Source organism: Strix aluco, chromosome 1 (genome assembly GCF_031877795.1).
Source record: "Strix aluco isolate bStrAlu1 chromosome 1, bStrAlu1.hap1, whole genome shotgun sequence".
NCBI lineage: Eukaryota > Metazoa > Chordata > Aves > Strigiformes > Strigidae > Strix > Strix aluco.
The window spans coordinates 57,576,062-58,036,291 of NC_133931.1; the positions used below are offsets into that span (position 1 = coordinate 57,576,062).

At 39.5% G+C, this 460,230-nt stretch overlaps 7 protein-coding genes across 18 annotated transcripts; 4 read left to right on the top strand and 3 right to left on the bottom strand.

The window, feature by feature from the left end:
* Positions 1-119,727: 119,727 nt before the first annotated feature.
* Positions 119,728-311,863, top strand: GNAL (G protein subunit alpha L). Of its 2 annotated transcripts, none has more exons than XM_074822124.1 (12): positions 119,728-120,399; positions 191,149-191,221; positions 192,067-192,121; positions 192,315-192,434; positions 253,988-254,085; positions 298,626-298,680; positions 301,398-301,471; positions 302,394-302,452; positions 302,690-302,810; positions 304,075-304,205; positions 306,274-306,341; positions 311,613-311,863. In XM_074822124.1, the coding sequence occupies exons 1-12, from the start codon at positions 119,943-119,945 to the stop codon at positions 311,757-311,759; spliced, it is 1,458 nt and encodes a 485-aa protein (XP_074678225.1). In that variant the 5' UTR covers positions 119,728-119,942; the 3' UTR covers positions 311,760-311,863. The 2 variants fall into 2 exon arrangements, with proteins under 2 accessions (XP_074678225.1, XP_074678234.1); XM_074822133.1 differs by lacking the exon at positions 119,728-120,399 and adding an exon at positions 190,332-190,836.
* A 1,401-nt stretch (positions 311,864-313,264) lies between these two features.
* MPPE1 (metallophosphoesterase 1) lies at positions 313,265-347,816 on the bottom strand. 2 transcript variants are annotated; one of them, XM_074822151.1, is made up of 11 exons: positions 347,735-347,777; positions 338,684-338,813; positions 324,106-324,490; positions 323,143-323,251; positions 321,641-321,744; positions 320,980-321,060; positions 318,976-319,084; positions 318,000-318,071; positions 317,766-317,888; positions 316,807-316,947; positions 313,265-315,372 (listed from the first exon to the last, which is right to left on the bottom strand). In XM_074822151.1, the coding sequence occupies exons 3-11, from the start codon at positions 324,378-324,380 to the stop codon at positions 315,190-315,192; spliced, it is 1,197 nt and encodes a 398-aa protein (XP_074678252.1). In that variant the 5' UTR covers positions 324,381-324,490; positions 338,684-338,813; positions 347,735-347,777; the 3' UTR covers positions 313,265-315,189. The 2 variants fall into 2 exon arrangements, with proteins under 2 accessions (XP_074678252.1, XP_074678247.1); XM_074822146.1 differs by lacking the exon at positions 338,684-338,813 and having other exon boundaries at positions 347,735-347,816.
* LOC141922650 (uncharacterized) lies at positions 329,241-337,522 on the bottom strand. Of its 5 annotated transcripts, none has more exons than XM_074822199.1 (8): positions 337,398-337,522; positions 336,459-336,598; positions 335,792-335,872; positions 333,656-333,746; positions 332,547-332,733; positions 331,538-331,635; positions 329,947-330,016; positions 329,472-329,594 (listed from the first exon to the last, which is right to left on the bottom strand). In XM_074822199.1, exons 1-7 carry the CDS (start codon positions 337,428-337,430, stop codon positions 329,978-329,980), a joined length of 669 nt encoding a protein of 222 aa, XP_074678300.1. In that variant the 5' UTR covers positions 337,431-337,522; the 3' UTR covers positions 329,472-329,594; positions 329,947-329,977. The 5 variants fall into 5 exon arrangements, 4 of the variants coding, with proteins under 4 accessions (XP_074678281.1, XP_074678291.1, XP_074678314.1 ...); XR_012623044.1 differs by lacking the exon at positions 329,947-330,016 and adding an exon at positions 331,766-331,817 and having other exon boundaries at positions 329,574-329,594; XM_074822180.1 differs by lacking the exon at positions 329,947-330,016 and having other exon boundaries at positions 329,241-329,594.
* On the top strand, positions 347,799-370,628 carry IMPA2 (inositol monophosphatase 2). Its single transcript, XM_074822166.1, has 8 exons — positions 347,799-348,149; positions 355,407-355,540; positions 360,070-360,174; positions 361,511-361,556; positions 363,872-363,980; positions 367,509-367,617; positions 367,791-367,942; positions 368,664-370,628. Exons 1-8 carry the CDS (start codon positions 348,024-348,026, stop codon positions 368,777-368,779), a joined length of 897 nt encoding a protein of 298 aa, XP_074678267.1. The 5' UTR covers positions 347,799-348,023; the 3' UTR covers positions 368,780-370,628.
* A 21,886-nt stretch (positions 370,629-392,514) lies between these two features.
* Positions 392,515-408,510, top strand: CIDEA (cell death inducing DFFA like effector a). Of its 4 annotated transcripts, XR_012623045.1 has the most exons (6): positions 392,515-392,677; positions 396,679-396,835; positions 397,024-397,170; positions 399,384-399,565; positions 402,760-406,548; positions 408,038-408,510. XR_012623045.1 is itself a non-coding variant. In XM_074822227.1 (5 exons), exons 1-5 carry the CDS (start codon positions 392,640-392,642, stop codon positions 402,890-402,892), a joined length of 657 nt encoding a protein of 218 aa, XP_074678328.1. In that variant the 5' UTR covers positions 392,515-392,639; the 3' UTR covers positions 402,893-408,510. The 4 variants fall into 4 exon arrangements, 3 of the variants coding, with proteins under 3 accessions (XP_074678328.1, XP_074678343.1, XP_074678354.1); XM_074822227.1 differs by having other exon boundaries at positions 402,760-408,510; XM_074822242.1 differs by lacking the exon at positions 402,760-406,548.
* Positions 408,511-419,722: 11,212 nt separating this feature from the next.
* TUBB6 (tubulin beta 6 class V) lies at positions 419,723-428,040 on the top strand. The gene is made up of 4 exons (XM_074822266.1): positions 419,723-419,850; positions 420,485-420,593; positions 421,713-421,823; positions 426,288-428,040. Exons 1-4 carry the CDS (start codon positions 419,794-419,796, stop codon positions 427,349-427,351), a joined length of 1,341 nt encoding a protein of 446 aa, XP_074678367.1. The 5' UTR covers positions 419,723-419,793; the 3' UTR covers positions 427,352-428,040.
* A 4,337-nt stretch (positions 428,041-432,377) lies between these two features.
* AFG3L2 (AFG3 like matrix AAA peptidase subunit 2) lies at positions 432,378-459,601 on the bottom strand. 3 transcript variants are annotated; one of them, XM_074822417.1, is made up of 17 exons: positions 459,428-459,601; positions 454,132-454,231; positions 453,581-453,649; positions 452,060-452,175; positions 450,992-451,144; positions 448,740-448,814; positions 447,395-447,516; positions 444,618-444,891; positions 443,905-444,042; positions 440,419-440,572; positions 439,704-439,811; positions 439,423-439,548; positions 438,244-438,354; positions 437,533-437,648; positions 436,368-436,568; positions 434,510-434,704; positions 432,378-433,382 (listed from the first exon to the last, which is right to left on the bottom strand). In XM_074822417.1, the coding sequence occupies exons 1-17, from the start codon at positions 459,548-459,550 to the stop codon at positions 433,140-433,142; spliced, it is 2,424 nt and encodes an 807-aa protein (XP_074678518.1). In that variant the 5' UTR covers positions 459,551-459,601; the 3' UTR covers positions 432,378-433,139. The 3 variants fall into 3 exon arrangements, with proteins under 3 accessions (XP_074678518.1, XP_074678508.1, XP_074678526.1); XM_074822407.1 differs by having other exon boundaries at positions 447,395-447,519; XM_074822425.1 differs by lacking the exons at positions 453,581-453,649; positions 454,132-454,231; positions 459,428-459,601 and adding an exon at positions 452,814-452,859 and having other exon boundaries at positions 447,395-447,519.
* Positions 459,602-460,230: the final 629 nt, after the last annotated feature.

A 460,230-nucleotide genomic window follows, 5' to 3' on the forward strand; every position in this document is an offset into this window, starting at 1 on the left:
ATTTGATTATAAGTGGACCATTAGCAGAGCTTGGCCAGCCTGACCACTTGACAGAAATGTTTGTGAATATTTACTTATGTTCAAAGGGGATTCAAACACTTGAAACTACAGCTCCTTTAAAATAGATATTAGAGCAAGTTCAAAGGCTAATAACTAAAAGTCTGTGCGTAAGAGAAATCTCACCTACCGTAATTTAGTTTTCACAGTATCAACCATTTTTAAGATGTTCATATCATTGTTTGGACTCAGAAAATAACTTGATGCATTTTCTGAAGAGTCTCATGCTGGATGATACCAGAAGTTCTAAAAAAACCTCTGGATAAATACCCACAATAGGAAACTAATATATAATTGTTCTTCTTTAAAAATAAAACGAGAACAAAGGAATTTGGATTTCTAGACCTGACCTTGACATCCAAACAAACAAGTGGTCCAAATGATCTTGTCTAGTGGTTAGAAAACCCCATAAGTCTTTCTTCTTTCTGGACAGCTTGACAGTCAACAAATAACATGAACCAACTGGAGTTCCTCCCTCAGTAAAAACATTAATAGATTCTGTGCTGTGCATCTAGATAGCCACTTTCAATGAGATTTGTAAAAATGTAATTAAATTGAAACCCCTAAACCTCTGTCAGATTGGTTTGGCACTGATCTGGAGAGGGTTGGTTTTGAGAAGAACAGCAGGTAGAAGGATTTTTTTTTAGCTTGGTTGTTTATGGAAATTTAAAAAACAAAATCAAAACATAATTCTAAGGGATATGAGACAACTGAAATCAAGATATCCAAATGTTGTTTACATTCAATCCAAAACACAGAAGTACACCCCATAGCTGTCCTTCATACAAAATGATGAATAATATAAATATTTTGGCCAAAGTAAGTGGAAAGTGAGCAGCATGTTCAGATTTTAATGGTAGTTGAGAGACAGAGAAGCATAGGGTTTGAGGTTAGGAGATTTTATTGCTTGTTGAGGTTTACTTTAAATGTTGTGACATCCAACATAGATGCTTATTCCAAAGACACCAGGCACCTGCCAACAGGTGTACTATGTACAGCTTGTTTATGAGGACTACAGTGTAAAACCTCAAGATCCTGAAAATTTACAACTGTCAAACTAAGAGCAACATTATTAAAAATCATCAGAAAACAGAGCTATTACCTGCCTAATCTACCTGTCACTGCTTTTAAAACAATTCAGAATTCAATCCCTGCTGCAGTTTTAGAATCATAAAGTTTGATTCACATCAACACAGTAATATGCTTCTGGCTTCAGGACTTTCTCCCTATAGAAATCTGAATTAATGTCACTTATTTAATCTACCATGTAGAGGGTGTATGCATCAGTGTATCACTTTCTCATTGGCCATCTAGGCCAGTATCTCCCTCGAAAATCATTGCAGCATTTATGAGAGTAGAATTAAAAAACTGAGGTACCTAAGTAACTTTCTACCTGGCTCCTTCTGTCTACTGCTGATTATGCAGTCAAACAACCAATTTAAGTTTGTAGAAATTGTATTTAGCTTTCCAGTTCTTAAGGATCAAAGGTACCCATTCATGCAATTAATCATGATACCTCCTACAGCATGGACAGAACTTAAGAAAAAATATTGGGTTATGATCTTTAATACAGAAGAGGGGGAGAGTTATTGTCCATTTCTATTGGTTTTGTTACCTCACCATTAACATTGGCGGTGCTGTTAATATAGACATTAATTTCTTCTCAAGCCTTAAACACTTTCATTAAATTTTATTAAGTTTCATCAGTGATTTCAATCAGTTCTGACTGAACTAAAACTTCTATTCTGATGAAGTATCAAACTCTATACTGACTAACTAAACATGTATTTACACAGAATATATGCATTGTGGGTAAATCCTCCAGGATTTTTTTAAACTGTGCTCTTTCAGAAACAACTTGTTATCCTTGTTCACATCAGCCAGTCATGTAACCCAGTCTTAGAGAAATAAAATGCAATGTCATATGAATTTCTTCACACTTTTTATGAAAAAACAAATTAATTTTCAAACAGGATAATATTGTAGAGACTATTAAGGTAGAAAAAGACCAATTTTTTTCTTTCCAAAAAACAATCTCCTTTTCTGCTGCTTGATAATTAGACACTAGCTGTTTGCTTCACCTTTTAAACTGACCTTTCTGAAGGACTGCAAGATATTTCCTAATGATTTAAGCATTACTAGGCTAAACCCACATCTTAGAAACTGAGACACAATAGAATCACAGAATCACAGAATCATCTAGGTTGGCAAAGACCTTGAAGATCATCTAGTCCAACCATTAACCTAACAATAACAGTTCCCAACTACACCATATCTCTCAGCACTATGTCGACCCTACTCTTAAACACCTCCAGGGATGGGGACACCACCACCTCCCTGGGCAGCCCATTCCAACGCCTAACAACCCGTTCTGTAAAGAAATGCTTCCTAATATCCAGTCTAAACCTTCCCTGGTGCAACTTGAGGCCATTACCTCTTGTTCTATCGCTTGTTACTTGGTTAAAGAGACTCATCCCCAGCTCTCTGCAACCTCCTTTCAGGTAGCTGTAGAGGGTGATGAGGTCTCCCCTCAGCCCCCTCTTCTCCAGACTAAACAACCCCAGTTCCCTCAGCCACTCCTCGTACGACATGTGCTCCAGACCCTTCACCAGCTTCATTGCCCTTCTCTGGACACGCTCGAGTAATTCAATGTCCTTTTTGTAGTGAGGGGCCCAAAACTGAACACAGGAATCGAGGTGCGGCCTCACCAGTGCTGAGTACAGGGGTAAGATCACTTCCCTGTCCCTGCTGGCCACGCTATTTCTGATACAAGCCAGGATGCCATTGGCCTTCTTGGCCACCTGGGCACACTGCTGGCTCATGTTCAGCCGGCTGTCAATCAACACCCCCAGGTCCCTCTCTGACTGGCAGCTCTCCAGCCACTCCTCCCCAAGCCTGTATCGCTGCTGGGGGTTGTTGTGGCTGAAGTGCAGCACCTGGCATTTGGCCTTATTGAACTTCATACAGTTGGCCTTAGCCCATCGCTCCAGCCTGTCCAGATCTCTCTGCAGAGCCTCCCTACCCTCGAGCAGATCAACACTCCCACCCAATAAAGTTTAAACAAAAAGCTGCTGAAAGACCAATAATTGTAAATATTCCTTCTTGCTACCAAATCAGAGATCTTCAGGTCTAGTTTAAAGGCATCTTCATCATAAACAATGTTATCTGAAGTTGTTGATGCTTAACACTCCCAAAAGCAATTTATAAGTTTCTATTTAAGTATAATAGACTTAAAACCTTATATGAGAACTAAAAATAGAACTCTTGTGCATTCTTTTTTAATCACTTAACTGCCCAGGCAGGGGAAACAGGGTTGTTAAGGGAAAATAGCAGTCATTTAAAGTTATAATGTCTTGTTGAGGCTGGGCAGGAACTAAGTTTCTTAAATAGATTCCCATGATACAGTCTTGTTGAAAGAGCCAGGTATCAAAAATATCACAGATATCATGGATGGGCACTGAATTTTTATTTATGCATAAAAAGATCACAGCTGCTGAGCATTAATACCAAAGATGGGTATTTTCATGACATCACTGTTCTCACAAAGAAGGGTCAGGATGTTCAGTGTTTATGTAACTGCACAGAAAGAAACAGATGATTGGTTTTGCATGTTGCCAGAGAATCAAAAACATCTACAGTGAATAGTTATAATCACACAAAAAGCTGTCCCCTATATGATGTTCTCATTTGTGTAATGCCATTACAGACAATATTGACCAGCAGCAGCAAGAATCTGGTCTTAGAGGCAGAGTCAACTCTACCACTTCATGTTTTAACACAAGTGAATAATGTATCTTGAAAACTGCATACAAAAACTGTGTCCCTTTAAAATCTAAGTGATTATGTTTGAAATGGCTGACTTCAGTTCAAGGCAAGCAGGCAGATAGACAACACATAACAAGAGCAGATAGACTCGTTTTCATACTTCCCCCCTTGTCAAGGCCACTTTCAATTACCTTTGAAAGGTCATGGCAACTGTGGGAGGTTCCTGAGGACTGGCAGAGAGCAACCATCACTGCTATCTTCAAGAAAGGCAAGCAGCAGGATGTAAGGAGCTATAGGCTGGCGAGCCTCACCTCAGTGCCCAGAAAGGTGATGGAACAAGTAATCATGGAAACAATTCCAAAATATACTAAGAACAACAAGGCAATTGAGACTAGCCAGCATGAATTTATGAAAGCTAAATTGTGCTTGAGCAAACTGATAGTCTTCTATAACATGATAAGTAGTTTCATAGATGAGGGAAGAGCAGTGAATGTTTCTTATGTTGACTTTAGAAAGGTTTTTGTCACTGTCTACCATAACATTGACATAGTCAAACTGATAAAACACAGACTTGGTAAGTGGACAGTGACATGGACTGAAAACTGGCTGAACTGCTAGACTTACAGGGTTGTGATTGGCAACATGAAGTCCAGCAGGAGGCCAGTCACAAGTGGTGCACCCCACAGATCAGTACCGAGGCCAGTACTGTTTAACTTCTTCATTAATGTCTTAGAGGGACAGAGTGCATCCTCAGCAAATTTGCAGATGATACAAAAGTGAGAGGAGTGGCTGATACACTAGAAGGTTGTGCTGCCATTCAGAAGGTCCTTGACAGGCTGAACAAATAGACCAACAGCAATCTCACGAAGTTCAACAAAGGAAAGTACCAAGTCCTGAACCTTTGGAGATATAAGCCCATGTACCAGTACAAGCTGGGGACTGACTGGCTGGAGACTGGATTTGCAGAAAAAGACCTGTGGGTCCTGGTGGCCAACAAGTGTGCAAAGTGCCCTGTTGCAGCAAAGCCCAATGGCATCCTGGGCTGCAGTAGTAAGGGGATTGCCAGAAGGTGAAGGGAGGTGATCCTTCCCCTCTTGTGCTGGTTTTGGCTAGGATAGAGTTAATTTTCTTCATAGTAGCTAGTATGGGACTGTGTTTTGGATTTGTGCTGGAAACTGTGTGATAACACAGGGATGTTTTAGTTATTGCTGAGCAGTGTTTACACAGAGTCAAGGGCTTTTCTGTTCTTCACCCCATCCCACCAGCGAGTAGGCTGGGGGTGCACATGAAGTTGGGAGGGGACACAGCTGAGACAGGTGACCCCAACTGACCAAAGGGATATCCCACACTATACGACATCATGCTCAACATATAAACTTGCGGAAAATTTGGCTAGGGACTGCTGCTCAGGGAGTGGCTGGGCATTGGTCAGTTGGTGGTGAGTCATTGTTTTTCGTTTGCATCACTTGCCTTTCTTGGATTTTATTTTTTATTTCCCTTTTCATTACTATTATTACTACTAAACCATTCTTATCTCAGCCCAGAAGTTTTCTCACTCTCACCATCCCAGTTCTCTTCCCCCTCATCCTCCTGGGGAGGGAGTGAGCAAGTATCCGTGTGGTGCCTAGCTGCCAGCTGGCATTAAACCATGACACCTTTCCTTAGCCCTTGGTGAGACTGCATCTGGAGTGCTGCGTCCAGTTCTGGGCTCCCCAGTAAAAGTGAGAGATGGGCACACTGAAGTCAGTCCAGCAAAGGGTCATGAATACGGTTAAGGGACTTGGAGGATCTGACATACCTGAGACTGCTTAGCCTGGAGAGCAGAAAGCTCAGGGGGTATCTTATCAATGTGTATAAATATCTGATGGGAGAAAGTAAAGAAGACAGAGCCAGACTGTTCTCAGTGGGGCCCAGGGTCAGGACAAGAAGCAATAGGCACAAATTGAAATCCAGGAAATTACACTTAAACTTAACAGAACCTTTTTTACTGTAAGGGTGGTTGATGACTGGAACAGGTTACCTAGAGAGGTTGTGGAGTCTCCACCCTTGGAGATAAGCAAAACCCAACTGGAGAAGGCCCTGAGCAACCTACTCTAATTGGAGCAGGGGTGTTGGACAAGATGTGTTTCTTCCAACCCCAATAATTCTTCTTTACAGGAGAAAGTTGGAAGAAAAGGAATATTTTATTATCTCTAGGTACAGGTGCCTACTGTTTCTGGTCATAGTAGAGAAGCACTAAAATTGTGTGTGTATCTGTCAACTCTGTATCCTTTATGTATCTTACATGGTGAGGTCTAGTTTGGACATTTCTTTAGTAACAGAGAGCTGCATAGATCATTACTTGGCTCAGAAAGTTAAACTCATGAGTAGAAAACAGGAGAACTTATAGAAAAGGAAAAATACAAAGACCAATGACCAAATTCCTCTCCCAAATAGCATCAATGCATGGTGATGGTTCCCACTCAGCTCAGATAAAACGTCACCGAGGAAAAGATATCTTTAAATTTTACCAGAAAGGATAGGCCTCCACCAGAACACCTGATCCCTAAAAACAAGGATCCAACTGCGTCCCTTTTTCTGGAAAACAATCTATTCCAGGTCTGCAAAGGCACAAAAGTGAAGCTCCGGAGTAGTGCTTCATATCCTGGGGGTGTCTCTAACCATTTTATTCTTCTTCACATAGCAGCTGCTTTCCAGAAACCATTAAAACCTCACGTTATTTTATCTTCTCTCCAATACATACCACTCGAAGAAAACAAATTCCTCATTATTTCTCTCCCAACCTTACAGAAGCATGGAACAAAAATAAAACAGATTCCCACTACCTGTGTGCAATGGCAGTCTAGCTGTTTTCTTCATGAATTTCTCCATACCCCATCTGTGGCAGAAGACAGAAGGGGAACTACATCCCCCCTGCCCTCCCCCAGAAGACATGGCATAATGTAAAACAAATGGAATGAAATAAAAAGACAAAACAACCTTCACCCTCAATATTATTTGTGGCTGCTCCTGGTACCATTCACTGACTGCAGCCAAATGAGTTCACCATGCATCATGTGGTGCAGCTGCTTGAATCTAAGGAAAAGAATTTACTGCTAGGACAGTTTCTCTGAAAGTCTCTAACTCTTCTCAACTCCAGTCGTCACAGCCTGGATCTATTAACTTGCAAGATATTCTTTAAAACTGAGCTCTCTTCCTGATGCTTAAGAACGGGGAGGTTGTGTAGGTTAAGAGCAATAGGACTCTCATTTACATGATTTAATTAAACTCAGTGGATGCTCCTTATTAGAAGATGTGTGGGCAGTGTTTTTTCCCTATTTAAAATGTTATTAGAGAGACACCAGTAAAGTGCTTCATTATTGTTACGTGCAATCAGAGAAATTGTTTTGTACCAGTTAAATGCTGCTAAATACATAGTTAAAAGCAGTGGTGGCTATAATGCTTTGCAGCTGGTGGCTATCTCCTCAAAAGCTTTAGACGTGGGTGCCTGCCTGTCCACATACAAAACAATGGACATTTGAGGAAAACACCTTAAAAGCCGCAATGGTACAGGTCATTCATTATCGAGATAATACTAATGAGGCAAGAATACTAGCTATTTATGTAGTGGAAAACAGGAGAAATGGACATTACTTCTGCGCTGGGTTTATGTGGTGGGGTTTTTGGCAGCAGAGGAGGGGGCTACAGCAATGACCCACTGTGAGAAATTTCTCAAACCTCCCCCCGGCTCCAAGTCAGACCCACCTCTGGCCAAGGCCAAGACAATTAGCAATGGCAGCTGTGCCTTTGTAATAACATATTTAAGAAGGGGAACCTGGGAGGAGGGGTGGGAGTTGTGAGGAAGACACCCATGTGAATACTGAGGTCACTGGAAGAAAGGGGGGAGGTGAGCCGGAGCAGAGACCTCCCCTGCATCCTGCCCGTGGTGAGAGGGCAGGGCCACCCTCTCTGCTACCCATGGAGGTCCACAGTGGAGCAGATGCCAACCTGTGGAGAACCCCACACTGGAGCAGGAAGCTGTGTCCAAAGAAGGCTGGGACTATGTGGGAAGAAGCCCCGGCTGTTGTAGTTCAGCACTGGGAGGACTGGAACATGCAGGGGTAACCCATGCCAGAGCAGCACGGGAACAGCTGCAGCCCATGGGAAGGACTCACAATAGAGAACGTTTGTGGACACTGTCTCCTGTGAGAGGGGAAACATGCTGGAGCAAGGGAGAATGTGAGGAGTCCTCCTCCTGAGGAGGAAGGAGCAGTAGGACTGACTGTAACCCCCATTCCCTGCGCAGCTAGGGGAGGAGGTAGAGAGATCAGGAACAAAAACTGAGCCCGGAAAGAAGAGAGGGATGGTGGAAGGTGTTTTTAAGATGTGGTAATGCTTCTCACTGTCCCACTCTGTCAGTTAAGTGTTATTTTTGTTAATGTTTGAATTAATGATGTTCTTTTTCTTTCCCTAATAAGTCTGTCTTTTGCCTTAATGGGTGAGTCATCCCTCTCTGTCCTTATCTCGATTCCCAAGCCTTTTACTTTATTTTTCCCTTCCCATTCCTGAGGGGGGAGTGATGAGTGAACAGCTGTGTGGTGCTCAGTTGTCCTCTGGGTTCAAACCACGACAACCTCGCATCTTTCTCCTGTGTGTCCCCTTTCACACTTAGCTTGAGTTGCTGCATTATAGTTTGCATATAGCCCATGAAAGCCCCACTGAGGTCTTGTGTTGATATACAAATGCATCAAGACTCCGTAATGCAAGAACATCTTTGTTCAACATCATTTTAAAATAGAAGGCTGAAACACAGGACTATACAATAAATTATCACCACATGTCTCATGAAAAAATCTAGGACACCTGGGACTATGTAACCTTCTCCCATGTGTCCCTTCTCACACTTAGCATTGTGCAGCTCCACAGCTTTGGGAACAGATGGAAAAATACCGAATAAGGGCTACTGCACAGGTACAGCATACTGCCTTTTCCTGTGTGTCATGGTGTTGGGTTTTGTGTTGCACAAGAGAGAAATGAGTCTCAATAACATTTTATCAAGGCTTATAAATCCCTGGTGTGAATGGATCCCACTATTCCCAGGTCAAGGGCTGCCCCTAGTTACAAGGACCTTAACTGCAGAGGTGAACGCTTAGGATGACAAAAGCTAGAGTATCACCACATTTGCTGTAAAAAGGGAAAGTTAAAACTTCTATGTACACAGCAGAGGGAAGAAAGAGATCTTCTTAAAGTACCCAATAGCTAGTTAAATATTTGTGATGGGTTGTACATGCTGTAGTGAAACCAGCAGATTTAGGGCACTCCCATTCCTAATTAAGCATCAGTGTGCTGACACAGACATTTTAGAAAGAACTCAACTTGGAGTTGCATCTTGAGGCCCACAAAAAGCCTTTAAGACAGACAGCAGTCAGAGCACAAACAGGATGTGGACTTCTCTTGATACATGCCCATCCCATTCCACCAGCAGAACATCTGTGAGGCATTTCAGACATGAATGTTACATTGTTCTACACCTACAATGAGAGGTGAGGGAAACAAGAGAATAGACTCCCAGTTTCAGCTCTGCCTTTTTTCCCTTTCCAAAATCCCTTTTGTTTTATTACCCCTGCATGCTTTGCCTGGCAACTCCAAAGCACATTTGTTTCCCACTAATACTTGTGATTTTTTTTCTCCTTGTTTCCCTCACAGTTTGCTGTGGTTTCTTGCATAAGCACAGCATTCCAAGCACTGAGTTATATTTAACACTGCTCTCATTTCATTGTTTGTATGTTGAGTCTAACAATGCAAAACCACATTAAAGGCAGACGTATTTGTTATTTAAAGGTATTTTCAGTCAAGACTCACAAGATGGAGTCACATGACTGTCTTCTCAATAATATAAGAATGTGTAACACTCGCCAGGCAGAGTGATGCTTTGATAGTCCTCAACTTACCTGACTTACTGAAAATAAGTGATCTCACCTTATCCAAAATGCTATCAGATCCCCTTTTCTTCATCTGCAAATAAAGTGGGGCCCTTTATGCCACCCTGTGTTTTCATGAACTAAACTTAATTGTCTGGAAATGAGCAGTCTTAAAAATTACTCTCAGCTGATATAACCTTATGTTCCGCATTCACTTGCAAGTAAAGTTACTCCTCCATGGTTGCCCTTCCAGGTCACAGTGAGAGCTCCATTTGACCCATATTTCTCCCTGCTTCATTTCAGCAAACAAGTTAAGTGGTAACCATTTGGCAGAAGTGCCTCCACCAGAACTGAGGCATAGGGCAACAGGAGAGACAGATACAGCTGAGATGTCTGTGCACTATCTTTCAACCCATTACATACTCTTGGCAGGTACAGGCAATATCAGATTCCCAGTGTGACAAGCCTGTTGCCTTGATGTTCCAAGGAATGTATTTGGCCATGATTTTCATGGTCTGTTGAGAAAAGTCTTGATTACTTGAAACGTGGAGCAAGACATTGAAACAAAGAGCTTCCCCTGCAGTGGTTTTCTACAGAAATTTTAAGACTAAGATAAAGGTGAGAATCTGCTCAGAGCCTCCTGAAGAACCAGGAAAGGAAATACAGAGAAAACCAAAAGGGGAGCAACAGAGACAAATCTCCCTGTACAATTGTCAAAAGAAAGAAGTATGGGATACTCAGAAACTGTGGAGATGACATTGCAGCCCAGAGACAGGAAAGTCAGCGGAGGGTCTAGGCCTGTGGAAGACTGAGCATTCAGTGCTCTCACCTGCCAGTGTCAGCACACAAGCTGGCACTAATAATTTACTGATGTGGGAGCTGTCACAGAGAAGAGATGTGCTCAGTATTGAGCAGCTGAGCAATCAAAAAGCAGAATTCAAGATGTAACATCTCTTTCTTTGATTCTCACTCTAGGTCTTTGTATTGATCCTGACCGAGAAACTTGCACGTTTAGGAGTTAGCAATCTGCAGAACAGTTAACCTGAGTAGGTGTAGGCCTGTGCTGTGCTGCACATATAGCGTGGCTGTCGGAACTGTGCTGTGTTGCACAAATTCCTTGCTTGCAGGATAACTCACCGAGCTAATTGTAACAGAGGAACTGCAGGCAGCTCCCACTCAATGTCAGCAATTACACTACCTGGTGGCCTTGCCTTATCTGAAAGCAAGAGCACCCTTTAGGAATAGAGCTGTTTTCTTGTAAGGAAATTACATGATAGCTCAAAGGACCAAAAGGGAGAGGTTCTCCCCACAGACAGGGTTGGATCTGCTCTGTGCAGCACACCAGGGGAAAAATCCATCTGGAGTCCATGTGATGCTGCACAAATGCAGAGTGCCCAATATCTGAAAGGATGTAAGATTTACTTGCTATCCATACTCATTTTCATATTCTGTCTCATTAAAGCAGTTAAGACATTTGTTGTTGAGCCTTTCTTACTGAAATCCAGAAAGCAAGCTGCACTGTCTCCCTCCTTTCTCTCTCACCTCAACCCCTCCTAAACTCCCCGACCCCATGCAGAATGGACTTGGAGGCCATTAGACCCAACGAACATGTGAATACTGGAACTTCCAGCTACAAAGGGGTGATGTTCACGACCCTAAATACCTTTTCAGAAATGGAATATGCTCCTCAATCCCAGTTTGCAATTCCCACAAGACCTCCATACCAATTCCTGGTTTTTGACACAACAGCTAAGACTGGCAAAAAAATGGAGCCAGAATAAAGCACAATTGCATGGGGTTAGAGGAGAACCGATGTGAAGGCAGCACAAGGAAAATGGGTCATCAGAAGAGAGATGAGTGCATAGCCATCAAGAGTAGGTTGCATCACTTGAAGAGAAAAATCTGTTGTGGGAAGTGAGAAAGGTATTGCAGGAAAAACAGTGCCAATTATGCTGCAGTACTGAAGAATTCCTATCACTACACTGAACTTCCTTTCTGAACAGAGTTAATTTTCAGGAGCACAGAGAATGAATACATGCCAATAAAGTCAATCAATACAGTTTAAGACTCTGACTGAATTCCCTAATGTATGACAAGCTCTGTTCATAATGCTGTTGAGGCCCTGGGTATTTTTAGTTGGGCTTCATTTGAACAGTGGTACTAGAAAAATTACTGTTTTAAGTACAATGGATTATGTTATGAAGTTAGGAATAATCTAACAACTACAGTAGGGTAAATTGCTCACAGTGCATCAGCTTATTCTCAGTAGGACTACAGAACTGTTAAACTGGATCAGATCAATAGCCCACTCCAGTACTACCCTCCAGCCGATGACCAGTACCAGACATTTGAGAGGAAGGAATAATAAACTCAACAGGACACTATATTGGAAGACCATCCCCCAAAATAAGTTTCTTTCTAGTTCTAAACCATTATTTACAGCCTGGTTTATACTCTTGACCCATTACTATTGTTATATATACCACTAGTCTACATGCTACACAAAGCAGATCCGTAACAGCTGCCTCAGTGGTACAGTTCCTTGGGTTAAGAGCAGGATCAACAAGTGATGCTGCCAGCTTCAGCCCAGCTCTTCTGCAAGCCAGCACGCTGAGCACAACTCCTTTAACACTTCCCATTTTACAGAGAGAATTGTTCATCAGAGGCCAAACCACACAGTCTAAAACACTACCATGCTAAGCATTGTTTCTCAGTGTGACATCTGAACCTCTCTTCCAAGATATTTCTTCTTTCAGTGTCCCATGACCAAGGGTTTCTCCACAGGAGCCTTCTCCATGCAGACAGAAAATTATGAAAATTCAACTTGAATTTTTGTGGACATAACTTTCTCCTCCTTTCATATTTCTGTATTTTTCTTGTAACAGACTAAAAAGAAGTCCTGGCTTTAATCCTATAAAACCTAGGTTGCTGAGCTACACATGTTTTTTTTAGTCACACTTCTAGCTCAGCTGAGCTCTTCCAGCAGGTAGGTCTGTTGAATTAGTTGCCTTCCTCCAAATACAGAGCAACTATGTTGGCTAACTGAGTTCACCAGCTGTCACTAATCATTCCTTTTCTGGGGTGGATTTGCAGATTCCTGTTAAGCTGTTGCTCTCAACACAGTTTTGTAACAGCATTAGCCAATGTGTAACAGCTACCAGTTTCCAGTTATATGCACAAAATGTCTGCATATTGCAAATGTTAATAAATGGAACAGGTTTGATGGGATAGAAAAAGGGAGAGGAAATGGAATAGAAAATGACTGACTTTTTTAGTTTCATTATTTTAAACAGAAGCATAGCCAAGGCAGAGTAATTGTTGTCTGTTTATCTCACAATCTGTGTTACAAAAATGTGTGCATTGATAAAATATCATTTATTCTAATCCTATACAGAATCACACCACACTATGACCAATCAAGATTTGGATAAAACGTGATCCAAATAACCTACACCCAAAATACCAAATAGAACAGGAATAACATTGCAAAAGTAAATGACTCCGTTGTATGAACACAACCATTTACGTATTTTCAAGTGAAAGATTTACTGTGACTGGTGTAAGGACAGTATTCAGACTGGAAAGCAATGTAACTATTCTGTTTCTAGAACTGCTGCTGATTTCTAGCATGTCTTTGGGTAAGTCATTTAAAGAACAGAGCTTTTCAGCTGAAATAACAGCCCCTCTCCCCCTTCTTCCTATCCTGCCTCCCACTTATGTGGAGCTATGTTCATGTTTGGAGCACGCTGAATCTTCCACTGTCTGGCATCCCTAAAACTCGAGAGAGCTGAGAAACTGATAACCTGTTTTGATGAGAAAGTAAGAATCAGAATTACATCTCTTTCCTTAATACATATTTAAAACCAATGTCAAACTACTCACTTTCATGAAGTCATGACATGCCATTATGTGCCCAATTAGGCAGAATGAACAGTGAGAATAACAGGTTTTGGTAAGCAGTGTTGCAAGGAGAAATGCACACTAGTTAACACTGCAAACACAGTCTCAGGAAACGGTCTTTAAAAATAGTCTTTAGGTATTAAAATACTTTAAAGTTCTGGAGCTGTAAAGCATATGAAGCTTGGCTGTAATGCACACTGTCCAGTCTTATTTTCTTTGTATAAAAACACAAAGCTGCTTTATTTATACAGTCTTCCTCCAGCCAGTCCCTGTGAATGACCTGTGAATGATGGAAAGAGGGCAGAAAGAACCCTCACAACCTAGAATACATTTTACCAAGAGGTAACTTTCTGTATCTACAGGCACTTCACTGCCACTGCCATCAGCTTCCCTTCAGCTCTGCATGCAGTACAGTTTTGAGTCCCATGGGCAATTCTTGCGTCTTTAGGTCAGATATATATTCATTGGTTTGTGTCAAACTATCAAGGTGACAGTGAAAATTCCCTCTCCCATTTCACATACCATGTAAATGCATATACACAACATTAACCATAAGATAAAGTAACTTTCCATGCCTAACATACTCGTGGTTGAGTCTGTCAGGCTATTCTCTTGTTCACCTATTCTCCTATAGTTCATCAGAGTCTTCCAGTCATGTTAATTTCAGACGCTTGAAAAGCCATGAACAACATTGTGGTAGAAAGTTCATTTATTTTCCTCTAAGGCAGTCACACAAGGAAATCAGCCAGGTTTTGAGGCAAAACAATAGCATGTTTTGGATAAAAGAGGCCATACTGTTCCATCTTTTGGTAGAAGCTTTTTATACTATTTATTAATGATAAAGTACTAGATATTTTTAGAAAGCACAGCTCGTTGATAAAAGGAGTCTTTTGTATCCACCTATGGTATGAATTTAAAATTATACTTTGAGAGAATCAAGTTTGTGATATCACTGGGGTCAAAACAATGAAGTTTGAAGTATTTTTCTAATAGGACTTTTAGACAATTGCTATATATTCTAAAATTGTCAACACCCAGATCAGAAGATCTGCTTTCCTAGTACATGTATAGATACAAAATACACTTGTTTCTATTGCTTCAGATGAATGTTCTGATAAAATAGTTTGTAGGAGCAATGCAAAGCAAATGAGAAATTTTTTTTTAAACTCATATTTTCTTTATGCATCCAACAAATGCACTTGAGGAATATTGCTTATTCTGTAATAAAAACTGCTTTTAGTATTAAAAAGTAAAAATAATGAAAAAATTTACCATAGAGTAAGTAATTTGTTCAAATAAAAGCTAGATTATAAAGGCCTAACTAACCAGGACAATAATAATTTGCAATCTCTGCATTCTATTCAAAGTTGCAGTGCTTTGTATGACTGCTATATTTGAATACCTGTGGCTCGTGCTGTTTCAAGCAACTGATAACACAAAAATGCATTTACCGGGTCAATTTAATCATCAAAAAAATCTACTGTAACAAGTTATATTTTTCGTTACAAGCAAAAAGTCAAGGTATGTTATGAATTATTCACATCAAAACACTAGAAACTTCAGCTAACTCATCAAAGGAAATCTTACTATTTGCCCTGTTTGTCAAGGTAAGTTCAGTAACAGAAGCCATATTCAAATTTTTAAATTCCTATTTTTAAGACTTCTAGAGAACATGTTGTCATTAAATATTGTAAAGAACTAAGAAACTACTCAGAGTGCATGAGGACCAGCTGCTCGCTGTTTATATGTGAAGGTCATTGTCTTGACAGTCATAATATCTTCCCACCCAAAAACCACCTGTCAAAACAAATGAGAAAATTCAACAGGTGATTTTTTTCAATATCTTTTGTCTTTCATCATTTTTTATTACTAAATGTGAAGTGTCATCAAGTGCCAGAGTTAGCTTTATGATACTTGATAATCCTGTATGAAGCTACTTTTGGTATCTAGGAAATAACATATTGCTGGGTGGTGCTAGCTACAGACAAAGTTGAAATTCACCAGCACATCACTTAGTCTATTACAAAAAGAGGATCTAGTTAAAATGGTTTGATGGCTTTCAGGCACTCTAAAATCTGTGGTGTTCATTTGCCGTATAATGTTTTTAGATCTAAATTGCTGCATACAGCACATAAGAAGCAGCATAGAGTTATGCCATTGCAAAAAGAGTTTGAGGGGGGAGGTTTTGCACACTTGTGTCAAGCTGTCTGATGGACTGGGATGCTCTCCACCATCCCCTGAGAAGTTGCTAAGTGCTTGCTTCCGTACACCTATCCAACCTATACAGCCTTCATCCAGTGCCAATGCACTTTACAACCCCTGAGGACACACAGCATTATGCATTCCTGTTTCCTCAGGTGGAGGGACTGAAAAAGCACAGGAAAAAAGAGTGGTTAGACCTTTCAAACTTTCCAGCCTGCACAAGAACTGAGTACATAAGACCTCGTCTTGCTCTTAGAGAGCACTGTAACATAGAATGGCATCTCAACAATTAGACCAAATTTCTCTGTCCATCATGCTGAAACTCATTATCACCTTGAGGATCAGGAAGTGATAAATACACACAGGTTTTGTGTGTCCTGAAAATTCAACTAGAAAGGATAAAAGATGTCTTTATTTGGTGTGTCTTTACATCTAGCATTGGTCACACTCAAACAGCTGCGGTCAATGGCTCGATGTCCAGGTGGAGACCAGTGACAAGTGGTGTCCTTCAGGGGTCCATACTGGGACCAGTATTGTTTAACATCTTTGTCAGGGACATGGACAGTGGGATTGAGTGCAGCCTCAGCAAGTTTGCAGATGATACCAAGCTGTGTGGTGCAGTTGATACTCTAGAGGGAAGGGATGGCATCCAGAGGGACCTTGACAGGCTTGAGAGGTGGGCCTGTGCGAACCTCATGAGGTTCAATAAGGCCAAGTGCAAGGTCCTGTGCATGGGTCAGAGCAATCCCAAGCACAAATAGAGGCTGGGCAATGAGTGGATTGACAGTAGCCCTGCAGAGAAGGACTTGGGGGTATCGGTGGATGAAAAACTAACCATGAGCCAGCAATGTGTGCTTGCAGACCAGAAAGCCAACCGTATCCTGGGCTGCATCATCCTGCTGGCTGACCAGCAGGTCAAGGGAGGTGATTCTCAGCCTCTGCTCTGCTCTCGTGAGACCCCACCTGGAGTGCTGTGTCCAGCTCTGGGGCCCCTAGCATATAAAAGACATGGACCTGCTCGAGCAGGTCCAGAGGAGGCCACAAAGATGATCAAGGGGCTGGAGCACCTCCCCTATGAGATCAGGCTGAGAGAGTTGGGGTTGTTCACCCTGGAGAAGAGAAGGTTCCAGGGAGACCTTGTAGCGGCCATCCAGTACTTAAAGGGAGCCAGCAGGAAAGATGGGGAGGGACTCTTTATCAGGGACTGTAGTGATAGGATGAGGGGTAGCAGTTTTAAACTGAAAGAGGGTAGATTTAGATTAGATATAAGGAAGAAATTCTTTACTGTGAGGGTGGTGAGACACTGGAACAGGTTGCCCAGAGAAGCTGTGGCTGCCCCCTCCCTGGCAGTGTTCAAGGCCAGGTTGGACGGGGCTTTGAGCAACCTGGTCTAGTGGAAGGTGTTCCTGTGCATGGCAGGGGGGTTGGAACTAGATGATCTTTAAGGTCTCTTCCAACCCAAACCATTCTATGATTCTATAATAGCATACAAGCTACAAGACTGATCTTTCTACAACATTTCCTATATTTCCAGCTAAGAAACCTGCCCTAATGCTTCTAATAAGTTGGGTTTTTTTCTTTCCTATTACAGATATTCAGATATCTGTATAGATCATGTCCACTGAGCATGAAAAAAGCTGTAGCTAATCTGTTCTTTCCAGAGAAAGAACATGACAAAAGAAGCAAAAAAATATATTGTCTGTAAAGCCAGGAAATGCCAAGTGTTAATGGGAAGGACAGAGACTATTTGTTCATTTTGGTGAATGTATGAGGCAAAATGCTGCTCTAAACCGAAGTATTTTGGCTCAGTTGACATCATTTATAACTGGAACATAAATGTGACCAGTACAAAGACAGTTATTAGTTTTCTTCCTTGCTATTGAAACCGCCAGACTACATTTTGAGTATACAGCTGAAATTAACAGAAACAGGGCAGAATAAAGTAATCCAAGGTGGCAGCTTTCTTGCCAACTACCTGTTTGCCAGAACTTCCTGAGGCATCAAGCCCAAGAGAGATGCAAGTATACAAAAAAACCCAAACTTTGTTTCTAAATCAACATATATAGAACAATTTGTACTGCTATAGGTATCCCTGCTGCGGAAAGAGGAAAATAAACTTTAAAAAAAATAAAAAATAATGTGCTCTAATAATTAATTCCAGACCTAGTCAACAATGGTTTGTAGAGATTTTAGCATGACCATATTTTCACTTGTTTTATATTAGACATTCTGCTCAAAATCTATTCTTAGAGATCCTCAAATACCATGGTAATATGGCATCATAAGTACAGGAAAAATAGATTGGTAGATGTGATTTTAATTACTGAGTAGCTTCAGAACTCCACTAGCACAGACTATTGCTCACAGACAGCAGAACAACACAGGGACTTCTCAAGAAAGTCTCTACCTCAGCATGACAGCAATGAGTAAATTAATATTAGAAAGTTCTTTTGACTTTTTGCTCCAATCATTTATAAACTGGTCTGTGAGTGTTTGACCAGCCTAAAAAACTAGGGATCATCATCTCAGCAGCTTGCAAACCACTTCTCTAAAAGAGAAGTCTGAGAAGCTGAAGTGCTTTGCTCTGACAAGTACAACAAGGAAGCGTTCTTATTCCAGTCACATAAAGAAGTTTGGACTGAGGCTGGATAAGTCACAGACACTCCCTAACGGATGGAGGAATTTCCTTCTCCAAGGACTGCGGAATACCAGTTTAGTCATCCAGTAATTGCAATAAATATGGATTTGGAACATCTGACTTTTTTTTCTTCCAATTAGTCATGATCCACTAAACACGTTGCTCACTGATTCTGTATGCTCTGCTGCAGAATCTCCTCCCTATTAACTCAGACCTAACAGCACAAATGGCACCTGAGTGCTTCCAATAAGTCCCAGAGAGCTAATACCAGCTTTATGGGAGTACAGCCTGTCCAAGAGAAAACATTATGCTCTTTAGAGCCAAAATCTCCACCTTTCTTCTTTCTGTGAGTGGTCTTTCTCCTTACTTCAGAAGTCTCAGTTCTCTGGAGCATTTTATCTCCCCTCCTTTTTCTGTCACACAGATGTACACATATGTCCCATTTCTTTTCATGTGGGAAATGAACAGCTCCTGAGCAAAAGGGTCAAGCTACCAATCTCATATACATATTTTTTATTAAAATTAATGCAAACTTGATACCAAAATATTTTTCTCCGAGTTTTCTTCCTTCCCTCAGATTAAACAGGCTACCTCTGAGCAAACCACTTATGTCACTACCTAGAAACATGAGCTCTGGACTGGAGTTTTTCAGATCCTTGCAGTTCAGTTATATACAAATTCTGAATCCATATACCAAAGTATGTTTATCTGTCCACTGTGGACTAGTTACTGTAACTGTACTACTTGGGCCTTTCATCCACTAGGCCTGAGCAGAGTACCCCTGCCAGTGTTGGGCAGCATCTTGCATTTCCATTTTCCTGTAACATTTTCTCCAGAGCAGCCTTAAGATAAATTCCTTCTGCTAACATCACACCTACATCTGTAATTTTCTAGTGAAGCTAAAATCACATGAACGCGTGCAAGAATCCAGGTTATTGTCTGAACTCAATATGTGACTAACTCATCTCAGAGAGTGAATCAATCTAGGTATGGCTATACTTCACCACCTCATAACTACAATAAATATGTGGCATCACTAGTAGCTGTATCCTCTGACTACTTGGGCCTGTGAGAGCTGATCACCTGCAGACTTGCATAAAGTGCCAGTGCTAACAAGCCTCCTGGATCTGCAACGAGGTGTCTGTGGCTGCTTTGGATGGATGATACTAAAGGCAACTGGCATGTCTTTTGGGGAGCCCTTTTGAACAGTCTGAATGAAGCGAGTGTAACTTAAAAATGATGTGTGGAATAGCAGAGTCTTTGAGAAAGGTAGCTCTCCTCTCTTTCAGGAGAAAGGTTTGCTCTAGCGTTGCAAAGGCTGTGGAACAATATCGTAGGGGCTGCCTAGGGGCAAGTGAAACAAAGGAGGCTGGCACATACAATGTGCTTTCCCAGTGTTGTGAGAAAACAGCACCAGTGGAGTGGAAAGCTGGGAAATATTGCTGGCTTTTCTCAGAAAGATCAGTTATTTTCTGCCCTCTCATGGAAGGCAGGTCTACTTGGGCACAGACACCTTGCTTCAGTCACCTTCCTGCATATGGGCTGTTACACTGTAGATTAATTGTCCAAGAAAGGAAAGGAAGCGGTGTTAGGAAAAAAGTATACTTCCTTTATATCCACCACACAAGACACTGACTTTGTGTTCTAATGCACATGCGTCTGTTTTCAGGTAGGACACAGCACTGGGTTTTGTGTAGGAAGTGTTAATCTATTCAAAGGATGATGTTGATTTATTCGTCTTTCACTCTGAAACCACACTTAGGAAATGTCGTGATTCAAGCTGTTTGTGTCCTAGAAAATAAATGTGTAGATTGGGTTGTATGGTGTCTTTGCATTCCCTCTTCATGTGCCTTATTAAATGAAATGTTTTTGAAGAGTTTTAACAAGAACTACTTCTTCTTGTTAAGTAGTTCTTGACAGAACTACTGTCACCAGCTGCTTCCTCTGCAGTGACAGCAGACCCACATCTGCACTCTGTCCCTGTGGGGATACTCATCCTGTCTCCTTGTTTCTGTCTGGAAGGAAGGAGGGGCACTCGTCCTTTGCCTTCCTGGCTGACCTCAGAACAAAGAGCTGTGAGCTGAAGGAAGTGCAGATAAAACTCTTCCACACATCCAATACTCACTCTTAATGCAGAACTAATCCCGCCACTGCACCATTCTTTCAAAGTAACAGTAAACATATAAATGCTTATACTTGGAAATACAGTTGTAAGACAAGTAAGGGGGGCACAAAGGCAAGTGTAATATCTGCAACTCAGTTCTAACCATATCAGTGTAAAATTCCTACCACACTGAATTGACAACATTTTGTTTATTTAAACTTAGATCCCAAGTTGATCTTTACTATTACAATATTTTCCCTCATATATACAGGAGTTGCTAAACGTATGAATAAGGGCCATTATCCTCTGGGACCTTATAAAGACAGTGCTATTCACTGTAGCTTAGAACAGTTGTTTGGAGACGTATATAGCTAAATTACTGGGATTTTGACTGTTTAAATTCTGAACTTGAAATCAGAGGACAAATTTTGAAGTAATTCTCATGTAATTTAAAAAAAAGGCAGACAAATATAAAGTTCATGACAGTGATACACAGATAACTAAAACTTTATACTCTAGTATTTGAGTGTGCAATACAAGATTCATTGTTCTGTGTATATAAATCTGTTTCACACATTCAAATAAATGCAGCTGTGTTTATTCCAGAAAGCAGAGTTCCAAATGTATACATGCAGAACTCCAGATATACATACGAGCACCTTATTACATTACAATTTTCCATTACATTTTTCTAACACTTAGAATTTTATGCCCTCTGGAATATGCTCCAGTACATTCAGCACTTGCCCAAACAATATAATCTGAAATCCTAAGGGCCACCCAAGTTTGAAAGGCTATGATACCACCTCCATGTTTTGCCTGGAATGAGAGGAGGCTTTCAGACTGCAAGAATTTAAGCTACAGGTTCAACACTTCAGTAATACCATTCTTTCAGCAGTATGATATAACTGTGAAGTCTTAGACCTTACAATAACTTCAAACTATACTAAAAAATAGCAGCTCCAGAAGAAATTCATATTTTTGCAAACAGGCAATGTCTGCTTGCAGGCATAGTAATGAATGTGTGCAAAAAAACCTGCCAGTGATACATACAGAAAGGCACTGGACTGAAAATATCTGCTGATTTTTAAACCAAAAAAAGATTTAATTTCTTCTGTAAGTCCAGTCACAGTAGGATAGATTTCACAGCCCCCCAGCATTAAGTAGCAGCTCTTGCTAATAAAAATGCAAAAGACATTAAAAGCATAAAGCAATAAACTTGAAAACATAAAGCAAACCATTCACTTCATGGCCTGCTTTTCAGACACCATCAGCATTACTGTACTCTTTGAGACATGGGCTATAGCATTAATAGCCACAATACAAACTGCAAATACAAAACTGATTAATAAAATTGTAAAAAAAGGGGGGGGGGGGAAGCTGTTTTCTATAAAGTGCAAACAAGAACCCTACACAATTTACATTACTGTTCTAGAGATTATTTCACATATTTATTTGCTTAGCAGGTTATTTTCCCCATATGAAACATGCAAAGGCAAAATACTTAGTAATTAGTCTCATGGAGCACACCCTGAAAATCAAAGCCAAAAAAGGAGTGTAAAATGAGCAGAATACAGGGAAGATTTCCTATGCAAAAAAATGCAAAATAGATTATTTGTATCAGGAAAAGATTATTTTGTACCAAAGAGTAGAGAACTTCAGCAGAAAAAAATAGTGGAAATAATGTTACTCAAGACAAAAACTTAAGATCCATTTAGACCTTTGGTTTTTTAGTCTATCACCTTATTGTGAAGATGTCAACTAGAAAAATAGTAGAGATGTTTACTTTACTGAAACCATTGGTGAAACCTTTGTGCAAACCACCCCACACCCTGTAAATAAGCATTTTTCCAAGAATAAAAATATGTGTACTTTTTACAGTTCTTTTCTGATTCAGTTCATAATTTAGAAAGCCTGTTCTCTGTAAAGGGTCACATGCTGTATTGCAATTGATTTTTAAACTACATCAATTTGTCAAGTCAAAAGACACTTATCTTTATTGACAAGTAAGTCAGAGACAAGTTGGAAATCCTTAAAACATCATTGTTAAGTGATCTGATCACAAAAAGAAGGATTTTACTTTCTATAAAGTGTCTCCATAATATTTTAACACTTGCATAGTGCAGGCAATCTAGAAGAACAGTATCAAGAACCTTCCACGACATTTCACTTCTGGCCTCAGAACTTCTGTTTCAGGAATGTACACAACAGATACTTTTTAGGAGGTTACTGGCACCTGAAAGTGGCCCCTGCGGTACAGATGTAGCAATGCTACCATGAGAGCTTATAGTTAACAGTTTAAAAATGAGGTGTGGAGGGAGAGAGTCCAGCACTGAACCTTTTCCGGTGCATACACTGAGGCACTGTACTGCATATGTATCCAGCAGAACCCTCATTCGGCTTGTAAAGTCTGATCCCATACCAGGCATACTTCATGGAAACAGTTTAAAAATAAGTTTTCCTAGTGAATAGCAGGTGGGACTACCCTACAAAATCTTTTTTGGCTTGGGGCACAAACCTGCTGAAATACTTCACCCAAAAGAACGATAAAAGAAGTATTGCTTGAAACTTTGATCATAGTCTGGCTGGTGTCTGGGCAGAGCCTGATAACTCTTACGTTTTATGAAGGAATCTGCCTCACTGTGTGTGTTTACATTGCGTATGTGACGACCAGCTGACACAGCCATTTTCTATTCTAGGTGGTCTCACAAGTTCAAGTATTTTTTTTTTACAGAGACAGACTGAAGGGAATCCACTGTATACATTGAGTTGTAATGTGATTTGTGAGGACCTAATAAATGAAAATACCTTATGTTTGTTGCAACTGAAACTCTAGGTACTTAATTAGCAGATGACTGGATTGCTGGCAGAGTTCAAAGAGTCAGTGATAATGAAGTCAGGAATAAGCAACCTGCACACCCTGGTGGAGTCGCTAAAGGAAAGTGAGAGAGAATTTGACAATTAGATTGCTTTAGAAAGCACTGTAGCACAATGCAAACAAACAAAAAGATTACTAGCAGGTCAGCAATGAGGGTATTTGAAATAGTCTAGATTTACACTAACCAATTTAAGCCCATTTCTCCTGCACATCAACTCTAAATAATACTGACCTCATCATATTTACCCTGGAAGGACTCTTAGGTCTCCAACTAAGGTATACTCAAACCCTGATTTAGCATTTCTACAAAATGAATAAAAAGTAGATAAATGCTCAAATCAGAAATTCTGTTAGTTAAACATCCTCTATACTAGCACACAGAATAAGACAAGACAATTAGCAAGTATGATAAATACCAAAATACTTTTCCTAATGCCCATGTGCTACATGACACAATATTAGATTTTGGTCCAAAATCCAGGGTCTTTGTTGCCTGAGTGGGAAGAAAGTGGCAGTATTATTCTCTGCATTTAAATTAATCCTTCAGGAAAAAGTAAAATAAAATAATGACCTCTCCTACAGGAAATATCTTATAAACACTAAATGTAAAGTACCTTGGTGTCAGGTGCTACACTACAACTGACAATGTAATGGCACAGGGTGCTACTTTCTCTGGATTTCTCCTGTAATCCATCGGCAAAGAGAAGCTCTTCCAAAGGCTGACTAAAGCATCCAGATTGCGCTGCTTCTCTTAGCCAACCTCTGGATGTGACTTTAGAGTGGGGTCACTTTTGTGAGAATAGGAAACTCATGTGAATTTTCTCTGCTTCCGATTTATAAACCGCATTTCCTATTCCCCCTTGAATCTAGTTTTTGACCTGCCCACTACTCACTGGCTGCTTCATGAACTGTCTGATCTGTGCCCCAAAATCCATACTGAGTACATTTTAATGACTTATTCTGAGAGAACTGGTAATGACCATTTTCATGAATCTGACAATGAGTGTTAATCCTCCAACAATTATGGAGAAAGTTTGCTGCTTGCCATCCATACTGTCCCCTTCCACAAAGGATAACTGATCCTTTGAACACAGTCAGCTATCTGTGCACAAAGCAATTAGTGGAAGCACAGAAGCCAGATAACATCAAGGACTTTGCAATGATGAGTGCTAACTCTTGAAGTATTTTTAAATAACTAGCATATCTACAGTGTCCTGCCCAGTCCCTGCAATGTCTGTTTAAGTGTAAGCAAAAACCATGTCAGCAAAAAAGGCAAATTCAGACACAAAATATCCATGTCACCTAACTCAGCAGATCTTGTGCTTTCCAGTTCAGGGGAGAAGCCAAACGCTTCTTGACCCTGTGACACTCTCAAAAGTCATAACAACCCACAACAAGCACAAAAAAGTGGAGGGTTCTGTGGTGGAAGGTACTACCATGTTAGCAGTAAAGGTAAGTGTACATTACCATGGCAAAACTAATACAAGAGGGATCTTTAATTCCAGTGTTACAGCTAATTTACACAATAATGAACTGAGTATCTCAATGCCCTTCAGTGTTAAATTTTAGTCTCTCAAGCATTTCTTCTCTTGAACCATCATATAGTTACTGTCCACTAAAATATATGAAAAGCTGAAAAGGCTTCCAAACAGGAAAATGTCATCAGAAACCGATACATAAAACCAGTGTGGATATCTTCTCTAAAACATAAGTAAACTAACATTTGATCTATGTGATTAAATAATCCTTTATTGCTCAGAAAAGGTTATGCTTCACAATAAGGATGCATCAATGTACCTCACCAGGACTATACATACCATATACATACAGTCGTCTGTGCTGATGCCGTTAGCTATGTATTCCTTAGCATAGGACCACAGAATGGTTGAAGTTGGACGGGACCTCTGGAGGTCATCTTGTCCAACCCCTCTGCTCAAGCAGGGCCACCCTCGGCTGGTGGCCCAAGGTCATGTCCAAGATGGCATTTGAATATCTCCAGGGATGGAGACTCCACAACCTCCCCAGGCAACCTCTGCCAGCACTCAGTCACCCTCACAGTAAAAATGTGTTTCGTGATGTTCAGAGGGAACCTCCTGTGTGTCAGTGTGTGCCCATTGCCTCTGGTCCTGTCAAATGAATGTTTGCTATGTTTTGAATGCTTGCTTTTATTGCCAAAATTTAGCACTCGTTTTATCTATTTAATTTTATGACAAAAATAGATGTTCTAATATACTCATATGTACCATAAATCTTGGCAGCATCATCAGGCTATTATCATCACACCAAGCAAACTATCACTTCACCATAAGACATCTAAAATTTAGTTGAGTTGATCATCAAGGTTTTGTTTGGTCTACAAGCCTGTACAACCCTACATCACAATGGCATTTAATTACTATTAATTAATGAATTATACTTTTAAGGAAAATACCTTTAGTCAAGCACTTAGAAGGATCATGCCTCCTTCTCTAATTTTAAGGCAAAATGCTTTATAAGCTCATACCGTTATGTCTTCTTCCATACTTGCATATTTGCATACTTGCATACAAATTGGTATTTACTGTGAATTAGGTGAAGCAGTAGGCCCTTGCATTTATTTTTCTTTGTTGTTTTCAGCAAACCTTTATAGTATTTATGGCAGGCAGCACTTTTAAGTCAACTTTTTATTTGAAGTACAAGTTGGCTGGCATCCAGGCTGCAGGCTACCATGAAAAAGGCAGAGGAAAAAAAAAAAATGCAACCAGGAAAGGGCAAAGTCAGAGGGTTCTAGTCTCTTCTAGCTGAACTTACCCACTTCCATTAACCTCTGCAGGCACTTGGTGCCAACAGGACCGCACTGAAGGGAGACGAAGTCCCCTCAATTAGTTGGGGGGTTAGTTACATGCTGTTCGAGAAGGGAGGGGCCCGAGTGTTTAAGTGCCCTGGCACTGGAGTGCTGAGACAAACACTGCTGGTTTGCCAAGTGCTAAGTTTTTCCAGTTGCTAAACTGATTTAAACAAGTTTGGTTTGTGTTAATCCTTATTCACAATGCCTCATAAGGAGAACTTGGACTTTTATAATGTCATGCTTGGCTAGATGCATCCTCATAGCCTGATTGCCACTAACCTCAGCATTTCTACAGCACTTTAAGTCATGCAATCCCCACTGCAATTAATGGCAGATGGGTTAAGTCCCATACAAATGTGAGGAAAAAGAGAGGAAGACATACCTCTGTTTAAATGTTCAAGAACATGTACCTCAAGCAAGGGTGGGAGTAGAAGGAAAAAAAGCTTAGTGCTACAAAAAGATAAAAAATGAAGACCTGATGGTGAACAGCAAAGATAACTACATCATGAACTGTGCACAGTGACTTTGTTGGATGAACAGGTAAGGGTACAAAAAGAAAGAAGTAAATTACCTCCCTATTCATGACTTCTTTAAAAAAAGAAGCAATGTAATACCAAGGAAACAGAGTAGTGCAATTATTAAGACGACATAAAGGAACAATGAGAAGGTATGATTAAAAAGAAAAGTATGGCTGAACAGGGACAAAATAAATGAGGAGTCAGTCTCCTCTGTTTGGATAAGTAGATGAGATAAAACTCCAGCAAATGCACTGTAGGAGGCTTATGAGCTGATAGAAGAATTGACATGAAAATGTTAAGAATGTTCCCAGTAAATTGGCTTAATGATTAATTGGTAATTACATTCTTGAAAGTCTTACTTAAAAAACTCGAAATTAAAGAAACTTAAAGGTCTCAGGACTGAGTTTCTTTATAGCACTGTGAGTACAATCATATAGGAAGATGGGGGCTCACTACATACACAGAATCATTAAAACAATTAATGTCCTATCTATTCAGCAAATGAAAGAGAACAGTTCAGAGAACTTAAAAGTCCAGGCTTAAACTTTCAGTATACCTATCATTTCTTATATTATTTGCTTACTCTTGACATTTCCTAAAACTTGTGTAATGAAAACTCTCCCCTTAGTATGCATTCGGTTTTACGTTCTGGTTGTCTGGACTGCCCGGCAGAGCTCTCAGCACTACCATGCTTACTTAGCAAAACTCTTTATTGGAATTCTTATATCAAGGAATGTAAATATTTCTGTCAGTCTTATGATTGTACCATATGTTTTTTTGTTGGATTTTGTGGTTTATTTTAAAACAAAATTAAATTTAAACCCAGCTGGGAATAAAAAAAAAAAAAAATCTTTCAAATCTCTCTCTATCTCTGTGAAATGTACCTGTGCAGATGCACAAAATCAATTTTTTAAAATCAGATTCCTGTTCATTTTATGTTACAGTGCAATAAATATAATATATGGATAACTGAAAAACTTCTAAATTACACATTGGCATTGGAAAATAAGATAATGAAAGTGCTCGCAAAAATGAATGGAAGGTAAAACATGCATACATTAAAATGTCTAGTACTACAAACTAAATGTTAAAGACAACAATATCGAAATTAAGCAGTAACACTGACATGTATTTTTATATATCATAACCAAATATTCAGAACTACAGCTTGAAATCTCTTCAATAAAAAAGAGATTAAGTTTGAAGCACAAAAAGATTTTGCAGGGGTTTGGAGAGGTCCTTATTTAAGGGTTTTTTTGTGGAGTGAATTTTACTGACACTATTTAAGAAAGAAATATCATATATAAATGAATACTGGACTGTAAAGAATGGGAACCCATCACTCCAAAGCAGTCTTAGGATATAATTCAATATCCCTTTGGGGGATTTCCCTTACTATTTTGTAACAAGAGAAGTTGTATATTGAACTGTTTTTTGAACAAGAAGGGTGAACAAGGGTGGGGTATTTTGGAAATGAAGAATTACAGTTTCCAGCAAGATATGTTTTTCAGAATTCTCTTGTATCAGGTATAAAGAATTCATTTACACTGGGGCAATCAAGTAAAAGTCTCCTCTATTTTTATCAAAATTAAGAGAAAACACTGGGAAATTTGTAAAGAAAATTAACAGCTTTTTTTTCTTAAAATCCATCATCCACCTTCCCTGTGCACATAAACCACTAGTACATAGACATCCTGCCTTGATTAATGATATATTCACTATGGGAACCCATTATTAAACACTGGTTGCACACCACTGCCTGAGAGAGATCTCTTAACCCTTATCAACAATGCAAAGTATGTTATACATTAAAATATGGTGAATCTTTTTATTTCAGGAGCAGCAAACCACTTTCTGAACAAATATATCAGGAAATAAACAAGACATTTATAATCCTCATACAATTTTACCCAGGGACAGAAAAATGAAAATATCAGCCTTTAAAATCAGTAAAGGTTAGAAATGCTATTAAAAGGGCAGTGGCCTGAAATGGCCCCATACTCCATGTTTCCCAGGTAAATAACAAAGGAAACTTTTGTAGGTCTGATGATAGAGATGTGCAAAGCAACTGTCCTGGGTCTTGCTGGAATGGAGTTAATTTTCTTTGTAGTAGCTAATACAGTGCTGTGTTTTGAATTTGTGGTCAAAACAATGTTGATAACACACCAGTGTTTTCACTATTTCTGAACAGTGTCAAGGTCTTCTCTGTTTCTCACACTGCCCCACCAGCAAGTAGGCTGGGGGTGCCCAAGAAGCTGGGAGGGGACACAGCTGGGACAGTTGACCCCAACTGATGACATCATGTTCAGCAATAAAATGGCGAGGCGTGGGGTTTAGATAGGTTAGCCATCTTTAGTTCAGGAACTGGCTGGGTGTCCTGGGTTTGAGTGAGTGGCGGGGGCTTTCGTAGTGGGAGAGGGGGCTACAGCAGTGGCCCCCGGTGAGAATCTTCCCAAAGCTGCCCCAGCTCCAGGTCGGACCCACTTCTGCACCAAGGCCGAGCCAATTAGCAATGGTGGCTGCACCTCTGTGATAACGTATTTAAGAAGGGGAATCTGAGAGGAGGAGTGGGAGTTGTGAGAAGTTGTGAGGAGAACATCTGTGTGAACACCAAGGTCAGTGGAAGAAAGGAGGAGGAAGGAGGGGAGGTGCGCCAGAGCAGAGACTCCCATGGTGAGAGGGCAGGGCCGCACCCCCCCACCACCCATGGAGGTCCACAGTGGAGCACATGCTGTCCTGTGGCCTGTGGAGGACCCCACACCAGAGCAGGTGACTGCGCCCAAAGAAGGCCAGGACTTTGTGGGGAGAAGAAGCCCCCACTGTTGTAGTTTGGCACTGGGAGGACTGCAACACGCGGGAGGGACCCACGCCAAAGCAGCACGTGGGAGGGACTCACATTGGAGAAAGTTCATGGAGGACTGTCTCCTGTGAGAGGGACACCACGCTGGAGCAGGAGAAGAGTGTGAGGAGTCCTCCCCCTGAAGAGGAAGGGGCAGCAGAACTGACTGTAACCCCCATTCCCTGCCCCCTGCAATGCTGGGAGGAGGAGGTAGGAGATATCAGGAGCAAATCTGAGCCCAGGAAGAAGGGAGGGAAGGAGGAAGGTGTTTCCAAGATGTGATAATGCTTCTCACTGTCCTACTCTGCCTGTTAAGTGTTGTTGTTAGTGTCTGTATTAAATTTATGTTCATTTTTTCTTCCCCTAATGAGTCTTTTTGTCCATGACCATAATGGCTAAGTTATCCCTCCCTGTCCTTATCTCGATTCCTGAGCCTTTTGCTTATTTTTTCCCTTCCCAGTGCTGAGGGTGGAAAGGGGGGAGTGAGCAGCTGCATGGTGCTCAGTTGCCCTCTGAGCTGAAACCACCAAGCCTTTTGCTTTATTTTCTCCTTCTCAGTGCTGGGGGAGAAGTGGGGAGTGAGCGACTGTGTGGTGCTCAGTTACCCTCTGAGCTCAAACCATGACACTGGGCAACAGTCTACACATGGGAGTTGGTGGGTGATTGCCTTTGTATCGCTCATTTTGGTTTCTTTCTCTCTTCTTCCACTTTTCCTTTACTTATTAAAAAATTTTTATCTCAACTCATGAGTTTTCTTGCTTTTACTCTTCCTTTCCTCTTCCCTTATCCCACTGTGGAGGTGGGGGGAGTGAGAGAGTGGCTGTGTGGTGCTTAGCAGCCTATTGGAATTAACCCACAACAATGGTATAGTTTTGTAATGGAGAAGAGTCTTTTTAAAAAATCATTTTGTAACATGACTCAATCTGTTTAGCTGCCAGGTTGATTTTACATTTAAAAGAGTTTATACAAAAAGTGCCCATGTGCCATGTCTCAGATGACAAGACCTGGCTTACTGCCCATTCACATCTGTTCCCAATATGCACCCCTGCAAAGTAATGAAAATCCTATAACCACAGCCTCAATATTTATTTTTTTTTCACAGCAAACAAGAAGTTTTTTCATGAACTGAGCAATGACTTTAGATCAAATGTGAGGCCTGTGGAATGGGAACAAGGATAACAATTGACAGATGACCTCATATAAAGATTTGTAAACTTCAGTATAGTAGATGGAGGCAGAGGGAACAGATGAAAGGAAAACATAAACAAGTATTAAACAGTTTGCATTCTGGCTCTCACCTCTGGTTGGTTATTTAGTTTCAGAGGGACTAGAAAACATGACCAGAAGTGTCCAGACATAACAAGTTCTTAGTTATGAAAGAAGATTCAGGAAAAAATAGTGGAAAGTAATCATAACCATCCCCACTTCTAGGATACCAGACTTTCTTGTGAGGACAGGATGAAAAAACAAGGATGGAATTTGGACCCGAGTTAGACCTGTTCAGAATCTCTTTTTATTCTACACGCTGAGTATCTACGTCTTCCATTTATGTTCTTTCCAAAAGGCTGATTTTTGCAAGTGATAAGTATTTCCAACTTCAATTTAAACCTGTTACTTATTCATGCATTTAGATGCTTAATTTTAGACACGTGTGGTTAGGAAATATCAGCCTTGGGCCATATCATAAATAGCATCAGTATTTCTCAGTTCTGCTTTGTATATTCAATGGAAACACCAGAATGCTTTTCAGTTTTTAAGCCTCTGACTTTTAAAAAGCACTCCTTTCTGCCCTGAGGTATACTGAAGACAAGGGTGCTTGTCTGCAGTACATTCCTCATCCTCTCCATTTTTCCTCTCCCATTCATGACTCCATTTGGAGACACACTCTGCTCCCAGCTCCTACCCTGTTCTCTGGGAGAACTGAGATGTGATCATTCATGATCCTGCATTGCTATAGAGCAGCAATAGCTACTAGTATTTTAATTACAGAACTGAAGACCATCACAAACCTTTCATTCACATACAAGATATAAACATGTGCCTTCTCTAGCAAAGCAATACACACATGTTGGAACAAATAAAAGAGATGTTCTCACAAAACAAACAAGCCTAGAGACAAGAATGAGAGAAATAAGCACCTCAAGTGACAAGTGTGAGTCATCTCTCCTAAGTGCTGTGGGAACTTCTTGACCTCTTAGTTAATGAAAGTGGTAGAAGATCCTACAGTTTCTCAGCTTCATCTCTCTGTTAGGAAACTGGAGCTGTTGCTCTGAGATGTGGATGCTACAAGTTACCCAAAACTTTTGTTATACCCGACCTAGTTGATTAACAGTGGTACCACACAAAAAATTGGGCATGCAAAGATGCATAGCTTTATCAGAAGATCTAGAGACTTTCTACTGAGCAAAACCCAAAAAACTTTCACAGTCCTGAAGACAACATTGAAGGAATTAATTGGGTTTAAGATAAGATCTATCCTTAAGCAAAATTTCAGTGGTACAACCTTTTACTAGCACAGTGGAAAATTACACCTATTAAAAAAAAATGAAAAAGAACAGGAAAAAAAAAGGCAAAAAAAAGCAGCAACAAAGCACTACCTGATGTCTCAAGACCACCAAAACTGTGATAAAGTTCATCATTTGTTCTTTACAATCATAAAATTTTGTTGAGCCATTGATGTTCTTCATATTTTCATATAAGTATTTATACAGACATGGAGATACAAATACATAGATGACTTGTGATACTCAGTTATCAATAGTGTTTATTCTAACTTACTTTTTCTAAATCCAGGATTAAGCAACGTACTTCAGTGGTGTTCTGCTTTTTAACCTATAAAATAAACTATTCTTCTGAGAATTCTCTGTTCCAATGTTAATTTATGGATTTTTTTTTTATCAGGTTATTATTGGACAAGAGTCTCTAAGTCATCATGGTTTGGTCTATCAGTGGTCCAGCTCCCCAAAACAGCTAAGAAAATACTTGAATTTTCCATCATGTGTCTTTAATAAAAAGTGATTCATTTTGAAGAATCAGATATACTTGTCTTGGTACATCAAGTGTTTGCCTCTGACATAGACATATTTGCATTCTGAGTAATAATTTCCTTCTCTCTAGTTTTCAACTCTGGATTTTTCTATAATAATCAGTATCACACTTACTAAAGTACATATTTTGCTATTTGAGATTTCAGGAATATTTTGTAAGTAAAGCCCTATCTCTAAGTCCCAAGAGTTGCACACTGTAGAAAAAACAGGCAGAGCCATAAAACAAGGTGTGCATTGTGGATTGTACTGATGCATTACCGATGACCATGGCTCATCTGGCTGCTAGGTTAACAGGTCACTGGCATGGAGCCACCAACTTTCAGAGAACAGCCTCTCTCATGGTATTTTGATATTTCCCCTTCTGGATTTGTCCCAACAGGGAAGTGCTGGGGCATATGAAAACTGGGAGTTGAGTTGGGAAGCTAACCAAATTATTTCAAACCTCAAATGTTTAGGTTAGATGCTTATGTGGTCTTAACCAGCTCACCCATCCCTAAATATTACAGCATCAGGAATGATGATTTAAAATTACAGGAATGATACAACAGTGCCAGCCACTGTTGAGTGCATTCCACATTTCTTGCAATTGCTTCTGCACCAATGAGCACATTATGTGACTATTTTGGGCATAGTTATAGTAATAACATTTCACCTTTTCCTAGTTCTTTTTAAGCGTATCATTGTAGACTGCCTGGACATACTGTCCATTTGCTGTCCTTGTTCCTGAGCTGCTGGAGTAACTAGTTAAATAGGATCTGCTGAATAGTCAGATAATGATATTGGCAAAAAAACAGCTCTATGTTCCAGCAGAGAACATGGCACTATCCCATGTACCTGTATGGTTCAGGTCACACTCCAGACAAAAGTAAACTAATAGTTTTGTGCAAGATCCTGGTTTTGGATGTAGAAGATCCATCAGTATCAAAATACAATATTCATTCCTGTACGGGAAGATGAAATCTTGCAGTGTTTTAAAGGGCCTTTATCACCATAAAGCACATTTACTGTAGAGCTTTTACTGCTAAAACTACATACTTTAGTTTGAAGGGTTTTTTAATCATGAAGCTGAACAAAATTACAGTACAAAAAAAAAAAAAAAAAGGGTCTGTTACCTTAAATAGAGCAAACTTCTTTTTTCTTTCTCATTGAGGCTGATGAGACTGTTAGTTCATTAATATCGGTGGCACCCAACTGTCACCCCTGTCAGAGTGAACCTACTGCCAGTGAGACCACAGGGGTCAGTCCTTCGCGCCTGCTCAGGTTGTCAGGACAGCTCAGCAACACAATTCTTCTGTCATATTCCTTACAGGTCACAGTGATGGTATCTTCATTCACCAGTTTATTGTCCTTTTTTGTACTGGGCACAGGTGCCCAGGTGTTGGCAGCAGGGGCCTGCAGGGGCAGCCTCTGTGGGGCTGCCCCGTGCTGGTTCCAGCTGGTTCCAGCCAGCTCCAGCTGGTTCCAATGGACCCACTGCAGGACACACCCGAGCCACTCAGCCAAGATGGTGGCCTCTGGAAAACATATCTAAAAAGGGCAAAACACTACCTGGGAGCAATGAATAAGGGAAAAACGTGTGAGAAACAGCTCTATAGACACCAGGGGCAGAGGAGGAGGAGGGAGAGGAGGTGCTTCTGGTGCCTGAGCAGAGACTTCCCTGCAGCCAGGGAGGGACAGCCCAGAGCTCACCCCTTCATTTACTGCTCTCTCCCTACAGTACTTTGAAATGGTTAGTGGATATTTTACCCAGCACACCTTGTATGTGCACATCTAATTGAATAATTAGAAAATAAGAAAGCAGGAAAAGGCCTGAAAAAGCCTTGAGTGTTAGCTGTGAGTGAAAGCTGTGGGCTGGGGAGAGTGACCCCATGGAAGGACACCAGCTACAGAGCACAGGTACATGGCTGCCACTGCCAGTGTGCCCGCACAGCCTAGCTGTAAGCCCTGGGGACCAAAAGGGTTTAAAAATATAATTCCTTTCATTGTATTTTACCATGGACATTTAAAACTGCATTAAGAGGCATATACAAATATTTTGAATCATTACACTATCAGACTTTCGATTTGTCAGGCCACTGAGGGGAAACCTGAAAGCATTCAATAATGTCTCAATATTTAAGTGCATAATGGTAATGTAGAAGAAACAAATGTTTGTTTTTATCAATACAGTATAAAGTGTGACCATGAATCGTGCAAATCAAATCATAAATCACAAAGCTCAATCTAGTCTCATCAGCCCAGCAGCGTGCTATGTAAGATTCATTAATGTATTTGGTCTAATCTCCAGTACACTGCAAAAATAACGCAGAGTCCTTCACTGCTCAGTGTTGAAAAATCTGAAATGGGGAGTGATAACAAAGTGTGTTTTTTCACAGCAAGACTGCCAAATGCTACGGAAATTAACATCCTGCGCAAGCCTGCAGCTGTCTGGGGGGCTGCAACTCAGCACGCAATTTGGAGATGGGATTTAAACTTGTTTTACCTTCTTCAGTCTCCACAGCTCGAACATTTACTAGTCATATTAGTTATTGTACAGTTAGGCCTGTTTTTAGAGATGATAACTCTGAAGAAACATTTGAATGAAGGTAGAAGAAAATGTCTTAACTATGAATAATGAACACACACTACATTACAAGCTTCCAGCCTGGAAGCATGTATCATTTAATTTTTTAGCCAACATTGGGAAAAACAGAAAAAGAGACTGTACTCAGTTAAGATGACTCTTCCTGTCAGAGGCAGTGACAGATGTCAAATAAATGCTTAGTGGGAATGAGACTGACATCCACCAAATACACACATGGCTCCCATACAGTGGAAGGGCTACTGACTTGTAAATATTTAACAGTTGTTAAAAATCCTTCTCCCACAACCAGCTCTGTTTCCATTACAATTCAAGAACACGTTGACCAGACAGCCTCTCACAGCACTGCAGTTACTCCTGGAAGTTAAAGGACAGTTCCTGAAAGTTAAAGAACAACAGTGATTGCTATAAAGGAGGTGTAAAGGTAAATGAGGGGTGAAGGATTTTTGTCTCTTGATTCTTCATGTGCTTAAAAGTGTAAATTTGCTGGAGTGGCTTTGTTTACAAGTGTAGATTGAATGCAACAACTATTTAATGAAGAAAATTGAAGTGATGAAGTATTTGTAGAAAGATTTAAGTGCTTCCAAGTCCTTTTTTGAAACCTTTTTTTAAACTATTATATTTCTACTCTAGGAATTGCCAGAATGACTTTTGAAAATATTCAGCATTCCCAAGCAAAATTTTCATGTCAGGTGAAATCTTAAAACTGAAGAAAATATTTCATTATTTATTTATTTTATCCAAGAAGATTTGAAATAAAGTCTTATTCAGAGATCCAAACCATCAAGTATTAACAAAAATTAATTTCACATTGTAACCAAAAACTTTCCCCCACCCAGAATAAGCTTATCTGTACAGTTGTAGACACATGATTTAAGAACTCAAGATGAGTAATTAATGGGGACTAGAGAGGAGCAAAGGCATCTAACCTGCCAGCGACGGTGTAAAAGCGTTGTGGATTCAAGACAACAGTTTTGGCACAGCAATATGGGTGATTTGCCTTCGTGGAAGTTGTTGAGAGTATAGGAATATAAATGCTAGGTTGCAGTATTTAAACCTTAGTAAATAATGACAAAACCCTTCAGATATTTATTACATCTACTTGATCTGTGACCCACACAATCCTCCTGTTATTTTCTATTAATTTGATATCCTACTTCTTGTATACTACTTCTTGAGCCCTCTCCACAAAAATTAATGATACTAGAAATTTTAATGTCAGTAGGAATTCAGGTATCTTGGAAAGGAAACATTTAGACAGGATAAGCTATGAAATATACATTAAATAGTATCTATCTACAGTAGCTCTTATGACTCCAAATAATCCAATAATCTCTATTTATTTTAATGGAATTTGTTGTGCCTTCCACAATCAGGAGTGAGTAAACATGCTCCATTCTTCCTGCATTGTTTATTCTGCATTCATAAAACATGCTTTATCTGAAAGGGTACCCTGTTGTACAACATTAACTTCCTCATTGTAGAAAATTAGCTGTCTCTAGAATGGAATATATTTTGTGTTGTGCTTCCTTGAGCACATACAAAATTTCTTAATTACTGTTTTTACACACATCTGCTGCTTAATATACGTACAGGTGAAACGGAGGGACTGGTGAAGAATGAGAAGGTAATTCTAACTAACTCTGATTCTAAAAAAAATTTTGCTTACAGCAAATATCTATAATGCAACCATCCACTTTCACGTGTGTCATTTGATCCATCAGGAAATAATGTGTGAGTATAGAAAACAGAACTGTGTATCAGCAATACTACATAGTTTTTAGGTGGCAACCAAGAATAATGCCTACGCAGGGAGCTCAGTTAATCCCAGCTGAAATGTAGCAGGAACAACCATTATCATTGTTGTCCAAAACACTATTAGGTTTTAAGGAAATTTTTAAATGGATGAGGTTTGGTCTTATTCCAAAAGCAAAAGGGCTTTAAAAGCTGGAAACAAAGTACTTTAACAAAGATTACATGAAACTATTTGCATACGTACATCACTAAATTTTCCCGGCACAGGAATAAGCATAATCTTTTTTGTCCTGCTGAAATACCAGTCCATCACGGGAGAAACTCGGAAGGCAGAGAGCTGAGAAGAGGAAAATATTAAGCACTGAATATTTTATTAACAAAACCCTTTAAACTGTCCTAACACTTTTATGTGGATGTTGATGTATCTTTGCTATAGGGATTATACTTATTTTACTGTTTCATGTAAAACAGTGTTTTAGTACAGAATTTTTATGTATCTGAAGTCTCCTAATGGATTTAAGACTAAATAATTTAATAATTTAAGACTAAAATGTATTCATGATGGGTGTCATCTTTCTCTTAGGAAACAATGGCATGAAGGAGATGGCAGTAAACGTTACTGTGTTTCAGAGAGATGGCTCCTTCATAAAGCAGAAGTGTGAGCAGTAAAATAGAGTTAATTCTCTATATCTTTAAAAACTTGGCTAAGAAAATCCAAAAAACTTCACAGATGCCTGACTATGCCTCTGCTAAACCACAGGAACTTGCCAGTAGAAAGTATATGCCTGAGAAAAAAATATTTAAAGTTTTATGGAAGGTAAGCTACCGTGAGAGTTTCACAATTCTTTTGGGACTCTGCTTTGAAAACAGAAGTCATAATGTCAATACTGAAAAGCCCTATTGCTTTTAAAACTTATTTGAAAACACTATAAGTAAAAGAGTTCTTTGTTTTGTTTTCATACATAACAGTGGGATTTTTCAAGTATCTGTTTACAACTTTTACAGTCAACACCATCTGAGCATGGCTGAAAACAGAAGTAAACGCAATGTAATCAATGCACAATATTCTTTGCTTTATTCCCTTCTTTTATTTCTACCTTTCTATCTCTTTGGGAAAACTGGACATATTTCATATTCTAGAGGATAAGATAAATAGAGATTTGTCCTATATAGAAAGCTAAGCATCCTCGGAGAATACAATTTGTTCCTGTCTATCTCAGCAACATTTTTATACTTTCATATCATTAAAAAATCTATTTGCAATTTCTGATTTAATACTAGAAAAGCAAGAGCCACTTTAGAATATACAAAGTGAATTATTACAGCCATGTTCTCTTACCATGGCCATATTCTCAGTCACTAGTATTACATAAGAGTTGTAACAAACTGCAATTTTACTAGACATAGGATATTCTGTTTCAAAGATCCTGTCTACTATGGTCTTCTAGAAGTAAAGCTTACCATTGTTACAGCATTATTAACTGAAGTAAAAACTACCCTGGAAAACAGAACTAAGTTTTTGAATCGCACTTTGCAATTAGCATTTTGTGATGTTTGCATGTCAGACTACAGAATTTAAATATACTTTTAACATAACCCTGTTTGGTATGAAGTGCTGTAGGTGTTCTTTCCCATTTAATTTATGCAAGCAAAGCTCCATACTCTGAGTCTACCTAGCTGGACATCACAAATGGAGTATTATCATCTCATGGTTTCAGTTCCATCCCATATAGAGATTTTTACTTCAGGCTGCCATTTTTCCACAGTCCCAGTAGCCACCAAGTATTTTTCCGAACATGTTAAGAAGAGGGAGGTACATAACTGTAAGAAGTGTCTGTACCCTCACACAAATGAAAATGATGAGTGTGCTGTGAGAAGATTTTGATATAGTGATGATTTATCTTCCATAAGACTTTGCTTCCCTTTAGAAGATGAAGGATAAAACCCCTCTGCTTGCAGATGCTCATCTTTTGTGACATTTATTTATCAGAACATACAGTTTGCCTTCCCAGCAGCAGGAGAGGCAGTCCTTTTTCTGAAAAACTCTGCCAAAGGCTTAACATATGTTGAGTGTTGCCAGCTCTTGAGATCTCTTCTGGAATGTGATCCAAGTTTGGTTAGATCCGGAGCCAGCTTCGCAACAGCTCTTACAAAATCCACACCCCCCCCCCCCCCCCCCCCGCAACTGCCTGTCACGCTCACTCACATCTGAGATAGATAGACCAAAAAGACGGGGCCACCAGAAGAGGTCATCAGCGCTCCCCCACCTTCACATCTGAGCATCCTCATACTTCTTCAGTAAATGAGACACAGAAAGACATGAGCAGTTATGGGCAGATTCTCTCTCTCCTTTGCCTCTCCTTTTCTCTTAGTAATTAGATATGTCTTGAGTTCTTCCTTTAACATCCAGCCTGCCTCCAAAATCAGAGCTTCTGGACACGTTTATCCCAGCCTAGAATAAGAGGCAAGATCCCACAGGGCTGCTTCATTCCTCTAAAGCCTTGTAAAGCATATTCCAAAAATACAAGAAATTGGACTGAGGTGTGGTCTGAGAGCTCACATAATGGGTCAAGACTGAAAGGTTGACAGGGAAAATGTAAATTTAGGAGAACTACATATATTGAGGCAACTAGGAGACAATCCTAACACACACACAGGGCACAGTTTACCAGAGACATAAAAAAAAGAAATAACGAGGAGGGGGACATTCACTGCAAGACTCTCTCTTGTTATGCTCTAATACATGTTCTTGGCTTTATCAGCCAGAATGTGGTCCCCGCCTTCGAGAACTGAGTCCCTTCCAGCAGCCACCAATGCCCTGCAAGATGTCTGGCTGACAGAGGACACACCTGAAAAATGAGGCTTTTCATTTTCAGGATGTCAGAACAAATACAGCTCTGTGCTCAGACACATAATGTTTGAGAGACAGAAGTCACTGAAAAGACAACGGAGTACAGTATCATTTTTCTTTTAAAAAATTTGGGCCAACCTCAGAGCTTCTGGGATCTGATTTACAGTTTTGAGCCCTCAGACTGCTAAAGTATATACTGTTGAGTGATTCATTGTTGTACTATTCACTGCACGTCAAGGGAAGCTGTTGCACAAATGCTTGCAGGACAACTGAAGTCCCAAAACATCTATTGTAGGAGACAGATACACAACCATAAAATGTTCCCAAAAAGCTACAAAAGAAGTGTAAAGTTAGAACTCTACAAATATATATGGCTCTAAATAGATGAAATATTTGCAACTAAATAAGTAACTTTTACTTTTCAATTTAATTTTTTTTTCTATAAAGAAGTTCTTAGTTCTAGAGACTAAAGAAAATTCATTTTCTTCATAAGAGTATTTAACTTAATATGAAAATGTGAGACTTAACAAACACAATGATCAACTTAGAATCCTATTAGTAAATATCTTGCTTATTTGCAACGTACCTTGTTAATGACAAGAGACTTAAGTGGGACTAAATACGTGTGAAAATTAAATTAAGTTACCAAATGAACGTTGAAAGAGGCCTTAAACATTAAATACAGGAAGTATTTTTTTTTGTTTCTGCTTCTCATGTGAGAGGGAAGGAGTTGTTTTTATTCTGTACTCAACCTCCACAGACTTTTCTTTTGACACTGTGTCCTGGTACACCAGAGTAGGTACCCCAGTAAGGATGCTAAGTTATCTGTTTGAAATTGTGTTACATTCCACCTTGCCCTTTTCCTGTCACTTTTCTGTTGGTTACACAGAATGTTCCTACATAAATAGCTTATGGTGTTTTCTTGCTTTTGCTTTACATGAAGACAATCTGCAGTTTCTTTTGGACTGTAGAAGGGAGGCAAGCTAGCATACGCACCGGTGTCAACCCTAAAATAGTCTGAATGCAGATTTAAAACTGCCAGACTGACAGGAGACACAATAACGCTTTATTATTTCTCTGGTGGCAAAACTAGCTCAAGGTCTATGCAGTTTGCTGCACTTCCAGTTTTGCTGATTCAGGTGTCTGCAAAGTAGACTCTAACTAGATCAATGAGCCCAGTGAAAAGCAAGACTAGGAAAAGTCTGTACCTGTGTAGTTTAAAGTACGTCAAGTATTCAGCAAAAAACTTGAATGCAAAGTGAGGATCTCAGCTTGAAAATCCAGTTCTTAACACATTATATAATGATCTCTAGTCCTCAAATTCATTGATCAGTCAAGGACTATGTGTCAGGTATCTTGGATATGTCATTTCATAAAAGAAATTCAGGCAGACAGCAGAGAAAACAGAAACTTATTAAAGAAATATCCACATAGAATGAAATGGTACAAGATAGCCAAGGCCATCTGACAAACAAATAAACAAGATAAACAAATAAACAATATTTTACATTATTTGAATTAGGGTGAGCTACACTATTGGAAACAGAAAAGGTAGCTGTTTAATATTTGTAGAGGGGAAAACGATAGAAAAAGCATTCTGCTAGTGGAGAGGTAGAAGATGAGTGGAACAACCTAGCCAGGAGCTCTACATCTGCGAGCTTCACAATAAATTAACTAAATATTTCTTCATGACACTTTATAAAGTAACATTCTCATTTCACAGATTAATGACTAAATCACAGAGGAAACACATGACTGAGCCAACTACCAAACTCATTATCTCACAGTCCTTCCAAGCTAAATTAGAAAATGTTTTGAATGTGTTTCAAAAAGTAAGTAATAAGAAAGGGGGGGGAAAGGAGGAAAGAGATACAATGCAGGGTGTTACTGACCAGAGGTGTGATTTTCACTGACCTTCCATTATATAACTCATCAACATTTTGAATAGTAGCTACAGTATCCTTATCTGTTCTAGAGGGTTTAGTGCCTACCTACAGTAAGTATCTAGAAGTAGTCCCTTTTGTTGAGAAAGCAGTCTATGCAGATTGATTCATTTGTGTTAAAGTCGGACCTAACTTCTCTCTGTTCTCTTCATGACTTCTCCAAAATCCAAAAAGGGACTTGTACAACAGACCAGTTTCTTAACAGCTCCTTTAAACTTTTGAGCAGTAGGAGTATGTCTATATGAGCAAGTAGTGCAGCGTAACAGAAGCTGAGTACCCAACATCTACTCTATACATATTTCAGGGACTTTACATCAGACTAGCTCTAAGCAACGAAACAATTATTAATAGCTGGAATACATTATATTCACTCCTGAAGCATACCTTCTAGCTTAGCTTCATTCAAAAGCAGCCCAGCTGGTTGCTTTGAAATCACTCAGTCCAAAACATAATATAGTAAAGGGGTCAGTCTTGCTGTTTGCCTCAAAAGCACACTTATTCTACAAAAGCCCTAATGTAGACTGCCTTTCTGTCTCACAAAGTCATCACTGTGTCATACACAAAACCTTGAGTTCCTGATCTTCTTGTATAATTTGGTGACTGGCTGAACACAAGCATGCGGCTGAGAGTTGAGAACTTGGAAGTTCTGATCTCTGAGGTATCACTGATCCTCACCATCTGTGGGACAGATCAGATCAGGAAGACATGTTTACCTACAGCATACACAATTATGTAGATTGGCTGGAATACACCATCAGATTTGGGCTTGCTTGTCATGCAAATTATCCCTTAGGGAAGAAGAGACTTGCCTACAAAAGAAAAAAAAAAAAACCAAAACCAAAAACTCTTGCCTGGAATCAGGATGTTGTGTGAACAAAAAATCCTGATCTCAGAACAGACACCTCTGTGGCCTTCCTCAGCTACGATACGTATTCAGACTACTCCAGCCACAGCCACAAATCATTATTATCTGGGTGGAGGGGCTGCTGCAAAGACTGCTTTGGTCCACAGTTTGAAGGTAAAATCAGCTAAGCATTTATTAAAGCTTCCGGGAATGCAGTGAGTTACCTTAGCAATTTCCTTCTCACTGTGATGCAGACAATATCCCATGCAATGCTTCTTAAGGAGAAATCACAACTATCATTCCAAAGTTAACTATTAAATCTCTAATTTGGTTTATTATTTTAAAGGCTTACCTTCTAGTCATTTAGATGGGCCTTGTAGAGCACTGGGAGCCATTCCAAATTAGAAATGAAATTGGAATCTAAGTCTGTAAGAGAAATCTCAGTGCATTTCCCGACCAGCAGACATGCTCTGTTCCAGTTCTGCTCCCATAGTCCAAAAGATCCAGGAAGGGAAAGGATCTGAGTATACTCTGTGATACTTACTGTATCGTGTATTCCAAAAAAAGCTGACTTCCAATAAGTTGTAGATTCAACAATAAATGCTCTTGACCAAAAATAGTTCAGTGTTCAATTACCAAGCGCATTTTCCTATATTGAGGATTCAGTTTTGCTGAATGCCCTGAACAAGAAGATGAGTAGAGAAGTGACACAGTTTCCTGGTGATTGATACAAACTTATTCAGGATAGTCAAAAACTGACTGTGAGGAGTTGCAGAGGTTCTCATTGTACTGAGTGGCCGAGAGATAAAAAGGCAGGTGGAATTCAGTGTTGATAAGTGCAAAGTATCGCACATAGAAAAGTATTTCTAAATAGATAAAGATGATGGGTTCTAAATTAGTACTATGACTCAGGAATAGAAATTTTGGAGTAAACTGAAAACTGCATCTCCCTGCTCAGCAGTGGTCAAGAACATTTAAGAAACTGCGAGAAATGCTACTAAAATACCAAGTGTACCCACTTTTTGAATACCAGTCACAACTGCTCTAAGGAAGCACATGATGGATAGTAGAAATAGAGAGAAAGTTTGGTGAAGAATGATGTGAATAGAACACCTTTCATACAAAATGAGATGAGGACTCTTCAGCTTTGAGAAAAGATGACTGAGGATTATATGAAATATTTCTGTAAAATTTCTGCTGTCCCAGAAAATGCTTCCAGCTCCTGATAGGTGGACAATGCTGAACCCTTAAAATTCTTCAAAGCTCCTTAAGCATGACTGGATATCATGATTATGAGGTACAATTACTACAGGAAAACCATTTCACTAAACTGAGATTAAGAGATGTTCCAGCATAATATGAGCTGATATAAAATATGACAGGGCGAACAGACTTGCAAATTCTTCTCACAGTGCATATTTACACAAGCATATAAACTGCCTCAGTCAGATAAAAAGGTCCTTCCAAACTCTGAGTCCCGTAACTCAGTTGTCTTGGTTGGCATCTCCTGTTATGTGATTGGCTTCACAGAGAGCTAGTTTTTTCATTGTAACACCCACCGTTGTCCTTATCATTGCCACGTTCTTGAAATTCTACCTATTGCGGTTCCATATTTTAGCAAAGTAACGAGCACATTCTCAAAGGTGACTTTGGATTCAAATTTTAAATAATGGACAGTTTTAAAGGATGTTAAACAAAGTTCTTTCAAAGGACAAATTAACATTAAAATTGCTAAAAATGAGAGGACCAAAATCATAATGTTAAAATAAAATTAACAAATTTTTGTATTAGTTCAGGAGATATTTACATTATTGGTGTATATTTTATACATGCAGACATTCACTATAATTATCTTCACATATTACTTGCACTATTTTGACTATCATGACTTTTATTGCTTCCTAACAAAGAGTATTTATATATAAGTTTTCAAACTATTCAGAATTCAGAAACAGGCCTTTGTCACAAGGTGCAGAGTCACAGACATGAGAGGAAACTGAATGTTATTGAATGTTATCAGAGCAACACATCTTGTTTCTGGGGCTCTACATGAGTAGGAAAAATCAATGTTTCAGTCATGCTGCTGAAAGGACTGGGGCAACATGTTGAGCAACTCAGCTTTTCCCACAGACAGTAGCCATTTCAGAAGCAGACCTCATAAAGAATATGCTAATAAAATACTACTTTTTATTTTGTGTTAAATTGAATAACATTAAAATTGAAGACCAAACGCATAAGCTTCAGAGTTTATGGTGGAACATGAACTAGTTCGACTAGTTCTTGGCCAAATACTAATTGACCATTCCTAGATATAACACAGAAGAAGGCGAGGCATTTCGTTGTCTGGTAAACATTGGATGTAAATGGAAAAGAAAATCTCACTGAAGAACACTAAAAAGGGTAAGATTTGTGTCAGGACAGGAATGACAATTTGACATGGAAAGTGTGCAAAGAGAAAACATGACAGTGAAAGTTTTTTCTAGCCTGTTGCATCAGGAAGCCTTAGATGCGTTGATCAAGGCTAGCTGTGACAGCTCCTCGGGGAGGAGCAGGGCGAGATAGGAGGAGGCACAGCTGCATGTCAGCCACCAGTTTCTCAAAGGATGAGGTTCTGTCAGCCAGCATGTAGGTTTCTATCAAAAATAACACTGAAAATTGGAAAACTGGAATTTGAAGCTCGAACCCAAGTTCACCTCTGGTTTTGAGGTTGTAATTGTCTTACTGTTACATACCATATCAAGGGCTGAATGAAGAACTCGGACATCCTGGGCACTGTGATGGCATGCTGAATTATATTTGCACTTTGCAAATATGAAATAGTATTTATGTTCCCAGAATGCCTCAAACATTGGGCAACAAATTATTACTTTATGTTTATTATTATCATGTTTGGTTTTCTTCCATACAAAATCCATTCATTCAGTTCCATATCCAAGCAAGTCTTCCCAAGGATTATGTTGTCAATGCCAGAAACCAGGCTGTAACACAGTATCTGGAAAACTCTTGTATTGATAAAGTAATCTATAAAAAGCTTGTGACTAGAACTGAGTTAACAGATAAAGGATAAGTACTCTGATGACAGGCATGGAGCAGAATGTAAGTTAATGTGCTTTCCAGAATCGGGACCTGGTGGCAAAATGCAATTTAAATAAGGTTTTTGTTTGATTTTCTGATTTTAAGATAGAGCAGAAGTATTAAAGCTCACCATGACTGGGTCAAAATGTGGTAGTGAAAAGGTTATTAGAAAACTTATTATTTCTAGTATTCATAGGACATAGTAATTTAAACATAAAATACTTTGGTGCCTGTGTGTTTTTTTTAAAGAGCCAGATTATTACATATGGAACATGCAGGCACCATGTAATATTTCTGTTTCTTTATAACGTATAAACTGTTTGATGGCTTTTTCCATAAAAGCAGTTCACTGTTTTAATGACTCTGTTAAAATATTTTTTTTCAAAAAACAGTGGTATAATAAGGATTGCCTCTATAGTTTGCAATAGAACAGAATCAGAAGCCCAAAGTTCAGTGGTCCAAAAAATGACAGAACTGTGTGATGTTAAAGTCATAAAGAAATCAAATCTAATGCTGAGAATTCAACCATAAAATATTAACAAATTCAGGGTTAAGGTTGTTATGACAGGTCCAGTAACTCCACATTAAAAAAAAAAAAAAAAAAATTTAATTGGCTTTAGTTTGAAAGTAATCCAGCAGAACAGAATCTTAACAGGTTGCATATGATTTTTATAATTCGTATAACATTGTCTTCCCTGGTTTATTTGAGACAGGCTTTTCATACAGCTAATTGTCTTAGGCAGTTGGACAAGCTGAATAATATACTGAGTGTATGTGAAGCAAGTACAGAGCTGGGTATAGCCTATATCCTGAAGTATGCTGACATTTTACGTGTGGCAAAACAAAGCACTGTGCTGCACCCACTTCTGGCCTGTGGGAAAGTGAGACCACTAAAAACACATGACGGGCATGCAATAATCCACCCTGGGAATCTGTGCCGATATTCCAGTTACAAAGGTGTCTCCAGAGCCTGTGTAAATGGAATGTGCCTTGAATACAGTTGGATAAGTTTAAATTTGCAAGTGAGAGCTAGCAAGGCAGTAGGGAAACTATCTATTAAAGCTCATTTCTGAAAGGAAGACACACAGCCTATCCATACCTGGAAGGTCTTATTCAATTCAGCAACTGACAGTTCAGGATATATGATGCTCCTGATGAAATTCATCTTTTGCATAAAGACAAGAATGTTACAAGGGGTAATGTTGTCTCCTGGAAGGCTCCTTTTTACACACAGGACATTTAAGATCATAGAGGTCTCACAGCTGTTTTTAGGCAATAGTTCAGTCACCCAGCAGGCCAGGGGAGAGAATAGCAACAGCAAAAGCAAGGAAACTCATGGGACGACATAAAGACAGTTTAATAAGTGAAGGAAAGATAAAGGGGAAAAAAATGACGCAAAGGCAATCACTCGCCACCTCCCACAAGCAGACCAATGCTCAGCCAGTCTCAAAGCAATGGCTACCTCCCCCGAAGCCTCCTCCCCTGAGCTTTTATTGCCGAGCATGATGTTATATGGCATGGAATAGCCTTTCGGTCAGTTTGGGTCAGCTGCCCCAGCTGTGTCCCCTCCCAACTTCTTTCCCACCCCCAGACTACTCCCTAGAGGAGCGGAGTGGGAAAAGGAGAAAGCCTTGACACTGTGTAATGCTCAGCAATAGCCAAAACACTGGTTTGTTATCAACACTCTTTTGGTCACAAATCCAAAACACAGCAACATATGTGCTGCTATGAAGAAAATGAACTCCATCCCAGTCAGACCCAGAAGTACCTTTCTAGTTGTTAACCTCACCCACTTCAGGAAATCAATTCTCTTCTACCTGAGAAAGTTAACTATTGCTTTTATAGGTCAGTGCCTTGGTCCTACATTGCTTGCCACAAACGCTGGGATATATCACAAATATAGATACTTTGGGGTTTAATACTGATGAGAGCACTTACTCTCCACATTTTTTTCTGGCAAGTTTAAAGTAGAAATGTTTGGAGTTTTTTTATTATAAGAAAGTGGCAAATGTTTTCAAGTGCTTTATTTCGAAGCATACTTGCAGGTATAATGGGAAAATCACTAGTATCTCATTCTTCTCTTGTCCTGACCCTCTTCCCCAGTGGGCATAATGGGTTTTCAAAATGAAGATGTAATGTACTGTACATATCATTACAAGATCAGAATATATTAAAGCTGTGCCAGCAACATGCTATTGGAAGTTACTATTGCTCCTTCACAGCAGTGATTTATAAGCCAGCATTTCTGGGAAAAGTTCTCTGTGAATATTACTGAAATGCTTTTTGGAAAACTCTTGATTTGTTGCTGTTTTCTTAATTTGGATTGACTGTTTCCCTTTTGGGTTCATACACAACTTGTATAATCCTGTATTTATATAGTGCAAGAGCAATTGCGCCGCAGCTTGGCCGTTCCAATAAAGTTACCACACTTTTTTGCAATATGAATAGTGTAATATTTCATAGGGCTCATCTAAAAAGGGTATTGCTCAGGAATACCTGTTACTTTCAAAGTTCACAGTGTATCTGTCTCCAGCTTACCTTGCAATGATAAAATGAGCCCTTGGTTCTGATGCAAGGAGGTCTGCTCAATAATAATACTGCTGTTCTCCTGGAGGTGATTTTAAGCAGATCATACTTTGGTAGCCACTTACAGGTAAACTGTCAGTGTGAAAGTCTTACAGAGAGTTCTGACTGTAAATGTTATAATGTATAATCAATACTGTTTTCCTTTACTAAATGCCCAGATGGGGACTGAGTCTATCCCACAGGTAAAGGTCACTGCTCTAGGCAAATCTTCTTCCTTCTTCTCTGTCATGGTTTAACCACACATGGCACCACACAGCCACTTGCTCACTCCCCCACAGTGGGATGGGGGAGAGAATCAGAAGGGTAAAAGTGAGAAAATTCATGGGCTGAGATAAAGACAGTTTAATAGGTAAAGCAAAAGCCATGCACACAAGCAAAGCAAAACAAGGAATTCATTCACCGCTTCCCATCGGCAGGCAGGTGTTCAGCCATCTCCAGGAAAGCAGGGCTCCATCATGTGTAACAGTTACTTGGGAAGACAAATGCCATCACTCCAAACGTCCACTCCTTCCTTCTTCTTTCCCCAGCTTTATATGCTGAGCATGATGTCATATGGTGTGGGATAATCCTTCAGTCAGTTGGGGTCAGCTGTCCTGGCTGTGTCCCCTCCCAACTTCTTGTGTACCCCCAGCCTGCTCGCTGGTGGGGTGGGGTGAGGAGCAGAAAAGGCCTTGACTCTGTGTAAGGACTGCTCAGCAGTAACTAAAACATCCCTGTGTTATCCACACTATTTTCAGCACAAATCCAAAACACAGCCCCATACTAGCTACTATGAAGAAAATTGACTCTATCCCAGACAAAATCAGCACACTCTCAAAGAAGCAAAGTCAGTTTAGATTTAGTCCACCAAACCATTCTACAAAATCCAGGCCAAGAGATCCCAGTGGTGAAGGAGAAGATAGGTTTCCCCTGCAATCAATTGTGTTGTCTCACAAAATGTCCTTCATTTCATGACTGGCTTTCCCTCACTCATGTCTCTATTTTTTTTCTTCTATTCTCTATATGATCCTGCATATGTCTTATCAGCATGTCTGACATCTAACTTTAATTTTAGGATAGCTACCTCATCTTCAAATAAATGAGAGTACTAAGCAGGTTAAAAAACATGAGAATGATAATAATATGGAAATAATATCATGTAAGGTGTGAATTCAGAATTACACTGTCAACACTGTAAAAGTTAATGCTTCTACATAATGAATTACACGTGATTATACAGACAAACATGATCCAAAACACTTGAAAACAAATAACTTTTATGCCACAGAAACAGCATGAACAAGACTATTTAGTAAACCTGAATAATAACCCACCCACCCCCACAAAAAGTAGAGTTGATCTTTTTGATTCCAAATAACACAACATTTTGGAGGAATATGAAATGTTGCTAGAATTTAGCTTTAGAAAATTCAAGGTTTGGATAAAAAAAAGTCTAACAACATGAGCCAAATGGAATAATTTTCATTTTCTAATGGAACTTCAGTGATCAGATGTGTAATTTGAGCAAGATTAACAGTCTGTTCCGTATAGAAACCATTAAGGTCCTGATCTTGCAAAGATTTACACCCACAAATTCAAGTAGAGTTTTAACTGTACTTGACTCCCAGACCCCTTTTTCAGCTCTGTCTTTCCTGACCAAATAACAAAGAGCATGTGATGGCTATTCAGACAACAGCTGCAATGATCACTTTTTCATCTTTAACTATTTCAGCTCTCCCTTCTCTCCACTGACACACTGCTTTTCTGCTGCTTCGGCTGTCGGTGATTTGACCCTAGGTAGGTTTACAGGCTGTTCCTTCTTCATTTGTCATTCAGTACCAAAAGTAGATACCTGTCCACGAAGCTGATTTACAGAGATTTCACCTTCATATTAGGGGAACACCCTATAAATATTCACTAATTGCCTTTCAGCTCTCTCCCTAAAGATGTTCGTCCCAAAAGCTGTCTCTTCCCACAACGCTGTAAAGATTTTGTAAAGGGGCAGACAACATGTGTGTTGCTACCACTGCTGTTTGGAGCGATTACTAGTACCTCACGGCTGGCTTATTTTGTGCTCCCTCTTTCCACCTTTCCATTTCTCTAAACATCAGGTGATGCTTATCTTAGTCTAAGCTCATAAATGTTTCAGGTCAGGTTTCTATTTTTGTTCTATATTGCACAGCACATACATGAAGAACAGCTTCCTGCCCTATATGTGGCCTGGCCTCCTGGGTTCACTGATAGCGTGAGTAAGTCTAAGCTTGCCCGGTATTTTCTGAAGGTCTAGCACACTTGTGTGCTGATTTCCTTGTGTAACAAGGGTAGAAAGCACATAGGGATTTTGAGTGACAGGTGAAATCAGCATCAAAGGGAAGAAAGCTGGGAATGGAGCTGACTGAACAGCATGGATTTATGTTCCTTCTTGAGATGGGTGTCAAGAGAGAAATCAAGATGGTATTCATGACTGGATGGAGGGGATACTTGATACTCCTAGATTTCTTTCAGAAGATACCAAAACAAGAGATGAGAAACAAATTCCTGGGAAACAAAGGCAGATCCAAAGGGTGATATGCGCTGGCAGAATATGAGCACAAAAAGTTTTAAACATGCAAAGAAACTTGGTGCGTTAAAAAATATCCAGCAGTGTTTTATTCATTCAGAAATGAAGATCATGGTCTGCCTGAGCGAGCATTGGTTAAGTTATTAAGTGTGGAGAAACTGAGTCTAAATATCTGTAGAGCAACAGGTGATAACCCAATTTATCTTCAATCATAGGCCTATGAGCCTGACATTCCAGATGGTCAAACAGCTCATACTTCAGTAGGACACCTGATGCTTGTCCTAGCTTGAGGAAATATTATATGAACTTCCCTTTCTCAGGAGTACACTACACTACCATTCAGCTTCACGGGATGATTACACCAACTAACTGGATATACTGCCTGCAACTGTCTTATCAACAACACGCTGTTAAACCACAGCCAACTCAGCACAGAACTTTCTTCTGTGTTAACTTTGGAGTGTAAAGAAACTCATGGGATCACATGCCTTAGTAGTGCTTATCTATCACTGAAAGTTATTGGCATTTAAAGAAAGGCTTGAGACTAAAGTATGTTTATTCTGGTCAATGTTGTCAAGCCCTAAAAAGCTACAGGTGCAAAAATTTAGTCTATAGCATACAGAATAGAAGGAACAGAAAATAAGAAAGAACACCTAAGCCACCCTCACCTGTAAAACTGTTTCAGCTTTTTGCATATGCAGACATAACAATCACTGTTCAAGTCACAGCATTTAAACAAGGTAGAAGATATGCATCCGCTGGACCACAAAAACACCTAAAATGTTTTCCATTTCAGAGCAAACAAATGATGCTCAGGTATTGCTACATTTTTCCTGTATTACTGCAAATGTGAGAGAAAAATATTTTTTATAAGTTCAAGAAAACTGATTGAGTAAGGGCTATTCCTTTTGTAATACAAATCACATGTAGGATAACCAGCTATTCACATAGTGCCTATGACAGAAACCTCTTTCTGGAGAAAAGTGTGCCTTTTTAAAGTCTGCTGGCATTATAAGGCTTGCTCTGTGTGTTGCGTTGTTTTTCTTCTTGGTTTTGTTTTTTTAAAGACTTCTGGTAATTGCTTTAAAAGAACAAAGCTCTTTGTTTAAGGGTAGCTCAGGGAGATCATAATTGCTATAAGGTACAAGACTGTTTCCAAGTATTTCTGAATTGCTTCTCTTCTGCATTAAATATTTAATGTCCAATATTTGGCCAAACTGTAGAAATTCCCTCTGGAAGATGGGTGATGACTTCAGGAAGAGAATGAAGACCTGTCAATTCAATTATCAATATGACTCTCTTTAGAAAACCACAGCCATTAAAGAGTGGGGTTTTTTAAAGAAAAATAATAATAATAATTCCAGGAGTAAATGAACATGTTCTTCATGAAAAATATCAAGCAATTATTTCCATGCCTTTGAATATTAGATTCACAGACCATGAATCTAAGAAAGTGATAATCATGCTTTCCTCCATAAAGGTGTTGGGTTTTTTTAAAGGATTGTTGTTAGGGTAACCTGGTTGGTTATATCTTCCCCTCCCCCTCATGCACCCAGTTCCTCCTGGATTTTATCAGACAGACTTCTTACTCTTATCTTTAGCCAGAGCCAAGAGTGACGTTTTCTGGTGGTATCCGGCAGCAAGGCTGTAACCCAACAGCCCAGAAGGGAAGTGTGTCAAGGCTTCTATTGACTAGTAAATCCTGCTGCATCAGCTAAATAGCACCTGCCCCTTGTTCAGATACTCTCCCTCCAGATGTCCTGTTTTCACCTAAGAGATCAGTGTGTCCCAGGAGAGCTGACTACTACTTTTGCATTGTATTAAAACCTGACAGCACGCTGGGAATAAAACATTTCAAAGCCTAATGAAAACAAGCATGTGCTTCCTCCTGGCCAATGATACACTCTGATGTGGATGCAGCCGATCACAGAACATGTGCTAATCATTACAAAAGCATTGTACAAAGATGTACATTGTACAAAATACAGAAAACATTACACCATTTTGAAACTCTGAAAATTGCTACTATTTCTGGGGCTGTTCTGACTTCTGCTGCGACGTACAGACACCATTGTGCTACCCACCATGATGGTTAACTTGTCTTCACTGGCCAGCTAAATATATGAGGGACTGGTGACAGCATTCCAAGAGCTATCACACCACCTTATTGCAACTGCTCAGGAAAGCCTCAGGCAGGGCATATAACCCAGTATACTGAACTGACTTCTAAAAGGCTAGGAGAGAAAGAGATTAAAAGGAAAGTCAGCAGAAGAACAGAACTTATGCCAGTTACAATTGTATTAACATTTCAATATTTAATAGTAATATTAATTCAGATATGTTGCATGTTACCTGGCTTTAAATACATTTATAACATCATATGTATTACTATTTATAGCATTAAGTATATATGAAGAAATAGATGGGAAGTTTAGTACTGCTGTTTTAGTCTTACTCAGAAACATTTAACTGTTAAATATCTTGCCTTTTTGTGATCATTATTGTGTGTCCTCTAATAGTTGATTAAATTAGCCTTTCTTTTTAGTTTTACAGTGTCCCTTTTCCACATCACTTTTCCTAATAGAGCAGCTGCTCACAATAAAGAAGGTTGGTTGGTTGGTTGATGTACGAAGGTTCTGAACTACCTAAATGGTAGTTTTCCACCTTTCTCCCTCTTCTTTTGTATATTCAATCCAAGTTACCCAAGAGCAAGCTACATATTCAATGTGCTATTAAGGGAAATGACCACAGGTGAGGATTAGCACCCTCTGGAAATGCATTGCTTACTTCAGGGGAGAAAGTTTCTCCCTAGAGAGCCCACTCTCTGGGGCTGTCCCCAGATCCCAGGCTTGCATGGGCTCTGTGCAATCCAAGAAAAGAGCAAGATGGGGATATTAAATTAGAACCCAAGTTCAGTTCTCAAACTGAATTCTGGGGATCCAGTAAATTTTAGTCTTTCTGAAATTTTATTTCCTCACACTGAAGCATGCCACATACAACTGCCAAGCCACAGGCTAGACCCAAAACAAATATTTTAAAAATGGTGAATGAAATAAGTAGCTTCTAAATTTAGATTTTAAAGTCCCCAATGTTGGCACATTCCTTACTTCTACTGGCAATGAATTTTAAAAGCAAGTGACTGTTTCATAATCTAAGTAACAGTTAATAGTCGAGTGTCTACTGATCTCTAATAGATATGGATGCAGGTGTGAGTATGTGCACACTTGAAAGAAAAAGTAAAAGGATGAGGAACAAAGCAAGTGAGTCTTCTGTATTTGCTGAGATGATCTATTGACATATGAGCAAACCCTTGGGAGCTGCATAACCAGTCAAATATTATCATGATTTTGGAATCAGTGTCACACAGTCAGAAGCAGGATTTGGGGTAGGTTAGTGTTTGCAACACATTAAAGGAACCACTCTGACATCCAGAGTGATCTGACACACTTGCGTCTAACACACTTCCTTAATACTTGGTTTCAACAGCAGTTAAGGGTCCTAAATGTTTCTGAGAACAAAGTATCTCAGATAGGTCACCCAAAAATTGTGTCACATGAAACTATTGAACACTTCTGGAAACTTGGCCTGGCTGCTGGAAACGGCCGTTCTTAATAGTACGCAAGCTAAAATAAATACTGAGAAACTAAAATGTAAAATTATTATAAAACAAGCCCACCTAAAAGTTCAAGTACAAAGTAAAAACATCTTTAAACAACCTAATTAAAATATAGTAAAAACTATTTTTAAATAAAATCTTAAAATCAGAAGACTGAGCCAGCAACAGGGGGAAAGTAGAAGCCAAACCACAATCTTGCTAGAAGACACCCTAGTATATAATGCCACACACTTTTTCCATACTTGAACATAAGAAATTTGGACTGCACTTCTCCAATTTTGGTACCTAGGTACTGAACATGATTGTTTTACCACATTGCTTAAACTGTCTGCCAACAAGCCACATAGCATGAGAAAGGTTGAATGAAATTCAGAACAATTAGGTACAAAGCATATTATATATGACAGAAATGTCATGTTAACTTCTTAAAGCAAAAAAATAATCTTCATTATTTACATATGCCTTTCATTAGCTGCCAAGAAACTAACTCTGGAAGCTAAACCCAATTTCTTTATGTAGTGTTATCACCTACATAAAGGTTTTCCAGCAGGAATGGAACAATAGAATCCCTTTTGAACTGACACATTATAGAACTAGAAGATCGACATGAATAATTTTTTTTGTCTGACCTTTAATGGTGGAACACTTAGTTGTGCCTTTATAATCACAACACCAAGACTGACTGCTACAAATGAGGATTACTCATCTGTCTGAGCCAAATCTTACCCAGATAGGAGCCTGTCTTTGTTTCTAATAAAATAATAGAACCTGTTACTGACAAAAAGATGTACAATAACTTTGAAGTTCCTATTGGCATTTTTTTTTTAAGTATAAACAGAGATGATCACTGTTAGCACACAGGACATTATTGGAAAGAAAATCCTTTGTCCAATTTGCAAAGTGTTTTAACTGTGAACTGAAACTATTAATAAACTTATCCTTCCTGCTCTTTAGACTTCTACCACAACTGCTATTCAGATTTATTCATGACTTCCTTTTATTAGAGACATGCCAAATCTGCTATATTGTCCACCTGGAAAAATGCCCACTGTTCACAGCCACTAAAGTAGTAGTCAGATATTAATCTTAATTATTTGCATTGCAGCCATCCAAACTGTTTCCATTCTTATGAAAGTTTTAGAACAATGTATTATTATTTACAATTTATTTTAAAACACTTTCTTACAAAACTGATTTCTCAAACTTGAAGGTTTTGTCTCATTTGTACAAATGACTTATTTTCAAATCTCATTTTGCGTAAAAACTTGTGGTTCCAAAACTGTCTGGTGTTTCAGAACACAGAATTCCTTTTAGAGGAATCAGAGACACTTTTCCTAAGTAAACATTGTTTTTAATTAGATACTGCTGGATAGTGGCACACATAAAACAAAACATACAAAAACAACCAAGCAATGATATTTCACAGCATTAAAAATTAATTAGAAATATAAGTAAGTAGTATGCCCAGAAAAGATGCGTCAAATTATTTTCAATTTGGGTTCCAAATATTCATATGCAGACATCTAAACTAGTCTAATATAATATATAAGTAGGTCCTGCATTTATCTGCACAAAGTGTCCAAAGGGAGTGAAGACAAAAGAAGAAAACCCAAGCATCGCTACTGAAAATTAGACAAGCTTTGCTTAAATATGTTTAGTAGTATTGTCTTTCTTGTCAATGATGATCTTTTTTAGACTCCTAACCAAATGAATGTTCAGGGTAAAGCTTGCAGAGCTCGTGACAGAGACGGGATGAATTAGAACCAACCTCTTAGGAGTGGCAAAGACACACCCTCGAGGTTTATTAAAACCAGGGTTGACATAGCACTTAGGGATATGGTGTAGTTGGGAACTGTCAGTGCTAGGTTAACAGTTGGACTAGATGATCTTCAAGGTCCTTTCCAACCTAGATGATTCTGTGATTCTGTGAAAAGGAGAAAATGTCCCATACTTACAGTGCTTTGAATAGTACTATACACATACAACCACCATTGTGATTTCCCTTGTACAGACTTAATGTTCAGTCCCAAACCATAGGTAATAGTAACTAGCAAAATGAAGTTTACATGCAGCAATGCTCTATTGAGGGGTTAGAGCATTACAGAGCAGAATCTGTGGGGGAAAAATGCACATGCAGATGTACCATTACGCTGTTGTACGCAGTTCCAAATTATTAGCTGTCAGGTCAAAATGGTCCTTGGAGTCAGGGTTCCTGGGGTGGGCATGCAGACAGAAGGAGACCCAGGATCCTAGAAGCAAGCAGAGAGAGCAGGCAGCCCACCCCACCAAGCAGCTCTAGACAGTCTCAGCAGAATCACTTCCCCCATCTCCCACCCACACTTGATATCTTGTCCCTTCATTAGATGTTTGAGCTTCCAGGCACTTCCATCCCTTTATCTATGTGCTGCCTGATGCTTAAGGGTGTTGCTTTTCCAGGCTGCATCAGGTGTCTTGTCCTATTGCTCAGCTATGTTTCCTTGCTTCACTGCTGTTGCTTTTGTTATCTCCCTAGATCGTAAGGATATTCTTCAGTGTCCAGTGCTTGACTACCAGTGAGTTTCTTATACTCTTGAGACCATTTCCAACCTCAACTCATAGTTTCAAGACTTTTACTATTGTCCCATATTTAAACACCACATCATAATGAGAGACACTTAGTATCAAGCTCTGGCTCACAGAGCAAGTCCATATAAGTTGATGATTAATGCAATAGGCAGGATGGGGGCTTTGCACATTAGTATTAAGCTTGTAGTCTGTTACTAGCAGTGACAATAGTGTTTTTACTGGACAACTGGGCAACATGTGTAGTCTCTTGAAGACCAGATCAGTGTCACTCATGAGCTTTTTAGTTTTGGTTCAGGGTTCATGTTTGATCTGTGCTATGTTTTCCCTACCAGCAGTTTAGAGAAAATACTTCTAGACTCTTAACATCCTAGGAGATGCTTCATTTCTTTGCAGGCTTTTATATGGGGAAACTTCTAAAAACTTAGCTGATCTTTCCAGTTCCACACAATAAAGCATCATACCCATTTCCACTTCACTGTTGCTACTTGAAAGCTTCCACAGTGCTCAACATCTTGGCCTTATAGCCTTTAAATTAATGCTGACAACAGTCTCTTGGTGCGTAAACTGCAGGCTGCGTGGTTTCCAGGAACCCCACCAGTATGTTGCTGCTGCCCTGATTCTGCCTTCCTTCCCACCATTGCCCATCATCTATGTATCTTAGAAGAGTTTTCATTGCTCTGATAAGTCTTGGTTGCCTTTTTGGAAAAAACAAGGGTCCATAAAATTGAATATAAACTTTGTAATTAAAGGAAGACTTTTTTGTTCACCACACACATAGATCTTTTTATTTCAAAGTAACAAAGGAGAATCTTATAATTCATTATAGTTCACAAGCTTTAAGCAAACTTCAGTTTTGGAAGTTTTAATTTCAGGATGAGGAAGGACCTGCCCTGGAGGAGAAAAGTCTGGTTACTTCCTTCCACTTCAGCAAGAGGGATGGAAAAGTTCACAAAAGATCCATCCATGACAGCACTAGTTATATAATGAGTTTTTCCTCAGAAGCTTGAGTGTATTCCTGCAACTAAATCACAATACAGCAACTCCAATACATAAACATTAAGCAGGAATTTCACAACTGAATATAAATGTCCATTTTGAAATTCATTTTCATTGGAGATTTCTCCCACTCAGGATCTGATTCATGTATCATAGACCACTACATAAAAGGGTATACAATAGTTCAAGACTATGGGAAATGGTCTCTATGTACTGTTGTAGAAAGCAAATAGTTTGCTTTGAGTTCCAGGGTGATATATGTGGTGGGGGAGGAGGTATTAGATTATTGCTGGAATCATTTCTAGGTCATAGTGAAATAAAATGAGCTTCAGTAGCAGCCAGCAACAGTAACCAGGAATCTACAGTATGTTGTATGGGGATTTGCTTATATTTTGACATTTGTCCAGAATATAGAAATTCTCCTTGCCAGGTTCTCAAGCCTGGGCCAATAACCCCTTATACACTCACATAAAAAAACAGAAGCTTCTCCCTATGTGTAGCCAAAAGACTTTGGCACTTTGCTGCATCAGATTAGTTTTTTTGATAGCAGCACCAGGATACTTCACTCTGACAAGGTCATCTTTAAGTTCTCTCACCTGTAGAAGGGAATCAAGGGAGACTTTCAACAACTGTTTTGAAGATTATTAAATATTTTTCCAGATGGAAAGCTAGACAGAGACGGGAAAGCAATAAGACATCAAGCCACTTTTATGTCTATGTTGCATTACTATCAAAGGTTTGAACTAAGGAGCAGAGATTGATTTCTGCCTCTGAAAGAATAAGATATAGAAGAACATGTATATTGTTGTTTTACTTTTATATCCATTACTTTTAAACAGGTCCCAGCAAACTAAGGCTAATTCAAAAAGGGACTGGGAATTAGAAGCTATTCACCGAGTTGTCATTAAAAAAACCCACACTATATTCCCATTACCTCCACTGCCCCCCAAAAAGGCATAAAAGAGCAAGAAATAATTACAGTACAATATCAGCTCTTAGAACAAATGGATCATAAATGAAAAATTTTAGTTTGTGCTCTACTCCAGATAAAAATGTCACCCATATAGTCTGAACAAAAGTACTTCATACTTTGGGAGAGAAGAGATGAAGATTAGTATGTTGCTGATGCTGAGGTGTTACAGGGGACAGCATATTGACAGACAGCAGCTAACTGACTGAAGAAAATAACATTAAAGCCAGTTTGATTTCACCATCCCTCCACCAGCATATTCACACAAGTCAAATGTATGTTGACAGGACCAGAACTTTCACCTGCATCATCCTGTCACCACTGGCTACCCATTCATTATTGAATTACATCACAATTTGCAAAGTGTCCCAGACCAGACAACATATAGTCAAGAAAAGAAAAAAAAAAAAAAAGAAGAAGAAAAAAAAAAAAAAAAAAAGCAGCAGCAGTGTATTTCACCACAGAATATCATACAATACAACCATTGGTGGTGTTAGCGTCAGAACGGAGGCAAAAGAAGTTCTGACACATCACACATGGTCCTGGGTCCTCTATTCACATCTAGGAAGAAGATTTTGAAGCTCTGATTTGGACTGTCCTAATTCTAGATAGTGAAAATGAGGTAAGTGTTGCAGCAGTTTGGGATACCTCTTTCCTTGCATAAGCACACTGTAGAGCACTTTCTTTTCTGTTCCATAATACCACTTTGACTTCTTTCAATCCCTGTGTTTCACAAACATGGCCCCTAAGGGCCAATGAAAAAGTTCAAAGCGGGTCACAGACTGCTGTGGGGTGAGAACAGACTGTATTAATTGTCTGCAGTGGGGAAACTGAGTTGCTACCAGCAATTAAAGGAGGCTAATAGTTCTTTGGCTGATGTAAACACTTGTAGCCAGTAATTACAGCTATTGCATATTCCCCAGACCTGAAGAAATTGAACTGCTGCCATTTTGTCTGAGAAGTGGTAACTGACAGCTTAATTGACTTTTTTAGATGGAGAATGGGAATTCAAGCTGCATGCTAACAGTAAAGTTACTAATTGTAAATCAACATTTTTTTTAATTGGAGAGAAGTTTTAAAAAAGAAACATGTGCAGTGTGGATTTAAGTCCAGGGGTCTCATACTTGAGACTGGTAGCAAGACTCAAGGAAAAGAACTGCTTTTCAAACATTTGAGACACTGCTGCACCATATAACTGACCACACACACAAAAAAGGAGAATGACCAGGGCAGGGAAGAAGTGAGAAGGATAAAAATTTTGGAATATATCAAGCAGATGTAGGTGAGATACATTAAAGGAATGGAGGAAGAAGGAAAAAATTATTACCTTTCATTTCCATTCCCTTCCCTCCTCAATTCTCTTTGTTAGCCTAAATATTTGTGAATGTATCTAAAAACCCAGAAAAGCAATACCAAGTAATTATTTTGCCCTTTCCCATTACCTAGACAATTCAGTAATTCTTCTCTACACAAACACTTGTCAGTCCAGCTTCACAAGCAACTTTCCTCTGTGTGGCACTGGTTCCTGTTCTTGTGCCATGAGTTTTAGCTTATTCCTCTCTTTCTCTGCTCCTTCTTTCTTTGCTGTTGTTGGCTGAGCTGATGGGATGAGAGGAGGCATTAGCAAAGGAGAATGAGGATGCTGGGCACAGACAGCTCTGGGGGTTTCTCGAATCCCCAAGAAGATAAAGTAAGCTGAAAAATCAGGTGAGGAAGGTTGAGCTCTTTGAGCCCTTTAAGAGCTCTGCTCTGTGCTTGTGCAGAAGGAACATGTCAACACCACAAAGGGGATGCAGAAAGAAAACAGCTAAAGAGAACTTGACGGTGGACACAAGGAAGGTGGGAGACATTCCTAGTTTCTACTTAAACACGCCCATCTACGTGTTTCCCCTCCATAAAAGCCCAATAGCCAGCCCCACTCCCTCAGGCAGAAACCCTCAGTGCTGAGAAGGTGAAGGAAACAAGAAGTATAAGAGAAAACAGGATCTTGCATTGCCATTCACAGAAAAGGACATTCCTATCTTTGCCTCTCACCTGTTCTTGTGTTCATGCAGGTTTGTCCTCAAACCCATTCATTCTGATTATACAGAAAATTAGAGTGGGAGCTGATGGTTACCTGCCTTGATCATAGAATCACAGAATAGTTTGTGTTGGAAGGCACCTTTAAAGATCATATAGTCCAACCCCATTGCTGTGGGCAGGGACACCTTCCATTAGATCAGGATGCTCAGAGCCCCATCCAACCTGGCCTTGAACACTTCCAGAGATGGGGCATCCACAACTTCTCTGGGCAGCCTAGTCACCAATCTCATTGTAAAAAATTTCTTTCTTATGTCCAATCTAAATCGACCCTCTTTCTGTTTAAAACCATTACCCCTCATACTGTCACTACAGTCTCTGGTAAAGAGTCTTTCTCTGTCTTTCTTATAAACTCACTTTATATATTGAAAGGCCACAAAAGGTGTCCATGAAGCCTTCTCTTCTCTAGGCTGAACAACCCCAACTCTCTCAGCCTTTCTTCACAGGAGAGGTGTTCCAGACCTCTGACCATTTTTGTGGCCCTCCTCCAGACCTTCTTATGTTGGGGGCCCCAGAGCTGAATACAGTACTTGGGGTGGGGTCTCAAGAGAGCAGAGTAGAGGGGGAGAATCACCTTCCCTTGACCTGTTGGCCATGCTTCTTTTTATGCAGTCCAGGATGCAGCTGGCTTTCTGGGCTGCAAGTGCACATTGCTAGCTCATGTCGAGCTTTTCTTCTACCAGTATCCCCAAGTCCTTCTCTGCAGGGCTGCTCTCAATCCACTCATCGCCCAGCCTGTATTGATACTGCAGGTTGCCCTGACCTATGTGCAGGATCTTGCACTTGGCCTTGTTGAGCTTTATGAGGTTCACACAGCCCCACCTCTCAAGCCTGTCCAGGTCCCTCTGGATGCCATCCCTTCCCTCCAGCATGTCAGCTGCACCACTCAGCTTGGTGTTGTCTGTAAACTCACTGAGGGTGCACTCAATCCCACTGTCTATGTCATTAATGAAGATACTAAATAGTATTTGTCCCTGTAACAATGAAGGGATGAAGGGATCTTGCTTAAAGGGAAAGGACTCCAGCTCCTTCAGGACAATAAAATATGAAATTTTAACGAGCATGTCCCTTCTGTGACAAGCCTTTTCCTGCCATAGCCCAGGGACCCTGCAGCAGGATATTAAGGAACAGAAAATTCCACTTCAGGTGACCCCTAGAGGTTTTTTCAATAATACATATAACATCTAATAAAACTAGCAAGAAAAGATACCCTATATTAATTCCCACTTCAGTGAAAATATTTCTTTCTTTCCTATTCCTGCCTACAAAAGCCATGTAGTAGGGAATTTCTTGAAATAGTAGATCAGGTTTGGTCAGAGAGCACAGCACAGCACTAATACAGCCGCAATATTAGCCATGGAGCTATTTTTAGTACACAATTTCCTTCATTTTAGCTTTGAATATCATGCATGTGAAATCCAAAAATCATGTTCTACTGACTGTGCCCTTGGAACAGCTAAGCTCGTTTTGAGTCTTACATCTTGTCCAAAGACCTTGTCTCATAAGAGCTGTACTAATTAATACTGTTAATCACTATGAAGCCTTGAGTTCAGGTAGTATTAGGCATCTGATGAAGATGGAAGTTGAGAACTACATGTGCAGGTGTCGACTACATGAGTTAAGTTGCACAACAGGAACATAAAAGACAGATAAAAATGTGTTAAAGAGATATAGCTGGGTATTTTCCAATTCTTTAATACACAATATACAGTCAAGGTAGAAGTAGTGGTTCTGACATCCTGAAAGGTTACTAAATTGCCAGGCTATCTACTCCAGGAAGAAACCTGATTTTCAGTCATGATCTAACCAGAGGTCTTTGACTACCATGCGAAGTTTTCTTAGTCTGAGAAATATAGTTAGTTGGGAGACACAGCATAGCCAAAGTCTCACAGCTACCTTCCATATATCGTGCAGAAATCAGCAGCATGCTGGGAATGGAGGAATTCCCACAAGTTAAAAGCATAATCAGAAAAGTACCTTGATATTAACAGCTAATTAGGAAGCAAATTATTAGTGGATATGTGGGATTGGTAGCCATTCTTATGTTTTAAACTCTTCTTCCTCTGCTACATCTGAAGTTTACAAGATAAACTGTTGCTTGGTTTGTTTTGATAGCAATAAAGTGCCTTCCAAAATGCAAAATCATCTATAGACCATCTTTTCTGTACCTCTAATGATAAGACTATTTGTGAGCTAAAAATGCCAACATGATCTCATCAAGGTATGCAATATAACAGATCAGAGAAGGTGATAACAGTAACAAAATACTGAACATATTTCCCATCTTACTGAACACTGTAACAGTAGCTCCATCTTGCTCAGCATTATTAAACATCAAGTGCTCTGATCTACTCCATTTTGTTGTCACATGAAGGGAATATGGCTGGTGAACAAAGTGACTTTCAGGACAAGTTATTTATTATCACTAGCATTTATGTCCATTTAAACAAATTTTGGCATGATGAGTCTTCATTCCCTAATGGCACCTGTGCCTAATGGAACCACTGAGAAAGTAAATTTTATGGCTTCAAAATTAGACCATGTAATTCTGGGACTGTGCATTACTTCTTAGGTAATCTGATAATATACATAAAAATAACAAGAGAAAATTAAAAAGGTTAAAAATACAAGATGACTGAAAGTCCAAACTTAACTCTTGTACAAGAAACTGCAACTCACAGTGACTTCAGCAATGCAATACTCAGAACACTGCTGCAAAATTAGTTTCATGTAGCACCTGAAATCTAGGAGCCAAAAAATTGATTAAATATCAGTTGAAAGTTTCTTGTCATCAGCAAAGAGTAACCTCAAACAATGACATTTAAATTTTCCTTTAAATATTTATGAAGTTCCAGGGTGAGAACAGAACATTATCTGCAGAGCTTTTGTGAACAATGGTTGAAAAGGGACCTGATGCAAGAAACACAGTGGAGGCCCCTACCCAGGCAATTGTCAATGTTCATCAGTAGTCTCCTCAGCCCCGACAGGCCCTTTGCGAGGCTGTATCACCCAAGCACTCAGTGGCTCATGAAGTTTTGTACTCCATATATTCAAATCATATACTTGTTTCTGATGTATTGTACTACCATTTTTGAGTAATCAGTCTGAATTTCATGGGATGAAAGCCAATGAGAATCACCAGAAAATGGTGATATTTCTTGGAAAGTTATGCAAGATTGTTAAAATATCTCCATTAAAATTGTTTGCAAAAGGATGTTTTATTGCTGAAGACTTTTCCTTTGTACATACAAAAGAATAGAATATTTAGAAACACTCTTTCCTCTTCATTTCTAATATCAGTGTCTATTTTTTCCCATTAGTTACACTTGTTCTTCCTTTCCTTCTGCCAGCTTCAGTTTCTGGCAATAGAATGAAAATAAGTCTTGCTATGTAAAGGACTGTGAAGAAGTTCTGACCTATCTGTTTCCCAGTCTGGTTGTGATGCCATCCTGTAGCCTCTGGAATTTGCAGAGGATTTGGTAGAATTAGAAATTACCATTAAAACTGCAAAGTAGACCAGACAAATAGCTGAATTGCCCTATGTCAGCAAGGGCTCTCCTACCTATCTCTCCTATGAAATTTCAGTTTTCACCCATCCAGCTCTTTCTGCAGGTGAGAATTTAGTCACAATGGGTCAGATTTCCAAACGCATCTAGGTGCCTAAAAACTGCCTAAGCAGGATAGTACCAGGATCCATTGGAATGAAGCAGCTGAGCTGGAGCCTAGAGTTATGTATCAAAATCTGAATGTCCCAAATTCTGTTTCAAATGTCCATTACAACTTTTAAGGACACTTTAAAATGCTTTTTCACAGTTTATCCCTTGAAGGACATTGTACCACTTCTGAAAGCTACTGGCTGGGTAGCCAGTACCTACCATGCTGAAATGTGTCACCCACTGAAATACTCCGGTTCAAACCAGGTAGTTTTTGTTCCATTTAGTATCATTACACAGAAAAGATCACTCCCACTCTGACTTGAGAAGAATGTTTGTTAGCCCACCTGGTAGAATATTAAAGGCTCAATATTCTTAGAAGTAATGTGTAAGATTTCTCATTAGTTGGCATCGGAGAATCCTACATGAGCAAGAAGTCAGTGGAAAACCAAAAATAATAAATGTGTATAACATATAGAAACCAAGAACCAAGACAATGCAAAGAATGAAATACAGTTAAGGCTACTGCTGCAGCTAGAACTCTCTAGGTAAGTACCAGAGAAATGCAAAATATTCCAAAAAAAATCATCTGATTTATTTGCAGAGCAAGCAGAGGTCTTCTGAACAAAATGATGAACAAAAGTGGGGCTTTTTAATATTGCACTACTATATATGTTTACTAATGTACTGCTAAGTGAAAAAGAAAAGCAGGTTACATTAATGTACCAAAAAACTACCAGGAATATTGCACAGTTTGAAACAGTGAAACTTCTGAGCCTTGTCAATCTTATATGAGCATTCAGCAAGGAGATACTTTTGAGATGATTGTAACAAATCTGAGACTACTGAGTGTGACATGCAGTTTTGCAGGAACTATGGAATCTGTCATTCAAGACAAGATTGTAATGGAGATCAGAAAACCCTTGATGAAGAAATATCTGCTTTAAAAGATTATAATTCACATTTAAGAAACACGACTAAAACTTGCCAGACTTTAGAACATAACTAGATCAGTCTGAAGTATTTTGAGGCAAAATAAAACAATTTCTTATGCACCTAGGCCAAAAAAGCACAGATGTCCAGCAAAATGTGGGAGCAGTTAAAATTGAAAATTATATAGAGTATTTTGTAAACAAAATCTAGAAAGAACCAGCACTGAAGGATTTTACATTCATGAAAGTATAACCAGTGTCCTGACTTGGGACACAGCTATTATAGTTTAACAGTGCAAAATCTTTCTGCAAAAACCTGCAGAAAAGAACAGGTTGTACTTAAAAGGGGGAAAAAGGATACACACTCTATACAATGAAAATTACTATACAGCACTTTGCGCAGAGATGATCAAACACTAAGAAGATTTTATTATTCACAGTTATTACACAGTGACAGCTACATCCAGTGACTGAAATATTAGCTTGAACTAAAATAGCCCAGAAGCTGGTCACTTATGCACGATCTATGTGACACTTGAAGATACAATAGCAAGTCTGAAGAAATATTTAGTCGAACATAGCAAAGTAAAACTCAAAGCACATGTATTGTGTTTGCGTGGCAAGGTTTTGGTAGCAGGGGGCCTCCAGGGGTGGCTTCTGTGAGAAGCTGCTAGAAGCTTCCCCTGTGTCTGACAGAGCCAATGCCAGCTGGCTCCAAGATGGACCCACCGCTGGCCAAGGCCAAGACCATCAGCAACAGTGGTAGTGCCTCTGAGATAACATATTTAAGAAAGGAGAAAAAGAAAACTACGTAACTGCAGCTGAAGAGAGGAGTGAGAAAGTGTGAGAGGAACAACTCTGCAGACACCAAGGTCAGTGAAGAAGGAGGGGGAGGAGGTGCTCCAGGCGCTGGAGCAGAGATTCCCCTGCAGCCCCTGGTGCAGACCATGGTGGGACAGGCTGTGTCCCTGCAGCCCGTGGAGGTTAACAGTGGAGCAGAATCCACCTGCAGCCCATGGAGGACCCCATGCCAGAGCAGGTGGATGTGCCTGAAGGAGGCTGTGACCCGTGGGAAGCCCACACTAGAGCAGGCTCCTGGCAGGACCTGTGGACCCATGGAGAGAGGAGCCCACGCTGGAGCAGGTTTGCTGGCAGGACTTGTGACTCCATGGGGGACCCATGCTGGAGCAGTCTGTTCCTGAAGGACTGTACCCCATGGAAGGGACCCATGCTGGAGCAGTTCGTGAAGAGCTGCAGACCATGGGAAGTATTCACATTGGAGAAGTTCATGGAGGACTGTGTCCCATGGGAGGCACCTCACACTGGAGCAGGGGAAGAGTGTGAGGAGTCTTTCCCCTGAGGAGGAAGGAGCAGCAGAAACAACATGTGATGAACTGAACACAACCCCCATTCCCCATCCAGCTGCGCCACTGGCAGGGAAGAGGTAGAGAACTCAAGAGTAAAGTTAAGCCTTGGAAGAAGGGAGGGGTGGGGGAAGGTGGTTTTAAGATTTGGCTTTATTTCTCAACATCCTACTCTGATTGGATTCGTAATTAAATTAATTATTTTCCCTAAGTCAAGTCTGTTTTGCCCATGACAGTAATTGGTGAGTGATCTCTCCCTGTCCTTATCTCAACCCACAAGCCTTTTGTTATATTTTCTCTCCCCTGTCCAGCTTAGGAGCAGGAGTAGTAGAGCAGCTTTGGTGGGCACCTGGTGTCCAGCCAGAGTCAACCCACCACAGCATGTAGCAAAGAAATTTTTCCTCCTCACAAGTTGAATGCAAAGAAAAATAAAACCCCAAAAGTATGTAGTTGTTTCACAAAATATCTTTTCTGCTGTTGAAAACATCAGACATTGAGTGTAAGATTAGTCTACTCAAAAGCAGTATCTCAAAAGACAGATACTTCTAGTTGTCTTAAAGCAGATATTTTAAATGGTTACATGAGTCAAGGCAGTTTCTTCCATTTCATCTCAGAAATCTAAAGAACAGCTCAGAACTAGACATGTACAGTATAATGTTAGCAGAACTGAATCCCACCTTAAATGTCACTGAGTGTATTTTTTAGGACAGAAACCTAAACAGGTAGAACAAAGATCAGAGCAAGATATTGTACACACAAATATGCTCAAAAAAAAACCCAGAAAATGCCAAACAGAAGAATTTCTAATGTAATCTATTTACGTCAGATCTTTGGTCCAACCAAGTCCTAAATTCCACATCTATATGCTAGGAAAATTACAAACAGGTTCTGTATTATTATTCTCACTAAATAGCAACAGTTATTGAATAATACAATTGCTGAATATGCAACCTCAGGTTGGTGCTAAGCTTTTGAATGAACAGTTAAACAGCTAAGAAATCAAGTTCTTCATTTGTCACAGCACTACTTTTTCTGAAATGTTTAGTGTAAGTCTTAGAATGAGACTGATTATATGGTCACTGGTGATGAAAACAGGAGTATCAAAAATTTTCCCCAAATCCCTTTTTATAAAAAATTATTGAACAGAACATACATTGTAAGAAAAAATCACTTGGGCTGAAGTTTTTACATATAAACTACATCATTGCAGATTGGCACCAAGAAGTGATAACTTCTTACAAAGTTGTTCCTTGCTCCTTAAATTAAAGAAAGGCAGTATAGTACACAGAGTGGGAGGCACAACAACCTCTCCCACAAAAGAATAAAAAATACACCTGTCTTATTTCTTTGCCTAAAACATCAGAAAAAAGTAGGCCACAGATGAGCCAGTGGTCTAGATAGCTGCAGAGAAAAGACCAAGGGGAACAGTGTAGAAAGTAAACCCTGAAAGGATTTTGAGAACCAAGTGATAAAGGAGACTGACTGGGAAATATTCAATATCGCACTTAAAAAAAAAAAAAAAAAACCAAAAAAACAAAAAAAAAAACAAACAAACAAACAAAAAAAACCCCACAAACGTAAAGCAACAACAATTGGCCTTTTGAAAGTGGAAATCTTAGACCCACTGAACACAATCTCAGACTATCACATGCATTTAAGCATGGAGGCCTCTCCCCTCTTGTAGAAGCTCTTTTCTCTAATGCTTGCTCAGTATGTTAATACAATAAAGGTCTGTAATAGCTCTAAACTTAGATCTAGATTTTCACTAGTCACTACCTGAGAACACTGTTTATAGCAATGGCTCAGGAAAAAAATAAGCATCTCTCACAATTGTCTTTTGAATTTCCTTTGACAGCAGAACACAGTTCAATCAACAAATTTTCAACCTGCAACATCTCTTGAAACTCTCCAAAATTACATACATTTTTATAAAAAGCAAATTGAACAGATTTGCAGCAGATTCTGTTTTATGCCCCCAGGGAAGACTGTAGCAAAGGGCAAAGGTTAGTAACAAGCTAAAATGTTCCCTCCTATTAAGGCACCTAAGTTAAAACAGCACCCTGCATCTCCCCAGAACTGTAAGTTGGCCCAGACTGATAGCATGCCCAAGTTAATGTAAAGCTCAAGATCTGTCTAGGGCTACACCACCACAAATGATTAAGAGTGCTGCACAGTACCATAGCCAAGGCCTAAGGGGATGAAACTGTGACCATAACTGAGATAACAAGGGCCTTAGAAGTGCATTAGATATGTCTGAGAGCCCTGCTTTAGTCATGCTGATCTCAGACTGACAACCAAACTACCAATGGAAATGGTGGAGAAATACATCAAGATTGATGACGACAAGGCTGCAGCACAGAGATATGCCCAAAGGTTTTCCGCAGAGAGATGCTAGTTGAATTTGTGGTCACAGATGGGACTAGAGTTTGTGTTGGGAAGAGAACTAAGGATAGAAATTTGCACCATCCCCTGCAAAGCAAGTGAGGGGGATCCACAAAACCAGCATGGGAATCATTTTGTTCACACATATATTAGTACAAAACTGGAGATTGCTTCTCCTCTACTTGTTTTCATTTATCTTTGATTCACATCTTGCAATAGCGATTTTCTGTTCAGCAAGCAGACACTTTTCTAAGACATGCTGCTTTCTGACCCCACTCTATGTGCACTCTGTTTCCTTCCTCTTCATCTGCCTAAATTTACTCACTGAGAACAAAGACATCATTGTACTAGACCAGTGGTCCATCTGTTCTAGAAAGCTGTTTCCAGTTGTAGTTAGCACCAGATGTTTCCTAAGGAAGCATCCTCATGGTCAAAATATTGAATATCCTCAGTGAATGCTCAAATGTACTAAATGCAAGGAATACCACCAAGTATGTATAATGTAAGTCTTTTTTGCATGCTTTGTTACTATCCTTCCTTAAAGGTAGAACAATAGTATTTCACAGTGAATTGTGCCACATTCTCTCATACTGCACTTGTCTGTTACAATTTTGAAAGATTTCAGAAGATGGTGTCTTATTTCACTACTCTCAAAAAAACCTTACTATTTCTTGCTGCGTAAAGCACTGTAGTGATTTGTCTAATGCTGAGAACCTACAACAAATTGATGAGTGCTCTAAATTCTTATAATCTTCAATGAGGCTGGAGTCTTTTGAGAACAATCCCTGAATTAATAATCCAGAAGCTTTTCAGAACCCAAATTATTTGCCTTGCTCCTATGAAACTGACACTGCTTTCATCATCAGTTTTGTCATAACTAGACAGAGAAGAATTTACCTTTACTGGATCTTGCCATTTCATTGTGCAAAATTACATAAAATTGATAACCATTTAAATACTGGCTGAAGTCATGCTCATACAGATCAGACTGCAGGGTAAAGATTTTATATTTTTTTTATGCAGGAAATCAGAAAGTAAAACTTTTTCAAGATGCATTTCTTCATTTTCTATTTGCTCATTTCTGAATTCTATTTCCACTTGTTTAATCAGTCTGTTTCTGCCTTTTGAGACTCCCAAAAGCTTATTCCCTCAATCTTAACACATCTATGAACTGTCTCCTGAGCCATATCTCTGTGCCAAATAACTGTTGAAGAGCTAGTATAAAGTCCTTGTTTCATTCAAAGCAGGTTTTAAATTTTAGCAAATGTTCTGAATTACATGGAAAATGTCTCTGAGTTTATTTCCTTTTCCAAATTAATCATTTTTTTTGTATAAAGTATTTTTACTTCTCAGAAAGCCTGAGAAAGTACAAAGCTAGTAAAATGAAGTCCGAAAAAGCAGAGATAGAGCACATGTTAATTTTAAAACAGGAGGCAGGTCTTTCTTAATAATTTTGTCAAGCTGTCATCTCAGGGTGGCCACCTCTGAGGAGCTGTCAATTTCACCAATATAAATGAAGCTGGAATAAGGGAAAATTTCCAAACAAGGGCTACTCCAAGGACTATAAGCAACTGCAGCCACCACCAGTTCAAGGGGCAGTAGAATGAGCTTCTAGGAGTATTCTGGGTGTGCCCCAGTGCTCTTCAAAGCTCTGGGCCCCTGTAGAAAATTGTAGTACTGTTGAATATGTCTGTGGTATGCTGACTATAAAACACTGTCATGCACAAACAACCAAAGTGTGGGCCATTTCAAGTAGTTTTAACAATTCTATATGTACAAGATTTATTTCTAGTTTGAATTAGTCTACTTCCATCTTCCAGCTGTTGAATCTTGTTGCAGTTTGGCCTGCTAGACTGAAGATACCATTGTTAAATTGTTAATATGGAGAATAGTCTCCATATAGCTTTCAAAATCTTCTCCTTATATTCATCCTTTTTTTTTTTTCTTTCAGTAAGAAAGAACAACATGATAAGCAGACTCACCTTAAACTTGTTATTATAAAGTATGTTTTCCAATTCTGTAAAAATTCTTATGGTTTTCCTTAGTTACCGATGGCCTTCTTTGAACATGGATATCAAAACCAGAGATAGAATGCCAGTTATGCTAAGGCAGAAGCCAAATGTAAGCCATAAAGTTTCCTAATTGCTACATTATTCACCTGCCTATGTTTCTAAAGATTACATTAATCCTTTCTCGCTGCAGTGCTCTAGGAGCTGATTGCTCACCACAAGCCCCATTTTTTCAGTCCCACATTTACCACCGCTTCCATTTTCCTTCCATTTCTGTCTGTACATAAGACAGAAATCCTTGTTTCTAGATATCTGACTTCTCTAAATTCGGTGATCCAAATCACTTGGATCACTTTCTCTTCCACTCTCAGCCTTTCTGTTATTTTTTTCAAGTTCATCATTAAGAAAACATATGTGTGGTTGCCAGAGTATTTTCTCACAGTAGACAAATCCCCGTCAGGACGAGATGTCACAGAATTAAAAAAATAATTCACCAGGAATGTGTCAGTTCATGTGCATTTTGAAGTGTTAACAGAAAAGTAACTGATTTATAAACCTATTTATAATAGACCTTTCTTTTCACAAAAGTGATGGCTGCTTTTAAGTTTCCACTGTTTCAATGGCTTTTAAAAAGCACTACTGGAAATTGAGGCTATAGGAATCAAGAGTGGTAGAGCACTAACAAAAATAAGACAAAAGCATTGAGTCATCTGAAGGAAGGAAGCAAAAAAACAGGAAAATGTTAAAAAGAAGAACAGAAGCATACCTTAAAACAATTGGAGAAATTACTCCAAAGTAACAGACAAGCTGAGTTACAGGAGGAAGAGCGTGTTACAAGGAGGAAGAACACGTGTTAGGAAGTTACATTCTCAGATAAATGGAAATGAAGCATATAACTACCCAGCTGCATGAAGTTACCACATTTCTACAGATGTTAAAAAACCTAAATACAGATGAGCAGTTCGGTGCTAGTGTACACATATAGCCAGGATACAAAAAAGGATTGAATATTCATCCAACTACACGTTACATGTCTACACACAGGTTTGCTATGTGTCTGCATTTCCAAATGCATCCCAAAATAGCCTTATTCTTCTGTCGATAGTGTAATGACAAGATGAAGCAGTAAAATACATGCATGTTCAATACTATTGTGTGCATATACACAGCCACACACTCATCCAGGACTGGACTATATGAGAGGCCTGACTGACTTCAACTAAGTAAAACCTCTGTGGTGAATATAATTATTTCTTTATAGAATTCTGAATAAGCAGTCATTGTGTCATATAATCTTTTTGTCTTTTAATGGGCAAAAAAATTATGCCATATACCTAAAACATGTTTGGAAAAGGAACTGTATCATCATTGTCTTTATTTCCACACGGTGCATTTTTCGTGGTTATGTGTACAGTCTTACCCCACACTTCTTCAACGAGTAAATATTTTCCAGATGTCTAATATTATGAGTAATTTAATGGAAATCACATAGTGAGGTCTGCATTTGTCAATATGGAGAATCTCATCACTTTGCAAGCCCTGAGGGTATTCTAGAGTATCACAAAGGGTCTATTAATAAAATAAAGTCTTAATCAAAGTAAATCAAGCAAAGTATCATATCAAAAATTAACAGCTAGTGCTGGTAGATATGCACTAAAAGTGATGCAAATGAAATGTTTGGGACAAAAGATGCCTGAAATTTTTAAAACTATATTTACAGTTATTTATAAAACCTTTAAATTCTGGAAAACTGATTACTCATCCATTTACACACAGGCCTTGGCTTTAGGTGACAATTTGGTTTGTGGGATCTTCTTAGCCCAAAAAAAAAGAAAATTGATAATATGATGATCAGGATGGAATTTTGCCACAATATAGTTGTAATGTTTCTATTTTTGTGGCTAGTCATGTACCCTTGATCAAGTCACTAATGGATTCAATATTTGTTTAATGTAGAAACTTCAACACTGAAATTAACTGTTCAGTTTGTTCAAAAGGAAATACTACCAGTTTCTGAATCTGCATTATATAGTTTCTTCATTTTTCTGCAGCGATAAGGAAAATCCTTCCTTCCGTGTATTTACTGAGCAAACTAAGCAGCAGGATTTCTCATCAGATAAAATGTCACCTGCAGGTAGAAGAGCTGTAGCCATCTTCAGACACTTCCAAAGCTCTAGAAATTATTAACTTCTCTTTTTGTTTTCTTAAGAAACATTTTAATCACTCCAATATGACTAAACTCAGAGCACCCATTAAGTAATTGCACTTACTGTGGGCTTTAGATTCACAGACTAACAATATTTCATTAGAGCTACATTTCCTATTTACTGATTTATCAGTACTTCAGAGGACTTTCGTACCTGTTTTGGCTTTACTCTTCACTCATCATCATATTTTATGAGTTATACTTCAAAAGAAATTCTTATAGAAAATAATTTATATAATCAAATTTTACTATTGGATTATTAAATTCCAGACACTTTTACAAAAAATTGTCCTGGATCTTTAAGAATGGAGAGAAAAACCTTTTCCACAGACCAGATATGAAGCAACATCTCTGTGAAATCTGTATAAATGCATAAATAAATAGGATGTATTAAAAGCTGGGGAGGAATATTGGCTCTGCTTTTGGGAAGAAGAGGGTTTGAGAATGTGGCACATGAGAGTTATTGCCTAGTTTAGGTATTGTTTCCTAGCTCATGGCTTATCCCTTCCTATCTGTGAAGTTAATTTGAGTCTTCCAGTTTGATTTACTCTTGGCTTTATCAACCCTAAAACTAGCAGGAACAAACTTTGAAATTTACCTCATAAAAAAATAGAGCTGAAAGGTGGCATGCAAAGCGAAGTGCTTATAAAGTAGAAAGACTATCCCAAATTTAAAACAAACACACACAAAGCCAAAAGAAAATAAACAAACAAACAAGAACTTAAAAAAAGAGGAATGTAGAAAATATATTTCCGTGTTAGTTTCCCGTAACATCAGAAAAGTCAATCTGCCTGTACTGCAGTAGCCCCTGAAGAACAGCTGAAGAAGAGCACCCAGTACAGTATGTTTAAATAATACCTCTCTGCTTGGATGCCACTTCTAACTACTGCTTTGAAATAATCTAGAAACTAAGAAACAACTGAGGAATAACTGAGATAGTTTTGAACTACTAGGTAGGAAGTGTTTTTCCTATCAGAATGTTACCTTTGGCTGTTTAGCCCTAGAATAGCTCTCCTTTTCTACTGCAGGTCAAAATTTACTTCCTAGACATGTTTTCACACACCCACCAGGTACTTCCTCCAGTATGAGAAAGTCCTAAAAGGGTATTCAGTTCGAGCCAATTCTCCTGTTCCCAGTGACTCGCTAAGCTTCAGGGGCTTTCCCCACTGACTCCCTATAATGGACTGGGTTACAAAATCCAGAAATAGCCCTTCTCCCTTGAGGACCCATTCACCCATGCAGGAACAGCCCGCAGCTGGTGCTGACCGACCTCGCCTCATCAACAAGGGGAACAAGCTGAGGCTTTGACCGTCTAATTTGATTCATTTCCTTGGACCTCAGTCACTCTGCTCTCCTCGATATTACAGAAAAGTCTTTCTGTGGTAATGTCATTCACAAAAACAAATGCTCTTCGCGGTGGGGTGGCTGCGCAGGGCACTCGCACCCTCTTGTGGCGCTCAGCAGGGTCCCCGCAGGTGGCCTGTCCCCGGGCTGGTCATCCCACTGCTCCCCCAGGCATCTCGCTGCGCCCCCAGGCATCCCGCTGACTCAGACATCTTGCTGCCTGAGCCATCGCTCTCTCCCAGGCACCCCGCTGCCCCAGGCATCCCTCTCCCCCAGGCATCCCGCTGCCCCAGGCATCCCTCTCCCCCAGGCATCCCGCTGCCCCAGGCATCCCTCTCCCCCAGGCATCCCACTGCCCCAGGCACCCCGCTGCCCCAGGCATCCCTCTCCCCCAGGCATCCCACTGTCCCAGGCATCCCTCTCCCCCAGGCACCCCGCTGCCCGAGGCAGCGTCCTGCACAGCTCCTCAGCCAGACAAGTTTTTGGAGCCCAGCCCAGCTAGCAAGGGACTGGGAAAAGCAATGAAGGTGTGTGCTGATGAGCTCAAGCGACTTTGAAATAGCTACTGGTTAGGTCTGCTAAGAGACAAGGTGTTTCCATAAAATGGAGACACATCTTTTTGAAAGACTCAATCTTATCCTATAATCTTTCTCACTCCCTAAAGCTTCAGAGTGAAAAATACATTTTTGTAATCACACAGGCAAACATCGTTTCAGTGAAAAGCTCAATTGTTCTTAAATAGATTTATCTGATCCTCATCTTTATCTTTAACTGTCATACACTGACTGGCTAGACAGACAACAAATTTTAAGGAAATTGATCAATTAATGAAATTTAATATTCTAATACATCTCATTTTAAAACTACCTTTATGTAAAGTGTGCTTTTATTTTAAAGTCAAAAGGAAACAAAATATCAAACGTCTAATGTGAAAACAATAACATCTGATTCAAACATATGGAAAAATATTAGTTCATTAACAGTTTCTAACATTGTTATTTGTGTTTTAATAAATAACAATTTTTTAAAAATATTTCCATTAATCTATTTTACCATGAGGATTTTATGTTAATTTTATTACTTCCAGTTAACTTAGTATACTCTCAGCCATTTCAATTCATAGATGCAAATTAACTTATAATGAAATGATAAGTGGTACAATTATGTTGTATCAGTTAGGATTTATGTTTTATCAGTTAGGGTAGTTTTAATAATTCAGTTGTCATAACTAGAGGTTCAACTTTAATTAAAAAACCCCACAGAGAAAGTAGGAAAAAGCCACAGGGATACCGTCCCAGAAAATTCTCCCTACACCAGGGAGAACATTTCTGTTATGGATCATAATCTATAGCAGTAAAGGCCTACATAAAAAGATTCCCTCAAGAATTTCATGCACAATTTCTGGGACAAATCTTGGATCAGCTAAAAAACAAACAAAAAAAAAATGGTGGGGTCAAAAGCACCCGCCTCATGTTTTTAACAGAAACAGAATCCTTCTTGGGATATTAGTGCATTGCTGTAACCCAGAGACAAACTCAATAGAAGTAGAATCTTTCTGTAAATTGCAGCTCATATAGATTGCCAATCACTTTTAACTGGATTCATGAGTAAATATTTCACATCTAAGTACATCCCAAGTATACCACCATAAAAATCACTGTGTATGATTCAGAAGCAGCTTTCTTTTATTTTAGTATTTGAGTAAAGCTCAATTGCTTTTATATATACTCATTGCTATATATATACATATATACACACACCCATATACATATATATAGTGCATTTATATGTAAATAGAATGTAGTTTTGGAAATTTGAAGTAAGAGGAAAACAGAAAATGGAAAAAAGAACAAAAATGTTCTGGGCCCACAAATTTATTCTTTTAATTAAAGTTGTGTGAATAACTAATTTATTCAGTTAGATGGAAAAACTGAAAGGTCACTTCAGATTAACCTCAAAGTTTAGTGAAATGAAGACTCTTGTCCTCCAAGACTTGTTCCCATTTGGGTGGAAGAAATTAAGATCTCTTTCCTCGGTTTCCCTGCATCTGGGTTTAGAAAAAAGCTTGTTTAAATTTAATTTCAAAGTTCATTGTCCCAAAGCAAAGACAAAACCCCAAAAGCCAGTCAGAGTGCAATGTCACCTCATGGTTTGGGCTGGTAGGTTGCCTCCCAGGGCCCATTCTTCTTATTTAACATAGTTATCATAGTTATCATAGCCCTTGATTTGCACTAAGTCCGTGGGCAGGAGGCAATTCATCTGCCATCTATTTCCCAGATTGGATAGTGGGATGGTTGCAAAACATCAGTTTAGTCTCTTTCCTTAGGTTTGTACTGTGTGATCACTTCAGACAGAGAATCGCAGAGTTCCCCCAACACATAAAAAAGATTTCCAGTGTAGGGAATTCTCTGGTCAACAAACACAAGAATAAGAACATATTTCCCTCCACTGCAGAATGCACATTGATTCACGCTCGTGTGTCATCTCTTGTTACAATAACTGTATGCAGGTAAGAGTTTCATATTTTTACCAGCTGAAAAGTATTTATATTTCTTTTGACTGATTATACTACTAGTTGAACATTTCATGTGTAACTCTCCAAAGAGCCACAACCTTTCATATGTGACTATCATACCCCAAACTGATTTCTACATTCTCTGCAAGGGAACGACATCTAGAAGTACTCAATGTAAACATTCTGAACTGATTGCACTTGTGCTATGATAGTAAAAGACTCTGCACTAACATGAGTCTGTCATCCTGTCGTGGATGAAAGTATTGACACGGTAATGATTTAGTAAGAAATCTAGATTTATTAATAACTAACAGCAATTTATTATTATTACAAAATAATCCAGAAATGCTGAAAGAAAGGAAAGCGACTTATTCACAGATTCTAAAATGACAAGATTCACACTAACTTACTTAACGGTACCTTAATTTATACATATATACATGCGCATACACAAAACGTACAAACACACACACAGAGACAAAAGTATTTGGATCCAGTAGAATGAACACAAAACATACAAACACACACACAGAAACGAAAGTATCTGGATCCAGTAGAATGAAGTACGTACCCACACACCAATAAGCAGAGAAAGAACAGGTGAAAGAGAAGCTAGCTCAAAAGAAAATTTTCCTCTCGAGTTTAGAGTAAATATTCACAATGCCTTGGCATTCCTCAACGGGCGATAATTGAGACTCGAGCAGGTGGACTTCGCCCTGGCCTTCCGTCAGCTCTGGCAGCAGACGGCACCTTAAGGGTTTGGTACCTGAGAGGCATCCCAGCTCAGGGGAGATGCTGGTCACAGGCCCGCTGCGATCCAGGAGAGCTCAAAGGGTGTCCCTTGTGGTCGCCATTTATAGGGTCCAAGATAATTGACTTTTGTCAGATACCATCTGGTGCCTTCCAGCAGTTGCACAAGAACTTCATGAACGTGCAACTCTGTTACTGTTCCCATTTGACCACATCCCAGGTATAGCTGTGCCAGGCCCTTAGGAGATGATCGGCCATTTTAACCATTTCCAAGCAATCAGGAGGGGCAGGAGCCAGGCTCGTTAACGTTATCAGTCCTTATCTTCACAGATTGGTGTATAGCTAGGGGGATGTGGGTGGAATCACATGTAGCATCAAGCAGCCCAAAAGGAGGGGCGGGGAGGGGTAAGAATTGCACCACCACACGTCCTCTAATGGTCACAGACTAGAAAGAGATAAGAGGGTGGTAGTGGAATAATCTTTTCTGTCCCCTTAATTCATCTCAACCTTGTATTAGGGAACAAGATGTCACAAGAGGCAGTTGCACTGGTGGATAAATGTCACCATGGACTTTCCTGTGGGGCCACAGAGCCAGTTTAAAGCACAAAATTTCTAGGCAAACTTCCATAAGATGGCTGGTTCCACCAGAAGACTTGAAAAATTATGTCAAGGTCATGACATGTCCTTATATTTCCTCTAATGTGAACAGATGCCTCTTTCAGCTTGCCTTTGATGCCGAAAAGTCAGAAAAAGGGTTGGTTTTTTTGCAATATATTGCATTAGCACTGGTCCTGCCAACAAGATGTCAATAGCCCAGAGACTGCTACTGAACTAATAGAGTTATAAAGAGGTATTACTAATGCACCTCTCTCTGTGGCATCAAAGCATTTGTCTTTATGATCTAAATCTCTTAAATTGTTACAGCCGAATCAGAATATCTACTAAACTGTAAAACAAAAAAGTATTAATCTTTTGGGAAATTCTATATTCCACTACTCCAAATCTGGGAACCTGTTGTGTTTTTCAAGGTTCTGTAGAAAATTCAGGCCTTGCATTTTTACTTTCTACTCTACTTAGCAGTATTGCGAAGCTCAATGTGAAAAAAAAATGTTTATCCAATATTTGAATATTTTAATAAATAATAACCATCTCTACGGCTGCTTGAAAAAATATTTCTCAGTCCCAAGTTTCAAAAGTAAATCTATAATAATTAAAAAAATGAAACAGTCACTATATTGAAGTATTGAAATGTATTGAATCAAAAGTATTAAAGAGAATAACTATTAAATTATATTATGCCAGTAGGCAACTCTGCCAATACCCAAATTTTAATTTTTTCCAGCTAAGAATGCAAATATTTTTAAGTCCCCATCCATAGTCACCTGTGTTTTCTGATGGTGTGTTTTTATGATCTTTCCACACTATCATTTATGAATGAAAAATAAGCAAATAATGTCAAAAGCAGATAATAATGATTGTTTCATTTTTAATTGTAGACATTTGAGAAGTACTTGGTCATAGCTGATATCAAACTGCTTCAGGCATTAAAGAACAGACTCAGGGAACACATCTCTGTAACTTTGAAAATTATTCTCAAATTTTGTTGCAGTTATGGAGGTCAGCAATTTCCAAATTTCAGAGGGCAGGGGAACTACACTAACATTCATAATTTCTAGCACACCTTTTCTGTAGCCACGCTTAATTGACCATATTTTTAGCTGTAGTTCTCAACGTGATTCTCTGGGTCATAAAACTGTCCCAAAGCACTATCAATGCAAATCATCTCATATGCCCTTTAGTTCTGGTGGGTGCCTGTTTCCTCTGTGATCTCCCAACTCTCAGTTTGAGAACATGCAAGGCCCGCAGCACTGGCCATTGTACGAAACTATACTGCCTGTGAGAGTTCATATGGATAAGACTACAGAGTAAGGATGAGACTATCAAAGCCAGCCACTTCTCATTCTCCTGAGGCACTCAGGAAATACAAACAGAAGCTGCAAAATATCTGTAGTCAGAAATTAGTCTGGTTAATGCATTTCAGGGTGGCTGGATCAAGAGACAGCCGTTCTAAATAGACGTTTGGCCTAAGTTTGGTGTTGAACACAGAGAAATTAAATCCACCGCAAGAACAGAAGAAAAGGTTCAACCTGAACAAGAGCATCAACAGTATGGTAATATGCTTATCTGCTGCTAGATTGAGGTTATGAATATTTAAGTGATAATACAGAATGTCAATGGTAGTAGAAGACAGCAGGAAAATTTTCAGATATCTATGCTATTTAATATGCAGTGCAGGAAATTGCAGCTCTATTAATTTTTTTTATGGAAATGTGTACATTTCTGCAGCTCTCATTTTGTTTATTTTTTTGAATAAGATCATTTATCTGTAGTGTTGAGTAAATAGGAGCCCTATTACAAAACATAATGCTAGGTCAGCAGTTTCTTGGCTCTATCAAAGTAAAAGATAACTGACAATAAGGCATGATGGGGAAAGAAGTTTCCAAAAGAAAACAAACCATGTTACAGAGCCATCCTGTAGCACCCAAAATGGCTTCTTTTAGGCTAAAACTAAGCAGTAAGATGCATTCAGGAGCACAAAGAATGCACTCACACTGCTAAGTGAAGGGCAGACCACAGGACATAGTTTTAGTTTAGTTAAGCTGTATCTTTTCCATGCTTTGTTTGCCACCATAGACCCAGTCATCAGCTCTGAGCCAGAGGGTCAGCTGCATCACTAGAGACTTTTTCTGACCCTCAGTATTATCTCTCTTAAGCAGGGCACATCTCTGAGCTCAGAGACTTTCTATCTGTTTCAAAGCCCTTTGAACCTGGACATCTGAACACGTTCCTGGTTAAAATGCAGGGCTAAATCAGGGCTTTGACTTTTGATTATTGATGGGTAAGCAACAATCGCTAAGAACAAATACTCAGGGACACACAATGTTTACTGAAGTAATTGAGCATCTTCCTCATGCATTCAGAGTTCAAATAGTTGCTAGTAGTTGCAGCAAGACTGCAGATAAGAGGGTGGCCCTGAGAAAGGCAAAGTTGGGATGTAGTTTCTCAGAAAGAAGCCACGTGCTGGGTTTATTTGGCCATTTGCAGATAAATTGGGTTGTCATGTTGTTACCCCATTCAAATACAAGCATTATAGTGGATTTTAAATAACATAATGGCTTATTTGGACATAGAAGCATATGAAGTATGAAGTTGCTATTCTCGAAATTGCCCTTTACCCTCCCATCTCAATCCTGTGTATGAAACAGTAGTGGTCTGTTTCTAAGTTGGCTTCAAATCACTAGTGTGTTTCTCATTTATAAAATACTTTTTACAGCCTAATTGGGAGCAGTTTAATTCTCAGATTCTCAACTCCTTACTACACCAGTTAAGAGTCCAATTGACTTCAGAAAGAGGTTCTTTTGGAGTCTTTACAATATGTCATGTAAATTGGTGTTCAGGGACTTTAAAAAAAATGATTTATATTATATTTAACTAGAGTATTATTCACATGATAAGAGTCTCATGCACATTATGACATAATGAACTGTAGATGCTTAGAAGTGGTCATAGTTTATGGCCTCAGGGCCAATGAACCTTTTACCCTGGAAAATAGTCCATAGCCTAGTGCATAAGCCCAGTATCCTATCACCAGAGGAATTTAAGAGATCTGAGATGCTTATTACTTGTTCATCTAATTCTGTCCCCTGTGTATTTATCAGTGTTCATGAGTGTCCCACTTAATCTTGTTATGATTATCAAATCATACTTGTTCATTATTTCCCTTTGAAGACTGGACAAACTAACTGATTTCTATATAGGACATATCTTCATTTTAAAGCCCACTGTTAAAGCCAGGCAATCTGTTTTTCTATTATAGAGTCATAGAATGGTTTGGTACTAGATAAAAATAGTCAAAAATCGTGGAGCTTTTCCTATAAATGTAATTACTACACATTTTTCAGCTGTCACTCTCCAGTAACATAGCATGAGTTATAACTGGAAGAAAATTATAAAAGGGTTGGTTTGGGTTTTTTTAAACTATTTCTAAAACAATTCATTCATTATCCCCTGCACTTAAGCTCTTGGATGATTCTTATCTTGTGCTACGATAGAAGAACTTCTGCCGCATGGGTTAACTCCACATTAGGGAGAGGCAGAACTTGTTCTGCAGAAATAATCAATACAGATAGCCTTTCTCTTGAAGGGATTTTAGTACAGAAACAAAAATTATGCCTGCAGAGTTCAGGCATTTGAACTGAATTAATCAAGACGCCAAGAAGGATCAGTGGCAGGATTTGGTGGGGTTCTGCTGCTCCAGGGTGGCAGGACTAGACTTTTGGGTTCCATTTCCATCATTATTAATCAGCTGGAAGGTTACAGTGAAAAAACACCTTCATCCCTCACTCCTCTGCTTCTCCACACCTATCATCTATATTGTCTCATTAGATTTTTAGTTCTGTGAAGCAGGGACTGTTAATATGCATTCACAGCTCCAGATCTTCATAGATGCTTCCAGCAGAACTTATAATACAAATCATAAATAATAAAATCAGAACATTTTGCTGGGAAATTGTCTTGGCGTTGCTAGTCCTATAAACAAAAGCATTTTTTACCTAACACACCAAAATTGCATGCCTTGAGTAACTATCAGAAATACAAAGGGGAACTTACATATTTTCTGTTGTGAGAATTTCAACCCAATCCTCCTTCCTCCCCAACATATTGATAGCAAGTCAATCACCTACTAACTTCTCTGAGAGCAGATCTAGATGCTATATTTCTTTTATAGACAAAATGTAAATATCATGACATGCTGCATGTGATCATTACAGTCACATAAGGGATCCCTAGTTCCAAGGAGGGACAAGTCGCCTGGCAGAATTTTCATATAATTTATGATGGCAATTTTTCTTTTATCAGCTTAAAAAAAAATAGATAGTTTTAAAAAATATCTGAAATGCAAATAAATATAACTTTGTAGTCCTTAGCCATAGTTCAAACATTCAAGCATATAAATAAGCTTAGATTTCCTTTCTGTTTCAGCTGCAGGTAAAGTATGTTTACATGCTCTGAGGCACTCAGTGTGCAGTTTTCTAAAGAAAACAAGGGCATGAATGCGCAGAGGTATAGAGAAGCCAAGGAACTTTATGAACCATTCTGTGCCAGACTTTCTAGCCTGGCAGGTTCCCTTTATGGCAGGTCAATGACACAGCAAAACCTAAATCACCTGATGCATTCTTGGAAAATTTTGTTCATGTAGTGCTTTCTGATTCTGCTGTCCTATACCCCAAAATAAGAAAGGAGGAATCAAGCAGGTCATGTGATATTCACTTTGCATTTAGTGTAAGGAGTCTAGGAGACCCAGCATCAGTGCAGCAAGAACAGTCATTCTGGTTGTACTTGTAGTTCTTAGTATTGTAGTCACCTTCAGTAGTATTGTAGCCAGTCAGTCAAGGCACCTGAGGCTCTGGCAATGTCCCTGATCATCACCTACTGCACCTCAGCAACCTTCAGTTCAGTGCAGTCAGACCTAAATATATCTACATTCTTGTGTGGGTTGCATTATGTTAGAGATGTAGCAGCTGTGTTCATTTGCTGTTCTTACAGAAGGCACCATGCTAAACTTACTGCTAAATGTTAAAGACTAGAACCAGAGAGTTAATGTAAAGCACACCCTGATTTCCTTCTGCCTCAGCAGGTGCCATTGGTGGAGCATGCACAGGTATGCAGATTGATGCAATAACAAACTGATGAGTTGTACCAAAGAAGCACAGTCTGATTTCTGTAGGCCAATTTCAGAAAGCCCAAAGGGGCTACCATGTACAGCAGAGGAAACATTTGAGAAATAAAGAAACATTGTTTAATCAATTGTTACAGAATAGACAGCCTTGAAATGAGAGTAGCTTATTTTACAACAGAAAGGGCAGAAGTCAGAGTGTGGTAAAATGCTAAAACTAACCTCCTACTTCATGAAAGTTCTCACAAGTTTGTGACAACCTTCTATATGGACAATTACCTTAAAGTGTATCATATTGATCTGCAATACACTTTGCAAATGTCAATATATACCTAGTCTTGCTGCCTGCAGCACATGAGGAAGTGAAATGAAAATGAGTCTGGGCTTAAAGACATGTAACCATCTTGGATGAATAATGTATATATGGTCAATCCCCAATACTCAGGAGACCATCAGCCTAACTTTAATGTTTGAGATAAGCAACTGTATGTTTTAGATTTATCACTTGAGTCCTAATGCACTTGTCAAAGTACATTAATATTTAAATATCAAAAAATATACTATCAGCAGAAAAAATAGGCAGATTTACAGTTAGGGAGGTTCTCTTCAGTTCACCTTAACACATACCTGTTATTCTGGAGACTCTAGGAAAACTAGTCTTTTCACCTGATTCCATGGTACGGAAGATATTTAATTTCCTATCTTTAGCCAAAAAATATATGCTGAAGCCAGTTGTTAGGTAGCTGTGATACACTCAAGGGTCCTCTATAATCTCCCCACTGAAGTCTGGTATATGTATATAAGAATTGTTTTAGAAAAGACATGAACATGACTTCTTTTGAAGTCATCAGACCTCAAAACACAGGAAAAGGGAATAATCCAAATCAAGCAATAACTACATAGGAAGCTGTTATAACACATTTGTTATCAAATAAGCTATTAATAGATAAAAATAAATAGTAAAATTTTATTATTCTTCTTGAATCATCCTGGAAACAGTTAAGAATATAACATCGCTCCTACAGATTGGATTTATCTCAATCTTTTTCTTTATTTGCTGACTAGTTAATGTGGTACTAGCTGATATATTTGGGAAGTGAATTCCCATGTTATTGCTAGAACAGGTACAAATGAGCAACACTGCAGTATTTGTCTCCAGGTTGCCTGGCAGGAATTGATTCAGCTTTGTTTAGGAGACACTGACACTGTTGGTGAAAAGATTCAAATTGCAAACCTATTTGACATTCAGCCATACGTTAAGATTCTTGGTAGAGACATTGGTTTCTTCTGCTCTATGGCTCTCCGAAGACAGTAGAGAGATTGATTTCACATTTATAACATGAGGGCAAATAGCTATGAGGTATTTCTTTAGATTTGAACTGCATGGAAGAACAATGTGCTCCACTATGCCATAAAGTACAAAAAGATCTTTTTTATTTTGCTTTCCCAATGTGTTGAGTATAGTTAATAAATAATATACATTCTGATAGCTGACTGTTCCGTTCATTAGAAGCTTAATGTAAAGAAATACTGAGCAAGAACAAGCAATTTTGATCATCTTTGGCTGCTGGCTCTAACAAATCAAGGTCTCAGAAAGTTTATGGATGAATTCTATTCTCATGAGCTCAGTAAATAAACAAGTTTAACACTAAAAGATGACAAACTCACTTGCCCCACTGTTTTCCCAAAGGTGCTCTGAAAGGATACATGAGAAACAAACCTCACAGCAGATGTTGTTGTTTAATAGCAGCAAGGAGAGCATGACTTCAGGCAATTGGATAATCCCCCTTCAAATTTCTCAGAGTTCATTAAAAAATACATATACATAATATTTATGAATAATATATAGTTTTATGGAGCATGGCATAATTTTTTACAGTCTCCTTTGTGCAGAAGAGAAAGATCGAAGTCATCCATCAGAGTTCTTCCCAAAGCCCTGAACCAGGCCTGTAGCATAAAATGGAAGTATTGTATTGCTCCGTGGACATGAGTAGACTATTTCTGCATAGAACCTGGAACATTATGGCATTTGCATCCAGTTAGAAATCATTTGTGAACCATAGTTTACAAGAGAAAATTAAATTCCCTCTTTGAAGAAGCCCCATCAGTGATTGCTGCTGCTTTAGATGCAAGGTTCTACAGAAGAGTAAGCATGGGCCCAGGAAGCTGAGCAGTCTTCATACATAAAAATGGCATCTAATTTATATTTTAAAGCCTTGAATTTGTGTTCATCATTTGGAGGAAAAAAAAAAAAATTATTGTTCACATATATAGGTATTTTATATCAAATTACAGGAAAAACTAATCCTAACTGAAAAAAAACTACCAGGAAATCTCTGATTTAATAAGCCCAGTAAAGATCTTCATTATGGAAGAGGAGGTCATCTACTTAACAATAAAAACATTTTCACTACTTTAAAAAATTTTATTCGTATACTGTGATTAAACTTTAAAGTTGATTTTTTTAATTTCATTTTAGCATTCTACTCTGTTTTGCTTTGTATTGTGCCTTTAAGCAAGGTATACAGATATATGTAAAACATTGGTAACTATTCTTCATGCTTCACACAGAACATCTGATAAAAGCCTTTAGTCATAGACTGTTAAACTACTAAATGACTAATAAGGGATAAGCTAAACATATACGTGACCAAATCCATTCAGTCAAAAGATGAAAAAACAACAAATCATGTTGTCAAACAGGAAAGATACTTCAGTTTGCATGAGACAAAGATTTTTTTCACTAGGAAAAAATATAAAATAATTGGTTTATATTTTAGAAATGAATCAATTTATGCAAAATAATGCAAATATATTGTCTATTAATTAGACTATATATTGCAATGCAGTGATGTTAAGATGTTAGCATTCACTAAGACTCTAGGACATTCATCAAATCATAAGTGATCTCTTGTCACTTACATTTTGAAGGGAAATCTTTCATTTTATACCCTGTAATTTATTCTCAAGCCATCCTTTTTAAAAACTATCTTCTTTATAAAAACTCTAAATCAATTTTCTAAGATTTAACAAGAACATCTTCATTACTGAGCATTTCGTAAGAACTTTTATGCCACAAATTACTAAGATGACTGAAGCCTCCTTTCAAGATGTTGATATATTGAAGTGTGGTGCTATATACAATTATTCCATAATAATCTTGCACTGTAAGAATATTTAAATCAATCTAAAATTTATTGGGAGAACAGCTTATCCATGAATGTTTAACTTACACCACATCTTCTGGGAAGAGATTAATATCCACAGCAAGAAAGATGAGACAATAATTTATTTTATAGCCATTCAGGTTTAAAGACTTTTAAAGATACATTCTGAGATGAGACCAAAAGATTTAGCTATAGGAAAGGGGAATGTCGGGACTCATCTGGAAGCAAATTTTTGAATGAACTACAGAGGCATTTCATAAAGTAAGCTGAATAAAGGACAACTGAAAATCTGTATAAAATATTGTTCTACAAAAGCATAAAAGCATCCAGTTAGTAATAACATTTAAGAATCATAGAAAATTGAGCTTGAAAGGGAACATGGATTTTATCCAGTGAGTTCACAGAATCATACAATCATAGAATGGTTTGGGTTGGAAGGGACCTTAAAGATCACCTAGTTCCAACCCCACTGCCATGCACAGGAACACCTTCCACTAGACCAGGTTGCTCAAAGCCCCGTCCAACCTGGCCTTGAACACTGCCAGGGAGGGGGCAGCCACAGCTTCTCTGGGCAACCTGTTCCAGTGTCTCACCACCCTCACACTGAAAAATTTCTTCCTTATATCTAATCTAAATCTACCCTCTCCTCAGTTTAAAACCGTTACCCCTTGTCCTGTCACTGCACTCACTGACAAAGAGTCCCTCCCCATCTTTCCTGTAAACCCCTTTAAGTACTGGAAGACCACAGTCTTCTCTTCTCCAGGCTAAACAACCCAACTCTCTCAGACTTTCTTCACAGGAGAGGTGTTCCAGCCTTCTGATCATTTCTGTGGCCCTCCTTTGGAACCCATCTAACAGGTCCATGCCTTCCTTATGCTGGGCGCCCCAGAGCTGGGCACAGTACTCCAGGTGGGGTCTCATGAGAACAAAGTAGATGGGGAGAATGACCTCCCTTGATCTGCTGACTACACTTCTTTTGATGCCACCCAGGATGCAATTGGCTTTCTGGGCTATGAGCGCACATTGCCAGATCGTATTCAGTTTTTCATCCACAAATATCCCCAAGTCTTTCTCTAAAGGGCTGCTCTCTAACCACTTATCACCCAGCCTGTATCCATGTTTGGGATTTCCCCAACCTATGTGCAGGACCTTGCACTTGGCCTTGTTGAATTTCATGAGGTTTGCACAGGCCCACCTCTCAAGCCTGTCAAGATCCCTCTGGATGACATCCCTTCCCTCCAGCGTGTTGACCACACCACACAGCTTGGTGTTGTCTGTAAACTCACTGAGGATGCACTCAATCCCACTGTCCATGTCCCTGACAAAGATGTTAAATAATACTGTTCCCGGTACGGACCCTTGAGGGACACCACTTGTCACTGGTCTCCATCTGGACATTGAGCTGTTGATCACAACTCTTTGAGTGCAACCATCCAGCCAATTCCTTATCCACTGAGTGGTCCATCCATCAAATCCATGCCTCCATTTTAGATATAAGAATGTTGTGCAGAACAGTATCAAATGTTTGCAGAAGTACGGGTAGATGACATCAGTCACTCTTCCCTTATCCATTTGTCCTGTATCCAGTTGCTCTGCCCAAGATAAGATCATGCAACCACTAAAATTTATTCCAACACTCAACTGTCCATAAAAAATTTTTCTGTGGGTTTAATTTAAATTCTCCTTGAAGCAGTCTAAAACAATTATTTGTTGTCCACACAGATATAAACAACGATATCTTTCCACTTTACAGATACTTTTTATGTACTGGGAGACTTTTATTGCATCTTTTCTTGGTCTTTTCTAAACTATCCAAACCCAAAGCCTTTAAACTTTCCTCTTAGATTTAAGACTGTTTCAGGACTGTTGATCTTAAATAGGTTTTAGTAAATTAACAGAAATTTCAGATCTTTTAAGCCTTTCACTTCCAACCTTTTGTAAACTGTTCAGGTTATCTCCATAAAATAAAGATCCCTTACCCTGTATTCCTGTAGCCCTAATTCCTGTACCCCTAAGTTATGCAGAGATAGGGTCATCCAGCATTAACTTTTGGAAAAATATTTTTAATTAAATTGACCACACAGTTCTTGGGTTTATTTCATGTATAATTTCTACTTCAAGATCTCCACAGGGAGTTATATGAAAAAGTTGTTATTGATGCAGCCATTATTTAGAATCATAGAATCATTTGGGTCAAAAAAGACACTTCCAAAGATCATCAGATCCAACCACAAACCTAACACTGTCAAGTCCACCACTAAACCATGTCCCTAAGCACCACATCTACACATCTTTTAAATACCTTCAGAGATGGTGACTCAACCATGTTCCTGGGCAACCTGTTCCAATGCTTGACAACCCTTTCAGTGAAGAAATTTTTCCTAATATCCAATCTAAACCTCCCCTGGAGCAACTTGAGGCCATTTCCTCTTGTCCTATCACTTGTTACTTGGGAAAAGAGGCCAACAACCACCTCACTACAACCTCCTTTCAGGTAGTTGTAGAGAGCAATAAGATCTCCCCTCAGCCTCCTTTTTTCCAGGCTAAACAACCCCAGTTCCCTCAGCTGATCCTCATAATACTTGTGCTCTAGACCCTTCACCAGCTTCGTTGCTCTTCTTTGGACACGCTCCAGCACCTCAATGTCTTTCTTGTAGTGAGGGGCCCAAAACTGAACACAGTGTTCGAGATGCAGCCTCACCAGTGCCAAGTACAGGGGAACAATCACTTCCTAGTCTTGCTGGCCACGCTATTTCTGATACAAGCCATCTGATACAGCTCACATTCTATGTTTATCTTTCCTTTATTCTCACTTGTTATAAATAACAAAACAAACATTGTTAACCATTGTTATTTGGTTTGCTTATCTTCAGTGTAGAGCCCATGCCCATATACTAAGAACCTTATCTAGATAAAATAATAGGATTTACGCCCCTACATAGGCTTTAAGCCAAACATTTCAAGCATTTAGAAATTCTGGAGGTGAAATTGATCTCACCACTATAAAACACACCCTTTACTCCATGTAAATCTCACTAGTGCAAGAGATAATAACTTTCCTCATTGCTCAAAGCCTGGAAGAGGGAGGAAAGGGAATTAGCCATGTTTATTGATGACTAAGGAAAGAAGTTTTAAAGAAAGCTAACTTTTCACTCATACTTAATGTTATTTTTAGACTTGTAAGGATAAAATACTCTTTTCACACAGTCCAGATCTCAATACCATAGTTAAACAAACATAGTTATACAGGCACAGAACTTTTAAATAAGTTAGCTATGTTCCTAACTTGTGAAGTCTCCTGGGTGTTCTTTTTCAAGTCCTAGGAACATAATGGATATGTTAATGATGCTCTCATGTAGCTTGGCTGTATTTCCCTTTATTAAAGTTATATCATCCAATTGAGGCACAGTTCACTCTAAATCCCAAATCCAAAGCTCTACAATCAGTCAGTTAAAAACTATATTCAAAATGAATGGGATCCAAATTACATAGTTTCTCAAAGCCAATATGCATGTAAAATGAACCTTCTCATTGCTGCAGGGATAATTCAGGCTTAAAATGACATTATAAAGAAAATGCATTTTTGCCCTGTATGGATCAACTATTTTGTGAAATATTCCCTCTCTTCTGAAGAGGGAAAAAAACCTGCTGTTTCTGTGCAAAACATGAGTGATTTCACCCTAGGACATTACAAGACGGGGCCAATGAGGGAAAGACTATATGAACCTTCAAGTCCAGTACGGCATCATCTGAGTAGTTCCCAACTCACAAAAGAGCACACTGCAAAGGAAGGACCTGAAATGAGACACAATAATTTAAGGACTTAATCCTGTTCAAATTCAAATCAATGGAAAAACGCCTTAAATTTCCTTTTTGATTTCCTACTAGAAGTTATTTGTGCTACTTATGTCTTATGAAACCCTCCTTTGTGCTTAAGTTGGCCAGTAACCAGGCTTTCGTTTTGGTGACTCTCTGATTGGACACTGTCCCTATTTGAGATCCAGATCACCTCTGCCTCATTTTAAACAGAACCAGAGGTCTTTCTGTCTTCTCATGTGTGTTTTAAGTAGTTAACATTGACTTATAGTTAGAACTTTCTAGTCTTTGTTTCCTTAAAGTGCGTAAGAGATATGGGGTCTATATAAATTTTGCAGGGGTGGGGGTGGAAAAAGCAAAGAAAAATTTTGTTGTGGAAACAAGTATATATATATATATGTACGTAATGGTATTGGGGAAAAATAATCTTATCTGAAACAAAGGTATTCAATGAAAAAAAGAAAATTAAAAATATCTAGAAAACAATTGTAGAGCTTTTTAAAAAAACAAATCTTCTTAAAACAATTCTAGATCAAGAAAAAAAATTTAAAATTAGTAAATTAGACATGAATTTGTAATGAAATAAAGTAACAGAAAAATAGTTCAGTCTGGTATAGAGGCTTCTGGTGTTCTACACATTTATTCTTTGTCCCTCTCTCTTGCTCTCTCTCTCTCTGACTCTGGTAAATAATTTTCAGACTTAAATGGCTCTTAACTAGAAAACTAGAAAAACGCCAGAAATTTGGGCAGAATTAGAGAAATTTTGAAAAGGTGATGGAAAGACAGAGTCAGTTAACATGAAAACAAAACCAAAAAGAAAAATTCATGACTGAAAAAGAACAAGAAAATATAAAAAAGATGCGATTAGTTTACCTAACTGTAAATTACTAAGATGTAAAAAGAATAATGACTGTCTTTGAGGAGAATAATTTATTCTGTGAGGTATAAGTAAGAATAATTAGAAATCAGGATGGAGGAAAACTGGAGGTTGGGTCATGACAAGAAGCTGTCCAAAGGTGTGAAACAGCCTCCTAAAGGCAACACTAGCACCCTAATCCCTGAATTTCTAAATTTGTCCTGGACAAAGCAATTGAAATGAAGAGAACAACCTTGCTGTATCAGGGAAAAAGTAACTACTGAGGAGAGGGTTGAGACATTAACTTCTCATCCTTTCTCAGTAGTCCCAGCATAGGAAGACTGTCTGCAGGCTAGGAAAGCCATGTCCAGGGAAGCAGAAGGCGGCACACATGGAAGAGATCTTCAGGAGATAGATCTAACACCTTCCCGGCCTGCTACTCTATGACTGCAAGACTGAAGCACCGGTTAAAAGACCAAAGACTGTTGGGTAGACTGTCCCTTCCATTCTGGGCCATGCACATTGTTCCCATTGGTCTAGACAGAAATTTAAATTAGTATAAAACATCTTTTTCAGTGAGATTTTGAAAACACTGTGCTAAGGAGTGTATCAATGGTTAAGCAGTACCCTGCAGCTAACACTTTCAGCAGCATAACATCATTTGTTTAACTTATGGTTTAATTAGATTGGGGAAAAAAAGGGTTCTATATTTGTATTTTTATCAGGTACGTACTTATTGGAAGTTTCAAAGTAAACCCTTATGTCTATGGCTAATGGGCTTTTAAAGAACTTCCAATGCTAGCTTGAAGCCAAGTCTCCTTCCTAAGAAATAATATATTACTTTTGAAACCACTAACAGTGAATTGACTATTCAAATAACAATCTAATACTTAGTATGAAATAATATTAGTGAAAGCAGTGTTAGCTAAAATTCATCACAGGAGCTCAAGCAAGGCTCCAATGTTGACTACAGAACAAGTCAGTATACAATCAATTACATCCTGACTGGTAAGTCAAGTTACAGTGAACTTGTTTTATACATTAGTTTTCATAGTTAGTTGCCCTTCACTCAAAAAAAATATATATATATAAAATAGTGATCAGATCATAGGTGATACACTACTCCAGAGCAGAATGAATAAGTTACAGCACTACAAGCAAATTTCACCTAAATTACAAAAAATATCAAAGTTATTTAAGTAGAGCTACTTCATTCATCTGTTTGCATCTCCATATGCTCACAAGTTAATGGAGGAGTTACATGCACCGTATCATTTGGTTTAGTATACCTTCCAAATATCTTTCCTTGTGAAGGTGCCAGTCCTTGAAAGCAATTTGAAAATTTGTTCCATTCCAATCTACTTTATTCCATTATATTTTAAGTACATATGTGATTTTCATGAATGGTCTTACTGCATGGGTTAGGTTAATCAAAGACTACCACATTAATGATTAGGTCAAGCATTATTACTGGCAGGTATTTTTATCTTTTTCTAATTAGTTTTAATTGATGTATGACAAGTCTACTCAAAGAGCTTTTATATTTTATTGCTATGATTTTTATCCAACTCTGCTGTCTTTCCAAGTGTCATTGACTATTAACAATAGTCTCTACACAGAAAACTGTAAAGGGCAGCTAGTGATTCACTTTAAAATATTTTCTTTTCTTTTACCAAGAAGAGATGTAATCATCCAAATAATTGTATTTATATTGCCTTTAAATCTGCTATTTACGAAATGATTTTAAGCTAAGGGACTTTCATTGGGATTTCATCCATTTTAAAAGAATTAATTCATAGATCTGGCTTTAGTTGAGTAGTAAAAGAAGCCAAAAGAGTCCAGTTACAGAGTTCTCATCCAACTCACTGGAGAAAGTGACTGAAGGCGGAAAGTAAAAAGGCTAGCTCTTCCTGACATTTGATGCAATTTCATTTCTGAGAATTGGAAGCAAAAGCCACGCTACAGTGATACATATTTTTATACTGTATAAATATAATTGTTCTGCAGTAAAATTCTGTGGAGAACAATTTGGCTTGTTCGTAAATATGACACCATGTTGTAAAACTGCATTTAACAGTCTCACACCACTTTACATCACACCAGGTGCTTTCACCAATAGTAAAAAGGACATTTTTACATGTTAGATAATGGCACAGCCTCCAATATGGATGAAGAACAGCTTTAACTAGACAATAAATCCAAGCAATTATACCCATTTAAAAAAAAAAAAAAATCCCTCCATACATTCATGGTATGAACCTGTCCCAGAGAGCTTTCTGACAAATAATTGAAAGAAACTGGAATACAAACGCACTAACAAAAGAGTTTCATTTCATACAAATGGGCTTTTTAAGGAGCTGATTCATTGACTGCGTACAACAGGCAGCTTCACAAGTAATCTTTTGCTTCTCTCTCTTAATTTTCCATTTTTGCAGGTTAGCATAATCTTATGATAATGCTACAAGATATCATCCTCCTAGGAACCGTGAAGGTCTCAAGAAGGAATTAAAATATTCAAGTAAATGTCCTGCCTCTAATGAGAAAAAAAGGAAAGATGGTATCATTTCACCTGCAGGCCTGCTAGTGGGACATAATATATATGCAGAACAGAAATGCAATAAAAACACAGAAAAAAGGAAAATAGAGTGAAGCGTAACTGTAAAACTAGTGTGATAACCATACTTAATAAGGCAGAGAAAATTTGGTTCTACATGAGCAGCTAACAAACAATAGGAAAGGTAAGAGTTAATAGCACTTGGGATGCATTTGAAACTAATCAAAGGGAAAAGAGTAATAAACTGTTCTGAAAGCAAAAACTATTACAATGTGAGGACATTACAAATGTCCTTCTGGAGCTGGTTATTTCATATTTGCAGTAATCATTCTGGCCCACAAATATAAAATAGCTAGTTAAATTCAGTCATAAGAAAGTTAAAATTCAGTGCAAACATAGGGCAGGACTGTAAAATGATAGAAAAATACAAGTTTGAGAAATTAAGTTATAGAACAACAAAAAAATTTAGTAATTAATGACAACCATTTGTGTTATGCAATAAGATCTCATCATCTGGAAAAAACACAGTAAAGCAAGATCCACTGGATCCACTCAGCATCCAACCTCAGGATAGCTGTTTGGATACAGAAAGGCTCGTTAGGGAAATTAGGGATTGCAGTATACCAGAAGAACAACTACAAAAACAGTCTAGTTCGTTTAGTCCACAAAAAAGAAGCCTGACAGTAAACAGAAAGACAAAGGTGGTGGGAAGGATGAAAATATGAAGTGGAAGGGAGAAAATATTATGATAAAGAACAATTTTGTCCAAGAGAAAGTGGATCATAAACCATCCATAAAATATTTAAAATAAAGACTAGCAGGTTCTTTTCATCAAAATAATTATTCTTTTAGAAATCTTCTGGTAGAAGAAATGAGGAAAAGCGAAAAACAAATTTGTTACAGTCACCACCGAAACTTACGTCTAAATTGTGGCTTTTCAGTGCCTGTGCAGGTAATGTTTATATGTTTACTAGGAAAGGTCAGTGTTAGCACGTTAATTCCTATAATCTTATTGCAATTCCTAAAATGAGATGTCATTGCACCTAATTTTAAACCTCTGCAGTACAAACATTTCCTTCTCAGCTAGTTGTCTAGTTTCATCACCAGTGAAGAGAAATACAGAATTCTAGGACAAGATTTATCTAGTCAGTTTGAGTGTGTAAGACAATGTCCCCCTCAGAACTATTATTCCTTTCTGTTGTCTGCAAAGAGTCCAGGCAAGTAGATCAGATGTTGTCTAGAACATAGAAATGTATGTTTGATACACAGCCAGCACTGTAAGGATCTAAGGACTGAAATGGGAGGACTTGCTGCCTTTCTGTCTTTCTGTCCCACCATTCTCAAGACACCACACCAAAATTCAGGGAAGCTAAACAGAGACAAAAGAATTTCCCTGTACAGAGTCCATTTCTCTCTTTATTAGTGTATCTGCTTTTACAACTGGAAAAAAAGTACATATTATTGACATTTTACCCACTAAGATCATATTGAACTTGAAAGTACAATGTGCCACTTCTATGTCGGGGTGTAAGAGAAAGCTGTGAACAAGTGACTGAAGGCTGGTTTCCACAAATCCCCCAAATTGGTTTTTCTTGCTACATTTCCAGACATACTGTCTTTGTCACTAGAGCTAAGACTTTATCATGACTTTTACAGCAAACTTTATCACTAACTTTAAGGAAGCTTGAAACCAAACCTTTCCACACCAGAAACCGTTCAATTGATTTAATTTAACAGAATTCATGACAAACACAGCATAATATGTTCAACATGCAAGGCACTGTCAAGGAGTAGCACTTGTTCACTACTTAAATGAGAAAAATACTATTTTAAATGTACGCAGTCTCTTTAGCTTAAGAGTTCTTATTTCTTGGGACAGTTCTAGGGGCTAGAATCCCCATATGGAAAATTCATTTGACCCTAAAGATTTTCCTAGGAAACATGATCTCCCAAGTGTATGTGTGAAGATTCCAAAAGCACATTTGCAAATGTTAGCCTAAAAAGTCAAAGTAAAAGAAATTAAAGCAATGTGGTTAAAACTTCCTCTTCAACTAGTTTGAGACAACCTCAGTAGACTGAAAAAGATTCCATGGGCAGTGTTAAAGCAATCAAAGTTAAAGCAAACTCAGAAACTATTTAGTTTGACAATATTTCCTAACCAACTTAATGGTTTTGTGTCTAGTGGATATTGGCTTTTGACATGCAGGCAGAGCACTCACATTTGCTGAGCCAGTTTGTCATCCTCCTATATCATGCTGGCAAATTTCAATTGGCACTGCACACTTCAGCACTGCCAAGCCCCACTTCTCTGGTGGCAGCAATGGATTTAAGGATAATAAGCTCAAAAATGCTGGAAAGAAGACCAGTGACCATGATGCATTTGAAACTCTTTCAACACAGTGCTACAAAACACTATCCCACTGGGTATAGAGAGAGGAGAAGAAACGCTCACACAACAGAGCTGCATTAAGTTATGCATCAAGCATACATAACACACATGTATGCTCCAAGAATCCAACTAAGTCAATTTGCTATAATAAAGGGTTACCATGTTTCCTCAGGAACAACTTGAGATTATTTTAGTGCACATACATGCTTTTTGGGGGCACAACTCTTTCATTGCATCTTTATACTACACTAGAGAGCCTTGATCTGGTCTACGACCATTGGTGCAACTGCAATATAAATTCCAAATAAATCATCACAATCTGTACATTTTACATGTGACATATCAGTTAGTGGCAAAGAAAGAAGGATTCAAGTTCAAAATCTGCCTGTGGGACACCCTTTTGAGTCTCTGCATATTCACACATGCCTTAGTAGTAAACAAAGAGCCTCCTTTGGTACTTTTCAAATCATGAGTTAATTCAAAGCTTATTTCAAGACAGCTGCAGCTGAGGAAGGAAGTGCAGGAACAGATAAAGAGTGATGATGGAAGAAATACATCCTAAAATGGAATTTGAAGGAAAGGACCTTCCTTCTCTCAGCTGCTGGGAAGGAGCTTTTTTTAGAACTAAGTACATGCAAACTCTGATGGCTTTGCAGAGATTCAGAGCTCCCAAAAAGGCAAGCAACACTGAAGGCACATCAGAAACAAAAATAAGATCTTCTGCATATCCTCTCCTCCTGTTTCATATTACAATTTCCAAGGTTATTTTACATCCTCATTAATGCATACACACACATAAATCCAATGTTTCAAACATTTGCTAAGTAGACTTGTGTTCTATTCCATCTCACATCTTACACCTATGACAGCTATAGCAGAGCTCCTTCCAAAAACACAACACGTGTCAAGGAAGTTCATGTTCTTTTTCTTTTCTTATTCCAAAACAAATAACTAGTGTGGATTCCTTTTAATCAGTGTATGATATCTTAGGCTTTGATAATTGCAAAATACTTTGAGCATGAAACAGAAGGTACTAAGAGTTCCATTGTGATTTTCAGTGTAGTCTCTGCAGGGGATTTTCTTGGATTATTTTCTTGGATGGAACCTCATAAATTTTATCTAGGAGGTTCTTAATGTTTTCTGCATTTGTCAAGGACTTCCTGACATGTCATAGCCTAATCGGATCAGTAGGTAAGCCCGGTAACTCCTACCTGTTACTGTACATTCTGGGATGCCTGGGGTTATATTGCACAGATTCTGTAAACACAATTTGTTCAGGAAACCTCAGAGTTACAACATAACTGCACACCACGCAGTCTCTCAGAAGCACTAGACTTACTGTACTCACGCTGCATGAGCATGAACACTAAGTCTAACATGTCACTGGAGGATCAGATTTACTACACATCTGCAGGCCACCTGTGCTGTACATGTACTATGAGCTAAAAAGAAATAATATAAAGCTTATTTATTAGCCCTTTAACCCATAGTTGTGATACTGTTGCCCACAAAACCTTGCTTGACAAATATTTTCAACAGGCTGGGAAAGTGGGGAAAGCTTTGGGTGATAATACACCGTCTCCTGAGTATAGGAGTATAATGTATTGACAGAGGGTAAAAAAAAAAGAGACAAAACCAAAAAAATGGAGGGCCTTTGTTTTTCACAAAACCTCACAATCTCAGAGTGTGTTACACAGGTGAAGTTACAGAGTGAGAAAAACACAAGACTTAGAAGATTTTAAGACTAGTTCATAAGCATAGGATACCTATGCTTAGGAATTAAGTTGCAAACAGCAGTTACATCCCTAGCACCTATCCAGTTTCAAATGAAAGCAGAGACACCAGGTGTTACCCATCCTGTCCTGTGTGACTCCTGTCTGCAGCTCACAGGGACCGGTAAGCCTTGGGCTGCTTCTCAGAAATTGCAGTATGGAGATTAGCCTTCCTCCTTCATTTGTCAGGGAGGACTGCTGCCTCCAAAATTGGGGCTGCTGTGGTCCAAAACATGCCTTGGCTAACCCAATTGTAAACCAAATACACACTCATCCACCCAAATATGCCATCACACATACCTGCTAGTGTACTTTCCTCTCTGTTATAGCACCTATCAACTCTATCCCTATTTCTTTTGCCACAGCAAGACAGCTACCAGGAGTTATATGACTAGTGTTACGCACTGTACTGACCATCAGCTGAAGCCTCAAATCTGTTGCCATTGGTACGCTGGCACATAATAAAAGAACAGTCCCTGACAATTAGGCATAGCAGACCTGAATATTAATTTGAAATCTTCCCGCTAAAGGGAATCCCTGTATTTAAATATGCAAATCAGTGGGCTAAATTTCAAAAATATTTTTATTACTGTCCCATGTTTCTGGAAAATCATGCCAATTATTTAGACTTCACATTTAAACTAATTTCTTAAAATTTTTCATAATTGAATCTCTTTCTTCTTTTTATTCTTTGTTAAGCATTAAGGCCATGATGCAATTTTGTCACATGCATATTTTAAGCAAAAATAACAGTTTTTTTGAAGTAAAATTTCAGCTTTACTATTTTACTAATTACTTTCAGTTGAGGAAGCCAATGCTTTTAGAAGAGAGCATGCACAAATTGCCAAAATGTAGTTCAGGAGTTCATTAGTAGATATGTGCAGGTGTAGACCATACAATGGCTAAAATTACATTTTTAAAGGGCAACATAAAGTGATTTTTTATTAGACTTTCTGTGGCTCAACCAGCTTTGAAAAGTTCAAGTTTAAGGGACTGAGGAAGTGGTCTAGTCATTTTTTTGGGAAGATTACAAAAACAACTATGACTAAATTCCCAGAAGCTGTAATGTGTAAAAAGCTAGACTAGACAATGCCTTCTGAGCTCACTGTAACTGTTTATTTATTTGACAGTCAAACCACCACTGCATCAACAAACAAATGCTGCACATTTTTCAATATTTAAGAGAATGGCAAGTGGAAATAGAAAACAGGATTAAATACATTACTTCCCAAGAGGCTGCTATGGTGCAGTGAGAAAAATCTTCAAAGTGTGGGCAAAAATCCTAGTTCTTGTGAAAGCTGCATTGTAACTTCCCAGTCTACATCTATACTGTACTTGCTCTAGTAGCTGCCAGGAGGGACCTAAAAAGCAGCATTCCCCAAACCCTGCTTCCAAGTTCTTATTTGCCCTGTAGCAAGCCTGGTTCAATCCGCTCACAGGCTGTCTATTTTCCCTTCCTGAAGACAACACTATGGCCCTTCAAGAAACGGTGCTGGATCACTTGTCTACCTGACGTCAGTCTTCTAGTGCTGTCAGACACCAGCACAAAGCCACACAAGGAAACAGCTCACCAGGCATGGAAAGCCAGAGCCCATCCAGACTGCAAGTAATTTAGCCCAAGCAAAGTGCAGATGTGCTGGTGGTTTTTCCCCTAAGCAAACTAGCTAACAGATACCCCAACAGATAAGCAGTAGAGATAGTCTGCAGATTAGTTTGTTATAAGCCTTGTCCTCAGCCTTAAATACATTATCAAAAGAGACTGCAGTCTTAACCTTACTGTATTACACACATCTTTTTTAAACGTTATCTCCATTCAAAGAACATGTGGATGCAATTTGCAAATTGTTTTAAAACTAGAAAACCCTGAGAGGCTTATGGTGTAGGTGGTATTTTGTTTCCAGAAATTACTATAACTTATTTCAGGCATATCCTGAGACATAATAGTGATCATGTTAAAATAAAATTGTTTTAGCTCCAAAAGACAAAGATGTATTTTTCACATGAAAAATGCAAGATACTTTGACAATGCTGTTGAAAATAATAAAAAGAGGTTGAGTCCTAAAGCTTCTGCTCAAACAAAATTTCCACTGGGTTCCCTTATGTGTTGTGGTATAGTAATTTTATAACATATATATTGACCTAATCCCAGTTTTCTTGAATATTATCTATTTGAATACATTTTTAATATTAATTACATTTTTTAGTTTTGATTTTGACTGATTCCACATTGCCCATAAACTATTCTTTAGGAATTTCTGATATGGCACATATTAAGAGCATAAGGAAAACTAGAATAAAACACAATTTCATCAAAAGTATTTCAATAATGGTATAAAAGAGAGCTGAGACAGGTCATTTACCCATTATTGAAATGTGAATGGAACTGAGCTAGAACAGATTTTTTACAATCATTCTTTACAAGGCTGGTTTAGAAACCACAATTTAATAAAATAAAACAGAAAAATATTTTCCAATTTGAACTACATGGAACGTGCTCTGCAGAAGACAGACTATAATTATTCAAATACATATTTGGCCAGTTTACAGAGTTAACACCCAGTGCCATGAAAAGAGCCATGGAATTGTTCATCAGAAGTTGTGAGACCTTGTTTTTAATACATCTTCCAACGCAGAGCACCTCCCACAGCAGCATGCTGCTCAGTGCAGAGCTGTGACAGGCTCAAAGGGGAGAGAGCCCCTCCGCCACATGAATCACTCTCCCAGCACTTACAAATTGCTGAGATGGCAGCCCTGTCTTCAATGGAAAGGAGCAGGCAGCAACTTCAAGGACTGAAAAACAAAGGAGATTATTGTTTCCTAGGGAAGTGGACCACCATGCCTCATGGTGATTTGTCTTCATCTTGGTATATTCTGGGTTCTTTTTACAGTAATATCATAAAACAGAAGCTTCAAAACATACCAGGCTAATGCTCAGGTTTTCTGCTCACAGTAAACAACAAAAATCACAGACGGTTCATTCCCTGCCTTCATAATTTTATATCTCATGAAGATCTCAACAGGATACAGAACATCCAGATCCCACTGTCAACATTGCAGCTTAGCAATAAAAAAATTCAAATAAGCTAAGTTTTCCATTTCCCATGATTCTGCTTATTCCTTTCTTGCTTGCTTCCCTACCAGCCCTTCCTAATGCTGACCCCTCTGTGCTCCCTCTTCCTGGGCTTCCTTTCCTCTGCAGGTGAAGCGGCAACTTATTTTAACCTCTCTACACACCACCTTTGGATTCCTTATACTCATGCCCTGTCTCACTGAATTTTTGTATCATCTTCTCTTTCAAGAGAACCATTTTCTAGCAGGTTTTATGTGGGGCTAGTGCCAAGAGCTAGAGGAAGGCATGACTACTTCTCCCTCCTGTTCCTTTTCTTTGCTTTGTGTGACTCACTGGCATGGAGCTGGCAGCTGTAAAACTGGCTGAGGGACTACTGAGGTTTTCAAATCATTTAATTAATGAGACTTATTCAACCAATGAAACTTTAAGAAAAACAAAGAATTTGATTTTAAAAAAGTATTGAATGTTCCCAATGATACAACAATGACTATCCATCTCTCTCTGTTCTCAGAATATATATGAATATGTCAAATCAATCCAGAAATTATATAACTGGATATATCTTTTTCATTACATGTGGAGGATATCATACTTTTATCACAGAAAATAATTCCATTAACTACTCATCTACGGTAGTCATTATTTTCACAGCAGTGAATTTTTTACACATTATTCAGAATATTGTCAGACTAAAAATTCTGATAGCTGAAGTACAAGGCTATACTTCCATTTTTAAAATTATAATTACATCATAAAACTTACTTCTACTCACCAATAAAACTTTGTTTTAATGATGTGCACCTCTTCAGCATAGCATCCTTAGTTTAACACACATTAAGTAATAAGAAAAGGGAAAAATACTTTTGTCTATTAATCTCAGTAGGTTTTGGCTAATCCTGCCTCTATTTTGTAATATTTGTAGTGCAAAACAAGTACAACACTATTTTTTCTCTGCTATTTACTTTTATTCTTTATATTTATTTATTTACATATGATTACATTTTAACTTTTACATTTTTATTTTCTCAGCTGTTTTCTCTCAGCTTGGTAGCTTATGTTGATATGAGTCCATCCAATTCATGGAAACAACATGTTTCTTGAGAACTGGCATACCAGTTTTTGAATATAGTCAAATATAGGAGTTTTATGTTAAATGGTTGCAGTGAGTTGGTCCAGATGTCTGCTATACATGCATAACAGTGTGGGAAAAATTAAGATTCTTTTGCTTGTTTGTGTCTTAGCAGCAACACTAGCAATTCAGGGAGGAAAGGTTTATATAGCATCGAATCCTGGACTGAAACAGAAACTATAAATTATAACGTGTAAAAAGTGTGACCCAATAGATGCTATAGAGCTCAAAAATCTCTTCCTAGATCACTTCTTACTTCTAGTATGGTTGTGAAGTTTGTAACAGTTGTATAGAAAATAAGAACTTTCTCTGGGTTGGAATCAGGATCAAAAATTAATCATATACCATCTGATAGTCTCACAACTTTAGTTAGGTAAGTTGACGAAAAGTCCCCTGTCCTGTAAAGAAGCTCTGTGAAACAGCAATTCTTTGCTCTCTGTGAACTCAGTGTTGCTTCTAGCATTAGACATGTCATTTAGTCAGACAGGCAAGAGAAAAATTCTCTTTCTAAGGCAAACATTGCCCCCTTCTGCTACAAGAGGGCTAAGACATGTAACGTTCCAATTCAGAAGCCTCTGGGGTTTTTGGCTTATCAACATGGTAAGGTGAACAAACGCCTGTTCACCTTGCTGTGTTGTTAACAAATACATGGAGTAGTTATTTTTTAGTACTTGTTTTCCATTCTTTGAATTTCCCACTCAGAAATTTTAAAACTAAATTTCCCCCTCATAAACATTTATTCTCTTTCCAGATCTCGATCTTCTATTACACAGAAAATGGTTTTTCTCCCTATATTTTTCTATACATCTCTAAGGTCCACTAGCAAATGACCTATGTAAAGATATTGGAGAAACAACAATGGGAATCCATGAGGGTGTTATTTGAATGTGAAAAGAAAAATAGTCATGAAGCTTTTTGAGATTTCACGGTAGTAACAGAAAGGGATGGCTATTTTGGAAGTAATTTTTTAATATTGGATAATGATAGCCAAAGCTATGCTACCGTTTACAAGAGAAATCTTGGTTTCTTGTCTATTTTGGTGTACCCCATAAAAAAATAGCACTGGGCTCAAAGTTGCCAATATCAAGTGTTATTCCGCAAAAAAAAAAAAAAGTCAATAAATATTTTAAAATAATTTTTTAAATGTTGCTAGAGTCTGAATAATAATAGTAATAATTATGCTAATAATAGTAATAATAATAAAGAAGAAAGCTATTAAATGTCAATCCTGACCACTTTTTTTCCACTTTCTTCCTAGATGCCAGAAAACCTGTCCACAAACTTCCTAAGAATGGGACCCTATCTCTTAACACTGAGAATAAAAAAGAAAAAACCTAAGGTCCTAAGATTAGACTAGACTAACCTAGACTGCTGAGGCAAGTTACAAGAGAGAAAAATCAATGAACTAAAGAAAGTCATTGGCTTTCTTCTAAGAATAACTTGATGTCATCAACTGAATGTTGTTGGGTTATTTTTAATAAAACTTGATCATCCTACTTGTGTGGATTTTAATTTAGCTAGCAACAGTAGGTTTCTCCAGTTCTGATCGCAATTGTTTTAAACCTTCTATATCTCAGATAATTTCAATTGGTGCAGTTACTGATGTAAGTAACTTCATCTGTGTAAGTAGGAAAACTAGGATCAAAATGTTTTGCACCTAGAGTATCAGCCAAAACCCAGATACAGAATTAGATACCATTTTATATTCATAATACATGGGAGAAATCTGAATGCTTATAGCACCTCTAAAAACTGGGGCATTCTCACATGCATTCAAAATAGAATGTAAAGCTGACTTGTGGTCACTTTCATAATTAAAAAATCTAGTAACTTACCTAGAGTCCAATAGCAAATATTTTTCCTAAATCCACAAAGGGAAGGGGTTGAATGTGCTTTTACTGGTAATGTACTATCTTCTTTCCTTTTCCTTGTCTATATTTGGGGACCCTCACAGACATGTAACATTCACAGCATATTAATATCAACAATTTGGATGGATAAAATTGATCCAGCAAATAAGTACATGATGGCTTTTATTTGGGAGTACAGTTTAATCCTGTTGCCTGAGTCATACCACTAGGCACAATACATCTAAGTAATTACTTCTCCCCACTAGTTCTTTAATAATAAGAGCTCCCAGTCCACTCTTTCAATACTCCTCCTGCCTGGTTTCCCATTCTTTTGCTGCTTACATCCTCCATCACATTGTTGAAGTCTCTAAAGGCAGATGGTGGAACTAGAAGTTAAAGACTACTTATAAATCTCATTGGCATTACTGAGAAACTCCCACAGCCTTGTAACTAGCACATGCAGAAGACTGTCATCACAAAATTGATGTTGGATTTATGTGAGCACGAAATGAAACTCAAGCTAAACTGGCTAATCCATAACCAAAAAAAATCAGCTAATCACCAAATTTTAAAAGTGGATTATAAATTTTGCATGTCTATCTAGTAGATTCTGTAGTCAGCCAGGCTGAACATTTGTTTGCTGGGTCTCACTCACATAGCTTACTTCAGCATAATTGCTATTTTTTTAACATACCGTATCAGAGAGTGACAGAACAGCAATATACTGAAGATGAACATACACTACCTGAACACAGCGTAGAGCACTGAGTTAACAAAGCGCAAGGTTTTGTAAGCTCTGTTCTTAGACCTGGGCGTAGGTCAGAGTATCAGTTACATTACTTGCAAATAACCATACTGCTGAAGCTACAAAGCACCAAATAAAACACATCACTTTAAAACAGAAACAGATCAAAATGCTGCGCATGATATAATCAATGAGTTGTAAAGAATAAATGCAGGTGACAAATAGAAATTGATTCTTTCAGTCAATTAAGAAGCAACTGAGGCAATGACGTGCACACTTAACCCTGTTCTTTCATTGCATAACACTGTGATTATTAAGATAAGATGTTATATGGCATATTATGCTACAATACTGTTCCTAGGTTTTGAGCCCCAACAACACTAAGTGGTTCACCATATAACCTCAAGAGTTGAGGTGGACAGACCTGTACCAGTAAGTTGACAATTCAAAAAAGTTGAGATAATTGATGCTGCAAAGAAGATAAATGTCCTGAACAGTACATCACCTGCACGACTGCTGGAGCAGAGTACAGAGCCCAGGCCTAACAGCCAGCCATTTGGGGTGTCCAAACAGCACCTCCCAAAACAATTTTTTTTTTTTTCTCTGACACAAAACTCTCACTCTGGGTGGGATAGAAAGAGGAGGGAGCAAGACTAAAACAAGCCCCAGCAGAATTCCAGCAGCTCTTTTCTGAGTAGGATCACGCCCTCCACTTTGAAGCCCTGCTGCTACTGCAGGAAGAGTGCAGGGTGTCTGCCACGCCTTCAGTGCTCAGACAGGCAAAGCGCCAAAGTGTAACAGGGAGTCATTTTTTTGAATTTCCTCTCTAAAATAAAAATAAACACTTTTTCTGGTACCAGCTTTCAGCAACCTGTCAGCATGTACAAGGGTTGAAACCTGCAACTATCCTACTCTGCTCCTTTTTGCAGTGCATGTTAGCATGCTTTACCCTTGCTTATCTGTTTGAATCTGAGGAAATCAGATCCTGGATTAATGGTTGCTTCTTGCACACCATAACAACGAGAAATAAAATGTGGCATCAAGCTGGATTTTTTGATTTTTTATAATATTTAAACTGGTATTATTTCTGTTAATAAATATTAATATATTAAATTTCATCACTAATGATAGCCATAATTAATAATTGTATTACATCATATTGTATATTATCATGTATAATTATATGATTAATAAGTTTAATGAAATCAATATTAATATTAATTCTTGTTTGAAGTAATAGGGGGTTTATGTTTTAAGTTTTTAAGTTACATATTTCAAAATTGTTCATTCTTTAATGTCATTGTAAACGTTATAGTACTGTATCCTGACAATTTCTAAACAGCTGAGCTAAGCTTGCCACATACCACAAAAAAGGCAAAAGAGAGCACTATTCATGTTTTCATTTTGCTGTGTGCTAAACGTATGATGAGTAATTGACAGCTAGGCCCTAAATCTTCCTAGTGTCCATAGGTGCCATACACAGACATTTTTACCACAAACACACTGTATAGAGAATGATTTTGTTCTTAATAGGTTTTCTACTATTAGTTGAAATTGTCCCCAGAGGCCTTGCATAAATTACAAGCTATAATTATTTTCCCTGAAGCTGATCAAAGACAGCCCAAAGAACGTAGAGCATGTTTCCGGTGTCTTATTCAAGTATAGGAATGGCCAAAGGGAACCCCACTAGTGTTACAGCTCCACTGCAAAGCAGAGGTTTCTAATCACTCTAGCAGCAGTTGGCACCCCAAAGGCTGTTGCACGTGACCCTCACGCCTGTGTCACGGTTGGACAATGAATGTCCAGAGAAAAGGTTCAGTCCTGAGCAGTGATCAGAGGCCAGGAAGCCACCTTGCTGACACAGGAACAGGGAGACACATGTTATAGCATCCTGTGGCAGCCTTGTCTCCCACAACAAAAAAACTTAGCTTCAAGAAGAACAGAGGAAGAAACTGTCTTGTGTCCTCTACCTTGGTAGCTGTTGATGGTGGAGTTTCATTTGTCAGAGACTCACCATCCACAAAATTACATATCATGTCTAAGCAGATATGGATGGTGGGGTTTTATTAACAAGGTCCTCTCATAAGCTTTCTCTGTACTTGGTGTGTTCAGGTGTGCTCCCCATTCTGCTGCCTACCTGAGGTTCCCCCAGAAGTATCATGCAGTGTTCCTTTATGTCACCAATGACAACTGACCCACAGGGCTTAAGCAGAGACACGCCTTTCACCACAGAAGCCTTTGAATACAAAGTAAATGGCACAGTTCACAAGGGTTTACAAAAAGACATCTTGACAGAAATGACCAGTATCAACTGCACATCCACCTATCACTGTCGACTTTCTCTTCTTCTGCAAGTTCAGCTAATACCTGATGGTTCTGACTGGCCATTGAACCCTGCTTCTCGTGTACCTTCATCACTAGCTAGCTTTCATGAAAGGAAAGCCAACACCAAACACCCCTTCTCTGTTTTATAGACCAGATCAACCCATCATCAGCTATTCAGGTTCAGCTCCCTCCTTATTACTACATTTAACCCAACCCATGGATTCAGCTCCTACTTTGGAAATACTAAAGTTCACTTGGCTTTGTTTAAGAGTGACATTTATCAAACAGGCAGTTAATATTATTTTCGTGCTTGGCTAAACCCGGTACAAATCATTAAGTTCTCAAGTGGCATGGTGGTTTTAGTCATGACCTTGAGAAATATTCACACTTTGTTGTGAACTTCCTTCACAGACTATTTGCTGTATTTCATATAAACACGCATGAAAGGATACAGTACGACAGTGTTACTTTACACAGACATGAATAGGATTAACATATATCGGACTTCTGACAATAAGCAGTCACTTCAGGGTGACTGGATTCTGGATGAACTGACCTCTTCCCCCTTATTTTAGGGATATTGTGATCGATCCAAAGAAACTGGTTTGCCGTTACTCACATCACACTGGTGTTTCAGAAATACCCTGTGCAGAATCTCCTATTATTCCAAGAGTTACCTTGTAAATGCACTTGTCAAGAAGAGGTGCTTGCTGAGAAACTAAGCAACCCATTAATTCATCTAAATAGACTAAATTCTAACTAGCACAATTAAAAAGTGCAATATGTTTATGTGCATATCTTTATATGGTGTAGATGGGCATATGTGTTGGGTTTGTGTGTGTGTGGCAAGGATTTTTGGTGGCAGGGGAGGGGCTACAGTGGTAGCCCCCTGCAAGAAGCTTCTTGAACCTCTCCTGGCTCCAAGTCGGACCTGCCTCTGGGCAAGGCCGGGCCAACTAGTGACAGTGGCTGCACCTTTGTGATAACGTATTTAATAAGAGGAATCTGAGAGGAGGAGTGGGAGCTGTGAGGAGGAGTTGTGAGGGAGACACGTATGCAAACACTGAGGTCAGTGGAAGAAAGGAGGAGGGGGGTGGGGAGGTGTGCTGGAGCAGAGACTCCCCTGCAGCCCATGATGAGAGGGCAGGGCCACCCCTCCCTGCAGCCCATGGAGGTCCATGGTGGAGCAGATATCCACCTGCAGCCTGTGGAGGACCCCAAGCCGGAGCAGGTGGCTGAGCCCAGAGAAGGCCAGGACTCTGAGGGAAGAAGCCCCCACTGTTGTACTTTGGCACTGGGAGGACTACAACATGGGGGAGGGACCCACACTGGAGCAGTTCAGGAAGAGCTGCAGCCTGTGGGAAGGACTCATGTTGGAGAAAGTTTGTGGAGGACTGTCTCCTGTGAGAGGGAACCCTCACTGGAGGAGGGGGAGAGTGTGAGGAGTCCTCCCCCTGAGGAGGAAGGAGAGGTAGTAACAATGTGTGAGGGACTGACCACACCACTCCTTCCCTGCCCCCTGCGCTGCCAGGGTAGGGGGAGGAGGTAGAGAAATTGGGAGCAAAGCAGAGCCCAGGAAGAAGGGAGGGGTGAGGAGAAGGTGTTTTTAAGATGTGATTATACATCTCACTGTCCTACTCTGTTTTTTAAGTGTTGTTGTTAGTGTTTGAATTAAATTGATGTTCTTTTTCTTCCTCTAGGGAGTCTGCCTTTTGCCTGTGACCATAATGGGTGAGTCATCCCTCCCTATCCTTATCTCAATTTCTGAGCCTTTTGCTTTGTTTTTTCCTTCCCATTCCTGAGGGGGAAGGAGTGAGTGAGAGGCTGCGTGGTGCTCAGTTGCCCTCTGGGCTCAAACCATGACAGCGTATTTCTGGATAAAGCTATGTATTTATGTTGTGAAGCATGCTACGTAAGATATGCAATCAAAATGAGAGAAAAGTGTGAACATGAAGGGACATTCTGTAGATGTTTTTGGAAATATCTCACAGATGGCACTTTCACTCTGTAATGTAAATTTTTATGCATCAAAAGAAATAAGACAGAAAGACAAGGATAGCAAGGTAGTTTTGAAGAAAAGGGATTCATTGCCTCCGACAGAGCATAATTGCCAACTAAGAATAAGGTCTGTCTAGGGATTTCAAACAGGAACATAGCACCCTCCTAAAGAAATTACTTTCCTTGCCATTCACAGCCTCCACTCTTTGGCACTGCACTGGACTTAGCTGCTCTCTTCCTATAAGCATCACCAGATTCCCAAAATTATGGAGAAAGATGGCAAAAGACTCCTGACTCCCTCCTCTGGAGGTTATGACCAGATGGCAGGAAAGAGAGTGAATTAGAGCACTTTTCCCACATAAGCACTTCTAAAACTCTTGATGCCTGTAGTTTCCAGTTCCAAAAGAGACCGACATAGCTTTAATCAAAATTGTTGACTACAGGGATCAGAAAGTGCACAATATCTCCAGCTACAAAAAGAAATCTATTACAAATATGAGACCCTGTTCTGAGATCTCCTCTGGCCCCTTCATGGGGCACTGCAGGCACTATGAATAGTTATAAATTTGTGTGAACTTCAGAGCTCACCCTCATGCCCAAGCATAGCCATGAGGAAATGTTGAACAAGCCTGGCCAAAGCATGCTATTTATTCAAGCAGTTGGGCAGCTTCATAAAAAGTTCCTAAGGCAGCAGTGGTAGAAAAGCCCTAGGACCCACCTCTGCCTGCAGAATCCAGGCAGCAGTTGGTGGACGCTTTGCTCCCTAATTGTGTTTTTAACAACCTGATTTTACCTTGCTACCACTCTCTCTAAAGAAAAAAACAAAGTTAGTAGTAATCAAAACTATATTTTTTCAACCCATATTAATTAATAATAAAGAAAATGAGTCATACAGACAGAGGGAATACATTCCTCTTGAAGTGATATATGCAATTCCTTCACTAACATCATAGGAAGTTATTAAGCATTATCAGGGGAAACTAATCATAGCCTAATGAACCTCCCAGAGTTTCTAGCACCTTTTTGGTTTGGTTTTTTTTTTCCTTTCTGGCTATAGTGTTCACAACTAAAAATGTCTAAAGACACCTTCCAATGTTGGCTTTGCCACTCACCACTATTATTAAAGAAAAGGTCTGTGATAGCACAGTATGACTGCAAGAGCTACAATGCTAGAAATAAAACAGTGACTCCTGCCCATACAAAGCAAGTACCACCCTTTTCACCCACCTTTGCCTCGCTGTACACCCTGGTTTCAGGGTCTTGCTAGCCTGATGACCTGCATAATCCAGGACAAGGAAACAGCGCTGAAACCTATGCACTCTACATTAAGAACAAAACATGTACCTTTAAGAGAAGTATGACTGAATTCTACATTTGCATTTAAATAACATTAAAGTCTTCGTTAAGGCCATTTAGGCGTGAATAAAGGTGTATTTTTTGCAGTGTACTATTGTAAGACCCAACCTAACTAATGCCCAATTAAATGTCTCAAATTGGACCTGAAGTTGCTCATAACAGCCACTGGAGGGAAACTCATATACAGAAAGCAGAAGTGCATTGCTATACAGACAGGAAGCTCTGTTTGTCACTGCACTGCTTTTTAATACACCTTAAGTGAAATCAGATAGAAAACAGTGACACTGCCAGTTAAAGCAGAGTGAAACGGAGGTGTAAAAGCCATCTTTAAAGGTGGAAATATGTTTAATTATATATTGACGATATTTGTTACTGATTGGGATTTAAATTCTCTTCTGAAGCTGCTTATGTGTAATTGGCTTTTTTTGTAATTTTCTTTTCTAAACATAAAGTCCCTTTGTGTATTCTTAAGAATAATGTTCTGTGCATATTTTCACATCTTCACAGCATTTCTGCTACTAGCACATGAAAAATAAATATTATCTAATAGCTGCATAAGTTTGTGTTAATGAACTTTAGCCATAAGCAGGCATCTATTTAAGAGAAACTCTGGTATTCAGGGCCTCTACAGCACTTTTGTGTTGCAGAAGTGTTTAATAATAAGCATGAAAATTTAAAACAAATCTTTAATAATAAAACTATCAAACCATACCATATCTCCATTGTATCACCTGGGTAGAACCTCTTTAAAATAAGAACTTGAAAGACTACATTGCTGTAAAGCAGCTACTAACAACTGTCACTTACAGGGTTTCATTTGTGGGAGATCTGTAAGGCTGAAAACTTCTCCCTCATGAGAAATTGTAGAAATCTAACACTAATGTCACCCGAAACTAAGCAATGCAGGGGCATGTATGTTGTCCTGAGGAACAACCAGGCATGAGCAGAGGATTAACAAGACAAAATGACTAGTTACAGCCTATTTTTAGTAGTACTTTGACTTTAAACATATTTCTGTTCTTGAAAGCTGCCTGGTATTTCTATTCAAAGAAATGAATGAAGGCTGAAAAGGAGTGAAAAGCAGAAGATGAGGAAAGCAGATGATCCTTTCTGTTTACATTCTGCAAAGAGAGGAAAGCTTGTATTGGTCTAGATTTAGGGTTTGGCATACAGCTGCTTGAAGGGGACAGTTTCTCCCCAGCAATGAGAAATGCAGAAGAGGCCACGCTTCTTGAGGTATTCAGACTTCTCTGCTGTGCCAATACTGAGAAGTGTGGGAAGGCTGCTGAGAATTCAGGTTCCTAATTTATTTCCTTGATAATGAATCGAGAAATGAAAAAGAGTAAGACAAGGGAAAAAAGGAATGGGAAAGCTTCTTCCATGTTCATGCACAGGCCAATTAAATTAAATTAGTACTGGGAACCTAGAAAACACAGAACTAGGAAATTATTATAACAGTTATAAAAATTGCGCTGGGGTTTCCACCACTGAGTGGATTTCTCAGTAAAAAGAAATAATAAATATTTCTAGACATAAAAATCCATGAACATTTATCTCATCTTCTGTTATTTTTATCCTAAGACAAACATCATTTCAACATACTTTTATAAATGCTGCTCTTCATTTAATATTCCTTCCTGTTCTTTCTCCTTGATTTCTACAATAAGCATTGATTAATTATTTCCTATTTTCATTGGTTTCCCTAGTGTAAGCTATTTCAATCATGTTAAGTGGTTAGTCTTGGAAGGAATTGTCAATCCTGATTTAGCCTAATTTAATTTTTGGATTGAATATTCTGATTTAAAGAGTTCTGTCAGTTTTCACTGAAAAAAGAAATGCATTGCAGAAAAGAATTATTTTATGAACCAAATTTTCTGTTCTATTCCTGCTTATATTTTTGTCCCCTCTTTTTCTTACCCTCCAAAATGCATATTTGAACTATGATACCCAGAGTTCCCTTCCAAACAAGACTTTTCTATGATTCTATTATTCAATATATTGTTTAGGTTGATTCTCAGCTGAAATGGAAAGACTAATTTGTTTAGTATTACAATGAAAGCTAAGTTTGTATGATGATCTCCATTTATGCATCAGCTCATCTCAGTTTTCTGTTCTCTTGCTTTACTTTAGATTTTGCATTAAAGCACTAATCCAAAAATATCTTCTAAAAGAAAAGAATTTTTTTCCAATTATTCAGAAGGTTCCAGAAGTCCCTATAACTAGCTGAGACTCCTTTTACAGCTCTTCTGGCTGTTCACATCAAGAGCAGAGAGTGCCTAAAACAAACAGCTTAGTCTGGAGAAGTTGTTTGTGTTGAAGTTGAAGACTGCATCATGATGAATATTTATATGGGAATGAATTGAGGTTGCACAGATAAAGCACGCTTCCCTGACTTAAAAGAAATGTGGTACGCAATAGTTACATACATTATTCACACACAAAATAGGATCAGAGTCTTTTAATAGAAGTGTTCCTGAAGCCACATCCTTTCCCTCCACCTGGATCAGGTCTGTAACAAGTAGGACTGTTCTGTGTCGTAGAAGAAAGCTGTGATGGCTTTCTGCTCTGCGTTTCAGATTGTGCAAGTTACAGTCTATAAAGTGTTACAGTATGGTCAGATTTGATCAGATTTTCTCAGAGCAAAAAAACCATATTCACAACACAAGAAATATTACAAAACCCTGACTCAAACATGGCTCAACAGACTTTTTAAAGAAATCTCTACAAAGATACTTAAAAGAGATCACTGGGAGCCTCATAGTTTATTATTCAAATTCCTTTAGAGGTAGAAAAAACTAAAGGCTACAGAGAAATCAACAGTTATGCCTCTGACAATAGCCCATTATGTTGTCTGATAACACTGCCAAGCATACAAAAACTCCAATTTGCTTTGCTTTGCTTCTACCCTTCCCTGTTTCATACACTACCTCAAAAAATTACCTTATCCCACAATTTGCATTTTAAACCCCTTTCTAACTGTTTTCTTACTTCATTTGCTCAGAACCTAGTTTTCAAGCAAGCTGACCTACTTTTATCTTATTTTGGTACTTACAGTAAATTCCCTTAAGCTTGTCTACTCCAACATTGCATAAAATGTCTTCTATATACTGGTAATCACTCATCTTAAAGCAAAAAGATCTATCACGACTAATGCAAGAATGATAAACAATTAACCTTCTGAAAGTCAACAAGATGTTTTTACATTGCAACAGGTTTTTTCTCATTAAACTCTTTGTGCAAATGGCTGAGGTATTTTGGAATTTAAACAAAAACATTCAGGTCGAAACAGACTTCAACAGGGGAAATTTAGCGCATTTTGTACAGTTTTAAGCAAAGAAAATTAGTCTAATAATGGGACGTACAAGGCAACTTTAATACAGGTGGCACTGATGGCCCCACTTTTAATAAACCTAAATCCTTTATTCTTTTATCATCAGTAACAAACTAAAATTCTGCTTTAAGAGCTGTCAGTTTACAGTGTCTATATGAAAGAGGCTCTCCAAAAAGAAGTGGTAAATTGTTTTACTGCTATCATGCTCAGATATGACAAGCGCAAAAAAATACCATGGTGATGAGTGAGAGATTATTTGATAAAATTAGATTTGGATAACTGTTGCTCTACAACTATTACATTTGTAGCTGAATTCCCACTGTAAGACTTACTTTGGTCCCACTTTAAGAATCTTCAAGCAACCAGTAGAAGTAGCATATATAATTTGTGGTGAAGGTTGGAGTTGTTCTGTAAAAACAGAGGCAGCATATTTATTGTCTGTCTGTGTTATAGAAACTAGAAGGGCTCACTGCAGTCCAAAATAATTTGCCTATCTGATTTTTATTTACTGATCTATCAGTGAAACAAAACAGAAACTTTGAAGAATGAGCTTAAAATAATTTATGGGATTCATGTAGCTGAGATTTCCACAGGTCTAATGAACACTAGGTGACTGCATCAATTTAGCAGTTAAAATTGGCTCCCCAAATTACTAGCATTTAAAATAATAGTATCAAGGTAAATTGTGAAGCTAATTTTTTCTCCTGGAGATCATAGCTCTGAGATGATGTTGGGAAGGACAGACTATAGGATGAAGTAGTTCTAAATCTTGGGGTGTCCTGTAAAGAGCTTGGAGAGGAAAGGCAGCCAGTGCTTTCAGACACACAATACAAAAATTACCATATTCATACCTCTGCATAGCTTTTCAGGTCACAAGGAAGGAAACTATGCTGCAGGTTTAGGGTATCTCTCAAAGAGAAGACCAAGGGAAAAGTCTTCTCCCGGTCTTCTGTCTTTGCACTTCCTGAGATTTGCAGGTCAGGAGACTCATCTAATCTCCATACATTTCACACAGATAAGATTTGTTGGTGTAGCTGTGTTTACTGCTAAACTTTCTATCAGCAACGTAGATTCCAGCCTTTAGGGAGCAAAGCATATATGAAAGAACAGTATTTTCCTTTTCCCATATAACAGGAATGATACAGTAGGGCAGTACAGGCACACTATGTACACAGTTCAGCGCTTATTACAAACCTTAATAACAAAAATAATAGTATTCATCCCACAAGAAGCAAATAGGTTTTTGACAAGTGCATGTCAAAGAAGGTAAGAGATTGTTGTCATCTGATGGAAGCTGGGTACATCCTAGACCCTTTATCCATAACGAAAATTAACCTCAATGGGAGTTTTGCAAATATCTAGCATTTGCCACAGCACATGTTTCTCTGCTTTTTCTGCCTTTTTTTTTTTTCCTTTTTTTTGCTTCTACCTCATTAATAAACCCAAAAAACCTTGCAACATTTTTCACTAATCATCACTGAGGTCCTGAAAAATCTTGAGGAAAAAACATCAAAGTCATTTAGCAATAATATCCCAGTGCAGGCTCTGAATTTACAGTTTCTGAATTCATAGCACTATTCTGACCAGGATACAGTCAGAATATGGATAAACTCATCCACTGATACAGGCACTAATCAGAGCAACAAGAAGACGAACAAATGTCCAGTCCCAGGAAAGCTTCTCCTTGCCTTCGAGATTCTTGCCTTCTCAAACTTCTTACAGATCCATTTAACTGGGGTCTCTTTAATTCCCACACAGTTACATTTTCAAGGCAACCGCAGTTACTACATTTGTTTGAGTTTGTTTACAAGCACTCCTCTTTTGGTTAAACTTGGAACACAGTATAAATCTCAAAAAGCTACATAGTGTAGGAAAACATTGTCAAATAAAAATTATTATAAAACCAGAAAAAGAATACAAACTATTTTCATATGAGTGTTCAAGAAATGCATAAATTTCACTCCTTTTTAAGAAATTGTAAAGATGGTTCTTCATAGGAGTAATATTTATAAATTTACTTACTAGAATTGTATTACTCCTTGAAGTAAGTAGAGCCATCTTGTGGGCATACCTAGCTGCTGCATATGACTGGAAAACACCTCTATTTATTTCTTAGATGGAACTATACATTGAAAGTATATATATATATATGTATTTTTTCATTAACTGTCTGCACAATTCAAAAAAGACATGGACAGACTGGAGAGGGTCCAAAGGACTGTCACGAAGATGATCAAAGGGCTGGAGAACCGGCCCCATGAGGAGATTGAAGGAGTTAGGTCTCTTCTCCCTGGAGAAGGCTCAGGAGGGAGTTTCTTTTCTCCCTGGAGAAAAGAAGGCTCAAGAGGTACCTCATCACAGTATTCCTGTACTTAAAGGGCAGCTACAAATAGGATGGAGGAGAGCCACAAGATGCTACATGGAGAAGACAAGGGGCCACAAGTGCAAGTGGCACCAGGAGAGGTTTCATCTGGGTATAAGAAAGACGTTTTTTACATTGAGAGCAATCATTCACCAGAACAACCTCTAGAGTGGTTGTGGTAGAGTGCCCATCTCTGGAGGTTTTCAAGACGCAGTTGAACACGGTGATAGATAATCTCATCTAGGCTACCTTTCCCATGAAAGGTTGGACCAGGTGATGTTTCAAGGGATCCCTTTTGGGGTCCCTTCCCCATAGAACAGTCCTGGGATGTTCTAGGACTCTGTGATTCTAATTTCAGTTAAGATAATGAAAATCATAGGTAATTAGTACTACTGAAAAACAAAGCCAGTCATTAAGCTCTGATTTGGATGACTAACCTTAGAAAATGTTGAACGTTATTCCATGAAAGATTCTCCAAAGAGTATTCAGATCAGAAAACTGCATCATACTGACTTTCTCACTTTAAATTCTTGAAAATCCCAATCCACGATCATCTGGAAGTAGTGATGATCACTATTCCTCTGAGGAAAGAAAGAAGACAGTCTGTTTATTGTTCTTTATTAGAAGTCATAAGAAAAAAAGTAAGAATACTTCTCCCTCAAGACCAAATTTGCTCTTGTAGGTCACTGCAGGATCTTTCAGTGGACCAAAATACTCTGACATTTTATAAGGTAGAATATCTGTATCAGTGTTTGGCTGAGTGGCCTGTTTTTCAAGGATGCTACCTATCCATAGTTGTTATTACATTGGCTGCTATTTCAAAATTATTATAAAGCATGTCATTTTACAGTCCATATTATGCCAGGTCTCCTCTGTAACCCTGAATATATCACTCAGCTTCCCTGTTACTCACTGAGCATACACTGTTCATGCCCAGGAGAACTTTATTAGGAGAAATTTTACCTAATCTGAACTATTTTGGCCAGATTACGGCATGTCTTTTACTATTGGGAAAGCAGCTCATGATTCTGCAAATGCTGTTGTATGCACTGAGCTCAAAGAATCACCTTCACAAAACTAAGTATGCACATTGACATTTGGGCCCCAAATATTGCCTCCCTAACTTTCACCATTACTTTGATATTTTTTTCATGTTTTTGTTGTATTGTTGGACAAGTAGAAAATTCTCCTATGTGATCCAATTACACTGAGAAGCAGACAGCCATTAATCCCAGGATTCTGGCTATTCAGTCCAGATTGAACATTTAGATTCTACTTATCCAAACTCCTGCCCCATTTTCAGCTGAAAACTGAAATCTTCCACTAACAGCCTAAGACATGGTATATCCTTATGGTCCATAAAAACTTTCAGTCAAGACACAGCAGCACTGCAATAGTGGTGAAACATCCTCTGCTGTGATGGAACCGTTTATATGTTTTGCAAGAAGATTGCAACCAGGACATTACATAAGCATGTATTAAAACATACAACAGAAGCAACAGCTATTGGATGCTCTTCTTGGAGCTAAGGCATCTGTCCAAATAGTTGGTAAGCATTTTGAAGGGTATAAGAGAACAACGTCTACAGTGTGTTGGATCCTGCTAATATTTTCACTGGCAATATTTCCTTTGTGTGGTGCAATCACAGACAGTTGATGCTTTCAGTTAAAAGGCAGCTATTTATTTTATGCTAATGTAGGGTGTTGGGGTTTTTTTCCAGTGAATGTTAATGCACAACTTACTGCTTGGTAAATACATATTTTAGAGGACGTTTGCTAAATCATTTGACACGAATAGATCTGTCACGAAAACAATTCTGTTTCCCATACCCAAGGAATTAAAAACTGGCCAATTTGCTCTAATTTGTTCATTGTAAAGAAGTATAGGAATTGTACCTCCCTCCATTTCTTCATACAGTGGTATATAAATAGCTGCATCTATTAATACAATATTGGCCACTCGAAAAAATTAGGAGACAAAACCAATGACCTAATACAACAGGGTCATTACAGAATCCAGAGAGACACTGCATGAATAAAGAGGTTCATGAACGCTGTCAATGTTACTGAAGAGACTCTAAATTATGCTGAGGTATACGTCAATCATTAATAGTGAACATACGACCTTTAAGATTTAGAGACACAGTTTCATACAGTAGCCACGTGTTCCCGCAAAAAGACTTGGGATTTAATGAGATACTAGAGTAGAAAAACTGCTGAGATTATGAAGAATGTGGAGATGGATGAAGCAGAAGGAGAGCCCATTTGAGACCCATTTGGAGTAACCTGAATTTGTCCGTGACTTCTCGTCAGGAGGACTGCAAACTGCCTTTGAACTGGCTGACTTCAAGCACCAGCCTTCCCTCCACGGCCCACAGCATCACGCTGCTGGAGTACTACTACTGCCAACACCGACTGAGCGAGCGAGTGAACCCGCACACCGCTGATTATTTTCTCCTACCGTCGCACCCAAAGCCGTCCTCCCACGGCACCGTTAGTCAGCGTGTGGGCGAGAAGCCGCCTGTTGTGTACAGGGGCTGAAAACCGTGTTGTAGCTGTGAGGATGGATGGCAGGCTGGCGGGGGCTGCCTCGGCCTCACCGCGGGGCCGCTGTCACCCCTGAGGGGTGTCCCTCTCTGGGAGAGGCCTCGGCCTTGGTTTTTTCCCTGAGGATGCCGGGGGAGAGGTTGTCCGTCTGGGGCTCGGGCCTGGGCCGCCCCTGAGGGAGGCCCGGTGGCTCTTCCAGGAGGGAGGAAACAAGGCGGGCGGGTGGTGTAGGCAAGCGAGGGGGCGAGGGTTTCCCAGCCTGTGCACACAGGCTGGGAAACCCTCGCCCCCTCGGCGCGGGAAGGCGGCCATCAGGCGGGGTGGCGTGAGGGGACGGCGGAGCTGTTTGGGGACGCGGTGGAGAGTGGGGGGGGGGGGGCTGCGAACGTGTGTGCGCCTGTGTGGCGGCGCGGGCGGCGTGCCCCCGCCCTTCCCCCGCCGGCGCCCGGCGCTGCGCGGTGGGCTGGCGCTGGGGTATTTACGGTAAGGTGGACCCGGCGGTGGCGGCTCGGTGTCAGGTGATCGGCGCTGAGGAGCCGTTGCCACCGCCCGGGGAGGGGAAAATGCAAGATGGCCCAGCGGGGCCGTGAGGGGCTCCGCGGCGCCCCCTCCCCACCCGCCGCCGCCGCCCCGGCGCGTAGGGCCGGCGGGAAGCGCTGAGGCCAAACCCCGCCGCGCCAGAGCCCGTCCCCGGCGGGGGCACCGAGCCATGGGGCTCTGCTACAGCCTGCGCCCGCGGCTCTTCGGCGACGCCGGCGGTGGCGGCGGCTCCATCTCCAGCGCCGGCGCCGCCTCGGAGCCCGAAGCGCCGGCGGAGCCTCACGCCGCCCCGCAGCCGCAGCCCCTCGGCGCCCCGCTCCGGCCCGGCGGTAAGCCCGGCGGGGAGGCGGACGGGCCGCCGCTGCTGCTGCTGCAGAACGGCGGCGGTAACGGGGCGGCCCCCGAGCGGCCGCCGCTGCCCAAGGCCGGCGGCCCCGGCGGCGGGGGGAAGGCGGCGCGGCAGCAGGCGCTGCACCAGCCGCCGGCGCTGCAGAGACCCTGGGAGAAGCTGCGCCTGGAGGAGCGGGAGGCGGAGAAGGAGGCGAGGAAAGTCAGCAAGAGCATCGACCGGGCGCTCAAGGAGCAGAAGCGGGAGTACAGGCAGACGCACCGCCTGCTGCTGCTGGGTAAGTGTGTGTGCGGGGATCTGTGTGTGTGTGTGCGGGGCGTGTGCCGGGGCGGGCAGGTGCCCCGCGGGGCTCCCCGGTAGCGCCCCCTCCCCGGCTTCCCCCTTTTCCTTGGGCGCTCTCCATCCCTCCTTTGTCTCCCCGCTGCCCCCCCCCGGCCCTCTCCGTCCCCGGGCTCTCCCCCAGACAGGTTTACACCTTCTTTTCCCTTCCTCCTCCCCCTCTTCTCTCCTCCCCCCCCCCTTCAGGCCCTGGCAGTGGGTTTGCAATGGAGAACGCGGTCGGCGCTTGTCCTGCGAGGGCGAGCGACTCCACCCAGCCCGCCGGGCGGGAGCGGTCGGTGGGGGAGCAGCGGCGGCTGCCGGGGGAAGGGAGCCCTGTCCCGGGCGGGGGGGCTGCCTCGGCTAGAAGTTGTCTTAGCGCCCGGGCAACTCGGAAACATTAAAAAACCAAAAAACAAACCAAAAAAAAAAAAAATCGAAACACAGTAGCAAGGAGGAAAAATGGCCATGCATAAGATGTGTACAGCCTGTGGATGATGCTCCTCTACCGTGTGTAAGCAGGAATGGTTTGATGAGGAGCGGTAGGATGGGCTTGTGGCTCCTATATAAGAGGAATGCTGATGTGCAATAGGTTTCTTATTTAAAGAAAGAAACAGTGAGTGGTGTAAGGGGGCAATAAGCGGGCGTGGGTACGTGTATTCCTCACAGACATCGCCTCTACTACAAGATGTGTTCTTCAACTGTTGGCCCTCAGATTGTTTAGGGATAGCTTGTCAGCTTTTGTCCCCTCTTCTCTGAGGTGCTGTGTGCGGTTTGCTATTGCCACTGCTCTTTCTAAGCATTAGTTAATAGTCCTCTCCAGAGGATTTGTACCAGCTGATACATTTACAGTATGAAAACCACAGGGGTATCTAATACAAGCATCTCATTTCCTGCAGGAAACAGAACAGTCATACTGCAGGGCTTTTTTTTTTTTTTTTTTTTTATGGTCTGAGCAGAGGGCTTATTTGGCTTCTTAGCTGTGGTCATAAATCTCTGTTTTCTGTTAGTGTGGAAATACTGATTTGCTTTTGCATTAGCTTGCTTTGTGTGTTTTTGTAAAGTTGCATGGTACGGAGTTTTGGTGGTTATCTACGTGCATTCCAATTCTGGGTAGTCTTACATCTTTCTCTATAAAGCTGTGTTTCCATGTTATTGGATTCCTTCATTCCTGTTAGTGGGTGAGGGGAGGAGAAAATATGAAATACAGCAGGGCACAGAAGGTATAAGCAATGCTTGTCAGAACTGTAGTGCTCCAATTCTAAAAAACAAATCATGGGCTTTATTATTTCCCATAAAATACCGGCCTGTAGGATACCAGTACAGCCAGTGAAAGGAAAGAGGAAGAAGATGTAATTCCTGCTCCATGGAATTAATAATATTCTTTGTAAAATGTTTCTTCTGATAGTTGAACTGTTACAGTATTTAACTCTAAAATTCTAAATATTCCATTAAAAAGGCATATTTTTAAAAGGTTTTTCTTCCTGTAACCTCTGAAAGTGTGTTGTGACCAATATGGCTACAAGAAGGCAAAGATACTGGTTGGTGGCCTTCCTCTAGAGAGCAATGTAATTGCTTGAACAAAAGGATCCTAACAAATAGATACTGCATGTAGTCTATAACATGGGTGGTTGTCATAGTAAACCAGAGCAGTAAACACCTGTTCAGAAACAATGCAATTTGAAAAATAAACCATCTCTGACCCTTGGCACTCTGAAAGAAACTCAACACTCCTAAGATTGTGTTGAATTTTATATTAAATCTGTGTCATAATCAGAAAATAGTCTCTTGATCTCCATATCACAGGGAGGAAATGCTGGATTATTGTTTCAGCCCTGACAGATCAGGGCCTGACATAAATGTTTGATTTGGATGGAGGGAGAGCTGCAGGTGCTTCGTGTTGCTGTTTGCAAAGAAGTGGAAATGCTGCTCTAGATAAGAGGAAAATATTTAGAATGGGGAAGGGTTTATTTGTCAGGGAAGGAGTAAAGCAAAATTGCATTGTACAAGGTAATCGTTTTCAGTCTTGCTCAGAGGAAAAGACTTGGGATGTATACAAAGGTCTTCATTCTAAAAGAATATTAGCTTGATATTTTATAGTATTTCTGGTGGTAAATAACTCGATCTTCCCTAAAGTCTTCCTGGCAGAGTGAACCTAAAAAGCATACCTTTGCTAGAGAGAGGAGGAATGTTTTTGTAGATCAACATGGAGGAAATGCATAGCAGAAGGGAAATGGTGAATGCAGTGACAGCAGAGCACTGTCACAGAATAAACAAAGTTGAGCAACAGCCTTGGTGTGGGCTTTGTTTGTTTCTTTTTTAAATAAAAGTTTGTAAACAATAGCTTTGTTTTGGTTTATCCTTGTAGGTCTTGCACATGAACTGGGGCAAATTTACACAATATTATTGAAATTTTAGAGAAAAAGGCACTGTATGTTTTAAGGAGCTACTACTAGATATCAAAAGGGTATGCAAATAAATGCAGTAGTATAAGAACACTAATAATCTCTAGTTTCTAAATAAGTAGTATGTTGGAAGAGAAGCTTCTATAAATGTTTGAAAACAACCTTTCTCTAAAAGCACACCATTTTCATTTGATATGATAAAAGGAGAATTAATCAGCTTTGTCATGAGCTGTGCGTAGAAGTTACCACAATATTGTGAAGTCTCAAAGCCTTTTTTTAGTATATGTTGGTAAATAGCTCTCTAAGAACATGTTCTTGCCTGTCACGGCATCCCCCCAACTAATGTCTCGTGCTGCACATGATGTTTTGACACTCCCCTCTAACCTACATTTGGAAACACTTCATGTGTTTTGTCATAGCTAGTAATTGTGAAAAGGGGGTGTGCAGTTAAGTCCTTGAGATCAGCTCTCTGTGTGCGCCTCCCACATAAATAGGTGTATCTGTATCAGGTGGCTGTAACTGATGTGGGGGATTTACTGGTGCACTGGAATAACAGCAAACACAGTTTGGGTTTGTTTGTTTTTCTTCTGCAAGAAGATGAACCAACATAAAATGGAAACTTGCTTTCCACTGCAATTGGCTGTTTCTTGTTTAATGTCCACTTTAAAAAGAGGAGAAAGGGCTAGAAACCTTAAATGGATTATTGTGCACTATATTATTTGCGTTTTCTTTTTAAATTTCCTTTTATTTTTTATAAGTCAAAATGTTAATCTGTGCAGAATTCTTAGGATGCTTTTGCTAACCCTGAGATAAGGATTTTTTTAAGCATGCATATTTATTGCAGAGACTTACAGAGATGCTCAGAGTCTTGTAGCTTTGGTTTCTGTCTTGTTTTCTGTTTCATCTTTTTTTCCAAGAGAACTGCAAACACTCTCTTCTACAAGACTCTTTTAGCCGCTGATTTCCTAGAAACTGTACAAACATTACAAATCACTTTCTAGAAGCAATTTAAATTCTTATTTCCAGTCTCGTATTTTAAACTATTTCGGGAGTAAGTGGGGTGAGGGGGGATTGTCTTTAAACAAAGTGCTAACCGTTGTGGTATAATTAAGGCTCATGTAATGTTGAAGTAAGCCATAGATAGAAACAATTTTTTTCCTAAATAGCTCTTGTCTTCTAGTCTTCTCTGGCTCCTGTTTTTTTTCCATTTTGTCTGACTCTTGGTTGCTGTCTTAACTTTTGATGACTTTCTCAAGCAGAACTCATTTTTTGCACTTCCCTGCTAAACTGAAACTGAAAGTGCTGGGAGTAAAGCTTTTCTGTGCAACAGAAACTGAAAGTAATGATACAGGGATTGAGGGAGGGAAAATGGACATAGTCATTTTCTTCATTTAAAACATACCGTAGCTGCTTACGTAATATTTAAGTATTGACTTGATAGTGAAATTTAGACTTGTTTGCTGATGTTTATGTACAAAAGTGTATAAAACATACAAAGAAACATAGCTCCCCTGAATTCATGGAAATCAAACACAAAGATGCCTTGTCAAGCTTGGGGGTTCCTAAGCAGTAGATAGTTCCCTGAAAGCTTAGAGATATGTAACAAAAGTAATGCTTAACTATGGTTTTATTTTCATAACTACAGACCTATTGACTGTTGTCAGAATTAAACTGTGTTGCAAAAAATATTTATGCTCAGGCAATGGCTTTTAGACTAAAATTGGAGTCTGTTATTTATGTGTGCTGCATCAGTACTGAAGTTTATCATCCTAAACCCAATTTTAAGTATTAAAATTTAAATCTTATTTAAAAATAACTTTTATATAGTGCAACTCGTGCTTATTGATAAATACCTGAGTTTAGGTTAGCTTGATGTGCTGAGACTTTCCCTGTGCCTGCATAAGGCTGTGTGCTTGGGGTGTTTGTTAACCACCAGAGATGATGCTTTCACTGGTCTGTATCTGAGCTGGGCATCACTGCTTGTGTTCCAGGGTGTTGCACCCTCCTGTTGCATCCTGTATATGCCTATCTCATCTTTACAAAAAAACTTGTTGGTTTGTGCTGATAGATTTAGGATCCCTACAGCCAGGTAGTTCTAGTGTGTAGATAATGGATATATAATTGGTAGGAACAAGTATTTTCAGGACTTTGAGGTATATGGGCTGCAAATATTGACCAATGGAGTAAAGTAAATGAGTTTCGTAATCCCTAATCCTTTGCATCATTCGCATGTCATTCTGAATGGCCTTGTGGTTTTGCTGTAATTTATGCCATCATATTGAAGTGTATATGCATTCCTTGCAGATGAGAAAACCAGTAGGCGGAAGTCATCAGCACATGTTGGAATTAGTTCTTAACTTTGAGGTTTTTTACTGAAAGTGATCCCTGATTTACAACACTCAGTTTTTTCTTTATTCTGTAGATTACTAACCAATTGCATTTAGCCCATATTTAGCTGTTTTAACTGATTTCCGTTCTTTGATTCATTTTGCTTATTTCTTAATCACTTCATATTTAACAAAAAAATATGCTTTTTTTTTCTTCTATTCCATGTTATGTGTGGCAGTGCTGGGAGGCTCTAACTGTTGTGCAAGGATGGGTTCTGCACCTGTTGCTTAGGCAACATGAACTTTCAGTTATTAGGCAATTTTTGTATATCGATGTGTATTCCACAAATGCTTATTGTAACATAATTCTTAATTAAGCAGGCTCTGCTAATACCTTCTTTGTCATTTTGAGCTCTCATTACCACTGTAACTTCTCAACTGCAGAAATTTTAAAGAGTGTGTAAAACTTAAGGATTTGCACATTTGTTTTCCCTCTCCCTATGCCTTTTTCCCCCCAGTTTAGAAGAAATACAGTTTGAAACACAGTTTGAAACTTTGTTCCCATGTTCATCCATTTCCACTGCCCCACCCCGCACCCCATATTTCCTACCTTGCCAGTCCTTTGGCATTCCTTAACTGAATCTTACAAGATTTTTTCAATCTCCAAGATAACTGTATAAATATTAGTTATATTGTGGGATTATTTTTTGTTTTACATTTTAGCATCTTTGACACAGTGAAACTGTACAAATTTGGGGAAATATTTACTCTTTTTTTTTTTTTTTTTTTTCCCTAGAGTCGTGGCTTCCTTCAACTTACTTTTCAAGTCGGGTACCTTTTCAGTTTAGGAAGTTGAATTAATTTTTTTAAAATTCTTTCTTCTTTTTAATCCAACAGCCTGGCTGAGCTGTGGGGGAAACCTGGCTCTCCCTCTACTTGCCAAGTTTAATTTATTTGGTAGCCTGTTCTAGAAATGTTTTGCTTTTGCTGAATGATGTAGAAATGGTTCTTCTCCACAGACTTCTGAGTAATAGTAGAGAAGGAAAATGGTGCAAGTAAGATAACAGAGCTGTCGCTTACCCTCTGGTAAAAAGGGTAGAAACTTCTGGGTTACCATTTTGCATTGGGGAAGTCTTGACTATACCTTTCAGTGTTTTCTTAAATTGTGTGGTTTGGATCTTTTGTAATGTCCAGTAAGAGGCTCTTCTTAGAGTAGATGCTTGATGGCTTGAACAGATTAGTAAAATGAAGCATGGAGCAGATGTTCTTCAGCCTGTTGACTGGTGCCACAGTTCAAAAGAAATCTAAAGCTATCTTTCACTGAAGATGCAGATCTATTTTTAGAGTTGGAAAATGTATGTCAGTAGTTGTTAATGTTCTTAATAAAACCAGCCTTTTGTAGATAGTTAAAATCATCCAGTTATGGTTAAGATTTACAGCCTTGCGTGGTTCAACCCTGTGAGGTATTTGTTGTGCTGCAGTCATCAACACATCTTTTATTTTATGGGCAGAAGCCTTGTCTTACTGTGCCATTACTTACAACTGTTTTGGTTTTTGTTTTTTGTTTTTCTAATATTTTGGATGTTTTCTTTTGACTGATAATATCATAAATCAGTAAGGCTAGGTGGTTGGTTTGTTTGCTTTTTAAATACCCAAGAGTGCAGAGTCTGGAAGAAATGCAGCCTCGGGCCTGGCCTGTGCACATTGTATTTATGCCTTTTCCAAAGGTGGATGAGCATGAAGTATACTGACTAGTAGTATTTTATATTATCCCTGTAGGACTGTATGTGAAACTCTTGTCTCTTGTGATTTGTCTGCACATGAATATTGAATAAAAGTTTAAGGACTTAAAGCCTTGCTGGATAAGCTGTATGAAGAAGGAGGGATGTGCTGTTTGGGACTAGAATAGATTAAAAAAAAATTGAAGAAAATACTAATTTTTTCTTTTTCTGTGTTCACATGCAAAGGATCAAAAAAATCCGAGAAAAAAACCTGCCAATTAATGTCTGCAACATAAAGCATAACATCAATCACCTGTAGTGGAAGATCTTGACTGATAAAATTTCTCTGAAGTCAAACTTGAATTGCTTCCTCATAATGTGGTATCTTACATTTGTTTGCTTTTAAGCTTAAATTTGAAGAATTATAAAATCCACGTATATTTAAAGTAATGTTAGGTTTCAGGAACAATAAATTATTCTTTCCAAAATACCATTACTGTAGTAAGTCAAATCCAGGACATATTTTAAATTTTATATTGTTATCTTTATTTTAGCCAAGAATTTAAATGATGTGGGAACAACATGCATTCTGGAGTGTAAAAGTAGAAAGCTCCACCCCCCACCCCCCCGTAGTATTTAATATAAACAAAAAGAAGAGTTGAAAAGTCTTTTACTTTCTCTACGATAGGCAGTACAATTTTGACAGTTTAAGAAGACTTCATTTCTATAGAGAGCAAAAAGGAATCTCTTCTCAGCAATCAAATCAAGCAAATTGTCTAGTTGGTCTTCAGAAGTTGCAGAAACAGAGAACATTCCTTCTGTGATTTTGGGTTAGTGCATGCAATAGAGATTGCATGAGAGAGCAGGCTGGAAAATATCTGTAATGAAAACCTGACAATAAATTGAGTCCTCACTCTCTGGGTATCGTTTCCCCACTCCCTCTTTTTTAATTATTTGAAAATACGTACTTTTTGATACATGTAATATACTTTGTAGTTAATTTGTCATATGTGGATTAAAGTTGATAGTTTTATTTTTCCATCATGAAGAATGAAGACTGTGTTAAACTGCAAAAAGTGTGGATGATCATGGATCCTTATTCTTCTGTGCAAGCGTAATTTATATTAAGCAACTCAATCTTATATTGAAAACTGTCATGAATGTTGCTGGAGACATTATCAACTGTGTTATGCTACGATTCTCTTAATTGTGGAGAGTTAGCCATTCTGCATCTTGAAGCAAACGCAGAATGTGCTGCATGGTGTTAGGCAGTGCCTTATTAATAATTATCTTTATTTTCTTGAACACCTCAAATGTGGAGGACCAAGCTACAACAGAAGCAAGGTGCTTTTTTTCTTGAGTGAGAGCACTTATTCGTATTTCATGTGCTCGGATTCATTTAATGTTGATTGAAGAATAGTTTTTACTCCAGATGATACTTTTTCACATAGAAATACACACACATGTCTGTGTGTGCACACAGACAACCCCTGAAGTTCTTGTAAAACACGGTAGATTGCCATGAGGAGTCTAGGTGAGTTAAACCAGCCTTCAAGAGTACATGGTGGGATTATATCCTGGCATATCTCATAGGCCTGAAGCTTCATAAGAACAGGGCAAGTCTAATGGATTCTGTAACAAGATTGGGTTTTTTCATCCTTTGACTCACTGTACACTTGAATTACAAAATAGATTTATAGTGTTATCTTCTGTCTGTTCTGAGCTTGCTGTACTTGTCTAATTCACTCTCTAGGAGAGATATGAACAAGATATCAAGTGCTTCTAACATGCACCAGCCTTTGCAAAGACAAACTTCTTTTTTTATGTTCTTATACAAACTCTAAACCTAAGATGCAGAAGAATATAATAATTTGTATAAAGGACATATGCAGAAATAACCAGTTCATAATCTGCAAAGATATCATTAAAGAGGTTGGTTGGTTGGTTGGTTGTTTAAATTTAAAAAAGTATTTTTTCCTTTCTAAATGGCAAGATGCTGTGGAAGGTATTTATGTCTCATAATGTGTCTCTTTTCCCAAATCATTTAGTCGCCTAATATTAAAAACTGAACAAAGAAAAAAATCCTTGATGCGTACTAGGTAAGTTTTTCTGCTTCAGCTGTGCTTAAGAACCTTGTAGTATACTACTGTTATGTATGATGCCATGCAACCTAGTCAGGTATAAACAAGCAGGAAAACTGCATTAAGGATTGGCTATAACTTAATATGACTTTCAGATCCTTTTATTCATTGAGTCTACTTACTTGTGAGCATGGCTTAGTGCAGAACAGTAGCTGTTCAAATTGTTTTGCTTTTATCCCTTAAATATTTCCTTGAAGGAAAACAGATGGGAACTACAGGGCAATAATTCTGGTTCAGATTGAATAGTTGATCTTCCTTTGATTTAACATTTTGAAAGAAAAACAGAAATCTTAAATTCTTTATAGAGTATTTTCTCACACTTGGGAGCAGGGTGGGACAGAAGGCACAAAAACCAACCAACAAACCACCCTTCTTTCTTGTAAATTCTGGTGACTTTGGTTTGATTAATAGAACTAAACTTCAAGTATATGTTGATCTGGATTGTCCCTATAAATGAAACAGCACTAGAAGGGGAACTCAAGCTCTTGGGGACTTGGAGAAAGAGTGAGTAACGAACTGCACTTAAATAACTGCTATGCATTGTTCCTTTTAGTAAATACTTTTTTCTTCTTACTTTTAAGAATATTTTGAACAGCCTTGCACTTTCTGTGGTTCTTCAGTGCTCTAAAGCATTTAATGTCTCTTAATGGAAGACTTGATACAGAAGCAGTAGAGTGGCACTTGATTTAGTGCTTCCTGATGTCTTGCTTTCAGATCAGGAGCTGTAGCAATCCCTCTGATGTTTCCGTGAGTTTCCAGGTGCACCCAGGGTGTATAAGGCTGTTGTTTCAAATTCCATTGCTTGCTCCCTCAGGTGGTCTTAATCTACCTGATGTGACATCTGAATTCATGAGCTTGTTTGTTAAACAATTTGTTCAACAGTGTCTTTCCAATTTGATTATTATTGAAACAGTACAGTTAGTGTGTTGTTGGTTTTTGTTGTGGGTTTTTTTTAAATGGGGAAACTACAGTAATATTTAAGGAGGCAACATATTCACTCCTAGGGCCTTCTACCTCTTCCTTAACTACATATAGAGGTGAGGATGTTGACTTGGCAGGGAGGAAAAAAAGAACAAAAATGCCCACAGTGGTGTTCGGCTTGTCATATGCCTGAACTCTCTTCTGTCAGTGGATTCTGGCTGCAGGTGTATGTCAACTATGCCTTTGAACTACCAGAGGTGGAAGGAAAACTGTTTCATGGAAGAGCTGAAGAGGAAATAATGTTTCTTGATACTTGAAGTTGCTCATAATTTAATGTAGAAAGGATCACCTGAAGAGTAGTCCACTCCAAAGGCCATTTGGCCATAGTCCTTGTCTAGTTAAAAGGGATTTACAGATATGTGATCTATCTGCCGGAGACTGAATAATACTTTCTAACATGTCAGGAAAAGTTGAAGCAATGCAGTAAAAAGTCAAACAGGCTTTCAAATGACTGTGTTACAGAAGGGTCTGCGGGATGGGCAGGGGTGAGACAGGACTGTCTTTCATGCTGCTTCATGCTGTGCCCCATACCATTCCCAGTGCTCATGGTCCAGCAGCTGCAGCAAAAGGGAGCAGGGACTCTGATGCTCTGAACAAGAACGAGCAGATATTTCGCACTCGGTCTGCCTCCCTATACAATGCTTAAGAACAGGTATGTGTTAATATCTGGTTCTGCTCTTGGGGGAGACCACTCACCTTAATACCACAGTTTCTCGGGGGTTTTGTGCATTGCTTGTGTGAGCAATGGCACAGCCTGCCAAGGTTCTCCAGCACCTGGTATTCTAGTACATGTAGAATGGGTGCAGAGCAAAACAAATACATAACCTTCTTAAGCCTAAACAGCATGACATCAGTCCATCCTACTATGTTGATGGAACTACACTGAAATGTAGCCTTTTCTTAACAACAGTATTTCTCCAAGATAAAGATGGCTGAAAGAGTATGGGAGCAAAAGTTTTTTTGTTCTGTGTTTTTGGGGTTTTCTTCCTCCTTTGATTTCCTATCTAAAGTGAATCCAAAGCCTCCATGTAATACCTCACTTTGTGTTTCTTTACAGGTCAAATAAACTTACTTAAAAGTAAGAATTTCTGCTGTTGTTTTTGTTTTTTTTTTTTCTCCTATGTCTTCTGTATCCTGATACCCCTGGTAAGAGAGTAATTATAAGCTTACTTGAACTAGTTGTTTACATGATGTGCAAAGAAATCCTATGTCAGAAAAAACAATTTGAAGATACTGAGCACCAGATAAATAAATATACAGCATCTTTTGAGTTCAGTCCTTTATCCCCTTTATCCTTTATAATGTGAATATTACTAAGGTAATCTCCATATAAAGCATTCAGGCAGTGGTGGTGTTTGGGACCTTATTTCAGTTGTGAATAGGACACATACTCTGTCCCATCCACCAACTTCAGCTTCTACTTGGTTGGAATTCATACTACACTTGCTTTCTGCAGCTTTTTTGTAGTTGTAACTCATAGTTATTCCGTTCCTTGAAAGAAAACAAGCTGGAAGATATTCCTTAAAAGCTAATGGTGCTCCTCACCTAATGTTCTTGTCCACACTGTTTTTCCAACATCTCAGAAGTGGGCAATGCCCACTTCTAATGGTGCTTTTGTTTGTATTTATTTTCTGGAAGAAGCATCGTTTTTATTTTTTTACTTAGTAATTCTGAATTGGCTAATGAACTATATATTCAAGTCTTTCTGAAACTGGCCTATAAAAATCTTTGTACTCTGCTTCTGCTGCTTCTACAGATATGACCTTGCAGTGACTAATTGAAGAGTGTTATTTGACTGTACTATGCTTATCAGAGAGTTGCTTTTCTCCAACATTATTACTCATCCACACTTCAGTCATTTGATAAGCTAGCATTATTCACAGAGGTATCTTTAATCAGTGACTAAAACTTTACTGATATTGTGAGGACATTACTAGCAATACTGCAACTAGTTGATGATTCACAATTAGTTCTTGAAACCCATCTATTAACTGATTCCTGAGCCATTTAAAATGTGTTGTATTGATCATTTGCAGAATAACATCAGGCATACATGTGCTGCTTATTTATAATAGCAAATGTCTTGTATTGACATAAGCCTTTAACTTAATCAACTGTGTTTGTTATCAGTATCCCTCAAGTATTTATTTTTAATTAAGCAAATAAGTTATTACTGATTCATTGACCTTAGGTGATAGATACCAGTCTAGTGCTCGATGGAACATGATTTTTCTCAAACTGTGTGTAATCTAAATAACAGGATCTCATACCTGAAAAACTTTATTTTCTGAGACCCTGAGGTTATTCTGTAGAGCCATAGTAAATGTGATTGACATTCTTTATGCCCTTATCTGTGGTGATTTGCACAACATGCTCAGATCCTTCCTGTAAGGAATTCTGTAAATATTAAGAACTGTTTAGATCACCTTATGAAGAAAGAGGACAAGCATCTCTGTTTAAAGACTTCCTTGCGTTCACACCCACAGCATTTTTTTGCTGTTACTGTCTTAAGGTAAAAGACAATAACCTGACACTTCTGGGTGAATGTTTTCATTAAACAATGAGGCTGGTTATCCACATCTTGGTCTAGCATGGTCCAGAAGAGCATGGTGCTATTATGATTTCTAGCAAAAGAAATAATTTTATTAACTTGAGGAGATATTTTGGAAACAGCAGTGTTTTTCTTGGTCCATTTCATCTCTAGAGTATAGTCTGTTTTTCGGGTTTCAAACTGTCTGCTTCCCTCTCCTTTTCTTAAAAAACAGACAAGCTACTTATTTAGATTGATACTTTCAACAAGCTGAAAACGCTTTGTCAAGATGAAATATTAAGCCGATTGAATATTTACTGCTACTACAGACCAGAGCAGGAGAAAAAAAAAAAAATCTTGTGATGTTGGTTTTTGTTTCCTTCTTTTATTTGTTACTGGCTGTGGTCCAAAAGTGTCTTCTGTGCTGTGTTAGATCTTGCAGGCAGTTGCTTGGATCTTTTATGAACTCTGTCTTTCAAATCAGCTGACTCCTGTTACTTTTTGCCGTCTTTGTTTATGTCTGGGAAATTACTGATCATTCAGGATTTTAAATCATCTTTACCATAGAAGAGTCCAACTCAAAATGTAAAACTCTTAAATCCAAGCACTTAGTAAATTAAGTTTTATTTTAGGTCAGTTTTTTGGTGGCTTTTTTTTTGGTAGCAGTTAGGAAGGCTAGTTAATATCTCTTTCAAAAACTGCTTATTGTCAGAATTGTTATATATGTTACATGTTGGAAATCAACTTTTATTCTAGCCCTTTACTAACATAAAGGTTGAGTTCTTACATTCATAATCCTCTTCTTTATTAATAGGTATTTGAGTGAAGAACTAAGTCTCTGTGAACGCATTGGGGTATTCTCATTCTTTAACTTGGCCTAAATGCACACTAACAATTATCTCAATTTTTAAAATACTTGACTGAGTCCATCATCCTGTCATCACAGACAGTCTTTTTCTTCTTCTCAGGTATATATATTTTTTCAGAGCAGGGATGGCTTGAAAAGCTTTCTTGACCTCCATCCATGGTTGACAATGTGTTTAACATTCCAAAGGATAGCCCTTCCTCTGTGGGTGTTCTGATAAATGCTCTAGCTGGAGGCAGGTCTTCTGGCATTCTAATTAACTCTCCACACAGGAACCCTTCCTGTGGAGGAAAAATACATTTTCTTTAAAAAGACCTTCCAAAATAGATTGCGAGCATAAACTGTGGAGTAGGAAAAGTAACTTCAAGTATAGGAACAGTTATGTTACCGATTCTGCTGTAATATGTAAAGATCTGAAGTTGTAAGTCAGTGTAATGTGCAAGTATGTAAAACACATGCTTACATTGAAAGCTTTACTTACATGGTAAATCTTGCTGTGACTGCAAAAATCTCAGATGTGAACTTAACTCTGTGGTGTCATCAGTCTGGAATTTACTGCTCAAATTGGAAGAGGGAGCTGAGACCCAGAGTCTTGGCTGAAAATTATTTTCATGAATGTCATCTTTGAATGTCTTATTTTTCAGCATGAATATAGTCCATATCAAAAGTGCTTCAAAAGCACTGAGCAGTTTTGTCTTCCACCAGCTTCAACTGGAGTCAGATGGTCAGCATTGAGGAAGACTTACACATGGAAGTGTTGTGTTGCATACTCTGAATATATCAATTCCTCCAAGAAGAATATTCTTTATTTTTGCTTTAGTGTTATTTTTTTCACTTTGTACACAATGACAGAACCAGTTACATACTTAAGTGATGGTGATAATTTGTTTAGTATGTTTCCTGTTGTACAGATGGGAAAATCTAGGTAGAAGCGGAACATGCTCAAACTTATGTCATCTACATTTTAATTATTGGTTTAGATGTCTGGTGCCTGGTCTACTTCTAAAATTATTTTAGAGAGCTGGTACGAAAAGCTACTACCTTTGGTGTCTAAATTACTATGCTAATGTTTACTAGAATTTCTGAAAACAGCTTCTCAAATTAAATACTCTTGAGAGTAGGTAAATGTGACAATAATGCTGCAGCTGTACAGCTTCCTCTGATGGTCATGCATCCAAGATGTGAAAACTCAGCTGGGAAGAAACTGAGCCTTCTTGTACCATTTTTATGTCCCAATACCAGCTTAATGATCTGGGCCTCTCAGATGCTGGTCAGGTAAGTTTCCCGTCCTGACAGCATAAGAAAGTCTTCAAGTCTTAAAAGTATACTGTTCCTGGCTTTCCTGTCTGTGATCTATTCCTAGTCCAGTGAAGAATGATGATTTGTAGCAACTGTTGATGTCTTTTTGTCTCACTTCAGACAAGCATGAGATGCAATATAGTAGAGGGTGTTCTGGCAGCAGCGTGCCACGTCGGGCAAACCGCCCCATGTTGTAAAAGTTATCAGACTGCATTGCTACTGCAGATTTCGATTAACTGAAAAGTCTCCATCTGACCAGCTTTGGGAGCAAGAGGATAAGCAAAGAATAATGGACCAAGCACCAAGCAAAGGTCTCTGAGCCTAGACAGATGGACAGTTGTATTCCTGCAAGGGAATAATACTTTGTCCCTGCCCCTCACTGCTAATGCATGACAAAAGTGCCTGGAAAAAAATGAAGAAAGAGCTTGTTCTTGCAGTCAATAACCTGATTTACCCCAAGCTGAAGGAGGCTAGTAGTTAATGAATTGGATGTTACCACGATTTTCCTGCATGGTCAAGCCCCTTCATAATACTGCTTTGGCTTACCACCTCTGGTGATAAAACTGTTTATGTACTGGTACAATTTTTACTATAGAGCTTATGTATAATTATTAGGTCTGCCATTTTTTCTTAGAAAATGTGTATGACTATAAAAACTACACTTCATGAATATTTGTGAGCTGTATAAATTATTGATCATGTCATCAGTGGGCTTGATAAGTGGAGATTGGAAATCCTGCATTCCTTAATTGAAACAAACTGGGATCCAAATCCCATTCAAAACATGATGCAGTTTTATCTTATTATTTTACATCCTACATCTATTCTATTGCTCAGGTCTTGTCTTATATCTTTGGTACTATGCTTGAACTAATAAATCCTGTGGGATCTTAGATAAGCTGAGGTCCGTGTTAGATAAGCCATGTCAGTAATTCAGAAATAACTGAGTTGCAGAGCTGGTTTCTGACTGTTGTAACTTCTGGGTATTGCCGGTTGCTCTAAAAAGGCCAGAGGAATTAGAAGGAAGTTCAATAACTTGTCCACAAATATGGAATAAATTTAAGCAGAATTTGGATGACTATCTGAGGGGATGTGTAGTCAAGAGAAGCTGTGACTTGACTGCAGCTGGAGTGGATGACCTGAATCAGTATAACTAAGGTGCCAAATTACTTTTGTGGTAGCACTCATAGCTTTATCCTGTGTTCCAGTTATCTGCTAGTTCAGGTGTAAAGAACAGTGCCACTGGACATGAACGCACTGTGTGTGACCTGCTATGCAATCAAACATGCAGTGAAGCAAACCTCTTTGTGGCAAAGAAAGGCTACATTTCCTTAAAGAAACTCTGTAACAGCCTGTTTGCTATGCCAGATGTCTTTCTTTACACCAGTTTCAACTAGTTTCACCAGTTTACAGGTACCACTGCTATTTGCTGTATCACCTTGATTTGTGCTTTACTCACCATTTGCTTTGCAATGAATGAAGCAGGATTCTGTAGCTAAGCTGCCATGGCTTGTCCCCCAGCATAATTAAAACTGTTAATGCTATCTATGAAATTTTGTGAATTGGAAGAAAACTTGAAAAGAAAACTTACTTTTGGCGTTAATTTTATTTTAAAGGCAGCTTGGAATTTTTAATTATTTTTTTTTAATATGGGGAGGGCATGGTGGTTAATTTCAAGATCAGCTTTTGAAAGATCATCTTCTGGTGGAACTTCTGTACAAGACAGATGCTGGTTTGGCATTTTCATAATGGTAATCATTCTTTTTAGTTCCTGTTGAAGTAAATTCTTGAGCTTCCTGATGGTGCCTTAATAAAGAGTTGCAGTCTTCATGTGGCTTAGTGGATGTTCTTTATCAGTTTCCACATCTTGCCTGTGAATGAGGATATTCCAAAGTCAGCTTTTGTTTCTGGTTGTTTAATTTTCAGGCATATTTTCAGTCACCTTCTGCGAGATGTATGTGAAAATTCTTCTGCAAGACATTCTCCCCACTAATGGTAGGGAGTAGTTCCTCTTGGAAGGCCAAGTGGTCTTAAAGAGCACCCTGAAGGAGTGAGGTGTACTAGATTGGCATTAGTGCATCACACCATGTTACAGTAAATGCAGCAGATAGAACACTGTGGTTTTCCGTTAGAAAGATAGAGGCAATATTCATAGATCCTGGGACCTTACATTTGATGGTGTCTCACTCTGCAGTCTTCACACACTGGTTGTTAACTCCTTTAAATGTTTCTTGAGCTATTCTGTGATGACATATGAGGAAGATTGCTGTCTTGCATCAAGAATTCAAGTCACAGACTGTTGCCACCAAAACGGTGGTTGTGAAGACTGCTGTGAATAGTCTCAGTGGAGGTGTATTCTACAGCTACAGGTTGCATTCAGTCTTGCTAGTTTGCTAGTGATAACTGGCCAACTGTAGACATGGAAGCAGCAGTTCCGAAGATATTTGTCAAGTCTATTACAGCTTGTGATTTGCTTTTCTCCTATGCCCCACCCCTCCTTCTGCTTACACCATGTTTGGGATGAAATGCATACACTTCTGTATTGATTATGAAACTATATTAGATGCTTGGGTAGTAGAAAACAGGCATGCAATTCAATTAGTTCCTTTCTGTCTCACAGTTTCCCAACTTGTCCATTTTTTAGCAACCCCTCTTACAGAGAATCTACTTTGGTTAAAAATAGATACTGAAGTCATTGAGAGCTTTAGAACCAGTTCATCTACCCTTTGCATTTTCTACAACTGCTGGTCCTGATGCCATAAGGGAAGGAAGGAATATTGGTGTCTGTCCCTGGCTTAGTAAAACCTTTCCACCTTCTGCTGGAGATGGTTCAAATTCAAATGGTGGTAATATCCACAGTTATTCAGGTCTATAACTGCCTTAGCTGATTTTTTTGTAAAGCAGTAAGTCTGACCAACTTTGTCGTCTTAGGCAAGACTGGTGTTAATTCAGGGTGCGTCTGATTCCTCATTTGCGAGCTGTTCACCTTCCTCCCTTGAACCTTCCTCCAGTTTCTGGGTTGCTGTATGCATCAGACATATAGGTGAGACCACCTTTACTCATCTAGAAAATTAGTTGATTGAGCGCACAGACCTGTCTGCTGGCTAAAGCCTGAGCTTCCCTTCTGATATCTTGATCTGAACTTTATACCACCACAAACCATGGAATTCACTGAATGAATTATACATTCTTTACAGATGGAAAGATTTCCATCTGTTAAACTATTTTGCAATAAATCTCTTAGCCAGGATGTGGTAGATGTGATGCTAAAATCATATCTATCCTTTTCAACACACGTGACTTTGTATTCATGATGCTTTATGCCTGTCGCTGCCCTGGCAGAAAGGAAGGACAGTGGTTTCTGATGTGACTGGTATGTGCATTCAGTGGATTTTCTCCCATTAATTATTCATCAAGCTATGAAACAATCCTGTGAGTGTTCCACAGGTACCCTGCTTGTGGGCGTGGAGCTCACCTAAGCAGTTTTGTTACCCACAGAATCATCTAGGTTGGAAAGGACCTTGAAGATCATCTAGTCCAACCATTAACCTAGCACTGACAGTTCCCAACTACACCATATCCCTCAGCGCTATGTCGACCTTACTCTTAAACACCTCCAGGGATGGGGACTCAACCACCTCCCTGGGCAGCCCATTCCAACGCCTAACAACCCGTTCTGTAAAGAAATGCTTCCTAATATCCAGTCTAAACCTTCCCTGGTGCAACTTGAGGCCATTCCCTCTTGTCTTATCGCTCATTACTTGGTTAGAGGTTATAATCTTGGGAAGAACTGAAGCATCACACCAGCTTTCTTAGCCATTCGAAGGCCACACAAAACGTTGTGACCTACCATAGGAGCTCTGTACATCAATGTGACAATGGACATATCAACTATAATGTGTTGCAACAACAAGACAGCCGGCACAAACTCAAGTCTCCTTTGCCAGGAAGTGATTATCCTTTGTGATTGGTTTCCAGACAACTCAGCAGTTTGTTCTGCTCCAGAGCCTTGAATTTTTAGTGGAAGAACTGAGCAGAGCTTTGTGTCTCATCTTCTGATGGGCTGATCTTCTGTACCTTTTAAAAAGCTGTAGAATTGTTCATTTTACAATTATTTCCCCTGTCCAACTTCCTACCATACCTGAAATCTCTCCTACTACTTACAAGCAGAAAGAGTAGCTAATTAGCAGAATGACAAGTTACTATGTGTTACATATGTGTAGATCAGCTGGACATCTTCTGCCTCTAAATCCTCTTCTGTTCACCTTCCCTCTACTTGTGATCTCTCTTAGTTGTTATTTCTCCCTATTTTGCACATTTGTTTTGCAATGTTACTGGATTTACTCTTCTGTATATACCCATGTGCTGAACTTGAGGAAGGTTCAAATACAAGTGTTCCCATAGGCTCCTGCTCTTTGTTTTTGAGCAGTTGATGTGCAAATTTACAGTACTTGTGTACGTGTTAACTGCAGACATCAGTCATTTGAAACTCATTAGTAAAGAGTGAATAATAAACTCACAGGTCTTCAGTGAGATGGGGAAGTTCCTAACTTCATGAAATCTCCCAAAAGAGTTTTCTGTAAACATGATTTTAGCTTGTATTTTGAGACAGAACTACCTCAAACTAAACAAACAATGTCAAATTTTAAGAGAGAAAGTAAAACTGACAAACCTTTCCGTTTTCTGATGCAGAAGGGATAGCGTATTATACCTGATTCTTGTGTTAGGAAGGTTCAAATACAAATATTTAAGGGGATGTGATGTTTCCCTAAAGGTATTGGGAAAGGAGCAATCCACCTTGGTATTTTTATAACTGAATGAATATTGTCATTGCAAGTTTTTGGCTTTTCAGGGGATGATAAATCCTTGACTACTACAGATTTGTGTATATCAGCTTACCAACGCTATAAATAATGTTCTTACACAGGCTTAGTCTTCTACCAAAAACTGCTTAAAGCTATTCTTTTCTAGGGTAGGAAAAACTATAGCTGAATAATTCAAGAAAAGTTTGTCCATCCTGATAATCCATCAAATTACCAGCGCATTCTTCTTCTGATTTAAAAAAGTAAAATGTGATTGTCCTGTTACGTTTTGAGAAAACTAATTGACTGCTTGAGACTTTTTTGGTAAATTTGTAAATAGATTTGTTTATCAAAACCGCAAGCATGGCATTTTAATGGTATGATGTTAATGAAGTGGTGCTGCTGTCACTCACCAGCGATACCGAACTCTACCAAAATTTGCATCGTTGTGTGAGTTATGTGGACAACTAAGATGGTTAGAAGAAGGCCTTCTTTTTCAGTAAAATTGGATGCATAAATAGTGTGTAAATATGACAGGAGGAATGAGAGCTGTGTAGAATCTCAGCTGTAGACTCTCAATGTAGGAGAGTTTTCCTGCTTGACTTGTTGCTGACTTCTCCCTACTTTGACCCTTTCAAGGCTTTCAGAGCGGACTAGGAGCCATAGTCTTTAATGGGGTAACAAACCCAGAAGTGGGACTGACCAGAGAAAGGTTTGCAATTGAGTGTTATTCACCAGGGGTTCTTCTTGTTGAATGTATTCATTGCATTATATCTTTAATCCTCGTGGTGGCAGCAAATACTAAGAGAAAAGAAGCTAATCTAGGGCTGATGATCTGTATTTTAATTACAGTTAAAAAGAACATGGTCATACTTCCATTTTTAGCTTTTGTTCCCAGTGGGGCAGCTGGGAAACAGAAGATCAGCTTGAGCTGCAAAACTTCATCATCAGTGACTTCAGTTTTTATGAACCTGCTTAGAGCCATTTAGTTGGGAGAAGTATTTCCTCTTCTCCCCACTCACACACCAACAGGTAAAGGTAGCAATAGTGAAGATCCTCAACTGTTGAAAAAACTTACATGGCAAGGTTAGTTTCAGTTATTCAAAATGTTGTCCAGAAACTATTTTAATTGTTGAATTGTGGGGGCTTTTTCTTAACTGCAGCACAGGTACCAGGACTCTGTTGTTCTGGGCACTGCACTGCCATAGTCTTTCCTAAAGATAACAGTTTGCATACAAAGTCAGGGTCTGTCTGATGGATGCTGGTTGGAAGCAGAGAAATGGTATTAGCCTGAATGATTGATAGTGATATAACTTGTCAAGTTTATAGTGTTGGGCCTGGAATCCAGTGAAGCCTATCGACACAAGGCAAAGAAAGAAATACCAAATGTTAGTAATAAGGTACTGATAACCCAATAACTGAAAAGAGAAATCACTAATACATTAAAAAGTTGGCTGCAGATTTCATACTGTGCTAATTAAAGAAGGGAGATAGAACTACTTTTAAGTATCTGAAACAGCCTTTTCTGAAGAGCATCACTTGGCTTGATCATAGGCAGTAGAATTTCATACCTTAGTTTCATTTGTTCATATGTGAATGAACAGTTATTTCAGGGTGCTAGTGTAGGTTGGTAAACCAGCACAGGGATGGGCTCACTTCATGTCATCTCTCTGACGTCAGAATCACACATCAGTTTCTTGTGATCTTCTTCCCCTGCCCAAAGTTGTCAGTTTGTTCTGTCTTCTGTGTTTCATTGGCATACTGTGAAGATCTCATCAAATATCAAACTACTAAAACTGAAGCCAATGCTATTGAAGTTCATAAAATACCAGGAAGAAGAAAATAAGATTGGACCACTTGGTGGATAAGGAATGGACTCAAAGAGTTGCAGTCAACGGCTCAATGTCTGAGTGGAGAGCAGTGACAAGTGACATTCCTCGGGGGTCAGTATTGGGACCAGCACTGTTTAACATCTTTGTTGGTGACATGGACAGTGGGATTGAGTGCACCCTCAGCAAGTTTGCTGACAACACCAAGCTGTGTGGCGCAATCAACACACTGGAGGGAAGGGATGGCATCCAGAGGGACCTGGACAGGCTTGAGAGGTGGGCCCATGCAAACCTCATGAAGTTCAACAAGGCCAAGTGCAAGGTCCTGCACATGGGTTGGGGCAATGCCAAGCACAAATAGAGGCTGGGCTATGAGTGGATTGAGAGCAGCCCTGCAGAAGAAGACTTGAGGGTATTGGTGGATGGAAAATTAACTATGAGCCAGCAATGTGTGCTCACAGCCCAGAAAGCCAACTGTATCCCAGGCTGCATCAAGAGCAGTGTGGCCAGCAGGTCAAGAGAGGGGATTCTCACCCTCTGCTCCATTCTCATGAGACCCCACCTGGAGTGCTGTGTCCAGCTCTGGGGCCCCCAGCATACGAAGGACGTGGACCTGCTCGAGTAAGTCCAGAGATCGGGCCACAAAGATGATCAGGGGGCTGGAGCACCTCCCCTATCCTCATACAGGCTGAGAGAGTTGGGGTTGTTCAGCCGACAGAAGAGAAGGCTCTGGGGAGACCTTATAGCAGCCTTCCAGTACTTAAAGTGGGCCTACAGGAAAGATGGGGAGGGACTCTTTGTCGGGGAGTGTAGTGATAGGACAAGGGGTAATGGCTTTAAACTGCAAGAGGGTAGATTTAGGTTAGATGTAAGGAAGAAATTCTTTCCTGTGAGGGTGGTGAGGCACTGGAACAGGTTGCCCAGAGAAGCTGTGGGTGCCCCCTCCCTGGCAGTGTTCAAGGCCAGGTTGGACGGGGCTTTGAGCAACCTGGTCTAGTGGAAGGTGTCCCTGCTCATGGGGGGGGGGGGGTTGGAACTAGATGATCTTTAAGGTCCCTTCCCACCCAAACCATTCTGTGACTCTGTGAACATAGGAAAACAAACAGCAGTTCATATGGAAAACAGGTAAACATAGTCTCTGCATAGTTTTCACAGGACTGCTTCTAGAATCAGAGCTTAATTTGTTGGAAACTAGATCAGGTGTCCCTCACTCAGGTAAGGATGAAAATACAGTCTTTCTCTGCACTGTATTCCAGTTAGAAGACTGAAGAGGGGGGAAATGAGTAAGAAATATTTGTATGAGGCAATTTCCAGACCTCACAAGTGAGTTAAAAGGCCAATTTAATGGTTCTACCTTCCTGAGCTGCTTAGGATAGAATGCCTTTAAAAAGTAATAAAAATTGAAGGGCTAAACCATTGTGCTTCTAGACCTCTGTTCATGTGGCTTTGAGTCTTTATTTTAGTTGTTTGAAGTCTTTTTTCAAATAAATTTGAGAGCTCAAGATAGAAAACTGCAGAACTAGTTATAGGACCAGGATAAATTGTTACTGTATGAGTCAAGAGGAGGATTTTTCACTTCTTATTCTGTAAAGAGCATTAAAATGCTACTAGGAAAAAGAACTGTATGTTCTCCATATTCGTGTTGGTCTTACAAGGAACGTGCACCAAGCCCAACTCAACTAAAACAAGGAACATTCTTTCTAATGGAGATAACTTGTATAGGAGCTCAAGCCGATTCATTCCGAAGAGGACAGGCTGATGTGCACAGCTTTTCATTGCAGTCACAGAAGTTTAAGATCTAAACCAGCAATTCTCCAGAAAATCACTGTGTTAAATCTTAAAACTAGAGTGCTATTCAACAACTGGCAGATCTCCTTTCCTTTTTCATAATACTTATTTTGCCTTCGTCCAAGGAAATTTTGAAGCTCGATAAGCCTTGTTTTATGTTGTTAAATGTGGTAGATTTATGAACTTCCATTCCCCAAATCACTACTTGTATTGTAAGTGTTAATGATGGGATTGCCCTTTCATGTATATATAAATATAGTACAGTCTACTGACCTCCAGTGCTGAAAAAGCACTATTTGATGCGGTGTGGTTATGGAACAGAGTACCAAAAAAAGTCCTTTCCTTCTTGGTGACTGAGATGGATATTCTTTTCCTTTGTTCATTTTGTTAATTACACAGTGTAAAGCAAGCTTGTGGGAAGAGAATTTACATTAGACCAATCGGTATAGTTGGAAGTGGGCAAACTATTGTGTACATAAGGTTTTGTGTATTTTGTGGTCAGAGCATCACTTTCCTTCTACAACTCAATGTATTGCAAAAGCTGAACCACCTTTTAAAGAACGCAAGAGTGTGGCCGTTTTTTTTTTTCTGTATAGCCAGGAAAGGGGAAATTGTTTGATTAGTTGGGATTTTTTCTTTGTGCATGTTGTTTGTTTTGCTGAGAGTTTTGAAAAGGTAGGGTTGTCCTACCTGCAGGGCAACCTAAATTTGCATTCAGGAACATATCTGGTAATAGAAAATGCCCTGTCCAAGGATTGTCCGACGTGCAGTGTCCTGGACTGAAATTTCGGAGGAAAAATGGACAAGATATAGGAATTCAGAATAGTAATTAGTTCTTGAATTTTAGGAGAATTGACTTCTCTGCGAAGCACCTTGGAAGATACACTGTAACGTGTTACTTGTGAAGAAGAGGGTACTGCTTTGTGGTTTTGGGGGAGGGAGATGGCATACACTTTTGAGTATTTTGGATTCATTAAAACCAGGCCAGCACCCTACACATTTATCAAATAGTGGGGTTTTTTTAATGCATGATTGGTGTTGCATGCAAAATTGAAAGGTGCAGAAACTAAGATGTAATTGCTGCAGTCACTTTTAGGTACTTGTGTCTTTGAAAACTGGTTTCTGCACAGAATTGATGGGCCATAGCACTTTGTCTTTTATATAAAGTGACATACTTCTGTTGACTAACTTGTATCAAAATGTAACTTTATTGCCCTTTGATATTTTTATTTTAAAGCTGTGCAACATGTGTAACTGCTAATTGTTGGATGATACTAATTCACAGTATTTGTAACACGGATCATATAAGAAATAATTCCCAAGTTCAGTAGGTGTATGCTACACAAAGAGTAATTGCTTAAGAAACAGGCTGGTTGATTCATCTGTTACATATTTCGCATTTAAAACTTTGTGGTTTTCAAACCACAATGTTTCAGTGGTATTGGCAACATTCAAAGACTAATATTGCTTATGGGTGGAGTCAAAAAGATTTCTGTACAAAATGTTGGCAACCGAGACTGGCAAGATTTACTTTCCAGACTTAGTAAGCAAATCCATATTAATTGGCATATGATATTATGTCTTCCATCACTTGCAGAGTATGTTACCAAAGAGTTAAGGGCAAATCCAGTGATTCCCTGCTTTGTTACTATGCAGTAAAGCGAATATGGACACTTTTTACTTTATGGAGTCTAGCTTTGTCTAAAAATAAGTATTTGAACATGTTATCCTTTCCTATACCACGTTGCATGGGAAGGGAATCTGTTAAACTTCCTTCTGCTTTTCAGCTATTCAGTCTTGTGGAACAAAGATCTAAACTATATCCTCATGCAGTGTGTCCTTCACTAAGTAGAAAATGCTTATACATAGCCATTTGACAGCATTTCTAGTCTATGTAAAGATTTGTATCACTTAGACTATTCCTTTGGAGAGGATGAGTTTATGAGTAAGAAAACGAAGACCTTGGATCTATTTTGAAATCTTTTTATAAACACACTGTCTTTTGTGTCTTTAAGATTCTTTGAAACATAAGTCAGGACCTTAGTGCGAGAAATGAAAATATTTTTATTAGCTGGGAGTGGTTTTGATTCCAAATTAGAGTCTTTTTTTTTTGTCTATGATACTGATAAGTTCTATTGTATATGCATAAAAGATGTATGCATGTAAGTGTACTGGATATAGTAAATGAATTTCTGTTTTAAAATGTAACCAAATCCTTAAAAAGCTATCTATCTGCATCATTTATGAAGGACAAAAAAATAGAAAGTAATATTAAGAAATCTGTTTTAGGTTATCTGTGTCACAGTCACTGAGCTCATGTCCTTTCCCCTTCCTTTTTGTTAATCATTCCCTCATGGGCTCCAGTCATCCATTTGGTTCCAGGAGGAATCGGTCATTTCTCCCTGAGTCTAAATTCTGGATCTATAAACTGTGACTCTTTTAACATGTCTGTCTTGCATCCAGATTTTTGAGACTATTTGCCCTGTAGAAGAAAGAGGATTACTAACCCCTGACTGAAGAGTCTCTCTAAGGCACAGCATTGTCTGCTAAAAAGAAAAAAAAGTCTTGGAGAATGTCTTTTTAAAATGGTGAACCTACCTACAAGTCTGCTTGTCTCTTTTCTGGATTGGAGAGGTCACAACAGCTTCCCTTTACAGCCCTCTTCTTCCATGTTAGTCTGCTGGAGTTTTTTTTACAGTCAACATGCATCATCCTGTTTTATTTTTTATCTTATTTCAGTTTTCCTGCAGAAGAGCTTCTCAACTCGACTGTGCTTTCTAATTTGTTTTGGAACAGTGCCTTTTGCAAATCCACGTTGTGCTTTGCTGGAGGTAGAGCAAGGGTTTACCGAACTCTGCAGCTTCCTTGGCACTCCTTCACCTGTGTTTGAACATTTATATTTAGTAAGCCATTTTAGTGGTCTTGTGAACAGACTACAGCATTAGAGCGTTAAGAGGCTGTAAACTAGATCAGTAGAATCAGCTACACCAGGATGATTTCAGTAATCCATCTGAATTTACGGAAGCTTTACCTTTTAGGGGATTATATGCACTGTTCCTAAAAATGTTGGTTTGTTGTTTTTCAGTTACGACAATACTACAGCAGTCAGTCTGGTTGTATTTCTCATTAATGTTGAGTCATATATTTTAATAATAGCTGTTTGTTTAGAATTTCCTAGGATTTTGCACTTTCTAAAGAAAGCGTGAGGTAGGTGAATTAATTTTTAATTTGATTATGTGGCTGTAGACCTCAGATAAATTTGTTGAATAAACTGCTACGTGTTACGAGAGTGCTGTATTTTTATTATGTAATCATGAAGTTGCTATTAGTGCTTGTTATAAAAAGGTACTTTTAAAGACTTGATGTCTATAGAATGTACATTCAAATAAATACATGAAAAGTACTGGAGGTGGGGTTTGGCAAAATGTGAAACTTGATTGAAGAAGTGGTACCATTTTAATTTTCCTAGGTAATTTTTTCACAAAATGCCTCCCTTTTTTTCTTTTTTTGACACCTCCACTCTCTTCCCCTCTCCCCAATATTATAACACATGCATTTCAACTTTTTTTGGATCCTTATAATTTGTGAACACTTGCACAATTCACACTTCCCACACTTGTCAATCTTCAGTAAAAACGCCTTCATAAGGTAGATATTATACAATTTAAAACATAAAATCCCCTTTACAATTATTTGTTATAGCTGTCTTCAGCTTCATCGAGGTAGCAGCGGTGAAATATTTCCCACTTACTGATTTCTTGTCACAGGGCTGTAGCAGTAACAAAATCCATAAGACCAGATTTAACATAGATGCCTGGGACCTGGGGAGGTGGGGAAGAGGAATATGTCCAAGGAGCACCTGGGGTTTTAGGAGAAGGCAGTGTTTCTTTGGTTGGTTGATGGAGTGCTTCTTTTTTTGGTCTTGGAAGGACCCAGAATTTACAGTAAATAAAATTATGATAGAGGAGACGGTGAACTGAGAGTAACATAGGTAATATTAAAACCAGAAAAAGGCCAGTCTTCCCTTTTTCCCAGGATTTTGCTAAGTATGTGCTTTGTTCCTGTTTCTTCACGTAATGAGAAGGAGATGAGCCATATCCGAAAAAGTCTCTTCTGCCTAAAAATGATTTTTTAAAATATTCTGGTTGGCAACCCTTGAATTCACTATAGTTGATAGACAACATCTTCACTGGTGTTGGTAAAGTGAGCTCTTTTTCTGCTACAGCCTGGGCCTTGTCTTGTGCTCGCTAGAAATGTGACACTCATTCTAATGACGTGACTAAGTGAACTAATCTCTTTAATCAACTAGTTGGATGAAATCCTGCCTACTTCGGACCTTTGGGAGAATACTGTGTGCTGCAGCCTGTTTGTGAACATGCAAAAAGATGCCGTTTGTAATGCTTTCCTTCATTAAAACCCATGTCAGTGAATGCAGGTGATATTACCCAATTTCTTCCTGCTGTCATACGCAGCTGAGCAGGGTGTGTTTTTACCAGCACTGTGGGAATTCAGACTGTAGATCAGTTTTCCCATTCCAGACTTAATGACAGTTAAATGCACTTTCCTGAAATCTTAGTGGTGTTTTATCATAGCTGTAGGGTGTTGTGCTTTTTTTTTTGTGTGTACACCCCCTTCTTTTAAATATACTCCCATACCATCTTACCTCCCTTTGTCCACTAATACAACCTACCTCAGGTATATAAAAAGGGATTTCCAGAAGCAGGTTTCATTTGTATCTCTAGGATCTTCTGGCATTCACTGCTGCAAGAGAACTGGTGTGATGATTCTTAGTGAGCCTAAAGGCAGACTTGCAGCTGAAGGAGAAGTAGGTCTATTATAAGAATAGCTTAAATATTGCAAGAAGGCCCTGAATTCATTTTATGTTCTGGAGCACCCAGCACCAGTGATGCAAAACTGAAGGCTTAAGGATTGCAACAGCCTTGGTGGGAATAGAATGTATGGGTAGGTATTAAGAGGATTTATAAAAGGTCATGGGAGACCTGAGGCAGCCCATCAAACAGCAGTGAATGAGGACTGCTGAGAACCCCCCTGTGAAACTAGTGCCTGAAACAACTTGCTTAACTGCTCTACCTTCTATCCCAGGTTCCCTGAGAGAGTTTAAGATGGGCTGTTAGCATCAAAGTTATTCCCATGCTTTGGTAATTAATAACTCTTGACTGTATGTAAGTGCCTAAGAAAGGCACTGGCTGGAGACCATCTGTTGCCTGTGCTAAGCCATGTATGAGCTAGAAAACTAGCTTATGTTGTGCTACACGACATATACCATGGTTCGGGAATACTGGTCTGTAATTAAGCTTTAATGTTTTACTGAAACAAAGACTTTCTGGCCACTCGAGAATATTTCAGTTCTGCCACAAATTAGTATTGTAACTTTTAATGAATGGCTGTGCATTTGCAGAACATGTGAAATTGAGTGGTATCCTTCCATGAATTACTTGAGAAATATATTATTGGCACTGTTGCGGAATTCAAGTTTTGAAAATAAGTCTGGGAGCCATGTCCAGCTAGCAGCATGATGGTAAATTTTCTGTTCATGAAGGACACTTCTCGCATACTAATCTCATACCGTACTTTGAAAAAGTGGCTGAAAATCTCTCTTGGAAATAGAATGAAAATTGGTATTATGAAAGCAAGGTTTTGCTTCTTCGGGAAGTATTGTGTGTTTGCAGGGCCCTGTGTAAATATGCAATATGTCAAGTGCTGTGTTCTTGTCAGATTTTAAATCTATGGTACTAGTCATGTCTAGTATGCCCTTTCAATAGAAAAAAAAATTATCTTTGGTATACATTTCTACTGTGACAGGTCCATCTTCTTAGTCTTACAGTGTGTCACTTAAAAAAGCAATAATCTATATAAAGCATGAATAATTTCAAACTTTATGGTCATATTTTGCAAGGGAGAAGTTGCTAATAGTCCTCCAAGTTAATAGCTGGGGTTAATGTGTACTTTTTAATGGGACAGATTTATTTTCATCAGAGCCAAAGTTCTTTCTTGCTTAGACTGTGAATTCCATAAGGGAGTAGTAAGGAGTTAAGAAGGAAACATGATGAAATGTTCGTCTTTACATTCAAAAGAGGATTTAAGTCATGAACTCCTGAACTTGTGATCCTCAATTACTTACCCTGGGTGCGGGAAATCTGTTCTACTTTAATGTTTTTATTAATGTGACTTGGAATGAACTCAAGCATTCTTTTCTCTTAAAACGTGTTTAAAGAAAATAACTCCAGATTAAAAAATACTAGATCTTTTAATTTTTAATCTGCTTTTTTTATATAGTCAGTTTCTAACAAAAAAAAGTTCTTAGGGAGGTTTGGTTGTTGTTTTACAGGGTATGATGAACCTTGACAGCGGTACACTGAGAGCTGATGGCCAAATATATTAGAATGTTACTTAATGCATTTAAACCGCCTGTTGGATCTTGCTTCTCCTTAGAGCACCTTGAAGGCAGAGTGCAAGGGTTAGCCAGTGGTTGCATTAACTCATCTTCTACAGTTGCAGCAAACCATCCAAGCACACCACCAATTTGTAACAGATCTCCTACAAAAAGTAGTTTTTTCCATTATTTCTAATGTATCTTCTCTTTTACCAAAAAACATCGAAAAATCAGGTTCACGTTTTATGTTCCTAGATATCTTCCTGCTATCCATTTTTGAACACCAAGGTGATTTTCATATACTGTGCCATGTTTGCCTTTATTATTTGAAACGCAGGAAACTTCTGTGAAGTGAAGAGGTCAAGTGTAGGAAAAGCAGGGGAGATATGTTCATGCAGCTGCAAACTAGTCCCCACTTTAGAGAACTCATTTTTAGGTCTCAGGGTTCTGTGCTTCTTTAGTAAAATGTGAACTCACAGGAGGATGGAAGGTGGCAAATGGAAATGAGTGCTAGAGCAAAATACTTCAGTATCGTTGAAAGTTAACTCCTGACCTAGCAAAGTACCCATTTTTAAAATCTTGTTTTTCAAATGGTAAATCAAGCTGTTGTAAAAGCCAAATGTATTTTTGGTGTGCTGTAGCTTGAGGTCTGCTTTAAGTTAAGGTTACTTAACTTGTCATTCTGAATGCTTGTGTAATGTTTCATTAAATGTTTTAGAATTCACGAAGCATCACATGCACTTGCTTTACAGAGCAGTGGAAATCTCTGTAGGAAAATAAGTAAAGAGAGAAGGGGAAATGAAATTGTCAGATCCTGGGATCTGACCTGATGTGACCGACTGGTAGTCCCACACTATCACTTACGTTGCAGTTAGGGTTTGCAAGGCAGACTGTTGAATTTATTCTGTGGACTGGGAAGCTCACACTTTTGTGTCTAGGATATCAAAGAACTCTTGGGTTTGGATTCTTTGTTTCGTAATATTAATGCAGTAGATTTGCATGTATTTTAGCAAATATCACTGGTCTGAAAGCTTTTTTTTGTCAAATGTTGGAAATGTGTTTTAACAATTCCCAAAGATTGCTTTAGAAGAAGTTTATATAGGCTGTCATAACTCACATGTCAGTTAACAACTTAACATCCTTGAAGTCTTTCTTTAATCATTTTTGCTTGAAGAACGTAACTTTCATGAACAGAAATTAGTAAAATTGTTCTCATCTGAAAAATCAAATGAACACAAGCATGCAAAACATCTCCCTGAGAGGCAGCACATCTCTACCAGAAGAATGCCAGGATGTTGCTGTGAATACTCAGGGCAGTGATAAGCTCTTCCTAATTTTCACATTCATAAATTGAAGTTAATGACACTTTCTCAGTTTTTCTAAAGCAGAAGCAAAGTGTTAGGTCATTCATAACTGTTAATGTTGTGACCACAGAACGAGTGCTCACTTAAAATACATTAAAACTGTTCTTTACATTTTCCTGGTTGATCTCTGTAAGGTTATCTGTTTTATTTATTGGGATAAGCAGTCTGTGGCCTGTAGGCCTGCTGGTGAATCCACTTTTGGCTGCCCTTTGAATAGGAAGCTGCTTACAAGTTCTAGATTGCTCCAGTTCTGGCAGCCTGTAGGGGATCATTGGCGTGAGCCAGGGCTAAGTTAGGATGAGCCTTTCTTGACTTTACATACCACTGTTGACACAGATTTCACAGGTGAACATAGGCGGTGGTGAACACAGTGACGAAAGGTGTTACATGAGCTTCCTGACTGGAAGGCTGGGATACCATGCTACAGACCATTTAAACAATGCTTTGAAGGCTGTATTTTAGTTCAGGGGCTTCTTAGAGCACTCACTACCACAATGTTTGTGGATTTCACAAGTACCAATAAACTGATGTGCATAACACCTAATTGAGAGGAGATTTTAGTAGCATAGGCACCTGAGTCTATTCTCTAATTACCAACTGTTTGTTGTTTATCTGGGGTCTGGGGTATTTTTTGGGAGGGGTGGTGTATTCATCTTGTTTAGGGCACTGAAGACTTGTTTTCATGCTTTCTGGTAAGCACTTTGAATTTTATGCTAGACTTTATGTAATAGAGTACATGATACCTGTATATTAATGGTGTGGGTGCCAAGTTCCAGCATCTTGAAAACAAAAAAAAATGGTGAGGTGAATGCTTGATTTAAACTAATTGCCTAAATTCACAGTGAAGTCCTGTGAAATGAGAAGAGAGAATGTTTTTTTATGTTATTTTTTTAAGAAATCTTCAATTGCTTTAACAACTTTTGCGGTTCATGAACTCATTCACTACAGCTTTGCAAGAGAGGAGTCAAGAGTCCTAGAAACAAGTGTCCCTTACAGTATAACACTTGTTCTTTCCAAAGGAAGTCAGTTTTGTGCTAAACATGAGAAAGGAATCGTGCTGGGAAAGACGGTGCGTTGTCATTTAATTGGAGGTTGCATCATAAAACAGATTCATGAGGGATGATGGTATGGAGGGAATTGAAGTCACACAGGTATCCTTAGTTTAGAAGAGTGCTTAGCTTCTGCATCTTACTAGTTCTTGTGTGTGGCTTGCTGGATGTTTTCTTGTTGATGGTGTTCCTGTGTTTGTTTTTAAAATAAGCTTATGAGACATGCTAAATTATCTTACATCAGCTTGACGTGAGTCATCAGAAAGGTTCTGGATCTAATGTGCAACCTATGCACACTTGAACATCTAAATTGATGTTAGAGGTGGCATGTTGTCTGCACCCCCAAGTGCTAATGTACAGGGCGGATGAGATACTTTCCATTAGCTGTAGAGGAATGCCAAGTTGCAGCAATCTGGGCATCTGCTAAGGTAGATGACAATGAGCATAGGCACTTCCATGGGATTCCCTCACTGTCCCATCTTCCTCTGCTCCTTTCCCAATCTGACCGTGTTCCAGTCTTATTTCTCTCTCATACTGCTCTCAAGTGCAGTCATGTCAGTGTGACCAAGATGCATTCTATTTTCACTCTTCTAACCTTCTCCACCATTACAGTATCTGTGGATGCCACAAATTAATTCATTCTCAGAGGACCTCTCAGGTCATGTTCAATGCTTATCAAGATACTCCTCAGTCTCAGGTCCATAGTTTATCAGATTCATTTCCACTCACTTTTTCCTTAGTCTCAGTCTCCTTCGAGAAATAGTTTGTCTTTTTCTTTGACCACATTCTCAGGTGGCAGACATCATGCTTAGCCAATCTCTCCTCCACAGTTACCAGTTCTAGGTTCCCTCTACTCTCTTCAGCTAGTCTGAAAGCCCGATAAACAGACCATGCTCCTGTTCTGCATTTTGACGATGCCACTTCTAGCTCCATGGTGCTTGAACCTTGCACAGGAGACACAGGGAGCGTATCATAGAATCACAGAATATCAGGTTGGAAGGTACCTCAAGGATCATCTGGTCCAACCTTTCTTGGCAAAATATATCTGTTCTAGACTTTTCTGGTCCCAAATCAAGGGCAACTGCAATATTGGAAATAAAGAATTTCTTGTGGGTCAAAGCATTCCAGCTAGGGAAAGCAAGCATGTATCAAGCAGGTGCAACATTATTCTCCTCCTTGACTCTACTTCAAAAAGAAAAGGCCTGGAAAATTGACTAATTGTGGCAGATTTTCACCTGGATAGCATATGGGTCCCATTATCTTGAAGTTTACATTGCCCTGCAGACTTCTAAATCTTGACTCAAAGCATATGGATGCTCAGACTTGTTACATGATGTTTGTGAGCTTTTTGTTTGTTTTTAAGAAGATGTCATCAGAAGTATTAAACCAGGCAAAATAATATATTTTCCTCTTTATTCACAGAAATGACCCGTTTTGGCTAAATTTTCCAAAAAGTTCAATCTGACATGACTCCCAGCACGGAATTTCTGCACAGCAGCTAACATTTAGCGAAATCACAAGCAGCTGAAAGCAGGGTCTTATAATGGAAGTTGTCAGACAGTCTTACTAATAGGCAAGCTTGGAAGCACTGTTGTTGATCCATGTAGAGACCTGTTCTTTGTGGTGCCCAGTTGTTTTCTTTTTTGCCCCAAAGACTGGGTTTTACTCTAAACCACATGACTCCACAACACAAAGGTATTCTGTATAAAAACTGTCACAATACAGCTACTTCAACTTTGACTCTAAATGTGAGACTAATGCCCATCTGTCCCTCAGAATTCAAGGCTGCAAATAATCCAAGTTTGCACTATTAACAGGTTGAAAAAAAGGAGTTTGGATTTACTGTAAATTCAGTGTCAATTAATGCACCAGTAGAGAAAGCGGCTGTGTAAGGAAGGAATATTCCCGCACTCCTTTGAAGTGTACACTGCCATCTTACAGTTGACTATAAAAGGAATAGTCTTGTGGAAATGTTGCCAGCCACTTTCTTGTTGTGGAAATCTTTGGTTTTGTAAACATACACTTCCTCCTATGAACTAACATTTTTGTAGTCAATTAAAAGATAATTATTTAAACCACTGTTTACTGTCTTCTTTGATTTTGGGCAAGTATACCTCTTCTTTAGTTTATCACACTGGTATACCTTGTTTTTAAGAGTCATGAGATGTACATAGTGTTGATTTATTTGTTTATTTTTAATGAAGGCACAAGTACAATTTTTTAAGTTTTTTTAATCGTACATAAACTTGAATGGAACAATAAATACTTTTCTGTAAAACTTAGGTAGCTAGTCATTGATGATAATCACTGAATTACACAGTTATGTTGCTTACGTGGCAATATGGGATGTTTAGTGCATTTGTCCATTTTATTAATAAAGCCTCAGCATTGGTGGTGTTGATAGACTAAAGACTGTAAAAAAAAAAAAAAAAGCTACTTTTAAATGTCTACTGTTAGGCAGTCCTGAAATTTTCAAATTGTTTTTGTAGTTTGGTGATGGATGTGTTTCATGCAGTACTGTTAGGAAGTCTGGATTAAAAAGTAGAGACTCTATTTGGGTTGACATGTCAGCTATAACTTCTTAATGATGCTGACAGCCTGCATGTCCTCCTTTGTCTAGGAACCGCAGTCTGAGCTGTTTTAAGCAAGGGATGTCAATGGATAACCAAGTACACAACTTCCTGTCAGCAGGGAAATTTGATCTTGGAATATTTCAGGTGTTTGTCATTATTTAAAATAATTTATCATAATAATAAACTTGAACCTGAGCTTACACCCATCAGAGCAAAAGAAGGATCAAGCTTGTTGTTGGAGCAATACAGATTAGGTTTATGAGGATGAGCTCCCTTGATTAACTAACTTGATTAGTTCCATTTTGTTGACATATTGCATATACTATTAAGAAATGCAGAGTATGCTGTGCCATGGTTGGAGTTAGGGTAAAATAAGGTGTACCTTAAAATGATAAAAATACGGGTTTAGAGAAGACCTTTCAGATCAGTGTTTCCCTGATAACGTGGTATATTTAAGCTCTACCTGACACACATGTATTCAACTTGTTCCTGAAAATTCTCCTGTGTTAAAAGATTTTGTGATTTCCTGAATTAACCTGTTGCCGTGCTTATTTGATTCTTGTAATTAAGCCTTTTCCTGGTATCAAGCTGAACTCTCTTTTGCTACAAATTAAGCTTAATATTTCCTGTTCTCTCTGACTGAACTGATCAGTATCTTCTTCACAATAGTCTCCTGCATCTTAAAAGGCATCTCATATTTCTTTCAGGTTAATCTCTTCTACATTAAACACAATTCTTTCAGTCTTTCTTCACAGGTAAGGTTTTTTATATGTCCTATGGTTTTCGGACACTGTACTCCAGTATTGATTTGAGAAAATCCCATCAGTTCTTGTTAGTAATTCCTGTAAAGTGTATTAAAGGAATCTGGCCTCTACCTAATACTTCAATTTTCTCCTTTTTCTTGAAAATCTATATTCAACAATCAGGATTAAAACATTGTAGTAACAAGTGGGGTGCCCAGTGAATAACACAACCACTTCAGTATTACCTAGATCATCCAAATGGTATATAAACAGTGGTTTGACCTCTTGACATTGTGGCTCTTAATTTTTGACGTAGATGTTAGAGAAATTGTAACTGGGCTGGTCACAAGTAAATGTAGGATAGAAATTGAAAGCTTTTTATCCACCTGAACAGTGTTGATTGGAATGGCCTTCTAGTTCGCAGTGAGCTTGAATTACATTATCAAGCTTGCACAAAACACTTTATGATGGATTAGGAAATTTCTAGGAGAAAAAACCCCATATCTGTGATATGGATGCTTATCTGTGTTGACATATCCAGTGAGTTTTGAAAGGCGGCAAGACTGTTCACTTGTTTACTTTATATTGTTTATATTTACCTGATATTAATTCAATCTCAGTGTTCCTGACTGTGGAGGGGATCACAGGGAGCTTCTCCTTCCTTTTTTTAATTACACTTAGTGCATAATTGGAGTTCAGGCATGTAATTTTATCTTTAAGGAAGTATTCATGATTATGCAGAAAATTTGGTTAGAGACAAAATATGATGTCTAATATGCTGCTGTTTGTGGTTTATTGCCTTAACTCTAGGTACCCAGCTGGTGTGTGCTGCTTGCAAGTTCATTAACACATTTCCTGCCGTTGCAGGAACCTCAACCACTGGCGATGCCCTTGACCTTGCCGTTCTTCCTGGAACAATTGAGAGTTATGACTTTTGCTCTTTTCTAACATGCTCACATAGACATCAGCGTGTCATGTTTATGGCCCGTGGAGCAAAGCAAGCACTACTAGTGTACTCTGGACTCTACTGAACTTGTTGCCTATTGAATGATTGTCTGTGATTGCATGAGCTAGTAACTTTGTTCATGTCTTGCAGTCCTCTGCTCCTTGAGACAGTGTCAGATTCTGTCTAACCTTCCATCTTGAATTTTCCCTGCAGGTGGTTTTGTCTGGATTTTTGTTTTCTTTTGGGGCTGTGCCTTTTTTTTTTTTTTTCCCCTAGGGGACACTTCTTTCTTCACCTACTATGTGTTCATGTCTTGAAAATTTAGTTATTCAGAACATTCTTGATATATCACTAGTTCATGCCAGCACAGGGAAAAAACAAAACCAAAACCCAAAAACCAAAAACTACCTAATAAGAATCTGAAACTTCCAATTGTTTTAATGTTCTAACTGAAATGGAAATAGTCCACAACATTTAAGCACAAGCTAGATACAGGTTTTGTTTAACTCAGCAGTGACTTCCTTTATGGATGGACTTGTTTCACAAAACAACACTCAGGAGCCTATCTCTAGCTGCTGCTTGAAACTTCTTAGTAACTCAGGATTGTTCCCTTTTTTATATTCCTTGAAAATGTTTTTCTCTCCAACTGTTGATGCAGAACTGTCATTCAGAGGGCTGAAGTCCAGAGTCTGCTTTAGATACTAACTGACCATAAAAACGTAGTATGGTCCTTCTATAGTAGGGCCAAATCTTGAGACTCTGCGTATCAGAAATGGTCAGGTATATATCTTGTAGCTTTAAGCGTTTTATACAGAAGACTATGCATACTTGTGTTCTGACCTTTTGCTTTCAGCCACGTATTAATAGACTTTATTTACATAGCACACTTTTAGAAAGCACAAATTCTAAATTACTGTGAAAGGTCTTACTGAATTACCAAAAGAAACAGAAGTCATTAAACCTGTAGGTCCACCTATATGTAGTGCTCTAATCTTACACACTGTGAAACAATAAATGAGTGTTCTTACTGCAAATGGATCAGTGCTGCCCTTGCATAACACTAATACATTGACCAGAAGTATAACCTTATTTAAATTTTTGCATTTTTTCTCTTTCCTGCAATGTCACGCACTTTCAAAATGAACACTCGGAAATTAAAAAAATAACATTAATATTTGGATTCTTGAATGTAATATGAACTGTACTTTCTAGTAAGATGCAATGTATGAATTTATACAAGATACTGTAGCACTCCAGTTTTAGACTGAAATCAATTAAAAAGTAAAGTCTAATCCAGAATAGGCTGTTCTTAGTTAGACCTTTGAAATTTATTTACGTTCAGACTGTGTTTACAGTGCCAGTGTCTGTCTTGAAGGGGCTAGCAGACTTTGAAAGGCTTCTGTCCTTGCTTGCTGTAATTAATTTGGAAGATCATGTGGCTTTAGGAGAGATTTTTTTTTGTTTTCTTTTAATTTTGGAAAAAAACGCTAAACATGTTTTTGTCTATTTTTAAAAGAAGCTATAATTATGTCAAAAATACCACAATGAGAAAATACTGAGTATGTATAATAGGTTTTTAATGTATTCAGCATATGGTAAAAAGGGAGCCTGAAAAGATTTATACAAGGACGTACTAAATTAGTACAGAAACATGCTAAACTCCTTAAAATGGATAACACTAAAAGTCCTTTCTAGTTATTTTTCCAAACCACAATGAATAACTTGGTGAAAAATATATTTTGCTTGAACCAAACTCTGAAGTGAAGTAAGTATGCCAGAACTCTAGAGAATGAGTTCCTCGGCAAGCCTAGTAAGTACAGACTTCTTATTCATCACGTAACTTACCTGTTCTTACAACCCTTTAAAATTAAAATCCATAGAGTTAAAGAAGTCAGAAGTATCAAGGCATGTATGGCAAAATGCTCAACTATAATGTTTGGATTATTAGAAAACAGCTGTTTGTCAGCTTTTCTGTCCAAAAAAGTTACTTTTCTATGGAATAAAATAGAATATTCTAAGAGGGAATTAAAATTGGGAGTCAGTCTTAAGTATTTCACGGTTTTCATTTTTAAATATATGATTATCATCATACCAAATATTTAAAATCTAAGAAATTACTAATCAAAACCAGGAATTAAAAAAAGCAAACTCTGAAAGAGTAAGAAATCTCAGTTCTAAGATACTTTGCATTTGCGAGGTTAAATGAGTTTAAACTCTTTTGAGATGCATTATTAAGAGGCAAGTCAGTTTCCATAACTATTTTGCTACAGCATCGTAATCTAACAGACTTGAGAAGTTCTTTTAGTATCCCAAACAGACTTAATCTTCAAAATGTACTCATGTCTAGTTGTGCAGGTATTTGATATTACAAAAATTATAGTAAACTGTCTAGAAAAGGAAGAACTTGAATATGAAATACAGTGAAATTTCTACTGAAGACCACCTGTGGCGTATGCTGAACCAGTACTTCAGCAAGACAAGAAAAAGAAATTAGTAAAACTACTGCAAATATATTAAATAAACAGAACTAGTTTTACATAATTAGCAATAAAATAATAAATTAAAGGTATTCACAATGCCCAATCTTAGGCTTTTTAAATATTATGTAACTATCTCCACCATAAAATAACAGCTTCTAGGAAGCAGCCGAAGTAGATGCCTCAAAGCAGTAACTGTTTCGTCAATGTAAGTTTAATTTTCCTGTGTCCCTCTGTCCCCCTCTGCGTTGCCCCAGGAGAAATTTCACTCTTTCCTGCCAAGAGAAGGAACATGGGGAGAATCACCACATGCACTGGGTGTCATAACAGTCCTGCCAGCTGTCCTGAAGTTAGGACCTTCCTATAGTCAGGACCTATATGTGTATGTAATTTAATTTCCTGTTACTGTCATCAGTAGATGTGTGGTCATTTTTCTTATAGTGTGTTCCCTAACCTGCTTTAAGCAGTGTGCTGTGTTACAACACAAGCAAAATCACCCTCAATACTGTTGGCTCCAAAAGGAAAGTGCTCTTAAAGAAATTCTGCCTTCAGTTATGCCCTTGCATGAAACATTTGGAAGTTGGGTTTTTTTCTCATCTGTGTTTTCCCATCATAGATCTTTCAAACAGATGGCTTCAGTTTTATGAAATGTACAGCAGGACCTTCCATTAAATTCTGTGAACTGATAATTGTGTGTTTATATTTTGTAAAGTGCTTACTGTGCTACTTTTACCTGTATGAGGCATCATGTTTCCTTTTCTGAGGAAGTTTTGCTTGCATCTGAGTCTTAAGATGACTTTTTGCATTACTATCATTGCATGCACATTTTTTTTCTAGATTTCACTTGGTGTGTCTTTATGAATCTCAGTTGTTTGCATTAGTGCCTAGAAATTTCAAGTAAGGATTGGAACTGTGTCATAACTTGCATTATAGAAGTGTGCATAAGAAAAAAATGATGACTGTACCCAGTTTTATACTTCATCTCAAACAAACATGAAACCGTATCACAAAGCATGTGGCTGCTGTAGCAGAATCCTTTAATGTTTCCGCTGCTTCCCCTTTTTTTTTGGTGTGTGGTGGGAGACGTTGTTTATTCATTTTAGGGAGAGGGTTGAAATCTGTATAGGCTGGCCTGCAAAAAAGCAGTGCTTAGGATTTTAAGCTTAAACTGTACCTTTATGTTTTTTAAACTTATTTTATTAAAAACATTTTGGTATAGTGTGGAATGGATTTGCATCTCTTCCTTAGAGGTCTACTAAATATGGCTTACAATAATGCACTTTATGTAACTCTCCTCTAAAATAAAAATTATGTTTATGAACGACAAAAGTATCCCGTCTTCATACATGCTGTAACTTTTTCAAATAGCTAAGAATAGATTTTGGCAGCTGCTGATCCTCTGAGGGGATCTAAATCACTTCAGGGATAATGTGAAGCCCTGTTCACTGTAGCAGACGTTTCATCTGTCCTCTGTGTGTGTTCTGGGGCTGGATGGTCAGGCAGCAATTGCTTTCTCTGCGATTGAAGGCTTGGCTGCGTAATTATGTTAGCATGCCTGGTATTGTCGTCTTTCTCTAACTCTTCCCCATGTAGAAATTTAGCCTTTGGGCTAAAGGATGGATGAGGAATTTCCAGACCGAGTTTGCCTTGCTGCTGCTGTCAGCAGCAACAGTTACGCATTCATGTCTGACTTTGACAACGTTTTCAGGCGTAAAGCAGGCTCTAAGTTTCCCTTAAGGATTTCCAAGCTTTTTTGTTCAAACTATTGTACAGTACCTCTAATCAGGCTGCCATAAACTGAAAAATCCCAGGCATTTCTGTGCATGGATGTAAATCAGCTGTCAGTACAGCTGCGGCAAGACCAGCAGAGGAGAAAAGACCACGTGCATTTATTTCTGTCCAGGAAATCCCAGACAAAGATGGTAGCCCAGCATACTCATGCAGCTTCCCTCTTCCAAAGTAGAAACCGTTTCTCCTCAGGATCCTGTTCATCTCCCTGATCCAGGGTGCCATTTCAGTGTCCTAAGCCCCATGCTTTCCTGCCTCTGACTTCTCCAGATTTGAATCCCAGCCCGTGCTCTGTCACACATGCCGATCTAACCTTGTGCTCTCTCCCTTCCAACTGCAGGTCCTGCTCTTTCCAAAGCAAAACACAATCCTGCGCTCCTCTTTCCTTTTCCTGATCCCATGTAATGCACACCTGCCCAGCACATACCTGCTCTGTTCTCCTTCTGCACTGCTCCTACCTACTGATGTGCAAACAAGGTCCCCAGTGCAATTCCCGTACTCACCTGTGGCGCAGCCCCACACCCTATAGCACTTGACGTGGCTCCATGCCCTATAGCACTGCCTATACCCCATGGTGGCTTCCTCCTGACCACCAAGTCAGAAATGCAGATGCCAGGCGGGCTGGTTTGGCCTGGCCAGGGGGCTGCGGGCACCCGCAGATGTCGGGCAGCTTCTCAGAGCAGGAAGTTTTGGTTGGCCAAATAATGATCCTTATCTTGTTGCTCCCGTAAAGGCCGAGCCCAGGAGGCGTAGCATCGGCTCAGTGCCTGTACTGCTGACATGGGACAAGTAGTGCAGCGCGGGGCACCTCCAAAGAGCCCTCTTGGGCACCGGGTTGATGGGATGTTAAAATCGCATTGTGGTAAATTTGAGTATTCGGCACTAGATGAAAAAGGACTACATTAAACTAATGTTATTTCACCTGCTAAATTGTTTAAATTGTGGAGAACTGTATTTATTTCTCTTTCTCTTTGTAGAAAGTGGGGAAAGAACAGTACATTTGCTGTATGCGCTACATTACCTTTTTTTATTCTTGCAGTTTTTGTTTCCCTGTCTTTTACAAATAATATTTGGCAAATATGTATCACAAGACATCGCTGTGTCACCATGTCTTGCTCACTGTGGAGTTCAGCATGAACTGATCCTTGTACCTTCAAGGAAACAGACTTTTTTAGAAAAAAACCTTGAAAATGGACATTTGAAATATACCATGAAAGCAGGTGCTAGGCATTTACCTGGAATTAGATTAATTTTGGCAAGTGGGGAAAACCTCAGCAAGCTGGTTGGTTGAGGCCTGGGTTCAAAGATTGCCTCGTCTGCTCTAACTGTGACAAGAAAGAAACTTTCTCTCTTCAGCTTTAAAGAAGGCCAAAAACATAAGAGCTCTCAAATGCTTTCTGCCAGTAGAATAAAATTAAGCAAACAGTAGAATAATATTTTTACATGGTAAAATTGTTCTTGGTGCACTCTGCAGTCTGTCACTTTCTCTGAGGAGTGGTGAGTAGTGTTTTTTGCCTTTCCTTCCACCACTGCCCAATATTTTCTTTCCCCATCCCTTAAATAACATTCATGCCTCTTTAAATTTTCCAGTTCATTAGCTTCAAATGAAGACAGTGAATGAATTTTCTGAAGATAATTTTAGGATGGAGAAACACATCTTGATTGAAATATTTCAAAAAATACTCTGTCCTCAGAGTGAAAATCCATGAGAAAATTTTGTGTGAAGTCTGTAATATCAGAGACATTTTTAATATCATTTCTTAAATGAGAAATACATTTTTTCACTAAAGAAAATTATTCTCAAAAGTGTTCTAAAGCTCCAAGGGCCTTGGATCAAGTATTCACTCATTCAAGTCTGAAAACACCCCTAAAATAGATTTCAAACTCCATATTTAAATATAAAAATGCTAAATTGAGTAACTTCTTTTTATAGAAGATACGAACCTCCACACTACCTACAGCTTAAGTTAAACCTTGCCCTTTTTATTGCAGTGAGAGCTGCCCTTACCTAACCGTGGTCTAACCATGTTAATATATTAAGCCAAATCTAAAAATATTGAAAAGAGAAAGTAGTTTGGCATGCCTTATGCTTTACGTGACTTGTTGTATTTATTAACTATATATATAGTTTCTAAATTTGTAGAAAAATGTGGAAAGCAAAGCTTAAGCAGACCTAAATTCCTTGGACATGGGATTCCAAGGAGAAAAAGATGCTCTTCAAATCTCTGTCCATAAAAATAAATATTCATTAAACATGCAGAAGGGAGACATAGTTTACCCATATGTCTACTCTCTCGAGTTTCACGAGACTCTTTGAGCCTGGATTTTCCACATTGGCACATAAGCTAGCAAAACTGATGTTCTTGTATGTTTAGGCTTGATTTCTCCTTGCCTGGGAAGTGGAGGAGTTATTATTAGCTATTACTACTAAAATGAAATGTGATTTCAGGCTATATCAGATGTATGACTGTCTTCCTGCTGCATTGCATAAGGGACCAAAACATAGGCAGGACTCAGAACCTGCAGTTGCGGAGATTGCCAGATGTTTGTCGTTTGCCAAATTTTAAACAATTACAAAATTTCTACCATATCTTCAGAGCACAGCTTCCTTCCCTGCCCCCTCGGCCAGCTTTCCCTCCCTCCCTCCTCCCCTTCCCTTGGCTTTGCTTGTAGCTGTGAGCGCTCGCTGTTCCTGCAGATCAGGCACTGGTTTCTGCTGACTACGTACATTTATTTATGTTAAGGCATTTTACAATATTAGGTCTCAAATGGAAGCCAGTGGAGGGTGTTTTTTTAAAGAATTTAGCTAAAGCTTCTGAGAGAGAAAGAGGGAGAAATAATTTGGGCCTTGAACATAAGTGAAATGGATGTGTAACAATTTAATACAAAGTTCACAGCTCTTGATAATGAGTTCACATACAACATTTCAAATCCTGGTAATTTAAGTGTTTTTTTGAGACATAAGTCAAGTTCAGCTGTGCTTTTTTCAGAAGTTTGTAAAACCATTTCAGATCACTGTGGTTCTGGTGATATACAGTGCAAAAGAAGTGGAGATCAAAAGAAATAAGTCACACTGTGTGTAAGGTGCATAACCTTACTTGAGGTTTTATGTGCAATTACATTTTTTCATGAATGAAATGTTTTAGGGTTTAATTAGAGCTAATATCAAGGGAAGAGGTTTCTAGCATGTAGTGTTACAGACCCAGGAGGTGGTTGTGCAGGACAAGAATTAATGATTGCTAGTTCTATTAGAAAGTTTACAGTATTTTAGTAGTAGAGCAAATGTTTAGATGCTATTTCTAAATTCAAAAACAACCAAACAGGTGTTCAACCAGCTTCTTTCTATCTGTCACTGTTTCTCAAATCAGACATCCATCAAATGGCACACTTACAATGGGATCTAGAGGTGAGGATAGACTCCAGTTCTCCAAAACAATGTTCAAATATTTGAAATTAGAGAAGCTGTTTTGTCTATCCACTGGTCTACTTGTTTGCTCATATTATTTGACCAGGAACTTGCTTTGTAGCCTTTTCCTTGCTGCTGTCCTTGTATTGTATGGATGCACTTTCACACAGCTTCTGTGAAGATGAAGCAGAACTCAGAGAAAACAGTCTTTAACTTTGCCCTGAATCATGCTGAAAGCAGCTGGCTTGCTCACTGAAAGGAGCTAGATGACCTACGGAAAAGTTGATACACCAGTCTTCAATTGCAGTCTTAGATCTTCCTGTCTACACAAAGGACCAAAATAAGATTGTTCTGGCATCTTTTTTGTTTTTATAATTCATATTCGTTACTGCTTTGTTTAGCAGAGTTATTATGTGAGTATAGTTCTTGTAATTTAATAATCGTCTATGATGACCAAAGACTGTTTTGTCTTGGGACAACAAATTAAACATTTCCTGAGAAAAATGGAAGAGTATGCACAAATTGCAAGTTACTGTACTGTATCAAACTTTCTAGGTGAGTAGTTGTTTATCAGTTGTTCTGATTTTGTCAGCCATGAGTTGTAGAGACTTTCAGGAGCTTAGCTTTTTTTAAGACCTGAAGGCACCTTGTGGGAAGTACTGTTATCCCATTCCGCTTTGTATTGGCTGGTTTTAGACTGTTTTCTTCCTATTCTAGCTCCTTTGACTGTTAAATAAATTGGATGATTTCAGTACATTGCTATCCTATTAAACCTTTGTATTTCTCTAAAGGTATTACATACTCTCAACTAAGATTTTTTTTTTTGATTTAGAGGTTATGCATCTTCTTTGTAAGATGCTTCTATGTCTTCTAGCATCTATTTTGAGACAAGCTTTGAAACACGTATGAGGAATACCCTAGTGAGTTTTAGCTATATGGTTTCATAATAGAGATCTCCCAAAAGTTAGCTTTGAAACAAAAATAGACATTATCAACACTATCTGAAAAATAACTACCTGGCAACTTGCACTGTTACCAGAATCCTGAGATTTCAATGTAGGAAATCCTTTGGCTTCTAAGAGTTAGTCTTGCTTGCAGCTGATACTGTGTCAGTGTCTTATCTGTGACCAAGTATTGTACCTCGAGATCTCCTGAGAAACTTTCCTAGATCCTGACTCTTCTTGACTATGTGCTTGGGCAACAGAAAATTCTCATCTCAAACGCTGATGAAATGTTCTTGATTTACTGAGATGGCAGTGGAAGCTAACACTTGGTATGGCAAATCTTCTTTGATCTTCTTAACGACTATTCTGTGACAACTATCAGTTGCTATGCAGTTGATCTTTTACTTCAAGAACATCAGTGTATTCACTGAGAGCAGTGCTTCCTCAGGCAGAGAAACTAAAAATAAACAAAAAGAAAAACTATTTTCAGTTTTGCTCTCAAATGTTGACTTTTGGCAGTTATGATACAAAAGCAGAAAACTGGAACAGGTAAAGGCAAGGTGTTTGGGGATCTTAAATAGGTATATTTTTCTGAAGCTATATTAAAAAGTTCTACTAATTACGTTATTTGGGGTTTTTATGAGTGTTTATATGTTTTGCCTTTCTCTTTGAAGCTAACCAAAGAGCTCTAGGATTTATAAAAAGTCCTTTCCAATTAACTTGTAATAATTATGTTTGCTAGAGTGTAACTATTTTTTTAAAAATGAAAATGTGCACCTTATTAAAATAATCAACTGTGATCACTTGAATAAACATTCAAAGAAATGTTAGACTGAATAAATTAGTAATATTTTAAGTATTATTCTATTTCTATTAAGTGAGGATTTTTCATACTTCTAGTGTTGTGAAATTAGTAAGTATGTAGTTCCTCAGTGACTACCTAAACAGTACTTCTTTGTGTATCGCTTTTAATGTAAATTTTTCATTCTTTAACATAAGTAATGCACATTTGGAGCCTTGCCACTGCAGGTTCAGGCTTTTGTGTTAGATTCCTTCACCTTTTAAGTGAGTCTACACTAGCCACAGCACAGATGCCCATGGGACTCGGTTTTAGTGCACAGATCACTGAGTTATTTGGTGATTGTGGCTTTAGAAGTGCAGTACTACATGTATGTGGCAGAGTACCAATAGCTGTGCACAAATGAGAAATTCTTAATTCAACAGTTCCTCTAATTTTGGTGTATATAAAGGTTAAAGTAACATGCACATTAGGATTATTATTAATCCAGAGACTGTAAAATGTGGTCTCTTAGTAACCTGCCAGTAGTAGGGAAGAAGCTCGTAGTGGAGCCACTTCAAAAATAGGCTGGTTGCCCGAGTTGAACTCCTGTTGACATTTAAATAGGGTGTCATGTTCCACAACAGATGAGAAACAATGCTTGGCAAGAAGTCCATTTCAAGAAGTGTACAGGAAAATGGGTCTACTTTCTCTTTTCCCAGTGGTGGAAGAGCTATTTTGGTTCTGGAAACTGTTCCTGTGTGAAGCGTATGGGAAAGAAATAACAAAAGTACACTGAACCTGGAGAAGGAAAAAATTTATTTCACGAAGGGTAGTGCAGAACAACCTTAGGACTATACTTTTACCTGGGGAAGCTACAACCTGACCGTATGGCAAGAAGCAGCTTTGGAGAAGACTAGTAGCTAGAATCTTTAAAAGACTGGACTTTAGGAAAGAACTCACTTGAAGAAAGTAGGAACATTAAAAGTACTAGTTGGACTAGCTGTTGCTTCTGCAGGAGTGCTGGTGGTATTCCATGGCTGAGTCATTGGCAATAGTAGAAATAGCAGGGGTTAATCATTAACTGGTTTGCCATTTGCCTGATTTTAACACACTGCTGCCAGAGCAATGAAGTATATTATGAATAATATAACAAAGCAAATATTTGTAATATCTTTACTGTTAGCCCAGATATATATATATAGCTATTCTATTACCTGCATGTGGGACATAACACTTTAAAACTATGTAATTAGCCTATCACTTTAAGTAATAGCTTGAGATGCAAGCTGCTTCTTTGCTTAGATTACCTTCGATACTCAATCAAGAGATTGATAATTTAAAAATTTTCAGAACATACTATTTTCTCCTTGGTTTCTAAATAGATGAGTAGTAATAGTAAAATCTTGGCCATGTTGCAGACAGTAGAAATTTTTCTTTAGCTTGAGGTATAGATTATATTTATCTAAGCATAAGTTAAATCTAAGGGAGCTAAGGGAAAGATTGACTGGAGAGTCCATTTTCTAACTCGGCAGGAATACTTACTGTACTTGCTCTTCCAGACTCTTCCTGCGATGTAAGAGAGCAGGATCGTTAGAGTCATAAAAAGCTTCCTGAGAGTTATGACAGAGTAAGAATTCAGTCTTCAATGATTTAATAATTTTTTTCACGAGTAAAAAATATTATGTAGTAGCTCATTCCTTTATGTTTTAAACTTTTTGCAACTTCATGCCAAGGAGGGCAGGAAACTGATGTTCAGATGATTAGTCCATACTGTAGGATATCTGTTCTAACAAAAACTGTGTGTACTGGGAAAGGCAAATTTCTTTCAGGAGGAATCAGTTTGAACTTGTCACAGAAATAGGGGTATTCTAGCTGCCTGAGTTCTGCTTAATAATCATATTGGGCTCTTTTAATAACACTTAATAAACTTTGCCAGGAGCAGGTAGAGAATAAATCAGTGAGGCGTTCAAGAGCAGGGCTGTAGGTAAGGCACTGCATGCACTATCAAAGTTGCCAGGTTGTGAGAACATGCCTTCTAGCTGGCCTGTGGTAAGAGGAAACTGTTTCATGCTGATGCTTTTAAAAGCTGCCTGATTTGAGGTTATTTTCATTATCAATAAGTATTTTTTTTTTATTAACTGTAGCTTTGGGACATGTTTTCTGCACATCCTTTGTACATACTGAATGTTACATAAAGTGTTGATGAGCATATTGATTTAATTTTCAATTTTTATCCTTCATTTTATTAAGCAGTTTCTAACCTCTAAAGAAAAGCTCCTTTTGAAAATGTATTTTTCATATTTTCTCAGCTGTGAATAAGGGCTAATGTTAGGATAGAAAGGGGGAGATTATGCAAAACAAGTTCAGCAACTTGAAATCCCCGTGTTGTGAGGGTTTTCTTGGTTTGTTTTGAAAGCCAATCCAATCAAATTAAAAGCAGACAAAACTAAATTTGGTTCAAAGTTGGCTCACCTCAGATTTCAGCAGGAGCTGTGAAAGCCAAGTTTAAATTGGGACAGGAAGGGAGGGAATGTGGTCAATAGCCTTAAAGTTGAGCATTTTAAATAGGAAATCTGTTTATGCCTCCAATAGCACTTGCTGTTCTGATTTGTTTAGAAAAGCTAAAACAATTCAGAACAGTGGAGTTGCTTGAGGCTTTTCTGGCCTGGATTGAGCTAAACTTTGTCAGAAATTTAAGCTCATCTCCAAGCTTTGATTCATCCAGTTAAGTGGTGTAAGTGATTCCAATCTTGACTTAAGGCACCATCTTGCCATTACTTTCTTCACATTTTCCTTGTTTTTCAATATTGAGCAAAGCATTAATATTTCCTAGTCTGAAGAATACAGTGTATAACTTACTCCATATGCTTTTCTAAGAGAAGCTCTGATTTTATCGTTAAATATTAAAATACTGTTTCAAGGCAATATTAATGAGTACAATATCAGATCACAAAATGTAAGAGTCAGGAGAGATTTTTTCAAGGGAAATATTTTGATATTGCTTACTGCTGAAACAGGGCAGGGTTAGTTTGGCTTGGTTTTGATAGAAATAGAAGTATAAGGGCTCACTCAGATTAAAACTAAGGAGAATATAGTTGCTAGATGAAGATTTTTGTCTGGGATGAACACTCTCTCTCTCCCAAAATCTGCATGGAATTCTGTATAGGCAGGGTCTTTGCATTATTTATTATATTTCTTTTCATTCTTTGGCTTAACCTGCTTCTCCTTCTCTCATTCCTGTTTCTCTTCTCCCCCTGCCCCCACTCCAAAATGCCAAGGTTTTCAAGAGGGCAGTTCTCACAGCAGTCTGCTGAAGCATTGAATCACTACTGACTTAAAGCATCATCTTTGCTGATTCACTAATGCTCCTAGCTGGATTGTTCAATGATTTATATAATACATTGTATTTATATATGTACAATTTATATAATTTGTGCAATACATTATATTTATGTAATTCATGCAAATAGTGGGGACAGGAATTCTATTCAAATTACTGCATTAGAAATTCAGGGGCTGCTGATGTGGAAGAAAATAACCACATCCTTTTCTCAAATAGAAAAATTCTAAATCTGCAACAAACAAATTTGGCAGAAAGAATACATGCATATGGAATTGGAATTGATACAGTCCTTCATTTGGTTCATACCAAGTTGCCGTTCATACATTTACTACATGTGATGCTTGCAATCCAAATCAGATCTTCCATCTTTGGGGTCAGTTTGCAAATTACTGGTTAGAATGTTTTAGACACCTTTAACATAATTGTAGGCAAATGTCAAGGCTCAGCACCTCTTCCAAATCGGGCAGCTGTAATGAGATGTGCTACGTGTTAGGAGGCATAGCCCAGAATTTGCAGTCCAGATGGGGCACGTTTGGAGGATTTGTGACGATAGTTCATGGTCTTCCAGAGTGGTGAGTTTTATAAAATTCAGTGAAAAACATGGGAGACACATACACATGCCATCTTTGCTCCGTCCCAAATAAGTGCTAGCAGCAGTCTGAACATCTTTGTGGGAATAATGCAACTGCCCTCCAGCTCTTCTTAATGGTGTGGGGAACAACTGGAGTAAGTTAGCAGGTCTGGAATTGTAATGTGATGCAGAAGATCATGCATATGTTATGAAAAAGATGTGATTTCATAAATCTCCATCAGCAGGGAAGGGGAGGTGATTATGGTTTGTAGGCTTAATGAGATGTTAGTGAAAAGCGTATTGTTAGTGGTGTAAGAGTGAAGAAACTGTGAAATTTGGCAGGTATTTCATTCTGTAGGGAAGAAAACATTATGTGTTTGACAGCATTGAGATTTGTAGTCCCTGAGTACCAGGACTCTAGCTCCAGGATTTGCTTTTGGTATGACCTAGATCATGAAACACACGTTGATCAGGGAAGAGGTTAAAATTACATAAAGAGTCAAGGCTTTTCTAAAGAATAGCCAAATCCCTTATACTCCCCCTCCCCACCACAGCCACCAGCCCTGCTCCCTTTCCTGGTTTTGCCAGTAAACGAAGAGTATGACACTCACATTTGGGGAGCAGGGAGACTGTCTTAAAGAAATTTAAAAGGAAACTTAAAGGAAAGGGTTACTCCAATCCTGCATTCAGGGGAAGGGAATGTGGAGCTGACAAGCATTCCTCCCACTAATTTCCCTCTTCTGTCAAATGCCTGTATTATTTTCTTTGTCACCTGGATTCTCTGCATGTGGATCAGGATCTTCTCTCTTCTCCTTTCTTCCTTCCACCTGCGCTAAATTTTACTGCTGCTGAGCATCACCCTTTTATTCCTGTGATTTTTCACTACAGCTTCAATCCCTTTTTCTTATTAGCTCTTTTCGTCATTCTTTAATTTTCTCAGCCCTGCAAACATGCGTTCATGTATGCAGTTTGTTTTCAAAAGTAGTTTGATTCTTCAGAATTTTGTTATACTCTTCTAATATTTCTTCAAAAAAGAAAAAAAAAGTCTGCAAATGTTAATTGTAGCATTTTTCTTACCTTTTTTTCAAATTTCTGCCAGTCATGTTATGCAAACTGATACTGATTGAGCACAGTTCAAATTCAGTGCTTAGCCTGTCTCTTCTGTCCGCTCTGCTCAAGCAAAGACTGATAAGCTAGAAATTCATTTGGTTATATAGTTTTTGCAGATGCACCGTCTCATGATATAAAGCCTGTGCCTGGGCTAACATTTGGACTCTTAAGTCTTGTTTTCTTTTCGCTTTTTTGACTACAGTGAGTGCCATACTCTAATTACGGGGGAAAGTGTTGAGACAGAGAACATCCTTGCAGTCTAAGCCGTGGTTTGTTCTGTCAACTTCATATTGCAGGAAAAGAATAGCAACATTTAGACGAGTTAAATTTGGGAGGGTAAAGAAAAGTTAGCTGTATCTCAGAATTGCATATGCATTTAATTACAGATGCTCAAGTTAGGAACATTAATGTTACTAGCTTCCTCTCCCTCCCCCCCCCCCCCACCCCAGTCCCCAATAAATGTGCCAAACTTTGGGGCAATCCAAAAAAGCCCATATATTTTGTTTTGTTTTCAGATCTGTTGAAAAAATACCCTTTTACGTAGAAGGGCATGATCGTTTTACACATCACAGTAGAAATTTGACTTTGTGGAGATACCGAGGAGGCAGTTTTTCATTTTGGGGCATTGGCAGCTGCTGTGTTAAAACATTCTTAGTTCTAACCAGGAACAATCTTCGAAGTTTCTCTTTGTGTAAGAGTTAGTGATTATTTTGTTCTTTCTGGTCAAGCAATCCACCTATAAAACTTATAGTTCATAAAAATCCATCATAAACACAGACCCCAGAATAGCTTGCTTGGGTGAGCTTGTCTGCTCCTCTGGAAGAAGTAAGGACTGATCTTGGCAGCACAGTTTCTGCAAAGGGAAAGAGCGTCTCATCTTCTAGAACTATTTGCATGTGTTTGGAGAGTAGTGGAGCAAAGACAAACAGCAGGCAATTTCTTCTCATTTAAAAGGCCTTTTGCAAGTTTTATCGGGGAGTCAACTAAAGAACTGAAACAGTCACAGGGAGAGTGACAAAGTATTCTCATGATATTAATGTTTTGTCTATTTCTCTGTTTTAACAATGGATTTATGAGAAAGTTTTGTGTCTTTATATATCTGTCAGTAGGCAAAGGAGATAATTTGGCTACTCAAATCAAGAAAAGACTGGGGAACTTGGAAACGGATCAAGCTAGGGGAATGAGCTGGAAGATTTCTGTGTTTATGTCGTCAGAGAGCCTATAATTTTGGCACAGTTACAGAAAACGGGGATTTCTTTTTTGCTTTTGAGACATGTAGTGGTATACTTGCTTTTTTTTTTTTTTTTAAAGTACCAATTATTTTTAATTTCCAAAAGCCATTCAAATACTTGTGATCACATTTTAATCTCTATTCACAAGAACTCCATTTGTTTTTTACAGCTGTTTTGTAAGTTTGCTTTGGGCAAATCTCAGACTTGTCTATGCTGATCTTCATTTGAACAATTTTAACTTTGATATGTGTGGCGAATAGCATTTCAGCTACTCTTGCAATAGCCTTCACGCTGCTGCTTGTTCCTGTTCAACATCTCACTTGTGACACTTCTTCCCTGATTAATGCAGTTCTGAGGTCAGGCCAGGTGTGTATTCCTTCAGTCACTGTTTTTCTTGATGTGTTGCATTAAGCCTCGCTCCATCTCACTTTATCTTTGTTACCTACTTCTCTTATGTACCAAAGCTTTTTTGGAATTCAAATTTTTCTTTAAATGCTTAAATAGGTTTATTAACAGTTGCCTGTGCTCTTGAGTAACATGCAAGCTAGAACTGAAACAAAGAATAAGTACTAGATTAGAGATGCCTCTTAAAATGTCAGTAGTTTAAAATTCAATACATACACATACATAGGTCTAGAGAAAAAATTTGGAGCCTTCCTTTGATGTCAGTACTAGAGATTCTAGAGATGGTATTTGTAGAGACTGTTTTGGGAGAGGGGATCAAAGGAATGTTGAAATTAAATATTAATGAAATCAGGAGGTATCTAGGAAAAATTCTGCCACCTCCAACTCAATAGTTGTCAAGTATTCTTCAGAAAGTAAGAAAAAATCTCGTTGCTGATGAATGATTTTATTTTTTTTTAAAATTATGAAAGCTTGATTGATTGTGACGTTGGTTGTCTTCTTATGTCCTAATTTACCTTTCCTCTTTTCTAATTCAGATCTTAGTGAGAATTGCATAATTTACTAATTTACTGCAAATATAGATTCAAAATAAATTTGTAGGTGGGCTGGTTATTGTTTAAAAGAGAGAGAAAAGAGAGATGTGCTTCATATCTGTGTATTTATGAGTCCATGTTTATATTAACTTGTCTTCCTCAGGTCTGTATGAGCTTCTTCATATGCTGCCTTAAGTCAGCTCTGGTCCATCAGTTCTTTCCTCTTCTGCAATCTCTTGCTTTTCAATGCCCTGTTGTTTGGGGGGAAGTCACCTGGAGCAATGGAACCCAACCCGTTTTGTAGCTGAACATTGAGAAAATTACCATGTTCATTTGGAGCATTTGGGCTTTTTTAATCACAGAATAACTATTTTGCAGAATGAAAGAGGAGCTGACTAAATTAAAAACAAATAAATGAACCATATTTGTCTTCTTAAAGTGAAGTCTGTACCTACCTTTCATCCCCAGTTTGCCAAATCACTGGCATCATTGGAGACTCAGGTGATACTGGAGATAAAGTATGAGTGCTAAGATGTGCAGCGTGTTGGTAGGAACATTTTGATTTGACTGGGCAGAGACAGATCTTTGAAAGGCGGGTGGGTCAGAGGACTTCTCTGGAAAGCAGAAGAAACTGGAAATGGAAAAACAACAGCAGGAGGGTGGTGGGAAGTACCATCCTCAAGATGTATGTATGTGGCTGCAGTGGTGACACAGTAAGAGTAGTGGGAACACTTAGCAGTTCTGTGGTGCTATAATTAATGTACAGTTAGGTAGTGAACTACTGTTTTCCACAAGTTGAAACATACTGAGATTTAGTGGGTGAGGTCTGTATTCATGGATGTCATTGGCTTAAGGTTAAATACCTCAGCTTATTCACACCAGAACTTCATCTGCTATCACTGTTTTATCTAGGTGACCATACTAAACTAGAACTTAACTAAATGTTCAGCATCAAGTGCTCCAAAGTCTTGTAGTTTCTGAAGTAGACTGTTGAGTTCTTCCTCACAGTGTGATCTACTGCCTGCACTTTGAAAGCCTTCTTGAAGCCCCTTTCATGTGTTCTGCAGAAACCACACTGCTGTGAACGCTGATGTCCATCTTCCAGCTGGAGCAGGCCACATGTCCTCAAGTGCCTGTGGAAGAATCTCGTGCGTTATAATCCCTCCCCATCAAATGACCAGGCACATGTCTTCTGTGGCCAAAATGCAGACTCCTGAATCTCATACTGGGTATGCTTTTGGTCCTGTGAAGGAAACATATGTAAGAGCTTGCTGTCCTGTAACTGAAGCATACCAAACATATGGCCGGGGAATGTTTTTGGATGTGGCAGTAGATTTGCCATGGAGGAAGAAGGGAGAGGACTGCATGGAGGGGGCGAGAGGAATAGGTCCTCCCTGGTCCACTCCTTGCTCCCACATAGATGAAGAGAGGGGAAGGCTTTAAGGCTGATGCCTTCTGATGTCTTAATCCTGGCTTTTAGAGGAGACACCCCTATGCTGTGCTTTGCCTATGATTCAGCAACCATACACATATTAATGACTTCACTGAAGCCTTTATTTTTAAGACAGAGTTAGAGGTGCCTATGTTACTCTAGTCTGAAGGCCCCTGTTAGTTTTATCAGAAGTAGTGCTTTGAAAGATTGATCAATACATTCTGTATCATGGACCTGTAGCATAATTGTTGATGCCATTTTGGCAGCAGCTGATTATGCACATATTTGGGGGGTTTTGTCTTCTTGCTGCTGTTCTGGGGCTTGAAACTATAAAGAATGACACAGCTTGTGATCTGCAATAAAATTCAGGTCTTTCTTTCCTTCTTTAGAGAAATGAATTATAAATGTCCTTGTTGCCAAGCACTTGATAACTATATAAGTGGGAGAACCTCTCAGTGATATACCTTAATAGCAGAATTAATGATGTTTGAACTTAAGTCTGTTTGCTGAGACTTCATTAGCTTTTCAGCTGAGAAAGCAAGTGGGAGAAAATGCACTCCTAACACAGGAGTTGTGTGCTGGGGCACACTGAGAGACAAGCAGCCAGCTAAGTCCCCTGTAGCACTGCTTTCTCACTATTAAACTGCTGTTGTTTATTTCATTCAGTTACATACATTGTGGGTTCCTTTGACCTTCTAGTTTATCTCTGGGCTGGATAGCTTTTTTGTTTTAAAGTCTACATGTGTGTGTTTATGTGCTCAAAAAGTGTTTGTGTATGTGTGTATATATGTACACCATTTTTTTTCAGGATTCTGTAATGTGTTGTCATGACTGAAGATCAAACACATGAGCTATTTTTACACAGCGGTGAGTCCTTAGACAATCCTGTTGGGGTTTGTTTTGTTTTGATTTTGATTTCAAACTGTCTTCTTCCTAAACACTGAAATGTGACTGTCTTGGAAGCGTGCTACCCATTTCACTGTGCTGATGAAGGGTAGTCCCTATATTAAACTTCTTAATCTCTTGCAGCAAACTTTTTCATTTTTTTCGGACAAGAGGATCTTATTATAATCATAAGGGTGGAATCCAGTACTGCGTATTACAGTACTGGATTTTATTTGCAGAAGAGCCCCCTCTTAATGAGAGTAAATTCCTAGTACTAGGAGCCAAAAATCATGTTTTACTGTTTATTTTTTACTATTTGGCATGTCCTCAGACAATGTGTTTGTTGTACTGGATCATCACGGGGTCTGTTAGATCATCTGATTGAAAAAAAGGGAGTTTGTTGTCCTGGAACATCTCCAGAAGTTGTTTGTTCCACAGCCAAGTCCCTCCTATGCTTGCACTAACTCTGAGGTCATCTCCATAAGTCATGTTTATTATGTTTAATTTATTTCCCTGTTACATGCTTGGAATGTAAAAATTTTTAATTAAATATATGGCATAAAGTGTATTTTTAAAGTAGTAGTGTAAATATATCTCTAAGGTTAGTCACTTGGCCTTCAGCCTTAGGTTGAAGGTTACTCATTCTGTACTCCAACCAAAATGCACTGATTATTATTGCTTATGATAATTACGTCTACTTCTAAGATATAGATAAGGTACTGAATGATAGGGAAAGTTTTTTAAACGGATATGTATTTCTGTTTGTGGAAAAAAACCCAACATGCTTTGCTTTTCATGTTTTCACATCTGATTTTTCAGGAACAGTAGGTATCTGACAACATGCTCTGTCTAATAACATCAGGCTTGCACAGAATACTTTTGTTTCTGTTCAGAATGTCACAAGTTCTTTCTATAGCAGCTTTAATCAAGTTTTTCTTAAAAAGTATATTTGAGTGTAGGGTGTGTCTGTTTTTCTTTTATTCAACATTCAAAACCTAATCTGCCTCTTAAAAGGTGCACTGAGAAACGGAGTTGCTCTTTAGGATTTTATATCCTGATCTATGAACATAGTTTTTTCAGGAAACAGAAGTCTTAGTTAGTGCCTCTTTTGACAGAGAGAGATTTTTATGCCCCATAAATCAGGAAAGAGAGTTTCAAAGGGCTAGTTCCTATCTTTAGGTAATTACATATTCAGTGCAATCTTCTGAAACATGTATCATCTGTGTCAGAAAGGAAACCAGACCACTGCTGACAGCTCTTATCTCATGAGCATGAAAATTGGGAGGGAGTTTTAAAGTTTATATTGTTCTTTTATGATGGTTATGAGTTCTCATACAACTGTGTGAAATCATCTATATGATTTCCTGCAAAACTAATGGTGCTGGCATTGATTGTCACAGAGGATGGCAGGTATTGAAAAGGCCCCAGGTAAGAAAGTAGGAAGAACAGAGGTATTTTAAAAAAAAAAAAAAAAAAAAAAAAAAAAAGAGATAAATTTATCAAAGAAGACATCTATAAGAATTAGAGAATGTAATCTTTCATAAAATGATAGGTTAGTCCTGACAATTAGACTTGGAAAGCAAGTAGAGATCAGGGCGCAGAAAGAAAAGGGAGGTGGTATTATTGCTTAATGCGCTTACTTCCTATTCTAAAGATAGCTATCTAGATAAAAATGTCAGTGGTATTATGGAGTAATTGTAGACCAGGATGTATTCAGTTTGCTCCAGCTGCTTGACCTTGCCTGGCTGTTGACTGAAATGAAACAAGCCATGTTGTGATCAGCATTTTCTCTGGCTGCTGTGCCAAGTTATATGAATGCCCATTGGTGTCTCTATAGGTTTTGTGGGTTATTGTACTGACCCCTGTTTGTTGCAGATTTTTCAAACTCAAAGCAAAAGTGTTCTGTGTACCCTGCTCTGCCGTGCCTCTCGGAACACGTGGATGCTCACACTGGAATAATTCATATTTGGGCTTTCCGGCCCGTCAGGAGCTAAGGATTAAAACTGGAGTGCAGCTGCTGTTCCAGCAAGCAGCCCAGTGAGGGAACAGCTTCCTCTGTGCAGGTCATCTAATCACTGGGCTGTTGTTTTACAGTGTAACCAGTCTTGCTAAACTTAGGCTGATTTTGAGTAGCTTGAACCTAGGTTTTCTGGCATTTTTATGTTGAAAATACCGATCCTTCTTTTTGTGCCACCTTCTTTCCCCCAAAAAGGGAGTATCAAAGAGTGAGGTCCATCTTGCGCACTGAAACTGCAGGACAAAACCCATAGTAATTGCAGGTGGATTCCAATAACTTAAACGTATTAACAGATTCTGTGAACTTAACATCGTAATTTCATGTTTGAAAAGTGGTTCCTTGCATGTTATCATAGGTCTGGGTACTCTTTAAAGTGTCATCTTCCTTGCAGGATTTTTGAGGATGTGTATGTCTAAGTGGGTTGGTATGCAGAGAACTGTTTTAATACAACAAGTTGTGGAAGTTGGGATAAACAGTAAAGAAGATCTCAAAAAGTAGCTGGGAAAATAAAAGTAACAAAAAAGCAAAACAAAATGGGGGGAGAGCTGCAGAATGGTAGCTTGGCTCTTGTCATAAGAAAATGTATTTCGTCATAGAGAAAGCAGAATACACATGCCCAAAAATTGGAAGTGGAAATTATGCCATGCACAAACAGTCAGTTAAGAAATGTAGTTCTAGTGCTAGTAAAAGAAATTATTGTGCTGAGGGATTACTCATTGAGAAATAAAATTTTGTTTCCATCAAGACAAATGTGAATTTTACGTGGAAGCACTATAAGAGAGAAACATGTAGAACAACTCTCTCTGGCTTGAGCTGATGCCAGAGATCAGAAGAGACATTGTGGACTATGAGTTAATCAACAAATATTACCAGTGATGGATTGGTTATCACTTTTACTCTAAATGAATTCTCTTGAACATTGCTAGACTCCCAGAAGAGCTGGTAACCAGTAGCAGGCTGATGCCATCATCAAAACACTTTTTTGATCTACACTCAATTCCTGAGTTGCCCTCCTAAGAAGCAGTACCATGACTGGCTGGATGAGTCGTCCTGCTGCACCGCCAGTGCCCAGGGCAGTAACAACAGGGCTAATCTCCAAGTTACCCTTCCAGGTCGGTCCAAAGAACTGTGTTTAGTTTAGTTTCCTAAGTAGAACTTCTGAAGGCTCAGTTTTCATATAATCTTTTAATTTCTTAATTTAAAACTTGTGAGGTGATTACTTCTGAACTTGCATGCAGCATATGCCACCGATGTGATGGAGAAACGTTTACTCACACATGGGACAGGCGCACAGACAGAGCAGAGGTTTATTATTGGCGGGGTTTTGGGGGGGGAGAGAGAGGAGGTGAAGGAGTTGATGGAGAGAAAGAATAATCCTAGAAGTATAGGAGACAGAGCTGTAAGAGGTAAATTCATACCAAAAGACAGAAAAATCTTGTGTGTATGTGTGTTGTCAGTAACAAACCAACAACATACCTATTACCTTAGATTTTTACTTAGGTAATTCTACATTGAGAAGGGGGAAGTTGTTATCTGCTGCTGTCTCTTCTTTTTTATTTTAAGGGAAATTCAAGCTTACCTGAGTGTGTTGATAGGTAAATGCTAATTTTCACATATATTGACATCAGTGTGTATAAGGCATTTTATTCAAATTGTACTAACTTGCAGTTGTGGTAGAATCTAGCAGGGGAGGAATTATGTCACTCTAAAAGGTCAAGATGCCAGCTTTTGAAAAAAATAATGTATTGTCAGAATCCCTGTAGTGAATAGATAAGAGTAGTTTGAAGCATTTTTCTTCCAATGGCTCCCTACACCTTTGTGAAAACATACTGAAGTAGGCATTGTTTCATGAGATTTGAGGATGTGAGTTGCCTGCCCATATGGAATTTCTCATTGCCTGAGGTCATTGGATAGCTTATTGACCAAGTTGAACAGCACCATATTGAAAGAACTACTCCTTTTTAAGTGAAGAAAAGCATTAAAAAGTAGTAACTTCTTTTGTTATGAAAAAAAGAGGATTCATTAATGCCACTAAAAATTGTTAATCGTGAGTAAAAGTGCTAAACTGCATGCGAAAGTTCTTTCACTTGCTGGTCACCAGCTCTGCTCCTTTACTTTCCAAGTTACTAACACATCACTGAGAATGCACTAGTATTGGCTAGCTGCCATGCGATGCAGTCGCTTAGCTGTATTTCCTGCTCGTAACCTTTATTTCTATTTCACAGTGATTTCTGATCACTGATTATTAGATCTATAGATGAACTCACCTTGAATTCATTTATAGTCTGTGAAGAGAAATAGGCATTTCAGGGGAGGAATTGATTAGATAGTAAGGTAATAATTTTTGTAATTCTTAGATTTAACACATCTGTGTTAGAATGAGATACATTGCACCCCAAATTTGATTTATTGTATTAGCTTGACATCTGGTAAGAAGCTCTAGCTGTAGAAATCAGCATTTAGCCAGATGAAATGCATTATAAGATTCAGTCCTTTTTACTGCAGTTGGTTAAAATTGTTATTGATAATAGAGTTTTGCATAACACATATTATTTTATAGGTTTGAACCCTTAGTGGACATAACATCATGTCTTTGCTATGCATGATTATAGCAGATTTTCTGTGGCCCATATCAGAGGTTTCTCTTCTTATCATTGATATGATATTAATCCTCGGAGTGTTCAGGTGAGCGGATTCCAAGCATAAGCTTGGAATGTGTAGTAATAATATTAATTTGGTGTCAGGGTTTTCATGTGCCAATTAAAAAAATAAAATTAAATTTAAAAAACACCGTAGTGTACATTTGGAATAGAGCAAGCTGTAACAAAAAATTACATTATTTTGGTATTATATATAGATAATATAGCATGGATTTGCTTAGTTTATAAGTAGTCCAAATAATTCCAGAGTACTGGTCAGTGTAAAGAATGATTTTGTAAGTTATCATTATTTTGATAGCACAATTAGAACAGTCATCTTCTAAGATTTAGTTCTTAAAATGTAATAGTATAATTCAAAATAAAAAAAATAAAGTCCCTTAATAAGTATGTAGCATCTGTATTTTTATGTCTGTCAATATTTTGAATTTTTGAAGTGAAGCCTGTCTATTCAGTATATTCCAAAAAAGCACAGAAAAGAAGGATCACTACGCATTCAAGAAGTTCATGGCAACAGCATGCTGTAAATGTAAATTCCAACATTATGTAATGTAAGTAGTATGCTAACACTAATTCAGATTTCCATAGGCAATTGAAATTACTAACAGTCCACAGGATGGGAAACACAGAATTTGGCAGTATTGGAAGTATTCTGCCACAGCATCAGTTTTTTGTGTCAATCTTTGGCTGTGTGCTCTGTACGGTTTACAGAAGACAGCCATTGGCTCATGCTATAAATCACATAAAATTTTGGAGACAACATATGGAAAGTAACCAAGTTAAACTTGAAAATTTAGGCACTTGACTGAGTGACATCTTTTTTTCATTTCTACTTACCTTCTTGCAGGGTGTACAGAGAAATAATCTGACTACTCAGAGAGCTGTAAATAGCAGAGAAAGTAACTTGGTCTGGGGAAGCAGTATGGTAAAGGCATGAAGGGAGCCTGAGGAGATTCACAGATTAGCAGGGAGGCTATTGTTTGCTGACACAATAGAAGGAACAGGCTCCGAAAGGTGTGTGGACGCCTGCCATCTTCTGCCTCCTTTCCCTCCGCTGGACAGGACTTCCAAGGCAGAAACAGCAGCTCGCCATGATGAGTCGGAAGCGTGAGGAAAGGGACCTCTCCATCCCCCGGTCCCCTCTCTCCCAGCCAGACCAATCTGGGTATAGCTGTTGTTTTCTGCAGTCGTGCTCTTACAGAGCCAGACTCTTCTGGCAGCTCATAACTCTGATTTTTCCTGTTTCATTTGCACGTGGCTTGTTGCATCTCAAGACAGTATTATTAAATTAGGTGAAACAGTTTGGATTCTATTATGTTAAATACTTTTCTCTAGACATGGGAAAGCTCTCTTGTACTTCTCTGGAAAGCAATAGTATGCGTTTGATTTCTGTCAGGCAAAACCAGAGGCCTTGACCCATGGTTCTGGATAAAACATTGCCCCCAATGGCCCTTGCAGTGTGCTTGCTGTGGTAGAAAGCTGCAGCCCTTGTGGCCCAGGATGACAAGGCAAGCCACAGCGTGCTATGTGCTTCGCTTGGTCGTTACAGGCAACCATAGGGATCCCTGGTCTGATAAATCCCACCCCTCCTAGTCTCCTTCTCTGATACCAGCTGTCATTTCTTACCATCTTCATCCCTCTTCTCTGTACCTCTCCCATCTTGTGATCATTTCTCTTGAACGGAGGTGACTAATGGTGATCACGTTTTCCATGAATTCCTATAACCATAATGTTAATACTTTATTTGATATGTTCTGGGACTCCATTTGTTGAGGGTTTCGAGGGGTTTTCCTTTTGTTTTGCTATGTTTTGTTTTCATGGTCACTCTGACAGCTCAGTGAAATATATCCAGAAATTAAGCTTTCAAAGGGGAGGATTCTATGATGTCGTGCAGAGGAGCTGCATCCGAGATGCACAAGCAACTCAAATTTGGGCATTTGCTATCTTTTTCATCATTTGTTTTTGCAGCCTCAATAAAATTAATGTAAAAATGAATGACATAGAATAAACTTGTCATGTACTGTGTGCCTTTTACAGATGTAATTCTTGAATCTTTCAGAATGTACAGCTGTCCATTCCCAAACACACTATAAGTTGTTGTATGCACCACAAGCATTTGAATGGTACAGAGAGTTTTAACCTAGTTTAATGTAAGTCATTTAGATGTTCAGACAGAGCATCCTTGTGTGTATTCTTCCAAGCTCTCTTCTTTGTATACAGTGTTACTCTGGTTTGTATTTCTGGTAAATGTTTTGCAGGACTAACCTATTAATAGCTGGTTTTCCCTACATGAGCAGGCAGAATCCTAAGCTGTCTAAAGGTTAAGAACAGATTTGTCAATGAAAATTTATCGTGGTTATTTTTATTTAAATCAAGTATTCTCAGTTAGTGTCCATGTAAAAGAACTATGTAAAAGAATACAATAGTCATAATGTATCTAACGATCCTTTAGTGGCAGATTATGATCATATCTTTATTAGTGGTAGTAATTGTGGTGACAGTGTTGCTGACAGGTTAAGCCATTTCTTACAACAATAGCTTTTGTGTTGTTGCATCAGGATCAGAAATGAGGTTCCTGAAGATTTGCATATTATGAAGAATAGGCTGCAAAGACACGGAAGCACAGTCTTGTCATTGTGTTTAGTGATGTCAGTGGCAGATTGCTATAGCTGATTCTTAGCAGGAGGGGCCTGCATATGGGTAGGTTTATGGGTCTTTAAATGTTTTAAGATTGGTAGGCAAATTGGTTGGCTAGGTGAGTGTTGTTGTAAGTTGTTAAATATTCCAAGCAGCTATAAGCTTTTTAAAACGCTCTCAATGTTTTAAAATGTATAGTGCAGTGTCTGAACAGCTGTGTTAGGTTGCTGGATTAGACCACTTTTTCATTTGTACTATTGCTAACCTCAGACACTGCTGTGGTAGTTCTGCATAGCATTGCACTACATCATTTGGACATTAGCTGAGATTTAAAATTTCAACGAGGTTGCAAGGCATTAAGCTGGAATGGTTCTCCTTAAAAAAAGAAAAAAAAACAAAACAAAACCCAAAATCAAGACAAATGTACCTGTAATTACGCAGATTGGTATGGAAACATGACACTGTTGTTGATCTAGCTGAAACTTTAAACCCAGAGAAAAGGTTACCATATTTTAGGAAGTTTTCTCACATTATGCATTTTTATTTTAAAAACAAACTTTTTCTTTCCTGAAGTATGTGAGAAAATACAGATTCCTCAGTAACTTAGTATTTTTAAGTGACTTGTTCCAAAATGTCTGCAAGTTCTATGGACTTCTCAACTTTTCCCCCTTCTCCTTTGTGCACACACCAATGTTTTTATCACCTTTCATCCCAAGTGAAATGATCCTGTGAGATTTCATCCATACTCTTGATCCTTAGGATAAACTAAACAAATGTTTTCTCCGAAGAATCTAATCCATGTTATACAAACAGCCCAGTGGGTGCTGGAAAAAACTTTTGGTTTTCAGTAAAATCACATGGGTTTGAATTTCATTAACTCATGCTATAAAAGTTTCATCAGAATAACACTGTAATTTTGAGACTAGCAAGGAATAGAATAACTGAATAAGAGAACAGAAGGAGAACAAAGTAGACTTACTTGTCTACTATAACTCACACTATGTTTACAATTGGTTTTCCCATTTCCCACATTGGTATGCAGATGGAATAGTCATCTGTATAAGTAATCTATCTGCTTAGTCTTCATATCTACTGTTTTATCTGTCCAGGGAAATACAGAAATTCATGTCATGAAAGCATAGAAGTTTAATTGCAACATAAACCTGATTTTGGAAAGGACCACTTGGGTCAACAAGTCAGGTCTCTCCAATCATGAGCAAACGTGTGATAGCTATTTAATCCAAAAGATGATCTGCTTTGCACACATATACTGCAAAAATGCCTATAGGATACTTAAGATCAATACCATAGAAGGCCAAGCTGAATGTTATTCAGGTATTTGCTTGTATAGGTTAAGAAAAGATACATGGTTGAGGAGAAAAACGCTGTGGTTCGTTATTCAGTAAGTTTTTGTCTGGATTTGCTAGTCCAGACTCATGAAATCAAGCAAAAGCTGTATTTCTGCAATAAATACTATTGATATAAATCAGGGTATGCGAGCTTGTGAGGCTACACACACTTTGGCAACATTATTTCCTGAAGTCAGTTTTTACTGAGTACTCTTGTGTGTAGTTACATGTTGGGATCCTTAAACAGGGTTAGGAAACAGACTGACTTGCTATGAATTTACCAGTGCTTCTGCATATTGGAATTGCATTACTATGATTATAGTAATTCCTTGCGATTATAGAATTCCTTGATTCATGTTAAGGTAGTTGTATACAGGGATCGTGTTTATTTGTAAAAATTTTCTGTTGAGGGACACCACTGACTATTACTGCAGGCACTTGGAAGAATTAGAGCATACTTCTGAGTTTGAATGCCTGTCATTTAACTTATGTAGAGACTTTCTGGTTTTTTAAAATCAGCCATTTTCTGGGATAGCTAAAACTTAATGTCTAAAGCAGAGGAGTTGAACAAGAGTGAAGAGCATCTCTACATTTATAGCAAGACAGAGGGGTGATACAAGCACAAGTAAATCACGGATCAGATGTGTTTGTGGTGAATGTAGAGACAAATCCAGTTTAGCATAATGTTGTCTAATGAATAGGGGTGGAGGCAGGCATGCTGTGACTGCAAGTGTTTTGCTGAGGCATGTGCCTCAGAGTTAAAGGTGAGGTTAAGACACATCTCACATATGTTCTGTGTCTCACAAGTTGTTTTTTTTCCCCAGTTTTTCATTCCTGTCCAAATAGGGAGATCGTGACAGTCAACCTGAGCATTTACTATTAAATGCAAAATTCTGTATGACATGCAGAATCCTTTATAAAGCGCAGATAAATGATTCGGCTTTGCTGTTACAGCTGTGCAAGATGTTGGTCAGCATGTTGCAGAGAATCCAGGACATGTCTCCTGTATAGATTTTACCCCCTGTTTTTTAAAGTAGCAACTCCATCTATAATTCTAGCTGACTTCTTTATTTATTGATGAATTCATTTCTAAATTAGGGTGATGGTGATATTAGCATGTTTTGCCTCGCTTTATTTAAATCTATTTAATCTTGAGGACTATCCTAAACAATTGATTAGAACTGTTTTTTCATTGCCTTAAAATGTGGATGTATTACTTTGTTTTATTCAATTTAAGAGGGTGGGGTGAGGGTGAGGATAGGGTGTCCTTGGAGTGCCCAGCCAAGTGAAACTCCCCATAAATTGGGATTCTGTCAGAAAAGTGTCTCCTGCTTTGCTAACAATGTAACGTACCTCATAACAGAGTCTCCCAAATTCATCAAACAAGGGGTTTTTGCAAAAGCATTTATGTCACATTGTTTAACAGTGTTATTTGATGTTAATATGTAATTATGTTTAAACCGCAGGAGGTTACTTAGTCTTTCAGACCTTGTCAGGACCTTGCTGGATTTTTGTTAGTTTCAGTCAGCAACTTCTGCCTCTAGTACCAACAGATGGATCTGTGTGCAGTGCTGCGGTGTGAGTCTCTCTCTTCATAGAAAGGGATTTCTAGTCAGAAAAGACAAGTAATAAACATGTGAATTGTCTTACCAGTAAGGATCTAAATGGAAACACTGAGCTGATGGAGATGACCAGAGCAGAAATTCCCCTTTCCCTCTGCTTCCCTGTGGGACATGGATGAGGAATAACTAGCTTGGATAAGGAATAACTAGCTTGAATGAAAGAGGATTGTCCTCTTTCCTTAACACAATCATACTGCAAATCTGCTTTTCACCTGATGCTTTTCCACGCAGGCTTCCCAGGGGCATCTGGCTCCTTCCTGGAGCTAATCCTTCCCTTCACAAATGCTTTCTCAGGGCAAAAGGCTATCGTTGTCATTTCTGTGGGCTGCTGCCTGGAGTTTTTCTCTGGGAAAACCTTTTTTTTTCCTCTTTAGACCCTGTTAGCTTTAGTCCATAATCTTTTACACCACTTCACCTGCTTTCTCCCTTTTGCTGTTTGCCTGTGCCTCGCAGAGATGGGGCAGGTTGTGATTCGTGGGAGAGGAGCAGGCAAGGGGTGAGTTGGCTTGTCAGGTGAGTTACATGGTGACAGCTGCCAAGTAAAGGAGTATGGCATGGGAATGGGGACAGCAAACTGGGTCAGGGAGCCAGGGAACAGGGAACTAGTCAGAGCATTGCTGTGCCCCTCAGCATTGCCTGACCCTCTCCTGCATCAGTGAGTTTGTCCTCAATCCACGGACGTGAAGTTGATTTGGGCTCAGGTCTGCAGTCGCTGTGGTAATGCACACCTCACCTTTTCTGGCATCTCTCCCATCCTGCTTCTCAAAACAGAAGAGCTCCTAAAAATTCTTTTAATTACTTTTTTGAGGTCATGGGTTTAAACAAAAGGATAAAAGTTAGATTTTTTTTTTTTTTAGCATCACATTCACTTCTCTGCAAAGCATGTACTGTGTATTTTCTAGACCCTTAGTCAGTATTTTTAATACAGTCAGAGTCTTAAATTTTTGGTTCCTGGTTCGTGTATCTTACAAAAATCCAAATGTAGCCTTCCAGAGAGTGTGTACTTTTGTGTTAATATTTGACATCTGCAGGGAGACAAACTTACCAAGAATTTATTACCAGAGAGAAGGGATTATTTTTCTTGAATACCTATGCAAATACTGATTTATTTTTCTCTTTTCAGACCATGGTTTGACGATGAGGTGGAGTAAAAAACACAGGTATTAGTGAGTGGCATATTGTGATGTGCAGCAATGGGCTACGTGAAAAAGAAATGTCAGTGAGGAGAAGCAGATCAGTTCACCACAGTATTACCCACCTAGTGCAGTGCCCATACTTGAGGACAGTGACAGCAGAGAGTTCAGAGACCCGTCTGAAAGCTGAGGCAGGAAACTGGCAAGCAGGAAGAATCTCTTTTCCAGTTGCTTAGCTCCCTCTAAGCTTTTGTTTACATCCATGTTTCCATTTGCTCTTTTTTTGAGAAACAGAACCAAAGCCACAACAGAGGCTGTGTAAAGGGAAGATGGTCTGCAAAGGATCTGCAGGGTTTCTGTAGAGAAACTTTCTCTACCTCTCCCTAACTTTTGCAAGAAAAAGCTCTGCATCAATCCTGCTCTGGATTAAAGGGGCAAGGAGCAACCGAGTCTCTTGAGCTGCCTTTGTAGGAGCTCCTCATTAATACTTACTGGATTTTTGTCCTTCTTTAGCCCGAACGGAATGGACATGAGAAACAAGACTGTGACTTTGTGGCAGGGTGGCCACCCAGTATGGCTGTTTGTTTCCTTGAACTTATCTTCAGCTGGGTTGTCAATTCTCTTCCATTCAAGAATGCAAACATGGACTCAGGCAAGCGACTTGGGCTCCCCAACATTCAGCCTGAGGTTCACAAACCTCCCAGCCTGAGGTGGGAACTTACAAAGGAAAGCAGAAAATAAAGGTGTGTCCGGTTTCCCTCCAGGAGGGCTTACAGTGTATTGCCTAGTTTCACAGTGGGACAACACCAAGTTTGAGCACGAAGCAGAAGATGAATCGTATTTTTGCACACACATGCCCACTCAGTGTGTATTTATATTTATATGTATGTTCATATATAAATATATGTATGTATACATATGTTGCCTGATCTGATGGAGCAGAAGCAATGTGAAATACCTCATTTTCAGGAGGACCAGGAACTTGAGGAGGATGCCATGTTGGTTGCCTGGGAAGAAGGGGGAAGAGCAGGAACAATCTCCTCTGCCTTGCCCGGGATTTTGTTTTTACTCACATGTACAATTTGTACTATAAGCTGGTTTGGTAAAGCAGGATGGCTAAAACCTTTTACAGAGGCAGGTATTTGGATTATGGTCACAGTTTAGGTTTATCTCTGTGCAGGGGAGACATATATTCATGTCTGCTAGCTGTGATTTCTCTCTGGAAAAATAAGTAATTGCTCTGTCCAAAGGGGGTGAAAGCTTCTCTTGTGTCTATTATTGCTTCTAGGATTTTGTAGTTTTGAATGTGTCGGGATAAGTGCTTTATTTGGGAAAAACAAAGGGAGGGTTGGGAATATAATTACAGCCAAAAGTTCTTTCTGCGCACAGGTTGCTTGCGCGTGTCATTCTTGAACTGTGTGATCTTTTCTCAGGAGGAAGAGACCCAAAAGGGTCATGGGGTTTTTCGAGGGGGAGAGAGGAAATGGGAAACACTTTCCCTCTTTCAGAGAAAGGTAATAGCAGGATATACCAGGATCCTGTCAAATCCTATTTATTGGCATGGAGCCCTTTCAAAGCTGGGAACAAATCTGCACCAAAAATCCCAATGTTAGTATGTGCAGGAAGAAAACTGCTGAGGAAAAGAGGGGAAGAAACAAGGCAGATTTAGCTCATAGGACTGACTGACACTAGCCAGATTTGGGACTAAACTGAGCTATTTACATAGGAAATAAATACGGCTACACGCATCTTGTGCATTATAAATTATGGCTTCTGACGCTGAAGAACTATGAAAATCCAGACCCAGTTAGTGATTTCTAGCCAAGCCTGCTCAGTTTTGAGCCCTCATAGGACTGGAGCAGTGAGCAAATGTGACTGCTCTTCATGAAAGCCATTCATCATGTATCCCATGCCTGACAGCCTCCAAGACCAGCAGTCACCCTGAATTGTGCTTCCAAAACCTACCTGTATCTGAGGCATTTTTTGCCCCTCCAGGCAGGAAAATGTCAATAGGAAAAAAACAGCCTGTCCTAAAAAATGCAGTTCAGTAACACTTAAAAGTGCGTATTTCGGCCTGGCAGATCCTGTCAATTTTTATCTGTAGTGTGTCTGCACCCCCTCCACAACCTCATCTGTGTAAGATGAAACAGCTTCCAGAGTCTAGATCAAGCAGTACCACAAAAACCATGTATCTGGCACTTGAGTTAAGTAGTCTCCTGAAAACTCCATGTACCCAACCACAGGTGGAGCAGTACCTACTTCTTTTCTGGATCCTGCCCTTTTCACCTTCCTGTGGTGTGAGCTCAAAGTAGACAGTTCGTCTTCCTCGATCCAGCACTTCCCACCTGAGAGAGCAATCAAAAAAACCTAAGTCTTTCTGCTTGTTAAACTTAGTTTCTTTTTTCCACATGCATCTCAAGAATTTTTAGAATAAAGTGGTATGCTGTTTGACTGAAGTTGATGGCAAACTCTCTTTGATTTTAGTCAGGACCAGGATTGTGCGCACATACATAGCTATCAAAATAGTAACTTTTCAATAATCCATCTTTGAAAGTCTGGGGGAATAATAATATTTGGAGATAAAGGCTGAAAATATTTTGGGACTTCAGAGGTGTTTTGTCCATCCTTCTTTTAGTGCTCTTTGCCTCAGTGAATCGGGGATCACATCTGAGTAGCATAGGTGGTTTCTACACAGTGGAAGTTCAGGAAGGGCCAGATGCTGTAGTGCTGCTTTTGCGTTGAGATGCCGCTTTGCAAGGTGAGAGGTTTGAAGCAAGAAGGAATACCTGTAATGTTGTCCGGCTTGATGTTTCATTTCAGGACCTAAAATGGAGGTAAATGAAGGAACAAACATACAGTTTCTTGTCAAGATTTGTTGTGGTGGTGGTATTGGCATTTATGTGATCACATTTAGATTAAACATTACTGTGAGCTGTTGGGACAGCTTCATTTCCTCATTCAGCTGATACACTTTGGAATATTCAAAGGAAAAAAACGCTGATGTGGTGCTGTGGCAACTTGTGGAAAGGGACACTTCTGTTTATTACTAAGTCAACGCCTGGTGTTCGTGCATATGCTGTGTGTGTTTTATATAGGTGCACGTACGTTTATATAGGTGCAGCACGCCCTCTTGGGCAGCTCTGGCGAGCACCGGCAGGCTCCCGGCTCCGCTCCCCGAGGTCAGGCAGGATGGCAGCCATCACCTGTGGCAGCCCGGGGTTTCAGACCCAGGAGTGCCAAACCGTGCTCCGGTAGCAGCTAGGCTCTTCCAGTCCCGCCGAGGAACGCGGGGAAAGATCGGGAAAACCCCTCCTCGGTCCCCGGCTGCCGCGACCCCGCGACTCCCCTTCCCCCGCCGCAAGGCCGCAGGCCGGGGGTGGCGGGGGTGGGCGCCCCGCCGGGTCGGGGTGTGGGGGTCGGCAGGGCCCGGAGGCCGCAGGTCCCGCGGAGGCGATGCCAGATCCAGGTTTTCGCGGCAGCAGCGCTGGCGGGGCGCGGGGGCCGGGGCTGCCGTCCGCGGCGGCGCTGGGGCGCGGTGCCGGGCGCGGCGGGGGCGGCGGGGGGGGGCGGCCCGGCCAGGGGCGGGGGTGGGGGGGCGGGCGCGGCGGGAGGCGCGGAGCCGCCTGGCCGCGGCCCCGCAGGATCCAGGTAGATCGGTCCGGCTTTTACCTTTCTCCGTCGGCTTCCCTGCGCGTAGGGCTGGTGGCTGGGCTGTTTCCTGGTCTCGCAGAAAGAGGCAGTGCTGAGTTAGGGAGACAAAAATAGACCTTTACAGAGAAATATAGGGATTGTGTGCGCGGTGGGGAAGGGAGAGAGGAGAGCGGCACCCGGCTGGTTTCCAGGAGGAGCCCTTTTCTCCCTCTCGTTGCATGTTAGGCATTTTTGCACAGATTTCTCCCCCCCCACCCCCTCCCTGCCGGGGCACGGCTACCTCTGCCGCCTGCTCCCCGCATCTCTTCTGGGGAGCGAGCAAACCAACTCCGCCGTGATCAGAGAGCGGCTAGAGACCATTTTATGTGAGCGAGCCGGGGGGGAAGAAGAAGAGAAGAGAAACCGTCGCAGGGACACACGGATATAAAGACTTGTCTTCTGCCTTTCCCCCCCGCCCCCCCCTCCTCCCCCTTGTAAATACTAAATCTGTAAAGGCAACGATTTGCCATCCGTCCTAAGCAGCGGCTATGGGGTGTTTGGGCAACAGCAAAACGGAGGATCAGCGTATCGATGAGAAAGCGCAGCGAGAAGCCAACAAAAAAATAGAGAAGCAGTTGCAGAAAGAGAGGCTGGCTTATAAAGCGACACACCGCTTGCTCCTGCTGGGTAAGGAGGAAGGGGTCAGAGGTGGGGGACGGGGAGAGGAGGGCGAGGAGGGAGCATCAGCCCCAGCCCGCCCGGGCGGCAGGGCGCAGCGGAGAGGGTATGGAAAATGTAGGTTTGTTGTATTGAGCCATATGCGAGACGTCCACAGATTGAGCTCAGCGCCTGAGCCACATGGATGCATACATACAGAAATGCTGCCGGAGGTGGGAGATGCTGTCGCGTCCAAAAAAAAAAAACAAACAAAAAAACACCCCAAACCCCCAGCCTGAACCGTGTATCACAATATTCTCCCTTTCCTTCTTTCTCTTTTAGGGGCTGGTGAGTCAGGAAAAAGCACTATTGTGAAACAAATGCGAATCCTACATGTCAATGGATTTAATTCAGAGTAAGAATTGTTGTCGCTTTGTGACTTATTTTTTATTAAATGTTAGAAACAGGTTAACACACGGTAGGCTAGGAAATTTCTCCTCTCGTCCCCTGTGTTTTGCTGCCTTGACACTGCGTTTTGGGGGAGGGAGGGGAGGAAGGGGAGCCAGAATAAGGAAATTACTGCTATTGTATATTTGCATTTTCTCCTTCTGGCCCCTTTACTGTATTTTACACTGTTGCTACTGCAGCGCTTGACAGGCCCCTGTGTAGCAACAACATGGCGACTACTTTTTACATAGAAGCAAACAACCAAATATTGCATCTGTCTGTAATATAAAAATACATGTCAAGTCATATTCAGGATGACAGTGGCTGCTGTTTTTCCGGTATTGGGGTTAGTGTAAAACTGAAACTAATTTTGCACATTTGTTAGAAATCATTCTGTTTTCTGAGGCTACATCATTTTCTTTCTGAAGAACTCTTTGCCAGAAATTGTTATTAATCCATAGTATTAATTTTCTGTTGGCCTTCAACTACGTGCTGTTAATTTAGAGCATGTTTACAGCATGCTGTAGAAATGGAAGAATGACTCCCAGTTCCATCTGGGGAAGCTTTGCAGATGTGGCTATGATTGTTTGATTTTAAAAAAATCAGGGAGGGATGAATGTGCATTGCTTTTCATACTGTGCAAGAAAAGGGATAAGGGGAAAAATATATTTGTCTTGCTGTTCCTTTCATTTAGTATGTTGTAATGATTGAAGAGCAGATAAACAAGCGATCAGTGAAAAAAAATTAAATGCAGCTGACTGAACTGCTTTGGAAGAAAAAAATCAAAGCGTTAATATTTCTGTTTTAATGCAGAGAAAAGAAACAGAAAATACTGGATATTCGGAAAAATGTTAAAGATGCGATTGTGGTAAGAACACACTTTATACTGTTCTTAAATGCTTGGGTGTACTGGAAATGATAAGGATTGTGCTCTCCAAGACTGTGCTGAGAGAAATCCCATTTTGCTGATCAGATTAGATTATCTTCTATTGATCCTGTATCCTAGATTTATCCGGATTAATGTGTGTGTGTGTTTTGTTTTTTTTTTTATCCAATTCTAGACTATAGTTTCAGCTATGAGCACTTTAATACCCCCAGTTCCATTGGCCAACCCAGAAAACCAATTTCGAATGGACTACATCAAGAGTATAGCTCCTCTTTCTGACTTTGACTATACACAGGTAAGAATAGAAACCACACATTTATTCTGCTTCAAGGTGGAACGTGTTGCTTCACTTTGATTTACTGAAACCTTTTTTTTTTACTTTTTGGAAGATGGTCATGGGAAGATCTTATGCCAGCATTACCACGGGGTTAACTTTCTTACAAGACTGTGGTGGCTGCACCTGTTTTAGTGGTGCAAGGTTTTTTTGTTACTGATTTATTTGCTGCTGTTTGTAAATGCTGTTTCTGCATATAGTTCTTTTCTTCAAAATTTCTGGTATAATTATACATATTGACACGTGAAATAAGACTTCGTTGAAAGCTGTTTTCCTGTGTGGAGTTAGATGCAGGATGTCAGTCTGAGGAGTCAGGTCTACCTACAGAAAAGGATATAAAAGGAAATAAAAGGATAAAAGTGACCCCAGTGTTGTTTTCCATACTTACTGCACTTCAGAGCGGAAACTAGCGTAAACGGTGGTCAAGTAAGGTGGTTTGCTTCCTTACGTATTTATTGTAGTTGGCATGAGCAGTGCTTTACTTGTATGTAAATGTTGCCATCCTCTGATATGGAATAATTATAAAATTAAGGATTTCTGTATAGAGGCTACTCTTTTTGTAGACAAGTGAGAGATTACCTTTCGGATTAACTTGCATAGGCATCTTATGTTTGATCATTTTTATCTTTTTGTGTTATTATTTATAGGAACATGCATAGAATGTTTTATATTTTATGCATGACATGAAAGCAAGTGCATAGACATTTTGAATATTACAAGGAATTTTATTTTTGCAGTAGCACAATTTTTAATTTGCCTTAAAGTGATATTGAGAGCAATTTGTTATGGATACAGTAAGGACTAAAAAAATCTTCATTCATTGGCTAAATGATTGTGAGTTGTTCATGCTATCAGTGTTACCAAAGAAGCCATTTACAATAGAGCGTCTTTAGGTTATTATAGCTTCAGGGTGGAAGAGGGAGAAGGGGAAGAGTCGTTTCTTTATTATATGACTCATATTCTCTGGTGTGTGGTTTTGCCTCTGGTAAACGTACCGCTTTGAAGGTTCAAGATAAAGAAAAAATATCAGACATCTTGTACAGTTAGAATTTAACACAGAATGCAGATGTTAAGAAAACGACTGCAAGGTACACCCACATATTGCATAATTGCTCAATTGGTAGATGTAAGTTAGTGAAAATGAGAAACTCCTTTTAGAAATGGAATGCGAGTTTGACATGAAATATTTGTTTTACGCAGGTATTGCAGTTCTGAGGCATTTGTTTCTCATTTTATGTGGGTTTTTTTGCTTAAATTTTGACCCTTACATGTTTGGGTAAAATAAATAGTAGCATATATCCTTTGCAATTCTCTATAGTACATCTGTTTTTCTTAGTTTCTGAGATAAAAGAAAACTAAAGTGGACTTTTTATAGGGCTGGAGGTATTTTTTTATTTCATTAATTACAAAATTTCTCCTTTTTCACAGAAGCTGACTATATCTAGTCAAATTTGACTCACTGATATTTTATAGAGGGGAAAACTTATTCTTGGAGGGGAAGAGAATTGGACCCAGTGGACTGTGAAACAAGTAATAATTCATTTGAAATCTCGATTCAAAGTCCATTTTGGTTTAAAATAAAAAAAAAATGAATAACTGTTTTTTAATTAAGTAGGATTTCTGAAAATACCATCACATTATTTGAAATAGTGTCAAATAGTAGTCCTAATTAAAAAAAAAAAAAAGTTGTCACAAGCTTAAAGAAAGAAGAAAAATGTAGTGCTGGTTTAGAAGTAAATATATTTTATGTATCACTTTCATCTTTTCCCCCCATTTTTTTTCTCTGATCAATTCATAGATTTAATATTACTGAAATGTGTAGTCTGGCTAGGTTTTTATTCTTTTTTTAAAAATTTTTGTTGGTTTAGTATGTTATTTCTCTCCAGGAAGATGTGTGAGCAAGACAGATTGAAAAAAAAAAAAAGTGCTATTGTGCTTCAGGGCTTGATTCTACTCCAGTTTAAGTCAGTGATAACTTAAACTAAAATTATGTTTCCAGCTGAAGTAACTTTTGACCCATTTAGTATTTTTGGATAAGGACAAACATAAAAATAAATACTTGGATAGTAATCAGTTACACATCCTTTGCTAAGCATTACTGATTCTTAATAGCTGATGTATAGAATAAGGCCTTCTGAGCCAGAGAAGCCAACAGAGTATTTAGTAGTAGACATTCAGGGCTTGCGGTTCTATCCTCTATTTAAAAACAGTTGTAAAGGAAAAAATGCCGACTTAGGCAGCGCTTAGGTGTTGCCTCTGGGGTAAATTTTGGCATATTCTAAAATGTGACAAGAGCTACCCTTCTTCCTTTGAATGAAGGAAGAGGCGATTTTAGGGTTTTTTAACAATATGGATGGTAATGAGCTGTTAAAGACATAGCCCTTAGTATTGCAGTATGAATTACAGATGTGTTATTTTGTGGATTGTGTCAGCCATGTAATCTTTGTCGTAAAAATCGATGTATTTTAGTTGAAGATGCATTTCAAATACATTGCATGCAAAATGAGGGAAAATGACTGCACTGTATCATGAGTCTTTAAAGAGAGATCCCTGATGAAATGCAAAAACTTCACTGATGGCACAATATGACCAACACTCATGAGCTACTAATTTAAATATATTTGTGACATATTGGGTATGCTTGGATATGCATTCTTAAATTGCATACAAATTAACTAATATGCATTTAATTATGAAAATTGTCCTTTAAAACAAGTGTATTTGAAAATACTGATTTCCTGTGGGTGAAATCATACTCCTAATTGCAATTTATGACTGAAATTCCAAGAACGTGAGTAAGGATGGGTTTCACATTTAGACTCAGATACGTGGTTTGGGTTTTTGTTTGGCTGTTTTTTTAATTACATAGCTCTTTACAAATATAAGCAGAACATCTTACTTAGTAGTGATACAAAATTCTAAAACAAATGGTTTTCTCTTTACAGCCTTTTAACGTTCCTTTAAGAGTCTGTGGAGTGCCCCACCAGTAGTTTTACTTACTTTTAAAAAAATTAGTCTTTAATTTGGTTTAGTTACGCTACCTTGATGATTTTTCTAGTTGATATAAGAAAAAACCAAGAGTTTCTTGATTTCTTTTACAATTTTTATGTCGCCTGTCATTACTTTTATTAAAAGACTGTAGAATTTTTACAAAAATTTTCTGGGTAGCAGAGGCGGTCTAATTCTATAAATCATAAGAGTTGGGCTAGAGTTTTGACAAAGTTAATAAATGTGAATAAAGCAAGTGTCCAGTGTATTTTCTTCCTTGAAGTCGTGAAAGAAATCAAGATAAATTTTCATCTGATGACTAGTTTAGGCATTATCTTAGCTCCAAGCTCCGAGATAGAATCAGCAGAAGGGCTTTAAAACTGGAATGGAAGCACGCACACTATATTAAAGAGGATTTTTTATTACTTTTGGCAAAGTGTTGATTGATATTTGCTAAAGTTAACAGGAATTGACCTGTGCCATTTTTAATCCTTTATTGATGGGGATTTATTTTGTCCTTTGTGAATCAGAGTGAACATATTAAGGGCATATTATGCTGGTAGCTGTGGAAAAACATGGTGTATTACGTAAGCATGTGTTCACTCAAGTTCAGTTGTCTTTATTAAAAGTATTTGAATTTGCGGGCACTACAAAGCTGCTTGGTGCATAATTCCTTTACCCTTTCTCTTCCCCAAAAATGTAGTCAAATTAAGGTGCTTTCCATAATGTATGTCTTGGATCAAGCTCATCTGATCAGTTATGTGTAGGTATATAGCAGGTAGTCAATTAAGTTACCACCAAACTATATAGTTAAGTGTTTGGCTATATGAACCAGTTACCAGGGAACGTGAATCATTTGCTTAATAGAGAACATGTAAACACTTCACCCAGGTTTTGGGAAGTACATATCTTATGTACTTCCGTGGGCATGTAGCCCCATGGAATTACAGAATAGCATCATCTTACATTTTTCAATTTTCAAATAACTTGCAGTATTTCCATGTTTCTCAGGAGTGTGAAAACATACAATGTTTTACATGAAAATATCATAAAATAAAAGAGATAATATGGTGAATGTTGCCACTCAGATGGCTTCATTTTTACTTTAGGGCTTTGTTTACCGTTTTGGGTGGAATGAACAGCCACAGGTTTTTATAATTACTTACCATAGTGATACTTAACGTTACTACAGTGTCAAGTCAACATTAACTTTTAAAAATCAATTAGACTTTTAAAAATTAAGTAATTTGCATTTTTTGTGGTCTAAGACGCACACTGGTAGTTCTTCATTTGTTCTTATTTTCACAAATGCAAAAAGGATCTGGAAGGCCAGATAATGATTAAATGTCCAACAACATTATTACTACCCTGAATTAATAACACTTGAAAAACTGATGAAGAAGGCTGTCAGAGAAGGACAGCTGAAAATGCTGTGTATGCTAATATAGTTGATGGCAACTCTTTAGTCTTCACACAAAGGTTAAAATTGTCAAGAGGACTGTTATTGAAAAGTAGTGGATATTGGGGAGAAGTGGCAATTAGGTGACAGATGAAATTTCTTTGTTGTGATAGCACTTGTTTTTATGCTGTATGCTAACTATTAATTAACAGCAGATACTGAAGTTGAGCTCTTTTCATGTTAAGAGCAGATTCTGCTGATGCCCAGCAATACCTTTCCTGCCATATGAAATACCTGTTTGCATACAGATGTAGCGTAAGCGTGTCTGGTTTTCATTAAATCAGCAAGCAGAGTCCGTAATGTTCTGATTAGTTACTGTTAAAGTAGAAAATTATAAACATTTCATATGTGAGATCCAGAATATACTTCAATGTTATATATTATTTTGTTCTTATTTGCTGTAAGCATTAAGTTCAATGCATCAGTCAATCCAGTAGTGCTTTCAGAAGTAATCAGTCATTATGTTAACTCCGTACTTTCAAAAATGTAAAACTAGAACTGGGATCATACTACAAACAAGTATAGGGCAATTTTGGGGCAAAAAAAAAGAAAAAAGAAAAAGCCCAAACTTTTCAAATTGATAATATATACTGGAACTGTAAAAGTATAAAATTATACCATGATTTTCTTTAATTCCTTTATTTTAATTCTTTAATAAATACTCTGCTTTTACTGAAAACACAACTGGGACTTAAAATTGGAGTGGTTTGTATAAAGTACAGCTCTTCTGTGAGGCTCGGGATTTCTTGCTTAAAATTACACAGTTTGTGTTTGGGGGATACTTGCTTTTAGGATGAAGGAATTCCTTATGTTCAAGCGTAAAAATAAAGTAAAGTTTTTGCTTTAGTAAAACATTACTCCGTTTAATAGAAGTGTAACAACATATTTCTTCCTCCCCTTGTTCCAAACTCACAGAACCACAACTGGTAACAGTTTATAGCGATAAGTAAATAATTAAATTTGTGTCCCAGGAAAGGAACTCAGGGATATACTTAGGCTCCCAACAATTAACAGAGATTGGGAGCCATAGGAAGTCCTGTGCATAATCACAAATGATCCACAGTTAACAGATATAAAATGTGTTCAGAAAAAAATTAAAAGAAACAGCTATTTTTAAGAACAGATTCAACTTTGAAATATACAGAAAAAGTACACCTTTCCCACATGTATTTGCCTTTTTAGAATATATTTTTGCATTGCTTTCAATGTAAAATAAAGAATTTCAGTCTGAAAAGACAATTATTTGAGAAAGTCTTATGAACAATGCTGCTTATGAATCAAGTGCAGTGTTACATTCAATATTATATCATCATAGTAACACCAAAGTAAATGTTTGCTATCTTATTTTGTGCATCTGATTTCCCAGATAGTGGGGTAGTATTCACACTTCATCCAGCCTGTCTTATTTATTATCATCACACAACACAGAGATTTTCACTGTGAAACTGGAAAGATATTACCATTTATTATTACTGAGAACTAAAACTTAAATTACTTCTGAGTCTCCAAAATTATTGACATTTACTGATATTGCTTTCAGTTTTGTACCTATGAATACAAATTATTTGGAAGGTTTTTGAAAGTCAAGCCAGCATCCAGTCAAATACTGTAAATTAGTAATAATAAATGTCACATTCTGTCTTTTTTTGCTACTATTTTAGCTGAAAACTTCATATACTTCTATCACATTTTACAAGGATAAAAATATTTTTACATCTAAATTTGGATATTTGATTTGATGGCAATGGGAAGACTAATAACTTGAATTATCATTTTAAGTAGGAGTGACTGATTTTCCTCACAGCACCAAAAATGTATCAGAGGATTATTTATGAGCTTTAGAATATTTTTGTTCATCGGGTATTTTTCAGTTTTTTAGAAATTAAAGAGAGGCGGAAGCAATAGGTTAAAGCCTGTCCTATCATTATCTTTGTACTGGACACGGTCTGTGAAGCACTCTGATTTATTTTAAACTGTGGTTGCTTTGAGGGTCTGCTGGTTTGTATTCCTTCACAAACTCGTGGCTGCTGCTAGGGTATCTTCCGAAAGCAATTCTGCGATGTGCAAGTCGCAGCAGTCCTCCTCCATCCCAGGCAGTAAGATTTGGAAAAACAGCTGAAGGAATAGCATTGGTCAGTAGGTTGGTGCCTGACAGAGGTGTAGTAGCCTGGCCAGAATAACAAACTGATCCTGATTCCCAGTCTGTCTCAAAGGAAGAGACAGGAAAGAAATTCTTGCAATTTTTAGCGCTTAGGATGAGTTGCGTTGAAATCTCTGGAAGATTTAATTACGAATTAGTATGTAGTTAAGACTTAACACGCACTTAGAAAAGTTTGCAAGAACTTTGCTTGTTTGTTCCCTCATGTGTAAATCAAACTGAAATATAATGAAAGTAAATGTAAATACATGCAAAGAGTAACCACACTCTTAATGAAGACACGCTGTCCAAGTAGCCCAAGGATGATGATATATCAGGCTTTTACAAGTGGCGGTTTTCAGAGGAAGGGCAGTGAAATATTTAATCAATTGTCATTATTTATAAACTACATTAAAACAGATTTCTCGTCACAGCCAGAGAACAGGTAAACATAGCAGAGTATGTTTCACAATTGTCCTCATTATCAATTAATTCTTTTAATCTCTTAAACTAAAGATAGCAGGTTGATTTACTGCTTTCGCTGTTTTTGAGTGCTCTGTAGAAGTAGTGTGTTTACTAGTCAGGGAGAATCTTTGTTTAACTTCAGTGTCCATGATAAATATGTACAGATCAGAGATAAATCATCCTATGCATGCATGTTGTCACTGAAGCTAGTGGAGACCTATGGAACAGAGGATATCATCTCCTCAAATAATAATAGTGTCATTATTTAGAGTTTCAAAGAAGTGAGTGTTCATCTGCACAACAGCAAAGAGCTTCATCCCCTTACTTCAGCACATGATGAGATTTTAGCTTCAGTTTCTGAAACGGTGTTGAGCGTTGCCAGCTTAGACTTTTGCTTATTTTTTTCATCACCTCCATAGCTTCATCCATTTTTTGTACTTGTTGTCAATACAGTCTGCATCAACAGATGGGATATTTTGTTTGCAGAAGGTAGCAACCTGAGCTGAGGAAGAGAGTACAAGCTAAACAGTATAAACAGAAGACTGCATGTATACCTTGCATACAATGAAGTAAATAAGTTGAAAACCAAAAAGTATTATGAGCAATTTTTTTCCCCTGAGTATCTAAGAAGTGCTTTACAATAAATGTAAATAGGACTCTAAAGCAGATGAAAGGCACATTTGCAGTTAACTGCTGAAAGTTTCAGTAAAATGTTTACGGTTTTGTTCTGCCACCTATTTCATATAATTTGCTTTTCTGTAGTTAAAGAGATTCAATTCAAGTGTGGTAGTCAAGTTCTAGGACCTTCTTTTTGAAATGAATCAGAAGTATGTAATTTGTACAACATGGTTTTAAGTTTATATTGTCTTTTACTTTGGAAACTCTCGCAATAATTTCTTGGAACAGAGCTACCTCTGGCTGTAAGCACGCCAGCTATCACTTGAAACATGCAGATTATGGTTTCTTGCTTTAAATCAGCAGATTAATTTTGGTTGGTTTAAAGTGTACTCTTGTAATTAATCTACTAGTATTTGTTTTTAAAACCTATGCTAGATGTTTTGAAAAGATATTTATCCTTAGGCAAGAAGCATATTGGAATTTTCATCTGTTATGGCGACGTTAGAGATGACCTTTGCCTTTTAAATCTTTTAAAAGTAAACATTTTCTGACACTTCTGCCAATTCATTACATTTGAGTTTTCTTATTGCTGTCAGTAGGACTTAAACATTTTAATGCAAATAACTATTCCTCTGTTTTGAACTGCAAAATTGTTTAGCAAGATAAAATAGGCTAAAGATATGTGAGCCCTCTTATCTCTGTTAATTTGGTGAATGCTTTTGATCACGTCCACCCTCACTTCCATAGGATGTTAAGTGACAGAGCTGTGCAGATCATTCTTTTCTTAACATACACCCACATACTTTCTTTCATAGGAGCTAAATAATATCAAATTTAAGAACTGTCAGGTAGGAAAACAAGAAAAGGCAAAGAATGGTTAAGTAAAATAGGAAGGGGAAAGTGTATCCTCACTTCCCTCTGTACAAGCAACTACCCCTTGCCTGCAGACCTACAGCTCACCACAGATAGCAACAGGACCTGGCTGTCAGTCAGCTTTGGAGTGCCTTTGGTGCAGGTTGTGTGCCTTGAGGAGTTCCCAAGCCCAGGCAAAAAGAAAAGGTGGAGAAGAAATGTAAATGACAAACGCTATGCAATGAGTATACAGTCACTTCTGGTTTGTCATTGGATAGAGAAAGAGGTCAGGTATCTCCACTTGCTGCTGCTGAAACCATGTCATTAATTACCAGTTTCCCAGCAGGTATCACAGAAGAGTGAGGCTTCACAGCAAGATCTGTAGCCTTAAATGTTTGAATGAGAATATTCTTTCTGGCAGGCGGGTGTCCTCTAACTTGAACTTTAGCTTCTCCTTCCTTCTCAGGATGTCAGTGTTGCCCGTTCCTTTTGGGAAGAGCAAACTTGCCTAGTTAGGATAACATACTTTTAATTGAACAGTAGAGCTTTTATTTTTCTACCCCTAGAATTTCCATTTCTAATCATTGTTATTATCTGCTGAATTTCTCTCTGGATTTTAACAACAGCAAAGTAAACATGCTAACTAATAGCAGTGTGGGTATATTATGGACCTAAAGAACAATTAGTCAGGGAATACGTAAGTCAGATATCATAATTAAAAAATAATTGTATGGATTAAAAATCACGTCAGTAGAGAAAGATGGCTCTTGATGTTTCTGAGAGCCAGCCATTCGAACTGCAGAGGATTTTCACTATTTTGAAGAAATAAGGGATTAAATTTGGTCCTTGGCCTTCAGTTCTACAGAGCAGGTTTTGATTCTTCTCAGTGATGAATGAAAGCTTGACAAGAAGTATAATGTTCCATAAATACAGAAGTCATCCTAAACAACTATATTCCCTAGGGTCTAATCTTGCAAAGGCTTAAACATATGGATATTCATGGACCTAAATGCACTGCTAATATACTGCTAGCACAGCATTCATGCAGCTGAGCTTCCGGTTATGCAGTGATATTAATATCAAAATCACAAATACTTTCAAATGAAAAACAAAACAAGCAAATCTTTTCTCCCGGTTAAATTTATATTTGGGAGATCATTGAGCACTTTTATGGATTTTCTTGGGGGTGGGAAAAGTTGTGTAGGTTAGAGATTGGCACAAAACTTGAAATAAGCAAAATCTTTTTCAGATAAGTGACAGTTCTCTGGATGCTATTAAGCTGTGAACAGTAGGTCTTTTCAATAATCACTGTGATTCATTTTCATATTGTGGTTTTTTTTAATAATAATATCTTTAAAAGGCTCGCTGAACAGTAGGCTGTACCAGCATAACTTTTTGTGCAGAAGGAGAGGTTTCATGCACAGAGTCTTAGATAATTTACCTTAAATTGATTTGCACAGCTCAATAAAACCATAAGAAAACTGTACCAGCTCAGACCATGTCGCACAGAATCCCATCTCTGACCATGGCTGATAGTGAAACTGGAAAAAGAGTTTAAGAATGGAGCAAGCACATAGTAGTGTTTCCCACATTGATTGTCCTAGTCTCCCCAGATTTATGGCTGAGGTATTTTTTGACTGGGAGTGGTATTTCTGTACTTTAATAACTTCGGTGGATTTTTCTTCCAGGAATTTTTTTTTTTTTTTCCCCAACCTGTGTGAACTTTCAGTTATGGCAGTGAGTTCTGCAGTTTAAGTGTGTGTCATATGAGGAAGTACCACTTGATTGATTTTTCTTTTCTTTTTTTCTTTTTTTTCCCCCCAAGCCTGCTACCCACTGGTCTTCCCTGGTCTGACTATTAGAAATATTTCATCTTTTCCACATTGCCCTTCTCATTGCATATCATATCCCTCCAAATATTTATCTTTCCACTTAAAGAGTCTCTTTAGCTGGTTCTTTAACAGGGCTTGTTCCATATCTTTGCTCATTCTTGTTGACCTTCCATATATCTCCTAGTTTTACTAGACCCTGTTTGCAATGAGAGACCAGAACTGTACACAGTATTCATAGTGTAGGTTCACTGCACATTTATACAGTAGCATTATGTTTTCTTTCATATTCTCTAGTCTTTTTCTGATAATTCCTAACACTGTTTGCTCTTTTTTGGACACTAGCTTCTTATCATTACAGAATTATAGTGGATTATTTTATAATTCCAAGAGAACTTGAACACAGTTGCAGGTAAGAGGAATATGTGTGAAGGTCTCTGTACCAATGTTAGCAGAGCCTAAAGAGTACTATTAATGACAATTACTCTTATTCTTCTCTGGTCTTTTCAGATCTGTCATACATTTTGCCCAGTTTCTTCAAAAAAATCCATTGCATTCAATTTTTTATTCTCTCATGTGTAATGACATGTCTTCTCATTTGCTATGCTGCCATGTATCCCCTATGAAAAAGCATTTTTAAAATTATCTACCATGACTAATATTCTGTGCAGAAGGAGAACACACTTTATTTTTGTTCTTAAAATGGAAAAGAAATTGGTCTTCAGCCTGATTTTGGAGAGGCAATGTTTACAGTACCACGAAGGACATTTGTGCTTTCAAATCTGCTCATCGTTCCTTAATCATTCGTTACAGTTTGCCTGATTTAGCAGAAAAGATGACCATTGTTTGGAACCCTTCTCATTAGAGAAATAAAATGTTTAAAAATACCAAAATGCCACTTTTTTTCCCCTTGTAGTCCTAATGCTGTGTGTCGTTAAGAGAAAATGTTTTGAACTTCTTGATCTCCCTTGGGGAAACGCTGCAAGTAGCAGAATTTTGTTATTTTTATGTCAATTTAGGTCTTACATGATTCAGCACTTGTGGTTTGTGGGAAAAAGAGTTGTAGATTATGATTAAAGGAGCAAAAATAGTAAGGAGTGGCTACTAGAGATGGCATCTTCTTACTGTTAAAATATTTTTTGGATTGGCTTTTCTTCATTTTTAAACCTCTGCCTCTGTTCCTCATCTTTTTTCTATCAACTATGACTACTACACTTCGAAGAGAATAGTTCAATTCTGTTTCACTTTTCAGCTTCCTCAACAGTACAAAGAATTAAGAACAAGTTGCTATAGGATCTTGATAATACTAATCTGTACATTTAAGTCTGTCAAACATGGTTGTCTCCAACAGGCCAACCAGTCATCCCCTTGTGGCAGCCTCTCAGGAATAAACAGAAAGTCTCTAGGGAAAGAAATGGAAGAGGATACAGGATGCCAAAAAAACCTGCTTGTAGGGCAGCAGAAATTCTTTGTTGTAGTAATGGACCACAAACATTGAGTTAATTCATTCTGGGATGCATTAACAAGGCTGTTGTACAAAAAGACAAGAAGACATGCCGTTCTTTTTGGTACTGGTGAGTCCTCAGCTGGGGTATTGTGTCTAGTTTTGGGAGCTGAACTTAAAAAAAAAAAAAAAAAAGTACACAAATGGAGTCCAGAGGAGAGCATCAAGAGTAAGAGGAGATGAAGAAAACTAGGCATGTAGAAAAGAGAATGCTCCAGGTTGAAGGGGAAAGGGAGCCAAATACAATTTGTAGTGTTTAAAAAGCTGTAATTACATATTCTTGTGCCTGTCTTTTCAGGGGGAGGAAATGAACTCGAGGAGAGGAGAAAATTCCTCTCTTATGTGTTGCATGATAGTCCACCATCCGATAGTTCGGGATGTTCTACAACAGTGAGTTTAAGGTTCACAATCTTGCAAATACACTGAGATACAACTGCCCAGTTTTAGGCATTTAAGGCTGTATTTTCAGTGACATGAATCACTTCATGTTCGATTTAGAAACTTCCAAAAATCTGGAAAATTTTGGAAGATACGAGATTCTGTTAGTTGGTCTTCCACATTTGCCACTCTTCTTTCTGTTCGCAGAGATCCTATGGGCATGTTGGTTGAAAGCCCCTGGGACTTCTTTTCCAAAACTAAAGCTGCTGTAATCATGTCATGAATTGATCTAGAGACTTCATTAGTTATCTGTCTGACTTGCCATGGCCTTGTGGTAATTTCTCTTAAATAGTACACATGCTTCCAGGGTGCTATGCAGACAGTGTAGCAGATTACAGTACAGAGTATCCAGAAGTATCTTATGCTTCCATGTACTGATTGTTTTAAATCTAAATCCTGGCAAGGTGCAGATGATTCTGTTCTGGTGGAGAATTATTCACATCTCCTAATCAGGCAGGGCCTAACATTTTCCTTCCTAAAAGCAGAAAAAAATGTCTGGAGGAAGTAATGCTGTCAGGAGTATTATCTCTAAAGGCTCAAAGGAGCAAAGAGCATGCTTTCAGGTACTTTGAATTAAAAGCAGCAAGCAGGAGTTTTTGGTTTTATACATGTGTCCACTGACATACATATATGCACTTAAGTGTAAGACTTTTCCTATTTCTGTACAAGGTTCTAATTATTCAAGAACTAGGAGATCCAGCGGCTAACAGCAGGGTAAAGAATCCAGTTCATAGGCTGTTAGCTGTAGCCCCTTAAGCATATGGAAATGAAAAGAGATTTGGAGAATAAAACAAGTTTATCTCAAGTTTGTGGCATTAGAGGGAAAGTTCTCCAGGTGAAGGGTGGAAGGTGAGTAGCTTTGAAGTGTTGGTGATGCTTCCCAGCTATCACAGCAAGGAAGTACATGTGTGAGTCCCATGGCCAGTGCCATCACTTGGCAGTCTGCAGGCTTTTTGGAGGTGTGTGTGGTGCATTTGTCTTCATAAGAGGGGCTTGAGAAGAGACTTATGGCAAAGCTGGTGATTTTGCTAGTGAGAGGTTTAAAGAACTATGGACGCATCACAGGAAATCAGGTTTCATTAGTTCTGTTGCTCATGATAGCAAATTCTGTAGAAAGGAGAAGCAACACTCATTTCATTTTCCCATTAGGGGTAGTCCCTGCTTTCCTGATGGAGTGGATTTAAGGGGAAATAATGCTGAAATGCATCTTGCAATGTTGTTGACTTAAAGTATGCTGACATTGAAAGGCATATCTTTCTTTTTTTTTTGGTGCTGTAATCATTAGGAGTTGTGCGCTTATTATAAGTACAGCCAAATGTCATAGAGCCGTTCCTGATCCATGCTTACATGATAGATGTGAACATACCTAAATTTTAGGGTTTTGAATCCTGGGGGAAATACAGAAATAAAAAGTATGCAGTAAATCAGGGGGTTTTTTATTTCCTTTTTCTCTTTCCGAAATACAAACAACAACAAAAAATCCTTGCAATAGTATAATTAGGTGGATTTTTTTTTTTGTAAGAACATATTGCTTTGCATGCTTCCAGACACCAAGAGAGAAATTTAAAACAAAATGTTTGTTAATCAGTTTATGAAGGGCTGCTCTATGGAATTTGAGAATGTCATCAGGATAAAATCCTGACTCTTGACAGTCATCTTGACTGCTGGGGGAATTTTAGGCATTTGCTTCTAGCAAGAGAGCTCGTTTGCTCTGAGCACTCTTTGTTTGCTGTACTTACGGTCTGGCTGAGTTGAGTCAGTGCATACTATTTCTGGGCAGGTTTTTCCAGTGTTGGTAAGGGTGGGTTCTTGTTGGGACCCAATGAGTGGGTTTCAAAATGGGAGGATATTTTGCTGGCCAACTGACGTTCTAATTCATTTACTTTTTAGAGATGCTTATGTGCACATGATAACATTTTCTTCTCCCTACATCAAATATTTGTCTCCCCAGGTTTTATATTTTAAGCAAGTCATCAGTCTTTGAATCACGTTGCTGCTCTGAGAATGCATGCTAAGGAGTGCTTACTGTGTAGTTTCATGTGCATTTGTTCCAGCGGTGCTGCCAGTCTAAGCCATCATCCTCCTCTTCCTCCAACCCTCCCCCATTGCTCTCCACTCTGTTTTCTCATTTTTATGCCTGCATTGTGCCCTCAGCTGTGTCCTGGTAAAGCTGTTTGTTTGGCCTGACCAAATGAGGTGGAGGGAGAGGTTATTTTTAGTGCAGATCATTTCCGTGGTTTTAACTGAGGGCAGACAACACAAAATGTGGAAGAAGAAAGCAGAGATGGGAACAAGCAGTAGGACATAATGGGAAGGTGATGGCTATCTAAACAAGCAGGCTTACTTCCTCCACCTCTGTGTCTATGGTCACAGATTATGGGCAGACCAAAAGCCACTGGAAATCTGTGTATTAAAAGAAGCCCAATGCAGTGTGTTGGTTTTGCTTCTTCTGATGTGAAGTCTGACATTTCTTGCAGAGGTTAGAACAGGTCTGTCTTGCTCAGTCTTGCCCTTTTGGATAAGTAAACACAGCTATGTTCACTGCAGTTATTTCTAAACTTAACTTTGTGGACTGGAGCTTTAAGGCTTAGTCTGATGCGTTTCTGTCCTGGTTTAGCTAGGATAGGGTTAAGTTTCCCCAGCAGTGGGGGGGGAAGCTCTAGCCGGGTGATTCATATACCATGCTGACGTCAAGTCCTGGCGAAAAAGCGCGGCAGCGCAAGAGATTCGGGTAACACGTGTGTTATGCGATCTCTCTGTTCTCACTGCTGTATTGGTAGATATCTTGCTCTGTTCATTGCTATTACTGTTATTGTTATTGTTGTTGTTTGTTGTGTTGCTGTTGCACTGTTGTATTAAACCTCTCCTTATCTCAGCCCCGGGGTTTGTATTTCACTCCCTTTGTGGGGGAGGGGCAGCGGCCGCGTGGTCTCAGACTCCGGCAGGGACTAAACCACCACAGTTTCTAAAGCAATCAACTCATATGAACTCCAGTATACAAAAGACTTCATAGCTGTTTGAGTCTAATGTAACAAGAACTCTTCTCTCTTGGCTTTGTTGTGTAACTGCAAGCCACTTCCTCTCTATTGCTATGTTATCTTTACTGAAAACATGATAGATAGGTATGCAAAAATCCCATGAGTGGTCATTTGGCCACTATAGGCATGGCAGGGGAGGGTACCTATTAGGTATATACATTTAAATTCTATTTACATGTTCCCATGGTATTGGATGAACCAGCGCAATAGTGTTCTTGTGAATGTAAAGTAAGAATTGAGCACTGTTCCAGTGCATGCCATTTCAGCAACAGAATGTACAATTGAAGCTATTTTATAAAGTTTGCATGGCCTTCGGGACGGATGGGGTGAGTTCACAAAACAGAAGGCAGCTGAGGGCTCCTGGGTATGTAGAAACCCTGTTTGGCTCAAGGTCTTGAGAAGTCTTGGAAGACTATTTGGGGGGAAGTGGTGTTATATATTCTTGTCCTGTCCTTGCCCATCTCTTGTTGGGTATCCACTGTTGGAAAAAAGTTAGTGGGCTATAAAGACCTCTGGTGTAATCCTGCAGAAGCCTTCTTAACTTAAGGTTTAAGAAGTCATTTCCTGACATATCCAAATCAGCACTATGCCGATTCATTTTTAAATAGATTAACTAAAGGGAAAAATGAATCATAGCTGTTGTTCAGGTGAAAGTTTTGCCTTAGGTTTCTGTAAGATTCCGCCATTAGCCATTATTTAATTTTTCCAGTTGCACCATAACAAGTATGAGAAAGCACAGAATGTGTGATGGTTTTCTTTCTGTAAGCTAGGAGAGGCTTCTACAAAAAGGGAATCATCAACTCATTTCTATGAGCCTGTCCTTGTATAAGCTGTTATCTGGTAACACGAGAGAGCCTATGGCTGGCTAGGGGGGAAATTTCTCTCACAAGGAGTTTCAAAAAGAGTAAGGCCATTTTATACATACTCAGCAGTGAAGGTCCTGAAGTTTCACAAGCTATGAGGTGCTGTCAGAGAGGCACACTTGCATATAATGTATACATTTAAAAAGTATGAAGGTCAATTCAGAATTTAGCTAAGCTAAATTGTGTTGTTTAGGAGATGAATCGAGAGCAAATATGATATGCTGTAATGTTTTGTCTTCATAAAGTCCAGTGAAGCTTTTCAGTTGAACTTTTCAACTCCTGCCCAAAATGTTAAAAATACAACCTCTAGTATCTGCATCTGTATTAGCTCAAGCATTAAATGATTTCATATCTTTTCTTACGGAGGAAAAAAGGAGAGAGAGAAATAAAACCTCCTTGGCGTTTCAAGCTGGATTTAGGTAACCTGAAAAAATGTAAAGAGAATATATCCATCTTTACAAAAATACAGACACCATCTTAGCTAAATACTTGAATAAGGAGTAGTGTGTGGAGGCAAGCTGAATGCTTCTCTGCATCTAGCAGTATTCATAATTTATTTTAAGTTGTATTACTGCCATACTTTATCTTAGTTTCCATGTTCACTTCTCTACAGTCTGAATGCTCTGTTATCACAAGGAAAATGTCCCAGTGGTGTTTCCTGAGTATGTAAAGAGACATGGGGAAAGGAAGTTCACTTTTTTTTTTAATCACGTGAAGTAAAGTATTGTCATGAGCATGTTTGTCACCAGGTTTGCTAAAAAAAAATAAATTTCAAGCATCTTTAGACTAGAATAAAATTACCATCCATCTGTGTCTAAACACAGATTAGCTAAACTATAAATATACAAAAATGTGTTCAAAATTGGTACAATGCTATATCAATAGGAGCCAATATTGTTAATTTATTCCTTAAAATAAGTACCCAAAAAAAGAAGAATTAATATTTAACTCAGAATTCAAGGTTTAATTTAAGCAGGTTCTGTTATGAATTTTAGTTTTTGAGATCAGAATAGGTTTCCAAGAAGGTTTGCAAAGTAGTAGATAGAGAAGGTGATTTAAAGCCAGCCAACTTATAATTAACCTCTGCAGCGAACTGGAACTGAGAATTAGCAGTAAGAGAGGAAGAGAAATAACTCGTTTGTTTTTCCTTTTACATGAATGGATGGCAAAAATATGTCAAGAACAGAATAAAACTTAGAACTGAATCATTAGGAACAATTTTAAATCTTTTTAAGATTTAGACATTTTTAAAGATATAACTTTGGTGCATTGGAGAGCTTATCTACCTTAAACTTGTGACTCTTCACTTTACAAGCAGAGAATGTTCAAGGGATGTAACAAAACTGTTTTGCATCAGTTGCAAAAAAACCCAGAGTATTTGTCTGGGGTTTAATGGATTTATTCTGATTTGCTAAGACCTTTTTACCTTGTGTGCATGAGTGAAGTGTTAACTATAAAAATAGTATTTGACCAGTACAGCAAAGTATAGTTACACCTGAGTATTGAACCAGTTTTTGAGGTGATGTTTGTTATATTGCTTTTTGTGTTTATAAGGTCATTTATTGTCTGAATGAAGTGGCAAAAATTTCACTATCGATATCGGTTTAACCACAGGAATTATGTAGGAATTTTTTTTTCATGGATATACATAATGGACACTGCATGCTTGAATAATTCATCAGAATATTTCTTTCTTTATAAGTGCTTCTCACAGTGTCAGCAAGACTTTCCTTCTCTGCTTTCCCAACTCTCCATGGGTGTGCTAGATCCTCTTTTCTCCTGTCTAGGAACATCTGCTGTGGGATGGTCGAGGCAAAGGAAAGGGGGTGCTGAAGAAGGTGCCCCAGTATCTCTCGTGGTTTCCTCTTTCCTCCCTGCCCTTCACATGTCCCTTCCTTCCCTGGTGGGACCTCAGCAGGAGACTCCCCCAAAGGTGTATTCTCAGCAGAAGGCCTCTCGAGTATGGCTTGGCTGTTTCTGCTTCATGCCACCTGGGGAGACACCACAAGAGGCCAAGTTATATTTTTACTTGACACAAGCTCTCTGATATGAAAAATGAACTTTTGCCCTGCATGTATGTGATGCTGTGCTGTTGAATTGTTTTCTATCTAAAGTATATATTTCTCAGTGTGGAACATTTTTAGCTAATCAAAACAAATACACTTGAATAAAAGGAAACATGTTGATAATACAATCTGTATGTCAGGTTGGTATGCTTAACATCTGTATTTTAAAGCTAACTGTACAAAGTAAGAACAAGTAACTACTGATGCTTACAAAAACCCTTTTATACAGATTACGCGAAAGCAAGTATCTTAGAGGACACATTCACTAAAAAATAGGAGATTTTGATTAATTCTTTAAACCATTTAGATGTAGCTTTTAAATCATATGTGCAGTCTGAGCTCCTAAGTTTTTACTGTCTTCCTTTAAGGTTGAGATTTAATTAAAGGTCAGTGTCACACACATTTCCACAACACATAGTAAAACCCTGGAATGAAATAAGCCTCACTTGAACATTTGATTAGACAAGATAATGTATTTCCCCCTGGAGTAGTTTGTTATTCAAAACAAGCTCTTTAGGGAAGGAAGTTCACATCAGTTGGTAACTGTTCCTGTGGATACCAAAGAACTTTGTACAGTACACACTACAGTAAATTGCACTGCAGGTCATTTAGGAGCTGGAAGCACGTCCTGTGTCTATGTAGAAGTATCAAACTGTATATAAAAAAAATTAAGAGCTTAATAGCAGACAAACAGCAGACAGTGATACTAGAGAAAAAAATAATACGCAAATTTACAGAGCCAGTCATGCTTTTAGTTAGTCAAGAAATTACGCTTTTCTGGTAGATGAATTTTAGAAATGCTGTTTTACAACTTGTGTGTCAAAAAGAAAACACTGAAAAAAGTTTACTATGAACTGATGCACTTAAATGGAATATGGAACTGAATAACTTCTGGCTTTACCTTTCCTATAAAAAAAGTTGTAGACTTCAAAATTATGAGCTACTCTGTGCTGTAGATTAGACAGCTTTTTTTCTCCACTCACCATGTATCTTGAAAATTTTAGTGGCTGGTAGCAAGTGGTGGTAGCAAGGCCATGTTCATTAGGACTCAACTAAATTTTAAGTTCTGACTATTTCTGATAATCTGTACGAATTGACTTTTGAGGGTAAGCTGGAAATGAATGTTGTATTCTGGACTCTCAAAACAAACACCCTCTAAAACAAAGACTTGTTTTCATGGGATGGGAACATTCCCTCAAGTTAATAGACGTTTGCTGCAGTGAAAGCAGTTTTAAAACATTTTACAGTGTAGCAGTAAGTCTAGTATGGTGGGTACTTCACTTTAGAAATTCAATTTAAATCTAATTTTGACTTTATCTCAGACTGCCATGTTGTTTATGTCTTTGATTACAGAAGTCTGTTAAATAGCCAGCCCAAAGAGTTACTGTGTTCTGAGGCTGCTGAAGCTGCTAACAAAGCTGTGGTTCGTGTCTTAAATTTGTTTTATGGAATTGTTATGATGATGGTCATCATAAAAGTATCATACATTTGAGGGAAAGGTTCTGCAAGTTTTACATAGTATATATAATATCATTATGATATATAATATTAAAGTCACTCTGTATAGCTGTATATGAATATTAAACAAATGAGCTAACATAATTTTGTATTGCCACCCTTGGTACACAGTACTAGCATTTGAGCAACAGTCTTGAGTCAGTAGATAATCCCCAGTTGGAAAAAGAGGCATATTTTGGCAGTCAGCACTGATCTCTTGTATGATTCCAGCAAGTAACTTAATCTTGTTTCCTTCATTCCTTCTCCTACATTTCTTCTTAGCTGAAGCAGAATGGTGTATGTGCCTGGCAAACTGTGCTTTTGGATCTTCACCAGGAGCTCTAAGTGTTGTTCTCAGTCCTGTAAATTGTAATTTGTTCCATAAGTAATGGAGCTACTAAATTCTGTTTGCCTATGGATGTATCATAGATGCCCAATGACGATAAATAGCCCATTTCTCCTTTGGGTCTCATGTTGCTTGATTTTTCTCAGAGTAGTCCCAGTCCCCTTCCAGCTGGGCAAGAGGCAGTGCATGTCAGGGCACCTTTTGATGAATAAGTGCTGACTGGCAGTTCAGACCACATGTATCGGTAAGCAGCTAATCCAGCAAAAATGGATAACTTGTAAAGATCACACTAAAACTTCCCTTCAGTAAGGAGGTGTGGAACTAATTCCTTCTTCCAGCCAACAATGGTCTTGTTAGACTTTGAGTCCTTCTTTGAGGCCTCTGCCTTTTTGTGGCATTTGGATGGAACTGGCTAATATATGCATAGTAAGGTGGCATGGTTGATTGTCAGACAGATGATATGACAGCATAAGTCTCCTTTCCTTAGGAAACCAAACTAAGGAAACAGCATATGTTGCAGTAGGGCTTAAACAGTTTAATAAGTTAGTCTACAACTGAAATTTAAATGTAACATTTACGTTTTATGCTTATGGTCATGTTATGCTCATAGCTGCAGATAACCTTTCTGCTTGTATACAGTATATGTTCTAAGAACTGTGGGGTGCTGCATAATATTTTTTCCTTCTCAAGGAGAATGGAATATCTACTGCTCATAAAAAGTTTAAGTAAATAAATTACTGTAAACCGATCAGTGGGATGATGGACCCAGGTGCAGGATGTCAAGTGCAACGTTGCCCCAGTGTGTTGCTACCTGAGCCTGTCTTGGCTAGACATACACTGTCTTCTTAATAGTGTTCTGTATAAAAGTGGATATTGTGTCATCTTTGTTAGTATATCTCTTTGCTCTTTTCAACAACTTGTAAGATGTTTGTATTGACTAGTTATGCTTTCATTTTGGTCCTTTCATTCTTCTGTATGGGACATTTCTGCCAGCGTGCCTCAGTCGAGTGTAACACATCTTGATTTCTGTCCTTTTAATGGTGCACAGTTTGCAATACTGATTTTCAGAAGTATATGCGCATTCAAATTTTACATGGCTAATTTGAGGGGGAATAGTCTATAACTATAAAAATAGTTCATAACTGTTTTTCAGCCTAGGAAGATAATTTCCCAGAGCATACTGTGTAAGAAGATATTTTATATCTTGTACCTTATCCAAAGATCTTGTCCTATAGCTGCAGTATCTTCAACATAAAGAGTATGATTTGCTGGAGAAGAGCATATATAGTTTGGGGCTGGTGTGTAGCATCACTAGTGCCAGTGAGATTTAGAATGACTGTGTCTATTCTAAGGTCTCATCAGTAGTAAACCACCTTTTTAATAGAAAAATTATAGCATTCTTAACTAGTTTTGTAAATTTATGAATTACTGCATTTTAATTTGGGTATCCCTTTTAAAAATATATTAAAACCTGAAAGGATGTAGAACATGTGCATTTCCAGGTTTATGATTTTTAACTACTTATCATTAAATCCACAGTAAGATAGTTCTTGACATGTATATCTGCATAAAATGTTCAGTTGAAGTGTGTGCTGCTAGTTAGAAATGTTCAGTGTCCCTTTTTCTTGTGATTCATAAAATTAATGTAACAGGGAAAGAGGATAGCTGTTGTGGAAAGTTTGTTACTACAAAATATGGGAAACATGAGATCTAATGGTATGTTAAAACAAAAATAACCTCCAATAGCTGTTCTAAATTAGGCAGAGCTTAACAGCTAAACAGACATGCTTCAAGTTATTATTTGAAAAATTATTCACCCGAGGTGCAGTACATCCATTCATGACTTTTAGTTGGAAGGCTGGCTCTTCTGAAACCAGTGACAAAACTGCTAGTGACTTTAGTGGCATCAAGAGCCAATCAATATACTCCAGCATACCCAAGCTCCATTTTCATCCAAGATACACTGTCATGGGTCTGTTTCATATAGTGTGAATTCATCATTGTCCTGGGCTGGCCAAAATGATTGTGGATGGTACAGAATACGGGGTTGTGTAGCCATCAGTTTCATGCTGTGGTATTAAAAGTAGGGGAAAGTTGGTGTTGCTGGAGCAGAATTTACAGAAAAAAGAGTTCCTGATGGTAGGAACTCTTTAAAACTTCTGTCCTGCATGGAACTGATGGTTTGGTATTTTTACTATATTGAACAGTCTTTAAAAACTTGTTTTGGTGTCTGAATTATTTTTTCCATTTTGTAGTATTAGATCGCTCTTCTGTATGTGAAAGTAAATAGCCATTTTACAAATATAAGTGTTTAATATCACTGAGGTTCAGTGAAGTACAACAGAGCTCTTGCTTTTCCTTACTGCAGATATGACACAAGCAGTGTAGTGCTTTTCAGATTACTGAACACTCAATGAATTTTGAGATGAGATTATTCAGTTCATAGCTAGATAGTTTGAAGGTATGCTTTCTTCAAACGTGACAGCTCTTCATTAAAAGCTGCAGGTATATTGTATATATATTATATATAGGTATTTTCTTAGCATAAAGTTTCTTAAGGGCAAACCTTATTCTAAAAATGTTCAGTGTAGCTACAAAAGTGAAAAGATTGATTAAAAATGTGAGAAAATCTGAAGATAACAGCTAAGAGCTTTATTCAATGCTGTTACTAACTTAACCGGAATCCCATTAATATTTGGAGTGGTGTAGTTTTTCAAGGTGGACACTGAAATTTCAACTGAGATGGGAAAAGGAAAAGTACGCTTTTTTTACATGTCTGGCCTTTATGCTGTATCAACAGTAAGTGATAATGATTTGTAGCATTATTTTTTTGTGGTACAGAATTATTTCATGAAATGTGGAGATGGATTTACACATCCATCCAGGCAACAAAAATCCATTGCGCTAGTCTTAGTTTAGCAGAATTGGAAACAGTTAGGTTGAAATTCAGACTGTCATCTTCCTTAATATGATCTTACTGTAATGTATACAAAATACATTAGGATAAACAGACTTTAAAATGTGAATTTTAAAAGTCGTTTGGAAAAAGGATACAAGCAAGCACATCACTTTAACAAATTTTGCCTGTCCCTACTAACGTCTTAATGATGTTCCTTCTAGCTCATAGAGTCTTTTTTTCAGTCCACTGAGTGAATAATACAGGAATTTCCCCCTTCCTGTTCCCCTGTCAGCAGGGTCGATTAAACTGTAAAGCTGCCTAAATAGTTTGTAAGTATATCCAGCCATACTTTATTAATCTATGTGTAAGATTGCAGGGATTCAAAACATTGTAAAATACATAGTATCATGCAGGCTCAGGCAGTAGTATGATTGCAGTACAAGAAAATAGATTTCCTTTTATAAATTCATATAATTCTCCCATTGAAATGCTTTCCAAACAGTATTCCTTATTTTTATTTTGGAAGTCTAGTGCTGACTTTCCAGGACTCGGTTTAGTTGCTACAGCCTCTGACTATTTTTATTCCACTTCCTAAGAAATGTGGGTGTCGACAGAAGCCTTTTTCCAGTCCACACATTGTCTGGAAAATCTTACAAACTACATAAAAGTTAATCTACTTACCTGAAGACTCAACTTCTTCCTGAAATATCTTGGATCTCTTCCAGCATCAGCAAAGAAAGGTTGTAGTTTGGAACTATCATATATGGGAGCGTTGTTGAAAAAATAACTCAGTGTTTAAATTTAAACTTCATTGTTACATGTTTAGTTATTGACCCATGTATCTGTGAAGAGAAGTGCATTTCTTCCTTCCTCTCTCTCTTCCTCTCCCTCCCCACCAAGGGAGGTCTGGTCCTCCTACCTTTATTCCTCTTTCCTGCTCCCCCATTAAAAATAGAGCTCCTCCAGTTCATTATCATTTTCCTGAGCAGCCCAGGCCCAGTGCTCTCGATCACAAGATTCACTTTCCACTCTTGCCAGCATCCCTACAGATTTCTTTGTCCTAGATAGCACTTCCCCAGTGAGACACCAGATGACTTAAGGAGATTAGACAAAGGTGACCAGTTCAGTGAGTAGAAAGTCGGAGGCATCTGAGCTCTGTTTGCATGGGAATCCTCCCGGTAGGCAGAAAGTCTCTCCTTCCACTATGTTATCACCTATGGAAGAATCCAGCAAAACTCTTTCAGTGGGGATACCAGGTTTTTCCTTGCAGCAGAAGTTTTCTTTTTTTACTTGAATTAGGATCCAGATTAGTGGTAGTTTTAATCATCCAGAGATTTTCTCGAAGAACTACTGTTCCTCGCTGGGGATTTTTTTTCTTATTCCCCCTTAGGGGTGATTTTGCATTATCTCCATGGTAAATTGTCAGTGGAGTTTGGAGAAAAGAAAGCAAATATAACAATATATCGAAGAAAGCCCACCTACAAGAACTGCTATCAGTCAGAAAGTCTGTGGGCTTCTGAACAGAGTAGATTGATGGTGAAGAGAATCAACACGTCTTCTGGATATTGATCTGGTTACTCAATTGCCCCTGTCCTCTAAAAATTCAGATTCAGATTAAAAATAATATTCCAACAAATAACTCTGAAGTGATTGCTGATATCCTAAAATAGTAATAAATTATGATTCTTACTGAAGTATCTCAGAATTTCCTAGAGATGACAGTAGGGTTTTTTTCTAATTTGTATATGGGGAAACTGAGCCACTAGAGGTCACAGAGAATAGTTGACAGCGCCAGAAATAGAGCTCAGGCTTTTCCACTTTCAGCTCAGTGTTCTTGTCACTGGATACCACCAGATGGTCTCCAGATTATTCAGTAAATAAGCCTCTGCATCCTCCATAAATATTCCGCCAAAGCCAACTGGCTGTGTCTCACGCTTGCTAGTTCCCAGTCTGTGAGAGTGGCTGACTTGGCAGGTAATGCTGTAGCTGGCCCCATTGAGCAATCCTCTATTCTGCAGGTTTGCTAGTTTTACCAGGCGGAACAATCTCTTCTCTACCACTGTTTTTAGCAATTCTCTGCATCACAAGGAACCTTTTTTTTCAGTGTAAAACTTTTCTGTGTATGCTTGAGGCAAACAATCTGATTTAAAGAAAAAAAAAAAAACAACACAAACTCTTCTGATAAGAGGGCCTGCAGATGTCTGAAAAGTGTCTAAAGAAATACTTTATCTGCTTTTAAAATCTGGATGACTTAATTGTTACTGTCTGTGTGCCTTAAATTTCAGAGGGTAGAAATATATGTATACATTCACTTGTGGCTCTCTGTGTGTGTAGCATAAATACCAGATGGGAGAGGAGGTTCATGACTACAAAACAAACTGTTTTTTAGTCTCTCTTAATTCACTTCTTCCCTTTCTAGTTCACAAGCCTTTTGCTTCTATCTATTCTGCTGAGGACTTCCATGGCTCTTCAGTTCTTCAGGATTTTGCCTGTACCATTAATATGTGCCTCATATAGAAGTGTCTGAACTAACCTTTATGTGTTCTGTTGGGGAGTTTAGTAGTATAAATCTAAATACTGGCCAATGGCAGGTTCCCTCAACTCGCAGTGCTACCATAGCTGTGCTGCCAAAACTCAGCTTCTTCTACAAACTAGATAGTCAACTACAGGAGCCAAATTTACTACAGGAGTTGCAGGGTGGATGAACCAGCTGACTGGAATGGGCGTTTGTCGGGTATTGTCCGAAACTGGGGAAATCAGTTGGCTGGCTGGAGTCAGGACTGCCATTCACAAGGACTTTGGCATGCTATGCAGGGCTGGGCTGCCAGAAACCTCAAAGAGTTCAACAAAGAGAAATGCTATGTCCAGCACCTGGGACAAAACAACCTTGAGCATCAGTATGGACAGGGGACCAGCTGGCCAAGTAGCAGCTCCACCGAAAATTATCTTGGAGGTGTGTTGGAGACGTTAAACATGAGTCAACTGTGTCTTGTGCATACTGAGTTGCATTAGGAAGAGTGTCAGCCGATCATGAGAAGGGATTATTCCCCTCTACACAGCACTCATAAGGCCATGTCTAGGGCATGTGTCCAGGTCTGCACCCATCCAGAGATGTAAGAAAACTGCAGTGAGTCCAGTGGAGGAAGCACTAACAATGTTAGGGAGGTGAAGCACGTGGCATGTGAGGAGAGGCTGAGGAAAACTATCTTGTTTAGCCTGGAAAAAAGAAGGTTAAGGCAAAATTTAATAACAGTCAGTCCCCACCTAAAGGAGGAGGGGAGTTACAGAAACAGAGCCAGACCCCTCTGAGCTTCACAGTGATAAGACAAGAGGTAACAGACACAACCTGCAACAAGGAAAGGTTGTATTAGGAAAAAATTCAGTGGCCAGACATGTGCAGGTTGCCCAGAAAGGCTGTGTGTGGCATCCCCATCCTTGGAGACTTTCAAAACTGAGATGGATCAAAACTGAGATGGACAAGGCCCTGAGCATCCTGCTGTAAATGCAACATGAGCCCCACTTTGAGCAGGAGGTTGGACTGGATGATCCAGAGACCCTTTCCAGCATAAATTTCACTGTGATTCTATGCCTATACCTTGTTCATGCCAGAGACATGTCTCCTCATGAGGTGACAGGCTTTGGTGCACCTGTAGCCAGTAAGATTGATCAACATCTTTCTTGCGAAGAAAATACAGCTATATGTAATGCCTATGACAGAACCAAGAATTCTAAAGCAATAAGCAGCCTGCATATATTTTTTTTTGTTCTCACCTAAACTTGCAGTTTTCTACAGCTTGAACAACTCATAGATGGGAGTTTGTACTCTTGGTTTATAAATTTTCTTGAACTTGGTGACAGAGAAAGAACACCTTGTGAAAAGCTATACAGATTGAATTATCAACAGAAGGCATCTAGATTAGCAGGTGATGAACTGTTATAACAGCTGTGTGGATCCCAGTTGTCTGAGAGGCAACTAAACCTGTGAAGAAGTGGCCAGGGTGCTGATGGTATGAAATGATAACAGAAAGCCAAGGTATTAACTTGTGTCAGAGTTGGTCCTCTGTTTCAGGTAGCCTATCTGAAACTGTTTTCCACTGCAAGCATGTTTCTTGTATCGACCCCACTGTTGTGTGTAGTTGTTGGCCATCATCCTTCACAACCTGAAGACAACTCACCAAGAACTAATATGCACAGTTTTGCATGGCCAGAGCAATAGGGAGATAACATGCCACAGAAGTTACAGGTCCCTCTTCAAGGGACAGTGCATTTAAAGAGGTAGCATGTAAAAGTAAGAGTGAGAATCAAGCATTAAATGGCTTTAACAGTTTACTCATTGGCAGGGTCTTCCCTGTGACCTGTTGCTTGTGCTGCAGCTTTTCCAGAAATTCTCAGTCTTCTCTGTTGGCCGGTCTTATCCACAGCCACTGTTTTTGTCTCCCTACAGTAGAAAAAAAGAGCCAGGCAGCTCTGCTGTGAGTTGTCCTATCTCCACAGGCTTTAATTGAAAATTGGAAGATAGGGCAATTTATCTGCCTTTGTCTGTCAGCTTCAAAGTTCATTTGGTTTAAAAATAAGTCATGAGATGGAGGTCAGCTGCCTTTTCATGCAAATCAATGTCATGGTTTCAACTTAATAGTTTTGGTACTGTGGAAATTGTGGCTCATTTGTTGCAGTATGTTCTCAAGTTTCTCTGCCTGACCTCTAGATGCCCCAAAAAAGTATATGAAAACTGAAGGGCGGAGGAGAAGGGAGAGAGATGTTTATTGTAAACTCTACTAGGATTTTCAGATTTTACCAGAGCTGGTTGTGCAGTTTTAAAGTTTCAATTTTAAAAATCCTCAGTAATTGAGTCCACTTAAAGTGTGAGGAAAGCAAGGAATTCTGTGGAACCAAATCAGTTGATCCTTGCATTATATTTCTTTGTAGGTACAGACACGTATCACTGTGCTGTGTGATTATTTTATGTATGGAACCAGAAGTAGGGATTTCCTATCACTACTATGAAAACTGACTTTGGAATTTGCCAAGTGTGTTGACATCGGAAAACGTAAGCTCAAGGGAATAGGAATAATGTGTTTGTAGAATGCTGTCAAGGTTGCTAGCCTTAAAAGTAGACATTTTGATGCATGATGCACACACACACCTGACAAATCATATTGTCCCCCTGCTCTTTTGGTTGTTTTCTAGTGGCAAAATTGAAGTGTGATTTAAGAGCTATTTTGAACTTTTGAAGAAGAGGATTATTCTACACAAGGGGAGGAAAAATACAACCCTCCTCCACTTAGAAGAATGTGACAGAGGAAAGTGTTTACACAGGCTTATGTCCCACTCAGCTGTACACTAAAACAGCTGGTTGCTCTAATTTAAGACTAAGAACATTGACAGTGTCCACTGAAAACACTGGACCTATTGTGTTAGCAGTGCAGATAACCAATATTTGTCATCTAGGCTAGTGCTTTCTAGTCTTCCTGTTTTGGTTGGTTGGTTGTGCCTTTTTTTTCCCTTTTTTTTTTTAAGTCCTCTTCATAATCCTAGTTGCAGAGCCTTTTCAAAGCAGCTCCTATTTTCATGCTTTTACACACATCTGCAATTATACACCCTATTTGCCTTACTTTTCACTGTTCCCAAGCATTTTGAGCCTGAGGCCATAAAAGAAGACAAGACCCTAACCTCATTGGTTTCTTCCTACGACATCTAATGGATAAAAAAAATGTAAGGATCCTAAATTGTAACCTTCAGCTTCAAGTATCCTTTGCTTTAAGCACAGATCTTTGGTTTTAGTGATTCACCAGTTAAAGTTAGTGTGAGGTTGTATTTCCAGAGAAAAGTTAGGAGCATAGTTTCAGGTATTTTCTTCAGCTACTGAAATCCTATGCCTCATGGTAAGGGGTCGAGAGATATGCTCCTTTTTGTGTATTGTTCTGTTTGGCAGCTGAGGCCTCTGAAAAATGTGCAGGCTGGCTTGAAGGAGAACCCTTCTTTGAAAATGCTGAGTTGACAGAAATTTTGAGCAGAGGGCATAGAGCTCAAAGTGTTGTTTGTGAAAGGGATTTTGTCAGCAAGGTCTCCTAATTCTGCTTCTTCACATAGATCTGTCACGTTCATAAATGGGCATTTGCTTCTTTTCCCTGAAGGTAACAGAAGTAATACAACATTCTGCACATGGTATCTTCTTTATATCTGTCTGAAAGGATCCTTACACACTGCATGTGAAAACAAAAATCTGAGGGATTCCACTGACCAGATTTCAACAAATGAGGATACTCCATCCAAAACTATTAACTCATCATGAGAAACTGGATTCTCATCAGACTGAAAAACAAACTGATTTCCACATCTTTCTATCTCATTTTAAAAAAATAATATTTAAAAAAAAAAAACCCTTAGAAGTACTTTTCTTTCTCTGTGGGAAGGCAGCAGTGGCATGCTACCAAAAGTCATCCAAACTTAAAAGAACCAGACAGCCTAAAAAAGGAGAAGTTCTGCTTCCCTCATTCATTTGAAGGACCTCCCCTGCTTTTTTAGTGGAAAGAAAATCAGCTGGAATCAGGGTGGATCTCCAGGGTTCACCAGCCAAGGTGATCCCGCGTTCTCATTCCAACACCAAAACCACATTTTTATTTCTGGAGAAACTCAAGTGACAAGGGAAAACAATCTTTTTTCACTCTTGCACATGTAGAAAAAGTAATAAAGAAAACAGATAAATGACATCAAATATACTAGTATACTACTTTTCAGTTCTCTCAAACTGTGCAGCTCTAGTTGATACTTGTGACTGTTCAGAGATAGAGGTGAACAACTAATTTAAACCATTTTGTAGAGAAGTCTGTGGACAGCACATGGACAGGAAGATATTTTTATTAACAGTATTGGTCATAAGCATATCAAATCTTTAAGCCATTGTAGCGTATTGTATGTTGTCTTCAAGAAAAAAAAGATGCAAAATCTCTGTAGAACAGAGCAAAATAAACTTAGCTGGTGCTCTCATTTTTATATAGTGGGCTTGTTGCACAAGATGTCCTCAGAGTGTTCTGGGATTTTCTGATTCCTCTAAGGTTTTTGTAGAATGAGTGGTGGGTTGGGGTTTTTTTTTATGTTATGCATCACTTTTTGCCTAAGTTATTGTACTTTCCAGAAGCTAAGATAGGTGGAAGACCTCCCAGTTGATGGAGATGATTTGTACAGCAAATGCACAAAATATTTTTAAAAAAATGAAGATTATGTTAACAGTTCAGAAGAACGTCTAAAGTTATCTGTATTTCTACATCTTGTTCTCAAAGGTATTGGAAATAACAAAAGCAGTAACACTAAAAACAGTCTTTCTAGTGTCACTCAAAGGGGCAGCCTTCAGCTCAATACATAACTGTGAACAGTCTAATAACTACCAACTGTCCCACTTGGAAGCCCGTGAATCATTTCTCAGAGAGAAGGGAAACTCAAGAGATTATAAGGAGTGGATACTATTGTCCCATTTAAATTCTCTTTCTTCCAATGCTAACTCCTCCAGCCCTGTCATACGTAGCCTGTTACAATCAAATTTTTTTTTCCTGCAGACATAAAAGAAAAGCTCACAGACTTTGAGGAAAGGTGTGGGTTTTTTTCTTTTCCAAGGTTTTTTATCTTGAAAACAGAAACAGACTTAGGATAGAAATAAAGGAACTCTCACCTGGAGGACACACATTGCTCCCGAGTTGACATGCAAAAATTGTTTTTCAGAGGCAATTTATTTCTAATTCAAGATCTGTGTAACAGTTTATTTAAAGAGATGAAAATGGGGATTAAAGACCCAAAACTGAGAAAAAGATGATGATGAAGATTATTGTGATTGAGATTTAAAGAAGTAATTTTTTTTTAAATTGTCAAGATGTCAGGCAGAATCAAACAAGGCTGTAATATTTAGAGGGAGGAAAAAACAACCTAAGTAATACTTAGTCTAGCTGCTACCATTTTTGCAAGAAATTAAGCTTTTTGCAAAAGTAAGAAATTACTGAAAATATCTAAAGAAAAACAATCATACATAAGGAAAAGCAGTTCAGCAATACTTCGCCAGACAGGGCTGCAGCAGCAATCAAGAGGGTCCCTCTGCAGAACTGCTCCAGTCGGAGTGAACATGGGGGCACAAGTTAAATGTGATATCTGCCTGAAGTTGAAGGGTTGGAAAGCAAACTCTATGAGTTTATCTCAATGTATTCAGGATGCCTCCTAGTACAGGGAGTAACCTGAATGGGATGAAGAGGAAATACAACAATTTTTTTATTGCTCTAGGTAAGGAAGTTCCTATTCTAAAATCAGGTGTTGGACAATGGGACTATCTAGAGACTCTATCCAGTGGGAGGGTAGGTGCACATGAAGGTGGAAAATCAGTTCCCAGGTGCTTTTTGAAGGCATAGGAAAACTGTCAGCAGAACCTAAAACAAAGTTCTCCAAAAAAATTTCCCATTGCTGTCAGGTCATATGTGCACCTCATGAGACTCTGTTGCTTAGACAAAACTTAAAAGAAATAGTGATCACTTACAACTGAACATAATGGAGAAAATTTTAAAAATCTAAGACTTGTTAGTATTTTAGCAATTGTGAAAAAGAAAAGGAATTTCTTGCCTGTGCCCAGATTGTAAGGAAATATATAAGGATCAGAGACAACACTTACAGAAGACTTAAAATGTTTCTGTTTGTTTACTTTTTCATGGTTGTACTTCATTTTATGTTTACAAGACCTTAGTGTTTAAAGTCCAGAAACGGTAATCTCACTGTCAGTATGCACTGTTGGGAAAAGAAACCCCACCTCTAATATATGCATTTTTAAAAAATCATATCCTTCCACATAGGAAATAAGTGCAAGTTAAAATGTGTTGATGATCATTTAAGGACAGTATTGACTGTAGTAGTTTATTATGTTTATCCTTATGATAAACTTCCATTTATTATGAGGGATAAACGTAGATGTATTTTTTAATTCTTATAGACACTATGAAAAATGTAGGTGTATAATATAAAGGTGCATGAGGTAAAAAAATTTGCAGCTACATGACAGTACACTTGTACATGATAGCACAGTAAAACCAGGATTATCCTGTGAAGTTTCCCCTTATTTCTGTGAGATGATTGCTAAGTATAAAAAAAACCAGGAGACATTTCCAGCTTTAAATCTCAAAGCTCCAGAATGGAGCAAGTCAGACAGGAACCAGTGGATCAGAATGAATCAGACAACATCCACAGAAAGTGCAGAGCAGATTCTTACAGAGACTGAAACCTACAAAATGCTCAGAGATCCTCCAAACAAAGGAGATCAACTGGTTCTTTAAGGGAAAGGCACTTCCAGTTTGAACCATTTGCTGTTACTTGCTGGTGCTGGCATCCAGACAGAGTATCCCTCCCTCATACATTCCTTTCTTACTAGATACATAATTATTCCTTTACATGTTGTCATAGTTTTAAGCTCCTGACTCAGATTTCTTAAATACCATCTAAGACAACTGTGTATTCCCTTCTCAGAAATGAGGATCAAGGATAGCCTGGAAGGAGACACAGTTGTTCTCCACTCCAACCTCTTTTTCCCCATGGCTTGCTGCTCTATGCTCAAGCAAGCAGAGAATCTTCAAAGAGGTTTTCTAATGATTTCTTCTGATACAAATTTCTGTTTATAAAAAGTTAACATCTTTTGGACTTCAGTGGCACTTTGCATCTGTCCCACTTACTGATATGGAGTCAGATGGTCACTTTCTTTGATCCAGAATGACACAGTTGGTCCCCAGCTGCATCGGTAAGAGTGGCTTCATTCATGCCTACTGCCGCAACACTTTCAGGCTCTGTGAGACTTGAAAGCAAGCTGTTACAAAGTCAAACCCTTTTACCTCATCTCTGCCATTGCATAATTCAGACTGTTGCAGGCAACCCCAATATAGTGATAGGGGATGGAAGTGGTTAGGGAGGAGTGTCCCCCGTTCAGCTGTGCAAACAGATGGTGCTGTGGTGGAAATGGCGCACTCAACAAGAGATACAGTCAATAACCTATGTCTTGCAAACCAACCACACAGGGATGCAACAGTATCCTCATATATAGTCATAAGATACGTATCAGTAACAGACACATTGTTCAAGTTGCTGTGTTGTCTGATACAGATCTCTCTGCGAACATGGAACGTGCAAGTTCTCTCCCTTTGCACTCAGGCTGGGGAGACAGTTGATCTGGTTCTTTGGAATTCTTGACAGAATAGGAGCAAAGTCTTTTATACACCTTTTATTGCCTTTCTTTTTATCCATCGGCGAGCAAGGAAAAGAAAAGAGCTCAAAGAAATAATAATTATGCAGACATAACCAAAACAAAAATTTCCTGACATACTTCAGTTATCCTAGGGAATTAACTAAATCTAATTGCTGGACAATCTGACTTATTTTTTTAAAATTGTTTCATCCTAGCACCTTTTTCTTTCCTGATTTTCCTGGCAAATATACTTGTATTTTGGGCTCAAGCTTAAACTGTAGAGTTTGAAACTGCACCTATGGCATGTCATGGACTCACAGAGTGGTTGAGGTTGGAAGGGACCTCTGGAGGTCATCAGGGGCAGCCCCCCTACTCAAGCAGGGCCACCCAGGGCCAGTTTCCCAGGACTCTTTTCAGGCAGCTTCTGAATATCTCCAAGGATGGAGAGTCCACAGCCTCCCTGGGCAACCTGTACCTGTACTTGTAACCCTCACAACGAGAAAGTGTTTCCTGATGTTCAGAGGGAACCTCCTGTGTTTCAGTTTGTGCCTGTTGCCTCTTGTCCTGTCACTGGGCACCTCTGAAAAGAGCCTGGCTCTGTTCTCTTTGCACCCTTCCTTCAGGTATTTATATAATTGATGAGATCCCCTTCAGCCTTCTCTTTTCCAGGCTGAACTGTCCCAGCTCTCTCAGCCTTTCCTCATAGCAGAGATGCTCTGGTTCCTTCACCATTTTCCTCACCCTTTGTTGGACTCTCTCCAGTATGTCCATGTCTTTCTTGTACTGAGGAGCCCAAAGCAGGACCCCGCACTCCAGCTGTGGCCTCACCAGTGCTGAGCAGAGGGGAAGGATCACCTCCCTCGACCTGCTGGCAACTCTCCTCCTAATGCAGCCCTTGATACCATTGGGCTTCTTTGCTGCAAGGGCACATCTCTGGCTCGTGTCATTGCTGGTATTCATTTAGAAACCTGTTGCTTTTTTCTCTTAAGTTTGCTTCAGAGCAAAATAATCTGTCTTAAGTTGTTTTTTTGACTATTGGAAGATGAAGTTTTGTGTGCTTTTCAAGTTTATTAGTCTGTCTTTGGGGCAGTGTTTCAAATTTCTTTGCAATTTACGTACATACAGTTCTTTTGATCACTAAAATAGCATGTGAAGTCCTTTTCAGAATCTGAAATTTAGCATTACATACCATTGCTTAAAAGCCAGTTAATAGCTGTTCCCTACATAGAAAAAGGAACTATTTACTTCCCTCTTTCAAGTGATACTTTCTGTACTTACATTCTGTTCCTGTACAGGAAAGAGAAGCTGAGCTTGCTGGGTTTCTTACAAAGGTTTTCTTGAATTAGTATATTTTAATTAAGAATTCATTAGAAGTCTCTAAAAAGAGTTTTGATCAATTTGAAAGACCTCTTCTAATTGTTCTGTATTAATGCTAACCTTTTGAAAATGGGCATCTGCTTCCTTAAGGATATTTTTTATTTTCATTGATGTATGCTCTTTTTCTAAAGCTAGGATTATGAATGAGATGGAACAAATAGTATCTAAATAGTTTAATTATGACAGAAGCTTAGAAATTGTATGTTTATTTTGAAAGGCATAATTGCATGGAAAAACATAGCAAGTATAAAACTGCATCAGTTTCTTGAATTTATATTCTTTCACCTTAACTTCTATAGGTCTTTCTTATTAAAAATTCCCTGACTGTGGTCCCACCTGTCTGTGACACGTACGTGATAAAGGGCATACAGCTGTGGCAGAAGATATTCTAGTCAAGCCTTCAAACAGGAATTAGGCAAGACTGGGTTGGAGTCATGACTACTAGGAGCGTGCAGTCACCTCACTGCAGTGACCGGAGGTTTTAGTAGCATTCCTCACTAGGAGGTCTGTGATCATTTGCTGGAGCTCATCTCATGAACACAGATCTGATTCTGCTCCTTTCAGCTTCTAGATTCAGGAGTTCACTACTGGCATTTGTAGCGTGAGGCAAACAGTGTCTCTGGACTCAGAATTTGTCTAGAAGTTGGCTAGCCCGTTTTGTCATCCATAACTTCAAAAGCACAACATTGGGTTTGATTTGGGAGGGTTGCTTCATTGATTTTTCCTTCAAGTAAAGGTAAACTTCTTTAGAAATGGTTACAAATTAAATTTCAAGAGTGTTATGCAATTTTTCATTTTGGTTTCCATTTCTGCTGGATGGTACCATTTCTCTTAGGCTTTGAAAATGAACAGCTGAGAATTTCAGTTGGTTTATGGTGTCAAATAAGAGTAAGTCTCAAACATCCATTTCGACTGTGGAAAAGTTTACTTCGGTGGTTTGCATGGGCACAATAATTTTTATTGATCATTTAATGTTTCAACAATTTAAATCTTTCATTTTTCCCATTTTTTTAAAAATGCTGTTTCAATTTAGTTAAGTAGAGGAAAACTTTGTATTCTTTAGCATTAAAATGGAAACTCTTTTCATTCAATTTGTTTTCATTCTATTTGTTGCAACATTGTTGGCAGATCCTAAGCACAGGTATGGTGTAATCAACTATGAAACTGTTTCAGAAGCTAAGCCACAGGAGGATTATGCCATGACAGTTTTCAAAGAAAAGATTAAGATTTGCAAAATTAACATTTGCAAGTTTAACTTCCCTGGGAGGTGGAAAACGTAAGAAAATCATTTTGCTTCTCCCTTCTCTCCAGAAATCCATGGTGTACTGTGACTGAAGGGTTCTATATGATTATTTGAAAATCAGGTGATGTATTCATGTTGATTAAGGAAATCTGTGTTAGGGATCTGAAGAAAACATTGTAGGATTAGTAATTACAATAATTACTGTCTTCAGTCTGTTGACTGCAGTTAGATCAGTGAGCAATACCATACGTGTACTTTTTTCTCTACTGCATCTATGAGAACAGATGAGAAATTGGATGGGAAGCAGTTTTTAGAAATACTCTCGAGTCTTTCTGAAATAAATCAAGTCCTTTATTTGTGTGCATCTGTGTGTGTGTGTGTGTGTGTGAAAAACTACTAGGCTTTTCCATGGTACTTGTCTAAATGACTTTTCATTGTTTTCTTAATACAACATGTAAGCTGGTATCTTCTGTGTGGGTACTGAGCATTTCTTTTAGACTTAAATGTCACTTAGATTTAGGTGTCACATTCTGCTTTGCAAACAGCACACGCTCCATTAATACTTCATAAAAAGCGGTATGTACCACTGCAGATGAAGAAGGACACTTGAAACCTGAACATGATTTTACTGCAATGGGCTATTTTAGTACTAAGGAAACCTTTGCAAGGAAACCTTTTGTGGTTCTGTGTATCTGCATCTGCTTCCAAAAATTTGATCATTGAAGAAACATTGTGCTGTCTTGAGAGGGTAGTCATATGGGAAAGTGCATGACAGTGTTTTCTATGTGCCACAACACAGTATAAGAATTTTTTTTCTTTTCTGTTACCTAAACTGTAATAAGAAATATTTGCATTTAGAGGGTTTTTTCATAAAAGTGTGGTGGACAAATTTTTGTAGTAGTGTACTCCATGTTGCTGAATAGTCTGATTAAATCATTTTTAAAAATTATGTAATGACAAAGATTTTGCACATACAAGCTACACTTAACTTAGCTACTATAACCTGATTTAGCTTAGTTAAAAAGGATTGCTGCTGCTGAAGGAATCAGTTTCCTACAGTAACATCAGAATTCATGTATAATATTCAATTACAAGTTACCAGGGATTGTGCTTATCCATGTCCATTTTAGGAATAGCATACAAATAAAAAGTAACACAGTAGTGACTTACTGTGCTATTAACTTTAAGCACCAATCAAGTTTCAGGTAATTACTATGTATTCGATGTAGATGGGACTGTAGTATAATGTTTTATCTGCATACCAGTCGTCACTAATTTTGAAGTGGTGTTTTGAAATGACCACATGTTTTTTGTGCTTGAATTAGTCCAGGCACAAATGGTAGGTTTCATGAGCTGTGAGTGTAAAGAGGGGGAGTTTTTTGTGTTTGGGGGTGTCTGTTCTTGCCTGCCAGCTACAGTGACAGTGCATTGCCCCTCTTGCCTAGGCAAACGGGAGCTTTCACCTGGATCTTCAAAGCAGCAGGATGAATGCCTTAATACAGTCTCCAGGGGTCTTCTACCAGGTTATGAATGGCGTTCCAAAGTCCACAAAAATTTACATTCAGGTTTTAGTCTCAAATATTTACACAAGCCTTTGAGAATGATCAGAAAATACTGCTGACCATGTCCAGAATAAACATTTTATACTGTAAAGTAGGAAGACTATGAGTTAAGTGGTTCCTTTGCGGATCTTGCTTTATGCAACAAGAAATTTATATATTTTTAATGAAGCATTCTAATAATTTAAGTTCCTTACAGTTTATCCTTATTTAAATCTTACAGCATGAAAGAGAACAACTTGGTCATTCTAAATATACCTTGATTGTTTACTGCAGTGGGGTGTCTTCTTCCATAAGGTTATATTTTGCAGCCATTTCCATAAGAGGAAATCACTGATTTCATATTTAAGTCATAATACTCCCCATTTCTATAATGGCACAAATTCATCAACATCACAAGAATACACATTCTTGAAATGACAGTTTATTTGAATCAATAAAATGTTAAAGTTCTTAATAACTTACTGATTTAAATCCTAAATGCAATTGGAGAGGAGGAGAGCATGTTTTAGCAGTCAAGAAATACACAGTTCATTCAGAACTACAAAATTGATAAATATAATCTCAGCAGTTATTACAAATACAGCTGCTTTTTAATTTTTCAGTGCAGCAGCCTTTTATCTGGAAATGCTGACTCAGTGAAACCAAGTGCTTTTAAGAATCCAAGAAAACTTGGAAAAGCATTTCCTAGCAAAACTAGGTAAATGCACAGCCAGGGAGAGCTTCCAAGGCAAACGATCAGAGCACTCATCTGGGAAATTCAGATTTCTGCTCTGCCTGGTTCCTAGTCAGAGGGCGAAGCGAGATCTCTCTTTTCCCAGAGGACTGGCAGGACCACCAACTCGCTGGATTTGCAGGAATTCTCTTTCCCTGTTTTGGGTAGTAAATATAGGCTTAAAACTCTGATGTATGTTGAGATAAAACATACATACTGTTTTTCTAAGCAAATGTGTCTTAAAAAAACTTTCGTGCTGGAAAAGTGAATAAACAGAGCAGCAGCAGTTCATGGTGTTGTGTCATTTTACTGTCCAAACAGAAAATGAAGGTCACTCTATAAGGAAAAAATCATCTAAATCCATTAAAAACAGACAATCTCACCTCGCTTGAGCTGATGTTGCTAAAATGCCTATCCCCTCAGCACAAAGAGCAATAACCAGGAAATAGCAAGGTCAGATATGCTCTTCATCCCTTTCACTTACTAGAAAACACTTTCACCCTCAGCTAGTTTCCCTCCATAATCACAGCCGACAGGCCAGGGCCTTCGGTTTAGAAAGGGTGGGGTCCTGGCTTCCGTGCTGCATGGCTGGGCGTTGATGTGTTGTGCTGATTTGTAATCATTTACGTGCTGCATACTTCCATACATGATTCCATAGTCACAAGTGTTACTGTATCGTAACACCTTGTAAAGGGAAGGGAAAAAACCAACTGTTCTGGACTTGGTTCTTACAGAGAAGTTAAAGGATTAAAATAGCAAAAGAACATCTATGTAGTGATGTAGAATAATAATGATGTATTTCTCAGGATGAGGATAGGAGTGTTGGATCTGGGGTATGCTAAGGGAGGATAATATGAAAAATTATAAGAGCATTCCCATTTCTGAATCTTAAGAAAAACATCCCTAAGTAAAACGACCACATAAATAAGGTCTCAAGTAAGTCTTGTATGAGGAACTGAATAAAAATAAAGAAGTCATGTTCCATATAAAAAATAGTTTCAAAATTCCTTGACCATAGAAAATATTAATTCTTATAAACGGAGTATCTCTTAGGAATTTTGTTGAAATAAATAGATTCCTAAAATGGGGATTCATGTATTTATTTGACATTTGTCCCAACTCTTCATCAATCCTTTTGGGCAAAGCCAGAATCAAGTTATAAAAATCAACCTTCTGTTTATCTCTGCAGTTTAATCATTTGCAAATTATCATTCTTACTGATAGTGTTCATAGTAATCTACTTGTGTAAGCATGTGTACGTTCCACTGAATGCATTTTTCCAGTTATGTGTGTGGTTCATTTAGGATGATTAGGAATTGCAGAAATAAGTCCTGGGTTGAGTATTCCGTGAAAGTTTTACGAAATGTTTGCCTTGTTTTTATGCAGGCATGTATATAGAAATCAAGATATTGCTTACATTCTTCTCATGCAGTAATGTTGCTAAATTGAGCAAAATATGTTTTTTAGCTGCAGCTGAATTTTGGTTTCTTTTGTGTTAAATAGTGCTAACTTTTGAAGTGGTGGGTGAAAAGGGGAAAAATAATTTGATGGTAAATAATTATGGAATATTTTAAAATTAGTATTTTAAATATGAAATTTTTTCAGTAGGGACAAAACATAATAGATGTGTTTTGGCTTTTGGGATTAGCAACACAGACTATTGTGTAAAGTCATTCTCTGTTATTTTTAGTGTTAGAAAATCAAGAATAATTTTTTAATTTGAGTAATGATGATACAAGTTGGAAAGCGAATACAAGACCTTTCCAGAAGGAAAACTTCAAGTGACTCTCACCAAAAGTTATGTATTGCATATCAGCTAGGTTTTTTTTCTTTTGCAATGCATTCTTATCTTTCCTTATTTTTGAAGACGTACAACATGCATTGGTTAAGAAGATAAATACTAACCTTCAACTGAAAAAAAACCCCTGGTAATAGCCATTCAAGTGTATTGCTAGAGTTTAATAAGAAATCTCTGCAACTGGTTGTCAATAGATTTTTATTTGCTTCCTTGCTTTATTGATTAATTGGAAATACGGAAAGAAGGATTACCTTAAATTGTTTCAGTGATATTGGAGATTACAGTAGGGAGTGTCCATTTAGTCGAAGTCTAAACGTACCTTAAAGCCCAAGCGATAAAATGGAGATACATTATAATACGTGAGCTAAGGTGAAGTAAAGCTTTACTCTAGAAACCCATAGCATAGGGAGGGAAGAACACTAAATGTTTGGGCTTGTTGGATTGTTTACAGAGAGCACTGGTAACAGTCACAGGCAGAAATGCATGGAGACCTTTCAGTCCCTCTCAACTAGAGTGCTTTCTTTAAAAGCACTTTTTTCTGCCTGTTGTCCATAGAAGAACAACAAAGACCACTCGCATGCTAAATCTCTAAGATCCAACACCCTTTCTCAAGTTACCAGCCATGCTAATTCCACAGGACCAATGAGCTCTTTTCCCTGAGTTACTATAAGGGTGATGCTTAGGGTAGGTGCTGAGGCTGATTCACAGAGCAAAGATGCAGTTCCATGATGAATGTTGGAAATCATGGAATGCTTATTTTTTTCATTTTATTCTCTCTAACTATTGCAAATTTGCTTCTTTCCTTATCAGCAAGAAAACAGAGTTGTGACATACTCTACCAGGTTAATTGGATGTTAAAATTGCAAAGGAAGAGGGAAACAAGTTTTCAGTGACTGCATTCACTTCAGCATATTCTGAGTAGTTTTCATTTGTTTTTTGCTGTACTTTTATTTTCTCCTTGACACTTTGCACTGTTAAAATGTGAAGATAAACAATCATAATCAAACTTGCACATTTGTCTCCCCCATTTAAATATGTAATCAGAGTATGTTCCTTATATTATTTATTCTCTGTCATTTTGTGAAATGTACATCAAAATGTATTGTCTGGGGCTTTGATATTGACTCTCATTGTCTTACAGCCATTTCAACCTATTTATAAGCCTAGTTTTGTTATTTGATTATTTGTCACAGTGTTCTTTAAACTGTCTGCTACAGTGAGTTGCACACACTGATATGGCTCAAGTGAAATACTTTCCACATTAAAGCTCTTTGTTGATTGAGAGGTCTTTAGGATTTCAGAAATTGAATGAAGAAAGGAAAGATTTTTGAATGCCAGAAAAAATAATTAAAAATCACTCTTTTATATAATACTTCATTGCAAAATACTGTAGAAGTCACAAGACAGCATCAGTCAGGGCATTTTTATAATTGCTGGAGGGTCAGCTGTGATGGTTGTAAATTCTTATCAAGTGAATAAATTAGTTATTAAAGCTGACCTTTTTTCCTTCAAGTTTCAAAAGTTCCTCTAAAGGATGCTTAATTTCCTGTTAGAAATATTTTTTTTTCTCCTATTCAGATTATTTGGAATGCTTTATTTCTCTCTAAACTCTCTCTCCCTTCTCACTTTCCTCCCAGCTGTATAGTGGAATAGATAACCAATTTTTTTAAAAAAAGCCAACCCTCCCAACTATTCCTCATGCTAGAGGAAGCTGCTTTTTAACAGTACATCAAGTAAAATCATGTTGAGAACTATGTCTTGCTTGAGAGCTAGCATGGTAAGGAGAGGAAGTCCCCCACCTGAGAAGACCTTCAGTGATTTTTTACAGCTTGACTGGAAGGTCAGAGTCTTTTGCTCAGGAATATACCTACATCTGCACCTGGATCTTCACTATCACTGTGTATTGCAACCTTCCCGTGCAGAGCTGCAGGACTTCTTGCCCTGAACTGTGGCACTGTGGCAGAGCCTACCTGGTTCTCCACACGCTATGGTAGCACCATTATGGATTTACTTATGCTCTCTGCATGGAAAGCACGTTGGTCGGTCCCTTGTCTCTCCCTGGTCCATCTGCCTTTGGGCATTGGACAAATGGTATTGGCATCCCTAGTCCTGAGATGAGCCTGTGAAGCTACAGCAGTTAATACTAGTTAATAGTATGAATCTGCTTGCTAGCTGGTATGAAAGATCTGTTAAATAACTATTCATAGGCTAGATCTCATCAATATCATAGGAGCTTTAGCAATATGAGAGAAATTAAATGTTCTGAAGGTTGAAATATGCCACTGATGTAAAACTCCAGTGCTGCTTAATTGTGTAACCTAAACCTAAACACATTCACCTAAACCTAAACACATTCCTGAGGAGTGTTTGAAACATTTCTCCTTCTTTAAAGCAGGGGAATGTCATGACTGATATAAATTGGAGTTCAGTCATGTTCTGCAGGCAATTTCTCAAGGAGTACACATATGTAGATCTAAGAAGGTTTTTCCCAAAAACCTGCAAAATCTGTAATTTAGCTTTAAAAAAAAAATGAAAAACCGACCTGGACAAAAACAGTCATTGTAGTTAGCATGTCCCCACCTCAGGTTCTTCTCTCTTCTAGAGGATTCGCTGAGCTGAAGTCAGATGCTTGTAAAGTTCTTGCTTCTCCTTCTGCTCTCCTTGTTGGTGGCCTCTCCTCCAGAAAGGACAGGATCTTTCCTCCGCAGTGCTTGCCTTACTTTCTGTTTCTGTTTGTCACGCATGCTACCATTTTCCTCATGTAGCCAGGAAGAAGCTTCTCGTCCCCAGTTAAGCAATCTTCCACTCCCTGGGATATTTCGATCAGAAAAACTGATTTATGCATGGCAATAGCTATTTACTTTTGTCCTAGTACTCTGCAGTCAAAGTGTTACTATTCTCTTTCATGAGCCTGTTGCCTGTAGTTTCAGTGGGTTTGGGAGTCTGGCTCAAATATAAAAAGTTTAATATAAAAAATATTTCATAAGCAGAACTTGTTTTCCCAAATCATCTCCAAAACCCATTATTGCTACATTTTAAAGTTGCTTAGGTAGTTTGTTAGGGTTATTGCATGGAAATTTGCAGGCAAACTCACATTCACTGTGTGTTTTATATTTTTTCATAATTTATATGGCTATAACTGCTATAATTGTTTTTTTAAATTTGTATGTTAGTCATCTTGAATAAATTCAAATGTTGATGCCTAGTAATCCGATTTAATGAAGTCACTATGGTTTGGTGATATTCTAAGGATATTTTTAGTATTTTTTATTTAGAATTAACTTTTCTTATTTCTTTTGGCCTCTCAAATATGTTACTAATTTTTCTATTCCTTGATATGTGGGTCTGTCTTCCAAATACCCTTGCATCTGCTTGAGGATCCTCTCATACTCATCTGGAGACAGCACAGCTGTGGTGGGACACTATGTTAGTGTAAAAGTCTCTCCATACTGAAAAGCCAAAAATTTTGTGTTTTGGTTGGCTGGGTTTTGGGTTGGCGGGGGGGGGGGTTGTATTGGTTTTGGTTGGCTGGTTGGTCTTAGAAACATATGCATTTTGCAAGCAGGGCTCAGGGGTTAGTTTGTCAGTGACAAGGGATGTGGCAGAAATATTCTCAGTTCATACTTGTACTGTTCTTGAGTTGCAAAAAATAACCTAGAATCCAGCAGTATACTTAACCTACTCATGTTGAATACGCTAACAGGGACTTGTGTAATTTCTGTCCAAAGAGTTAGCCAATTGTTCAATCTAAATCACCCCCGTGAACACGTATTTCCAGTAGTGTACTGTACTTCTGGCAACATAATTTGATTATTACAGTCTGTTATTTATGTTAAATACTGAAATAGATGTGGTGTTACAAGAAGCATTTTTTTAAAAATCCTAACAATGGTATGGCAAATCCATAGAGTGCATGGTCCAAACTGTTCAGAAAATGAAAAAGTAAGATGGAGCACTGGAACTGATTGCCCTGATAGAGTATTTGATAGTTTTCAGCTAACTGATAGAATAGTTAATAAAATGGGTAGCCATACACTGCTTTTCCCTTCTTTATTATTTCTGCAGTGATCCAGATAACACTAATACTGCTTATTTTTAAAAATAATTTATAAACAAAAGCCTCAAATACAGAGAAAATAAAACTCTTGAAGAAAAGGCAAAAACGTGCTTTAACTTTTTCAGCAAAGAGTTAAGTTACAAGCTGGCGTAGATGCATTGGGACTCCATTATATGCTTGCCTGGCCTCTCTGAGAGATTTAAGCAAGGTAATAATCCCAGATAAATTTAACCATCCAAAAAGTCAGTATAGATTTAGTATAGAGCTATGACATGCTTTGGTTGCAACTGAAGTACTTTGTGACCTAAGAGTCATTTTGGAAGCACAAATGAGTTTTTCTTACTGTTTATACTTAGTAAAAGCAATAGAAAATTGTTGTTTTCCATGGGATATCAGTGTAGAACTTATTACTTAAATAATTTACTAAAAAGAGTTTCAGGGTTTTTTTCATACATCGTAGGAGTCCAAGTTGTTTTGTAAAGCCAAAGAGAATGGGATCAGTTATCTCATTATTTAGTGCTGTATTTGATTTATCTCTGTTAAAGGTTTTGGCTCTGAATCAAGTAAAACATAGTCTGTTCATATGCATTAAGTTCTGTTTTCAGTGAGCACTGTCAGTGCCCAGACCAAGCTTGGACACCCCATCCCTGTGGTGTTCCGATCTCTCTCCTACTCACACTGGCCTCAACTGGGCTCCCACTCTGAGGCAGGTGGCGAGGGTGTCTGTGCAGATCACTGCCTCTTCTGGGTCAGTGGCCCTTGGAAAGGGAGGGGTGAGCATTTTCAGGGAACTACTCCAGGTGAGCACTCACCCCAGGGGGTGAGCATGTGCCTCCAGGGAAAGCCAGGAGTGGCCTCTCTGTCATCCTGTGGCTTGTGCCTCCCAATGGTTTGGCATGACAGTGTGGGAGCCCTGGGTTAGACAAGGGGTATAAGGTTTGTTTTACCAGCCATTAGGGAAGATCAGTGCATCCACAAATAAAAGTGCACACTTTTCTTCTAAGACTTCTAAGATGATAGTGCCGACACTCATTACTCTGGCTGTGGAAGAGCAGATTGGATGCTGATGTGCAAGTAAGTGTGTTAATGATACATGTGCTAATTTTAAAACAATCTCTTATTTCTGTTAGATTCTTATTAAGGTCTGATGAGTAGCAAAATAAGAAAGGTGAGGGAAATGTTTTCAGCTATCAACACTTTGTTCTATCGGTTTTCTTAATGTTTTAACAAGAGGACTCTGAAGATGGATGTGAATACTTCTGTGTTTTATGACACTTAATCTAATGATATGGTCATACAGCAGCTGTTTTCTGTGAGGTATGTTAGGTAATCTGTAGGTTTTCTAACTTAGTTCCTGGAAATTTTGTCTTTCGTTTTGCTAAGAATGTTAGGAGCAGATATCATTACAGTTGCTACATGGGAATACAGTGTGATATAGCAGTAAATTACATTTGGGAGTTGCTAATGTGGCTATAAGTCTGCAAACAGAAAATTTCCAAGCCAAAGGTTTGACAGCATTTTAGAATGTACCAGATTTATACTGTGCTAAAGGAGAGTAATTTTATATATACAGAAGGATGTTTTAATTATTCTTAAAGTTGCTATTGGAATTTCTTGATCTAAATTAGTGATCAAATACTTAAAAGTTCAATATCATTTAAAAATTGGTAACTGTGGATTATGTTTGCAAAGAGATATATTTTGAGGACTAAAACATAACAAGGACCATATGCATATATAAAAACAATATAAACAATATAAATATAAAAATTGCAAGATGTAGGACTGATGAGGGAGCTTGACAGGATGTCACCATTTCACTGAAAAGTTTAATAGCTGTTTTGTTCTAGTCACAGGAAACACAATATATGAAAATGTGATACCACTTGAATTTCTTCAGGGCTTGTCTCCACTTAGATCTCTTTAAGTTAAATTCATATATACTTACCAGTGTATCGGTATTGATGGACCAAGGTAGCATAGCTATGTATCCTGACCAAAGGAGTTTTTCCACCATCATAATAATGCTTTCTTTTTGAATTATACAATTAAGCTATCAGAAGCTCACTCTTATCAAATATTTGCGTTCACACTAGGTTTTTGCTCTTACACTGCTGCTATTTCACAGGTATGAATTTCTCACACACCAATCAGATACATTGTAATTATTTTATCAAGACTTCATGATATACAAGTCATTCCTGCCACCAAGCAAAAAAAACCCCACCTGTTTACAGCTTTGCTATAGAAATTCTTGGGGTTTTTAATACATAAAAACTCTCTTCTTGTGGCTGTTACCTAACAAAGATATCTATTTTATTTCAAAGATTGCATTAATTTAATGATATTCCATCATATCTTTGTAGTTCTTTTTCTCAGTAAAAGTATGAAATTTTTCTGTTGCGGTTCTGTTGTCTACAGTCTTTATAGGAACTTAATGCAGTTTTCCTTTTGGAAATGTTTAGTTCATTCAGCTTAGCTGAAGTCAGTTAACAGGAGCCACTTAACATTTCTGATGAACTATATTAAGTCAGTTCAGTTAGCTGTCTAATCTTTGGCATCTATTTTAGAAAGAGCCTTTATAATTTATAGCATTGAAACATGGCAAATACAGAAATATATATTCAGGCTGCCTGTTGCTTTACCAAAAAACTGAAATGTCTCTTGAATCCTGCTAGCCAGTTTACTTCAGTAGAAGCAGATATGTTTGTCTTTTTCATCTTGTTTCTTGCTTCTAAAGGGAAAACCGCTTTTCAGTATTCTCTTGATAATTAATAATCTTTTCAGTATTCTCTTTCAGTTTACCAGCTTGTACCATTAGAAGCATATCTAGTAATGAACCAGACGGTAATTGTGCATTAAGGGACTATCAGCATTGATTTGTAATTTACAAGTGTATAATAAACAGATGTGATCATAGATCAGTTATTGACAATAGACAACTATGTTTATTTATGCTATTTTAAGGTTTCCTTGCACACCTACATTTTATCTTTATGTGTGCTGGATTCTGTAGCTATTGTTGATCAACTGGGGCAGTATGATTGCCCTCTTTTTTCTACTAGAAATGTAGAAATAAGGTATTGATAGATGTCCATGGCAGTCACCATCGACAGAAGTTTAATACTGCTGTTGTACTAAAATGCTGTTTTAAGAAGCCAGCTTCTTCTCTAAGTTTTTATTAATTGTTCAGGGGAGACCAGCAGCCTGCTCAGGCTGTGTTGAGAGGACAGTTCTGCCAACCCACTGATAAAGAGCAAACAGTGGTACTTAGCCAGTGCCTATTTTCAAGATGTTGGTCTGCAGAGCTCAACAGAGTGCAAAACTGTCCTGAAAATAAGTAGCAATAACTGTCTTTCCTTCAGAAGAAATTGGGGAGGAATCAGGCGGTTCCCGCGGCTTCCTTCTGGTAGGTGTATTAGCCTGTACAGAGCACTAGCATTTAGGCTTCAGCCTATCCCGAAACTAAGTCAGTACTTGAGAAGCCTTGCCTCATCTTTGATGTCTGAAATTGCTGATGGCTGTTGGGGCCTTGCGTAAGAGCTGTAGTTTATGTACTTAAATAATAAAAGCATTAAAATGTTCAAATTAACATCAGGGTCCCATTGCACCGGGTGCCTGAGGATGCAAAAGGAAGAAGTCCTCTAACCTTGGTGAGATTTGCTGCAGGTCTGCAACCTACATGTTCTCAGTGCAGAGCCATTTTGTGTGGGAAACCATCCATCGCTGAAGGACAGAGCTAAATACTAGGCTGCGTGGGTAAACATTAAGAAACTAGAAACTGTACAAATTCAGTGCATTGAAGATCCAATTAATTAAAATACTTGCCTATTCTCTATCAGATTTCAAGACGGTTTCTAAAAAGTCAGTGAATATGTTAGAGAATTAACTTATATTTTTATAATGAATTCTGAGCAACAAAAATCATAGTTTATATAGGGAATGTGGAGGTGTCCTTTAATTTTGAATAGAAAAGCACAAAACTCCATTATGTGGATTGTTATTCTCATGTGAAGATCACTCTGCTCTTTATCCACATTTTATTGTAGTTTCTTGTAAAGAAACCTATGTGAAAATTAGCACTCTAACAAAAGGATAATAGGCAAAAGGCTTTATTATTTCGTTCCTGTTTTAAGTGCAGCATAAATAAGGTTTCAAAGTATGATCCTGTAGGAAGCGAATCCTGAAAGCAAAGGTTTTAAGTTAATTTCCTCATCTTACAAACTGAATCTGTCATGAGGTTATCTGTATAAATAGCTTAGGAGTGTATATCAAATGTTTGTTTAATTAAATTGTATTGCATTAAAAATAAAACTTGATCTATAAAAGGTAGATAAGAAAGCCACAACTTGAAAACAGAAACAACTGTATATGAGGAAAGCATTTATGTTTAACCAAATGTGTCATACACCCAGTGTGACTGGTTGAAGAACTGGTTGGAGTCTCAAGTTCTCCAAGTCAATACCTTTTTTTTATTTTCCTGGAAATAAAACAGCTTTTCCTTTTTATAATTAAAAATTTATTGTTTGCTTTAAATGTACATGTTCTCCAGATATATTGAACTATTTCACAGTTTTAAGGTTTGGACTTGCTACAACTGATAATTTCACTTCTTGTGTTTACATACATTTTCTAGTTTAACTGCAGAAAAAGTCTTTGACGGAAATAACAAAGAATGCTCTTTCCCTCAGTAGTGAAATGCATTTCAACTTGAAAAATGAAAAAAGCTATGGATCAATAAACAATGGATCAATGGACACATAGAGAGGAAGAGAAGTTTTGGGTGTATTTGTTTAATGAAAAGTCACTGCTGGTGATTTTACTACCTTCAGTTCTCAGAAGTTTATGGTTGCTTAAAGGCTATACTGTACAATGCAACTGCTCCTAGTATCCTTCAAGGAGATATTTAAAGACTCGGGAATAGCCTGTGTGCATTTGTAGCCCAGCCATTATCTTCTCTTTCAGTCATACACGGGAAGCAAGAGAGATGAAAAAAGTCTTTGGCATGGAGTTTCCCTAGAAATTTAGAGTGATTGCTGCTGGAAGAAGTTGTTTCTATGTTTCATTTTAGAGTTGGTTGGTTGGTTTTTGTAACAGAAGGCAATAAAAGTCCTTGTCTGAATTGTCTTCGCATTGTTTCAAGGCCTTGCTTACAATCTGCACGTACCTATCGGAGGTTTTCTCTCCCGATCTAACTGAGTTAAATTAGTTCACGTTTTTCTTCTGCCAGGTACAACATCCGGTGGCTTGTTTTTATTCAGGTACAAACCAGCCATCTTGCATGGAGATTGCTGGTGGCCCTGTCGCAGCTCTGACAGGCTCTGTGGCATGAGTAGTATCTGAAGGAAGCTGGGAGAGAAAGTGCGGGGAGGCTCCTTGGGGGACTTGCATGGTGGTCTCACCTCAGTTTCTGCATGTTGGAGGGGGTCCAGTATCAATGACTTCAAACTGGCTAGCTCTGTGTTTTACTTCAGTAAGCACTACTTCAGTTGGTGGCAGTTTGATTTTAATTAATCCAAAGAAATTCATTTCCTACCGTTTCTGAGATGAGTATGAATCATTTCCTTCTGTTTAAGAAGCTCTGTTAATATTTGCCTTTTAAACTGAGGGAATTACCTGGTTTTATTATTTCACTCAATTCAATTATTTTATCTCATGTCCCTGCTTCAACATCATGTATTGAGATTCATTAACAGTTCTTTGGCAGTCAGAAGACACTAATCATCTGTTTACAATACTGATCAGCAGCTTTCATGTTAGATTACATTTGAAGTGAAAAATAATCCTGCAGCGAATAGTAAATAAAAGACTAGGAAGAAAGGGAAGAAGCTAGTTTAGGCTATATAAAGTAGTTTTTTCAGATACCCTGGAAATGTCTGCATCCCAATAAGCTGGACCCACTTAACAGCTTCCATCTCTGAAATTCCAACAGAATTTCCCATCCACAAGTTGTTCTTTGGTCATGTATATAAATAAAGACAGAGATTTCTATTCCTACAGATACAGATTCCTGTTGACTTCCAGGCAGTTTCTGAGTTGCAAGAATGTTTATGGGCTAATAAAAAATACTTAGGTTCTGATGCATCAGCCATTTCATTTGTTACCGTATATACATTCTTTCTATATTACACATAATAGGATGTTATCATCTCAGTTCTTTAAAATGACATACTTTGCAGAATGGAAATTAAGAACTTAACACTAGGAATTAAAATCTCACTTTTCTGAAGTCACTAGCTAAATTTCTTCTGAAGCAGTCTGAAATTTCTGGGGCTCGTCAGCACTAGATTGATGGGGGCTGGCACTAGAGAATATTAAAAATTATATAAAATGTGGCCAAGATTTACTTAAGAATATGTGCTGTTTTTCAGAGCTTTATTAAGACACCTTAGTCTTACTGAATAATAAGATACAGTAGTTCTGCATCTATAAAAGTTGTGAGCACATGCCTTCAAACAATGGGGTTCCTTTAAAGTATATTACTTTCACATAGTCAAAATTACTAGTTCCTGCAGTTGTATCCACAGTCTTTTCCCAGAATAGCTCTTAAAGGCAACAACCATCAGATAGAAAAGACAAAAAAGTTTTTCCTTTGGAATCCTTATTCATATGTTTGTATCTACATTTGTGGTTGTTAATTTCCAAAAATTTGTTCACTGAAACTCAATTTAGTTTAGTGACAGAGATATAATAAAGACTTGTATTTCCTTTTCCTACTATTGTAAGTATTTCAGAATAAGTTACTGTGTGGAAGCTAGTCTGGTTTTTGCACATGGATGAGGACAGGAGAAAGTGTCAAAAAAGAGAGATAAAGTTGAAGAATTTAGATAAAATTTGTGCAGAGGAGTAGAAGGCTAAATAGATTTGGCAGCAGAGGGCTGACTTCTCCATTACTTTCTGATTTAATTATGAGAGTTGCTTAAGTTGTGGATGCTGCCTGTTGTCGCATGGTGTTGCCCACATTTATTTCCGAATCAAATCTATAAGAGGAAATGAGAATTCTTGATCCTTGCAAACCACTTGTCTGGTAGGAAATCACTTACAAATAATAAAGTGCATACTAGAGCATGAAATGGTTCCTTGATATATGACCTTCAAAACTGGTTTAAGGAAAACAGTTGAAGCTGTGAGTAGTAGAAACTTTCTGTACTGGAAGAATTGTAAGCTGCAGGCTTGTTTTTTCAGCTCACTCGACAGTTGTCGTCACTATGAAACTGTATTTACAGAAGCGGCAGGGGTTCCCTGTGGGCAGGGACAGGAGAGCTGCCTGGGGACGGGGGAGAGCCATGTCCCTCAGCTTTGTACTCCACCGGTCTGACTTTGTTGAGGGTATCCCCACCATCTCAGTCATGAAAACCGAGGCAGACTTGTAAGAAGGGCTGAGAGCACCGCAGGAGTAACTTGCATAGGGTGTCAAGTTCTCACTGTCAGAAAGTGACAAAGGGCCCATTTAGCTTTATGTCTTCAAAGCAGTGGGCAAGAATTAACCGTGTGATTTTCACTGCTCAGTGAAATAATAATTCACCAGAGGATCTCAATTTTTTTGTACTGGTTTGTGTCAAAGTGTCTTGTAGCATGGAAGAAGACAACTGCCTTACTATACGGCTAATAAAAAATGTGATCTGATACAATACTACTCTATTTAAAATTGTAGGGGATTCAGGTCCAGCTCTGCCATGTCACAGCATGTAAGTTATTATTATTGGCTTGTGTTTTAAAAAAAAAAATCTTGATAATATTTCCTGCCGTGCAATGCCTGAAGTTCACCAATTTATAATACATATCTTACAGCAGTACTTCTCACTTCCATAACAGTCCCTTCATCAGGGATTGCAGAGTGGCTTGTACATATTCACTGGCGGGACGTTATATTGACTTATAAGGAAATGAAGTATGATGTTTGTTGCCATTTGTTACACAGAGGCCCAGGAGTTAAATGATTGCAGAACCAGAAGTAGTAACAAAACTGCTGTGGGTTGATTTTCTGTCCTCTACTCTGAATGGACTCTGCTCTGTCTAGTCTTGTCTAATTAGATGAAGATTCAAATTTTGACGTACAGGATCCGTACACTTTGCAGTGCCATTATTGCTTTTGATAAGCAAACAGCAAGCAAACACCTCCCAGTACAGGTGACACCCAGATTCTGTGGTTTTGAGTAATTTTTCCAGTTTGAAAGCTCAGCGCTCTACAAAGACAACTGTGTAATCAGCGTCTTGATCACATGGATAAACAACTTGCTACCAAATTTTGTAAAGTCATGACATATTTCTGATTCTTCTATTTGGTCAGTACCAAGAAGTTTTGTGGGTTCTTCAGCACTTGCAGATTTATCTCATGCTTTGTCATCATCTGTTGTTCCCAAAAAATTCTCCTTGAGGGAATTACAATAATTACCTTTTTCTTTTCACAAGTGCTGCAGAAAAGCAAAGGGCAGCAATGTTGCAGGATTGTGTAACACACCTGTAATTACTTTCACACATAATTTGAGAGGCCTTTTTTTAAAAAATTAAGGGCTTTATGTGCATTCAGGGAGAAGTCCTAACATAGACAAAATCAGAATACTTGCAAGGAAAAGAATGTTCATGAGCTTTGCATCCTCAGTGCAACACGGTTTTTAGGCATTACATACACTAAGTAATTTGCTTAAATTATTTCTCCTGCTTTCCTTAGTAGAGAGTTTGATGGCCCCCTCAAAATAGCAGGTAGGCAGCAGCGTTCCAAGAAATTGTGATGGCAGACTGAAAGTTGAAATACACAGTTAAAATGGAAACTAGAAGATTGAACCAGAGGTTTTTGTTTTAAGTATGATAAAAGCTTCATTGTCTAGCTCAGACAAAAAAAAAAAAGCCACTATTTAATAAGTAGTGAAGAAAAAACATGGAACTGCTCTTTGACTTATAATGCATTTTTATCTTCAAAGCCTATGTAATCCACCATGCTGGCCCCAAAAATCATGTTTTTATTTCTAGTTTTGCTAGTATGATCTAAAGAACTTGCAGACCTTATTTCAGTGTTTTGCCCATAAGAGTTTGAAAAATGTATTAATATATTTCTCAGACTTTGTAGATGAGTTCTGTGGTCTACGAAAGTGAACCTGTTGATTTCTGTAAATTAAGATGGCATATGGAACATGTTTCTGGCAGGCAGAAATAGAACTGCTAAGGCAATCAGGCTGATACCATAACTGTACACACTTCTTGGAAATGTAGTGTAGAGTAAGAGCTTAAAAGTCAAGTCACAAAAATAGTTTAAGAAAGGGATGTAGAATGTAGTGTGCTGGTTGCACTGCTGGTTTTTGAACACTGTCAATGAGCTCCACAATTCATACGTTTTGTCTAGATGTGATGGCATGTGGCAGCTATGGGAAGGTGGCGCTTTTATACATTTATAAATGCTGTTTGTTTCCCCAGCTTCTTACCTTACATTTCCAAGTTGGAAAAGATTCTCCTAGGAGTTAATAAACTAGTTTTGTTTTCTTGGAACATAAGATGCCCCAATACAAGAGTGTTCTGTGAAGGTGGTTTTTACCATCCTCCCATTTCAGTTCTAATGAACTGAAGTTACGCTTAGTGCAGTCTGATCGTGCTTCAAGGCTGTTGCCTCCAGCCTAAAAAAGGCAAAACAAGTCCAATGAACAGGGAGAGAAGGCAGATCTGGATGTATTATTCTGTAACTCTCTTTGATAGATCCAAAGTTAGGTTTCGGAGGAGGGTTAGAGGCCAAACTGCTTCTTTGCCTATCAGAATGAGTCACTAACTAGCAAAGTGATTGCATTGATTATTGCACACCCACAAATTACAACAGAAAACACCTTGCAGGGGGTGGAGGTTGTACTTTTCCTAAAGGTTTCTGTATAATTAATCTAATGTAAGTACTGATGCTTTAGAAACATCTGAACCCTACTGTTAAGCATGGTCCTTGCATGCCAGTTGCCCACTCCTACATGGTTTCAGTGTTTCTCATGCTATTGCTTGGGTGCTAATGAAGGTTTTGACGCTACTGCTGTTGGAAAAATTCAAGTCATGTATTCTGCTTTTGTTTTTAAATTGTAACTCTGTTTGCTTGTCTTTGTTGCGGGCATTAGGAGTTTGAGCAGCTGCATTTTGTATACCTACGGCAAAACAGCTCCCTTGTTAGGCAGAACATTTCATAAAGGATTAAGAAGTGAAGCTGGCTGAGCCATAGGGGACACTTTTGTCTCATAAACAAGAGACTGATTATCAAGAGACTGTACTTGTTTGTGGAAGAGGTAACTGAGCAGGCTTCCTTCTCTCTTGGGTGTCTTACCTGGTACTTTACCCCATAATTTCTGCATTAAGTCCGTTTAAAAATTTTTGTTCCTACAGTTTACAGTTGCACCCAGTAGATGTTTGGGGGTGAAGAGTATTTTTAATAGAAAATGAGTTGCTACACTTGGCACAAGCAAACCAGTACTAACTGGAGGCACTGGGACAAATTGTCACTCACCGTCTGTTCTGTGTTTCTTGTAACATCAGTTTACAACCGCCTCAGTTAAACACTGGGTTAAGATTAACGTCAGGCTCTCAAAATTAAGATTGCCTATGCAGATAGCTTTTTAAATTAATTTTTTTTTCTACAAGGCCCTGTGTCTTGCACTGCAGAGAAAAGCGCGGACATTGGAAAATAAATACTATGCAAAAGATTGCAATAAAAGTTTGTTTGTATGACTTAAATTCGTCTCCCTACTGCCTACCTGATTTACTACATAATGTAAAAGTACCTTTTTTTATTCTCATCATTCACCCTGAAGCCCCAGGTGTTATTCCGAGTTTATTCGCTAAGCAATTTTGCATTATCACTTTTATTATACATTATTTATAGTATTACCATACCTTCTTAAACCAAAAGCAGATCATTTATTCTTTGCTACATACTAAAAAATCTTAGCTGTTGGATTATATTATGTTGAGCTGCCATGTATATCTTATAGTGAGATAATCATATGTGATTTAAAGTCTTTGAAAGTTGAAGAAACTATCATGTATATCAGTACCATCCTATTTGGAGGTTCAGAGATGCTTATACAGGGTAAGCATGATGGTGGACTGTAGAGAAACCCGGTGTACTGGGATGTGTCAGTAGTCTCCACAGGGAAAAGTGGTTTTCTTCTTTTGACCAGATTTGTAGCTCTCTAATGATTATATTGTTCATTACATTTAGAAACACAGAGATTTTTCTCTGTTAGTTTTTTTTCCCTTCCTCCTTAGAAGTTATGTTGTAGAGAAAGTTAAATTTAAAGCAGAACCCAGTCACAACAGCAATGCTGGGAAGGTTTTTCTCAGTTTCCAAGTGCACAAGTCTTGAATTAATGAGAAAATGAGCATCAAGAAAAAAAATAGAACCTAACGGATACAGGAGTGGAACTCTTAAATTTAAATTACCCTAATCTTAATCTGAGTATCTGAGATCTGTTTGCAGCAAGTAGAGATTGTAGAGGGCTTGCAAGAGAGTCCTGGAGCTGCAAAAGTAGCTTTTGCTTTATCCTGTAAAATTCCAGGTTTTACTTGGCTGAAATATAAACCTTTTACAATTGCTATTCTTCTGTTACTTTACATGGTTTATGCTATAAAACCCAACAGAATACCGATATGCTAATTGGATTTGTGGCATCTGTAGCAGCCAGTGCAGCAGCAGCCTCCCTGACACCCCCAGCAGCCACGAAGTTTTCTGGACTGTGAGGGGGGAGCTCAGCCGAGCTTCCTGCTGCCCAGGATGCTGTCCCTCTGGTCATCCCCCGGGCACTGCAGGGAAAAAGGCTTCCTCACAGCTCACTGGGAAGTGGAGAAAGTGCTAGGTTAGAGTCTTTCCTCCTAGTCATTTCTCCCAGACTATGTTGCTTCCCATCCTGCCCTGTAACAGCACAGCATCCTGCTGCTTTCTATTGCTGCCATGCTCAGCAGCTTGGGCTGCAGACTGATCGATCCAGTTCAGTTTTGAGCTCAGATGTGGTACACAGAAAAGGATACTTAAAGGGATATTGTTTGGATTGTGGAGCCAAACATGTCACATTTAGAAAACCATGAAGGTAGTTTGCTTATGCAGCCTTAACTTGACTCCACTGGGTGTCATCCTTATGGTATTACAGTGTTACCCATCAGTTGTCACTCTTTCATTCCACAAAACTTTTCCATAGTTGTGTGGATGGGAGGCTGGGACTGCTTATATACCCCCTGCCCTGTGCATTGGGAAGTACACCCTGCTCTATAGGGAGGCACATACCTCCCTTCCTATATGAATTGTGTGGATCATTTTGTTCTTCAGTCATTGTTGAGAGTTTAGGAGGTGTTAGGATGGGAATTTTTAATGCATTGTGTGATTACTTTTTGTTTGGTTAAGTACATGAGAGAAGAAGTAGTAACTGAAATTCAGAATAGAAGTGACGACTTCATTTCACACCCACTGTGGCAGAACTATGAAAATGTGTAACGTTTGCCACTTCTTTAAATGGTTGTCAGGCTAATCAGACAGGTTTAATCTGTGTTTTAGATGAGAAATTGTCTCACAGTTTGGGAGAATAACAGAGTGAATTTTAGATTGAGGGAGAGCTATCTTATTTCACATTGATCTAAGCAGCTGTTTCCAGGCTTACAGTACATTAACAGATGAAATATGCAGAATAAAAAATACAGTGGAGTCTTCCACATCCCAGTTTCTGGGAGACTCAAAGGTGACATCAGGATAGCTATTAAATGTACACTCCATCTGGAAGGAAGACAGAATGGAATCTTAATAGAATAAAAATTGTGTTCCTTACCTAACATGAACTTTTGTGGTTTGTAAAGCAATTAGATGAAAAGTTCTGTTTCCAAAATACATAAAGATTTGTTTGTGAAGATATGTCATTGTTTAATCATCACTAATATTTATTCCCAATTTAGACAGCTGAAAAGTGAAACAAGTCCATTTTTTAGCTACTTGAAAATTTTTTGGAGGAGTTATAAGGGGGGGAGGTTTCTAAGGTAACCCACCAATAAATAAGTTTATTTCCAAAATAAGGAAAATTAAATTTCAAGAACATTCTGTAACTTCTAGTAGGACAAAGTTGAAAAACAGTGCTTTGAGACTTAGCTGTAGTGCATCTGCATTTGTTATCTGTATTGGTTTCTTGGAATGTTTTGTATAGGAATATATTCCCTCCTTTTTTTTCAACCTAAAAATGTTACCTTGGGATAGATGAGTAAAAATATTTCTACAAGACCTTTATAAAATGTAGTAAAAATACAATACTGTTTACATCAGTGATATCAGCTCAGGGTGTTTCTATATTTATGTACATCCTAACTTACTTTGTTCTGAAAAAAAAAGGAATCATAACCTGCTTACATCACTGCATGATTTTTAGGTGATGCATGAATATCTAAGTATAACAAAAATCTGCTAGTGAAAAGGAAGCTCGGGAATGCGGGGCTGATTTTTTCGGATTGTCTTGGAAAAAGTGGAAAATTTCCGGATAATTTTATATTAGTAAATATTTGAGATGTTGTGTGTCACATCTTCATTTTGATCATATCAAAATTTTGGTATTGTATGGTCTAATGGTCCTATAAATTTTTAGGTAACTGGTGTAAATTAATGTGTGTAAAGTAAAAAGTACCTGTAATTCCTGAGACCTATAACTTGTGAGACCTGAGGCATCATCATTTACTTCTCTAATGCTCTAATTAAAATATTACATCAAAAAAGATATTAATAGTTTTATTTATATATTAATAGGTGCAAATATTTGTATGCCTTTGTCGCTAAGGAAGAGTTTGGATGAAACAGCTCTGTTTTGTTTGGTGTTCATAGACGTGTCGTGATGTAGGTGTTTTTCTGCTTTCAGACATAGTACATTATTCCTGGTTCTCTTCAGCATACTAAATATTTTTAGTAGATTTCAGTGACTGATCCGATAGAGGTCAGCTGCATGTGCTTGCAAACCAAGTGCGTGAGATGCCCCTAGTGATTTTCCATGTCCCTGTTTTCTTGTGTCCCAGTTGAGGTTTCTTAAAGGACTTGGCTCATGACTTTTAAGAACTTCTGAATTAAGAAGAACTTTCCAGAAGTCAGACCCTTAAGAGAATCTTAGTTTGGCTATCTCAGAACGTAAACTGCTAAAGTCACAACTTTCTCTTAAAACCTTATTTGTGTTGTACTGACCTAAGGTAATGTTTTGTATGTAGTTCCCCGCCCCTCACAAACATTAACTGAAAAGTTTTAGACCATCTTCCTTTATCAGCCAGAACAAATCCTAATTCTCTGTCCTTTGAATTACCCTGGCTCTTCCCCGTGATGGACATTGCCAAATGTGGCTACCACCCCGAGAATACTGCAGCCCCAAGAGCAGGTGCTGCAGGGCAGGCTTAGCCCAAAGCCCACACCTTCATTAGCTCACCAGTGCCTGCTTGCCAACAAGGTGGCCATGATGTGACCACAGGAGGAGGAGGTGACAGGCATTGGGGTCTATAGGAATGAGTCATGGGGATTGGGGATCGGGGAGCAGTTGCTAGAAGGCCAGTCAGGCAAAAGGGGCTTGGTTGCAGAGGTTGAAGGTAATGTGGTGACTGCTATCTGGATGGTGTCCTTGCAATGGAGAGTAGGTCGGGATCCAGACATGCTTGGCATGTGTGAGCAGGATCCTCCTGTGTGCTTGACTGTGTGTGATGGGAGCGTTCAGCAGTTGAGGAGAAAAAATACTGAAGAACTTGAAGCAGACAAGAAAGGGGTTAAAAACAAGTGTGAAAAGTTGGATCATGGTACTTGGTGTCTTGCAATGAAGCAGGATTTTTCTGGAAGGCTTTAGTCACCTGGGAAAGAAGGATCGGGTAGCTGTGTGGGAGGCAATTTGCAGGCAAGTGTACTCCTCTGCAGTAGATCGGTACATTTTAATGAGGTAGGTATATTTGCTCCGTTTTATAGGATTTGCTTTGGACTAGAAGTCTGGAAGTCGTTTTTAAATAGACTGCTTTGAGATATAATGGTCAGGTGGAAATATTTGAAGCATATAATATGGAAACCCTGTATTTACAACATATTTGTAGGGTCTCAGAAGCTGAGCTGAAAAGATTGCCTCTTTTCCAGAAGAGATTTTTAAGAGTAAATAAAAATCATGCAGAGGATGTAAAAACAGAAGGGAAGTTAGAAACTACTGTAGCTATGTAATTTTATTTATTTACTTATTTATTTACATCTGCAGCCATCGCTCAATCCATCCCACCCCGCAGGAAAGGATGCTTTCACTCCGACATCATTCTCTTCTCATCCCCTTCCCGTAGGCTGTGTGGGGCTGAATGGAGCCATTTTTCAGATGTAGGTTCCCCTCAGAGATGGCTTTCCAGGCAGGTGGGAATTCCCACCCACCGAAGGCAAGGAGGGGAAGGCAGCCGCACTGCGCTCAGGCCATGCACCTTCAGCAGCAAGCACCTGCAGAAGGGAGGGCTGGGATCATACACTGCACCGATTGAAGCAGGTGGGAGAGCTGGGTCCTTTTACGTCCGGACCCTGATGCTTATCCAGAGCTCGCTCTTTCCATTGAGAAGGCCCTGCCTTTCTTTGGACAAAGATGCCAGCAAGTTAGATGCATTCAGCTGATGCCCTACCTATCTTATCAAGCATAAGCTTCAAGTTAGAGGAATGTTCCGTGTTTTCTAGTATTTATAATTTTGGCTTTTTCAGTTCTTCATTTTTCTTGTAGTCATGCTCCTTGTTATTTGTGTCCGCTTTCTCCTTCTACTTACTTAGTTTGATATCTTGTCCTTTCCTGAGCTTGTTTTTGCTTTCCTTCTGCTATAGGAGCAGAGAGTTTATAATAGCCATAGCATAACTTCAAAAGGTGGATCGGCAGTGTTTCAAACAATTGTTACATAAGTCATTAAAATAACAAAGACAAAATAAACACATCCTCACAGTGAAGAAGTAAATTTCAAGGGCAGTATAAGCATTTGCCAATCTCTAGTGTTTCTTCCTCTATTCTTCTAAGACTTTCTATGATGGTTTTTCGCACCTGCTTTAATTTCTTTTCTCTAAAGTTTTGAAAACGTCTTAAAGAATGGAATTTTCTCTCTCTACATTGTGCACAATATAGTTGAAAGAAAAAAAGTATTTCAGGGGTTATTCAGGACTACTGTAGCCATGGTCAAAGCTTAACTAAATAATTTTCGGTACTAGTTTGTTCTGAAAATCTTGTCTTGTGTTTTGCCTCTCCCTGAAAACATCACCAGCAGGTCACAGACAGTTGCTGAAGAGCAGAAGTGTCACCTTTTGGGGCACCTCACAGGGGTGGCATGCAAGGTTGGGAAACCCATACAGAGCAGAAGTGAATTCACTGTGCTGCCAAGATCTTTCACTACAAACTTTGTCTTATGAGAGAAGCTTTTAATCCTGAAAAGGTGTGGGGAGGGACTGGCAAACAACTTCAGAAAGTTTCAGAATTCAGATATTTATGCAACATTTTGGCAGGATCATGAAGTGAATAGTGATATTACACCCATTTTACGCAGAGCCAAATTGAATTGTGGAAAAGCAATTTGCTAGGTTTTGCAAATTTATGACTGACCAAAAGGACTCTGATTATTTAGTAGCAGTGTTGAGGTGTTAAGAGATGACAAACAACTTCTGTGTTTAAGTTGACGTACTACTTTAACAATTTGGTTTGAGGGAGGAAAGACTCAGTCATATAATAAAGGAAATACTAATTTGTCCAACCATTCTTCATTTGATTTAGAAAGCTGTAGCTGGAAAAACTCAGTTACGGTTTGACTTACCAGTAATGATATAACATAAAACGGACTCCCAGCTTTAAAACAAGCTGGAGCATGTGAGGCTCTACAGCAGGGTGTTCTGGAGGAGCAGATGCCAGCAGGCAGGGTTGGACCTACTGCTCTACATGTGTGCGTTTTATACAACAGAGCTAGGGCTTCACCGTCACCAAGGACAGCTTTGATTCCTCTTTCAAATAATTCTGAAATAAGCTTGCTGGCAGATATTTCTGGATTGGGTTGCCTGGCATAGCTGCTAGGAAAAGCACATTGTGCCAGGCAGCTGCTTGGAGGAAGTGGTGTTGAGCAAAGACTCTGGAAGTCTTGCAATCAAATTATTATATTGCATGAGAAAATACCAAGCAGTGGAAAGTTGTGTTTTTCAGGAAAAATTACACAATCTTTTTAAAGTTACAAACTGGTTCTTTCTCTGGGAAGCTAGTGTTTATAAACTGAGCAGCTTTTTGCATCACTTTTTTGCCTTTTCCATCATAGAAGCATAAATTCAGTTAAAAATTAAGTGAACATGCTTCTAGGTAACTTTCATTCTTACAGTAAATTGTGTGTAAATATGGACTGGCATGAATTTTGAAGACAGTCTTCATTACGTATCATGTACTGGAAACTGTCAGCAGCCATATATTTTACTGCAATTTTGCTAATGTTTATTGCTTTTCTTCTTTAAAGGTGTAGTCTATCACTCTGCAGAAGTATAAAGCATGAAGGTTGGGGGGAAGAAGCAACACATAAATTGGGGAGTGAAAGGGTTGAGAAATGTTCTCTTATTTGTTGCATTTCCGATTTCAGGAATTCTTTGAACACGCAAAAAAGCTCTGGGATGATGAAGGCGTAAAGGCATGCTTCGAGAGGTCAAATGAATATCAACTGATTGACTGTGCACAGTAGTAAGTATTTATTTTTATTGAATTAATAGCCAGAATGTAATAATCTATAACAAGTCAGAAAATATATATTAGCAAGATCTGGGAGTTTTGCAATGCAGTAATTAACATTTTCATTCTCTGTATAGGCTGAGCATGTTTAGCAAACTGATTGTTTTATCATAGTTTGCGATTATTATCCAACTAAATATTCTGCCTCAGATATTTAACAGCTAATAAAGAAGAGTATGAAAAAACAAATTAAATAATTTTAAGTATCTTTATTCCATTCAAAATGATTTACATAAAATCATTTCAATTGAAACTATTAATTTTAAAAAATGTTGAGCCTAAGAAAAATGCTTTGTTTTAAATTCTGAGACCCAGACAGTGCTGAAATTGCTCTGTGTTTTCACATTCCATTAAAGCTTCTAAGATTTTTACCTAACCAGATGCATACCTGCATTACTAATCTCTTTTCAGGGTGGAAAAAATGATAAGCAGTATTCCATTAAAAATAGTAGTACATTTGGTATTCTTTCCTTCATATACATCAAGTGGGGTAGTACATGTGTGCGTAACACAGTCATAATCCTTAAACAGGTTCATCTGATTGGAAGTGTTTGAAAAGAGATGTGTAGTAGATTGTGAGGTGCAAATGATAAATACATAGTACATTGATGAAAACAGATTAATCAGGAAATAGTCCATTAACATGCCAGGGCTACAAAACTCAGCTGTCCTCGGTAATAACCCAGCTCTGAATTAGACTTTGACCAAAAATACACATTTCATGTGAAATGCTATTGCGAAAATGTGTACTCTTACAGTTGCTATGTGATTTAGGGTTTTCAGAGAACACGCTCTAGTGTGTTATGATTTGTCTAATTGGCAGTATGGTCAGCAGCAATGCCACAAGTCTGTTGTAGCACTCAGTGTTTTGTTTTTCTGTCCTCTCTGCTCTTGGTGCCAAGGCTGAAGCAGAGTAAGCAGACCATGTTGCTATAGAGGACTTGTCGCACTTCTGCCACAATGGGGAATTTTGGTGCTGTGGGTCATAGTTTCTTTCCCCTCTTTCCAGACTATGTTTGGGAAAGAGAAGGATCCAGTAATGATTCATCAGCACATGGAAGTGAGAGAAAATTACATACGTGGACTGAATTTACCAAAACTTGGGCATTTGCTCACAATCCAGAGTGGCTAGAAATGAAAACAGTGGTTGTACACAAAAAAAACACCTAGAAAGTTGTCCTAAATTGTTATCCGTGGATTTCCCCTCTGCCTTCACCCACCACCACCTCCATGGTACAGATCTGAGATGCTTGCTGAAAAGTCCAGGCTGACTGTTTATGATATCTATTAATACACTGAAATAAGACATCAGACCAAGAAAATAGAATAATGACATGTATTTAAAATAAATGTATGTAAAACTTACTTTACTGATCAGTAAAGGTCAACGTGTCTCCCAGTCCTGCTTTGGAAAACAGTGCTGAAAGGACCAGGCAAAAAAGGAAGACACTGAATTATAGTGTTAATGGTACTGTGCTTTCCTTTAAAAATAATTATGCCTCTCTACAGGCTTTGACAAGGAGAAGAATGTTAAGTCTTGTGTTATGTCCAAAACCAAAACACACGCGGGGGAAAAAAATGATCTAGAATGAATTTTACTGTCCTGAGACATAAAACTGAATCCTACCACCTTTTTTCCTAAAAGCTTAAAGGAAGATTATTGGGTCTTTTTCCTGTGCATCTTTCTCCATATCTTCTAACTGGCTTGCTTTTTCTTTATTCCGAGATTATTTATCATGGTAGTAAATATAACAGTTGCATAATTCTTCACCTTCAAGACACTTTATGAAATGGTATTTGATACTTACATATCCCGTGAGTGTATCTGTGCTCTTTCCATTTCATGATCTACCTGAAAATGTAACAGCTAAGTGACTTACCCACATTTACAAGCCTTTAGTCTTAGAGGAGAACTTGAAACTCAGGAATATCCGTGTCATTGATCGGATCAAACAGCCTTTTTCTCACAAGTATTGATGATTTAAAATGGTGAAGTGTAATCTTAACAGAAAGAAGATACTAAAAATACACCCAACTTTTATCTGCCCCGCCATCATTCCTTTAAAGATTTAAAAGTTGCTGTGTCTTTGCTGCATACGTGTGTTTATATATTGTATAACAATGGTAGTTGCTTTACCCAGAAGAACATTTTTGTGCTAGCATTGGATGGACCTTACTCAGAGTGATGGGGTCATATCTGCCTTGCAACTGACAGAACATATGAGACTAGGTTAGAAGTACAATTCTGATACACACATATGTTTTCTTATGTACTCTTAGAAAATACTGCAAGGGTGCTGTCTTTTTGGCTCAGCAGGAGCAGATGGCATTTCTCTCAGAACCTGCCCATGGTCATCTTTAATTGGTAAGGGAAGAAAAGGAAGAAGCATAATGCTGATATACGTGCTTACTGTGGGATTTTGAAACATCTGCAGCATTTTCATTACACTGGCTTTGGGAGAGAGCATCCCACACCATCAGCTAAATCCTGATATTTTACTTGATAGTGAAGGAAAAACATTATCAGTAGGTCACTACTAATTTCTTTGCTTAAAAAAAAGGCAACAACAACAACAAAAAAAGGCAAAACCAAAAAAATCCCAACGTATGTTAAAAATATCATTGGACTACAAGTTGGGTGGATGACTTAAAATACTGAAAAGCATTATTAGTAAATTATAAAGGCAGCAGCTCAACTTGCTGACTGCTGAGTGAGTTACAAATACAGTATATTTTGGAATAGTTTAATTTGGCTACAGTACAGAGCTTCTGTATTTTTAAAACTTAACCTAATTTTCTTTATTACTGTGGGAGAAATATTTGGCTGGAAATGGAGGTAGTAGAAAGACACAAAGGCAAATATTTTATTTACATTAGGCCTGAAAGTTGCTTTTTCTTTGATCTTTAATGCCCTTTTAAATTACCAGGGTACTGTTCCTTCACGGAAATGAGGATGAGGGCCTTCTTTTCAGACCATTTTAATATTCTTACAATATTCTCCATGTATCTGCACTTCTTCTAAGTGTCATGTTGGTACATCATGTGATATTTGTAACAAATACAAATCTGTGACCAAGCCGGAGGTCAGACCTTGTGGTCTGACAGTGGTAAATGTATCATAAGCAAAGATCTGAACTGTTCTTTATGACTAACTACAAAGATATTTATGTAACTCTTCAAGGGGGAACTGTTGCATGGCTGTCAATCATATTTTTTCCTTAATGACCTTCATATATTTCTTCGACATTAGTATCATAAAACTGGTAGGTTATTGTTTTCCCTGTCTTCTGATTTAATATTTCTTTCAAGTTTCATTTCAAAAAATAGTATTTAATTTGAAAAGTTGATTTTATTTAGCTGTGTCCCCATTTGACTTATCTAGATTTCAGCACGTTGGTGTTGTTTATGATGATAAATCTTAAACCTTTGGTTAACTTTAACTTACTTTGAACTACAGTGATTATGTCTAGATTCACATAATTAACTTCATAAATTTAGTAAATGAATTTATTTGGCAATGAAGAGGTATAAAATTTCCTTTTGACTAATGTCATACCACGAGGAGGAGTTACAGGTTGTAACCACCTGTGTGGTGTTATATATGTAAGTGGGTTGACTTCACCCTAATGCTGATGAAATGGTTTCTGTATTACAAGCCCCCTTTCTTCACTACAGACCATACCATGTGCTAACTGGTGGCTGCTCCGGCAATCCCAGAAAAGCCGCAGAAGTTACTTTTTGCTTGGAAATTTAACACATGCCCACAGACGGCAGTGAGGTTGAAGACCTTTGCAGAACATCCGTCATCGTTGGGGGATGTTGGGCACTCCCAGTCTGGTGATGTCCATCCATTGTTTTGATAAAGTAAGAGTTGAGTTACCTTAGTTTTGGTTACTCAAATGTCAGCTATTCAGTTGACTGGGTAAAATTAGTTGCAGTGGTTAGAAATAAGGCACAGGGATACTTAGAGTGCTTAGACACTGTCAGCAAAAGGTGGTAGTTTTAGAGCAGAGAAGTAGACAAGCAGAACTAGGCACTTTTGAAAGGGGAGAAAAAGGGCAAAACAAGAACATCCAATTCTTTTTTTAGGTCACACACAGTTTGCTCAAGGCATTGTTGTTAGAAATAAATAACTACCTTCAGGTTTATTGGAAGGTTCCAGAGTTGAATTTTGTCCCATTACATTCACACAAAATAACAGCCTGTGCATGCATGGGTGGCTCTAGCTGGAAGGGTTGTACTTTGATTCACTGAGTTCTTCGGTAGGAAGTAAACCAAGGATTTAAGGGAACCCTGCCCTCAGCCAGTACTTTATCTTGGTTTGTCTGTCAGTCTTCTTTCCCTGATAAAATACACCACTTCTGATATACTTAAGTGTGAAGGCCTAAATTGGTCTCTATGCAAACATTCGGGCTAATAAAACTTGATTATGCAGGTTCTCAGAAAGCAAACACAAGGGATGTGAGCTTGGCCAAAGAAAATTGATTTTACATTTGAGCTAATGTACATGGAAAAGATACACCTCGAGTTCTTTTTCTTTGCAGTTACTCTATCTTGGAGAAGGGTTTCAACCAACTCCTGAGGCACCTATCCTGGTATTAGGTGGAGTAATTAAAAAAAAAGTTATTTGTGTTGTCCACAGGTTCAACTCCTGATGTGAGAAAACAGATAATCTTTTTCTTCAACAGCAGCGCTTCTTGAAACGAAGCATATTTCTGACTTTGCTTGTGCTCTTCTAGACATAAGGTTTAATTACTAGCATGGACATAGTCATCCCTAAATTCCCTCTTACAGCCTGAGGTCAGAAAACCTACCTTGGCATTATCTGCATCTTTTGTCTAGTGTGGTACTTCAGTCCATTATGTTGGTATGTACACAGGCTGCACGCATGACTGTAAATAAATACGAACATGAGTGCAATTCATGTACTTTCACTTAGTATGGCTTCAGGATTCATTACTTAATATTGCTTCTTCTAGGGATTTTCCTAGAATATTGGCTGTGTCGTACTCCAAATTGGATTCTGCTAAAGCTCTCACAAAGACAGGTCACACACAGGCTACGTTAACACACTGTCAGCTAAGTCCTTCCTGTGGTGCCCTCCCAACACCAGTTGTAAGTGAACCCAAGGCACCTGCAGCAGTGCCACTGTTCTCAGTATTAACCTTTTCAATGCCAAGGTCTTTATTCATTCCTAATTCTGTCTCCTTTGAAAGTGCCATAGTAATAACTCCTGGTGTCTTGATGGAATGAAGCAGGGTTTTTATTCTGACAATGTATGAGGCTTCAGCTGTCCCAGCTTTGGTAGCAGAATAGCAGAATTGCTTTTTTTTCTTCTCTATCATTAGAGAGTAGGAAGGAGGTGCTTTCTTTCATCTCAGCATTTTTGTGTGGTTTCTAATTTTCACTATATATAGGATTAAATCTAGGGATTATGCTGTGCTTTGTGTACTTGGTCATGGGCTCTCCATCTGCATACACTGTTCAGCTCTGTCTAATTTAAGAACATTGAAACATAGAGAAAAATAATTTCTTGGGCATCCTTGAAATTTGAGATCTGAGTTGAAATTTTGCTGAAAAATTCTACAAACCACTTTATATTGTGCATAAAACTGTCGTCACTGATAATTGGCTATATCAGTTAGTAACTGACTGCTACAGCCCATCAAACATTTTTGATATATCCCATATCATGTCATTGTCAAAGGAGGTGCATGGAATTGGTGCCTTCAGTTGTATGCTCTTGGCCCTGTCCCAGGTTTCTTCATAGAAACTGCTGTGTAGGAGTAATTCAGATAGTAAATGTCACTGAAATTCACCCAAAAAACAGAGGCCCTCCAAAGTTGGATGCCTGGAGCCCCATAGCACCCCCCTTCTCTATCACTGAAGGAAACAAGAACAGTTTCTTCATCATTTATGTTCTCCAGGACAATAACCAGCAAGAAGAATTTGACCTGGTGTGCTTATAGCGTGACAAAACTGCAACAGAAAATACAAACGCAGTTACTGTTGAATAAAAGACTTTTCTAGTTTATGCAGATATATTATTTATGAAATCATTAGTCCAGCAATCTATATTTAAACTGTCAAGTAGCAAAGATCAATAACACCACTTAGGGAAGAAACATTAAGGAACTGTAAGTCTTTAATTTTGTCTCTGGAAGAGCAGTGTTGTGGTGTCTGTGTGCTGTGACATCATTTGAGACAAAATCCAAAATTATTTCCTTTAAATCTGCTGGCTTTGTCAAACCGCCTGGGAGTTCTACAGTGTATGACACACTGCCATCTCTGTCTTTGGAAAGATTTTGATGTCCTGCTGCTCCAAAACACACCGCCTGCATGCTAACAATCGCAGTGCCAGACTTGGTTCTTGTTAGGACCGTTATGCCCACACAGAGAAAACAGAAACGGAGAGGGAAGATGATCAAGTGTGGAGAGGGAAGACAACCAGGTGGCTTTGTGCAGATGTCCATCTTGGAGCATGACATGTCCAGCCTCAGATTCACAAATCCTGTTTGTGTTTTCCCTGTTCGCTGCATACTTTGAAGACACCTTGGTATTTCTTTGTGCCTGCCTGAGAAAGAAAGGTGGCTCATTGAAAGGGAAGCACACCCATGAAATATAGCTGCTGAAATCATGTTTTTGTTGTGGAAAGGAAGGGAGCAGAGGGAGAGTGGGAAGGAGTAGCTCAAGGACTTGGAAGGAAGAGAGAAGTTGTCTTGCATACTGATCAAAGAATTGTGGTCTAAATATTTTTGAAGTCCTTTACACCTGGTGGTAACACTTATTTTCAAATGTAACATAGTATGACTGTGGCTTCGTATTCATATTTGAAACATGCTTTTTATTGGCAGACTAGAGCCAGAAGGTGTAAAACAACTCAGAATCCCCCTTCATCTTTCCTTTTTGTCTTTAATAAAATTTCTTTCGTCATAGTGAATGGTAAAGTAAATGCTTATGTATGTATGATAAATTAGGTAAACATACTGATTATAAGCTAGAGATACTATTTTTGAGAGCAGCATTTCTTTTTAAACTTGGTAACTGCTTATTAAGTATAGGACAAATACTTGTTACTTAGAAAAATGAGGAAAAATATTAATTATAATTTATTCCTCATGTAACTAAATTTTTGATGGTGATATGGGAAAACTATTATAATATGATTTTAATAATATGCCTTACTAATGAGTCTTCTAAACAGAGGTGATTGCCAAATAGGACAAAAGTCATTCTGCAGTGTGTAACGCTTAAATTTTTCACTGTTTACTAACTAGCAGACCACACTCTTGAGAGGCAAATTGTGGTTTCTTAAAATATGCACTGGGAATTCTCTGAAATAACCTTTTAATCTGTTACTGTGATTTTTTTTTTCATTGTTCCCCTTCTTCCCCTCACTTACAAAAAGAAATCATTAGACTTAACCAATTCTATGTTAATTTTGGTGTGACCCTGATGTTATAGTACTAGTAGTTAGAAGTACAAAAATATAGAAGAAGCAGCGGCTGTAGAAACCCCCAAAATGTCTTTTCAGTGTGGAGGAAATAGCAGTATGAAAATATCTTTTGCAAACAGCCAATATGGCATACAGGCATGTGCCTGCCTGTTTTAGCCACTTCAATTCACAAATGTTTTCCATACCTAGAGAAGACAGTATTTCTCAGTTAAAAAATAAGAGAGAAGATAATTTATGAACACAGCACTCTCTCTGTCTTTTGAAAATTAATATAACAAACATTTTTTCCTATTAACTAGTTACGGTTGGAGAAGCCTTTAAGGCAGCCCTAGATGGGCTGCTCAAACATAAAATTAAACCATACATTTTCCCACGTACTCCTATGTGCATTGACGGTCTGTTTTCTCCAGTTTTAGAACACACAGAAAGGTTGAAAATGTAAGGCAGAAAAACATAAATATTCCTTAACCTCAATTTAAGGTAGCAATAAAGTCTAAAAGACCAAGCAAAGTTGTGACAAATGCACAAAAGTACACTTTGACTCTTTTTAAGATGTTTTATTAAACATTTCTAGTTTCCTTTGAAAAATATAACAGAGCTGACTTTATTCTGTTGAGGAAAGAGTTCTTTCCTCTGTAGTCAACAATATTTTTCATTTTTTCTTGAATGACTGATGAATGGTTTTCTTAATTTTTTTCCTGACTGTTTGCACACACAGTGTAATAGTAGGTGCAGGACATGTTAGTGTAACACAGCAACTCAGCCCCATTTGGAAATATGATCTGTTAAGCAAATTAAAAGATTGCAGATAGGTCCATCAGCTGAACTTGTCTGCATTTAGTTTTCTGTGTTAGTATCTTATATTTAATTCAAAGATATGTTTTTCCATATCCCTTCTGTGGAGGTAAACTGCACACTTTCAGAGGGTTTTGCAGTTGTAATACACACTTCAAGTGCTTTTAGAGCCTGAGCAAAAGCCTGCTAAAGAATTAAGACACTCAGCATCACCCTCAGTATGTATGCTCTTAAAGTGTTAATATTCTTTGAAACAAAGAAAGAACATTCTGTTGCATTGGTTATTAAAGAGGAAAGGCTGTGTTTATTTTATATCACAGCAGTGAGGACAGAAGTGAATAGGTACTGGTACAGGGCTGAGTCAGTGAACTGGCACAGTGGGCCAGTGTGACTGGTGAAAATGGCCAGAGTCTGGAATATTGAGCAGGGGGAAGGGAAGGCTTCTCTGTGGGACTAGACTTCATTGGGGGACATACTGTTTGCATTTTGTGTATTACAAATCATATGAGGTCTTTTTTAAATATATGATTAGAAAATTACAAAGTTAGTAAGCAGACTTTGAAAGCTGCCTTGAAAGCTGATGTCTCTCTAGAGTACAGGTAGCTGCCAGTAAAGAGGACCTTAAAACCTGTGTATTCCTTACTATCAAGTCAAAGAAAGAATAAAACTAAACATCACTTACAGTAGTTGTGCTGATACAGCTTAACTCTAGAAGTCCTGATTGTGAATCATTGCTCAGCTTCAGCATCTCAAAACATCTTCAAATGAAATAGAACTGCAGATGTTGGTTATCTAGAATCTGCATGCAGGATTTATGAGTAGATTTCAGAAGGAAGTTTTAGGTCATTCTGTCAGTTCTGGTGTTATTTATATGCTGTTCTTGGTTTAGGACTCTTCCAGTGTATGTGTGGGAGAAAGAGTAAATTATGACCAAAGCCAGTTTCATTATATTGCAGGGAACATTTAAGTCACTTATATTTATTCCACTTCTCCAGCTCATGCTGATTGATACAGAATTTAATTCAGTCTGTTCATTTACAATTCATTGTCGAGTATGTGCACATTCTTGGTGGAAGAGATTAGTTGGTTAAAGAATACATTAGCCTATTAATAAGCTTGTCATTATGTAACACAAACGTATTTTAAATATTTTCTGTGGAATTTTTTTTTTACTATGCTCTAGAGAAAAGTGTGTTCCATATTCTGTTGCCTTAAACCTAACCTACTGTGAAACACTTGTTTATGTAATAAATTTAATACAACTGTATAATAACTGTAAGTTGGATGCTTAAAAAAGAAACAAGAGTGCTAAAAATTTGGTGTCAGGTTATATGGGATACTGTCAAATTATTTACACTTGGGGTTCAACTTTCCTTAAACGCCATGTGCATTTTTTCACTTAGAGATGGTCAGCTTTTATTTTTTCAAGTAGACAGTTTCACACCACAGGATAAAGAAGGGACAAGAGTCATATTTCTTCCTTAAGGAACTACTCACTGGCCAGACTCTGCATACACAGGCTCCTCTGCACTAATATATGTACACAGCCTTGTTTGTGTTAGGATCTACAAGAAGCCAGGATTTGGGTGGCAGTGTTTTTCTAAATTAATGCTGCACTAACAGATTGGAAAAAAGAAAGATGGTGGAATGCAGAAGTTAAGAAATAAGAAAATAAAATATGGTTTATACTGTCTTGGAAAAATGTAAAGGCTAAGCACCTATGATTGAGAAAGAAATTTTACACCTCAGACTAAACCAAAGTAGAGTTGTGGTATTTGTAAGTTTGGTTGTAATCCCAATCTTAAGGTAAATCAGACTGGGAGACTAAGCAATTTAAGGGTGTCTCTAATACAAGACAACAATGATACTGCCAGAATTTTTTATAAGTTTATTTGACTTTAGAGAAGCGGTTTCGGTTGTGTCTATTGTAATAGTATTCTTTCTGATTTAATTAGAAATGTTTGTTATAATGGTGGGTTTTTACACAAAGTTTAATTTGAACCTAAATTAAGTAGTGGAAAAGAAAACATGTATAAAATGTATCAGTAGATTTACTGTTTAATGGACAAACCAAAAAATTCTCTCAGAATAAAATTTGTGAAAGTTCATTTGTTCTAGAATTGGTTCAGAAATTAGTTTTTCCTCATTTTACTACTCCCCTGACAATTCCTTTATTTGTAATCAAGAGAGATGATCTTAAGCAGTTATCATACTTAACTGCTAATGCAGGAAAAGGTGAACCCTGAAATCAGTTGTATGGGTTTTCTGAGAATAGTTTTCGGGTTTGGTTTCCTTTCATTAGCATTGCAGGGGATGTTTGGGGTGTTTTTTTGTTTTTCAGATACTTTATCACAGAAATGAATTGGGAGTGAATATCAAAATAACATTGAAGTATATTTTTCTGACAGCTTGCTGATACATTTCTTGACTCCCTGCCTTTGCCTCCTTGCCATTTTTTGTCTTTGTAAAAGAAGGCTTCCCTACTTTTTTCTAGTTTAGAAGACTGTGTTTGGGGTTGGGAAGATCTGCATTCTGGACATTAGCATCCTGAAAGTCCGATGGTACAGATTTTGGATAGTTATTCTTTAGTAAGCTTCTTTCCAACCATATTGTGAAGAAGTTTAATGATCAGCATGGGTGTAATTTCTTGGTCTCCACTTACTTACTGGCACAACTATGTCAGACTTGTAGTTGCGAATAGTATTATAGCAATAATTAAAAAATAGTTTGTTAAAGACCAGTAGAGTGTTAAAGAGCACTATTGCCACCAGGATTTATTCTGTTTAGGGAATGTAGAAGTAAGCTCTGCTGGTAAAAGAACTTCTTTATCCAGTATGACTTTTATATTAATTGAGTTGGTTGGCCTATTACCTTACATTGTCAGGATTTTAGAAACTTTTTTTTCAGCAAGTTTGCCATAAACTAGGTTTTCTCCATGAACATTCTGGATTCTGCTTTGAAAAGCTTTTCTATAAAGAGACAGATGCCAGTGAATGAACATTTTGCTACATTCTACAGAACTGACAGGCATGAAGTAATCACAGTAAACTATAGTTCATTACATCAGCATTGTTACTATTGTTTTAAAAAAAAAAAAAAGTCAAATGTAATCACTAATTTTTCCCCAATTTCATTTTCTATTAAGAATTACATGGAAGTCTTTCTGGTTTGGGGACGTGTTTTGCTTGTAACTTATGTTATGCACTGGTTACTCGCCTCTTTCCTCCATAGTCCGTAGGCAGCTGATGTCTGTAGGGTCTCACATCAAGGTGAAAGGTTCTTCAGAGGAGGTTGTGGTGCAGAGGGAATGCAGAGTGCACATTGCTTTCTGCCAGTGCCAACCAACCCAGGCAGAAGTTTAGGTTTTTGACCTGATAGTACTTTAAAAGTAATAATCAACAAATTACATTATGTAAAAATGGCAAGGGTGAGGCCTCTATTAAAGCTTATTCATGGGAATTGGTTATCTTATTTATAAATACACAATTCTGTACCTCTGTCAGGGAGCTCACTGTAATTAATATACAGTATGTTGAAAGAATGATTATATGGTGATTAAAACTGTTTTTAGGAATGCTTTTACATAAGTTGTAAACAACTTATACGTATTTAGAGGATGAAAAGAAGAAGAAAGAGAAGATTGTAGGTAGGCGAAGATGATAAATACAGGTTTACAAATAAAGCAAAAATAATAAAGCACTAAGTATTTTTAGGCAGGAATGTAGTGTCTTACAGCATTGGACCAACACAGAACCTTGCTAGTAGTCTCTTATGTTTGTTTAGTGGAGGCAAATGTTAAATGTATGAGATGGTGCAATGTTGGGGAAGTTTAACCTATGTCCTGATGGAAATGAGCAGAATATATATGGGGGGAAAAAATCACCACCACATGAGATCCTGAAAACACCCAAAGAGAAACTTTGTTAGGGAAATCTTCTGTAGGCATTCTGTGAATTTCTTTAGGGAGTAGTTGAAGGACAGTTCCAAAATACTTTATTTTCTGAACCCTTCAGCCTGTGTGATGAGCTTAAAACAAGTGTCTTTCTCCACAGCAAGATGAGTTTCTTCATCTCATCTAGCCTTATTGTTCCAGAATGAGGTGTGTTCTGTGCTAGCAGGCTAGGAGCACAACTACACTTTCTTCTGGAGAAAAAGTAGAAAAGGCTTTCCAGGTGAAAAGTCCCAGTTTCATTCTGCCTCTAATAAGATTGATTGTAATTGTCTTTTTCTGTGGACCTCAGAGCACTGGGGCAGGGGTTTCTCTTTTAACAGGTGTGTTACTGACCTCTTTGCCTGAAAACAGCAGATAAGGCCACCACAAAAAAGGTGGACAGGTGCTCTGTTCTACAGTGAACAGTGCTCTGTAGACACAACACTCAGTATTTCCCTGTACCTCCACAGAAGTCTCTGAAAACCTATGAAAGAGATTATGACTTCAACTGGCTTTCTCCAACCCTTGACAAGTTAAAAGTTGCTGATGTTCTATCAATTTTCTCTCTTAAAATGGAGATGGAGACATATCTTGCTATCACAGTTTTGGAGAGATTTCAACTTAAAAGCTGCTTATTTTCTGGAGCTCTTTCACCTTACATATCTGCAACAGTTATTGCAACACTGCCTGGAAGTCTTTTGAGCAGAATCCAGCATATTTGGATGTTATTTGCATTGTTCTTTTTCCTCTATTCCAGTGCACAGGCCTGTGACTGGCTTGTGGTCTTGATCTAAATGTGTTGGCTAACATACTTCCCTTTCTCCTCTCCACTTACTAGTAATATCTGCAGATCTGTTTCTTTGCTCTACCCTGTTTTGTTTGTTCATTGTTTTATTCTTGACAGATTGACCACTTGCTGTAATATGGGCCTCTGGGCTCTTGAGATAAGATAGGTAATGTGTCAGCTTGGTCAGTCACAGTGAGGTTCACCTATCTACTTGGGTATGTAAAGTTGGTTTATTCTATCTACTATTCCCAAGCCTCCTTTGACTTTTTTAAAATAATTTCATACTTTTCTATTTTATGTAATCTGCATAGGCAGAATGTAGGGCTGTTCATTCAGAAATTATCAGACTAGATAAGAATAATCAGACTAGATTAAAAGACTGGAGAGCACTGTATAATTTTTCAGTGTGCTGAAGGCTTTGCATTTATACATTGAAGAAGTTCTTAATGTGATCTTTTTACTGCATCCTATTAGGGAACAGACCATTATCAGACCCATCTGACCTAATTTTGAAATTACTTTAATATTTGTACTGTGTAATGCAATTCTATTTTTCTATTGTTCATAACACAGTTGGGGGCTCTTTTCATTTGTCTGTAAAAAATATCTTGATAGGAGTCTGCTTTCTGCATAATTCTTATTGTGGCAATTCCATTCTGTCTGAGCATGTGGCTCCTTCTTCATACCTTGTGATGAAGGAGGGGAACGTCATATGTGGCAATTTGCTTGATAAGTGCTAGATCTGGGCATGCATGACAGAGAGGGCACTGTTTCCAGAGGAACCACAAAGTTGAGATTAAGGAAAAAAAGGGAGGAAAGAAGGGAAAAGACTTCTCATTTTAGACCAACTTCAGCAGTACAATCAGTACTCCATGCATTTTGAAATGATTCTGCTTTCTACTAGGAGTCAGCCATAAATCCAATAGGGAAACAGTGGTAGATGAAAAACCTTGTGAGTGTTATGGGGCATTTGCAAACCCTTACCGTATCGCTGTGAGAATTCAGTGCAGCGCATTTGGCACTCTCAACTTAAACTGTAAATTGTTTCCACGATACAGTTCATAACATAGTGGCAACGACCCCAAGGTCTCTGCATACAATACCACCTCACTTATAAAGGTATACACTCATTTGACAGAATCAGAGAAAGCATACCAACAGGCGAAAAAGGGGAGAAATGGGCATTTCTTTCAGAACAGATGTTTTCATTTTTTACTAAATCCATTCTTGCTTCATGATTCTTAAGTGAAAAGAATCCATCAGAAACTCCCACTGAAGTATGCTCTAAATCCCCAAATGTTGCACAGTGTGCATAAATATTCAAACTACTGGCAAATCAAATATTAAGTTTTATATGCATTTCTGCTTTTATATAGTTTAAAAGTAGGTAGGTAACATAACTCCTTCTCAGATGATGGCAACAACCTGCAGAAGTAAAGTAACAAGTAGAACATGGTTTCAGGAAACAAACTTCCTAGAACCATAATCCTTCTAAATATTCATTTGTGTGAAATACTCTTTGTCTGTAAGAAACTACCTTTTCAACTGAAAACATTTCTTCTCCAGTTACATGGCCTCAACTGAAATTCTTAAATCCTTAAGTGCCCAGTTGGATGAAACACTTGAGCTCATTTCTGAGGAATGTGAGGACTCCTTATTTATTTCACTCATGCTAAGAGGCAAAATAATCAAATCCTAACTGTTTCTCAAAGCAAAAGTAGAAGAGGGCATTGAAATGAATCTTCTGTTTGTTATGCGCTGGAGGCCAATAAGGAGTGTGAAGGAAAGAAAATATACGGAATTGCATTAATCTTCAACATACTTAGTATCAGCAACAAAAAGGATTCCTATCAACAGTGGAAGATTTTGAGCAACAGGGAATGCAACAGCAGACTGTACATGGCACGACAGGGGCGACTGGCTCTGCAAAAGAGGTGCTTCCCTTCATTCACAGCTGTATCATTGTCTGTCTTGTTCCATGATGGGGCCCCAGGCTGGGTTTTGCATGCCTTCCCTGGAGCTGCTCGTGTGTTTAAACTCAAGACCTTTCTCAAAGCATCTCTCCTCTGGGTTAAGTGTAATGCAGTTGCGTGTATCCATTCACATCTGTGACTCACTCATATGCATACCTTGCCTGGTGCTCTGAGCTAGAAGTGATTTACCAGTTGCAATTTTCTGCGTTGAAGATTCCATGTTATTCCATATATGCAGCTGTGTGAGAATCAGTGCGTCTTACACATGTGCAGGTAATCTAGAGAATATTTCTCTCCAGAGTCATGTCTTCCAGATCTGCTACTGACTTGAGAAGGTAAGGGGTCTCTGAAAATAAGCTGCTTTCCTTCCTTCCCCCTGCCTAGCTGCTGCACTAAATGGGACTCTGCCTCTTAGTCCTTCATCTTGTCTTCCAGTCCACTATGTCACTTCCCCTATACCATTCCTCTCCGAGGCACTGTTTAGTCTTCCAACTCGTAAATATTTCTTGGATTATTTGGGGGTGATGGCTTTCAGAGGAGTATGGTGAGATGTGGTATAGAGCCAAATCTGCAGCTTCGTACTGTAGTCAGATAATTCTGGAGATGTTCTGCAGACTTTGAAACAAAGGGTGATAGTGGATATTCCTAGAATATCACAAGCAGGAGTGTTTCTCCATTTTAGAAACAAAAATCCTTCCAGGTCACTGCATGATTCTCTGTTCTTGTGCAAGATTAAATTAGAGGTAAATAGGCTTTGGTTTCTTAGAATGACTGTTGCATTGAATTCTGTTCACAGAGCTCAAGGCTGATTTTTGTTCTGGTGGTGTAAGTTGTCTGATTATGGTAGGATAAAACAGTATGGAAACTTTTTTCACTAATCTTATTTGATTGTCGGTTCTACAGCATGGTTGTTGGTAAGCCCATTTAGTGAAATTATACAAATTTGTGGATCTTTTGGCTATTCTATTTGTATTATTCTGTTCTATTTGAAGAATGGGACAAAATTGAAAGCATTCCTCTTCTTTTTTTTTCTCCTGCTCTCCCTCTTTTGGAAATCATGGCATGTTACTTTGTCTTTTCCTTGTTGGTAGTTTGAGATACAGTTAGATGCCTTTCTAAGGATCAGTCTGAAACTGTGCGATACAATGCACAGTGATGTGAATGGCCTGTTGTCAGCACTGGTTAAAGAAGCTGTGACAAATCAGCGGTGGAGATGGAGCGGGGGGGATTGGTTTACAGCTAGGAAAACTACAATGACAGTTGTACTGGGAAATCAATGTTCTCTTGGTGTGTTTTTTTTATTGCCCAAATGTCAGTGTTTCTCAATAGATTGCTCATATGAATAGGAGTCAAGGGAATTCTCAATGTTCAAATCACAGAACATGTGCTTTTGTTTGAATTCTCCTCAATTTGTAAGCTGCTCACAGTGGGCTGTAATCGTGTATCATGCTGATTTTTGGTATCTGTTATGCATTATTTCAGTTTCTTATGACTTTTGTCTTCCTTATTTGTAAAGGGGAAAGCAAAGGGCAAACTAGATCAGGAAAAATAGCTTCAAGATGTAGCTTTACTCAAGAATGCATTACCTGGTTTGGCCTTGGGGTACTTAATCCATGTCTTTCAGTTTACCTATCTGTGGGAAAAAAAAAAAAAAAAAAGGTATTGCCTTCCTTAAGACCTTGTAAAAGCTGTTACTGTGTTTGATATTAAAGGTTATTGTGGAGGAGTCACAGGCTTTTTCAGTACAGTACAGTCATAGGTATTGGCTTGTCTTTCTGATTGCTGGGAAATAATTGTTCGTGCTGCTCTTTGCCAAAGACATCATTATTCTGTCTAGAAAGTATCAGTACAGCTTCATTACTTCCTGGAAAGTGTTTGGTGGGGTATAGATACAGGTCTGGCCCTTCTCAGTTCTCTTTGTACAGCACATCAAATGAACTCTGCTCCATTTTACTACAGCTTTAGATGAGACCACATTATAAGTTTTTAAGAACTGGGATATGGATCCTAATAATCAGACAGTGAAAGTAAAATGCATGCAGCCAAAATATTTTCGTTCCCCTTTATAATTTAAGTAATTTTTTTATTTTGTTTAATATTGCAGATGTTTTCAAGTTTTTAAAAAAATTTTTACATTAGAATAAAGGACACATGATAAGCAGCATAACTGTCTTACCTAATCTGTGATGCACAGGTTGTTGCAAGATTCCCTAAACAGGAGGGAAAAAATTAGAAATTGGTTGAGGAACATTGAGCTAACCAGTTCAACTCTTCATCCGTCCTGGGAATATACACCACGTTGGAAAATGGTTGGCCAACAGTTTTGTCTTTAATGTGGGTAAGAACCACTGTGTAAACTGCAACCAATTCAAACGTCATTAAGTACCACTTTCCCTATGTATACTAACAGTAAAACTGTGTTCCGTAGTCAATGTGTTTTTACTGCGTGCCAAGTGTAGACAAAATCCAAGTTGTTCATTGTGAAATGCATATACCAAAGTGCTTTTAAACGTGGTAAGTCTATGACTAATGTTAATGCTTATAGGACTGTTGGGGACAATGTAGATATTTATGCAGATATTTTCCAATAATGACTTTGAGGGTTGTTTGCTTTAGACTATGTAAAATAAACATAATACAGCCAGCCAACGTTAGGAGTCTTTGCTCCTTTTAATAGAAAGAGTGTCTTCTGTGGAGGATGCTTGAGAGGAGCCAAGATATATGATAAGAAAGCACCCAGGTGTGTTTAACTCACCAAAGAATGTTGTCTTCAGAAGGTTACCCAGTAGCTAATTCAGGCTGCATTTCAGAAACATTGGTGAAGGCAGCAGACCAGTGTAACTGCCATATCTCTTAGAAGAGTTCATGGAGCTTTTTGCTGTGGATTTCCAGTGATCCAGCAGCCTAGGGAGAAAGTGACCGACTATTCAGGGCTCTGAATTGTTAGATGCAGTAATCTATCCCTAAAATGTATAACACTATATAATCTCTGATTATTGCATTTAGACTAAATACAGGAAGGCATCTCTTCTAATAAATACAGTGCAGGTAGGCAGTGTTTGAATGGAGTGTCCTTCTGTAGGACTGACTGCTAAGGTTATATATGCTATTTGGTTTCCTGCTGATTAAATTATATTACAATTTCATCTGCCATCTGTCCATTTTAGGCATGCTAAGCAATAGACCGGGATGGACTGCGCCTTACAGAAAGGCTTGGCTTTTTCTTTAAGGTTTTATTGGAAGAGGAGCATGAGAAGAGTGACACCCTTAATCAGTATGGCTGCATTGATATAAGAGCTCTTCCTAAGAGGTTTCTCCAGAAAGGCTTATTCTAGTGCAGACAAGGCCTTGGAGAAACATACTCAGTAATCTCCCCCACCCACAAGCTGTGGTGGGGACGACTTCTTGTATTCTTAGCATTGGAGCAGCCCCCTTGCACTCTCTCTTTGTGCAGCCACTCTCTCTCCATCCGGCTGTTTGCCCTGGCTACTGCAGATGGTGCAGAAAAATCTCCTTGCGGTTAGACGTAAAGAGCAGACTTTCAGAAAGAAAAGCAACTTTTCGTAAGAATTGAAAAGCCTATCAGTAAAACACAAATTATTTTCTTTGTTTAGTAGCTCAGAAACATCTTTTCTTTAAGCTGGCTCGGTCATCTTTACTTTTTTTTTATTAGGTCTGTTGCTTGAGCTGACCTTTTAAAAATATCTTTTGAATTACTTTAATTTTTATAGGGGAATCCATTATGGTGTAAGAACGCAAACAGCATAGGGGTTCACTACCATGTAATACTTCATTGTCTTAAAATAAGTATTTCTTTCCAGTTGCTTTGCTTGGTAGTTGAAAACTGCTAGAAAAAGATCTACATATTTTATTTGTGATATTATACAACTGAGAAGGAAAGCAATAAATAATGATAACAACTCTTAACGTAAACTTGTTTTCCACTGGTGAGGCTTATACTGTTTTCTTTGTCATGCAGTGAGTAGTCCCAGCATAAATCATGTCTGTATTTAAGGTTCATGTTTGAGCAGTTCCCAGAGTTGTCACCAGATTTTCGACTGCCCTTGCTATTTTTACTGTGGGTTTTCCAGCTGATGCCATGTACTGGCTAACCTGTGCATGTGTGGCAGCTAGTCCTCCTAAACATATTTCTGGAAATTCAAACTACTCGAATAAGTTCTGAGGGCTAAAACGTATAGCTCAAATGGTAATATATTTGAATTGCACAGTAGCTCTTTACAGGAAATACTGGTTACACATTGCAGAGTTGCACCAGCCAACATCAGTGTAATTCACAAATACACCATGTCTTATTTTTAATCTGACAGCATGGTACACAACACTGTGCATGCTGCATTGACTCACTTTTAATTTACTGCTTACAACATGTGAACTTGGAAAGGGACATCAGATGTCCCTGCACCTCACACAGAAATGAAAGTCCTCAGGCCTGCCTGGTACATCTGCTGTTGCAGCCAATCTCTTGACCACATTTCAAGGTGACACATCATAGCTGCTGCCATACCTTTTAGTTCTGAGGAGCAGTCCCTGGTCCTCTGTCAGAACTGGACCCTGACACTCAATCCTGAAGTTACAGTAAAAAATAACATTCTCTCAGTTAAGGAGACTTCAGATCACTTCAAAAACTCCCTTCCTCACCCATTCTGGTGCAAGTGATTAGGTGACCCATGGCAGTCCTTTAAAATTGCATGCATAGATAGATTTGGTCTCTGTTTCTCCCCGTACTTGACCCTGAGATAAACTGAGGCATAGAACTGCAGTCAATCAAGCCTTTCTCTGGCTCTGAAAGAGAGTGGGTTGAATATGTCTCTGTATCCCTTTGCTTCAACAACCCCAACTCTGCAGCAGATGACCAGATGGCCACAGGGCATGTTTTGTAACTACAGGATAAATCTCACGGCAAGCAATTTCCTTCCATCAGTTAGGGACACATGCATAAAAATTTAGATATTTTTTTTTTTTTTACTAATTAAAAAAAATTCCCTGAAAACCTGTCTTTATGAGAAAGACTGCTTCATGTGGCGGCTGGGAGAATGTGCTTCCCTTTTTTTTTAGTGTAGGGCAGCCAAAAATTTTCTGTGGTTCTAAAAAAGTTGTAATATTTGAGAAAGTACAAATCCAATCGTATTGAATATAAAGATCAGGATTGTCTTCTTCTTCTGCACTTTGTAAGAGATGTGTAACTTTTGGATGATGCCTCCTGTCTGACTTGAGATGGTGATGGGTCAGAAGTAAAAGCTGCCCCTCTTAAGGAGTTATGAAAAATACTGGTGTGTGCTGTTAAACCACTTAGAAATATAATAAGGCATTACAATGAGTAGGATTAGAGAAATGTGGAAGTTTTGTAGAACTGGTGGCAGTGGTTTACCACTTATATCCACCAGTGGATCTTGTTCACAGGGGAAGTTGGAGGAAAGCTAGCTATTACTACAACTTTGTTTGCTGTAAAGGAAGAGGGCCCAACAGAAGGGAGCTTCAGATAGCAGCAGTGGTCATTTTGACGTATATTTTTAGTACAGTTAAGATAGCGTTTCTAGAAGAGTAGCGTATGTTTAAACTCTCATTTGGGGTTCTTAGTTTGTTTCATTTTGTTTGGGGGTTTTTTATTAGCACTTCCCATGCATTCTTTCTTTCCTTTCCTCGGCTTTTCTAGTTGCTGTTCTAGAGCAGCGTGCTTTTGTTTTAGGGTATTTGTAAATTTTTTTAAAAGTAGGTTTTTAATAGACTAGAAACATACTATGTTCAGTAATTGCTTATCAGATCAGTTTACTTTCATGCTTTTATTTTCATGGCCTTTATTTTCACAGCCTCACACTTTTATTTTCATTCAGCAATAAGACAACAGATGCAATTAACATTGCTTTAAATGTTTCTCGCCTGGCCAGTAAAGGTATACATTAGAGATTGTGTCTGAGGTTTTTCCTGGGATCTTTCATGACACTGCATATGTATTCTGTGCAGTGGGACATTTAGATAATTCATCTGGCAACTTCCATCCTAATTATTGTCTAGAATTAACTTTGCAAAGGTGAGAAGTATCATTTGGTTTGTAGGATGTTTTTAAAGGTGCATGTAAAAGATGGGACCTGTCTTGTGTAGCTATGGGTAGGTAGGAAAATGGTTTTGAAACGCTTCCTGTATTGCTAACCATATTACTCTTCAGAAGCAGGGGAGGAAGAAAGAAATAAAAAGTGTAATCTGTCCATATTGAAAATGTTGACATGTTTGTCCTGCACATGGTGTTAAAAACTGAGGTGTCCTCAAAGAACCAAGAATGCCTTTAGAGGTTGATATTTACAGCCATTTTCTTTCCCTTTATCACAGTCACAGCATAGTAGCTGGGAATCTAAGTAAGTAGTCAGCTGAATATACACATGGCTAGGTTATCTCATTTCTAGCTGCCTGCTTTGTTTATCAAGCACTTATGTAACATTTGAAATTATATTAAGGCAGGGCCGAGCTTTGTATTCACATGCTGTTATCCTAGTGCTGATAGGAGAGATGAACAGAGCAGGGTGTGAGATGTGTAAAGGGATGGCTGCCTCTGATCTCTGTCCTCTCCTAATCTTAAGACCTTAGATCTACACCCCATCTCTTTCTTGCTTTCTAGCAAGTACAGTGCAAGACTGAGGGACATCATGCTTCACGCTTCTATCAGCAGCATAGAGAGACATAGAGCTGAGGCTGCGAAGGCAACAAGTGCCAGACTGTAAACGTTGATGTGAATGCTATCAAACTGATTTGGGGTTGGAGATAGACCAGGGATTTTCAATAGTTGTTTATAATTTAGAATGTAAACAGAATTTTGTGTTTGTATGCCCCAGATACAAAAGGAGGCTTTTAAAGCTCTGGTTTGAACTCCTTGAAAATAAAAGAATTGAACAGTTAGGGCAGAAAGGAAAATGACACTCCTGCAAGCATTAAATCATACCGTTTCCTCGCTCTCTTCCTCTCCCTCTCCACCACACACAGTTGCATACAAAAACTCTGCTGCAGAGCTGCTGTTTTTCATTCTTGTCTTAGACTGTACCCTTATTCTGCACTCATATGCATGCAACGGGTTTTTGTTTGTCCTTTTTTTTCCCATGGCAGGATGTAAAAAAAGGGTTTGCCTATAAAAGAGGTATTGAAGTTAATAATTGTCTGTTCAATTAAAGATCTTTTGACAGTAACACAACACAGTATTTTTTGCGTAAATAGGTTTATATAGACTCACTGTGACCATTACTTAGTCATGTAACTCATAAGCAGCTAACTGTAACCAGCCTAAACTGGTTTCAGGATTTTGTTGGAGTTTTTTGGTCAATAAATCATAACCTCTCTTGAGACTTATGAAAATTCCTTTTTAGCCATGGTAGTTGCTAAGTAATGTCCCTACTTGGATAACAGTTTAGATACCAGTCCTTAAACTGATAGCTTGCAAACAGACTGCTAAATTTATGCAGGGAGCCTTTCTGGACAAAGCCAGCCAGTTTATTTGCTGTTTTTTACAAGATTAAAGCCTTGAAATCTCTCTCTGCCATCTGAAGTTTCCTTAGCTTAAAAATTCATATCAGAAATAAAATCTGAATCCCAATTTCCTTATCATTGTCATTACTCACCCTAAAAACTTTTAAAGAAAAACAGGCCTTCCTTTTCAGTTTTGGAATTTTTATTCATTACTTCAGTGTTCCTGTCTTCACAGATTTAAGCCATTAAACAAATAGTGCGTTAATACGGATACCAGACTTATGCCATCCCTGTTTGTGATTCAGTTTTCACTTGAAACTAGCTCCAGCTCAGCCAGTGACGCTCCTAGATGTGGTGCTACGAATGAATATCTGAAAAATTCCACTTTAGAAAATTAAAACCGCCTGTTTTGTAGAAAGGAAACATAACCACTTGGACTTACTTCAGTGTTTGAATTTTGACATAAACTGTGACGTTTTCAAAGATACCTGCTGGATTTGTGTTGAGGTATGCATGCAAAATGTTGTTTCGCACAGAGGCAGGTTTTGTGGTGAAGTTTGTAAAATCAGCATTTCTTGAAGGACATACTTATATGATGACTTTTATGGCACAATGAAGAAGTTTATACAGAACATCTGAAAGCTGTTACAGCAAACGGGGGGTTTGTAATTTTACTGTAATTTGTAAACTAATTAAGAAACTCCTTATGGCACTTTCCTTAAACAAGTGTGGGCACTAATAGCCCTTTATAAATTTCTATTCTAAATTCTAGGCATTTTTACATAGCATAGTCCAACTGTTCTACATTTTCAGTGAAGTTAGTATTAAACCACCTTAACAATAAATGAAACGTACTAAGCATTCTCTTCTTTTCCCCAACTGCCATTAACTGAAGGCTTGAATTTTAAATTTTTAGTGATGCATTTGAAGAGGCCAAGTGAGATTAACAGCACAAGCTGCAAAATCGTACGTCGCTCACCCACTAACAGGGGCCTTCTTTTCTGTGAGTTTCCATAAATTAGATGTGGAGCCAAAGCAAGCGGAAGCTATTTTTAGTGCAGCAGCAGCACTGCAGAACAGAAGCTGGCGGAGCATCACGTGTGTCAGGCTGAATCAAAGGGAGTATCCCAGCAATGTGCTGTAAACAAAACAAGGGCGCTGTCAAAAAACAAGTTTCAGGTACCTAAAAAACCCAAATCGAAGCTCATGCAAGAAGCAAATGCACCGACTTACCGTGTTTCTTTAGAGATTTTTCTATTTTGCAAACATGGGAGCATAATAAGAATTCTGCATTTCCTGGTGTCCCATTGTCTTGCTTGATGCAGTCCTTACCATTAGGCATTTTATTTAGAAATCTTTAATTTTTTTGTCTATATCTTTAACAAGTGTAATTGTTGTCTGAAGATACATAAGCATAGCAAAAGCAGATGCAGCTGTCTGCAGAGCCACTGCATAGGGGATGTCCTTGCTGTGAAAGCACTGCTTTACAGCATGTGAGATGTTACTCTTCAGCAAGCAGAAGAGCAATACGAGCTAATACTTCACTCTTACACTTGAATTGGATTGACATATTCTACAGTAAGGTTTACCATTCATAATTAGTATTTTTATTGTTTTGTGGATTTTTTGCATGAAATGCATCTGTCCTCAGAAATTACACATTAACTGGAGTAAATACTCACTGAACCTTTCAAAGATTAACTTTTACTTACGTTTACTTTGGTTTCCATGTGTCCACGTGCTTTTGAAGGCAGAAATATCTTTTAGCTCAGTAATTTCTAGACTGTCTGTTATTTAAAATCACTTGCCAAGCCCATTGCGTGAAAGCTTATTGTCAGTCAATAGTATCAGTTTATTGTTACTCAAGCAGTTGAGCCACAACCTTTATGAAGGCTAAAAAAGGTGTAGAAAATTTACATGTCACTTGATAGTTAAAAAGAAAAAAAAACAAGGCTGCTTCCCTTCCTCCTGAAAACCATCTGTTCAGGTGATGCATCCTCTGTTAGTCCTGCAGGTGCTTGTATTTTAATGAACTATAGGGTTTGAATTTGGTGGGGTTTCTCTTTCAGGAGCCTGGGGAATGGGAGAATGTTTGCTGTTCTTACAATAAATGCAAATAGCTGTGAAAAAGTGACTTAGGAAAAAGGATGTCAGCCTGAGAAAGCTGAATAATATGATTTCCCTACAATAGCAGTCTATGCAGAAAAGGGTTAGATGAGATTAATACACAATAGGCACATAAAGACAAATGCAAACATCAATGCCAGTTGTGTCAGCACTGACATAAAGGGGCTCTTGAGCACACAAGTCCCTCTTGTTACCTCCCTGCTCCTGACTGGGTTTTTCCCCTGGGCTGGGGAAAGAGTCGCTCAAGCTCATACCTGGGTTTGGAAAGAACAATGACATGGGTGAGCTCGTAGGCATGTCAAACATGGCACGAGTCCTCTGTTGGTGCAGGGAAGGACTCTGATTCTTCTTGAACTAGTGAGTTTAATAGACTTTGATGTCAAAGAGGAGCTGTAACCTTGTCTGACCCACTGGCTATACATTTTTGTTTAGCCAATATATTTTAGGCAAGTTGCAGCCAGGGGAAAAAAAATATAGAATTAATGTTGGAAGTAGGAAAAGCTAAGAGAAAAGAGTAGAAATGGTAAATTGTTAAAGGTTGTTGCATGCACATCATGTTTTCAAATGCCTGTAGCCAAATCAAGGGAGTGTCCAGCTGAACTCAGAATCCACAGTTGCTGCTTGAGTTGAGAATCGAAGTGTCCTGTGCTGCCTTACCGTAAGATATGACAGGAAGACATGGCCATGAATAGCTCTGAATAAACCCCTGAATGTCAGCTACTTGGTTCTTATCACACCGTTCCTACAGATACAGCCTCCTTATTCCAATACCCGTCTCTTTCCCTTTAAAATGCAAACTGCAACACATTCTTATGTCTGGTTTTGCTAGAATGGCTCCCACCATTGTAACTTCAAAAAACAAATAAGCTGAAAACATTTTGATTTGAAATAACTATAAATCGCAGGAAAGGAGTTTGTCTTCAGTTAGAATTTTATGGTGTTTTTAAGCCTCAGAAAAACAGAATTTGGAGAGCAAGAGCTACTTGTGATTTTGCCAATACTGGTAAATGATGGTCTGCTTTTTGTAACAAATAACTTGCTGTATATTCTCAGCAAATCTGCCACACTTAAGTCAGTAATCACCTACATGGTTGTGGCCAAACTCAGTAGCCTTTGCAGCTCTGACACTGCTTACAAAGTGTTGGGGAGTTGCGTGCATTACAACCGCTGCGTTTCCTGTCCCAGCCCTGGGAGGAAACCAAAGCAGGCAGCAAGGGTGGGGAATCTCCTACTCGCTGGATGCCGTGTCGGCCTTTCAAACACACACCTCAGTGTTATCAGTGATATGCAAAATAAATAAAATGGTGTGCCTGCGAGGCATCATGAAGCCAAGCTCTACGTCACGTCCAGCTCACAAATTATAGCTTCTACACTTCAGCTCAGCACTAAGGCATCTATAAAACAGTTTTTACTGAGTGAATCATAGAGCAGAGACGGCACACTTACGAAATAATTGCATTGAGCTCTTAGTGATGCAAAAAAATTGCAAGTTAAAACAATAATAGTTGCTGTGAATCTGCTATCTATAGGGAAACTTTGAACAGATGCTTCTTTACTGGGATATTATGAAATCTAATCTTTCAGTGGGTCAGTTAAGACATGTATGTAAACAAAAAAATCTATAAAAAGCTATCGTATTAACATATGGCAACATAATTGAAAAGGAAGATGATTTCTTGAAAATTATGCTGGGTTAACATGACTGCTTAAATTAACTTTAGCTGATAGGACTGTTTTAATTATGTAGTAAATTAAATACAAGTAGATCAAAGCTTGCATTATTATATATAGTTGCAAAACCTTTTCAAGGACGTAATATTTGTAATCAGCTCGTAATAACTGTAATTTTCTTGTTCCCACAATCTCTTGTAAAGAAGCTCCTATACAAGAACCTTAACTTTTCTCTGATGTACGTATTTCAGAAGTTTTTTCTGGATTTCTTCCTTTTGCCACCTCCTTTTTAGGCTCTTTGAATCTTATGACACAGACTACAGATGCGATTGCAGCCCGTCTGGACACACCCAGCCTGCCAATAACATAACCTGTCTGTGTGCCTATGCAGAAAGAAGCTTAAATACAGCCAGGTTTCTAAAATACTGAGCTCAGGCGCTGAAACCTTGACATAGCAGATATACTGCTATCCATAATTGAGCTGGCTAATTTAAATTTCAGTAGATGTCTGCAGTAATTCTCTGTGTGCCTGTGGATCACCATGAAGATAGTGTGTCAGTTGTAATTTTCTCTTATCCATAGTTATCCACGTATCCTATGGGTGTTGGGTTTTTTCTGTAATGTGAGTTTCATAAGTTCTAGTTCAGCATTTCCTCTTCCTTATCCAAACCATCCATTCTTTGATATTTATCTCTTTCTTCATTTCTAGCTACCTGATGCATCTTGCAGCATTATTCTCAACTCTCATAATTTGAAATAATGATACTGGATTTTAATAATATCTTATGTTTCTTAGTGCATGGGGAAAACCCTCCCTATTCTGCAAATATGACATATTTAGCAGCCTCCACACACCTTGCTGACCTTTAAAGTTAAATTGCAAAGTGTGCTTGATTTCATCCTAGGGAAGAAGATGAGGTTCCTGCATTGATTTCACTGGGAGTAGAATCAGCTCATAGCTGCATATTTACTTAATTCCACCAGTATCTGAGTAGACACCTGTTCCAGAAGCTAGATGCAGGGCAAAAAGAAGTCTTCCCCTATGGGATTAAATATTGAATAATCTTTGTCACAAATACCCAACATGAAGCAGAAAGATCCTTATTTAGTGTACTGTATATTGAGCAAAGCATACAGGTTTTTTTCTGCTGTTGTGGATTGTCTTTTGTTTGTTTGTTTGTTGCTCCATTCTCAGAAATATGTAGCTATTTCAGTAGCTTTAAGTAGTATCAGCTGGTTTGCTTTTAATTGTTACATTCATCATTATATACCACATGCAGAAGTGGAGCCAAGAAGGTGATATTGTCTGGATTTTTATCATCATCGTTGCAAACTACAGCTCATCTGTACCCTCAATTTCCAAGCAAAGCCCTTGCTGTCAGGAAAATGTCATGCAAAGGGTCCCCTCCCACAGCATTGTCATGCTTCTGTCATACAGCAAAACTGCTCTTGCTGACACAAGGGCTTCCTCTTTGGGGTTAGGTTTGCCCCTGGTTTTAACCCCTAAATGACGGATGAATTAAAATTAGAATTTGTTGCCAGTAGCATGGATATAACAACTTAATTAAAAATGTACATATTTTGTGTTATCTAATGGTGTTTAGATCGTCTGAGTTGTGCCTTGGCACTGGCAAGCAGTGCTACACATTAATGCTTGGCATTGCCAATTCATCTCCTTCCTCTCAGAGGTGCTTTTTATGCTCACTTTCTTACTTGTTGCTGAGATGAAATTCAGTCCTTTTTGCACCAATGCAGTAAATGGGATTTTATGCCTCAGTGTGCATCTTGTAGGTAGTGCTTCCCTCTGCTACTACTTGGCAGGAAGTTTTTTGGATCGTTGGATCCAACTTAATATCCTGCTCAGCAGTCTCAGTTTAAGGTTTCTGAAGAGGATCTTGCCCCAGCAGTTCTAATAAATTGGATCCTGAAATATGTGCGCCTTTCAGTCATTTTTTCCGAGACAACAAAAAGTTGTTGAATTACAGAATTAAAACTCTGTAAGTAAGCAGAGGAATCCTGACAATTAATGGAGAAAGAGTGACACGATCAAGCCACTTTCTTAACTGCTGAAATAGTCTTTTTTTTGGATAATCAGTTGGGGTTGCAAGGGGGGAAATAGTGTGTTCGGATTCTAAGAAGTTATATAGTAATGTCAGGAAAATAATACTTGGGCTAGCGGTGAGGTCTGGGGGCCTTTTTTGGAAAGACTGTAAGAGAAGGCATGAACTTAGAACAATAGCATTTTAGAATAAGACTGTGTAATGTAACTTTGAACTATTTATAACATGCAGAGAGATAGTGCAGGTACTTGGGTTTAGTGTAATTATGCTTATGCAATCAGCTTTTTTAGGAAGGTATCCATTTGACTAGTTTATTTTTGGAAATGTACTCCAGGGTGCTAAAATGTGTATCTGTATATCTGTCTTTATATAATTTTCGGCTTTGGTTCTAAATCTGTTTTCTGTATTTGTCAGGAGATATCCTTCTACCTATAAACGATATGAGGCTGATTAACGACTGATGGCAGACAATCTACAAATATCAGGCTTTTGGCATCATAAATGAAAATGCCTTGCTTTATGAGGGGGGAGGGGGAGAGATTAATTTCCTGTTTAATTTCTACAAGAAAAAACCCATAGTCTAACCAGATGGAATATCTTTGTACTATAAATAAGCAAACCTCTCCTTCTTTCATGGCTTCAATTTTTATATATTTCTATCTAAATTGCTCCTTCCACAATTCTCCTTGTACTGCTGGGTTCAGAGATGTTCCTTCAGATGCTCAGTAGATGATGTAAATAACAGAACAAAGCTCTTCAACCCTCATACAGATGTGTGTATGTGTATAACTAAACATTCTGTGTGTCTAGCTGTGGCAGTCCTGATCACTTGAATGTGTATTCTGGGGAAGGTGAGAATAAAATACATCTTGCCACCTTAAAGATGGTTTGGTGCTAATCTGGGTAAATGGTTTTATTAACAATTATAGAGAAAATGTAGAGTAATTAATTTATGTACTGCCTAAAAATGGTTGCGTGTGGGTTTATGTGAAGTGCATTTTATTTCCTTCAAAATGTTCCATCTGTATTTGTCATGTCATAATTAATTTTCTCAGTTGGGTGTAGTTTTACAATATTTTTATTTCATTCCATTCTTTACCTTAACAATTGTAGGTCATGTTTTACTTTATAACATTTGGTCATTTTAGTAGGAATTATGACACCACGATGCACTGGCTCCTTTGTAAAACTTTACTTCCAATCCCTCGTCGTATTGAATTGTATTTTCAGCGTTATGCGTGGGCATGTCCTTGACATTCGGTGTCGATATGGTATCTATACTAAATTTTAATTGTAGCCAGCTTATTACCGGACTTGCAGTAATCGGTATAGTTTGAAGCAGTAAATACAGAGAAGTCTACATGGGCTACCGATGCTGTTCTCCTGTGTTCTACTTCCAGGCACCTCTCTTCTGTCATCTTTAAAGATAAAGACCATAGCCATTCAAACTCTCAATGCAAACAAATTTTATCATAGAAACACTTTTTGAAAGAATACGTGTCGGGTAGGGGTGTAAATGAGTGAGTTCCTATAGCTTAATTCACTTTTCTGGTCCTTTCTTTATTCTTCTGCTGTAATTAAGCAGGACGTGGGTGTTGTATGATGTATTCCTTGCCAGAATGGAAAACAGTTGAAGGTAAACTGCTGAAGAAAATCAATTATGTTGGAAAACAAATTCTGCATCCATAATTGAAGATAACCTCATAGCACTTGTGTGGCTGTTTTTCTCAAAGGACAAGTTGGCATTAATGATGGCAAATTATGACCTGGGCATAGTACTAGTTTTCCTAGTTGTTTCAACAAATCAATGCACAGATCTTGCTTTATAAAGCAGTGTGTGGCCTGGGGCCCCTTCAGCTTGCAGACCAGCCCCTGGGTTGGTGTGACAGATGATATTACCCATGGCAGTTGCCAGACAGGTAGCAGGCACCCCCTGGAAAGTGAGCTAGCTTGTGGCTTTGTTCCAGTGTCCTCATGGGATCATCCGCGTTGTACTGAGAAGTATTTAAAACATAATGTGCCACACTAGGAGGTGAAGCCTGGCTCGTTCCTGGTAGCTTGATGGAGGTTGCAGAGGAGCCTGTCAGTGCAGGTGTTGCACTGTACACTGACAGTTCCCGTAGGTTGGGTGCTGGCAAAAACGCTGTTAGGTGAAGTGTTATTTATTACATTTTTTATATCCTCTGTTAAGAATGCTACTTGGAAGATACAAGAGAGGCCTAAGGAAACTAAAGCTACTGGACTTTATAAAATCTCTTTACAGGTTGCTCTTAATAGTGAGATAATTACACTTGTGGAGAATGACACAGGTGTGATCATTCCCCAGAATAAAAAGCCATGTCTGTACCTGCAACATGCCATGCAATGTCCCATGCTGTTGGACCATAGTTCTGACTATGATGTTTGGAGTTGGGCTGCAACGAGCAAAGAGTGGAGACTCCATTTGCTTTAAGGGGAAGAGCTTCCTTCAGGCTCCAGATGTCCAAAATTTTGCACACATTGCTTGCTGATCTTTTAAGCATATGAACAGTCCCATTGAATTCCAAAGTCTTGTTGCATTCAATAGGATTACTTATATCCTTAAAACTATGCTTGTGGGTGAGTCTTGGTAGAATCAAAGCTTTTCTTGCACTGAATTTCTTAGTCCCTCTGTATATCTGAAATATTTAATCATTCTGACAAAAGGAAAAAATAGTGCAGGAAAGTACCAAGCTGCCTCATATTTAGAGTATCTTGCCATTTGTTTGTGTTTATTTTATCTACATTTGTTCTGCAGTTATTAAATTTCCTCTTACCTGTAGCTTCTATGAGAAAATGACTCACCTTGAAATTGGTGTTAGTTTTGAAGAATAGGTCCAGCAGTTTTTCAGTGCACTTTTAGTATGCTTCAGATTAATTCTGGTCATCTTTTCTTTACTGCTGGCATGGGCTGTCAGTCTACATAACATACACGTCTTGTCTGGAGGGGCAGAGGTGGCCTGGGAGACCCGCACAGTGTCGTGGTAGAGCCTGTCATACGGTTTCTTTGTGCTGAGATGGGAAGAAACACAGGCAAAAGGCATAAAAACCAGTTGGAAACGTCCCCGTTTCCTCACTTCTGTGATTTGGCTTCTGTCCATGTAATGTTTTGACACTGAATCTGATCAGAAGTGCGTTACAGTGCTTGAGCTGAATTTAGGTCAGAGCAGCCCCAAATCCGACACGTAACCAGTAAATTAAGACATATGTCTTAAAGGCGTGTGGTTGTTTATTACTTACACTTCTTGATTTGTTTTCCATTTGTTGTAGGGCTTTCGAGGGTTTGTGCTGAAGATATTAGAAATACTTAATAAAATACTGAAATTTAAAAACCACAGTCAGAAACGTTACTTTTAAGTGTATTATTTTTTGCTTTTTGAATATGAGTGGCACTGAGACCTTCTCAAAGGAGCATCTTGTAAAATGAGTAAAGTATCAGCACCTGACAAATTAAGGAATGGCTTTTACTTTCAAAATATCATCACATTTATGTTGTAAATGTGTATTTTTTGGATTTACTTAAAAATTTTATCAACGCACCCCTCCACAAAGCAAAGGAAGTATTTTTCTGAAGGAAGTGTGAACTTTGGGTGCTTTGAAGTCTAATGCGTGATACCATGTTGCAAGACAGACATTTGTTAAGGGCAGTAGATTAGTATTTACAGTGCTGGTGTTAAGAACTGGATTATTTGTAATCTAATTAAGAAGGTTACTAACAATTTGAAGGGATTTATAAGATTAAGAATTATCTGTGTGTTTATTTGATTAAAATAAATGCCCACAGATTTGGCTGTCATACCTGTGCTCTGGTATTTGGGATCAGAAATCCCATTTAATTGGAAGTAGAAAACCAAACAACAAAACTTTGTGGTTTGATTTTTTTTCTGTGATGACTTTAATAATATGTCTGGTCCCTAATTAATCTTTGCTCTTTTTGCACTGAACTACAGTGCACCTTATTATTGAAAGCCATTTTGGAGAAAGGTTTTAGGTTTTTCTGTAGGGGAGGGAAGAGCGTTTTTTAGAATACTATACCATTAATTTAAAAATTCATTTTTGAGGTACTGGGCAGAGACAGTAATTCTATAGGATACTCCTTTGCACAGCACTGGGATTTTGTCTGCAGCTTTGCAGTTTAGGTCTGATATCGCTTAATGAAGCTTCTTTGACTTATTGTCTGAAAAATGTCCAATTCTGTGTGATTGAGAGTTTCATCTTATTGCGGAGCCAAGATCCCAGAGGCTAAAGTGAAAGGTCTTCATTCTTCTTCACACCCAACTTTAGATCCTCCTGGCTCTACCTCCTGAGGGCACTCACTCTCCCAAGCAATCGTATGAAGACCTTTTATATTAGAATTTGGTTTAATATGGATTTTCCTGGGAAAAAAAGGTCAGATCCTTAGAGGTCTAAGTGGTTCTTGCCCTCAGGATAGGTGCTGGCCATGATCCTTCTCAGAGCATTTCCAGCAGCTGAACCACAATGTCACACAGACACACAATTTGATGGGGAAAAAAGAATTGGTAATGAATTTGTTGTTTTAGGAGCATTCAGGTTTGAAGTGGGAAAGAAAAAACAAAAGGATAAAAATGCATCTACTTTTCTCCCTGAAAATACAAAACTTGTACCTGCCCTCACAGCCCAACCACAGGATGACCTGCCAGTATATCACTAGCTATACATCATTACGTAAACACATGAGTGGTGGTTCCATATTGAGAGAATAAATGATTTCTGGTTTTCATTTCCACAGGTTACATGCAAGTTGGGAATGGTATTTTTAATCTTCTCTTTAAAGGAAAGAGAGAAAAGACAACATTTTGAGATCTGAACTGACAAGTAGCCTTGGGTTTCTGACATTTATGCCTTAATTGTATACTCCTTTTCAGACTTCTCCAGCTGCTATTGCATAAATCTTCAACGTTTTTTCCACTATTTGGATGGAGAAGACATATTGGGAAGTTCAACTTCCTTCTCAGTGTCTGTTTTTAGGAGCTTTAGAAGTTGACTGGGATTTAAAATTGGCCTCAGTGGATTTTTTTTATAAAGTAGGCTTTTATCAAGCTTCTACCCTTCCTTTCAGATGTGTACATGGTGCAAAGCAACAGCTCCTACAAAGTGGCACGGTGACTTTTCAGCTGTAAAGGCTGAAGTTGTTCTCACAGTAGCACCAATATGCTCTAAGGGCTGGTGAGTTGGCCAAGATCCTGCAAGGAGCTGCAACTGCCAAGCTTCCAGGTGGCTCCACGCAGGTCCTCAGGCTGGCTCCAGCGCTGCTGCTGTATTGCAGCACCTGCGCAGCATGCCCTGTGCTGCTCAGCCCCCTCCTCCCTTAGCTCTCCTGCCTCGGGCCATAGATGTTGTGCTGGCACTGACAGTGAGCATCTCAGCACAGAGCCTACACTGCAAGCAGCGAGGATTGCCTGCAGTGCCGAATTCTCTGTTATCCACAAACCAAGACCACTTTGCTCCAGCTTTTTGGAAACCAGACCCCAAATGGCTACCACCTGTTAGGTACAGGGTAGAGAGATTAAAAACAGAAGCGTAATGTAATCTTTAAAGTAACTTGAAGCAGGACTTAATCAGGTTGTTGCATAATTATTTTCCTCATTCCTCAAACCCAGCTCATTGTATTGTTGTTTTAATAGTACTGTACACTGAAAAAAATCAAGGAAAGTTGATGGGAATGGAAAGAAAGGTACAGAGAGTGCAGAGTTAGGAGTGCTGTATTAATAGTAAACATTAGTGTTAACATGACTTACTGTCAGATGTACAGGTAGCAGGGTTGTATGGCTAGTTTCGAACACTAAGTTTTATAACTCTTGTTTTGTTTAAATAGCTTGTAACTGTTAAATGGTATTAGGCCAACTGTTAGCAAGTTGGACATGGTCACTGTATCCTTCTTCCTTCCATTTTTGTAGTAACAATTCATCTCCTCGCTTCAGCTCCATGCTTTCCCCCAGCTACCTGAGGTAATCGCTCAGCCAAGCTGTAGGTGTTATGACCAATTGCTTGAATACATTCAGTGGTTAAATATATCCTGTTCTAAAATGGGCAGAATAATGGTGATTTAATGAAAACATCTCAGCAGCATCAATTGTAAAGATACAAGAATTTTCTAATGAGTCTAATGGTTATGTCTAGCATTTGTATCTGCATTGCTAGACCTCTGCTTGATGTTCTTATTTTCACCTGGCAATTTCTAAGGCAGCTATTCATATACAGATACCTATCTGATAGTGTTTTTCATGTAGAGCTCCAAAGTGTGTTGTGCATGGGAATAAGAAAGATAGCCAGTCTGCTCTAGATTACAAGAAGGGAAGCCCTAATAAATTCTGGTGCATGGCATAAACAGCTTTGGGAAGAGCAGGCTTTGTGTCCTTCCCATCAAAGGTGAAAGGTTACCGTGTCTCCTCACTCTGCTAAAGGGAAGACAACAGGTCTACCTCTGACAATGGGTGAAGTGGTTCTATTGGGTGTTTTGAAGTAAAATGCTCTGGAACCGCTGGAAGGATGTCAGTCTTCATCATCCTCCTGTCCTTTAACTCCTGAGCTATTAATTCTTGCCCTGTTGTGTAAGTTTTCTTGCCTTGAACATTGACAAGGTAGTATCCTATTCCAGTAACTGAGAATATGCTGGTGAACCACACAGCAGCCCTGCACATCGAAGGGCTGCTCATAGAGTTTGTGTCCAGCACATCCTTCACCCAAGGGAAAGGTATGAAAGTGCAACATTAGAGCTGGGACAAGAATTAAGGTGTGCAGAAGAGAAATGATCTGCCACCACACCTCATAAACTGCAATAAGGAAAAAGAAATTTTACCGGGTGCTCTGCGGTAACATTTTCTCTGTTCCCACTCTGTAGGAAGCTGGTCACCTTCCTGACTTTTCCATAAAGCAAATTTTTCCATTTTCTTAGGTTGCACTGGTGAATTCACACCTTACATGCAACCCTAGAAAGCTTCTTCTCTGGTAGGATGTGTGTTAGGAGCCCCTGTATTCCTAAAATGATAGATATCTATAGCAACACCAGATCCTGTCTTGGAGCCTCTAAGACATCCTCATGAGAGCTGGTCCTGTGATCCAAATGTTAAGCCTTGGGAGTCTAGTGCCAGTCCTCCTGTTTAACCCCAGCACTCACCGGGACTCCAGCCATGTCAATTCTCTGGGTCATGTCAACACCTGACGAACACGTGGTAGGTGAAAGCAAACAGATATGCTCTCATTTTGCTCAAGATTTTAACACACTGTTCCTTTCATTTACATGTCACAAAAAATGCATAGATCTGAAAACAGTAATAAACATGCATGCGTGCTTTTCCTGACCAGGAGCATTTGCCACCCTGAAGAGTTCACTTTTCTTCATCTGGGTTTTGTGGGGGCTACTAGCATCCCCTTTTCTGAATCATCTGGTTTGACTTTGAGACATGAAATCTCTTGGCAGCAAGTTCTCTTGCACTGAGCTTGGACTGGTGCCACAGGTAAACACAAACTTCTCATGACTTCCTTTTAAGTCTGAGTTTTGTTACCTTTGCTTCTCCTGTTTGGGAATTTTCTGCTCTCTCTTTATCAACCTCCTATAGAAAACTCCAGTCAAACTGGTTTTTCCTTTCTGGCAATCACTGTAGCAGACTTATTATTCCAAACCACTTCTACCAGAGTAAGTGGTCTTTAACTTCCAACAACCAGTGCCATTTTTAACCTGGATTTGGCATTCTTTAGGGATCACAGCACTTTGTGGATTTTATGAACACTAAGAGGATATCCACAATGCAACAATTTTTGAAAACAAAACCATCAACCAGAATGTGTAAGTTGCACTGAAATTTTTCCATATCAGAGCAAGATAAACTTGCAAGTAACAGGGAAAGCTGTATTTGCAACATCCAGTGAAAATACATTTTGTTAACTTCTGACATCCCCTGGCAATCTTGTGGTATATAACTGGTCCTTTTAAACCTGATGCATTTGACAGCTCCAAATATTATCGAGGCTTTTGCCCATAGTTCAGCTTTCCTGAACGTAAAAGTCCCAAGTTCTTTTTGAGCAATTCACCTGAAGAGATGGAGGTGAGATCTTCTATGCGCTTTAGTTAGTGGAGATAAAATCAAGGTTTTGATCTATCATTCTGTCTAAAGGCGCATTTTGCAGGTTCTGACGGGACGGTTGTGTTCTGCCCATATAACTCACCTGATGTTTCAGGTATTCTCTGCTTCCCTTCCAGCTCCTGTCTTTGTAGTTGCTGGAAGATGATAAACAGTTGTTTCATTCAGACGGTGGCTGAAGAGATCGTAGTCTGTCATACATCAGCTCACAACACGGTCAGGATCCAAATCTCTCCAGATAATGCAATATGAGCTTTCTGTTTTCAAATTTATTATCTTTTGGTCCTCTGTTCAAAATTGCACTTATAATTGCAGAATGTACTCTGTGTAGCCTTTACAGAACTCAGATCTGTGACTATATAAATGCTGCATGGGTGTATCAATATGTATATAATGATTATCAGCCTAGGACTGTCCTCTCATGAGGAAGGAAAAAAGTTCACTGAAGTTAGTGGATTCAAGCTGGTGTGAATGTGGTCAGAAGGAGGGTCTGCATGTGCCGGTCTAAGCCTCAGATTTTATCAGTGCTTCATTCTTAGTCTGTTTTGCAGCAACTCGACCACTTGCACCCCTGGGAATAAAACATGACCACAAGCAATAGAAAAATATTGTAGTTTTTAAAGTAAATAAATAAATAACCTTTCCTCTTCTTTCTCTCTTTGCCCATCTTCTTTCCTTTTCTCTGAGATTCCATATAGCAGAAGTTGCAGATGAGTCTCGCTTCTGCTGGAGCCTGTTAACCTTTCTGTGTGAATGACAGTTTTCCAGATTTAAGTCTTAGTCAGTGTTTATATTAAGAAGAGGGTTAATGATGGTCCCCATAGGACTCTTGCTCGGAAAGCAAAAACATCTGCTAAGCCAAAAAGTGGTTAGTTTGCTAAATTTAGAAGGAAGAAATGCATTTCCCAAAATTCACACTGCTTCTTAACAAATTTAGGGAACCAGTGGGGACAAGCAGTTATGGAAGTTGTACTGTTTATACATTTTTTTAGTTTAGTTCATATATTTTCAATTAAAAAATAAAATGAGATTGCTGTTATTAAGCAGAAAGAGGATACTACTCATATATCTGAAACATTTAATGCAGTTGAACTTCTTGCGCTTTTGTTTAGGTTAATAGCTGGACATGTGCCAAAGCCTGTGAAGCTTAGAGATGTTCTGCAGTACATACTGAGAAAAGACAACTTAGTGGTGGAGAAAGTGAGATTAAAACGGGTGTCTGCTAGGAAACTCTTAACCGAGCGCATAGACTAGGAAAACTTCTACAGATTTTAGCCATCTCTCTTTATCCTCGCCAGATGTGCTCCTGATTGCTGCCAGCTGTCTGGCTCCTTGCAGGAAAGGGTAACCTGGTGAATGGTGACAAGCCCTTGGTTGCAACCGTCGTCATCTGTCTTTGCTTTTAATGTCTCAGCCAAAGTCGTCATCTGTAAATAGGGTTTAAACTAGAGTTTTCCTGCTTCATGGCATTACTGGGGAGCATAGTTTGCTGGTACCAGTAAAGTGTCTCATGATGGTTTCATGGTGGTGGGGGCCACGGCTAGCAGCAGCCATGGCTGGGGCACCAAAAGACAGATTATACGCTTCCTTGTCAAGATGCTCGTGCCACCAGCGGGAGGTGCGGACACTGGGACAACAAAGTGCCATTGCTCACGTGTGTAGGAGAGATTACAGTCGGTGGCCTGAGACCTTTCCCAGTCTTGTTGCCCTGCTCCCTCTGAAGCAACCTCAGAGCAGCCGGTGCTGCCGCGGGGAAACACACGGCTTCACCAAAAGCTGTACAGCCCAGGGTGCCATGTCCTGGCTGTGTATCGGTTGTCCATGGTCCCCAGTGGGCTGGTGAGTGACCCACCTCCAGCTGCCTCCCTGCCACATCCCCTCTCACCCTGAGCAGAGGGCTGGACAAATGCTTTAAACCACAAATCCTCAAACTTTACTGGCCTGTTAACAAGGCGGCAGGTTTCAGGCATGATTGTACTTTGCCCTCCCTCTTAGCCTCCCGTTTAACCTTTTCCTCTCCTGACACAGCAGTTTCCTTGCTAGTGAGCTGTGAGTTGCAGATGGGTGAAGGTATGTTTCTGTGGATAAATCCCACCAGTTTTTGGTAATCTCCAAGCAGGCCTTTGCCAACCCCGGGCAAGACAGCATGAGGTCTGCTGGGAGGTTGGCAGGCCTTGGGGAAATACAGTTTTGACAAGTGAAAAAAGGATAAGCAAGGTAAATTCTGGAGATCTTTATTAAATTCAGGTTTCACCTGTAATTTATCAAAATCTCACTGCAGGATCCAGCTGAGCTCCTGGCCCAGAACACGTTCTAGTAAAGGTTCCTGGAGTTGGGGAGCGGGGGCCCGGCTGGGCAGAGGCCACCCGTTGCAGACCCCCAGACCCCGCAGGGAGAGCAGCAGCCTCCACCAGTCATCTCTCCCCTTCCAAGCGTGTCACACCCGCACAGGCGGCTGGAGAGACGGTTATAGCGGGTCCACATTGGTGTGGAAGTAGATGCTTTTTAACTGCCAGAAGCAAAAGGGAAGCCCTGGGGAACTTAGCAGCTGCCAAAAACATGTGACAAGCCATATCAATATGTAGATTTCTAACCCATTTGAAAGAAATACTCTATTTCAGCAGCATCTTCAGTGTTGGCATGGGGTATTTTCTTCCACAACAACTTATGCAGCAATTGGTCATTCAAAAGTGGAGAGCTGCGTAGGTGAGCCAGAGTGCATCCAAAACAGGTTTCGGTCCCTCTCTTCCCTCTGCCTCATCATGCCCTTGCTGCTGCGCTTATTCCTCATGGGAAGCGACCACAAAGTGGTATGGAGGGAAAGAGGGGTAAAACTCCACTACCACATGGAAGCTGTATTTAAAATATAGTGACTGTTTAAATCTGACAGGAAAATTCTTAGCTGTTAAATTTTACCAACATTTTCTGAGGGATTTCTGCTGATATTTTCAGTAAATGACTTGGGAAAATTAATCCTTTAGGGGTTAGAATATTAGTGGGGGCTGTTTTCATTATGTCTTTCTCAGTTACCAGGAAATATATCAGAATGATGTGAGGTTGCTTGAAGCCCAACCGTGGAGCCTAAGGTATTTTTGAAACCAGAAATCCATAGTTTCCTATTTCAGATGGCAGGAAGAATTAACAGGATTATAATACTTTAGCTGATTTTAAAAAAAAAAAAAAAAAAAAAAAAAGATATTTTATGGAAAGAAAGATGGAAAAAAAGGTTTAAATCTTGATGTTGTCCCTGATAACTGCAACAGAAAAAAAAAAAAAAAAAGGCACATTTTTTTCCATTTCAGCTCCCTAGAGACCTGAGGTAGGTGTTCTCATTGTGAAATGTCTGCCTCACCTGTGACTTACTGCAATCCAAAGAGGGTGGAATTCAAACTCCTAGTCCAGGATGGTTTCATATTATGGTGCTTCTGCTGGTTTTTCAGCCTGGCTGAGGAGTTTGCAAAGCTCTTAATGGTCCATCAGAAATGTAAAGGTTTGCTGACCCTGACAACTTACTTGTAGATTCTTCTCTCTGAGAACTTAAATCTACAGCCTTAAAGATTTGCCACGTTACCTTTTTCTTTTAAAGAAAAAATGGGTTTGATTTCTTGTTTTCCACAGCAACTTTTTGATACGAGGCCTTTGAAATGTTGGGGTGAGAGCATAAAAAATGGTTGAAGTAGACGAAGCTTTATTAAAATGTGTAGTTTGTTGTATTGATCTACGGTTTAGCAGTTCATTTTCCCAATTCTTTAGATGTCAAAATACACTTACAAATATAGCATGTGTTTTGTGTCTATTGTATTATTCTCAAAACATGATTTTTCTTTTAATTGTGTTTTTGTTTGTGGGGTTGAAATATCTATACAGAGCCGCGTAGTGATTCACCCAGTGAGAAAAGGATTTTCATGTACTATTACCTCCTCTTTATTTGTGCATTTATGAATCCCTTTTTCAGAAATTCTTATATAGCTGCTACTGCTGCTCAAATTTCCATGGTTTTTAAAGAGAATAATGCTTATTGATAGTTCCCACATGCACTGGCAGGCACATCTAAAACCTGTACTTTGGTGTTCACAGCTTGCATAATATAAAATTTAGAGATTGCTTGTCAAACTAAGTGTCAGCTGAGTTTCCTAGGAAACTCACTGTAGATATTTATAAAACTACAGATCAGCTTAATAATAGATATAATAATGTCAGTAGCTCGTGATTGTTTTTTTTTTTTTTAGCTTTATCTGTCCATTTTTCTTTGCTTTAATTTGTTGGCAAACCAAACCACTGCATTTCCAAACAGAGCAGTGAAGACCTCCCTTCCAATATCTTGCCTAATTTATTCAAAAAAAAAAATAGTTTCTGCCATTCAATGTAAGGAAATATAAAACACCCTACTGTAAAATTAAGAACTTAAATGTCATACTAATTACCAGACTGAATCTTTTATAAATAAAGCCACAATTGTGACATAGAAATATAGATATTATATCATATGTTATAGTTTTATTCACAGTTGAGTGCATGAGTTTAAAGTTCATTGCACATGCATGCAAAGCAGTCACTGCAGAATTAACATAAATCCTGAGTATGGGTTTCTATAGAAGCTGCATAAATAGAAGACATGTCAGTATTTTAAAAAGGCATAATTCTCTGAAAATAATTCTATCCCTGTGCTGAAAAAAACAAGATCTAAAAAGAGAGAATAAGTGATACTGGTGTCCATTTTTGCTCATTTTTCTGTTACTGTGTTTTACTCACACTGATTCTTAGAGTGGAGACATGGGCGTTGCCACAGTTGGGAGTTATCTTCATACTTTAAGCACTTTAAATTGAAAGTTTAGTCAGGTAGCTTTAAAATTTGCTGGTGTGTATGTATATGTATAAAAGAATGTATATTATGTCAGAACATAATTATTAGAGGCATTTAGGATTAGTAGAAATTAACATTCTTTAGAAAGCAATTTAGAAACGTGATTCCAGTTTTCCCATTTAAATACAGTAATGAGAATGAAATTAGCGTATTTAGTAATGAGGCAGTACTGACTCCTTATCTCATCTGGAACCCACTACTTGTACCTACTGTGTACATTTGCCTGTCAGAGCTATTTTTTTATAATGTGCTAATTAGCCGAACAAGGAGCTTATCTGAAGGATATTCAAGAACTGATTTTCCTTCAAAAAAGTAAAAATACAGCTTTATTGTGTTTCAGTGTCTAGAAATCTCAGTGAATGTTTAATGTAGTTGCAAAAGAAATCTTAGGAGGGCTGACCATCACACACCAAAAAGGTTAATTTTCTATAAAGCTACAAAATTTAGCCAAATCCTAATAGTAGTTGCATGTTGATTTATTGGATGCTAGTGATATCATAGGAGCTTGATACAGCGAGGTGGCAGGTAAAACCTTGTAAATCAGTGCCTTTATTTTAGTATAGATCACCTGTGGCCAGCAACCTTACAAGCATAAAACATTACAGCTGCTATGTCAAGTGATATTTTTTAAGCACATGATATTTTTTAAGCACATGATATTTGTCAGAGCTCACTCGCTCCTAACTGCAGTGTTGCAGTTTAGAGTATTTGAAATGGATCCTTTTACAGGGAGGAGGCTGACAATTCCAAAATGGAAGATGACTTGGGCTGATACATAGGACATCTAATTAGGAGACTTACCTCATTCCCAACCCTGCCGTGGATTATTTGTAGTGTAATTCTGTGTTACTCACTCCTCTGCTGCTTTACCATAATTTGCCTGTTTGGAAAATGCAAATGCTAACAACCAATAACCTTCCTGAAGTGCTTGTTGTATAGGTGAGAGAGATGCAAATTGGTACTAAATACCATGTCTAATCATTCTGGATAAAGTCTTCCAACATGACCTTGGTATTGGGGAGACAAGATGTATTGTCTCTGATTTATACATAGGCTCCAGAAGGAATGCTTCTGCAAGAAAACCACCAATTCACGCTGTCTTTTGAGGTTTGTAATGGAGTTGTATTTGTGCACAAATACTCACTTCTGTCCACACTCTTAACCAGAGCCCTTCTTGTGTCAGCTGTAGTTGAGGAGCATTTACTCCTTTGACTTCTGTTGTATTTATTGATCCCAAGCTGTGCAAGCGATTGTGCTGCCCACAGCAGTTTGCTTGCTCTCCCTCAGGCTCATGCCCATTTTCTTCAGGCTTCTTTAACCTGCTGGCACTGCCACCTTACTGTGCTGAGAGACCTGGATTTACCCCTCTGATAATGTTTTACACTGATGAAAAGTTGCAGGCCCGTCGGATCAAACTGTTAAGAAACTGGAAAGAACACTTTGAAACAGACTTGGAAATACAGGAGTGCTGCCTGAACAGCTATGTTAAGGAAAATTATTTTGTATTTAGGAAGAGATTTAGCTTGGAGGCATTTTTGGTTTGGGCCTTTTTGCCTTCTTTTTTCATCTTGTGTGCTGCAAGCGTGAGATGAGAGTTGTGTTAATGATAGGTGCACCAGTTAAAAATACATTGCTCTGTGCCAGTGTCTGCATTAACTGTGGGGGTAACTGAAGTTGAACTTTGTTTAATCAATATTCTCAAGGTGATGAAAATCATCTGACCAAAAGGTTCAGTCTGAATTCTGCTGCTTTGTCATGGTGACTGTAGCCAACTATAAAGATGTTCTTTTATATCTTTATATGTTTTGGTGACTTTTGGTGGGGGAGGAGGTTTTGTAAAAAGGTGATTTTTCTTTAGAGTTTGTTCAGTATAGTTTTGTTATCAGGCACCCATTGTATTGTGCTAAACAGTGATTTTTTTAAACAATATACTTAGCCGTCACACCTTGATCATCCAGAAAGAAAAACTTGGTATTCTAACTGTAGATACTGCATTTTGTTTCCCTGTTATAACAATGGAAGTTCAAAAAGGAAAAATAGTGTAAGTAAATTACGCAGTGTATTTCTCTTCCTTTCAGTTCATATCCGTGGGAAAGTGCTATGAGAATTACAAACAGGCTTTTAGGGGGGTATTTTTTCAACTGGTCAGTGTGTGTGACCCCTGTGTTAACAGTGAGTCACATTGTAAGTCAAGAGTTCACTGTTTTTTTGTCTTTCCCACTGCAATTAAGTAGATTCTACACGCACACCCAAGTAAAATTGGGAAAAACTTGCCACTTGATAAAGAAATATTATCAAGAAATCTTGATAATATAGTAGCAGGATGAGTCAACCGGTGGGATAGTCACTGCCAAATACCAAATAACAATTCAGGAAAACTTCTAAGTCATACGGGCAGTCTGGGTAAAATGAGCCAGCTGGGCTCGCAGGAAATCTAAGAAATGGATGAGAGAGACGAACCTGCCTGTTTAGCTATACATATAAAATCACATTTTTATGTCCTTAATACTGCCTTTCTAACATGTTCTAGGAAAGAAATGAAGCTTGAAACGATTTTTTAAATAATTGGAGAATGTGGTTCCCCCCTTTTTTTCTGCTTCCCTTTTCTCTTGCCCTTTCCTGCAGTTGTAAGTTTTTGTTTCACCTTATACATCTCACTGAATTTTAGCGACATAAAGAGTCAGACTGGTTAACCTCCACTTCATGTCAGTTTTGCTTTCCACTTCTGCTTTAGTTGCAGTGGTCCAGGGCAGCATGTCAATCCAGAGCTATTTGTGTATATTAACAAGCATTTCTGCTAGCATTACTGAGACCATAATTAACATAACATTATGATAGATTAGCATTATGCTAAATAAAGGCAACCCTTCACCCCATTTTCTTTTTTAAACCCCAAACACTTTTTTTATGTCTAAACAACCATATAATGTTGTGACACATGGTTAGTCTTAGTATTTTTTAGTGGAGCTCACAGAATTATAACATTTAACTGCATTTGGACCGCTTGAGGGTATTGCATAACGGTAAGTGTAGAAGTGCTGTATTGAAACAAAGTCTGGGTAAAAAGTTCAGAAGATGTAACTTCAGTCAATCTAAGTAAGTAAATCATGGGGCTCGTAGCTTTACCATTGGACTTGTGTTTTACTTTGCAGAGGGAGTCTAAACCAGAAAAGGTACTGAAAAGTATTAGACTAGACAGTATTTTACATCTCTAAGTGCATGTTTACTTTTCTTCTAGCTTTTTAGAAAGAATTGACAGCGTCAGCATGGATGACTACACACCCACAGATCAGGTTAGTATAACTAATGGGGTAGGGTCTGAACCAAGACGCCCATTTGTATGAATTCTTTTTGTAATTTATTTTAGTTCCAACAGCAGCTGAAATAGGGGCATACCATTTAATATCAAAGTACAGTCTGGGAGTTTAAGTAATGGATATTAAAGAAGAAGAGGCTTTTTGGTGGTGCAAGCTTGTCTTTTACTGTTAGTATATGTAGGTCGGTGATCTCTGTAATACATCTGTTATTTCTTCTTGCTTTCCATTCTGTGTTCCACAAACAAAGCGAAGGGAACAGAAAATGTAAGTGTAAAAGCCTACGATTTCCCTCACCAGCCTTCGCTGCACAGAAGCAGTGTTTTATTTCAGTGGTGGAGGTGATGGAAACCCAGAGGGAGGCTTCCCATGTCCATCAGATGGGTCCTTCAGAGGCAGAAGCCTGCAGTAGATCTAGTGTCCAAATTCGGGGGAGAGTACCAGCAGCAGCAACAGACCTCGTGGTCTTCTCTGAGGGTTTGCAGACACCTTCTTTCCAGCCTGTGTGCATCTCCTATGGGCAGGATAGTTTCTGTTTAAGCCTTATTTGCAGGACAGTACACTGTTTTCCCAGATATCGTGATACATCTTGATAGAGTGCTCTAATGACAAATGCATTCAGGGAAGTTAAGGCCTTGAAGTAAGAAAGGGCTTCACCATGGTGCACGGCTTCAGCTGCCTTCCCTCAGCTCAGGCTGTGTGGTTTCCCTGGGCAGGATGTCTCTTCGGTAAATGTATTCTGAGATTGTTATTCTTCAGTGCAGGTATCCCACTGTCATCTAATAGTCTCAGCCAAGCTTGTGGGCCACGTCATAAGCTGCAAATACAGGTGGCAGAAGAGAATCCCTGAACTGGATAATTCAGTCTAACCATGACAGGTGTATAATGGGTGGATGCCCTTAAAAAAATACAGTTGCCAAATCTCATCGTGCAACCAGGGACTGAAATTCAGAGAAATGAAGTGACTTGCCAGAGAACATACAAGGAAGTATGCGGAGCACAGCCTGTTCCTTCAGACCTAGTTCAGGTCTATAACCACAAGCCTGTCCAATTACTCTGACCGTATCCTGAAATAGAAGGCAGTAAGAAGTAGTATGCATTGTATTATAAGGTGAAACTTGTATAGTCAACCCAATATAGGATCAATTATTAAAGCCCTCAAGACATTTTCAGACCAAAGCAGTAGCACTGGGATTTACTCCATCAAGACCTCATGGACTGATTTTAGCATTGATACCTCTCAGCTGGAGAGAGAAGTCAATGAAGCAAAGCCTCATTTTTGCTTTCATTATTTACGTTAGTGTTGGCCTGTTTGTTCCTGGGAGGCTTTTCTCTACCTGGAGCAGTCATTCATCATCTAGAAATTTTTCCTGATATTTCCTTTGGGAAGAAATGTCCTGTGTCTTCAAAGATCAGGCGGGGCCTGTGGTATTTGGCAGGCGGAAAACCTTTGCTCTAAAGAAGGGATTCTCTTTTGCTTTTAGCTTTTCATCCTGTTGTTAGTCCTATATCAGTTGTCCCACTGAATTAACTGGTAAAAATCACCATTTTCCTTTTTTCTCTTACTTCCTTTAATTTTGTTTGAACCATCTCAAAATAATGACTGAGTCCAGTAACAAATAAATGTCAGAAAATGACAACATATAATAACCAAAACAGTTAAATAAGTGGCCTTCAGCTGAGTTCTTGCAGCTGTGAAAGCAGCTGAGGTTTGCCAGCTACCAGAGTACTTGAAGCAGTAGATGGTAGGGTAGGGGAAAAAGGCAACCTGTGCTTGGGACTCTGCACCACCGACTGCCTCCTTCCCTCCCCACTTTCCCAGCCGCTTCGTGGCAAGGAGAGCTAAGCTAGCCCAAGCGGCCCTTCCCTCGCCCCAGGAATGGAGCACTCCCCAGGCAGGCGGCCGCACTGGGAGGTGGCTGCACAGTGGGGTTCATCCCGTGCAGGCAGCTGGCAGCTTTCTCCAGCCTCCGATTTTGTCCTGCACCCACTGCCCGAGCAGCAGTGCTGGATAGTCAAGGTTAAAAACGCTGCTGGTGATGACGATAGCACATGGTGAGCTATTTGCCTGAGGTATGCATTGTAAATTGCTTTTGCCTATTTCCTTTGAGAATCTAGGAAATTATTATTTTTTTAATTATTAAAAGAATGTTATTTAACTTGTAAAGTATTGCTAGTTTGAAAAATAAGAAAGAAATGCCAGATTTACGTACAACCTAAATTCTGTTCCCCTGTGCTCTGTAATAGAGCTTTAATTACTCAGGCACAAGCTATTATTTCGATAGGATTCCTGTCTCATTCAGTACAAAAGAAGGCAGAATTAAGGTTGCCTGGGCAACTGTAAATCTGGAGTTTTCTAACATTTGAATACTTGACTTTACAACATGAATAACATTTTTCTTAGTTTTATGTAACTTCAGAATTCATTATCCACGTCACATACAAAATTGTATGGCCATCAATAACAGGTTTCAGTGGGCAGTAAGGAGAATGTATATAGGGTCTTCTGCTTTCTGATTGTGCACAAACCAAATGCAGAGATGATGTCTGTGTATATCCACTGTGTCGGTATGGACAAATGCAGGTTTACCAACAAGTCTGATTGAACTTTAATTAAATGGAACATTGAAGACTTTAAAAACAAAATGAGGTTAGAAAAAAACCTTGCTAATCAGCTTCTGTGTTCTCATTTCCAGGACCTATTAAGATGCAGAGTGTTGACATCAGGGATTTTTGAAACAAGATTTCAAGTAGATAAAGTAAATTTCCAGTAAGTCTATTAGTAATAATTTATGAATACCATATTAATTCTTAACAACTTACTTCAGATGTCTGTGCTCATGTATGCTTGGTATAGTAGGTTTAGGGTGAGAGTTGTTGCGATTTTTGGTTTGGTTTGGTTTTTTAGCTCTCTTTCCATAGATCCTGGTAAAATTGCCTCATACTTTGCAAAAAGAGCTGATATTAGTTATGTGTATTAGTGATGCTTTATTGTGGGGTTGTCTGTGGCTGTTTTTACTAACTGGCTCATTGGCATATTACTATAAACTCATAAAATACTTTTGGGGATAAGATCTCACAGAAGTTAGTGGGAATCCTGCCACGAGTCAGACTTTTTACAGTGGGACAAGGAGAGTTATATGTCTCCCTTCTTCCAGAGGGCTGCAAGCTCTGTGTTTGTCAAAGTTTTACACTATGTCTCTGTAAAACACCTGCCATCAGGCTGCCTCTGCTCACTGGTTCTCACCCAAAAGGGTGGCAGCACTGATGGGGCAGAGCTGCCCCCATGTCCTCCTCCTTACAGAGATGCACTCTCCCCACCACCCTTCAAAATATGCCGAAACCTGTACTTACCCTACAGTTACAGTACATCCAACCTAACCTGCCACATGCACTTCTGTGGGCCAACACTTACCCTGGAAGAGAGTATATTTCTCGTTTTATGGGTTCAGTAACCTTCTCCTGGCAGAGCGGGGCAGGTGGAGCTGTGCAGCTCTCTGACGTGCAGTGCAGCATCAGCAGAGCTCTTGATATGCAGCACGGCATCAGCAGATCTCTCTCCCCTTCGGGCGGTATTTCACTGCAGCTGTCCTTGGGGCTGTCAGATTTTTAAACTGAACCCTCGTGCTGCATGCTTCGTGTGACTTTCCTAGTGCACATAAGTGATATAACATCCTATGGCTTTTTAACAGCATGTTTGATGTAGGTGGCCAGAGAGATGAGAGAAGAAAATGGATACAATGCTTTAATGGTAAGTAAAAACATTCCACATTTTTATTTTGAACTTATTCTCTGAGGTGTGAGCAGCTTAGTATTCATATTCACACATAGTGTGTCACTAATGCAAGAGTCCAGTGTTACAGATAATTTTCTTTGGGTATTTTTGGCAGTTTGGGGAGTAATGTCAGTGTTACCCCAGGGTGTGTGTCCTGGGATAACGGAGATGTTCTTTTCTCTCTCCTTTATTTCTTTTATGTGCTCTGCCCAGACGTCACAGCTATCATCTTTGTTGTGGCTTGCAGCAGCTACAACATGGTAATAAGGGAAGACAACAACACAAACAGACTACGGGAATCCCTGGACCTTTTCAAAAGTATCTGGAATAATAGGTAAAACATACCTCATTTCTCACCCACCCTCCCCAATTTAGCTACAGTTCAACTCCTTACAAAACAGGACTCGCCTTACTGTGTGCTCAGATTGCTTATTCAGAAAATGTTCAGGTAGGGCCAGGTCGTGGGGTGCCCCCGCGGTGTCCCGGTGGGGCCATGCTGCAGGGACAGTGCACACTGCATTTTGCTGCTGCTGCCAAAATGATGCAGGACGTGGGGACAGCTGGGAAAGGGTGAGCTCCCTGAGCCAGCTGCCACGAGGGAAGCTGGGGAGACCCCTTTTTGGCGTCACTGTGCTGCTTGGCCGAGGCTGCGAGCATCCTCCAAATTACATTTCGGCTCCTCCTCAGATGCAGCAGCAGGAGCAGCTAGCTGTTGGCGTTGCCTTCAATTCACTGACTGGCGCTGCACCCAGTACCCGCGTGGGCAGCCGCTCTCGTAAGACTCGTCTCTGAGAGCGCACCGTTTCTCTGCCTTGTGGGATGATATTTCAAATCTAGTCTAATTGTAACTGCCATTAAATTGCCATTCTGCCACAGTGCATGTAAATCATAGATATGTAACCAAATAGCAATCTGAACAGGTTCCTGATAGAGAATAAGTAAAAACAACACACAAAATAAGGTAATGAGGTTTCCAGCACATACCTATGAGGTTGCTCTGCACTGAGAAGTGATTGAAGTCTGTAGAGTGAGGAAAAATGTTAAGTGCGAATCCCAAAGGCACATCGTCACAGTGATGGCTAGGTATTAATTGTGGAAGAAAAGAGATTCTTTTCTTTTGATTCACCAGCTGTCATACAGGCCACCCTAAAAGACGGGATATCTGTGTGGATGAACAGTAGTTAAGTCAAAGCAGTCTGAGAGAAGGCAGCTTTCTAGCCTTTTTCTCTTGCTTCAGCACAACCAAAGTAGACACTAATGTCTGGTTTTGGACTGCGGTGCTTTTAGGAAATTCCATCATTTTACCAACTTGATATCGTAAGGATAAATTAGAAAACAATATTTGAAGACTGCTTCCTTCAGCAATGCCTACTGCAGTTTTTATAAATGTATTTACAGATCCTATAAATACACCCACCAGCACAGGTGCAACCCAATTGAAACAGTAATTTAGGTCACCTTTTTTTCTGCTGAAGCATGTTCCACACTACTTCGCTCTCTGTCCAGGCAGGGATATTAGTAAATTTTCTGTTGAAGTGATACCTTTTCCTTGATTAACGTGTCAGAGATAACACAAACATTTGGTTTGTTTTTGACAGGTGGTTACGGACCATTTCTATCATTTTGTTCTTGAATAAACAGGACATGCTGGCTGAAAAAGTCTTGGCAGGGAAATCAAAAATCGAAGATTACTTTCCTGAATACGCGCATTATACTGTACCTGAGGATGGTAAGGTTTTTTCCCACGCAGGGATTGGACCTGCTGGCATAGCCTGATTTTCCTCTCTCTGTCTCGGTCTGTCTCTCACATGCAGACACAAATTCACAAGCACGCACTGTTCCTCAACAGGAACTGTTGGCCAAGTGAGGAGCGTGACGGCAGCGTGTAACTCAGAGGTGCCCCAGCCCAGGCAGGGTCTGAAGGGGCTCTGGCTGCCGGGGGGTTGTAGGGGACTGTAGGGGGGCTGGCTCCAGAGCACCTGCCTTCACCTGCTTTGGAGAAACCCAGTCCCAGGAAAGCAAAGCTGCTGGGCATGTCTCTGCCCTGCCAGATGCTTCTGCCTCGGCCTCCCACAGTGCTGAACTTTGTTAGGGATTCATTAGACTTATTTTGCGGCCATTCTGCATCCTCCAACACTGTAAACTTTAGCCTTTGCAGATACTGACAGAAAGCCCAGCAGACCAGCAAGGGAACTTTAGTGGAGGAAAACCGCATCAATAAATACAAGGAGAGCTGTGACAATGGAGCAATTAGCATGGCTTTGGTTTGATATCATTGCAAGAAGTACAATGATTCCTGCACTGCAATAACATATTACATAAGTGAACTCTGGTATTACGCCAGTTTCCTACCAGGCAGAGGGCTTCCCAAATATCGCAGGTCTGCGTCTAGCAAAAGTGGTAAAACTTGCACGTTCTGACCACTAGCCTCTGCCTTACCTGAGTGATGCCCCTGGCGTAGTGCTTGCAGCTACCTGTCGGAAAAGGCTTTTGTTCTCCACTAACCATCAACAACAGCCTAGGTTATGGAAGTGAAGATGGTCATAAGCTATTTTCAGCTTTCATTCAAGTGTGGAATTTCAGGAGTGTGATGCTGAGTTTCAGGTGGAGAGGATAAATAACCGTCCTAAAATCTGAGTTAACCTGGCACCAGTTTTATAATGCTGAGGGCTTTCAGAAGAAATCTTCTGTCACCACCACCCAAATTTCCCTCTCCCAAACATACACCACATACATACAGAGTTTGAGTACATTTTCAACATTTTTTTTATAGTAAGCCAGTTGTCAGAATAAAGTAGCTTTTGTTGTTTCTCAGCAGGATTTCACAGCGGATATCCAGAGTGATCCTGAATATTCACACATGAAGCAGCTCTCTTATTTTTAACCTGTAGTTGTTCATTTATTCCTTCATTTCAGCTGACATTATTTAAGGACAGCAGCACTGAACTCTAAGATGCTGCTGATTGTGCTGCTGCTCCATGTTTACCCATAGTGCTGTAGAAAAGTGTAAAAAATATGTTTCCGTATTCTGATAAATTTTGCCCTTTACCGTATTATGTTCATAAGCATCTGATTTGATATCTTAGATGAGGAGAAATCACACTGAAAGGAAGTGAATAGGTTATCTCTTCACTCTATTGTTTTTTACACTTAGCATAAATGTAGTTGTTACATGGCCTGGATAGAGATGACTTCATCTGCCAACAGACAGTTAGTACTGACCAATGAGTCTCCTGCTCAACAAGAGTTTAATTTAAGGCCCCTTGACAGGCACTGTATCTAAGTATTCTGCTGACTTGGGGCCTGGAAATAAAATATCTATGTTAAAAGATCTTTTGATGCTATCATTTTTTTCAGGTGTAATCTTGGACTACCAGTTTTAAACCCAAATTCCTGCCTGCAGAAGCTTTATTCAGGAGATGCTGTTCTGCAGAAACTGAACAGCTCAGCTGCTTTTTCTAGTCATATTTTCTGATAAAAGTTAAACCCTAACTCCCACTTGTTTTGTATCTGTATGAACAAACTTGTGAATGTGAGTAAGCCTCTTTATGATGTGACCAATGACATTGTTACAACGATTTCAGCTATTTTCAGGTTCCTGAAATATGTTAAATGCATAGTCAGGTTTTACAGTACCCTTCCATTTTAGAATTATCTGTCGGGAATCTCCTGTGGATATTTAACCTTTTAATTTCTGTATTGAAGGACTATTTCCTCCTTATTAAAGCTTTTATTATGAAAAGTAGATGATTGTTTGCTTTTCATGTTTCTGATGTCATTTATTTTTAATTGAACAGCAACACCAGATGCAGGAGAAGACCCCAAAGTCACAAGAGCCAAGTTCTTCATCCGGGATGAGTTTTTAGTGAGTAATTTTGATCTTATGTGTGATTCTATCATAGGAAATACTGGCAGATGGCGTAGTTTATTTAGGGAAAACTGATGGGTTTTTTCAGAAAGCTAGAAGGAGAGGAGAATGTCTGGCAATTCCCTAATTCTTTTCAGCTGCCCATCTTGCAGAACCTTCCCCAGTGCTTGCACATTTTAATGCCCATTTTATGTAAAGTCACCTGCCCTGCAAAGTGTCACACAGCAAGTAAGTGCTAGAGCTGAAAACAGTTGTGTGCCTGCCTGCTTGATTTCGGGTTCAGTGTGGGTGCCGGCAGCCCTCAATCTCTGTGCAGGGTGACAGTGCTGAGCACTGGTTCCATCCATTGCCAGCTGGTGAGGTTTTCTGTGGTTGTCTTCACCTGTAAGATGCTACTGGCTGTTGCCTTGACTGTTTATTTTGTGTATCAGTCCAGTCCATGTTTAAGCACACAGGCTTTTTTTTTTTAATCCTGCATTCCTCCAAGGGCTTTGGCAGTGGTCAGCTGGCAAGAGGGAATGAACAAAAAAGGAGATTTTATCCTTAAGTAAGATTTCTGTTGTGCCAGTTAGAGGTTTGCCTCACCCTATGACTGGTGTCATGGCACTACTGAGGAATCAAAAGAAAGTTTCCTTGTCTGGTCCCAGTTATTCTTGCAATTAAGGTTTCCTCTGAAGCTGAAGAGGTGGTGTCTGCATTTCACAGATACAAGCAGTTATCAGGCACATGATCAGCCCAGCTCTGGTATCAGAAACAGAGGGCTTAATCCAATATCACCTACGGCTTCACTCATATCAAGTCGTTGCCACAGTGCGAAGCAGTAACAGAGACCAGAACCAAAGTTTATCCATCTTGCCCTACTGGTAAAAACTGGGGGGGGGGGGCATGTTTGAGAGAGCAAATTTAATCATTAGAATTAAGAATTTTAAAGTCATTGTGCATTTACAAGTATTGTTAGGATTTACAGCTGTTGATGCAACAAGAAAGAAGCTATTAACTGTGTTCACACTTTGGGGATTTCCATTCCCTGCCTTAACCTTCCAGATTCTGAGGAAAAATGTCATATTGCACTGTGTTAACATAAGAGTCACCAAAAAAAAACCCAATTCAAGCCAAATCTCTCTTGCAGTAATGCTGAAATGCTGTGAAGCAGGTGACAGTATCCAGTTTGGAAGGAGGGTCCAAGAGAAACAAATTATGGGGAAACTAGGGTGAAATTCCCCACCTTTATCTATTTTCATTATTTAAAAAAAAAACACATCAAAGGCAAGGTCCTTACCTGCCATGACTCACTGGTGTTATAGAAAGGGGCCACTTACGAGGCAGGTAGGGAGCAGAGGGGGCATAGGCATTGTGGCCCCATAAAAAAACACCGCGTGGCTGCAGAGGCCGACGTCAGCCACGGGTGCTGGGTGCAGGAGAAGCATTTGGGCCAAGGCCAGCACCTGCTGGCTGCTGGGCAGTCCCCAGGACTCAAACGTGGGGCTGAAACAGGGCTGAAACAGCTTTCCCTGCTTTCCCTGCAACTGCCACAGGCCTGAGAGAGAGTATCTCCTCCGTCAGCAATGTTTGTCTCTCTCCTGGGTTTGTGCTTGGTTTCTCAGCGTAAAGAAATAGAGGGACGTAGTCATTTGAGCAATTGCTTTAAACTCTTGGGCTGTTTGAAATGAAAGTCTTGCAATCAAGGTGTTTCTGCTCCCATAAATAGTCTGAACAGCCTGTGTGTGCCCCCGGTGATGGAGGCCGCGCACGGGCCCAGCGGGGAGGGCAAGGTGGGCGAAGGCGGAGTAGAAACAGCAGATTCCAGTTTTGTGGAGTCAGGCACCAAAGGCTGAGGTTTCAGAGAGGAGGGGACAAAGGGGACAGGGGAAGTAAGCTCAGTGTACAGACTGGGGAGGGGTCTGATGTCCTTAGCCAGGTGCAAAGAAGAAAAGGTTTATATTTTCTACCTACAGCCTTCTTGGCTCTGCTTTACACATTTCTTTCCAAGTTCTTCATTTATGACCTTTTCCTTGTCCCACTCTTAACTTTTCAGACACAATTCAGAGAAGTCTGGTTTTATTCACTTACAAGCTTTATTGTGATTTTTGTCACAGGCGTGGATACATGTGAAAGTCACCACCATGGTGCTGCACCCCTTAAAATTCTGCCTGGCTGTAGACAGTGGTACTGTCAAATTTAAAGCATGTAATTCAAAGAATTTTAGAAGGAAGTTAAATACAAACACATTTCCAACAACTGTTGCTACACGGTAGTATATGAGTATTAGGAAGGCAAAATACATCAGCTCCTGATGTGAGGATCGATGTGGGGGCCTGTGGCCTCTGGGGGTTTTGGTGGCAGGCCTGGCTGCTCGGCACCGTTGGGTTTTAATGGGGGAGCAGTGGGTGAAGACTGGCAGGATGTATCGTGTAGGAAATTCTCCTTCCTTCATCTCAGGCATGTCCTTTCTCCTCCCAAGCTCTTCACAGAGGCAGCGTGCTCACGCGCTCCTTGTTTAGGCTACTCCCCAGCCTCATTTTGGTGTTTTGTACACAGGGCTCTCCAGCTGCTGATGTTTGTTTTAATACATCCCCAGTGTATGGGTAACCCCTGTTAAAACAGTGGCATGGGCCCTCTGGTTCGTGCTGGTTTTTAAAAAATCTCAGTCTGGGAGGTGAAGTTGCTGCTGTTCAAACACACAGGCCAGGCTCCCTCAAATCGTGCATTTGGCTCCTCGCTGAAAACTGTTGTCCTGTCCCCCACAGTATAGGGATGCTGGTATTAAATACCCCCGCCTTGTGTTCTTTCATTGCTGTCCCAGGTGATACTATTTTTCATCTCTGAAGTGGAGCTAAGTAACATGCTACTATACAAAATGAGTTTTGAGCAGGGCTGGAAATGTTGCGTTTATCTTCAGAGAACTCCAGAGCTGTCAGGGGACCAAAAAAAAAACCCAGACAACCTAACATTTTGAAAATACATCCTTTGACATGCCTTATATGTAACCAGGTGTCACCAGAACATGGTGAGCAGCTTACTACCGTAGGCATTAGTGGAATCAGTGCATGACAAACAAGCAAACATTTAGTGAAAGAACACTCATTTTACTGAAACACAAGATTGAAGGTTGAGTTGTTAGGCTGTTGTGCTCCCTACTGCCCACATCTGGGTGGCACTGAAAGCGATCGTACGCGGTCCCTCACTGACAGCATGTAACATTTAGTCCTAGAAAGAGCACATCAGAGTGGGGATCCGAGCCCCGTCTCGCATCCCTGCAGTACATAACTGCTGTGTGCAGACCATACGGAGACATTAATGCGCTCGTTACAGTGCACAGCGATCATGCTGCTCGAGGGAAGCGTGCTGGAAGGGATGAGGGCAAGGGGGCAATAGCAGTTGGAAGCCGCACGTATAGACGTGGGTTTCAAACAGGGCAGAGGTAAAGAGCCACGGACCCCTGCAACAGGCCAAGGCTGAACTCTCCTGAGGCTTGTGAGTTAAGAATGAAAAAGTGCAGCAGTAGTTGGAAGGCAGACTAGGCTGTCTTTTCGGGGACAGTATTTTTTTTGAGTCTGATTTGAAAAAAAAAAAAAAGCGTAGTAACTGGTCTTTCCTTGCTGCATTATACCACTGTCATATAGAAAGGATCTGCAGGTGGAAGAAAAAAAAAAAAAACTAAAGCAGCTATTGTATCAAAAATAGAAACACTATTGCATTTTTTTACTCTTGTAAAATTCGTATCATCTGGAGGGTCCATGCACAGCACTGTCCTTTCAGCCCTTGGGTTCCTAAGGGTCTGATTTCCCCCAGACTTTGCAAGACATCAAAGATCTCCCCATACCCTTCTGGAAGGTTTTGCAGGTAGACAAATATAATCCACATTTTAATTGAGTTTCAGCATTTGCCACCATTGCAGTAATCTGTAAAACTTTTTTTTTCTTGTTTCATTATTGTTTAGTGTACTTCATGCTTCAAATATGGCCTGAACAACTTACCCATCAGTTGAATACATTATTGAATTAATATTTTTCGTAAGAGTAAGCCTTGAACTAGGTATTGAGTGTAGCTTAGTAAGAAGAAAATAATTTTAATATATATACAGAACACCCCCTGTTTAATTAGTGCTGAGTATCTAATGTTACCTAAGTTACCTGCAAAAATCTACAATTTCTTGTTGATCTAATTATGCAAGGTATGGCTTCTAAATGTCTGTAGTTTTGTGTATCTGTAGATGCAGGTATTTAAAAGGTCAATCCTACATGTGAAATAAATGACTGTATTAAAAATATATAGTGTAGCTAGAAAGAAAGAAAACATTGTCTTTTGTGGTTTAGCCAATATAATTCATAATCAAATTTGGAAAAGGTTTATAAAAACAATTATCCCAAGAACTGACCTGCTTTCATGACATTCCATATATATTCTTCAAGATAATGATCCAGAATGGATTTAAAATATTTATCAGTCCTATAGTAATACAGAACAAAACTAAGAATTATTTTTTTAAAAAATATTTTTAAGATGCTGGGAATTTTAACAAGATAACCATGGGTGAAATGATGCTGGAGCTTAAGTTAGCAACCTAAAAAGTTGTGCAGTAGCTTTGTGAAAATTTAATTCTGCGTGGTCTGTTGTTTACTGGATTTCTGCATGTTTTATTCTTTTTTATATTTTTCATTCTGTGGGAACCCGGCCACTGTGGTGATAATTCCACCATGTTCTGGTCTCAATAATGATACCGAGTCTTCAGCCGGCCTACTAGGTTCTCTAAGTAAAAGTAACTTCAGGGGCCTTCAGCTTAAAGAAGCAGAAGCAGTAGGATGCTGTTCTCTGCCACTACTGGCTTCACAACTGGGAAGTTTTCAGTTGTGTGCTGCTGATTTAAAACAAGAGTTCAAAAATTTGCCACATGATGGCACCAACAAAGAAGGGAAAATAATTCCTGGGCCAGCTTCATGGCAGACTGCAGTGCTGCCAGCAGCACAGATCAGCTGCACTGTGATGTGCAAATGACAATAGCTTGTGCAAGTGATGGTGGCATCAGTGGCTCTTACAGAGTACTAATATACTGACCCCATAAGAGTATCCATAACTTTTTTTAATCTTGATTTCAAATTTTGATTCATATTGGACGAGACCACAGACCTTCCTTCTTTTTATTTATTTTAATTATCTATATACAGCATTTCCCAGGTTTCTTGGGACTCCGTAACTCTATAGACGCTGAGATGTGAAACTTCCCGTGGCACAGCCCTTGACCCTTTTTCCCCCTCACTCTTTCCACAGAGGATAAGTACGGCGAGCGGCGACGGCCGGCATTATTGCTACCCACACTTTACATGTGCAGTGGACACAGAAAATATCCGCAGAGTGTTCAACGACTGTCGAGACATCATTCAAAGGATGCATCTCCGCCAGTACGAACTCTTGTGAGGGGGATCACCGTGGAACCTGTGGTTTTAAATTCTTTGCTCCTTACTCTTTCTCTTGATACTACCCCACACAGGGTGGAAGAATATACTATAGAAATGTCAGTCTCTTCACTTTGTTTACTTTAATTATTTAACCTTAAAGCTGATTCGAAGCAAGTTTGGGTTGGTTTTCCTTCATGCTTTTTGGGACTATTTTTGTGCTTTATTTTGACATGCCACTTCTTCGTCATTCCACTAAGCCCTTTGGCTACCTCTGTTCCCGTAGGTTTTGTTTTTTAACTGAACGTGACCTGCTAAATTTTTTCCAGCAGGTTAACGTCAGTTCAAACTGGTATGTCAGCTGGATGACACTAAAGTCATACCTATCCCTCTGTGTGGGTTTCCTTTTTAACATGACATTGAAGAGTACTTGATGGGTGAAAAAAAGATTAATGCACTTTGTATCAGGTTATTAAATACTGTTGAGGAAGTAGACACACAATGTAGCAGCACCACAATATTTATTACTCTGTCACAGTTTTTAGCATTTCTGAGTTGCAGGTCAACTGATAAAGTGACCTCCTCTTTTAAGCCGTTACTGGCACAGGAAGTAGAGTAGATAATGAGAGGAACAGTGAAGACAAAGCAATTTTTCTGGGGTTTTGGAGCTAAGTGTCTCTGCACACCTCAGGCATTTGAATTACAGCTACTTTTCAGCCTGTTGCATCTAGGCAGAAAATTTACCACCCTCACTTACGTTATTTGTGCTGTCCACAAATGATCCTTTTAGTTCAGATCATTCTTGGACAACAGTCCTCTCCCTATATATATTTTTTTGTTTTACTGCTGGTTTATTATATTGTACAGACTGTAAAATGTAATATTATTTTGTACAACTTTATTGAAGAAAAATACTTGTAGAAGATCTTTGTGCCTTGATTATGGCTGTACCTGTAAAATGAGCTAAGATGTAAGTATGTTTTTGATTGCGCTGTACAGCTTGATGTCAACCTTACCTGCAGCAGTGACTGGAGGTAAGAACTTTATCTGTAGAGTTTAGGGGTTTTTTTCTGGTTTATATAAAAATGCTCTTTAGTATAAAAATTATAAATTATGCAAATTAACCACTTACCTTTCCAAGTAAGGTATTACAGTCACCGGATGTTGCAGCAAACATGCCTTTCTCTTTTGAAGTCTCAGCTTTAAAACATTGGAATTCATTCAAGTGTCCAAATTGCAACCTGGTGTTGTTTTAATGGGAACCAAGGATTATTTTTTTTTCCTTTATATTTAGAAAATATGTTTGGTAATTCTTTGGTCATTCATAGAACTTCACAATTGCACAGACCGATTGTGAATGTGTAAAGCACCATTATATAGAGCTCTTCAATCTTTGTACCAACAGCGGCTTTCATTGTGCAAGTAAATAGCAAGAAAGAAGAAAAAAAAAAAAAAGGTGTATAAACCCTTGTGTCTGGCCTAAGAGAATTACAAGATGACATTTTTATTTCTCTTTTAATAAAGAGACACATTAGAAAATTGTTTTATTTTAAATATTGTAGAATCAAAATGTGTGAATATTTCTCAAACTTGAATAATTTATGCAAATGACATTCTCAAAACAAGTTGTGGTACAGTACAATATATAAAAAGCAAGAATTGCTGTAGCAATAAGGCATGTCCTTTTTAGTAACTATAACACTGCTTTATATTTTATACATAGGTGTTTTATGTCTGTGACTATATACTTTTCCTGTGTCCAAGATAACCTGTACAAATGTCTAAAATTACAGTTGCAATAACAGAAACCTAGAGAAGTGTTAGACTACATTACTTTATAGAGTGTTTTACCACACTTTGGACCATTCCCCCCCACTTTATTTTAAATTTAGGGAGAGATAAAGAGCTAACACATTCCCCACATTGGCATATAAATCAGCAGGTTTGATTGATTAACTTTTCACTGTAAGCATCATTATTAGTTATAAACCCCAACCACTCATCTTTTGAAATTCAGACTACAGACACATTGAGGACTTGTTTCTATTTGATGATAAACAATCCCATTTTAGATACTATAATATGACCGTTTCTTCTTCCCAGAAATGCATATGCTTTGCTATCTGTATGTTCAATTAGTCATCAGATATTTCCCAGAAAGGCTGGGTGGAATAAGCTAATAATAAACAAAATTCCCAAATGCAAAGATTCTCTCACTTCCCATGCCAAAGAAAGTAGTAGAGCGAATAACAAAAGATGAGTCTTTTCTTTAGAAACATCCCCCAGCCCAGGAGTTCAGGTCAGAGCTCCCAGCCTCTGCAGGAATGTCAGTAGGAAAACTGGTCCTGGTGTGAAATAGCCCCTCCGGTTTTTCTGGGGCGGGTGGGGAGCAGCAGTAGGTTTGTCGCATCCTCCCTCATACACAGCACGCGAAGAGCCAGAGCTCAGATTTTACATCCTCAGCGCTGCCGGGCCCTGCGGCCCAGCTCCGCAGCCGGCAGCCTCCGCCTCCCCACGGAGGAGCTAGTGCAGTTCAAAACGTGGCTCTACAGTAAAGTTCACAGGACTTGGCGGCCCTGCAGGAATTGAAAATAAGGCGCATTCCTATCCCCGTCTGTCCGTAGACTGAGGGCCGAGGCATAGGATAATGTTACTGCAGCTGTATTTGACCTTCCTTCTTGCAGAAGATCGGCAACCGGAGGGCCCCTCACCACACAGATCTCTGGGATGCAATAGGGCCCTCTTTTTTTAAGCTCATCATAGCACATCTTTTTAAAACTAGCAGCTTGAGGTGTCACCCTAATTTTTTTTTAAGCAGGTTTCAAGTGCATATCGGCAAACTGGATCCACGAGCTTCTTCCCATTGTTGTCTGGTAGATGATAACTGCAGTTGTAGTCAGCTAACAATTTAATGTGTCAGGAACTGGAAGATTTCTTGTCCCAAACCACAGTCCCTTACATATGACGTCCTAAAAAGGTTACAGAAATCCGCATCTCTCAGTGCTGATGTATCTAGTTTCTGCCTGACCCTAACAAACAGAAGTATGACATTAGAAGGGCCATGCAGCAATAAAACAGAGGAATGTTTCCAGTTTGCAGGGCTGAGCCTCCGCCAGGGTAAGACACTAGTGCAGATAAGTGATGAGGCTATAGGATTTACATAATGTACAGTTACACTTTTAATATACATATTTGATACAAAAATTATAGCAGGAAAAGGACTCATTTGATTGTAGAATACAGTATTTTTGTACAGCATGAAACGTTCATTTCAGTTAATTATTTATCCTGTAGTAGTCATATCAGCTGTATAGGACTTCTATGGTATGTGTAAATGCAACCTGCCTTCAGACTAGCAATCAAATTAGGTCATTTGCTGGCATGAATATAGTCTGATGTTTGACTGTTCTCAGCTTTGGTATTTCAGTGACTGAATGCAGATGTCTGGCTCTTCATACTGCTTTATGCTTACTGATTAAACGCTGAGCAAAATAAAATGGTGGAGTGAGAAGCTGAAAATGAGCTAGTATCAGGATGACAAGCAGAGCACCTGCTGCACAGTATATAGTAAAGACTCTGCTCTCATACGGAAGGAAGCATTTTTGGAGGGAGAAGTCAGTTGGTGTTATGCTGCCCTGGAAAAGAAATGAAGACTGTCACTTTGCTGTTACAGTGGGCTCTGAATCAGGAGTAAACCCCATGGCTGTCACATCTCCAGTTTCTAAACTCTGTGTCGGGTGGCAAGGGTTGGGGCCAGTTTCCTAATACCAGTGCCTTCTCCAGGGGGCTGAGGAGTCTGTACCTTGCAGTGCTGGGCACTAACTGGAATATTCACCAGGCCGACATTAGCCGAGAGGCCAATCCTCCCTATATTCCATCTAGCGTAAATCGAGAGCTGGGCTCCTCATCTGATCTGCCTTCAAGAGAAGCCTAACTTTAGCTGCTGTAAATCCACCTGGAAGGAGCCTTCCCAGGCTAAAGTTAGGTTTGTGTGAATGTGCCCCTTCCTCCCCCCAAGCCCTCCTCCTACCCAGTACATGCTGCAAAAAACATGTTGGCTAATCCAAATTACGAACATGAACTTCAGCAACAAAGGACTTCATTGGGTTTTGGCTTGACTTTGCAGTTCAAATTGCAGTTTACAACAGACCAAGGCTGAGTTAAAACAGTAGAGAAGACAATTCAACTTTAATTAGCCAACCTCTTGTTTTGCAGTGAAGATGCACTGTCTGGCATGTGCAGAGAGCGTGTAGTTTGAAGGCAGCTACTCTCAGGAATATGGAACAAACAGAACTACTTTCAACAAGAAATAACTAAGTTGCATAAAATGAATTTAAAAGTTCGGGGTTATCTGTGTATTAAGCAGCCTAAACTCAACAGCGGTAAAAAAAACACATGAAAGATTCCTCCCCTGCCCCCCCCGCCCCGGTCACAGACTACTCTGTAAACAGATTGTAGGTTTTGCTTCTTACGCCAAGTTTCTAGGAATTGTGTTTTATTTTTGAACTGGGGAACTAATTGATTTACCTCTAAGGATATACTGAGCACTGGAACTGCCTGCGAAAGCATAACCAACACACTGTATAAAATGTGAACAGGAAGCAAGGAGGCAGACTGTTGGCACGTGACAAACGTTTCCACTGCGTGAAGCGGTTAATGCGCAAGTTTGAAAACCATGATCACCATGCAAGAGTTTGAGGTGGATACGGTCTTGTTTTCATAGCTGGTAAATCAACCAAGCCAAACTAGTCTTTCTACTGTTCAGTGCACAATACTGATTATTTTTACAAGTCAATAGTTTACAATGCACCCTCTTTATAAGAAAATGTTAGATGCTTGTACCCAGATTCTAATTAGATCTTCAACAGCATTGCTTTGTACCACACAGAACATGTGGCTCCCACAGATGTACTTTATAAAGTGGATGCAGTGTACTGAGTGGGTTGGGTGGGTAGGCAATTTTTTTATTTTTTGTTTTTACAGGTAGAATCAGTTTTAAAATATAGCTGACTGCCATGTTGATTTATTTATGAAAGTTATCTGACAAAAATAAAAAAATTAAAACTTACCATGATGAAACTAGGATTGTTTCTATTCCTCCAACTGAATGACGGGACGCTGATCTCTGGAATTTTCCCCGCGTGCAGCACTTCACAAGCACTGTGTGTATGCCCACTGAGAATCAAACGGGGATGAAACCACCATATCAGCTAGAACACAAAATGGTAAAGCACAAAAATTAAGTCATAACTAAAAAGAAACTGAGCTTAAAACCCTTTTTTTTCTTCTAAAATAATTAAATTATAGCAATTCTAATATTCTTAAAGTGTTTTGTGTAAACTTCTGTTTTCCAATAACACATGTGTTGATGCTGTAATATTAACGATACCCAATTGGCCCTCATCCCAAATACTGGAGTTTTATGCTGGACTTTTTTTTTTTTTGCCATATAGATCAGAAAAACAAAGGCAACACCATGCTGTTGACATCACAAATAGAAAAACCTTCATTTTAGTAAACCAATGCTGTTTTCTTGTCTAAGCGAGAGTCTGGCACTGCCAATCTGAGTGAAGACATTTATGCAGAAGGAAACAAATAGTGACCATTAGACTGTTAGAGAATATTTTGACTTTACATTTTCTTGTAGTTACTAGTTCTGCAAAAGCAGTGCTTTCAAAGTGTTGGAAAACAGTGGCTTTCTACTAGGTTTGTCAATAATCTACACCATACATAAAGTACAAAATGCTAAACTGGAGGTAGCGGCACTGCAGCAGACTTGCGAGCACCAGGACTCCTGGCCCGTACCTGGGACACCCCACAGAAGCAAGGCTGTGATCACGATGATCCTCCAGGGAGCAGCGCTAACAAGCAGCCTCTCAAAGGCCTCATTACAGCAGGAGCAGCTGCGGTCTGTTTGGCTCAGCTAACACCCTTTCCAAAATTTTTTAATCTATATATAGCTACACTCATGTCCCCCCTCCCACCCACCCACCCACCCACCGATACTCAGGTTCCTAATATATCAAACCTTTTGCGATGCTTCTTGAGACAGCACATCATACTTTTCTTTAAATGGGATGTTCTTCTCCTCTGGAGGAGCAGAATCTTCTCCACTGCATTCAGCATCACTTTTTCGATAGAGGGGGTAATGCTAGGAGAAATTCAAAGCAAGGATCAGTTGTTAACGATCCAGGCTCTCTGGAACAGCAATAAATGCACTAAAAACATGTCAACATGTTGCCTCACCCAATCGCCAACACACCTGTAAAAGGATGGGTTCTGAAGCTGGGAGCTTTCCCACATCACTGCACCTTTTGTTGGAATGATTCGGTTTCTGTGAATAAAATCAATCCATACATATTGTCACCACCACAGGGGTGGGGAAGGGAAGTAAACAATAGCTAGGTTTTGAGGGGTTGGGGGTTTTTTGTTGTTCTGTTTTTGCAAAAAGCAGTATCATCTCAGAATACAGCGTTGAAATACTGTCCACTGTATAAGCTTTAAGAGCCTCTACTGTGGATGAAAGGGGAAATGCTTTAATTCCCCTTCCTGTATAGGCTGTGAACACCGCTGCACACTTTCTGAATGCGGGAAGCAACAGCAGCATCTCACTGCACAAACAAGGCAAAAGAGATTTAGGGCAGCCGGAGCGACACAGCAGTTAAGAGTCTGGCAATTTTTCCACTGGGAGCTGGTTTCCTGATTGACTGCCAACCCAGTCAGTCATGCTGCCTACCGTGCATCCAGGCGGCCTATGAAAAGGGAAGAGGAATGAAACACAAGCAGCAGCTGGATTTGATGAAAAGGTACTACAATTAAAACATCATTAGGCTATCGAGACAGGACTCCAGTAGAATCAGAAAACTAAAAGAATAGGCTAGCTTGAAGGATATAAAACAGAACAATATGCCTAAATATAAATGCAGGGATTATTTTGCATTTTAAGTCAAAAGGAGGGTACAGAACTTCTGCCATTCCTTGGAACAGGAAATGACACCCTCTGCTGTCAGCACTGACAAGGAAGTTAATTAACACAAAGCAAAAGAGTTAATAGTTAAGTAAAAATGATAAAAGGTAAATGAGGAGAAGAAAGATTTGCTAACAAGTTGCAATATGAATTGGAAGCAGATTTTTTTCAGGAGAGTCTTAGTTATCTCCTGACTACTGCTGCAGTATCAGTATTCCCACTGCAGCAGCCGAGTATACTGGCTACACTCAGATCTTTAATAAACTCTTACCTGCTGGGAGCAATTCAGTCTGTGAGAAAGTGCCATGAGCTTTGCCTCTGCGGTACGGCAGACAGCACAGCCATCGCCCTCCATGGCCACGCTGTTCACTAGGACAAAGCTGGGAAACACCAGGGAGCGGGCAAAGAGAAGGGCAGTGGGGAGGACAGGAAAGCATTTGCTATTCATGCACACATCGTGGGATAAACTTTATTTTAGAAAACACAAGTATTCCAAAGTTGGGCACAGCTCAAGGAAACAGCAGAGTGCAACAGTTTCTAAATCCATGTGCTGTAAATCCTCTTTTTGAGTATCCATATTGTAGCCATTTCTCTACCTGCTAGGCTGCTTTATAATCAGTTGTTAATTAGGTTGCACAACATACTGTATGCTGTGCTTCATGCTCACGCTTCAGGATTTTTTTTTATGTTATAAGAGATACTTAGGTAGTATTCCAGTGGAATGTTGGAAGCGTTAGAAGCCCACTAAGCTGAATTCTGAGGGAAAGGAGAACTTGCTTCTCTCCCCACACACATCTTACACACCAGACATATAATTTCAGACATTTAATTTCTTCAGAACTACTGAAAAGCAAACAGCACTGCATTTGGCTGGCTACTCTGAACAAACTCAGTTTCATACTTTGCAGTCTCTCACAAATAGAACATGATTTTATTTGTAATAAAAAAAGAGTTCCCTGTAGATTTCAAATCAGCTTTGAACTTCTGCCACAAGATTCATACCTGTTTAGTCACTCATTCAGAATGAATTCCCAGTTCAATTCAGTGTTTTACAGACATAAACGAACTGAATGCCTCCACTTGGGAGATACTGGTCAAAACCAAAAAAACCTTAATTCTCTTTTAGCAAATTAAGCTGCTCTTATACCACAGATTTGTTGTAAAATAGTTATCCAGGAACATTTCGTCAATAACACAGCTCATTTCAGTTAATGAATACGCTACTAGACATACAATCTGCAACTGCATGCAAGAATTCTGCTGTGCTGGTTTATCAAAGGGGACATGGAGATACTCCTTAGTAACTATTATTTCAAACAGCTGAAATACATATCTAGAGGACCCCACATCTGCATGATAAACAACAGCATTATACCATTATACTGAGCATTCATGAAGCTCATAGATCTTCCTAAAAAAGACACACTATTTCTAGACCTGTTCAGAATATTTTTAATGTTTGCTTAATTAAGGAAACCAGTGTAAACCAGTTTTGAATCTTACATTTACATGAGTGATTATAACGTGATGGCATACATGCCAAATGCAGGTCTTCCCTTCGTATATCTGAGGTTTAAAGACAAATAAATGCCTTTCCACAAACCCACTATTGCTTTCCCTCATCGGGGTTCTGCATGGTATTGAAAAGTAAAAAAAAGGGGCACATGGCACACAACTGCAGCCACAGACACACAACTGTGAGAACAAGGTCGACTCTAAGCCAAAACCAGCTTGTGCATTATTACCCCACCCTGTGGGAAAACTGTGGACAAGCAACTGCTTCCTACGTTCCCAAATTCCTCAAACAAGAGTTAAGTTCTGCAGACTAAAGAAGTTATTAAAATTAATGAAACTCTTAACTTGTAAGCACAGAGGGGGTTTGTTTGTGTTTCTTTACTGAATCCTATTCTTCTGTTATGTTATTACAGCCATGGGTCATTACCAGCTGCAAGGAAGTAAAAAGGCAAAGCAGAGAATTTGATTCTGAGGCCACAGTACTTTTCCATTTAAAAGGAAATTGTTACAATTTACCTAGCTCAAAGTACAGCTTCCACTCCATATCAAACAACAGATTTGTACAAAGTGTTTCATGTTTAACATATCCTAAGCTAGAGACAAAGTTTAAAAAAAAAAAAAAAAACACCTCTAAGTTAAGCATTCCCATACTACTACATTAGAAACTCCACTTCCAGTTCTCTATTCTCATCACTCTGGTCTGCTAGCTCAGTAATCACTACTCTAAACATTGAAAAAAAAAAAAATTAAATATACTCACTTTATTCCTTTCCGAGTTATTAGCTTTCCTGAAGTAAAGTTGAAAACCTTTTCAAATCGATTTACCTTGTAAGTAGTCATTCTGTGTCACAGAGCAAAAATACAACTGAGGTAAGAAACTGGCACTGTAAATCATCTGACACAGTTGCTCTATGGTTTGTAGACCATTCATGCAGCTTGTTGCTCCATCATCTACATCACATATTCATTCAGCAAACTCACAGGGATGCTCCGACACCCATCGTGTACTCTGTCCCAGTCCCATCAGTGTAAGCACAGCCGTCCTACAGAAGTACAGCAGAGCGAGGGCACTTACACTCTTCTATGCTGAGATAACAGGAAAGGGAATATGCTCAGACTAAACAATTTTCAGACAAGGAGACCCAACAGAAGGAAAAGCAGCTTCAAGGCTTCTCTGCCAATGCAGAAAGACCAGCTCTGAACAATTTCACATATGCTCAGAGAAGCATAAAAGTAGCCTGAAACCTGTTCTAAAATTTATTCCTAGGGTGCATTAAATTACAATCCCTTCTGATTTGGTTACGATCAAAAACCTTCCGTGTAACCACACAAAAGGTCATTCAGACACAAGACCAGTTACTGTATGCACGCTGACATTTCATTCTTGGCACTTGTGTGCTCCTTTCACTGGCAAGACTTACTCATAATGAAATCCAATGTCATGATTCCCAACAATAACCACTAGCTCAGTAGAAACTGGATACTTAAACATTTTCCGAAATCTCCTGACATCATCTGCCCATGCCTGCATGAAAAAACAAATGGAGAAATTAATGCTGTCTGGCAGTATCAAAGGGGACCACTAGTATTGCATTGTGTGTGCATGGCAAGGTTTTGGTAGCAGTGGGGGCTCCAGGGGTGGCTTGTGAGAAGCTGCTAGAAGCTTCCCTGATGTCTGACAGAGCCAATGCCAGCTGGCTCCAAGATGGACCCACTGCTGGCCAAGGCCGAGCCCATCAGCAACAGTGGTAGCACCTCTGGGTTAATGTATTTAAGAAAGGGGAAAAAGAAAAATGCAACTGGAGAGAAGAGTGAGAATATGTGAGAGGAACAACTCTGCAGACACCAAGGTCAGTGAAGAAGGAGGGGGAGGAGGTGCTCCAGGCGCTGGAGCAGAGATTCCCCTGCAGCCCCTGGTGCAGACCATGGTGGGACAGGCTGTGCCCCTGCAGCCCATGGAGGTGAATGGTGGAGCAGAATCCACCTGCAGCCCATGGAGGACCCCACACCAGAGCAGGTGGATGTGCCTGAAGGAGCCTGTGACCCATGGGAAGCCCGTGCTGGAGCAGGCTCCTGGCAGGACCTGTGGCCCCATGGAGAGAGGAGCCCACACTGGAGCAGGTTTGCTGGCAGGACTTGTGACCCCATGGGGGATCCACACGGGAGCAGTTCATGAAGAGCTGCAGCCTGTGGGAAGGACTCACTTGGGAGAAGTTCATGGAGGACTGTCTCCGACGGGAGGGACCCCACACTGGAGCAGAAGAGTGTGAGGAGTCCTCCCCCTGAGGAGGAAGGAGCAGCAGACACAACAGGTGATGAACTGACCACAAACTCCATTCCCCATCCCCCTGCACCGCTCAGGGTGAGGAATTGGAAAGGGAGTAAAGTTAAGCCTGGGAAGAAGGGAGGGTGGGGGAAGGTATTTTTAAGATTTGAGTTTTATTTCTTGCTATCCTACTCTGATTTGTTTAACAATAAATTAAGCTAATTTCCCCAAGTCAAGCCTGGTTTGCCCATGATGGCAATTGGTGAGTGATCTCTCCTTGTCCTTATCTTGACCCATCAGTCTTTCATTATATTATCTCCCCCCATCCAGCTGAGGACGGGGAGAGATAGAGCAGCTTTGGTGGGCACCTGGCATCCAGCCAAGGTCAACTCACCACAAGTATATAATACAGAAGTACACACTGAGATCTTTACATTCTGTAAGTTTTATATGAGAGGCAAAAGTGCCGAGATACTACCACAAATGAAAGATAATCACAACATTTCAACTCTTTTCTAAAACACTAGAAACTTCTACCAGTAAGACAACTGTAGTAATATTAAACAAAGCCTTGCATACCTAGTCTGCTTTCTTCTGTCATCCATTTCCTTCAAGAAAGCCTCATTGTTTGAAATAAGAGAGCTATTGATGTCATACCTGAGGTAAGCTCCATTTTCCTTCATCAAAGACATCTCCCAGAATAAAAACAATATCTGGCTGCAGTAACCATACGGCAGTTTGGAAAGATCTCTCCATTTGCCATTCCCTGAAAGGAAAACACAGACCCAGTCATCACTGCCTGGATCCTGGATCCTCAACTCTGAATACACAAACACAGCCTGGGAATAGGAAGATGGCTCCTACACACTGGAAGTGCTAATGTGAAATTCAAATTAAATACTTGGAAATCAGGTTTTAAGTACAGTAGGTGCATCTTACCTACGTGGGTAATTCCACCACAATACAATCAGGGCTAACTCATGCAAGAAGTAATACCAGCTTGTTTATTTTTCATTACAATTCCATTAAACAGCAATTAATTAGAACAGTGAATTACTGCATACATTTTACTACGCTATTGTTTCTGCAGCAAAAGTTTATAATGTTCATACCATGGTAGAATTAGTACTTTCTTTCAGAGTACTGCTTTTTCTTCTTTTGGACTAACAGAAACATGGTTTTGTAAGCATGAGTTTGGATTACCTTTGTTTTTAAATGTGATTTTGCCTCTGATTCTACAACACTACAGAAAAACTTCTACCAGCTTCCTTATCTCTGCAATTAAAGGTATTAACTATCGGGGCACCCAAGTCACCTGGCTCATTTTTAAGGCATTCTATAAAATAGTTACATACCAGAAAAGACAATCTGACCCAAGAAAAATGCTCAGGCATCTACATTCACATACTACTTGAACATTCAAGATTGCACTGCCTCGGTATGCCCCATTCATTAACCTTTCCACAGGGGTTTATTACCCAGCACCAATCCAGACAGGCAAGTCAGCAGCAGCATGCACGCTTCTTACAACTACCACAACATTGTTTTAAACATCTGTCCCATCACTTACTATTAAAAACTAAAACCAGAATAAAGATTCGTCAAAAAATCAATTACTACCTTCTTAGTTTATCCAGCCAATGTCCTTTGATTTCACCAAGTAGGTGAGTATCAGCTAAAATTATGGCCTTTAGGACTGAAGTTGAGGTCTCTTTTTTACCCGTGTGAGCTCCACCCTTCACTTCTGGCCATCGGCATTGAAAAATTACCACATAATAAATTAAAAATTCACAAAATATTAACACTGAGCTGACAAAGCACACAAGCTTCAGCAGAAAACTGAGCCTCTTCTTCAAAGGAAGATTCTTCACAGTGGTCGAGCTAGAACTCAGCATTGCAGTACCAGTATAAAACCCTTTCCTAATGGCTCAGTTCTCCTCTCTCAAGTGAAAACAGTAGGGGCTAGTCAAAGGATCACGTTGGTCTTCATACCAGTACAAAATTCCTGTGGAGAAAATACAAATGAAATTATTCATTAAGCCAGCATTCCCTGTGAAAAGCTACTATGTAAGGCCTACAGTGTTAGCTTCTTGTCACCCTGAAAGATTTGGAAATATGTAATTGACCTAAAAAGCAAAGTTGGTCGTCTCCTTCAGGTACACAGAGGGCCATGCTGCTGAGCACAGAACTGCACTCTCTCCTACCAGCACCAAGGCAACCAGTTTAAAGCCAGACAGGATCTTGGTGCATGATGCTTTTTTTAAAACTAGACAGTGAAAACAATGTGAGTAGGGCTCAAAGGCGGGTAAAGACAGAGCTGAGCTTGAACAGCAGCAAAGCAAAACCACATTAGGATCCATATCATCCTGGCCACTGCAATGCCCCGTGCAACCACTTTCTGGCACAAGTCACATAACATGACTATGCCAAATCAATGCAGTTACCACCTTAATACACTTCGTTGTAATAATCTCCAAGAACAAGTAATTTACTATCCCAGAACAGTTTAACGGAGCTTTCTAGGAACACAGGCACAGATACGTGACTAGTTAACTAACGCTGCTTCATTTCTAACAAGGAGAAAGCAAGAAACATCTAAGCCTCGGAAACAGAAACTGCGCTACAGCTGAAGAGGAATGTGGGAAAGTGAGCCTAAGTTGGTAAGTTTACTGTATTTACTGATTTCTTCCACCTTGGATAGCTTGCAACCCAGACAGGGAGCTTGCCCCTTTTGAAACTACAATATTATTTTCTGCTAATCCAAAACAAATGTCTTCACACTGCTAAATCACAATTGTAACAGGGCTCATTGACTATTTCACTTGTTTACGGGCATTTAACAGAAACTCATTGTTCCTGGTGTAAGGAAGAAAAACCCACACTTTCTCAGTTCTCTTTCTTCTACAGTCCTTGGCAGAAACACTTTTCCAGTGTAACTGCCCACAAGAAACAAGTATCCCACCTGAAAGGACAGAGATACTAGCCCTTACTCAAGTAAAACCACTCAGGTTCCACGCGCAACCTCTCAGGGTTTCAGTCTGAAGAGTACTGCATGTCTGAAAGACCCACTTTTTAAAGGTAAACAGTGTAGTATGGTCACAGTGAAAGGGACTCCAGGAAAGCTACAAAGATGTTACTTCACATGCTCATGAACAAATTTCTAGAGAAATCCACAAAGAAAAGTCTTGTCCCCCACCCAAGAATGGGATTGCAATTTTGCTTTCTACAATAGAAAAACTCTAACATAGCCCTACTATCCAGGATGTTAGCAATTACTGTACACAGTACTCAGGCAGTGATTAGCAGCCAATGTTCATTTGAATTGACTACATCTCGGTCCCTTTGAATATTTAGGCCTAAAATATTAGGAACACTAGAACAAAGTTACAGAAGCACACAAAATTAGGGGAACTTTTCTAAAATCCTGGTCTCAGTTACATGCAGAACAAGAACAAAAATTGCTTTACTGCCCTATGGCTTAGCCCATTTGACTGATGTCTCATCGAAATCAAAAACTGACATGTGACTGTCTTATTTTTCCAACCAAAACCTCTATTTGATAATAGCCACTTATTTTCAAACACGAGCTTCCTGTATCACCACTACAATGTACTTATTCAAGACAAAGAACCATTAGTCTGCACCATGTAACGTTTCTAATATGCATTATTTAACGTTAGCATGACTAATACTTAATTGCATGCAATTCAGTTCTATCTAAACTTAGTTTAGCAGAAAGCCGCTGGCCAGACGTCACAATTTCACAATACAGAGGAACTACACATAAAGGCTGATTAACTTGTTTAATATTAATCTCATCTGCACTTTAACTAGCAATAAAAATCAACAAGATCTTGTTTGTACATCTCACAACAAGGCAAGATTAAAGCAGAAATGTCTGTTCAACAGACACAGCAACAAGGACATAAGACAGGTAAATTCTTAACTAAGCACACAAATTTATATGGCCTTATCCTGCACAAACTGCACCTACCCCAGAATTTGGAAGTAGATCTTAGTAGTCTTAGATAGTCTCCTCTTCCAACAAAAAGAGTACTGATTTGAACAGAAAATGCCAGTAATTTGTTTAACTTTCATTAGGCATATCAAAGAAAAAAAAAATACTATAGAACCAAAAAACCCTATGACTCTTCTTATTCACAACCTACACAAAGCTTAAAACAAATAAAATCTGTCATTTTGCTATCAAGATCTATGCATTCTCTGGAAGGTTTTCATTCCATTATTTTTCACACATTCAGCTTCTTCAGAAACTGTCCAAACAGCTGAAGAGCTGCAGCAAAAAGCCAGTGTTACAGGCCAGTGGGGGGGATGAATATCAGATCTTCAGAAGTAAAATGATCCCATCAAATGCAAAAAACCACCCCAAAACCTGCAATTAGTAGAAAAGAAAAATATCTTCAAGGCAAAACTGCCATTTTGAAAAGTCACAAGTGGCAACTGATACAATCAAAACCACAGAGCCCATCATTTCTACACATTTTCCTTGTCCCAGCATTTCTGCTGGTAGCTGTTACTATTGTGGGAGTGGTGCTGCAGATGTGGAAGATGTCAGAGGTCTCCCATCTGCACCCTACATTTCCAGTTGTCCTGATAGTGAAAGAAAAAAGAAAAGAGGAAAGGGGGGGAAAAAAAGACAAAAAATGAAATCACGGAAAGTCAGTGATGCAGAATGAGCTCAGACAACTCCTACTCCAGAGCCTACCTCACTCTGCCACCTGCCAGCCCAGGGCTGCTCACACCCCAGCTGAACTGTTTGCTCGGGACTGGGGCTGCACATCTCTGCACACCAAAGCAAAAGCAGTTTAACCGGAAACCAAGCACATGCAGGAGTAATCTGAACCTCACATACGGGTACCCGAGGACTGGAGACCCACATCCTCTCACACGTGATGGCAAGGTCAAAAGTAATGCTGTCAGACAGCACGCACACTGCAAGATGGAGCTGTGGTTCAGCATGTCGCTGTACAATGCATTGCTACTACCCCTCCTTGCACGGCTGATTAAGATCAGACTAGAATCTGGTTTCTTACTAGAGGTTGAGGATCTCAGTTATGAGAAAAGACTGCAATATTTCTCACTGTTTCTTGTTCTAAATATATGGGAGTGGCCCAATGCAAAACTGATTTTTAAAAGCTCATCATAAAGTTGAGATCAGTTTTTTCACCATATTCATTATTTTCAACTGTTTGGGCAGAGAACATACTCTATAATGGAAAACTCTGATCTTCAGTAGCTGGCAAACAGCAAAATTCTGCTAATCACAATTTTGTATTCAGTTAATGTACACATTCTTTAGGCAGGGGAGAAATAACCTGGAACCTCCTCATCTACATGTTTTAAATGTTTTAAGAACTATTCTGCACAACACTTAGAAATCAGCCTGTGAATGAGGGCAATTACTGATTCATTTAATAATGTCACTAAGGTTTAAACATGCTAAAAGTATAACTTTATACCACAAAACTGTGGGGAAGAAGAATGCTTAAGTGACTAGTGGTCATAAAAAAAGTTTGATGCTTTCCTTCCCTGTCATTCATATTTATTTTGCTAACTAACAGATATTAGATACATCTTTGCACTTAAAAATACTTCCATCATCCACACTATTCTTCCTATTTTAATCTGTCAAGTTTACTGGCAACACAGACTTGCATCACTCCTCCTTCCCTTTTCCATCTCTGTTCAGAACATTATCCAGCTTTAATTTACACGTGAGCCAAGAATGAAAAAAGGGAAACCTGACACAATGGTCTATAAGCCAGCCCAGGAAACAAGTAGTTCTTTACTCTCTCTCTCACTTAATGAAGATGTAACTCTGAAAAAACACCTCATATGCTTTGAGGCCAATTTATTTATTAATTTACAACTACATAAAACTGTCCTAACAAACAAAATGGGACACGAGTCCTAATCCTACTCCTAGTCCTATCCCTAATGAGCATGCAAGTATTTTTATTAAGCTAAAGAAGCTGTACTAGGTTTTAGTCATTTCTAACCTCGTGATAAAATTTTCCCTCAATTCTCCCATCACAGGGTCACAAAGGTACAGATTTACAACTTTCATACAAATCAAGTTCTCTAATGTAACTGTGTTACACTTTTGTGAAATGTAGTTACAAACAACTTCAGGTTCAACTCTCACAAGGTTTCCCTTCTGCAGGGTACATTTGCAACGAGTTCTCTCTTATCATTCCAAGCTCACTCACTCTCAAAAGCAACATATTTCTATCTTGTGAACTGTGGCACTCTGCACTCCAGTTCCCTTTCAGCACTTCAAATACCAGAGCTCTTAAAATACCTCGCTCTTCAATCAAATAAGAGCTTCTGATGAATTCTTGTTTCAATACTGCAAGACAATGCTCAGACCCATCTTTCTGAGCATACTCTTTCCAATTCTGAACCCTAAATCCTTCCTTCATCCACAAATTTTAACTTATTACTGTGATTAAAGAAAAACTCAAAGCAGTGATTTAGCATTTTTCTTTTAAGAAATCCCTTTGTAATAACTTAATTATAGAATTCATTTCTGTCTTCACTGGCACATCCTTAGGGCTAAAATTCATAAAGACTGCCAAATCTACAGATCTACTTTGATTTTATATAGTTTACAGAAAAGGGTAAATTGGTAAATTCTTCAAATTAAAATACAAAGATGTTATCATAGTCCCACAAACACCCACAACCACTCCTGCAATTAATGTATTTTACAAGTGTGAGAGAGGTTTAGAAACTTAGTTGAAGTTATACAGGCCACAGTTTATTTAAAAACCATATAAACAAAAATCGAAGGCACAAAATACAACAACATTTCAGAGGAGCTTGTTATATTGAGATCATATTAATGAATCCATAATATTATCAAAATGTGGTACTACATAAGCCGTGGTAGGTTTAAATGTTGCAGTAAGTACAAAAAAATATGTGGAAAATCCACTTGCCATTAAATTAATCAGTAGTTACAAATGTGCTGTAAAAGGAAGTCCATACATTACACTTATTTGTTTTAAGCACTTTTCATACTGATTATTCAGTTTCACAGATTCCTGTACAGCATGCTTTAGATCTTCTACCTCTTCAAAAAAATCCTAGAAAAACCAAAAAATATTCACTTTAAAGTTTCTTTCAAAGACATTCTCAGTAACAGCTAGTTGGCATTTCAGTTGTCCCCCAGTTCAAAGCCACTTTCTATATTTTTACTACTATATGGTTAAGTTATGCAAACACAGCTATGGTGAGATACAGCAACCAACTACAACCTTATGTAATAATTTAAAACTTTGCCCTGAACACATAATGCATGCAGAATTCAAGTTATGTTAGAGCCTGAAATACAGACTATTAATAGAAAAGATGAATTAAGAGAAGGAAAAAATGACTATTTATCAGAAAGCTACAAAATGACAGTCCAAAATGACAAGGGAATAATGTCAACCTCACCTGTGCAAAAATATAGCTATACGTGCTGAAGTCAGCCAGTAATAGGTAACACACCATTAAATTTGAAGATCTGAAAGTTGCACGATTATAAAAAAAGGACAAGAAGCAAAGAGAAAGATGAGAAGAGTGAGCTAAGGAGGATGATGTTAGCATTTGAACAAGACAACACTGAAGAGTTTAAGATGGAAAAAAGCTTTCACTTTCTCACATTGATCCCCCCATAATTACACTATCCCAGAATGCATAACTTAACAAGTAGTTCTAGCTATGCCTAATTCAACTAGGAGATAAATTCAGCTTCACAGAAATAAACTTCAGTTATTAAAAATATCGATGGCCCATAGCTTAAATATTTTGTTTAGTTCCTGCAACTCAAGTCTATTAAGCAATTCTGATCCTTTGTAAGTGAAGTCAGAAGTTGTTGGGAAATACAAGGACAGCAAACAGAGTATAATCGCCCAAGACAATTTCACCAACCTTTCGAAGTCTTATCTACCAGAGTAACACTGTATCTACTTATAGCCACCTATATTGGACATCTCCTCTCCTGTCTATTCTTATAACTTTTTTTTTTTTTAATAACAGCTACATACATCTTAAATAACATACAGTGACTTAAAACCACCTCAGCAAGGGTCACGGATCAAAAGCCATAACCTCAGATTTACATATTTCTCTTCTGAAGGATGAAACTTTCAGCCACAAGTTGTCCCTAACTCCCAAACACAGGGATCTAGAACTCGCCCTGGCTCAATGTTCTGCAAGTTCACATCTAATGAACTATGACCATGTTTTACTGTTATCCCTGTAATGAAAGCCAGCATAATATTATTTAGCTTGTGAGAGGGGATTGCAAGATAAGAAAATCGATTCTCAAAAAAAAAAAAAATTCCAACAGAAGTCTTGAATAAGCAAAAAACAATTTAAACAAGTTTGTAGCTGAAAACAAAATCTTAGGTCGGTACACTAAACTGAGTCCTCTATAGCTAGATAAGACCTCTTCATCTTTTCATATAACTTCAAGGATTACTAAATTTTCACACTTTCTACATCAGTACGGACAATCTATCACAAAACCTCCAAAGCCCTCCCCAGTCTTAGTTCTGTCAGAGGTATAACTTTGGTACGTTTAAGTTCAAGAGCAAATAATTTTCCTCTCACTGGCATCATGAAGCAATAGAAGTGATCATCCAAAAAAATATTTTTATTATCTCTGCAAATGTCTGTTGGAAGAAATTAAGACTGCTACCCACAGTTACAATTTTAATGTCATAAATACATGAGACAAATAATCTCTCATGAAAGAAACCAAATTGCCCAAACATTTAAAAAAAAAATACACAAGAAAATCCAGCTGCTTAAAAAAAAAAAAATTCTATTATTCCTCTTCCTTAGCCAAGCAGTATTGTAGGACATTAATGTTTCAAGGAGTCATTCATTTCCATTTCTTTCTCAGAATGCTACAAATTGATTTTTTAGGTATTTTGCTTGATAACAGCATATGTTCAGCCTAAAGATAAGTTTCAGTACAGGCAGAAAAGTTAGCTTTTCAAAAATCACCTATTCTTAAACTTGTCCTAAAATAAATTACCTTGTCTAATCCGGCTAATTCATTTTTTAGTGCTCTCCTTTCTGTAGACAACTTCTCATTTTTTTTCTTCAGCTTTTTAATCTCTTTCAACAATAGCTCTATATTCAAATAAAAAAATATAGACTTCAACCATTACAGTCAACCTCCCCCTCATATGAATCATATTACAGCTAAAGAGCTGCCTACGTTTGTGATATTAGAAAATTATGGTTCAGCTTTTTAAAGTACCTTTTTCATAAAGTGATTTTTCTTAAGAATCAGCCCAGCACACTCCCAGGTACTATGAAAGATAACAGGATCTGTCAATTGGATAATCTGAGTCTGCCTAATTCTTAGAATGTGGGATTATTTTACTTTAAAATCCATAAAACATAAATCTGATACCTTGATTACCTTTTTCTGACTTTCGAGAGGGTCACATTATTAGCCCTTGCTGACAGCACATTTCCTGAAAATTATGCCTACATTATATGATCTCTTCAATCTCTTTTTCTTATGCTTTGAAGTGGAACAGGATTGCACCTTAATTTGTGGATTTACATATGTGAGGAAGAACATGTTCCAACCAGTATTGTCTGGCTTTGTCCCACATTTTAAGGCTAAAAGCAGGTTCTTTTGTATATCAGTCTGAAAACCAAAGAATGGAGCAGCACACATTATCACTAAGAGATCTGCATAGACACAGCTTACTGGAATAAATAATAAACAGTACCAAATATAGCCATGCACTCCCACCCATGATTACACCGACATACCGATTTCAGAAAAATAGAAAAGCAGCAAACACTTATTTTTATCACAAACAAATGCAGGGCCGGATCCATAGGCAGGACATCGATTACGAGATGCCATATTTACTTAAGAGGTTTTCAACAATGAAAAACATTTTAGATACTGCTGGTGGAAATAGTAGAAATATCCTGGAGTGTGCCTTTGGATCAGAAATGAATTGCATCCTCTGTGACGGGCATACCAGAAGGAACATCATCAGAATTAACCGTACCATTACCTAAATATTCACCGCAACAGGATTCTTTCTTTTTAGACGTGTCCCTGCGAGATGTTACTTCTCCCTCTGGGGTTCGACTTCTTTTTCCAGAAACAGCACTGGTTTTCCAAGAAACCTTTTTACATTCCAATTGCTCAATTCTTTGCCTCTGTTCTCGAAGATTATGCTCTAGCTCATGAATTTTAATCTGTCAAGAAACTAGATTTTTTTAAAAATGCATAGAACAAACACCGTTCAACTGAATACAACTGGAAACATATCGTGAATGCAAACCTAGAGGTTTTAACTGCTGACTTAAAACTACACTCATCCAAAGTGCCTGAAAGGAGAAAAAAATACCGCAGGTGAAGTTTTGCACAGATCAAAAGTTTTTTAAAAAAATCTGTTACTGAGCACATGCTCACAAGACGGTATAAATGTACATGGACAAAGATACTAAACCCTTCCACACAATAAAGCGTACTTTTATAGCAGCAACTGCCAACTTTTAAAAGCACACATAATCCAAATAATATCGAGTATTAATTTACAAACAAATGAAGCACATGTTCCAGACTCCCAAGAGAAAATTAATTAGACTGGTCAGCTGTAATGCTTGATCAATGCCTAAAGAGGCAGGCAATACCCACTTGAAGCTTCTTGAACCACTTCTGGCCACGCAACCCCACTTTTGCTCCAGTTATGATGCTAGTCTGTTTGCACAGCAAGCCAACAGATCTTGCTACCTGACAGACTATTTGCCTTCGTTTGGTTAGCTTACTGCTGGGTGTCTGAAAACAATCAGCTCGTGACACATAGAGAAAAATATCAGGGCTGGTACAAGAGAGGTCAGAAGATGCATATACAGTTGGAAAGAGGAGTAGGTAGGTAAGTAAAGAAAAAAGCAAGGAAAGGGGAGAGAGCTTTCAGTTACAGACATATCAGTGACAGAGTTCACTTTCAAAAGGAACTACAGACCACTCTGCATTATCTCAGTGGCATGGGAAACAAAAATGAATATAAAGAGAAAAACACGGGCTCATCTTACAAATGTAGGAATTACTTTTCAGTCTCCCTAAAAGCTTATGTTTGGCTATTTGATACCATCTCCTACTACAAATTCTACTTACAGTGAGATTTTTAATTGCTTCACTTTGCTCCTGGTTTGTTTTGATTTCTTTAATGTAACATTTCTGTAGCTCATTATACATCTGAAGTAGTCTAAAACAGAAGAAATGCATAAATTGCAATAAAATATGAAAGCCAACAAAATGTGCATCCTTTATGATAAAAGTATTACAGACGCCCCACAGAGATCACTTGGACTGTAGCTGTACTGTAGAGACTTGTAACAGAAATATTTAAGATGGGTGTGAATGAAGTATGACCAGCAACACAGAAAGCACCAGAAAAAAAAACAGCAAATTGAGAGGTAAAAGAATGGTCTGTATCAATGGCAAAGAATCCCTTTCACTCAGTCAGACTGAGGACACTGTTGGTTTTGTCCAACCCACACGGCCACGCTCTGATTAAACCTCAGTACAAATAACTCGTTGATGGAAGACCTATACACCAGCAACAGGAGGGTGGCAACACTTTGCAGCATGTCACACATATCATTCCTCTCCCTGTTAGCACAACGGGAATAGCAAAAGACCCCTCCTAAAAAAGAGAGAAAGGTGTGTCCAGAAACTAGTTTCCTGCCACCAATCAAGAATGCATGATGAGGACTCATGAGGCAGCATTCCCAGCTCGGTGTTGCACAAAACATCTCATTGCTTCCAAGTATGTGGCTGTGAGGATATGAGTGAGTGAAATCTATGAGAAAATGAGTGTGAGTGTGTAAAACCAATGTAAACAGAGAAGTTGTGGCTGCCCCTTCCCTGGAAGTGTTCAAGGCCAGGTTGGATGGGGCTTTGAGCAACCTGGTCTAGTGGAAGGTGTCCCTGCCCATGGCAGGGAGGTTGGAACTAGATGATCTTAAGGTCCCTTCAAACCCAAACCATTCTATGATTCTATAAAATAAACAGGTTTAGGATATTATCTTTCCCTTTGATATTACCTTGCATCAAGTTCTGCTACATTAACTTCCTACCATATTTCATAGCATCCTGTCTACATATATCAGGCCCATAATGTAACTGATCAACACGAACATTTTTCCTATTTTATTAGGAATTCAAATAAGACCTGACATTCATACTAGGTCATGACTGCGCACAAGCAGGATGAGCAATACTGTAGTACAGAACAGCTTTGTAAAATAACATACAAATAAGATGGTAAAAAAAAAAAGCTAAGTTGGGTTATCTATGTGCAACCTAATACAAAACAAGTCCAGCACTAGATTAAAAGAGTAACTCAGACTTCTTTCACATAAGCATCTAATTAGGTACTCAATTCAAGCCCAGAGCTAGACACCCAGCCTTCTTATGCAGTTTGCAAAGAGAGTCTGGTCCACTGTAAAGGTATTTAAAAAAAACAAAAAAAAAAAATGAAGAAAAAAAACCCATGGGCCTTCTACAGCCACCTAAAGGAAACATTAAAAACAGGATGTGTGAATCAAAAGACACAGGAACTGCTGCTCACTTCGTAAGATCCACAACCCACTTCTGTAAGTGGACAAAAAGTAGCCTTTGAAAGAATAGAACAGCCTATTTATTTTAAAATCAAGTCATAGAGGGAAGTAACATTTTATGTAGGATGACTAGTTGTATTTTCTTAAAGCAAAAAAGCATCTTTTGCATCAAAAAAGCAGTTACAATAGTTTATTTCTAGCATTTCTGGCTAACTACAGTAAGTAGTGGCTCACTTCCAAAATCAATTAGACTGAAAAGTAAAATCATGTGTCTAGCTTATTTTGAAAATAGTACCAGCCTATAAATTTTATATACACGTAAAATTGAGTTATAAAAAATGAGCTAAGAAAGTTACGACAAAATAGAAACTGAAATTACATAATTCTAGGTTAAAAATCTACAAAAAAGACCACATGGGCGCGCACACACGAAGGAGCTTCCTTGGCTCGTTCAATTTTTCTCAGTGAAAGAAATCCATTTTGTTATTTGTTTAGTGCTATTTTCAAGTTTAATCTAAGACTTAGTATTTCCTTTTAAAACATAAATAAAATGATTTTCCATTGTTTCAAAGGCTGAAAGCTGCTTCCATAACAGTTAACAAAAATTCAAGTGACTTAACTATGAACAACATATTCCACCCTACAGAGAATATTTAATTATGTGAAGAAGCAATTTCCAAGAACTCACCTGACACTGTCACCCTCTAGAATAAGATCCTTGCTGTATCCACCCTTATGCCATAAATGGGTTTCTGTTTGAACTTGAACACTTAATTGAAACAAACACAACAGCTTAATAAAACTGGATGTTACAATTTTAATTGGATCAAACAAAGCAACTGAAAAACACTAAGTTACTTTTCAGTTTGATTTTATAGTAGAGGTTTCCATGCAGGATCATAAACCCACCAGAATTTAAACTCGAAAATTTTTGCAGGTTCTTCAATCCTGGCCGGACACTCTCCAAAACACTAGCAGCATAGTTCTTCAGGTCTTAAGGTCCCAGTTTCCAAATCTTTTAAATAGCATTGATGCAATTTAACTATCTTACTACTGTTTGGCGGAAAAATAGTCTAAAAGTCTTTGAAGTTAGCATGCTGGCTAAGCAGGGGTGATACTTATTGATATTAAAACTGTTTCTTTCACTACGCCGATGACTTTTGTACAAGTTGCCCCTGCCATTCTTTGTTCCTTTACACGTCTCCAACATTCTCCATCCCCACCATCCTGTTCACAGACAGCCCCTCAAAATATGCGGACCAGATAAGGCCTAGTTCATCTGAAGAATATCAAGATAAAAGACCCAAGATATTGCACTTCTTTTGACACAAAAAGAAATGTTTTACAACTCTTACTCTCTGCTTGTGACACAGTCATGCATTAACTTCTGCAGATGCTTTTTTTCTTGGATCTGACCCAGATTCTTTTCTAGCTCCTTATTTTTTATGTGTAGTTTTTTCAACTTCTTGACTAACTGTTCATTTTCATCACTGAGCTGAAAAGAGAATTAAAAAGAAAAAAAATGAAGCAACATTTTTAGATCAAGTATTAATTAAGCTGATAACATGTCAGATTAAAATTCTCTCCCAAAAGCTTTACTACGTTTACCTTAAACTATATAAATATATAAAGGAAAACGGCAGGAAAAATAGTTGGCTTTCAACTTTATGAAGAATTGACTAAAACACAGTTTCTTTAACATACACATTAAAGGCTTCTAATGTAACTTCCTAATTCATTAGTGAATGATAAGGCAAACCGGTTTAGCATTTTTAAAAAATAAATCGCAAAGGGACAAAACATACAAGTTTTCAGTTGTACTTCTAAACATCAGCTCTGCAACTAAGCTCGTATTTATTTTTGTTTTAACCTCACTGAAGCTGACAGACTAACTACAGCCGCATTAGCAGAATTTCTTGCATGCACATTTGCTTGAACCTCGTCCAGCAGTACGTGATCACGCCCATCACTTCATCTACGACCCAGGTGCACTACCTATATTGCCTTAACCTACAGGGTACGAAGTAAAACTGAAGCTACCGACCGACACTCGGTCAACGGAAGGAAGACTAGCAACGAGAAACCGTAAGCTGCTGTTAGCGTGAGCTCTGCCCCTGAAGGTGAAGGCAAGCCCGGCCGAGCCGAGAGCCGCCGCGCCCGTGTGTTCCTGGGCGCTCTCTCCAGGCCGGGCCGGGGCGCAAGGGCCTCCCGCGGCGCTCCCGAGAGCCGGGGCGGGCCCCTGACGAACGGGAGGGCTTCCCCGCGGGCCAGCACCGCCAAGGGGCCCCACTCACTTGGAGGCACTTGTGGACGGCGGGCAGGGCCATGGCACCGGGGAACGCCGCCCCGGGAGGGGCTGGGGCCCGCGCACCCGCTTTCAAACGCACCCGCCGCCCCGGTGGGACTGCGCCGTGGAAGGCCCCCGCCTAGCTGCTCTAATCACTGCCTGTCACCGCCTCACGCCTCTCAAGCAGGCGCCTAGGCCACCAAAACCCACCCGGATAGGCTCCGAGCCGTAGACGCCATAAGCGAGCGACCGCGCCCCGTCAAGGGCCCTGGCTACATCCACCCCCCGTTGCCAGGGTCACGGCCGCAAGCGGAGCGCCGGCCGCTCCACCCGGCGCCGGGCCCTACGGGAGCGGGGAGGCGGCGGCCCCCGCGCCGGGCAGGTCTCCTCCCTCCGCTCGGGAGGGGCTCGGCCGGGGTGCCAGGCGGGCGGGGCCCAGCGCGGCGGCCGCCGTGTGAGCAGCGAGCGCCCTCGGGCGGGGACTGCTGCGGCCGGGAAGGGCTCGCACCGGAGCTCGCCCGGCGCGTTTTACCCGCCCTGAGGCGGAGATCTCCCACCCGGCCTGCACCGGACGGTGACAGCGGGGCTCCTGATCCGGCTGTGGGTGCTCCGGTATCAGCTCTACTGTGGCTGTGAACTTCAGCCTCTGGAGCCGGCGTAAAAACACCCAGCCTCAGCTTGTCTCTTTTAAATCGTCATTAGTTTTATTTGCAGTTTTATTTTCTGCGACTAAAAGATACTGAGTGGGATGGAGAATACTGCCAGTTACAGATCTGCATGGGCACATTTCTACATCAATACGCACAAAGTTATGTATCTCTACAAAAGCATTTTCTGCATCTCCCGCTCCCATCACAACCGAAGCCACAGTACAGGCTGTTCAAGCAACAGCCACCAAGGCAGGAGGAGATAACAGCATGCCTGGTATTGCTGCTGCCCAGTGTGGGGTCTTTTGTATCCTTAGTGTTTGTGGTACTTGGTATCACTGCTATTTGCTGTCTCTGGGTTTTGTATTTTGCATGTATTTTTGGCAGACCAGGCTGGAGGATGTACAGGCAGGACAAAAGCACTTCCACCCTCATGAAGGACTGGACCTTACACATACCAACCAGCCACAAGGAGATAACCCACCACAGCAAGACTGAACCAAATCAGTGATTACTGCCAATACTTTGTTACTGGCAGTTCAAAACCTTTCCTGTTTCTCTCTCATTCTCTAAGTCTCTAAACTGTCTTCTTACGTTCTCTGCATCTCCTGTCTTTGTATAAAATGTTGCCTCTCTTGTTACTTACAGCTCATCGCAGGTTGCCATCTTTTGGTTTTTGGTGTAAAATGTTGCCAGGTGCCGCCTGCCCCTCCATCTTGACCATGTAGCCCACCTGATTGCAGAGCCTGGCAATTTTTGCGAGGAACCATTCATGTCTGGGAAAAGAGAGGGGAGATGACAGCAGCTTGATGCTGCCTACTGTGGGTCTACAGTTTACCTAACACATGGTACAAAACAACCCAGGTCACTTTGGGCTGCAAGTGGGAACGGTAACTGTAATCAGATTAAGGGAGGTGGCACACACCTCCAGCTCAGGGCACAACTCCAGCATCCCTCCTCCTCCGCCATCAACCCCGATCAGCCCATCACCCATCTGGCTAACTCCTTGCGCTTTGCACAGGAGTCACAGTGCCAGGTAAAAGCCACTGTGCTGAGCTGAACATACACAAGATCCAAGCTGTGAGGCTGTTAACAACTCAAGAGTGCACGGGAGGGAACAACGTGCCCGTGCTGTTAACTGCTGCCAGAAATCCTCTCTGTCTGTGAAGATTTCTGCACTGATTCCATAACTGCAAAAGCAGCCACACGACACTGCTAATTCTTGGGGCCCATGACAAGGCACCTTGTCCCTAATTAGCCTAGCAACAAAATTACTACTTTAATCAGCAACTAACACTGAATAAATTAAAAACTGACAGTTCATAGTATGAAAACCAGGAAGTCACTTCTTGATGAAAATACAGCTGGATGAAACTGGCTACAGTAGTAGTAAAAAAAATAAAATAAAATTGGGAGGTATAATACCAGCCAGCAACGCAATGGTGCTGCAGAAAAAGGGAAATCCCATTTTCAGATGGAGTAGCAGTATCCCGAGGTGTAATTACTCAATTCTATTCTGTTTTATCCAGCACAAACAAGATCTCAGGTGAGGTCCTGAGGAGTCTAGAAAACAGAAATAAAAATTATATGTGGAAGAAAATACAGCATATCAGGAAGGGTTGAAATAACTGTGTTCATTTAGTCCAGAAAACTGAGACCGCCAAGAATCATTTTAACTGACTTCGTCTTTATCTTTGGTTATTGTAAAGGATGGTAATAATTGTTTCCCATGACCTCTAGAGGATGATGAGCAGAAATAAAGTTACTTTCCAACATGGATAATTTCAGTTGGATGACAGGGAAAATTTTCTTAAAATCAAAGAAGAAAAATACACATAGGTCTCCCTCACTCAAGGTTTTAACAAACAGATCAGAGAATGATCAGACATGACTTAATTCAATTCAATTACTCGAGCGTGTCCAGAGAAGGGCAACAAAGCTGGTGAAGGGTCTGGAGCACATGTCGTACGAGGAGCGGCTGAGGGAACTGGGGTTGTTTAGTCTGGAGAAGAGGGGGCTGAGGGGAGACCTCATCACTCTCTACAACTACCTGAAAGGAGGTTGTAGAGAGCTGGGGATGAGTCTCTTTAACCAAGTAATGAGCGATAAAGACAAGAGGGAATGGCTTCAAGTTGCGCCAGGGAAGGTTTAGACTGGATATTAGGAAGCATTTCTTTACAGAACAGGTTGTTAGGCGTTGGAATGGGCTGCCCAGGGAGGTGGTGGAGTCCCCATCCCTGGAGGTGTTCAAGAGGCGGGTTGACATAGCGCTGAGGCATATATGGTGTAGTTGGGAACTGTCAGTGCTAGGTTAACGGTTGGACTAGATGATCTTCAAGGTCCTTTCCAACCTAGATAGATGATGATGACGATGACAACTTTGAATACAGGTGTATCTAATATGCACAGCATACTGGCATACAGCAAGTAGACAAAAAGACCATTTTAAAGCCCCTTTTAGGCCAATATTTTAATTATGCTATGTTATTAATTTAGGGGAGAACATGCTCTGCTATAATAATAATTCTAATACTTTGCAAAACTTTGTAAAATGACTTCAGAAATAATTTTTTAAGTGATAAAGGGAAGCTGTAGTATAAGACAGTGTGGTGGAGAAAGATCAGCACAGTAGAATCCAGCACACCCTACGTACCAGTATCTCACGGTAGACAGTATGAGTAGAATAACAATTTTTTCCTCAATATTGGGAATGTCAGGAGTAGTCATAATTCCTTAATACCATACAAGGCAAGGCCACTTGAATATCAAGGAATAGTATTTTATAAGGAATGTGCAAGGCTTGCTAGGACTTACATGCCTATGGTACCCAGGTGTTTGGTTTTGGTTTGTTTTTTTAAAATACTGTGGGTGGAGCAGTAAAACAAAAAGAGGAGGAAGCACGGATGGATTAATTCAGGGCTTCTGCAGAAACCTGAGTGGGCATGGAAAGGGCAGCACCAGGCAGTACTCAGGGAACAACCTAGACAGGTCAGAAGTAGCAGAGAAAACAAGACCACAATGTGTCTCGGGTCATTCTCAGATGTGAAATCTGCAGACCCTGTTTCCCAAGCTCTTCTGCAAACACATCTAGTTCTGGGAACACTGCCGCTCTCCTGCTTACCCAGGAGTTGACAATGATGCAGCAGCTACGTGCTGTTTTTAAGACCCAAGTATTTTCAGAACTGGAAAATTGTTACCAGCAGAACATCTCTATTCTACAGGCTGGAAAACAACATGGAGAAAAATTGGGAATTGAGCCAACAGAGCTAAAAGGGAAACAAGAATTCCCAATTTCTGACCTAGAAACTGAGCTGCGCAGCCTCCCTCTGTCCTGCTTTTCCATGGCTGTCATGGGAATTGAAGATAGATGGAGGAAGCAGACAACAGCCAAGTTTCTCAACTATGCCATTACACCTGCAAGGAGTTTATGTAAGATTTAGATTTTATCGAACAAATGACACCAAAAAAAACCCCTGCTTCTACCTTCAAACTCTTGGAAAAAGCTACAGCTGAAGCTCTTGTAGGTTTTACCATGCACACTACAATCAAACATTTTCAAAAGTGGTCACCAATTTTGAGTGGCTCCACTCCAAAATGAGCATCCATTCTTCCAAATTAAAGATACTCATCAGGTCTGTAAAAATGGCCCAAGGCTGGGTAGCACTGGACATCAGATTTTGAAGCATCCAAAAATCAAAAGATAATGTTAGCCTACATGTATACACAAAACACAGTTTATATAAATTATAAAAGAATTTTGTGTACTTGATTAGGAAACATGTTCATTTTCCAGAGATACTAACAATATTTTTAAAAAACTTCTCTGTGGCAGTAAATGTATGACATGCCACTAAGATATTTACCTTCCACTGTAAACAATTACAACAGAAACATTTCCTACACTATTATTCAGCTGATTTGTTGAACACATTCTTTTACTCTTGCATTTGTGTTTCTAACTCAGCTAGGTATGAACAGAGACACATTTCATGCTGGCACACACGAATGAAAATGTCATCAATTCCAGCGGTGCTGAGCCTGCTACTTACTGCCAAACAGCAGGAATGTGACCCATAGCACTTTTTGTCAGCTACATGTACACTGAAATCATTGATTTGCCCAAAAATATATGAGCACAGGATTATTTGATGCAGCCCTAAAATAACTCCAAGTGTAGCCTTTCCTCCACACAGATTAAATGGTATTATGTGTCTTTTTGACCCTCAGAGACTTACTAACCTCCTGAGATTTTCCAGGAATTCAAATTCTCCTGGGATATTCTACACACCTTTGTAAAAACACATAAAAATTTCACCTGTCCCAAATTAATCTCTCTTTTATTCCCTTTCTGCCCGCTACGTTCTTTGGCATAATTGGTGCTGCCAATCTCACAGACAAACGTCAGCTGAAAAATTATGGAACAATCTCAAATAAAATGGCCAACACGGGAAAAAGGACCTTTCTCCATCTTCTTCTGAGCTTGGGTCAGGAAGTAATAACCCCATTTGTGTTCAGGAGCCTTCCCTGAAACAGGGAGAAGCAGTCTGGCTTGGCACAACCACAGAGGACAGCTAAATGCAAAAGTTCAGAATTCAGTTCAAAACATGAAAATTTCCTGCATATCAAGACAAAAGGCACCAAGACCTGACTGGATTTAAGATGACTGTTTGCAGAATTAGAAAGAAGAAATCTTTTCTCATAATATATAAGAGTAAGAGGAAATTGTTTTAATCTTAAAGCTGACAAAACCAAGCAGAGGTAATATTTATTAAACCAAATTAGGCTACAGGGATCCCTGCTACAGTACACTGACAGAAGTTCTGTACCACCTTCAGCGATAGAAACATCAGGTTATAATACTAGTTTGTTTTTGGGGCAAGGGGTGCATATTATTTTTAGCATTTTCAGTGGATAATGTTCAAAAAACAATACTGGCATGCATGTGCCAGAGACAGTCTGACGCTTCTCCCTTCAAAGCTAGGGAAAAAGACCCTTACCACCTATTATTCTACACTCACAGACATGGTCTAGGAAAAAGAGTAACAGCTTGGGACTGTATTACCTTGTCCACAGAATTCCCTCCAGAGAAGAAAAACATCTCTCGATGGAGAATCAAAGGCACTTGCACCCCAGGAAAGCTCTTGCAGCCATACCTCCCGGAAGAGAAAATTTCCCGGGATGACAGAGCCAGTCTGAAAACTCCAGAAAACACTGAAGAATGTCATTTTACCAGTAGAGCTGTCTGTCAGACCTTGAAGCCAAAAATCTTCATTTCCACATTAACCAACGGGTTAGATCTGAAGGGAGACTCCTGCACTGCATATTTGAGACTATCTTTTGGTTAGTTTGTGGCAGGAGGGAACACGCAGAGGGTGTCCAAGCAGGGATCCCTGGGCCTTCTGGACATAGAGAAAAAAGGTGGTCAGAATATGACTCTGCATGACAGAAAGTGAACACAAGAAACATCTAATACACCATGTAGAACAGTGCATTAATCAAGCGTTATGTCATTAATGAGTCATTAGCAAGCATTATGAAAAACAGTGCCAGTGTTAGTAATTCCTGTTTGTCTCTGATGAAGCAGAAGGGGGATCAGCACAGCTCTTCTAGGGTGTCCAGCAAGAAGAGAGAACATCTCCTTACCTTCCCTTCTTGTACACCCAAAAGGCAAAACAAAAATCTGGGCCAAACATCCTCTTTTATCGGCTATAAAATCTCTTACTGCAACATTACAATTGCACTGAACTACTACAATATTGTAGTAGTTTGCACAAACTAGTCATCTGGGTTACCTCTTAAAGGCAAACTCAAACTTCATTCTTTTGAGATACTAATAAAAGCTCCAGGGAAAAGGGCTAGGGATGGTAAACAACAATTTTATATGACTAATCCAATATAATCCTATGCTGTGTAAAAAGACCATCTGCATGTATTCCCACCAAAGTGCTTTAATAACAGTGCAGCAAGCCTCTGGCTGTCATGCTAAGGAAATGCTCTTCCACACTCAGGCTAATAACTCAAAAAGATTACTTCCTTCTTTTTTCCCCCCCCCTCTGTTTCTACTAAAGCCATTAGCCACTTGCTCTCCCATTAATTCCCTATTAAGAGATCATCCATCAAACCCGCGAAATGACAAAGATCCGCACTGGAAAACATCTGTGGACTCCACATCGATGGCCAGCCACCTACAGAGAGAGGTCACCCTTCCTCTGCAAAAACTACAACTGATTTTATTGCATCACTGCAGCACGCAATTACTGTCGAAGAAGAGAATGGCAGGCTGTCGGCTGAGGTGTAATTAAACCAATTTCAGCTGCAGCAGCTTCCCCTCTGAGTGACCCTGCTTTTTGCACCGTGGATCGAGCGGACCGCAACAGGGATCTCCATGTGTCACACAGAGCAGCCACGCCGATGAATGCTGCACAGCAGTTTAGGACAGGCAGGCAGGGAGACTGCCACCTCCAGCTGAGCCACACCTAAATCAATCAGGGCTTCACACCCTGGAAGAGAAGGAAATGCACGACTATGCTCTGTTTTCTTGCTCTGAGGTCGGAGGGAACAGGTTTTCCCCTCTGCTGAGCATTTGTTGTCTCAGGGAAGCCCAACCTCTACATGAATCTGGTCAGGGCTCAGGAGGATTCAAGCAGACAAAGCACCCAAGAAACACTAGTATTTCAGGCTCACCCAGGACGAGTCTATTCCAAGTGGACGAGATTAAACACATGGCGTGTGTGCAGGTTATGAAAGGCATGTGAGAGGAACTGGCTAGTGTTTGGGGTTATGAAAGACTGGAGGTTACGAAAGACCTTGGCAGTTATGAAAGACAAGCCAAGAGTCTGATCCAGCAAGGCAGAGAGCAGCCTCAACCTGCTTGGAGGTGAACGGACGTTCAAAATCACCCAGCAGCTCACAGTAAGAAGCTCACGCTGCCTGGCAGGTCTAGGCTAAGGAAGGCTTGAAAAAACTTCAGAACAGTAACAAGAAAACAGTCATCACTGACCAGGAGAATGATGAAGAGAAATATTGCCATCTGTTTACAGGCCTTACAGGCAGCTGTGTTTTTTCTGCAAAGTATTTTGAATGGTCTTAAACCACTTGCCACAGCCACTGGTTTTCTAAGAAGTAGTATTTCCTGGCTTTTTAGTTCTGTTTTAGATCTTTTACCTACATGAGTCACACAGCTTGAATAAATCTGTAAAAACCAAGGCTTCATTCAGTTGCTATTTTAGCCTCTCAAGCTCAGCCTTCGGTGATCATTCTACTAATATTCTACCACCAAGACAAAGAGAAGGTTGGGGAAATTTTACTGAGCCAGATGGAGTCGCTTATTTTCCAAATGCCACTCAAACATCATTTAGAGCGAGGACTTACTCCTGCTTAGAAAAATATTGAGAGCACTTTCCCCCTTTACAACAGTGTTTCTCCATGCCAGTGATTTTCTACAATTACCTTCAGTGAGGCTATTTCTGCATCCTGCCTACTACACTACCATTCACGCTGCCCTGTTTTTAAAACACGAGTTAAACAGACCTTTCAAATGCTCCTGTGGCAGCCTAATCACAACAAACCTCCAGGCACTGCAGCAGACCTGAGACACATGGGAGGAAACCATCTGCTCTGCATCAGAATAATATCTAGCCAGTTTCAGCAAAAAGCATAGACTCTTTTACTGTTGGCCAATTCAGTAACTAAAACTTCCTCTTTCAAGGAAAAACACAAAAAACACTGTTATGGTGGTCTGAGATGATTCGTAGAAAGCAAAGCTATGGTTAGCTGTAGGTTTTATTTACCAAAGTTAAAGCTGTTTTTACTACATCTCACCAGTAAATATGTTTACGTGTCTGCCCCAGCACAGAAACTCTCTAGGGAAGCTCCTGAAGCCACCTCAAGCTGTGCTGAGCATGGCATCAATAAAATGCACAAATTCTAAAACCTGGAGGAAACTGAGATTAAGGAAGAATCCAGAGCAATTCTGTTCCACACTATTCCAAATTGTATTACGTATTTGTAGGGTTATTCTACTTAATGAAACTAATCTTACATGAGGACAGAGCAGATATGAGGTTGAAGGAAACAAGTGACTTGGAATAATCAGTCAGCAGAAGGCTTGACAAACATTTGGTGAGGATTTCTTCAACAAAGCTTTGTAATTTCACTTTTAACCTTCGGGTATTAGTTAATTCACCTTCTCAGCGTTACTGTTTTTTTCTGATTCAAAATGGGGACCAGAAAATGTTTTGCTAAGTAGACTGACAGCCTTGCCATCTTTGTGGTATCCACTGCCACGGTGCAGCTTAGAAATTTAAAGAATGAAGTTGAATTCCATGAAGTTTTGTCACTTATTTGAGAAGAAAACGGTCCAAGCCTTTTATTTTTAAAAGTCTCTATTATTTTTGTGAACTACATATGTCAGGCGTGTTATGTCCCTCTCATCCCAAAGTCATCTGTGTCCTACAAGATAAACAATAAAATAGATCTAGACTTAGATTCTGTTAGGTTAGATAGAACACTCAAGCCAATTAAATTTAGCCTAGTCCCTAGAAAATTAACAATTAATTTTGTGTTCACATCAGAAATAGTAAGTGGTGGTGCTATGCAATTTTCTTAATGCAAATATGGTACAACTAAAGCATCTCTATTCCAGTCCTGAAAGATCACTGAAAATGAAACCCTCGACCACACAGCAGGTGCTGAAAGACAATAACAAATTCATACACTCGATGTATTTAACGCCTTTTTCAAAAAGCTACACTGATGGACTCAAGCCCCGGACTCTCTTTTGTCCAATTCAGCGCCAAGTGTGCATCAGAACAAGTCAAGCGGAAAAGCCTCAATCTGGCCGATTAAGTATACGTTCCCAACGCTCTCTCGGTGTTGTAAGTATTACAGACTGGTTGCTCTATTGCATAAGCACGTATTCATTGTAGGCTGCCCTTTTTCTACAAGGTGGACCTAGACTCGCTCAGCTGTCTGCCACCAGTGCCCTACTCCGCTGGCTCAAATGCATGGTAATTTGGTTTATACGGTTTTGGGAGTAGCAGGCTCTTAATTCTCTTCTTCTCATCCTTGACAAATCAAAAATGACACACAAAGACAAGTGAAAAATCTCAAGGGCACTGTATTTGTTACCGTACACTTTAATTCCCACGCACTAACGAGCTGCTGAAATTAAAAATCCGAACTGCCTTTCCACTCCCGAGGCCACCTTTCCCACACTTTTTTCCCTTCGTTCTTGAGATGGCCGATGCCAGCCGCCAGCTTTTCCCCCCAGGCCCCGGGCACGCCGACGGCGGGCTTCCCGTTCCCGGGCACGGGGGCCCTTTCTGTTCCCGTTCCCCTTCGCCCCCGACGCACCGGCGGGCCCGGGGCCGCTCCCGCCCCGCCCGCATCGCCCGGGAGGCACGGACAGCCGGCGGGGCCGCTCAGCCCCCTGAGAGGCCGCTGGGGCCTGAGGGAACGGCGGCTCGTTATCCCGGAGGAAACACCAACGCCCCAGCCCCAAGCTGGGGGGCCCGGCGCGGCCCGGCCGGCGGTAACGGCCGCGGCGCCATGTCAGTGGCCACGGCGATGGCGGCGGCGCGAGGCGGGCCCGGCCCGCGGCCTCCCCGCCACATCCTGCCCTTCGCGGCGCGGCCTCGGCGCTCCTCTCCGTGGCACCCCCCGCCTCTCCCGGCCCTTCTCCGCCCCCGGGGCTCACCTAAAGCCGGCGCCCAGCAGCCAGGCGCCGCGCTGCAGCCCGCCTTCCCCATTGAGCGCGGCGGCCGCCGGGCCGCCTCCCTCCGCCCCGCTCCCCTCAGCGGGGCGGCGCCGGGGCGCGGAGTGACAGCGGCAGCCGCGGCGCACCGGGAGGGTGGGCGAGCGGCGGTGTGCGCGGCGGACACCCTCCTCCGCCGCCGCTCCCCTCCTCCGCGGCCGCTCCTCGGCGGGGAGCCGGGCCCCCCGCACCCCCTGGCCCCGCTCCGGGCAGCGGAACCGCCGCCGCCGCTATGAAGCCGTGTGAGGAGGAGGAGGAGGAGGAAGGGCGGGCGGCGGCGGTGGTGGCCGGCGGCGGCGGGGACCCCTGGAAGGAGTGCGCGGAGGTGGCGGTGCAGCTGGCGCGCCGCGCCGGGCAGGTGAGACCCGAGCCGAGCCGCCGCCCGCTCCGCTCCGCTCCGCTCCGCGAGGCTGCCCGGCGGCGGGAGGGGGCTGCGGAGGGGCCTGGGGGGGGTGGGGCGGGGCGGGATGCCCCGCGGCTGGAGCATCCTTCTCCCGGCCGGTGGTACCGGGTGCGCTTCGAAATGTAACCAAAAAAAACCCAGAAGAGCCGGGGGTTTGAGGAAGGGCCGTGTGGACACTTGGCTGGTGAGGAGGAAGAGGAGGAGGGCGGCGGGGGTCGGTACCCGCTCAGCCCCCGCTCAGCCGGGCCCTGCCGGAGCCCTCGGCCGCCTCCCTGGGCGGCGGGGCCGCTCCCCTCGGGGGCCGCATCCAGCGTAAGGACGAGGAGGCGCTTCAGGTGAAAGCAGGTTTATTTTGTGACTTTTTCGAATTTATTTTTATTTAATTGAAAGAAAAAATAAGGTGGAAAGATCTGTCAGCGTGAAGCGCTTCAGTAACTTTTTCAAATATGCACCAAGCGTTTATTCTGCTACTGCAAAGCTTTGGGGCATTAGCTGTGATGCTAATGTTGAATTTATGTACAACTGAGGGGTTATACTGTGGTGCATTTATCCAGAATATTACGTATTTACACATTACTGTACCGGCATTTGGTTCTGAGCAGCTTGTGCAGAGAAAAATAGTCATCTAGGAAGGTTTTGTCTTCTTGTGACATATACCAGTGTCTTCAGAGTGACTGAACTTCACTTGCAGCAGTGGCTAGCTTAAGATCCATGTTTCGACACAGCAGAAGGTTAGTCATCTCGGGAGACATCCTGGCCCCGCTGTGTATAGCAGCAAAACTTCCACCAACTCTTGACAGAGCCAAGAAGTGGGATCAGCAGATTGTTCAGATGAGATATTGGGTAAAACAAGCCTCAGCAAACGTATATTTCTCTTCTGCTCCCATTCTGCTCTGTTTTGAAACACACTTTGTACCTGTAGACTCTGATTTAAGGAGCCCCCTTTTCTATCTTGAGTCCAGAACCTGTAACTTTTCCTTACTATGTGTTATTAGATGTATTTTCTCCTTAGTAGAAGACACACACAAAGATGAACAGAATGCTAGAGGAGCCTTGTTTTAGTAATACAGGAAATAAATGGATAATCCAAATCGGGATGACAGGTCATGCTCTCACAGACTCTCCAAACAGGAGTTTCTCCAGCATACTCATTCTGCCAGCCATTTCACAAGAGAGACTCTCATGACTTGCTTCAGCCTCCACACCTTATTTCTTAAAATACCAATTTGTGAAGACAGCCGTAACCGTCTCCAGACATTTTAATTGCCCAGAAGATCACAGCTGAGCACCTTTTCCTGGAAGAAATAAACATTCCAGAAGATTAATCCTTGCATCTTTTTAGTTTGCAGTTTGCCATCGCTACCTTGCAACTGGCAGGAAATGGCCGATTCCTTGGCAGACCAAATTTAAAACAGTCAAGGATGCTGTTTAAGTAGAACTTTGGAACTGGGTAGAGTTTTTAGTTGTAATGTTAAGGAATGTTTTTAGTTACAAAAACCGTCAGGGATCCTTGTGGAAGAAAAGGTGTAGGTAGGGCTGTATCTAAGTGTCAATCCACTTCCAGCTATCCCCAAAAGAAGCTAGAGGTAAGGACACAAAATGCAATGTAACACAGGTTTGATAGGACTACATTTTTGTTGCAAATTGACTGATAAAATTGAGTTTTCTTTTGGTCACCAAAACCGGTCAATTCCACTGGTCAAGTTCATCTTTTTCTTCTGCCTCTCTCCCCATCCCTCAGACCTCTCCACCGTCACCTCCATCCCCAGAAATCTTCTTGTAGTCTCTGCCTCCCCAGATCTGAGTCCTGTCTCCATCCCTGCATGAAATTTTGCCACTTCAGCCTTTCTTTTAAGGCCTTACATTTCTCAGGACCATGGCAGGTTAGGAAGGCTTGGAATCATTAGAAAGTGTCTACAAGAGTCTTGGTGCAGAGGCCCACCTGAAGAAAGTCATGCAAGTCACGATTTTGGATTTCTAGGAAAAGTTAGCAAGTAATACAGTTTCCTGATCGCCCCTTTTGGCTTGCATGACTGGTTTATACTGCATCATGTTTCATGAGTGTAAGTAAAATATATCTTCTTTCCAACAGATAGGCATCTATGCTCTGAGATAGTTTCTTCTAAACTTAAAAGGCCGATAAAGAAATGATTGCTTGAATATGTGTCAAAAGTGATGTTGCTGGGTTAACTTCTATTCCCAGGTTAAAATCCTTGCCTCTCTTGCCCATCCTGTTACTTAGTTCCATTATTTTTATGAAATACCACAGTGTGTCATTTAATATATATGGCTATTTCATAATGAGACTGGCCATGGTTTTGTAATCTCTGTAATTGACCTGCATTAAAATTGTGTCTGATTTGCTCTATAAGGCCACATATAACTGCACTTTTTCAAACCTCTCTTCTGCTTTTTCGGTGGGTAAAGTCTGCTTGCAATGTTCATGAGAGTACGCCTGTTGGCTTAATACGACTTTTTGCTAAACAGCAGGCATGACCAGTCTCTGCATCTTTGATGCTGTTGAGAGCACTGAGTAATATTTGGACAGTTCTCTGCAATTACAATTGGAGAAACTTCACCAAAATGAGTAGATGTGCTTCCAGGTGAGAACAAGGGTAAGAAACTGAGACTAGAAGCTAGCATGCTGAAGTCCACACAAGCCACTTCTTTTTTCCTCTCTTTTTTTTTTTTTTTCCAGTAAATAATTTTATGAGGCATAAGAGACCTAGCAGAATCCCACTAAAAAAAGGCAAAATTTCCACTGATATTCTAAAATGCCAAGATTTTTTTTCCCCATATCTGCTCCCAGGGGATATTGTAAGCCTATTTTCCATGGAACACGGACAGATTGTTTTTAGCAAAACAGATTGGTATTTCCTAAATTATTTGCAGGTAGTTATGATTTTTATCTAGATGTTTGATTTTATCAGTGAGCAAATATTTCAGGACAGTATTGCAAGCAAGTAAATCCATCTTGGAGCTCCCAGAAGTGTGTGGTGAGTGCAAGTAGTATGGCGAGATGAAATATCTAACATGAGCACCTCACTGTAGGTGGGTCTCCTGGCAGGTATTGGGGAAGAAAGCATCTTGGTCTTCTGTCCTCTCCATTCTCCTTTGTATGACTTAGTTTCACAAAGGCGTTATGGAGGAAAGAGTCCAGGACTGTCACTGCACTGAGCCCTTGCAGCTCCGTTTCCCCTGCTCAGTGGCAAATGAAGAAGGGAGCAGGGACAACCTGGGTCTTGCTCTGTGATGTGGTCTTCATGCATGTACTGGTGGAAATGCCCCTTGCTTTGTATAACCCCCAAAATGCTGCCAAGCAGGGTATTAGGATAAGATCCAGCCAATTCTTTGTTACAGGAGGGGCAGCATGGGCTAAAAGTGTTAGGTGTCTCTGCTCTAAATAACCACAAAAATCAGCTGCTTAGAAATTGCTGTTAAATCTCCATAATCTAGGAACAACCTATAATACAATGATAAAGACTAGTAAAACACGTTTACAGCCAAAATAGAGCATCTTGGTTGCCAGTTCCATTGTACAATAGTGATAAGGAGCAGTCGGCTGTTTTCGTTTCATCAACTCATAGTTCCTCTGGTCTTCCACTTACCTGCTGCCTGTTACCGAGAGTAAGACTTTTATGGAGCTCTACACCCAGCTGGGAAGACCAGGCAATTGCAGTAGGTGTCTACAAACCTTACCATAAAACTTCCAAAAGGAGAGAAGCTGAGTGATGCTCTCAAAGTACTCTGAGGCACCAGACTAACACTCTGTAGGCAGATGATTTTTAGGAATTATTCAGTGTAAGTTGAACTCTGGACTGTTCTGAGCTATTTCATAAATTTGTGAAGAATAAAAGCTGTTTCATCAACAATGGAGAGAATATGATCTCTGTGTGGGACTCCGACTTGGATTGCATACCCGTACAAGCTGGTGCAAATGCATATGAATCCCTTTTGTCAGACCCTTCATAAGAGGCAGAGAATCAGCAGGGGCCCATCCATCCTGCGGCATCATCTAGTACCGCAGGTGAGCTAGTACAGATGTGGTGCCCATTTGTGGCTGCTGACCTCAGCACAGCATCATGACTTCTTGCCTGCTTTCCCCTCAACACATTAGTTGCACAAGAGGTGGGTGGAAGCAGTCTATCGTAGGGCTGGATAATGTGCGCCACAGCCCCTTGGCATGGGCCTGCAGAGGAGGAGATGGGCAAGAAGGCCATCAGCCACCACTTCATATCAGAGTCACACCCTTGGCTATTCCCACCTCCAAAGTGACTGGAGCCTCAGGCTGGCACGTGCAGATCACCAGAGAAATGGACAGGGTTAAAGTTAAAAATGGTCATGAACAACTGGAGAAAGGATCAGAAATGAAAAATATTCAATTCAGTGCTGAGAGGTTGTCATGGTTTGAGCCCAGAGGGCAACTGAGCACCATGCAGCTGTTCACTCACCCCTTCCCTCTCAAGAATAGGAAGGAGAAAATGAAGAAAAGGCTCGAGAATCGAGATAAGAACAGGGAGCGGTGGCTCACCAATTATGATCACAGGCAAAAGACAGATTCCTTAGGGGAAGAAAAAGAACATCACTTTAATTCAAACACTGACAACAGCAACACTTAACAGGCAGAGTGGGACAGTGAGAAGCACTACTACATCTTAAAAACACCTTCCCCCATCCCTCCCTTCTTTCTGGGCTCAGTTTTTGTCCTGATCTCTCTACCTCCTCCCCGCAGCGGTGCAGGGAATGGGGGTTACAGTCAGTCCTACAGCTCCTTCCTCCTCAGGGGGAGGACTCCTCACATTCTCCCTTGCTCCAGCGTGGTTTCCCTCTTATGGGAGACAGTCCTCCATGAACCTTCTCTGTTGTGAGTCCTTCCCACGAGCTGCAGCCATTCCTGTGCTGCTCCAGCATGGATCACCCCCACATGTTCCAGTTCTCCCAGTGCTGAATTACAACAGTGGGAGCTTCTCCCCACAGAGTCCCAGCCTTCTTCAGGCACAGCTGCCTGCTCTGGCATGGGCTCCTCCATGGGCTACAGGTCGGCATCTGCTCCACCGTGGACCTCCATGGGCAGCAGGGGGGGTCTCTGCTCTGGCGCACCTCCCCCCTTTCCTCCTCCTTTCTTCCACTGACCTTGGTGTTTGCATAGGTGTCCTCCTCGCAACTCCTCCTCACAATTCCCATTCCTCCTCCCAGATTCCCCTTCTTAAATACTTTATCTGAGAGGCACAGCCACCATCACTAATTGGCTCAGCCCTGGTGCAAAGGCAGGTCCAACTTGGAGCCAGGGGAGGTTTGAAAAGCTTCTCACAGGGGGCCACCACTGTAGTCCCCCCCCCACTACCAAAAACCCTGCCACAGGAACCCAGCACAGAGGTGCAAAGGATTGTGTTCAAAAAGGAGAGATCAAACACTGGAACACACGATGAAAAGCAACCGGCTGCAGAGCACATCCATGGAAGAGAGCTTTCACCTCTGCTCTTCTTTTTGTCGCAAGGCTCGGGTATAATCTCACTCCCCTGCTGAATGGTGGCATATACGGATTTAAATGGCTGCAAAAAATCTGAATAGAAGTCAAGAACATGGCACTGCTAAGAAGAAATTCAGATCTCTATCGAAAGAAGTGTATTCCTCATCTATTTCACTATGCAAAGTCTGAGCCCAGTTCTAAGCAGGGCATTTACTTATATTTAGACAATATAAAAGTAAAGAAGAGCAATTAAAATAAAAGGTATCATCTTAGCAGTTTTTTAAGAATACACAACTGAGATGGTTGGAGTGGTTTGGATTTTGCTTTGGACCAAAGAGGAGCCCAAGGGCCTTCCTAGAGCTGCACTTTTATGCTTCTGTTGTAAAACCTTCAAGAAAACCATGCAGGGCATTGAGGGCAGTAAAAAGATTAAGTGTGGTTAATATTTTCATATACAATAATTAACTTTAGCAAGACCTCAAACTAAAAAGTATTAACCTGTCCTCACGAGATCAGTAAATAGGCATAACTAATGTTTTACAGCTCACAAAACAGAAATAGTAGCCCAGATACCTTCCATACTAAGGCAACAGTCAGAAATATCCATTATTTGTCAGCACAGTCAGCACACTCTTCAAATGTAGTATTTTATACTACGAAAACTGAGAGCTGAGACTGAAATTTGGGAGTTACTGATTCCCTTCCCCATGAATAATACAGCAGAACTGTTTTCTTTGGTCATCAAACATTTCTCAATAGTTTTAAAATACTTCGATCAATGGAAATTTAGTTAAACAATTGAAATATATAAGTTTGAGAAGGGACTTGGAATATTGGTCTTGTTGGTGCTAGTTTTAGTTAATATAATTCTATACAAATAAGTGGTGCATAATTTTTGGTTTGGTTTGGCTTTCCTAATTTCAAACAGTTTATAATTTTCACTGGTTAAAAAATAAGTCAGCTCCTTTTGCATCCTGTCTCCTTATTTTTCTTTTTAATGAAGAAGTGGAAAAAACCAGAAAGAAGATGGGAAAATTGGGAAAAAGCTTTTATTAACTGTTTTCCCGTATGTGCGTTTGCACTTGCTGTGGTTTAGTTCTGAGTTTATAACAGTAAAACCCTTGAAAATGAGATAAAGACTTTTCCAGAAGAGAATCCAGGGTTAGATCACTGGTTCTATATCTAGTGAAAAGTCTAAAATTTTGTTTTTCTTAAATATATAGCAATTCTTTGGGAACTAGAACACAAGAAAAAATAAACTTTGTATGTCTTTGTTGGCAAAAAAAGAAACCAATGGGGTTTGCCTTATTGCATGTTTTTTAAAGTAAGAGTACAGTATTGGCCCTGTAAATTAAAAAAAAAAAAAAAAAAAAGAAAAAGGGGTTTCCATGAAAAATTACTGAGTCTCGAGGGTCTTTCTTATCTTACATATATTTTTTTAATTTCCTAAATCCAAATCATAATGACTGCCATCATCCTTTTATTCCATTAGTCGGATCCTATTCATCAATCCTTTTCTGAACTGTCAAGAGAGGTTCTTGCAGAGTGATTCAAAATGCCATGTTCCCAAAGACTACTCATTAGCTCAGAAGGATTTTTAGTCAGAAGAATTAGAACCAGCTCTGGTAGAATTAGGCCCACAGTTGTTTTTCAGGATTACCTATAATTTTTTAGTAAAGATATTATTTTAGCCTGCACAGGATGAGTGGCCAACAAATCTGATTTGTGAACTTCTGTTTCAGATTATTAGGAAAGCTCTAACAGAGGAAAAACGAGTGTCCACAAAGACATCTGCAGCAGATCTTGTGACAGAAACCGATCATTTTGTAGAAAACTTAATTATTTCTGTTCTGAAAGAGAAGTTTCCCTCCCACAGGTGAGTGCCTATAGAAACTGTCCATGACCTTTTGCCTTTAAGAGCTGTATATCTTACTGTCATTTAAAGGCAATTTTAAATGTCTGTATTTCTCTCTTACACATTAACCTGTTGCTGTTCGACACTTTCATAAGATTCCTTTTCTTAAAAAGTACCACTTCCCTATACTTAGAACTTCATATTTTCTAATAGTTATGTTTCTTAATATATGTATTTAATAGTAATGTTTCCCCTGTATGGACATCATGTATGAAGGTTTCATATAGAACTCTATGATTTTCAGAACAGTGATCTGTTTTCTATTGTATAAGAATTATGCTAAGGTTATGTATTAAAATATAGCTGAAATTAACGATAGCAAAAACCTTTCCTTCACTTTCTTTTGCCATCATACATAAGCATTTGCAGATCAGGACAAGTACCATATGTAATCACATTTACCTTGTGTTGTATAGAATCTTAAAATCAGTGAGAAACAGGGTTGTTTATCATCACCATAATTTCATGTGTATACATAAACAGGTTATAAATTGTGATATGGGGTGTCAACTCAAGGTTTTAAAAATAAATCAGATTAGTGACTCTTCTTGAATTATTGTGGTCAGTTTGAAAATGACAACTCCTAGCACATGCACAGATTAGAGGGAGGTTTTGTATTAGTTGGACGGGTTTGGTTTAATGCAGAGACTCTGCAATCGATTTCCACATTTGACTTCAGTCCACAAGGATAAAATTCATCTTCCTGCAGAGTCAGTGCAGAGCCTGTGTATCTCTTAAATACTGTATGATTTCCTTCTAACTGTGTGCGTCTCTGATAGAGATGAGCCTTGCACTCTAGTGCTGCGCACAAATCAACAAAGATGAAAATCTGGAGGGCTCAGCTACTAATCTGATTGTCGACGATGCTGCTGGGAAAAAAAAAAAAAAAAACCAAAACCCAAAAACATAAGAAGGAGCAGAAAGAACATTATATACTAAATATGGCTTTCTAAATACGTGTTGTATGTGATCACATACCAAAGCAGTACTGTACAGCGTAACATGTGGCTCTTGGCTGCAATTCTCAAGAGAGTGCCAGGCTTTACAAGCCTATTATTTGTGTAATATTCCTTCTACTATTGCTGGCTGTGCTCTTTTCTCATCTCCACTCTTACATTGTTGGTTTTTTTTCCTTGAACATTCTGGCGGAGAATATAAAACATACACATTTCACATAAGATGAGAATCATCAGAAGCACTTGAGTTACTCAGAATGGGAACAAAACTTGTAAGATCAACATAGACCTAGGAACTGAAAATTCTCTGACTTTACTAACTCTGTACAGTTAACTTTGACTTTATAAGCAAATGAAGGAATTCCTATTTCTTCAAGGCAATTATTTTTTGCTGATATTGGTTCTTGGGTTTGGTTGGAGTTTGTTCAGACAGTGAATGAATTTAGATTAAACAATAGATTAAAACTAGATTTAACTAGACTAGATTACAACACTTGCAATGAGGAGTCCACAGTAGCAATTAAAACTATATATAACTAGACTAGATTAAAACACTTACAATGAGGATGCCACAGTAGTAATCAAGGTTGAAATTAAAGTGCAATGAGAACATTAAAAGGTCATTTAAATTGTGTTCAGTCTTTCCCGTAATCTGACTGTTGAAAGCATCACTGAAGATTTCTACTATTTCTTTTTCTCTTAAATCATCTTGATTCTTATGTTCCCTGAATCAAAAGATGTATTTTACAAGTTAGAAAAATTACAAGGGATCTCATCAGAATCTGTGCTTTGCACAGTGGCAATGATGAGTCTTGAGATGTTGGAAGTGTACTCAGAAGTAAAGAGAAATACTTGGAAAACCTGTTAAAAATGCAATTCTATCCCATGTTTCTTCTTCTCTTTGCTTGGCTAAGTGATATGTATCATCCTCATTTGTTCTTCACACAAGTTTTCACCTTTGCCCTCTCTTTGGTACTCTGACATGCTCCAAGTGAGTCTTTTCAAAAGGATATTTTTTCTGGTAGATCTCTGAAGTGTGGATAGGCACATCCAGAATATCAAGTGCTACTGGTTGAGAAAGGCTATCATACTGTTTGCCTGTGTTATTGTTACACAAGTTGTCCTCTTTGGTGTTAATTGTGGCCTTAATCCTGTAGACATTAAAATCAGGACACAGCCATTATGGAGGGTGACATCTAACTCAAGCTTCCCGGCTTTCTGCCCTCAGACCCCTGTAAGTTGACTGGTGAGGGATAGCCCCAGTTTGAACCTCCTGCACTTGACCAGCTATCACTCCTGCTGCGGTTTATGCTGTGCTACAGTTTCCCTGCTGTTCCAGCAATGAATTCCAGAGTGGCATCGTAGTATGAACAGATGTCCACTAAGGCTAGGCTAAAATTACTGGACTCATTTTCAGTGGGAGAAAACTTTAATCCAGATTTGAAGAGAGGTCAACAGAGCTGACAGGCTGGCATGTTAATTTAACTACTGTAATAACATGGCTACCCCTCCTGCTTCTCAAGCTGTTCCTAAAATTTGGTCTCTGGTACTTCAGGCTGAATGTTTTGCTTAGTTTGCCTGTTTTTACAAGACAGAGAGCCATAGAGCAACACATCTGATGTTAACCTTGAGGGACTCTCACAGTTCCCAGTATTGTATAACAGCAAGAGGCTTATTTTAACCTATTAGCCCAAGTTTCATAAAATGTGCAGCTAATTTGCCCTACATCCACTTTGGAAAAATTGTTCTTGGACATCAAGACTTCATCAATGGCACCGCTGTGCTCTGACTTCACATTAGCATTTCTGCATGTGAGGACTGCAGTGTCGCACCCTGCTGTAAGGAAAAGACGAGAGACAGACTTATGATACTTGAAGGCAAAACACCTTACACGCTCTTGTCTTTAAAGAGTTTCCCATTTTGCCTTTCTTTCACTGGCAGGACAACAGCTACAGTTCAGGCTCTGGCTGGGGGAGCTGGCAGAGAAGCATAATTTATGGGGAAGATGGACAATCTGAGATGGGATGTGAGGTGCTTCATCTACCAGATTGAGCTTCCTTTGCAGCACAGCCAAAGCGTGTGGTTGGGTTTAGGTGCTAATTACAAGATTTGTAAAAGCAAAAGTTAAATGATACAGCACCAACCAGAAAAAATAGTGGAATATTTAGAGCAAGGGGTCTGCTAAGTGTTATGTTTGACTTCCAAATTCTTGCTCAAGTCTTTCTTGTTTCTCAGTTGCACACTAACACTTCATCCTTTGGCTGTTATCTTGAATAGAGATGAAAATAGTAACAAACTTCCCTCTTCATACTGACTGGGGGTCCATAATGCCATCAAAGTAGTCCCTTTCTACTGAGGGAAAGACAAAGCAGCATTTGGAAAATTCAAGAAGCCTCTTCCTGTTCTGCCTGCAGAACATTTTAAGTTCATGGTTGCAAGCATTATGTGGGATCATGTGGCGCGTATTGAGGGCACAAAAGAAAATAGCTGCTACTCTAGTCCTAGGGAAGCAGCTGTTTCTGCAAGAGGCATTTGCTCTTTATCCACTTTTTTTCTCTTTGTATCTTTGAGACAAGCTTCTTCATCTTCAGAGATTTGCAGGAACTCTGAATACCACTACCAGTTGTTCAAATGTGAAACCAAAAGCAGGATTCAGTACTAGGAGTCTGAATTTACACCTTCTGTACATACAGAACATTATTCAAATCTGTGAGAGTAGCACCTGCAGGACTCTTACAGAAGCAGACGCTGAGCAGTTTATGGGAGAGTAGGAATAATTAAGGTCAGCAGGAAATGTGCCAGAACTGGATGTTCATTTCCCAGGGAAAAAGGAAAAAAAAAAAGAAAAGCATATCTGCTAAAAGAAATTGGGACAGAACAACAGAACAGAAGATGAGCTCAAATTTCAATGTGTGCCTTGTACATCCAAACAACAAAAAAAAATTAATTTGTTGATTTTCTCTGGGTCATGGGAAAAAGAAGGTTCAGCTTTGTAAATCTTTTAATTTCCTGAGTCAGACTACTGTAAAAAATTCAAGTAGGAGTGAGATTGTGGATTTTCTAAGAGTGCATTATTTCCTGCTGACTGGATTTGACTGCAAAAGAGAAGCAGCTACAGTTTGCAGTTTATATTAATTACTGCAAGAGACAGGCCTAACCCATAAAATTACATTCTGCATAAAATAACTTCTTCTAGAGTTCCAGAGATGCCACTTAAGATCTGTTTCTGCATTCATTTTCATTACTTTCTTAATGGTATATTGAGAAAATAAACATAAATGGAGTTTTTACTGTGTAAAATAGTGTGCTATAAATTTGATAACTGTCCTTCAAAGTTTCTATGAAAGTTCCCCATTCCCAAACAAAAAAAGCAATATGTGTGTTTATACATACATATACATTTATTAAAAATACATATATATATATATAAAAATTAAGTATCTCTTCAAAAACAGGAAGATGGAGTTTGACTTTCCAAGTCACGTATCTAAGCCAGTTTTCTGGGACACTTGTTTTATTCCCCACCAAATGCAGGTTTATCGCAGAAGAATCCACTGCTGCTGGTTCAAAATGTGTCCTCACCGACAGTCCAACCTGGATTATTGACCCTGTTGATGGAACGTGCAACTTTGTGCACAGGTAAGTGGACAGTGAACTGAGAAATACATGAAAAAGCAAAATGTAACTTCTCACAAATTCTCCCTTCCTCTTAAAGGTGTTTTACTGTGGTAGAATTGTTCCTTTGACTCATAAATAGGAGTCATCCCTTTATCTTTTTGTACTTCACGTAGTGTATCTGAGGGAGTGTGTGTTTGTGCTGCAGAGAGCTCTATACTGTTATCTAAAGGTAAGCTAAAGTTTCTGCTGATTGCTTAATGACCCAAAGCTCTTGACTCACAGCTCGTTTATATATAACTGCACATTAACATGCAGAGACTTGAGCTGAACTGGAAGAACAAGGCTGTGCTATGATGACACTTGGCCTAACACCTTACATGGTCATTATACATTCCTTTTAGTAGTGGTGTTTTCTCCCTTTCAAATACAAATGCTTCATTTTTCCTGGGAAGTACACCATTACTTATATGTAGAGTAGAACTGAGGACTAAGTTGTACATAGATACTGGTTTTAGATCTGTATAATATCTCTCTGCAAAAAGAAATCTAGGGATCGTTACTGCAAAAATGCAAAAGTTTAATTCATCATCTGAGTGCTAGGAGTTGTAAAGTAATGACTATTCATAATACTTCTACTTTAAAAACTTAAATATGTTCTGCCTTATAGTTAGTGACTTAACTGCACTTGACTTTTGGTGCAATTACATACAATTCAAGGGGGAGGCATGGGGGTGTCATGTGCTGGTGTTTCATGCAATTAAGTGAAATTTTCTCTTTCTAGCAATATTTTCTGGACCTTTACAGCCCTTTTTTAAACATGTTTTTAAGAAATTAATTTATTTCAGTGTTTAAAATGTGATAATTATACTTCAGTCAAAAGGACCAAATTAAATACATGATCATCACTTTGACAAAAGGGACAGTGGAGGAACTGGTTTCTCCTTATGTTGATGTCAGCAGCAAGGTATCTCAGTGCTACTTAATTGCTGTGTTAGATGCTTGAACTTGAACAAAATGTGCTCTTAAAAGTGATGACTTGTTATAACAACATTAATGATTTTATACTGATTCAATTACACTAAAGCAAAAAGATTACTAAAATATGCAACACGTTTAGTATAAAAATCCTGATGTCTTCATGTGTTTATGTCTTGCCTTCTCTGATATTAAATGACATTTTTAAAGGAACTGGCAAAGTTAAAGAGACTGACAAAGGAGAAATAGTACAATGTCAAGAGCATTTTGACACAAGTAAAATCACAGAGCTCCGTGTGGGGTTTCGTTGCCTAAGGGAGTTGTGTAAGGAGTAAGTTGAGAGATTTTTCATCAGTAATACTTCATTTCTTATTTTTCACAGATTTCCAACAGTGGCAGTGAGCATTGGATTTGCTGTTAACAAAGAGGTATGAAGTATGTTCTTTAAGATGGGTACCTGAGAGCTGGTTAGAAGCCTCAAAATCATGTGGGAACTTGAAATAAAATAAAATAAATTTTTAAAAAATCAGCCATTACTCAGGTTTTTCCATGCTTTTTAAATGCATTTGATCATACTCTCCTAGTCTAAAATCATAGTCCTGCAAAACATATGCAAACTGGCAATTACAAAACAATTCTTACAAATTATTATAAATGTTATAGAATCTATGTGGGGAAAAAAAGGGAGTACTGGTGCGAGCAGGGTTTTGTAAAACAAAGCCATAATGAGTTAAATATAGTGCTGCCTATTCATAATTTAAACATATCTCCCAGTCTTCTTATGTTGTTATTATTGCTTTTTTCCTGCTAGCAGTATCTGTGAAAGTTAACTCCTGCTATGAGACAATTCAGAACTGATTTCTATGAAGAGTGCAAAATTATGGGCCTAGTTCATTTAATCTGCCTTTGTGGTTTTCTTAACATAGTAAAATAACTATGTTTCCCGCATGAGAACTTGATTACAGCGGGGGAAAAAAACATACCTAGCCTTCATATGTGCCATTTTGAGTTTCCTAGCTATACTCGTTCATGCTAGTGCCTTTTCTCTAGATATTGCTGGTTTACAGTTTGACATATACAGAAGAAATAGCTATTCAAATTTCCAAGGAATGTGCCTCTTTCAGCCTAATTCCATGGTCTTAAATGTATGTATAGCTGTAAGTAAAGCCAGCAAGAATTCTGTGCAATAACAACATAGTTTTCAGATGTGCTAGTGGCTCTTACTGATTTAAACAGAATAATGTTGTGTACTTCTCTAGTTAGACTTTTCAAACATGGAAACTGCAGAGAAACGCTTCCATGCTTTTCCGAAGTTTATTCATTCCCAAAGGTTCTTTTGAATACTACATATTATTACCAGACAGCTTTCTCTAATATTTATGTTTTCTAGAACACCATTGTGATTTTGATGCTACATTTTTTGGGTTATGTAAACTAAACAAAGCTGAAACAAAAATATAGAATTATGTTAAATCTCCCTCCGTAAACAAATGGGAAAAGCAGAAGAAAGTAGTAAGCTGAAAAGGAGCCAAAGTACACACAGGGGAACTGGCCTTGAACAGTACTGAAGAAATTCCTGCAGATGTCTTCAGGGAAAGAGTCTATTAATAGTGTGTTCCTCCAAAAAACCCTTTGGTTTAGATGAGACCTCAGGGTAGGGAGCAAGGACAGTCTATTCCCTTTGAATTGTCTCTGATGAACACCTATGATTGAATGGAGGAAGGCAGCAGGAAAAGATTCAAAGTCTAGAACGTCTGAGATGGTTTCTTGACCTTGTTGCCAACTTCTTCTGTGACCTTGGTCAAGTCACTTAATTTTTGTGTATCTGTCCAACCCTAAATAAAATATTGCTAATAGTACTTATCTAGGGGTGATTCTAGGAGCTGATCATTGAAGTTTGTAAAGTGCTTTAAAATCTTTTGGTGAAACCTATTAAAGTATTGGAAATATTAAATGCCTTGAGTTTCAATCAAAGGTCAAATTCTGACCCTCTTCTCATTGGTAAACAGATGCTCCCACAAAAATTCCAGTGTTGCTCATTCTCAAGCTTTCACTGAGGGTCACAATATTTGGTATTTCTCTTCAAACTCCTCCTCTTGGAGTCCTGTGACTTCATGAGATTCTCACTTTTATGTGTAAACAAAAGGATTTTGCAGAGAAACGATTGAACAAGTGACTGTCGTGTACTACTTTGGTTGAAAAGGCGGGCAAATTAAATGCATCGTGAAAGGTGAAGTGCATATAAAAGCATCCACTGTTAGTAAACCATGTGCCATGACTTCTGAGTTTGGATGCCTGACTGATCATATCTATGTATTTGGGACTGCAAATCTTCAGGGTCCAGCCGAAATCAGTGGGACTACTTCTAGGTGTAACTGCTCACCAGTGAAAGTAAAGCATGCAGAATCTGGCCTTAGAGGACTTGCATACTTTCAATAAAAACATAAAACTGAATTTGAAATCAACCTAGCATTTAATGTATTCTAATGTGAACACAAACAAGCTGCAAGTAAGAAGATCACAAACAGATTGCATTAACTTCTTTTTATAAACTGAATTTTATATGACCTGTATCTCAATATCACAGTAATAGTAAAATTATTCCAGTTTATTAGCATCAATATAATCTTTAATTTCATGTACAAATTAAAATATTGCTGATCTTTCTGCCATTAGTAGTTGTTTATATTTATGATGAGTAATTTGAGTTGCATTCATTTCTTTCCTTTTCAAAATCTTAAAGCTTGAATTTGGTGTAATTTACCACTGCACTGAAGAACGATTATACACTGGTAGAAGAGGTCAAGGGGCATTTTGTAATGACAAAAGGCTTCAGGTATCAAAAGAGACAGGTTGGTCTAGATTTTGTTAGAACTCTAAAAGGAATATGTTAATTTTGTTTCAGAGTTGTTGCAAATCAACATTAGGATAATGAACATCATTATCCTGATGGAAATTATTCCACCTGCATGATAATTTTGTTGTTATGTGTTTGTTTTTTTCTGAGAAATCACAATTTTCCTCGTTTTCTTTTTAAAATATACATCTGAATATGAACTACTTAATCCTAAATTATTTTGCTTCATAACCATTGTTTAAAATAAGGAAGAATGAGTAGATTCACCAGTTTCATTCCAGTTGTACACTAGCATAGCTTTTTATGAGCAAGATGCAATGGGAATGGTGAATCAAATTTAGAGTACTATGGCAGCCATTATTCACTTATTTTCCAATAAACTTGTACATCATAAAGTGTATTATGTCTGTAGGCATACATGCTAACAGTGAAGTAAACTAAAGGATGCATGCTTCATTAGGGGTTCTTTAACAGCTTGCTTTTGTGTGTGAGGTATGTTTCAACATACAAATAGCTAGCAACATGTAGTCAATACTTTAATGGAATTCTTTTATTGGTAAATCAAATCATAGATCTGTGTGTTTACCTAATTATAATAGATAACAATAATCAGATGTGTATAGAGAAGTTTTCTTTTAATCAATCAAAATGCAGAGGAAAACATAACACAGTTGCAGACAGAAGCAGACATGTGCCAAAAACGTACATCATTGTACACAGGAGATGGTAAAATTTTCACCTCAAAAAGAGATTTGATTAATTTGAAACACAGTAAATTCAAGCAATTTAACGTACAGATTTGTTGAGTGCCCTAAACAGACCCTGCATCAAAACTTCCCTGAAATTTTGGGAAGTTTGGCTATTCACCTAAATTAATAGTGATCCGGGGTCTCCCTGTCTGGAGAGATGGAGCAAATTGTAAAGTCAGTGACCCCTAAGATTTTAATCCTCGATTATACATCACATTTTTGTAAGTGCTCAAATATCTCATATTGCACAAAAGCCCACGCTGGCAGAGACTATTAGGAAAAACTAGTGGTGCACACAGTTGGACTGGCTGAGCCACTTTTGAAATGGCCTAGCTCACTTTTGCAAAGAGTTCTGGTTTCCAGTTGAGCAAGGAAATTTTGGCACATGCCACTTTTGTCCTCCTTTCTCTGGACATCCAGTCAACATGGGTGTCTAGAACACAGCAAGGGAAGTGGACCTTCTGCCCTTCCAAATGCTTTGAAATTTTCCTTTGTTTGGAGAGACATCATTTGGTGGCGGGCAATTTCACCAGTGAAGATGGATCTTCTTTAGTCTCACTTCTATTGATGTCTTAAGTGTATAAAATCCCAGTTGTTCTTTTCCTGTAAGGACTGTGGCTTCAGCAAAATAAACCAACCCTGGAACAGAGAGTGGTATTTCCCTGTACCTACCATTGGAACTCAAGTAGCCTTCACCAATGCATGACTTGTTGGAGACCTAGGCTGTCATGTAATTTCATGCCTTTTGTTTTCAGGAAGTGTGACTGTTGTATAACATTGATCTGTGCTATACATTCATTGTTCAGATTTAATCATTTGAAATCACAGTCCAGGCAAACACTGTTCTTTGTCAATTCCAAATTTTGTAGAGGTCTGGTATGGGAGTCCAAGCAGCCAAGATAAACTTAAATGAAGGATCCATCTTCCCTTTGATCTTGAGTGATATTTCTTCTCATGCTTAGATTCAGATCAGGCCTTACATGTGCTAATACTGTAAATATATTTTCCTTTTTTTAATCTTCTGTGGTCAACAGAATTGGTCTTTTCCTCATAAATCTATTCATATCACTGTTAAATCTCTTCTACCAAGCTTCCTTATTTTTCTGGCCTCTATCACAATGAGAAGTAGTCAGTAAATTTTCTCCTGTACCTTGAATTCCTGAAACTCCATCAATTCTTGTGATCAGCCAGCTCCTTTTCCTAAGCAGAGACCTCCCTCTTCCTTCCCTTAGTTTCTCCATCCAATTTCTACCTGTAGCCTTGATGAAAATTGAAGAGATCCATTTATGTGTTAGAAATATATTTAATAACTCAAAAGTACAACAGTCTTAGTCATGACCTATCTATGACTGGTGTGGTGTGAATGCTTGGTGCATTTCAGCAATGAGGCGTGCATTAAATGTTCTGTAATTATAAACTGACTCTGTCATGCAAAAAGATCTGAGGCAGATTGCTTTCACTATCCAGAGTTTTTGGTGGTGGCTGAACAACAAATACCCTGCAGCATGCCTGCATTGGTGTTTCTCTGGTTTAATGCAGTAATTTAAGAAGCAATTGTTAAATCTATGTTCCTACAGTTACGCTTTGTGATATCCTGTAACTTTTAATCTAATTACATACCTGTTACTCACCAACCATTTACCGCATTGCTCGAATCCGTAATGTTCCTCTGCAGTACTAAATTCATTGGTAGCTTGTTTAATTAAATGATGTCTCACTCCAGCCTAATTTGCTTTTGAAAACCTCTCTGCTACTTCTACTAAGAATTTTCAACTTATGCAATTAGCTGTAATAACCAGCTAGACATTCCCTTTGTGAATGAATGCCTAGCCTTTAACCCAGGGTAGAAGGTGACACCTAACACTTAGGCACAGCCTAGTTAGTAAGTAATCAACACCTAAACCTTTGAGTTTTGTCATACGTTTAACGCCTCCAAGTTCATCTGGCACAGCAGAAGCAGGGACACTTGGCATTTGATCAACCATCTCCACCTACATTGGCATACGGTTGTTATATACTAGCAATATTCAGATCTCACGTGAGGACTACTTCAACACCCTGCAAGTCACTGTGAGTCTTTCCTTTGACTGTACACAGGCTGATATCCTCATCTGCTTTAGGTCAGAATTGCCCTTGCTGAGCACAATACAAAATGGCATTCATATATTATTATTAATTAAGATATTGCTTTAGCTTGTGATAAAAAGGGGTTTTTTTCAGTCATAAGGTGTCTTCAGTGTTTGAAATGTCAGAATGAAGGGGAGCTATTACTGGATGACTGGTGGTTTAGGTAGAGACTTTTCTTTCCTCTTACTGTATTTCCAAATGTTTATCATTTGTTAACTACATTAAAGTTCCCTATTCAAGAAATCCTGTTTTCAAATATGATTAGATTAGCATCATTAATTATTGCTAGGTCACTGGATTATTTTTAGTTGATTGCTAATATTAGTGAATTTGCCAAAAGCTGACCGGTCAAGGAAATAAAACAATGTATGGAAAGAGGAGGAATGTAAGAAAGCATTCTTGTTTTTAATCTTCCTGTTCTTTTTTTTAAAAACTGTGTTTAGATTGGACCATTTGATATGAGAAAGATAGTCTTGCTTGAATATTTATGCAAAATTGTCACTTATCCTATGAAAGAGTTTGGGGTAAAAAAAGGGACATGAAAATTGCTTTTCTGTGAAAAGTCCATTAGTGTTTAATTTAAAAACAAGTTTCCAGAATCTACCTGGGAGCTGTTGAATTAATGAAAACAACTACCTACATTGCAGATATCTCGAAGGCCTTAATTTTAACAGAAATTGGTCCAAAACGTGACCCTGCAACTTTGAAATTGTTCCTTGGTAACATTGAGAGATTGCTCAAGGCCCAAGCACACGGGTAAGATATTTTACAATGTATGTCTCACATTTGTGACAAAAGTCATTAAAAAACAACAAAAAAAACCCCAAACCCAAACAAGTATGTTGCATGTTTTGCGATCTCCACACATAGGTTGAAATGAAAAGCATTTTCTACTTTACATTTCTGTGTCCCCTTCTCGCGGGGTTTAGGGTCCGTGTCATTGGGAGCTCGACCCTGGCCCTGTGCCATTTGGCATCCGGCGCTGCAGATGCCTATTACCAGTTTGGGTTACACTGCTGGGACTTGGCAGCAGCAACTGTCATTATTAGAGAGGCGGGTGGCACTGTGATAGACACTTCAGGTGAGTAAAAATATCCTTGTTTTCATTGACTTTTTGGGGACTGAGTGACTATTTCAGGGCAACATGTGTTACCTCAGTACAGTGCTTCTCCTGTGGCTCTATCTCATTTCTAGCAATATTCTGTAGAAACATCTGTACTCTCCACCAGACTCTTGCTGGTTATTTGTAACACACTGATGTAATTCCAGCCTGGGGTTTCATCACAGCAAAGATCTTCTGAGTCAAACTGTATTTCCGTGACTTTGAGTAATTCCTTTAAAGCATCAGATGTACAGTAAAGAACTAGCTCAGGAGATTGGTAGATACGCTGAGACTCCGAACAGATTTTGGCAGAGACAGCCTCCTGATGATGACCAATATGTGGATACTGTTGGAAAGATATGGTGGATTAAGAATAAGAGTATGCTGATTGAACTAATTTCTGTTCAATCCCTTTCTGTTGCTAAAAGAAGGGAATATTGCATTTATTTTTGGATTATTGCATTTGCTGCTTCTGCTGCGTACTTTGGCATTGTATCTAGAATTTTCTGAAATAATTTTTTGCTGGAGATTTCCAGATAGGAGTTGCTGAATTAGGTTGGCCTTCCCACCCCTAAAGGAGCTACGTATGAAGTTGTTTCTATGTTTCTGAACCTATCTAATTACAGCATGGTTTATATTTAAGAATACATTGCCTTTTTACATCACGTAAAACAGTTCTCATTAATTGTCTTGTCCTCAGGGGGACCTCTGGATCTTATGTCCTGCCGAGTGATTGCTGCGGGCACCAGAGAGATGGCTATGTTCATAGCTCAGGAAATACAAACTATTCACTACAGACGGGATGATGAAAATTAAATACTTACAGTATGGAGTCTGCCCTCCTGAACTATGTAACTTTTGCAAAATAGGTGGCTTAAAGGGTATGTGATTTCAGCAGGATGCTTTCTGTGGAGATTTTCTGTGTCAAATATTTTTTATAAATTTATTACAATGTAGGAAGGCATAAGGAGATTTTTAAACCTCTAAGAATTGTGTTTCCTTTTTAATATGTATCTCTTTCAACAGTATCTTTTTTATAAGATAGTGTATTTTACTTGTAGTAAATTAGTCTCAAAATTAAGTTGTAATTTCGTATCTGTGGAGCTGATATTTAGTCTTTTGTAACATGCAGCTAAAAATGGATCTTTATTTTTACAGATGCAGATCTCAGGTAAATGAGCTTTAGGACTGTAGTAAGGACAAGTAGTTAAGATGTGTGCCTATAATACCCTTGTTCTATGATACTTAAGAATACAATAAAAACAACATTATTGTTTCCTAACTACGTCATAGCTATATATCCATATATATGTATGTCTGTGTGTATGTGTGTATATATATACACCTATACATGTATATGCATGTATACACACACATACCCATGTGTGTATATATATATGGGTACCCTGGATGTTTACAGCAATTTAGAGAATGCATAGAAGAAAGCTAATATTGGAAGTTATTTTCAGGTAAAGAGTAGAGGTTACTTATGTGATTTTCATGGGGGCTATCCAAATGACAAATAACAGAGGTGATCATGGAAAATGTTTAATGATTTTACAAACTGTTCAGCTAGCTCTTGTGTCCCTTCATCCCCCTGCATGTGGATAAATCATACTGTCCTACAGGCCTCTGTAAGATATTCAAACCTGCAAACACCTACTACCATAGAGTAATTATAGTTAAAACCAGGAATATTGAACTCCACTGAGTTATTCACAGTATTAACTATGACACACAGTAGAAGGCCAGTGGAATAGAGCACAGTGTCAAGGAGCTGTTGATTTTAGAGAAACTTTGAGCAGAACAGCAGAATTGGCCCCTTACAGGCAAGTTATTAAAAATATGCACATAAGATATGCTTGCAAAAAGTTGTAAATCACATGCCCTTCTCGCACAAAGTTGTAATTGCACTTTTTGATCAGAGAAACCTGTAAAATCAGTTACATACATTTCCTAAATACACAGTTGTTCTCTATCCTTGTATCTAGCATTGGTTTTAGTTCCACCAAGATGATAATTTCTGTGTAGATTATTTTTTAAATCATGAGCACAGGGAAAATACAAGTGTATCCAGAAAAGTAGTTGAGATGAAATCACTTCTTTTTCTTTATAAATTGAATTAAAAGGTATCTCTCTTTTAAAAGAGTGCAAAGAGGAATGAGCCAAAAAAGTAAGCTTGTTAAAAATTTTTAACTTTCTTTATACACTGAATGTGTAGGTGTTGTAAACGTGTTCAGATATTTGCTTAGAGCATACAAACTAAACAATATTTTTTAAAAATAACCTTACATGTGTTTCTTGCAATGAAAAGTGTTTTTCACTGAATGTAACATCAAATTCTGTGTGATTTCTTGATGCTTTTTTTCATGAGAAGTACGAAGTATTGACTGTGTGAAGAATGTCTAAATCCAACTAAGCATTTAAGAACTGATGGTTCTTACCAGAAAACCAATGCTATCCATCACAGTGATCAGCATTTTGTCACTGCTCCCTTTTACCCCTGCATCTCTTTGTACCCCCCTGTGTGGAAATGGAGATTGTAAGCCCTCTGGGGCAGGGACTGTAGTACTTTGGCTCTCGGTTTGCACAGTGCTAATAGGATATGATTCTGGTCCACGACTAGGCACTAAGGTGCTATAATAATACAAATAATAAATACTAATAGGCTCACTTGTCTCTTACTTGCCCTCCCCCCGCTTTCTAAGCACAGTGGAGATCTGAGTGACAGATGTGGAGCTTGGTGGCACTGCTCTGATCCCAGGGCGCTTAGCCTTGGCAGCCGTGGGAGCAGCCGGGGCTTTACTTGGACTTCTGCTGTGGCTGTAAGCCCTGTAAGGAAGCTTATACTGGCAGGGGATCAAGTGTGGTGGAAGCTCAGCCCCACTTCATCCGCTCCCCCTCCTAACGCCATCCCCCCCATCACTCTGGGAGAGGAGCGAGTGCGAGAAGCTGCTGCGTGGCTCCAGCGAGGTTTCCCAGCAGCTCAGCCTGCTCATACAAAGAAAGTCTCTGACCCAGTTAGGGCTGGTGTGCTCTGGCGTCCCAGAGCTCAGCAGAGCAGGGAAATCTATGCATCGACTTCAATGGCACACACAGCGATTTGCAAAGCTGAGAGCTGAGCGTGGTGGGAAGGGAGAGGTGCAGAAACCCATTCACAAGTTCTTGTTTGTGCCCAGGATGCAGTTTTGGGTTTTATTTGGGTTAAACTGGCAGTGTGTGTGTGTGTGTGTGTGTGGAGCAGCAATCCTGTCTCCCCCACCTCCTCTGCTGCCGGTGTGCCAGTACAAACATTTCTGAACCCTTCCAGTGGACCAGATCAGTGAAGTGATCTGCCTGTAAAGTACCCCAGTAAACAAAAAAGGGATTATTTTACAGACGGATCATTTTCCCAAGCCAATTCAGCCCCTGGCCACCACAAGCAACTGACTTCAGGCACCAAAAGGGGTAGCGAAGGGGCAGGCAGGACAGTTCCGTTCACAGAGGGTGCCACATTATGCCAGTTCAAAGTTTTCATCAAAGTGCAGCCTTAAAACTATTTGACTACACATACTGACTGACACAAACTACACTGGAGTTTGTCCCCCCTTCATTTTTTTTTGCTAGCCAGATGAAACTTTGCTCAGCATGCGTGTCCGGCAGCTCTCCGTGTGAGTGCGAGCATTCATAACGTAGTTAGTGCAGCACATTAGCCAGAAACTTAAATCCCCCAAAATGCTTAAACATGTGGACTCTTTTCCCTGCCAGCTGTTGTAAAATGCTCTGAATGTTTTCCACTACATACATTACAGAGTACATAAGTGCATCCGTAATTAGGCATCCAAAACAGATGAAGATTTTCTTCATGAACACTGGCCTGATGCCTGTGCACCAAAAAGCGAGTGCTTCCTCTGTACACAAATGGTGCTCAGCTTCCCAGAGCTATCCCAGTTTGTGGCTGCATCCCGCACTGACTCACTGGTGGAGAACATTTTACACCTCCAGGCTTGTTGCCCTGGTCTCAAATGGTGCTTTCTGGTAGAATAAAGAGCGGAAATAGCTGCAAACTTCAGGAAAATGGTCGGTGGCTGATTCCTTTGCAGTGTGTCTTCTTGATCTTGTCAGATTTAACAGAACAAGTATCAGCATGTTTCATATGTGCTGAAGGACTGACATTTTGCCTTTGATAACACGAGCTAATCTCACAGTGTTAAAGAAATTTGCAGGTATTGGAACACTTACCTAGAGGCCCAAAGGCAGTATTCTCCACATTTCATCTAGAATTTGGTTCCTGTTGGTAATGGCTTCAATTAAAGCAATTAAAATATCACTTACTACCAGCCATTCTACTATTAGTATTAGAGCTATGCTGTTCCCCCAACAAGGCTGGATCTGTTCAGTGTATGCACTAGAGATGTGCAAGGGGATCTTTGAATAATGAAATAAGACTTAAGCCACTATATCAAATTAACACAGAACACACCTTTTTTCCTGGTAACTTCCTGGTGCTACCAAGACTGTTTAAATTATTTTTTGCCTTTATACCCGTAGGGCAACTGTTTAAAAAAATGTGCTCTCTTTCAGTATATCACCAAGACTGAAAATGTAGAGAGTCAGAACTACAGTTCCTACAGCAGTTTCCATTTTACAGTGTGTTACAGTTAAGTCTTTCATAAAACATCTCCCCAACACTCAGGAATGCAACAAATCATTTACCATCAGTGGAAAGAGGAATTTCCATTTTCTTTCAATCCATGCACCAGACACAACAATAGCACTATAGGATACTGTATTTTATATGCGTGCTGTGTTCAAGTATCTAAAGAACTACTTTTATTCAAAAGAGGAATAACTGTTGACACTAACTCTGGATTTCCATGGGTTTTCCTCCTAAAGTTTTAATTTTAAAATGCATTACAATAGTGGGTTTGTACTTCTGTACTTTACAGCCCATTGTATTTATACAGTGAAGTTTGGAGTAAAATGGATTGGAGATTGAAGTGTGTCCTTTCTCATCACAGAATGGGAAAGTATCTATTTCACAACACAAAGAAGCAGAATTCTGTATCTTGGCATACTAAATGTTACTATTTTACTTACAAAAAAGGATCATGTGCTATTTCTCTTGTGTACTGCTATGAAATCTGTGTATACAAACAATGTACTGCAGTGCAGCCTGGTAACAAGGTAGACAGACAGACCCACCTCATACAGATGGTATGAGAATTAATTAATGTTCAGAAGGCTCTTTAACTGCAGTCACTTTTATACAATTACTGAAATCTGTTCAATCACCCTGAAACCAGTGCATACCCTAATATACAACATTTATACATTCATTCTCTGCAATCTTTTATGCACACTACCACTGCGTGCTCCATTAATACCACAGCCTAATACACTATGCTTTCTTCAGTTAGGTACTCACTTTCAGTTTTAATAAAAGCTTTATTCTTTTAGTGAATACTCAGGATTTTTATAATATAGCCATTAAAACTATTGCTTCCAAATTCACAGAAACAAACGGATTCAAAATTGAGGTCTGAGTCTTCTTGCCAACACTTACTGGGATTAATTGGATAAATCAGTGGAATTGCACCTGTTTGCAGGAGGAAAAAAATAGCCAAAACCATGTTTCATAGGCAGAACTTTCTATCTGATCTCAGGGAAGCAAAGACTCCTCGGGCTCAGCAATGCCCAGTTTGCAGCATGGAACATTAATCAGCTCCAAAAGGAGCGTTTTCCTCCTCCTGGGAGTTAAAGTCAAAATCATCACTAATGGATATGTGCCAATACTATTTGAAAAAAATATTATTCATATACTTCCATGCATTCTTAATTTTCAGTATTAATTGAATGGTGGACCAATAATATTTTATGTATATATACATATATATAAAATAGATTAAAATTGAGACCAGAATATATTTTTATTTACAAATTACTTATGCAAAGACTCACAAAAACTATCTTAACATTTCTGAGTGTCTGTATCTCCAGCCACCTGTCACAATCAAATTCAAAGTATTAATCAGTGGAAAGAAGAACATTTATTCGGACATATTTGCTAAGGTAAAAAGGCTCGCAGACACATTCTTTGCACAGAAAGATCATGTTAGGTATTAAAGAGGTCAGTAGGGAAGAGATAAACTTTATCACATTAAGCTGGAAACATCTTTAAGTGTGAAAGGTCTGTGTCTTTTAACAGTGCTTTTCTTTTAGCCATTAATATGCAATGGTGGTATTTGAATTTAAGGTTATTTGAAAAAGCAGAACTATATATGAAAGTGCACTGTTGCTGTATCAGTGACGCAGCAGTCCTTCAAAATACTGTGACATTAATGGTCACTTATAAGACTGTGAATTGGATATATTCATGGTGGAATTACTGGTTTATTCTATTTTGAAATGAATTCAAGCATTATTACCCTGGCTGTCAGACAACATGGAACTAAAACCGAATTCCATCACTTTTGTTTGTCCATTGCAATAAGCAACCCATTGTTCTCCTGTGAAACACAGATATTCTCTCTTGCTAAGTGTTGTTTAATGTTGATCTTGTGGAGCAGTACCACCAGAAGATGCCAGTGAGCCCAACTTAAGAAAACAGGGGCCAAAGCCTCTACTGGCACAAGGGGACACAACTTGGTGATGTTGTGAAGCTCAGGGCGTGGCGTGACTATCACTGTAACTCAGCAAAATTATCAATTGTCTTTGTACTGAAATAACAGTCTTCTGTGGTACAAATACTTACATCCACCAGGTGACACGTAGTCAGGATTTCTGGAGACACTGGGTGATTCTAAAGTGTTACTTCAGGTGCTCAGCATGCCTCAGAGTCACACTTAACATTTCAGACAACAAATATTTTAATGATTCATTTACTGTAGAATATAGTTGTTCTTATAGGTACATGTAGAAACTTAGAAATCCAATGCTGGTTCTCTCCTGCCTTGCGCCTGGTGTAAATGTTTACTATTTGTAAAAGGGACAAGACATGCTACATTAATGGAATATTAGTATTTTGCATTCACTTTTCAAATGTAGAAATATATATACAAAGCACAAGGGCTCACCAGTTTTTAATATTGCATTTCCAAAGTTTAGAGGAAAATCACTTACTGGAAATTTTTTCAGATGCACTGTATCCCTGCACTATTTCATTTAGACATAAAACAGCAGTGGGAGGAGGAATTAGTCTTACAGATGTAACCTGACTTTAAAAGAGATTAAGGCCAGTTATTTACACCAGCATATCCCTCACTGATTTGCTAGTCTGTAGTAAATCTGAACCTAAGTGTACATCTAGAAACAAACAAGAAATTAAAGTCATCATAATCCATATAGACGTTCTAATAATTCATATAGACTTTTCTTATACATAGTTTTGTCTAAGACATCCTTCTTCTGTAATTATTATATTGGAAGCTAAGAATAATTACCTTTAGATGTTTTATAAAGTCAAGGCAAAGATGGATTATGTATCTGATAACCTACTCTGGATCAAGAAACCAAACACCTTACTAATTCCTTGTGTAAGCATTGTGTAAGAATGCTTTCCACCCACTGGTATCAGTTGAATTTCGGCTTTTCTCCATCACACAGAGATTTCATCATGAAAATATATTTTTAAAATGCAGAAATGTCCATGTTGCATTTTTGTGCTTCTTTTGCAATGTTATTCTTTGTCCTGTGGAAACTAGTACTGGTTTTGTACTGTACTATATACAAGTGTAGTTTTAAAGAGTTTCTCATTATTTTTTAATGAATGCTAAAAATCAATGATCACAGAAATCAGTAGACCAGTGTGCAAATTAGAAAAATTCTCAAGTATGGTGAAGTTGTCCTTTTTAGGTACAAATACATATTATCAATATTATAATAATAACAGGAAGGAAGGAAGGAAGGAAGGAAGGAAGGAAGGAAGGAAGGAAGGAAGGAAGGAAGGAAGGAAGGAAGGAAGGAAGGAAGGGAGGGAGAGAGAAAGAAAGAAAGAAAGAAAGAAAGAAAGAAAGAAAGAAAGAAAGAAAGAAAGAAAGAAAGAAAGAGAAAGAAAGAAAGAAAGAAAGAAAGAAAGAAAGAAAGAAAGAAAGAAAGAAAGAAAGAAAGAAAGAAAGAAAGTCTGTGTTATTCTATCTATAAATAACTTTCACATTGTATGCACCTCTCAGTTTAAGCAAGTTCTGTGGGTGCGTGGGCTTTAATCAAGCTATTTCTGTTCTCAGTTCTCCAGTTCCTGAAGAAGAGGCTGAGAAGTAGTAAATTCACTCAGGAGGCAGCATAGTCAAACTTCATATGCAAAAAGGATGCTCAGATGAAATAAATACAAAAAGTGACTCATAGTAGCCATAGAAGAGTAGAATTTCAGTAATACCTGTAAATTCTGCATAGTTCCTGCCTTCCTCTCCCCAGTGACAGAAGTGCAAAACCCAGAGTTTCATCATTGTTATGGCTCCAATGAATTTCACTTCCTATTTGCTCCTCCTGCACATCAAACAGTTTATTGTAATAGCCAGCCTCTCAAATTCACTATCAGGGCCCTGGGCACCCTCCCTTACCCCAGAAGTTTAGCCTGCCACATCCAAGACAAGCTGGTAAGATTTGTTTTGAAGAAAGACCTGGAAAAAGCCTCAGTGAGGCTTCTTCCCATAGGAGCTGCTTTAAAGGTGAAGCTCTCCCTTGAACCAGACACTTCCAAGTCCATGGCAGCTGATGGAGTGCACCTATAAGTCCAGTGGGAACTGTCTGATGTCGTTGTGATGCCACTTTTGGTTGTCTTTTTGAAATGTTGCAGTGATCTGGGGATGTTTCTGAGCACTGTAAGAAGGCAAATGTCACTCCTGTCTTCAAGGAGGGAACAACATGCCAGTCAGCCTCACCTGGGAAGGTGATGGAGCGAATAATCGTGGAAACCATTTCAAAACACATTAAGGACAAGAAGGTGACTGGGAATAGTCAGGATGGATTTATGAAAGGAAAATCATGCTTAACTGACTGAAGTGCTAAGGCTTGGACAATAGGCCCAAGCCAGAGTTGACCTATAGATGAATCCTGTATATTTTATAACTGATAACCATTGTGCTAACAGGTATTATACTAAGTTATAACAAACCACCTAGTCTGATGTAAAAGGTGGAAGTGTTGAAGCCGGAGCAACAGGCCCTGAACCGAAACTGTTAACTCAGTATGTAACCCCTAGTGAAATATGCGTGGAGGATGGAGCTATGATGAATGTATCTTTCCCTTCCTTTGTATATGAATAGAGTAACAGAGTCATGGAGGCAAGTGTCTGTCTCCAAGACCTGATGTGATGAATGTGTCTTTCCCTTCCTTTGTATATGAATAGAGTAACAGAGTCATGGAGGCAGGTGCCTGTCCTCGAGGCCTGATGTGAGACCTTGCGCATAATCCGATCAGATAAGCAGAGAAATTCCCTTAGTTTCTTCCTTGAGCCCTGGCCAGGCTCTGGGGGCAACCTAATGGGAAATTTAAACCAGATATTTCTGCTTAAAACAAAGGTGCCAGCTATTCTGGTTTGCTGATTTTTAGCATATTAGGCTGGACCCGCTCACAGCGACTTTGGATGCCTCACCTATGGGTGGACGCACCGCATAGGATTTCCCACTTGCCGGGACAGGCTCTCCAAATCCTCGCTGTAACCGGGGCTCCCCAGCGACTGCAGATCTGGATGATGGTAAAGTATGCAAGTGGTGATGGATCTTTCTTAATCACTATTCTCTCTCTCATGTAGTAATGATTTGATGCATTACCCTGTATTTTCCTATTTGTTTAAGTGCACTATTCTGTCTTTTCTTACTGTATGTTTTCTGTATTATTCTGTTATATTATTTTGTTATTTCTAGTAAAATATGCCTGCTCTTTTCACTCTGGTGTCTGAGTTTAATTGATATCCCTGATCAGCAAAACACTGACCTTCTATAACTGCCCTTCTATAGTGTGATGGCTGGTGAAACAAAGAGCTTCACTCAACAGTCAGAATTGAGTATAACTGTTAAGCAGGTATTCTTTTTTGCAGCGCTGGGCAGCACTGGGGATCGTTTCACCACAAGTGCCACGCTTACTAACAAAACTCTCTGACTAATATACACAAAAAGCATACATATGCATTAGATTTCTTAGAAAAGGCAGTCTTATGCTAATGAGTTCTTAGAATTCATTTACATAGTCTGAGCATGCGTAGTAAAAATAGAGAAAATAGAGTGAGGGTCTTCTCCCCTCCTTAGGGGTCCACATAACCTTTCTCACACTGTCTGTTAGTGAACATTAGGTTTCTAGTGTCCATATATGGTCACAGAGTTATTTCATCCATCCTTCAGCTTTTGTTCCAGCTTTCAGTCACTTATCTTGACACTGGTGTCTTCTTAGGCATTTGTTTTCTTTAGGTTCCTGCTATTAGGGATGTACTCAGGGAGGTTTTTTTTCAGACTGTCCAAGGTCTGTCTTATCTTTACTACACAAGGAGTTAAAGGTTTTAAAACATCTTATAAGTGGGTAACTGGGTAACGACTACAGAGGGTAGTTGGGAAAAAGTATAAATGAAATTATATACATTACAGTAAAATACAGGAAAAAATAAAAGCTAGTAAAACGTAAGTGATGTCTAACGTTACAGAATCACAGAATCATCTAGGTTGGAAAAGACCTTGAAGATCATCCAGTCCAACCATTAACCTAACACTGACAGTTCCCAACTACACCATATCCCTCAGCGCTATGTCGACTCTACTCTTAAACACCTCCAGGGATGGGGACTCCACCACCTCCCTGGGCAGCCTATTCCAACGCCTAACAACCCGTTCTGTAAAGAAATGCTTCCTAATATCCAGTCTAAACCTTCCCTGGCGCAATTTGAGGCCATTCCCTCTTGTCCTATCGCTTGTTACTTGGTTAAAGAGACTCATCCCCAGCTCTCTGCAACCTCCTTTCAGGTAGTTGTAGAGGGCGATGAGGTCAACGTTAAAACTAAATGTCTTATTTTACAGGTCCCTGTACATTAGCAATTTCAAGTATACTTGTAGCAGCTTTCCTTCACTGGCTTGGTGATATGGGGAGAGCAGCTGTTTATCGTGACTTCAGTTAGGCTTTCAACAGCCTCCCGTAACATCCCCATAGACAAACTGATAAGGTACAGGCCAGGTAAGTGGGCAATGAAGTGGGTTGGAAATTGGCTGAATGGCTGGGCCCAGAGGGTTGTGATCAGTGGCACAAAGTCCAGTGGAAACCAGTCACTAGTGGACTATCCCAAGGGTTGATACTGTGTCCAATACTGATTAACCTCTTTATTAATGACAATGGGACAGAGTGTACCTTCAGCAAGTTTGGAGATGATACAAAACTGGAAGGAGTGGTTGATATGCCAGATAGTTGTGCTGCCATTCAGAGGGGCCTTAACATATTGAAGAAATGGGCAAACAGGAACTTTATGAAGTTCAATGAAAGGAAATGCCAAGTCCTACGTCTGGGGCAGAACAGCCCCATGCACCAGTACTATACACTTTTAGGAGCTGACTGGCTGGAAAGCAGCTTTACAAAAAAGACCTGGGGGTCTTGGAGAACAAGTTGACCATGAGCCAGCAATATATCCTTGTCATAAAGAAGCAACCTGGGCTGCCATGGGAGCCGTGAAGGAAGTGGTCCTTCCCCTCTGCTCAGCCCCAGTGAGGCCACATCTGGAGCGTTGCATCCAGTTCTGAGATCCCCAGTGCAAGAGAGAGATGAACCTACTGGAGCAAATCCAGCAAAGGGCCACTAAGATGATTAAGGGCTTGGAGCATCTGACATAGGAGGAGAGGCTAAGAGAGCTGGGATTATTTAGCCTTGAGCAGAGAAGGCTCAGGAGGATCTTATCAAAGTACATCAATACCTGGCAGGAGGGAGTAAAGAAGACAGAGCCAGGCTCTCTTCAGTGGTGTCCAGCAACAGAACAAGAGGCAATGGGCACAAATTGAATTACAAGAATTTTATTTAAACATAAGAAAAAGTTTGATTGCTTTTTATTTGAAGCGTGACTGACCACTGACACAGGTTGCCCTGAGAGGCTATGGTATCTTCATCCTTGGAGATATTCAAAACCCTACTGGATATGCCCCTGAGCAACCTGCTCTAGTTGATTCTGCTTTGAGCAGGTGAGTTGGACTAAGCAATCCCCAGAGCTGCCTTCCAACCTCAGCAATTCCGTGATTCTGCAGTCCCTCCTCAGAAGCTGTTACAGGAGCCTTTGACAACATCTTTTCCAAGACACAAAGGAAAAAAGAAAATAAGCACCATCAGCATACAGATGTTAGCAGTAAACAACTGTCCCCTGGGACTCCTGGAGACCTAAACTGATTTTCATTGTTTTAAAGCTTAAAAAGAGCAAACTGAACACCATGTGCTAGGTAGAACCACTCTGTAACCAAAACACTGGAAAACTCTTCTTTGCAACACAGTGTGGCAGTAAAGTGATGAGCAGTAGCTCTCTGCCATTGCAAGGCTGTATTGAAAGGGTAGTATGCAGGGAAACTCAGGAACCTGATTTACTTCTTTGTTCCCTTAAAGTTTACCTTAGGTAAACCAATACCTTAAGTGAAGTACAATACTAAAAACAAACAAAAATCTTCTGCTCCTCAAAAAACTGAAAATAAAACTCTAATTACAGAGGAATAATTCAGTGCCAGGCAGAATGTCACAGAACAGGGTTGATATGACTGGAATATGTGTCAGAACTGAATTTCAGAAAAGGATGTCATTTCTTTCTAAATCTCATTAAAAGATCAAAATATCTAAGCATAAGTGTCGGGGAAGGCAGCTGGTCTGCCAACAACCTGATTGAAGAGGAGTTTGACCTTGACAAGATTCCGGTGTACCCTTGAGATAGGGAAGCTTTGCTTCAAGCAAATAACTTTCAAGGAGCTGCAGACTGCACAGCAGGATGAAGTAAGCAGGGAGAAAACTGATAAAGGTTATCCAATGAGAATGTTAAAAACAACTTTTTGACCAATTATATTGTGACACTCTGGCACCTGAAATATATGAAAATGCATGCTTTTAGTAATAAAAAAAACTAGCCACTTATTCACCCATGTGAGTGTGTGCGTGTGTGTTGCTTTGTCTGTCTCTACAGCAACACATAAGTGCTATAAGTCCATTTAATTCAACCTATATGCTGAACTATGGAAACGGCCAGGAATATTTAGTTGTGGCTACCATATTGTTCCTTTTTTGCCCCCTCCTTACACACAGTACTCTCTCCATGGCCTAGTCATCCAGTATAAAACAGTTTTCTTTCTCAAAACTTAACTCGAATTCACTGTTTTCATATGTTCATAAAAGGCTCTTAAATATACTTTTACACAGGATCCTCTCACCTGCTTACGAAAGACAGCTGCTGCCCACCGTTTAAATAAGAAAGAGGATAACTGAAATAATGGGAAAGCACATTCCTCTTGTTAATCCAGTATGTGTTATATTGTTTATCTAATTAAATTGCAATTTCCTTTGGACAAGACACATGCGCAGAGTGGCACACAATTTCAGTTTCCAAAGAAAGACTGAAAAACGCCAAACTCAGAAACAACATTCATGAGCACAGCTCAGGGTGCAGGGGATCCCCGAGTTGCCCTTTACCTTCAATAGCTGCAAAGCTTCCTGCAGTAGGTCATGAACGTCCTTTTGATAGCTACACAAACAACTTCAGACAAGGATATATTGTTATATATTCATGAAGCTATTGCTGCAGCTGGATTAGCTTCAGACACCATCTGATCTGCAGCCCTGCCAGAAAGCCACTGCGGCAACCGTCAGCCTGATACTATGAGGCACTGAGGAGCCAGTCCTACTCCCATTGAAAGAAATGGAAAAACTCCCATTTACTGCAGTAAAATAGATCTTAAGTTTCAGCGCTTCCACTAACACTGTTGACACTCAGTGACATCATACCTCAAAAATGTTCTCTATATAAGCAGGGATTTTAAAAAGAAAACAAAAACCCAAACCCTTAAACAGAAATAAAATGTTTGATGCAATACCTGAAAACCTGGTTGCATATCTAGCAGAACTGACACGAACACTCTTAAAATGACTAGATCAAATGACTAAAATGACTCCAGCAGCTTAATGTCAGCATTGCCACAGTTCCCTTCAAGCAAGAGATTTGAATTTACGTATCTTTCCTCTGACAAATATCTTTCCTACTGACAAATCATGGGCCTTTATTACCTTTCTGTTGGCTGAAAAAATAAAATAGATTATTTGAAAGAGTTCCCGTTCTTTGCTTACATCAAGAACAGAGCTCACTCTTAACACAGAGCCACCTGCTGACAGCCAAGTATATTCATTTTAAATCCTTAAAATCAGAACTGGTTGGTGTTCATATCACATATTGATAATTAGAAAATAATGGATAGAAAATATTTAAGTCAATTTAATAAGCAGAAACCTTCTACCCACATTCAGTTTGGACTGCTGTCTCTGTTTCCTAGAAAACATCAGTTCTTGGCAATTTTTTTCTGGCTCTTTATCTGTATCAAAGGTCTTTGAGGTAGAGAAGTTAAAAAGCAGATCATTAAAACCAAACATAACTATGCAGCAACCCTGCTGAATCTTTAAACATTGGAAAATCTGCACAGATACTACACATTATATTTGAGAGACCTGCCTTTTGACAGTTACAAACACTTCTGGATTTTAATTTCAGAGGTGGGCAAATTTCTGTTCACCCTGGTTCTGTTCAGTAGTGAACTGAGCTGCCAAAGCCAGAGGGCAAACAGCACGGTGTGACACAGCAGATCTCTGACCAGTGTCCAGATCAAGAATGCCTGATGGAGCGGCTGGCTCTGAAAGACATGTTCAGTCTGGAAGTTTTAAACTGGCCTGTTTTCAGACTGATTATTCAGTCTGCTCTGCCTCATGCATTTCAGATGCCATCACCTGTGCACACCTGAGATGCTATGACAAAACACCTGCATTCAATCCCTTTTTAAAGCAAACAGCCAGCTCATGTGCTGGTGTACTAGGTGGCAAGTACATATGATGGCTTAAGGCCCTCCAAAAGCAGAATATTTTCTGCAAATCCTGATAGCTGTGTTTGTTTATGTCTGCTTAGAGCTGTATGAAGAAATGAGGGGGGTGCATACATGAGACCCTTAAGTATCTGTTTATTTCCTTCTCAGGGTTGTACAGAAACAGTCTAACAAAACCTGATGCAGTTATTGGTCTAGCAACATTTGATCCCTTTCTGCTCTTGTCCTGAAATGGCTCTGGTGTGACTAGTAGACAGTTGCTGCCTGGGGCTGCACCCGGCTGTCTTGACATCCTGCACCGCCTTGCAGCTCAGGGCTTGTGGAGCTGTAATTTACCCTGACCTGAGTCCTGCCCATATATACAAAAAGCAAAAAAACCCCTTTCCTAGAGGCTAGCTCAGCGGGCCTGACTTGCCAATAGAGGGCAGTCCTACATTGGGATGGGTTTCTGTGCCCACACACTCACATCCATTCGTGCCCGTGGTGCCTGCTGGATGCACACTGGCCATACTGGAGTTCCTCCATCCGTCCCAGTCAGCCGGACAGGGCAAAAGACTGACTCGCTCTGCACCTCTGGCATTGCCGATGTGCTGGAATACAGAAGCACAAGACCAGCACTTTAAAACCTCACCCTATGGCTCTCCTTGAGCTCTGTGAGAGGAATTAGTTTCTGTGCGTTCATCTCTGGTTAATGCTTGAGCGGCCTCTGTCAAGCAACACATAGGCACTGCATACTTAATGCTTCTGCACTTTTAAGATGTATGTTAGGACGGAAAGACTAAACACATAATCTAAGACAGAAAGGATTAATTCTAAGGGTTCATGGATCTATATGTAACCACTGTAAGAAGCAAAATGGACGTTTGACACTGATAGGGAGGAGCCAGCATCACAGAAAGGAATGTGCTATGCTGAAAAGCCAATTAGATATGAATATAGTTAATATGTGGAAACAGGGTAAGGTGCTTCAGTTAGATCAGTGGAAATAACATGAATCATGACCAGTCTACAAGGTTTTCCCAGCGACAGCAACAAGTTTTAGACCAACATGACAGATTGGCCTAATAAAGTGTGTCTCAAAGCGGAAGAAAGTAGGCAGTATCTGGCAGATCTCAGCAGGGGTGGCCAAAGCCTTCGCAAGATGCCTGCAGCCAGGAGCCTTTGAGAATCCACTCTGAGCAGATCCAAGCTCCCCAAACACAGGGCGCTCAGCCCAAACACAGCTTGCTCATCTACCTCTTCCAGGGGATGCAGCTCAGAAGTCAGCTAGAGCACACATTTCAGCCAGATCCCTCAGCCCTACGCTTTTGGTAAAAATTGAACTTAATTGGCATAAAACTCAGAGTTAAAACAGGCTGATCTTTCACCTTGGATATGCTTATGGCAGTATACTGTCCATATAAAAGTACAGTTTGTTCTGTCCCCCAATAGTCCCCAAGAGTGACTATATCAGCATTGTTTTCTTGTTTCTTTAAAAACAAACAAAAAAACCCCAAACTCAAAACATTAAAAAACTATGAATAGGCCAAAGTTTAGCTGAGAAAGTTGTTGAGACAGAGACCTTGGCTGAGTGCCCATCAAAATCAATAGGAGTCTTTCCATTTACTTAATGGGCTTTGACTGAGCCCTAAGTGAAGGGGGCAGGGGGGTGAAATCTGTGCTGATTACCCACTAACAAAGAAGTGTTTGAAATAATCTGCTGCCATCTGTCTTTGTTTTGCTAACCCACTCAGCTGGGCCTGAAAGGAAAATCCATCAGATGAACAGATAATTAATTATTGCAAGAACAATCCATTCACATTTCTCACCTTCCCCAAGAACTACCCCCATTGACCATGTGGGAGATTTCCTTGCATAATTACAACAAACCACCATGAAATTAAGAGGCTACATCTGTGTATGTATGTCATGCAAGTTATAAAAATAACTAGATTTCTTCAGCCTCAAAGATATAAGATTTCTGTGGTATTCAGAGGGGCCAATAACATTATCTGGGTTTGGCCATAGAAAGGAGTCTAAGTCTGTTTTAATAAAAGATTGATAACATTTCATGTGATTGCTCAACTCTCTCCAACTATATGGACATCAAGCTGATTATAGGAATCTAATGCCATCACATGCAGTGTTATATGTGTATATGTCTACCTGGGGGAGAAAAAGGAATGACTCCACGGAGACAAGAAAAGCTATGGACAACCAGATTATTGGATCTGTTCTAACAGGTGGACAAATCTTTTTAGAGTAACCACCTATAAGCAAGAGTACAGAAGCTTAGCAGCCATCTGATAAATCAGTATTCAGTCAGCGTTGCAGAGGGAAGGTAGAGGGACAGTTGACCACTTGTTTAGGGGATGTGAAGTCCATTATTTCTGTGGGAAGGAGTGGCATGTGCAATACCATCTGTGAGTCCAGTGACTCTGCACCAGTGGGATGTAAAAGCACTTCAGCCATTTGCTCTCACTGCAAATACCTAATTGTTTATCAGGCTCCTAACCTAGTGAAATAACTGAAAATATAACTTCTCTGGCAACTCTTCACTAGGCAATGATACCACACAGAAAAGTTACAGCTCTTCTTTCCATTTCCTCCAGCAATGTTCATCCCTCTACCAGTGGAATCAAGAGTGGGTTTTTTTCCATCAGAGAGCTATCCTTTGCCTAGGGTGAAATAGTCTCCTTCTAAGTGAATGTGTCTTCCTGAGACCATCACAATTCATGATCAACATAAGATGATCTGTAATAAATAGGTCTTCAGATTCCAGGGAATTACTTTGGGTTTAGTCACACCAAAAATAGGCACATGTACAATTGAGGAACACAGAATGGTTTGGGGTACCTTCCCAAAGCATCCAGAAGATTTTACTGACTCCAACTCCAAAGAAACCACTTCCTAATTTCAGATTTGCAGAAGACCCAAGCAGTAGTTATCATTTTCTCAGCATATGTTATTTTACAGACAAAATGAAGTTTTGGTATAACTTTACAGGAGTTCAGTGGCATTTCAGAAGAGATTCATTTGTACAACATGCATGTCCAAAGGTGACAAAACAATGATAAAGTATTTAACCTTGGTGACTCATGTGGAAGAAACCTATGATCTCTGCTGCATGAACATAGCTGTAACTGCGTTTTTTGAACCTCGTGGAAGCCAGCAGAATGACTGACATACAGACCCACGCCTGCTCTTTGGCTCCAAAGTTTCTCTGCAATAAGGTGTCACAGGAACAGAGTCATTCTCAGTCATTCGTCACGGGAACATGGGTGAATGTGGCAGTGGATATTCCAGTTCTGGGTGTGTTTATGAGCTCTCTTATCAGGTCTGCAGTAGAAGTAATATGCCCCTCGTATCTGTCAGAAAGAAAATGGCTCAAATGTGACCGTGAGATAAGGCTGGCAGGCCCCATATCCTCCTCAACATGTTCCACAACATGTTTCATTTCAGCAAGACTGAGCCAGGTGCTACTTGGATGGTAGACCACCAGTAAAATATACCTGGTTGGAGCAAAGTGATAAACGGTATGATTTCTCAAGAATCATCCAGACTTATTATCAATGTTCACCAGCTCCAGCCTCACTGTAAGTGAAAGGGTATAGTAACTTCATGCTCTGAAATGTTGTGACCCACACTAATTGGGTTTGTCAGGCATATTACCCAACGGTCAGAGTCAAAATCAGCAAAGCCAAAGCTGAGGGGTGGACACGCCAGGAGACAGCTACAGGGGCTGGGGCCAGTGGGCGAGGCACAAACTGAAATCTGAGTTCATGAGGTGGGAGAGGACAAGGACTTTGGACCTGAGATGACCAGGGGCAGGAAGCAGCAGCTGCGTGGTGGTAGAAAGCAAGGGGTGAATAGTGAGACTCAGTGGTTCAGATCTGGGAACTATCAACCTTACAGCATAAACCCATTCCCCTCCTTCTGCAGCCTGACCCACCTAAAGGTAGGCCTGAGGGAAACCAGTGGGTGTTGGGGTGCACCACAGACCAAACCAATGGCTAACAACTACTCGTATCCTAAGGGATTATAAAAGACAGCTACACACCTATGAAAATAGTCACAGTGTAAAATAAGACCTGTTAGAGTACGAAGGCTGACTGTGGATATTTTGCAGGGGTAGGTACAGCTCTGGTCAGAAGGCATTTAGCTCCTAAACCAGGCTTGGACTCCAAACTAGGTCTGACAGTCACTTGACTTTGAGAGCCCCTGCAGCTTACCAAGAGCCTTTTTATCCAGAGAGTGAAAGTACCTGAGCAGAATCTAAAAGCAGTAAGTCATAGCAGTATTCTTCTCAGTCTGTTTCAATCTGTGGTCCCTAAAAATATCCTAGTAGAGCTGCTCTGGAAATTTCATGTGCACTTGGATTACTGTGTAGCATCTATGAATCTAGTTCCTGCTTGTGCATCCGTTAAAAATGACTGATCAAGCTCAGAGGTCAACACATCACAGGCTGAAACACATTGATTCAAATGCAGTGAGACCTTCAGGAAGGTCACCCATTAAGCTGTCTGACTATTATTGCCTTAGTCTTTATGTTTTGGACAAAACCAAAATAAGATAATTGTTATTTTTAATTAAGCTTTGAAAGCATGCCATATAAGACATAAACTAGAGATACTCCTTGTCCAAGAAGAGTTTAAAAGCCTACTTTTTTAATTAAGTAGTGCAGCTACCAAAGAAGCATGAACTCACAGCTCAGTCTAGGGGTCAGTAGTTCTGGAGTCTGAAGCTCTTCGAGATCTGCTATAAAAATCGTAAATCACTGTGCAGCTATGGGACAATTCCGCACTTGATAGCCTCTCATTTTGTGGTGAAAAGCCTCAGAAAATAAAATTTAAATGCTTATAAAATAAAAAGTCATATTTCTTTCTGAATAATATTTTCTTTTCTTCCTGTAGGGAGTATCACTAAACAATAATAAACTGTAAAGGTGTTAGAAACAAACAAACAAAAATTAACAGTGATTTAGTTTTATTTGAAGCTTATACTTTTTTGAAGTTGCAACTTTTGAAATGTAAAATAAAATATTTCAGATTATTCTTGGCATGATCAGAATAAGCAAATATTAATTTTCCAGTACAGTATCTTCAATAATGAATTTCATGGGCAACATTTCTGCTTTTCATTACTGCTGTCACAAAGTAGCTCTCAGTAAGTCAGCTTTCAGCTAAATGCTGCCCACAGATATCTGCAATTCATTCATACATGCAGTATTGCAAAGGGAGTAAATGAGGGCAAAGCCTGACCTTTTGATTTTGAAAACCTGTTTAACTATAAAACATCTAAATTTAAATTTAAGTTCAAAGAATTTCCACAACTGAAATGCTCCTGGAAGGGCATTCTTTCCTATGGATAGAGTATGTGCTCATCCATCAACACTGTATTGTTAAAATCACAGAAAACCAAAAAGAACAAAATAAAACAAAATACCCATGAAATCTCAGAGAACATTTTTCTGGGCCAGATGGTTCACTGCAGTGAAGGGTTAGTCTTTTGTTCAAACAGGGCTTTCAACATCGGAATCTTTGCCAGACGCAGAACCATTTCCAGCCAATTACAGAGGATTTTAATTACTACCAAAAAATGTTCCCAGCTTCTTCTGCATAGCCTTGCAGAGCAGCGAGATCACCTTTAGGCGGAGCCTCATCCCTTCCTGTACAGCATATAAAAACACTCGGTAGCTCCTGTAAAGCTGTTAGGCAAACGCAGTTTCATTAACAAAGGTTCTGAAAAAGATAGAAAATGATAAAAAGTAACCTCATGAGATCTTTTACTCCACAGTCTTGCCTCAAAATAACCAGCTGTATCTAAACCTTCTGTGACAGATGCCTGCCTAATTTGCTCTTAAAAACTCTCAGTGATGGTGCAGTAGCGGTTAACATAAATATTAAGAACGAACAACCAAATCTATAACATGAACAGCCTGACAGAAATAAAGCAAGACCAGAGGCAGTGGAGATAGAAATCTGCTGAATAGTAAAAGCAGTTTAGAAACAAATATCATTATTTTGAGGACACAGTGAAGAATAGAAAGTTGGGTCTCTATGGAAGGGATAAGAAATAATTCAATTTACTTAGGGGTGGTCACAAGAGTGGTTTTAACAGAAATCAGGATCAGACTTAGCCAAAAACAGGAAAGAGCAGAAAGACTGAACAGAGGGTTAGCTTTCGCAAATCTAAGCCAAGCCTTGTAATCTGTTAGCTTTGTTGCTAACACTGCTGTAAATACATCTGTTCACTTCTTGCACTCCCCTCTTAGGTCAAGGGAGGCAAGGTACAGAAACACTTTATTCTGCATTAATCTCACTCACGTAATTTGCTAGAGCTTTGAGAAATAGAAGAAAAGTCCAAATTGATCCTTGGTGTCCTGATTTGTCCTTTGTGTCATTTGAACACTGGCCCAAGCAATGTCTGGGTGTAATTGTCAGTAGGCAACTGATCCCAGCATCTAACAGTCACCTTAGAGTTGAAATGTTTCTTAATGGACAACTCAATTCTCATTTCCTATAGGTTAAGCCCCTGTAGGCATGAAGAACATTATATTCCATTCCTCTTCACAGAGTTCTCTAAAATCATTGAAGCCCGTGATTCACATCTCCACCCAATCTTCCTATTTCCCAAACTTCACAGCCCATACACCCTGTTTTCCAGATCTCTGATCATTCCTGCTTTCCTCTGGGTTTGTTCCAATTTGCCAACTTTTTTCTTGAAGGGTGGTAAGGAAAACCTGGCCTGATACTGCACTCTCACCAATGTGAATTTGCATGCAAAACTACTTCAAGTGCCTTCTCCTCCCTTTTAAACATGTCATGTGTAGAGTTGTTTGGTTTTTTTTTCATAGCGATATGAGTCCTGTGAGGAGTGACTTAAGCAAACTTGTTTAACTTGAAGTGCAGTAGACAAGTTAACATGTTATCAAGTCAGTCACTGCACCTCAGCAAAGGGGCAGTAAACCAGTAATTTAGTAGGAGGGATTAACACAGTTGCTTATTTAACTCCACATCTAGTGTTCACTCCCTTCAACATCAGCCACGTACTTTGTCCCCTGCATGATTAATGTTTTCGGTGATGACTGAAGCAAAACACTGTTAAGTATTCTGGCCTCCTCACCTCAACCTACCGTTTGTTTTCCTTCCCTGTAAAAGGGTGGGATGATTCTGTCTCTTACAGCTAGTGTCCTTATACTGAATGTTATCTTGCCACCCCCGTTTTTAATGAGATCTCATTTTTTGCCTTGACCTGCCAGATTTGGTTCATGTTACTGTTTTATACCCTTCCTCAGCAGGTTCTGCACACGTCATCTGTATACTGTCTTGCTGTTGTTCAAAGACACTTCTTTGCTGAGCTGCCCAGCTTCTAGGCCAGTGATTTTATTCATCTGATGGCTTTACTGGTACTTGCTCAGAAAAAAAGGGAGAATTAGTGCAGCTTGTGAAACTGCAGGTAATACCCTCCTCCCCTCACAGATCAGGACAGACTTCAGAAGGACATGTTTTTCCTGTTACTCTTAAGCCAACAGCTACATTTGTATAAGTTATGACAACTGCCACACAAGTTGAAGCACTAATGCTGCTGGAGGAGCATGTCCTTGCAAAAGAGGCTGTCCCTGCCTTAGAGCTGTGGCAGGCCTTGCACCGGGAATGTCACCTTGGGGACTGCTTGGCAGTGGCTGCACTGGTTGGATGTCTCTGCAGAGACCTCTGAGAAGAGGCACATGACCAGAGGAAAGCTAAGCTTCTGCAAGACCAAAATTTCCACCTCCTCCAGACATTGGAGCCCCAGCCTGTTTGGAAAAATCCTTAAAGTTACTGCAGTTTCCATATGGTTTGTAAGAAGCACTCTCCCTTCTCTTCCACAGGCAGAGGTAGGAAGAGACAGATCACGTGACAAAAATGTGTTCTCCTTCTCCCCTATTTTTTCCTTCCACAGCATGAAAAGCTGCAGTATATACACAAGGTTTTTGACAGTAGAGAAACACTTGGTAAGAATTCCTTACAAATTTGTAAGAATTCCTTACAAATGCGTCACTTTGCATAAATAACTTCAGTTGTGGCCCAAAATCATGGAGATGGGGAGTGATAGGACAAGAGGGAATGGCCTCAAGTTGCACCAGGAAAGGTTTAGACTGGATATTAGGAAGTATTTCTTTACAGAACAGGTTGTTAGGCGTTGGCCAGGACAGTGGTGGAGTCCCCATCCCTGGAGGTGTTTAAGAGTCAGATTGACATAGCGCTGAGGGATATGGTGTAGTTGAGAACTGTCAGGTTAGTGGTTGGACTGGATGATCTACAAGGTCTTTTCCAACCTTCATGACTCTGTGATTCTGTGAAAATCAGCCACAAGATATAAATCCAGGGGAAAAAAGGCTGTTTGGAGTCCGGTGCTCAGAGAACTATTTACTGTTCCCCATTTCCTGCTCTCTGTGACATATTATCAGAGACAAATTGCAGAACTGTAACAAAACTCTATGTTGTAGAAAACAGGAAAAGAAAGGGTTAACATATGAGATGGGTCCCCACACACCTGCAAGCTCTAAGTAGCCTGAGGAGGAAGAGATAAAAGTCTGGGCTCCTTTCCCAGGGAGAAGTTTGTTGGTCTAAGCTTTGCTCTGAACAAAGGAGCTATTTACTGAACCAGGTGGGAAAGGAGATGGCATCCAACAAAACAATTTGCCCTGGACTAAAAGGTTGGTTGATTGGTTTTTAACAGCTGATAAGGGCCCCAAAGTGCAAGACTGAAGACACCTAGCAGGTGTCAGCCTGCCTGCTAGAGAAGCCTGGAGAGTAAAGAAATACTGTGAGCAGCTCTTCCCTCCCTAAACAGGCTGGTGCAGGAAAAACAATCCAGGTAGCTGCCTGTTCCTGACCCTGGGGGTAACCTGAGTGCTGGTGGCAAGGGCCTCCAGAGTCTTTCCCTGATGCGCTGTGAGGGGGTTTTGTGGTGCAGGTGCTGGCTCTAGGTCAGGCTGTTGCTTGACAGCCAGGTTCTGAGGCTCCTGGCTCTGTTTTCCCTCTGTGATAGTGATTGGACAGCTCTGAGAAACAGAACCTGGCTTCAGAGCCAAAAAATACTGTATTTGTGCCCATATAGGCATACATAAAAAGGAAAAGCTGCCCTTGTACCTGCTCAGTAAACAGAAGTTGCTGCTCCCCTGCCTGTAGGAATAACGCTAAATACCTCCACTGAAGCTACTGTATACATTAATCCAAGCTGTAAGCTCATTCACAGGCTCTAAAATCAGAAGCTGAGACACTTAAACTGTTGATTTGCTCTAATGCCGAGATGCTTCAAATGAGATTGGCTTCCCCTGTTCTTATATTAGCTGTAACAAGCTAATGTGTAGGATGTAACTCAGACACACACTAAATAAAACCCTTCTTGCTCCTTTCCCGGGTAAATCATACGGCAGAACGCACCTGCAGGAATACTCCTCCCGAAGTGCGCTGCCTTGCACCCGTTATTACATCCCCGCCGCTGACAACATTTGTGCTGCGGACAAGCCTTAAACTCGGCTGAGGCTGGGCGCTGCCGGGACAAGCCGCTTAGGGCGGGATGTCGCAGCAGTGCAGCCCCCCGGGGCCGCCGCGGGGGAAGGACGGGACGGGCGCGGAGGGGCCGCCCCGCCGCGGGGAGGAGCGCGGCCCGCACCACTTAAGCGGCGCGGCCCCACGGCCGGGCTGGCCATGGAGGCGGCGCGGGACTACGTGGGCTCGCTGGTGCGGTGAGTGCGGGGATCCCCCGGCACCCCCGAACGCCGGGCGGCCGCCGCCGCCTCCTCCCGCCCCGCTGATCCCGGCAGCCGCTCCGGGGGGAGGCTCGGGAAGAGCCGGGTCTGGAGGACGCTCTTGGCGGGCTCCCGCCCGTCAGGAGTGAAGGGCCGTGTGAGGGCGTGGGGAGGGGGCGGTGAAAGCCTTCGGGCAACGCTCTCGCAGCCCTTCTTGCCTCGGAGGAGGCTCCCGGCTGCTGAGGGAGCGCGAGCAGGAGCCTGGCGGCTTTCCCGCCTCTCCGAGGTGTGGTGGCAGGGACGCGCTCGGCAGTGGCGGAGCGACGGGCTTGTGCTAGGCGTGGAGCCTCCCTCGGGGTAGTTAGGAGCCGCTTGTAGGCAGTGACATGACCGCGACTCCTGGCCTCCGTTCACATCTCGGGTGCGCTAATCACACCCGTAAAGGTATAGGTCTGTACGCCACTCAAACGCATCAGCTCCTAGCTGCGCTTCCGACATCTCCACAGTTTTAGCAGGGAAACCAGGTCAGTAATCTGGTCGAACCCGAACTCTCCTGACTAATTTCTGACTTTATTTCCTTTTCCCTTTGCTGTTACTGCCGTTTGTCTGTGAACTCTGACCTAAAAATCAAACCGTGCCGTATTCTGAAGCCACTCGTGTTGTGCAATGTTGGTTTTTCTGAGTGAGACTGAAGACCATTGCACCACATTCTTAGGCAAACATACGAGGCATATTGCAAACAAATATAGAGTGAAATATATGTACGGGGCTCAAAGCAGGCTTTTTTAATCCCCAGTTTCTCCTCAAAAAAAATTAAATCATCTGTCCCACCAGCCTTGATGCTACACTGAAGGCTTGGGGCATGTCTGCGAGTCCCTTTCTATCAGGTTGTAGTTATAGAAAACAAACTGGACAAGATGCCAAAGTTTGAAGATATTTGCTCTTTCAATTATATTTTTGTGTTTTCCACTGACATAGGATCCCTCTCTCCTTTAGGGAAGAGCTAGGACTTGATGCTTTTGACTTTCAGGAATAATAAAAAATAGTGGAGTTGTGTCTATCTAACATGTCGCTCAACTTCATAGTAAAGCTGACTGAACCTTAGTATGTTCCTTTCCTCTCCACTGCATGTTTCCTGACCTAGCTTGATCAGCTTTTAATAGGAAATTATTTTTGGTAACTCCAATCTTAGTAGAGGATTCCCTGCATCGGGAATCAGTTTGCCTGGTTTCTGAGGACAGTTGCAGCAGAAATGGCTCTTTCGAGGAGCCCTGTATGTAAGCTGGCCTGTTTGAGTCTGTGGCCCTTGTGTGTCAAAGAAACAACAAAAAACCAAGCTTTCAGCAACAGGCCCAGAAATGGAAGGATTCATACTCTGCGTGGCTTTTTTTCAATCACACTGGCCTTTGTTTCCTAGTACATCCTGTTAACTGAAATCTCAGCCTGCGCTGGAGCCCAGACTCACTGCTTCATAAACGGACTTAGTTTAAAGATGATGTTGACTGGTTTTATTGAAATAGAGGTGAAACGGCATCAATGTTAAATAACTCCCTAAGACTTGGACTCCTGTTAAGTGACTGTCTGGTGGAGCTAATGAAAGTCCTTGTTTATTAATCTGTTTGCTTTGTTTTGGTTTTTTTCTCTGACTTTTTACATCAGCTAGAACTAGGCAGCAGTGTGAGATGATTGATCTTGAATCCTGAAGAAACTTCTGCTCAGAGCTGCAAAATATGGCTTGTATAGTTGGCTGTGCTAATGCCTTGAGGTGAAGCCTGTTAGCTCAAGTCCAGCCCATGAGATGTGCTCCTAACACTTTTCTTTCTGTATCAGGATGTATGTTTGTTTTGGCTTTTCTCCTTTTGTGAATGTCAACTTGGCTTAAGTAATGGGAAAGAAAACTGTTCAACAGGACTGGTATTTTCTGTCCTAGCAAAAAAAAAATCTTGGCAGTACAGTTGTATATACTACTCAAGTAACTATTCTATGGGCTAGTTTTCAAATGTGTGAGAGGGAACGGGATGTAACAAGCTCTGAAAGTGTTCTCTTGAATCCTGAGCATTGCACTTCCTTGCATCGGGGTGCCCTGTGGAGTCAGCAGCCCCGGGGTAGATGAGTAGGCTTCATATCTGAGGAAATGCTCGAGTGATTCAGAATGGGAGCTGCCCATGGACCGGTGGGGTGATTGGGGAACTATTATTAACTTAGTGAAGAGATTAACAAACACGCCCTGTCCTAACACACTTCCCTTCTGTGGATCCTCAGTGCCTTTGTCAGTGCTACTCGGTCACCTTGTCGTCCTCCCTGGTCTCTCCAGGAGGAAAGTGCTTATTAGCTGTTTGATTTGAAATAGTGCCTGTCTCCCGAAAACCATATTGACTGCTCATCCTCACCAGCTTTATTACAGGAAGGAGAGAGATTTCCACCCGCCCTGTGTGTATATACTCAAAACTGTTGAAAGACAGGGACCTAGTGTTTAGACAACACTACCAAGAAGGTATTAGCTTGAGCTAGAATAAAACTGTTGAACATCCATCCCCCTCCTTTCAAAAAATAAAAGCTCCAACAATGCTGCTGAGTTTTTGAGGAAGGTAAACTTTGGTGTACAGAGGAAAGGCAATAGCTCAAAGTTCTATAGAAGAGCAGTTCAGAATGAGGGCAGGAAATAAATTAATTGCTGAAACTCTATCTGGCCAGTCACAAAAATTACTTTCTAGGCCTCCAAAAAATATGCTTAAAGACCAGTTAAGAGGTTTGGAAAGGACTGTTATTCTCCCAGGTCAGCGTGCACTTGCACAAAAGGTGTGACTGGGACATTATTAGTCGAGTATACTGTTTCATCGTTGTTCTAGGAATTCCTGTATTCACTCTCTGGCTGCAGAAAGAGACTGCCAGTTCACCCCCCCTCTGTGAAAGTGTCTGAGAATAGATTTTCCTACATAAAGTTGACCTTTTACACCTATGTGGGAGAACAAAACAGGGCTGCATTCCTTTCCCAGCCCTGTGCAATTCAGTATTAAGGAGCAAAAGTTATACAAAGGTAAAGTCTAGGAAAATATCGTCTCCCTTTGAAAGATCAGTCCTTTCCAGGTGTCATGCAGAGGGCAATTTTTGGCAACCTGGCTATTGAATTAACCAATAGAATTTGGCAGCAGTATCTGTCACTAGATGTAGATAGGAGCAGGTCTGTACCTTGATGTGGGAGTAGGCAGTTACCAGTGTTAGGCACTCAGTTCACCTAAGGGAACCTAAACAGTTACTATTAAAACATGTGGTTGCCCAGGAAAATTTAAAACCTCTTTCTAAAAGTGAATTCTCCTCCTCTCTGGCAGCCTGTTCCAACACCATGCATTTATGTATTTTGATCTTAATTTTCATTTCATTTTACTTTTTTTGATACGTTGGGGCACAAACAAGTCTTATTTTGTGATTTTTTTCAAAATTAGATTAAGTTTTACAGGCTGTAGATATTATTTACAAGACTGTTTGGAAGTCAAGCATAACTATGGAAAAGCTCCCCTCGTGTTTTGATGCTAGGTGTTTTGAATATGGATAATATGTTCAGTGTTCCTAAAGCAAACTTGTACCTTAAATAGTTGAAAGTAGTCTTGTGTGTTATCTCTTTGACTGTTGATCTTGCAGGTAAAGAGAATGATCTGAGTGGCTGAATGCAGTAAGAGCTGCTGCCTTTCTAATTCAGTGTTACAACCTGTCAGCCCCACTGTAATCATGACCTTGACATCAGCTGAGCTAGAGGTGGCCCACATCTCCTTGAAATGTTTTTAATTTTAGTGTTTTCAAATCTTGCTGGCAAGAGAAAGTTCAGAGACAACATGTCTGTAGGGCTATTAGTAGTATTTAGTTTTGAAAGCAAGCTTCATGAGTCTAATGTGACCTATGAATTATACTCATATAATGTGCTTTCTTCACTGAACTCAACAGTCTTCCTCCTTCTCACAGTACTTGACTATTTTTATAACTATGCTGATTTTTTGTCTTAGATCTTTGGTATCCGTGGGAGCATCTGTGGGAGCAGTAACAAAACAGACCCTGTTCCCTCCTCTCATGCCTGCAGGCCGACCTTTCCGTGTGTCGAATGCCTCCCGGAGCAGCCGGAAAGGAATTGTTGCAAGCAGTCTGCAAGAGCTCATCAGCAAGGTATAGCAAACATTCCACTCTGACTGAAACTTATAGTGAAGTACAGTATCCCAGAAAGGCAACCCACAGACTCTTGTTCTTCTAAAAATCATTACTGGGGAAGTTCAGGAGAATATATTACATAAGCAAGTCTTAATATGAAATGATGGGCCCTCCTCTGACTGCTAAAGTCTACTGGTTTTTTGCAGACTTTAGATGCCTTCCTTATATCTGCTGGAATAGCGACTCTGGTTTTGGAGGAAGATGGCACAGTTGTGGACACAGAAGAGTTCTTCAGGTCTCTGGATGATAATACACACTTCATGGTCCTAGAAAAAGGACAGAAATGGACACAAGTAAGTGTTGACTGCTTCTCTCACTTGAATAGAAGTGGATGGAACAATGTCTGTGGCTGCTAAAATTGCTGGAAAGAGGGGAGAAGAGGAAGAAACTTTCCCTAAAGAAGGGAAGGTATCAACTCCTTGTTGAGCCTTCCTGGATGAGAAATCAAGTTGGTTTGGTTTTGGGGGTTTTTTGGGGTTTTTTTTGTGCCTTGCTTGGACATAGAACTGTTGGCAAAGGTCTGCCAGGAATTCAAATGAAACATTAAAACTTAAAAGAAGTATAGGGGAAACTCCCTGCTTTTGGAGAGGCTCAAAAATAACCTTGTTCTTGAGCCTTTTTGTAACAAAGAAAATTAGGACTTTGACTGCATGAAGTTAAAAATACAAAGTCTTTAAAGGTTAGCCCAAATTAAGCAATGTAAAACAAGTTTGCCTTGTGAATGCAGTAATGGTTTAGTGAAGGTTAGAAAAATGCCTGTGTTTAATCTTGCAAACAGATAAAAATTGTCATCAAAACCTAGAGTTAGTCTACATGCTTCAAGGTATTTTAAGAACTGTTAAGATCGGCCGGCTTTAGCCTTCTAATCGTATCAACTCAATGTCCAGTTTGTGGTTTTGTGGAGGAATAGTCATCTGTATGTTAATAAGATGGAGTCAAACTCCTAACTGTCTTTCCATGAAATGGTTGTTGCTAGAAAGCTGGCATCAAAATTTCTTCTACTGGCTGCAGAGCTAGCTGAGGAGCTCTTAAGCAGGCCTACCGTTTTTCTGTTTGTACATGGATGGCTCAGTTGTGTGGTCCCATTTTCTCTGTCTCCTGTTGCCATGTGGGTGGTTTGTACATTCTTTTTCCCCATGATACATCCCTGGCTTATCAACCTGCTGAATATGGGCTATGAACTCCAAGAGCAGAAAAGAAGTTGCAGCCAGGGTATGACTCCACCTTGCTCCTTTCCCCTGTGTCCTGTGTGGCAGGGCAGCAGCACAAGTTTGAATGCTGCCCCCCTTCAGGATGTGCTGAATGACAGCAGAAGGACTGCTGCAGCTTCACAAATTGTCACAAATCAGCACAAGCTCTGTCAAGCTTTATCCAAATATTCTGGATGCTAATGGGAGTGGGATATGCTACCAAGCATACCAACTACTTGTACATGTCCAAAACTGTTGCTGATAGTGGGCCCTGCTGCTGGAGCTCGGAGGCTATCGAAGTAAAACAGGCGTAAAATTGCTGGCTAATGATATACTACAGTGTTTAACTTGGTCTGGCTTATCATGGCCCTGTCTGAGTGCTGGGGTGACAAGTACAAAAAGGCCCAGTCTTACACAACTTTATTGCTTCATTTAGCATGCAAAAAACAGCTTGGCAGCTGCTAAGTCATTAACCTTGAGCGGAATGTGCTGAGCAGAGTATCCCATGTATCCACTAGATGTCCCTGTAAATACGGGTTTTCTTTATTATTTTCTTTTTTTTTTTTTTTTTCCTTAAAGCAAATGATCCTGAAAGCATCACTGTCAGCCCTGAGTCAGACAAGGGCTACTTTCAATAAAAGAGGCTGGATTTGAGATGGAAGATCACTTCACATGCTTCTCCTTTGCTTTTTCTCTTAAAAACTCAGTACTAAACCCTAGGCCTAATCAGTAGTCGTCCCTCCCTGTGTTACTTTTTTTCGTAGGAAGAGAGAGAGGTGTTATGAGCCAGGATTCAAAATGAGGACCTAACTTTTCATGGATGTCATCTCTGCAGCTATCTCTGAGAGCTCATCAGTATTGTGTTCCTTCCTAAATGGAAGGACCTAATGTCATCCTGGTTATTTGGTGGCCTGATTGTGTGGACTAACTGCTGCCTCAGCTAGCAGATGGAGCATACCAGGATAATGAAATGGCAGGAACACTGTCCAGTGGCATTACCTGTGGCTTCAGTATACTCTGAAGCAGAATCTGTATTACAGGAAAGAAATACTCAGGAGGTGCTATGTCACTCTAGAAATTCTGTGTCTGTCTAGAATAGCTTCACAAGCCTGGTCAGGACTTGAACAAAATTACATGGGCTACAGACTTCCTTTTCTCTGTGCTAATGCTTTTAATTCTAGTTTAGAATTGATTGAGGACTAGCCCCAAGACTGGAATAAGCAAGCTGGTTCTAAAGAGCTGTGCTGTTAATGGTTGTATTGTTGTAGTTTTCTGGCGCATGCTACAAGCTGTCTCTCTCCCTCTTTTTAAATTAGACAAGAAATGGCGTAGCTACTGTGAGACAAAAGAAGAAAATGGGAGTAGCTAACATCACGTTTGATCTGTACAAGCTGAACCCTAAGGATTTTATTGGCTGCTTAAACATCAAGGCAACCTTCTATGAGATCTACTCTGTCTCATATGACATCAAATGTATGGGAGCAAAAAGTGTACTGCGGTAAGTATGTTTCCACTACTGATCAGGCATATGTGTTAATGTAAAATCTGTGTTTGCTTATTGGTTCTGTGAAGCAGGTATGTTTATAAACTTAGTATTTTTATTAATTCTTACTGGCCAATATGGTGAATCTTCCTTTGTAAGGTGGATAGCTGATCTGTAAAAACTTACTGTAGCTTTTTATGGTGGAATCTTAAATTTCCCCCAAGGCAATAATCTTATCAGCTTGTATTTACTGCAAGGGTGTAAGTACAATCTCTTTGTTTTCCTGAATTTCCCCAGATTTCTTTGACTTGTTTGAAGAATGCAGGAGGCTGAGGGAGAAGACTCTTTGAAGGGGGGACTTCAAGGGGATGAAATGAGAGGAATTTGAGATCTAAGGGCAGAACTCTCAAAGCTTGCTCAGGCTTTGCAATACCTGGCTGCCAAATTCACTGCCTGAGCTACATGGAGGCAAAGAGAAATTAAAGAAATATGACAGTCTCTGCTGTCTTAATGTGAATTTGTCTTCTGTAATTAAGACTGTGCGATGTCACTGTTTTTAAGCCAACTGGTCTCCAAGCAAATTAATGGTGCCTAACAAGGACCACTGTCTCCTGCAGGGACTAGTCTATGGTAGGTTGTGAGTTTGGTGGAACTGGCTGTTGAGACAATGCTGTCTTATGCAGGGGCAAAATAATGCCCGTCCTGTCCACTGCTTTCAACAGTGTGTTGAAAGTCTGTGCATTGTCCAAACCAGCTGTGTCCTGCCCTGGTTGAAGAAGACTTCTTCTGAGTTCAGACACCTTCACAGAGGTGCCATACTTTGACAGCTGTTTAAACTGCAGCCCTGAGTTTCTCTACCTGACCTTTCAAATTCTGGCTGAGACACAACAGTGTAGTGTTGCTGCATTTTATTACTTGAGGACCAGATCTGCTCTGTACAGAGCACGGATGTATATACCCTAAGTGAGGTTTTTCCTTCCCCTGAGCAACCTGTAGTCTTTAGTTTGAAGTCTTCAAATAGTCCCTCCTATCATGATGCAGGTATTAAGCATTGTAATGCTAATCTTGTTCCCTGTCTTTCAGTCTGGCTGACCTCTCCAGGTCTACTTAAGTGGTCCCTTGCTTAATCTTTCAGGCTACAGCTGGTGTGACTGTAGATGAGTTGTCTCTCTGGTCATGCTGCAGTGATTATCCAGCTATATCTTATGCCCACCTGTAGTACTGGCTTCATTAGGGTTTCTTCAAAGCAAAGGTTTGCCCTTGAACAGCTGCACTCCTCCGGTTCCTATGTTTGTCAAGTCTCTTGAGCCAGAAGAAACTCTGATTTCTGGCTATCTGCAATGGAGATGAGTATCGGCATTGTAACTTTCACTGCTACGGAGAGTTCGAAGTAACAGTTCTGCCTCTCCGCCAACACAGAGCAGCTGTTGAGAAAGAAGTGGTGCTGGCAAACAGCTGAAGTAGCTGTGGAGTTCTTCCGGAAGCACTGTTATGTTACAGAGTTGAGCTGTAAGGGAAGCGCCAGTGTCAGGGTGGGAAAATAGTCCGCTAGAAAAGAACAGGGGTGACAGAAGAGATAACCTTGGGTACTCTTGAACACAACAGTGAGATGGCCTGTCTCAACTTGCTGTTGAAATTGGAGACAGACAATGTTAGGTTCTTGGTGTAGTCACTCTGCTAATGAGATCCACATTGCGAACTCTGATGCCCTCTCCCTGAGCCCACCTGTGGAGTGTGAAGGGAAAGGACTTTAAAATGCTGCAGTTGTTCATCAGTGGGAGGGGCTTGAAGCCTGCCAGATCTGATTAGTGCATTTCCCCTAACGATTTCTCTCTGTAGTGTCCAACCGAAGGATCAAATGTCCAGTTCAACAAATAACTTGCTCCATGGCTTAAGTGACAACTGCTCTCGCGTGCAAGTGACACACTGCAGCTGCTCAAAAGCTCGGTACCAGGTGCAGCTTTCTTTACAACTGTAAAGCTCCTCAGCCTGTACTATCTGGTGGAGGGAAGGACATACTGAAATGACATATGTATAGGAAGCATGAATAAGGGTATCGTGCTTTTTAAAGGCTTCCCAGTCTCTAAGTACAGGGTATTCTACTGTTTTGAAGCATTGAATTTTGACTGCAAAGCTTCTTTCATCACAATGGAAAAAAAATTAATTTGTAGGAAGAAGACTTGCCTTTGCTAGAGCTCAAAGGAGAAGGGAATAGCAGCAGAGGGTTCACACCTGCATGTTTTTTCAGACACGAATTCAGAAAATCTTCCCCCTTTTTTTGCAGAAGAGAAAGGCTGATCTGGTTTCTGCATCTTCAGAAACTGAACCCTTTCTAGTTTTGGAATGTGTTCCCGTTCTTGTGTACCACTTCCCCCATGCCTCAACTTCATACTTGTGAGGGCCTACTTAACTTTTGGGGGATGAGGCTTCAATATAGCTCTTAGTACTGATGTCCATGTTGTTTTTTGGAGAATGGAAGGAAGTCACTGCTATAACTTGACTAAATGACCATTCAAATATAGTGGTCTCTGTTCCCATGCGATCCTGTGGTGATCCACAGTTTATACTATAGACCTCTGCATACCTGATCTTAGTTTGTGGATGTGTACTGATTCTCACGCAGTATTATGTATTTGAATGCTGATACTTTCTAAATCATTAAAAACTAGAATAGTTGTGAATTGAGAATTCTTAAGGCTTCCAGCTTGGACAGCATTAATTCGCCTGGCTTCACTTGTTTTGCTGTTGGGCATCCACTGTAGTGTGATTGTTCAGCTTCAGACCTAATCAAGTTTGATCTGTAGCTTGGAGATCTATGCACTGTTGTATTAGTGAATGGCCTAAAGGTGAGACAGGAGGTGAATTCATGCTGCAGGAATGCTGCTGGGCTCCCAGACAAAGTTGTCTTCAGTGGTGCTCTGGTAGTTTGAGTGATAGCTTTGCAGGAGGCCTGTAAATGTCTAACAGGATGACAGCCTTTGTTAAATGTGTTTTCTGGTTCTGCCATCATGTCAATAGTTTTCTGTTAATCGATGGCCACAGAAGTATTTTTTCTAAAGAAGGTATAAAAATGACCTGCTTCTCAGAAATGAGAAGGAATGAGAGAGTTCTTAAATATCCTAAAGGTGTTGCAGGTGGGGGAGAAAGGGGTAATGTCATCCTGCTGGTGATTTTCTTATTTTTTTTTAAACAAATGGCTTTTCTTCTAGGAAGGTGCTTCAGCTAATGTCCCACGCAGCACAAATAGCTGGACAGTTTCTTCTCTATACTGGAACATATATGTTGCAGTTGATGGGTGAATATGATGAAGATGGCACGTGTACAAGATCAAGGCGGGAGTAGTGAGCACAGCTGCACTTCTGATATCAGATCCTTTTGCTTAAAGACATTCTCTTGCCCAGTTTTGATTGTAATGAGTAAGGGGATGTCCACTGATGTGAACTAACATTTTTCCCATTTGGGAATGCTTGTAGGCCTTAGTCATAAAATAAGTTTGGTGTTCACAGGCTCTTAACACAGCAAAATAATGGGTGCCTAATGTCTGAGAATTTGGCAAAAGGAGAGAGGGCAGGTTTTTTGCCCCAGCAACTCAAAACGGAGAATAAGTATACTTGGAAACTTGCACGCTTTGTGACCAGTGGAATATTTCTTGCACTGATCAAAACATAGTTCTATTGGGTTTTTTCATGGCTGTCTACTTGCCTTCTGAACAGACTGGGCTCCAAGGTGGGGGCAGGGGGGCTGTTTTTTGGTTTTAATCTATAACAATGCTGGTATTAGTACCCAATTGTCATTGAGGTACAAAAGGGTGAAGTGTACTTATTTACTCCTGCTAACAATGGAACTACCCAATACAACTGAATCCTGGTTCAGTGACTGACTACACTCATGAAGTCTAATTGGAGGAAGTGCAACTAATAAGCAGAAGCTTAAAACTTATCTTTACTTCCCTGAAAACAAGTAAAAACATTTAATTATAATTCTTTACATTTTTCTTCAAATCTACAGAACATTCAGGTTAGTATAGCTCATAACTGTTGAAGAACCTGTTATATTTCTTTAATGGGTCTGATGTCTAGTTCTGCCTGAAGTGTTGAATAATTTGCCATAGTTTTATGAACATGGCTTACAAGTAACCTGCTGAAGCTTCCCTCAGAGGTTAAACCATCCCTTCTGTAATTTTTACTGGTCAGTTACAAGATGACACTACATCCCAAGTTGTACTTGAGGTACATGTAAGAGATGCTGGATTTTGATGCCCCTGTGTTCAGGGGAGAGCAGCAGAATGCTATCTAGTCTTGTGTGACATATGTATGCTCTAAGCTGGATATTTGCTGTTTCATAGTCTCCCAAGACAAGCTGTATTAAAGGGCAGAGTTTTTAATCCTTAGAATTGTCCATAATGTTTTCTACAGTTTAGTGAACTGCTAGTATGACCAGCCTCCAGTAAGCTTTTTCTCAACAGTGTAGGAAACTGGAAAACTAGCAGTGTTAGGCATCTTGTGTCAAAATACAAACTCGTGTTGCTGAAGGGAAAAAGCCCACCTTTGGTTGTTCATAGGTGTGGCTTTTCAGGTTTTAATTTGCTTGCTCATGAAGAATTGTAGTAAGTTATGTTTCTGTTTAATACTGAAAGCTGTTAGGAACAGCAGATACAGGTAAATGCCTCTTACCTGGCAGGAGGTGCCACCTAGGAAGAGAAGCTCTGGTGACAGAGTGAATGAGTGGGGCAGGGGAAGAAAGCAGTGAGAGCAAAAGGGAAAAGACCAATGTGGACCCCCCCAGTGCTTGCCGTGCCTCTGCTGAGACAGGAATCCATTAACTGTGTGCATCAACTGCACTGATCAGTTGGAGGAAAACCTAATCTGCTAAAAGAGGAGCAGTGGGCTGAAAAGACCATCATGGTTGGGGGGACCTATTCTGGCCTGTCAGCTGGGTCTGCTCACAAATATGTCACTAATATGTAGGAAATTGCTCTCACTTTTACCTGCAAATTTCACCTTCATATCCTTATTTTTGCCTTCCCTTTATGGATGTGACTTAGCCAGCTGGAGCTGCATCTTTCAAATCACTGTTGTGATGAAAAGCAGCCTAAATCCAAGTGTTAAAGGGACTGATGGACCCAAGTTCAGTATGTTTCCGCCCGTCTCTTCAGTAATGGTATTACAAATAAGTGGACAGCTAAGAAAAACCCTGGGTTTTTTCCCCAATTTCTGTTGTTTCCCATTTACTTCTAAGTGTTTGCTGGAGGAGGGGGAAGAGCACACTGCTCCAGACAAGAGGAGAGCTGGTTCCTTCCTAATTTCTCACAGGGAAGAATGCCTGTAGGTTGCAGCACTGTCAGGTTTCCTTCAGAATAAACAAACAATTCTGAGTAATGAGAAAGAGATTCTATTAAAATGGAAGCTTTATACTTCATCTGTATTGTTCTTGACAACACCCACCCCCCCCAAGTGATTGTTGCCATGATATAACTGTTGGCCAAAGTTTTTCTACCCCTAACCAGTTCCTATGAAGGAACTGCATTTAACTGATGCAGTGCAAGAACTTTGCCATTAATTCTTTCAGCTTTTAAGGACCATTTATTCTATTAAAACAAGCATACCTCTTGAAAGCAAACTCTGTGTAATGCTCCTAAGAATATTTATGTTGCTAAGGGTGAGAGCGCCAAGAATAAAAAAAAAAAAGCCACAACAACTTGCATAGTTCAATATTGCTTTGTGTGAATTGCCTCTTCAACATCTGTAATACAAAATCTTTTGGAAGTCTGAACCGTGCAGATCTCAGATTCCAGCCTTCTACAGCCAGAGGCAATTGTTGCTGAACTAACACTCCATAGTTTCTGATGGCACTGAGAACCTAACATGCTCTAAAGTATGAATTTGCAGTGTTTTGGAGCAGCTGCTGCCTTGACAGCTTAATACTTAAAACTTGAGCTGCTGAAGGTCATGTGAGCTGCAAAGTCTCCATCTCAGAGCATGTCCCTCTAACTCAACATGCAAACAAAGTAACTCATCTTTGTTATTTCTCAAAATGGGAGGAGTGTCTTGGAAGTTGTGTCTGAAATTGTTTCATTGCTTCCGAATCTGGGTTTTGCCACAGGCTTAGTATTTGGGGGATGATATTTACTACTGTACCAACTTCTTTCCAGAGATAAAGTTTTGGCTTTGGGTCAAACCGGAGGATTTTGTCATTCTCTGAGTTGGAACCAGTTTGATTTTTTTTTTTTTTTTTGACAAACTGCTTAGGAAGCATACATTTTACTTCAGCTGTATGTGGTACACAACAAAGAACAACTTCAGCATTATCTGCCTTTCAGAAAATTATATAGAAGTGGTGTACAATATCTAGCAAGAGACAGAAAAACTAAAAGGACAGGCTCTTAACTGCAGGTATGTAGAGAAGCAGCTAGCTTTTCTACTTGACATTTTAGCTTTAGTTTTACTTTCCATAAACTCAGCTAATCTACACTTGTTACTGTTGCAGTCAAGGCTGGTAGCAGTGACCTGTCAAGGTGTGAAACACATTTACTGCCTCCTTGCTTGCACTGGCCCTTTTTGCTTGTTGCTTTGCATCACTTACTAACAATGCACCAAGTCATACTCTCTAGTTACCAAAAAAGGAATTTTCACTGAAGTACTTGATCTTGTTGACTCAGGCACTGTTCATGTTCTGCAGGCAAAACAAAGTTGGTCTCTTCATGACTAGAAAGAAGAATCTAGTCACTTTTTTGTGTGTGTAATTTATCATTACTTCATGTCCTTCCTTTAATAAACCTGTGAAGTTGTTGCTTTCTTGCAGCTTCCTATTCTTTCAGGAGAAATAGGATTACAAGCTCTTCTGTCCAGGGGAAGAGGAAAAGGCAGTCTAAATTCCTTAGACCATTTGGAATATGCTCTAGGAAACATCCTGAATCCCTTCCCTACAGAGAAGGGAAGGATCAAGAAAGGAAAAGAGGACTCTGAGCTGGAAGTTTTTTCAGTACAGTGAGTAGAGAGGTAGGTGTTAACAATTCAGGAAATGTTGGTAATTCTGAATACTAACTGTGAAGATAACTACATATGATTATTGTAACTGACTATAATTATAACTCAGAATCATTTCAGCAGGCTTCTTTATGAGATAGCACTTGAACTAAAGGCACAAGCTTCTTAAACACAAAGTTTAAAAGCAAAGTGCAAAGTATATTTTTGACTTGATGCCTCAAGTTTTACTGGAGTATTAATGTGATTAACACCACTTCAGTTATGTATTACTAAGTATCCTTGTGGGGTTTAGAGTTTATCACTGCTTTTTCTAACTTACCTTGTCATATATGAGGTTAAGATATTTATAAACATGTGGATTGCTAAGGGAAAAGATAGCATTTTACCACTTCACAATTTTCAAGCTCAGTAGTTTAACTTGCTGTGAAATTTGAGATGGATGAGAATTATGTGTCAGTGATGGCAATATTTTCTGATTGTGTGGTGCCAATTATAAGAAACACTGTCCGTGAATAAATAAAATCAAATGGTGGCTTTGGATGTCATTTCTATTAATTTCCAGAATAACTTATTCCTGAAATAATAATGAATGTTAATGGTCTGGCACAGGCAGTTTCCAAATGCTGGACTGCAGTAGTGAAGTAGCTGAATACTATTATGTGGCTCTGAACTCTTAACTCTTTACTGCTGACTCACTTTCTGGCCTCAGAGAAACTGTGCGGACTGTGTTTCCTGTCATATGAAAGGAATGTCTTGCTCCATCTTTTACCAAAGCTGCAAAAGACTACAGAGTACTGGAGATGGAAAGCTTTGGCAATCTCTGGTTTTCACTAAATACTGTAAGGATCAAGGGCCTCTTATAATGCCTCATGAAAACTTCCTGCAGTCATTTACCTGCAGATACAGTAGTACACATTTGATTGCAGGGAAATATATTTTGCTAAACTCAATTCATTAGATTTGTCTAGTTCAGGGTTAACTGAATCTTCAGGAAAAATAGCATGCAAGTGGGATCAGTCTCCTGCACTTCTCTGTAATAAGTACATCCTGTACTCAGTTTAAGGGTGTTTTGCGGATCTTGACTATTGAGCAGTTACCCTCTTGTGGGAGAACCAAGGTCTGATTTCTTGCTGTGGAAAAGCTCCAAATAGCACTGTATTGGGTTTAGTTGGCAGTGGGGGGTGGAGGGGTGCTGTGGGGGTGACCTCTGTGAGTAGAGACCAGGGGCTGCCTCTGCCTTGTGCAGAGCTGCTTCCAGCTGGCTCCAAAATGAACCCACCATTGCCCAAAGATGAGCACTTCAGCCAAGTTGGTGGTGCCTCTGTGAAAACATTTTTAAAAGGGTAAAAAACGCTGTGCAGCAGCTGTGAGAGGACTGAGAAAAATGTGAGCGAAACAGTCCTGCAGACACCAAGGTCAGAAAAGGAGGGGGAGGAGATGCCACAGGTGCCAGAGCAGAGCTTCCCTGTGGCCAGTGGTGAAGCAAGTTGTCCCCCTGCAGCCCATGGAGGACCACACTGGAGAAGATACCCACACTGCAGCCCATGAAGCACCCCACTCCACAGCGGGTGAACATGCCTTGAAGGAAGCTGCAGCCTGTGGAGAGCCCATGCATGAGAAGGCTCCTGGCAAGAGAGGACTCCATGCAGGAGCAGGATTTCTGGCAGAATCTGTGGCCTGTGGGGGACCCACACTGAAGAGTGGTTCCTGAAGGACTGTATCATGTGGGATGACCCATGCTGGAGCAGAGGAAGAGTATGAGAAGGAAGGAGCAGCAGAGAGGAGCTGCTGTGAACTGATCATGACCCCCATTCCCCTGCCCAGCTTGGGGCCAGGGAGAGGAGGTAGAAGAGTTGGGAGTGAAGGAGTGAAGTTGAGCTTGGGAACAAGAGGGGCGTGGGGAGAAGGTGGTTTTAGTTTTATCTTTGTTTCTCTCTATTTTTAATTGACAATAAAATAATCTTCCTGAGCTGAGTCTGTTTTTCTGGTGTCAGTAATTGGTGAGTGATCTTCCTGTCTTTATCTTGACCCACAAGCTTTTTCATCTTATTTTCTCCCTATGTCCTGTTGAGGAGACTGAATGAGAGATCAGCTTGGTGGGCACCTGGCAGCCAGCCAAGGTTAATCCACCACAAGCACAAAACATGAAAAGTAAAAATAAGCAGAAAACAAGCTGTCTGTGATATAGATGACCAGTAAATTTGGAAACAAATATTTTGGAGTGTTTTCTGAACAGCTTTTCACAGCTGTGTTTGCGGAGATGAAATCCAGGTATACACAAGACAGGGTTAATATTTTCAGTTGTCATGATACAAACTATTTACTAACCTCAATCTCAAGCATGGTTGTTCTAAGGTCACCCATCAGTCTGAATCATTAGTAGGCCCCACCCCTAATGTGTTCTTGGTTAGGCATATTTATTAATAAATATTAATTATCACTTGAAAGAGAACATTGAAATAGTACTGTTAGTTGTTTTATAAAACAGCTAATGAAATGTACCACTAGAAATATAGTATGTCTTAATAGACTCTAGAATCAGGATAATGCATTCTGTGCAGTTCCAACATAAAAAGTTGATTGATCATCAGTTTTATTAAAAGTCTGCTTTAATAATCAGCATACGTTATGTATAGATTAGGTTTGGGTTTTTTTAAGTAATGTAACTTGTCACATGTTGGTTGTGATTCTGTTGTGTGTTTAAAGAAAAAAAAAAAGCTTAGATCCTCAGACAACAGTAGCTTAATGATGTGGGTAGTCAGTCTGTTACAGACCCAGAGAAATCTCAGACATCTAAGAAGTCCTTTAAAGTCAGGTATAATTATTTCTGACACATTTTGTAATTACACTGTGAAGTCCATAATCCTTTATGTTAAAAGCACTTCTAATTACAAAGCATTTTCCCTTGCATAGGTATGTGACTTGGTTTGCTGCTGCTCTTTATTAAGTAGTGTTTCCAAATGCTCTTCCCCCATCTCAAAAATCAGGAAAGAATAAGCAAGAAAACAATAAATAATCTTATTTAAGCATAAGGACTTCATTATTGAGCTACACAAACTGAAGTCTACAGTACTCTCTATTTTATTCCTGAAAAGTTTAAGTGCAAATGGCATCATTTCAGTGATTCCTGTACCAAATGTGTTTAACTTAGTTGCTCTCCCAGCTGCAGCTTTCCTGCTTTCTTGCCCACTTAGGGAAGTTGCCTAGAAAAGCTGCCTAGAACAGTTGCAGAATATTGATCTAATCTGCACTCAGCTCCCTGAGTGATCATGCTTTCCAAATAAAAGTCACTATCTTCCAGAATAACTGATGTGTTTTCAGAGACAATTGATTATTCAACAATAAATCCATTTTATCTGAAATCAGAAATTACTAAATAGTTGCTGCAAATAGCTAGCTATTCCAGTCTTCCAGAAAAGCCATTTCATCTTTGGATGGGATGATCAAGCTGGTTTTCCTTGTCATTATAAGCATTTTCTGCAAACTACATGAAGATCAGAATTTCATCGAGATAAGAAAAGCACAGTTTCTAATAGTTTCATCTCTGTGACCACTGAATTCAGTAAACAATTCTCTCAATTCCTCCTAGTTTTATCTGGCCCTGACATGGTACTGTCTTTAGTTTTCACAAGAGTTATGATAGTGAAAAGAAATCAGGTTTTGTCACTAGCAGCCATCGGCAATGACTAAAGGCAGCAGCAATCTAATGGATAAAAGTCACCTTTGTTGCCATGACTTCTCCCTCTCCAAAGGGTTGGATGGGTTTTTTTTTTGGTTTAGTTTTGGTGTTTGTTTGGTTTTTGGTTTTCTTTCCCCAGAAAATTCCAGCTGCTACGTTTCACTTGGAAGCTCCCAGCTCTTTTTGCACTGCTCTTGTTTTCTTTCATCTAAACCTTTCTCTATGTCTGATGCCATTGTCTAGATGTCACCACTGGCTTCAAGCACTCAGTTCCTTCTGATATTTTTCTGTAACTTGCTCTGGTGACCCTTTTACACATGTGACCTGTTATGTTGTTCCTCTTGTGCCCTTCCATCACCTTTTCCCTTTGGCCACATTCAAACTAAAAATACTTAATGACTTGGGGGCAGGGGGAAGGCAAATGTAAACTTAAAATAAGAAAAGACATTTATATCTGCTTTGCTCTATCTGTAGTTCATATTAAGTCTTTTCATATAGAAATGGTCAGCCTCCTTGTTTTTGTAGCATTTTTAGCATAACTGCCTTCCATACTAACCAAGCTGCTGTCCTGAGATAAAAAGCTTTTGACTGCTTAGAGTTGCGCCCTATTCCTGACAGATCATACAGGCAACGCATAATATAAAGTCCCTATTCAGTACAGAGACGGGACACCACAATGAAATCATTTTACACAACAGAGATGTATCTCTCTGCAAATCTTCCATGCACAGGCAACAACTGCGTCTCCACACCCTTCCCGCAAAGCAATGGCATTCAATTGTGCAGTCAACATATATTGTAACTCCATATCCTCCTGCATTCTGGTACACTGTTTAACAAACGGACCGTGAAACGGATTATTCACCGTGGGCGGGCAGTGGGTTGAGTCCTGGCCATGGGCCAGACTGACCTCTTACATTCTTAGCATTCATAAGCCTTTAAATCATTAATATGGTAATACTGCTAATAGGCTGCAGTCCAAGGTGTACACCCTCAGTCTCACTGCTGCAGAGTGGTTTTCTAAAAGAAAAGTGACCAGTTCTCTGCACGCAAATGTTGTCTTCCCCTCCTAATTCCCAATCGGTAGTTCTCAGAGTACCCTGCTCAGAGGGGGATGCTTCAGCTGCTTTTCTGCATTCAGTACCAGACCACATTCCTTCAGCGGCTGTACCCACCCACCCTTGACAGTGCTGAGGACTGCGCTGTTAAAAATAAGCCAGGCTTTGTCCAGTCGTAGCTTCTGCTGTGCTGTTTGTCCTGGGGCTGATGGACTTGTGAGGACGGGTGCTCTTCTCCTTACAAATGTAATCTGAGAGAATCATTTGTGAAGCAGGCTAGAAGCGGTATGCTGATTCGGTTTGGACATATGTGACAGATGAGTAGGATCTATGCTGGTGAGGGAAGGGTGGCAGCCAGGAGCCACTCACCACCTGAGACAAAGGGTAAGGAAGAAAACTGTGACTCACCTGTGAAATCCAAGACCTGACCAGAGCAATTTATAATTGATTTTAGCTGCAAAACTACTCTTATAAAATAAGTGCTTCTCACAGTGAGATGAATAGCTCTTACTTGGAAAGCTACGTATTTCATCTCGAATACATGCTTTGCTTAGTAAGTGTTAAATAACTGACAGTCTAGACAGGACTCCAACCCTTTGTCTTAGAGGTCTATTGCTTTTTCTTTTTTCTCAGAGAATAAAACTATGAAAATAAGATGCAGGTGCTCCTCTGCTTTAGCAACAAAAGACAAGAAACAAAGTCTAGATCAGATCCATTGTTTGTGCTGGGACCTGATCAGCTTAATTCCAAATGATCTGGGGGAAAAAAGTAATGAACCGGTGAATCTTTTTGATTGCATAAAAATCTCCAGGGTAGTCAAAACTGCTATCAGTTGGACTGAGTTTCAGAAGTATTTCATGATACTGATTTGAATAAAACAATGCCTGATGAAATTTAATTTCCACAACTGCATAACAGGGAAAACCAACACTGTGTCTGCAGTGAAGGGATCTAATTTAGCTGTCACCACTCTCCAAAGACATCTTGGAGGTAGTGCGGATAGTGCAATGAAAAAAAAGGTCAGCAGCAATCAAGAGGGCAAACACAATGTTAAGACTTATTAGAAAATAAAGACCAGAGCAGGAAGCATTCTATACCACTGCATAAATCAATGGCCGTGATTTGAATACTGTCACTCCCACTTGACAGAGGCTGCAGTAGAGCTAGCACACATAGAGAAGGGTGATAAGCAAGGACCATCACAAGAGTGCAATGTCCCCCTCAAACACAGGGAGACTAATTAGGCTAATACTTTCAGCTCAGAAAATGTTGGACAGATAGAGTAAGAAAGAACAAAACAAATACTAAAACCTTCACTTCACACACAGCTACAGTGGTCGTTAGGAACTGTTAGTCACTGTTTCTCAGAATAGAAGAATTATGGGGCACCAAACTAAGGCATCAGCTTTACAACAGAAAGAAGTACTACTTCTCAGAATTCAGTTGCGCGTGGCAGGCAATACCATAGGAGACTTTGGAGGCTGAAAGTGTAACTGGGTTAAACAAGCAATTACATAACTTAATGGATGCTTCAAAAGGACTATTAAGTATGATGGTCCAGATCCGTTCTTTGGCTCAACAAAGCCTTAATCACTGATTGCTGGGATGTAGAAGGGCATTTTGGGGGAAGCACTACCATACGCTTTCCCTAGTACCCGTCATTGGCTACTGTCAGAGATGTAATTCTAGATTAGATGGATCTTCTATCTAATCAAGACCAGCTGCTGTCAGTGTACTCATCCAGTCAGAACATGCTTTTTCTCCTGATAGTCTTTAGCACGACTTCTGGTTAACAGACCATTTTGTCCTCATTTTGATGTCTCCCATGCTCTAAGCACCAGGACTTTACTGATAAGCTCTGCATTATATTGGCATCTATTCAGAGCTGACTAAACTCCAAAAGCAAGTCAGCAATATCTCAGATTCATCGTCCTCTTACAGCTGTACCACTCACTCACTGTGTGATCCAGATAATGGAGAGTGCACATTCCAGCTAAAATTTGTTTTCACTCTGTCCTTCAAACAGCTCAGTTCCGCAAAATCTCTGATGTGCAGAGAGGCTGGAGAGTTGAATGTAGCAAATTCCTGCCTTAATTTTGTATTCCCATACTCTTGGTTGTAGCTGTAAGAAAACACTATCCTGGATGTTTTACTGTTGAACACACAGTGCAGCCCATTCTCTGGCTCTGTTTGTTTATGTAGCTAAGTGACCTGTTAGAATGGAAGTAAAAAAACATAGCCACACCAAACATACACTCTGCCTGACAAAACAGGCAGGTACATGCCTCCCTCTTCTCCAGCTGCTACAGCTGTTGCATAAAAATCACTATGACCAACTCTGCAAAAAGTCCTGGATGAGTTATTGATAGCATTGAGGCTAAGCACACGGAGAAACAAAGAGCTGAAAGAAAATACTCGTTTCCAAAGGACAGAAAATATGTTACAAAGGAAAAGACAGTAAGTGCTGGAAAATGCAAAGGCAACTGAACTCAAACACGTTAATATTCAGGGTTGGAGTTATAGTGTTTTTCCATTCATCTTGTCAGCCAGTGAGAAAAGTGTGTGAAAATGCAGCTAGAAACTCCTTTTTACAAGATGGTGGTATTCTTCTAGTGTTGCTTCACGATCTCTCAGACATTTCATCCATAAATATACTTACCCCTGACCTGATGTAGGGACCTCTGCTTTAACATTACAAAGTTCAGACCACATCTTGTGGGCTAAAACACAAACACCAGCATTACTTCTGCTGACAGCTACAGTTGTAAAACAGACAGGTAAGCCACATTAAAATAAACCCCCGAGTACTATGTTTGAGCATAGGTGACAATTAGTGACACCACAGCTTTCACAGCAACAAGATTAACGGAGGGGGGAACAAAGCAAGAAACTGCTTGAGGACCATATGAAATATGGTGGACTTTCCAGGCAAAATATAAGCTGCAAAACACCTGTGATAAATATGTACAGTGGCGTTAGCATTATTAGACTGTATGCTTCTGTGTGTGTGTCTTGCTGTTTTCCTTCTCCTTTTAAAAGGTTGACCATGCTGTCAGGTTCTTGAGCTGTTTCTAGACTCTTCTGCAGCTACAATATCTCTGGAATTCATGTGCCTTTTCCAGATTTTGTCACAAGAGGTTGACAGATTGAAAAGGAGGTAGTGGTGGAGATACATGGGCACAGAGCTTGCACGGAACATGACTTCCCATGCTTTGTTTCCTTGGGAAGCCAGGCAAAAAAAAACCCAAATCCAAACCATTTTAAGATTTTTTTTTCCTTTCTTTAAAATTTCATGAAAAACTTTCAGACTAAAGAGGAGAGAAAGGGACAACACTGACCTTGGGACCTTCCTCCTAAAGGTGACTGTGGGGTTAGTAGCATTTACTAGCCTGCTGCAAGCTGTCAGAGTGAATTCACCATGTGGATTGTATTTATTGCTTTGGCAGTTAATATAAGTGCTAATGAGCTTTATAACACTGGATAGACCCTTGTTGATATTCTTATGTATTAAAATACAGCATATTTATCATTCTGAAAAAGAAAATAGGAGCTATCTTGTTAACTGCTCTGCTATGACATTAATTTCTCTCTAGTCCTCAAAAACTCCAGTAAATAGAAATAGTCCTAGCAACAACCCTGATATAAACACAAATGTGTTTCCTGAAAAGCAGGAAGCAGCTTAACAATCATATCATATGACTAGCTAAATACAGAAGAACTTTGCTGGGGTTTTTCCAGGGTATTAAAGCACATTTCCATGTGACTTTGTGGGAGATGACTGTTGCTTGGGCTGCTATTGCTGGAAAATCCTTTTACTCTGTAACATGGGCACCTTACAAGTCCTGCCTTGTGAAATTCATCCTCTTGTAGGTATCCATTTCTATTTTAGACTTTGCTAGATCAAGGAGTAAGTGAGAAAGGCTGAAGACAAGAACACTGGAGGCTCTGCAACCCCACATGGCCCCATCAGTTTGTCTTGACCATGAACGTATGCAGCTTTTTCAAGGCAGCTGGATCTTGCACAGCAACAATAGGAGTATTTCATTTGCTGTTACTCTCTGATACCACCACTAAGACTGACAGCCAAAATCCTTGTCAGTGCTGACTAACAGGAATAAAGAACTACATGGGCTCTGCCCATCACATTAGAGCACCAAAGAGTTGTCCAGTGGAAATGAACTGTTCTAGGCTTTTACCAGCTAGAAACGTCAGACTAATCCACACTTGGCCTAGCAGTCAGATCTTCCTTGATCCCCATCCTGTCTATCATAAAGGGTCATGCCACTCCCTAAAATGCAAGCATGAACCTCTTTTACTATTTAATCTGGGAGCAAGAGATGCTTTGAGAATGTAAGTCATGTAAAGTGTTTAAGAGGCTGTCTGGAGTATGACTCTGCAAAGTTGGGCTGATAGTTTGAAGCTATCACAACACCTTACTAATTTTTCAGGTTGAATATATTAACTGATTTTTTTCAACAACAGAAGTGGAGTTTAAATTGCAAAACGAAAGAAAAAAGGAAAAACAATGAAGAGAGTAAATCTGCAAGTGAAATTTTAAGAAAGGTTTCTTCCTATTTTGTGCATGGTGAAAAAAAACATACTCTAAATATTAAATTAGCCTATGAGGTGAATGGGAAGAAAAAAAGACTGAGTTATGAAGGTTAGAAGTCAATATATATTACAGGTATCTGAGAAAGAGACTACACAGCCAAATAAAACAAGCAAAAAATCCCTTGTACAGAATTTACAGTGTGTTCCTATGTTAAGCTATTTATAGAATGAATCTCATGGACTCAGTCAGATAAAGCACCTACAGAGAAATCTTTAAAAATATTTAGGTGCCTTAAATTTCCAAGAGGTGTTTAGTGGGGCTTTCAAATATATCCAGAAGTAATCCGTAGCAGTTAAGTACACGGTAGGATTTTGAAACACCTAAGTGCCTTTAAAATCCCAGACCAAGCCCGTGGAGACGTAGAGAGAATGTGCAGGCTTTTGTAGACACAGGTTATAATGGCACCACCACCTCCTAAGTCAGCTGAACTACTAAATAAACACAAGCATGGATGAAAAGGTTTTGAAGGTTCATTTACATTCAGTGACCAACAAACGGGTGTTGCTTCTTTTCAGATTACTAGCAATAAAACATGGAGAAGCTGCAGGTTGCTTCAGGTCTGTTTGAATATTAGAACATATTTATGTAGCTATAAAATGTGTACAAGTGAGATGCAAATTCTTTGGGTAAACTGTTGCTTACCTTCATCGTGCACACGGTTCTACAGTCTTACAGGTACTTCAGTGGGTTACTTTGTATGTGTGGGAAACTGGCTGAAGTTTTGGCCTCTAAACGGTGTTTGACCAACTGCTGCTCCCAAACAGTAGACAAACCTTTCAAAGATGACAGATAACTGTCAGTGCAACCTATACAGCCTTTCAGGAGGCACATGGACTAAAGGCTCTACTACAATATGCTCTCATTGTTTCTTTGACCCCCTCGCTGGCCTTAGCCATGTCCATTTTTTCCTTCTTACTTTTATTCTCAAAATATAATTTGATTCAGATGATCAAATGGGTTTGATCTACTGCTTTGTTGTGTGATTCACGGCTTATCTCCATGAACACAGAGGAGTACAGAGGAACAGTGGCAGGTGGGGGAACCCCAATAACATACCCAGAGAAAAGGAGCCCCTGCCCCAGCACCTCCATAAGAGGGATCAGCCCGCAGGCCGGGTGTGACAACCATCACCACCAGTCAATGGGAGAGACTCCATGGATCACTGTATAGAGAGGGGTTACCGTCTCCAGGGGTATGTGACTCTTTAGGGGATGAAGGGGAAGAGCATCTCTGGGATTGTACAAGACGATTTATGGGATGTTAGAGGAGGAATCAAAGGTGGGAAAAAGGGGGGATAGAGGTGGTTTGGTATGGAAAAATAAAAGGATATGGGGCTAAAATTGTCTGGCTGGGTGTAAACAGGTTGCTGGTCAGTACATCTGTCTGGCTATGCCTTGCACCTGATCGCCTCTGTCTCTCTTGTCTTATTAAACTGTATTTTAATTATTTTTCTGGGTGAGAGGGGGGTCTACATTCCATGTGTATGTGTGTGTACAGTGGTCTGAGTGCCAGCAATTATAAGTGGGGGCCACAAGTCATAGGGGCCTGTGTGTCTGTGATGGAGCAACTGGTGAGATCAGAGTGCATGCACATGATGTGGATCTGTATGTCAGTGTGTGGTCACTAGCAAACACCAAGCCAGGCTACCTGGAGGGTGGGGCAAGAAGCTTGGGAGTCCCATTTTACAGCAGCCATAAGTCCAAGTAAGATAGTAAAGAGACCAAAGGATCTAAAGGTGGCTACTGGAGGGACCAGGGGGTCCAAGCCTACTGGGGAGACTGTGGTGGGGTCTGGGGGTCAGCTACTGGTAAGGTCACAAGTCTGAACCAGGTACCTGAGAAACTTGTTTGCCTGTTTGTGTCTCTGTGTGAGGCAACTGGGGATCCAGGGGCCAGCTACTGAGTAGGCTGAGTGTCCTAAGAGCAGCTACCGGAGTAGAGAGCCATAGTTTGTCTGTGCGTGTGCCTGTAGGTCTGAATACCAGCAACTGGAATGGAGCTGTGGGCCTCTGGGGGTTAACATTTCCAGATGCCAGCAACTGGGAAGACTTGGGATCTGGGGCTCAGCTGCTGAATAGGATGAGTGTCTAAGACCAGCTACTGGAGGGATCCATATTGTATAGATGTATACAAATATGTATTTATTTTCCATTAATGGGCTTCTGTCCTGTTCAGCCAGAGAGGGGAACCTGATGAGGCTGTTAGTGCTGTTTGTGTTTGCATGACTGTTGTGTTTTCTGCCTGTGTCAATCAGTGTGGCCAGTGTATGTGTATGTATGTGTGTGAGGGTGTGCGTGTACCTGTTGGGAACATAGACTCAGCCTTATCACTAGCTGGACCTGGGAACTAACTGAATTTTAAAAAGTGGCGTACCAGCAGAAATGATCGTAACAGGCATGTTGATGGCAAGTACACACCATACACCAGTATATGGAAGGATTTGCAAAGCATGGGGAAAATTGGGCCTGGAAGGCGTATTCAAGGACATATAGATGCAAGCAAAGCCCAAAATGACTTCACTATCAGGCTACTGAACAAATGACTTGTTCATGGATCTCTTCCAAAAATGCAGATCACAGAGAAGGACATTTATTTTCAGTCCTTCAGCAGAGAAAAAGGCACACAGTATCCAATCCTGCGCTGGTGGCTGCTTGCAAGGCAAACACACTGATCCTCCAGCTGCTTCACTGATGTCAGAAAGACATTTGACTCAGCCTAGTATGGTAGTGGTGGGGCTACTCAGAGGTCATTTGCAAGAAGCTGCTAGCCCCTTCTGAAAACATTTATGAAAAGGCAAGGATGGAACCCAGAGCACACAGTCTAGCTGACATCAGTCATGTCACAGCAACATAAGGGCAGGCAGGCAGGAGGTGGTCCCCCAGCTTAAGTACAGCTTTGGGGTGATTGATTGATTGATTGATTGATTGATTGGTGGGGGTTACCTTAACTGTGTTCAAGCTGTAGAGAGCACCCAAGATTCTTCTCTGGGAGAGTCCCACCTGGGTCACCTTTGATCAAGCAGATAATGAGGTTCTGTGACTCTGGCCTCAGGGCTGCTTTTGCACAACAGCAAAGGTGTGGTCAGACAGTAAAGATGTGCATAGACAGAAGAATGCGTCCCGGCAGGGCTACGTATCAGAATATGCTACACGGACAATGGCATCCCACAGAAAAGTCACACTGGTGTTAAAACAGGCAGCTGAGCTGGGCAGCTTTTCTCTACCTGAGAAACCATGCAACGACTACCTAAAGGGATCATATAGGAGATACAGCAGTTGTGGGAACTTGCTTCCTCAGTGGAGGAGAAAGAAAATCTCCCTTTTCATTAAAAATCAAGCTATCCAAACTCTACGCACCCCAGGGCGTGCTCTGCACTGCGGTGACACGAGCTTTCAGGGAGGCCGCTCCGTGAAGGCTGCTTTGCCTTCCCAGTCACAACCTTCACGCAGCGGCTGGTCATCTGCTGGCAAAAACCACATCACCAACCCGGCGGTGCAAAGAAGATGGCCGTTGGCGAGGCACTGGGCAGGTCCAGCCCTTGCTGTGGCTGCTGCCCCCTCAGCGAAGGGCGCCGTCTGCCCCGTTTGGGTGAGGAGCGCGGCGGGGCGTGGGAGCCACCCCTGGGGCAGGAGAAACACACACACCCCCACCCCCCGGGACCCTGAACGGCCGATGAGGACAATGGGGGAGGTTAAAGGTACCAAAGGGGCCGCGCCGCCCCCCAACCCCCCGTGACCCGGCGGCGGGGCCCAGCCGCCGGCGGGGGCGGCCGTTGGGCGAGTCGTCAGCGGCGGGGGGAGGCGGGGTGGGGATGGAGGGGCGGGGGGGGAGCCCATAAAACACCGCCCGGCCGGCCGGCGCCGCGCATAGCCGGGCTGGGCTGGGCTGGGCGGCGGGAGAGGCGTCGCCATGAGGGAGATCGTGCACATCCAGGCGGGCCAGTGTGGAAATCAGATCGGGACCAAGGTGAGCCTGAGGGGAGCTGGGGCCGCCGCCGCCTGCCCGCCGCTTGCGGAGCCTCGAAGCGCCCGGGGACGTGTCCGGCCGCTTCTCCGGGCTGTTCCGTGCCGCGGGGCTGGGTTGTGCCCGCCACCCCCCCCCGCCTCGCCGGCGCTGCCCCCCCGCGCCCCGAGCCAGCCGCTGCCGAGGGGCGCCGGGCACCGCGCATCTCGCCTCTGCCCGCGACCATAAAAGGCTTTGTGAAGTTCCGAAACCAAACGGGACTTTTTTTTTTTTTTAATTTTTTAAAAATTATTTTTCTGTTTAAACTGGCCAGGCTGTGGCTCAAAAGCGGGAAAGGGCGGCCGAAGTCCGAGTGGCCCCCCCACCCCGGACACCGACACGCCGCAGCCCGTCCGGGCGAGGCGTTGGGCGGGCGCCGTCGGTCCGTCCGTTGGGTTTAAATCCTGGCGCCTGCCGGGCTTGGGCCGCCCGTCCCGGGCAGGGCAGGGAGGGGCGGCGGGCACGCCAGGAATCCGGCAGCTGCGACCGGGCCGGGGCCGAGCCGCGGGGCCGCCGCCGCCCCCCGGCCGGGCGCTGGGCAGAGCCCCCAGTGCTCCGCAGGGGAGTTCCCAGCTCACTTCTCCTTTTCCTCCCGCAGTTTTGGGAAGTGATAAGCGATGAGCACGGCATCGACCCGGCCGGAGGCTATGTCGGTGACTCAGCGCTGCAGCTGGAAAGGATCAATGTCTACTATAATGAATCATCTTGTAAGTGTGGAATGGGGAGGCGTGCGGGAAGGGGCACAGAAATCTGGGAGAGAACGGGTTTGTGAAGCTGTGTTACACATCTGGTCATGCTCCTCACGTGCCATCAGCCCCCCCAGCTGATATCAGGTCACCGCATTATTCCCAGAAAAAAATTACCAACTTTCTTATAAACTGATAACTGGGTGTTATCTCCCCAGGCAGAGACGAATGGTACAAGGGGCTGTCCTTGGGGTCTGGAGGTGGAGGTTTATTTATTATTTAACACTATGCTGGGCATTTGCTCTTCTAAGATACGATTATCTCGTCGGATGTGTCTTATCAATTGCCCCAAATTAAACTGTTGGTTATATGAGCCTGCATCTGTAGTACTCCCATCTCTGATTTCATGACCGAGAAGATTGGGCCACAGGTAATGGAGAACTCAACCATGATTCGTTAATGAGATGCCAAAGGCGCCCAAATTCTGAGTCAGTCTGGTGTTGAAGGGTGTTAACAGTGTAAAATGGGGATCATGAGTTCTTTGTTCTGTTGACATGAACCTGCAAGTGAATGTTTTCATCTTTTGTCTATCTCAGGTTAATTCATATTATTTACTTCAATTTCCTTGAACAATTTCAACTGGATGCAGATTATTTTATGTTTTGTGTTAGATGTGCTAATCTACTACTGTTTGCCACCTATGCCAAGTAGCTCTTTCAGTGGAGATGAATCCTTCAAGCATAAAAGCTTGTGAGATGTGTTAGGATCATTTGAACATAAACTCTTTACTCGCCTCATTATTCACAGAAAAGTTTATCTACTTTCTTATAAAGAACATGTCAACCGTTTTTTCTGATCAGAAACTTCCCTCCCTCATATCTATTGCTAAAAAAGAGTTTACAAAATGTAGTATACCATCTGTATGACCCAAAAGATGACAGGTCCGTTTTTCAAACAGGATTGATTTGTTCCTAGGGTGCTGGGGTTTTTCACCACCATGACTTCCTGTACAGGAAATATTTATATATGTACAATCTGTATTAGACTAATAATATGAGATACAATGTATTTGTGTATTGAGAGCTATAACTGTGTTAGCTTGTTTTAGAACATTAAAGACATGCTTACTTTTTATTGTAGCCCAGAAATTCGTACCAAGAGCAGTCTTAGTGGACTTGGAGCCGGGAACCATGGATAGTGTGCGATCTGGTCCTTTTGGTCAGCTCTTTCGGCCTGATAATTTCATCTTTGGTATGTGGATGTCAGTTTTTAAAAAAACAAAACTATCCAACAGGTGTTTGATGACCAAGCGAATGGTCAAAAAGCATTTAAGCTCCCTATTCCAAAGTGATTATTAGTACTGAAAAATCCTAATAGTTTAACAATACAATTCCAGTTATCTGTAAGTCAGCTAAAAGATCCCATTAACTGAAAAGGCCATTCTTCTGTTAATCATTCTTTCAATTAGCAAAGTACTGAAAGTTTCCTATGGTGTTCAGATAGAGTACATTTGCTTTCCATATCTATATGAACTCCAGAAAAATCCTGAGACCACTTCTTTACAACAAAATGCATGGAAATTCTGCTGAAAATGGAGAGCAGGGAAAAAAACCTCAACCCCAAACCAACCACACTACTCTTCACTTGAATTCACATTAAATTCTTGAGCATTAAATTGTTTATAGGCTGTGCAATTCAGCTTTTTCAGCAGATCCTTACCGTATAGTAAACAGTAGAGGAAGACCAGCTGTAGTATGGAAAACGTTGTCGTACATAGCCAGTTACTGGGTTATTTTCCAACATATTGGGCAGTCCGAGAGCATGTGGGGAACTTCTGGTTTTGCAGTGTTCTTGCAGAGGGTTGTTCTAGCCTTTATTGTTTCACTTTGGACTTCTGTAGTACTTTCCATCTAAGCTTAAAAATGCACATTATCGGGATTAAATTTCATAGCATCCTTACAAAGTACCGTAGCGTTATTTGTCCCTTTTGCACTGAAGGAGAAACAAGTGTGTGAAAGTTAAGTGATCCACTTGCTGGAACAGGAAGTCTGAATGAAAGCTACCATGAGAACTCTCATGTCCTTTTGGTTTCCAAGTCTGCACTAGCCACAAAACACATTTCCTCCTGACAAGGCAAGCTTAGGTTGCAACTTAGTTTGGCATATTGTGTTAACATAAGGAAGGAACAATGCCAGGGTCAGACAGAGAAAAGGTAAACATTGTTTGGGTGGTATAAAACAAACTCAAGTCTGGGTTGTTGCTGTTGAGGTGTGGAGTAAGAAGCCATACAGAGTTACTGTAACCCTTTAACTCGCTTAAAACTTTCAGTGGTGTCCCTATTGTTCTCTTGTATACTCTGTGGCAGTGATATTACGCGTCTCTCTCAAAGGAACTTTAAGTTACGACATGTAGAAGTAAGCTTGGGGAGAAAAGCTGTAGACATAGGTAGCTTTATGAGTATTTTTCTGTATTTGGGCTTCTCCTTTCACTCCCTTTCTCCTGCATGGACCACACAAGCCCTCTGAAAGTGAATTCACCTGACCTATGGAAATACCTGAACTGGAGCATTACAGTTTGGCATGCCACCAGTAAAACCAGAGCAAAATCAATTCAGAGTGTCTTCAACAATAGTCCAGTTCACTGGACTCTCTTCCTGCTAAGCTAACAATGAACCAACAGCATGTGATCAACTTGTATCTGACAGAGGCCCCTGCCAGCATCAGGCACTGTCCTCCCAACCTGCTGAATAATGCAGAATGGCTGCCTGAGCGCTGAAGTAATGGTCTTCTGTATCAAAAGCCAACAAAGCATTTTGTTTTCTCTTTTTAAAGTCTGTCCTGGGCCCACAAAGGATTTTGTGGCAGAAACTGGCAGTTCCATACTGTACCCTAGGCTGTTAGGGCTCGTTCTGATGGAGATGTTTTTTTCTGCCTCTGCTTGTATATACCCGTGTGTGCCCTTATCTCCATAGCAAGTAACCATGGACCATCAACAGGATTTCATTCAGGTATATTGAGTACATGATCACACACTCCAGATACAGGAATTTTAACTCAGACCAGCAAGAGATTGAGATGGACACAAAAATAATCCTTGTGCTTTAAAGCTTGTGTGGACAAGGTAGTGATCTAAAGGGTGAAGAAGCGCAGGTGGAGTGATTTGGCTGCATGAGAGCAGCAGGTCTCCTGGCCTTCTGACAGCATATGATTGCCCACCAGGAGTTGCTGTGAACTCTGATGTATCTCCTCTTGTTAACCAGTTTTCATTTGTACATATTTGCCTTTGTCATTCTTTTCTTGTGTACACCCTTGCTAGCTTTGCTGCATAGATACCACCCCAATTTAAGTTTTCTGAACTGGTAGGGGCAACCACAAAATGTCAAAGGAGCTGTCCTTCCCTCTCTAAATCATACTGTGTGTTCTGCACCAAGGCTGTTCATACTGGGCTTCTAAGCGTTAGTGTGCAAGCAACTCGTCTCTCTTCCCAGGTTTGTCTTTTATTTCAAGCACCTAGAGATTTAGTCTTGGTGGAATTTGATCACTGTATCTGTTTGCCTAAGATTTTCAAAGGTCTAGTAGGTACCTGGTAAGCGGAGGGTATCCAGCAAGGTTTCACAGGCTCATGGTCAGGTCAGGATTTCCAGGTGTGTGGCAGCCTTGTCAGATCCATGGCCCCTCCAGCCTGTACTGTATTGTCATGGGTAAGAAGTGTGAAGCTTCCAGGGCTTATTGTACATGTTCTGTGTGGTGGTGCTGGTCTTGCAGTTCTGTAGAGCCAGTGGGTCTGGAAGTATCAAATTACTGGGCATATAGATGTGCACAGCAGGAAATTTAAAATTCAAATATCGGAGACCCTAGGCAAGTGGTGGACTAGTGGACAAAGTGCAGTGTTACCATGGAAGTAGCCGATAGTTGTGGGCTGGAGGGAAGCCATTAGTATTGGTGTAGGCAACCTCTACTAGAGTTACACTCAGCAGTTTAAATACAAAGGTCGTATTAGTGCAATAGAGACAGGTGGCATCTAGGAATTGGTGTGGTTCAAATTAAGGCTGAGGGAGTCTAGCACAGTGGAGCTCCTGAAGAAGGACAGGTCAACCTCTGTGTTAGGCGTTTTGCCTCCAAACAATCTGCAAACTAAGCAAAAGCAACTAAAACCAGTCTCTACTGATTCTTCTTTTTTCCCCATGAAAAAATCTTTTCTACATTTGTGAGAGGAATTCCCATTCTGCTCTTACCTTGTTCTTTGTTCCTATTCTCCATTCTCTCCTTATCTCAGTGCCCACTGAAGAAGGACAATATGATGTTTACACAAAGGGCAATCAGCAGAATAAAGTCCTAAACTCAGAATTTGTCTTTATTAGGATCCTTCTACAACTTGGAGTGATGTCCGTTAGTGTGCTGCCCTATCTGTAGCAGGGGATCTGCTCAAGCAGCCTGCAGATGGTTACAAGCATGTTTAATTCTGGAAGGATATTACTTTGTGCTTTGCCCAGCTGGACAGGAAATGCTGAGCTCCCTAGGTTCAACTAGAGAAAAATATAGCAACATATAGAACAATGCATTAACTAACCAAATACATCATGAGGAAACCAGGCATTTATGCAGTGAAAATAAAGTGCATCATATTTAAACAATATCCCAGCAAGCAGTTTCCCTGATTCATATGTTTGGCACCAACACAGTGCACTGGGAGTTGAAATGAGACATGGTAATAGGAAGGAAGGGGAAGGTCTTGGACAATAACGCAGAAGTTGACAGCTCTAGACCTAATTCTGAAACTATTGCTCTTTCTGAATGCCACTCATGAGAGTACCACTGAGTTCAGTGGCACAATGTATGTATGTAGCAGTCACTGTGAGGAACAGGAGTATTAATAAACTGGTCCCTCATTTAATCCTCCTTGTTACTGAAGTAATAACAAAATAGTGACACAGCAAAGGATCCAGACTGTCCATCTTAATAAACTGAGTGGCACATAAAAGGAAAATGGAAATCTTGGGGGGCTTGTGAAACCTCAGTAATCCAATTTTGCAAGTTGCTTTGCAGATCCTGAAGAATAGTGAGTTTGTAAGGAAACTAAGCTAAAAGGCACTTAATAACTTCTAAGTTTTTGAAATAATGTTCTTGAAGCTTCTATCAATCAGTATTTCCATTCAGGCTAGGTAACCATGAATTTAAAAAGCTATAGTTCTTGATTTAACAAGTTAAATAGGACTTCTGAAGCCCAGCCTTATCCTTGAATGACAACAATGCCTCTGTGTCTCACGGGAACAGTCCAAGAATCTTTCATTTAGAAAAGTGTATTTGTGATTTAGCTTTGTATACATATATCTTGGTCCTTAGAAACAGAAAGTATTTCAATATTAAACAGTGATCTTGTGTTTATGGAATAAGCAAGATTGGGAGTGTGAAAGCTTTCAAAACAATGAGTCAAGGCCAACTTTGCATTTATGGAAGGTTAAATACCAAAAAAAAAAGAGGAAAAACACTCAAAGGCATAAGTGAAAACTACCAGGGATTTGAGGCAGAAGGAGACTATCTAAGAAGTTTATGTTGATACTTCCAAAGATATTTGTAGGCAAAACTGAAGAGCACAGTTATCTACCTGACAGATTTGTAGCAGCTTTTGTTACAGATGTGAATCCATTTAGCACGCAAATACCAAACCTCACCAATAATTTTGTATATTTTCTTTCCCTATTGTATGTTATTTTAGGACAAACTGGTGCAGGAAACAACTGGGCTAAAGGACACTATACAGAAGGGGCAGAGTTGGTTGACTCTGTACTTGATGTAGTAAGAAAAGAGTGCGAACACTGCGATTGCTTGCAAGGATTTCAGCTCACTCATTCCCTGGGAGGAGGGACAGGGTCTGGCATGGGAACCCTACTCATCAGCAAGATACGAGAGGAATATCCAGACAGGATAATGAATACCTTTAGTGTCATGCCCTCTCCAAAGGTTTCTGATACAGTGGTGGAGCCTTATAACGCTACACTCTCGGTCCACCAGCTGGTTGAAAATACAGATGAAACCTACTGCATTGACAATGAAGCTTTGTATGACATTTGCTTCCGCACCCTGAAGCTCACCACTCCAACGTACGGTGATTTAAACCACTTGGTTTCTGCTACCATGAGTGGGGTAACTACATCCCTGCGTTTTCCAGGCCAACTAAATGCTGACCTCCGGAAGCTGGCAGTGAATATGGTCCCTTTCCCACGCCTTCACTTTTTCATGCCAGGCTTCGCTCCTTTGACAGCCCGAGGCAGCCAACAATACCGAGCACTCACCGTTCCAGAGCTCACCCAGCAGATGTTTGATGCCAAAAATATGATGGCAGCCTGTGACCCAAGACATGGGCGATACCTGACAGTGGCTACCGTCTTCCGGGGCCCCATGTCCATGAAGGAGGTTGATGAGCAGATGTTGGCCATCCAGAACAAGAACAGCAGTTACTTTGTGGAGTGGATCCCAAACAATGTCAAGGTGGCAGTGTGTGACATACCTCCTCGTGGCCTCAAGATGGCTTCCACATTCATTGGCAACAGCACTGCTATTCAAGAGCTCTTCAAAAGGATCTCGGAGCAGTTTTCAGCCATGTTCAGGAGAAAGGCCTTCCTCCACTGGTTCACAGGAGAAGGAATGGATGAAATGGAATTTACAGAAGCAGAAAGCAACATGAATGATCTGGTTTCCGAGTATCAGCAATACCAAGAAGCAACAGCAAATGATGGAGAGGAAGCGTTTGAAGATGATGAAGAAGAAATCAATGAATAAAGAAATTAGGTGTGCTATTTTCCAGGCCAAATTCTCAAATCTGGATTTCTAATAATTAGGCTTATAAATCTGTATTTCAACTTTAAAAAAAAAAAAAAAAAAAGAGCATGAATTTCAGATGTTAGAGGTGCTCTTCAGAGTCCATTGAGGTCACTGAGAACTGAGGACATTCAGCATTTCTGGAAGTCAGGCCATTTCTGTTCAAGAGACAAACATAAGGCATTCAGTTAAGACTTTGGCCTAAGAGTCTAAACACAGAGATAGCTGGTTTGGGATCTTTTTTTCCAAACAAAGTTTGTCATCCCTAAAGTTGTACAAGAGAAGACATAGAACAGGCATGAAAATCTACAAAATAGAGCTGCACTATTTTAATCAAGTTATGAGTAAGAAAATTTTGTGGGTTTGAAGTATTCATTCTGTACCAAACGTACAATACTGAACTGCCAGGAACAAAATTTATTCGTAATAAAAAGTTTTTGGCTATTCTGTACAGTAACTTGTTAGCAGTGATATTTGACTCCAGTCCTCTAAAAACAAAATAAAAAAGATTAGTATCCTCTCCAGCAAAAGTGTTTTGGGCAGTCAATGCTATATAAATATCCAGTGAGCTGCAGGCCAGAGGCTGGATTTATGCTGTGTGACTTCATCATTTGCTGCTGAATAATCACAGATTATATATATGAAATCTATCCGTGTGTGATGTGTTCTTTAAGGGCCCTTGGGGTTTAAAGTGCCACCCCAGTGTCTTGCTGGTCCCCTGTCTTTCTGGCTATCACTGGTTACTGGTGCTTTTCCTATCTCTGTTCCATCTAGCCCACATAGCTGAAATTCAGCTACTCCACAGAATGTGATGGGAGAGGGCATGCAGGCTATGTGTCACTAGATCTCACCACCTAGGTTTATAAATTGACCACACCTATCGGTGCTATGGATGTCTTGGTAATAAGACAGGTTAAAATCACTGGACAGATTAAGGTTAAAGTACAAATAAAAGTATTTGTCCATAATATTCAAATCAACTGGCAAAATGGAAGATGGACAACAGTGTATCTGCTTACACTAAAGCTGAAATGGAAAGGTCTCTGTCCTACCTAGCTGACCTGCCACCTTGACAATGTGACTGTTGGGCATTTGCTCTTGGTATGTGCTTTATGTTTCTGCTCATATCAATTAAACAGCCCTTCTCCATTAGAGAGCCTCTACCAGAGAACACTCTGTCTACGTGGAGTCTCTTATTTAGGTTGGTTTCTAGGCAACAAACCAAGCAAACAAAGGAGAAACCCTCCGGAAATCCAAACTTTAAATGTTTCAGGAACTCTTTGCTCTTTTTGTTCTTGCCTTCAGAAGCACTTTCTAAGCAAAAGTGTTGCTCAATACTTAAAAAGGCACTTTACAAACATAGTGTGATTTCCGAAGATCCATTGCTCCTAACAAGATGATAAGGTTTGTTAGTTTGGGATTCAGGGAATGAAGACAGTATTTTCTAAAGTATATGAGCCAGGCAACTGTTAATCACATAAGCTGAAGCTGTCTGCCCAATTTTATTCTACATGGAAATGGAACTAAACTAGTTTTAATCAAGTACAAGTTTTTCATATAAAGTGACTTGATGGGTTGAGACACAACTGGCAGCACAAAGGTACTAACCAGACTGGCTTTGGCATGGGTGGGAGGGCCTGGCTGATCAGCTTTTGAAGGGTTGTGATGGAGTCAGCAAATTCACAGAGGGCACATTCTTTGCAATGGCTAGTGCTGCCTAAAGGATTTATGAATAGCAATAGAGCATCTTTAAATATGCTTTTTATAAATGTTGCGGTATGTTGTGGCTATATATTTATCATGGCATGAGATTGAGCTAAAACACAATAGGCATTAAAGAGTAATGAACATTTAGTGCAATACAAAGCAAAAGCCATTAAACTTAGAAGTTTAGTTGAGGCTTTGTAAATGGGAGGCTCTTAGCTTCAAGGAGGAGGAGAATGTGTTACAGGCTCAGTGCCTGCCATCACATAGCTGTGGCACAGGCTTCTCAATCAAAGCACTAGCTCAGCTTCTTCCCAATGAAGTAGAACCAACCATCTTGCAGCTTGTGGAACTGCATTTGGTTGTAATACAGACTTCATAACTAGGTTCCAGCCATAAATTCTGCTATTACTGTGGAAAAAAAAAAAAAAACAACGAATGTTACTACTTTAAAAATACCAGGAATCTTGGAGTTCCTAAATAATTGAGTTATTCACTTAGTGAACCAGCTTGTTGTTTATCGCTTTTCATACACTGACTCAAAATCCAGAATATAGACTCTGAGCCCGTGGAATCCAGACCTGACAACATCCTCTGATCCTGCTTTGACTCTTAGCCATTCTTTCCCATGTGTTTACTTGCAACTATTTGATGTGAATTTCTGGAATGTGTGGAGGTGGGGGAGGCAAACTAATGCCCTCTTTGGGAAAAAAAAGGAGACAGATCTTCCATCTGATCTCAGGGGAAAAAATAACAACCCACCAAAATGAATTCAGGAACCTGGAGTAGGAACATGATCAGAGGGCTAGTTTGCACGTAAGCAGTAAGAAAGCCATGGCAAGCACAAATGCTTCCTGTTCCTCTTCAGTCAATCACCTCTAATCATCTTCCTTTCCTGACATTAAACTGAAAATTGTTTTAGTAACAGGTTTGGTGAACAACTCCTTCAGTTGCACTTCCTTTCAAATAACTTCTGCTTTTCCTTGGAAACGTCTCTTTTATTTTGAAATCTACCTGCTGAGCCCCACCTATATGGTTTTCATTCCTCACCTATATGGTTTTCATTTTCCCCCCAGTTTTTCAGCCTAGTCCCTTGTACCTTTTCTTTCTGTGCCTAGCCCACCTCCGCTTTCTCTCCTTTTTTACTGCTTTGCACCTGCCACAGAGAAATACATGGCAGCAGGCTCCCAGGGCAAACCAGACCCAAGAAGGCTTAGAAGTGCAGCTCAAGTACCACCCAGACACAAACACCTCTGCCAGCACTAGGATGAGGGGAAAACCCAGCAACCTACACCGCTGACACCACTTGCAAACCAGGAGTGGGCGAGGCGCACTGTGGGAAGAAGGTGTGGTATCAGGACGGGAATAGGAACCCAACCTGATGGGCCAGCTCCTTCGAAACGCTGCTCTGGTCAAAGCCAGCAAGGAGTCGGGCAGAGCCTCCGGTAACAGACATGATGGTCCCTGCCCAGACTACCTTAACCAAGCCACTGCAGGCTCTTGGTTTCTCTGCATCCTGAAATTACTTCTCTCCCTTTCTTCCTCTGCATTTGTAACTCCTTTGGAAAAGGTGGTCACCTCCTGGTAACAGGGTCAGGTTGGGAAAGAGGGTCTAGACCTGCTCCTTCTCCCAGCATTGGGAGGAGCGGGGAACTCAGTGGCTGCCTCTGTGCTGTGCAAGCTCCTACTAGGTGAAGCAGCAGTGCTCAGTGTGCTTGCAACAAAAATTAATCTAGCCTTATTGGCAGCCACAGCACAGACCAAACTTGATTTTCCTGATTTAGTTAAACCACCTGAAGTCTTAAATTTGGGAGTAGGAGGAGGGTAACAGTCCTCTTTAAAGAAGCAGGTTGGGTAAACAGCTGCCTTTCCTCCCAACGCCCCATCTTTGTTTTTATTCCAAAATCCCAACACAGTCAAATTCTGCCACTTTTGGCACAAAATATTAAGACTGACTGAGGTAAGACTACACAAAGCAAGTTAATGCTCTAAAATAGGGGCAAAGGGACTTCTCTCCTCTACATTATCATACACTTATTAATTGCATGCCACAACTAAACAAGAGTGACATTTAAAAGTAGACAGCACAAACAGGGAGTAAGAGAAAACATTTCCTGGAGAAGAGATGATTCTTTTCCAGTCTGGTAGAGCCCTTGTGAAGAGTTAGGTTAGGTGGTTTTTTTTGGTGGGGGGAGAGGTTTTGGTTTGTGGTTTTTGTTTTTGAAGTAACAAATGAGGAAGTGCAGAATTCTGACTTTTACAACATAAGCACATTTAGTCCTCAGCACTGACTACAAATTGCCTAGTCTAAACAAGAAGTGTTCAGCTAAATGGGGAATATAGAACAATCAAGGGATTAATACAGAATACATGTAAGGTACAGCACTAGAACATATACACAGAAATCAGTCACTACTATGTATGCAAGTTTTAAGTTTACTATTGCAATAAATCATTCTAAACTTTGATTCCAATAATAAAAGCTGTAGTTTAGTTTTATTCAGGATGCTTTCCTGTTTTTCATTCATTCTACAACAATGAATCCAACAGGGATACATAGAAGTGTTGTTTAACAACTAAAAATGCTGAGTAAATATGCCCTAAATTGCTGTATTTGCTCTGTTTCCCTTGTTCCTCTTCACTGTAAAGCCAGGTAAGATCACAGATGGCAACAGCTTCATCATGAATTAAAAAAACCAAACACCCCAAAAGAATAATTTCTGTAAGCAATTTACTTCAAATAACTCAAGCAAAGAGCTTGTGTCTGACCTTTCAGAGACAACTTTTGCCTTTGTCATCCTACTGCTTTCCAGTATATTGCAACATACAGATGGAATCAATCATTAATTATTCCCTTAACCTGCCCTCTCAGTCATTAGCCTTAAAGGATTTGGTGTCCAGCACAGAATCTTAGTTCATTCTCCTCCCCCACTTAATCACCACCCCACCCCCCAACCACACTTCTCTTTTCTTCTGCAACAGGGAGCCAGTCAATTTTTGAACAGCTAAATTCTCCAACTAATAAATCCTTACCATGCAGCAGACAATCAGAAGCAGATTACTATACTAAGACAACTGCATTCAGCTAAGCAGTTTTAGGTTAAGCAAACCAATATGAAACTCTGACAATCTGATTTAGCACCTTTGGAGTTGGCCACTGGTTTTGGTATTTGTGACCACAACCTTGCTACCTTAACAAAATCTTAAGAGCAAGTTTTGTATTGGTCTCAATTCTATAGCAAGAAACCAGCAACAACAACAAAAAAAAAAAACACAGACAAGCTTTGTTCAGAAAAGTACTGATTTTATTGACTCAAACTGTATTTACACGACACATTCATATGTTCAATATCTTACAGAACTCTGTAAAAAACTGACTAATAAAACCGCAGGAGCCAAACTGAGTTTCAGACCTAAAGACACTGAACCATGAGAACATTTTAAGATATTTAAGTGGGTGTCCAGTTTCACTGTCAACTTACATGGCAGTTCTCTGTAGACAAATTCTTTTCTAAAATCAAAATGAAAGGTGGAAGGGAAAAAGGTCAGATGAAACAGCTAATAGTTTTGCAAAGCTAGTACTTTGTAAGACCAGACTTTTGGCTAAGCATTCAACAATGCATTTTGTACAATTCTTTTTTGGAAACAGGTCACATACAGGTATACTTTAGAGGAATAATCAAAAAAACCTTTAATTTTTGTAAGCTTGCATACATTTTTAAAAAGAAAGAGACCAGTGCCACAAAGTTTGTGCATGAATCTGACATGTTTGAAAGTTTGAGAGGCTCAGTTCTGGCATTCCACTGCAGCTCAAATCCAATGTATGCTTCTTCAGTTGACAAATGAAAGATGATCATCTTTTACCAGTGAACTGATGACATCACATATGTAAACTGGGAGCAGAATATCCTTATCACAAGAGATCACTCTTCCACCCATCCCTAATACAGTTTGGTTGAATAAATACTTTTTTGTTTTGAAGTACAAACTAGGTGAGTTTGCTTCTCTTCCAGAGTGCAAGTCAACATCACCACACACTTTGCAGTTAAAATGGCATCCCTCCTTTGATCTGCCTAGCAACCTGTTCATCTGTGGTCTCTTCTTTCTCTTTTTCACGCTCTTTGTTCCAGTCTTTAAGGCCTTCTGGTAGTGAAGTATCCTCATCCAAACTTCCTGTGCCTTCAACAAATTCTTCATAAGTAGACTTTTCTGCAAATGGTCTTGGGCCAAGCAAGTCTAGCATATCACTTTTATCAAGCACTTCCTTCTCCAGTAGTCGTAGGGCAACCTGGAACGGCAGTAAGTTATGTCACACATACAAAATACCTAAGTTGACTCTCTTCTTTGGAAGAATTTAAGGCAGTTTGGGACCAAATTCAGCACTGACTAATTCCAATAAAAAACCAGGTTACTCAGAGTTCACTTAACACATGATTTTTCTCCCCTGTGAGCATTTAGGTTGCAAAAATACCATTCTTTAAATCCCACTTTTAAGATTTGGCAAAGTGTCCTCCCTATGGGCCACTGTTACTGTTATTGTTGCTTCAGAACAGCAGTCTTCTGCCACTGCCAAAGGCTCCTGATGCAAGACATTAAGCTATAGATGAAAACAAGTGTTCCTTTCCTATTAAACCAGATGGTTCAATAGGGTTGATGTTACGTTACAAGCTGAAGGGCACCATAAAATAAGAATGCGTACAATACTGTACAAGTGTAGTTTGGAACCTTCTTGGGTCAGTGAGCAGATTGTTCAGCACAAACCATATGCAGTGATCTTTTTTGGGATGGTGACCTGCTGCAACACCATTTACTGAATCCATACAAACTTGTCTTCTTGTCAGTAAACCTATCAGATGCCTATCCCAGAAAATTATCCTTTTGCTAATATCAGGCTTTCTAGTGTGGAGGAAGAAAATATGCACAAGGGTAAGCTCAGCTGCAGTGAGGCAGGTCACAAGCAGCCAGGGGGAAGGGAAGGAAGATGGCAGGAAGATTCTTTTTATTTGAAGTTCAAAAGGAATTCAGAGAAAGGAAGTTATATGTGCTTCCCTTCTTAGAGAGCTTCTTCTAGCCTAATGAATTGAAATCCTGGTATTTTGTGTTTGGGTTTTTTAAGTTTCATACTTGTCTAATACATCTACTAAAGCCTACTTTAGTAGACAGACTCTTCCCTCCAAATGAATATTGACCATGTAAGGGAGTAGGGATGTTAAATCACATTCATGAGAACCTCAGAGGTGTTCCAACACAAAAGGAGATTTCTATTTACTTATATAAGTCTTGTGACATACTCTCAAGATTACATCAAATAGTTTTTGAGCAATTTTCCTCATATAGTCACTGTTTTTAATCTATTCAGTTCAGATTCTGGCTTACCAGCTGGAACTTCGCAGCTAAAAATACTATAATGCTCACCTTCTCTACTTCTGCTTTCTTCTCTGTCAGAAGACTTAACGTCCTGTCATAAGCAATGTTAATTAGCGACCGTACTTCTTCATCTATCAATCTGGCAGTTGCCTCACTGTAAGGTTTCTCTAATACCATGTCTCCTTGACGAGGGAGATCAAAGGATATCTGTCCTACTTTTTCATTCATACCAAATTGAACAATCTGAAGAAAAAAAAAGAAAAAAGAAAAAAAAAATCAAACAAAAGGAGAGATAGCAAGGTTTTAGGTGTGTTAATGTAAAATACGGTAACCAAAACTGACAGGAGGAAGTAATTTTGCTATGACCCGATCTTTTCCTCTAAAACCAACTCTCCCCTGAAAACTCAAGTCTACCTAAAGTACCTTAGCTGACTTTCACTTATTTCTTTTTAATGATTAAATTGAAGGACACAAATACCACCATTTAAAAGGTGGTTACTCGTGATGTACATAATGCTTTGCTGTTTAAATTACCAAGATATTACAGAAAAACTCTCCAGTCTTCATTAAGCAGTAAAACTCTTTTCCTTTACCAGAAATAAGTGTTTTTCCAAATTCAAAATGCTTCCAAAGTCTAGCATATTCCACTCACCCATACAGATAAGTTAACTTAAGTATTAGAGGGTCTTGAAGACTTTGTCCTGTCATATGCAAAAATCATATGATATACTTCATCCCAAGACACTGCCCTACAAAGGTGAAAATTATTTTTATCTTGCTTGACTCATTACTGAGTATTGACTCCTCTGGTAGCCAAATATGGATGTTTTAAGTTGCATTTTACTCCAGCAGAGGCAGAATTAAGTTCAAACTACTATTTACGTATTCACTCCATGGCTACTATCAGTTTGATGGTTACTAAAGCAGCACTTCTCCACTTGGTCTTGCAAGATCAATATAGGTATGACAAAGAATATTTAGAATTCAGAGAGATCTCAGCATTAGAACCAAGCATCTTAACCTGATTCCTTAAGAAAAGTTCAATACTTTTATTTAAGCCCCCAGTTCTCTCTGGAGACAGTATGTCTGGTTAATGTGAACAGAAGTCTATACTTAAATATTTTTTAATTTAAAACTGAACAAGAGTCACTGAAGATCCCATAAAATTAACATTAACAAGATTCCATTACACATTTTCTTCCACAGCTGGGGCAACAAGAAGCACACTAGAGACCTGGAAGTAGGTGTGGTTTGGGGGGTAAGTGTTGTTCAGGGGAAGAGAAGCATATTCTAAATTGTCTCTCTTGCTCACCTGGTGAGTGTCTTACAAAATAAGATCTTTTGTGCTGATGCAGGAAATGGAATAACACATCCGTGTGTAGCACCTAGCTACAGTGAAGTGAGTCATTACCTTGATAAGATTTCAAATTACTCATCTGCACTAGTTAATAGGATATAAACACAAACTAATGCCTAATTGACAGCAAACAGTGCTTAAATAGAAGGTTTTCGGGATTTAGTTACACATGTGAACCCGAAGTGGGTCTTCAAACTGGGCAACTGTAGAAGTAGGATCAGATTATAAAATTTGTGCACTGAATTCCATTTTAGAAGTACACAATTTCCACATGTATTTGAATCCAACTGCAGCATGTATGTTCTTGTGGGCAGATGTAGGGTAGTAATCAAAGCCTAATGCATTAATTCCTGTTTTAAGACTGTAATAAAATGCTTGAGTCATCAGCATCTCTGTACAACAACAGCATAATGTTTATTTATATAATATTTTTTGAAACTAGGCTTTTGAGGGGCATACCTGATGACATTGCATCATTTCAAAATGTTAGTTTTCAAAGTGGTAGGTAGTAGATAAAGAAAGCTGTAAGAATCTCACTTAGGCACATACCTGAGCATATGCACTCTGGGTCACCTTCTTTAAGTCATCTTGGGCACCAGTTGTAATTCTTCCAAAGAAGATCTGCTCAGATACACGTCCTCCCAGAGTCATGCACATTCTGTCAAGTAGCTGCTCTTTGGTATAAAGATACTGTTCTTTGGGTAAATACTGAGCGTAACCCAGTCCTTTACCACGAGGGATAATAGATACCTAGAATCAAAATTAACAGAATGCTACAACTAAATAGCATTGAAAAACATAAAGCATTCTTCAGTTTGACTTAATTTTTTAATACCACAACCTACACCATACTCACCCTTGAAGTTTTAATTCAGACATTATTTCCATTTACAGTTTTGCCCTCATTGTGATTTATCCTTAAAAGCCCTGGCTAGCTCTAGATTGGGATAACAACTACTAGAATATCTGGAAAAGAAAGGTAAGACCACTGTCATATCTTTTCCAAGGACTGTATGGTATTTTAAGAGTCTTTAAAAGAATTGTGGATTTTCATTAAGAGTTATGTATTGGGCTTTAAGTATTCTGTAACAGACATAACATTTCTCCATCTTAAGTATTCTGAATAGTTGGAGGAGTTTCCATGTTTACTAACATCCTCCCTTCCAGCAGTAAATTGTACAAGATGAATTTTAAGCTCAAAAGTCAGACGAGATTAAGAACACAGCCATGCAAAACTATGAATATTAAAGCAAATCTGGGAGGTTGGGTTGCTTTTTCCTTTATCTTCACTTGTCAAGATGTGCATCCATAAACCAAATTAAAACTAAAATCAGCCTCTAGATGATAATTTTTTATAGTTATATTTCGGAAGAGGCATTTACCTGCATAACCTGTTAAGATTAACTTAAAACACTGATCTGTGCTAAAAGTCTCAGAGAAAAAGCAGCTGTCAAGGCAGGCAGACTCATGAGAAGATCAGGTCCCTTTCACTTAGCTGTTACAAGTTTGTACTATAAATTGCAAAGCCAGAAACAGATAAGAAAGCTACAAGTGAACCAAAGTAGTACTCTAAAATTTACACACAGTATCTTTTGCGAGATTACATATTTTAATACCCTCTCAACATTGGGAGGTGGGGTGGGGGGTATGAAGAAAAGAAAAAGATGCTGTCCATGCTACTGTTGAATTACTAGCTGAAATTAGTTTCCTTTACCTTTAAGAGTGGGTCAGCATGTTCCAAAAACCATCCTGCAACTGCATGCCCTGCCTCATGATATGCTACTGTCTTTTTCTCCTCTGGTTGCAGTACTTGAGTTTTCTTTTCCAAACCTTTATAAAATAAATTTTATTAATAGTTTCAGATATACCTTTCTCCAGTAAAATCCCTTATATTTCCTTTAGAAAGATGGTGAGCAATACTTAGATGCCATGTATACAATCTATTGAAGTTTCAAGATAAAAAGCAAAACAAAACCAAAACTTGTAAGTTTTAGAATTTTGTATCTTCTAGGTTTTACTGTAACCTTTGTCCTTGATTAGATTGTCTAGTTTCCAATTCTAAGTTCTTAAGAATATTCAAACATTTAATTAAAACATCTGTACTTTAAAATCAAATAGTTTTTTAGACTATTCCAGGCTAACAGCAGTTAAAAGCATTGCTAAATCCAAACAGCTAATTCTCTTGTTATTTTGAAGAAACTAGAAAAGCGTCCTGATGAAGTTTCTCTCTCTACCCCTTTCTCCATTACAGGTCAGCAATATAAACAGGGTGCTTTTCTAAATCTTAAGTGTGTTTATGAGAGAAAAAAAAAAATACAACCTTGAAGAACACGAGAAAGATTCAAAGTGTGGCTTTATCTATATAAAAAAGGAAGTAATCTGTCATATTACAATTTTTGAGGAATGACTGATGTGATTCACCTACCTCCAATAACTCTTTCAATTGCTTGCTCAAAATGCTTTTGGTTTATAGCATCTGAGAGATGCCTTGCAGCAATTAAAGCAGCCTCATTACAAACATTAGCAATATCAGCACCTAAAAGCAGAGAAGGCATGAATTACTGATAGTTTTAAACAATTTTCTCTCAGTCTAGCATAACATAACCTTATCTAGAATTAGATTTCTATAGATTCTTATGGAGATTGAAAATTAAAGGTAATGTTCTCTGAAATAGTTCATTATACATAGCATAATTGTTTAAGATATATTTAAATACATGTACTACGGTTATAGGCTTTAGGATTCTTCTCTTAGGTAGACATCTACCAAATAGATTTTATCACCACTGAAGCACCTGTTTGATATATCCTATCTTCCATAAGTTTTCTGTGTGCAACAGACTATACTTAGACTAGTATATATTTAGCAGAATACATCTCCTACATATGGATCCAGTATAGCTCAGACCTTGATGAATCTCTAGAGGATAGCCTTTGAAATTACTGGCTTCAAGCCATCCACTTCTTGTTAACATTATTTACAGTAATGCTACTGAGATAATTTAGTTTAAACATCATCACTGCAATTGCTAGAAATGTTGACAATCAGACCTCAGAAAACCAGTATTATATGTAGCATAAAAACAGTGAAGGATTCAACTACTGGTCAACACAGATTTAAAATGGATTAAACTACAAGCCAGTAATCAAAGTTCTCACATCCATTCCTAATTCAACACAAGGTTACAGTACATTTTCCAGGGAGAAGTTTTTATATCCAGAGACAGAAATTCCCCTACAGAATGTGCACACAAACTCCACAAAAGCCAGGTCTTCTCTGGTAGTGTTCCAAGAAATCAAACAACGTATTAAAAGGAAGAATACACACACAAGTGATAGCAATGAGAAATCTCTTGATTGCTTTTGCTGAAGACAGAAGAAACTGCTGTTTGGTGTCACCCTCACTAATACAGACAAAACTTAACACCCTCAGAAATCTCTTACTTGGTCAAACAGGCAAGGAGAATTTCACACTCTAACAGTAAATAAAATAAGAGTGTTATCCAGAAGATCAGGTGCAAGAAAACCAAAAGTCGTAGGGAAATAAAATATCTACAGCTTATACAGTAAATGCAGCAGCACAGCAGCATTAGGAGTCACTTACCAGAAAAACCAGGTGTTAGTGATGCAAGTTTTCTTGCTAGGTTATCTTTATTTAAAACGGTGTCTAATTTCAGAGGTCTAAGGTGAACTTTGAAAATAGATGCTCTTCCTTTTATATCTGGGGGTCCTTTAAGATTAAAGAGTACATTTTTAACTTTTCACATACGTATATATTCCAACCGAACATGTGCAAGGAAGTTGCATATGTATACAGCTGCAGTGATTCAAGTAGTAGTCTGCAAACGCAGAAGCGTACCGCAATGCAGATAAAAAAAAACTTACCAATGTAAATCTGTCTGTCAAAGCGTCCTGGCCTCATTAGAGCAGGGTCTAAAATGTCTGGCCTGTTAGTACCTGCCAAAATTACTACATTTGTGGTTGTATTAAATCCTGTTGAAGAAATGTAATAAAATCTGTGTAAATATAGTTTCTATGAAAAAAACAGAAATAAAAAGGCTGTTGCTTTACAGGGCCACATAAGAACTGACAGGGATGACAAATGATCTTAAAGCTGAAAATACTTCAGTTTGTTAGAGTATTGTCCAGCTTTTCATAACAAGCAAAAACACGGCCTTGGCCTCTGCTTTGTGAAGTACTATATCAAATCCTGCTTTATCTTCAAAATGCAATAGTAGATTAACTGCTCAGGAAATTGCAGAACGAGCATGGCTAGCTGGTGGGGTTTTTTTGTTTGGTGTTTTTTTTTATTATTATTTTTTCAGACTGGTCTCATGCAAAGAATTTTTTTCTTGTGTATTCTACTGACGAAAGTTCTCTGATGCAGAATGATGGTTCTTTTTTCTGAGCAAATTTAGCAAAACATCAGGCTGCAGCAAAGTGCGTCACCATTCTTCATTTTAGGAAGCAAGGAAACACACTCAATTTATATTTAAGCTAGAACCCAACTCTTAGTTAACAGGTTAATTAATCAATAAGTGTATTAGTTCTTTCCCTCATACTTGCTATTATAATGTAATATTAGAAGTTAAATACTTACCATCCATTTCTACTAGAAGCTGATTGAGTGTGTTCTCTTGTTCACTTTGTCCTCCAAAGTTGCCCCTTCCTCTCTTCCTTCCTACTGCATCTATTTCATCAATGAAGAGAATGCACGGGGCATTTTTACGGGCAAGAGCAAATAAGTCTCTAACCTTAACAGGAGAACAGAATATGTATCAGAGTGGTTTGTAATTGTTCAGAGTTGGGGGGTGGGTAGGAGGGGAAGAGGTACATCAGTAACAGTATCACTATAATTGAGTATGATTGTTAGTAAGTATTCTAAAGCCTCCAGCCAGCTCTCAAGGTGATGGTAAATTACACTGTAGCTGCCGCTCAGCAAGAATCCCTAATGTGGAGGCCCCTGGTTGACAAATCCTTTATCAATCCATAAATTCAGAACATTAAACAACTTAAAAGACTTAAGAAATAATAACTTTTTCTGAAATAACTGAAATTATCTTCAACTTCAGCTGTAAAAGCTTCCAAACTTCTGAGATTTAAAGCAAGATTTCTCTTTTAAACTCTTCTTTAATGCACAGTATTACAGCGGAACTGGAATGTAAATGGGCATGCTACCACACAGTAGTTGTTCATACCAAAGAAATAAAATCTTTTTAAGTTTTTCTACAGTTAGAACAGGGTGATGTAGCTCCTACAGTGAACTTAAGGATTACTTACAAGTGCTTACCATTGTACTCTAACAATATGCTTTTATAAATATTAACTCTTAGCCTTCCTGTCTCTCTCCATTACATGGGCTAGAAAAACTGAATTCACCTCTAAATATTAATTGGGAAGGTAAATTAACTTCTAGAAGTCTGGAAAAACGGCTAAGACCTAAGTAAATAGCAGAAATTTTTTAGGGGGCTTTGGGTAAGTGAAGATACTACTTATCAAATTCTACTGCAGTAGTTACAGCACATGTGATTGGCCTTAAGATGCAACATTCTAAGTTACTCTGCTTGCAAATATCTCTGAAGGACCTCATTAAAACCTGTTCAGCGAGGTAACAGATCTACAACTGAGAAATCAAACGGGAGCAAACAGGAAATGAAAAACTATGGAAGAATTTTGACCTAAGTGGGAGTTACCTGCAGCTCAGAGCTTTACTACTTTGTATGTTAATGATGCAATTAGAGAAGGCTTCTCTGATAACAAACAACATACAGCAGATGTTAAGAGATGTGAATTTAAATAGTACACTATTATAGAAAGTCACTCTGATTTGTAAATTTGAAAATTTGAGAATTTGAAAAAAATACAATGAATAAATCATGAAGGAACATGATAAACAAGGAAAAGGTGTCAGATGCTCAAAGTAAACAATCTTTTGATTGGAAAGAGACAGAGATCCAGAAATATACAACTGTTTTTTAGAAGGAACAGAACTAAAATATTATCGTAACACATACACACTAAAAAAAAAAAGGAACAAAGGCTGTGTAAGCAGTTTTAATTCTAGCATATCCTAATTTACAAATAATCAGTTTAACTTCATTAACAACTGTCCTGTTTACTAAATTCATGGGAAATTAAACTAAAACATTCTCATGTTGTTTACTACAGGCATCAGAAGTTACCGACTGTGTTGGAACCTTGATTCATAGCCAAAGCAGCAACTGTTATGTCAACAGATTTCACTCGGTAGTAAAAACTGATAATCATCTGCATAGACCAGCAGAGAAAGGTTAAGTCACTTTGCTTTGGGGCATTTCAGGTACGTAATGACAACTAATGACAATTTAGTTTCTGAGTACCATTATAATCTCAGGATATTTAATACTTCCCAGAGAATACAGAACAGTTACTTTTCTTACTGTTTCTTGGTTAACTCCCTTCTACACTGCATGCTCCCTTTTTCAAGTCCCACTCATCTTATGTAGGTAATCACTATCTCCATACTATCTCCTCTGGTTTTCAGTCAACTTTTTTCAGTCACCATCCAAGTTTTTTTACCCTGTTACCTGTTTCTCCATCTATTTCCCCACTCTCTATCTATACCGTCTCCCCTCCATAGCAGTGTCTTTTGCTGACTGCCTTACATATTTCCAGTCTCTCTCTGCATCCTCATTAGAGCATTTAATTTTGTGAACAGCTCCTGTTGTTCTCAGTTCCAAGCTTTGTGCCTACCTACTTGTGTCCGCCCCTCCCCTTCCCTTTTCTCTTTTCAGGAGACCCAAAATTACCTGGCTTCCCTTATATACTTCCCACCTATATTACTGGAAGAAGTCCAGCAAAAGACCATCGAAAGAGACCTAGGTTTGCAAGAGACACATGCATGCACAGCTGTGACAGACTAAGGACCAAATCTTGGAAAGTTTATCTCTAACACACCTAGACATGTGAAAATTGCCGTTTTTCAGGGCTTTACAGAACTCGGTCAAAATGAGTTTTCCTGTGAATTTTCACAGAACATAAAATTGTATGTACCTGGTAAGAAACCTTCCCTGTCAAATTTCAAATTCAAATCAAGACCCTAAAGCATTTCCATTTCATGCTAGCAGAATTAGTTTTTAAACATGAGTAAAAACCACAGTATGCCTCAAGTCTGTTCACAGAATTTGCAGCAAACAAATATTAGTTTTCCAGAAGTGTGGCACCTTGCAGTATACTTTTTAAGGCTTAAGACAAGATGGTTGGAGTTTGGTGAAGGTACAAGCTGTTGGAAATGGAGTATAAATTTTGGACATTATGTGAAAACATTTTTTGTGTTACCCACCTCATTTGTAAAATATTATCAGTAACTTGTTTACAGAATATCAGCAGATTTAAGTGTCCTTCCTTCCTAAACAGGAGAGGATAGATTTAAAACTGAATGTTTGAAATGTAGTTGTAATAAAAAAAACAGCTAAAGGAAAATGGATGCACTGGAGCAGAGCTAACTCCTTCCACCTATTATGTTTTTAATTAGCTATTTTAAGAGAGGTAAGGCAAAAGAACACAAAAAATGTTAGACAGGTAAATTTGCTTATTTAAGTCACCTGATCTCCAGAAATCAATCATTAGCTCCATGACCCTCGGACTTCTATTTCAACCAGAAGCTCATTTGTGTGTCCCAGACAACTATTTATATCTAAGAGTTTGACACCACAAGGAGAACAAAGTTCTTCAAAGAAATAGGATCTATTTAGAGCAGGAAGAGACATTCCCATAGCAGTAGTCAAATAAGCTACATATTTCTGACCCAGCTAGTAAATTTACTTCAGAGCAGAGCTTGGAGAGTTCAGTTTGTTTTCTTAAGGTTCTGCAAAGAGGTAAACCCTTAAGGTCCTGATGGCTTGCAAGCAGATACTGAACTACATTAATTCCTTTTATGAAAAGTATATCTATGATTCTTGTGTTTAGACAAGCATCTGACATCCCTTGTAAGTAATCTGCATAGATGAAAGAACTTCAGCTATAATCAAACCATTTGTCTCCCAAACTTGACAAAGTCCTGTCAACAACCAATACTGAAACAAAAGAGTAAGGCCAAAAGACTTACTCGAGCTGGACCCACACCAACAAACATCTCTAAGAACTCCGAGCCGTTGACTGTGATAAATGGTACATTAGCTTCCCCAGCTGTAGCTTTAGCTAGAAGCGTTTTTCCAGTACCTGGAGGACCTGTCAGAATTGCCCCCTGCAAGAGAAACGGGTATATTTTTCTCATAAAAAACCATAATATAAGCCTATGAAATATCTTAGTTAAAAGATCTACATATTATGATGTTGAGTCCACTGGCTCTTCTTCCACCACAGTCAAAATTGTGCAAGTAAACAAACTGAAGATTCATCTCTGATTTAAACCAGCAGAAGTTAAAAAAATATAAATTAGCTACAACATTGCCATGCTGTCTTAGGTTTACAGGAACAATGTTTTCTTTGACTGACATTAAAAAAAAAGATACCTCATGTGGACTCCCATGACAACATAGCCAAACAATGATTCTGTAACAGTTATCTACGACAATGATGGTACACATGCGTGCTGTATATCATTTCTGTCCCGTGTGAACAGATGAAGTGTTCCATGAGGCAAATCTTCTGGCACCACAGTTATACTGTTGGCACTTAATGCCTATTTTTTTTTTTTTCTCGCTGTAGTAAGATAGATGCTGGAAAGCACAGCATATGTAAACATTCCTAGTCCAATTTAGAATATTGAGGACTGACAAAGGACTAAAGTCTTTATCTGCTAAGTCAGCATTTCCTTACTTTTGGAATTTTTGCTCCCAGATCCTCATATTGTTTTGGATTTTTCAGAAAGTTAACAAACTCCATTATCTCTAATTTGGCCTCCTCACAGCCAGCTACATCTTTGAATTTAACATCTATTTCATCCTTGAGGACTTTGGCTGTGGTTTCACCCACGCTGAAGAGTCCACCCATTCCGCGCCCTGCTCGACCTAAGCCTGCAGGACCTCTTCTTAATGTGTACAGTAAAGAACCAATAATCAGGATTGTAGGCAGCAGACTCAGGAGAAATGATCTGTGGAGAAAAAATGAACAAAGGAGAAAAACACATATATTACAAAAATCCATTACTGCATATAACATGTACAAAACGTTGGTTCCATCATGAGCAACCTTGAACAAATTCAGGACAAATACTTATTAACATTTTGTTATACTCTATGTTTACATTTTTGCAAGTTGTTCAGATTGGGAAAGAACCAAAATAAATTTGAGAACAATAAAACCAGATTCTGAATTACTGAAGTCAAACAGGACAAAAAGCCTCTTATAACTATAATTAAAAGAAGAGTTGGAATTAATTTTTCATTGCCCACCCTCCTTCCCTCATGACTCTAGGAAAATGTAAATTAATAATCTTAGAGGTTAACACATTTCTACTGTTGATGTTTAACAAGCAACAGTTTTGGGGTCTGTTTAGTTGTTTTTTGTTTGTTTTTAAACCAAACACATCAAGTGACATTGATGAGTTTTACAGAGGAAAAACTGCATTATCTAGTAAATCTTCTGTGCCCTTCAAAGGTAAACTCACAGGACTAGTTTATGCAAATAGTTATATTATCAAAATAAGTTGTATTAGGTAGCATATAATTGGTGTATGCTACAACTTCAGGCAAAAACTTTCCTCCAAAATGTAATCTTGCTCTTATTCCGTTAGGTCTTTCTCCATTTTCCTTCAGTGTCTCCAACTCCCTTTCTGATAGCTGTAAGTTTTTGGTTTGTTGGATTTCTTGGGGTTTTTTTCTAAAAATTTTTTTTTTTGATTACTCATTGCCTTCACTGTCTGTCCTCCAGCTTTCTAACATAGCTCTGTACAGGCCAAAAATCCTAATACTAACACGGTTGTCATTATCACAGTATCTGAGCACTGCACATATTTTTCTGTGGCAAGATCTTCAAGAAACAACTCACAGGAAGTTCTGCCAACACTCAGCAAAAACAAAATGCTGAAAAGAAGCGCTACAATATGTGAGCACAGGATTTCCAGGCTTTACTGATATCCCACATTTCTGACATGAAGAGGAAAAGGATGTTCCCTATCCCATGGTATTCAGCAGATTCCGATCCAACAGGGAACAGCAGTACTCTGATCACATAAGCTGCTGAGCCTTCCCATTTCCTGTGGCAGTTCTGGGGCAGAGCAAGAAGTTACAGGCAATGTGTTCTATGGAGAACAGACACAGAGGAAGGCAGGGCCAGAGAGACTGTGGTCAGAAAGAGGGGTTCGGCAAGTAAGAGATTTGTGCAAGGTTGACGAAGACATAGGAACTGACATACTTTTCCCAGTCTGTGGCAATGAGCCTCAGGCTGACATGCAGCCTCTTCACACAAGCACTGCACTGCCCTGTCCTCATTTTTTTCTAGATTTGTTTAAATAAGGGCTTAACAGATTTATTTATGGACCATCCTTAGGAGCATGCCCCATTAGAAACAGAGAAATGAGGCAGAGACAGTGTGAAGAACGATAGGGAACAGAAAACCTCTATCTGAAGTCACAGGACGGTCCAGAGTTAAGGCTACCATTTTTCTTATTGCCACCAAGACAAACAGGCAGCAGCAACTTGGTAAAACACACTGCAGAAATAAAAAAACCCTTTCCCCTCCATCCTCAAAAACTGGAACACATACCACAGTATCAAGAATGAAAACACAAGAGAGGCAGCAACTGAGCCTTTTTCATTAGTAATACAAGCTACTACACCCAAAGTTGAATCTCCTGACGAGATAAAACCTATTTCACAGACACCAGCAGGAGTCATTTTCAAACTGCTGACTTGGATCAAAAAGAAATCAGTTCATGGGATAAAAGACTACAATCAGTCTTCTAAGCCATTCAGAAAACCACATCTAGCCTCATCTAAAGCCCAGGTCAATAAAACTCAGCTACATAAGACTAATACAAAGAATACAAATCTAGTATTGGAGCCATCGTTCCCTGCTGGGGAAGTAACAGTGCCGTAAATCCAATGTCAGTACTATTATTTTTCTTAACCAATTTAGAGATTAAAAGCATGATGCACCTTCCAGCTCCTGATAACAGGCAGGATTTACTTAATCACCAATTTCTTGCCTTTTTGCAAGGCCACAGAATTTGACTTCTGATGAATTTATGGGCAGAAATTGGTATCTGTCAGAGTATCTCAGTCAATATGCTCTAGTTCTATGCCATATTTCATCTGTCCAAAAATCTGCATGAGTGCCATCTGTGGACCTTTACAGCTGTGCCTGGCTGACTTGTGCTCTAGTCACTTGGAGGAAGAGCTTAAAGAAGGAAGGACTAATTGTAAACAAACATTTATGTAATAAGCAGCTAAATTTAGGGTAAGAGGATATGGATTTCTACATAGACAAAGTACTGAACAGCTCCTCTTACAGTTAACATTCAAAAATAAAACCAAGATAATTGTTATTCTGATAATAGTGCCACCTAGTGAAGCATAAGGTGCATGTCTTATAACTCTACTTTTCTACTGTAAAGACAACCATTTTTATCAAGAGACTTTAAAGCAACATCTTACCCATCACTCTCTGTTGAGTAGACTACAGGCAATCTGTTCTCCACTTCTATTCCCAGATCTTGCTGCACAGTTTCAAGATTCCGTTCAAAAGTGTCCACACTACCAATATTAAACCAGACGTACTGCTATAAAAAAAAGTAGAGATCACCACAAAGTGCCCTATCTTATTTCAGCTTCATTCATTACAAGCCAACTTCTTCTAACACACACAAGAAATTCTCAGAACAGATTCAGACCAAAACAGAGTTTTAACTTGCCTCGTAAAAATGCATCTAATAAATCTAAGGCCTACCAACCTGACTATACTGTACCTGTCATTGCTTCTACAGAAATCACACACCAAATAGTTTGGGGGCACATTAAATAGACTGAAATCCTGGCATTTTCTCCAGGAACAAATGGACGGAGAGTAGGTAAACAGATCTTTAGGAAGGAGCTATGCAGTCAGAATAATACAGAGCACTGAACCAGCAAACACAGCAGCCATACAACTTACTGTTTCACTTGAAGGCCTCAGCTTTTCTAGTTAAGAAAGGCAGTTCTCTACTTTTGGAGTCCATGCTAGCTTTACAGTTAGCTATCTTCACAAAAGACAGCATGAACTTATATCATACACCAGGAAAAAAAATTCCAGACATTACTTTCAAACAGTGTTGAGATCTGTTTTTTCAAGAAAATCTTCCTTTTTGCACCACGACCTGCCCCTACTTATCCTAATACTGAAAAAAGAAAAAAAGAAAGTAGTCCTAAGTATTAACTGATTGAGAAACTAAGGCAACTGGTGGTATGTGGGCCAAAGAGTAGGTGTATAAATAAGTCACACTGAAACCCACTGATGAAGTAATTGCTGCAGATTTCACTTTACCCCAGAGGGACTTACAGACCTTGTTTCAGAAAGTCAGTTAAAAAAACTCTACCACCCAGGAAGAGGTAACCTAACAAACCTTCTCTTCTGTTTTTGAAATAACTGGCTAAAAGCAGTCTGGAACAGAAAAGATCCACAAGTATGTATGGTTAAGTCTGGGGTTTTCTTGAGCAGATAGAAAATTGCAGTTAGAAATACAGAACCTTCAGTAATTTCTCACGCTTCCTGTTTGTGTATTTGTAGTAAGAACACGATGCTGGAAAGGAACTACTTGCCATAGCTTTAAGATATCTATGGCCAAACAATTAATACAGTAAAGAAAAAACACAATGTAGGACAATGTAACAGTAAGGCAGAAAATATGTTTGGGGTTAAGAAATTTTTAATGATTCAGACCAAGTTTTCTGCATCAAACTTCACCTACAAAGATTGCTTTGTTGTTTCTAATGACTCACGTATACATGTATTAAAAGCGTTTACCCATTCATGAGGAGCCTTTCCTGAAACAAAGATCACTCTAACAAAGCGCTTGTTCACCACTTCAAGTCTGTCCACCTGCAGGAGGAAAGAACAAAACTTGTGATCTGTTAGAGCGTACAGTCACTGCACTTCCATCACAGCTGAGAGCTACACATACCAAGTATGAACCTGTTCTGTTTTCCAGTAAGGAGAATAAAGTTCATGCTGTAGATCAGGATGGTTCCACAATCTATAGTTTGCCGTTAGGAGTGGCATGAAGAATCATGTATGTAATCAGTAAGCAAAGAATACTGGCACATTAAAATTTAGATTGAAGGATGGCTTCATACCCTTTTTCAAGGAAAAAACCCAACGCACACCTCAGCTCAAGTCACAGGTACAGTGAAATAGTTAAACAATACTTAACTATTTCAATGGTCAAACACTAAAAGCAACAGACCACACCACTCCAAGCTCTTGTAGCAGCTTCCAAAACAAACCAAGGAGAATGAGGGAAAACTTAACTTTGCTCTTGATGTTTTCCATCACAAAAGACTTCATGTGCTACCATATTAAACACAATAACATCAATTTATAAAAAAGAATTTAGTTGAGGTAACAGATACCATATAAACTAAAATCAAGAATTGAGCTGCAGGTTTGCAGATATGTATTAAGCCTTTTTTTTTTTTTTTATAGAAGTAGTCTCAAAGGGTTAGTTTCTTGAATTTGGCAGGGTCTCTTAAGAAGGCAACTAAAGTTTCTTTCCAGAAAATAACTGGTTTCAGCATCTTTACAGAATTTAAAACTAGCAATGGTTCTACAAGTTGAGCCTGAACTGTACACAGGCTAGTGCACTTGTTTCCCTGAACTCACTAAATGTGGCCATTTCTGTCAGAATTGAAGCAAAACATGAGCTGAGAAGCCACTCTAGATCTCGCCTGACTTCATGCAAAACTACCTGAACATCTCTGTTTTGAAAAGCACGTAACCCCAGTAATGTGGATTTCTTCTCCCCATTAACTGGCCACCACTATGGCAACCAACAGCATTTAATAGCTACATATTTAGCTTATCTGAATAGCCAGACTACATCTTACAAAGGCCTAAGAGACTTGGTTTTGTGCAATAACCCGCTTTCATAATGCTTCTCTGCAATAAGGGTTCAAGCTTCGTTCACTGTAACAGCTAAACTAATCTTTTTACTGAGCGAGTGTCTTACTGCTTCACAACAAATATAATCAGTAAGGTTTTTTCACAAGATGTACACATAACTGTCAATTAAGAACAGGACTGTAAGACACAGTCTAGGCAAAAGGGGAGAAGCATACAAAGAAGCTCTGCATAGATCATTAAGACAAAGAAAGGTAGGAAACAACCTGGTTAGCACTTTACTGAAGTAATGGAGGGGTAGAAAGCATGCTGTTAACACAAAATCCCAGGTCTGAAACCTAGAGGAGGAAGCAAGCCAATGCTTTCCTAACCTGCAGGCAAAGCTACAAAAAGGGAGGTAACAGAGCCAAAAACTAGTGGCTCCTGAAGTGGAAAAGGCCTGTGTATGACACTTGATCTCCTGAACTTCAGGGCATCACCAAGCTTTCCAAGTGCAGAAAGCTGCCAAGTTCTACAGAGAGATAGGACACCGATGATAAAATTGATTGCTCCAGTAGTAACTCCAGGTAGGAAGAAAAGAAGAAATAAGAGAGGAGAAAACAAATAAAGGAGGCTATTTTCCAACACAGTTATGCCAATTTACTGTCCTTGGAAGGTATTCTTCAATTCCCCACCCTCACCTTTCTGTTCACACTGCTGCTCCTCAAATTCCCTGAGGAACTGATTTAAGGCATGAAACAAGCAGGACAGTGGGGTGGGCTCATGGAAGTGTTTAAGGTTAGAAGTAACTTTCTTCTGAGGGCAGCCTGCATGTCTGCTTAAGCCACTAGGTCAGCTTACCTGTACTATAAGACCATATGCCGACAGACTGTGGTTGCGCTGACTCTTCAAACTAGCATCAACACGAGCTATCCAACAACAAAGTTCTGTCCTGAGCTGCCCATTCCCTCTCCTCTCGAGCTGACATAAATCTTCATACAGCCATCCAGAATATCACATCAAGGAACTGATTAAGATGAAAGCTGATCCCCTTCTCCCTCAAAAGTTCCTCTTGAGCCAGTTCTTGCTCCACAGATACATGAATACAAGCGTAAGCGGGGAGGCAGAAATGAGCATCTTCAGCACACTGATTTTCCATTTCGATTCCCCTCACTACTCACCAGTCCTTTAGAAAGGTAGTTATTGACAAAGTCTTTCCAGGTGATTTCTCTCCCAGGGACCCTGAAGAAGAAGTAATATACAACCATCGTCCAGAAAAATGAACTTCCTACTACGTACATCCGAAACTCCCTGACATCCCAGGGAATGTCACCCTAGGAAATGGACAAAAAAGGGTTTTAGAGTCTGTAATACAGTAAAGACATAACAAACAGGCTCTAGTATCTATTTGTGGCTTCTATTCCCTGCCTTCAAGGTTACCAGAGAATGGCAAACAAAGCTGTATTTTGTTATACGAACACTTCAGTAACTTCTGAGAAATTAAAACATTAGTAGAAAAATATTTTAAGTGTTTTACAAATAGTAATTGAACAGTTTTGATCTATGAACTACTTACACAAAAAAAATATTTTGCCATCTGTTATATGACCTTTCTCTCTCCATTCTACAACAATTTTACCTGCCTTCTAGGACTACATGCAAGACCTACAAAACTAAAGAAAAAAAAAACAAGCTACAAAACAAAACACGAAAGACCCAGGAATGAAGAAAAAAGATTATGCTCACTAAGTAAAAGCAGAAAAATGTATTCTTTATATTCTTGTACTGCCAGATGCTATCATCTTTGTGCTACAGCTAATGACAATAAACATAAATTTATGTAAGTATTCCATTAAGGTCAGAACAGCTAATAGTAAACTACATTTAACTAGCACTGTGTGGTCAGCAAGTTCTACAAATTGACATTCTGAAACAAAATATGAATCCTTTAAAGGTGTGAGGCCCCAATATAGGCATACTAACTACTAGCAACCATATTCATATAGCTTAAAACTCCATTAATGTTCCTGCACCAGAGCTAGATGCCTCTGAAGGTATACACAAAACAGTTATTCATGAAAAGCACTGAGTGGGGAGCCACCTAGAGCCAGTTACTATGAAACACTAGGCACAGGAGGCTTAAGGAGGATTTAGGCAATCAGAATATGGCCCTAAAAAGCAAAAAACATGCAAGGTTATTTCAGGGGGACAAGACAGTTAGTATCATAAAGACATTTTAAAGTCAAGACCTTCTGTAATCTGGTCCACCAGTTAGTTTCTTCTTTCTTGCCACCTTTTTTCCCACCACTGCCACCTCCTCCACTACTAGTCCCACTAGGCTGTCGGGCACTAGCTTGCTTTGCTTCTAAAAAATAAAACATAACAAAAATATATCTTACACCAATCTCACACTATTTTTTATTAATTTTAAAATTAACAAGTTATTCTGAAAAATGAACTAGTTTGCAATGCTACAATAATTAGAGGCTGTGAGAAAACAGATACATAGTCCATTAACTGGCAGAGACACATCTATCTGATACAGTTATGATCAGAAGAAAAGTCCATTAATTGTGTAAGTGATGACACTTGGGCATCAAGAACTGAAAAATGTCCCAAATATAAAAGAAACCTGTTAATGGAGACTGCGCAAAACTTACTTCTACTGCACTAATCCAAGACACGTGCAAGATTATTCTAAGCATTTTGTTGGGAGTGGGGGGGGGGGGATTGGTGGGGTTTTTCATTGGGTTTGCAGGGGGTGGTGCAGAAGGATTGGTTTTTGGTGTTTAAAAAAACCCAAACCCCACCACAAGCTCTACATAACGTCTCCTTCTCCCATAATTCACCCCTCCAGTCATACTATGGTCCTCTTAAGGCTCAGGGTCTATCGATATCACCAGTTGACATCCTTTTTAATATTCCAGAGACAAGCACAGCAGAGTAGCAGCCAACTACAGCTGAGAAGTTCATCTTAATCATTCTTCTACTCATCCAACTCACCAGGTGCCTGCACAACGTAGCATAATGTCATATGTCAACACAGTCAAGAGGGCGAGATGGAGCACAATGCTAACACACTCCTTCCAACTCTAGCTCCTTCAAGAGCTTGGCAGTTTGGACATCTAGGCATGACACTAGATTTCACCATTCAAGGCCTAGATGAAGGAAAACTGCTGCTCCTGTTAGTGCTCTCATAAGAGACTCAGAGTTGCTGCTTCTCCTTGGAAGGTGTGTTATATAGGTTTTTGCTACAACAGAGTGGCTGTTATTGCTAATAATCTCCAGGTTCAGCCCCCTCCTTGTAAAGGTAAGGCTCCTTCTAGCACTGCCACTACTAACTGTTCTTTCAAGCACCAGGCTACATGGTTGGTCCTGGCTAAAGAGCTGGTTCTGGATCCTCACCCTGAATGACAATTCTAGTTATTCCATACAACAAAACAGGTATTTTAGCTTGCTCTAGGAAAAGCTGAGAACTATACACAGAGAATCTCTGAATGCATGACTAATGTCAACTAATAGGAAACAGTAAAACAAGAACTTAAGGACAGCATTTCAAAAGAAGCATAAGAGAAAATAAATATTATTCCAAAAGATATACATGATATGAAAGCAAATTAGCATTTAATAAAAATATATCAATTCACACTTCTAAACTAATCTGGTACAGAAAAAAAACCAAAAACCCAAACCCACAATGTTATGATAAAAATCTAGTCTAATGACTACACATTCCACAAAAAGAACTGAAATCAAGCAGCATTTTGTACCTTTTGTTTCTCCAGTTGTACCTTTAGTTCCATTATGTTTCTTCCCATTCGGAAAATATTTTTCAAATCCTATTAAGAAAGAGTTAAAAAAGCTCAATTGTTTTTTAGTTTACAATTCTGTCATTACACTTCAGTAGTCACAAGCTAAATGTATACAAACGCAAAGAAGCTAAGCAACATATAGACTGCAAAAAGGTTTTGTTCTTGTCTTTTTGTTAAGGAGCTCTACCAGGTTTCCACAAATAAATCTACTACTGTTGACAAGAAAATATCAAGTGTATTTCATTATCTAAAGTAAAGCTATCCTTTAAACCAGAGCTAGACAAACTTAGTTCAACAGAAAATTGCATTGCATAGCATGAAGTTGAGCAAACTGCAGTCATTCTTTAATAGCTCCTAAAAATCCCATAGATCAATGTTCCATCTCAAGATTAATGGTTGGTTAGTACAAGAACTTACTTCCCCACAGACAATAAACCTAAATGGCACACAATGCAGCCCTCAGCAAGGAATGCAATCTGCTTCACTTCACTGATCAAAGTTATAATCACCTTTGGGAGGCTGAGAGAAAAGTCTTCTGCAAGCAGCAATTACACTTGCCAAGACAGTGCTTCTGTCAGTAGTAACTCCAGCGGTAACTTTTTCACGGAGCTGAAAGATGAAAAACAAACATAAAGCAACAAGAAGGTGCCACAATATACTTCAAGCTCTCTAGTAGTCCTGAACTGCAACAAGTAAGATATTACTTTACAACAGGCTTCACAGTAACTGCTGTGGACCAGAGTGTAAGACAACAACGGAAAAGGAAAGGTCAACCAAATGGATAATTTCTACAGCAAGGAAATTTTTATTCTATTTGTTAAGAGCAGAGTGCCGTCTTATATACAAACATAACATTCTTTACTAAAAGTGAAAAATCAAGCAGGAAACACTACAAGCTATGAACATTAAACACCTACACACTGATCCTATGGGAAGTATTTCAAAACACCAGCTGAACGACGCTTAAGTGCAACACTAACTGTGATTGTACAAGCATGATCCACACAGTACTGAATTATGTTTCATTAAAAAACTTCAACTTTTTCTAAGTAGTTAAGAATTTATAACTTCTGAATACGAAAGTTCTGCCTGAATCCAAAAAACCATGGAAGTGGCAGACGCTTACATTCAGCTAAGAAACCAACACAGAGGACAAATGCCAGTTCAAAAAGCAGACCTAAACCCCTATGTAGGTAAAGATCCAGTTATAAAAACAACAAACCCAAGTCTATCACACCTTGTTCTAAGACTAATTGTTTACTGTTATTTGCGATTTAAGTGCAATGAAGGAAATACAAATATTTATATATACTAATTCTTAAAACTTTTGGTATCATAACTGAATACTTAAAAAGAGTAAACTGCAACTTTATTAGAGAAATCAAACCCCCTTTCTTCAAGAAGGACATTTTTTAGATAAAATCCCAACTCATCCCCTTTCCTAGCTTTTCCAGCCCACAGACTGACTTTCTGCCTCCATTCCCTTCTGCCCCACAGAGGTGGTCAGTCTCCTGTTCTTTTTGATTAGAAATTATTTACCTTAAGAGCCAGAGAAATAGTAAAAACAAAAAAACACTCCAAAAAAACCCCAGAAAACAACAGGTGCTGGAAACATGACTCAACGTATCCATGTAAGACAGGAAACGCCCATCTAGGACTAACACCTCTAGGACTACATTTGTGAAGGAAAGCTCAAGGTTAGCATCTCCATAGCAATTTTGTTATAATTCAAGTTAGAATGGTTGTAGACAAAACCTGGTTTTGCATATTAAAAAAACGTGTAGGATACTAGATTACATGCTAAGACTACCCTAGGAATGTTGACATATCATTAATTGAATTCTAACTCTCCTGAAGACTAGGAGCTTCCCCCTCCACCCCTCATTAAATGATGAAATACATCAGACTTATTCCGAGCAGACATCTAGTTCCACCTGCTGGAACCAAGAGGAATACCAAAACATTCTTGCTTGCTTTTGTTGTAGACTGAGCTGAGAATTCTTAGGCTGCTTGATCCAGCCATTATTTTGTGTCACTGCATGTCTTCGAATAAAGTCTGATACTGAAAAACCAAGAGGATATTTTACTGATCACAAAAAGCATGTGCAGTGCAGACAGTCTGTAGAGCAGATAAAGAATAGCTACTAGGTCCAATACGCTATAACCTCCAACATGAGCAACTGCATCTGCTCTCCTAGAAGAAGTTTTAAGACAAGTGGGATGCATCTGTGTGGGCAATAAAGAGAGCTTGCCACAGACCAACCCACCTGCAGTTTGAATACAAGCAGGTAGTGAATATTGCGGCAACAGATGAAACTCAAACCTATGTCCAGTAATATTGGCTTCTCTTCTATCTCACTGGTCTCCTACAAGACCAAAAAATTTATTCTGCAAGCTCAGATTACTTTTTATTTGTAAAGAGACAGGAATATTCAGAAACTTTTACTCCAACTGAAATAAAGCAACTGTTCACGTTTAAAGGAAAAGTTTGAGTAAGCCAAATTCAATTGCCTGGCTCAGCTAGACTAGCATGGTTTATTACAGAATTAAGTTATAGTTTAATCAGGTTGGACGGGGGGGCAGCGGGGGCAGGGAAGAGGGAGGGAAGAAGGGAGGGAAGGAGAGTGGAAGGAGAGTGACGGGTAAGCAGATAGAGCTTTGGGGCAGACCTGAATAATAGAACTGGTTTGTTGCTGAATTGTCTCTACAGATCCTAAATTCCATGAATAAATACATAGTCACCTATCAAGTTAATCTGCAGAGAGTTTTAAAGTTGTTTTGTGAGAAAAGGGAACAACTGATTTCATAGCACATTCAGTAAATCACATGACTGAGTCTGGAAGGCATGCTTTTATGCTACCGATAGGTCTAGGTGACTCAATCTACTGAAACACGCAGTTTCCTTCCACCATAGCATTCCACAAATACAAAAATTGTTATAACCGCGCTACACTGGTAACAACTGCTTAGGCTGTGTTTGGTTGGGGGTTTTTTTGTCTCTGTAAATCATCAGCATGAAAACTGATCATATTGATCCTGATACGGGACCTGTTCTGGGTTGGCTGGCAATGGGAACGCCAGAGCAAGCTTAGCTAAGCACACCAACTGCCTAAGCAGAGGGAAAGCAAACAAAGCACATTTTGACTGGATGCTGTTTAGGGCTATCTACCAGGAAACTCTGCCCAGCTTCTCTCAATCAGAGACGAAAGAACTGTCACAGCATATAAAGCAAAAAACCCCTATCTAATATTTTTTTTCAGGCAAACCTTGTGACACCTTCCTAAAAATCAAGACTATTTTTAATAGAAGTTCAAGATAAGCAAAGTACACAAAGGTCAGTTTTACAGTTAAAATAACCCAGAAAATGTTACTACTCTGGAGAGTAATGTAAATCCAGTATCTGTGACACTGAACAAGTGCCTTTTCCACAATTCCAATATTAAATAAGTAATTTTAAATAAGCAGAACTACTGATTTTACAAAAACTTTGTAACCTTACTCAATTTTTTAAGAACTGAGACTACACAAAGCAAGAACAGAAAATCCACTTGCCCAGCTATGTAAGCAAAAGACCAAGAACCCATTAGTTCTAGAAAGTTACAAGTTTACATCTTTATCCATAAAGAAGTTCCAAATCAGATAATTAAGACTTTTGAGTTAATTTTATTTTGTTTAACAGTCACCAAAATATTACGTAAGGGCATGCTGGGGGGGGGGGGGGGGGACAGGACACAGAAAGCTGGTAAAAAAATCTAACTTAATGCAAGTTACTTTAAAAAAAAAAAAATCAAAAAAGTAATGGCTTTTATGAAAACAATGTTCCTTGGTTTGCTACCTATACACACCCTCAGATGCTAGGATGACTACAAAGTTTCCTTCATAGTTCCTAAGTTCCATTCCAAACAAGAACTCATTAAATTTTATTGACAGAAACAAGAATTAGCTTCCTGACAGATTAGCAGTGCTGCTGACAGTGTTTCATTCATTGTTGTAACGATGTTCAGCTCTGACCAAACAAAAACACAAACTCAACATTAAAAACAAAACACATATTTAAACTTAGGACTAAGTTACTAACATCCTTATGTGTATTCATCTCACAGTTGTCACTACCCTAGTGATAACCTTCATACCTACAAAGGTGCAATTATTCTCCACTATACGCTACAGAAAAATGAAGCGATCTGCCCAAGATGCCGTTGAAAGATTCAGGAATTAAAGCATCTCCCCTTTGCCAAGCAGCAGCATAGGCCTGTCATTTGATATGGTAGGGCTGACAACAAGGGTAATACACATAATAGCTGACAGTCTGACCAGTGGCTCTCAACCTGTGGTCCATGGGCGCCTGGGGGGGCATAATGTCATCACAGGGGGTCTGCAAAGGCTCAAAGCAGGGATGGAGAACGTCCAGCCAGGAAACATTTGGTCTGGCCCACGGCAAGCACTGAGCCTCCTTTTCCCACAGCCCCCTCCCCTCAATGCTCTTCTCATACTCAAGCCCCCCTACCTCCACACCTGCCCTGACACGCTAGTATGTATTTGGTGCTAGTCTGGTTGGTGGGACCCGCTTTAACTAGGTGGTTTTTCTCTTAAAGACGTTTTCTTAATCCAACAGCCCTCTTTAGGGCCACAACGGGGCTGAAGTCTGTTCCTCCAAGTGGTGGCCCTGGACCCATAAACAAAAATAAACAGTGACTGAACACAGACAAACAAGGGGGGAGATGAGAAGAATTGTAAAAACTTTTCATCAAATTTTAATGTAAAAATTAGCATCAAATTCGGAATTAGCACATTAAAATACCATAAAATGGGCCATTTGAGCAAGAAGAGTGCCAATGCTTTTATTTTAAATTCATATGGAATCATTGCAATAAAGGTATTATAATAGGTGTGCATTAACAGATTAACTTATTTCCCCTTCTCTCCAAATTTGAGGGCCCTTCAGGAGAAAATGGAAATAAATCTTTGATGCAGTCCAGTGCTTTAAATCTTGAATTAAGTCTTGGTGGTCCGCAGCCACAAAAGGCATTTCAAGGGGGTCCGTGGTGAAGGGAAGTTTGAGAACCCATTTTACTAAGAACAAACTCTAATCCATTTTACTAAGAACAGACACCCAGCCACGACGATTTATCAATTAGTACTAGAATGGCGGGTTCAAACCCAAACCACTACTGCAATCCCAGAACGCAAACCACCTCTTTTTCAGCACGTTACCGTTGCACTCACTGACAACCCAAACCCCCAAACGAATGGCTCAGCACAGACACTATGTGGGGACAGACACAAACCCACCTACCGCCAACCATCAGCCGGAAAAAGCAAAGGAGGCAACTTCTGAGTGAGGTGGCACACATCACTTGAAAGCCCGCCGGGAACCCGGCAATACCGACCAGCAGCTCTCAGGAGCCGCTTCATCCTACTCCAGGAAAGCCTCTCTCGTTCGGCCGCTCCTGCAGCCGCCGAGGCCCACAGTGCCCGGGGCTGCTCCAGCACGGAGCCCGGCTGCCGCTGCTGGGCCAGGAGGCGCCGCGCTCACGCCCATCCACCGGCTCTCGCTCTCTACCGCCCGGAAGGGCGGGTACCGAGCGGGCAAGGAGCCGCCGCCACCGAAGGAGATGAAGACGAGCCGGAGAAGGCCGCGGGGAGCAGCGAGGAGCCTTCGGCCCCGGGCAGCGGGGCCTCTCCCCCCCACCTCGCCCCGGGGTCCCCAGCACCTCACCACGGCAACCGAGACCCTCCCCCCTCCCCTCCCTTACGGCCAACGGGCGGGGGAGCGGCCGGCTGGGCCCGCGCCCCGCCCCTCACCTGCGCCAGGCAGGGCCTTGCCCCCAGCGGGCCCCGCCCGCAGAGCAGCTGCTGCAGCAGGACCCCGGGGAGCCCCCGGCGCCGGCAGCTTCCCCGCGCCAGCAGCAGGTAACGGTGCGCCATGGCCCAAGCGGCCGCCTCGGCCCCACCGTGTCCGCCGCCGCTGCCGTAGGCCCACCCACAACGTCTGACCTCATCACGCCATCACGTTCATGTCCTCTACGTCCGAAGGACCCTCCTAGCCCCGCCCCCTCGTGGAGACCCCGCCCCTTAGCGGCGGCCCAACGTCACGCCAACCGTCTGGGTTTGGCTGGCCCCGCCCCGGGCTGAGGGCGGTGGCTGTTACGGCGGGCGGCGGCTCGGAACGGGAGGGGAGGTGGGGCTGGCCGGGCCGGGCCGGCGTCTCTGCTGAGTCAAGGCCGGCGGGTGGCGCGGCGGAGCCCAGCCTGGCCCAGGCGGTGCCGCTAGGGAGGGCGGGCTTCCCCGCTGCCGCGGGCGGGGCAGGGGCTGCGGGAGGGCCCCGGCGTTGTCCATTAACGCGCGTGGTGCCGGTTTGTCCTGCGGTAACGTTCAACAAAGCCTGGTAGAAAATAAGAAAACTTGTCTCCTTCTTTTTCTTTATGTAACGCGTTTTATATCGAGGTGTACACTATAAAATTTTGTGCAAAGGCCTTTAGGTCCATGAAGGCGTCCAGCATCCTCCTCCTTTCACTCCTCGGTGTAGCGACACTGCGTACCGCACCCGCACCGCCAGCAGCAGAGCTCCCGCGCGCGTCACTCGCAGAGGCCCGCGCGCTCACAGC

What these genes read in the sequence shown, in the direction of transcription:
- GNAL (XM_074822124.1), top strand. Translation starts at nt 119,943, where the DNA reads ATGGGGCTCTGCTACAGCCTGCGCCCGCGGCTCTTCGGCGACGCCGGC. An exon ending in AAAAGTATCTGGAATAATAG is followed by an intron (nt 302,811 to 304,074) that starts GTAAAACATACC and finishes TGTTTTTGACAG; the next exon opens with GTGGTTACGGACCATTTCTA. An exon ending in TTATACTGTACCTGAGGATG is followed by an intron (nt 304,206 to 306,273) that starts GTAAGGTTTTTT and finishes TTAATTGAACAG; the next exon opens with CAACACCAGATGCAGGAGAA.
- MPPE1 (XM_074822146.1), bottom strand. Translation starts at nt 324,380, where the DNA reads ATGCTGAGTTCTAGCTCGACCACTGTGAAGAATCTTCCTTTGAAGAAG. An exon ending in CAGAACCCATCCTTTTACAG is followed by an intron (nt 317,889 to 317,999) that starts GTGTGTTGGCGA and finishes AATTTCTCCTAG; the next exon opens with CATTACCCCCTCTATCGAAA. An exon ending in ACAATCCTAGTTTCATCATG is followed by an intron (nt 315,373 to 316,806) that starts GTAAGTTTTAAT and finishes TTTCTTTTCCAG; the next exon opens with GGCAGCATAACACCAACTGA.
- LOC141922650 (XM_074822180.1), bottom strand. Translation starts at nt 337,430, where the DNA reads ATGGCCCTGCCCGCCGTCCACAAGTGCCTCCAA. An exon ending in GACTGTGTCACAAGCAGAGA is followed by an intron (nt 335,873 to 336,458) that starts GTAAGAGTTGTA and finishes GTTTCAATTAAG; the next exon opens with TGTTCAAGTTCAAACAGAAA. An exon ending in CTGTTGCGGTGAATATTTAG is followed by an intron (nt 331,636 to 332,546) that starts GTAATGGTACGG and finishes ATTTGAATATAG; the next exon opens with AGCTATTGTTGAAAGAGATT.
- IMPA2 (XM_074822166.1), top strand. Translation starts at nt 348,024, where the DNA reads ATGAAGCCGTGTGAGGAGGAGGAGGAGGAGGAAGGGCGGGCGGCGGCG. An exon ending in GAGAAGTTTCCCTCCCACAG is followed by an intron (nt 355,541 to 360,069) that starts GTGAGTGCCTAT and finishes CACCAAATGCAG; the next exon opens with GTTTATCGCAGAAGAATCCA. An exon ending in GATTTGCTGTTAACAAAGAG is followed by an intron (nt 361,557 to 363,871) that starts GTATGAAGTATG and finishes AAAATCTTAAAG; the next exon opens with CTTGAATTTGGTGTAATTTA.
- CIDEA (XM_074822227.1), top strand. Translation starts at nt 392,640, where the DNA reads ATGGAGGCGGCGCGGGACTACGTGGGCTCGCTGGTGCG. An exon ending in TACGTGGGCTCGCTGGTGCG is followed by an intron (nt 392,678 to 396,678) that starts GTGAGTGCGGGG and finishes TTTTTGTCTTAG; the next exon opens with ATCTTTGGTATCCGTGGGAG. An exon ending in TGCAAGAGCTCATCAGCAAG is followed by an intron (nt 396,836 to 397,023) that starts GTATAGCAAACA and finishes GGTTTTTTGCAG; the next exon opens with ACTTTAGATGCCTTCCTTAT.
- TUBB6 (XM_074822266.1), top strand. Translation starts at nt 419,794, where the DNA reads ATGAGGGAGATCGTGCACATCCAGGCGGGCCAGTGTGGAAATCAGATC. An exon ending in CTACTATAATGAATCATCTT is followed by an intron (nt 420,594 to 421,712) that starts GTAAGTGTGGAA and finishes TTTTTATTGTAG; the next exon opens with CCCAGAAATTCGTACCAAGA. An exon ending in GCCTGATAATTTCATCTTTG is followed by an intron (nt 421,824 to 426,287) that starts GTATGTGGATGT and finishes ATGTTATTTTAG; the next exon opens with GACAAACTGGTGCAGGAAAC.
- AFG3L2 (XM_074822407.1), bottom strand. Translation starts at nt 459,550, where the DNA reads ATGGCGCACCGTTACCTGCTGCTGGCGCGGGGAAGCTGCCGGCGCCGG. An exon ending in TTTCTCTCAGCCTCCCAAAG is followed by an intron (nt 453,650 to 454,131) that starts GTGATTATAACT and finishes CTTTCTTAATAG; the next exon opens with GATTTGAAAAATATTTTCCG. An exon ending in TGACAGACAGATTTACATTG is followed by an intron (nt 439,549 to 439,703) that starts GTAAGTTTTTTT and finishes TTAATCTTAAAG; the next exon opens with GACCCCCAGATATAAAAGGA.